A 486,304-nucleotide genomic window follows, 5' to 3' on the forward strand; every position below is an offset into this window, starting at 1 on the left:
AAATAACTGAGAAATAAATATTTTACTGAGTAGTTCAGCGTCTAGATGCATGAATGAGGATTCAGCCTTTCCCTCCTCTGTCACAGCCGATTCTGGGACAATGCCCGGCCCACAGCAGAAATGGAGGCTGCACTGCGCTGGAAGATGGCGGGGCAGGGCACTTCGGACTTCTCAGGCCAGGAAGAGTGATGAGATGAAGAACACAAATAGGGCCATTTAGCAGCATTTAGCATCACCTTCTTCCTATTGAGCCGGCACTCCTCTGTTCAAGCCCCACCAAAGATGTATTGACTATTGCACCATTATTGTCGAATGCTCCCATAGTTCCTGCCGGTTGAGAATCTCTCCGTGTTTTGCAAAAGCCGGGTGGGGGTGTATTAGTATCTCCAGCTAAGAAGTGGGGAAACAGAGGCTCAGAACAGCAAGTCTGATGCAGCAAGGCTGCAGATCTCACAAGCCCTGCTCTAACCGCTGCGTTGGATTCCTAGTAGGGAATGGTTCCCCTTCCATGGGTGCTTGGTTAATTCCATGCTAGCGCTGCCCCTGGGTCTTTTCCCCGGGGTGCGAGGTTAAGGTCAGTGATGTGTGATTCAGGTTGGGGACTGGCCCTTTGTATCCCCTCTCAGCCTGGCCTCCAATCCCTTATGGAGTGTGTCAGTTTGGAGCCCTGTGCCACAGCACTGAGGAGATGTCTACGCTGCATTGAGGACCAAACCTCCCGTTGACACCCACAGACTCTGGCTGGCGGGCCTTGTACCAGCCTGCTCAAAACAGCCGCATAGGCATCGCAGCCCGAGCCACAGCGGGAAAGCAACGTCTACACGGCTATTTTTAGTGCACTTGCGTGACATTCCCCCCCAAGGCTGCAGACGCCAGCTGGAAGGCTTGCTCCGCCTCCCAGCTGCAGTGTAGACATACTCAATGTCTGGTAGCCACCCTGTAATAACCAGGCGTCGCTCAGCCATGTTCCAAAGGAACAGATGCATATTGCAGAGACTGGGAGCTGCCCGTGGCCTCCACTAACCCACCACAGTCTCAGCTACAGTTGAGTGGGCATGAAAGGAGCCACAACCGTCCTGCAAATTAGTTTAGTGGAATTTTTCAAGCCAGGAGGTTTTCAAGGCCCGGCACAGCCGATGTCCAGAGGAGATGGAAACTTACAGCCAGGAGCACAGAATCGAAGGGCCCGGCCTGGCAGTTCATTGCAGGGCTGTGCCAGAGCCTAGTGATTTCATTACATTTCATGGGGCAGGAAGTGCTGGTTGTTGGTTGAAGGGCCTGAGTCTTGTCAGAGGTAATAGGATTGGTTCACTGCAGGCAAAGCCATGGCTGCCTTAATACTCTGTGAAGGGGGGAACACCCATAACTATCCCCCACACGGTTATGACTCCTCTCCCCTTGCGAGGGCAGCAGCCCCTCACCACAGCCCTGCCGCAGGACCTCCTGTTCCGGAGGTCACAACCGCACCCTGTTCACATGGTTCTAACACACAGGGCTGCTCCGGTCTGCAGGCCCCTGACACTTGCTTTCACGTCACTCCCCCTTTCCCATTTTTTCAGCTATGCCCAGCAGCAGAGAAGGACTCAACCCACGATATTCAGGGCCAGATTTTGAATATCCCAGAGCTGGGGGCAGTTTGGATGCAGCGGGGCTGGACTGGGACCATCTCTATCCATGAGGAGGAAACGGGTTTAAAAATCTCTCTCACACCTCATGCATTTCACACCTGGCCATAAAGCTCCTACAGCAACCGCATGTCTCAGGGAGTCAGAAACAGGCTACAGAGCTGTATTTTCTCTTCACTGCTAAATCACCAGTTCAAATCCTAGCTCAGTCAGAGATTGGGAGAGAGGTTTTGAATAGACGGTGGATACTTAATGGGAGGCTCCTGGAGTCTCATCTCACCGTGACCATCCGTGCTCAGCCTTGGGGAATGTTGGCGGAGTCGAGCGGTTCGGCTGTAACTGCTCGGGAAATAAACATTCGTTCTCGGAATGAACAGAGTCAGCGCGTCGCACAGCTTCACGAGCGACACGTGTTTGGGTCACAGTATCCGTCCAACGTCCTCAGGAAGCTACAGGAAGGCATTGCTGCTGCTCTGCTGAGATGAAGATTCAGTAATGGCTGCAAAGGAGCATTAAGTCTGGGTCATATCAACCTCTTCTCAAGTCCATTCTGGGGCAGCCTGTGCACTGAGGAAAACTTGAAAAGAGGAGAGCCAAAGATCAGGGCATTTGCACCTTCCAACGGTAAGTTATAACCTAGTTGACAGGGCAGGGGGAATAGAGAACACACACACACACTAGTTGGCAGGGCAGAGGGAATAGAGAACACACACACACACGGTGTGGGGTGGAATCTGATGGGGGAAGCGAGCTACTCCTACTGCCCACATTCCATCCAGATTCCTAATCACCCAGGTTATACTGTAGCCTGAATTATAAAACTCTGTCCGACGTCCCCCGACTTGTGGGTTGCACCATTGCTTGGCGACATGTCTCCATGAGCTCAGACGTGAGGTGTGTTGTCCAAAGCAGTCCCTGCCCCATGCCCAGTTTGGCTCTTCCCCAAGGATGTTAGAGGGTGGCTCATTTGCAGAATCAGCCACACCACTTCACCCCTCTGGGCCTGGAGGACGCAGAGCCTGCTGGACCCTGCTAGACACCATCTGCGCCAATTTCCGTTACCTGTTAGCCACGTATGTACAGATACGGCAGCTGCAGGACAACCTGAGTGGCCATGTCTCAATCAGTTCCAACCTTCAATTAACTCACCAGCTATTTATGCTAAGAGTCTGTGTTGATTCATTTCTGGGAAACTTTCTAAGAGCACAAACAAGACAATTCCTGCCCAAAGAGCTTGCAATCTAAACATAAGACAAGAGACAAACAGGTAGAAACAGACGAGGGGAAGGGGGGAGTGAGGGGGAGGCTCAAAGAAACAATTAGACAATTATCGGTCAGCATGATAGGCAGCAGTCTCAGAACACCAGCTGCCTTGTCAAGTTTTTTTAATAAGTATCACAGAACCACTTAGTTACTAAGCCCTACATTTAAGGCCAGAAGGACCTGACCTGCCTAACACAAGGCATGGAATTTTGCCCAGTAACTCCTGCATCGGGTCCAATAACTTGTGACCGGACAAGAGCATCATTTAGAAAGACATCCAGTCTTGACGTGAAGAGATGGAGAATCCAGGGCAGACTGTTCCAGCGGGTCGCTACTTTCACTGTGAAAAATGTGCACTTTATTTCCAGTTCAAATGTTTCTAGTTTCAGCTTTCAGGCACTGGGTCTGAGAATGCCTTTGTCTGCTAGATGCTACATGGTTAGTTGTTGAGCAGTGGAATTTTAATCAGAGAGTAAACCGATGGTGACACATCCCCCAGGGCTGGCCAAACATTTTCTATTGAAATACCTTTTTTCTGACAGAATTTTTTTTTTGTTTTGATTAAACAAAACTTTCCCCAGAAAGCGTCTGCTTTCCATGGACATTGTTTACTTTCATTAGAAAACTGAATTTTTTCAGGTGAAAATTTAAAGGCTTTTTTTTACATAAGAACGGCTGTACTGGGTCAGACCAAAGGTCCATCTAGCCCAGTATCCTGTCTACCGACAGTGGCCAATGCCAGGTGCCCCAGAGGGAGTGAACCTAACAGCCAATGATCATATGATCTCTCTCCTGCCATCCATCTCCATCCTCTGACAAACAGAGGCTAGGGACACCATTCCTTACCCATCCTGGCTAATAGCCATTAATGGACTTAACCACCATGAATTTATCCAGTCTCTTTTAAACGCTGTTATAGTCCCTAGCCTTCACAACCTCCTCAGGCAAGGAGTTCCACAAGTTGACTGTGCGCTGCGTGAAGAACTTCCTTGTATTTGTTTTAAACCTGCTGCCCATTAAATTCATTTGGTGACCCCTAGTTCTTGTATTATGGGAATAAGTAAATAACTTTTCCTTATTAACTTTCTCCACATCACTCATGATTTTATAGACCTCTATCATATCCCCCCTTAGTCTCCTCTTTTCCAAGCTGAAAAGTCCTAGCGTCTTTAATCTCTCCTCATATGGGATCCGTTCCAAACCCTTAATCATTTTAGTTGCCCTTTTCTGAACCTTTTCTAGTGCCAGTATATCTTTTTTGAGATGAGGAGACCACATCTGTACGCAGTATTCAAGATGTGGGCGTACCATCGATTTATATAAGGGCAGTAATATATTCTCTATCCCCTTTTTAATGATTCCTAACATCCTGTTTGCTTTTTTGACCACCTCTGCAAACTGCATGGACATCTTCAGAGAACTATCTACAATGACTCCAAGATCTTTTTCCTGACTTGTTGTAGCTAAATTAGCCCCCATGATATTGTATGTATAGTTGGGATTATTTTTTCCAATGGGCATTACTTTACATTTATCCCCATTAAATTTCATTTGCCCTATCAATTAATTTTGTGAGAATTACTGGAAGGGACCCTGAAAGGTCATTGAGTCCAGCCCCCTGCCTTCACTAGCAGGACCAAGTACTGATTTTGCCCCAGATCCCTAAATGGCCCCCTCAAGGATTGAACTCACAACCCTGGGTTTAGCAGGCCAATGCTCAATCCACTGAGCTATCCCCTCCCTCCCTGTTCAGTCCTTGTTTGTTTCTGACCAAAAACTGAATTTTGGGGGGCCTCGTGGGGAGCCAGCTGTGGTCACTCAATTAGGGTGAACTGCAAAGAATGGGGCAGACAATCCCCATAAAGCTGGTGGATATTCCAATACCTAGATTCACCAGGCCAGCATAAAATAGCTTCTTTATTACCGTACTGGTTACTCAGAAGTCCAAACAACACAGTTCCCTTAAAGTGATCCAGCCTCAGGCCTCCATCCAGGTACCCACGTCAAACATGATGAAAATTTCTGTAAATCTTATTTCATTATATAAAAGAAAAGGTTCTACCAATCCCAAAGGATCGGACACATCATCTCCCAGGTTAGCGAATGTTTCAGATCTTACCCAAATACACGCTACAGCCAATTCTTATTAACTAACATTGAAAGGTTTATTTATAGAAAGAAAGAAAGAAAGAAAGAAAGAAAGAAAGAAAGAAAGAAAGAAAGAAAGAAAGAAAGAAAGAAAGAAAGGGTGAGAGTTAAAATTGGTTAAGGGAATCCACTACATACAGTAATGGCAAAGTTCTTGGTTCAGGCTTGTAGCAGTGATGGAATAAACTGCCGGCTTAAGTCAAGTCTCTGGAGTACATCCCCAGCTTGGATGGGTCATTCAGTCCATTGTTCAGAGCTTCAGTTTGTAGCAAAGTTCCTCCAGAGGTAAGAAGCAGGATTGAGAAGCTGCAGCTGCCTTTTATAGTCTCTTGCCACGCGGCCTGTGCTTCCTTTGTTTCAAACACAAGCTGCCCAGCACATGGCTTGGAAGCCTTCGAGTTCTCTCCATGGGCATGTCCCTGCCTGCCTGGCTGAGTCATAAGGTGTATCTGCCTTCTCTCAATGGGTCAGTTGTACAGCTGATGGTCCTTAATGGGCCATCAAGCAGGGTAGGCAGTGTTGATGCCAAACTGGCTGGAGTGTCACCCAGAAGCATAGCACAAGTTTGAAAGACAGACCTACATACATATCTATAACCCATAATACAAAGGCGATACAAACGTATAAACAAGATGATCATATCCGGCAAATTATAACATTTTGCAGATACCTTACATGGCATATCTGGCTGATTACTTAGGCATTACCCCAGGAGTCAACATTTGAAATCCAGGTATAGAGTCAATACTTATAACTTTAAATACAAAAATGATACAGGCATACAGATAGCATCATCATAACCAGCTAATCATAACCTTTTCATAGACATCTTACTCGACAACCTTAGTACAATATTTGCTGCAAATATATAACAGTGGTTGCAACCATGATCTATATGGTCATATTTTAATCAGATAACGTCACGGGGGGGGGGGGGAGAATTTTCAGTTTGACCTGCTGACAAGCGGAAATCTTCCACTGAAAATTTGGCTGAAACCAAAGTTTTGTTTTCATCAACATTTTCTCAGAGGGAATCAACACATCCCAGTTTCCAAATCAGCATGGAACAGCAGGGCTGATAGTCTAGCTCAGTGTTTCTCAAATATGGCCAGCGTGGCTGCATGTGGCCATCAGGGGCTTTTCTTGCAGCCACAGACCTCCTGGGTGCTGATCGGGGAGGGGAGGGTGGCAAAGCAGCAATCCCTCCCCCGGGTCTGCCAGCAGGGGTTGGGCCCTCCCCCTCCTCTGGAGCCAGCCAGTATGAGTTCCCATCTTCCTGGGGGAAGTGGGGTTCAGGTTTCCAGCTTCAATCTTGGCTCACCCCCCCCCTTATTACCCCTTGCTCCTGCTGCCTCCTCTGGCCCCTCCCCCATCCAGCCCATGACCCTGGGCCCCCATTGTCTCCCTACCCACCTCCCCATCCAAGGCTTAACTTGTCCCTAGGCTTGCCAGGGCTGAGTAAGTCTGTTGTGAAAAGTGATATGTGTATGTTTGTTAATATCTCTTTTCACAGTCTCCCAGCTAGCTAACAAGTCTTCTGCTGTGAACAGTGACTTTATCAAACATACAAATATCACTTTCCACAGAAGCAGACTTACTAGCTAGCAAGTCTAAAAAGAAAATGCAACAACAACAAAAAGACGAGAACATGCAAAGCACCTTATTTGCGTTTCTATTCTGTTTAGTTCCGATAAAGAAATAGAGCCAAGTGTATGTTATTTTTATTATTCAGTCTGCGAAAAACTCCTACAGACATAAATTACTCCGATTTGGACATTGCACGGGGGTGTGCGCGCGTCTGGCTGACACCACAGGGGGGTGCTGTAACATCACACAGAGTAAGCTGTCACTAATGGGTGAGAGTTGACATAGATTCTGCAGGGTCTTTGTGAGAAGGAAGAGAAGACACTGAATTCCCATTGATCCCTCCTGGAACAGTCTCCCTACCACCAGGTTACAGTTTTGTGTATCAATGGCCATATTTTGGTTACATTGCCGGGTTGGATTTTCTTTCACACCTGGTACCTGTTCTAGAGGGACTATTTTTTTAACCCCACTCTCATCCCTCTCCGCAATACCCACTCCTGCCTTGTTTCTTGCATTTTTATCCCGTTCCCAACCGCAAAAACCTGAGACCCAGCAAATCCCACAAGAGAGAAAGATTCCCCCAGGCTACTAAAAAAAACCCAAACAGTCAGTTAATATATTATATATATTAATGGAATTCAGACACAATTTTTACCACTAAAGAAATAAAACAAATCTTGCTTAAACCATGTAGAAAAATACTTTAACTCTTGTTATAATAGATGTCAAATCCCTTTCTGTGCCTCACTTAAATAGAAGTACTAAAACCTTTATTTAAAAAGATATCGTGTCTTCCTACAAATTACTGTCCTCTGTTTTTTTTGCCCACCCAAACCCACCCGCTCCTGCTGTTATGACAGCAGGTTCTGCGATACCCACGGGATCCCTGTCCCACTGCAGGGCTCTAACCTGCTCCACCCCCACGTTGGCATTTCCACATTCATCTAGGCAATGGAACGAGCACTACACTACACGAAAAACGCCTCGGAGGAAACAAACCCTTTTCGCCCCATAGCACAGCTCCCCTTTTACACTCACCAATCTCAGACCTGGAATCTACAGCAAACAGGCAGGTGTGAACGGACAATGTTTCTCTGTATGTCACTCCTTATTTGAGGTCAGATTTCCATGATCTCCTTACATTTACTGACCGAGTAAGACCCATCTATCAGTAATAATAATGCTATGCCTCGGGGAGTGTGTGTGTGTGTGTGTGTGTGTGTGTGTGAGAGAGAGAGAGAGAGAGAGAGAGTACAAAGAGTACTTGACCTTGAAGGTGTGACGTGGCAGGAGTTTATACTTGTTCCCTTCACAGGGGCATGGTGCACACCTATGTTTTTAACTATAGCCCCACTTCCACAGTTCATTCCTAAAAGTAGTTTGGCTTTAGGCCAAGGGGGCGTATCTTAGGTATGGCCTTGTGAAGGGACCACAGCTCAGTCCATCGTCCCTGCTCCAGCCCCACCCTAACCCTCTTATTAATTCCTCTGCTGTGGAAGAGTCAGGCCTAAGCCATGGAAGGGGGAGTACAAATATACACATTCCCTTTGCACTGGGCCAATCTGGGGGGCTCCTTAGGGTGCTGTTTGCATCTAGCTGGGGTAGAGGACATGGGCAGTGCCATGATCGGCCACAAGCGAGGGCAGCCAGGAGGAAAACAAGAGCTCTGCCTGTTGGTGGAGTGCTTCAGACAAACAGGTACTGTCTTGGGACAGGTCCAGATAAACCCAAACTCAGCACTGCCAACCCCAAGCCTTTAAAAAAAGAAGCAGGAGTCAGCACCCCCCAAACCCATGAGATTTAAAAATAATAAATACAAACCTGTTGGGTTTTTATTTATTTATTTATTTGCCTTGTGCCGCCCCCTCCCCCCGGGCCCAGTTTTTACAGTTCACTTTTCCAAGTTTCTCTCTGTAACCCTCAGGCCAGGAAATGAACTGTTTGTTTTTTAAAGAAAGCCAAGATTCCTGGAGTCATGTGATCATGATTCCAGGAAAGAAGACTTTATGAGGGACAAACATCACAAGACTCTCAGTGAAAGTCGAGAGCTAGCAGCTCTGCAAACTGGATTTTTCTGTGCTCCACCTACCCCTCCCCACCAAAATAGATCCTAGCACTACCCCCCCGCCCCCAAAGCAACAATGGGTCAGGTCAAGGTCCCATTTTACCCAGCTCTTCCCCTCACACACACACACTTTGAAGGCAGAGGCAGGGTTGAAGAGAACAGGAGTCAGATAAATGGGCCCTGAAATAGGGCAAAACCCAGAATGATTTAGAACCGCACCAGCTCCCCCTCTTTCTAAAAAAAAGGGGGTGGAATAAATACTTTAGCTCATCTTCACTTACAAGGAGGGAAAACTCCTAACCACAAAATTCAGACTGAATCAAGGAGGTCTGTTGCCGCCCCCACCCCAAGCTCCCAATGCAGCAAGGGAGAGCAATCGTCCCCTACCTGAACTTCTCTGGCCTACCAGGGTTCCAGCTCCTGCTCCAATTTGCCCTTCCTGGCCATGTAATTAACTCCTTGGTTGTCATGGGAGGTGAGCGGGAAGAGGACTAACATTATTTCCTAGGGTAACATCATCATGCACTTGGCGAGAATGGCCCATCCTCACGAGCAAGAGAAAACTGAACAGGAGAGAGAGACTCACCAGCTAGGAAGGAAGGCAGGAGATGCAGCCACTCACCAAACATGGCTGCTTTAGGGCTGCAGCTCCGTGGCTCTGCCAAATTTAAAGAGCCAGCTCCAGCAAGGCATGGTGGGAAGAGCGCTCCTTTAAGAAGGCAACCTTGTACCAGGGAGAAGTTAGGAGGGGCCAAGAGATCACCCAGACAAGCACTGCTTCTGCCTCCATGTGTTATATGCTTTAATAGCCCTTTTTATCCAAGCACGTCAAAGGACTTTGCCTCCGAACAGAGGCATGAGGTGGTATTCTGCCTGGCTCACAGATGTATACACAGAGGCATAAGGAATGGTAGAGAAGAGGAATACATAGTATTCATTTTACTATGAATATATACTTCATAACTCCAAGGAAGCACAAGAGGGGAACAGTGTAACATACATAGGTTTGTGGTCTTCCATTCAGCCCTACATCTCATATGAAACTATGTAGAAATGACAGAACATCTAGGTACCCAGGGGATGCTCCAGGCACCTGCGCAGCAAGCGCGCGCCTGGGGTGGCAAGCTGTGGGGGGTGGCAAGCCATGGGGGGTGGCCTGCCGGTCGCTGTGAGGGCGGCAGTCAGGCAGCCTTCAGTGGCGTGCCTGGGGGAGGTCCGGTGGTCCCGCAGTTTCGGCGGCAATATGGCGGCAGATACGTCGAAGCCTTGGGACCGGCAGATCACCTGCAGAAACGCCGCTGAAGCTGCGTGACTGCGGACCGCCCATAGGCATGCTGCCGAAGGCCACCTGACTGCCATACTTGGGGCGGCAAAAAACATAGGGCCGCCCCTGTAGGTACCTGTAGGAAATGGAAAAGGCCCAGATCTGTGCTGAGCACCCCGACCTTCTTTTGAGCTCAATGCTCTTTCCAGGATGGAGTCTGGAGATGGCCTGATGTGCCTGGAGCCAACTCTCGCTTCTCACTCCAAAAGCAAATGGAGCTGTCTGCTCTGGAGTTGACAGTCAAGTGAAATCTTGACCTCCGGGGCCCAGAGGGGAGCTGCCTCTTTGGACTGATGATGTAATTTGGGTTTGGAAAGGGGACCTGCACTAGTTCTGTTTCCCTCTGTGTTTTTCCTGCCACCCTCTGAAAGATTTAACCCTTTGGGTTCTGTTTCCTAGCAGAGATGGGCCCGGCAGTATCAGATGCTGCACCACCAACTTGCTTCCTTCCTATGTAGGAGGTTAAAAACCAACAACAAACGAACAAAAGAAGAGTCAGGACTCTCTAATCAAAGAGTAAAAATGAGATTTTGGGGGCAGGGGTTTGTTTTATACAAAGACTCAGTGTGTTCCTACTTTAGCTTTTTCACTACATCGCCAGGTATTCTTGCTGAAGAGAGGAGATGGGACATCCTCTCTGGTCACCGTACACACTCCCATCAAAGTGAGTTAGGGGGACCAAGGGCCTCCCGCTTTTCTCTCCTCAGAGCGATGGGGCCAGGCTGCTTAGAGAGTCTTCACCACTTCCTGGTTTAGTTGTGCTCTTAACGTGGCATCATTCCCTCCCCCCAGGTCACCAGCGAGAAGACTGGAAGACACCACAATGTTATTGCTGTGGTACTAATGCTGTGGCATTACTAAGCGCTTAATGCACGAGCACCCAGCTGCGAGGAGCACATCCTTCCACCTCTGCAGCCTGCTCCTGGAAACAGGGCCTTGCACACACCCAGAGGGGATTTCCCAGAGCCCTGAGCTCCACCCAGCTGGGAGATGCCGACACTGAAGCCACAGCAGAATGAGTCCTTCTCTTGGGAAAGCAGCAAAGGCGGGTCTTTCTAATCCACGTTGCAGCACCAGCGGTGGCGGGTTATCTTTAACGTTACCAGTGTGTGATGACCGCGAAGAGAATCTGCAGCGCCATGGAGAAGCAGGGCAGCTGTGCCACGCTGTAGGCCACCGAGCGTGTGGGAGCTTTCAGCTGCAGGAGGTATGCCACGGTGTGAACTATCCGCCCCACGCAGAAGATCAGGAAGTGGATCCTTGCCACGGTGGGATTGGGGTCCAGCAGGGAGTAGATGGCCCCAAGGAAGAGGAAGGGGAAAATGTTCTCCATGTCATTGCGATGGGCCCTGGAAATGTGAATAGGACAATTCAGGCTTATGGGGCTGCCTTGGAGTCCATTCCCTCCCACCAATCACTGAGCTGCCCAATTCTTCTTCCCACCCTACCCCCATACCCTGGTCAGCCCATATTGACGCCCCTGCCTTTCTGGACTGGATGGACTCTCCCTTTGCAGCCCATCCGTACAGAAAACGGGATGGATGGGTTGCTGTTGGGTGGAATGCCACAGACTACTGGTGAGGAATAAGCAGCAGAAACAAGTTTCAGAGCAGCAGCCGTGTTAGTCTGTATCCGCAAAGAGAACAGGAGTACTTGTGGCACCTTAGAGACTAACACATTTATTTGAGCATAAGCTTTTGTGGGCTGCAGCTCACTTCATCAGATGCATGTAGTGGAAAATACAGTAGGAAGATATATATATATATACCCAGAGAACATGAAACAATGGGTGTTACCATACACACATGTAAGTCCAGCAACCACACAACAAAAACACCAACCCAGGAACCTATTCTTGCAACAAAGCCCGTTGCCAACTCTGTCCACATATCTATTCAGGGGATACCATCATAGGATCTAATCACATCAGTCACACCATCAGGGGCTCGTTCACCTGCACATCTACCAATGTGATATATGCCATCATGTGCCAGCAATGCCCCTCTGCCATGTACATTGGCCAAAACGGACAGTCTCTATGCAAAAGAATTAATGGACACAAATCAGACGTCAAGAATTATAACATTCAAAAACCAGTTGGAGAACACTTCAGCCTCCCTGGCCACTCGATTACAGACCTAAAAGTCGCAATATTACAACAAAACTTCAAAAACAGACTTCAACGAGAGACTGCTGAATTGGAAATAATTTGCAAATTGGACACCATTAATTAGGCTTGAATAAAGACTGGGAGTGGATGGGCCATTACACAAAGTAAAACTATTTCCCCATGCTTATTCTCCCCCCCCCCTCCCCCTGTTCCTCACATCTCCTTGTCAATTGCTGGAAATGGGCCATTTTCATTACCACTACAAAAAGTTCTTTTTCTCTCCTGCTGATAACACCTCGCCTTAACAGATCACTCTCCTTATAGTGTGTATGGTAACACCCATTGTTTCATGTTCTCTGTGTGTATATATATCTATCTTCCTACTGTATTTTCCACTACATGCATCCGATGAAGTGGGCTGTAGCCCACAAAAGCTTATGCTCAAATAAATTTGTTAGTCTCTAAGGTGCCAGCAGAAACAAGTGAGCCAAGAAATGAAGAGGCACCAGGATTTTCAAAGGGGCTGGTACCCAACTCCAGCTGAATTTCAGTGAGGGGTTCGGCACCTCATTTTCTCACCCAGTAGCTTTTTAAGGCAAGTGTTATTAGTGATGAAAAACGGGGGGGGGAAATACAGAAACATTGTGATAGGACATCTGACTGAGATTAGAGCCTACGGTAAAACCCATTTTCCCCACTAAACTCCCTCTACCCGCCCCGCCCCTAATGGAAGAGTTTATGAAACAAGAACAAAGCAATGCTTCCTAGAAGCTGGGGAAACCAAAATCCTGATGAAACCTACTCACTACGCCAGCACACAGACATGTGTAAATTTTTCCAAATTTCCCATGAGATGCCGAAAGGAAACTGAAGATCATCCAAGCTTTTACTAATTTTTTGACGCAAGTTTCCCTGGCTCTGCCCATCTACCCCCTCCTCTGGCTGGGAGAGAGTCTAACGGGAAGTGTTGGGCAACCTTAAGTATAGGCAGTGCTACCAGCAATCCTAAATTATATATAAAATAGTTACCCTTAAGATGACGGTCAAGTTCATGATGACCTGTTAGGGATCAATCCCACTCCCAGTTGAAGTCCATGGGAGTCTTTCCATTGGGCTTAGGGAATGCTGGACAGGATCTTTGCACCACGTTCTCTCTTTGAGCCCCCCGATCCTATAAGGTGCTGAGTTCCCTCAACGCCTACTGAAGTGAAAGGAGCTGAGGGTGCTCTATACCTGATAGGATTGGGCCTCAAAAAATTAAGATCAGTGCAGGCCTCCTCCCAAAAGCCACTAGAAACGACCCTCCTTCACACTGCAGCTCTCAGCCTGGAGCAGGGGTGGCCAACCTGAGCCTGAGAAGGAGCCAGAATTTACCAATGTACATGGCCAAAAAGCCACAGTAATACGTCAGCAGCCCCCCATGAGCTCCCCCACCCGCTCCCACCGCCTCCCGCCCACCGGCAGCCCCGCCAATCAGCTCCTCAGGCACTGCAAGCTCAGGGGAGGGGGCAGGAAGGGGTGAAGTGGGGGTAGGGCCTGTGGCAGAGCCAGGGCTTGAGCAGTGAGCACCCCCCGGCACACCGGAAAGTTGGCGCCTGTAGCTCCAGCCCCGGAGTCGGTGCCTATACAAGGAGCCGCATATTAACTTCTGAAGAGCCGCCTGTGGCTCCGGAGCCACCCCTGGCCTAGAGTGTTAGTTCACAGAGACCTTCCCTCCCCCCCAAAACTCATGCATAGAATAATCTCCACTTCAACTCTGGCTTCTGCTGAATGAATTGGGGCCCTCCCCAAGGAGGATCAGCTTTCCCCATGGAGTCTTGTTTGCTGTGTCCTTGTTTATTTAGTCACTCAGTAGGTTCCTCTTTCCAGCCTGCCAAATCCCACTGCATTTGACAGGCAATTCTAACCCAATGCTGCTTTTGTTTGAGCTGAAACTGGTTGTATAAGTGGGGTCAGCAAAAAGGAGTGGAGACGGTACAGGAAATAGGTGCAGTTTATTTCTCAAGCCCAGGCTTATACAACAAGCCACTTACATTTTATCCAGGCACCTTTAAATGGTCTGTGATAGAGATGGCAATGCACTTAGTCATCCTCTGGTGGCTCAATATCCGTTAGGGACTGGGCCAGGGGGAAAAAACCCTAACGCGAACAGTCACTAGGAATGGAATGCTGGAAATTCAGATGCAGCGCTGAGTTAGGAGGCTTGGGCCAGTCTCTACAAAATACCTTGACAGGCAACCTGCAAAAGCAAAGGCTATTGGTTTCTTTGCGATCCGTCTGAGAGGATTTGCTTCTATTTTTCTGCTTCCCCTGCTTGTTTTAGCTGGAGGTCTCATGAGGGGACCTAGAGCAATGGGGGTGGGAGCTCTTCCAGCCCTATCAGGAGATCATCATCCTTCCTTTCAACTCTCTGGTGGGCACAGGAGTTACATCAGTGTTTAAAAGAGTTTTAGGGTTTGTCTTCTTTAACAAAAGAGGGGTGTTCTTACTACAGAATAACTAACATGCATTAGCCATCCTGGTGTAAAAACACCGCGGAGAGCGGGCACTGTGGTTTTACTGCAGATTAAAGTACTGTGGGGGGTCAACATGGACAGGGGCTATAGGACTGACCTTACTAGCTCAGCAAGCCCTGCAGCTGGCCTTGTTAGGGAGATAACCCGTGTAGTTATCTCCCCGTTAAACCCCACCCCCAAACCCCTGCATGTCAATGGGGACGAGCCTTGAACAGTTTGACCAAAACAAAACGCTTCATCTCTCAGTCAGGTTTCATTGGCTTAGTACCTGTGATGTCATACGCATACTGGGTCTCTACTTACCCATAGAGTCTTCCAGGAAGGGAGGGTAGACACAGACCCAAACTGCTAGTGTTAAAAGTAGTCAAAAAAAAGTTGTCCTTTTTCCTATCGAAGAAGAAGAGTATAAACCCATTTCCCTGTCCCATTGCATGTCAGCTTTAAAATAACTCCTTCCCCTTATCCCCCAGAGACGACTGGTATCTCAATGTACCAGCCCTTGCTTAGACTGCAGGCTCTTTGGGGCAGGGACTCTTTTTGTTCTGTGTTTGTACAGTGCCTAGCACAATGGGACCCTGGTCCATGACTGGGACTCCTAGGTGCTACCACAATACAAATGAGCACAGCTGGTTGAATTTGGAGTTTCCGTCCCATGGATAATTCCCAGATTTTAAATATGATTTAATCTCAAATCAGGACAAAAAGTTGAAATGCGTTGCTTCAGTTTGTATGAGATAGGGCATCGTGTCATAATGTAATGGGCTAAAGCATGTCTTGAGACATATGGCACATCACCATCACATGGCATGATGACATCACAACATGACACTGCATCATAGCCTGATATATCACACTCTGACATCATTATGTCACGGTAGAATATGAAGACTCATGATGTTCTGAGACAAGAGGTGACATTACATCACAATGTGTAATACTACAACAAAAGTCAAATAAAACATTGATAAATGATCACAAAAACCTACACATTCCCACAAACATTCCAATTCTGTCAAATCAGTATTTTCTAGGGCTGTCAAGCGATTAAAAAAATTAATCACAATTAATCATGCGATTAATCGTGCTGTTAAACAATAATAGAATGCTATTTATATAAATATTTTTGGATGTTTTCCACATTTTCAAATATATTGATTTCAATTACAACACAGAATACAAAGTGTACAGTGCTCACTTTATATTTATTTTTATTATAAATATTTGTACTTTAAAAATAAAATAAAATAAATAATATTTTCAATTAACTTAATACAAGTACTGTAGTGCAATCTCTTTATCATGAAAGTTGAACTTACAAATGTAGAATTATGTAGAAAAAATAACTGCATTCAAAAATAAAACAATGTCAAACTTTAGAGCCTACAAGTCCACTCAGTCCTACTTCTCGTTCAGCCAATCGCTCAGACAAACAAGTTTGTTTACATTTGCAGGAGATAATGCTGCCCGCTTCTTGTTTACAATGTCAGCTGAAAGTGAGAACAGGCATTCGCATGGCACTGTTGTGGCCGGCATTGCAAGATATTTAAGTGCCAGATGCACTAAAGATTCATATGTCCCTTCATGCTTCAACCACCATTCCAGAGGACATGAGTCCATGCTGATGACAGGTTCTCCTCGATAACGATACAAAGCAGTGCAGACCAACGCATGTTCATTTTCATCATCTAAGTCAGATGCCACCAGCAGAAGACTACAAAGAGTCCGGTGGCACCTTAAAGACTAACAGATTTATTTGGGCATAACCTTTCGTGGGTAAAAAACCTCACTTCTTCAGATGCATGGGCTCCATAATGATTCAAAAGTCTCCATGCATCTGAAGAAGTGGGTTTTTTACCCACGAAAGCTCATGCCCAAATAAATCTGTTAGTCTTTAAGGTGCCACCAGACTCCTTGTTGTTTTTTTGGATACAGACTAACATGGCTACCCTCTGATACTTGACAGCAGAAGACTGATTTTATTTTTTGGTGGTTCAGGTTTGGTGGTGTAGTTTCCGCATCGGAATGTTGCTTTTATAAGACTTTTGAAAGCATGCTCCACACCCCATCCCAATCAGATTTTGGAAGGCACTTCAGATTCTTAAATCTTGGGTCGAGTGCTGTAGCTGTCATTAGAAATCTCACATCGGTACTTTCTTTGCCTTTTGTCAAATTTGCAGTGAAAGTGTTCTTAAAACGAACATGTGCTGGGTCATCATCAGAGACTGTTATAACATGAAATATATGGCAGAATGCGGGTAAAACAAAGAGCAGGAGACATACAATTCTCCTCCAAGGAATTCAGTCACAAATTTCATTAATGCATTTTTTTTTAATGAGCGTCATCAGCATGGAAGCATGTTCTCTGGAATGGTGGCTCAAGCATGAAGGGACATAGGGATGTTTAGCATATCTAGCACGTAAATACCTTGCAACGCTGGCTACAAAAGTGCCGTGTGAATGTCTGTTCTCACTTTCAGGTGACATTGTAAATAAGAAGCAGGCAGCATTATCTCCTGTAAATGTAAACAAACTTGTTTCTCTTAGCGATTGGCTGAAAAAGAAGTAGGACTGAGTGGACTTGTAGGCTATAAAGTTTTACATTGATTTGCAGTTATGTAACAAAAACCCCCACATTTGTAAGTTGCGCTTTCATGCTAAAGAGATTGCACTACAGTACTTGTATGAGGTGAATTGAAAAATACTGTTTCTTTTGTTCATCATTTTTACAGTGCAAATCTTTGTAATCAACATAACAAAGTGAGTACTGTATATTTTGTATTCTGTGTTGCAATTGAAATCAATATATTTGAAAATGTAGAAAAAAAATCCAAAATATTTAACAAATTTTGAGTGGTATTCTATTGTTTAACAGTGCGATTAAAACGGCGATTAATCGTGATTACGTTTTTTTTTGAGTTCATCGCGTGAGTTAACTGCCATTAATCAACAGCCCTAGTATTTTCCCTAACAGAAAACTCTTCTGTTGGAAATTTTGTGACCAGCTCTAACAATAAGCCTGAAGCAATAAGGCTTTGAAAGTCTGGATTTTAGAGGTTTCATCCTAGTCTCAACGCTAGCCCTTTCCGTAGCATGGCAAGTCTTAGCAGGAGTGCACCCTACTCACCCGCACCATGCTGCCCTCTGGCCATGTTATTAGCTAACTTGGCATGCCTAGGTCTCCACGGCAAGGGTGGGGTGAGACGGACAACGAGAGCTCGGTACTTTGAGCATCTGCACTGACGCAGACAGGGCCGGTGCTACCATTAAGGCAAACTAGGCGGTTGCCTTGAGCGCCAAGATTTGGGGGCGCCAAAAAGTGGTGCCCCAATTTTTTTTTTTACAGTGTTCCTGGGCCGCTCCACTTCTCCTGCCTCTCAGGCTTGGAGTGCCAATCAGCTGTTTGGCACCACAAACCTGGGAGGGGAGGAGAATTAGAGCGGGGGCGGCGTGCTCGGAGAGGAGGCGGAGCAGAGGTGAGCTGGGGTGGGGAGCTGCCGCACGGCTCCCCATGGGGGGAGCTGTCATGGGGGGGGCGCCTCGGGGCGGGGGGGGGGAGCTGCCGTGGGGGGGGGGCACCTCAGGGCGGAGGGGGGGCGGGGAGCTGCCGCAGGACTGGGGGGGGGGGGCGCAAGGTGGAAGTTTCGCGCCCTAGGTCCTGGACGCAGAGATGCTGGGAAGAGGGAGCTGGATGACAGGCCTCAGTGCCTTGCAGCTGCTTCCAATCACCACATCCCCATTTCCGAGGGAGACGGAGCGTGTGCCAAAAAGTCCCAAGGAACCCAGTCACCATTTCCTGTTTCCCCATCCTCACTCCAGACCCGTAAATGCAGATTTTACGTAAACAAGGCAACCACAGCCCGTGGCCAACACCTCAATCAAGCCATTTCCTGCCCCGAGCTGTCCAGGAGTGGGAAGGCAGCCACTGAATCTGTTTATTTTTAATGAAGATTTTTATCTGCTGACTAACAGGCCCAACCCTACTCCCCAGTTACCCTCACCTGGGTGCCTGTGTGTCAAAAGCTCTCGCTTCCTACATGCCTTTTGCTCAGTAACATTCCCCTGGAGCCTGCCTTGGTAGCTAAACTCTGTGGGCTAACTTCTTCTCTTGGTTACGCCATGGTAAATCCAGAGCAACTCGCCGTAGCCTGGCCAGTCAGGCCACGTTGCACGCTGGGTGGCCTGCATGAGAAATGAGGGGACGGGGGGCAGTCCTGATTTTTTAAATGCAGGTACAGTAACTCCTCACTTAAAGTCGTCCCGGTTAACATTGTTTTGTTGCTGCTCAATTAGGAAACATGCTCGTTTAAAGTTGTGTAATGCTCCCTTCTAACGTCGTTTGGCAGCCGCCTGCTTTGTCCACTGCTTGCAGGAAGAGCAGCCCGTTGCAGCTAGCTGGTGGGGGCTTGGAACCAGGGTGGACTGGCAGCCCCCCTATCAGCTCCCCACTCCCCTAAATTCCCTGTGCGGCAGCCACCCAGCAGGCTAGCAATTGCCGGGCAGTTCAGCTGTGTCCCTCCTCCCACTGCCATGTGCTGCTCCTGCCCTCTGCCTTGGAGCTGCTCCCATGAACCTCCTGCTTGCTGGGGGGAGGGTAGAGGGAGGCTAATGTCAGGGTGTCCCCCTCCCCCTGCTCCTGCCCCCTGCTTACCCCATCTCCATAGAGCGGGGGGGACACACGACAGGGCTCAGGACGGAGGGAGCTCCCTGGTAGCAGCTATGTCTCAGCTTGCTGATTAACTTAACAAGGCAATGTACTTCGAGTGGGGACAGCATACGTAAAGAGGCAATCTCTCTCTCTCTATCTCTCACACACACAGGGTGTGTGTCTCTGTCTGCCATGCTGTCTCCCCTCCCTCCATTCATGCTGCCTTGTAGAGTGTGAGGCTACATTAACAACAATGTGTTAACCCTTGAGGGCTCAGCCGAATGTTAGTTCATCATTCAGCAGCAAGGCATTCCCTGGGAAATATCCCACCCTCTGACTCCACCACCTCAACCAAGCTTCACAATCATCATAGTTGTGTTCAGTATTAAATTGTTTGTTTAAAACTTATACTGTGTGTGTGTGTGTGTAGTCTTTTGTCTGGCAAAAAAAATATTTCCCTGGAACTTAACCCCCCCGCTATTTACATTAATTCTTATGGGGAAATTGGATTCACTTAACATCGTTTCGCTTAAAGTTGCATTTTTCGGGAACAGAACTACAACGTTAAGTGAGGAGTTATTATACTCCACCCACACCAGCGTCGCTCCGTCCCAGAGACTTGACCCACCCCCCGGTGCGTTTCTGTATAAAATGGCATCTTCCATGTGGCATGGCCTTGAATGTTCAGTGCATGTGAGGTCAAAAGTGTGGGTCCCGCCCCATTGTTTCACATGGATGCATACAATTATTCGGTCAAGTCTCTCTCTTACATACACACACACAAAACTGAAATCACAGACTCCTCAGTGAGCTGTTTCCCTGAGCTGGTAGGAGTAGCAGGTTTCTTATCCTCCCTGTGGGCAGACACTAGGGGGCAACCCATTCTCACACACAAAGCCGCTCCATTACAGTGCATTTCCCCACTTCCATAAGCAACCCATCCCCAGAGCACACACCTCCTGCTCTGTACTTTACTGCAGCAGGCCTGAAAGGCCGGCCCCCAAATCCTTTGCTTACAAATCCTTTCCAGTTCCAGCTGTATATTAGTAAACAACTATAAATCTCCCCACACCCAACTCATGTCGCCACCGTTTCTGCGTCATGCAACCAGTTTCTCCTCTGACACGTTGGAAGTCACGGAGAAAAAACGGTTAACAGCGTCCAAGCTGCCTCAGCTGCTAACCAGCCCTCAGCTCAACAAAAATAAACTCTCAGGCGCTAGCTATGCCAGCACATCGTGTCCTCCCAGAGAGACTTCAGCAGGAGAAATGGGAAGAAACAAAGGCAGCTTTTAGGCCAACTTTAATACCAGGGGCTCCTTATAAGGCTGTGGGATTCCAGACTCAGCTTGTCTTCCCTCAGGTCTCGCTGTTGAGCTCTCTCCAATCCTTTTGTGGCTCACTTCGCACAACTCCTAACCACAGGCATCTCCCCCTCCCGAGCCGAGCCGTGCTGCTGGGGCTCGAGGGAAAGTCAGGCTTTGTCTTCACTTGGAAAAGAGTTCACTAGCATTGTAACGTGGGTTAGTTAAGACACAGCAGTTGTCTCTGTAACCCAAGGTAGACTCTAAGCTCTCCTTGGGGTTTACTTTGACCAGCCAATTAAAATTACTCCTGCCTTGTCTTCACTAGGGCTACGTCTTCACTGCCATAAAAAAGGGGATTTTAGCGTTCCCATCCGTTATCTCATGGAAAATTCCCATGGAGGCAACGCGCAGGCAGTTTGTACTGAGCCTTTTAATATAGCGAGGTGAAATCAAACACTGTGCCCCATGGCGGAGCTTGCTTTGACACATCACAATTATAACTACAGAACCTTGTCTGCATTAACATTTTACAGTGACCTGGCTAACACACACACACACACACACACACACACACACACACCAGGGCCGGCTCCAGCTTTTTTGCCGCTCCAAGCGGCGGAAAAAAAAAAAAAGATTGAGCTGCCACTGAAGTGCCGCCAAAGAGGAAGAGAGGGAGTGAAGGACCCGCCGCCAAATTGCTGCCGAAGACCCGGACGTGCCGCCCCAATAATGGACGGAGTGCCGCCCCTTTGTATTGGACGCCCCAGGCACCTGCTTCCTTCGCTGGTGCCTGGAGCCGGCCCTGACACACACACACACACACACACGCACGCGCGCACGCTTAGGGCAAGTCTACACTACAAAATTAAGTCGACCTAAGCTATGTCGACATACAGCAATTAAATTACATTTGCACATCCACACTATGCTCCTTGTGTCCATGGTGCACGTCCTCACCGGGAGCGCTTGTATCGATTTAAGGTGCAGGGCATTGTGGGATGGCTTCTGAAAGGCAGCCACAGTCGATCTAAGCAATGCAGAGTCTACACTGACACTGCATCCACCTAACTACATTGACTTAAGCTCACGGAGGTGGCATTATTAAGTAGGCCTAGTAGGCAAATTACATTGGTGGGAGTGACATTTTAGTGTAGACGCTTACAGAGTTAGGTCACTGTAAGCTGCCTATCTCAGAGAACTGGAAGAGACCTTGAAAGGTCATCGAGTCCAGCCCCCTGCCTTCACTAGCAGGACCAAGTACTGATTTTGCCCCAGATCCCTAAGTGGCCCCCTCAAGGATTGAACTCACAACCCTGGGTTTAGCAGGCCAATGCTCAAACCACTGAGCTATCCCTCCCCCCGTATGGCAACCTAACTCTGTAGCATAGACTAGGCCTTAGCTATGGTTTCACTGTCATGTAAAACCAAGTTCCTTAATACAGGTTTAAAATTCCTTGTGAAGATACTGCGTCTGTGGGTGAATGCACTAGCCTGGCACCTTTTGGACAGCTGGCTTCAAATCTAGCCAGGAGCACACGTGATCTCAGATTGGGGGCACGGGGTCTCAACCTTATTCGTTCCCATTAGAGGCAAAACCAACATGCAATGTGACATCACCGACTGTCTCTTCTTAGACCTAGGACTGAAACGGTGACCAAGGTGCACTGGCAGAATTGTGTGGGAGTCCAGAGCATTCCATTGTCAGAGCTGTGCGGGGATTAGTGGAGATTTGGGTCTGGGAGAGCTGTGGGGGTCGGGGGGGGTGGGGCTGGGGGAACCTTAGTGCATTAATTCAAGACATGGCCACAATCATCTGGGACACTCTGAAAATCTGGACCCTAAGGAACCAGTTATAATGGGACCCCGGGGTTGATGGCTTGAGGACCCCAGGCATGAATCCATCCGTGTTTCATGAGCCAGTGCCTCCATTTAATATTTAACTAGCCCCAGCACCAGGGATCCCGCTTCAGGCCCCTGTTGATCAATCCATGTAGCTAATTGCCAAATTAATGAGCCCTTCGCTTTGCCTTTCCCGTGACACCGAGCAGCTGCTGAGGAGCGTTTCGCCGCACAAGAGGAATTCCAGCCACGTGCTGGCCAATGGACTTCACAGTACAGCACTTGCCTGCGGCATCGCTCCACATCTGGGTCCTCTCGACAGTACTGCAGCCCTCCGTTCCTCAGGGCGTCCTCTGGATTGGCGAAAGCCTGGAAGAGAGAATTGCCGTCTCAGAGGCGTGAGGAGATGCTTCCCACCAAGACTCATGGGGGCATCAGGCGTATAGCCCTGCGCAGATACGACATTTGTATCCGCATCCGATCGGCAGCTAGCCACGGATTTGCAGGGCTCCAGAGCTAGGACGCTCAGTGCAATCGAGTTTCCTGCACCATGTGAAGGTTGCTCACCGAATAGGGAGCCAGGAAACGGGGAGTTAATGTTCCCATGGCAAGGCCAGCTCCTCTGGACTGCACATAGCGTGTAGGAGGTGATCCCTTTCTGTTCCTCATTAAGTGTGCAGCTTTTACGCACAGTCTTGGGGCCCAGTCCTGCCAACTCCCCTGCACGTGATGAATTCAGTCACGTACTCAGGCCACTGGAGCATGCAAGTTGCTCTGACAAGCGTTTGCAGGATCCGGCTCTTTGGCTGAGACTGTCAGAGCTGCTTAGGGATATGGAGACCCAGGCCCAGCTCCTCAAAGGTATTTAGGGGCCTCATCTGCCTCTTTGGGCACCACTGACACGTTCAAAACAGCCCTCAGCTGCCACCCAGCCCCGTAGGTACCAAGATCCCTGTGGTGCTTGTGTTTCAACCAATCAGCATTTGAAATGCTGCCTAAGCCCTGATGCTGACCCACAGCTAGCAAGCTGCTCAGAGCCCTCACTCAAGCCTAAGCCCCGCAGGGCCCAAAACACAAGAATGCCTATCCTGCCGATGGGACCCATCGGCGTGCTCTACCCAAAGACCCGATCCCTGTCAGACCCCATTGCAGGAGGGCTGGATACAAGCCGCCAATAGGTATGTGTGTGTGGAGGGGGGAGAGCACAGCTCCCCACAACGAGACAACTGGGGGCACAGGGAAAGCATGAGAGAAACACACACACAGTGTTGGCTTCTAGGGCATGGACTATCTGAGTGGCTGACTTGGCTTTGGAGCCTAGCTCCAGGAGATGGAGGCACCTATCTCTGACCTTCCAAGGGCACCAGGTCAGCTCTTAAGATATCTAAGCCCCCTCCTTGGCATTTCACTCCTGTCTAGCTTAGATGAGTTGCATTAGGCGCCTAATGCTCCCCGTGCATTGACCGGGGAGCCGAGGCTCCTAGCTTGGGGCTGAGAATTCCACTGGGCCTCCGGCTGCCTAGGCACCGCAATGCTGAGCAGAGCAATGTTGAAGTATCTTAGTGGGTACTGGGGCCCAGATCTTCAAAAGTCAGTGGGATTTGGGAGAATCTCAGCCCTAGTGTTTATTGCACACAGCAGCAGTGACCGCTATTCCTCGGAGTTTCCATTCTCGCTCCCTTTTCCAGTTGCTTACGATACAGTCTGAAGCTTTCGCGGGCTGAGGTTTTCCAGACTTGGGGTGAAATTCTGGCCTCGTTGGAGACAGTGCAAAACTGACTCCAGGGGGACCAGGATTTCACCCTTCTCACGCATTTGTTTGGAGATTCAGGGAGGAGGAAGTGATTGTCTCAAAAGGCTGAACTGTATGTGAGGGTGAGAAGGAATCTACGTATTTCTAGTGCCATCATATTAACACCACCTTCAAACAGAGCCCAAGCATGGGAAAGCAAGACAGGTCTGAGCGACCAGGGTTGTAATCAAAGTCAAAGGCAACACCTGGGAGAGACAAGAATGATCAGATGCTGCTCCCCAGATGCCTGGGGTGGCACATTCAGCAGGGAACTGCCACAGAACATGGGATCGCCCCGCCCCCAGCCCTTCCACGCAGCTGTGTCTCCTGTCTGGGTCTGTACAGCCTCATGGGAGGACAGGGCTGGGCTGGGGGCAGTACAGCTGCACCGGAGGAGTTGCCGGCGTGGGGCTACCCAGCAACCCCATGTTCTGTTCCTTTCGCTGCTCTGGTTCCCAGGAGAGCCCGGCGGTTCAGAAATCGGTAGCCACTGAAATCGGTACCCAGTGCAGTGGGAGGACAGAGTCCCCCCTCCCCCCAGGTAACGTGGAATGGGGAGGGGACAGGGAGAGCTCAGGGCCCCCAGGCTGGGGACAGGGCAGAGAGGAGTCACATAGAGGAGTCATGTGGGGGGGTGTCACGTGCCCCCCTTTAGCTGGTGTCCCCCTTTGTGTGCCACCTATGATCAAAGCCACACTGCAAGCTTAACTCAATTTCACCACCATGTGATCTGTTATATAATACAGGAGATCCTTCAGCTAGCACTGAAATGCAGCCGCCTCTGGGATGGTACACGGCAGCTGTTTAATGGTGCAATGCAGTGATCAAAAAACCAAACAATTACCAGAAATGGCAAAGAATTCTTTGTCCTATGAAATCAGAAGGGTTTTTTTCCCCCCTTTAGAAGTACAGCTATAAACCATTTCCTGAACTGGCATTTGGTTAAGTAGCTTTAACGTGCTTTTTGAACTTAGTGAGTCATATGTACATAAAGGATAATTACACGACTCACTGATCACAGAGTTCAGATTTGGATAAATAGCCTGTCCCCACATATCTTAGAGGAATTGCTATGCTGGGACCCATTTACAGCAGGGGCAGCCTGGTCTTGCAGCACAGAAAGGACCCGACTCTGTTCCTTAATCATTCTTGAGCCTTGGATTTTAGCAGTGCTATAGCACAGTGCAGGGAAGTTGAATGATTTGGGAATGACAGTGCAAGCCCAAACCACGTTCAGTACATCAGAGTTACAGCACAGAAGTGCCAGGGTTTCACAGGGAGAGAGAGTCGTAAAAACAGGCCTGTTATTTTACACACACACACACGCACGCACACGCGCACACACACACAGTTTCCGGTAGAAATTTTACTAATGTTTTTGAACTTCTTTATAGCAGATTTTTGTTGCAGGGCATTCAGTTGGGATTTTTTTTTTAAAGGAAAAAGGACAGAATGTCCTAGCAAGAGGAGAAAAAACATGAGCTAATGTTTGATTGACTTCCGTTGACATGTCAGGCTAGCTTTTCTGCCTTCACCAGGAGAATATTTCTGTTCTACTTCCCAAAACAAGTTCTCTCTAAACTTGTTTACCTCCTAAGAAGTTAGGTCCTCCTGTAATAAACACAGGTAGGAATTCAGCCTTTAAAAAGCCACAAACACAAGTTTGTTTTTTGTTTGGTTGGTTGGTTGGTTTTTTTGCTATTCACTTAAACAACTTTTTTAAAATTAGTTTCTTACAGACCAACTGTCAAACTGATAGTTAGAGAAAAGGCTGTTTCCAAAAGGAACTCACCTGCATGGCATTTCAGATTTGCAAATTACTGTTGATCTTTTTGAATGCTACTCTAAACATGTTGCAGATGGGAGGAAAATATTCACATACCACTCCAAGCTGATCTACTGCAGCTATAAAATAGTTTCCAACTTGCTTCAAAGCCTCAGTAAAACCAGTCAGCCACTATTTAAAGGATCAAACTCAACACTCTGTAGTTGCAGAAATGCTAACAGAAACCCCAAAGCAGCGCAGGCAGTTCTGGAGTGCAGAAAAGCTGGAACGTACCTTCTTTCTGAGCCGCACTTGTCCTGTAATGATGGCCAGAACATACATTTTTATAATCAAGATCGTGCTGTAGAAAGTAAACGATGCAAACACTTCATTTTCCATCATTTTCCAGAAAGGCGGGAGAGGATTTGTGTTGCCTTAAGCAGGCTGCAGCCACTAGCAATCTGAGTCCCCTGTGAGAAAAGGGGATGGATCACTGTTTTATTCAAGTCTAAACATAAACTTGTACACCCACAGACCGCCTCTTGCTTGGTACATCCAGGATTGCAAGAGCTCAACCATATTTTAATTCCTCAGATCTATAGATGCAAAAAATCCACAGTTAGCAAAGACAGACACCTCCCTCCCAAACACACACACTTTGAACCCTAGAATGGACCCATTTCATGTTATTTTCATAAAATATTGGTGACTCTCTGGATAGCAAGCCCTGGCCCTTCTTCAGTGCTCCAACTGGGGCATTTTTGACAATATAGCTACATCAAACAGGGGTGTTTGATCCCCGACCAACACAGTTGTGCTGGCACAAGCCCCCAGTGTAGCCCCAGTTATCCCAGCCAAAATGTGCTTTGGCTGGTATAGCTTTGTTACAGTTCTGGAGGGAACCGAACCTGCTCAAGGAGTTCTGTCAGGTCTCAATCCGCCCAGTTCTCTGTGGGAGGCAACCTGCATCCCTCTCCCTGCAGATCGGGGCTTTAGGCTTCCAGTCTCCCCACGATTCACTGCGATTAACCCAGCAGGAGAGACCTTAGCCCAGCACCCGTGGCTCGCTCACTCTCAAAGGTCAATGGCAGGGTCACCAGTGACCAACCAGCCTTCCCAGAGCACCAAAGCACTACTGAGAAAGCGGGACAGCAGTCTACCCACATGCTAGCTTACCTGGCGTCGCCCTCTTCCACAGGGGCCCTCCAGGTCCAGTCCTTCCAATCCTGCCAGCAGGCCTTTCCCTCTCGCTTCCAGTTTCAGATCAGTGCTTCGGGTCTAAGCGAGGGTCACTCAGCCAGTTCAAGCTGACCCTTTATCCACAAAAACTCCTGCGTCTCCCTGGGCCTCTTGAATCTGCTCGGACCAGTCTGTACAATTCCCCCCAGGGGCTGCTACTTCTCTGGAGTGATTTACCTGTCCGGGGATTTGCAGTAATTAGCCCCCCCTTGATATTAATGCCTGCGCGAAACTCAGCTAGAATACGATCCCTCACTCACACAGACACAAGGTTCCATGGCAATTCCTGGGTGTCTGGCACATCTTGCTATAATAGTCTCTTTAAATCACCACATTTCCAAGGTCTCACCTCTGGCACAAGCTTGTTTGCTTTTGGAGGGCGTGGCGGGCGGGGGAGGGAAGTGTGGGGGGGTCTCCCATAAGCTATACTGGTTTTGCTGGTAAGCTGTGTCCACAATAAGAGCGGTGTGCCGGTATAGTAGACTGGCGTCGCTGTCCTGGCAAAGCACGCCGAGCGTACACCTGGCCTGGGGTGCCATTGTAGCTTTAATGCTTTCTTGACATTTTGGGTCCAGCCCTCCCCCTGTTTGAGGCAATGAAAAAGCTCCTGATAACGTGCATGGTGCAGGATCAGGTGTTATGTCTCCTCACTGTAGCCCAGGGTGGGCAAACTATGGCCCGGGGGCCACATCCAGCTCTTCAGACATTTTAATCCAGCCCTCCCACTCCCACTGGGGAGCGGGGTCCGGGGCTTGCCCCACTCCACATGGCTCCTGAAAGCAGTGGCATGTCCCCCCTCCAGCTCCTATGCGTAGGGGCAGGCAGGGGGATCCACATGCTGCCCCCGCCCCAAGTGCCGCCACCGTAACTCCTATTGGCCAGGAACCATGGCCAATGGGAGCTGCAGGGGCGGCGCATGCGGACGGGGCAGCGCGCAGTGCTGCCTGGCTGTGCCTCCGCGTAGGAGCTGGAAGGGGGACATGCCGCTGCTTCCAGGAGCTGCTTGAGGTAAGCGCCGCCCGGAGCCTGCACCCGTGACCCCCTCCTGCACCCCAACCCCCTGCCCTAGCCCTGATCCCCCCTGCCCTCTGAGCCCCTCAGTCCCAGCCCAGAGCACCCTCCTGCACCCCCAACCCCTCATCCCCAATCCCACCCCAGAGCCCGCACCCCCAGCTGGAGCCCTCCCCCCCGCACCCCAACCTCCTGCCCCAGTCTGGAGTCCCCTCCCACACCCTGAATTCCTCATTTCTGGCCCCACCCCAGAGCCCGCACCCCCTCCTGCACCCCAACCCCCAATTCTGTGAGCATTCATGGCCTGCCATACAATTTCCATACCCAGATGTGGCCCTCGGGCCAAAAAGTTTGCCCACCCCTGCTGTAGCAAGTACTGATGTGGTCTATCGTAGTACTTGGCCGCAAGATGGCTCAGGAGAGGGGGGAGTGGGAAAGGGCTAAGAAAAGGGCTCATACCAATCCAAACAGCATCACATTTTTCAAATACACACGCATGACTGCCCTGGTTTAATGAGACAGAGCAACATGCACCCAACATGCCAGTATGCAGGAATCAAACCACATCTTGATGGATCTGCAGTGGTTCTCAACCAGAGGTTTGCGTACCCCTGGGAGTAGGCAGAGGTCTTCCAGTGGGTACATCAACTCATCTAGATATTTGCTTAGTTTTACAACAGACTACATAAAAAACACTAGCGAAGTCAGTTTCCTACAGACAATGACTGGTTTATACTGCTCTATATACTATACACTGAAACGTAAGTACAATATTTATATTCCAATGGATTGATTTTATAATTATATGGTAACAACGAGAAAGTCAGCAACATTTCAGTAATAGTGTGGCGGTGACACTTTTGTATTTTTAGGTCTGATTTTGTAAGGAAGTCGTTTTTAAGTGAGGTGTAACTTGGGGCACACAAGACAAATCAGATCCCTGAAAGGGTACAGCCGTCTGGAAAGGCTGAGAGCCACTGATTTAAAGTAGCTAAACCAGTTCTGGTCTTAAACCAGAGATTTATTTATGCAGAAAATTGGGTAGACTCTTTTCTCTGCTTGGGTCGCTAATCCAAGCTTCCCTCCCACAGCTGAAGAGTGCCCCAAGGACCCTAGCCCATCCCCAGGATATCACCAAGCCTGTTAAAGAGAACAAGGGAAGGGTAAATTAGGGCAGGATGTCTTGCTTCTCAGCCTCCCATCCCCAAGGAGCTATTAGACCCGCAATCTCACTGAGGCGGGGAAGCGGCCATGTTTGTTCTGCTCCTCAAATGTAACCTTGAAAACAATTAGTTGCTTAGTGTTTTCCGGCTGGGAACAGAGCTGAGGAAGCCGTTTCTGTCTGAGCTATTTGTCATTCCAGGCCACGCTGCAGCCTCGCACGCAAGTTTTATGCTCTGTAGGCCGCAGTGGAGCATGGACCCTTCCCTGCCCCCGTCCAACACGGCCTCTGCTGTTGGGGGGTGTCTGTCCTGTGCAGTGCATCCATCTACTGTCCCCTCCCATGTTCACAGCATAGGGCCCGGATCTACAAAACCCACCAACAGGCCAATCAAGCCCGAGAGCGGGAAATCCACGTCCGTTACTTACATATTGGAACTGCAGCTGCTCCTCTGGCAATCAGAACAGCATCACCTCCTGCTGGCTGATTAGTCATTTCTAGAGGGGCCAAAGGTACCAGGCCAGGGGGGGATTTGGTTTTTTTAAGCAATACCTGATACTTGATGCATTTGGAAGGCAAGAAAACCAGGGCTTTTCCCAACTAGCTTATGGGCCCCAGTTAGAAGATCCCAGGGTGGCAAGTGATCCGATTGCACACAAAGAGTAGATTTTCAGAAGAGCTCAAAGCCAGATTTTCCAGCACCTCCCACTGTGCGGCTTACGGCCAGATTTTCAACAGAGCTGAGCACCCAGCCCATCGAGCTCTGACCCATCTCGTTTGGGAGAGAAGGGGGCAGGCGGGACCCAAGCCAGCAAGGGGCAGCTGGTAAAGAGGGTGCTCCCCCATTGGGAGTGGGCAGGGATGGGGGATGTCTGAAGCAAACCCCCAGAGCCACAGACCTTGGAAGGGTTCATCATTCCCCACTATGACAGTTGGGGAGCAGCTGCTTGTCAGCACCCACCCCCATGTCACAGCCACCCTGACTGCAAATGCCAGACTTTCTTTCCCCGGGAACTCTGCAGCAAGGGGATGGAAAATTCCCTTTGCTGCTAGCCCTGCGCAAGGTGGAGAAACAATCCAGGCCAGGAGCAATAGATCAGCCTAGGTATCAGCTCCACTTCCCCTCTGCTATTTACAGAGAAGTGGGGGCTAAACGACCTTGACTTCTAATCAGTTGGCAGATGGGAGGGACACACCAGCAAAGCAGAGGAAGGGAAGCGACAGGAGACATTCCCTTAGGATCTCCTAGCCAGCACCCACCTGGGATTTTCAAACCTAGACACAGATGGTCAGATCAGCAGCTGGTAAATCAAGGCAGCACCGTTAAACTTTGTGGAGTCACGCCAGCTAAGGATCTGATCAGAGATGCTTAGGGACAGTAGCTTCCTAATCTGTATTCCCATTTCTGCTGCTGCCCCCACAGCTCCTTTCCTTCCTTACAAAGTAACCGGTGTGTGGCACAATGCAGCTGCAATACCTGGAATCAGGTTCCCACCAGCAGACAAACTAGCACGTCTCCTTGGCGCCCTGGGCGTGGCTAATTTCCTCCTCCTTGGCATTATTAAAGGGTCACCGGGAGGCCACAGGTGCCTTGGCGCCAGGAGCCAATTAACCCAGACAATGCCCATAAATCATCCACGTACATTTCAATCAAGTGAAATAAACAGCAAGCTGAGTTTATTTATGCATGTGTAGATAGGGGTAGATACAGACGCAGGTGTATGTGTATATATCATGCATATATATATATATATTTAATGCCATCAGGTAGTACACATAACAATCTATAGTAAGCCCATGTTTTTTTCTCTATTGTTACCCCCTATTCCCACCCCATTTTTGATGCTCTCTCACATTGTCTCTTGCCTTCATTTGCTCTCAGTCCAACAGTCGTGACGCTCTGTTGATTTCAATGCGGCTCTGTGCTGATGCTGGTGCAGAGGGCTGCCTTAGGCTCATTATCGGTATTTCACACTTATATTGGAATAGAGCCCAGAGGCCAAGCAGGTCGGGGTCCAGTTGCGCTGGGCACTGTGTGAACATACAGAAACGACAGACCCTGCCCCGAAGCACTTACAACCGAAAAGAGCCGCGCCTCTCGTTGCAGGATCACGCTCTCTGCTGGATCGAGCATTGACCGGGAGCTCTTTGGCCCAGAGCCTCAAAGGGTGTGTAGGCTCCTAACTCCCCTGAAAACAATGGAGGTTAAGAACCTAAATCCTTTTGAGGACCTGAGCCTTTGGGACTGGGGCATCTTCCCAGCTTTCGTTTTATTCTCTACGCTTGCTTAAACAACTTGCTATTAAAGGGACACTCCTGCTGCAGCATGCCCCTATTCCACCTGCCTCCCACCTGGGTAACATATGTTGCAGCCTACGGGTCAAACACACTCTCAGCAACACTGGTATCAATTCAGAGCAACACCGTGACTTACGTGGAATGACTTTAGATTTCCACTGGTGTAACGACGGGTCTGATCCGGCCATGCTTACTCACACGAGTAGCCCTTACTCACAGGAATAACTCCATTTACTTCAGCGAGTAAAGCCTGGTTTCTCAGAGCAGACTGTAAGGGGTCAGGGACCGTTTCTTTGTTCGGGGTGTGTACAGTGCCTAGCAAAATGGGGTCCATGACTGGGGTTCTAAGGCTGCCTCAGGACAGATAACGATAATACATGGGGCTGTGTCTGATTTACCTGCCCGCAAGGCACTTACGCCACAGCCAGATGGATGCTACAGAAGGAACGCTAACGATCCCAGGCATGCGCTGAAGGAGTTCACGATTAATTCATGGGGTTGGAATGACCCAGAGGAGGAGGGGACGGCAGTTTCACATAAAAACGAAATAAATGACTGCACTTTGGAAGTGGACGAATTCTTCTGGAATACAATCACCTTCATTCCAGAACACTGTGCACATGGGGTGTTACTTTGCTATACCGATGCTCAGAAATTTCCCCCCATGTAGACAAGGCTGACAAGAGCGGAGTGACTGGGAACTATACACCTGGGAACGGAGGTATGCAAGTATGAATTTGAGTGGCGTGGCGGAGTGTTAATCTCTCTGCTGCAAAGATCAGCCCTGGAATCAGACATCTAAGAGCTGCAGCATGGAGGCGCTTGCAAGACAGCTGAGTTTTAATAACCCAGGGTCACCTTAAACCAGCATTTCCGCAACTTTTGAAAAGTAGAGTCCCACTCCAGGAAAACAAAACCCATCTCTCTCTCTCCTGTAACCCAGCCACGCAGTAACAGCCTCCTCATCTTAATCTATGTTTTTTAGGTGTTTGCACCCTGGCCCTTCCGCTGGGAAATGGTGGTATAGATCTCCATACAGTCTTTTTCTTACATGTTTTGGTGAGCAGTGAGATACTTTCATGATCAATGTTGTTAACTATCATAACTGGCGCCTGAGTTAGCACCTACGGAAATGAATGGTGCAGTTCACACATGTCAGCAGTCAGGCTCTCTGCAAACTCAGGCAGACATCAGTTATGCATGGGTCACGTTTTGATGCTTTTCTTTGCAACCATAAAAGCTAGAGGCTTTTTAAATGAAAACTAAGACTCCTCAGAACAACTGAGAGGTCTGTCCATGTCCCCCCAGTTAGTCCTTTGTGCCCCCTGGTGGCATGCCCCTCACTTGGAGAAAACTGCTTTAACGAGCCAAAACAAACAACCATATCATTTTCAAGTCTCTGCTCCTCCCGTGTGGCTTGCAGATAGACTGCTAGTTTGAGGAAATGGGGACTATGGAAGGGGCTTCAATCTCTCTTGTTATGAGCTTCACATGAACTCATTCCACAACCTCTCTCTCAGGGTGAAAGAATTTCTTGGCTAAAACTCATGAATGTGCTGGGACACAGAACAGCTGCAAAAGATGGGACTGAAGCGCAGGGTTTAGTCTAGTCTTATCTATCCCCTTGTTTTAGCATTTCCTGTAGACATAGCTGGGTTTTAAAACCTGGATCTGAGAGTAAAGCAACACCTGTAATTCTGGGAGAGATACACACTGGGCCGGGGAGGGAAATCAGGGGACTGCTGGAAGCCAGCCTCCTCCTCCTCACTTTCGCTCAGACATGAATATGGCAACTGCCATCTGGTTCTGTTCCAGAGAACTACATCACCTCAGGAAATCATTTCTACAACAAATGTAGAATGCATTTCACATTGCTGCCTTGAAAACTGGACTTTTCAGCCAAAAATATAACTAGCAATGTTTCTAAACTGCTGAAATTTACAAGCATCTTTAATCTTTGACCAGGTAGAACAAACCTCTTCATCTCTGCTTATGCAACCTGAAACTGTCCCCAAGGGGAAAGTATCTTATAGATTGGTGACTCTGAGACAATGCTATACTAATCCCCCCCCTTCCCCCCCGCCACTATAACAATCTACAAATCTCCTGCATCTCACTTCATGGCTGATACCGAAGATTCTGCAGTGAGAACTTAGTTGACAACGTTGTTGATGATAAGAATACCTAGCTCTTTATAGCACTTAGCAGTAGATCTCAAAGTGTGTGAAGAAGTGGGCTGTAGTCCACGAAAGCTTATGCTCTAATAAATTTGTTAGTCTCTAAGGTGCCACAAGTACTCCTGTTCTTCGTTTTGCGGATACAGACTAACACGGCTGCTACTCTGAGATCTATACTGTATTTATCCTCACATCACCCTTGTGAGATAGGGCAGTGCGAAGTGGGTATTCACCCACGAAATGCTCCAATACTTCTGTTAGTCTATAAGGTGCCACAGGACCCTTTGTCGCTTATTACCCCCATGTTACAGATGGGGGACCTGAGGCACTGAGAGGCTACGTGACTTGCCCAAGGTCACACAGAAAACTTGTAGCAGAGCAGGGAATTAGACTCAAGTGTCCTAGGCTATTGACCTAACCATTGGGCTGTCCTTCCCCAGGCAGATCCGGTGTGTAACTGGCTGTGGAGCGCTAGCAGGCAGAAACACTACTCCTTGTCTGTCAGATCAGCCGCTAGGGACCAGAGCCACACAAGGAGCCTGATCCAAAGGGAAATCACCTAGAGTCTTCCCACTAACTTCAGCAACTTTGAATCCAGCCCATTATCCCTTTCCTCGCCCTCCCTGCCCATCCTGGGGAAGGGGAAATAGGTCATGTGGCTTCTTCTCAGATGGGTTGGCAGTGGAACATGCCATGATGGTATTTCAGGGTTTCATTGGCTGGTAGCAAGGTTTTGTGGTGACCGTCGTCACTCGCCCCATGCTGGAGGAAGAAGAAGTCTGGTCCCTGGCTCTAATGATAAGACTAGTTCCCCTCTCCCATTCAGTGCCCTCAGTCCTCTCACTTGGTCCCTAAGGGCTGGTCTGCAGTGGCATAGCTGCCTCTCTGAGGGGTGTGAACCATCTATCCCCCGGTGTAGACAGGAAAACCTACCGTCCTTTGGAGCGGTGACTATCTATGCCGAAGGGAGAACCCCTCCCGTCAGCCTAAGCAGCGTCTACACTGACGCGCTACAGATGCGCCACTATAGCGCGGCAGATGCACTGCTGTAGCCTTTGAAGTGTAGACAGGCCCTGACTCTGAGGCCAGGGGTGTCACGTGCCCCTCCAGATTTCTGCCAGGGTTTATATCGTTTTATTTATTTATTTATTTGCGGGGAGGGAGTTCAAAATCGGTGCCCTCCCCTCATCCCCACTACCACCAGTTACACGTCACCTTTTCAGATTCTGTTCTCGTCTTCCACTGCAAATGGGGGTTGTTTTAGCTGCATTGTTTGTGGCGCCACCTGCTGGACGCTCTCGTTATAGCTACCACAACTCTTGCTCTTCAAGCTATTGATTCTGGAAAGAAGAAAATGAATACCCTTCTTCTTTGAAAAGCTGGGGCTTACCGGTGCCACCTCTTCAAATCCCAAGAGGAGATGCTGCTGAAATCCTGCCTCCTGCACAAATGGCAGTGCCAGGGTAGAACTACAGACATAGTTACAAAGGGCCTAATTCTAAGCTCAGTTACACTGGTGTAAATCAGTAGCCAGTGGGGTTACACAGCCATCGAGGTAGCGTGAGCCAGATCAGAGTCAGGCCCGAAGGCAGCAGAATAGGAGGTAGGCCTGGTCTACACTAAGGCCACAGTTAGGTTGAACGAGCCCCTGGGGTAGAGGTGGTGAGGTCAACAGAAGGATTCTTCCATCAACCCAGCTACCCTCTTGGAGCTACGTTGATGGGAAAACCCCTTGGTCACTGTTGGGTTTCGGTAACACTCCTGCAGCGCTGTAGAGCTGCTGTAGTGCAGACATAGCCTAAGTGAAAAGAATGAGCATGAAAAGGCTTCTATCCCCTCCAAGGCTTTCCCTTCCCTTCCGGAAAGCTAAGCTATTCAGGGCAGGGGCTGTCTGTGGGCAGGTCTACACTTGGAAAACTGCAGCTGCACGGCTGTAGCGCATTAGTGAAGACGCTAGCATGCCAGTGGGAGAGCGTCTCCCGTCAGCATAATTAATCCACTTCCGTGAGAGGCAGTAGCTACGTTGCTGGGAGAAGCTCTCCCATTGGCAGAGCGCTGTCTGCGCCGGTGGATTTTTCACACCCCTGAGCGACGTCATTGTACCGATGTACGTTTGTAGTGCAAACCTGGCCTCAGTGTCTTGTGCAGCACCATGCACGTTGTCTGAGCATAAATAATATTGAACCACTACATTTTCAAAAACCCTTGCCCAAATGTATCCCCTGGTGTAATTCCAGGGTTTGAATGGGACCTGGATTTGGCCCAAAATGATTTGGGAGCTTCCATGTTGAGTGGAGAGACCCCACATTAATGCTTACAGCAAGTAGTAAACCCTTGGACTAGCCCTCCCCAGGTCTCTTCTCAAGGAGAATGAGCCTGGAGAAAGAATCCTTGCTATTTCTCTTAGAAATCTATGTGGTACCTGTGCAAGGATTATTGTTCTGCTCCTCGGGAGATGCTCTTGTGTCCATGGCTTGTGCCCAAACATCTCTCACTCCCAAGTGATTACAGAATTTCAGAGCTTGTACCAGGCACTGGGGGTATGCGACTTCTCTGAGATGGAATGCATTCATACCACAAGCATTTACACAACAGAGTACCTCTGGTCCAGCCTGACACACGTCTGTTAGTGCAGCCACGTTAGCTGAAGTTAAAAAGAAAATACTGCCCCATTGGTCAGAAGACGTGAACGGAGAGATAAATGGAAAGGAAGTGTTGGCTATTGGTCAGAGCTGGGACTCTTGGGTTCCATTACCCACTTTTCAACCGACCCACTGGGTGACTTTATGGAATTCACTTGGCTTCTCGGTGCTTCCATTTCCAAAATGTAGATAATAATGCGCATCTGGAACATGGGCTGTTGTGAGGCTTAGTGTGTGTAAAACACTTTAAGCTGCTCAGGTGGGAAGCACAAAAGAAATGCCAAACATTGTTATCTAGCACCTTTCATGCTCAAGGGATCTCAGAGTGCTTTACGGAGTAATCAGTTAAATAGGCAACTAGTAATTGCTAGATTTGGCTCAGCCCCCAGTGTCCATCTAGCCACGTATCCTGTCTCTGACAGCGGCCAAGACCAGCTGCTTCAGAGGAAGATGTAAGTACCCCACAATAGCAGATGTGGGATATGAGATCTCATCTTGATCTCTAATAGTCGGAGATTGGCCTACAGCCAGAAGCAGGAGGTTTGATGTACCTTCCACAAAACCTGTTATGAATTCAAACACTGGATATTCTTGATAGCCATGTAAGTGTCCAAACCATTTTTGAATCTTGTTAAGATCTTGGCCTCAACGACTTCCTGTCACAGTGAGTTCTACAGTCTGATTACACGTGGTGTGAAAAAGTACTTCCTTTTATCAGTTTGATTTTCCCACCTTCTAATTTCAATGCATGTCCCCTTGTTCATGTATTACAAGGGGAAGAGAAGCTCCTCATCTACCCTCTCCAGACCCCACATTCTTCGATACACTTGTATCATGTCCCCTCTTATTCAGCTCTTTTCTTTTCAATCTCTCTCCCTAGAAGAGTTTTTCCAGGCCATTGATCATTCTCATTACCCTTCTCTGAAACCCCTCTATTTCTGCACTATCCTTTTTGAGATGGGGTGATCGGTACTGTGCATGCTATTCCAGATCACTGAGTTATTTAAAGGCATTATAATATTTTCCATATTGTTCGCCATCCTGTTCCTTATGCATCCTAATGTCTTTGTTTTTTGACTGCAGCTGCACATTGAGCAGAGGTCTCCATTGAGCTGTCTCCAGTGATGTTTCATTGAGCTGTCTAAATACTCCACAGGAGACTACTCACTAGATAAAGAAATTCAAACTATGTTTCATTAAGGGAAGCCCATCCCAAGCGTAATTCCACAGCCATTTAGCCACAGATTTGAATATAGTTCACACTGGCTCATAACATTTCTTCTCTTTATTCCTTTGGAACTTTTCCTTACCCATGAATGAGGTCTTCTCCGTGGCTATACGTACAAGCCCATAACCGCTCTGTAGAGTGGCTGTAAACACCTACACCTCTAAATCATTCAGAATTGTCAGCTGCAAAATTCCCATCTTGCTAATGTTCATTTAAAAATAAATAGTGATCAGAACTCTGCACACATCAATCTCTTTGTGACGGGGTAGACTAGTCCCAGAGGCCCCTTGCTAGAGGTTTCAGGGTCCTGCAACACCCGCCCCAAGAAAGGAGTAGTAGAGGAGTCCTCCAGACAGCCTAGAGTGGCTGCAGGGGAAGCAGCCAATCAGAGAGGCTGCAGGAAGCAGCCAATCAGGGCCCAGGAGGGCCATATAAAAGGAGCTGCAGAGCCAGAGACAAGTCAGTTCCTTGCTGGAGCCAGTGGAGTGCAGATGGTGCCCCTAGCTGGCTAAAGGGAACTGCAGAACCATGGACAACTCAGGACTGGGGGAGCGAGGAAGAGCCCCTGGCTGGCTGCTGGGCCTGAATGTAGAAGAGCCCTGAGCTAATGGTGAAGGCTTGATGAAGGCTGGGGCCACGGGGAAGTGGCCCAGGGAACGGAAGGTGGTTTCGTTAAAGGGACACAGGCATATGGCTGTTATTCTTAGGGTCCCTGGGCTGGGACCCAGAGTAGGGGCTGGGCCCAGATCCCCCCACGCCCTCAAACGCTACTAGGGAAGTGGGCCTGCAGTTGAACTGAGATAAACCCCCGGAAGGGGAACTAAACTAAGAGGCCCAGCCGGGGCCAGAACAGATCAGAGAGGGCAAAACCATTGCCTCCAGGGAGGAAGCCCTGGGGGTATGGCCCGATACCATGGCTGGGACTATTTAAAGACTACAGACACACCTGACCGGAAGGGGCGCTCAAGAGAGATGGGTGCCACCCCATTCTACTCTTTGAGAGGGACAGAACAATTGCATCTGCCCAGAGAGGCAGTGTTGCATAATGGTGAGATCAAGGGACTGAAAGTCAGAACGCCTGGGTTCTCTTTGACTCTGTTTCTTCATTGCATGATCTTGGTGAGTCACTTTCATCTCTCTGTATCTCTTCTTACCCATCTGCACCATGGGGATAATGATACTCCCCTCGCTGGCAGAGGGTGATGTGAGGCGTAATTAACAGATGCTTGTAAAGCACTTTGAGATACTTGTATGAAAGAAAGGCAATGTTGAAGTAGAAAGTATTAATGATGATTAATTCCCTCTGCTCATCTACATACACAGTGAAACAGCTGGACTAACGGAGGAGGTCGTATTCAAAACATCATGAACAAAGAAACCCACATCTCTCACTCTGTCCCCTATTTAATGACTACGTATCACTTGTTTCCAGGGAAGCAGTGCTGGTGCCAGCGGCCCTCTTCCTACACAGATGCTGTCACAATGAAAAGAAAGTGGACAGCTGCATCTGGAAACTGGACTGATCCAACTCAGAGGAACTTGGAAAGCTGCCTAAGGTGCCACAGGGTTGCCTCGGGGCTCAGTTTAAATGGAAGGGGAAGACTGGAATATGGGAGGTTGCTGAAAAAGTGAATCTGCTCTCAGAAGTTGGAGGGGAAATCAGAATCATGAATCGGCCAATGAGAGGTTGTCTTGATGATGTAATTCTTTTTCTTTTGCACTGTATTGCTCGGGTGTGTTTCCATTCAGTGCCCTGCTAGCGAACGGCCGCAGCCTCTCCAAGTGGGAGGAGGCACCAACCTCGCTCCTGTAGTTGAAATTCACTTTCAATAACAACAGCTATTTTTTTTAACTTGCCTCCAGACTCTTCTATTCTTTTAAGCCAAATACAGCAAGGACCTGGTGGAAATAGAGGGCCTGATTCTGCTCTCACTTACCCCAGTGCAAATCAGGATTCGTCCAGTGAAGTCGATGGAGTTACACCTGCGTAAAACCAGTGTGAGATTAGAATCAGGCCCCCACTTGGGCCTGACTTTTCATTGCCCTGGTAGCGTTTTACCCTCGCCTTGCACTGATGTAAATGACAGCACACGGTGCAAGGCAGTGGAGAATCAGGCCCTCTCAGAAAGAAGTCTATGCCAACTGGCTCTGCTGGGGGGACCTGTGATTGGAGCACGCCGCCCCAGTCCATGCAAGCCAGTCCCACTGCCGCTTACTGGCAAGCCCCTTGCGTCTATTGGTCCCCCGCATGAGACTCTTCAGGGACAGCTATTTCTCAGGGCTTCACTCTGTGTCAGAACCATTGTCCAGAGTCAGGCTAGCCACGGGGACTTCTTCACAGCCGTCCTTGGCATCGGAGAAGGAAGAATCCGAGTGCAGGGCAGAGATGGGCAGGTAATCCTGGGATTGGGCCTTGGGGAAGACTGAGAGCTCCAGGCAGCTGGTGCTAGGCTGTTTGGTTGTCACATCCCAGATCTCCACCAAGGGGGAGCACACGGCACACCCCATGGTCAGCCACTCAGGGGCACAGGAGCTTGGAGGTTTCAAGGCCAAAGTCTGACGCTCCGGGCTGCACAGAAATAGACAGGCTGGTGGCGTTCCACTTGAGAGATGTCTCTGTGCTGGGATTCCCCAAAGAGGCGGAAATCAAAGCCCTGTGCCTTTCCCAGCCTGGCTGGTACGGCATTCTCCAGGCCCAACGCTCTCCATCACTCATGCCCAGGGTTGCTGGCCGTTCAGAGCCATTGTGTTCTCCGGTTATCGACCCTTCCAAGGGTCTCTATAACAAAAGCAGCTTTTAGGAGACCATGAAGATGGGTTCTTGTCCTCAAGCCTCAGTTCTGCTGGGGCAGTGCAGCAACATTCTTCGTTGATCCCTGCTCCTCCCAGGGCCCCTCGCTCAGCTCCCAGCACACAGTCTGTCTCTGAGCAGCCTTTGTTACATTAGGCGAGGAACCAGACTTGGCCTGTGAGAACAAATCAGGGAAACAGTTTCAGGCAGCAGCGCATGGCAGCAGGCAGTCACTTCTTCTTGGCATGTTCGCCTCTTCTGGAAACCCGTCTGGCACAGCTGATTAGAACATACAGAGGCATCAACGGCAGCTCTGCAAAACTGAGGTCTTAGTGAGCCCCATGGACTCTCCCTCGGCAATAAGATACACACCAAAACCCAGGGCATTTAGCCTTGCACACCCCAAGCCAGGAGCGGTTCTGGTCTGGGGTCCCCCGTTTCAGGTCAAAGGTTCTGGTTCCAGTCCCGGTCAAATAACACTTAGCACTTCTCAAGCACCTTTCACCTGAGGGTTTCAAGGTGCTTGACAAGCATCCATACAATTAATACTAATACATTAAATATTGAGGGTGAAATCATGGCCCAATTGAGGTCAATGGCAAAACTCACATTGACTTCTGGATTTCACCCCATTTCTCTCTCTCTCTCTCTCTCTCTCTCTCTCTCTCTCTCTCTCTCTCTCACAGGAGCCTGAGCTATGCAAACAATAAAGAATCTTGACGGCAAGTTATTCTTTTCTTGCTGCTTCTAGGATGGCGAAGAGAATAGAACGTGCCAGGCTTGAGGTCCACCAAAGCCAAATGGAAATGGATTCTCAAGTTTCCGATTAGACTAGATTTAGAGGCCATAATTTCCAAGCAGGATATAAATTTATTAGGATCTAAATCTAGTCGTTATCTCCATTTAACAGATGGGAAACCAAGACCTGGACAGCTTAAGTGACTTACCCAAAGTCGCTCAGGGTAGTGCACACAAAGCCTGGGCTCTGACTCGGGTTGGCACCCAAGCCTCTCTTCTGTCCACACTCAAATCAGTCTGACTTGGGTCAGCCACCACTCAGGATCCTAGGATCCTGCTAGGGAGGTGGGTCCAAGTCCTGTCATTTTGCAGCGTAGACTTACCTCAAGCCGCAGACCCAAGTCAGAAGGTCGGCATAGTGCAGTGTGGATGAATTAGCACAGCTGTGAGACCCAGACCCAGAAACTGTAAACCCAGGTTTACAATACAGCTTGGACGCTCAAGTACTGGCACCGACTCCTTGGGGGGTCCGGGGCTGGAGCACCCACAGAAAAAAGGTGGGCCCTGCCAATCAGCTTCTCCCCCTACCTCCCAGCACCTCCTGCCCGCTACGGATCAGCTGTTCAGAGGTGTGCAAGAGGCGCTGGAGGTAAGAGGGCGGAGCAAGGACAGGGCACACTTGGGAGAGGGGACGGAACAGGGCAGGAAGAGGTGTCGTGCAGGTAGACAGAGGTGGGGCAGGGATGGGGCCATGGAGGATGGAGTGGAGTGGGGGTGAGGCCTGGGGCAGTGTGGAGGTCAGGAACCCCTGTGGAAATGAGAAAGCCGGCGCCTATGCGCTCAAGCATGGGCTGGGATACACTGAGTCACAATCCCAGCTCCCACAGACCCGGGACTACAATGCAGTGTAGACACAGCCTCAGAGAGTGGCAGTAGCAGCACAGGAAACAGAGCCCAGGTGTCCAGACTCCCAGTCCCTTTGTCTAACCACTAGACCACAAATGACTTCCGTATCGTGGATGCGTAGTTTCCACGTCCAAACAGAATCTCACTGCCAGCACCACAGGTGCAACCTGATATTCCATCCTCAAGCTGTGTTGATTCAGCTTTGTACACCCAATGCAGACCCTGAAATCAGAACCCAGCTGGCAATTTTGCTGAGGATTATGCATGAGGAAGGAGCAAACCCAGCCGTGTTCTGCTGCAACTAGGGGTGAAAGGTCAGGTTGTTAATCCACCACACTCGCTTCCACCTGACCCTGTTGGGGTTTTGTTTCAGTTACTGCAGCAGGGGGTATGTTTCATTCAAACGTCAGCCAATACAAATTGCATGGTAGCTCTATTATTTATTTGCATCTGGACATAGGTGATACCTGAGATGCGCTGTATCGCCTTTCCCTGCAATATGAACCACCCTCCTCAGCACCGCCCAATTTCCACCTCAACTCATTAACAGGCTCTGCAAAGGCCCCCGAAACGCGAGGGCTTCGGGATGGGTATCCAGGCCAGGCTGGAAGGCATCAATTCCAAAGGAAAGGAAAAGGAATGTGACAGCTTCGCACGTGTAGATGGATTCATACAGCCTCCTTACCCAGCCCCATCTCTCTCACACTGACCCACAAACCCAACCCGGTCATTATTATGAATAGGAACTGGACAGCCCAATTCCCCCAAGTGGCTTAGAAAATCTCAGACGGTATCTACAACTAATGCCTGTGCCGACAAGGTCCTGCTCTGCCAAGGTGTAAACACAATCTGCTGAACAACATGCTGCAGGCTATTGTGGCAATGGGATCTAGTGGTTAGAGCAGGGGCACTTGGAGTCAGTGCTCCTGGTTTCTTTAGCTCTGCCTCGCCACTGACTCACTGCATGGGCTTGTGCCAGTTCCCGTCCCCTCTCCGTGCCATAATTATTTACCTACCTCGAAGGGCATTGGGAGGGTGAACTCATTCATGTCTGTAAAGTGCTTTGAGGTCCTCAGAAGAGAGGTGCTCTAGAAGGGCAAAGTGTTACTGATTTTCATTCATCGAGGAGCTGCACCCTGGCTTTAAAAAGCTCCACAAACTTGTGATCAGCATCCGCTCACTGCGCATGGCACCACCGTGGGCCGTACTGAGCCAGCCGGTGCCTGCAGTGAGAGCAAGGGAAAGCATCTGTGCGCCCACAAATTTCTGCAGGATCAGAGATGCTTTCGGTGGGCGAGGTGTCCATGCAGATAGGCTGGTGTAAGCTGAGTTGTATGGCTTGAACTGCCCTGTGCGTCTCCAGTGATCACATTCCTGCTGACACTGGGGGGTCAAAAGCTGCCGAACAACGAGGCGCAGAGCCGTTTTTCTCCAGTATTTGTTGATGTCAACCCAACAGTTGAGGCAGCTCGTGCCTGGAGTCCTTATCGCAGCCTTTGCAAAGCAGGCTTGGACTCAGACCTTCCTGAGTCAACCCCGCCATAGGAAAGCAAAGAGGGGCATCAGGGAAGGCTCCAGGCCCACGGATGGTTGCTGACATGTGGCCAGCGGGGGCGGGGATGACAGCCGAAAGAGTAAATTTCCAGGAGCATCTGAGCAGACATGATCACATCGCAGAGCCCAGTGTGAAGGTAACACAGAGCCTAATTCTCATCCCCCACCGGATTTACGCCAGTCGAACTCCCTTGACTACAGCAGATATTCACGATGTGCACTGGAATGGGCAAGAGGAGCCTGGGGTGTCCCCAGTAATGGAGAGACGCAGACACCCTTGTGGCTACAGAGATGGAGGAAGGCTGACTTACCACTGGCCTGAGAGGTGGGGGTGTGAGCACCCCCAAAGCCCAATGAAATCCAGGGGGGCTGCAGGTGCTCAGTACCTCCAGAAACCCGCCCACAAATCGTTACTCATCTTGGGCCATTTTTTCCCTTCACTTCTCCCAGTGTCATGCAAAATGGGGCTGCTGCACCCATGAGAACTGGGGATGTTTTTTAAGAGGTAACAGAGAGCTAGAGTGGCTGAGATTTGGGGGAAATCATTTCCCCCAGGAACAAAAGAAAAACAGACAATATTTCCCAAGTCACATAGACCTGGTGTACATGGAGCTGTTCAATACCCCAGCGTAGAGAAATAATCACACCCAGCCACACAAAACCCCCGACCTCACAGCTACACAAGCACCCCCCCCACACACACACACAATCACAAATACATATATGCACCCATACAGATCTAGCCACACAAACACAACCTAGTTTTGTTCACTTGTAGATACAACCATACATCCGCATACGCAAAGCCACATGTACACACACATAAACACGTCGCCCCACAAACACACCGATATCCAAACATACGTCACCCCCGACACAGGGAGTCACACATATACCCCAACAGCCAGTCGTTGTCCTGCACCCACACATCCCCCAGGCTCAGATACACCGAGTCATATAAGCCCACATGCAAACGCACTCATAGACACATGCAACCCTCTATGAGCATGCACACACACACGCAACTGCACAAACACCCGCAGAGCTACACAAACAGATGTGCCTCTTTTCTCTTAGGCATAGACATGCGGAGTACAGATACGTGCATGCACATTTTCCCACACCAACGTATATACCCCTACACTGAACGTCGACTGCTTAACAGCTGCTTTCCCCTTCCAAACCAACCTGGGGAAAAACAAACTCCCCCTGAACCTCTGGGACTCTGAAGTCAAAGACTATGGGAGCCTGGAGATTGTTGATATAGTGGAATTAGGTCTGAGCAATCAGTGAGCATCCCGCTCCGGATCAAACACTGCTCTTCCTAAAGCCAGTCAGAGTCAGGGCTCCTGGATTTGAAGAGATTTCTTGGATTCCCCCTTCAGCTAAAAAAGCCATTCACCCCTCCTGGAGCTGCAGGTAAAGAACATAGCAGCTGGTGGAAATGACAGACTCCACATGACTTAAAATGCCTAGCGGTGTTTGTTCTGCACTTGCAAAATGGCAATCCTGCCTTCTGCACTCATTTCCGGGTGGGAAGCTCACTGTTTGATAGGTTTCAGAGTAGCAGCCTTGTTAGTCTGTATCTGCAAAAAGAAGAACAGGAGGACTTGTGTCACAGAGGTTGTTACAGAGGTGGTAAGACAACTCCCACCTGTTTATGCTCTCTGTATGTGTGTATATATATCTCCTCAATATATGTTCCATTCTATATGCATCCGAAGAAGTGGGCTGTAGTCCACGAAAGCTTATGCTCTAATAAATTTGTTAGTCTCTAAGGTGCCACAAGTCCTCCTGTTCTTCTTTTCACTGTTTGATGGCGCTGGGTATGGAGATGTAAAGGTCAAAACAGGTAAAACTGGTCGGACTGCTCCAACTAACAGGATTCCACCCAACACAGGGAGTGGGGAAACAGAGAAGAGAAGAGCTGTGACCCCAAGCACACCCACCCCACCCCTCACCTAGCCCTCGGCTGCACAAGACTTACCTTTCCAGGCTGCTTTGGGAAGAAGTGAGAAGACAGTCGATCCCAACACCTGTGCAAGTGCCATCAGAGGGAAATGGCTTCAAACACACTGAGCCTTTTCGCTTTCTCATCTTTCACGTCTGCTCACGGCTGTGTAATCCTACCCCAGCTGGAGCAACAGACTCAGGGCTGCTTGGATGCAGTGGCACGTGTTTCCCTCTCAAGACAGCAGGGGAAGGGCTGCATTGCTAATGGTTATCACCCGCAGCCAGAGCCTCCACTGGTGTAAATCTGCCCAGGGGTTTGGAGCCGGGTCATTTCCACCAGGTGAGGATCTGTCCCCACTCGCCTCCCCCTTTGTAGCTTGTTCGCTCTTGAGGGCAGGGCCTGTTTCTTTGTTCTGCGTCCGCACGGTGCCTAGCGCTGGTCTAGGGCTGTGACTGCTAGGTGCTACCACAATCCAAATAATGGTATTAATTCAGATTGAGCCACAATAACCCGTTACGTATTCTGCTGAGCACTCACTCCCCTGCGGCTCGCACATTCAAGAGAGCTCCATTTGTCCAACAGAAGACGCGTACATTCCCCCAGACAAACCCCAGGCAGCAGTTAATAAAAAGTCAGTGGAAGGGACTGGGTTGCTCAGGGGACTGCTAGCAGGCTGTGGGGACCTATCACTTCTAGATCACTGGCTAAAATCAAGCCCAGATGGCGGTGGCTGGTGGTGGTCCAGTGGCCTGGAATGAGCTGGTGATCACAGGCCTAGACAGTAGGGTGACTGGTGATCACAGGCCTAGACAGAGTAGGGTGACCGGTGATCTGTGGATAAATAGAGCTCAGTCCATTTCCTATTGTGGAGGTGGCCCACGTCACAGAAAACACTGTTGCAGCTGGATGACTTGTCGGCAGCCTCAGCAGGGAGGCCAAAGACGGAACAAGCCATAGAGAATGAGCTCCCCCCATTCCCTTAGAAGTCAGAGTTGAGGCTCATTGGTGAGGGAAGCTAGTTAGCCGAGCAGCGTACACGTGACGTTTGCACTGGAGCTGCCTGTCTGGGGCTATAATTAGAGGATTCAGTTTGCAGGGCTCCCAGCTCACCAGCATACAAATTCACTTTCAAAGTAAAGCCAGGGGAACATCTCCATTGGGTTCACTGGAAAAATCAGGGATTGTTGGCTTGTGGCAAAGATCACAACGTGCAGAAAAGGTTTGCCTCATTAGAGAGTGAGAGAGCTGGGCTTGCAAAGATTCCGGATATCCTGCCTCCAAAAGCGTGGCTGTTCTGGGATCCTCTTGTTATAGCAGGATAATCCGGGGCTCTGAGCCTCACAGTCCCCGCTAGTTTCTGACCTGCTGAGTCACTCTGGCCCTGGGGCTTTCAGGCTGCGAAAGTGTAGGGACTACAGTGCCATGGATTGGGTGCCACTGCCAGCTCCCTTCCAGGTCAGCGCTTTGACAGGCAAGTGGACCATGAAGATGGGCCCAGTTCAGGCTACCCTGGAGCCATAGTAGAGCCAGGCCGCTGAGCTCGCTGGGAACAAGGCTCTCAGGACACAGCTCCTGCCGAAGGGAAGGGCTGCAGGTCGGCATGCCCAATTATTTATTTAACACAAATTCCCCACCCTTGTTTGCTGTTCATCTGTGATCCAGTCCTTATCATTCCTCATCCAGACACTTTCACTGAGTGGGGCAGTTGTGGGACTGCTGCATATTAGCCCATTAATACAGATGTGTATTAAGAGTCTGACTCTTGTGAATAGTCTGGCCCCTACAGTAAGGTCAGTGTAGGACCATGGCAGATGACTAGGATTTCCTGTATGATTGTATTGATCTAACGCAACAGGGGGCTGTGGGAAGAGCTAACTGGAAAGCAATACAATAGACCCCAGCACATCCTTGAAAGAGAGTGGGGCAAAGGGTTAGCTTCCAGGATCCCATCTCATCTCTCAAGCCTCCTTCAGAGGAGCCTGGCGATCAAAAGAATCCGTCAGAGTTTAAAAGTCCTTCTCAGGGGGAGAAGGGAGTCACTGTCAGAAGCTGTCTAGAGAGACAGGCCGACACAAAGAGAGGGAGGGAGGGAATAGTCTAGAGGGGTATGGGGACTTGCGGAGGGAGTCTAAGCAGTAGGCCCCTCCCAAAGCCAGGGAATGGGAACCCTTTGGAAGAGCTAGCTGTGCACACAGTCTGTTTTGTCGGTTTTAAGGTCTGTTTTCTCTCAAATACTTTTGTTCTAAATAAATGTTTGCTTGGAGGAAGCTGTTTGGCCACTGATCAGCACTGTCATTGCCCCAGAGGGAACAGACTTGCAGGACCTATCACACTTGCTCTGGTAGTTACACAGAGGACTTCAACGCTGGGTGATTCTGGCTCGAGCCTGATGGTCAGAGGCCTGGAGAGGGTGCCCCCGGAGAGATCAGGAGGGATCAGAGATGCAGTTAGCCTGGTTCCTGGGGCACCGAGTAGTTTGAGCTAACAGCTTTCAGCCTGCGGGTCAATTGCGAGCCATCCTTTCCGACTCTTCACAACTTGTGGTGAGCGGTCACCTAAGTCACATGGTGTTGTCTCTGCTCCCTGATTGGATGGGTGAAACTTTTGAAACAGGAGAACAACAAATAGCAAACACCATGGCTGAATGTGAATATGGTGTGGGAGGGAAGTGCAGCCGAGCTCTGTTCCCAAACAGTCAGGCAGATGAACTCTTGCCCACACATTAAAGCTGGACCTACAGACCCCCGATGCTGTGATAGCCCTGAGACGGCCACTGAAACCCTTGCAATGTTCCTCATCCTTGACCTACAGCAGCTGAAACGGTCCTAATTCTAGGTTCCCACAGCTGGGTGCTGACTCACCCAGTCCTTGGCCTCTCATGTTCAGTGGTGCCAGATTATACAGTGGTTTTATGCTGCAGATAAATGGTCACTGAGACTAGACTGGAAGCTGCCCAACTCACTTTACTGAGGGGTTTTTCCCTGTTTGAATTTGAACCCAGGTCTCTAGAGAGGACGTGTCGGTGTGTGTACAACAGCCACTCTGACCTCCACAGCAAAACACATGAGTTGCTACCGCATGAGCTAAAGAGCCAGACTCTAGGCGGGGCTGTAACAAACTCATATCCGCCGTGGCCTGGGCACAGAGCGGCACACACGGACGTTGCACTAGCACTGCTCCTTCCTCCTTATTCCTCTTAGAAACCCCAGACTGGACCGACGCAGGGCAGGCTGCAAAATCTAAAGGAGCCTGTCCTGCCTACGAGGTTAAATGTGGCAGCACCTGCTCCCAGGGTGGCCAGAGATATGGGCAGCTCCAGTCACAATGGAGGATAGATAGTGTGGCAGGACAATCAGGACATGGAGCCATTCCCTGCTCCTGTCTCAAACATCCAATTACTGCCGGTTTAATTCAAATTTGAAGCCAACCAGATGGAGTGAAAGTTGCTCCCGTAGCCCTTCTGCCTGGACTCTGAAAGGCACGTTATTCTATTTGTTAAATACTGGAATATGACCGGGGGACGGAAGGGGAGAAAAATGATTGTGTGTGTGTGTGTCATAGACCTGCCCATTCTGCCTATCCGTGAGCTCAAGGGGCGCCCACAGCCACTAAACAGAAGGGCTGATTCTCAGGTGCACTAAGGAGTCTTTCCATCGTGCTAGCAGAGTACAGGGCTCTTCGAGCAAGTGCAAATGTCGTTTACTCATACAAGGCCCCTTTGCAACAGCAGAGCAACATCAAGCAGCTGTAGTGTAAATAAGAGTCCGGTCCAGAATGTAACGACAACTAGAGAAGAGATCTGATCCTACCAACCTGACTCAGGACAGCAGGGACGGGCCCTAAAATCAGATCCCCTTTCATATTCTTGTACGGTAGGCCGTTCCCCTCGCCTGGTTACATTGTCCAGGGACAGCATCTATCCATAAAAACATCCAGGATCTAAAACTTTTCCAGCTGTATGAGAAATCACCAGTGACTCCAAAATCCATTCAAAAGTCACACTCGTCCCCCAACGGAGGATTAAGATGTGATCAAAGAAATCACTTGCTCCTGGCAGGTTCTTCCTCACACCTCTACATTTTTCCCAGCAGGACCGTGTCCCCATCCTTCCCATGCATCACAGGCTCATGGACTCCCTCTCTCCTGCCCCCACACCCCACCTGACACACAAAGCGGCACCACACCCCGCAGAGTGGTGTGGGGACTTTGCAGTTCTCATCTATGACCCAGTCCTACAGTCCTCACCCAGGCCAAACTTGGCTGGAGTTTTTGCCTGAGTAAAGACTGCAGGATTTGGTCCTTGTTGCATAGTCTCTCTTCTCCCTGCTAGAACTTGGAGACAGAAATAAGGATCTTAGGCAAATCACTTCCCCTCTCTGTGCCTCGGTTTCTCCCGGTGTAGCATAGGGATAATGATCCCCACCCTTACCTCACTGGGGTGTTTTGAGGATTAAGCAATGTTTGCGCAGTGTTAAGTGATAAGTATTACTACTACCCACGCGTCCGAGAATGGCCAGATCTGTCCCAGTGAGTCACAGCCCGCCCCACAGTTCCTGATGCATCTGCAAAGTGCAGCCTGGCTCAGTGTTTGGATAAAGCAGCCATCCAGCTCCTCCTGATGTGCGTCAGAAGTGCAGTCTCTCCCTGCAGCTGCCTCCTCTGTGAGTTTAAAGGGGGCTCGAACCTGACCTCCTCTGGGAAGATGCTCTCAAAACAAACAGGCCTCAGCCTACTCACCAGCCAGCAGGCAAAGAGGGCGGGTGTGTGTGAAGGAGTCTGCACGCATGGATGTGTGAGGGGTAACTGTAGAAAGGGGAAGCTCTACACTCCCCTGAAGTCAGGGGCACGTTTTAAGGAAAAGGGAAGGGGCTACTTCTGTTCTAACTGGTGGCCAGTTTCATGATGCTGCTAATACATTGTACCAGTGGTGATACAAATAGCGTGGATTTGTCTAGTGCCTCTCACCTCAAAGAATCCCAAAAAACTCTTCAACTAGCGTTCAGCTTCCACTGTCACTGTCCAGAGACATCACTTTGTCCACCAACTGAAATGCAGCCACTTCTGGGATGAAACACATCAGCTGATTAATAGCCCGAAACACCTCAATGCATTCAGCTGGGAAAAGAATCCTGCTTCCGGCTGAAACTGCACGGGGAGCTTAGGAAGGCAGAGTGCAATTACCAAGCTCTGAATTTGGCCAGGATAGCAGACGTAAGACACCCACGCCCATGAACACCTTTACTTTTGCAAAAAAACCAGGAGTTCTTTAATGAGAACCAGTGGACAGTTTAACAGTCAAAAGACAGTCCCTCCAACACCGTCCTGGGGCACTGGCTCCATGCAGATTAGAAGAAAAGGGTGCCACCATCATCTGTGCTGCAATGCCTTGGTGGTTCTTAGGCAGTGTCTCAGACAAGTACTGACCCATCTTGATCCTATTTAGCAGGTAAGAGCTAAGGGGATAACAGCATAGATCCACTGAGGGGCTGGAAGGCACCTCAAGAGGCCATCCACTCCTTCCCCCCATGCTGAGGTAGGACTGAGTACACCTAGTTCAGTCCTGACAGGTGTTTAACCTGTTCTTAAAAACTTCCAATAACAGGGATTTCACAGCCTCCCTTCCAGTACTCAACAATCCTTAGAGTTAGGAAGTTTTCCCTAATATCTAACCTAAATCTCCCTTGCTGCAAACTCAGCTGATTACTTCTTGTCCGGTGGATAGCAGCTGATCACCTTCCTCTTGATAACAACCTTTTACGTATTTGAAGATGGAGGTCATGTCCCCCTCCAGCTCTAGACTAAACATGCCCACTTCCTTCAACCTTTCCTCATAGGTCATGTTTTCCAAACCTCTTATCATTGTTGTTACTCTCCGCTGGACTCTGTCCAATTTGTTCACTTCTTTACTCAAGTGTGATGGCCAAAACTGGACACAGTACTCCAGAGTACTCCTCACCAGTGCTGAGTGGAGCAGAACTACTATCTCCTGTATCTTCTCCTGTTAACACATCCCAGAATGGCATTCACCTTTTTTGCAACAGCGCCACACTGTTGATTCAGATTCAATTTGTGATCCACTATAACCCCCAGATCGGTTTCTGCAGTACTGCTTCCTAGCCAGTTGTTCCCCATTTTATATTTGTGCATTGGATTTTTCCTTCCTAAGTATAGTACTTTGCATTTCATAGATTCATAGATTCATAGATTCTAGGACTGGAAGGGACCTCGAGAGGTCATCGAGTCCAGTCCCCTGCCCGCATGGCAGGACCAAATACTGTCTAGACCATCCCTGATAGACATTTATCTAACCTACTCTTAAATATCTCCAGAGATGGAGATTCCACAACCTCCCTAGGCAATTTATTCCAGTGTTTAACCACCCTGACTGTTAGGAACTTTTTCCTAATGTCCAACCTAGACCTCCCTTGCTGCAGTTTAAACCCATTGCTTCTTGGTCTATCCTTAGAGGCTAAGGTGAACAAGTTTTCTCCCTCCTCATGATGACACCCTTTTAAATACCTGAGAACTGCTATCATGTCCCCTCTCAGTCTTCTCTTTTCCAAACTAAACAAACCCAATTCTTTCAGCCTTCCTTCATAGGTCATGTTCTCAAGACCTTTAATCATTCTTGTTGCTCTTCTCTGGACCCTTTCCAATTTCTCCACATCTTTTTTAAAATGTGGTGCCCAGAACTGGACACAATACTCCAGCTGAGGCCTAACCAGAGCAGAGTAGAGCGGAAGAATGACTTCTCGTGTCTTGCTCACAACACACCTGTTAATACGTCCCAGAATCATGTGTGCTTTTTTTGCAACAGCATCACACTGTTGACTCATATTTAACTTGTGGTCCACTATAACCCCTAGATCCCTTTCTGCCGTACTCCTTCCTAGACAGTCTCTTCCCATTCTGTATGTGTGAAACTGATTTTTTCTTCCTAAGTGGAGCACTTTGCATTTGTCTTTGTTAAACTTCATCCTGTTTACCTCAGACCATTTCTCCAATTTGTCCAGATCATTTTGAATTATGACCCTGTCCTCCAAAGCAGTTGCAATCCCTCCCAGTTTGGTATCATCCGCAAACTTAATAAGCGTACTTTCTGTGCCAATATCGAAGTCGTTGATGAAGATATTGAACAGAGCCAGTCCCCAAACAGACCCCTGCGGAACCCCACTTGTTATGTCTTTCCAGCAGGATTGGGAACCATTAATAACAACTCTCTGAGTACGGTTATCCAGCCAGTTATGCACCCACCTTATAGTAGCCCCATCTAAATTGTATTTGCCTAGTTTATCGATAAGAATATCATGCGAGACCGTATCAAATGCCTTACTAAAGTCTAGGTATACCACATCCACAGCTTCACCCTTATCCACAAGGCTCATTATCCTATCAAAGAAAGCTATCAGATTTGTTTGACATGATTTGTTCTTCACAAATCCATGCTGGCTGTTCCCTATCACCTTACCACCTTCCAAGTGTTTGCAGATGATTTCCTTAATTTGTCTTTATTGAATGTCATCTTATTGATTGCAGACCAATTCTCCAGTTTATCAAGATCATTTTTAATTCTAATCCTGTCTGCTTGCAAGTCCTCCCAGCTTGCTATCATCCACAGACTTGATAAGCGCTCTCTCCACTCGATTATTCAAGTCATTAATGAAAAGTAGGACCAGACTCAGGACAGACCCCCACGGGACCCATTAGATGGAACCTCCCTGTTTGACAGCGAGTTATTTTTCAGAATGAAGTGTTCCAACGGTGAATCACTTGTACACCCCTCTGGCACATGTTAAGCAGCACACAGCCCATCTCAGTATAGGAAATATATTATTCCCCCCCACCCCCATATGGGAAAGGAGAGTCTATAGACTTTTCTCCCTTTGCCCTCTCCTCTGCAAAGCCCAGCTGACGCTTCTCCAATGTGCTGTCTATAATATTTAGGACTGTATTTCAATAGGTATTTCAGCCCTGAGGGACCTCAAAGACAGACACAGACTCAGAGAAATGAGTCCTCCTCCCGCCCTCCTGCATGTCAAAAACAAGAAGTGGGTTCACACCACCCAGGTCTGGTGGGATGATGAGAAATGTGGATCCCAAACTTTGAGACCTACTCACTTGACAAGAGAGAGCAGTACACACAACTTTCTACTCCAGGGCCATGCAAGACAAACAGTCCACTCCAGAGCCCCTGGGATCGAGCTCAATCTCTACCACAGGAGTGGGTAAACCTCACCTGAAGCCTGTGAGCTCTGTAATGGGGCCTACTTTCTTCTTTAATACAAAGGTTCAGTCCATAGAGTCTACAGGGCCTGGCATAAAATTATCTTAGAGCTTGAATCAAGCTCGGCATCTCCATGTGAAAGATGACAGTGGCTGCATTCTGTTGCTTTATAACAGTTCTTGGGTTCCAGATACACTGTCCGTGTGGGTCTGGCTTGGCAGCTCTGACGGCTGGGCAGCTTGGAATCCCTCTGAATCATGTTTCTAACACAAACCGGTAGCTCTGTTTATGTTTACTCCCCTCTCTTTTCCTTCCATCGTTTGCATTCATTTTGGCATTCATTTTGCAGGGGGTGCTCCTGGTCTAGCTCAGGGGTAGGCAACCTATGGCACGCGTGCCGCCTTCGGCACGTGAGCTGATTTTCAGTGGCACTCACGCTGACCGGGTCCTGGCCACCGGTCCGGGGGGCTCTGCATTTTAATTTAGTTTTAAATGAAGCTTCTTAAACATTTTAAAAACCTTATTTACTTTACATACAACAATGGTTTAGTTCTATATTATAGACTTATAGAAAGAGACCTTCTAAAAACGTTAAAATGTATGACTGGCACGCGGAACCTTAAATCAGAGTGAATAAATGAAGTCTCGGCACAGCACTTCTGAAAGGTTGCCGACCCCTGCTAGCTCTAAGACCTTGGTTGTTGCGCCATCTGGTGTTCATACAAATAAATGCAAAGAAGCCGAGGTTTGAGTTGGAGGAACAGGGCTCAGCGTGGTTTAGAACGCTCTTAGGCCTACACACAGTTTTTGTACAGCTGGAACTATTTTGGATAAGGATGTGATTTTTTTTAAACCAATATCATGACACTGGTACAACCCCTAGTGTGGGCACAGTTATACCGGTAAGCAGGTGCCTTATACCAGTATCACTATTCCAAATCCCATACAGGAATATCTACACCGGTGTCACAGTTCCGGGTAACCACACCTGCATTTCCCCTCAGTGGACCAGCAAGGGCACCCACTCTAGGCTCCCAGCTGTTGCTGCTGTTGGGTTGAGGCACACGCCCGTCTCTCCCTTCTGACTGGCGTATTTCCAGGCTGAACAGTTCCCTGCCTTCACTGTGTATTTCCCAGCACAAAGACACCTGCTTGCTTCATCTTCAGAGCTGTTTAACAGGTTGACTGTAACCTTTGCTACAGATATAACTTACCAGCCAGCACTTTCTATGCAAGCCTGCTTTATTCTTAAGGTGAAAAGCACCACAGAGAAAACAGATAAAAACAATGAAAGAACCTACACGCATGCCCAGATCACCCCAACCTAACATGGATTCTGACAGGAACAGTCCTTTAAACTCCCACACAAGGGGGATTCCTTGTGGTTACCAGCTCATCACAGCTTCAACTCAGAACAAGCACCCAGGCTTATGAGGCCTCAGTAGGCCCAGTCCTTCAAACCCTCCCCTAAGGATTAGGGCCCTCTGTGGACCAGGGGTCCTGTCCGTTTGCTGGAGCAGGAAGAAGGCCATCAGCCTGTTTAAAACCAGGCTCTTTATCCAAAAGCTTTTTCTTTGCCTGTTGGCCCCTGGAGAATCCAATTGGAACCAGTATATGCATCTCTCTCCAGGGGGGTTGCTACAAAGGGTTGATAACAGAGGAAGTACATTAGCATCTAGAGAAGGTACATACAATGCTACAATAATTGCACTCAATTGCACACTCAATTGCATTTTTAATACAATGTACCCCAAAGATATTAACCCTAATTCAATAAGGTTTAATTTAATTCAATAAAGTTTCTTAATTCTATAAGGTTTGTTCAGGATACTACAGGGAATTGTCAGCCTGTCACAACTAGTATAAACACCTGTATGCCGGTATCACTGCCTCCACTTTAATTCCGTGCGTAGACGAGCCCTGAGTGTGATGTTGCACTCTATATGATGTTATGAAACTATGCTAATGAGTGTGAATATAATGTAACTGGAATATGCTTCATGCAAAAGGTCCTTTGTAAGGTATCATTACAAAGCTTATAATCTACTGAGTGAGGTCATCCTACTTGTATGAATGTATCATTCTTGTATCTGAAACTAGAAATATGAAATATAATTCTGAGGGCCTACTGTAATTATGCGAAGTGTGGGCCATTAATGGTGGTTTGGAATCTTGATGACTCCCATTAACCAGGACAATTGACTGTAGATGGCTCTGTTTTACTTGTAAGTCTTCTTGTATACGTATGTGCTGGCAAGTGGGCAATGAAGTCTTATAGTGACATGTGATCATGTCACCTGAACTGGAATCCATCTTTAACCTGGTGCTTTTCCATTTAGAAGTGGGGGGGGGGGGGGGACCCAGAGAGACAAAAGACTCCTGCCTTGTGCCAAAGATATATAAGTGGGTAGAACAGAATAAAGGGGGCTGCAGTCATGAGAAATCCCCTAGCTACTACCTGAGCTAGAACAAGGGCTTTACCGGGGAAAGGATTGTGCCCAGACTAGGACGGCATCCAGTCTGTGAAAGAAACTTACTGAAACATCTCTGAGGGTGAGATTTTATCTGTATTCAGTTTTATTACTGTACTAGGCTTAGACTTGCATGTTTTATTTTATTTTACTTGGTAATTCACTTTGTTCTGTTACTACTTGGAACCATTTAAATCCTACTTTCTGTATTTAATAAAATCACTTCTTACATATTAATTAACCCAGAGTATGTATTAATACCTGGGGGGTTGGGGGGGGGGGCAAACTGCTGTGCATATCTCTCTATCAGTGTTATAGAGGGCGAACAATTTATGAGTTTACCCTGTATAAGCTTTATACAGGATAAAATGGATTTATTTGGGGTTTGGACCCCATTGGGAGTTGGGCATCTGAGTGTTAAAGACAGGAACACTTCTGTAAGTTGCTTTCAGTTAAGTCTGCAGCTTTGGGGCACGTGATTCAGACCCTGGGTCTGTGTTGGAGTAGACTGGCGTATCTGGCTCAACAAGACAGGGTGCTGGAGTCCCAGGGAAAGCAGGGGCAGAAGTAGTCTTGGCACATCAGTTGACAAACCCAAGGGGGTTTCTGTGATCTAACCCATCACACAGAGATGAGCTACAGCCCGATCCTCTCTCCTGCCTTGCAACATGTGCACTCATTGACATACCTGTGCAAAGTGGGTCTGAAATGCAACCATCCTGAATTGATAGCATTTCACAGCCACTTCACACTCACTTTGCACAGGTATAATTGACACTTCGAGGGGCAGGGCAGCGGAGAATGAGGCCTAGGGTGTGAAAAATTATCAGATGGATTTTCTCTCATTGAGCTTTGCCTGCTAACGGGTGGGAAAGTTCCTTTTCGAGTTCTTCTCCTGACAATGATATTAACTATGCCCTTTTGGATCTTAACTTTGTTACCAAGCTGAGGATCACGTGGTGCACAAATTAAAGCTGGGAAGTTGGAAACAGTACTCCTGTACTTCAGTTTCCCCATCTTTAAAATAGAAATAACAACACTTGTCTACCTCAGAGGTGCACCGTGAGGATAAGCTGATAAGTGTTTTTTAAAGCTCTATGGATGGGACACACTCTGAAAGTGGAATCTTGAATCTCTTTTTTATATCTTATTCCCCCCCCACACACACAACTGATGTAGAAGCTTGTAGCTGATCTGCAATATAATAAATAATAATAATTTGCACTTTTCATCTCAAAGCACTTTACAAAGATCAGTATCATTATTTCCATTTTATAGATGTGGAAATGGAGGGCACACAAAGGCAAAGTGACCTGTCTGAGGTCATCCAGAAAGCCAGTGGCAGAGCCAGGAACAGAACCCAGGTCTCGTGGTACCAATCCAAGGCTCTACCGACTAGGCCAGGCTGCCTTTCCCAGAGTCATGTGTGGATTAATAAAGGCAAAGTAACAAACTTTTGATTGTAAGCTCTTTGGGGCAAAGATCATCTCTTACTGTGTATTTGTACAGCATTTAGACCAATGGAACCCCAGTCTTGAGTGGGGCCTCTGGCCATTACTGTAATAAAGTACATAATAAAGTACCTCTATTACTCTCTCTCCATTGTGATAAAGTTCCTCCTCTGCCTTGGTGGGTTCTGTGCTTTCTGGCAGATTTGCTCGCCTCAGAGGTTCATGGCAGTCCTCAGTTTGGCTCGTTTTGTTAGTGGCACAAACCTGCCATTCACTTGGCTAACCTCATCACTGGCCAGCATTGGGAAAAGGAAGAGAACAATCCCCACAGTCTCTGCTGGCCCACCTAATGGGTAGAGACCTTCCCCTCTGGTGGGACCCACAGTCCAGATCAACTCCTCTTATATCAAAAAGGGAGGTGAGGGGATGGGGGGAATCCGGGCCTGCCCTCTACTCTGGGTTCCAGCCCAGGGCTCTGTGGATTGCAGCTATCTATGATGTCTCCTGTAACAGCTTCGTGACAGCTACAACACCCTGGGCTACTTCCCCATGGCCTCCTCCCAACACCTTCTTTATCCTCACCACAGGACCTTCCTCCTGAGGTCTGTGAGGTCCTGTGGTGAGGTCCTTTTTAAACCAGGTGCCCTGATTAGTCTGCCTTAATTCATTCTAGCAGTTTCTTAATTGGGTCCAGGTGTCCTAATTAGCTTGTCTGCCTTAATTTGTTCCAGCAAGTTCCTGATTGTTCTGGAACTGCCCGTTACCTTACCCAGGGAAAAGGCACCTGCTTAACCTGGGTCTAATTAATCTGCCTTCCATCACTCTCCTGTAGCCATCTGGCCCGATGCTGTCACACCATATAACTTTAATAACTACACTGACCCAGTCTAGCCTCCCTAACTGCAGTCCATTTTCACCTCTAACCCCGCTTGTAAATCAGTGGGACTGAGGAGCACATATGGAAACATATCAGTTAAACACTGATTACTATATGCTCATATCATTGATAAAGAGATTTTCAGCTTAATCATATTGTACTCCCTTGAGGAGGCAGGGGGCACAGTTTAGAGGCCAGGGCTCTGATTCTCCATTGCTCTGCACCTTGTTTATTCATTTACACCAGCGCCAAGTGAGTGTATCATGCTATTAAAGGAGAATGGTAGCACATGCACCACTTTTGTGACTATACAAGTGTGCATGGTAATGGATAATTAGACCGAATTAGGCCATATTCCATTGTATATAAAGCAACTCTTACCTTGTTTCACCAATAGAGCCTAGAGTCCGGTGACTGGGAGAAAGATATATTAGGTTTGTGAAAGATATATTTCTTAGGAGGTCGAGCATGAAGGAGATGAGGTCTCACCAAATATGTATGTTAAATGCTCACTCTTCCGTGGGACAGAACACAAGTACAGAGGAGAAGCTTGCCGCAGTCTGAATCATATGCCTTTGGGTCTCACATTGCTGTGGCGGGAGGTTCTCCTCCCTGGGCCAAGATTCTGAACTCCCCTTTCAAATGTGTTAATTGGAAACCTGGAGATGTGCAAAAGAAGGGGAGCTGTCCAGGGTGCTGAAGGACAGTATTAATCCAAACCCACCACCCCAGGTGCTAAAAGGTGCTCATTGGCCAATGGAGTTCCAGCTGAAAGAAGTGGAGTCTGATAAATATTTGACAATTCAAGCATTAACAGATCCACCGCATGGACCCTGGCTTGTACCGGTCAGCAGGAGCACAGATAACATATAGTTTGGGCTAGGTTACAAAGCAATTAGGGCACTGGAATACCCTACTTAGTCAATGTACAAAGCATTCAGGGACTATGAACATTGGGGCTAGTCAATACAAACTTCCAGCTGATCGATGAGCTTTCTTGGAGAAAATCACAAGCACAAGCTTGAAAGATTCCTGTTGACTCCAGTGGGTTATGGATCTGGTTATTGAAAAAAAAAGCTTAAAACTGGGGCTTGCTATTTTTTTTTCATATCCATCCTTAGTTCTCTGGTTATTTTTTGGTGCCATTACCCTCACAAACTCCTGCCTGTTAATTGTTTCTCCAGGACACATGCACCATGCCTACTTATCCACCCATGTTGCAGTGAACACTCCTCTCCAAGTTCCTGGCAGTGTCCTTTTCAGCGATGATGATACCCAGCTCTTATAGAGTGATTTTCATCCAAGGTCTCCAAGCACTTTACCTAGGAGGTCATTATCATTATCCCCTGAGACAGGGGAAGTGACTTGCCCAAGATCACACAGTAGAGCAGTGGCAGAGCCAGGAACACAAGCTGGATCTTGGGGGCCCAATCCAGGTCTCCACTAGGCCAGCCTGCCCCCCACAGGTTTTTCTGTCTGCCTCTTGTTGCCTTGCTCCTCGGAGCACCTAGCACCCGTCACATCAGTACAGGAAATCAAAGGAATGGCTGTACCCATCTTCCCCTTGTTGGCTCAGGTCTCCATTTTATATCTCTTCCCCTTTCTAGCCCCCTCCTCCTTTTTATCCCCTCAACATTTCTATTTCTCCCCTTGGTCTGTTGCCTCTCTCTTCCTCCTGCTCTTATCTCTCTTCCCCTCTCCTTTTCTACTGATCTCCTCCCTGACCGTCAGCCCCTACAGGGCAGTAAAAAGGCTATGTCACGGGGTGCACCACTCACTGCTTCTCTGGCACCTCCTCCTGGTCATTCTGGGGATTAGCTCTCAAGGTCACACCCCTTTCCATGGTCGCACGCCGTCACACCGTCTGCAGCTCCTCTCTCACGCCAAGTACCATAGCATCCTCTTCATGACTCAGCCCTCTGGCCAAGTTACTCAGCGTTCCCGGCCCCCTTACATAGTACAGTCCCCCAAAGTCTCTGTCACTCCCCATAGTGACCCAGCCAGTCTTCCAGTTCACTGCCCCATCAGTGCCACTTCCCCCATGGTGGGTAGGGAAATCCAGGCCTGCTGTCTACTCCAGGTTCCAATCCAGGGACCTCCACCTGGCAGTTCTGGGCTCTACTCTCCCAGCCCTCACTGGTCTTTCTCTGGACTGTTTCCTACCTTTCCTGGTTCCCCCCTACTGTGATATACCAACTCCAAACACTCCTCCCTCTTCCCAGGGACTGACTGCCCCTTTCCCAGCAGCAGCCCCGGTCTGTATAAGCCCCACCTATTCCTGCACAGCTGAACCTGCTTGCAGTCAAGTCCCTGCTCCCTGGCTCTTCCTCCAGGTGCAGCCTGTGGAGTTCCTAGGCCTGCATGACCAGCTTAACCCCTTCGAGTCCTGTGTGGGATGGACACCCCATTGCAGGCGAACATCCCCAGCCATCAGCTGGTGAAAGGGAGACACCGAATCTTTAACACAAGTCTTGACGGATAAATAAAGCTGGTTGGAATTTTTCCAATGAAAAGCTTTTTTCATTGAAAAATAAGATTTAGTCAAAACCAAAAGAAACCACTTCTGTCAATAATATTGGGGCAGGGAGATTGTTGGAAAAAAAATCAGTATTTGATTTTTTTTTAACTAAACCTGAAAATTTTCCACGGGGGAAAAATCATTTTCAGAACACCTTTACTGGTCATTGCAGAGAAAATTATTTCAAATGTTTGTCCAGAGGATGAATTCGTTTTCGAGCCTACACACATCCTGTTCCTCATCTGGGACTTTGCCTAGCCTCTCCAATCGACCAAGCCGTGCAGGGCATGCAGACTGGAGCTGCCCAGAACGATCCTGAGACACCTTGCTAGGGCAGCGCTGTCAATGGAACCTGCTCTGTAGAGGGCTTTACTTTAAAAAGGAACAAGATGCTCTCCACCCTGGTATCTGCTGGCGAAAGGTTCAGTCCTGCAAGGTGCTGCGTGCCCGCGACTCCTGCAGAAGTCAGTGGGATTCAAGGAGCTCAACACCTCATGGGATCAAGCCCCAAACGTGCAGGGTCTTGAGGCTTGAGGCTTGCGCCCCCTCCCGCCCCCCCAACAGGGACATAACCCGGCTCAGGATGGGACTTTGCCCTTAGGCTAACACCAAATATAATAATGTGATGATGACTCAACTCTTGTTATTGCATCAGTGGCTTATCCAGGCTAATGGGAACTAGCCTCCAGCTCTCAGAACATCCTGAGATTGCAGAAACACATCAGGAAGTCATGTTCTGATGCTTTCCCTTTTGCTTTCACCGAGCCAGGCTGGCATTCAGCTCCTGCCATGAAGCTTCTGAACATGGCTGGATTCTTCGCTCTGGTGCCCACTTTGGTGTCAGCTCTGGAGCCCATCACCACCTCACTTGCTTTCTGCGGGGCCGCGGTCATGTGGCAGCTCTTCTCCCCTGCCTCCTGGCTCAAGTGCCGCTTCCTGGAGTGCTGCAATCTGAAGGACACCCTGGACATCCCAGGTAATCGCAGCAGCAAGCGATGACTCGGGCGGAGGAATCCAAGGGCCCTGCTGACCTCGGGAATGCTATTGCATTCTGGGGGAAGGGATTCTAACTGGGGAAGTGCAAGCTGCCTTTTCAGGCAGCGGTTCTGATGGGAGAGGTCAGCTTTCCTTTCCACCAGGGCAGGGCTCAACCTGGCAGAGACTGGCCAGGGAATGGACCTTACTGCATGCTCCAGCCACCCTGGCCATGCCCCTCTTCCCATTCCACGGGTCTTCGCTGGCAGAGAAGAGGTTGCAGATGCCTCATGTCACAACAGCTTTTCCTTGATGGACTTTTCCCTTGCCAGGAATCCCCTGCTTTCTGATGGCATAATCCAGGAGTGAATTTAAGGCCGTGAGCTAATTAATCCTCCCAATGCCCCTGCTTCCAGTTGAGCACTCAAACACCGCACAACCAGGAGTGGCAGAAACTTCCTAAAAGTGTGTGTGTGTGTGCGGGGGGGGGGGGGGAGGGGGACACAGCGGTGCCTGAACTGTGCCTGTCCCCCGTGCTGCCCCTTTCCCCTGATGCCCTGTCCCTTCCCCCAAGGCCCCAGTCTCGCACTGCCTCTCCCCCCAAGACCCCGCCCCCTGCTTGCTCCTCTCCACTCCCTCGCCCCTGTCACTTGTAAAAAGCGGTGGGGCCCTGGCCCCCCCTGTGCAGAACCCAGCATCACTGGTGAGAATGTTGGACGCATGAGTCAGGGCTAGGGGTCGGATAACAACTCAGGACTGCTAGGTTCAGAGTCCCGGGCTTTCTCTACTAGCCCGCCCTGCCTCTGAGCCCTGCCGCCTCTCATGTCTGTGAAGCAAGCAGCCTCCCCAAAGAGGAAGTTGGGCAGCAGTTCTCGCCCTGCCTTCGGGGCATTAGTGCCGAGAAGTGGAAACCGAGAGGATCAATAAATGGCCTGTTGGAAACTTTCCATAAACCATGAGCCTGGCAGCCTGGGAAATCCCCTTTCTTGTGTTTTCAGCACCAGTAACACCAGGCCTTTAATTAACCCTTTCCCTGCAGGACTATGCTGCAGATTCTGAGCCAGACCCTTTGCTGGTGAAAACTAGCATAGCTCCATTTACTTCAAGGTACACAGATTTCCTCCGCCTATAGGCAGTGTTCCTTGAAGTGCTTTTTGCCACTGAAATGTCAGCTCTTCTTTGAGAACGGGTGGGGGGGGGAGCAAGGGAGACGTCTTACCTCACCTATTAGGTACCTTACATGCCACCAAGGTGGTTAAAGAGGATCCAGGAATTTCAACAAACACATCCCCCCAGAACCACAGGATCACATCCCAGGGCCGTTTATGAGGGATAGACATATTGGGAGTCTCCAGGTATCCCGTGCAAGCGCTTGGCTCCCATTAACAGCCGCTGAGGGCCAGATACAGGGAGCAGCTCAGTGCCTACAGCTCCCATTACACAGGGAAATGGCCCCATGATAATGCTAACTGGGAATGTTCTCCCCATGTCTGAGGCTCAGCAGTAGCATGGGGCGGGAGGGTCAATGAAGTACTTCCTGACACTGACCTCCCATCATGCCTCCAGCCCTGCAGATGGCTTTGGAACAGAAAGTCTTTGGGCAGCACCTCGCCACCCAGGTGGTTCTGAAAGCACTGAACGCGTACTCCAGAGACAAACAGCCCAGGAAGCCCCTGGTGATGTCCTTCCATGGCTGGACTGGCACTGGCAAGTCCTTTGTCAGCAAGATCATTGCACAGAACCTGTACCAGCGTCACGAAGCAAGGAGGAGATTCGTCCATCAGTATGACGCAGTCTTGCATTTCCCACATGCTGAACATATAAAGCAGTATAAGGTACTTCCTTTGTGACTCTACTCTCCTAATGAGGTGGATAGGTCAATAATCCTGCATGCAGATCACATATGGGGCTGTATGTGAATAACACTGCCCAGGGAATTTCAACATCTCTGCTCCCACCGTGGGCATAACCAGACCGTGCAGAGGGGAGTGAAAAATTATACAAAGTTCGCCAAACTTGTTGAACCTCTCCAAACACTTGGGTTGGTTCAATGTTTGAACTGAGGTCCAAGCCAGTTCTTGCTTTAGCCACACAGTTTGCCCCAAATTTATTACTGTAGGTCCTACATAAACACTGGACTTTTTAAGAGGATTTAAACATTCGTCACTAGATTATAACATTTAGGAAGTAGGTCAAATTTGAAACCTATTCTATCTGATTATATTCTTTCAGCGAACTATAGCGCAAGGAATCTATAGGCCTCATGCACAGAGACAGAATTTACCACATCACATCAGATTATTGGTTCATCTTTTTCAATATTTCTGCCCCACCCCACCCCGGCCCTATTGAACCAAAGCTCCCATTGACTTTAATGAATTCAGGATTAGACCTTCCGGCAACAGTTAAACCTAATGTCTCATGGAAGTCAATATCCAGACAAATACCTCGCCGACACACATGGACATACTCAGAGTCTGATCCTGCTCCCATTGAAGTCAATGGGAGACTCTAACATGTGAGATTTGATTACCTTTATGTATCACTAGCATTACATTAATAGTCCCTCCAAGCTAGAGCACCGGTGGAATCCCCCACGAAAAAATAATCCAGCTCCAATCTTGATTTCCAGCTCCCCCTGCTCACCGACCATCTTGCCTGTCCCCACAGGAGCAGCTGCAGAATTGGATTCGAGGGAATGTCAGCGTCTGTCCGAGGTCGCTTTTCATTTTCTCTGAAATGGACCAGATGCCGCATGGTCTGATTGACTCCATCATGCCGTACCTCAGCGATCGCGAGGCTATCAATGGCGTCTACTACGGCAAGGCCATCTTCCTCTTCCTGAAGTAAGGAAATCCAATGGTTAGTGAGTAACTGTGACCCAACAGAGTCAGCAAGGGCAAAGGGAGAAGCAGGTGCTAATAGGCTTTCACCAGGCTACAGTTTGATTGCCTGGGTTCGGGGGCCTCGCTGTACACGCTCTCCTTGGTCACCGAGAAGAGACTGTCCATATGTGGTAACTGAATCTGTCCAACCCTCGTGTCAGTCAGAAGAACTTATACCTCTACAATTATTCAGAGTGACAGGATCTCCTTCCTTCAGGACTGGTAGAAATGTTGCCATTAGCCACTCCTCCAGTACCTTCTCTTTCTCCGATACCTTCTTATATATTTTTCCTAATGCTTTGACAGCACTTGTCCGACTGGCTTTTAGCAGCTCAGCTTTATATTGTCTATTCTTACAGCTTTCCCATTTGTAACTGCTTCACTGTTCTTTCCATTTCTTCTTCTGATGGATACATATAGAAAGATACATATTGAGAGTCCATAATATTGAACAGAATTCATAAGTTGTGCATAGATTCCCCAAGTCATCATACCCACCCACTGAGGGCTCCTTCCATGCATGGATCTACGGGGTACAATCTGGCCCTTTGCGTTGTTCCTGAGATAATACTTTGCTGAGGGTCATTCTGATGATCCAGTTCATTTATCTCCTAATAGTAACGCAGGAGGGGATAAAATAACAGAGGTGGCGCTCGATCATTGGAGGAGACAGAAGGGAAGAGAAGAAATTCCCCTGACGGACCTGCAGTCTATGCTATCTGCCGAGATTTTCAATAACAGGAACAGTGAGTACTTCTGAGCTCGTGAGGTCCATGGGATCCCATGTGTATTGTCCAGCCCCAGTTCTCTGTGGAATGACCCATGAAGTACTGGTACTTAGCAATATATTCCTGAAACATAATTATTTTAAAGAACTCAATTGTAAACCTCCCCACATAGGTCAAATAGTGTTTGTAGAGTGCTTTCAGATCCCCAGATAGCAGGCTTTGTAGAAGAACAAAACATTGTGGTGACATGTGGTCATTCCAGCTATCAGGGCCGTAGCAACAAAGAACGTGGCCCCCTCCGAACGGTGGCCCCCTCCGAACATATGTCCGGGCGGGGCCCCTTACAATGCAGAAACTGGAATGTGGTATTTATTTTGCCACTTTTAGGGCCCCCCTTCCTTGCGGGGCCCCCTCCGGTTGGAAGGTACGGAGGGCGCTCACTACGCCTCTGCCAGCTATGGATGGACAGACATACCTCTCTCTTCCCTTCTCCTCCCTCCCTCCCCCCAGGTGGTTTTTGGAATAGCAAGCTGATCCAGAAGAACCTGGTAGATTATTTCATCCCTTTCTTGCCCCTGGAATATAAACATGTGAAAGAGTGCATCCAAGAGGAGCTGCGCTACCAAGGCCACCAAGAAGATGAAGACCTCGTCATAAAGATTGCCTTAGCAATGTCCGACTACCCCAGTGAAGATAGAATCTACTCTAGCAAAGGTTGCAAAACTGTGGCCTCAAAGGTGAACCTGGATACCTAGAAAGGCCAAGTGCTCAAGGACAAGGAGGAAAAGAAAGCAAGTCTCTTTCTCCTTCTCCCACCAGTATCTTCTCAGACTGTAAGCTTGTTGGGGCAGGGAACTTCCCTTTAACATATCTAAAGCCCGTGGCACACTGGGACTGGAGAGAGAAGATAACTTCCTCATCTCAGCATAATACAGTACATCCTTTCCCTACCTTCAAAACATGCTGCTGTAAGTAAAATAAAATTAATATGGTATTTATTCTTAACTATCTCTCTGGATTCTTGATAAACCTCCCCTATTGAGACCAGAAGAAGGCAGTACAGAGTAGGCAGGACAGATATGCCTGCCTTGTTTTTCCAGGGATATGAACAAAGGAAAAACAAAAGCAACAGAAGAAAAGGGACCCAATATACAGAACTACTGACTCAGGTTTGCTTGCCCACTTAATTCCTCACCAGTCTCTATTAATGATGATTGTGTGAGCTTTTGATTTTAACAGCAAATCTAGAAAACTCTGGTTATGGACAGAGGTTTGCTAGAGAATAGGCCAGAGGTGCTATAGTTTAGAATGATGCTCTAAAAAGCTTGGAGCCCAAATAAGCCCCTACACACTTCTAAGCTTTTTTAAATCTTCCCTAACATTTTATTAAAATATTTTTAAGGATCCTGTCAGGGAAATTCTTGGGGCAGGATAAGGGAGGGGAAGAAGATGAGTTTATTGATATCTGCCAAAATACCCATCAGCTTAGATCCTTAAATGTACATGCACCAATTACACAGAGTGTTTCCTTCCTACAATTCACTCAGATGGTATAATGAAGATATATTAGTCAGTTATGCTTTTGGTGCAAGTCAGTTTAATTTTCTAACCTCTTGTTGCAATGTTTTGGTTGCAACACACTAGGGAAATGTTTGACTCCAAACAATAAACGCTTTTTTATATTGAGTCAAACAAATCATGAAAGGTTTCTGTCAGTGTCAGGTTTTGAAAAATTACTTTTTACACCACCTTCATTTTTGCCCTGGATTAACACTTGATAATTTCCCTGTAACTCCTCCCTGACAAACCACCAACAAAGAAAGTATTTTTAGCACAAGAAATATGACTCTGATGGAACTGAAAAGAAGGCAGGACAAAAAAAGCAAACCTCGAGGTTACATAAAGACTTGTCTGCCAAGAGGAAATGTACAGTTGAAAAATGCAGAAGCCACTTCATTTGGACAGTTTGACACCCATTAAAACTTGCAGAAATAAAACAGAGGAAGCAAAAAATACAAAATGAAACTTACTTAGTAAAGGGGAGGAAATGGAAAGCCTGATTCTAATCTCACACCCTTTTACACTCCACTGATTTAAATGGAGTAACTTCTGATTTACACCAATGTGAATTTCCAATTAAACCAAGGGGAGTCTTTTTGCTGATTTCAGTGGGACTTGGATCTAGCTAAATGAGATCAGAATGAGCTCCAGAATTCTTAAACATACACCAAAGGTGACTGGGGCTAGTGATGTGTACACAATAGTGACTCAACTTCACTTCTGCTGAAATCCTCATCCATGATTCCACCTTCACTCACCTTGTCTATTATAACTCTCTTTTCTATTGTCTTCCAAACTGTCAGTTCACCAGTAGCTACTTGCTTTCTGAAATGTACAAAGAAACACAATAATGTCACCCCCATCCTCAAACAACTATACTTGCAACGGCTGGAATTTTAAAATGAAATGTTCCTTCAGGCTCTTTTCTCTTGGTGGTTGTAGGATTTAGTGCTGTTTTGGCAGTCCCTTGTGTATTTACCCCAGTTGGCTCCCTGTTTACTCTCTTTTGTAATAGTCTGCAATGATTTACCTCTCCTATCTGCGGGTGTTGGCACAGGGCACTCTGCTTTCAAACTATAATGGTAAACAAATAAGAGAGAAGCACTGTTCAGACAGGTTCAAACTATTCCAGTGCATGATGGGGAAAGGTATCAGCACTGACACTTCACATGCAAAGGAAGGTATCTTCTGGGCTGTGAATAGGGTGACCAGACAGCAAATGTGAAAAATCGGGACAGTGGGTGGGGGGTAATAGGAGCCTATATAAGAAAAAGACCCAAAAATCGGGACTGTCCCTATAAAATCGGGACATCTGGTCACCCTAGCTGTGATAGACACATAATGCAGGAGAATGCCTGTGGGATCAGAGAAAGGGTGCGACTCTACCATCATGGGAACCTTTGTGGGAGAATGGAGCTTGTGATGATAACATTTTACTCTGGCATCATCACGTTGCATCGTGAGGAGAAAACATTCTTGCTAAACTTTCACTCTATGCATCCGAAGAAGTGAGGTTTTTACTCACGAAAGCTTATGCCGAAATAAATCTGTTAGTCTTTAAGGTGCCACCAGACTCCTTGTTGTTTTTGTAGATACAGACTAACACGGCTACCTCCTGATTCTTGCTGCCGTCACAGACGGCGACGAGCTTTTCAACTGGTCTCTTGCTCCCCAAGGTATGGTGACACCAGCACCCCCAGAGCTGTGAGGAAAACAGGCTGTAATATGCACCCCCACCCCCTCCAGGGAGGATGGGAAACAACCAGGGGAAACCAGGCTCCTGAAGGGAGCCAGAAGCCAGCACACCGCCTCACCTAGGCTTGGGCTGGGCAGAACATGTGTCCCTGTCCCTCCCAAGCAATTGCCTGCATCCGCCCCTCACAAAGATGGCAGGAGGAAGCGTGTGCGTGCGGGGCGGAAGTAGCTGTCGTCCGAACGCTCCCTTCCACACTTTTCAAGCAATGGGAATCTAACTCCCGCCCTCACAAAGATGGCGGCCGAGCGCTGCGCGTGGCGGAAGTGCTGGGCACGGCGTCGGGGCCGTCGGGAGTTGTAGTTTCTACCGGGCCCTGGCGGCGAGCCGCTGCCTCCCTCGCGGACGGGGCCGGCCAGCTGAAGCCGCCATGCAGCTGCTGCTGGGGCTGCTCTGGCTCCTGGTGCCGGGCTCGGCCGCGCTGGAGCCCATCAGCCTGAGCATCGCCATCGGGGCGGCCTCCGTGCTCACCGGCTACCTGTCCTACCCCAGCTTCTACTGCGGCTTCGTGGAGTGCTGCCCCGGGGAGGCGGACCGGCCCAATACCACCGGTACCGGCCCGGCGGGGGCAGGGGGACCGAACCCAGAGCCGGGGGAGGGGGACCGGCCCAATACCACCGGTACCGGCCCGGCGGGGGCAGGGGGACCGAACCCAGAGCCGGGGGAGGGGGACCGGCCCAATACCACCGGTACCGGCCCGGCGGGGGCAGGGGGACCGAACCCAGAGTCGGGGGAGGGGGACCGGCCCAATACCACCGGTACTGGCCCGGCGGGGGCAGGGGGACCGGCCCAATACCACCGGTACCGGCCCGGCGGGGGCAGAGGGACCGAACCCAGAGCCGGGGGAGGGGGACCGGCCCAATACCACCGGTACCGGCCCAATACCACCGGTACCGGCCCGGCGGGGGCAGGGGGACCGAACCCAGAGCCGGGGGAGGGGGACCGGCCCAATACCACCGGTACCGGCCCGGCAGGGGCAGGGGGACCGAACCCAGAGCCGCGGGAGGGGGACCGGCCCGATACCACCGGTACCGGGCCGGCTGGGGCAGCGGGACCGAGCCGTGGGCCGAACCAGGCGGGGGAGCTGGATCAGAACCGGGGGGGAGCCGAGGCAGGGGCTGGCCCAACGGAACCGGGATCGAACCCGAGCGGACTGGGTTGGTGCTGCCGAGGGCACTAGCTCCACGCTGGAACTGGGCGGCAGGGGACACAAGGGGCAACCCAGTGTAACCGGGGAAAGTGGGACCGAGCCTTGGTGGACCAGCAACTCCAAGCTGGCCCGGTGGAGGTGACATGGGAGAAAGGAGAGCTGCTTGGGATAGACCCTGGGTTTCAAGGGGAAAGAGTGTGGGTTAGTGGAAAGAGCGGAGAACTGGGATCAGCACCCTGGGGTGCTACTCCCAGCCCTGCTACTGCTTGGCAATGTGACCTTGAGAAAAGCACTTGCCTTCTCTGTCTGAAGTTTCCCCATCTGTGAAATGGGGCTGATACTTCAGGTACCTCTGCCTGACATTCTGGGAGCCACGTTCGTTAGCGTTCTTAAAACACTTTGAGATCGTTGGTGTAAGTGCAAATCAATATCGGGCTCTGTTTCCCTAGCGCAGTTACTGAGTCATCTCTAATGTTTCCCAGTGTGGGATAAAGATACCAGACTGCCCAGAGAGAGAGAAATGGGATTCATGATACCATTCAATTTGCAAGCCATTTTCGGAAATCCTTGTTCTTCTAAAATGACCTTCTTTCTTTTTCTCCTTGGATTCTTCAGCACTGAAGGAGGATCTGGATAATAAACTCTTTGGACAGCACCTTGCCAAAGACGTGATCCTGAAAGCAGTGACTGGATTCAGAAACAACCCAAATCCCAAAAAGCCACTCGCTCTCTCCCTACACGGCTGGGGAGGCACGGGTAAAAACTTTGTCAGCCAATTCATCGCAAAGAGCATTCACAAAGCAGGACAGAAAAGCAAATTTGTTCATCTCTTTATAGCCACACTACACTTCCCACATGATCATCAGATTACACTGTATAAGGTAAGAGAGCAAATTTTAACTTCCCCTTGGTGATATCAGTAAATATTAATCATTAAAACTCTACACTGTGAAATTAGATTGTTCTTGGTATGCAACTCCATAGGTGTCTCAAGATTTCAAATAAACTCTTGTATCCAGCTGTTTCTGTGTATTTTCAAACATTCACTGACAAATTTGTGGAGGTGGAATCTAAATATCCCCCTGCAGTGCTAGAAACTGGAATACAACAGCACTGAGTTAAATGCTAAGAAATGGAAAGTGAAACAGACAAATCTGTTTATCTCTTGCTTTTCAGTGTTCCTTGAAGGATTAAAAGTTACTTCCTCTCCTACCTTCCCCTGGGGTTACCCTTCACCGTTCTTTTTACAGCGTTCACTGTTGTGAAATGTCCTCCGCTCAAGCTAAATGAGGTGACTGTAAGGAGCAGACATTTCAGAGGCTTATAAGTGACTGATGCTGATCACCTTGTTTATTCCCTGCAATTTTCATGAAAAGGATAGTCACAGACTGAAGGTTACGTACTCAAAGCATCTTTACATGTTTACAACTGAACGTTTCATGAATCGATTTTTGGTGGTGGTTGTTTTTTGTTATTATTAGTCAAGTAGATGGTAGAAGGCAACAGAGGGTCCTGTTGCCTTCTACCATCTACTTGACTAATAATAACAAAAAACAACCACCACCAAAAATCGATTCATTTTCAGGACCCTCTGTTGCTTTTTACAGATTCAGACTAACACGGCTACCCCTCTGATAGACGGTAGAAGTAGTACTGCAGAAGAAATTTCTTCCTTTCCCCTGTATGGTCTTTTCTCTCTTCCATTTGAACCCTGCTCTTCATGCTTTGATTGCTCAACTGAGGTTGGAAATAAAGTGCTTTATGGTGTCTCTCGTCAAATAACTGGAACAGGATTCACATTCTAGCAGCATGTGGAGGTAGTGGTCATATTCCTCCCTTCAGGAAGCTGGATATAATCAGAGCATTTAAAGGATCATTACTCACACCCCCTCCCAGGTGGTTTTTGCGCTCTCTACCAGTGGGACCTAGTTTTTTTAATGTGTGTTTCTCATTTGTTCCAGGATCAATTGCAAACGTGGATTCGGGGTAACGTGAGCGCCTGTGCCAGGTCCGTGTTCATATTTGATGAAATGGATAAATTGCACCCTGGCCTCATTGATGCCATCAAGCCATTCTTAGACTATTACGAGCAGATTGATGGGGTGTCCTACCGGAGAGCCATCTTTATCTTTCTCAGGTTTGTGGTCTGTCTACTGTGGCAAATCCAGGCTCACACGGGCCTTCGCTGTCACTGTGGTATGTGTCTTGGCCACTCAGAGCTTCCAGGCATCAGCAGGGATAGAGCCCAGATTCTTCTGTCAAAAAGCATGTGCTATCTGAGCTAAAGAAGAAGGTCCATTAGCTGCCTGCATTGCAGGGCCTATGATACAGTTGAGCAATTCTGCCTCCATCCAGCAAAGGACTGTAGCGCATAACACCTTAAAGTGGGCCGATCTGGTAGTCTCATCTAGTAATAGCACGCTGCTATACAGCAGAATGGAGATCAGATCCTGAATCTGTCCCTCATTCCATGTGCTGGGAGCGTTGCACTGGTATCATACTTCACTACGGGGTGGTGGAGAGACCACTTTGCATCACTCAGAGGGCCCACCACATGTGCCGAGCTGATGATTTCTTTTGAGAGGGAGCTACATGACCATTTCTTCTGAGCAAGAGGTATTGTGGCTCAGAAACAACGCTGTAGGGACAATGTGGAATATAGTCCTAAATGACTTAAGCATTGGTTTAAGGCTTTTTATTCTTGTGACATGCTTGCTGTGCAGACAAACATTAGAACAGACGAGTGTTAAATGTAATCCTGCTAGAGAAGAGATATTGGACTCTTCCTATCTTGGGTCTGTACTAAACTCTTTCTCTTATGAACAGTAATGCAGGTGCGGATTTAATTAATAAAGTGGCTCTGGACTTCTGGAGGAGTGGAAAAGACAGGAAGCAGATTCAGCTGAAAGACCTGGAGCCTGTGTTATCTGTAGCAGTCTTCAATAATAAGAATAGTGAGTTATTTTCCCAATGAGTTGGAGGTTCTTTTACTTCATAAACACAGAACATCCTCGCTTGGTGTGTGCTGCTCCAGCTTGCCTCTTTAACCCATGTAATATTGTTGTACACACATTCCCACTCACTTAGGCCCAGATACCACTAGGCACTGAGCACAACAATTCATTGATTTCACTGGGTGCTCGGCACATTTCAGGAGGCATGCTGCAGCTCTCAGGATCAGGTCCTCACGCAATGGAATGTTTGTTTCAGGGAGAAATTATGCCCAGTGTTTCTGGGGCTGGAAGACTCTAATGCACTAACCATTCACCTCTGCAGATTGACCTGAGTTTATAACTTAATTTAGGTCCCAGCGAAAATGATGTTAGATGATCCCAGCCTAGTTCTTAGAAGACAGCTGCCTACCTGATAACTAGGGCCCTACCAAATTCGTGGTTCATTTTGGTCAATTTCATGGTCATGGGATTTTAAAAATCATAAATTTCATGATTTCAGCTATTTAAATCTGAAATTTCACCGTGTTGTAATTTAGGGGCTCCTGACCCAAAAAGGAATTGTGGGGGGAGGTTGCAAGGTTATTGGGGGGGATTTGCGGTACTGCTACCCTTCTGTGTTGCTGCTCGCAATGGTGCTGCCTTCAGAGCTGAGCTGTTAGAGAGCGATGGCTGTTGGCTGGGAGCCCAGCTCTGAAGGCAGAGCTGCCGTCAGCACCAGCGCAGAAGTAAGGATGGCATGGTGTGGTATTGCCACCCTTGCTTCTGTGCTGCTGCTGGCGGGGCGCTGCCTTCAGAGCTGGATGCCCGGCCAACAGCCACCTCTCTCCAGCCGCCCAGCTCCGAAGGCAGCACAGAAGTAAGGTGGCAATACCACAACCTCCCTAAAATAACCTTGCGACCCCCCTAATTTGAGAAACACTGGTCTTCCCTGTGAAATTTGTATAGTATAGGGCAGCAGTTCTCAAACTCTGGGTTGGGACCCCAAAGTGGGTCACAACCCTGTTTTAATGGGGTCGCCAGGCCTGGCTTAGACTTCCTGGGGCCAAAGCCTGAGCCTCTCCACCTGGGCATTGGGGCTCAGATTACAGGCCCCCTGACTGGGACTGAAGCCCTTGGGCTTAACTTTGCCCTCTCCCCCCTCCAGCGGACGGGGCTCGGATGGGCTCAGGCTTCAGTCCCCCGTCCCCCCTCCAGGGGGTCATGTAGTAATTTTTGTTGTCCGAAGGGGGTCATGGTGCAATGAAGTTTGAGAACCCCGGTATAGGGCACACAAAAGACCAGACTTCATGGTGGGAGACCAGATTTCACAGTCTGTGATGTGTTTTTCATGGCTGTGAATTTGGTAGGGCTCCACAGATAACTTAGTAAAATCAAAGACCTCTGCACAGGGGGAAGACCTGCAACTGGACCAGCAGAGGGTGCTGTAGATCAGGAATGAAGTGCACTGACAGAACAGTGTATAGAAGATTCCTGCTTTATGCTTGGTGCAAGCTAATGCCATAAGTAACAAATATTAATCAAAGTCTAAATCTTACATCATTTCCCTAGTGGTGTAAGACCTAGGTGCAATGCATGGGCCTTTCATGTTTGGAAGTGTTGGGGGCTGTTCATCTGTCATTTAGTAAAATCACCTACCTAGAAAACAAGGACCAAGCATTTATTGACAATGGAGGACAGAACTGTCATTAAGATGTTACATTTGTTCTCCCTGACCATTTAAGCAACCTCCTGTCTGATGTTTTCTAGGTGGCTTGTGGCACAGCAGCCTGATCGATAGAAACCTCATTGATTACTTTGTCCCCTTCCTGCCCCTGGAGTACAAGCATCTTAAGATGTGCATCAGGGCAGAAATCGAGTCCGGTGGCAAGAAAATCAACGAGGCGATCGTTGACGAGGTGGCCAAGGAGATGACATTCTTCCCAAAAGATGAGAAAATCTACTCTGTTAAAGGCTGCAAGCTCGTGCTGCAGAAGCTGTTGTTTTATTGGGAGAGGTTATGAGCAATATGGAACTGAGGTGGAACAAGGAACTCTATGCCCTTTCCTTGCTGAAGCACTTTTAATGGCATTTTGAAGTCTGTCTCTTTGCACTTTTAATATTTTGGGACGTGTGGCAGGGATCCTAGGAATGACTGATTTCTTTTATTTTTTTTTAAACCCCAGTGCTCTTCCTTAAACGGGCAGTACCCAAGTGTTGCCTTTTTAATCCAGGATAGACTCTAGAAGTGTTTGAGCATAGCATTCATCACTGGATCCAGCCTTCACTGCATTGTATTTTAACAGCTGAGATTGTTAAAAATTCCATCCTCTCCCTCCAACCCTCTCTACTAGACAACTGGAGTAAAATGAAGGAATCCTTCCGTTTGGCCACAGTCCCTTCCTAGCATATGGAAGGTCCAGTCCTATTCCCATTGAAATCAATGGGAGCTTTGGCCTTGACTTCAGCTGGCGCGTCCAGGGTCCATGATAACGGCAGCAGGGTTGAGGCCTTGATACTTTGCTAGTTCAAATGCCGCTGTGCTGGAGGGACTCCTTGTGCTCTGGAAAGGGTTGGTAGTAGTGTGTTCAGGTCAGTTCTCCAGGGATGGAAAGGCAGGACCTTGGTTCGTTTCTGACTCTAAGCTGCCTCCATGCCTCCTGCTCTAGTGATGTGGAACGTTAAGGTGAACTCAAAGAAATCTTGGGTTGGGGAGAAATTAGTTGCTTCCCTCCACAGTCTCTATCCAAAAGACTCTCTTCTTTCCCCTCCTCATACGAAATTTGAATCAAAGGGAGTCCAAGTGACTGTGGGCTTGGCTGCCAATGGGTATTTCTGTCCCTTTCAGTGGGGGGGAACCGTTCACCAGGGGTTTGACTGCTACAGCACCGCAGGCAAGTGTCTGGGGAAACATTCATGAGGGTTTGACTGTTACAACTTGTCAGGTCAGTATCTGTGCACAAGGGTGGGCATGAGATCCACAAGGTGTTACATTCCCTCCGAGCCACAGCCACGTAATCCAGCAACATCCCCCTTCCCCTCCCCAGACACACCCCTTGCTTGAATGTTACCTGGTAGTAGAAATGATTTTGAATAGTCTATTTTTGATACTATTTTATACTAGATTGTTGAAGTGGAAGTACAAAATCTTTTCCTATAGAACCAGGAAGGGAAAGGGGTGGATGGGAAATATGGTCAAAGAACAACCTCCCGCCATCCCAGCCTTATTTTTAATAGTTTTTAGCAACATTGTAAAATTAATGAGAACCTGCAGCTGGCACGGTCAGTGTGAAACATCTTGTTCCCAGCAGCAAGGTGAAATGGGAACCTGCAGGGTTAGGAAGCTGGGAGAGGATCAACCTTTGCCCATCTAGTAAGGGTGGAATTTTCATATCGCAGCTTACTCACCAAAGACTCAACTTTCTAACTCTCCCGCCCTCCTACTCTTCCCCAGCTGTGAGATGGAAGTGCCTTTACATAAATGGAGGATAAGAAAGCTTAACTTACACATTAAGTGAACTACATAGTATGTGCAGCATGATACCAGTGCAGCTAAGACTCATGGGTGGAAGTTGATTTTATTATGTAGTTGCTGAATTAACTCCTCATATATTGACACTTGTTTTAAGATGGTGTGCAAAACTGCTTTATATTAATGTCTCAAATCAAGCCTGGTTTTGTTCAAACTACCAGCAAGAAAGCTTTAAATGTTCACATTAACCTCTGAAATTGGAGTCAGTTACACTTTTTTATAACCCTGCATGTGGCTTTGTCATAACTGTGACAAACTGTTTACTCTGATGCAATCACTTGAAGTTAACACTAGCTCTTAACCTTGGGACATTGGACTGTTGCTTTGATGTGTGATGTTTTACCTTGATTGGTAACTCTTCCTCAAAAAGATTCTAAACACTGCATCCCTAAATGTCTGGTAGCTCTCCCAGCTCTGATGTTCTGAATGTAAAGTACTCCTGCAGTTTTTAAAACTCTAAGTGTCATAGCTGCAATAAATGTCTTTCATCCTTCAGCTGCCTTTTGACTTATTTAATAACTGCCAGCTGGTAGACACTATCATTCTACTGCTCAATGCCTAGGCATTCATGCTGTGGTATCTCAGGTTCCTCCTGGTCAGGTTTGTTCTAATGAAGTCAGGCCATCTTTAAGTAACAGCTGACTTACCTGCTCCTTCCCAGGGTAAATAAGGTATCCTTGTAAGGATAGACTAGACCTCCCTGTAGCTTTTGGTTGAATTCACTAGTTAATACAGCAGGGTGCCCCAGTGCAACCACACCACTGCAGTTTGCAAAAGTGCCATTCAGGAGTATAGAGGTGGAAGGCCTTCCTGGGTCAGAGAAGTAATGCTCCTTTCAGGTGATAGACCTGAGGTGGGGATTTAGCTGACAGGGTTGCATTTTTACCTGTTTCCAGCAAGAGTGGTTGGAAGTTTGCTCTTCTCACAGCAAGGCTTCAGCATTCCTGCCAGTTTTTTCTATGATGCAATCTGTAGAAATGTAACTTGCCACACATCTTCTGGCAGCGTAGGCTGTATTCAAGCAGGATCTTGGTCCTAACTCTGTTACTCTGACCTGGCCACTTGATTTGTGTCCCAACAAGCAGTTTTCCCCACTGTTACAGTGTAAGTACTGTGGTAGTACCTGCTGGAATTTAAACACCCTATCCTCTAGGCAGCAGGTGGTTAAAATGCCAGCAGCCCAGTATAAACATCCTATCAGTGGGAAATCAGGAAAGTAGTGTTCTATGCAAGACAGGGCAAATGCTCTTTCCTCCCTTCCCCACAGTGCTAGGAATCTAACAGCATTAAGTGCTTTGAGTTCACTAACAGATGGAAGTGCAAAGTATTACTTGGCAGAGTTGCATAATGTTCTTCACTATTGAAAGTGAGAGGTTTAGGATATTGCGATATAAACGAGAGCAGGATTTCTTGAACAGAAACCACCAGGGACAGTGATGGAAGTTTCTTGCTTCCCCTCTCTGCTAATTGCATCATGTCACTATAAGCTTGTAGAATGTAATCCTCATAATTTATGTATTTCAGAAAAGCCAGCAAATAGTGACTGTTTGGAGCACTACACTCTTATTCCAGCTGGTCAGCCCTGCGAGTTTCAAAAACTCAGGCTCCTGGTGGGTTTATGAAACCAGCAGGTTAAAGGGAACCTCTGAGAATGAGCTAACAGATTTAAGTTAATTACATTATCCAAATGTAACAAGAACAAACAGGAAAGGCTTGAATCCTGCTGCTTCATTTCTCTACAGAGGTGTGAAAAGCAGTACACACCAAGTGCTGCACTTTAACTGTTCCATGTGGACACTGCTGGAATGAACTGAAAGGTATCTACTTTGCATAAACATAGTTCTTTTCAAAGAGGACTACATTAATGTAAACTAGGTACAGCGTCCACAGCTGTTACAATGCCGCACCCTGGTGCCTGCTGCAATTCACACACCGCTGGTCTGCCCTGCAGCACAATGTAGACATAGCTACGGCCATCATCACTTACTGATGTCACTAATGAGGGTGACTAGCTACAGTAAGAAGTGGGCAGACAGAGGAAGTGGGGTTTTAATCTACTCTATCAGCTGGACAAATCCAGTCTGTGTTTTAAGCACCTGTAGAATACTGTTGGGACTACAGCATGTGGAAGACTGTTCCTCTTACTAGGAGCCAGGAGCAGGGTTTGCACTAGCATAGCGTTAGAAAGTTCATGCACAATCCCAAGCAGTCTGCCCTAATTGCTTGCTTCATATTGCAAAGCATAATGACTTAGCTAATCTTTAGCAATGGCTAAAGAACCATTTCTCTCCCCACTACCTAGCCCCTTTGTGTCCTAGCTGCAAAAAGTGAACATGAAAGTTTGTAATCAAGCACAGCAGAATGCCTCTAACCAGAAGGCAGAATAAGCATGGTAAGATGGTAAATTTACATACAAAGGTAACCATGAGGCAGTCCCTTCAATATATGCAATTAGCAGAGGTACCGTATACAAATTTTACTGGTGAGAACTTTTATTGAGGGAATGATAAAAATCTTATTTTGAAATTGTGAGAGCTAGAAACGAGTGAAAAAACTTAGCAGTGTTGACATTTATAAATAAAACTGGCAGATGGGCTGCAGTAACTTTGGCATTATTGTAATTAAATATTTTCCCAGGTAGTGTTGACGCCGTCTTCATCCCCTTCCACATGGCACTGCCTTGTAAGACTGGGGTGAAAAATTACCCAGACTGCTGCTTTCTGCATTTAGAAAAGTTTGAAACTAAAGAAAATCTTACAGCTGCCACGTGGACTAAATAGGATTTAACAGATTCTGCCTTCCAATTACTCTGATTCTATGAAACAAACTCCAAACACTGGATTTTAGTAAACAGCCCTTTTCTTCGTTACCACAAAGAAGGAAAAGGAAAGCGACTGAGTGTCACTGCTACAATTCACAGCAAACAGCCAAAGAAAGAACTAACTCCATTACAGGGACATAGTCAATGACTTTGCTGCAGTTCCTCTTCTTACTCAGCCTTGTTTCACATACTGACCTTCCCCTAATGCAGTTTGGCACCAGAAGGAACAGTTTACACCCTTGTTTTTATAAAAATGGCACTACATCATGCTAGGTGAAAGGACATACGGGCTCACTCCTGCACTTTGGTTCCAATACAGCTGGGAACACCAAGGGTGGTTATTTTTAAGAAAACAAACAAACCTGCATATCCACTTTTCAAAGGACAGTCTGGGAAATACCCCACCCACAACTCCTAGGAATGGTCTTGCAGATATAAGGGCCTTGATTAAAATATTCTGTACCATCTGGAAACCACTTCTACAAATTAAAACCTAATTAAAACCAGATCAAAACTGCAGGTCTAATGTACATAGCCGTGTTCCACTGAACAATTGTAGCAATCAACCAATCCATGATTTGAGATAAACCATAGACACTGTTAGACAATGCTCTGGAAGGGGTGACTGCTCCATGCACAGTTCTTTCCTAACTTCATGGCACAGGACTGACATCTTTTGAAGATATGACTATTACAAGGCTCCCCCAGAATAAAAAGACAAGTGTATTGCCACTTATTTACATCAGGCAATTAAATGACAATGTTCCTTTTTTTTTTTTTTTAAAAAGTGCTTGACAAATGAAATGTTTCGGTTTCTCCACTTTGTGATTAGGTTCATTTTTTCCTTTGCAGATCACAGCTTCGTAAAACATTATAAGTCATAGTAAAAATCCAGCTTGGTGAACACAGTTTTGCATCCTTTATCAGAGTAGATTTTCTCCTCCTTGGGGAAGTAGGTCAACTCGTCAGCTACTTTGGTTATGATTTCTTCATCCACCATGTAGCCACGTGATTCAAGTTCAACCCTGACACACATTTTCACGTGTTTGTACTCCAGAGGCAGAAAGGGGACAAAATAATCAATGAGGTTTCTGTCGATCAGGCTGCTGTGCCAAAAGCCGCCTGCAAAAAATACTGTTGGTTAGTGCACCTTTTGTGGAGATTGACAGCTAGTAGGGAGGGGGCTATATTTATCACAACTCCCTGCTACCCACCCTAAAGTTGTTTACTCTTGGTTTTTATTCTTATCACAATCACTTCTACTTGTATAAGGTCACACATTGCCACGGTATGAGAGTGGCTTCACTTTAAGCCAAGCAGGATGGACACAGAAACATCATATATTGGAGCTGTTGCTGCATGTCAAGGTTTCAAGACTAGCGGCACCTCTGCCCTCTCCCCAGTCTCTGAGTGCAGCCCCTCAGGTGTTAGGCTCCAAGCCTTTACCTATCCTGGGGCAGAATCCTACAATTCTCCCACTTTTAGACTGGGTCCTGGCTACAGTATCTGGTGGATCAACCGTGCTTTCCCTAACGGGTCCAACTGGGTTCGGGTACCTGCGGTTCTTCCCTTCAGGAGCCCATGACCAGCAGTAAATACACTGACCAGACAGCCTTTTCAAATCAAAGTATTGTTTAATCTTAGCAGTAGGAATAAAGCATAACATAAAGAGGATTTTAAAACAACAAAAGGGCGGTGCACATGTCTATCTTACCTATGGCTTACCATCAGGATGAAGTTTAATAAGGACAAATGCAAAGTGCTTCACTTAGGAAGGAACAATCAGTTTCACACATACAGAATGGGAAGAGACTGTCTAGGAAGGAGTACGGCAGAAAGGGATCTAGGGGTTATAGTGGACCACAAGCTAAATATGAGTCAACAGTGTGATGCTGTTGCAAAAAAAGCAAACGCGATTCTGGGATGTATTAACAGGTGTGTTGTGAACAAGACACGAGAAGTCATTCTTCCGCTCTACTCTGCGCTGGTTAGGCCTCAACTGGAGTATTGTGTTCAGTTCTGGGCACCGCATTTCAAGAAAGATGTGGAGAAATTGGAGAGGGTCCAGAGAAGAGCAACAAGAATGATTAAAGGTCTAGAGAACATAACCTATGAAGGAAGGCTGAAAGAATTGGGTTTGTTTAGTTTGGAAAAGAGAAGACTGAGAGGGGACATGGTAGCAGTTTTCAGGTATCTAAAAGGGTGTCATAAGGAGGTGGGAGAAAACTTGTTTATCTTAGCCTCTATGGACAGAACAAGAAGCAATGGGTTTAAACTGCAGCAAGGGAGGTTTAGGTTGGACATTAGGAAAAAGTTCCTAACTGTCAGGGTGGTTAAACACTGCAATAAACTGCCTAGGGAGGTTGTGGAATCTTCATCTCTGGAGATATTTAAGAGTAGGTTAGATAAATGTCTATCAGGGACGATCTAGACAGTATTTGGTCTGGCCATGAGGGCAGGGGACTGGACTCGATGACCTCTCGAGGTCCCTTCCAGTCCTAGAGTCTATGAATCTATGAATCTCCCTGTCTTGGAAACCTAGGAAGGCTTTACTGCTTCAGACCCTCCAGCAGGTTCTATGAGTGTTTCAGTTTATTCCCCACAAACAACTACCTGACCTCTCACCAGGGAGTCTTTTAAATGGTCATTTTCATTCCCAGGCTGGTCAAAACAAGGTCTGTAATTTGCCTGGAGCCAAGGAAGTAGGTTCTTCACAGTTAATATCTCAAGTATTTTCTCTTAGCCACCTTCAAGTGTTTACGAGGGCATGTTTTTATTTCCCAACCATCTACTGTTAAACTAAACTAACATGCACACAGCAGATATCCCAATATTTACCCAACGCAGCAGAGTGGGTAGAATTAAATCAAAGCGATTTAAAACTACCAAAGTTTAATCCTGATGTAAATCAGCAAGCAGGAAAACTTGATTAAATCATCGGTTTTAATGGAGTTTTTCATTTGTACTTTAGTTACTTTCCTAAAGAAAGGAGGATTCTTATTGGTTGGTAACCATTAAAACAGGTTGGTTTCCAATTGAATAGAGCCTTTACATTAAATGTGGTGCTTTTGTTGGGGGTGGGGGAAGCTAAGAGGATGTGCTATAACCTATACACAGGTAAGCAATTATATAGCTTCATTTATATTTATTCAGATTTTTAATTTTTGTATTTTTTATTATACCAGAAATGGTGAACGATACACTTATTTACTAAAAATAAATAAATGTATTTTTGATTTGTGTCTAAAAGTTTATCAAAACGTTTTGCATTTAAAACTGATTTCTTAAAGAAAATACTATCCGTGGTTAGTGAATTTAACTGCTTGTTTCACGTTACCATCTTCAGGATTGTAGAACTAGTACACGTCATCTTCTGACACAGATTGGAAGAGGAAAACAAGTTTTCTTGTTTCGTCAACTCCCATTGATTTCTTATCTTGAATGAAATAGTCATTGAACTGATCAAACTGAGTAACAAACAAAACCAACTCTCTCTGCATCTGCTGAAGAGCGTACTGCTGTCAAAAGCTGGTTTAGCACTTCAACACACACTGGTTTGGCCAGTGACTTCCATCAGTTCAGTGGTCTGACTTTCTTTAAAATTTGGCAGCCACCATGTAATGCTTCATATTTTATATTTAATTTAAATTTTAATAGATTATAATAAGTTTAGGCCTTAACATTGGTTGTCCTAACCAGATGTTTAATTTTAAATAGGTTTATTTTAAAAAAAATTAAAATAATTTGAACAAAAAGGTCTGATTTTAATTTTTTTTAAACCGTCTATTTATCCATACTGTGTTGTAGACACAGTGAACTTCTCAAGAGCCAGGTCACCTACAATATTAATAAATTACAGAGCAGTGCCATGTCCTTCACACTGCACCATTCCTCTCCACCTCAAATCAGCAACCAAACAGCATCAGTCTGAATACTTCATGACTATACCATGGCATGTCCCTGCCCGAAAACTGGAGTTCACACTGAGCTGCAACTGCTGCTGCCACACCAGTTCACATCAACTCTAGCCCTGCCACTTTGTTTCTCTCTCAGTAAATAAACCTGTGTGCACTTTCACCATGGTAAAAGCAGTTCCTCTCTCTCTCCCTAAAGCTGCTCAAAACAACATCAACCAACAGATGCAGAATCCATCGTTTAACACACCAGTCACTGAGTGCATTTCTTAGTTTGTCATCCCGTGGACTGCTCTGTTGGAGAGCTGTAATAGTCTGGGTCCATTGTTAGAAGGTTTATTTCTAAGCTATTGTTAAAAATAACTTTGTAACTATACAGCTATGCCATTATAATTTAGGGAAAACAGTAACTCAGGCTGGCAATCCATCTGCCCTCAATTCTGAAGGGCAAGGAAGGATTGGGGTGTGGCGTTTATCGTGCAGCCTCCAATTATGAGCCAAAGAAATCTATCTACAGTCTTGGGAAGGGGAATGGCAACCTTCCTCATCAGAGATAGTAGCTCAGTGCCACAGGCAGCAAAAAGATGCATAAAATAATCCCACTTAAAAGTTGCATATAGTCTGTTGAAGAGTCAAACTATGTAAAGAGTGAAATATTATAGCAATCCCATGATTACCACTGGGACTATTATAGCTGAAACATTTGTTTCTTAGGTGTTCTCCAAAAGAGAGGCAGTTGGCAAATACCAGAAATAGATGCAGAATCACTCATTCAAAGAGAAGAATTTTTAGCCACGGGAATAATCAATATTACTCACTATTCTTGTTGTTGAAGACAGACAGAGACACTCCAGCTTCCAGGTCTTTGAGTTCCATGTCTTCCCTTTTCTTTCCACTTTTCCAGAAGTCTAATGCCACCTCTGTTATCTTTTCAGCCCCCGCATTGCTGCGTGAAGGAAGGAAAAGGATTTCAGCTGGATGTGTTTCACAGAGCATTCAGTTTACAGCATTGCAATTATTTCACAGATGCTCCTTACCTGAGAAAGATGAAGATGGCACGCCGATAGGATACTCCATCAAGCTGCTCGTAATAGTCCAAGAACGGTTTGATGGAATCAATGAGCCCTGCGTGCATTTTATCCATTTCATCAAATATAAAGATTGACCTGCCACAGGCGCTCACGTTTCCCCGAATCCATGACTGCAACTGGTCCTATGTTACACAAAAAGAAAGAAGAATGCAAAGTCCATTTGCATCAAAGTCACGTTAAAGACAAAGGAAATATGTAGATTTTAGATCACCGCTTTCCATTCAAAAGCAGTAACTTCAATTGTACACCTGTAATTGTATGAATTTCTTGATCAAAAACTGGTTAAAAGGTCAACAGTAAATAATGATAAAAAGAACAGTAACAGAAATGCATTCTGGTTGTTAAAATAACCTTAAAAACCCAGGTGAGTTACCAGAATCGGTCTGCCAGATACCCATGAAAAGGACTATACTTCAAGCCAGTGAATTAACATTAATACAAAGCAGTGATCTGGCTTGTAGGACAAAGTGAAGCCCACTGGGGCAAACTTTTTTCTCTGGTGCTAATACTCTGCAGTCATATAGCATATTCCATCTTTAGATCTCAAAACATTACCCAGCTAACGAATGTTGCACAAATTGAGTCAGCGAGAGATTAAGTGACTTAGCCAAGGTCACATAATAAAATCACAGGAACAGCTAGGAATAGAACCTAGAATCGTAACTCCTAGTCCCGGGCTTTAACTACTAGTAAGTAATTAACTGGAGGTGATTAAAAACCGTTCAAAAGTGTAGCTTTGTTCAGGAAGGGGGTTAACCTCATGTAAGTATTTTATTATATGGCACAGGGGTTTACCCACTGTTAAATGTTATGTTTAAGATTATCAATGAGAAAGAAAAGGAACTGGGACAGTTGATTTAAAACCAACAATGACTCTGCTGATCACCTTCAGTGATGACCATCATTTTACCAGTCTCACTATTATTTGGTTCCTGCACATGAGTGAGGCAGTGCAGGGAAGACTCCACTGCCTGTGCGATGGATAAAGAGGGCTTTCGTTTCTAGCACTGTCCATGTGGTAAATTTCACAAGCCGTTTTTCTTTGACAGTGAAGAGCATAAAAATCCATTTCTTCCACTGCATTTCGGAAAGCCTCAGCTGGGGCAGGACAATAGAAAGCTTTACAAGGGGAAATGTATAAACGAGAGAAAAAGTAGAATTCTCCATTTTAAAAGCTAACGTATAGACTGATCCATTCCTTTAAGTCTTCAATATGCATACATTGTGTGTTTACAGGTTCAAAACACTGTCCAAACATTCACTAATCAGCATAATACTCCTACTAGGTAGAAAAGTTTCACCCTCATTTCGCAGGCAGCAGAAGAGACTCTCTCACACAACCCAGTGGCAGAATCGGGATTAAAATTCAGGAACACAAGCAATGGTATTTCTCAGAACTGTGCTGCCTCACATATCTACCTGCCTAAGGTACTTATATAGCCCCTGTTACTGGGGTATCTCAGCATTTCACAAGCTTTAATGTATTCATGCTCACAACATCCCTGTGAGGGACAAAGTACTACTAGCCCCGTTTTTCAATTGGGAAACTGAGGCAGGGAAAGACAAAGTCACATGCCCAAAATTACACAGGAAGCCTGTGGAGGGATACTTGGGTTCAGTTCTCTGCTCCAAGTCCCATGTTGATGCCCTACCCGTGTCCTTTCCCTCTGGATAGAAACATGAGAGGATGCATAAACAATTTTTTTTTTTTTTTTTTTTTACACAGGGAAATCCGGGGAAATCCATCCCTAAACGTTAGGGTTTACACATTTGCACTTCAGACTCAGCATACATTGTATTTTACTGTTTCAGATAAAAAGTCTTCACTTGCTAGTACTGCTGATCTCATAACCTTTATAAACCAACAAAAGAGATAACCCCCACAATCACTTATGATGAGCTCCAAAATGCACTCTTACCTTGTACTGGCCAATACTATGTGCATGGGGAAAATGCAAAGTAGACACAAACTGATGGACATAATTGCTGTTCAGGCCTCCTTCATAGATACTCTCTGCAATTATTTTACTGACAAAGTTTTTGCCAGTACCAGTCCATCCATGCAAGGAGAGGGTGAGAGGCTTTTTGGGATTTGTATTGTTCAAGAAGCCAGTCACAGCTTTCACAATCACCTTCTTCACGAGGTGCTGACCAAACAGTTTCTTGTCCAAATCCCCCTGCAATGCTGAGTGAAGGAGACACCAATCAGATAAGTAGAAAAGAAGGTGATACGTTTCAGTGTTTCTAACCTGCTTCAGAGCGCAGGACCCTTTGATAACATTATCCAGGGGTACCCAAACTTTGCTCATCCCAGGGCGGCTGGGGATCAAAAAGCTACCCAGACTAGAACAGAGCAACCAACTTTCTCTTTAATATATAGATATGACCAGTGGAGACTACAGACCCTAGCATGTGATGTTCTGGTTCCAGCTGCCAAACACTACCCCATGTTCCTATGGAGAGAAACATAACACCAAGTCCCCCTTTTACTCCACCTCCTTCCACCTGGAAGGAGCCACACATCCCTTTAGAGAAGGCAGAGCCCAGTCCTCCCTAGAGCCCCCCAAAACAGGCCCCTAGGCCCTTTCCTCTAGCGACAGCCTCCCTGCACCTCCTTGGGATCCTACCTCTAATCGCCTATCCCTGCTACTCGCCACCTTCCTCTGCCTGCTGCCCCATATCCCTCTCCCCAGCGACCCTGCCCCCCTCTCTCAGGGTGCATCTTCCTAGGGCCCCCCCCATCCTTCCCCAGCTTAAATAGCCCTCACGCTCAACCCCGCCCTATAGGGACAACTCTCAAGCCCTCCCCAACCCTGTACTTACGCCATAACTGCCACCCCCGCCCCGCCCGTACCTGCTCCCGCCCGGGCCCCCTCCCGCTGGAGGCAGCACTCCCTGAAGTAGCAGTAGAGGCGGGGATAGGAGATGAGGCCGGTGAGCGCTGAGGCGGCGCCAGCCAGCGCCAGCCCGAGGCTGATGGGCTCCACCGTCTGCACCGGGCTCAGCAGCAACACAAGGCCCAGGGCAACCCCCAGCGGCCCCCGCAGCAGCTTCATACCCCCTCCGCCAGGCCACCACAGCCCCGAGCCTGCCAGCCGCCACTCCCACCCAGCACCGGCACTTCCGCATCCGGCCAAGCCGCTTCCGGCGCCGCCATCTTGGTTGTGGGCAGAGGCCTGGGCCAGGGGCTGAAGGAGCGGGCGTGAGGAGGCGGCGGCGGCCATTTTGGAAACAGAAGCATTAACTGTCACGTGACCGAAATGTGCCCTCCCATTGGAACGCTATGCGGCAGGTCACGTGTCACGACACGCGCTCAAGCATGCAATAACTCAGATCGTCATCATGACGTAGGATCCGGAGCCATCTGTCTTAATATCACAGCAGCGTGTGGTGACATGGGTTCCGCGTGCCCCAGCGGTGCCAGCTTGTCCCGACACCGACACCAGCAGGAAGCACCTGGCACTGCTGACAGGCAAAGCACCAGCCGCTCTTGGGACAATAGCAGGTGGCCACAGATCCCCTGCTCAAGGGGCACCCAACCAGCTCGTCACCACCACCACCCCCCCCGTTAGCCTAAAAGGAAACCCCCACATGTTCTGGTAGAGCTTTTCTGTGCGGCTCCTAGTTCATTCTGTGCGGCCCAACAGGTAGAAGCCGGGGTGGAAGGAGGGCAAGGCTATTATATAAACCCTTTAAGATCCAGCACCATTGAGAAGAGTAATAAATAATGCTTTCGGTCTGTCTCCTCAGTCACTGCTGCTTGATAAAAGCCCATTTACATCCGCTCATGCTAAAAAAATGAATACAATATTGGCACTGCTTTCAGCAAGACCGATTCATTGCACTTCCTCTTAGGAACAGGCTTGTCAATTTGTTTAAAATGGTATTTTCATGCTTGCTAAATCAGGTGGTTTTACATATCAATGCACTGTTGATCCCTGGGTTAAAGTGGTCTTGAGCATCACTAAAAGGAACTGGAAACCTTTGGATTCACATGTTTTGTTTACCAGGCCATCAAACATGAGTTACAGCAAATGCAAGAATGTAACTCACTGATAAATCAACTCTTTTTCAGCTATAAATATGAAAAGAGGGTGGTGGCTCTGTAGCTGCACAATTGTGACTGTTAATGAGGTCTGGAGTAATGTTTCTAATTTAACGGAACAATATTTGTTAAGTTTCAGAGTAGCAGCCGTGTTAGTCTGTATCCGCAAAAAGAACAGGAGTACTTGTGGCACCTTAGAGACTAACAAATTTATTAGAGCATAAGCTTTCGTGGACTACAGCCCACTTCTATATGCATCCGAAGAAGTGGGCTGTAGTCCACGAAAGCTTATGCTCTAATAAATTTGTTAGTCTCTAAGGTGCCACAAGTACTCCTAATATTTGTTAAGTCATCTTTTGAGGAAAAGATTTAAATATTTGAAATCTCCATGCTATTTATGCATACTCTAAATGCTAGGTGATGTACTATTGTAATCTCTATTTATTATAAATTTTATGTACATAACAGCACCTGTTAAGATATAGACTGGTCATATTTTTAAACAGTGTAGGAGCTTGCCATCTGTGTTGCTTAGACATAACAATCAACTATTAGATGACAGGTCAATATACCAAAACACAAGATCACAGAACTTTTCACCCCAGGACCAAAATCACTTAAAGACTCATTTCCCCCCATTTTACAGATGACGTTAAGCACAGACATTAAACGTGTTCCAGATGACAGAGTCTGTCAGTGGCAGAATCACTGAGCTGGTATCTAGACTCTCAGGGTATGTCTACACAGCAAGTGGCAGCCCTCAGCAGCTAATCTCAGGGTCCAGATTGACAGACTCAGGTTTGCAGCACTTGTGCTACAGCGCTAAAAATAGCTGTATAGATGTTTAGGCTCAAACTGGAGCTTGGGCTCTAAGGCCTGGTCCACACTAACCCCCCCACTTCGGACTAAGGTACGCAAATTCAGCTACATTAATAACGTAGCTGAATTCGAAGTACCTTAGTCCGAACTTACCGCGGGTCCAGACGCGGCAGGGAGGCTCCCCCGCCGATGCCACATACTCCTCTCGCTGAACTGGAGTACCAGCATCGATGGCGAATACTTCCGGGATCGATCCATCGCGTCTAGACCAGACGCGATAAATCGATCCCAGAACATCGATTGCCTGCCGCCAGACCCGGAGGTAAGTGTAGACATACCCTCTGATCCAGCCTGAGCCCAAAGGTCTACACAGCTATTTCTAGTGCCATAGTGCAAGCCCGAGTCTGTCAATCTGGGATCTGAGATTCGCTGCCACGGGCTATGTAAATGGACCCTCAGTCAGATGTTCGAAGTGCTAGACAATATTGCCTCTTTCAACAATTTTCATAGCTAGGCTTTTTGATTTGTAACAGTTACAGGAAAAGTCTATTTTTCTCCTCCCATTTTACATAGATAATTAACACAAAGAAAAATGTATTTGAAAGGTGTCAGTCCAACAGTAGTGGCAACAGAAATTCTCAGAGGTGAGAAGGCAGTCCAGTCTCAATGCCCTATTCACTCATTGACTTTTTCTAAATTGAAATTGCCAATAACCATGCTAACTGTGAGCGGGGGTAATTTCTGATATGAGCATGTGCCCAACAATTGGACCAACACCATCAAACTCATTTGAACGAAGACAAACAGCTATCAGCTAGGAACAACGTTCAAGTAGTACTTTGGCTGATGACACCATGAAGATTGATTTGAGCAGATGAAAGCCTATATGCCATTATCAAACTCCTGAACCTACCAGTATCGTTAGTATTGTAGACAGACAAACCAGTCGTTTAAATTTTCACTGTTGTATACATCACTCTAAAAATGTGTTTGACTTGATACAGATAATTCATGAAAGCATCCAACAATGTTGGCTACAATGCGTTACTAAAGCACTGGATGTGAGCTGGCTCATGAGCCCAACTCTCACTACAGCTGCTGCTACTTGTTCTAATTTGATAATTTAGTCAATTTCACACAAATTTAGAACGTTTAGACTAATATTTGTTTTAAGTACATCCAGGGCTTCATTACAAACGGCACGGGATGAATCTAGTGTGCACATTACTGAAATAACAGACTCTCACTGATAACGAGTTAAAAGTTTTATTTCTTTTTTAAAAGTTCAAACTCCATTTTCAACTAATGTTTAATTTATTTTACAGAGAGTTTCTGGAAATATACAACCGGTGTTTGCTTCCAATTTGTTTGGCTTTCTGATACAAAATCCTACATCATCCCTATCTAGAAAGGCCTCAAATATTGGAAGTGAGATTCCTCTCACCCTAAAAATAGTTACAGTAATGATTTTTCTCATTCTTGGCAACTGAAATAAAATGAAAAAACCCTCATTGCTATGGAAATAAATCCATAGCGAGGAAAAGATACAAACACAATGGGCACCATTCAAAAAAATCTCAAACACATTAATTGTTCAGGCACCTACAGTAACTGCTGTATTTCATAGAATATCATTTCCCTACACTGAAGATAAGAAATCCTGTCATACTGCAATCCCTGCAGAGTAGCACACATTCACGATCTTACATGGCACCCACTCTAACTGGAAGAGAAGTTGAATACTGCTGTGTGCTGAACAAATTCCTGTATTATCTCAGACTCACACACTGTATACAATTTATGCCCTTTGGAACTAACAAGAAGTGCCTTTTTATGAAGTTGCTTTGGAACCTCAATCTGGCAAACCAGCTTTAAACCTTTACTATACGTTTACAAGCTGAAAGCATTTGTCTTTAAAAAGTTCTTTTTTTAAGGTGAAAAGATCTATGAACAAGGTTGACTTTACGCTAAAATAAATGCCAAACAGGAAGTCAACATATTTACAAAAGAAAAAGTTTTATAACAAAATAGGTTATATACAAGTCACCACGGGGAAGGACAATTTCACAATCACTGTGCCCACTAATTCACTACAAGTTTACTGTGAGAAAAATCTTGGGGGTAATACTAAAAATCTGTAGGAAGTGATCCCGCCCACTTCAGGAGTTTTTACACAACATCTTGCACTTAAAAGCTCCAGCAAAATGTTTGGTCCATACTGTTCTACTGAGCAGATTTCAGTATCGTCTGTTCATCTTCTTGAATTTCTCATAGTGGTAGTCATCTGTTGCTTTCTCATTGGGTGGGCGCTTGCGATTCGGTGGGGACCCTTGGAAGGAGAGAGACACACACACCTTATTTCCTATTCTGTAATTAATAAAGAGGATAGCGCAGGGAAGCATCATTCTCCTTCACCTCCTAAAAAGTTAGTCTAACAACCTTTAAACCATCTGGTCTGCAGCACCCCTGCTATTCTACACTTGGGCCTCCAATAATGCCAATGTTCTTCAGACTTGATTCTTTATTAGTCCAAATTTTCCCCTCACCCTCCCGCCCCCTTCCAAAACAGGTCTGCCCAATGCACTTAAAATCCCCACCTTCAACATCCCCCATTACTCCAGCCTTGGACCTCAGCTGAGCAGAGACTGATAGCAATGGTGTGCAGCCAAGCATGGGATGGAGAGCTAAAGTGTGAACGGGTCATTTTCTACATGTAATCCTGACCCTTCACCTATGATGGGAGACAGCAGGAGGGACATCTTCCATCCAGGTTGCTTTAGGACTCATCTAGCAGGGAGCACATCAAGAATGGCATAGGCATCACCTTTCCCTTGAAGATCAAAGGCAAACCACTCTACAATTCAAGTCCTTCCCACCAGTTCAGGACACCATGCCATAGAGGGCTATAGGAGAAGGTCATATCTGTTCATGGATCTTGGATAAGGAAGACTGGATACCTCCAACAAGCTGGCCATACTTTGTGTTTAGTACTCACGCTCGGGTTCTGGCTTCTCCGTATCCCCCACTCTCAGTGGACGGGCTTTTGGTTCTTCTTTATTCCTCCTCACTGGTGCACTCAACTCCTCATGATAGACTGGAAGAAGAAACACCAAATGATGAATTTTAGAGAGTAGCAGTGTTTAGATGCAGAATCACAGAAATACACACCTGGAAGGGAACTCTAGAGGTCACCTAGTTCATCTCCCCACACTGAGGCAGGATTAAGTACACCTAGACCATCCCTGATGGATTGTTTATGTTTAATCCCAACAGATGAAAGATATGTGATAAACTTTAGCAGAAACACAAATGGAAGCCAGGAACAATCACTATGATCAGCCTGTGGCTACGGATATTGAATGAAGGCAAAGTGATGGGACACTAAAACTTTCAACAGTTCAGAGGATTTTTTTTTCTGGTTTCTTTCCACCTTTGCATCTGACCTAGCTACTGCTTCATCATGGTCCTGAGACTCTCCATTGCCTTTGGGTCCCATGAATATTAATCTGAAGTCAGCCATCTGGACATGGTTAGAAACATTAGGAGATTGCCTTTCCTCCAGGTCCTGTACGAGAGGCAGTCTCAGAAATGAACTCTCTTCTCTTGTCTAGCAATTCTGTTTCACCTGAACACTGGTCTGTTCTAGCATCCCAGAATGCTCTCTCTAGTCCAGTAAGACAGACTTTATAACAACAGGATGGTCAGGATTTTCCATCATACATCCAAGATGTCATTTATGGGCCCCTGTCAACTGGGAGTTCACGAGTGGAAAGTACGAGTTACATGCCCTACCTTCAGTCTTGCTGGGGGAAGGGAAAGATTAGGCTAGCCCAGATGTTTTCCATGTGGGAGCCCCAGAAGGAGAAAGTCAAACCATGTTTGAGGTTCACCATGTGAATTAATAAACGCCACTTGCATCAGATTTAATTCCACACCTTATTGCCTCTCATCAGTAGAGTAGCCACTCATACCTGGGACTGGAGAGCTACACAATTAGACAAACACGTGTTTGGGATGGTCCAGGTATACTTGGTCCTGCCTCAGTGCAAGGGCTGTACTAGATGACCTATGAAGGTCCTTTCCAGTCCTACATTTCTATGTGTCCATGATACTTACATCTGTTGTGCTGGACGTAGTTCACAGCCATGTTTGTGGGAACAAAGGAAGTTTCACTGTCTTTCTTTTTGTTTTGCTGCTCTGCCAGCAGCCTTGCCTTGGCGTCCTCAGTAAAGATTATGTTCTTTATTTTTGCGCTGAAGAGAAAAAACAAATGAGGAAGAGACTTGTTTATATGCTGCAGGTAGAAAGAAGCCTGGGTCCCCAAGTATCAAAACACACCGTAGAGCAGTTTTATCTATGAGTTAGTGGATGGGCAGTTTCATATCAGTGTGGCAGCAGTTGCTGGTGTCTTTGACTTGCAATCTGTTTGTCAGAGAATTGGCGATGCTGTAAAGATGAGTGCTCCATCCCCAGGATGAAGAGGAACCTCACATCCCTCAACAGCTCACCCTATGTTAGTGCTTGCTGTGAGCCAATACTACTGGAAGATGCTGCATCACAGATCCGGGGAATGAACTCCTCTATTATTCTGAGTGCTTAAGAGCCCTAGTCATTGACCAGGACCCCACTGTGCTTGGTGCAGTACAAACACAGAACAAAGAGACTGTCACTCCTCTAAGAGCACAGGAAGAGGCAATATAAGTTACCCTATCACTTGCCTATCAACCAGCTTGCCTCAGCTATGACCTGCAGGGATCACCAGTTATCAAACTATAAATAATTGGACAGTGAACCACATACTCTATTCCCAGATCCACTTCAGGAATGCCACTCAGCATCTGATTGGACAGCATCTCTTCGGTCTTCTTGGCTGAAGAGACACGGATGCTCTCAGGCAGCTCGTACAGACAGTCCTCGGCATTCTTCAGCTTCACCTTCTGCTCCTCGTTTTCTACAATCCCCTTCCTCTTCTTCAGCTCTGTCTCAATGTACTTCATCCTTAGCAGCGGCACATAAGGGGACAGCTGGCATTAAGTTCTATTTCTTACACATCCCTCCAATACCACAGACCACAGCTGTGTCACTATCCCAGCAGGTAGGAGGGAGGAATGAATGATTTCTCTGATGTCACTCAGCCAGTAGGGGGGCACTGAGAAGCAAGAGATCTGCTATTTTGTTCAAGGAACTAATCAAATCCTCCCTGCAATAAGCAAGCTCTCTACCAATCCACAGAGCAGGTTGCCAATAGCTCACAGTGTCAGTGGATCACCTGGCTGGCCAGCAAGTCTAGGCTCTAATCACAAGACCACATTGGTTTCCAGAAGGTGAAAGATCAAGCAGAAGTTTCGATGTAAATTTGGAAGCTATTCTGAAAACTCTTGGTTTTTAGAAAAAAAAAAAAAAATAGGCCTAGGACACCCAATCCAGCATAGTGAATCAGAGCATACGAACTATAACAAAACAAACACTTACATGTCAGCATCCTCATCCCGCCTGTTGGTTTCTGCTGAGAAAGAGGTTCCCAGATTGAGGTCCTCCTCTTCGTTAATCCTAAACGGAACAAATATTTTTTTAAAGAATTTGACAGCCTAAGGTGTAAGCGACCAGACAGACTGCATTAAATAAAGCCTTCAAAACAACACAAAGCCTGGAGCATTTTGCCTGCGTTCTTCAATAACGAAAGCCGCCTTGGTGCTGTTAACTGCTGCAGACTCCGTAACGTTCAAGGGAGTGTTTTTCAGGACTAAGTCTCCCGCACACCCACCTGTCTTTGCCGCGTTCTTTCAGCTTCTTCATGTCCACCATCCCACCGGTCTTTATCTTAAAGGGATCATCCTGTAAAACAAAAAAATAGTTTGAAAGCAGGAAGCTGCTGCCTCGGTTTATACCATCCTCAGGTTCACTTTCTTGAAAATCCTACACTTCCATGACCTGGGCAAAAATGCCTATGATTTTTCTATAGTAAGAGGCTGCATTCTAACCTGCCTTTTATGAAAGCGAGTCATTTCCTGGAACTAGACTTTCAAAGAGATCTACTGGACCGAGCAGATGCTTTCACACCGATATGAACCAGCAGTGCAGTAATGAAAGTATTCAGAACTTACCGCCAACGTTGTCTCTTCTTGCAATTTCTCCCCAACAAGCAGGGCTGCAGCACTAGCAAAACACACACAAAAAAGACAAATTAAATGCACAGAGAACAAGTCCACAACACTGCCAGTGATGACTACCATGCAAGGTAATTTCTTAAAAAGAATATAGTTCTTCTTTGCTCTTCTCTAACACCTTCTACCTGGGGATCTTAAAGTGCTTTGATAATACTAAATAATTAATTCTCCCATCACCCTTATGCACTATGGAACGATTATCTCTATTTTAGAGATGGGGAAACTGAGTCAGAGATAGCTTAAGTGATTTACCCCAGGTCATGCAGCGAGTCATCATCAGAGTTAGGAACAGAACTCTCTGTACAGAATGAACCCTGACTCTCAGTCCCCTTTTCTAGTCACTACACAACATTTCTTTCCATCAAAAAGCTTAAAGGGAGAAAATGAAATTAACAACAGGAGAGACTTGTTTTATGGGTCTCGATTTAGAACTATACACTAGAATGTGGTGTATAAGATACTGAGTTCTACCCTCACCCCCAAAACAGTACAACTCTGGGAGATAAAAACCCCGTCCATGAGGGTGATATGGTTAATTAGCAATATAAGGCATATTCATTATAAAGTATGACCTTATTCTAATTATTTAACTTCTTAGGTATGCTGGGAACAAGTGCTCCACAATAAAGTCTGTTAAAAATTACTGCACCTATCCCCAATATCTCTTCTTATCCGTCTTCACATTTTTAATGTACCTGCTCCTTCACAGGTCAGATTCTTGTTGCCACTGTGACATATTACCATTTCTGACTGAAGGTGCAAGGAAAGGCAGGACCCTCAGATGAAACACAAACTTGCCTCTTTTACTGTGTCACCCACCTCACCCCATTGGGCCGTCTTCTGAGACTCTGAACTTCTTTTGCTTCCTCAAGTTTTAATCTGAAGAAAGAACATTTAGTTTATTAAGATAGTCTTAATAATAATAAAAAAAAAAAGGCAGGCGTTTTCTGCACCTATCACTCAACTTTCAGGATAGACTTTTCACTGACATGTTCAAGCAGGTTTTCTAAGCAGATCTCACTCTTTTTGATAATATCAGACAGTTTTCACATTCTTCTTCACGAACCAAAGGGGAGAACCTTACAACATCTGTCTGAATACACCACTTCTGTATAAGTTCCTTCAGCTAAGGAAGGAAGCATCCAAAGATGGCTCCCAAATCCAAGTCTCCCTATCCGATGGGGCAAAAATGCTGCCTTGGGCGACCAGCCCAACTTCAATTTTCAATTTGTTAAGATGTCCAGCCACGATTGTCTCACAACAAAACAAGGGAGTCCTTGAATCAGATGCATTATCTGTCACCACTTCTGCCAATAGTTAATGCTATCTAATAAGATATTTTAGGTAAGGCATTTCCATACAAGCGGCAGTGAACTTGTGAAATGTCCTACCTAGGCTAGATGTAGCAAGCAATATGGTCAGGTGAACATTATATAACTGAGCTATCATCAAGTTGTATTGATGCTTGAGTAACACAGAGAAGAAAATCTTAATATTCATGTAAATAGTAAGCGTGTATATTTAGAGTTTAGACATTCTGAATTTCTTTAACATTTAGAAATTTCATTACACAATACAAATTGCTTATAATTCCTGCCATGAAAACTTATAAAATAATAATACTTGGTCAGTCATTTTGCTGTGAGAACAACACACACATTTTATTTAATTTTTATATATATGAACGAATGAATACATAAATAAACTATGAATTCACACTACTGTGGTTCTTCTGGGTAATGTTGATTGCTAATTTGGCTCCTGAACCACTGAGGTCTGAATATCATTGGCCTAAAACAGTTGTTCTCAACCAGGGGTACGTGTACCTGTGGCGGTATGCAGAGATCTTCCAGGGGGTACATCAACTGAACTAGATATTTGCCTAGTGTTACAACAGGCTACATAAAGAGCACTAGTGAAGTCAGTATAAACTCAAATGTCATACAGATGATGACTGGTTTATACTGCTCTATATACTGTACACAGACACGCAAGGACAATATTTATATTCCAATCAATTTGTTTTATACTTATATGCAAAAAGAACAGGAGTACTTGTGGCACCTTAGAGACTAAAAAATTTATTAGAGCATAAGCTTTCGTGGACTACAGCCCACTTCATCGGATGCATATGCATGTTATGCATCCGAAGAGGTGGGCTGTAGTCCACGAAAGCTTATGCTCTAATAAATGTGTTAGTCTCTAAGGTGCCACAAGTACTCCTGTTCTTTTTGCGGATACAGACTAACACGGCTGCTACTCTGAAACCTATAATTACATGGCAACAATGGGAAAGTCAGCAATTGTTCAGTACTCGTGTGCTGTGACACGTTCGTATTTTATGCCGGTATTTGTAAGCAAGTCGTTTTCAAGTGAGGTGAACCTTGCAAGACAACTCAGACTCCGGACAGGGGCCCAGTGGTCGGGAACGGCGGCGAGCCAGTGGCGCAGAGAGAAGAAGGATCCTGCGCCACGCAGCCCGGGGACAATTGGACAGGACACTGCTTTGTTCCACGCTGCTCCACGTGACCAGGGGTCGCCCACCCACCTGACCTCCTCGGTGACCTGCTCATCCTCCTCCTCTTCCTCGGAGTCCGCTCTCCGACGGCGGAAAACCTTCCCCGACGGCATCTTGCCCACCCGCGCGGGCCTTAGCGTCCCTCAACAACAGCCCCGCCCCGCTTCCAGCGCGCGGCGATTGCGCCACTGCGTCGCGCTGACGTCACGCGCTCCGCCTACGTTGCTGGGCGGGGGGCGGGGCTGCGTAGAGCGCGTTCCATAGGGAGGTGGCTGGGGGAGGGGGCGTGGCTATTACAGGGCGGGGCCAACTGGGTGTGCACAGCAAGGGAGGAAGAGAGAGAGCAAAGCCAGGGGCGTCCATTGCCCAGAGGGAGGAGGAGGAATAATTTTCCGTCCAGCAGTCTGGGATGGAGGTAGGAACAGGAGTTCGCGATTGGCAAACAGGCTGGGATCAGCTGCATCTCAGGCTTCTGGAGGAGTTCAGTTAGCTATTATAGGAAAGGATGGGATGGGATCAGCTGCATTCTCTATTTCTAGGAAGGAATCAACTATATCTATAGATATAGATAGATATCTATCTATCTATTAGTGCCCTAGGGACCAACTAAGATTAAGACCCCATTGTGCTTGACAAACACAAAGTAGTAGGATGTGGTCCCTGTCTCAAAGAGCTTACCTTGTAAATGGACAAGAGAGGTGAAGGATGTGGGAAAGGGCTGTAAGATACAAACAGATTTTGGCAAGGATTCAGTTGCATGATAGATTTTAGGAAGGGGGAGTCATCTGCATTATATATTTTAGTAAGGGATTAGTTGCTTTATTGCTGTATATGTTTTAGGAAGAGACAGTACCCATTGCTTTTATATTCTAGGGAGAATCTGTTGTAGCTGATATTTTAGGAAGGGGTTTTGGTGCTTCAGGAAAGGGTTGATTACATTAGGTATAGTTTAATAATGATTCCTAATGATTCCATTAGCAATTTTAGGGGGGATTGGGTATAGTTGATGCTTTTGGGAGGAATCTGTTGCATCTTGTATTTTGGGAAGAGATCAGTTACATTTGATAATTTAGGAAGAAGAAGAAGAGTAAACTGTCATTATGTCACTTGGCTGATTCCTCACAGCTAGTCCAGGGTTTCCTCCATATATATTTAATGTTTTTGGTCTGCCTAATGTTCTGTGTCCCAAGCAATGGGGGTTTCACTCATTCAATGGGGAGTTTATTTCACAAACTGATAGCTCTCATCATCAGGATTTTTTTCCGGATATGGGCCCTTATTCTGCAATGGGATTTGCACAGGTGTAAGGGGCTGTCTGTGTGGTTAACATTGCAGTATTGGGGCAGTGATCCTGAACCATCCTGGTGAATTGGTAAATTACTACCTCTACATATCTTCTCCTGTCAGATTTTATGTGGGGGAGTTGAATTATTTTATTTTTTTTAATGAAGAAAAACAATTTTTAGCATTTTAATGTAATCCTATGAAAATTAAATTTTATGAAATGTATCAAAAGATAGAATAGAATAAAATTATACTAAAAAGTGGACTTATTTTTACATGGGTTTAAAAAGAGGTTCAAATTCCTATTGTCCTGTCATAGTCTCTCCAGAGAAATGATTAAAGTCCCATCACTTGGAACATTTAATCTAGGCCTGGACACAACAATAAAGAATGCACTGTAGGGAACAATCCTGCATTGGCAGGGAGAGAGACACTAGCTGGCTTAATAGGTCTTTTCTGTCTCTCACTCCTTTGATTCTTTGAGTCTTCTTATCTTTTAAAATTTAAATTTTACCTCCCAGAAAAAGGAGAGAGAATTACCAACAACTTCTCTTATATGAATGAGCTAGTGGGGCCTTTCCAAGTCACATGGCTTTAAATGCTGACAATCCAAGCTCCACTCCTCCTTTTACTAAGCAGTTAAAACCCACCAGGGGTGTCCTGAAGAGATCGCTGCCATGTTTGGCATGATTGTAACTTTCAAGGCTTCTTCCCAGATTGCAAAATATTTCCCATGGGTGCATCCTGGCTGTTAAGAAGTGTGGTGGGGTGATAAGAGCATTGAACTGGGATTCTTGACTCCTGGGTTCTATTCCTCGCTCTTCCACTGGATGATCCTGGCAGTGAGTCTCTCTATGGCTCAGTTTCGTCATTTGTAAAATGGGAATGCAACTCATGCAGGAGCTATCACTAAAAGATTTGAGATCCTTAGATGAAAAATACTAGACAAGTGCAAGGTCATCTTCCTTTGTGTGTTAATCACATCAAACGGGGGCCGCTCAGTGCAAAATATTACCAAATCACGCCATTATTTTAAAAATATTTTCCTTGAGTGCTCTATGTTCAGTAAGGGCCAAATTCTGATCTCACTGAAGCCAAAGAAGCTCTGTCAGTGGGATCAGCATTTCACCCTAAGTGCTCTGAGGCTATGAAGTTGGATGTCCTTGGTGCCCATCCTAGAAGGTACTTTGGGCTACAGTCTCAAACTTCAGCTAAATAAAGAAAAAATGTGTACATCAAGTTGCTTGCTTCTTGGTGAATTGGTCGTGAGAAACCAGGATCATGTATTTTAAAAATATTCCTCATTTAATACCCCTTGAAAGATGGTAACTATCTAATTTAGGACAGCTCCGTCTGCCCTTTTGGCTTGTGTAGTAGAACTACTGCCTTGGGATTTGATTTTTTTCGGGGGCAGTAATGTTGCAGGCTGCACATTCAGCCACTGGATGGGAGACTCAGCTAACTAGTTGTCTTGTCTGGCTGCTGGTTGGCTGAAACATTTCTGTTTCCAGTATAGATGTATAGAAACTACTTTGGTGCAATTGCACCCTGGTCCTGTAATGAGATATATACGAGTGGACCCTTGCAAACTTTTTGTTACAAGATCTGGTCTTGAGGTAACTTCCTCTGGACCTACCTAAGCAATAAACTTGCAATCTTAGATGTATACAGTTGGTAACAAGGAACCCATGAGTGTGTATGGCTCATTCTATGAATGACAATGTTGTGTAAAATTAATCAGACCTGGCTCTTAACATTAGTAGTGATTGTGAAGTGACAGCTCAAGAAACTGATTTCCTTCTCCTGGATGATTTAATGTATAACAAATATACAGGGTTCTTTCTCTGTCTGTGTCCTTTTATACCTGTGATAGAATGCAGTTTTTACCACAGGAGAACAACAGCCCTGAAGGAGGAAGAGTAAACTGAGGACTATGCAAGGACAAAGAGTCATTGCCTTAAGGGCTGCCAAGTCCTGGAAAAACTCTGCAGCCCTGTCAGAAGCTGTAGCGAAGCTGCAGAAATGCTGTACTTGCATTCTGTACCAGGGCATTAACATGCAGTATGCATTCTTCTTCCTTTGCAAGAAGCAAAGAGCAAGTAATCGATTCTTATTGTTCTTTGGATTACAGTAGCATTTAGAGCCCTCATTTGGGCCACTTTGTTGTAGATGCTGTATCACAGGTGTAAAGGACACAGGGCTACGTCTACACAGCCCACGGCAGTGAGCCTCCCAGCCCAGGTCAACAGACTTGGGTTGCGGAGCTAGCATTCTGAAAATAGCTGTGTAGACAGTGCTTTGAAGTTGGGGCTCAGGCTGGAGCTTGGGCTCTGAATCCTAAATATGAGGGTGATATTTAGACCCACAGCTCCAGCCTGAGCCACAATGGCTACACAGCTATTTTTAGCGCAGTAACGTGAGCCCATGTCTGTCAACCTGGCCTAGGAGTGTTGCTTCTGCGATCTGTGTAGACACACCCAGACAAGGGAAGAAACCTGTATATCTTTACTTTTGCAATACCAGGGGTGGAAAAATCTATACTATGAGCTGTCACCTGGTTGCTGATGTGCCATATAACTTCATGGGTTCCCAAGTGTTCTGCCCTTTATCTCCTAGGGTAGAGTTAGATGGTTTGATGATAAAGTATTCTTGTAAAACAATGTACTTTCACCAGTCCCTATGGATACTGACCAGTCCATTCCTTATTGTTTTCTTATACTAGCTGCTAGTAACCCCTTCACTGCTTCAATAGCTCTACCTTTTGTCTGATCAGCCTGGTATAATGAATTGGCTTGAATAGCTCAAGAAATATTTTTTGGGGGGGAGGCAGGGGGTGTGATTTCATGCAAAACACAGACATCCAGGGTTCTTGTTCTGTGTATGTTCTTTACAACTGCATACTGTACATGGTATGTAAGCATGCAGTATGTGGCATCTGTATTACTAGCTCTTTGCTATGTGTGTAGCGCTGTCCTCACCTGGACCTGTTCAGTGTTTCTGTCCCCTCTCCTGGCTGGCTCCTTAACCCTGCAAGGGAGAGGTGAGCTGTGGTGTTTTGGTGACAGTGTCCTGGGTTCTAATTCCCCATGGTGAGCACGTGTCAGGGTATCCATATGACCCCTCTTTATGGGAACCCCTCCCTAACCGGGACTAGCCTGGCATAGTCTCTGCCACCTTTCTGAACCGTTCCAACCCAGTATCCTCCCCTAATAATCCTTCTCCCCCTTTCCCATCCAATGGACAGTCCCCTGCCCTGTGTGGCTCAACGCGGCTCGGGAGCAGGGGGATCCTGGTGAGTCAGGAGCTTCCCGGAGGTTCATCAGCCCAGCATCCGGAGCAGGGTTGGCACCTGTCCAGGCTTTCCTAGGATCGCCCCTCTTTTGAGGCACCCACTGCCAGCTGCCCAGTGCCTGGGGCTAAGGCTCATCCTGGGGTTTTGGGCCCCAGAGGTGGCAGCTGTAAGCCGGGGGGGCTCCTGCATTTTGGGAGCCCCCTCCCACAGCTAGCGAACCGGGGGGGGGTGACGGAGGACCGAGGGGTCCCCTCTAGTCCAGCCCGTCTGGCCGGGCCTGCTGCCCCCCTTCTCCCTGCAGGCTCAGCCCGGCCCCCATCCGTCCTCGCCCGGCCCGGCCCACCGGCCCCTCCCATCCTGCCGGGGTTGCCTGCTGCAGCGCCCGGCCGCTGGCTTCTCTTCCTCCGGCAGCAGGTAACCGGCCTCGCCGCCCCGCCCGGCGCTGGGGTCCCGGGCCCCCTTCCCGGGAGGAGTAGGCGGGTTGGGCCTAGCTCGGGGGCCGAAGCGCCGGCCTTGCCTAGTCAGGCACGCCGGGAGCGGGGCGCCTCGCCCCGCGTTCCAAAGGCCACGGGGGCGGGGCAGGAAGGGGTCCCTGTCCGGCTCCCCAGAGCAGCCCAGGGCGGGGGCTCCAGACGGGCCGCGGGGTGACTGGGGAATAGGGTGACCAGATGTCCCGATTTTATAGGGACAGTCCCGATTTTTGGGTCTTTTTCTTATATAGTCTCCGATTACCCCCCACCCCCTGTCCAGATTTTTCACATTTGCTCTCTGGTCACCCTACTGGGGAAGGCAGCTGTGTAATGCTCCCCCATGCACCCTACCATTAACCTGGGGTGCCAAAGACTTGACTGGGAAGAGGGGAGTTTCCTTAGGCAGTGGGGGATGCGCTCCCATGTATCAGTGGGGCCAGGATTGGCCTTCCATTGCCTATGGGACCCCAACGGGCTCGCTCTAGATTTGTGGGGGCCCTGCGTGAAGAGTGTGTGGACCCTTGGGGTGCATAGCGCAGTGGTGGGTTCCTGGTGTATCAAGGATGCGTCCCACTGGGATGGGGATGCAGGAGAGTTTTAGTATTTGGGGTGTGGGGATTTTGGTGCTTGTCATCACTTGGGGCCAGGGAGGGAGTGGGATCAGACGGGTTTTATCACCTAGATGTGGAGGTTAAGGCAGGATTTTAATGAGGATATGTGGTGGTTCCTGCACATTTGATCTTCACATTGGGATGGGGTGCTGCACAGTGTTAGCAAATAAGGAAGAGTCCGGGGGGTGCTGACAAAACAGCTATCCCTCCCCAAAATACAAGTGTGGATACCTGTGTGGTTACTGACTTGGCATGTGCATAGTGCAGGCCCCGGGGTTTCCTCAGTTACTGAAAGTTCCCAAGTTTGCAGATGAGGGAACTGAGATGGCTTGAGAATTTCCAGTGTATTTAGGGTTCCCCCAAAATGCAGGTACCCCCAAATATTGATCGCATTGCTTGTCTTTAAGGTCTTGACACTCGTCACTGTGATCTTTGCTGTGAGCTGAGTCCCTTGGCAAGGTAATAGGCATTTATCTTAAAAGAATATTTTAAGAACCTTGTTTATTATATATTCCTGATCAGTAGGTGGAGGGGGGGGGGGACACAGAAGCAGAAAGCTCAGAGACTCAGCCTGTGCAGAAAGGGGATGATGCAGCATCAGCTGTTGGAAAAATGATGAGTAATGCCTGCTATTCCTACTAGGAAGGGCAACCCACTGCTTCGTTTCAGCTGCACTGCCTGATAGTGCCGATACTTTACTATCCCCTGGTCCTTAAAATTATGGTAAGTGTTGCCAAGGCAGCAGTTCGGCTTATTTAGCAGAATTTAAGGAACTTGGGTCTTCCCCTAAGCAACAGTAAGTATTTGTCCTTTGTTAATTATTGCAGAATAATTGTGGAAGAAGGGACTGTGTTGGTATTGGGCTAGTATATTAGAATTAATTGGTCTGTTTTCTTGTACAGAATCTTATCATCTGTTGATTCAGTCTTTCCTCTAGTAGTGGACAGGGTCACATTGAACTTCTATTATGATTGAGAGTTGTAGATTATTAACAACTACAGTACTACTGGAGCAGGGAAATGATTTTCTGGGCCTATTGTATTTGAAGAGTTGGATTTTTGAAGGGTCTAAATGGCAAATGCTCAAAGATGATAATTTTGCAATCCTAAAGCTAAATGTGTGGGCACATCATTTTTAATTACCGCAAATAATAAATGAATATGAAAAAATTTGCTTCCTTTGATTGTCCTTCAGTAAGGCAAGTAGTACTGTCAGGGTTTCTAATGTGAGATGTGTTCTGGACTGGGACCAGGAGTTCTGATTCCATCTCTGACACTGACTCTTTGTGTTACATTGGGCAAGTCACTTAATTGTCTGACCCAATTTCCCCCTGTATAAAATGCAGATAATATTGTATGTATTTATCTTATGGAGGGGAAGGGGGAGGAATAACTAGCAAATGTTTGTAAATTACTTTGCAGATGGAAAGCACCAAGTATTTCTTACTATTAATACTCATGTTTACATAGTATGTTGTGTACTAAATGTTTAACTTCTGCAAAAATATTTGCAACTGACTAGCTTTGGTGTAGGTGCACGTAGTTTCTTTTAGCAAAAGGAGAGAAATATGTTGTTGAGTAGGATAAGCCACCGTTTTGGGCAGCAATTGTCATCTTTTTGTAGTTCAGAGTTACTGTGGAATTGTTCTGACATGTTCATGCTATTGTTCTGCAGTGCTTGTTGGGAAGGAGACAGACTGGGGAGGACTTGCTTTAAGGTTATTTCCTTTCACTTTAAAACAAAATGTCTGAACTTTGATAAATAAAAGAGCGGCTTTAAGAAATGTTTTTATTATTAAATTCCTTTTTTCTCAAGCAACAGCAGAGACAGAACCTATATGTATGATATAATTAAGTCGACCTAAGCCCTAGTGTAGACACTGCTAGATCAATGGAAGAATTCTTCCGTCGACTGAGCTACTGCCTCTTGGAGAGGTGGATTTACTACAGCGATGGAAGAACCCCTTCCATCGCTGTAGTGTCTATGCTACAGAGGCGCACTGCAGCATTTCTAAGGGCCTGTCTACACGTGAAATGTTACAGCCGCACCACTGTAGCGCTTCACTACCTAAACTGACAGGAGGGGTTTTCCCGTCAACGCAGGTAATCCACCTCCTTAAGAGGTGCTGGCGAGGTCGACAGAATTCTTCTGTTGATCTAACGCTGTCTACACTGGGGGTTAGTTTGGCGTAACTGCATCGCTCGGGTGTGGATTTTGTAGTTAAGCCGACTAAACTTTCTAATGCAGCCCAGGCCTAGAGTAGATGTACCCTATATTACAAGAAAATCAAGTTTAACAATGATTGCTAAATTCCTTTACAGCCTAACTGTGGTCTAACACGTTCAACCCGCACTAGGTAGATGGGACTCTAGCCAGTAGTAATCTTATGGAGCAGGTTCTGAACTGTCTGTATTGCTTGCAGAGTTTTTATTTAAGGCCATAGATGCAATTTCCTTAAAATATATTGCTCAGAAGATGCCTCACTTTGATACCTTATGTTGTATTGTATGCCTGAGGGCATGTCTGGAGTGTTCCATAGGTAGACTCCATGATCTCAAATATAGACTCCTCCAGAGGGGTTTATTTTGCTTATAAATTATATTTATGTGAAACCCTGGAAATGTTCCTTTATACTGTGTGAGCTTGGATATATTATCCTGAGTGGAACCCCACTTATCATACTCTGCACAGTGATTTACATATGTAAATGTTGTCGAGCAGAGATTTAACAGAATGCTGGTGGCTTCCTTTCTTTTGTTACTGACATTACAAATCTTCCTGCTCTAGTCCCCCCACCCTCCTTCATTTAAAACAGTAAGTACATTTTTAGTGATTAGGGACTAATGGCACTAGCTTCAGCTAAGCATATAGCGTAGGTCCTGTGCCAGCTTCTAGACACAACTATGTTGAAGCACCTCAAAACTGACCTGCAGCTTCCTTTTGATTTTAGTCTAAGCCTCCTGTGAACAGACTGACTGGAATTTTATCCTCTCCTGTGCAGCTTTGGTTATGTTTGACAACAGGAAGTAAGATAAGATAACGAAGCTCGTTTTTACTTGTGGCCTGCTGAGCCAGGATGGGAAACTTGGTCTCCTGCAGTAAAAGTCTAGTCCATCAAGCCATCCTTGGCTTAATTAAATAGAATGTATTCATGACATGTAGCTTACATGTTTTTCTAGTTACCTTGTGCGGACTAGGAAGAGGTTTAGTGAAATGATATATGTAAATACATGTATAAAATAATGTGGCGTTTGTTTTTTTTTTAAACGGGATTAGTATTCTGTAGCATCCGACGATGCTGTGTGATCCAGACAATCTGGGATTTTGAGCTTTCAGAAGAGAGAACTCAGTGGTTCATCGCATTATCATCTTCTTTTGAGGTATGAACCGAATCAATTTCAGCAAATCCAAATCTTTAGTTAGACTCGTGGTTCTTAACCAGGGGTCTGGGGTTTCTAGGGGGCCTCGAGCGGGTTCCAGGGGGGCCTCCAAGCAGGGCCAGCATTAGACTGGCTGGGGCCCAGGGCAGAAAGCCGAAGCCCCACCGCATGGAGCTGAAGCCCAGGTCCCTGAGCCCTGCCACCTGAGGCTGAAGCTGAAGCCTGAGCAGTGTAGCTTTGTGGGGTCCCCCGTGGAATGAATCATAGACTTTAAGGTCAGAAGGGACCATTATGATCATCTAGTCTGACCTCCTGCACAACGCAGGCCACAGAATCTCCCCCACCCACTCCTGTATCAAACCTGTGTCTGAGCCATTGAAGTCCTCAAATCATGGTTTAAAGACTTCAAGGTGCAGGGAATCTTCCAGCAAGTGACCTGTGCCCCACGCTGCAGAGGGCCAAGGCAATTGCCCTGCTTGCTATCCCCTAACGCCGGCCCTGGCTTTTATATGCAGAAAACCATGGCCCACCTGTGCCACAGTAACTGGAGTTTTTATAGCATGTTGTGGACGGGAGGGGGGCTCAGAAAGAAAAAGAATCTCTGGGTTAGACAGTATAGATATAACTGAATTGGCAGTTGTGACCCTTAAAGTGTGCATGTATATTTAGTATTTTACTACATTTTTGGAACACAGCTAGCACATTGTACAAATAATAATAATTAACTTTGTGTGCTCCCTGCTTTTTTCCGTTGCATCATCCACTCACCTCTGATATCATAATGCCGTTACTCAACAATGAGCTCTTCTGTATTAGCACAACTGCAGGATTGAATTGTAGTGTTACCTGACATCAAGATTGGTGCCTTTGTGTGTTGTATCTGGTGCTTGGAGGTTTAATTTAATCTTTGAGATTTACTCATGTAGTCCCTTCATCCCTGCATTGGGACAAATGTACAGTCTGGGAACTGTTTTACTTAATTACAGGGGAGATGTATTATTTTAGATTACTACCTTATGCTTTTGAGTCGTAAAGATGGATTTTCATACTCCCTAACATCTTAAAATTGAAGCCATATCAGTTTACTTTCCTACTGTCTTTACCATCAAGTCTGACATTTGACCAAATTGAGGAGTCATCCTGCAATTTCTGTACCTCTGTAGGTGAGCTTTAGTGAGAATGGGAGATACAAGAGACGTTTGTCCTCACCTGGATTCCATAGGTGAGGTCACCAAGGATGACCTGCTGCTCAAATCCAAGGTAAAGGAAGCGCTGCTTGCCGTGTGGTTACCTCTTGTGTGTGTGTTTGGGGTGGGTTCTGCCCTAAGATACAAAGATTGTACAAGTGGGATGTAGAAGCTGAACTTCAAATACTGATATCTTTTTGAGTATGCCACATAAAATGAGGCTTTGTCAGCCATTTGTACTTCAGAAATACAATTCGATCATGTGAAGAGGCTGTCTTTATGAGAGAGCCTAAGGGAAAGCCCATAACTCTAGCACAGGGGTTGGCAACCTTTCAGAAGCGGTGTGCTGAGTCTTAAATCAGAGTGAATAAATGAAGGTTTCAGGTGCCAGTAATACTTTGTTAACGTTTTTAGAAGGTCTCTTTCTATAAGTCTATAATATATAACTAAACTATTGTTGTATGTAAAGTAAATAAAGTTTTTTAAATGTTTAAGAAGCTTCATTTAAAATTAAAATGGAGAGCCCCCCCCTTCCCCCCCGACCGGTGGCCAGGACCTGGGCAGTGTGCCACTGAAAATCCGCTCGCTTGCTGCCTTTGGCACGCGTGCCATAGGTTGCCTATCCATGCTCTAGCATTTACTCTTGAGTACTGTTGATCTGTCTACCTCCTCATTAACAAATGAAGTCTTCAGAATCTCTTTCCCTTTAAATGGTTTCATTTGGCAGTTAATACATTTTCAAGGCTCATGGGTTTACTTCAGAAAGGGGTTGATATGAAAAGAAACATCTTAGTAGCTGGAATTTTGGAGTGAGTAGAAGTGGCTGATGGAATTAGATTAAAAAACTAACATTTCTGCCATCACGGCAGTGCTCAAAGCCCTCTTCACTGGTGCATTTCTGGATGACTGTTTATCCTGCTCAAAGATGTCTCTTATCCCAGATATTTTAAAGTGTAAATTTAGTTTAGGTGGAACTCATAGTACTGGGAAAAAAATAAATTGTGCAGCCAAACAAGTTTTTAATCTCTGCCCCAAAAAGTCAACTCATGCAGTAAGCCTGGGGGGCTTTCCTCGGAGTCGAGGGCTAGGCTACTAAACGATAATGACTTTTTCTTTATGTGTGACTGCAGGGAACTTGCCAGTCGTGCAGAGCCGGGGGACCAAACCTCTGGGCTTGCCTGCAGGTAAAAAGAGCTTGCTATTTGTGTGTGCTGTATAGAGGGTCTTCTCATTTGTTATTGATAGTGTTTCTTAGTATAATGCTGTACTTACTTTCAGGCTGAGTTATCGCCTTCGGATATGAAATTAGGTCTGAGATCACAGTATCTGGTAAACAAAGAAAGAAGCATTAGAAGAAAGGAAGCCCAGTAAACGTGTCCATCGGCTTTCAATTATATCCCAGAAAAATAGAAGTCAATGATCAAACCCTAATACTGTTTGCCTCACATCTAGGCCTATTTTGTTCACAAATGACTTCCTCCTGGAGCCCCACTGGGAATGAACACTGAAGAGTGCTACTAAGTATCATCTGTTTTTAAGCACCTGATGATTGAATGGATCCTTCTGCTTGCAGCTTTTAGGGAGATGTAAAGTGTATGGAGCCAGAGAACTTTAATGATGTTGTTGAAAGGAGGGGAACAAGGCAGAAGGGAATGAAAAAGAGCTGGCTTAAATAAGATCAAAGGTGGAATGGACTCCGGATGTCATCTAATCTGGAATGTAGGCCATATTCAGCCCTGATGTAAGCAGATGCATCGCCATTGACATTAAAACAAACCAAACTAAAACATTCTATGCAGTGACATCATCATTGACTGCTGGAGCTTCACCCACCTACACCAGCTCTGAGCTTGGTCTCTGTCACTTACAATGATCAATGCTAGAAGCTGTAGAGTAGTGTTTCTCAGTGGGTTGCTTCCCCTGGGGGCAGATAGCAAAAGGCAATCAGGGCGGGGGACGGGGGGTGCAAGGCATTAAATATGTTCTTACCATCTAAAGCAAGGAAAGTCTTGCTTTCCCCACTCTCCCCACACTCTTACTGTTCAAGGTCAAGTATTCTCGGCCAAACCTCTCAAAACAGACGCACACAAATTACATAGGCTTTTCATTGTTATCATGGCTACATTTACTATAAAAGCAAGAGTAAAAAAAGTAAGGCAGTCATGAAAAAGTTTGAGTTGAAATAAGGGCTTACTTACCTGAAAAGGTTGAGAAGCACTGCTCCAGAGAAAGTTGTAAAATTCCCACAGTTCACCTGACTGTGTAGTGGTACATCACACCTGTGTGTATCTGTCATACCAACTGTCGATCAGTTGTACTATCAAAAATTATTCCTGGGTAACAAATGCACGTGGCATTTTTTCAAACACGGGAAGTCCCATCTTGAAGAGCTTACAATCCTTGTCAGTTTCATTCTGTTGCTTTTTCTTGGGAAGTTCTATGCGTAGGAGCTGTAGAGGCACCAGTACTGGTGCTCTGGGGCTGCTCTACAAGGAGCCAAAATAATCTTCTTTCCCATCCATGAACACCCTGAGCAGCAGGCAAGGATTGCCCTGTATTGCCTCTGAATATCAACTTCTGTTATGATACTTAAGGTTACTTTGCATCATGGTAGTTCCTAGGCCCTGTTGTGCCAAGCGCTGTATAATCAGGGTAAAAGACAGTCCCTGCCCCGAAGAGCTCTTAGTAGGAGCAGCGGAACAAAGCTGAAAAAGATTTTGCCAGATTTTACACTGTTGCTCAGGAAGCTGCAACATGCCCGGAAGTATGAGACTGATAGATCTTATACCTGTAACTGCAGGGGCAAGTTATTCTTTTTAGGTACATTTATAGTCCTTTCCAACACATACTTGTAATAGAAGAAAGAAAACAAGGAGTTTGAATGAGGGGACTGATGGGGAAAGACAAAGCAGTGGAAAGAGAAGAGGTGACAGGATGGACATGGACCAACTGACCGTCTCTCATCTTAGTATCTGGATTTCATCAGACAAGCAACTTAGTTTTACAACAGATTTTCGAATGATCCATCTGTAGATCTACGGACACAGTGTGATCAGAAAAACTAACTTCAGTGATTTGGATTGGAGGTTTCATAGAGTCATGTGAGCAAGGGTGGGCATAGTTTTTTCAAGAAGTGCCAAGTCTTTTGTAATGCTGTGACTCAGGTTACAAAGCATGCTTATGAAGTGCAGCTGCTGGCTGGGATGGGGTCACAAACCCCTTTTTTTTCATTTTGTTGTGGGTTTATCTTGCCACATCCAAACTGTTCTCCCACTATCTCCTCTCTCTCTAGGTTGCTTGTCCTTATGTTGGGTGTGGGGAATCCTTTGCGGATCATAGCACCCTTCACGCACAGGTGAGCTGTTCTCTATAACCCTCTCTCTCTCGGCAGGACAGACAGGGTTGGATTTCCAAATAATTCAACTCTGATCCACAAAGCATGGGCGCTTATTGATTATAGCCATTCCCGGCCACCTTTCGTGCCCAGACAACATTTACATAATGACTGTGGTTTGTAGGCTCCAAAAGCTCTGGCGATTGGGTTACAGTTTGTGGTTCTCAGTATTCTCACTATTTTGGTTTTTAGGCCAAAAAACACAACCTGACAGTGAACCTGACGACATTCCGGGTGTGGTGTTATGCCTGTGAAAAGGAGGTATTCTTGGACCAGAGACTGGCAGCACATTCTCCATCCCCGTCATCAAAGTTCAGTGAACAGGTGGGTCTTTCACCCCATAAGTCAGGAGGATACTGTTGAATGGGACGGAACGCTTAGTGGGGTTTTTGTTTTCTTTTGTTAGATGACTAGTTTAGGACTCCCCACTATTGGACATGCCATTGTTACAATGAGAGCTCTCAAATCTGAAGGACGATGTCTCCTATCAAGATAATCTTGCATTTATTTAGCAACTTTCATCCAGCGGGATTCCTAATGTGCTTTAAAAACTGTACATGTCTATATAATCGGTCTGTCTTTGGCCACTTCTGAAGGGTGGCCACGTCTGAGGTGAAGTGCAGCAGCATTAACTGCCAAACTAGAAATGTCCCCACTGCAGACAGTATTGACTGTCCTTGGGGCACATCTTGAAATCACTAAGGGTGCTCCTTGGACAGCCTCATCATGTTACTGCGGCAATGCCATCAGGGAAGGTAAAGGGGTTATTGCAGCGGCGTATTGCCAGTGCCTTTGTTGCTGGTGGACCTTCTTAGGGGCTGGCTGAATAAATGGTACAGATCATGTGTGTCTCTCTGCAGATCAGACCTGCCAATGATGCTTATTTCTCTGCCTTTAATCTAGGAGTCTCCATTGCCTGCTCACCCGTTGAAGGCCGTTCCAATTGCAGTGGCTGATGAAGGGGAATCGGAATCAGAGGAGGATGATCTGAAACCAAGAGGTAATGGCACATTGAATTATGGGATCAGTTATAACTGCACCTCTGGACTCTAAGACTTAAGTTGTGAGGTTCCTGGAGAGCCTTTGTGATTTCAGTAGGACTGGGATGCTGAGCTCATCTGCGAGGGACATGCTGGATTCCCTTTCATCTTGTGCGGAATGTAAAATGTGCTGCTTCTGAAAAGGAAGAGGTGCTGAAAAGTGACATTCCTTTTTTGTCTCCTGTCTCTTGCATTTTCTCCAGGCCTTACTGGAATGAAAAACCTTGGGAACTCCTGCTACATGAATGCAGCGCTTCAGGCCCTCTCTAACTGGTAGGTGACAGGACCATTCTGTGGTGATGCTCTCTTGAATACTCACTAAAAATGAAAAAGTGGCTGTTCCAATCCGAGACCTCCTTCATGAATGCTGTGTGTGGAAATCAGCCCAGGTGCAGAATAGGGAGGGAGAAGGGTAAAAACAGGATCATGGTATGCTTAAGGCATAAAAACCTGTAGAGCAGGAAACTGAGCAAATCAATGGGACACATACCATTGGATTGGTGGTGGAAGTACAAGCCTTTAGTTTCCATTGTGATCTATAAAATATTTTATAGGTGCATGTGCATGGGTTTTCCCTCCCGACTTATTTTTAATGTTCTCCCTAATGAGGTGGCCTTGAAAACCTCAACCCAAAATAATTCTCACCATCCTGTCTTGACAATAAACTCCAGCATCTCTCAGGCATGCTGGGGAGGGATCCCAATCGTTCTGTCCAAAGGGAATGATTTGTGAAGAATCAGAGGGCGGCATTTGTAGCACCACCTCTTTCCCGCTTTTCTCAATGTTACATTTAAAAAGCAACCTTAGGACATGTCCTCTCTTTCTGTGTGACTTCAAATGTATGCGTAGAAGAAATTCCCCTCCACTTAACTCTCTTATCTTTCCTTCCTTAGCCCGCCTCTCACACAGTTTTTTCTGGAGTGTGGCGGGCTGGTACGTACGGACAAGAAGCCAGCATTGTGCAAAAGTTACCAGAAACTGGTCTCTGAGGTTTGGCACAAGAAGCGGTGAGTAATCCCTCCCCAGGCCAAACGGGAAAGTGTACAGCGGTTCATACTTCAGTTATGAACACAGTAAAAATAATGAGGTGTGACCCAGTCCCTGAATTCAAGCTTTAGGGTTAGCCCTAGAAGATGTGGGATGTGTTGCTGTGAGCGCCTGGTGTAGTACTCCCCTTCTTCCACCCTGCAATTAGTGATCAGACAGCCATCTTTTGAGGAACAGGGTCTAGAAACCTCTGAAAATTCATTACATTGATATCAAAACAGTGAATCAAAGCATGCATGGTAATGTGAAATGCTCTAAACAAAGAGCTTAAAAGGGGCTCCTCTTATTCTCCTTGATTTGCTGAAAAGAGGGCGGGGATATATTTGGCTGCTCCAGTGCAAGTGGTGCTGCTCTTGATTTGCAGAGAAAAAGCAACTCACATCTGATAGTGATATTGACCAAGCAGCCTGGAAGATGGTTTTGATTGTCAGTTGTTTGCTGTTGACTCAGTATGAGAACTAGTAACCCTGGGCCAGATCCTCAGCCGGTGTAAATTGGTGTAACACCACTGAAATAATTGAGTTTATAGCAGGTGAGGATGTGGTTCCCTAACTGCAAATGTAAGTAGTTGCAAGAATCAAATCGGATCTCTAAATGGTGTTCTGTGTTAATTGTTATCCTAGTACAAGACAGACAAGGTGGTTGAGGTGATCTCTTTTATTGGATCAACTTTGTTGGTGGAAGAGACAAGCTTTCGAGCTTCACAGAACTCTTCTTCGGGTCTGGAAAAGGTAACCAGAGCGTCAGCTGTTCTCCCAACAGAAATTGGCCCAATACAAGAGATTCGCTCACCCACCTTGTCTCTCTCTCATCCTGGGATCAACACAGCTACGACGACACTGCAGGCAGAGTATGAGTACGTTGTGGGTTTGGAATGGACTACAACTATTTGGAATAAGCTGTGGAGTCATGGCCGTAATTTTTAGCAGTGTAATGTAATTGTAATAGAACTCTTGTGGGTTCTGATTGTTTGAGGTGGGCACTGCTCTTCGTCTTTGAAATCAAAATAAATAAGGAAACCAGAACATTCTGGCAATGGAAATGACGCATGGCTCCATCACTTGACGTTTTAAAAAGTGACCAAGCATTGGTGCATGTACAGTAGGGATCAGTCTGTCACCAGTAGGGAGAAGAGATTAAAATACTTGGTAGATACCTGCACCATCTCAAATCTTATGATTTCTCATTAACAGATAAGTTCAGACTTCGCAGCAACATAACTGTTCTTTTTCCCCTTTCCTTTAAAGCTGCCTACCACTCTGTATTTTGTGCTTACTACGCAGTTCAGCTCTAGACTTGATGTGTGAACTAATGGTTTTTGTTCTTAAACAGCCCAAGCTATGTGGTTCCAAGCAGCTTGTCTCATGGAATTAAACTGGTCAACCCCATGTTCCGGGGCTATGCACAGCAGGTGGGCCATCCAACAAAACCACTAGCCTTTCTAGACGTATGACTAGGTTGTTCCACATCATGTGATCCTTACTACTACAGTGGAGCTCGCTTAAAGTACCTCATGCAAGAATAAATGGCCCATATTAACTGATTGGGTGCTGGGATTGTCCCATTATTTTGCATCTCTATTCGAGAATGGCTAGAGCTCTTGACTGGGACTCAGGAGATCTAGGTTCTGTTCCTGGGTCTGCCAGGGGCCTGCTGTGGGACTTTGGGCAAGGCTCGGCCCGTCGCTGTACCTCAGTTTCCCTGTCTGTAAAATGGGGATAATGATGCTGACCTCCTTTGCCAAGCACTTTTGAGATCTGATCAAAAATACCATTGAAGAACTAGGTGGCATTATTGTTACTTCTATTAGAGATGAGAGTCTGGTTACGCCTGTACTGAAAGGTTACAAATACCAACCTTTATTACACGCACATCCTTCTCGGCACCCAATTTAAATGAGTCCTTTTAAAAGATCATGTCTTTTTTTTTTGGGGGGGGGGGGGGGGGAGCGGGTATTTCACTGTACAAAAAAAAAATCACTTCTTATTTAGAATGAAATTTCACTCTCAATGTGTAGTTGGTTAGAAAGTGTACAGAGAGAGGGGACATCAGACAATAGCGTCTTTAAGCCATGGCACTGGTAGCAAATGAAAACCGAGATGATGGTGATAAAAATATCAGTTGCTGAAACAGAGAGACCAGGACTGCTATATTTGCCCTTGATCAAATGGGCATTGGATTGGAATTCCAGCTATAAGGAGTTAAAACTGAAGATCTGATGATGTTTTATTATATTTTAAACCAAATCTTCCATAATGTCACCTAAGTCTTCAAAATTTCACTACCCAGAGCTGTCAGGACACCAAGTGGTTCTCTGGGAGGTCCCTTATGAGCAATCTCCACCATCTCATGGGCCACATAGGGGCCTGCCCGCTGGTTGATTTGTCTTGGATTTCTAGTTCTAATCCCTGGCAATAAAGTACTTTAATAGCATGCTTGCTATAAGGGATAGGGTTATCCTGTGAAGACATCAGTGGAGCTTGAAGATTGGTTTTTGTAGCATAGACTGTACTGTTCTTTGCAGCCCACTGTCTTGATTTCCTTTCTCCTGATTCCCCACATTCTTTCAGTGCTGACATCCCAGTAAACAAGATAACTAAGTTCTGTAGCAGCATCCCAGTTTGACCATCCTGATACCTTCCTAAACTCCTGAGAAAAAGCAGAGACTGAAACAATTAGCTGCAAATTGGGACTCTAATCCCCAGGCATTAGAGCAGTCAGTTAAATGGTCCCTCTGTCCATCTGCTGCATATCACCAACTCCATGAGTTCTCTGAGTGGGACTCCCTGTATCCCCCTAGGGGCTAACTTTTGGGGGCAACAGATGAACTAAGTGGAAACTGGAGTAGTTGTGTTTTGTCCCTAGATGGGCAGTAGATAATGTGGGATTGCTCCTGGCTTTCAGGACACCCAAGAGTTTCTGCGATGCCTGATGGACCAGCTTCACGAAGAACTAAAGGAACCAGTTGTTGCTGAGGCAAGAGACTCTGACTCCAGTGACACGGATGACAAGCGGGAAGGTGACCGTAGCCCCTCGGAGGATGAGTTCCTCTCTTGTGATTCGAGCAGTGACAGGGGTGATATGGATGGACAAGGCAGGACAGGGGGCATGAGCAGCTCCCTAGCAGAGGCAGAGTTGCTGATCCAGGATGAGGCCGGGAGAGGGATCTCTGAGAAAGAGAGGCTGAAAGACAGGAAATTCTCCTACAGCCACCGGCGGAGCAACTCGGAACAAGTTGATGAGGATGCAGACGTTGATACCACCATGAGTCCAATTGACGGCAGAGCTTCTCCTGAAACCCTACCTCCCCCCTGCCCTGCCAGCCCATGTAGGACACCAGGTACTAATATAGCTTCCCTATCACACCCTATAAGAGAACCAGTGCCATATTCATGTGTTGGGGCATGTCAGACAGATACGCTGTGTAGACATTCCCACTCCTGATTTCAGAAGGTCTTTGCTTCTAAGACAGGTGACCTGCTTCCTCCAGCTTGCCTCATTGACCCATGCACTGCTAGGGTAGAAATCAGCAGAGAAGTATGTCCGTGTGCCCAGATATGGTGGGGATGAACATGATTTACACGCTGGATAGGCTACTAGTTTGAGCTGCCTCTGCCAAATGTGATCATTTAAAAAAAATCTTCTGTTGAGGGAAAGGTGTGTTTTTATAAGCCCTGTAAAGACGTGAACTGCTGTATGTGCTAATGAGAAACCAAATATTACTAATAACACAAGACCTACAAAAAGAAACCAAAAGACACAGTTACCCCTAACAGAGAGAACAGAGCAGTCTGAAGGAACTCCTGGACCTGCACACCTTTTAAAAATTACTTTAGGAAAAATGTGGAATAAGTATGTAAAGCTCATATTAGCCTATAAACTTACCCTGGGAATAGTTGGTTCCGAGAGGGGTAAAGGAATGGAGGTAAGAAGGGGTGTGTGGAAGAGTGGACTCACAGCAGGTGCCCCACCTCATGGCTAGGTGTGTGGAGTAGCAGCTCTGTCTCTAGCACGCCCTGCCAACCGTCGCTCCTGTCCCTTGGTGGTCTGTCGCTTCCCGTGACTCAGCCCTCTGGCCAGGTTACATTTAATCCCGCGCTTTCTGGGATAACAGAGAGTCCAACAAATAGTCCAGTGTCCCTACAAAAGGCCTTTGGACCCAGCTGTGGGGCCCATGGTCTCCTCCCAGTGCTCTCAATAATTCTTGTCCCCTTCTGAGGGGCCTCATGTCCCCTTCCCCAGTGGCTGGTAGGGGAACCTAGGCCTGCCCCTGACACTAAATCCCACCCAGGGATTCTATTCCCAACAGCCAAGGTTTGCTCCATCAGACTCCTTGCTGCTGTCTCCCTGGATTTCCTTCTCCTGTAGCCTGTCAGCTGGCCTCTCCTGCAGTCACCTGTCTCTCAGGGCTGGGACTTGCAGGGCTCCCCTGGGAATTCCCCAACAAAATCCCAGATTAAAGGTACAAAACGTAAATCTATTTCTGCCCTCCTCAGGCTTGACCTTTCATCCTGCTCTGCTCCTCATCGGAGCATCTCCCAGGGCTCTCTCCATGGAAATCCAAATCCTGCCCTATTATCGTACCTCCAGAGCCTGCTCCTTCCCCAGTGCTGTTGTGTGTAATTCCTGGCCTCCGGCTAGACTTCTCTACTCAGGAAAGGACGCCCGGGCCAACTCTCCCCCTAGGATTCCTCCTTGACCCTCCCGGTCTCTCTGTTCTCTAGTCCCAGAGCTGCCCCCTTCTGCAGCAGACTGTCTATAAAAGCCGCCCAGTTCTTCTGGCAGCTGGGCCTCATCTTTAATTGGGCATGGCCCAACCTCCAGGTGCGACCGGGTGGGTTGATTGGCCTCCAGGCACAGATGAACCCTTTCATTACCTGCGGGGGGGAAGGCACACCCCATCACAGGGAAATAGAGGTATTTGTTAGTGCTGGGCAATGAACATTTAAAAAATATTTTTAAGCCGTGGAGAGATGCCATGTGGTTCTGCAAAAGAGCTGGCATTTAAAGGCTGTGCCCCAGATATGACTCCTTGTCTTGACCCATCCCACAGCCCTGTGGGCTCCAGAGACAGGAATGCCGGCAGATGTTTGTGGGGTGGTTTGTTTTCTAAGAAACCCAGAGATTTAAACCTAGGCCTGGGCATTGGGAGCATTTGTCAATATCCAGTTTATGAGAACAAACTTCTTGATTAGGAACGGACCTAGAGGTGACTTGCCTCCTTTCGTTCTGTCTGACAGCGTTTGCCATCTCTCTTGTGGTATCCAATTTAATTCCTCAGGTATCCAGTCCTCAGAGTGGTGGGGCTGGGCTGGGAACTAGATTCCCTGAACATGAAAGGCTTTGTCGTGCTAAGATTCAGAGACCAGCATTCTACCGGGACTGATTGGTGACAGGCTAGGCTGGCACGTTTAGTGTTTCACTGGTGGTCTCTCTCCCCACACAGAGCCGGACAACGACGCCTACGTGCGCTGCTCCTCACGCCCCTGCAGCCCGATTCACCAGGAGATGCACTCCAAACTGTCTAGCAGCCCCCCTCGCTCCAGTCCGGTGCGCCTGGGACCCTCCTATGTGCTGAAAAAAGGTAGCGTAGATGGGAAGCTACTGCCGCCAGGAGGCTGAGGGGAGTGTGGAGGCAAAGGGCCACGTTTGCGGGGGGGAGCAGGAGAAGAGGGAGGTACAGAAGCCATCATGATCCCATGGCTGACAGTCCTTCAATATGTTGATGTCTACTTAAATAGTGTTAGGAAACTAATAATAGTGAGTGTCAGCATGGCTGTGTTTAGGGCAGAGAGATGCCTGGCTGTCCAAATACAGCCTGAAATCACTTAGAAAGGGTCGTCATTGGCCTTCTCTTCTCGATATCGTAACGCTAACTTACTAATCACTGTCAGGAACTCCTGGGCTACCCTGCATTGAGGGGAGAGTCCAGAACTGGCCTTCAGTCTTGCGCTTCATAGCATATGTGGGCATAGCTGACTGTAGAGCAGCATTACTGTTCACGGCCTCCTGACTATTAAAGGGATGTTGCCATATTAATTAGGCTCCCCGCGGGATTGAAGTTAAAAGCATTAGTCTAGAGTGGGAGTGTTGCAAGGTTACACAATTGGGCCCTGGTTGCCTGCTGCTTCATCTCAAAGAAATCACAAACCCAAACCCACTCTCCTTCCACAGCCCATAAACACAACGGCTTGTGTCTCCACCCCTGGCCCTGCTGCCGTTCAATAATAGCGTTCTTTCCCGAGCTGTGCTGACCTCCGCCGGCAGGGGTGGGCACGCAGACACAGACGTTCTAGCCCGATAAAAATCACTCTTTGTAAGTGGGGGTTTTGTTGTTAAACAAAACAACCATGTTCTGCCAGCCACCACTTTCTGAGATGCAAGCCGCAGTGTGAAATGCATGGGGGAAAACTGGGCGATGGCTGGAAGAAAAAAGACAAAATATCCTGGGGGAAAACCAGTCGGTAAGTGATGGAGAGTGCTACAGAGATTAAAGCCGTCAAGAACGCTACATGACCCCATCGTGTCCTTCTACACCAGTGTTGGAGGAGGATGGAGACAAAGACAGCACCTCCAGCAGCATTCGGGTGCATTGCATTGGTGCAGATTGTTACACCCGGTTCCTGCTGTCACCTGAAACAAGGATGTTCTTAATGTAAGCTTAAGTTCGGAACCACTGACCGTCATGCACACTTGTCTTGTGCTGTACTCGGAGTGAGACGTACCCCTGGCTTGACTGCAGGACGCTGCTGAAGCTACGTAGGAGAGCTTGTAGGTGATGGGGGTATGTGTCTCTTTTCAGCCCAGGTGCTGGCTTCCGGGAAGAAGAAGAAAGAGCTTCGTTATCGCAGCGTTATTTCTGACATCTTTGATGGCTCCATTCTCAGCCTGGTGCAATGCCTCACCTGCGACAGAGTGCGTCTCCTTACTGCCATTAATCAAGTAATAAAACAGCAGGGCCTGTTTGCTTAAAAAAAAACCCTCTCGTTGGGAAACCGAGCTGTTCCCAAATGTTCTGGGCTGCTAGGGCCCCACTACAATGATCGCATGTGTGTGAAATCCACCAGGCCTAGGAATATTCTGTGCCATTGTTTGTGCCATACAGAACCTTGATCCTGTGTAGCTCAGATAGCTTAGCCATTATGCGTGTCCTACCATGGAGCTGGCCACAGCAAAGGGGGAATAAGGTGGTGGAGCCAACGAAATAGAGGGAGCTGGACAGGGCTTGGGGGGCCTCTCTGTGGAGAACTTGGCGCCATAGCTGTAGGGAACACTATGCGGTTAGGAGGGGGAGTGACCACACTTCTGTCACCCTGTTTGCGAATGAGGAATAATCCTAGTGTAGACAGGACAAAACCATTTCAGCGCTGCTTCGGAGAGCATGGCTGGGGGTGGGCCAGACTCTTCCTGTTGATGGTGCTGAAAATGGCCTACTACAGTCAGCAACACTTCAGTTTCCTAGTGTGGATGGGCCCAAGTGATGCTAAAAGTTCCGGGCTGAGTATCTGCTCCTTTGCATACACTAGAAGCCCAGACTTTTTTGCGTGTCCTCAGGTATCCACAACAGTGGAGACGTTCCAGGATCTGTCGCTGCCGATCCCTGGGAAGGAGGACTTGGCCAAGCTGCACTCCGCCATTTACCAAAATGTGCCTGCTAAGACGGGGGCCTGCGGGGACAATTACACCTCGCAAGGCTGGATTGCCTTCATCATGGAGTACATCAGGAGGTGTGTTTCCCTTGCGACCCTTATGCGGTTTCTCTCCCTCCTTGGCTTTGCTCTCGTCAGTTACTGGAAGGCAGTTACCCTTAAATGTAACAAGCTGATTGTCTTGCCTCCATTTCCCTTCTGTAAAGAACCAAATATTGGACATAATTGCATAAAAAAGTCGCTGTAAAGAATTAAGATCCGTAGCCAGGAATAGCTGTGCCAAGCTCCTTCCTCATTTAGTCCAACAAAACCTATTTTCAACTGTGTTTAAAAAATAAACCGGTGTGCAGTAGTAATGGCCTGACTGTAAAACATCCGTGAGCTGAAGGTGCAGGACACTGCAAGTCCTCACTGGTGTATTTCCTTCCAGGTGAGTCGGTTCCTTCAGCCATTTAATAATGTTCCTTTGTGGCTGCCTTCCTTCTGGTGGAAGCCTCTGTCTGGGACCTGTCAGTGCCTGCCTTTTCTTGCCACTCTACAAGAGTGAAGGGTTAAGTCCTCTACTCACCCACCACCTTGGCCCTTCCTGGCGTGGGAGGTACCAGTAGCAGCCCCAGTTCTGAGAAAGACACAGCACTTTCCCATAATGCTGTGGGATGCTGTTCTGACCTTCCAGGCTTGATTCACATAAAGCAGCACGCCACCGGGGAATTTTAGAAGCCAAAGTGCATAGATCGCCAGTTACATTCACATTTCTTTCTTGCATGACCCCTCCCTTCTGCAGGTTTGTGGTGTCCTGTATCCCCAGTTGGTTTTGGGGTCCTGTGGTCACACTGGAGGACTGTCTTGCTGCCTTTTTTGCTGCCGATGAGTTGAAAGGTGAGTTTGGGGAGGGCTGGCATATATTGTCTTCTCTGTCCGCCCCCGAAGGAAGCTGTCGAGAACCTTCCCAGATGCGTTTCTGGAACAAATGGAAGCTTCTGGGAGTCTGGCTGGGAACTGCATCCCCTCAGGGGCAGGAATGGGCCTTCGCCATCTACTCGGGCAGGGTTTGGAACCAGCAAAGAGCAGACGCGACTGTCGTTCCCGTTGGTGCGCAGTGAGGGGCCGTAGCCTAGTGTTGGTGCTATGCAAGGACTTTCCTGGGCAGGAGGAAAAGGTTGGGGTTGGCAGGCTCAGCTGGGCTTGCTTGGGGGTGGGGTTGAGCCGCTCGTTTCCTGCATTGCTTGCAGGTGTTTTCTAGTAAATTGTCTGGTTGGCTGAATTTGTAACGTTTGCCCTGGCTCCTCTGTTGTATTCGGGGAGGATAAATGGGCCTTTGGCTTCTATGTAAGACAGCGAGCTGGAGCCAACCCAGGTGCTGGCTGCAGCAGCAGGGACTGCACTGTGTGCTGGTGCTTTTGGACCCAGTCTGTGTAGCATTTATCCTTCCTGCAGGCAGTGCCACTAAACCTGGGCTGTGGACTCCTTGGGTGTTTCCCAGGGTCCTGGTCCCGACCGAGTGTTCCCTGGGGGCGTTGCAAGTGGGGGATGAGTTCCACAGGGCAGAAGTGTTACAAGGAGACTCTCCCACAACTCTGCATGCCCAGCTGAGGAGTCTGGGTAACCTCAGTCCGACCCTTACGCCTAGGAGAGCAAGATTTGTATTTTGTGTTCATGTAGGAGGTTCCTCGCCAGGAGCCCTCACTGAGGGGGCAGAAGGTGTGGTTCCCTGCAGGACAGTCCCCTGTGCCATTAGCCTAGGATGGAGAGCAGAGGGACTGAACACATTTCGCCCCTGTGTTAATCTGGGGAGTGGAAAGGAGGGTTTTGAGCATGTTTCCTCCCATCCCTGCTTTAACTGGGGAGAAGAGGCTGCTCCAGCCACGCATGAACCACTGGTGGGAGGGCTGAGCAGGTTCCCTTCCACCTCGGTAGACACCGCTGCGTTGCATGCCTGGTGGCTGGCTGCCATCTGTGCCATGTCTGTGTTGAGCTGGGGGTGGCAGAGAAACTCCCGCCCAGGTCTGCTTTCTCTCTGCTAGGCAGGCGCTTTACCCGGATTCCCCACGTGGGAGGAGAGTTTGTTTCCTCCTGGGGGCTGCAGCCCCATGGCTCTTGCTGTCAGTAACATCGCGACGCCTTTCTTTTCTCTCTCCAGGGGACAACATGTACAGCTGTGAACGGTGTAAAAAGTAAGTTTGCGTCCTCCATTTTGTGCTCTTTCCATTAACCTCTCTTTGCCCAAACTGACTGTCCTCTCCTGCCCCTGGCCGAACGTCCCCCCTGCTACGGGCCTGCTAAACTGGGACTTGTTGAGTTCTAGATTTGAAAGTGACCTTGAAAGCCCTGGTTCGGGACCACTGTAGACCCTGGTGCTAGTGGGAGGAAAAGTGGGGCTGTGGTAAAGGAAAAAAGGAGGGAAGTGAATTAGGGGCCCCTAGGGGATACTGAGGAGAATGGAGAGGTGAGGCCAGTGGCCCATGCTCTGATACATGGTGGGAGGTTGCTCTCACTGACCTCCATTCCAGCTTTGCCCTGGAGTTCAAAGGAGTTGGGCCCAAAATGTGACCTACCCAGCTTAGTCTGGGGTCCCCGTTCTTAGTTCTCATGGGGGACTTGTCTGTCTCTGTCTCTCTCTCTCTCAGACTGCGGAATGGCGTGAAATACTGCAAAGTTCTCCGGTTACCTGAGGTGAGTGGGGGCGGCTTGTTTCTCCCGTGTTAGTTGGGGGGTGGGGAGGGAAGAGTTGCTGAACCGAGAATTGAAAATAGCATTTATTTATTTTGCCTAAGCAAAGTCCTATTTTATTAGCAGATCAGAAAGGGCCTGTTGACCTTCAGTTGATGGGCCATCAACCCCTCTGCCAGGTTATAGTGACCATAGTGTGAGGAAATTCATGTAAAGATCAGGGGGTCCAGAGAGAGAACTGGATTTGATTTGGGTATCCATGGAAACATGCTGTGCTTTTGTGCCCTCTCCCTCTGGTGCCCTAGATCCTGTGCATCCACTTGAAACGGTTCCGGCATGAGGTCATGTATTCCTTCAAAATCAACAGCCATGTCTCCTTCCCACTGGAAGGACTGGACCTTCGTCCCTTCCTGGCCAAGGAATGTGTCTCCCAGATCACCACCTACGATCTCTTGTCTGTCATCTGCCATCACGGCACAGCAGGCAGTAAGTCTGTCCCTGAAATGCCTGGGAATGAGATTGGTCTGATACATGTGTCTGAGAATAGTCGGAAGCTCTGAGCACTGTATCCTGTTGCTGGTCTTTGGGCAGTGGCAGGGCATTAGGTTTTCACTTTGACTCCCCTCCTCAGGCGCTGCACGTAACATGCCAACATGTTTTGTAGTGGAGTTGGCTTTGATGCTGTCCAAGCTGCATGTTTCTACAGGGTTTCCCAGTGAGACTTTGGGATCTTCTTTTAAACCTCCTCAGCTTTCTTGTTGTCCCAGCCTGGTCCTGTTGTGTGCAGTCTCCTCCTCCTTCCATGTTGCCTACGAAGTAGCTCTTTCCAGGGCAGCCTAGCGCCTCACTCAGTTGCATGCAGCGATACGCAGTAGAAGGCTCACTCCTGCACTGCTCGACTTCCTCAGGCTCTACTTGTTTCAGGCTGGAGTGGTGGATTGCTCAGCGTTCGCAGAGGCCCTCCACTGCGCTGGTTCAGGCCTGTTACCCAGTGAGGCCCCTAGCAGTGTTTCCCTTCATTCAGCCAGTGTGCGAGAGTGGGACTTGGCCTGAAGGCTTCAGCTGCCTTAGAGCAACAGTTGAGGTTCCCCTGCTGAGAACGCCCTGTCAGGGAGGGCAGAACTGAATACATGGAAATGGGCCTGCCACCTGCAGCCCCCTTCCAAGCTGACACAGCGCCTGAATCCATCCCTCCTGGCAGGCCTGTCATACTAAAATCTCGGCAACATACTGCTTTTCCCTTTGCTGGGCCAGCAGCCCAGGATTCATCTCCGCTCGGTCGCTGACATCATTCCAGGCCGGATTCCTCTTTCTGCAGGGGGAGTCCCTGTTACATTCCCTCTGTTACAGGCGGGCACTACATCGCGTACTGCCAGAACGTGATCAATGGCCAGTGGTACGAGTTTGACGATCAGTATGTCACTGAGGTCCATGAGACAGTGGTTCAGAATGCAGAGGCCTATGTCCTGTTCTACAGGTGAGCGGGTTCCCTGGCTGGAGCTGGCTGTTAGCATACAGAGTGGTCAGATGCTGGGGATTGCTTCACTTTCTCCCCCCTTCCCTCCTCAAGGAAGAGCAGCGAGGAGGCTGTGCGGGAGCGGCAGAAGGTCGTGTCCCTTGCCACCATGAAGGAACCCACCTTGCTCCAGTTCTACATCTCTCGAGAGTGGCTCAACAAATTCAACACCTTTGCGGAGCCTGGTCCCATTACCAACCACACGTTCCTGTGCGCACACGGAGGTGAGGGGAAGTGGCCAGGCGTTCTGCATTGGGAATTGTAGCGTTCACTTAGCAGCGGGAAGTTTCCGGCTGCACCTTTTGCTGGCTGACACATGGACGCACCCGGATAAAAGCCCCAGCTCCGTTCCCAGTATAACGTGTATTGCAGTAGAATCTGCCTCAGAGGCAGAGACTCCAGCGCACTCAGGAACGTGACAGATCATTGTCCCGCTGATCAAGGGCCTGGAGGGATATGCTGTGCTGGGAGACAGTCGCTTTCACTTCATCAGTTGTTTTCAAACAAGTATTTAGAAAGCTAATCGGGTGAAGGAGGTAAACTCTTGGGCAGCGTCCGAAGGGAAGGGAAGGGGTAAATGCAGGTCATTGGTTCTTTAGCTGCACCGACTGCCATTTACTACTGTGTTAGCCGCAAGGCTGCTGTTCAGTGTGTTTTGGGAGGAGTGGGGTGGGCTGATACCAGGAACCCTTAGACTGGTAAAAGCACAGTCTGTCCTTCGCCCTGGGAGCATTTATAACCCTCTGTCAAACCAAGAACTCTCCAAAAGCCAGTGTGCGAGAGCGGGACTTGGCCTGAAGGCTTCAGCTGCCTTAGAGCAGTTGAGGGTCCCCTGCTGAGAACGCCCTGCTCCCTCCCCATCGGCTCCTTCTTTTCTTTGCCCCACTCCTCACCCATTGGCGAGATGAGTGACACCTCCCATCAATTTCTTGTCCCCCCTCCGTTGTCAGGGAAAACACTGCTCCTTGTTCAGTACCCAATTTAACTGCCTTTCATTCTGGTTTGCAGGGATCCCGCCCAATAAATACCATTACATTGATGACCTGGTGGTGATTCTGCCCCAGACTGTGTGGGAGTATCTGTATAACAGGTGAGGAAAGCTGACTTACTCCTCATCCCACAGTGCCTTGGAACAACCAAAGCTTTGTCATGGTTGAGAACTACGTAGACTTGCCAGGCCACATCCATAAAGTGTGGGATCCTCTGGCATTGGCCAGACATGGTGCTTCCCTGTAAGACACCCAAGCAATTGTATATGCTGTTGCAATGCTGTCTGTAAGGTGGTGAGACTTTCTTGATCTCCAGGGTGATTCTTATGCCCTGAATCCTGAGGGGGGATTGCCCTCTGGAGAGATGGAGCCTGGTAATGTGAGAGCCCCTAATCTAAACAGCAGATGAGCTGTATTCTCCATTATCCCAGGGATCACAGAGGTGGGAATGTTCTGATCTACACCATGTAGGGCGGAGGCAATGGTGTTCATTAAAATAACCAGCCATAGCCCCCTCTGCATCCTCTAGATACGGAGAGTAGTGTAAGAATCCACCCTATTTACTTGTAGGGCTCAGGGTAGTTAACCTCTTCCATGCCAACCCAGTTCTCAGTTCCTTTTTCCTTCTCATCCTGGGCTCAGGTTTGGGGGAGGCCCTGCTGTGAACCATCTGTATGTGTGCTCGGTCTGCCAGGTGGAGATCGAAGCCCTGGCCAAACGCAGGAGGATTGAAATTGACACCTTCATTAAGGTGCGTGTGGAAAGGAGCTAGAGAAGGGAACCAAGGGCTGGGATCAGAAGTGGAGACTTCACCACAGATGGGTGGCAGAGCTCTCACCCCTCTGACTCCCAGAACAAGATCTGCACCATGGCATGGAGATTCAGCTCTGGGTTCTCTGGTGCACATGCATCAGTGAGGCGAGGGTGATGCTTTGCATGGGGGCCTGAGGTTTGAGAGCAATCTAAGGACTTCCACATGCCGAGCAGGTGGATTGCTGTGGTTGGGGTGGGGGGTTTGCAGCTGAGTAATCCTGAAGAGTGGTGAAGTTTTTCCAACCTGTAATGGAAAGATGGAAAGCCCTATTGCAAACCTCAACAGTGACGGAATATTTCCCTTCTCCTGTTCCTTGGCCTCCAGCTGAACAAGGCATTCCAGGCAGAGGAGTCTCCCAGTGTCATCTACTGTATCAGCATGCAATGGTTCCGTGAGTGGGAGGCTTTCGTCAAGGGGAAGGACAATGGTAAGGAGCCTGAAGACTCTGGAACTTGTTAGAGGTGGGGTGTATCATGTACCTAAGCTTGCTTGTTTATGTATGTGTCTTCTGTAGGCAATGTATCTACTTAGCCTATAAATGACACCAACCAAAACTAGGCTAGCAAAGAAGGGGGAACGGCCTCTTCCCCCCCCAGCCATGTTCAAGCTATTTCCCAGAGAGTGCAACAAAAGAGCAATTTACAGGAAAAGAAACGTCAAGGTAGGGGAGTGGGTCAAATCTCAATGAAAATCCAGCCGTTGAGATGGTAAGGATAGGACAGGGCATGTCAAACTCACATTTAAGTACCACATGCCACATTATTCAAGCGCTTGTGCCTGGTTTCTTAGGGTGGCAAAGTGAAGCGGAAAACAGAGTGGGTATCAAGTATCAGAGGGGTAGCCGTGTTAGTCTGAATCTGTAAAAAGCAACAGAGGGTCCTGTGGCACCTTTAAGACTAACAGAAGTGGGTATGTCTACACTGAGCCGGACCCAAGGTTAGTACAACTCGAGTTAGCAGATCCTGGCTTTTTTAACTTTGGGATTGAGCGTTGACACTCATTTGTAACCCCAGGTTAGGAATTGTTGCATCCCGGGTCCTAACCTGGGGCTCCAGCGCCTACACTGCATGATACGGGCCCAAGTCCAACCACTCCTATCCCAGACTTCCTAGCGCCCTCCCACAAGGCGGCCACTCTCGCCCTTTGTTTGTGGTGCAGTGTGGGGTGGGAAAACGTCACTGTCCAGAGGACGAAGAGAGTCTCTGTGAGATTGTGGAATATTTTTGATAGACTCCCACAGCATGAGTCCAGTGGGGCTGTTTCTACACTGCAGAGCAACAGGGCTTGAACCGTAGGTCTCGGCTTGACTCAAGCTCAGAGCCTCCACCCTGTAGGGTCCTGGGAACCTGTGTCTGAGCCCTGGGTTAGTGCAATTTGTGTGTAGAAGGAAGGAGGTGAGGTTTGAGCCTGAGTTTGAACCTTGGGGCTTACGTGGCAGTGTAGACGTACCTAGGGAGGAGCTGGCTTCCTGACACTCATTAAGACTCCCCCAGTCCGTGGTTGGGGCTGCATACTGTCACTTGCTGTGAGGGCTAGTGTGATTTTGGAGGAATCCAGATTGAATCTCTTTTGGGGGCTAGTAGGGAACGCAGCCTGTCTGGGGGAATCCTGTGTTACTCCACAGTTCTAGAATACGGGTCTGCAGTTATGATGCTTTTCACCTGAGGCTCAGAAGTGGGCAAGTTACGATTCCCCCTTTGATGGGGAAACAGAAGCACAGGGAGGATAAGAGTTGTCCAAGGCAACACAATGAGTCAGTGGTAGAGTAGGAGAGAATCCAGCAGTTCTGACTCCCAGTCCCCGATTTTGACCATGCTGCCCGCCCGCCTCCCTCCAAATTCTCATGGTGCAGATGGATCAGAGCGCTAGATGGATCAGTGTCAGCCCTGGGCTCACTGCAAGGTGCGTAAAGCGCTGCCTCCCATCCAGGAGTCGATTGTGTCGACTCTGATGGACTGCCTGCCTGGGAGAGCAGGGGTGAGATAGGCCTCAGGAGGGGAACCTGGAAGTCTTGGGCACATGCTGCGTTCGGCACTGCTGTGCATCAGATCTTCCTCCATGAACAGCTTTCTACAGCACGTGGTGCCATTTCAGTCCAGGCGAGGTAGCGACACTCCACCAGCCCTCCTTCAGCTGTTTTCTCCTGTGGTGAAAGGACATGTCTGTGTCTTGGGAGGATCTGGAGTGTACCAGCATGGACAGCCCTAGTCCCAGGGAGTGGTGCTCGCCTCACGTTTCCAACAGCCCCGAGTTCTCCTTGCTTTTCAGGAGTCCAGGTTCCTGCTGCTGCATGAGATGCTGCTTGGGCTGGTGCCAGAATGTTTCTGCTCTTTGAGGTTCGGCGTCTCCTAGCTTGTTCTGTGGCTCGTGTCTTCTGCAGCAGACCGCCGAGGAGAAGCTTTGTTTCAGTGCTATGGATTGGTTGTCAGTGCCCTGCTTTTTAGATCTCTGGAGCTCTCGGACAATCGCTCTCCTGGACGTCAGCCGGCATCAGCCACTGCAGAGTATCTTCGCATTTGATAGCCATCCTATACAACCAAAGCTCTGGGCTGTTCTGTTTAGTGTGATTGTTGGGGCAAAATCCTCTTGTCACTCCTTCCCCAGCCGGGCTTCCAACTGCTCAGACTAGCAGCTGAAGGCAGGTGGAGGGGGAGAAGCAGGAATCTGGCTCCCTGATCTACCTTCCATCCTTTCTTACAGAGCCTCCCGGACCAATAGACAACAGCAGGATTGCACTCGCAAAAGGAGGTGGACATGTGCAAGTGAAGCAGGGTAAGGCTCATGCTTGCCCCACCCCAGGCTTGTGTGTGTGTGTGTGTTGCTGTCCCTTGGAGGGTTGGTCCTGTAGGGAAGGGGGAAGGTGCCTGGAAATGTCCTTTTTCCATTTGTCATTGGATTGTCACTCTGCCTCTGCTCAGTGCAAAGCAAGACCGTTGTGCTGACTCCCAGCTCTGCCTTTCCCTCTCCACCTGGGCTTGCCTCTGCCATCTCCTTCTGTATCTCCCACGGGCTTCTCAGACTCCCTCTTTCCTCTCCTTCTCTCTGTCCCACCAGCCTCCCTCGTATCTAGGCTTGGAGCTTCTGTCTCCTCTTCCTCATCACTTTCCATTCCCAGCTTCCCTGCTGTGGGCCAGGTTCTTGCAAAATCCAGTTGCTTTTCTCCATCTCAGGTGCTAAAAGCTTTGTTCACACCTTGATCATCTCATGCCTCCACCACTGCCGCTGTCTGCATGTCTTGCCTGGCTCCCTAGTCTGTGAAACACATTGCAGCTAAACTCCTCTTCCCCTCTCGCTACTGTGACCATGTCGCCTGTCCCTCTGATTCCCTGCACAGACTCCACTCGCCTTCTGCATCACCTCCAAGCTTAGAGGCCCTCCACATCTTCCATCACTGCTCTCACTCCTGGGGCCGACATACCTTTACTCAATGCCCTTGTTAGATCCCTGCTTCATCTCCCTGTCTCGTTCCACGCTGACCCGTGTGCTTGGAACTCCCTTCCTCTCCTGGCCAGCCAAACCTCATTCACTTCCTCTGACTGCACTTTTCCTCAAATACAGCTTAAAATCAGTCTGCACTGAGGGTGGGACCTTCCTCCTGTGCATCAGATGGGTCTGACTGTGTGTCATTTCAGACTGATTGCCCATTGGGGCAGGGACCTAGCCATTAGCACGGTGCAGACAGACAATGCTCGATACAGAATATGATCACTGGGCTGAAAGACAGTCAAAAAGCTCCCAAGGAAGAAAGTGTAGCCTGATAATACTTGAAAAAACTGCTTTGGGTGCATGGTCCGACTGTCCAGGAAAGCCAAGAGCTGCTGTGGTCAGAGTGTATTTGGTTACCATGTGCTGTGACCCGTCAGGCATCTCTCTTCCTGGTTGCACATGAGAAAGATGGGCTGATAGCATGGATTCAGTGTGAGCCCTGTCAGATGTGGGCAGTGCTTTAGGGTGAAGTGCTGAGGTGTGCCCTGCATTGCTTTTCACTGCCTCATGGGAAGCAAGAAATGTGGCAACTTCATGGAGCCACAAAGGGTTTGATGGCTAAGTTGTGTCCTGTGAGCTGCCAGTGGCTCACTTTTGCCTTCACCAGCAGGTGGCAGTACACACCAGTGCTCTGGGAGCAGGCTATAATGTCAGCTACAAGATGCAAGGGGTTATGTCTCCGTCCGTCCATAGTGAACCTTACCGTGAGCGTTCCTTGCCTGGCGCTGCGTGAGCACTGCCCAGCCATTCAGACCACTGGCCTTCACCCTGGCTTAGTGTATTTGCAAGTACACCTCCTCTCTCACTGAGGGAGTTTTTTAAAGTCACATTTTCACCTGCCTCACTGTTCCTCGCTAGCTGAGCAAGGGGAAAGATTCCCTTTCTAGCATAGCTCCCAGCAGCAACACTCTTCCCCACCCCAGTACAGCTTGCTCGGGCTTGGGCAGTAAACTGAGACTCAGCTACGTTGTGGTGTTGCTGCTGTGCTTTTCAGGTGCTGATTATGGGCAGATTTCCGAGGAGACGTGGATTTACTTGAACACGCTGTATGGAGGAGGACCGGAGATCCCTGTACGCCAGAACATCGCGCAGGTGCAGGAGCTGGAGAGCCTGCATGGGGAACAGAAGATAGAGGCCGAGACGCGGGCTGTGTGAGCCGCCTGGACCAAGTGGTGGAGGTATGCCATGGCTGGAAAAGCGGGGGCTCGTTGGACTGAAGAACAAGGGACGTAATCCACCTCAGAGAAATAGAGAGGAGATTTTCCTTCTGGGGGCGGAGGTGCCCCTGGGGGTGTAAGCTTGCTCCATCGTCCTTGTATAACAATGTAAAACCTCATGCAGACTCTAGGCTTGGCTATACGGATGCTGCTGGTCGGAAGAACCTTACCGTAACCCAGCTCCTGCACAGTCTCCGTGCATAAGGCTGTAGTGGGGAGACTGTCTCCAAACAAAACTTCAGTGGAAGAAGTTTGGCCTGAACCTCCCCCTGCTTTGGCTGCTCTCGGGAGTAGCCCAAGTCTGCCTTCGGTGAGTTGAATCTCTGCTCTTTGCAGGTGGCGCTTGGCCCTCACTTCACACATTGCTCCCCAGGAGCAGTTCTGAGCACTTTTTTGGAAGTCAGACGTATAAAGAAGAGACATTGTTTTGTTCACAGTGAGTAACGTTGCGACTAGAGAAACCCTATTTGTTTGAAGCTGGTTAAAGCCACAAGGGCTTGTAGCCTTTGTTTTGTTCTGCTGGTGCACAGGTGACAAGCGTCCTCCACGTTTTGCTCTTGTTCTAGTTCTTGCAGCCCCAATTACAGCAGAGAGACTGTTTCTCTTCCACTGTCAGACATGTGTTTGTGGCCTAGCGCTGCCTACATCTGCGTTCATCTGCTCTGCATGTTCTTGGTGAACAAAGCGGGAAGACTGGCAGCAGCGTCACACTTGCTTCCCATTGTGCCATTTCCATTTGTGCTACTTCCTGGTAGCCTTGTAGCCATGAACAAGTACCGGGCATGCAGGGCTCTGTTATGAGTTGCTTAAAATCAAAGGTGTTAAACAGACTCCATTCAAGTTGCTGAGGCTGGACAGAGGCAGTTCTGCACAGGTGCCATGGGTCTTGGTTTGGCCTAGATGATGTTCCCTCACCTCCCTTTCATAGTCCCAGAATGGAACATCTCCATATTCTGCTCTCCAAACACCACTGCCCAGCCCTGCCCCCATGGGCCTGAGGAGAGGGGAAGGGCCCACGAGGAGTGGGGGAGAACCTCTGAGACGAGCCATTCACTTGCAAGAAGCCAGGTGTTAATCCACCTGTGCTGAAATGTCCATCTTTTGACTTACACTAAATCTTCTCCCGTCCTGCTGGGGAAGGGCCTGGCTGAGCAGTCCCCAGCTGTGGGGGTGGCCTCTCGGAAACACGCCGCCTGCAAACGAGCATCCACGCTCCCACGTGCAGTGCAGTGCTGCGCTTGCTCTAGCTTTTTAGGGCAGATCTTGTTGGGTGTGTACAGCGGCTCAGTGAGTGAATGGGAATACCTTGCACCCCAACCTCCTGCTGCTGAGTCAGCCACCAAGCAATGGGGCGGGCTGAACGGAGAATGGCCAACACCATTTTTCATGTCTAAGCTGCTTTTCAAAATGACCGATTAGATTTAGCTGTTGGCCCCACTGTAAATCAGTGAGGTGGCTGCAAAATCCAGCATGGCTCTGGGAAGGGCTTTGCAAGCCCTCGGGTGAGACGCAGCGAGTGCAGGGCAGAGCGAGGCTGGCGTGGCTTAGCTGGCCAGCTTGAGTGCGTGCCCGGACCAGCCTCGCAGGCCGTCTCCGAGGAGAGCCACGCTGCATGCTGACAGTGGCGCTGGGGGTGGGAACGGAATGAATTCACTGCATCCGCCTGACTCCAGCGTGTGACCGTGGCCTCGGGAAGCCCACAGGCTCCTAGCGTAAAAGCTGAACAAGGGTGGAAGGGGGCTGCTGTTTGTCTCACCGCAGGGAAGTGAAAATAGGTTGGGGGGAGGGAGTTTCTGAAATGAGGCCTTCAGTTTTTTAGACCAAAAGTTTGCTGCAAACAGCAAGTTCTTGTTTAAAACAAAACAATTCTTGTAAATGGTTCAACGTGTTTCTTTTACTGTCTTGGTTACCTGGATCCTTGTCTGTACCCAGCCGGGGGGAGGGGAAGGGGGGGGTGTCAGAGAATGAGCCACTGTTGGATTTCTCAGTGTTTTCAGCTGTGTTTTGTTAGCTGCTGCAGCCAGCATTGAATCTCTTGTGGAGCGTCTAGGGCTGCATGTTGTAGCTTGTGTCTGTGTTGTGTAGAGGATGCTGTACCGATTGTAACTACACTCCCGTGCTCAAGTGTTACACTTTGTGCTGAGACTGGGTTACAATAAATACACGTGCATTCAACAAGGTGCAGGCGTGAGGCCTAAGTTGTACGCAGGAGAGTCCAAGTTTCCTGCTGCCAACGGCCCCTGCCTTGGCAAACCCTTCTAAACCGCAGCTGGCTTCAGCAGGGATCCACTGAATCGTGAGAGCACTTGGATTCTGTCACCTACAATAATGCTCTTTAGTGGGACTTATTTAAGCAAGGGCACTTGTGTCTTTCAGCCTAACTTGGAACTGCTTCGAAAGGCTCTGTGTATTAATGATGGCGCTTTCATGCCCCAGTGCACTACAATCGGTCCAGAACACATTCTCAGCTCCTGGCTTCTTTCTTGGCCAGTCGCAGTAGCTGGATCTCTGCTGTCCCACTGGCAGGACAGTGCGGTCACGGCTTGTGGCCATGATTGCTAAGGGAGCACTTGCAGAAACTAGCAGCACCCGGTGAGTCGATTCCCATTTTGTAGCTAAGGACACAGCTTGTGCTGCTAAGCTACCATTGGGAAGTGCTTAGAGAGCTGTGGCTGAGAAGCACAATAGAAGTGCACTGAGTTCTGTTCCCAGCAGGGTGGGTATAACGCTAGGGAGAGTGATCCCAGGACTGCACAGCAGGCCAAGTACAGTATTGCGCCTTCCCCCCCCTTTAGACTGAGCACAGAGGGTTTTGGAGAAATGCTGTTAACTCTCATCCTGCCCATGTGCTACATCCAATATGGAGTGGAGCTGTGTCTCCTTGAGCACTACAAAATTCATGTTTAACTTGTAATCCTACAGACCTGTGGAGGGTCGTTTCTGGCTGGATAAAGAGGTAGGGATTGACCCCTTGGAGCGGGTGGTAGAGAGGCTGAGACTGAAAAACTGCCTTGCCAATGTGAAAAGTTTGTTTCCAACTGTGCTCTGCTTGGTATGGCCACAGCGTATATGAGAGAGTTCCAAACAAAATCCTCACAGCTCCTTCGAGGAAGGCATTGAACTAAGCTAGTCCTAGTGCTGGAAAGATCATTACATGAGGCTGTGCAGAGTAAACTGTAAGTGCCCCACAGCAGCATTCTCGAAGCTGGCAGATACTGCTTTACTGGTGAGAGAAGGGAGCATGTCACAGCCTGAAATATTGAGGAGGAAAATGCTTCTGCAGTTGAAGTAGACACACAACTGTAGCTACTTGACAAACTGGAGTACTGGCCACTCTGGGCTGTAAACGTGACACACAGATAAATGCACTGGGAGTTAATCTTGGCAGATTGGAATGTGAAGTGCACCCCCGTAATGCCAAATAGTCTCATCCTATAGAAAACAAGGTCGTATCTTCAGAGTTGGATTATTGGCTGGGGCTCGCAGTCCCTCTCCGCTCTAGCACCGTGTAAGGGTGGCTTTATCATCTTTGTGCTCTTTCAAGCAGGGGCTTGTTTCCTGACATCAATCAGCGGAGCCTAAAACAGCTCTAAATTTCACCAGCTGCCAGTGGCTCCAAGGAATTGATAATGGCAGCTGGGGATCTAGCACCCTGAAGAGAAGGCTGGGCCCCGTCCCTCCTGCTGATGGTAGATATGGGGGTTGCATAATTACTGCTGTGTGGGACTGGAGAGCTCAACCCTGGGATAATCGTCCTTCCCATGTGTTTGAGCAGCTCTGTGCTGGTGGCATGGGGCGGAGCAGCTGCCTGGATCAGGTCTACAATAAGCATTGTGCTACCGCCAGCCCCCTGCTCTTCATAGTAGTAAACTTGAATGGCTCACAGGTGTTATTTTCACTTACAGTAGCACAAGCAAAACTGCTGAACTTGCTTGAGCCAGAAGTGTCCTAATAACTGGATCTAGCGTGTAGTTGGTAAAGGAAAAAAAAACAGCTTTTAGTCCTCCAACTCTCAGCCACCCTCCCAAAACTCATAACCAGAAAACGAACTTTGTTCTGTAGTTGCTAACAGACAGTTTGTTACATTCTAAAACATGTAATCAGCACGTCTTTCCCTTTCTCGCGATTAGATTGTGTCTAGACAAACATCTCTAGTGTTGCACGAGCAAACCCGTAGGGTACTAAACACTTTCTACTCATAATAAAACTCAAAGCCACATTGTGCATCCACACTTGACTTTAGAAGTGATATGTGATAAAAGTTCTGATATTCTCTTAGCAGGTATCTGAAAAATGATTGGGCCACAGGTGTCACTGCTACCTGTAGCAAAGCTGGCTTGGGAGCCATTCTTCAGTGTGACACTGTTTGTCAATTTGATCCAAACCACCTCGGACTTTCCTCATGGCCAGTTCCCCCTCTGGCTATCGGATTCCGTGCTGCCTGCGCAAGGTGAGGTTAAGGAGATGGCTGTGGTCAATTATTGTATGGATTAACAGCCCTTCCTTTAAAAGCTCTCCAGTCAGTTGATGTGATTCTTCCTACCTACGTGACAAAACGGTAACAAACCCATCCTCTCTGCTGCTACGTGGCAAGGCTTTCCAGAGGCAGTTTTTAGCCCCTCATTAGCAGCTGCACCCCCCACTCCCTTTCAAATGGCAATAGTCATGTCTAATTAGCACCAGGGAGGCATTGTACAGAATGTTATTCAGCCTATGGAAATAAAAGAGGAGCTTTAAATACGTCTGACTATTGTTTATTGCTCTGCTTGTAGCTTGGCTTCAGCTCTGTGCCGTTTGAGGTGGTCATTATGACACTTGCTCCATTTCTCTTTGAAGCGAGCACTGATAAGGGAGCACAAAGGTGGAGCTCTAACCATTCCTTCCTGCTGCCGTCCACATTCCTGGCTGTAAGGACAGTCGCTGTAGTTTATGGTCTCTTGTTGACAGCACCTGACCCTGCCTATTGGATGATGATGATAAATATCACTGACCTCGGGATGGCCAGGGCTCCTTGTTGCTGCTGACAAACAGAAACAGCCGAACTTCTAAAAGTAACAGGAGTCCAGCTGTAAATAACGATCCGAACTCTTAAAAAAAATAAGTCAACAGGTGGCTGCTTTGGGCAGATGCTATTATCCCTCCTCTGTCTGCAACTCAGCCTCGCTCTGCACGTGAGCTATGGAATAGCAAAGCTCCTTGGCTCCTGGAGGAGGTTGCTTTCAGTGCACGGGAGAGTGGTGGCGGTGAAGGAAAGCCTGCAAGGAGCTACTCTGTTTTGTGGTGAATGATGCAGTGAGCAGTAGCAGATTCAAGTTATGAAGAGAGGAAACAGGAGCAAAGGATGGTTCAGGCTGGCATCCTCAAGCCAAGGAAAATCTTAATGTAGACAACTTGATTAGGGGTTTAGCTGAAAGTCGACTAACGTGTTTCAGAGTCAGCTGGGGTGGCCTGTAGAGCCCAACCTTTAATTCACCAGCAGATGGCAGTATTCACAATTGCCAGAAATACTGCTGCTTTACATCAGGCATAAATATGTGCCAGCATGTGGTTGGGGGAGATTTCTTCTCACTATTCAGGGGCTAGTCCTCCCTGCTCTTACATTCCCCCTACAGCCACATAGCATGCACGGCCCGGGGTTAACATCTTAAAGTCAAGGGTGTTTCTCTGAAGCAGTGATAAAGTACTTGCAGAAGGGGGAAGCAGCAGTCCAGGGGCTAGAAGATCATGTTCTAGTTACCAGCAGCTGAGCTCATCTTCAACAAGAAGTTAGAGGGCGGTGTGGTCTTACCTTGAACACACTATTGCCATTTTCACTAGCTCATTCCATACAAAAGACATGAAAATGTGAAGCTTATAAATCTAGAGCTGGTTGGTGCTTATGTACCATTAACTCTGCCCCTTAGGTGTATGCATTACAATACCATCTTCATGTGACCACAGTCCCCCCCCCTTCCACATTCAGTATGACCGATGAATGTGCTGTTAGAGCAGCAGCTTGGTGGTGTATTTTTTATCCTCATGTATTGACCTCCCTTGTCTTATCTGAATTCAGTGAGGCAGGGGCCTTGTGGACTCCTGCCACTTAACACCTCACCTCCATCTCATCCATTATACCCCATTCAAATTCTAAAGTGAATAAGGCAGCACCTTGCTGGAGCCAGCTTTATTTACCAACCAACCTGTGCGTGGAAAGAGGTAGGGCTGTTATGGGAAAAAATATGCTCTGCTTGTGTAAATGAAGAGTGCACAGCAATGTATCTGCACAAGTGGGCAGAGTTAAAGATGCACGGCAGTGTAGAACTATCCAGATTTTTGAGTCCCTTAATAGTTTTTTGACAGAATTTCCTTGTTTGTTTTTAAAGGGAAAATGATCAAAATTTCCCCCCCGTGACAGATTGTAGCAGAATGCCAGCATTAGCCCAAAGGCGTACCGTACACAAAGAGACAGGGCAGCCGGGGCCTGAGATGGGATTTCCTTGGATCCCTGCTTGCTTCCACTTCCACCCTCCCAGTTTCTATCCCACAAATACTTGCATAATAAAACTTGTTCCACTCACCCTCCTTTCCCACGTGTGCAAATTCAGCGCTGAGAGATCCTCCACGCAATGGCACTGTCCATACAATTACATACGCCTGGGTTATGGCAGCAGTGTAGTGACAGATTTAGTTCTGTTGTATATAAACTAGCGTTCATGTGCCAAGTACCTTTTTCAAACCTTCAAAGCAGCTAAATCAACCCACCTTTTCACTGGGCCACTAAAAGGCACAGCTATGCCTCAGTGACTATGGGCCAGATTTTTAAAGGTGTTTGGGCATTGCCGCGCCTAACTGCTTTAGGAGTTGAAATTTTGAAAATAAGATTTAGGCTCCCAAATCAGGTAGGTATTGCAACGCTCAGTGCAGCAACACCTTATACCTTTAAACATCTGTCCCTGTCAAATTTCAAGTTCTCAGCACCTGCCACTTAAAAAAAAAAAATTATATACACACACACACTTTTTCAACCACCATAACTGCAGTTTTCCTCGGACTGAACAGTTTCTGCGCAAGCTTCCCCAAAACCCCATTCTAAGACTGACAGCTGTACAAATTCCAGCCCAAAAGGTAAAAGTTTGACAAGGTATCAGCTTCTCAAACTGACCCATTGGAGAGAAAACATTTAAGCCATCTTCATCCTAGGCAATGTTCTTCCTGGTATCAGCACAATTAATGCCAAAAGGTGCCTAAACCCCCCAGTGTGATGTAAAAATTCAAGTACCGTGAGTTAAAGTGTTCCTTCACCATCCCACGGATTACAGCAACTAGACACAAACATCACACTCAAACAGATTTGTTTCTACTCATTTGCCAAGACATGTTGCAGTTGAATATAAAAATTTGAAAGCATCCAGCAATTCACTGAGAATGCGGAGGAGGAAGAAATAGGCAAAGTTCCAAGCCTGTGCTTTATATTTGGCTACATCTAGAAGTAACGCAAAGTGGCGTTCCCATCTGCAGGTGTAGGTGATAACGACAGATGTGTCACTGCAGAGATAATAGACCTGCCAATGATAGCAGCAGTGAGGGGCCAAGTGGGCATGGACCCTTTCTTGTGAAACCATTAGGACAGTTTTGCTTGCATCCCCTATATGATTAAGAGGGTTAAATGAAATAGCATTTCTGGAATTAAAGGTTTATTTAAATATGTAGATGACTTTTCATTCATGGTTACAAGGTCAATATTCGCTTACCAATGGAAGCACTTTATTTGGTTGAATTCTGTCTCCAGAAATGAATGGGCAACACCAAAACCTTTTACATTGGCAATGAAATCACAACATTGAGATGCCACCAAAATCTAGAATTCAGTGCGCAAACACATACACACACAGATACAAATTAAAAAAGTGCTCAGCATCATGTTAAAATATAATTTGGCTTCTTTTAAGTCTTTTGACACTTCAAGCAGAAAAAAAAAGTCAATACGCATCAAACCAAAAAGAACTTTTGAAAAATACTCAGCATTAAACACAACTTTCAGTATCAGTAAATATGTTTCTTTTCTTCTATATTTACAGATGTTAAGAAAGGGCATTAGAAACACTGTTTTGCTGGGGACAATGGTGAGATTCCATTTCATAGAGTGTACAATCACACTTTTGCAGTGTGAGCTTAGTAAATTCAAGCAAAGTTTTTATAAACCAGTCATATGTTTAGAGAGACAAGGTGGGTGAGGGAATAGCTTTTCTTGGACAGACAAGCTTTCACGCTTACATGAAGCTTTTGTTCAGGGCTGGCCTCACCCACCTGTGTCTAATATCCTGGGACTGACACAGCTACACCACCACTGTATAAGTCATATGTTTAGTCTGTCTCAGTTGTTTGTTTTTAAAGTTAAACTCTAACACTTACCTACTTCTTATGCTGAATACACACAGCAGAAGAAAGAGCTAAACTATAGTACCTGATGTTTCCTTCTCATCAGTTTTAAGGTCCAGGCTTTCTGAAATGGGGCAGCAGGTTTATAAAAACTCCACGGATGGTCTTCTAATACATCCCTTTCAAAGAAAATGTGTTGGCTTGGCCAAAGCTAATGCTCCTTCTAAAGCACTATGTAGCAACACTGACATTGGAATAGTTCAAATGTTCCACGGAGGCTGACAATAATATACTGTCCACCTAGATTAAATATATAAAAGAAAACTCTCATTTTTACATAGATGGCACAAAAAAGTCAACTGATTCTAGCTGCTGCTTCAACAGTGCATCAGACACAAAGGAATAAATACTGCAGCTAAAAATATTTGTAGCTATTTGCACGCCTGTTGGCTGCTTAACCATTTAGATCCCGATGGAGATATGCTGATCTTGAAATGCAACAGAATCCTCGCATACTTGTGTCACAGTTCTGCATATGAAGTTATAAGAGCAAACTGTGTACGTGGTGGATTTTATTCTGGTATCGAAGGCTTGCGGATCTAAAGAGCTAAGCGAAGGCAGTAACAGCAGTGGTATGGATGGCAGTTTAGCTGATTTTGACCCTTCGGACTGTGATAACATTGCAGCTGAAGAGCTTCAGAGGTTTCTGAGTTTGTACCAGCTGCTTAGACAACGCAGCCTCCTGACCTATGTTAACTTGATTAAAAAAAAATTGTCTTCTTGCTTGCGGAGTCTTATGGTTATTAAGCATGATGAAGCATTAACTACAGTATTAACTACTGTAGAAGTGAAGGACTCTCTGCTATTAAAAATATAAATTTATTACTATTTTAAGAGGGACAAAATTGTGAACAAAACATTTAACCTACCTTAAAGACAACCACCTCATCCTAAGATGGGAAGAGCTAGGTGATACCCTACATAAGAACGCACGATTCTTGGATACTATATTTTAATATTGTCCCTGCTCACAAGAACAGGGGTCAGCATTGCAACAGGCACAGGCCTGCCTGCAAACCAAAGCTGACAGGTCTCATTTTAGGGCCACTAGCTATGATGGCATCCATTTTAATTCTCTCTTATTCTGGGCCTTTTACAAAAAATCCAGGATATTTCTTAAGAGCTGGGGATTTTCCCGAGCTACTAAGACAGGCCTTGGAAAGCTGTTCTTATTACCCACTGGCTGCTGTTAGACAAGGTTTGAGGAGGTATATGATTACTGCAATAGCCTAGAAATGTGAAGATTTTGGGAGAAGGAGAGCGAGAAACTCATAGTTTTAGGAGCTTAGAAAGCAACCTAACCCCTCTCTAGGGAGTTTGGCTCCAGATCACTTGATATTTGGAAGCAGCATAACTTCCTCAGCACTGCCATCAAAATGTTTCTCCTTTAAATAAGATCACATGACAACAGGATGGTTGATACTTGATGATGGATAAGTCCAGATTCCTGTCTGAAACGCCTGGGCAAAGGTCCAGTCCGTGGCGAGATAGAGGAGGGGAGGGGAATGCCGTTTGTTTTATTTTTTTTAACGTAGTTTCTGCTATTCAAACACACCGATGAGAGTGCACAGGAGCTCATGCAAAAGGAGAAGGCAGGTCTGAAATGCTAAAAAACTGGAAAGAGATTCAGAACAATGAGCCGTTAGGAAGGTATGCGCAGGCAAGGCGACAGGGCGAGCATGCAGGCTGAAACAAGATTCAAATGGAGGTCTTGGCGAGGGGGGAAATGTGGCTTCAAACCAAAATGTCTTTGTGTGTGTTTGTGTGTGAGAGTGAGCAGGAAAGCAAGCAGACACTCATGAGTTGCTAGGCTGGCAGGACACAGCAAAAGCCAATGGGGATTGAATGCTTCGAGGGAGCACCAGCCATTTGTAAAAAGTAAAAAGGCTGATTGACATGTGGGACCTTTTGGTGAAGGTGTAATTGAATAATGGGTGTGTAAAATTTAACATAATCAGATTCAGGGGTCAGTCCAGCTGCTGTCATATTGTTCCTGTAACTGACTTCCCACTTGTATGTACCTCCTTCCCTAGCTGGCTGATGAGCCAACCTGCAGGATTAGCACTAAAGGCACCATGTGAAATGCTGATGGACCAGTGCATACATTCAGATGGACTGAGGGCCATGGGAGGATAGAATCCCAACTAGCACATGCATGGGATTCTCTGGTTACTCTTTGCATCCAAGTGCAGCCAGCCGGTTCTGTCTGGTTGTGGGGAGGGTGGTGGGGGGGGTGGGTGAGGTTTGTTGGTTATGCTTTACGGAAGGGCAATGCCAGGTTGGCGGAACAATGGGGAACGTCAATAAGTTAGTCTGAGCCACAAGTAACATGCCATAAAAAAGAGCAAGCGGCTGAGTAATGTTGGGATGGAATTTAGATTTAAGTTTTTTCAAGTGCTAACTCCAGACCAGGCCAGGACTCTGTCTGTATGGGCGAATTTGAACTGCCTGCGGGGTAAACAGACCATTTGTTTCTCCTTCTGTGACAAGCTCGCCCCAGGTTCTTGCACCAGCACAAACACCTTTAGGAATCTAAAACATAAGAGACAAAAAGAAAGAGACTTGGGTTAGAAAGAGGCAGGGGGAAGGGCTCGCCTGAGAGTGGCACTGCTTCGGGGAGGTTAAAGGGGAAGGACAGCACCAAGAGCATTTATCAGGCTGCATCATGAAAGGGTTAAGAGCAGCTCTAAGTCAGGGATTCCCTTTGGCCAGAAGCAACCCTCGTTGTTGAGGGTCAGCCACCATGAAGTGTATTTTCTCCTTGAAAATGAAAGTAACTCTGCGCCCCGCCCCACCCTGCCCCCCGGTGATCCCCAACCTCAGGCAAGAGCTTTACCTTGAGCACAGCTCCCCTCTGGTGACCATGCAGGATGCAAAATTCAAGAATGGTTTCCCACCAATGGGGAATCTGAATTGTTTACACCAGATGAAACAATTAGCTTCTTGTATCTGCAGGGGAGCAGTGGGTGGATTTGGTCAGACTACAGCTCCCAGTGACAATGAACTACCGGGGAAGGCTAGCAGGGTAAGTATTTTTATACCTGGGTAAGGCATTTTGCAGTGATTAGAATACATGCATCCAAAGAAAGCTGATTGTTCATCAAGCAATAAACAATGAAGACCCTTCATCTTGATGGGAAGTCAAGAAAGAAACAGGAGGGATGCAAACATTCCTAGTTCATAAACCTATGGGAAGGTACATTCTTGTAAGCACATAGTTCTGGCCCAGATCCAACTTGTTCCCAAAGTTCAAGGGTACTCTGATCCAGGGTTTGGGTTTGGCCCATTAGGACAAAGGGTGAATTCCCCCATATATGGGAGCACATTTGAATCCAAAATGATGGTTCAGGCCTGTCTCTAATTTTCATAAAGAAAAGAAGAAACAAGAAGAGAAAGGTAACATATTAACAACACTGCAGTGTGAGCTCTTTCTTAAAATGTAATCACATCCTTACTGTTAATAAGAAGTCAGTAGCAGACAAAGAGAGGGTTTGGACTGTTTGTTTTGCATCGAACAGGTAATCCGCTTATGTGAATAATCATCAGAAAACCCCACAAGAATGAGAAAATATGTTTATTAGAGGAAGAGATGATGGTACAGCTAGCTACGGGGAGAGACCCTCACCCAGTAGATGAGTTTTCTTTAAAGAATAAGAATAGAAAAGGAACAATCACATTGATCAGATGTAACAAACTTTAACACAGAACAGAAGTTTCTATAAAAGTCCAATCAGAGGCAGGCAGCAGGAAACACAAAAAAAAGTTATCGACTTAACAAGATTTTGTCTTACTCAATGGTTATCAAAACAAAGATTGGGTTAAGCAATAGAACAGCAAATAAAACCATTTTTAATATATATATGTATATATATAAAAATCAAAATCCAAGTACCTTTAGTTATTAAGTTACATTATATACAAATTATTCTTTTTATGGGGAGCACTATGGACATATATTTAACAAAAGGAATTAAACTAAAAAAGATGTCATAATCCAGTTCATAATTACTGTCTCCTAAATATTTTGGCAAGCGTAAGTAATCATATTGTATATCCTAGATAAAAAGTGCCTCAGCGTGGTTAAAAAAATAATAATCAAGAACCTGGGTTACAGTTGTGGTGAACAAACAGCAGAGCTGCAACAAAGCCAGAATCCTAGAGCTGTCGATGATTTATATACACACAGTGGGGAGAATGGAGCCAACAGGAGCAAGGCGACTGAAATACTAATCAGACTGTGGGCCCAACATTTGCTTCAAGAAATAAAACCTCTGAAACCGGCTCTGTTCATTGTTTGTCACTCAAACAGGCAATATTTCTAGGGGAAGTGAACTGGGCATGTTTGTTGAGAGCAGCGGGAAGTTACATAAAATTACCCTCTTAATATTAGAGTAACTTCTTTTGATTATCAATCTTTATGTCACTCAGAGACAGACAGTTTTGCTCCTAAGTGGGCTAGGAGGTACAATTTCTAATAATGCAGGAATTGCCAGACTGGATCAGACCAGAGGTCCTACTAGTCTAGTATCCAACAGCTCCAGATACTTCAGAAGAAGGTGCAAGAAACCCTGCAGGAGGCAGTTATAGGATAACCTTCCAAAAGAGGAATTTTATTCCTGACCCCCCCCCCCAATAAGAATCCCTGAAACACGAGGGTTTATAGCCAATATATTCAGTTCCTAGTTTGCACATGTAAATATCTAGCATTAATGGAAGCTGCATGTGTGCACCACAAGGAGAATGGATTACAAAGGGATGGGAATATTGTCTACAACTATTCCACAGAGCTGGGCCAAAACCCTCATTGGAAACGATGCACCTTTAGTTTCAGGGGCTGAATGAACTGCACCTAACAGATGATCATTCATTGACAGGGCATGTGCATTCATCTCTTCTAAAGAAAACCTTCTGAAATACACCTCTTAAAATAATTGAAGAAGCAAATCAGAACAAAAGGAGAACAGGCCTATGCAAACCTACTCAGGGATTTTCTGAAGTGATGTGTACACATCTGGAAAAAAGCAAACAAGATAAACATTACTGTTCTTTTTGACATAGGGTTTGCTCAACTTTCTTTTGCTGGCTACCATTTTAAACTTAGTAAATAGCCCTTACTCATCACATGAGAAGTCCCATTGAGTTCAATGGGGCTATTTGTGTAAGGGTCACAGAATTGGGCCTTTTTCAAGTTCCCATTCTGTTAGCTGTAGGTGTAACAAAATTTATTCATTTGGTGTGAAATCAGCCTCATTTTACTTTGTTTAACTAACATTTAAAGGTATTTGCTACCCATTCTCCTTAAGCAAAAGAAGAAAAACGCTGCAAAAACTTGTAAGAACTTTAGTTTACGGGTCAGTTGCATTTTTTATTTTAATTCTTCTTCAATGGACAAATGCAAATGCTTCCACTGATACGGTATCAGATCCAAATGAGATATTACCCCAAGTCTAGGCCTGCTTCATTTTTTAAACCTACTGAAAGTTCCCTGAACCACTTAAGATTGATATCTTAACCATTTTTAAGGGAGGTTCTTTTTATAGATTTTAATCAAATCAAGGAAATGAATTAGGCCCAGATCCTCAAAGGTGTTTAGGCTCCTGACTTCCATTGAAACCATTGGAAGTTAGGAGCTTAAACGTCTTTGAGGGTATGGGCCTTAAATTGTACTTTTACTGCATATTACAGCTTGTTTATCTGCACATGACTTTGTACTGTTTGCTGTTTATTTACTGAAACTGCATGTCTATTTTCTTTACAGACAATTAGGGAAAAAAAAAAATCAAGGAAACAAACAATTAGAGTGAAACAAATGGCCAAGGACTGGGACAGAAATGCTTTCAAGTCTGTCACTAACTCTTATGTAGCACACTGCACACATGATATGCAAGATGATACAGGGTTATTATTACTATTTGCACAATGCCACCAGTGTACTAGATTCTTTGCTAGGTGCCAACTGTGTCCTAGGATGGGGGATCCCTTCGATAGCCTCATACATTGGGGTGAGCTAAGGACAAAGGGGCAGCCTTTATCAACGAGGTTCTTGCTTTTGCTGGTTTCAGTCAATAGAAGTGTTTCACCCTGCCCTTAGACACATGGGCATGCTCAGAGGCATAGTCCACCAAACTTGTTGCTCTGCTCCTGAGCAGCTGACTTCACAAGTTGCTCTGCTGATGTCTACGCATGCCAGTGTATTCAAGGGGAGGGGTGAACAATGGTTATTTTGAGGTGGGTTTTCTGTTGGCCAACAGAGACTTTTGCAGGACAAAAATTAAGCCTGGACTTGCAACTACCACTGTGCCTGGAGCAGGCACCGCGTGCAGGCAGTCTCCCTACCAAAGAGCACAAGGGTAATGACGGGATATTTGATGCTGAGCTTTCTGCGTTTCCATGTATATGGTGTAGGCAGTACTTGCAATCCATTGTATACCACTTTACAAGGGTAACGAGAAGATCCAGGATGCTGAGTTTTCCTGCACAGACTATCTTGGCGAAGGAAGGGATCCTATCTTTGCCAGTGCAAACAGAAGACCTCTGAATTATGGCAAGATCAAACAATAATCCAAGCTGTCATTTCAAAAGGACATGGTACTGCATTGCTTAATACTGAGCCAAAGAAAAGTGAACGAATAAAGTTGTGTGGTTTTGTACCGGAAGCTCCTCTATTTCTATTGCCTACAGTCCAGCATGAAAGTTACATCTTCCTTTTAAAAGGGACACAAAGACTTCGTGCACAGAGAATACTTAGACTCTATGAAAGAAGATGACAACTTGCAGGATTAAATGATTGAAAAATCCATGCACTATTTAACACTGAACTTCAAAATCTTCCTGATTTGAAACAGGATGTCAGTCCCTCAGCGCTGGAACCTCTGAGTGCTCACTGGACTCTATCAGCAGGGAGATACTTGCAGGGAGCAGCATGCACATACCCAGATTCCATGCACACGCTTTTCACTTACACAACACAGACTCTCAGGCATGAGGTGTAAATAGCGACAAGGGAAACAAAAGGCATGAATCCAGGCTCTAAAATATTCCACTGATTGTACGTGAGCAGAGAATGAAACAACTAACTGTGCTGTGCATCAGTAGTAACAACACATGCCCCAAAGAGAATTTTCTTAACTGCAACTATGGAGAGGGGAATTCTAGTCGAATACCACCATTCTCTTGATCTACCAAGGATGGTGGAGTATTTTGTGGTTACATTTTCGATAGACCCCCTTCTCCTTTCCATAAATACTAACAAACTGAATGATGAATTTACATGGCCCACACAGAGTATATTAGGCTCTGAAAAGCTGCCACATTGAAAGACAAACAAGCACCCTAATGATTTCATGTATAACATTTCACGGGGTCAGTTTGCAACAAATAGCATACTTCTGACTATGGCTGAAATGTCGCTATCGAGTATCATCTAGATAGCTACAGAAGACACATAGTTATTAAGAATGGCCTTATATTCCCCACCTTGAACTGGGTGGTATATTGGCAGTAACTGAGCTCTATCCATGGGAGGCTGTCTCAGCCAGAGAAGGCTGGGTAGCCCCCTATTGTAACAGTTTTATTCCACTCAGTATCTTATCAGACCAATCTAAATCACAGTGCATAAAGTCATATGAGTCCGTTATTTAAGAGTATGAAATAATGCACTTTGTGGCATTATGTAGTCCTTAAAAAGGCTCATTATAGAGCAGTTTCAGGGTGGGATGTCCCTGTGAAAGCAAGCAAAGTCATAAAAAGGATATTAAATGTAAGTCATAGCACCTTTGGCATTTTTGTCCAAATAGACTTCGACATAGGATGTTGGGACATAACCCTCTTCCTCTTCATTCCTCCGGATTCGCGTCCACCCATCACCTTTGTCTTCCTCTATTACATAGAGCATTTCGCCTTCCGTTACTGAAATTGTGCCTTCATTCTGACCTGAGACACAGAGTATACAGTAGTTTAGGATTTCCTGTCCATGGGAGAACATACAGACCAGACTGTGGCAAACTCAGCAATGGTACTGAAATATACCCTCCTTTAAGCATGAGAATCATGAATAAGACAGCAATAATTGGGAGAAAACAGCATGTATTCAAAGAACTAGAAGAATGCAACCCTGACATCAGACCTGCAATAGAAAATTGCTGTACAATCAACAAGTAGCCACAAGTGCGTCATGAAATTGGGCCTCCACTGAATATCTTTTAACTAGTATTGAATATTTAGCCTTTACTGTTACTGTGCTGAGATGCAGCTACCAAAGGCAAGTGTGTTTATTTACCCTACGCAGGGTAAATTTACTAGCCCTTGTGTCTGGCAGTGATAGGAGGGTCTGTACATCTGGTCTACAGCTGAATACGGTACTTGTACATTAAATAATCCTTGCATAAAATCTATTCCTTATACTCTGAACAGCTCATTTAATATCACTCTCCCCAACAAACTATCCAGGAGTCTGCAAAGAGCTTGGGAAATATTTTGGATCAACTTTTGCAATCATCAAAATTGCTCGAGTCTTAGCTCCAAATCCCAGGACTCTGCTGGCGCCTGCTCCTAGCATTCTCTGCTCCCCCATAGCATCCCCCCTTGCTGCAGCTTCCAGAGGCTGTTTATTGGGGAATCACCTGATCCCTCTCCAGGCCCTCCAGCTCTGGCAGGACAAGCCACCATGTTACATCCATTTGTGCTCTTCACGACAGGAACTGTCTCTTACTCTGTATGTGAACAGTGCATAGCACAACGGGGGCCTCTGGAGGCTACTTGTAATATAAATAAGTAATAAATAAGTGAAATGGAGGCTGAGGGTTAGTGGTACCTTCAAACGTATAGAGGGCTTTACAGGTTCCTATGGTAGGGAGTGGTTCTTCGTCATCAAACTCGTCATCAAACTCTGTCACTGGCACCTTCATCTCACTCTCCTGACTTGGCTCCTCTGTGTAACTGCCATCTGGGCTGCTCAAGAAAGGAAAATATACGGCAACTATAGCAACCAGCCTCAGGAGCAGTGTGACAAGGAACATGCACCTGCCAGAAACACTCAGCTGCGGAAAGTTGAGGGCCAAGGGAGTGGTTGCGGTTAGGGCCAACTTGATCATTTAGATACACCGTCAGAATGTGCCACTGTCAGTCGCTGCATTTCCAGCACAATGGGGGAAATCAGTTCAGTCTACTCCTCCTGCCACAGCCTCTCAAATGCATCTCCTCTTGCCTACCTTTCACAATGGCCAACGTAGTAGTTCTTTATGCTACTGCAGGGGTAGGCAACCTATGGCACGCGTGCCAAAGGCGGCACGCGAGCTGATTTTCAGTGGTACTCACACTGCCCGGGTCCTGGCCCCCGGTCCGGGGGGCTCTGCATTTTAATTTAATTTTAAATGAAGCGTCTTAAACATTTTAAAAACCTTGTTTACTTTACATACAACAATAGTTTAGTTATATATTATAGACTTATAGAAAGAGACCTTCTAAAACTGTTAAAATGTATGACTGGCACGTGAAACCTTAAATTAGAGTGAATAAATGAAGACTCGGCACTCCACTTCTGAAAGGTTGCCGACTCCTGTGCTACTGCATAAGGCTTGCTGCATGTTCAGAAGAGTTCAGTGTCCTCTGCACATTGGAAGATGGGCCTAGGATTTTGGGCACTCCCAGAGTTTTTGTGCACCTGGATATTTCCCTTTCTAGTTTTCAGGTTATTTCCATTAGGAAATACCTCTATAGTGGTGTATAACGTCTGAGAACATTATATGCACTGAACAAACGACATGTAATAGTTCTAGCGCAGGCAGGATTAGAAGTTTCCTGAGACAGCCAGCTCACGTGAGATTTCCTGTCCAATTTTCCATTCCCAAGAGGTTTGGAGGGGTCTTTACCGGGAAAAGATGGGATTCCAGCCAGAGTGCTGCAGCTGGTAAGCATCCCACACAACATCTTTGTCTTCCTGCATATAAATCCAGAGGAACCCCACAGAAGTCAGTGGAGTTGCTCTGGCTTTGCACTGGCATAACAGTACAGAAAGTGGCCCCAGTCTTCAATCTGCTCTGCAGAGGTGAAATTCACATCTATTCAGCAGGCCAGAATGACACTATGCAACACTTACATCCCACTTTATGTCCTAACTGAGACATGACTGGTCAACAGGCCTTGTGCCAACTCTCTACACAGGAATGAATTTTACCCTGTGTGCATGTCTGGAAGTGACAGAACCAGACCGGGCTTTAGACCTGTTAATGTTGTTCCTGGAAAACATTCACTCTCTTTGCATTTCCCCAATTTTTGCTGTGGCAAATTAGAATTTTCTGCATCAAAGTAAGGAATTATTTTCTCAGAGTGGCAGCTTGCAGTCTCATCATGGATTAGGCTTGTTGCATGCTAGATTTACACATCTGTTGTTGAAGCACAGCAGTATCTTGTACAGAAGAATTTGCCTCTAACGAAACGAAGGGAGGTGTAACAGTAACTAGCATGCTAGTCTGGACAGCTCTGTACAGATACTGTACCTCTCCCGGTCCTGTGCACAGTTATTGACGGCTGACGTGTTCTGGGTGTCATACATTCCACTCTGTCGTCTGGTCTGTTCAGTCCGCACAGGTAGCCTGCCTTCAACCTCGGCCAGCCAACCCTGCAAACAGAAAGCAATGGGTTTCGTATGCACCAGATAGCCAAGGGACAGAGTTTGCTCTTCCTTTGCCCATTTGAAGATATACCGGACACTTGAACCACCAAACTACAGGCAAACAGTCCACTAGTATAAACACACTGAAATGTAGCTTCAAACTGCTGTCATCTGAGGTGAAGGGGAGTAGATTCTGCATTCTAAATCTATATTTAAAAATAATAATGTTGCCAAAAATGTGCAGGCGGATACGAAACACTGCGTGAGTCACACCCCTGCTGGCTTAGCAGCAGGAGTTTACTGGAGCTGGGCTGAAGTGCTGTTGGTCTAGGAACAAAGAGGTACACAGAAAGAAGCTGTGATAATTTCAGAAACATAGAAGCACCAAAAAAAAAAAAAAAAAAAAAAAAAATCCCTTCTTGGCCAAATGGAAAAGGACAATAGTTGGGAGGAAAGGAAAAGCAGTTGGCTTTCAAAGGGGCCTCACAAGCACTGGAGAGTAAGGCAAACAAATGTGACAAGCAGCCAGCATTAATTGGCTGTGTGCGTTTTAGTCCACAACATAATCTATAGTGCATGGAATGTAGTCCTTCCCTGTCCTTACTTCTTCTTATGTAATTACAATAGTTTCTGTTTATAATGGGTTCAGTTATTCCAACTATTAGTCATACTCCAGAGTCTTTGCATCTTTAAAATGCTTTCTGTTGACAGCAGAGATTGTTCCTTAAAATGTGCTTCGTCTCATGGCTTCTGTCCAGCTCTGTCCATGGATCCTCATCACATTTACCATAGCAGCTTCTTTAGACAATAATGTGTTTCACAATTGATTTTTTTTTTTATCCTGTTTTGGATTCCCACGAGATCTGGGTGGGGGTTGGGTGGAGATGAAGCTTTTGATGCCCATCGGTTTTTTACCATCAGCAGATATCAGATTGGCAAAACGCACCTTCAGGTGTGAAAAGATTAAAGTGGAGTTTTTCCGAGTTCTCACCTGGTATCTACGTCTTCGAAGAGGCATTTAAAACCTGATATTGTTGCAAATGCAAGAGTACCAGAGCATTTCAGGGCATTCTCCTGCATTCCCCTGCTCTACATAGGGCATTTTCTGTGACAAATTACAGAAAAATCAAGTTGCTGACAAATGCAAATGAAGGATCCAGGACATATTTATGCTAAAAGGTGGCTGTCAGACTCCACTTGAGCAACATCTTTAAATACTGCCTGACTCTAAGCACTTCCTTAAATCCATCCCTGTTAAGCATGCACTTAAATGTTTCCTGAATCAGGGCCTATTTGTTTAAAGCTACCATCATGAAAGTGCATTAGTACTTAAACCCCTTCCAGACCTCAAATTTCTGGGCCTCTAGTCGCAACTTTTCCATATTTTGTCCCAGTTCAGCTAATTTGTGATCCACGCTGGCTGCATCTCCCATCTGCGGGTTCTTGATGTAGACATCTTTCATTTTTGTTAAGGCATCTCTGTGAGAAATAAGGAAAATGCAACACCAGTAAGTCAGGCAGCAGCTGGGTGTGTAAATCCTTCTGGAGAAACCAAAAAGTTCCAAACCAATCATTCTGTGTCTATGGTTCAAGCACAACAGGTTACAGGTGTAACAAAGTGTGGGGAGAAACCATGCCAGGGCTTTTGTTTTGTTTAGTGCCACCCATTTACTAATTAAAGATCTCTCCTTAATGTATCGAAGTTGTCTGCATGGAAGAGAGTTTATAAACTATCAGGCATTGCAAGAACTGGGGATAGCCTTTAGCAACAATTGGTAAGACCTGAGACGCTGCACCCTTAGTCATGTTAAGCCTTGCTCCACAAATAGCCCATGGGGTTTTTTCAGCGTAACTAAAGATGGTAGAATTAGCTCTACAAGCAAATCATTTCCAAGAGTGGCATAAGAAAGGAACTGAGCCAGTGTAAACATGCAGGATTAGATTTAGATTAAAATGAATGGGAATTGGACATCCAACTAATCCGAGGAAAAGTGACTCTATTCTGGGATTAGGATATTTTTGGGGAGGAGATGGGGAGAGTCAAGGTGTGGAATTATCTTTCATTCACACCCACAGCTCTCCCCCCCGCATTTCCCCCCCCGCAAAGAATGGCTTCTGAACTCACTAGAACAGGGGTGGGCAAACTTTTTGGTCTGAGGGCCACATCTGGGTATGGAAATTGTATGGCAGGCCATGAATGCTCACAAAATTGGGGGTTGGGGTGCGGGAGGGAGTGAGATGTGCAGGCTCTGGGCAGCACTTACCTCAAGCAGCTCCCAGAAGCAGCAGCATGTCCCCCCTCTGGCTCCTACGCGGAGGGGCAGCCAGGGGGCTCCGCACAGGGGCCCTGCCCCAAGCGCTGCCCCCGCAGCTCCCATTGGCTGCAGAGGGGGGACATGCCGCTGCTTCCAGGAGCCATGCGGAGTGGGGCAAGCCCCTGACCCTGCTCCTCGGCTGGAGCAGGGAAAGCTCCGGACCCCACTCCACAGCAGGCGCTCGAGGGCCGGATTAGTTTGCCCACCCCGCGCTAGATAAATATCTTCCCAGCCTTATGGACATATTGAAGTGCTTATATCATCTCTCCACATCCTGGGCTGAATGCCATCCTAGAGAATAGGCGAAAGGCTGGGATGTGGGCATTCCAGTAACAGAATGGAGTGCTAACCAGAAATTCTCACTCTGACTATTGCATTGTGTTCACCTTAAGAATATGCAACGTAATTTGCTCCTGAGAGCAGGAACCCTTGTTTTCCATGATAAAACCCCCAAAATTCTCTGATAAAAAAACCCACCATAAAAATCTGCATTTTTCCACGATTAAAATGAAATCTGTAGCCCGCGCCCTGCCGCCCGAGTCCCACTGCCCGGAGCTAAAGCGTCAATTTCCCATATTCCTGTGGGCGTGCTGGTGGCAGGGGGTTCTACTGTATATGTTTTTATTTTTTCCCCCAAAATGTAAAAACTAAAGCTTCTTTGTAAAAAAGCAACTTCTGCGCTTTGTCGCGTTTTTCAGTGGCAAACATTTCTAGGATCCCTGCTGATCAGTTTATTTCACATTGCTCCACTGTTCAGACTAAAATTAAATCCAGATGGTTTGGCTTGGTAACAGTGTGCAACAGATGGACCTTGGGTCATGATGTGACACTAAGTCTAGTTAAGTTATGCAGCATTTTGAGACTGTGTTAAAGGCTACACATTTCATATCAACTCAGGTGCCAAATGCCTAGGATCTCAGGGATGGTGCTTTTGAAGCACAATATCAGGAATCTGATATCACAAAGCCAACATTAACATGCTACACGCTGTCCTGTGCTCAACTAGAAGGCATGTCCTGTGGAGTCATCTTTCATGGCAACGTGTTGCACCTGACTTGAGGCAGGTTGAGGATGAATTTTAAGAGATTTTCTCTGCAGAACAAGAAACATTTTAGGATTCAAAAATGAGTTGATTTATGAGCTGAGTTCTCATTACTGGTGTGACTCTTCAGCACTGCTCCAGGCATCACTTCAATCAAAGTCCCACAATCCAAGTTATAACTCTTTTGATTTGCGAGGTTCCCACAAAATCTTAGATAATGGCAGCCCTGTGTCTGCTTTTGCTTTGTGCCTGGAGAAACTGGGAAAAGGAGTGGATAGCAAGGAAGTGGAATTGTTCTGTGGTTGGAGCCTTAAGGGGCATTATTTCAAATTTTAACTCTTTTTATTCATTTTGTGTGTCTCTGACTGTTGCTGTTAGTACCTTGCTCACCAATCTTATCTCTCTGTCTATTGTAGTCCTCATTCTGCACTGATTTCATGTATGATTTTAATATTAGGTTACACTGAAATCAATTAAAGAAAATTAAGGGGAAAGGGAAATCTATTCAAGGAGAAAAACTATAGCTACCGTATTATATAAAGGGAACATGTGAAACAAAAGTAAACAGCTTACCTATCGGCCTCCTTTCTTATTTCTGATATGAAATAGGGATTAACATCCCCACATTGCTTATACAAATAATCTGTGAACTGACTTTGAACAGGGTTATCAGATCAAAGTTAAACACTTTTTTTGTGAAAACAAAAAAGACACTGGTTAAAATGCACAATTAAAGGGCCAATCCTAGCCCAAGATGTGAATGAACATAGGAAGCTGCAAATACAAGCGGCCAGAACCGATCAATGTAAATGGAGTCACTTGATGTGCTTGCTTCTCAAGTAGGATGACAAATGAAGTCTCCTAATAACAAATCTGCAAAAGCGCAAGAATCATTAGCTCTTCTGCTTTCCGGAAATGGGCACTGGAGAGCACAGAGACTTTTAAAATGGGCACTGATGAACAATCTCACACTTTTGTCAACACAGCCCTGCAGATAACAGGTTCTGTTATTAGGAATCTCCCTAGTGCATGTGATTCCTAAGCCTAAAAAGTACAAAAGCTTTTGACTAAGTCCCAAGTGCACTATACAGTACTAGGTTAATATTGGATTTGCTCTCTATTAGAGGACTGTATCTCGCATTACAGGGGAATGTGTTTGATAATCTAGGAAGTGTTTTCCATCTTTGTTAAAATCCTAAACTCATGAGCAATAACAAGACGCCAGAAATGGAAAGCTTCCAAGGTTGCCGTACACAGGCTTGATATATTTACAATAAGCCACCTGCTCAGTGCTGAGGGGTCTGTGATTCCAGTAGTCCTGAAAGACATGGTGGTTTGGCTAACTGAATAGAGATGGATCTTGTATTAAAATACTGTAAATATTGGGGCTGATTCATATTCAGAGGCAAATACAAAGTATCTGCGACTCCTGCCTGGCTCAGAAGTACACAATTGCTCAACTTAAAAAGGCTGTGCCAGAAAGAAGGGAAAACTGTCTGTGGTGGCACCACCTACACAAGTCACTGAAATTCTTGTGCTATTGCTTTAGTATCCTGACTCAGCAGTGGCGGAATGCACTGCAAAAGTGGGTGGGTTGAATAGATAGATAACTAGCAACCCTTCCCTCCACTCCTTTTGACCTTCCCTGTAGGTCAAAATTAAACAATTAACTTCAGAACTTAGACCATGGGGGAATTTTAGCTCATCTCGTTGGCTGTTTTTAGTCATCTAGTGCCCTTTGCATCTTCTATTCCAAGAGCACCATATCAAATAGTGATTCACAGGGCATGATCTACTATCTTGTCCTTATTTGTTGCTTGTGAAAGGATCAGCTTGCTAGTGGTGTTTCAGACACTACTGTTCTGCTAATGAAAACCTTTCTCTAATTCTTTATTGTATCGTGGTTAGGCCTACCTTTGATCCATCTCCTTCTGAATGTCTTTGTTTAGCTCATCAACCTTTTGCTGGAGTTTCTTTCTTCTTTGCTCAGGTGGGAGATTGCTGAAGTCCTCTGGTCCTCCCCCCTACACACAGAGTGGGAGGAAAGAAAAAGGCAAATGAGAGACTAAAATATTCTGGCCCATCCTTCAAAATTCTACTTTGAAAACACCCCCACAGGAAAATCTGTGAAAAATCACCATGGTCTGAAGCATTTGCATGCTTTATCTTTAAATCCCTAAAGCCTTGAACAGGTTGGGACCTGGATACTTGAAAAACATCCCATTACAACAGTTGAAATCAGCTGGGGAACTCTTGTGCCATTGACTAGGGCCAACCTTTCTAGAGCCAGCAGCAGGGCACTAAGCGCAGACGTTTTTCCATTATGAAACTTGCTCCCTTCCTCCTGCTGTTTGCCATGGTCAGAGTTTCACACCCTTTAGGACATCACTTATTCAGCCCAGCCCGCTGCCGACTACAGACGGTCACCGTTGAGCTATTTTTAGCCTGGCAGTTGAGTATTGCTATTGATCTTGTGCAGGGTGGTTTATTTGGCTGCCCCAAGAGGGTAGCTCTTACAGACCTGTTTAATTTATAGCTCTCTAGGGCCCAGATGCAGTGGGCACTCAAGACCTTTTTAATTGGACAAATAAAAATTAACCTGGAATTCTCCCTAATTAAGGTGCAACATAAACACATGTAATTTGCATGAACTTCCTCCATTAGTTGTATGTCATTTACATACTAATAGTTCATTGCTTTTATTACAAAAAAGTTGACTGCACCAATTCTATTAGCTATGTGGAAGTTCACACGGGGCGAAATTCACCCTGCCCAGACCAACAGTACAAAGCTTTGTCATCACTTAGATCCCTCATATGCAGCATGACCCTAGTGCCAGATACTTGCACGGGGGTGAATTTCACCATGAGCAAAAAGTCCTTCTCACCACATGGAATTAGGGGAAATTATTTGAAAAACATCTAATGAGAGCGTCATTCCTGAGCCACAGATGACACAGCCATAGAAAACAGACAGCAGAAGACTGCCAGCCAAGAAACATGGAAGCCCAATGCTAGAAGTTGTGAATCTGTTTCCATCCTGATTTAACACCACACTGGATTTTATCTGACAGAGGTCCATTCTCTCTGGAGGCCCAATCTTTCCTGCCTTCCCCTGCTGTGCTGCAGATATCATCCTCACTTGCAAGCTTTTACTCTCATGCTGTGATTCCGTTTCACCTGTGCAACTATAAACTGCAAACCCACAGCTAGGATATGGCTTCCTCTGACAACATGGAGATTATGGGTGCTAGCGCCATAGAAGTAACCTTGATAAAATGGGTATATCATTTTCCACTCCCTTAGAAGTGCTCTCTGATGTTAAGACTCTCTTGTACTCACACACTCTATAGAAATTTTACCTTTGGGGCTATGCATGCAATTTATAACTATACTGTATTCTTTCCAGTAAGTCACGACCGATGCACCATATGTTGAATCCCTGAACCATCCAGCAGGTCTGGTTCTCCTCTCGCTTACACTGATTTAAATTGGAGGTAATTCCATTAGAGTCTCAGAGTTATACTATCAAAAAAACCAGAACAAGAGGGGGGAGAATCAGGCCTCCCATCTCTCATCTGTTTCTGATTTTGTTTGAAACAAAATACCCCGTCTGCCTTCAGACTACTGCTCCCCCCCTTCCTGGCAGCACAGGGTTTATAGAGTAGATAGAACATATGCACACTGAGTTTCCGAGCCTTTATGATTTTTTTTTTTATGGCAGCCCCTGCTTTCTCTGGCAGGGAGATGAGTGGAAGGGTTATTGTGAGTGAGGCTGAAGACATCTCAATATTAATAAACTAGCTTTACCCTAATCTAAATTACTAACCTGCCAACAATTCCTTCATACAAAGGGATATTGGAGGGAGAGGGGGGAGGAGCCGACCCTGCAAATGCAAATCCAGACAAAGTTCAGCTGGCCAAGCAGCGTGGTGATGGCTTGTGATCGAAGTTGCTAGGTGGATTGTGTTAAAATGCCAAATGCTTTCCTCAGAAGAGTGTGATTCAACAAATACTTTGCCTCAAAAGCTGCACACAGACCTTTTCAGCTGCGCACTGGCTGGGTTCTCCAGGACTGCCTGCTTTTTCCCAGTTGTAGAGGGTGCTATGTTCTAGACAGCCTGTGTGTGTAGGAAGGGAACGGAGGGCAATTATAATGGGTCGCCTTGCGCTCCCCCAGCCCTAGTAGGAGTGGGAGTGTAACATACACTGGACAGGCCATTAAGGGAAAACTGGCACTCTCACTTAAAAGGACAATGATCTCCCATATCCCTGCGCTTGGTCTCTTTAGTGGAATTTAAGTCCACTTCAAAAAATATTCCCATTTTATGAAAGAATTAGAAGGCAAAATGAATGTGAATGTAGGAAATAACAGAGTCTGGAGTTGTTTGGAGGATGGGAGGGATGTGTAGCTATATGAAAGGCTACAAAAACACACTACTTAGAGGATACGCACATGCAACAGACTCTCCCCAATGATACCTTAACTGGAAGTCACAAAAGCACCTAACTGAAAATGGAAACGCCCTTTTAACATGGGGGTTTAATTCTGAAACTCTCCTCATCCAGAAACTTCAGCCCACACTTGCAGCATCCAAGCACAGCAGGATTAGCAATATGGTGGGCGCTAGTAGACAATATTTCAGACCAATGCATTAACGCTGCATAGAATTACATCCCTGACACTCAAAAAGAACCCTCACTGAATTCACTGAGTAACTTCTCATCAAAAAGGAGGCTCCGACTTCTGACCCAAAAGGGTCATGTCAAGAACCTTTTGCACACGTTGGCTATCCTTTACACTACACGCTGCTGCACAGAAAGGTCTGGCTTACACACATAATGCATCAGCTGCTTACTAGTAATATGACTAGCAAATAGAATGAGTGGAAGGACTCTGTATAAACATCAATGACTGCTAGCTCTGTGGCTTGGTGGAGAGACAAGGTGGGTGAGGTAATATCTTTTCTTGGACCAACTTCTGTTGGTGAGAGACAAGCTTTTGAGCTACACAGAGATAAGGGCAACTGGGTTTGTAAGTAACCGAGGGATCTCTGCCATTTTTCCTTGGGACTGTCATGGGGCTGAAGTATTTAGGTTTGGACTGTGTCTGGAAAGGTAATGGCTACATGAGTTGTACTTCTAAGGCTACTTAAGCGATGCTTTGCACTGCATCAGTGGAGCAGAAGGGCTTGAAATGCCCATGAAGATGCATAAACCCTGCTGCAGGCACTGCAATGGAGGTGAGTAGCCTTAATGGCACAGGGATTCTTAGAGGAAGCCACCAATAAGTCTCTCGCCTTGTGACAGAAGTCACCTGCTTTGGGGAGACTTGGTGCAGAATGGTGACCCCAAGAATAATGGGGTGAAAGAAACTTAAAGACCCTGACTGACCAGAAGAAGGAAACCTCCCAAACGAACATCACTAATGAGCTACTGCAGATCCTTTGAGGCTTCCTAAAACTTATATCAGTCCTTTCTACCCTCCTACATGTTGGCCTAAAATGATTCAGCAAACTATTTAAATTGAATTCTTCTGGCTAGGATCAGGTGTGGCAAGAAAGCCAAGAGAAGTTATCCAAAACATACCAAGGTTCGGATAACTCTGCCTTAACAGTATGCTGTCTTGGATATAAAATACAACATCACGTCATTTCTGTTCACACGGGCTCTTGCCCCTTCCCTTTTCAGTTTTGCGACGCATTCTCTTACCGTATTTCGAGATATCATCCTGGTTGTATCCAAGACTAGATTTAGGATTCATATATACACAATCATTTGCAAATTTAAATCAAACTGAGTTAACCTTCTTGGTTAAGGTTTATTTAACTTTAAATTAATTTCATTGTTAGTTTTTCTGGAGGACTATATAGGGCTGTAAAATGCAGGTAACAATGATTCAGACTTCCAGTGATTATTAGTACCTGAACATGGAAAACATACAATTTATGACTGTGTTGCAGTCAGATAAAAGGCTTTTACTTTTCTCTGTATAAAAGGGCCACAGCACAGCCACAGCAGAGACACTTACAACATTAATTCTCCCATGTATATTTCAGGTACAGCAATAGAACTGATTGGTGTAATTTTTGCTACATTTTTATAGCCCTAGATCAGCGGTTCTCAAACTGTGGGTCGGGACCCCATTTTAATGGCGTTGCCAGGGCTAGCTTAGACTTGCTGGGGCCTGGGGCTGAACCCCGAGTCCCACCGCCCGGGGCTGAAGCCGATGCCCAAGGGCTTCAGCCGTGGGCCTCAGGGCTCAGGTTACAGACCCCTGTCATGGGCTGAAGCCCTGGGATTTGGCTTTGCCCTCCCTTACCCCCGCTCACGGTGGTGGGGCTCTAGCTTTGGGTCCCCCCCCACACCCGGGGAGGTGGGACTCAGGCGGGCTGAGGCTTTGTTTCTTCCTCCTGATCAGGTCATGTAGTAATTTTTGTTGTCAGAAGGAGGTCAAGGTGCAATGAAGTTTGAGAACCCCTGCCCTAGATTACAAAAAATAAAGATAAACTACACTATAAATTAGAGTTAATTTTTTAGCAGCTTATTAGAAAGATTGAATTCTGATCACCTCTATTAGATTCCAGACCTGCGTATTCAAAGTTATCTGATAAATGTCAAACAAAGCAAACACAGAGAAGAAACAAATTTAAAATTAATGTCAGTCATGTTGTAGGTGTCATAGTGCACACAAAGAAAAACACACACAGAAAACTGTGGTTAAAAACACAGGACAAACATGCTGTAATTGTGCTTACCAGCTTGAGAGAAAGCTTCATGTAAAAATTGTAGGGGTAGAGGAAAAAAGAGAAAAAACAAGCGCATCAGTAGAAGAGGAACTTCTTCAGTCCTACTGTTATAATAAAACAACACACATTCTCCTCACTGCTGGTATGTGAAGATGGGTAACACTAGTAATAGATCTGTGCAAAAGTTCACAAGATGGGCCAAACCCTACCATTCGGCTGCCATTTCATCAGTGGAAGTGGAAAAGGAAAACATGTTACACCTTTGCATATTTGCTGTAGCAGTGTAGGTGAAAACGTGACCCAGGCTGACTTACTTCAATGGCTAAGATAGCAATAGCGTATCCCCTTTAAGTAGCATCTTGCACTCAGAAAAACTGGTGCTTTGCAATACTTACATAATTAGGTGAGTCACCGCACACAACACTGAGGCGGTGCTGAAATTCAGCCTCTGCTGGGGTGGCGCCCAACACACATCACAGGTGCCAGCCATGCTATACAACTCATTAGGACAGGAAGTGGAAAATAATGAATTGAAATTCTGCCAGGTCATGGGGACTAACCCTTGGGCCGCTCCTGTAAAACATGCCATGGGATCTATAATGATTCCAAGTGGTCGGGGCCTAGTTTGCACATCTCCACCCAAAAGACAGTATTCCCTTATTACCATGCTAGAGCATTAATTAAGAGGGAAGAGTGTCCTCTGTGTAATAACCAACACCACTTCTTGCAGCACCCCATCCAACTACTAATCAAGCTTGTTTATATTATAAGGTCTGAGAAGATCACAGCAAAGAAAAGAAAATCTCTATCCTTCTTTTTACCCAATTATTTCCATTTAGGATTTTCACTTTTATCTCCATGCCCATGCTAATGATCGATATACAAGTCCCTTATGTGATACATACAATCCCTTTCCTCAAAGGCTACTATATTTCTTTATGTACAGCCAATACCTTATCATTCAATTAGCCTGGATACTAAGAGCCTGAGCGTTGTGCATTAAAGGCCGTACGAGTGATTTGTCCCTGTCCTAAAAAAATTAGGAATACAGCTATCTTAAATGGTGTTGCAGTACCTCATTACCTAAACTACAGTGTCTTCTTACTAGTGTTGCAAAGCTACTGTCACAGCTGCAACACAGGGTGCTTTCCAGGAGCTGCACAGAATACAAAGAAGTATTTCAGCACCATTCCATACTGGACTTAGGGGCATGATTTAACTGCTGTTTAATACAAGAAACTGGGTTTTAAAGGTTATTGCATGGAAGGGAGGGAAGAATCCAACTTTGTTTCTTAAGAGCTCATCCCACCTCATTCTCCTATAATCTGCATTCTGACTATTGCAAGCCTCTCAGGCGTAATGGCTGAGATGCACAAACTATGTAGCAAACCCCTAGAACATATAAATGTATTTGAATATACTCTGTGGTGAAGCAAAGAAAGCCAGATGGAACATGGAGGGCAGGCACTCCGCTTACACCATGAGCTAAACCATAATTTAAAACTTTGGTGAACTTCTGCATTCAAAAGTTTCATGCAATTAAAAACTGGGAAGTCCACTGTTACTGTGTTCTGATCTTTAATAAGCTAACAGAAGTGCCAGTTTTAGGCAAGCACAGTTCTCTAAGACTGGACCTAAAATAATGGTAGGGCAGTGGAAACACAAGTTAAGCACATCTTTTTTTGACATTGCATTTTAATCTTTATGAAGCTTTCACGGTTATTTTACAGTCACTTGGCAGAGTCTAATTTTATATTAAAATAAAAAGCCAAGCATTCAAACAAAAATGTGGTTTTAAAACAAATAATGATAGATTCCCCATGAATTGATCCATCCCGAATTGCATTTTTGTGATAATTAAACTGGTCAGCTAGGTTCCCCTGAAGTTAATTCAGCCAGTAAATAAAAATATGGCCCTAACCCCAAAGCCCAGAGAAGTCTAACTCAAGAAATGAAGAGGCCCTTGAAATAACCAAACCGAAGTAATCTATTTTTGAAAGATGAGGAATAATTATATAAATGAAAAGAGGAACCTACTAAATATCTTGCTGAAGAAATTAAAATCTAGGCAGCCCTTATTTTCATAATTGCTTTAGCATTCCTGTGAACTTTAGCATAGACATGATCAGCACAAGTTGAGATCCTTGTACATAAATACACACAACAGTTATGGTGCAGAAAAAATATTTACCTACAAAGCACTCTATAACGCACAAATGTTTGCTACATGCGCTACATTCTAAACACTAATCATTCTAAAGACTAAACTATGGCCAAAGAGTCATCAGCATTAAAACTATTCTTTTACTGTAAATTCAGCAAATGTTAAGGAATAATAGACATCGCATGTCTAATACGTATGTTGTTGTTTGTTAAGTATTATGAAAATCAGAAATTTGATTAATAACACCCCCAAAAACGTACAACAGGCATTGTTATACACAGCATGAATAACAAAGCAGTAGAGATTCTAATAGGTTGTAAATCTAATGAAAACAATGAAATGCTGAATTTAAAAGCAGATTCAAAGTTTTCTGGTTTTGGAAAACGTTGACATTATATGGCAGCAATTTAATTGCTGTACATCTGAGAAGACTGAAAACAAACGTGTATTAAATGTAGCTACTAAATGACTGCCTTTTTTTTTTTTTGGCCAATTCTGTTGGGTTTTCACAGTTAGAGATTTGCTCAGTTCATGGGAGAATGGGGATTTTTCTTCAAATGATTAGAGAGTGACGTTTCTAGAAAATGTAATGAGCAAATCCCACCCAACTGTCCCTTTAAGACAGGTCTAACTTAGCATTGCAGGGAACAATGAAGAGCCTAAGAGCCACAAGCTTCAATAACACATGACAGAGCACGAAAGCCAACGAGTCCATGTGTTATTGGACAATCACGGACACTAACCTCACTTACAAAAGACAGGGGATTGGACGTCGGGTTTATCAAAGGCTAAAATGTTTCATCTTTGATCCTGTAACAATCTCCTCTAAAGTCTGGCTTTGTGCATCTTGTTTAGAAGTCACAGCTCTTGATCCCATGAACCACAAATGTTACGTGAAGTTCAGGGAAGCTTTAGTGGTGGTAGCAGTGCAAGTTAAAGCTCTGTTGTAGACAGCACAGTATCACTGCACTGATATGAATGCACGGCCATTCTGCATGGACAGGCTTATATTTATGAAAAGCCACAAAAATATTCTTAACAGAGTGGAACCCTCTTAGAATATCTTTACACAGAAAAACCTCACTGTATAGCAGAGGTCAGCCTACAAGTCTAACCAGTCTTGCAATTAGCACACTGCAGTGGGTTGAAATAGTTTGGGGTTATACTTTCCTATAGAGGTTTGCGACAGCTAAACTCACTTTAAGCAGGTTCCACTGTGATCTGAATTTCCCATGTTTAACCATTTTAGTGGTGCCAATTCCAGCTTTTCCAGTACTGACAGCTGCCCCTCTTTCACAGGATCAGTTGTTTCCATCAGTAAATCATGGCTCTCCTCACAATGAATTTGCAGTTTCCTTATGCCTTCTGCGAACCTCATTTCCACTGAAGTACCCTTTTGCAGTGTTGTAAGTGGGGTTAGTGACTGTGCAGCAACTGTATGGGCTGATCACACCATACACAAACTTACAACATAGTCCCTAGCCTCAACGGCACACGTGGGTTTCCCTAAAGTCCTCTTCATGAGTTCTTTGTGAAAATACAAAGAGTGAGTCTGCCGGTGAGTCAGCAAGAGAAAACACACACTTGTTAAAGAGGAGACTAACAAGGACGCCTCAACATTTACTGTTTCTACAGCAAAAAGACAGGTCTGGGATTAATTAACCTTTAGGTGTGATGGTGGGAACCTGCAAGATACCAGATAATTTCTGAGGGATTTTTTCTCTTTTGGTAAATTAACTAAGCATCATATTTTTAAACACTAGATTAAACATGCCAAGTTAGAAACTATTCTTTGTTCAGGCCAGAATAAATTAAGGCTTTTTAAAAAACTGGTCTTGGCACAGGCTATGTATTAAAATAATGAACATTCCCAAGGGCAAGGGATGCAATTACTCCAGGGAGGGGGGATAGCTCAGTGGTTTGAGCACTGGCCTGCTAAACCCAGGGTTGTGAGTTCAATCCTTGAGGTGGCCAGTTAAGGATTTGGGGCAAAAATCTGTCTGGGGATTGGTCCTGCTTTGAGCAAGGGGTTGGACTAGATGACCTCCTGAGGTCCCTTCCAACGCTGATATTCTATGATTCTTGTATGTGGACGCTACATATCACCCATAATGAAGAAACACTTACTACAGGCGGACTGATAGTTAAGGTGGCACATCAATGAACAGGGTGAACAGTATGTCACAGAGGTGAGATAAAATGATCAAGAAAACGTATTAACTGGTGCAATGGAAAGAAAAGTTACATTGTAATAAAGTCAACAACTTCCACTAGAAAAGAAACCACAAAATCCCTCATTTTTACTGGGATGGCCTGGAGAACAGAATCTGGTTGAGCCTAGTAATATAGGTAAAATCTGGATTTTTCTGTTTGTTTAAAAGAGCTGCTCTTTAAATGAAAAAGCTTGTGTTACTGCCACTGAGTAATTGTAAAATAAAACAACACAAAATTAATATCAAGTAACAAAGAACTGGATTTTGTATGCCCTTAAAAATGGCATTTGAAAATACAGAGCAAGCATAAATGAAACTAAGAGTTATGTAAGTGGTTCCTTATTTTCTGCATATGCTTTTTTCCCCCTGTACCTTCCTTGAAGGGACACAGTCAACTTAAAGATTATACTTCTGCCTGATTTAAAAAAAAAAACATTATTTTTACACGTAATATCTAAAATGACTATAATTAAAAGAAAATAGAGAAACAATCTTTCTCCATTTCTAGTTGATTACAGCATCTAGTATAGATCAGTTTCACTGTTTCCCCTGTACTGTCTGTCAATTTCTTCTATTTCTGTGGGTCTTTCAGAGCAAAAAGGGAGAGAGAAAAATGTTATGGGAAATATTATTTGAAAACCACAGAAATTTGCAGGATGCAGGCACCTGCAACTACTTTTAACTACATTTTTAAAGACTGACTAGGATTTCAAGTTGCCAGTGACCCTTCATATTGATGCTGACTGAAACCCTTTGAAGTAAGCTGATGTCTGCTCTTGATTATTGGATGGACTTTTGCCTCTTCCCAAGGAGAAGGATTCAAGAAATCATCAGTTTGGAGGCCTAACTCAAAACAGGTTGAATGTAGGACCGGTATCTCACATCGTTTCTTTGAATATTTGTTAACAGTTTTGTGCTATTTCTTTTTTAAATTCAGGAATTATTTCTCCACATCCCCAAGCTGTGTAACACCCTATGCTAAATAAAAATTACACGTGGAACTCACTAGAATTTGCTCAACAGCCAAATCCATTCTGAATGCCTGGGATTTATGTAGTAATTGTATGGTTTTCATTTATTTTTGGATAGCAAAGTGCCAATTACCATGGGAATTTCACACCATGTGCAATTTTGCATCTGTTGACTTAAGTTGTTTAGATCCAGTTTCTCCCAAACTTGCTCAAATTGAGTAGTCTCTTACTATGCAATTACTCCCACTGAAATTAAGGGGAGTATTTATATAGTATGGGTCAGATCCAACTCCCAGTGAAATCAATGGTGACCTTTCCACTGATTTTAATGGGAGTTGGATTGGGCCCTAAGGGACCAATGAGTCAATATGAGTAAAGCTGGCAGAGTACTTGAATACTGTGTGCAGATGTGGTTGCCCCATCTCAAAAAAGATATATTGGAATTGGAAAAGGTTCAGAAAAGGGCAACAAAAACGATTTGGGCTATGGAATGGCTTCTGCAATGAGGAGAGATTAATAAGACTGGGACTTTTCAGCTTGGAAAAGAGATGACTAAGGGGGGATATGATAGAGGTCTATAAAATCATGACTGGTATGCAGAAAGTAAATAAGGAAGGTGTTATTTACTTCTTCTCATAACACAAGAATTAGGGATCACCAAATGAAATTAATAGGCATCAGGTTTAAAACAAACAATAGGAAGTATTTCTTCACACAACGCAAAGTCAACCTGTGGAACTCCTTGACAGAGGATGTTGCGAAGACCAAGACTATAACAGGCTTCAAAAAATAACTAAATAAGTTCATGGAGGATAGGTCCATCAATGGCTATTAGCCGGGATGGGCAGGGATGGTGTCCCTAGTCTCTGTTTGCCAGAAACTGGGAATGGGTGACAGGGAATGGATCGCTTGATGATTACCTATCTGTTCATTCCCTCTTGGACACCTGGCATTGGCCATTGTCAGAAGACAGGATACTGGGCTAGATGGACCTTTGGTCTGACCCAGTAGGGCCGTTCTTATGTTCTTAGAGTCAGTCCCTTATTGATCAGATTAACTGAAGAATCTACATAATATGTTGGCAATCTCTATTGCAAGATATTTGGCTAGGATGCGCATACTCTTTGAGCTAACAGAGGTAGTAAATAGACAACATCAAGCTCTAATGAAACATTTTGGTCAGCTAAACACTTTTGCTGTGCCAAATATCCCCTAAATCGCACTGTTCTATAGGGTTCCTGTATTTCTTTTCCACCTGTAGCTTCTCATCTGTGCATCAATAAAAGCTTTCTTCAGTATAGGCACCTTCTCCCAACCTTCTCCTGCCAAATTCCTTCAGTAACACCACTGGTCATCCTCATGTGCCAAATTCAGGTCCTGTTGATTCGGGGGATGTGGGGGGAGGGCAGGACAGGCATACCTTATAATATCAATACTGTAAAAGCAGCATTAATCCACATGTCTACTCTGACACAGCTGTGGCCCCATGCAGATATTCTTGCCGGGGCTACAATCAACCTGCACTAAACGCGAGGGGTTGGGTTAGACCATATCTGCACTAACACATGCCAGCCATACTCCTTTTATATAGATATGATAGTTTTTCAGGCCAGAAGACACCATTATGATTGGATAGTCTTGACCTCCTGCATAACGATGAGCCATAGAATTTCACCTAGTAACTCTGGCCACCAAAGATCAATGGAACGTGAACTTTATGAGTTTTGTAGACAACCATAGCAGACTGACACAACTTAGTTGCCTCCTTTGCTCTGTACTTGTATATGGAGGAAGTGGCCTGAATTTGCCCCACGGAAGAACGTGTAATGTTCTGAACGTTGGCTTGTGGTATCGCTGAATCAGACAGGGAAAAGTATCTGTTTACACACAAACATCTTGGTAGCTAACGACAAAAGGAAGTGAAATACAGCAAAGCACATCCAAAGGTTTAACGAGGCTTTAGCAAGATATTTTTGCTTTGTTTTTTAAATGAAGGTAATTAGAGTGAATCTAAAGAAAGCTAGGTGAGCTTTTTACCTTTATAATTTCAGCTTTCACTCTACTCAGTTAAAAACTACATCGTATACAACATACGCGTGTGAATTTGGCTGAGGGGGCATTAAAGCTTGAATAGAGGCTCTCTTAGTACTATCATATGATTAGTGTATAATGACATTTCATGAACAAAATGTTTAAAGCGATTAGTCATAATTGCTTAGATAGACAAATATTTACTATCTAAGTATATGAACATTGGAAATAAAAGAACAGGATTACTTGTGGCACTTTAGAGACTAACAAATTTATTAGAGCATAAGCTTTCGTGGACTACAGCCCACTTCTTCAGATGCATATAGAGTGAAACATATATTGAGGACATATATATACACACACACACACACACACACACACACACACACACACACACAGAGCATGAACAGATGGGAGTTGTCTTACCAACTCTGAGAGACCCATTAAGTAAGAGAAAAAAACTTTTGAAGTGATAATCAAGCTAGCCCAGTACAGACACTTTGATAAGAAGTGTGAGAATACTTACAAGGGGAGATAGATTCAAGGTTTGTAATGGCTCAGCCATTCCCAGTCCTTATTCAATCCTGAGTTGATTGTATCTAGTTTGCATATCAATTCCAGCTCAGCAGTCTCTCGTTGGAGTCTGTTTTTGAAGTTTTTCTGTTGTAAAATAGCCACCCGCAGGTCTGTCATAGAATGACCAGACAGGTTAAAGTGTTCTCCCACTGGTTTTTGAGTATTATGATTCCTGATGTCAGATTTGTGTCCATTAATTCTTTTGCGGAGAGACTGTCCGGTTTGGCCAATGTACATGGCAGAGGGGCATTGCTGGCACATGATGGCATATATCACATTGGTAGATGTGCAGGTGAACGAGCCCCTGATGGTATGGCTGATGTGATTAGGTCCTATGATGATGTCACTTGAATAGATATGTGGACAGAGTTGGCATCGGGCTTTGTTACAAGGATAGTTTCCTGGGTCAGTGTTTTTGTTCAGTGGTGTGTGGTTGCTGGTGAGTATTTGCTTTAGGTTTTTTTCTCTTACTTAATTGGCCTCTCAGAGTTGGTAAGACAACTCCCACCTGTTCATGCTCTCTGTATGTGTGTGGGTATATATATCTCCTCAATATATGTTTCACTCTATATACATCCGAAGAAGTGGGCTATAGTCCACGAAAGCTTATGCTCTAATAAATTTGTTAGTCTCTAAGGTGCCACAAGTACTCCTGTTCTTTTTGCGGATACAGACTAACACGGCTGCTATTCTGAAACCTGTCATTGGAAATAAACATTTCTGAAGCACCCACAGGGCTTTTGTGTGGTGCAAAATAAAAAAGACATTTTTACAAGCTAGAAATACCCAACACTGTTTTGGCAATGCTGTTCAGTGAACTGCACTGATGCCTTTCACAAGGCCAGACTGTTATACCTTTGCTCACTCTCTGAGTAGTCCCATTTAAATAGGGTGACCAGACAGCAAATGTGAAAAATTGGGACAGGGGGTGGAGGGATAATAGGAGCCTATATGAGGAAAAAGACCCCAAAATCGGGACTGTCCCTATAAAATCAGGACATCTGGTCACCCTACATTTAAATCACTTGAGCTAATCTCGGAGGAAGGTGATACTCAATTTGAGCAAGCCTATCAGAATCCAGCTGTCTCAGAGATACCCCTACAAGTAGAGCCTCCAATGTAGAACTGAAAGAATGAGCTTCCCCCTCAGAAGTCAATAGGAAATATTCTTGTGAGGGAAGTTCTGTAATTTGGCACTTATTTTATGACAAACTTTCAAATTTCCAGTGGTTTTTTGATGGGGAAACTAATTTTTTAGTACTACTTTGAACTGTAAACTTTTAGTTACATAACTGCAGTCAAAAACAAAACAGTGTAAATCTTTTGAGCCCACAAATCCACTCAGTCCTCCTTTTTGTTCTGCCAATCGATAAGACAAACAAGTTTGTTTACATTGTTGGGAGATAATGCTGCCTGCTTCTTATTTACAATGTCACCTGAAAGTGAGAGCAGGCGTTCGCATGGCACTTTTGTAGCCAGCGTTGCAAGGTATTTACATGCCAGATATGCTAAACATTCGTATGCCCCTTCATGCTTCGGCCACCATTCCAGAGGACATGCTTACATGCTGATGATGCTCGTTAAAAAAATAATGCGTCAATTAAATTTGTGACTGTATTCCTTGGCAGGGTGGAGGAGAACTGCATGTCTCCTGCTTCGTTTTACCTGCATTCTGCATATATTTCATGTTATAGCAGTCTCGGATAATGACCCAGCACATGTTCATTTTAAAAACACTTTCACAACAGATTTGACAAAACGCAAAGAAGGTACCGATGTGAGATTTTGAAAAATAGCTACACCACTCGACCTAGGTTTAAGAATCTGAAGTGCCTTCCAAAATCTGAGAGGGACAAGGTGTGGAGCATGCTTTTAGAAGTCTTAAAAGAGCAACACTCTGATGCGGAAACTACAAAACCCAAACCATCAGAAAAGAAAATCAACCTTCTGCTGGTGGCATTTGACTCAGATGATGAAAATGAACATGCGTCGGTCCGCACTGCTTGGATTGTTATTGAGCAGAACTCCTCATCAGCATGGACACATGTCCCCTGGAATGGTGGTTGAAGCATGAAGGGACATATGAATCTTTAACGCATCTGACATGTAAATACCTTGCGATGCCAAATACAACAGTGCCATGAGAACTGTCCTCACTTTCAGGTGACATTGTAAACAAGAAGCAGGCAGCATTCTCTCTCATAAATGTAAACAAACTTGTTTGTCTGAGCGACTGGCTGAACAAGAAGTAGGACTGAGTGGACTTGCAGGCTCTAAAATTTTATATTGATTTATTTTTGAATGCAGGTTTTTTTTTTTTAACATAATTCTACATTTGTACGTTCAACTTTCATGATAAAGAGATTGCACTACAGTACTTGTATGAGGTGAATTGAAAAATACTTTTTTTTTTACAGTGCAAATACATGTAATCAAAAATAAATATAAAATGAGCACTGTGCACTTTGTATTCTGTGTTGTAATTGAAATCAATATATTAGAAAATGTAGAAAACATCCCAAAATATTTAACTAAAAGGTATTCTATTATTGTTTAACAGTGCGATTAATCACAATTAAATTTTTTTTAATCGTTTGACAGCCCTAATCTGTTTCTCTCTCTCCAGGTATCTAACTAGGTGCTTGTGTGTATATAGCTCTATAAACATCAGCATCTCTGTGCACATATATATGTTAGCCCAGATTCTTGGCTTCGGGTGAGGAGAGCACAGCGCAACTCAAGAGAGGGCAGTGCAACAGTGGCTTTATGCAATCTGGGCTGGCTGCCTGGAATAAGTGAGAGAGCCAGAGGGCCTCTAATTTATGCCTGCTGCCAATGACATCAAAAGGCCAATATGTCAGGCAGGAATCACTTGGGTGGAGGAAGACCTGGCCATGTCCACTTTGCTAGAAGCAAGGAGGACAAGAGCACAGGACCTGCAACAACAGCGCCGTGTCACTGAAGGATTGATCTACCACTGGGGTGAAACTCCCATGGCGATGGCAGTTGCTTTTGGGCCCCTTTGCACTGGTAGCGCACTGCAAAGCAGCCGCACCACGATGCAACATCTGACACATTCTGTCAGAGCTATTTAAAAGAGATCTTATATGTGTCCTGTAGCCCCCTGAGTGTAGAGGTAAAGTTCTTACATACGGCATGGAATTCTAAATAGTGCACGTCCTTTCTCAGTCATGGGGAGCGAAAGTCAGTCCAGAATCCAACAGATCCTGCAGGCTCAATGGGAAACATCTGGAAGGCATATCTAGAAATGCTGGGATACAATTCTTCATGCTCCTGTATCTGGGGGAGGCAGCATGGGCCAACGGAGTGGGAGCTTGTTCTTTCCCAGCTCTTCCACAGGCTGTGTGATCTTGGACAAACTCTCACTTAACTTCTCTGTGCCCTAGTGTTACTCGGTGAGGTACTTATTTTGTCTCTGGGTGAAGAGTTATTTAATATTACATGTCTCCTACCTTTTGGAAAAGGAAAGTGACCCTCTGCCCAAAAGGAACCGGTCATTTCAAACAGGAATCTGTTTTTGTGGTTTCGTTGTGGGGGTTTTGACTACAAATGACTTTATAGCATTGGATTCCTTGGGTCTGTCTGTATGTTATGGTAAAACACAATGGCTTCATTCACAAAACAAGATTTTACATAACAGAACGTGCAATAAAAGCGCAAGAAAGACAGACAGCAAGCGGTATCCAGAGGAGAACTTACCCCACGCTTTAGGCTCCTGAAGCAGTGGATTTTGGGTTTGGAGGTCATGAACTCGTTGAAGCGATGGGAGAGGGGTTCCTTTTGCTGCTTGGGAGACTGGGGGCCGTTGGGAACAGCAGAGGGTGAGGCAGAGGCAGGGGGAGGAGGAGGGGGCTGATGGGGGGATGTTAAAAGGGACATAAGCTACGTATAAGAGATGGAGAAGTGATAGAATAAAAAACCAAAATAAAAAGATAAAACACAAAACGAAAATAAGCATCAAAAACAATATTCAAAATCCAGGAAAAGCAATTAAAAACAAATAATTAAATATTTAAAGCCATGGTTCAAAAAAGAGGGAGGGAAAACAGTGTTCAAGATTTGTGTTAAAAGAAGAATGTGATAAAAGTGGGAGCTTTAGTAAGTAATGCAACAAAAAAACAACATGGAATAATTCGACAGAAATCTCATGCAGGCTCTTGCATGCAAACGCTATTCCCATAGGTTACTCTGCGCTAGTTCTGTGGGCCGGTCAGAATGACGCACATGTATAGATCTTTCAAATACCTGAATTTACACCAATCGAATTAGGAAGGTACCTTAGTGCCCAGTAGCGTTTCTATTATCTGGAAAACAACAAGCCTCATTCTTCCTGCTTTCAAGTCACCTTGCTCTATGCACACCACACGTATCTTTTTAAAATTACACTACCAATTTACGAGAGAGAGGTATTAGGCCACATTCTGCTGTTGGTTACATGAGTGTAAGCACCAGAGGGCATGATTCTCTCTTGCCCTGCATTTCGGGCGATCATTTACATCAGCAAATGTACCATTCTGATTTGTTAATGTTCTGCTCTCACTTTACAATTGCTGTCAATGGCTAGGGAAGGAGAAGCACAACAGGGAATGAGGCTAAATCAATGGAGTTTTCTGGTTTTGCACTGGTGTGACAGAGAGCAGAATTTGTCTAGTCATCCTGATTCAGACCGATAATCCCAGATAAATGTTGCCATGCATCATGGTGTAAAATATGACAATGGAGAGAAGAGTTTAATGGATATAAATGATAATAGTGCGTTAAAGGCTCAGTTAGATGTGCTGTGAAAAGATGAGTTACAGCCATTCCCCAACTGCTGTACCCATAGGGTGACCAGATGTCCCGATTTTATAGGGACAGTCCCGATTTTGGGGTCTTTTCTTATATAGGCTCCTATTACCCCGTCCCGATTTTTCACACTTGCTGTCTGGTCACCCTATGTACCCAGGGTACAGATTGAAATGATAACGCAAATAAAAAGCTGAGGAGAGTTTTAGAAGTATCAGAATACTGGAGTGAAGCTGCCCAAAAGTAACAGAGTTAGTTAGTTGGCATGCACAGCACTGTGTATAACGCATACAATTCCAGATCTAAATTAGAAACAAATGGACCATGGCAAAGACAACTAAAAAGATAAATAAACAAAGAGCAACACAATTTAAGAAATTATATAGAAATAAAAATATCTTAAAAGTAAACAACAAAATAAGACTATAACAAAACGCCATAATAGGACATCAGCTATTAGTTTTCTGAAACTCAAGTTCAGGTTTTTTTTAAATCTTAAATTAAATTGCCAGGCTTACTAAACAAGAAAGCCGTTAAAGGCTACAAACATACTGACACTGAAAGGAAGCCTGGAAGTCAGTACCTTATTTTTCTTGATGAATGGCCACAATTTGCCCTTGGATTTGCTGCCAGGCCTGGGCTCAGATTTTCCATCCCATCTGGAATTTGAAAGGCTGGATTCCGAGACAGTGCGTTTCATTGGCTGAGTGAAGTCTTCAAAGTCAATATCTCCTGGTGGTTCGAACCCTGATTTAAAGGCTTCTATTACCAGTTGTGAATCCTGAAATGCCACAAATACAATCTATCTGTACATATGTTGCAAACCAATAAAAAGAATGGCTGTAAACAGAACAACAGTGTAAGAGTAGTGGAGGAAAAAGTCTCCTAGTCACAGTGAAGCATGTGATAGCTTAACAAAACCACCCTAATTGCCAAGGGGTTTGTTAGCACCCAGTTCATCATTCCTATGTGAAATCGGAGTCCAGTGTGCAAAGGTCTCATTGAGACCAACTGCTTCTTTAACCACCAAAATTTTTAAATGGTCAAAGGACTAAGTACCATCTAAAGCAGAGGTGGGCAAACTACGGCCCGCGGGACCCTCCTGCCCGGCCCCTGAGCTCCTGGCCCGGGAGGCTCGCCCCCGTCCTCTCCCCTGCAGCCTCAAACTCAAACTGGTGCTCTGTGCTGCGCAGTGCGTGACTGGCTCCAGCCGGGTGGGGTGGCTGCAGTGCCGCCAGCCACCGGTGCTCCAAGCAGCGCAGTAAGGGGGCAGGGAGAGGGGGGCAGGGAGGGTTGGATAGAGGGCGGGGGAGTTTGGGGTGGTGGTCAGGGGTGTGGATAGGGGTTGGGGCGGACAGAGGGCGGGGAACAGGGGTTGAATGGGGGCAGGTGCCCTGGGTGGGGGAGCAGTCAAGAAGGAGGGGGGGGTGGATGGGGTGGCGTGGGGCAGTCAGAGGCAGAGATTCTGGGGGCAGTCAGGGAGAAGGGGTGGTTGGATGGGGCAGGAGTCCTGGGGGACAGTCAGGAAGGAGAGGAGGGGTTAGATGCGGTGGCGCAGGGCAGTCAGGGGCAGGGGTTCCGGGGGAGAGGGGGTCAGGGAGCAGGTGTCACAGGGGGGCCGTCAGGGAACAGGGGGGGTTGGATGGGCCAGGAGTCCGGGGGGGCCGTCAGGCAGCCAGAAGTTGGGGTGTGGATAGGGGGTGGGGGCCGGGCCACGCCACACACCCCTCCCCTAACCGGCCTTCCATACAATTTCCAAAAGCCGATGCGGCCCTCAGGCCAAAAAGTTTGCCCGCCCCTGATCTAAAGAAACAAGAAGTATGTAGCACTAACACCAAATGCAATCAGAAATCAAACAGGCAACATAGTTCACTGAAGAAGACATTGAAATGGGAGTCAAGAGATCTGAGTTCTTTTCTCAGATCTCTCACTGAGCTGCTATATGACCTTGGGCAAGTCATTTCACTTTCCCGTGCCTCAGTTTCCCAGTTGTAAAATGATGCTTAATCACCTTTATAAAGTGTTTTGAAGTCCACAGATCAAAAGTACTATGTAAATGCTCATTAGTATTCCTGTTTATTTCCCTTGAAAAAAATTAAAATACCAGTGCTTGAATGGGCAGCTTGCATTAGGTGACTCATAACACCTTTTGCATGCACTCAAGTTCACTAATGGGCATCCACAAAAAATCTTGTGCAATACAGACCTTCCATTATAGAATTGCTATGCTTGCAATTGCAAGCCAGATATCAGAAGCTCTGATAAATGCTGCTGTCTTAAGGAGAACTAACTTAAATGCTAATTAGTCTTCTGCTGTTGTGAAAAGCAGCGTGCCCTTCTGTCCATATTGAATTTCTGTAGACCAGAGGTTCTCAAACTGTGGGTCAGGATCCAAAAGTGGGTCGCAACCCCATTTTAATGGGGCTGCCAGGGCTGGCTTAGACTTCCTAGGGCCTGGGGCTGAAGCTGAAGCCTGAGTCCCATCACCCAGAGCCGAAGCTGACACCCAAGGGCTTCAGCAGTGGGTGTTAGGGCTCAGGTTAAAGGCCCCCTGCCTTGGGCTGAAGCCCTGGGGCTTTGGCTTTGCCCCCCCCCCCCCCCAAAGGGCGGTGAGGCTCGGGCTTTGCTCCTCCTCCCCGACTTGGGCGGGCTCAGGCTTTCGTTCCCCCTTCTGGGGTTGTTTAGTAATTTTTGTTGTCAGAAGGGGGTCACGGTGCAATGAAGTTTGAGAACCCCTGATATAGACAATTACCTCATTCACAAAATGGCCACATATTGCATGCATTTTACCTATTATCAGATAACTAACCAACCAAAACAGTAATGATACATAACATTCTTGTGCATTAGATCTACAAACGTAGAAAATTTTCAGATGCAAATCTTCTAATTGCTAATGTGCTATTCACAGCAATTACATAAATGCATTTTAATCCAGTGGGCTTTTCAAACACACAGGCTGTGATTTTTAAAGGAGCCTACTTTTCATAAAGCACATGGGGCCAGATTTTCAAAATTCTCTCAGCACTTACAAATCTGGCCAGATGTGCAAGAGTGCTCCGCATCCTGTGCTGGACATCTGCTGGCCACTTATTCTGGTGCCTAAATGGAAGCCGAGATGTTCTGTAAATCTACCCCTCCCTCACTTAAACAAAATCTAGCATGTACAAAATATTAATCCCTGGTGCAATGCAAACAAACTTTGGCCGAGTCCATTCACCATAGTTTTTAAAAGTGTCCCATCATGAGCCTCACCCCACTGAATATAGGTTTCAAATCTGTAAGCACAGAAAGGAGAAAATTATTATTCTTTAAATTCTATCATCCTTCCTTAATATACATATAATCTATTGGCTTTTCTAGGGAGGAAGCTCTTCATTTCATACCATATGGATATTTTCTCTCTCTCAGGTCATCAGAGATATTGCGCCATAGTCCCTAGAGGGCTCATTAGCTAATGGATAGTAGGAATACTGCCATGTCACTGCACTTCAAAGAGAAGGGTGGTGCTTTGACCACATTTTGTGGCTTTTGTTTGAATTCGTTTGAGCATATGGAAGAAGCCTAGGATGATATGCACATATCCAACCTGAATTAAGCAAAGACAAGATACAAGATTTTCAACATCACCGAAGGGCTTGAGGAGGAAGGATCCCATTGAAAGCTAATGAGATCTGTGCTCGTAAATCTATTAGGTGCTGTGTAAATCACCCCCATAAACCTTAAAGGAGGTACTGAAGCACTTTAGTTTCACCTTAGCTTGACATTAAAACTTGCCTAATTCTAAAGATGTTTAATTATAAGCATGAAAGCAAGAGCTGGGGGGTGGTAAGAGAGAAAAAAAAAATCAGATTACATTATATACTTGTGCTTTATTCCGTCCTTCTGAACCTTTCGATTCTTCTCCTTTAATTATATAATATTCCTTCCACATTGTCAAAACATCCTACCACTACAATGGAGCTAAAAATAACCATCTCATTCTGTGTATCAGACAGCGAGAATGTCAGAACAGGAACTCAGAAGTCCATAACAAATTAATCCTATCTACTGACAGAGCCTGCAGAGGCAAATTCCACACAGGTTCACTTAACAGTCACTGTGGTTTAGCCTTGAAATAATGACATCTGCCTTACTAGAGTTACTATGAAAAGGAATGGAAAAAAGTAGCATGCTCCTAGTAAGTATATTAGAAATACAGAGACAAATTCTAGTCCCAGATAAATCCATGCAACTCCCCAGTGATTTTAGTTGGAGTTCTGCATGCTGAGGAGAAGGGAGAATTTGATTCTTAGCAAGTATACTACTTTTCAACAAATGCGATCACTAAATAAATTAAGCCTAAAAAACTGGCAGCTTTGGAGGTGGACAAGAGAGTCTTTCAGTTTTCTTTCCAGCTAATGTGTAATGAATATTAAATATATCCAATATATCCTGTCAGTTCTTAACACAGAATAATGAAGTGGAACAAAAATGGTTTTCCAGAAGTCTCACAAGGAGAAGTCCCCACATGTATTTCAGAGTTAATTTGAGGTACTTTAGTACAAAAGGCAGTGTTGCCCACTCCTGTGATTTTTTTCATGTGTCTTACAATATCTGGTATTTTACTTAAAGCCCCAACTCCAGGAGTCATGTTATTACATGAGAATCCCAGCTTTAATTTTAAAAAAACAACTGCCAAATTTCTAGCCATCAGGGTTATGTAGAAAGCTAGAAAACATGGCTCAGGTGCACCCAAGAGGCTCAAACCCCAAAAGCTAAATGAAAAGAACCCCACATTTATTATATATAACAAGCTCATGATTTTTGAGTACTGTACGTGGGGTTGGGAATACTTTACTAGTGCTTGCAATGAACAAAATGCCAAAGTTTCTTGCATCTAAGAACTCCTGTCTAATCTCTGCACTGGTTACATTTGAAAGCTCACTTACCCAAAGCAGGGTTGCTCTTTTCCTGCCAGGGCAGGTTTTGAGTCTTGGCTTGTGTTCCTTTAACCACACACTATCAACAGTTCTCAGTGCATTCAGCCTTGCCTGAAAACTGGCTCATTTTCAAAGCTGAATCCAGCCCAGATCCAGGTAGGCTGTCCAGCTCCACACTCAGAATTTAGCATTTCCATAATTATGAGAATAATTAAAATAAACGAATTTCTGCAACGTTCAGTTTGATTTGTGGTTCTGTTGAAAAGCTAGAGCAAACATTTCTGCCACATAAGAATTGACCACTAATTATCTGTAATAATACCCTTCATCTTCTAATTGATGCTGAAACCTATTTACTAAGGCCTTGTCTACACTACAGAGTTAAGTTGACGATCATATGCTGCTTTAATTACATCAGTTGTCCACATCCACAGAACACTCCTTGTGTCAGCGAAGCGCATCCATAGTTGGTGCTCTGGCATCGACAGAGAGATCATTGCAACATGGGTAGCTATCCCACTGTGTAACCAGCCACCCTTTGCCGTTGGGAGATCTGGGAACGGTTTGCAGTGCATCATTGGGGAATGCTCACCATCTCATGATGCAGTTATTTCTGTCCCATCATTCCATGGGCTTCTGACTTCATTTCGCGCCGTTTTTGAATAGCCCCTGTAAACTGTGCACCTGCCATCTCTGCCTGAAAGCATGGATCCTGAACTGCTGACTAGTCTGGTGATGAGCATTATGAACGCAATGCAGCTGGTCCTGCAGTATTTCATGAACAGGGAAGAAAAGTGAATCTGTGGTGCCTGCCCTGCTGTGTGCAATGGAAAGAAACAATTCAAGATTACAGCTGGCATTCACGAAGCAGCTGCACAAGGTGGACCATTGGTACTGGGCTTGGGAAACAAGCACTGAGTGATGGTATAGCATCATGATGTATGTATGGGATGACGAGCAGTGGCTGCAGAACTTTCAGATGCGCAAAGCCACCTTCCTGGAACTGTGTGCGGAGCTCGCCCCTGCCCTGCGGTGCAAGGATACCAGAATAAGAGCTGCCCTCACAGTGGAAAAGCGAGTGGCAATTGCTGTGTGGACGCTGGCAAATCCAGACTGCTACCGATCAGTCACGAATCAGGTTGGAGTTGGAAAGTTCACCGTAGGGGTTGCGGTGATGCAAGTGTGCAGAGCCATTAATTGCCCCCTGCCACAACGGACTATGACTCTGGGTAATGTGCAGGAAATAATTGATGGCTTTGCAGCAAAGAGATTCCTTAACGGCAGTGGGGTGACAGATGGCACGCATATCCCAATTTTGGTCCCAGATCAAACTGACACCAATGTGGGTTGGTCAGGGAAAGTTCATGATGCACGCATCTTTAGGAACACTGGACTGTATAGAAAGCTGCATACTGGGACTCTCTTTCCAGACAGGAAGATTCCAATGGGGGATGTGCAACGCCCACTCTGCCAACCCCTTGCTCCCATGGCTCATGAAGCCTTACACTTGGAACCTAGACAGTAACAAGGAGTGCTTCAACAACAGGCTCAGCAGGTGGCAAATGAACACTGAACATGCCTTTGGCAGATTAAAAGGTTGCTGACGCTGCCTTTTGGACAGGTTAGACCTCAATGAGGAAAATATTCCAATGATCATAGCAGCCTGCTGTGCCCTGCATAACATTTGCTTTGTTATAAACGAAGGGGGAAAAGTTTACCCAGGGGTGGAATGCTGGGGTGGATTGGCTGTCTGCTTATTTTGAGCAGTCAGATACCAGGGCAATTAGAGGGGCTCAATGGGGGGCTATTTCGAATCAGGGAGGCTTTGAAGGAGCATTTTGACAATGAGGCCCAGTAATGTGTCTTTATGTGATGCATTCAGACAGACAATGTTTACTTGCCACCTTGAATGACCCCTGTAATGCTTGCTTCCTGACCTTTAATTCTAGTGAGCAAATGTTCCTGCCTATAGCCACTGTATCTGAATTTTAGCAGCAACTACCATGTGCATGACACAAATAAAGACTCATTTTGTTTCAAAGACTACACTTTAATTAAAGGATAAAACTTTTGTTTGTTTGTTTTTGGCAAACTGGAGACACGGCAATGAGGAAGTTTCTCTCGGTTAAGACTCTCCAGTTGTGTGTAACTCCAGCTTTCTTCGTGAAACCAGGCTCTCGGGGTGGAGTGCAAGGGGTACTGCGACGGAACAGGAACATGCAAGGAATGTGTTGGGGGAGTTTGGGAAGGGCATGAAATGGCGTTCTGTATTAGCTGCAGAGGGAGTCATGCACGGATGTGCTCAGACTGCAGCACTATGAGGGACTTGAGCCTCTTTGTCTGGCCCTCCAGTAGCTTTATCGTCCACTCTTGTTTATCTATTATCATCTCCTTTTCAGGCTATCCAGCCTGAGTTTTTCATTAACTGGATGGTTTGCGAAGAGGGTCTCTACATGCGCCTAGGGAGAGTATTCTGAATATTGGCACCTTTTCCCACAGGCTTGAGTAATCGAACCCGATATCTCACTTCTGAGGGTGATATGCAAGGGTGCATCTCCTGCATGCGTGCAGTTTCAGACTGGGTCCATATGCTGCTCACCTGTATGCCACTTTGGTCCCTGCAGAAATAATCGCCGGCTGGCATGGAGCGGGGGGAGAGACAAGACAGCTTTGCCAAAGAACCTTTGGCAGAGGATTGCAGAGTACCTACACAAAAGTTTCCTATGGAGGATTCCCAAGACATCCCAGTGTACATAAACAAACTTTTCCACATACATAGTTGCATAGGCTTTGTTGTTAATTTCTATCTCTTATTCCTTCTCTACCATATAACAAAGTAAATGAGACCTCAATCTCCTATCACTGTGCAGTATCAAAGCAAAACACATGCTTACCAAAGCTTGCCTCTCCTGCTTCATGTGAGCCAGAGTGCTGGGTCTGGCTAGACCCCTCCAGAGTCAAAAATAGATCCTGGCTTGACACGCCACTGGACGACTCTGTTGCATGTCCCACATGCTTCTCCAACTCCACTTCCTCATCCACCACTTCATCCTCAGGGTTGACTCCACTGATCGCTGCCTCCAGCCCAATGTATCCATAGGGCTCTTGGTGGTGGGGTTGCCACCGAGGATGGCATGCAGCTCCTTGTAGAAGCAGCATGTCTTTGGTGCTGCACCAGAGCAACAGTTGGCCTCCCTTGCCTTTTGGTATGCCTGCCGCAGCTCCTTGATCTTAGCATAACACTGCTGCATGTCCCTTTTGTGTCTCTCGTCCTGCATGCCACGAGGAATCTGCCCATAGATATCAAAGTTCCTACGACTTGAGCGAAGCTGCAACTGCACAGCCTCCTCTCCCCATAGACCCAGCAGATCCAACAGCTCCGGCGCACTCCATGTGGGAGCCTGTCTGCTGCAGAAAGTCAGCATGGTCACCTGGGAAGATGCTTTGTGAATAGTCTATGCCATCCAAACAGGAAATTCAAAAATTCCCAGGCATTTAAACGGGAGAGCGGCACATGCCTGTGTACCTTCAGGGCAGTGAAGTTCAAACTGCTGACCAGTGCGGTCATGATGGGCACTGTGGGACTCTTCTTGGAGGCCAATTAGGATGACATACGCAAGTGCTATCTGCACTGATGCTGCGTCACTCTAATTATGTTGCAAAAAGCTCTATGCCTCTTTTCGAGGTGGTTTTATTTTGTCAGTGAAATAGGGGAGTTACATCAGTGAGAAGAGCATTTCAATGTGTACATCTCCACTATTTTGCTGATGAAAGCTGACTTTTGTCGACAATACTGTGTAGTGTATACAAGCCCTAACAGTCACATCTTTCGAACACATTATCTTATCTCAATACATCCGAACAAAACATTTATGTATAGAATGCATGTTAATGGAGTAAATTTGGTAAAGAAACTTTTCCTTCTTAAAAGACAAACGACCCTATGGATTAACTTGCTAAACAAATACATCTGTGAGAAGAACAGATATTTTTCTGTAAGAAGAAGACAAAGCAACTATCTTTCATAAAGTAAAACATGCATTAGAGCTATCCTTAGTTAATATGTGATAGAGGAACACCTTTTCTGTGAACTAACTGGGTTTGGGTGCAAGTTCTGTGTTTCAATTTTTTTCTCAACAGCGTACAGTAACTCCCCTCACTTAACGTTGTAGTTATGTTCCTGAAAAATGCGACGAAGTGAAACGATGTTAAGCAAATTCATTCTTATGGGGAAATTGGATGTAAATGGGGGGGGGAATTAGATTCCAGGGAAATTTTTTTTTGCCATACAGTACAGTTCTATAGTTGAGAGGTGCCCCCGTCTTACCCCACACAGGCACAGCCCACTAGCACTGGGGACAATGAGGCAGGCAAGGAGGCTGAAGGTGCTGTAGGCTAGGAGAAGCATGTTGCGCAGCAGCAGTTTCCCCTACTCTGCAAGCACCAGGGGCCGGGGGCTCAACCCTTGGCCCGCCCATGCCGCCTCTTCACCCAAGCCCCCCCCGCTTAACCCGCCTCTTCCCCCCCCTTTACTCCACACACCGCGTCCTCGCTCCTTCCCCTGCCTCCTGCGTGGCAATCAGCTGGTTTGCGGCATTCGGGGGGGGGGGGGGAGAGGGAGAGAGGAGCGAGGACACGGCGCGCAGACTCCCCCTCCCTACCCCGCCTCCTGCGTGGCAATCAGCTGGTTTGCGGCATTCGGGGGGGGGGGGAGAGGGAGAGAGGAGCGAGGACACGGCGCGCAGACTCCCCCTCCCTACCCCGCCTCCTGCGTGGCAATCAGCTGGTTTGCGGCATTCGGAGGGGGGGGGGGAGAGGGAGAGAGGAGCGAGGACACGGCGCGCAGACTCCCCCTCCCTACCCCGCCTCCTGCGTGGCAATCAGCTGGTTTGCAGCATTCGGGAGGCAGGGGGAGCCTGCGCACCGAGTCCCCCCCCTCCCTCCTAAACGCCGCAAGCCAGCTGAGGAGGCGGGGGAAGGCGCTCATCTGCAGGGTCTGTCGGCAGGCGGGAGGCGCTGGGGGGGGGCAGGGCGCATAGGGGAGCTGATAGGGGGCTGCCAGCTGTGGACAAAGCAGGCAGCCAAATGACATTATAGTGAAGCATTGCACAACTTTAAATGGAACATGTTCTGTAATTGAGCAGGGATGTAAGATCAAAACAACTTTAAGCAAGAGGACTTTAGGTGGGGAGTTACTGTAGCCAGGGCCGGTTCTAGCGTTTTTGCCGCCCCAAGCACTGAAAAAAAGCGCCGCGATCGTGATCGGCGGCTATTCGGCGGCAGGTCCTTCGCTCCGAGAGGGAATGACGGCCCCGCTGCCGAATGGCTACGCTGGTGCCTGGAGCCGGCCCTGACTGTAGCTGGTTGTAAGCAATTTGGGGGCAGGGACCATCTTTTTGTTCTGTATCTGTACAGTGCCTAGTACAATAGGGTTCTAGCTCCTGACTTGCGCTCCTAGGTTTTACTATACAACTAATAAATAATAAAGAACACAGGAGAAAGAAGAAGATACAACATTCAACACTTACTTTTTTCTGATCAATTGATTCTGCTGCTTTTGTTATTCCATCCAGACACTTCCCTATTATGGGGATCACCTGGCGGTCCACTTCTGCATAGGTTTTCATGCATTCGCCTAACCTCACTATCCTCCTTTCCTCCATCTCTTGTATTTTCTGAAACATGACATTTCACTTTGATCAAACATCAAAAGTTATTTCACAGTTTCAATTAATTTTAATTTCTGCAACAAAACAGCTCCTGTTATAATAATTGTTTAAATAAGACTTTAAACCCAGGCAAATTAAGATGGTTATTCTCATGTAATGTATGGTTTAGTGATATCGGAGATCAAAGGATGGCCTCAGAGTAATCTTCATATTACTTTATACCGTTTACATCAGGGCATCTCAACATAGGCGCCCTATTGATCACTACAGAGAGTGCCAAGGATCTCCAGTATCTGTTCCATTGACCTCTGGTTTAGGACACAGGAAAACCAGATGTTGCATATTCCTGTTATGATGGATCATAATAGGAGGCACAGTATGTGTCCAGGTGTCAAAGGTGCATGTTTCATGTTGAAACATAAGACCTGATAGGACACTGACTGCTGAGAACCACTCCCTCATATGCATTTTTTTCCTGTTAAACTGTGACCCAACCATGATCAACAGAAAAATGAAACAATTACAGGAAAGAACACTCTGATATTATTCTTTTAAAAGTAAAACAAGCTCTCTGAACGCTATTTTAACACTTAAAGCAAATCAAGGGAATTTTCTGGAGCACTGGTAATGCACAGGCACCCAAACTATGCTTAGCCAAGGATGTAAGTTCAATTCAGTATGCTTACCAGATCCAAAATTTTATGGTCTCTAAAGGCCTTGTAAGAAGTGTATACATCATGGCCTTGGGACGTTGCTTTTTTTTTTTTTTTTTTTTTTTTAACAACACAAAATACATTGGAATAATTTATCCTAGACATTGGCTTGAATGACTATGAATAAAGAGCACAGCAGTTTTAACTTTCTCTCTGCAATGTCTTTTTTGATCATCATCTGACATTTTTAGTAAACATAATCAAACTGTAAGCATCTGCCCCCTTGACTTCCATTAAGCTATTGCCCAACATTAACGTGGTATAAATCTAAACATCTTTGAAATCTAGGTTTGAAAACAGGTCACAAAGGAGCATAAGGTTTTATAGATGACATTTCTCTCAGTTGATTCCTGCCCCAACAATGCAAGCAATGCTTTCATTCCCCAGATGCATGGACGTAGAGTGTAATAAAACGAAACTATGAGTAATGTCATTAGGCATGCCCCTTCCTGCCATACCAACTAACAGACTCCCACCTCCCACATTATCAATCAGTCTGGTAGCTAGCCCAGAGGTCAGAGGGAGTTTAGTAGACTGAACTCCATAACATTTCTTTGGATTCATAGGAATTCCACCAAAGAGAGCAACTTCTTCTTTTAGAGAATTTGGGTTGTTGCATCATGTCCAGTTGTCTGCTAATGTGGTGCTGCGGTTTCTGCAGAGCGAAGAACTGTTATCACAGAATTAAGCTGGCTTACCAATACATTGCAATGTATCTAGTCGATGTAGCCACACCGAGAACACAGGCTGCTGTAAGTCAGTACTATGAGATCTCACCTGGAAGATGTTTGGTATCTGTGTGTGATAATGTTCGCGTTGCTCGTGGTTAAATTTCTGAAGAATGGATGAGTATTCTGCTTTGCTGTCATCTGCCATTTGATGTCGTATTTGCGCTTGCTGTCTTGCCTGAGGAAAAGCCAAAAGAACATTATATTTTACACTATTTAAAGGTAAGTTGCACCAGACTAGGACTGTATGTTTTAGCCACTCCAATTTTATTCCTACTGCATTTACCACTATTCAGCACACACTAAACTTTGGGGGAAACATTAGCAGATGGATCTTTGCAGACTTTCCATTTTTACTGTCTCTCTTTGTTCATTCTCCTCCTTCATTAAATCTTACCTGCTCCAAGTATTTGTTCCAAATTTACACTGCCAAAATTCATAGTCCTTATTTTTCCTTTTCATGTTCTCACTTTTGACATCCAGGAATCTACTCTGCACTTTGCAGGACCTGGCCTTTTCTAAATACTGTGAATAGTTGGGCCCAATCCCGTGAACCTTCTGTGCTTCGAGATCTCTGAAATCATGGGAGGTAGGCACTTGGAGAGCTTGCAAGACCGGACTCTTTAGAACTGTGTTCTTAGTTTGACTAAGGAGATAATGGTTATTATGGCCTAAACATGCCTTCGGTTCTGACATCTCCACTCATTTTCATTATTATCTGAGGAAGAAATCTTGCACCATAGCTGTAATGTTACTGCTCAATTTATTTCCTCCAATTCCTATGCTCCAGTTTATGTTTGGGCAGCTGATCTCTCCTATTCTCACCAATTTGTTCTTTCCATGCACATGTTTGAATTCTGTGATCATCCCCTTATTCCCATAACAAGACTGTCATAGCTGTAGCTCATCCAGCTCTCTCCGCTCTTCCTTACTTCTGAACTTCTCTTGACACATATGGCTAGTCTTCCCACTCCACCCCAGGCCTGCTCAGATGTTTTTTGCTCTCCTCTGAACGATCTACTTCCCCGTTAGCCAGCAAAGATTGTTTTGCTTCCCCACACTAGAACCAATACCACAATGCTGTGCTCCCGCCATGCTCTTCCCAATGCTTCTGCATTTACACAGATGCACTTTCTTGAATGTCCCCTTCCTTCATATTTGCTAATCTCTCTCTCTCTCTCTTTTTAGATTCTCCTTCCTGAGGCCTTCTGCCATCCCTTACACTGTCCAATATTATTTTCCTCTCTGTCTACCCCATCTGTTTATTTTAGCTGCCTTTTCCTTCCTCGCTGTTGGCCTTTGCACAGCATCCCTCCCTCCCTCACTCCCCCACTCCATATGCCTTTGCCTCCTATCCTCTGTTCACTTGTTCACTCTCTCCTGGTTTCTATTCTCTCAGCCAGTGCATTGTTGCCCGTTCTGTTCTGACGTAGCGCACCTCACCTGTATATGCTCCCATCTGTTCCAGAAAGAGTCTCGTGTCCCTGGACCAAATGCTGGTCTCAGAGAAGTTAATTGGAATTTTGTCATTGATTTCAATGGGATCAAGATTTGGCCACGTACACCTAAACCCTCCTGCCTGCACTAGCTCTTCAGGCATCCAGTCATGCTACTAATCTAACACTTTTTACCTAACCCTTGGAGCATAGCTGAGAATATTTCTGGAGGTTTTGAATTTTAAGATTCATTCCTAAAATACTGCCAGGTTCAATCACTCATTCCCTCCCAAAACAATTCTATTAGAACAGTTCAGAATTGGGTTATTCTGTGAACTGTTCCAGGCAGACAATAGTTTCCTGACAATAAATCCACATAAAATATCAAATCATGAAACATTTTACGCATGATAAATGGAAAGTAACAAATTGTGCCAGAAGGTTTCAGATCTCCTGTTCCTCATCTAGCCATCCAGCTCATTGATATCACCTAATTATTTATTTCACTCAGTTCTGCAATTTCTTTTGCAAGCACATTTGATTGTAAAACTTTCCTGGATTCATTTTATCTTAGTTTCATTAAATGATTTAAGAAACCAAGTGACCACTCATTGGGCATGATGTGCATGTCAAGAGCCAAAACAGTAGCATTAAATGCAAAATACTATAATTAGAAACAGATAAATGAATTAAATCAAAGAAAACATCCATATGAAATGTTCCCAAGATTCTTCAGCTCTCTGCTAATTATGGTAAGCAAGCATGTATGTCTTCAGGAATTTTATTTATACACAATAAAATCCCTAGAGGACAGTTCAGTTGTTTTTCTACATGAGCGCTATATCACTTATTATACACACATATTTGCATTAAATTTGATTAAGGAACAATTATTGCTACCTTTTTACACTGAAAAACACAATATAAAAATGAAGTCACCCATACATTACTATTATTGCCTGGCAGATTTTTGTAAGATTGTCCCTTCCCCTACCTCTTACTCATGGTCCAGCTGCTATAGAGCAATATATACTTATGAATCCAATTCTGTACAGCCATCTAAGAGCAATCCATTGTTTGTGCTAAGTTCTATGGACAGCCCAGTTCTGTTTACATAAAACAAGTAATTCGATAAGACAGATTTAGGGCCTAATCCTGCAAATCACTCCCACAAGGAGACCCATTAGTTTCACATGAATAAAGTATCTCATACCTAAATGTTTGCAGGACAGGGCCCATAGTTTTCAATGTGAGTGTAACTGCCCCAAAATAAAAACACAGCAGATGAGTAACTAGAATTGGTTACATTCCAAAACAAGAATTCCTATCTGAGAGCTACAGTAATGTTATTGTTCCTCCTCACCCTTTTTTCGCATTGGGCAAGCTCAAGACATTTTAAATGTTTTTCCAGTGAGGTATTTTGATCTTAAAATAAAATATAAAAAAGCCTGGATTTTTTTTTTAACACTTACTACTACTAACATCACCACTTTAATATTAACAGAGTTATATTTTATAGCTCTGTTCTTGTACTCCGGTGGGAGTTACAGAATAATGAAAATATAAGTTGGGAACATTACGTTTCAGATTCCGAATCCTAATAGATGCAGTAGTCTAGAGCTGCAGGCACTGAGTCACACAGTTACATTGGAGAGGGAATCATAGGAGTAATTTAAAGGCAAACTGCACAGGAAATAAAATACAAAACTAATTTTTTTGGACCCTTTACTGCTCATTTATACATAAAGAAAGCTCCAAAGAGATGGAGTTATTCCTACTTCTTTTTACATTAGAAATTTCTGGTCTTGGCTTGGCTTTTCCTAGAGGACAGGCTTTGGAAGACCAGATCCACGACCTCAGAAGTGAGTGTTTGAAACCTGAGCTGCAGCTTTTTCAGCTTTTTGTCCCTTCTCCTTTCAAGTGGGCTGGGTCCATAGAACCAGAGCTCAGGTTTAAACCTCCAGATGTGAAGTCACATTCCAAGTGAAGTCTTCCAAAGACTGACAGAATTCTCCAGAAGAGAAAATATATATCAAGACTAGATAGTTACAATATAACCAAAGAAGAACAACAAATGAGGTCTGGTAGGAGTGGTAGATACGCTAGAGGGTAGTGATAGGATACAGCGGGACCTAGACAAATTAGAGGATTGGGCCAAAAGAAACCTGATGAGGTTCAACAAGGACAAGTGCACAGTCCTGCACTTAGGGCGGAAAAATCCCATGCACTGCTACAGACTAGGGACCGAGTGGCTAGGCAGCAGTTCTGCAGAAAAGGACCTCGGGGTTACAGTGGAAGAGAAGCTGGATACGAGTCAACAGTGTGCTCTTGTTGCCAAGAAGGCTAACAGAATTTTGGGCTGTATAAGTAGGGGCATTGCCAGCAGATCGAGGGATGTGATCATTCCCCCCTATTCGACACTGGTGAGACCTCATCTGGAGTACAGTGTCCAGTTTTGGGCCCCACATTACAAGAAGAATATGGAAAAATTGGAAAGAGTCCAGCGGAGGGCAACAAAAATGATTAAGGGGCTGGAGCACATGACGTATAAGGAGAGGCTGAGGGAACTGGGATTGTTTAGTCGTCAGAAGAGAAGAATGAGGGGGGATTTGATAGCTGCTTTCAACTACCTGAAAGGGGGTTCCAAAGAGGATGGATCTAGACTGTTCTCAGTGGTACCAGATGACAGAGCAAGGAGTAATGGTCTCAAGTTGCAGTGTGGGAGGTTTAGGTTGGATATTAGGAAAAACTTTTTCACTAGGAGGGTGGTGAAGCACTGGAATGGGTTACCTAGGAAGGTGGTGGAATCTCCTTCCTTAGAGGTTTTTAAGGTCAGGCTTGACAAAGCCCTGGCTGGGATGATTTAGTTGGGAACTGGTCCTGCTCTGAGCAGGAGGTTGGACTAGATGACCTCCTGAGGTCCCTTCCAACCCTGATATTCTATGATTCTATGATCATAAAGAAGCAATAAAGAGCACACAGAGATTTGTTTTGTTTTTTTTTTGCTTTGCATCTCACCTGTCATGCTGAAAACTAATGAGGGCCCCCCTTCATGGAATCCCTTTTTTCAACATTAGTTTATGGGCCTCCAAATAAACATTCATATGAAGCATACTGCCTCCTTCTTAGCTGTCCTTAGTCTGCTTTTGCTAAAGCAATTCTTTCTTAAAGCTCATATGCAACAAGAAAACCTAAAGGTCACAGATGAAGCACTTCAAATTAAGAGACAATTTCTTAAAAATTGAACTGCAGCCTGCTATCTGCTGCATTGTTAGTCTTTTCAGCCCATATCAGCCAGGACATGGTAAGATCCAGATTTCCATCAAAACCACAACTCAGATTTTAGTGTTCAGTTATTTCAAAGTCATGCTTTCTATAAATACCTGAGTTATAAATGAAGGATGAGGCAGATCTGTAGGTCCAGATCCTCAGCTACTATAAACTGCCATAGCTTTATCTGACTTTGACAGAGCTATTCCAATTTACATCAGCCAGGGATTTGACCCATTAGAACCCTCTCTAGCATAGGAGGTGCACAAAACTGCCATTATTTCTATCTGAATGATGATGCTTCCTTTCTCAGCTTGCCTCGCTAGATCTTGATGGGTAAGTGGGAAGAACTTAAAGCTGTAGCTATTAATTGAATGGCATTTCCAGTATTCGGTAAAAAATACAGCATAAAATGTCCATGTAAGAGGCTGGGTTTATTATGCCATGATGAAGCTAAACATTTGTAAAGTTAAAATAAAACAAAGGATTATGTGACGTGTTTTAATGGCCTGATTTTTTAGAGGTGCCAGTAGCTGCAACCCATGTTGACAGCAATGGGAGTTGTGGGTACTCAGCACTTCTAAAAACCAGGCCTTATGTACACAGATTTGTCTCCCATGCTGGAAAACAAACTGAATAGCTGCACAGTTTGGCAACAGTGCTTTTGCCTCTCTCTACCAGTTAGCAGGAAAAAACAAACACTGTGGTATCAAACTTATGTTTGCCACATTTCCTGCACCAATTTTCTATCTAACCACTGAATTGCATTAACCAGACTTGCACACAGCAGCTACTGGTTGTTCCAGATGCCTGTAATGATCCCAGCAAGCCTTTGGAGATGGGGAAAAAGGGTGAGCTAAATGGGTGGCATTGGAGCAGAGATCAGTTATGGTCTACAGTCTTTTATGGATGAAGTACTTCATTCAGAAAAATCCCCCCCCCCCCTTAAATTTAGGAATTAAAAGAATTTCAAACCCGGCAAACATTTTTTTCTGATGTAACATGGATTATAGGGTATGTCTGAGTCTCACATGAGGCTACTTAGAACAGCTACTTTTAAAAGTTATACTCCAAGAATTCTGCAGTTTAGCAACAGGGTGCATTTTTTTATAGGATGGACACTGCATATTAGGGCTGGAAAATTTCTCGGATTTCTCAATAATTTTTGCACGCATGCAGTGTAATTTAAGTATCTGCTTACTGAGCTCTAACCAAAACATAGTACTTTATAATGGAAGACTCTTTGAATTCCTTTTATTATACAAAGATATTTTTTAAAATGCTCATGTTGCAAAGGTGAATTGGAAAAGTAAAGAATACTGGTGTAAAGACGTAAATTCCAGGTACTGAGCCTCTTGGTCTGAATGCTGAGATGCAACGTATTATGAAATCGGCTACACTGGAGTTTTAAACAGGCAGTAGGGGTGTTGTCATACTGTACCTTGTCCAACTCCCATTGAAGACAATGTAACTGACTTCAATGGATTATGGACATGACCCTTTTACGATTAGCATTCAGAAATTCTGTGAGGAACAAGAGGCAATTATTATGTTATCATGCCATTACAATGATGTGTCAGAGAAGTTTTAAAAAAATTAATACATTATTCAGACTATGTCACATCCTCCAGTATGGTTTTGTGTTAGGGAAAAACTGTCAATTAGTTTTTTTGAGGGATGTTACAATTTCTCCTATCCTATTTACCATTTAAGTCTGTAGTAAGGATGAAGAATGGAGCATGTTTTGCTGAAAACAATTCAAGGGAACTTTTCAAAAGACATTCCAGAAACAGCAAAAGGGTCAGTAGATATATTGTCTTTTAGCTTTACACAGGCAAAACTCCCCCCACAGGCTATTGTGGTAGAAGACAGATGAATAACTGAAGAGGGAAAAAAAATCTCCCCACAAAAAAACCTGTTTCCAGGGTACAATCAATCCACAATGAGTGGAGCAGTCCAACTTCTCAGCAGTTGGTCTTGTCCAGAAGTGCAGAGTTTCCAGTTAAAAGTTTGATGGAGTTTTTTTGTTGTTGTTAATTTTGGACAGACAAGTGTGTCAGCTGAAGCACCGCCAAGTTGCCGCCTACCAAACAATAGATCTGTCTTTGGTAAATACAAGACCAGACTGAAATGCAAATATGAACAAGAAACTTCAAAACAGGTTAATGATAAAAGCATGCTAAGAAATACTTCACCAATTTCAGGAATGTTTTCAATTGTTCCTATAACATTTCAGTCACAGTGCCTGATGCTGCAACACAAACCATGAGTCACTGCTTATAACTGCAAGTATTCATTACCAGAGAGTGCAATGGGACTTCTCCTGGTAGCAGAATCATCAGTAGCGTTTACAACACTATAATCCATTTTTAACGTTACAGTTTATGGACAAATAGTCCTATTGACTTCAGTCTCAACTCAACAAGGTGCTCGAGCACATCTAAGTCAATAGGACCACTCACAACCCTAAAATTAAGCATGCATTTAAGTCCCTTGCTAAAACTATCTATTAAGTGGGACTGAGTGAGTATGGGTTTCATAATCAGGTCCTATGTCACAATACATTACAAATGATTTTCAAGTAGTGTAGTATTATCCCATTGTTATTTATTCCTTTTTTTTTAATTTATGGGACCAATCCTGCAAACACACGAGTATTATTATTATTATTAATTATTTGTATTACTGTTACACCTAGAAGCCCTAGTCATGGCCAAAGACCCCATCGTTCTTAAGCAAACAAAGAACAAGTAACTTTACTCACATGATTAGACTCAGCTGGTGAAATCCTGACCTCATTAAGGAGAGTGGGCATTCTGCCATTGACTTCAATGGGGCCAGGGTTTCACCCTTTGACTTTCGTGCTGGAAGGATCAGGTCCTATGGTTAACTATTATGCCATAAGCATTTTGACCATTTCATTGAGTAAGCAAGAAATAGGTTTTCAAGGTTTTCAACGTTTGATTTCCTTGGGAAAAGTAGAAGGAAAACAGATTGTTAATTTCAATCATTAGAAGGCAGAAACCTAACAAGCTGTGAATCCCTGAAAATCCTTGGCTGAATGTAGCCAAATACAGACAAGCAAACAGCTGATAGTGAGTTTCATTATCAAACCCTAGCAAATGTTATCTAGTGCGTTAGCACTGCATGTAGTTCTGCCAGCTTATCTGAACACACACTAATGAGAGAAATATTAGAACAATAAAATACCAAATAAGGCTCTAATGAGTAAGACAGATCTGATTTATAGAGTTCAGAAAGAACCACCAGCATTACAAAGCTGTAACACAAATCCCAACCCCAGTTCTTTAACAGCTCTGGTCCCATCTACACTGCAAACAAAAATTCATGTTCATACACATGCCAGACATGTACAAGCCCAGTTAGTCCTGGGACTACCTACCTCCCACCAGTTGGGCGGGTAAGCCTGACAACCAGAGAAAGGATGGACTTGTGGTTAAGGCACTGTTCTGGGACTTGGGAGATCTGGTTTCAGTTCCTAGCTCTGTCACAGATTCCCTTGTGCAACCTTTGGCAAATCTCTCAGTGCTTCTATTCCCCACCTGTAAAATGGGGATAACGATACTTCCTTTCACCCATGTTTTGTCTGTTTTGTCCAATTAGACTGTAAACCCTGCAGGGCAGGGACTGCCTCTCACTAAGGGTCTGTACAGCACTTAGCCCAACAGGACCCTGATATTGTTTGTAGCCTATCAGTGCTACAGTAAAACAATAAAAAATAACAGCAACCACCACCACCCAATGGTAGCAAATATGCACAAAGTACCAAGATTCATCCATACCGCTCGGCAGCCTTATTGACTCAATCACAACTTGAAACCAGAAGTCCATCTCCCTACAACAGTGGTTCTCAAGCCTCTGCTAATGGAGCATAATAGTCTGCAGAAATATTTCCGGTGGTCTGCAGAGTGGAACACAGGGACAGCTGGGATGTCGGAAGAGAAGTCAATCCAGGCGCTTGTGAAATGGCATGCAGCATAAATAATTTGGAGAACCACCGCACAATTATAACACCTATTTGTAGGACCAATTTATTGCAATAGAAACAAGTGTTCAAATGCTTGCAAACAACCAGGAAGAGGAAGGTTTGGAACTGTGGCTGATAAAACTCAGATATGTGGTACTCTGTTTAGCTGCAGTAAAATAAGCAAACTAAATTCTGGGCTACATAAATAGAAGTATATAATATAAACAGTGGAAATTATTCCAGCACCGAGGGATGAATTAGATCATATTTGGAGTACTATGCATACTTCCGGTCATCTTACTCTAAGAAGAATTTTACAGACAACATACAACCACAAGGCAGGACCAATGGAAGTAAGTAAGGAAATTGCTATTTTGAATTGTTAACCTTGCATTATTTTATATTTATGGCTAAAAATTATTGACTGCAACATGTTGATTCACAGGCTAGCTTACAATGTGCAAATTCCTGAGCTCTTGACCCCACTTTTACTTAGTCCTTATTCAGGCAAAATACCCAGTGAATTCACTTGAAGTGCAACTGAGTAAGAATTATTATTATTTCTATTAACATAGCACCTAGAAGCCCAATAAAAATGGAGTAAGCATCTGACACAAAGTCAATTAGTCTCACATTGTATAATAGTCCATGCCTTATTATTACATCCCTAATGAAAATTTTTTGCCCCACATTTGATCTTTACTAATTCAGAAGTTTGCAGTTTACATATTTCCCCCCCAGTCCTGTACTTTGTAATATAAAGTGAGGAAACTTCTAAGAAGGATACATTTTTATAAGATGCTCAGTCAAATGGTCATTTAGTGAAGAACTGTTGTGGGGTACAGCTGCTAACAGAAAGGAGATGAGGCCAAATGGATTTGCTGACCTAACATCCAAAAGCATCTGATGTTTCCATTACTTGCTCTCCTCTTAGAAAAGCCAACACAAAATCTGTACACAGTACATGAGGGTATTTATGAAATGCAGCTGCCTCTTCCTGCTAGGGTGACCAGATGTCCCGATTTTATAGGGACAGTCCCAATATTTGGGGCTTTTTCTTATATAGGTGCCTATTGCCCCCGATCCCCTGTCCTGACTTTTCACACTTGCTATCTGGTCACCCTACTTCCTGTACATACCCGGAGACACTGTAGCCATTAACCCTTAGTTGACCAGAAAGCAAAATTCATAAATTAATTATGAGTCGAAGTGGAAAAGCAGCTGTTAGAAATCACAAGAATGTCACTAAGGTAAATAAACCGTAAATAGGACTCTCCGTTCGAGAACACGCAAATGACTCTCTGGAAAGAAGCAATGCTTTCATGTACAGCTCGACCTGCTGGGAAGGGAGCACTTAGAAAGAAGGTGTGTTGGTATAAACTGAGCAATTCACATTAGGCTTAATCCCACAGACCTCATGCAGACATTACCAAGGCAAAATCCCAATGAAGTCAATGGGAATTTTGCCTGAGTAACAAGTGAGTAAGGATTGCAGAGTTTAGCTCAGCTTTATGTTTAAAGCAAGACAAAAGCAGTTGCTTATTCACCGAAGGTGAAATTCAGCTTGTGCAGAGGGCAAGCACAAGTCCTATGCACCACTTACCTCCCGCATAAGCACTACAGTGGTACATAGACTGTGTCTGAGCTGTGCAGGGGTGAATTTCAACCAGACCTGCATATTTTGTTTGCATTATTGATTTACTGTTATAAATTCACAGCAGACAAAGTGGTGGTGGTGGGGGGAGTTAGGGGTTTGGGATTATTTAATACAAAGGGTGAAATAATTTCCCAAAGCGACTAGTGATTTTGGTGCTCCATTTCTTACTGCTCAACTGCTTACCTTAAAACGGGCCTGATTTTCAGAGGGCAGACGGCTCAGCATTTTCTGAAAAATAAGGCTCTTTAAAGGTTTGTCTACACTGCTTCTCAAAACCCACCGCAGTGACTCTCAGAGGTTCAGTCTACAGACTTGGGCTCATGCTATGGTACTCAAAATAGCTGTGTAGACAGTCTGGCTCGGGCTAGAGTTGAGGCTCTGGAACCCATCCCCCTCCCCAGCTTCAGAGCCCAAGCTCCAACCTGAGCCCAAATGCCTACACAGCTGTTTCCTACACAGCTGTTTTTAGTGCCATAGCACGAGCCGGAGTCTGTAGACCCAAGCTCGGAGACTCACTGCCACGGGTTTTAAAATGCAATGTAGACATACCCTGAGGGGCCTAAGAACTGGGACACCCAGAATCCCTAGTCACTTTGGAAAATTTAGTACTGAAGCTCTTGATGGGGAAAAAAACCTCTGAGATGCGCATTACTGCTATTCACCTGCGGCTCTGGGTAAGTCTCCTCTGAGGCTGGTTTGTGAGGGTTTTTTTAGTCGGTATACATCTTATCTCACTTTGTTATGACTTGACTACTGTTCAGACAATGTGCACTGTAAAATGACAAATGAAGGGAAGCTTTAAACACAGATCAGAGGTCTCTCCAGGTCCCTCAGGTCTTCTGTAAAAGCCGTTCAGCATGTACAGGATAATAACAATTTATAAATTCTTAATGCAAAGGGCACCAGCCCCCAGGCTGAGAGAGCAGCTAACACTGTCGGTCCGCCTCCATTTGCAAAGGCAAGAAGAGCTGCTTCTCCCAAGAACCCCTCTGACTGGCAGCCTTTCCAGAGCTACGTGTAATGAGACTTTGCCAGGGATACACCAATCCAGCTCATGACTATTTGATGCAACAATAACGGACACTCCTCCTACAAGGAGAAAGAACGTGGTCAGTTATAACTCAATCAAAAGAGCCTAAGAGCATCTGGAGGGAGCAGGGGGGATGCAAATTTCAGACCCTACTGACAGCATTTTATTGCAATTACTTTTATTGACCAGAAAACAAAATAATATAATGATTTAAATCGTTGTGTGTGTTTTTTATCCTTGTAGGCTGACGTTAAATCACACTGAAATATCTTATTTCCCTTGGTTATTTGCAATCAACCCCATTTATTACTGAATAAAAATGTCAGGGTACGGGCATATAATGACTCCTACATATTTGTGTGCATTGGGCCTGAGGAGGTGGTGGTGGTGGTGGGTAGGATTTATGTCCCTATCCACCAAAGGATGGTTGTGTGGATAAGGCATTGGACTGGGACTCAGGAGATCTGAATTCTATTTCCAGTTCTACCATGAAGGTGGTAGAACTGGAAGGTGGTAAGGTGATAGGGAATAGCCAGCATGGATTTGTAAAGAACAAATCATGTCAAACCAATCTGATAGCTTTCTTTGATAGAATAACGAGCCTTGTGGATAAGGGAGAAGCTGTGGATGTGGTATACCTAGACGTTAGTAAGGCATTTGATACGGTCTCGCATGATATTCTTATAGATAAACTAGGCAAATACAATTTAGATGGGGCTACTATAAGGTGGGTGCATAACTGGCTGGATAACCGTACTCAGAGAGTTGTTATTAATGGTTGCCAATCCTGCTGGAAAGACATAACAAGTGGGGTTCCGCAGGGGTCTGTTTTGGGACCGGCTCTGTTCAATATCTTCATTAACGACTTCGATATTGGCATAAAAAGTACGCTTATTAAGTTTGCAGATGATACCAAACTGGGAGGGATTGCAACTGCTTTGGAGGACAGGGTCATAATTCAAAATGATCTGGACAAATTGGAGAAATGGTCTGAGGTAAACAGAATGAAGTTTAACAAAGACAAATGCAAAGTGCTCCACTTAGGAAGGAACAATCTGTTTCACACATACAGAGACTGTCTAGGAAGGAGTACGGCAGAAAGGGATCTAGGGGTTATAGTGGGCCACAAGCTAAATATGAATCAACGGTGTGATGCTGTTGCAAAAAAAGCAAACATGATTCTGGGATGTATTAACAGGTGTGTTGTGAGCAAGACACGAGAAGTCATTCTTCCGCTCTACTCTGCGCTGGTCAGGCCTCAACTGAAGTATTGCATCCAGTTCTGGGCACCGCATTTCAAGAAAGATGTGGAGAAATTGGAGAGGGTCCAGAGAAGAGCAACAAGAACGATTAAAGGGCCAGAGAACATGACCTATGAAGGAAGGCTGAAAGAATTGGGTTTGTTTAGTTTGGAAAAGAGAAGACTGAGAGGGGACATGATAGCAGTTTTCAAGTATCTAAAAGGGTGTCATAAGCAGGAGGGAGAAAACTTGTTCACCTTAGCCTCTAAGGATAGAACAAGAAGCAATGGGCTTAAACTGCAGCAAGGGACATTTAGGTTGGACATTAGGAAAAAGTTCCTAACTGTCAGGGTGATTAAACACTGGAATAACTGCCTAGGGAGGTTGTGGAATCTCCATCTCTGGAGATATTTAAGAGTAGGTTAGATAAATGTCTATCAGGAATGCTCTAGACAGTATTTGGTCCTGCCATGAGGGCAGGGGACTGGACTCGATGACCTCTCGAGGTCCCTTCCAGTCCTAGAATCTAGGAATCTATGAGTGACTTGGGAAGTCACATAGGGCCTGATCTGAAATCCATTGAAGTCAATGGAAGTGCTCCCATTGACTTCAGTGAGCTTTGGATCAGGTCCTTACTCTTTCTGTGCCTCAGTGAAATAAAGATAGTATTTCTCTACTTCATATGGGGTTTTGAGGATCAACTCCTCAATGTCTGAGAGGCACTGAGTCACTACAGGGTTAAGGCTATAAAATTAGATCAGTTGTAGGTTTTTATTTAACACTGGGACTGGCGGGAGGCAGTCACGTCTCGAGGGCAGGAGATGGTAGAAGCATTTTGCACTTTCAGTCGGATTCAGTGCAACCCAGGAGCAGACATATAACAAGCTCGAGCACCTGCAGGAAGCATCTCTAGAATTAAATGCAAAGGAGAACCCCACAGCACAGAAAGAAAGGCACATCAGCAGAGCACAGGATGTGAATAAAGCCCTAATGCAAATAAAACCTTTCCGGGTGTGGGCTGAAGATTTACGGAAGATGCACTATTTAAATAAACCCAGAGCTAATTGTGGGGAGTCAGGAACCACTCTTGAAGGTTAAAGTTGAGTTTCCATTATAAGACTCTGACCCTTCCCCTCAAATCCTCATAAAAAAAGTCAACTTTCCAATAGCATTTCTGTCATCTCTTGATTGAGGACCACGGTGCTGACAGCTCACAAACAAGCTCCAGTTTCTCCTGTTAGAAGCTGACAGCGAACATTATCTTATGACAAACTGATCATTATCTAGGATGTGACTATGTGGTTTTCCTGCCTCCCTACTGTGGACCTGATTCTGCAAAGTGCTGAGTGCCCTCCACAGCCATGCAAGTCAGTGAGAGGCAAGGGTGCTCAGCACCTCATGCAACTGGGCCCTAAGCACTTCCTCTTTAAAAAATGATGCTATAAAATGTTACATATAAAAATAGACCCTTAAGAAAAGCAGACAGACATTTTTTATTGTACAAAATCGGCAAAGGCACCGCTGGGTACCACACCATCCCATAAAGATGTCATCTTGTTAGTGATTACAGTAAAGGAACAAACAACAGAGCAATTCCTTATATGTACGCTGGCTGGACTGCTCATGTGACGACTCATTTCCCCAAATGGTCAAAAAATTAAATGACTACATGGTGGTTTTTGAAAGAGAACTACAGCAAACTCCCACATCCCACTGGCATCAAAACTCAGCTGCAACCCACAGTGTCACCTACAAGTCTCTCAGTGTTAAGAGCATCATGTCAGTCCATTTTGAGGATTTTCAAACCAGGTCCCTATAATAGGACTTACTGCAGAGTTTAAGTTTCGTAACCTGAGCTCACTAAACCAAAGAGCTGAACTGGCAAAACCTTTCACAGGAGAGAGACACTTTATGCCAAACTGCAAGTGTGAGTTTACACCTGAATACTGTGTCTGCATACAACTAATGTTTGTAATTTAAAGCCTGACTGTGAATGCAGAAGGGGAGGTAAATGCAAGGAGCCTAACCCACACTTTGTTTCCATGTGCAGAAGCTGGCCACAACTGCAGCCTGACCACAGGGTCCCTGCTACTGCCAACAAAACAGGGGCAGGAAATGAATAAAGCTCTCACGCTGCCACCTGACCCCTGCACCAGCTGGCAGAGCTGCCCTGATGCAGAGGCCAGCAGATGCTTCCCCCCCTTAAGTAGCACAGTGAGGATGCTTCCCTTGTGCATTGGCAACCACTTGAGCCTCTCGGAGGCATAATGCTTCCCAGAGCTCCTCTTGGGTGCACTGAGTAGCTATCGTTGTTGCACAAGGATGTGGTTTCAGAGACCAAAGATCATCCTTCTTTTAGAAAGGTGGGTTCTGGACTGCAGGGGACAGAACAGACTGTGGCTCTTACAGATTCTCTCGTAGCTGTATGATGTAGTGTTTAAATACAAATAATTTAGTTGTAAAGTACAAACTCTCCACGCCTTAATAAAAAGGCTAACACATTGGAATGGTGCCTCTCAGCACTACCTCCAAGGGGATCAAGGCATACTGGGCACAGTTTGGTCTGTAACGTTTACACTTTGCAGTCAATTGCGCCTGCTTCTTGTCCTTCCATTAGTTCCCGAGAAGTCTGACTTTAAACACAACTGAAGCAACGCAGCCACTTGAGACGCTGTTCATTAGAGGGCCTAACATCAGCTGCAAGCTCTGATTGCCGCTCTAGGAAGAGCCTATCTAAAAGGCATGCTCCAGTTGCACCATCACCCTACCCCACCACCAAATAAGGTTTGCAGAGTCCTTTTAGGGGTTGATCACTAGTCACCCTACTGCAGGATTTCCTGCTGCATTTGTCAAAGCTGGTTATTATCGAAGGATTAAGAGGTGGGGGCTGATCAGAGATGCAGAGCTTTCCATAGCCTCCTCTTGTTCTCAAATCACAGGGAATCACAGCTTAAAAAAACAACAACTTGCAAATGTAATTGTGATGCACTGCAGCATTTTAATTCCATTTCTCTGCAAAGGCTGATGCAAAAATAGCCCGTACTGTCTCCTCATGTTAGCAGGTACAGGCTAACGCAGCAGAGGTGTTTATCTCAAGCCCTAGAAATGAGGGCAACTAATCACGTTGCTTGGGAGCACCTTTTTCAGCCAGCAGACTGAACAACACTGGCACCAAATGAAGCCAGATTGTCTGCTTTCCTGGCCAGAAAGTTTTGGGGAGTGAAACTGTGGCAGCCAAGTTATGAGAGGCAAGCGAAATTAGAGACACCATAATAAAAGAAGGGCAGAAAATTATCATATTGCATCACTTGAGACTGAACAGTTTTTGTATCTCTCTGCCACAAGTTAGCTAAAGCTACCCCCAACTGCAGTTCTTGGTTAAACAATATCCTATTTTGCACTAAGGAGTTACGTAAGGGCAGACCCAGTCACATGGGCAGGGTGAGGCAAAGAAAGGCCATTATTCACAGCCTGACATGGATGAATCCAGTTTAACACATGCTCTTAGAAAACACTGTCCTCTCTGTTTAGCAATATTATTGCACATTCAATTCGTTTGGATAACCCCTTCCTTCTACATCTACCATGCTGCTGACAGCATAACTGGGGACTTCATGGATGCTTTCTGCAGGGAGCATTGGACACTCATTGTCACCCCAAGCAATAGATCCTGCCTTTCTATTTATTTATTTATAGCCTTCAAATACATCTATTGATTGCACTCTGCCTCCTTTTGCAATACGTTTAATTTACAAAACGTGATAATATGGTGGCCAAATTATAGAGGGCAAACCTCTCCCTCTTTTCTCCCCCATTTCCCTCTTCATTTTACAGAGGAGGAAAATAAAGTTTGCCTTCCAGAAATTGCCTAACATTAGCTTATGCATCATTGATATGTGACTTAGTTATGGTCCCAGAGAGGAAATAAGTGTTAGAGCTGGGATTAGAACTCAGGAGTAACTGTTTCCTAACCCCATGCTTAGATAACAAGGTCATATCTGGGCTCAATCTCAGCCTTGCATAAAATCGTGGGGGTGGGGGAAGAGGTCCTAATTTTATAACTAGAAAATGAATTCTAGGATTTATTTTTAATAGATAAAGCAGAGATAATCTCTTTCTAGCACAGAATGTGCATGAAGCATTACATTTTTGACATGCTAGGACAGGGGTCGGCAACCTATGGCACGCGTGCCAAAGACGGCACGCAAGCCGATTTTTAATGGCACACTGCTGCCTGCCGGAGCAGCGTGCCATTAAAAATCCTGCCTGGCCCACTCTTCTCCCGGCCCCCCCTGGGGGCAGAAGCATAGGCATGCGCACGGGGTATGCCCAGGCACACCCTGCCAAATGACCCCACTCTTCCAATGCGGCAAGACGTGGGGTCCACGCTCCCGGGCCGCGCAGCAAGCCACCGGCCCCTCCCCCGCCTTCCCTGGAGCCATGCCATCATGCGCGCAGTGCTCTGGGGGCCGGGGCTGCACGCTCCCGCGGGGCAGTGTTTGGCTCCATGGAGAGGCAGACACGGTCCCCGCTCATCCGGAGCCATGCCGCCGCACGCGCAGCACTCTGGGGGGCAGGGTTGCCCGCTCCTGCGGGGCAGCGTGTCTGGCTCTGCACGGAGCAGAACATGTTGCTAGGAGCCTCATGGTAAGGGGTCTGGGGGCCGGGGGGGTTAGATAAGGGATGGGGGCAGTCAGGGGACAAGGAGCAGGGGGGGTTGGATAAGGGGTGGGGCGTCTCTGGAGGGGGCAGTCAGGGAACGGGGGGGGTTAAGGGGGCAGTCAGGGAGTCCCGGGGTCTGCAGAGAAGAAGCAGGGGCAGGGCCTTGGGGAAGAGGGGATGGAATAGGGGCACACACACTCCAGCCCCCCCCCCGAGCCCCCCCCACACACACACCCAGCCCTCTGCCCTGAGCCCCGCACACCCCCCAGGCCCCTGCCCTGAGCCCTGTACCCCCCCTCATACACATACAGCCCTCTGCTTGACTCCTTCACCCCCCACCACAACACCAGCCCTGACTCTGGCACCCCCACACATACCCAGCCCCCTTCCTGCCCTCACACCTGCACCCCCCTCACATGCCCCCAGCCCTCTGCCCTGACTCTTGCACCCCCCCACATCCCCAGCCCCCCCATACCCCATGCATCCCCCCACATCCTGACTCTTGCACCCCCCACATCCCCACCCCCACCCTGAGCACCAAATGGGAGCTCCTGCACACATACACCCCACATTCCCACCTGCACCCCTCTTACCAAATGGGAGCTGCCCAGGTAAGTGCCCCACACCCAAACCTCCTGCCCCAACCCTGAGTCCCCTCCCTAATTCTAGCTCCTGGCCAGACCCTTCACCCCCAGTCCTGTGCTCAGTGCACTCCCACCCTCAGCTCAGTGCAGAGAGAGGAAGAGAATGGGCCAGAACTAGGGAGAAGGTAGGTACCCACTGTATGTGGGCAGGGCCGGGACCCCAGACTGGCAGCAGGCTGAGCAGGTCCAACAGCCGGGATCCCGGCTGGCAAGAGCCAACGGATGGAACCCCTGAGCGGCAGTGGGCTGAGTCTGGGGTCCCAACTGCCGGCCCCGCACAGCCCGCTGCCGGTCTGGGGTTGTGGCTGCCGCACCCTTGCCAGCTGGGGTCCCGGCCGCAGGCCCCGCTCAGCCCACTGCTGGCCTAGGTGAACAGAACTTCAGACCAGCCCCGGGCTGAGCGGGCCGGCGGCATAAGATCAACATTTTAATTTAATTTTAAATAAGGTTTTCAAAATGTTTAAGAAGCTTCGTTTATTTTACAATACAACACTAATTTAGTTATATAATATATAGACTTATAGAGAGAGACCTTCTAAAAAACATTAAAATGTATTACCAGCACGCGAAACCTTAAATTAAAGTGAATAAATGAAGACTCGGCACACCACTTCTGAAAGGTTGCCGACCCCTGTGCTAGGATATACAGTCACCTGAAAAATACCGTGACAAATCCAGAGAAGTGATAAGGGATTAAATCTGCATGGTGAATTTATAATTAATAGCTGGGCAAATGATAAAATCACAGGGGTCTTTTCTCCTTTGATAGGCCAGAATGCTTTGGGAAAATGTTCTGGGCTTATTGTACATTTTGTTGTGCTGCTTCTAACATCTGGAGACCGGATGGCATCTACCTATTTCCCAACTTCCATAATGCTGAATGTGCCAGGGATGTTTTAACATCCCATTGATTTCAGTGAAATATTAGTGTATGACAGCTTCCCAGCTTCCCATAATGAAATTAACTGGGAGTGGCATGCAGCAGACTTCCCAATGCGCAAAAACTGCACAGTATATGTAACTCTTTCGGTATAAATCAATACTCACCTGAAATTTAACAGCTTTAAGAAATCCCCAGTAAACACACAGATTTAATTGCTTGAGGGCTAAGCAGAAAACATGCCTCTAACACTACAGTTTTAACTTCATGCAGGAGGGGACAAAAACCTTTTCTCTGCTAAGAGTACAGTGACAATACACCATTTGTGGCCTGATTTTCCAGAGGTGCTGACTTCTATGGGTGCCCTCCACCTCTGGAAGCCAGGACATTAGGTTTTAAATCAACTACATATTGGCTTGCTTCAAAATGCTGGTTATTTTTGGCCCACATGGACCAAATTCTGCCATGCAAGACAAAATTGCCCTTACTAATTTTAGCAATCTAAAAAAAACCAACTCTCATACTTCTGCATCTTCCAAACAGATGTACAGCTCCATCAAGAATAGAAGTGATTTAGATAAGTCAGCTTCCTCCATGTAGCTTTCTTAAATTACAGCAGCATCACTGAACTAGATGTATAAACATACTATATCCTCCTGCATGTACAATTCTGAACTTGGCTAAGGGACAACTTCATGATTCAGGCCCTGATTGCAAAACACTGATATACATTTAAAGTTAAGCATCTATTTAAGTGCTTTGCTGAACAGGGGCCAACATGCAAAAGCCACAAATAATGTTACAACTTGATGGCAACTGTGATCCAGCAGCATGTGGCTAATCATTGGCATACCACACTGGATTCCAAATTTTACGTGGGCTTTAGACTAAATGCATTATAATGTACTCTATGGGCTAATAACCCTGATGTTACAGACAGGGTTGGCCCTAAATATTAGTCCAATTCTACTACCCCTACTCACCTAAGACATCCCATTGTCTCTAATATGGGTGAGGGTTGAAGGATCAGGCCCTATCTTAGTACACTGACAACAACAACCAAAGATATCATTTTAGAGCATTCACGTGGCTGATATCACAATGCTTCTCATTAAGCAAGCAAGGTAGGAAATATGGATAACTGCATTAGAACACCATGTATTAAACATCTTTAGTGTATTAAACATCTTTAGTGCATTAAGATCATTGATGCATCTAAACAAAAAAAAGAAGAATTCCCTACATTGGATGGCACTAATAAACCAGAAAAAGCCTCCCCCCCCCACCCCCCAATAATACATACTATGAGGCATCTATCTGGATGAAGTGGTGCTAACCAGTGTCAAGTCTAAAAGGTACTGTACATGCCATCGGTGCCAAGCAAGACCTATAAGGGTACTTTACAATATGAAAACCTTTTCTGCTATACAGCAAGTCTGTGTGTATCATGACTAACCACCCTGTCTTTCCTGGGATGCAGGCATGCACTAACACTGCACTGTAACCAGTGGGATGTTAGGACATCTCTGCTACAATCAGCAGCATGGAAAGCAGAGAGTCGTGTTCTACCTGGATCACACAGCAACAGTCAACCTGTGATTGTCGTCGGCACCAGTTGTCCTTGGAAAATCACTATAACTCGGATTCTGCCACCCTTGCTCATGGTGAGTAGAAAGGATTAATTGTGGATTTCAATGGGCCCATGTGCAGAGTAAGGCACAGAATTTGGCTCTTAATTAACAGTGTGCTTTAACAGCCATTCTGCTGATTATTTCTATTTTAAAAAGGGGGAAGTCCACAGTTATACTGGTTTGCATTTGAACAAATCATTTAGGGGACCTGAAAAATATTCTGGACTCTGACCCTTTGATGCTTACAGTACTGTGCTTTCAGTCCCAAGCACTAGCAGAGTTTGCACATGCACTTGCCATTGGGAAATCCTCAACACTCAGCCTCTATGGGTTAGATTACTTTTGATGGGCAGCTAAGATTAGCACACCAAGTATCACCTCCACCATTAGTCCATGTCAATTTTCAGGGTAGGACTTGTGCCTTTGCAGGTGTTCATAGCAGACCTATCACAATGGGATAGCCATCCTTGGCTTTGCTGCTGCAATATCAATATTTAATAATAGTGAAGTCCAAATCTTTCTCTATCTAGTTGTCCTAGAGGTGGAAGCCCAGGTGAGCTACACTGCTGACTGGGAGTTATGAGTTTCTGAGTGGAGCCCAGATCCTGGGCTGTTAGCCAGTGAGGACTGATTTTGAGTTGGGGCAAGATCCTCATGAGATATAAACTGAGTTAACCCCATTGACTTTAATGGAGCTGTGCCCATTACATTAGCTGGGAATGGAGCCCTCACTTTTTTGGGCAAATAGAGGTGTCCCACTACGGAGAATCTCTTGTTTAGGCCAAGCTATGGATGGACAGTTAAGATGACAAGGTGTCAAGACAAGTAATATCTTTATTGAACCAACGTCTGTTGGTGAGCAAGACAAGCTTTCGAACCTTGTTTCTCCAACATCCTGGGACCGACATGGCTACAACAACATTGCATACAGTTAAGATGGTCAATTCCGGAGGACGTGTGTTATCAGTGGGACTGAAGGAGCGACCATTCTAACATATGTATTTCCAAATGGAGTGCCTTGCCACCTGGCTTACCTTTTCAACATCTGCTTTCGTAACGTTGATGTCAGCATCCATTTTCTCAAAATACTGCTGTGCTCTATCGGCTTCCTTGCAATCACGTTCAAACCGCCTTTTACTCTGAAAGGGAAAAATGAGCCCATCAGATACTGGAGAGAAACCAGATTTGAAATTCAACCTAGTAAGCAACACTCGCGAACTTCATTTTCTGAGGTAAAGAGTTTTGGAGAACAGCTCATTTACATCTGCATAAATTTCCATGCTGAACTGCAAAAGCGTCAAAGTGATTGGAAAGAAAAATCTTTGCGCTGATCTTCAGACAGATTGGCTCTGATGGTAAAGCCAGTCTTGATGTCCCATTAGTCTCTGAGCCTCTTTCCATATTCCCCCTACACATGTAACACCTTCCTGCTCTGATCTGCCAAATCACTATCCTCTCTGCATTTAAATCCCTCGCTTCTGTGAAGGCCACAATAAATGAGCCAATACTATCTTTGTTATTTTGTGTGTGTGCACATACGACTGAACCACTGAGGTGTGCACACGCATCGGGGGAGGGCTAGCTCAGTGGGTTGAGCATTGGCCTGCTAAACCCAGGGTTGTGAGTTCAATCCCAGAAGGGACCACTTAGGGATCTGGGGCAAAATCAGTACTTGGTCCTGCTAGTGAAGGCAGGGGGCTGGACTCAATGACCTTTCAGGGTCCCTTCCAGCTCTATGAGAGAGGTATATCTCCAGATATAAGCATAAGCTGAGTATCCATGGGTAACGCTCACCTTTTCTTACACAGTCCCCTCCTGACAGTTTCTCACCTTCCCTCATTGTGTCACATCTATTACTGAGGTCCAGATTCTGATATATGGATGGCACTTAAAGGGCACTATTTTATAACTTTCAGTATCCTTTAGAGACAAGTTTTCAAATCATGTTCTTTTGGATTTCAGATGCTCTCCTCAAACCATATCATAATCTCTTTTTAAACACAATGTTTAGAAATATCCCTATGAAGACATTGTCACTTCTGAAGATGTTTCTACTTACTGCTTCAAGCTGTTTCCAGGAAGTTTCAATGTATTGTTGTGCCTTTCTGCCATCATGAAAGTGCTGTTGAAAAAAAGCCAAAATATTATAAACAAAAGAATCAACAAACAATTAATTTAGAGGAGATATAGAAAAACAAAAAAAATCTTGCATCTATTCTGGGACTCTACCAAGCCATACAGGTGTACGATAGCTATTTTAATCTCTCAGCAGGCCACAGATTTACATCGGCAACAATTAAAGAGGTTTTGTAGACAAGGTATAATTAATCCCTTTAGCAATTCCACCTCGCATTGTTCACTGTAACCCTTAATTATTGGTTTCCCATGCAACCATCCCCACGCTACTCCCATCTGAACAAGATCTCTTTAAATACCAATTGAACACTGTCTCTGAATTAAAATTTTTCTCCATGTGACACTTGCCCAGCCATCTTCATGATACAGAATCATCCTCCTTGATTGGCACATTCTAGCATTGATACTGGTCCTTCATTAACTGATTTTCATTCACACACAATATGAGCATGTTCTTCTTTCCCCCTGTTACAGGCTTACGTGTGTGGGACCAGCTGTCCTCTTCTATTCTGTTTTGAAACGTGTCAATTACTTTGGATTCCTGCAGAAACCTTATTTTTCATATATTTTCTTGTCTACATTAAGTTGCTATAGAAATTTTGACAAGTGAAATGTCTATTAAACAACCTATTAAGCAACATACCTTGTTAAAAACAAATTAATCTCCTTACAGGAATAGTAGAGTGTAAAGTTGTATTCTTCATATCATACTATAGTCTTAAGAGATGCTTGCTTGAAATTCTCCTTAATTAGAGTCAATTTTAAACAACAGCTCTTAGCACTTATAGACTGCTCTTTATTGGAGGCTCTAATGTGCTTGACAAAGATGGGCATATCCTCTTTTTACACATGAGGAAAGTGAAGCACATGGAAGTTAAGTGGCTTGCTCAGAGACGCATACAGATTCAGTGGCACAGCTGTAAATAGAATACAAGAATCCTGATTTGCAGTCCCCTGCTCAACCACTATCACACACTGCCTCCTGGAATAGCCCCTTGACAAAAATATAATCCAACAATAATCCACTAACAGGCACAGACATGCCTTTACGTTGCATCATTATTTCCATATGGAAATTAAGATTTTATATTAATTAAAGTCAGACACAATTTTACAAGGAAATCTCAGCAAGAACAGGCCTGATCCTGACAGGTGCTTAGCATTTCCCAACATGAGCTTCAGTGAAAGTTGTGGGCGCTCAGCACTGTGCCGGGTCAGGCCTTATGACTATTTTATGCAAAATGACAACACACACAGTTACGTTAGAAAGGATGAAACCTCATGCTTCACTGTCAGAGCCAGCCACTAATTGATGGGGTTAGGAAGAAACTTCCCCTCTAAACAGATTAATCCACAAGTGGCCACTACAGGGTTTCCTGCACCTTCTTTTGAAGCAGTTGGTCCTGGCCACTGTCTGAGAGACAGGATACTGGATTCTATTGATCACTGGCTTGGTTCAATATGGCACTTCCTTTGTGCCTTTCTGATGCCACCAAACAATACGGCCATTTCCCATATGGGGTTTAAAATAAGACCCCAAAGACCTTTATCATCATTCTCACCGAACACCTAATAGTATCTAATTGCCACAAACTCATGTTAACTTTCAGGTGAGGGAAAGAATAAAGACCAGTCTGAGGATTCTAAATACCACAATGTAGAATCCCAAATCTCTCCTTTGGCCTGGGTGCTCATCTGCAGCTAAGCAAAGCAGTGCTGGACATCATTTATCTTTAACCTCGAATTTTATTAGTAGAGAGGGAAAAAAGGGAGACCCAATGTCAGTAATACTTTTAATTATGTAACAATGTCCAAGTCAGACTGTCACAGTCCCACCTATAGAGAACACTTGAATGTGGAGCAGCCAAGCCATAAAAGGCAATGCAGCTGAAAACCTGGCAATGCTACAGCTCTGAAGAACACATCCTTTTCCATTAGCTCTAATACTTGTACTATTCTGACCTTTACCCACCACATTTCAGTTCTGTGAAAAATACACTCACCGCAGTATGACATTACAAAAACATGTCACTGTAAATTCCCTGCTCGAGAAAAAAAAAACAACTCCTCCAAACTGATTTAAAGTTCCTTACCTAGAATCAGATTCACTCTAACTCATCCTCTGATGCTCCCTTTAACTTCTCAGGCTGCTAATGAGGCAAGATACAGTTTTCTCCCTAATATGGACTTTGAAATGCTCCTACTTTTAACTTAATTTCATAGGTCTGTTCTCCTGAACTCTACTTAAGAAACAACAGCAATTTAACTCAAGTTCCTTTTAATTTTCTTTCTGAGCAATATCTCTCTGACAAAAAGACATGGGGAATATTATCTCACTTACACTGAGGCTGCAAACAACATTGATTTCCTTTCTTCACACTGCATTTCCTGCCTGTAACTATCCTTCGTAAATGCTTATTGGGTTCCTTGTCTTCTCTACTTGCAGATATGAAGGGAGAGGATTCCTGCTCAAAGTCCTTAGTGTTACTGGTTAGTGTTTCATAAATACAAATAGGGAATGGATAGACAGATTAGACAGACAGATGAATTAGGATTTAACAGAACATAATTTAGTGGCTAGAGATAATTCTGCAGTCAAAGCAAAACAAGAAGATAAGAATGAACATGAGATCTCCTATTTTCCACATCTGGCATCACTGGACTCAACAAAAATGTTTTAAATTTGTACGATCTGTAAATGTTATTTTCAGGTTGATGTTCTCTACAAAACAGAACTCTACAAATTGCTGTAACTGTACAAGACGGAAACAGCTAATCATGATCTGAACAAACAGCGGTCTCTTCAGATGCTACTACATTTTAAAAGAAGCTCATTTTATAGGAATGGAGCAATGAGACCATGAAAAAGGTCTTATCCTACAGAGTTAAAGTTTGAATATTTTCTGTATTTCACTGTACAATTGTGTCATCTCAATTTCAAATTCTGCATCTTGGTATTTTTCTTACAGCTACAAAACCCACAAATTGATTAGAGCATAAGCTTTCGTGGACTACAGCCCACTACAGCTGTAGTCCACGAAAGCTTATGCTCTAATCAATTTGTTAGTCTCTAAGGTGCCACAAGTACTCCTGTTCTTTTTGCGGATACCGACTAACACGGCTGCTACTCTGAAAACTAAACAAAACCAGTTTGTCTTGTAGCATTTATGTCTTTCTCATCAGAGGTATGCCTGAATGGAGTGATAACTGAAAGACAAGATGGGTGAGGTACTATCTTTTATTGGGCCAATTTCTGTTGGTGAGGGAGACAAGCTTTCGAGCTTACACAGAGCTCTTCAGATCTAGAAAATGAACTCAGCCCTGGTCTAGATTACAAACTTATGTCACTATAACTATGTCACTCAGAGGTGTGGAAAATCCACTCCCCTGAGCAACACAGTTACGTTGATCTAACTTCCGGTGGTTAGTGACCGTGCTAAGTGGACAGGGAGGCTTCTCATATTTCAAGGGACATTCAAGGTGACGTGGCCCGCTAACACTCCTCCAGTCATAGGGAGGAAAGGGGAAGTGGACGCAGATGGGAGGAGCGGTTGCTAGTGGGTTACAGGTTGTTGTAATAAACCATAAATCCAGTGTCTCTGTTCAGTCCATGATTTTTAGTGTCTAGCAAAGTTATGAATTTAAGCTCCCAGGCTCGTCTTTTGAAAGTGTTCTGCAGGTTCAATTTGAGGGTGAGGTTTGATGGGTCAAATATCGCATGATCGCTTTGTGAAGTGTTCACCCACAAGTGATATGGTATTTCTATCATTTTCCTGTGTGAGTTCATTTGAGAGCATGGTGATTGTCTGGCTTCACGTACATAGTTGCTATGGGGGCAACAATCTAAACAATCTGTTCAAACCTTGTGTTTAGCAGTGACACTGAGTTAGGCCATGTCTACACTACCACTTATGTTAGCAAAACGTATGTCACCCAGGAGTGTGAAAAAGCACCTCCTGGAGCGACATAAGTTTCACCGGCATAAGTGGTAGTGTGAACAACACTATGTCAGTAGGAGAGCTTCTCCTGCCGACATAGCTCCCACTGCTCATTGAGGGTGGTTTAATTATGTCGACGGGAGGAGCGGCTACACGAGAGATCTTATAGCTGCGCAACTGCATCAGTGCAGCTATGACACTGTAAGGTCTCTAGTGTAGACATAGCCTTAGTTTCCCAGATCTGAAGAAGAGCTCTGTGTAAGCTTGAAAGTTTGTGTCTCTTACCAACAGAAGTTGGTCCAATAAAAGATAGTACCTCACCCACCTTGTCTTGCTAATATTCTGGGAGCAACATAGCTATAACAACACTGCATGTAGTGATAAGTGTAAGATATACTAATAGAGTGAATGATAATACATAGCACTTTTCATCCACAAATCTCAACGCACTTTACAGAGGTGGTGAAGTGTTAAAATCATTCCCATTTTACAGATGGGGAAACTGAGGCACTGAGCAATTAAGTGATTTGCCCAATGTCACACAGGAAGTCTGTGGCAGAGCCCAGAACAGAACACAGGTCTCCTGAGCCGCATTCATGTTTTCCATGCACTGCATTACACTGGCTTCTGCAAATTCTTTTCTTTAACATTATTTTGTAGTCTTTCTATAAAAGAACGTACATTTCTTGTTCAATCTTCTGGATTTCGAGTTTAAGAAAAAAAATAGATTTTAAGACCAGTTTTCCATTCATGAAGTTTCAGGGAACATGCTCTAATATATACATAGTGAGAATGTTTTTAACCAAATCTGATGTTCCCATTAATTAGCTATTCTATCTTTTGCACATACAGCACATGTGAAAATGACAAATAATTCAGGAAACCATGTGGAACATCAGCACTTCTAATTATTCACACAAATTTATGCAGTTGAGTCACAGCAATGTGCTTATTTAAGCAGCTGATAAATAAGGACTATGGCATTCCTTTCCGAGTGGGAATGCTCCAACCCTGACTTGACCAAGCTATTTATTTTAAAAATGGAGAGTCAGATTACAGGCAGGATGCAGTTACTGGCATGCAATGCATTCAGACATGTGCAGTGGAGTGGGCTGCTGTCTCCGTGCTTCTATTTCCTCTGGACTGTTTCTCTGTCTATACCAACATAACCACACAACCCTAGCTGACACAGTTTCTCTTTCTATACCAACTTGACCACACAACCTACTTGTCATCTCCCACTCCACACTGGAGCCCCTCTGGGGTATCATCAAACTACAATCCATGCTCCATGGGGATCCCATCCTGAAAGAAATCTTTCCTGAACCACCTCTTCCAGCCTTCAAACAACCCCCCAACCTCTCCAAGCTCATCATCAGATGCAAGTTCCCCACAGATCAGGACACAGCAACTCAAAGCAGCACCAGACCCTGCCAGAACAAGAGATGCAAACCTGCAGACATATCTTCAATGCTGCAATGAACAATACCTCCCCTCCACCCTCCCAACACACCTTTCAAGATACACATGCCGGTGCACCAAATGCCCAACAACAACTACATGGCTGAAACCAGACAATCACTACACTCTTGAATGAACTCACACAGGAAAACAATAAAAGACAAAAACACCCCATCATCTGTAGGTGAACACTTTTCACTAAGCGATCACTCTACAGCTGACCTATCAGTCCTCCTCTTCAAAGGAAACCCGCACAACACTTACAAAAGACGAGCCTGGCCGCTTAAATTCATAACTTTGCTAGACACTGAAAATCATGGACTGAATAGAGATACTGGATTTATGGATTCATACAATGATCTTACCCCATTAACAATGCCCCCGCCCCAGCTACTTCCCTCTCCTTTCCTACCTGTGATTGGAAGGGTATTAACAGGCCACTTCACCTGGAATGGTCCCCTTGAAATATGTTTTAACTACTTATGCTAAACAATCTGCTCCACCTTGTGTTCTGCTGACACACTCTGAGGCCAGGTCTACACAGGAGCGGCGCCAGGGTTTTTGGGGTCCTTCCGTGCTCCCAGTCGTCATCGGCAATTCTGCGGGGGGGTCCTTCCGCGCTCCCAGTCTTAGGGGCACTTCGGCGGCGGGTCCCAGAGCAAGTGAAGGACCCGCCGCAGAATTGCCGCCCAAGACCGGGAGCGCGGAAGGACCCCCCACCGCCAAAATGCCGCCCCCCCCCCCAAATCCTGGTGCCCTCGCCTAAATGGAAGCACTGGCCCTGGGTCTACACTACAAACTTACACCAGTATAACTATGGTGCCATAGGTTGTGAAAAATCCACATCCCTGAGCTACACAGTTATAAGCACCTAACACGCCCCACCCCCATTCCAGTGTAGACAGTGCTATGCCAACGTGAGGGCTTCTCCCCGTCAACCTAATTAATCCACCTCCGGGAAAGGGGGTAGCTTGTTGATGGGAGAAGCTCTCCCATCGGCGTAGTAGCATCTTCACTGAAGCGCTGCAGCTGCGCCACTGCAGCATTTTAAGCATAGGCCTGCCCTGAGTGAGTTTCCCAGACCTAAGAAGAGCCCCGAGTAAGCTCGAAAGCTTGTCTCTCTCACCAACAGAAGTTGGTACTATAAAAAAAATTACCTTTCCCACCTTGTCTCTGTAATATCCTGGGACCGACAAGGCTACTACAACACTGCATGTATACGAACACAAAGCATACATGAAAGAGTAGCACCCAAAACGAGACCATTTAGAGACACTGCAGAACTAAGCAAATCAATGCAATGAACTTTGGAGAAAAATCCTAAAGAGAAAACTTAATACAGAGAAAACTTAAAAAGAAATGTTGCCCTTCTGATGATATTGACTATACGATGATATGCTGCAGAATTTTCAGATGCTTTGGGTTCTGTCTTGCAACTTTTACTCACATGACAAATCAACATGCAGTAACATTGCAGTTAGGCGTTTATATCACAGTAAGGTGAATGTTTCCTTCTTAAGTCTCCCCAAACCACTTTTTAATCTCCACTAAAAGGTCTAGATATTCTGGTAACAACTTTGCCAGCCTTGAGATTTTTCTGAAAAAATATTTTTTCCAAGGCATCTGACCTACAGATAAGTTGAACGGCTTTAACAACTCCGGGCAAAACACATCCACAGCCTTCATGACCACCACCATTTACACCAACCGAAGTGGGTGTAAAAGGCTCCCAGAGCAGAGCAGGAGCATTTTATTCCCATCTTGTACTAGCGTAAATGAGTGTGCAAGGTGCAGGCCAATGGGGAATCAGACCTATCACCACCTGATGGCCTGTGTGAATGGAGTTGGGGCCTGATTCAACTACTTTTGAAGCCACTGGGAAAATTTCCTTTGACTTCAATGGGAGGTGTGCAATGGAGTGCGCTCACCTCTCAGGAGTGCCCCTGGTCAAGTGTGCACGTACCTGCAGTTTTTCTTAATTTCCTCTGCTCATGGTGCCACCTGTTGCCCATATCAAGCAGGTCTCTGGTGACTCAGCCCTCTAGCCACGTCACACAATGTTCATGTGCAAAATGGAACAAAACAAACCCCTTCTGGGGTATACTGTCCAATCGGGCCTATCTCAAAGTCATCAGTAATGTCCTGCAGCCCTCCCTGGGCTCAGTACTTTCACTGTCCAATAGGGCCCATCACGGTACCCCTCCATTGGCAAAGTCTCTATAGCTCAATCTCAGGCTGACCAACAGGGTGTCTCTCAGTACCCTACTAAGCCAGGTTGCATGCAAAGGTTCCTGCTCTGGGATGGAGTAGCACCACTAGGGCTTCCTACCTGGAGGCTCTTCACCTGCCTACCTCTCCAGCTGCGTCAGTCTCAGTTCGGCCCCCTTCCACGCGGTGGGGGATAACAGTTCCAAGTACAATCCCTTCCCTGGGCCTGTCTAAACTCCCTTCTCCCCTGTGACTTGCAACACACTGGAGTACTGACTTCAAGAAAAAAAATTACCATGATCAACAAATACATATCCCTGTAGCTGCAACATTTATCCCCCCTAAGAAAAAATGTTTAGATATTAAACTGATCGTGTATTTGATCATGGCGGAAAAGTAAAGAAATGGCTATTCCTGAAAAGCAAAGTAAGATTGGCCTTTATATAGTATTCTAAACACAAAACTACATTAAGAGAACATTAAGGTTGCAAAGTCAAGAACTTGAAAGTGAGGGAATGCCAAATTTAATGTTGCCAGCGCAACCTTAATTTGCCCCTTTGTCTATAGGCCTTATCACTCACTTAATGAGCAGCTATTTACTATTTTGTTTTCTCTTCATTGTTTAATGTCTGGCTTCGTGCCTTATTTACTGCACACTATTTAAACACTGCTCTGAAGACAGAATTATTAATGGTCTCATGGGCTTTTCTATGCCATTCATCACTATAGTTTCCGAGTACTTCACAAACAATATTATTTGCACAACACCCTTGTGAGTTGAGAGGGATATTATTATCCCCATATTGCAGATGGGAAAGTGAGGCACAGAGAAATTAAAATAAAAAGTTTCCACTAATATTGGGTGACCAATCTGAGACACCTAGAACCTGATTTCTCAGAGCACTTAACATTATATACATCTCCTATGTTCAAAGCTCAGCCCCCATTGATTTCAGTTACAGCTGTGAGTGTGCAGCAGTTCTGTAAATCAGACCCCAGGTAGGACAGAGAAATATGAGGACTACTGAAATGATCTTACCGCAGATCAGTGAGTAAACGATAGTGCATCGCATTTCTCACCTACAGGTCTTCACGTACAAGGTGAGGAGCATTACCCTCATTTTACAGATGAGGGAACTGAGACGCAGAGCGGTAAAGTGACTTGCACGAGGTCACCCAGCAGGTAGTCTACTGCCTGCTTTGTTCTCTAAGCAGGCAGAACACCATCCTTTAATTATTGTCCTGTTCTCTGAGGCAAAATGCATTCATATGCAGAGGGACTACAGAACCCTACGCAGTACGTAAGCCCCCAAAGTAGGGTGTGGGTTGGCTCTCTGCACAGGGGAAATTTTACCTATAATGCAGAAGATGGGAACAGGAGAAGGGTGTAATATTCTCATACATCTGTATCCAAAAAAAGAGATGGATCTGGTTGGTCTGGTATTAGACTTACTGGCCTTGACAGTGCCCCTTTAAATAATTTGTTTGTAATAATCTGAAACCTGAGTCCTTAAGACTCTATTCCAACTTTCTTAAACTTAGACATACATAACTGGGGATTGAAAAATAAGGAAAAAAACCTTGGATTTAAGCTTGCTGAAAGATCACCCCAATAAACATCAAATTGTTTGCCCCTTCGGACTTCGGGTATTGTTGCTCTCTGTTCACGCGAGAAGGACCAGGGAAGTGGAAGGGTGAAGAAATAAGCCCTCTGACAGCTGCCCATACCCAGAAGGGCATGTGCTGCACTGAATTCTTCTCAAAGAACATCCAAATCATGGGCTTGAGCCTGCTCCAGTTAGAGTATTTCCATTTGGAATCAGGCCCTTTCCTATTGCACACGAGCTACTGGGTTATGGCATACAGTACTGTATTTTAATTCCTGTGTAAAATATAATGGCTATTTGGGGGGGGGGGGGGGGGCACATCACTTTATATGGGATTCTACCATAAAGGACAAAGAGACTTTCCATCAGTACACAGGAACTTTCACATCACCCTGAATGGATGAGGATTCCAAATACGTATTGCCAAAGCTCCCTCCCTCTCTTTCTTTAAAACAACTTCACCTTTCACAGGAGTTTTCCATAATTAATGGCCACACTCAGATCGATTAATAATAATACAGAACAATTTTTTGTATTGTGCTTACCGCTACCTTTAGGACTCTAAGCACTTAGGCGATGAGACCTGTTATTTGTTTGGCGGAGTTCACCCAAAGTATAGCACTGTGCACACACTTAAAGGACAATACAAATAATAAGCATCATGACAAGCTTTTTTCTCATGGACCAGGGCTATTGACTAACAAATTCAGTTGCTTAGACTTTTAAATATATGGGAAAAGTGCACAAAATCCTAAATGGATACCCTTAGGGTTTTGTATAAATATGAATAAATTTTTTTAAAATAACTATGTTTTAACTAGAAGAGGAAATCAATTTAATTTTTGAAAGGTACACTATCAACTTGTATTCTTTTTTTCTTTTTTTACATTTAAATTGAATCCTAGGGTAAATGAGCTATTTTAAGCACCATGCTCACTGGTGATGTATTTGACATGGGGTGAAATCCTGGTCCTATGAAAGCCAGTGACAAAACTTCCATTGACATCTGTGGGGTCAGAAAGTGTAGAACAATCGTTCTCAAACTTTTTTCATTTGTGGACCCCTTTGGAAATTCAAATGGAGGTGCAGGCCCCTTTGGAAATCTACTGTCTGTAACCAGTACCCCCTCGCTAGAACGCCCTTCAGAATAATGAACCTCTGGATATAATGAACCCGGTCCCGGCATCCCACCTCCAGGCCCAGAGCTGGAGGAGCTGTCAGTACCCACCACAGCCCCGGGCTTGGAGGAGCTGTCAGCACCCGCTGCAGCGGATCTCTTCTGCTATGACTACCCCAAATGGCTTGGATCCCAAGGGGTTCGTTACAGCGAGGGTGTACTGTATACAGTTGAATTCCGTTCAGTCAGTTTTCAGTTTAAGGCTATGTCAGCAAAACATATGTCGCTCAGGGGTGTGACTATTCCACCCCCGAGTGACATAAATTATGCCGGCATAAGCACTATTGTGCTTGTCAGCGGAAGAGCTTCTCCCACTGACACAGCTACCACTACTCATTGGGAGTGGATTAATTATGTCACTGGGAGTGCTCTCTCCCATTGGCATACAGCAGCTACACTAGAGATCTTACACTGCTGCACATTCTCTAGTGTAGACATAGCCTAAGTCTTTCGCGAACCCCTTAGACAGAACACCAGTAGCAGCCTATCTGCACTACAGCTCTCAGCATTGTTAACATAAATACAGCTGAATTGGGGTCAATGATGGTGGGAGATTTTTGAAAAACTTCCCTAGTGTAGACAAGACATTATGCTTTCCAGCAGGGCTGCGATTGCTGGCAGCAGAGCTTGGCATATGCCATCTCAGTGTCTCTCACTTAGCCTCTCTCTGCCCCTTTGAGGGTGGAAACAAAATGTATTCCAAATTCTCCTTTGGAGAATAACGACATTGTGTGACTGCACTGAGGGAGCCATGGAGGTTTGTGTGTGATTTTAATTTAAAGGATTCCCTGAGAGACACACAGGACATAAGCGAGAACAGACCAGAGCTATCTGCGCAGTATTAAAAATTGATCATGTGAAACATTTTACTTAGGAAAGGTTGTGACGAAACAGCCTTATTTGTCTTGCAGAAACAAACAATGATTGTCCCCAGGGGTTGAGTTTCAGCTGTGTCTCACTCTGTTCTATTTACATTGCAAGTACATGGAGAAGTAATATTGCAAAGCAGCACGATTATCTTCGATTAATTTACATACAGATGTTTCAGCAAAAAGTGTTGTGTGCATGGACATTTCAAAATAGATTGAGCACAGGGGTTTTTCCATTTTCTATCTGACTCCTTTACATAGTCTAAATACATTAGGATCTAGTAGAATACATTTAAATCCGCTGCTTTTTTCTTCTCTGCTTTTCATTATTACTCCAAAGGGCATAATATAAGACTGGCACCACAGTGGCTAATATCAAAGAAGCTCTGTCAATTTAACAATTAACCTTTCTAGCTAAAAATTCTCCCTAATATCGTTACAAGTTACTCTTAAAATTATTATAGCTGGAAGAGATTAGAGACAGTAATAATTTTTCTCTGTTTACCCACTTTATTTAATTTGTGCATATGGCAGCACTTTGTATATAGGCAGTTGCAGTTTCTCCCATATAGGATATAGGAAATATACTGGATCAGATGTGTGATCTATTTAGTCCAGTACTCTGTTTTTGACACTGGCCAGCAAGAGGATTCTCAGAGTGAGAAGATGGGATTTGCCTTACCAAGTGGGGGAGTTGCCTTACCAAGTGTGGGGGGGTCAGTGCTAACAAGACAATTCAATTAAAGTGGAAGTGGACTAGTCTCAACAGTAAGGCAACTCCCATCTTTTTGTGTACTGTGCATATATACCTGCCTACTGTATTTTCCACTCCATGCATCTGATGAAGTGGGTTTTAGCCCACAAAAGCTTATGCCCAAATAAATTTGTTAGTCTCTAAGGTGCCACAAGTACTCCTCGTTGTTTTAGAAGGTGACAGAAGTTGCCTTCCCTCTCGATCAGTTAACCTCAGAGGCAGGAAATGCTGTCTCTTGAAAAGAAATCTTTGCTTCTAAGAACTGGTCTTGAGGTTCTCTCTCTCTTGTTTGTAACAACAGTCATGTAAGCAAAGTTTAGTACTGTGAACAGTGTCATGAAATACATGACTATCTTTACATGTGTGTGTTTATTTATTTGGTGTTTTTCAGATGTGAGATTTAACCTTGGTCTTTTAGATAATCTTTAAATTGACTGTTGCTGTTTCTGATATCTAACCAATAACTAGGTCTATTTTAAAGGCACACTCTAAGAACAGCGAACCACAGGCAAGGTTAACTAAAATAATCATAATTTAGAAGTAATCCTGTCTTTCTCTGAAGCAGAACAGACTGAAGGAGTCATGATTACAGACCACAGAGTCTGAGAATCCATGGCCTTCAGGACAAAAGCAAGAAAGGTGACTGTACAAAAGGGGCAGAGAACTAGCTGCCCAGGGCTACTGATCTGTACCACTAGAGCCATTGCTAATGGACAGAGAGAAGACGTAAGAAAGCGTTTGTGACAGTCACATTTATAGGACTATGGTATTTTATGCTACCTGCTAAATTTCTATAACCAAAATCCTACTTATTGCAAATTTCCTGTAATGTAAAGCAGAGCAATTTTCCCTAGGACATTCCTGTAACAGAAGGTGCATTGTGGTCCTGGTAGCATGAGAGCTGCTGCAGGAGGGGGAGGTGCAACAGTGAGTGGCTGTAGGGATCCCTGGAGCTTCACTAAGCCCCACAGGTTGGGAACTCTAGAGAAGCTTCATGCGAGTGGATGTGGCCAGAGGGCACTAGTGTCGATGGGGGCTTAGAAGTGACAGGAGGATGGGCAGGAGGTAGAAGAGATGGGAAGCTGCAGCACTTCAGTCTTGCAGTTTCAACAGAAGAACTCCACAGGAGCAAAGCTTCAGGGACCCTGGTGATGCGCTACTCCAGCGGCCCATTCTTCGATGGCTCTGCTGAACCATCTGGCCTTGGGGAAACAGGCCAGGTAGCAAATCAGGGGAGTTGGGCATGGAATCCGCACGCTCAGAAATGGGTATTGCAGAGTATGTGGAGAATGTGCACCCTCACGCTCAAGTCCTTGATATGGGACTACTCATATACTTAAAAGTTAAGCACGAAGTGTTCTGCTGGATCAGAGCCAGAGTGCTCAGCACCTTGAATGATCCAGCACACGATCAGGGTTACACTGTATTGTACTGTTGCTCAAAAATGGCATTAACACTGCCAAAAAAAAAAAAAAGAAAGATATTTTGGGCTTTAGAAACATTCCAACAACCCTGGAATAAATAATAGGTTAGCTACCCCTAGCTTTTCTGGCTCTCCATAAAACACCCTGCCATCTGGATCTTCTCATTGAACAAGTTCCATTTCTACTAATATTAAACAGAAAGATGCAATAATGGCAGGACTCTCCCCATAAAGCTGTCACATGACATCTGTGACAAATATGGCAATTCTTCACAAATCCTCCAGTCATTAAAAAAACAACACACAACTAGATTTGCAAATTAAAACCTCAACTCAAACAATCTGCATTATTTTAAAAGAATTAATACTTTTAATCTGATCTTAGTGCACTTATGCATATAAAAGTATATGTATGCACGTGCATGTGTGTATTACTACGTATCATTTTCCATTTTAAAAAATACTCTAGCCCTAATTAAAAACACCTGCTTCTTCATGGTTACAGAAACCTAAACATGTTCATATATAGTCTGGCTGCGGCCCCAGCTAACCAACATATCCACCTGCAGTTCTGGTTCTACTACTGTATCATCTTTGTTCCTTCATTCACTTACATTAGAATAGATTTCACAAAGGTCCATTTCAGTGCTACTTTGGATAGATCACAAAGGGAATGCAATTGGATGAGACATGCATGGTGTGTATGCTCAACCTCTCCTCCCCTTAGGCCTCTCAGACTCAATCTTCCTACACAATATTAAAAAGAAGTGCCACTGGCTAGAGAAGACATCCTGCTTCATTGCCATGGTGAGTTGCTGCTTTGAGAAACACTTAATTATTCATGCTATATCTCAGAATATGTTAACCATATTTGTACTTATTATAAGATGTACTATTTCCTGATCAGAAACCCTAATGCAATAAACTAATGGAGATCATTTTAAGGATTTCATAGCTCAACCTGCACAAAATTCAGAATAAAACTTCTTACATTGAAACTCACTCATAGTAAATGGATTTGCTGGGCATACAGCCAGAAAATGACCTTCACTAGGTTTTCCTCATTTGCAGAAATAGCCAAGGGGTATATAAAAAGTAACTCTCAATTCTGTCTAAATAGGTCTTCCTCTTTCAAACCATTAACCACAATAAGCATTTATCACCTCCCTAGCTTCAGCATTAAACAAGCTGCAGTTGCTAGTCAGTTGGATGTTTTGCAATGTATTCATAGTTATTTGCAGTGTGGATCTGGAAGTGTGACTTTCACAGTGGAAGATACTAGTTATCAACTATAGGCAGAGAGTAAAGAGAGGTTTGTTATCTGAATTATTAAATTTTTACTAACTTTTCTACAGCTATCTGCCTCACTGATACTTCATCGCTTTCCAAATCTCAGCTTTCAGATGAGACATAAAACGATAGCTCTGAGCACTTGTGGTCATTAAAAATTCCCATGACACTTTTAGTAAGAGAAGGGATATTAACACCAAATGTCCTAACCAAATTCTAAAGCAGTTAACTACATTCTGCCTACCTAAATTAACCCTGTATTTTCCAATAGGATATGGTGTTCTTCCTCAATTCCTATCCTAAAACGTTGAGTATCCTTGCGTATCAAACTGCTGTCATGTTTTGCCCCAGAGCTGCCTGCATGTCACAATTGGTCGCATGATCCCTATATATATAATTGTGTATGTCACTTTGTTAAGTTTGCAATAATGTTTGGGAATCTTCAAGAGGAAAAGAGGTAGATAAATAAATAGAATTTATTATCCTGATCCTTAAAAATATCTTTTCTTTACTGCCCCTATCTCTTAATTTCTTTCTCTGCTGTTACTTAACTTTCTAATAGTACTATTTAGTTTTGTAAAGCATTTGGAGCTGTATTTTGTATGAAAGACATGATGACTATAAAATTGTATTATTGTATAATGTCTTTGTTAAGCTTGTTAGAATCTTCCATAGTTAATTGGATATTTTCATTACATTAACGAGTGACGCCTGTGCAGCTTTTACCTGGCAACATAAACTTTATTTTTAACTTTGATAATTAAAAATGTGGATTGAAAACATGTGTCCATAAATCCTATAGAGGCATAATGTAGTGTACAGGTCACAGAACTGGGACTCTAGAGATTGGGTATTCCCAGCTCTGCCACTGACCTGCTGGTGACCTTGGGCAAGTCACTTCATCCCTCTGTGCCTCTGTTTCCCCACCCACTCTCTGTCTGTCTTGGCTATTTAGACTGCAAGCTCTTTGGGACAGAGTGTCTCTATCTATGTGTCTGTACAGCCCCCAGCACAATGGTTGAGGCTTCTAGGCCCTTCCGTAACATAAATAACGCATGTGAATGTGTGAAAGCCAATAAGCACTCTATTAGTGACAGATTCTGCCACCCTTTTTCATACTGAGTACTGCCTTATGCCATGAAAACTCCCATTGAAATTAGTACGACTGCTTGAAGAGTAAGGTACTATTCAGTGTGAATAAAGGGGACAGAATCCCTCAGAATGATTTACTCTTCTCCAGCACCAGTACCATGGAGTCCATCAGATGCAAACAAGTGAGTTTACTACCAAAAATAGACTCGAAGTGGAACGCATGATGTGACAAAATTAAAAGCACTACTTGACCTTTGCCGCCAGACATATTTATATTTCACAAAAATAATCTTTGCCTGATTTTTCTGACAGCTCCCTCGTGATCAGAAGGTCATGCGCCAAAGCATGTGATCTGTTCTATAAAAACATAAGGCAGCCAGGATTCTCACTGAGCTCCAAACCAGGCCGAGACAGAAGCAGCACAAAGTACCTGCCTTTTCATCAATCAACTGCATGGCCACTGTCAGCCTCCAGACATATCTGCCATACTGAATCAAAAGCCTCTCCCCATACTTTCACTAGTAGCAATACTGTCCAATCTGCAATGTATTATCTATGCAGACATTAACTGTATCTTTCACAACCAGAAGAGATCAGTGAAGCTCAAAAGCTTGTCCCTTCCACCAACAGAAGTTGGTCCAATAAAAGATATTACCTCACCTACCTCATCCTTCACAGCAGTCAAACAAACCCAGTAATACTTTTAAACACCACACAGGGTGAAATTCACCCAGCACAGAGCCCACACTCTATGTAAACCCTATGTTGTGTAGTTGGAGGTATAGGCCTCATGCTGGCCTTCTGGAGATGGGTGAAATTCACCGCTAGAAAGGGAGAACATAGTGAGCATGATTCACTATTGCTTTACTCCCATTTCATACTGGTGCAACCCATTTCAATTGATGGAGTTATCTCAACATGAAGCTGGAGTGAAACACTGGTGAATCAAGCCACGGGTGTTTAAAATGTTGAGTATCAATATTTTCTGAATAGGTCATAAAATTAACAATAAATATATCCAAAATTTAATACTAATAATCCCTTTTTATCTTCAAAGTACTTTACAAACATTAATTTCTATCCATCTAAGGTACTTATCTGTACCCCAATGCTCTATTATCTGAACACTTCATAATTTTTTTAAAATGTATTTATACTCAACACACACCTGTCAGGTAGGACAGTGATATTTTCTTTAGTTTGCAAATAGGAAAGTGAGGCACAGAGAGACCAAGGTCACTTAAGAGTCTGGGGCAGAGCAGGGACTTGAACCTATGTCTCCCGAACCCTAAGCTAGTGACCGAACCATTGGACCATCCTTCGCGTCTCATAGCTTATAATTATAATAATTTATAGCACATGGTCTAATTATATATTTATACCAAACAGAGGGCAGAGCCCTCCCCAGAATATTTCCAGAAATCCTGAACCATTCATGAGTGTGTATCATAAATGTTTTTGCAAGAATATCAAACCTCTGTGATATTTATCACACCAACAGTTTTCCCCTCCTACAAAGCCCAGTGTGAGCGATGCATTATTTATGTTTTACAGCAAGAAACAACAGAGAGATGTACATCATGTCTGAAAATAACCTGAAGGGAAATAGCTTGCTTTTCAATATTACTCATCAATATGAAAGCTATGCAAATCAGACAAGGACTCAACTGTTCAGGCATTCTACATTCATGAGACAAACACAAACCAACAACGGTGGATCACAGTCTTCCATTGCTACCAGCAACAGCAAGTAAATTTTATGGTCACATACTGTCTGCCATGCCATCATTGCTATTAGCTACTGTCAATAGACCCAAAAGGCTGTCTGAACTTGGCTTCCACATTGGATCTCATTAGAATGACAAGAATGACTTACTTTTCACTCATGCATCACACATTTACAGTGTATCTATTTCACTTTTACTACACATCAATACCAGTCACTTTATTCACAAGAAAACTGATACCAAATCCTACTTCCTTTTGCTATAAAACACCCACAGAAATGTGTTTTAATTGACACATGTTCCAGCTGTCTTGCCTTAATTAACTGACAGGATCTTTCTGTTCAAAAAAAAATTTCCCCCTCAATTATGGGCTGAAACATTTGAAGTGACAGAAGAATACTAGATTAGCATGCTTCCTTCTTTGGCCTGGTATGTTCTTTTCTTCCCTTGACTCTCTGTCCATTCCCTCCGTTTGCTTTTTGCACCATCAATGATACACTCTATCATTCTGGCAGCAGGAAGTCCACCGCGAGCAAGTGTGAAATAATGCCACATGGATATGCTGGATGAAAGGTGATGGAGGTGGTTGAGGGATCTTCCACATGGGGTCTATATAGAAAGTACCCTCCATGGGTATGTGTACACTGCAAGTCAAAACCGTCAGCTGGCCCGTGCCAGCTGACTCGGGCTAATGGGCTTTTTATTTGAGGTGTAGGTGTTCAGACTCAGACTGGAGCCTGGGCTCTAGGATGGGAGGGAGGGTCCCAGAAACCAGGCTGCAGCATGAGCTCAAACATCCACACCACAGTTAAACAGCCCCGCTAGGGTGACCAGATGTCCCGATTTTATAGGGACAGTCCCGATGTTTGGGTCTTTTTCTTATATAGGCTCCTATTACCCCCCACCCCCGTCCCGATTTTTCACACTTGCTGTCTGGTCACCCTAAGCCCCGCAAGCCTGAGCCAGCTACAGGTGTTTAACTGCAGTGTAGATATACCCCACGCTATTAATACTGGTCAGGCATAATGGCCTTAGAAGACTGTGACATTCTGCAAATTAAAGGCGTGCCAAGATATACGATCACAATAGGCAGACTTCTCATCCTTCTAGTACTGTACTAAGCAGATGATGCTTTTCAGGGCCACAACCAAGCAACGCACTTTCAGTGGGACTATCTGCAGGTGCTTAAGTGCTTTGATGGATTGGGGGCCCCATTACTCAATTGGGTTGTCAGTTTTCGTTAGACATATTCCTTGAGGTTTCATCACATGATAATCTTTAATTAAAGATCAATCTTTAATTCTTGGAGACTCCAGGACAATCCTGGAAGGTTGGCAACCCTCACTCAGCACTTTTCAGGATGGACCCTAGTTTGCTATCTAGAGTTCTTTAAAAATGAAATCTTGGGGCCTGATTCTCCCCTGCTTTGCCCCTTGTGTAGATATTTACCTGTGCAAAGTGGGTGCAAACACTGCCATCTGGAGAACTATGATCTTGTAGCATTTTTTGCCCACTTTGCACAGTGGTGAACATCTACACAAGGGGTAAAAGAGGAGAGAACCTGGCCCTAGCTATCTGACTTTCTAAATTCCAGGCATTGCAGAAGAAAAGCAGCTATGGACACATACTGTATAAGGACCATGGATGCATAAGCTACTACCTGGAAACGGATACAAGCATACACCTTTGCTAATTTTAGCAGAATGGGAGTAAATCTGAGTCAAAAAAACGGATTCCCCCATCACAAAAATTTGCATAAAAAACTCCAAACACCTATTTTTTATTAACCACAATTTTAGACAAAGTTTTGTTAACCAGCTCTAGCAAGCAGTAAGGGACAGTGGTCCCGTCCACCGATCACAATTCTTTCAGCTAGTCTCGGAGATGAAGCATTTCTGTTTATTGCATGCTAAACACTATACTATTGTACAAACCATGTTCTTTTGGCTGAAGATGCCTCAAGCACATATGAGTTTTATGACCTTATTTGGAGAACGTTCTCCTGCAGGCATTGCTGTCTGATGCTATAATGTTTGATTCAAATAGTTCAGTGATTTGGCCTGTGCATGTAACCCATTTTTTTTTTTTTTTGTCTATGCTTAGTTCATTAGCAAACCTTGATTGTGTTTAGTAACTTTGTGGTAACCCCCCGTCAAAAGATTTATTTACCACTGAACTCTACTACCATTAATCATCTGCTTTAAATAGATAATTAATTGTGAACAAGTAAAAAGAAATCCATTACCGATTTCCTTTCCTGTTTCAGCTCTTGCACAAAGCGTGTTAACTCTGCAGTGATCTGAAAAGTCATGTTCTCTGAAATGACTTCATGCTGGCCGGCATAGTCATTCATTTCATTCAAGGTGGCTAGGAAGGATTTGCATGATGTGTACCTGCAAAGGACAAAAAATACACAATGCTTTTAGTCCATTTGTTTTCAGGAGCATACACTCCAAATGGAACTTGCATTCTTCCCAGCATTCAGTATTACTGCACAAGATGGGATCTTAGCACAAGTTCATTAACAGGAGTTTACTGAAAGGGAGCCTCATGCCATGCATTGGCAGTTCTGAGAACATAACCATGACATAATAATAGTTTTACAGTGGCCTCTTATAAATACCAAAAGCATTTGGGCTTTACCAATCTAAAAACCATTCAGAAAATATCTTCTGGCTTCACTAACCATTAGGGCCCTGATCCTGCTGTTTGCTGCACTCGGGCGTAGCAGCACACCTATCTCAGTGAATTGCAGGACTGGGGCCTAAATTATTAACATTTGCCTAATGCGCTACATATATACTAGTAAATGAAAGGAAAAAATACTTTCTAAGCATTATTTAGATGTGGATCAATCAGAGTTTATCTAAAACCCCTTCAAGATGATGATCACTTTTTGCAAGGTGTTTGTCCTCAATACTTTGTGAGGTATTTCCCCCATCCCTGTATCTCTTTAGCAGCTTCTAGTGATTGCCACAACGTTTATTTTCCATGGGTGACAGAATCTATAACACTGCATTCCATGTATTATTAAAAAAGGAAAAAAAATAAGCTTCCGTGCATATGGTTAATTTCAGGAAGGCCAATGGTACAATCTGCATGCACAGAACTGAGCCGGCAGAGCAGTATTTAATGCTCCCAGGACAGGCTGGAGTGCTGACCAATTGGAAGAGAGAGCAACTAAGGAGAGTTGCACTTCTAGATATAGAATTATCCTATTAGCGTTAGATGCTTGTTGCAGCTTCCCGTGCTAGGAGCCCATAAATGATAGCAGTACTTAAAGGGACAAAGGTAACGGAAAGGGGTAGGAATAAAGGTGAGAGTAAAAGAGGGGGATGTGGGAAGTAAGTGAAGAGAGGCAACAGTGAGAGAGAGAGAGAGAGAGAGAGAGAGAGAGAGAGAGAGAGAAACGTAATGGGGAGCAAAAAAAAAAAAAAAAAAAAAGACTGAAAGAGAGGTAGCTACGCAAGGGGGAAAAAAACAGCAAGGGAGAGAGACCAAAAAGGTGTCCTTATTGAAATCAGCTACATTTATCATTCCTAGTCAAGCAACATTGCATCCAGAAAAGCGGATTGCAGAAGCAGTAGGGGAGGGTCACAGCCCTGACTTATAGTTAGAAAACAACCATCAAACCAAATAATGACACATTCTCAGCTAGTGTAAATTGCTCTAGCAGCTGTTTTACGGCAGCTGAGGATCTGACCCAAAATCTAGATAAATCTAATTATATAAACTATTGAGTCCTCAACTGTACTCGCTGAAGTCAATTGAAACATTCCCCTTGGCTTCAATGGATGCAGACGCCAGTCTATTTTCAGCTTCCAGTGGAGAAGATCTAGTCCCTCATTTATACACTCCTGTACACTTTGAATCTTTAAAAACTTGTGTGTAACTATAAGAATCTGCAGTTAACTAACTTTGAAAATGCTGGGTGCACTGATATAAGTCAAGAAGTGTGACGTTTAGGTCTGACAGCTTGTCCTTTGGGAGATTCCCATTCTAGGATGCTCAGCTTGAAGAATTACTCTTGATCCAATCAATGTCAGAGAGATCCTTTAGAACATGTATGTGTTCTATCATCATTTGCATACATTTCCTCAATGTCAGCCATTGGAGGAGCCGTTTGGAAGCAGCACTCCCTATCTGGCCAGCACCATTCTAGCTGTCCCTGCCACTAGAGATGGTGTCTGAGTCAAGTGGGGACAGTTGAGGCAACACCGCAATCTCCAGCAGCACCGAGCTCTGCCCCAGGAGATGGGGAATCCAACTGAGGAAATCCTCCTCCTTTCACCCTATTCCCCATGAACTGCCCATTCCTCCATTGATGTCATAACTTTACTCTTCATCCATTTAATAAAATGGACTGGACAACATAACTGGAGTCTGCATTTTCAAAGCTCTGCACTAACATTCCGGGACTGATTCTTCCACTGAAACCAATGGGAGTTTAGCCATTGACTTCAAAGGAACCAAGATTAAGCCTCAGTTAATAAGGCTGGGATTTTCCAAGGGTCCTAAAAGAAATTAGGCACCCAGTTTCCACTGATGTTCAATGGGAGTTGGGTACTTAAGGACCAAATTTAAACCCCTTTGAGCTTTACTATTAAGTCATAATTAGCAGGTAGGCCTTTTGTACAGCTATGTCTACATTTACAGAGGCGTGTAGAGTACACACACTGCATGCCCAGCTAGCATGGGTATAAATAGCAGTGTAGACAGTGAGGCACTGCTTAGACAAGTAGAGTACAGATGTGCCAGAACCTTAAGTTATATACCCTAATCAGCTCAATATATGTCCAAGCAGTGCCTCCCCCATCTACAATGCTATTTTTAGCAGTGTAGTGTCCAGCTGCCTCCCCACCTCAGTGAAAGACCCCTGGCTGAGGGGAGGCAGTGGGGAAAGGCTCTGGCCGAGGGGAGGCAGTGGGGAAAGGCTCTGGCAGCTCCACCCTGCTGGTGACTTTCCCCAAGCCTCCTCACTGCCCGGGAGCCTTTCACTGCCAGGTGTAGCTACACATCACAGTGGGGACGCAGCCTGCTTTTCACTGTGACATGTAGCTACACAGATCCTACCACTGGCTGCAAGTGTAGACAAGGCCTATTTATAGGACTTCTATATTCTTTTACCACACTTGCTGCTCGATAATTTACTCCCCTCTCTCCACCCACCAAGACACATCCCCACCCATAGGGTTGATAATGAACATACTTGTATTCTTCCTCTTCTTTGGAGTTCTTTTTGGGTTGATATTTCTTTGAAAGGTTCCTGAAATTAAAAACAAATAAATAAGTTGTATCTTAAAATTACCAGATAGTCTCCACATCCTCCCACACTCTCATCATCCCAGCATTTAGTTGTAATGATTTGATACATTATTATTATTAATGTATTTATTATTTGTATTGCAGTAGTGCCCAAAGGCCAGCCCCCAGTTGTGCTAGGCACCTCACAAACATGTAACAAAGACAGTTCCTGCCCTGAAGATTTTGCAATCTAAGTGTAAGATTATATACAACCAGTAGATACATCTCTCTCTCTACTCAATGCTTTTTGTTAGCCTAATGTGCAATCACACTAGCAAATCCATGGCCACCACGGCTGTAACTACGCTGCACATCCTGGTGGCAATGGTGACTGAACTCAGATTGTCCTGCTCCATAAGCACATGCCTTGTTTACTTGAGCAAAAGAACCTCCTGCAGCTATTCGCGGTATTAGACCTATGACACGCAGTTGAGCTGTTCTGATTCTATCCAGGAGAGAGCAGCAGTACATATACACACCAACCAGCCCATTACAGTATGATTTGCTATACCAGACATCACCAGAGGTCCATTAAGTCTAGTAATCCGCCTCAGGCTGTGGCCTCTGCTTAATGCATAGACGGAAGGTGAAAAAACACTGGCCAGCTGTTGGATGCTGCACAGATGGAGTAAGGGGGAATTCCTTCTTAACCGTTGTGGTGATCATCTGATGCAGTGAGAAACAGGAAATCTGATTACCCCATTTTATCACATATAATTCTACACGTTATTATTGGTCATCAAATTATCCATTCTCTTGTAAAATCCTACTATGTTATTTGACTGCTTGTGTCTGGGACAGAGAAGCCAAAGATAACGGGCTTCGGCAGCTCTCTCCTAGAAACCAGGCACTACAAATCCCTAGCCAATGGCAAATCTAGAGTTTAACATACTGTATGCCAGCCATTCACTCAGTGGAGCTCATCAGTGCTGACAGCTTCGGAGTTATAACATTCTCCTTTCCACAGGGATATTTGTCCCCGACTCTCAGTCTGGCACAGCTCACAGAGTTTCTTTTGAAAATGCAGACTAGATAGGATGATAAATAAACCTGCCATGGTGATTTTCTCAGGGCTTCAATGCAGAACGGTAGGCAATGTATTGAAATCAAACAAAGTTCGGTTTATACAGGAACCTGCCATTTCATATTGTCACACATCAGTTTCATAACGCTAAGCAATCATGGTTCCCATAATAAACACCTCTCTATTCCTCACTTTCAGTGGTACTTATTTCCTTATTTGCTAACTGTCTGCATTTCCCATTTCCTCTTTTGCAAAGACAACTTTATCATTTACCCTAAGCAAACATCTTCCATCAAACTGTTTTTACTTCCCCATTTTCTTTTTTTCCTTTACACTTTAACTTAAGGGTACAGTGGAGATGCAGCCAAGGAAACCAGTCAAAACCTATTCAACGTCTGTAAATTTAAACTTTTCAAAATAAGAGGGGGGAAAAAAACACCAAAAAGCTCCCCCAGGAAGAAAAGCGCAGAGCGAGATTTTATCATCCATACCCAAAAGGTCACTTGATGAAGGATACTAAGGGCTTGTCTACACTTACCGGGGGATTGACGCGTGGCGATTGATGCATTGGCAGTCGATTTAGCGGGTCTCCCGCTAAATCGACTGCAGATTGCTCTCCCGTCGACTCCTGTACTCCACCTGAACGAGAAGCGCAAGGGGAGTCGACAGGAGAGTGTCTCCCATCAACATAGCGTACTGTGAACCCCGCGGTAAGTAGATCTAAGTACGTCGACTTCAGCTACATTATTCATGCAGCTGAAGTTGTGTGACTTAGATTGATCTCCCCCTGTAGTGTAGACAAGGCCTAGGAGTGCCCAGAGTACAGTACCAAAACTGGATGAGACATTTCTATTATTATTATTAAACAGAAAATAGACTAACTCTTACACAATGGGCCAAACTCTGGGCCATGACATCATCATCATTTTAGGCAGAAATCCCTACTGACTTCAATGGTAAGTTCTTGAAACCTGATGGTGTGATAAGGCCCCTTGACTTCAGTAGGTTTGCACTGGTAAAACTGAAAGCAGAATTTGGTCCACGGTATCTAAGTTCTCTTATCTGTCCTGTAACTCTTACATGAACACAGCTTCTATCAAAGTCAGCATAGCAAATTCTGCTCTCACATACATCCTGTCAACCCACTAAAGACACTGGGGTTATTGAATAAACGAGAGAAGAGTTTGGCCCAGAGTACTCTGTGTCTGCAAGAACAGCAGGTCTGGGCTAAACGTTAATTTTTGCCCATATCCCCATTCTTTATTTCCTTGCAGCTCCCTTCAGACAGAGATCATATCAGCAGTTGCCTCTCTACAGCTGATTTCAAAGGGCTGCTCCTTGGATGGATGAATGGATGGATGGCTAGTCCAGGTCCTCTTTTCCCTTGGGGACTTAATGTATCACATGTGTGACACTGCCTGAATTCCAGTGAAGGTAACAGTTGTGCCAGAGTAAAAACTGTATCAGGACCTCAGGTGGTGTTCACGCTCTATACTGTGGCCTGCTCTTCTTTAAACCATACTTCCCCACATAACTTCCCTACCAAATTTTCCTCTCCAAGGTTCCACATCTGACTCACACATACCTTTCACCTTGTCACTGACAGCAAGATACTGTAGATATATTTATGGCATTGTGTCATTAACGGACACAAATTCAGGAAACATTAAGGTCCGTTTACTAACAGCGACTTCCAGGGGCGGCTCCAGGCACCAGCGCAGCAAGTGCGTGCCTGGGGCGGCAAGCTGCGGGGGGCGGCCTGATGGTCGCTGTGAAGGCAGCAGGCAGGCGGCGTGCCTGCAGGAGGTCCGCCAGTCCCGCGGCTTCGGCGGCAATTCGGTGGCGGGGACGCCGATGGCGCAGCACCGGCAGACCTCCCGCAGGCATGCCACCGAATCCGCATGACCGGCGGACCGCCCGAAGGCACGCCACCGAAAGCCACCTGGCCTGCCATGCTTGGGGCAGAAAAAAACAGAGCCGCCCCTGGCAACTTCCATACCAGGGGTCGGCAACCTTTCAGAAGTGGTGTGCCGAGTCTTCATTTATTCACTCTAATTTAAGATTTTGCATGCCAGTAATACATTTTAACGGTTTTAGGTGGTCTCTTTCTATAAGTCTATAATAAATAACTAAACTATTGTTGTACGTAAAGTAAATAAGGTTTTAAAAATGTTTAAGAAGCTTCATTTAAAATTAAATTAAAATGCAGAGCCCCCCGGACCGGTGGCCAGGACCTGGGCAGTGAGAGTGCCACTGAAAATCAGCTTGCGTGCCGAAGGAGGCACGCATGCCATCGGTTGCCTACCCCTGTTCTATACCTTAATGATAAAACACATCAACAGCAAATATAGGTGAAAAGATTACTGATCTGTCTATGGCAGATTTTCTAAAGAAGGCCTGTCCTGAATTCAGGAATAATTGCAGAGGAGGAGTCATAGGGTGAATATCCTTCACAGCGCTAGTTAGTATTATGACATTTAATAATGTCACATGCAATGTTCAAGTGTCCCCATGGGAAAAGGGGTGAGAGCAAGAGAGGCATCATGACCTAGTAAGTGAGCATAGACAATTCCTATGCTGGAGTACCCAGACTTTCCATATTCTAATCCCAGCTCCACCACTGGAGCTCATCGCTATGGGGCCACGGACAATTCTGTTAACTTCCCTCTGCCTGCCCCAACTGTAAAATGGGCATAATAATATTTCCAGCTTCATATGGTTGTTCTGTGTTAATGGCTGTAAAATGGCATACAAGTGGTATTGGCCAAGTCTTTGCCTTTGGGGCTAGAGGTGCTGCATTCATTGTGCCAGCCAGAATTCCTCCTGAGGACTCCCAGAGTGCATGCACTGGGACAGTAGCTCCCCCACACTTTCAAAAAGTGCAGCCTGCTCCCTGCCAGCCAGCTCCACCTGCCAGGGGAGTGGTGAACCTGCCCTCATTCCACCTCTTCCCATCCCTTTTGACCACCTAACATACATGGAGCACTAGGAGGGAGTATGGACTGTGCACCCACATGCGGTTCTGGCCACACCCTGCACAAGGATGCAAAATGACAGATGGAGAATCTTCTTACGTTCCCCACCACTGGCACAAACACACTGAGGCCAACCAGAATCCACCTCATTATTAGCATCTCTATTCCCTCCTATGCCTCTTCCAAATACAGGATGTTGTAAACCAGCAAACTCCGCCCTTGTTAGCCTACACATTAAACATGGGAGTTTAAACCAAAGCATATTACTGCTGCAGGAATTCGGGAGGCAGTTATGCATGTCCAAGGTACATCCTGTGGGGAATGCCTGCTCTCTTGTTTCTCAGTATGGCTTAATTTCTTCATTCATGGGGCAACAAATGAGGGGGAATAAGAAAAATGCACACAAAAGACTAAATACTCTAAGAAGACATTTTCACCAAAGAAAAAGTGCACCATCTCCTAGCATTTCAAACACCACGTTGCCTAATTAATCCTGACGTGTCCAGTTGTCATCCCTGTGTGAGCCTCTAACTGTGCAGAGTCACCTTAAAGCTGTATGAAAAGCACCAAGCCGAGCACATTTTCACATGCAAAGGATTAGGTGGTGTATGACAAGGATTAGCAGTTGGATTAAACAAACATGTTTCATTATTTATCACATATTGTGTCAGCTGGTTTTTTGTTTGTTTTGTTTTACTAAGAAAAAACTAAAAGTTGACCAGCCCTGCTGAAATCAATGGGATTATTCACGTTTAAAGTTAGGCATCTGCTTCAACGTAGTGCTGGATCAGGGCCAAGAGTGTTCAGTACTTTGCATGACAAACCCCTATAGTATTTGCACTATAGAAATTCATTTTGCAGTAGGGTGCAAAGCTTTCCTCGACTTGGTAGTACCAATTACATCTCTACCCCGATATAACGCAACCCAATATAACACAAATTCGGATATAACGCGGTAGAGCAGTGCTCTGGGGCGGCGGGGCTGCGCACTTTGGCGGATCAAACCAAGTTCGATATAAAGCAGTTTCACCTATAACGTGGTAAGATTTTTTGGCTCCCAAGGACAGCGTTATATCAGGGTAGAGGCATAATTCTCAAATGTTCATGGTGTTTGAAATGCTCTTTCATACCTATTTTTCTTAGGGCTATCTATACATCTTTGCAGGAAACTAAGCTAGCATCCATGGTTTCGGAGAACCTTGGCCCTTTGATACTCTGAGCTTGTCCTCTATTAAATAAAATCAGACTGGGGGCGGGGTGTGTGTGTGATACCCTTTGAACTTCCAGATCAAACCACTAAACATGTCAAGACCCAAATAAGGGTAAAAACACAGTTCAAGAACTACTGATGTTGGATCAATTTATTTTAGCATTTTTTTCTAAAGTCTTGGTTTAATGATTCAGTATTTAGGATATAAATAGCTTGTAATCATATGAGTAAGAGAACCATCAGTTTGAGCAAGACGTGAATTTAGGTCTAAAATCAGGAACAGTTAGAAGTAAATCACAGAGTGAAATTCTCCTCTGTGCAGAGCACTTATGAATCACTTAAGTGGGACTTAAACAACGCATAGACCTTGTGCTGTTCATTTGTATTCCTGGGTGACAACCCCCGATAGAATCTGCATCAAGGCTAGACAGCTATGTGTGGATGGCCCATCAAGGACACTCAGCTCTCACAATGGGGCATTGAAGAAATGCATCCAGTCCAGATGGCTCTTCCTGAAGATGCTTCAGACAATGAGGGGCCAATGGCCACCCCCTGTGAGTCAGCAAACCATGTAAGGACATAGGATATGCTCATGTCACCCTGGACTCCATCCTGGGCCAGTAACTTTCCACAAACAGCGGCTGTGGACTTTGTTTGGGACAGTGAACTTCCACGCATGTAGGGTTGCCAGGTGTATGGTTTTTTACAGGAACGCCCGGTCAAAAATGGACCCTGCTGACTGAGCCATTAAAAGTCCGGTCGGCGGCGCTGTGGGACTAAGGCAGGCTAGTCCCTACCTGTCCTGGTACCACGCTGCGCCCCGGAAGCGGCCAGCAGGTCCGGCTCCTGGGGGGGGGGGGGTGGAGGGAGATCACAGGACTCCGCGCGCTACCCCTGCCCCGAGCACCGGTGCCGCACTCCCATTGACCGGGAACCGCGGCCAATGGGATCTGGAGAGGGGGGCGATGCCTGCAGGTGAGAGCAGCGCGTGGAACCTCCTGGCCCCTCCACCTAGGAGCTGGACCTGCTGGCCGCTTCCAGGGTGCAGCGTGGTGCGAGGACAGGCAGGGAGCCTGCCTTAGTCCTGCTGAGCCGCTGACTGGGAGCCACCTGAGGTAAGCCCCAACCCCCTGCCCCAGCCCTGAGCCCCCCCCAAAACCCAGAGCCCCTTCCTGCAGGCCAAACCCCTCATCCCCAGCCCCAGCCCAGAGCACGTACCCCCTCCTGAATCCCAATCCCCTGCCTCAATCCCTCGGCTCCACCCCCAGCCTGGAGCCCCTCCTGCACTCCAAACCCCTCATCCCTGGACCCACCCCAGAGCCCACATCCCCAGCCCAGAGCCCTCTCCCCTTCCCGCACCCCAACGCCCTTCCCCAGCCCAGAGTCCCCTCCAACACCCTGAACCCCTCATTTCTGGCCCCACCCTGGAGCCTGCATCCCCAGTTAGAGCCCTCACCCCCTCCTGCACCCCAACCCCCTGCCCCAGCCCAGTGAAAGTGAGTGAGGGTGGGGGAACGTGAGCCACCAAGGGAGGGGGAATGCAGTGAGTGGGGGGCTGGGCCTCGGGAAAGGGGCAGGGCTAGTGTGTTCGGTTTTGTGTGATTAGAAAGCTGGCAACCCTACATGCACATGGCAGAGGATATAAAAAGGCACCTGAGACATCTCCACTTTGTCTTCATTTCCTGCTTCATTTCTCTGGACTGAATTTCTAACAAGGAAGCTTTGAATAAGGACTGATAACCCCCAATCTGTTTGGGTGATTCCACAAACTTTTGCAAGTTAGCAGTTTATTCCATTACTGCTGTGATGCTGATCTAAGAACAAAGAAAATCATTTGTATGTTATATATGATCCTTTAACCATTCAAGGACTCTCCTCTTCTTTCTTTTTTTAATTATTATTAAACCGTTAGTTTTAGTTAGTAAAGGATTGGCATCAGCATAATTATTGGGTAAGAGTTGGCTAAGAGGCTGATCCCTTGGGATTGGAAGGACACTGTATCTGATTAAATTGGTTTTCAGTAACCATTCATCATCAAGTCCAGTGGCTCTGTGGTGAGCCAAGGGATGGAATGCCTAAGAATATGGCATTTTTGTTTTCTTGTTAACCAATGTGGTGATACAGAAGTTCACTTTTGTTACTGGCTTGGTATACTCTAATGATAGAATAACCACCAGTTTGGGGTGAGTCTGCCCTATTTCTCGGCAGTCTTTCCTGAATTTGGCTCTCTCAGCAGTGTCATTTAAAATTTAAATTATTTTAAAAATATAAATACAGGTTTATTTTAAAAAATAAACTTATTTAAAACTAAATTTCAAGTTATGACAACCCATGTTAAGGCCTAAACTTATTATATCAAAATTGTTTAAATTAAATTTAAAAAACAAAAACATTAAGCAGTACATATTTACTGTGAAGTTTTAAAGAAAGTCAAACCACTGAACTTGTGGAAGTCACTGGCTAAGTATCTGGGACCAGAGTTTGCTGAAGTGTTAAACCAGCCTTTGACAGCAGTAACTTCTTCTGCAGGTGCAGAGTGAATATTTTCTTCATTTCAATTTATTCAACTAGTTCATTCAAAGTTATGAAACCTTCTGAGAGTTGAAAAAGCAGGGAAGCTTGTTTTCCTCTTTCAATCTATGAAGAAAAGCTAAGTGTGAGAGGATGAGATCCATCAGTTTTAAAATGCTGAAGGACATTGTGACTAGAAACAATCAGTTCAATTCACTAGCTACAGATAATACTTCCTTTGTTTAATGTCAGTTTTCAATGCAAAACATTTTTGATAAACTTTTTTTTCTTATGTATCCAGCACATTTAAAGTAGTTTTAATATAATTTAAAAAAATTAAAATGGTGCATTTGTGCATTTTTAATTCATTTGAATTTCCATTCAAATGCAGCTTGACACAAAATCACAGGTATAACAGTTTTAATGGTTACCAATCAATGAGAATCAGTCTTTCTTTAGGAAAATAATTGAACAATATAAATGCAATACAATTAAGAACTGGTTATTTAAATTGCTTTGATTTAAATCAGTTTATCCTAGGGGAAACAGTACATTCTTCTTCAGCAGTCAGTAAGTACATGACAGGCTTTATCCAGACACCAGCTCATTATACGATTACAGGCCCTTGTATATGGCAAGTCACATAGATATGAAAGGTCATTTTCTCTCAAGCACAGCTATTTAGCAAAACCACCACAAACCTCCCAAGCTTTGTATGGGTATTATGCCTTGGTATTAGAGATAGGCCAGAACCTCATACTTGAATCCCTTTGAATTTTGGGGAGTAGGGAAGAGTTTGGATCTAAATCTCTAGGTTCACTGCAGATTGTAAAGAGGTAGGATCTTATTTTCTGGTTCCAGTTCAGATACATCCACTTATTCACTTAGGAGGGCTGATCTCATGAGATTTTGACCAATAAACTGGAAGTTCTCCTGAGATTTTTCTGAGTTCCACCATTCAAACAGCATTCACAATTTTGCTGCCCTTTTAGGCTTAAACTTCCCCTGGACTGCTAATGAGATTTTCAAGCAATTGAATTCAAATCAATGCCTTGATTCAGCCTCAAGGCTGAACTCTCACCACACCGTACACCCTTTCCTCAGCTTCTCTCTACTTACTATCATGTACAAAGTTCCATGAACAGCCTTGCACTCAGACCACAAACCACGAGTAAACTAGGGATACTACTTTGCCACATACACAACACATTTACTTTGATGAGGAATTTGCTCTAACCGTTTCCAAGTGTGTGAAATTAACTTGAACTTTTATTTTCTACTGTTTAAGCAACCCATTCTGCCTGCTAAACAGGATTTTTGTAAGCCAAGCAAATGGAGATCTAAGGAAAGAGGAAAGTAAACTAGATACAGTAGAACCTCAGAGTTACGAACACCAGAGTTACGAACTGACAGGTCAACCACATACCTCATTTGGAATGGAAATATGCAATCAGGCAGCAGCAGAGACTCCCCCCACCCGCAAAAAAACGGGGGCAAATACAGTACAGTATGGTGTTAAATTTAAACTAGTAAAAAAATAAAGATTTGACAAAATTAGGAAACTGTTTCTGTGCTCGTTTCATTTAAATTAAGATGGTTAAAAGCAGCACTTTTCTTCTACATAATAAAGTTTCAAAGCTGTATTAAGTCAATATTCAGTTATAAGCTTTTGAAAGAACCACCATAAGGTTTTGTTCAGAGTTACGAACATTTCAGAGCTATGAACAACCTCTATTCCCACCACATTACTCATGTCCTTCTGAAATGAAGACATCAACTTACCTAAGTTGTTTTGCATAGCTGATTTCAATCTCCGTTCTTTCTTTTACAAACTTGATGTATTTTTCCAGAACATCAATTCCCCATTGCGTGTGTTTTTCTAAGTTGTCAAACTGATCCTGCAGTGAAACAAATAGATAGTTTAGTCTTGTTGAGTTTGGAGATAACTTAAAAAAACAACAATCCCCAAAAGGACACACCACTGAAGAGAAAGTATTGCTAATATTTTCCATGATTACAGACAGGCATTTTTTGTAGCACAGGTTTTTATCAGCCTAAGCTAGTTCAGTTCAAGAGAGGCCAAGACAGTAACTCTCAAGCGCTGCTTTATGAAACATCTTCATTTCCGAAAGTCGGGCTTGTCATGTGACAGTTTCTGAGCACCAAGAAATGCTTCAACAGAAGTGTACGGAGTTGTACCTTTAGGACTGCATTAATCTTATCACTACAGATAACTGCTAAAAGAGCCACAAATTCAGAGATCCACTCTTAACACCTCAACTGTTTTTCTCAGGTTGATAACACATCATAGGTATCATCTGAAACTTTGTGGACCCATTCCTCAAGATTTTCCTTTCAATAGTTGGCACTTATGGAACATCTTTCTACGGAACAGAGCTGACTTCCCATAGACCCTTATGTTTACTTACAAAATAGAAAACACACAAATAACTGATATGCCAAAAAATGACTTTAGCTCCGTTTACAGTAATCCTTCTTGTAAATCCACATTTACATACAGATGCTACTTTCGTCTTTAAATATTGCTGCCCCCAAAATGACTCATGTTTTCAATACGTCTTCTGCATCAAAAAGCATCCCATATGTCAGTTTGAAGTTTCCCAGATGCCAAGAGATTAGACAACAGTACATTCAGATTAATTACCAAATCATAATACGAGTTCTTTTAGGGTCTAAAGAGCTAATGCAAAAACGTCTTAGCTTTTCAAATTCTAGCTCTCAGATGTTATGTTGTCACTATTTAATTTCATTATACGAACAAAATACACAAGCCTAAGCTTCCCAGATCTAGCCTTCTGAAAATTATGATTCACAACACAAAATCTAACACAGGCCTCATTTCTTCCAGTATTTCAGAATGCAGGTGATGATCGGATGAGCATCTCAATTATGTTCCTGGCTGAAAGGTAGGGTGCAATAGAGCCAGCTTGCCAAAAATGGAATAGGTAGGGAAAGAGCACATAAATGGGAAAAAATACAAATTAAATCCTTAGTACTTTCCTGGTAAAGTCCATACTAATCTGCAACAGGTAACATTTTAGCAATTCATGTCTACATAACAACTTCGTTGCATATTTACCTTGACAGAAGTGCAATATGAACCCATTATTTATCTACCTTGTCTAGCTTACAAACTCTGCAATTCTCTACATCTTAGTTTCATGTCTTATGAAAGCTGTATGCTTAAATAGGTTTGATGTCAGATCCTCAGCTGGCATAAACTAATGTAGTTCCACTGAAGTCAATGAAGCTATGCTAATTTACACCAGCTGAAGATCTGGCGCTGTGCGACTTTCGGTTTGTAAAATCATCAGCTAACATCAGTAAAACAGACGGGGGGGGGAAGGGGGGAACCCACTTCCTTTGATTAGTAGAATATGAAAACAGACAGCACTCCCACAAAGTCTACTGCAGAGCACTAATATGTTGCTTCAAGCAGACTACATTTGGTGCAGTGTAACATATGTCAATCAAAATATAAATTCTCTTGACATAAGTACAGCTCTCTCTAGTGTATAGTAAGTCAGTCTTGCATAATGGAAGCTGCTACACTGCTTGCTAATCTTATTGCTCCATTCTTGGCTGGGCCCTTGACAGAGAGAGATTTGAATCAGGTCAAAAAAGGGCAATATACCGAATTTTATAAAGTAGCTTGTTAATATACAATACCGGAGCTATCTATTCTCATGCTTTGGTCTTGTCTAATTGCAAAGTTGCACTGGCTTAACTTAAGGTGCAATTTTAAACTGATTTAGTTAAATTGGAGCAATAGGTTTTTCATGGAGGCTTATTTCAGTTTAGTTAAGTTAATTAGGAACAGATTTTAACTAAGCTGAAATAAGGTATACTCAAACCAAAATAAGCCGCCCTTAAACCAAAATAAACCGCCCTTAAACCAAAATACCAGTAGTTACACTGCGGTGGGAGAGGCGGGAGTTACCTGAACTGGTGCAAATTTGTCTGTAAACAACCCAGGGGTTTCTCTAGACCCCCCCCTCACAGGCCGGGTGTACACCCCCCCACCCCAGTTACATGCAGTGTTGCCAATTTAGTCGTTGGTTGGAAATTTGAATTGAAACATTAATACACACTTTAAAAGCATATATAGTATATGAGAAAATACTTATACCTGAGAAAGCATAATGGGGTTGAAAAGTGTGAACAAAGCCTAGCTTCCTCATACAGCTGTTATTTAGGACAATGTCGGCACATTTGTTTCAGCTATATTGGCCTACCTAATAATTTCAAATTATTATTTATAAGCAAGGTCTGAAAGAGCTCTCCCCTGACACCTAGTGATGAGCCAGGGGTGGGTGGAAAGGCTTCAGGACCAGACTATTTGCATGAACTCACCTACTCTGCCTAGGTATCCAGCAGACAGAGCTGTGTTGCCCAAGTGATCAATTTTGGCTAGTGTTGGGTTACAAATCACTGAAATGTGTTATCCTTATTGTACGCGTAAAGGGCAGCAGAACTGTACGTAGCCTGCCTGAATGAGGGGGTCTCCCTCAGTGCTAATTTGTGCTAGGGCTAGCCAGGGCTGAGCCCCGGCACCTCTAGGCTTGGCAGTTCATAGCCCTGGGACCTCTGGGTTTGTCACATCAGTTATGAAAGTAACAAACTTGCTTGAGCCCCGGCACTTTTCACTACAATTTAAGCACTGGTCACCCTCAACTGAGCTGCACTCCATAAGCAGGAGGTTTGGATGCCATATCCCAGTGAAGAGAGAGAGAGGGCGGGTGGGGCACAGGTGTTTTGCTTGGTGGTGTGGGCTCTGCCTAAGTCACAGGCACTATTTGACCTGCCCCTCTCTCCCGTTTAGAGAGAGAGATGATTAGGTTTCATAAGTAACCACTAGAGCTGAAATCACTGATAATCAGGTCTAAGTGCTTAGACCTGCTGTGGGACAGTGTTTCTGTGGAAGAGACAGCCCAGCCTGCACTAGCAGCAAGGTTCCCCCACTGAGAGCTGAAATCACTGAGAGCCGGGTGGAACCTCAAGAGACCAACTCGCATAGCTCACCGTGGCAGCAGAAAGTGACAGTACAGGGCCATTAGGGACAGAGCGGTAGAGTGAACAGTGGCACAACAGACAACAGCAGCCAGAGCATTGAACCATATTTTAGTGACTCCGCTCCAGAATGCTGGATTTATGACTGGGAAACTTACATAAATATGTGTTTCCTAATAGGCCAAGATTTTTAAAATGCATTATTTGCCAAGATCATTGTCTCACATCATCGCTATCTCAAGAGCCCATTATCTCAGGGAGTTTCTATACTAAACTTTTTTTTTTATTATAATTATTTTTTATGTAAGAACGGCCATATTGGGTCAGACCAATGGTCCATCTATCCCAGTATCCGGTCTTCCTACAGTCACTATTCCAGATGCTTCAGAGGGAATGAACAGAACAAGGAATCATTGAGTAATCCATCCCCCGTCCTCCACTCCCAGCTTCTGGCTAACAGAGGCTAGGGACACTCAGAGCATGGTGTTGCATCCCTGCCCATCCTGGCTAATAGCCATTGATGGGCCTAACCTCCATGAACTTATCTAGTTCTTTTTTGAACCCTGTTATCATTTTGGCCTTCACAACATCCCTGGCAAAAAGTTCCACGGGTGACTGTGAGTTTGTGAAGAAATACTTCCTTTTGTTTGTTTTAAACTTGCTGCCTATTAATTTCATTCAGTGATCCCTGGTTTTTGTGTTAAGTGAAGGGGTAATAACACTTCCTTATTCATTTTCTCCACACCAGTCAAGATTTTATAAGCCTCTATCATATTCCCTCTTAGTCATCTCTCTTCCAAGCTGAAAAGTCCCAGTCTTTTTAATCTCTCCTCTTATGGAATCTGTTCCATACCCCTAATCGTTTTTGTTGCCCTTCTCTGTACCTTTTCCAATTCCAATATCTCTTTTTTGAGATGGGGTGACCAGACCTGCATGCAGTATTCAAGATGTGGGCAGATCATGGATTTATATAGTAAAAGTGGAGGTGCTTGGTTTGCCAGACTGATCAGCTAAGCCAATACTGACAACCTATATGAAAAGGCTGCAAAACACCATGCCTCTGGACTGCATCAACATGCAGAAAGCCTTATAAGCCAGTCACTGTCAAAGCCAATTTTAGAAGAACTTAATGAGACTGTTAAGAATGCTCGAGACACAACTCAGTTTATGTGAACCAATATGGCTGTTGCACCATACTTTCTATTTAAGCAAGAGATACCACACACTACAAACTGGAGGCCAATGTTAAGTGCACTGTCATTTGTTAATCCTGAAGTTGGACACTGGTTTCAAACAAGACTGGCAAATGCTCGCTATCTTTCTGAAAAAACTCAGCTGCAGTGCAATTAGGGTGACCAGATGTCCCGATTTTATAGGGACAGTCCCGATTTTGGGGGCTTTTTCTTATATAGGCACTTATTACCCCCCACCCCCATCCCGATTATTCACACTTGCCCTCTGGTCACCATGCACCAATGCAAATAGGCATCAAGTATTAAGTCATTGCGTATGTTATCTTGATGTCCGTGGTAGGCCAGCAGATGCATTCTAGATGTTCAGGTTATAGAAGACACATCAGCTGCATCTGTGACATCTTAGAAGAGTTAAATGCTTGTAAATTGAACCCCAAACAGATGGTACTTGTGCATTTGATCGAGCTACAAACTGCTCTTGAAGACATAGTGGAGTACAAGCTTTGCTCAGAGAAAAGTGTAACCCTAATCTCTCCTATACACACTGCAGAGGCCATCTACTCCGGAATCTTCAAAAGACATTAAAAAGCCATACATTTAATGGCTTTTTTATACTCTTTTTTTCAGCAAGAGTCCAAAAGGACTGAACGTCTTGGAAACAAATAGAAGATACACTGGGATTGAAGCTCAAATTAGTCCAACCTGAGAAAGCCTGCTGGCTTTCTCATGAGCGATTCTTGGCTGTTGTCTTAAAATTACTGCAACCATTATTACTGGCTTTGAAAAGTATCCACCAAGATTGGACAGATCTAAGTAGTGAGGCTGGCGGACTACTTTTGTTACTAAGTTCAGAGAACACTACTGCCATTCTCTCTCTTGTAAGGTCTACTGTTGAAACCACTTGGGTCATTAAACAATGTCATCCAGGCATCTGCTACAACAGTAGTAGATCTTTGTCCAGCAGTAGAAGCTACCCTTGGATCAATCAGAGATATCCATTGAAAATGTACTGGAAGAAGCAAAGACTTCATTCCAGAAGTTGACTAATGAAGGTACTTATATTGACTCCTTAAGTGAAGAGGACAAGAAGTGTTTGTAAAGCCAGCTGAAAAAGTACACATACTTGATTCTTACAAATCTACAATGGTGATTTCTGGATTCTACTCAACCTCTACATAGCTTTTACAGATACCTCTCTTATAAAACACCTACAGTTGAGTGGAGTGAGGCACTACCAGCAATGGGGCTGCTACGTGATCAGGCCAGAACAGAAAATTTTGAACACAGAGCGGAATATCATACGACAAACAAATGAAGATTTAACTTCAACTTCTTTATCATCACTAGTGGCTCAACCTGATCTTTGTGCTATGTTTCCTGGAATGAAAGAAGTAGGAATTCATCTCTTGCTACTCCCAGTCACAACAGCTGCGGTTGAGCATTCTTTTTCCTCATTGAATAGAATTTTGTGTTCTGAAAGAAGTCGCCTTCTGCCTGATCATGAGCATATCATGAAGGACTGGAAGTAATGGACACACAAGAAGACACCAAAGAGTGCAAAATTACAGCAAGAAACCAAGAAGGATGGAGATGTAGTGCTTCATAGTAGGCTTGACTAGCCAACTTTAATTTTTGTGACAATTTTAAAACACGAGTTAAATCTAATAAAATGGTCATGAAACATTTTTCAGTTTTTACTCTGGTACCATACAGCCTATCTTCGCCCTCACGGTCTCAACCCTCGTCGGCCCTCACCTCCCCGAATATTCCAACACCCCCCTAATTTCAATTCCTGGGGAAAACACTGAGACAACCCCTTATTTCAGGAGGCTTCAAATCTAGAGACAATACAAAGAGATAGCATGGACAGAATAACAGACCTCTCCTATCCCCAGAGGCAATTCAGGTCAGAAAGAGAAGGGGTGTAATTTCAACACAAAGAGACATCTTATGCTCACACTTGCAACCACATAACCTCTACTGAAGTCAATGGGATTGCACAGGTGTACCAGAGAGCAGAACTTGGCCTACTGTCTGTCTTTTAAGGTTTTTGGCAAAGAGCACTGCGAGCGACCACGCTCCATACTGTTCTATGAGATAGAGCGTCACTAAATACATCTAAACAGTATGTCCCAGAGGCAACCAGTCACCCATATATTTACATTCAGTCCCCTCAAACTTTTTGGAGAATTTCAAGGAGGGAAAGCCTCTTTCCAATCCCTTTTCATGCAAGTCACAGCACTCTCGTTGGGTACACTATATTAACAGCAAAGCTTAACATCCAACCGTACCCCTAGTGCCCTTTTCAAAGAGGAGGGATCACTCCTCCCCTTCCCTCCCCGCCCCAGGCACATTTCAAGGAGATATTACCCTTTGAAAAATGCAAAATATGCTGAACACTCACAAAGATACAACGAGTTCACCTTTGGAAGGTGATCTCCTTGCCATCTTTGTCGCCTGATCAATTTGTTTAACACCCTATTTTTAGAATACCAAAGAGATCAGAATATGAAAAACCTGATGATAACTCCTTGTGGCTGAATGAGTCAGGTCTGTCATCCCGTAAGTTAGTCTGCTCTGCTGTTTGAGTGGTCTGCCCAGGTCTAGTTTAGGGAAAGAGAACTCCATGGTGTACAGCACAAAGGAAGGGTTGAAATGCTGCAGTGCAGGTAGCTGTCTGACAGTAAAAGGTGCTAGAGCTGTTAAGAAAATACCAACTGTATAAATGGAAAGGAAGTAGAGATACTGGTCAGTGGCTGGAGTTGTGACCAATCGGAACAAACAGCTGCAAGAACTGAGCTCCACGAACAAGAATGAAGGCAAGATGAACTCTGGCTGCTTACTGTAGTCTTTGGGCTAGTCCACACCGGTAACGCTAAAGTGTTAATGTGGCTTGTGTGGTCGCAGCGCAGGGGAGTAGCTACCAGTGCTGGGAGCGCCTATATTGGTGCTTTACAGTGCTGAAACTTGCTGCACTCAGGGGTGTGTTTTTTTCACAGTAAACTTTAAACACCTATAGTGCTGTCTACCTTGTGCACTTTGAAATGTTAAGGATGAAGATTTTCAAATGCACAAAGAGTAGTTAGGTGAACAAGTCTCAGTGAAAGCCAATGAAAGCTGGATGCCTAATTCCCATTTGCGTTTTTGAAAATCTTCCCACCCCCTGCCAGAAATGGTATTAAGAAGGAAGTCTTTCACATTACCTGTACAAATGCACAAAACTAATAAGGAGCAAAGAAAGGGTGCAGGGGATATATTGCACAGTGGAAATGCCATAGCAGATGACCACAATTAGGAAAAAAGGTCACTTAGAATCATAGAAAATTAGGGTTGGGAGAGACCTCAGGAGGTCATCTAGTCCAATCCCCTGCTCCAAGCAGGACCACCACCTCCCTAGGTAACCCATTCGAGTGCTTCACCACCCTCCTAGTGAAATAGTGTTTCCTAATATCCAACCTAGACCTCCCCCACTGCAATTTGAGACCAATTGCTCCTTATTCTGTCATCTGCCACCACTGAGAACAGCCCAGCTCCAGCCTCTTTGGAACCCCCCTTCAGGTAGTTGAAGGCTGCTATCAAATCCCCCCTCATTCTTCTCTTCTGCAGATTAAACAAGCCCAGCTCCCTCAGCCTCTCCTTGTAAGTCATGTGCCCCAGACCCCTGATCATTTTTGTTACCCTCCGCTGGACTTTCTCCAATTTGTCCACATCCTTTCTGTAGTGGGTGGCCCAAAACTGGGCACAATACTCACCAGTGCCAAATAGAGGGGAATAATTACATCCTTCAGTCTGCTGGCAATGCTCCTACTAATGCAGCCCAATATGCTGTTAGCCGTCTTGGCAACAAGGGCACACTGCTGACTCATATCCAGCTTCTCATCCACTGTAATCCTCAAGTTCTTTTCTGCAGAACTGCTGCTTAGCCAGTCAGTCCCCAGCCTGTAGTGGTGCCTGGGATTCTTCTGTCCTAAGTGCAGGACCCTGCACTTGTCCTTGTTGAACCTCATCAGATTTCTTTTGGCTCCATCCTCCAATTTGTCTAGGTCACTCTGGACCCTACCCTCCAGTGTATCTACCTCTCCCCCCAGCTTAGTGTCATCTGCAAACTTGCTGAGGGTGCAATCATCCAGATCATTAATAAAGTTATTGAACAATACCGGCCCCAGGACCAACCCCTGGGGCACTCTGCTGGATACCAGCAGCCAACTAGACATGGAGCCGTTGATCGCTACCCGTTAAGCCCGACAATCTAGTCAGCTTTCTATTAATCTTACAGTTTTCATCCAATCCATACTTTTTTAACTTGCTGGCAAGAATACTATGGGAGACCGTATAAAATCTTTGCTAAAGTTAAGATATATCACGTCCACTGCTTTCCCCACATCCACAGAGTCAGTTATCTCAATATAGAAGGCAATCAGGTTGGTCAGGCATGACTTGCCCTTGGTGAATCCATGTTGACTGTTCCTGATCACATTCTTCTCCTTCAAGTGCTTCAAAATGGTTTCCTTGAGGACCTGCTCCATGATTTTTCCAGGGACTGAGGTGAGGCTGACTGGTCTGTAGTTCAGCAGGTTCTCCTCCTCCCCTTTTTTAAAGATGGGCACTATATTTGCCTTTTTCCAATTGTCCGGGACCTCCCCCTGATCGCCACGAGTTTTCAAAGATAATGGCCAATGGCTCTGCAATCACATCAGCCAATTTCCTCAGCAACCTCAGATGCATTAGCTCTGGACCCATGGACTTGTGCATGTCCAGCTTTTCTAAATAGTCCTTAACCTGTTCTTCCACCACTGTGTTGTCCAGGACAGCAGTGTGGAAGCTGACCTTGTCTGTGAAGACCAAGGCAAAAAAAGCATTGAGTACTTCAGCTTTTTCCACATAATCTGTCACTAGGTTGCCTCCCCCATTCATTAAGGATCCCACACTTTCCCTGACCTTTTTCTTGTTGCTAACATTCCTGTAGAAACCCTTCTTGTTACCCTTCACATCCCTTGCTAGCTGCAACTCCAACTGTGTTTTGGCCTTCCTGATTACACCCCTGCACACTTGAGCAATGTTTTTATATATTTTATATATTTTTACACTTGTTTCTTTGCAATGAAAAGAACACAAACTTGTTTTCCAATAGTATGATCCACTTTCTCTCCCCTGAATCAGAGAAGCATTTTTAACTGGACAATGGATTGATGAGGATACCTATATTACAGCATCTCCAACCACCATCTGTATGTGTTTTTGTACACCTCATTCAAATTTCTCCTTCAGACCCACTTTTTCCATGCTGTCCACAAAAAGAGAGGGTCAAAAATAGCTTAAAGAAAAAGATAGCACTTTTCATTGAATGAAAAGGATGTGCACATACCTAAATCCAGTAACCACCTATTCATACTACTATAACCTTTGTCCCTACATGTCACACCATGCATAATATCAGGCCCTGGTTCCTGTAAGTGGACTCCTACATCCATGTGAAGCCCTTGGGACTTCCCCAGTTCCACGGATTCCGTTTAACAAAGAGCTTATGACGAAAGGGCCGGCACCTACAAGCTGACCTATGTGGCTCCGTGTGGGTGGAAACTTGCACAACTGGTGCCTTAGGTTGTACAGAGACTGTGTCTTTGTATTTGTTCTGTAAAGTGCCTAGGATGCAGATCTTTACCACCATAAGAGAAGAGCTCAATAGAGGAAAGAGAAGACCTTTAGTCATTAACTTTAATGGGAATTGGGCATCTAAATCCCTTAGGAACCTTTGAAAATCTCAGCCCCCTGGCAATGTGTGTTTCTAACAATTTCTGTTTCCATTCATTCTTCTGGAGTATTTTTAATCACAGCCCCAAATCATGTCAAACCCATGCATTCTTTTCACAGCTCTGCTGCATGCTTTTTACTCTGGCAACGCTAAACCTGGAAACAGTCACGTGTGCTTGTTTTTCCGCATTTTATTCCAACTGACAGTTGCAAAAGATCAGACGATAGCAATCCAGAGAATGCCTGTACTGCAATCCAAGATGTGACTGCAGCCCAGATAGATATAGGCAAATATTACTAAAAATAGCAGTGTAGGTGTGGTGGCATGGGCTTCAGATCAGGCTGTTCAAGCACACCTGTTGCCACATCTATAGTGCTATTTTAGAAATACTATGTCTACCTGAGTTGCAGTCACACCTTGGATTGCAGTACAGACATTCAGATTCATTAGCACAGCAAAACACCGTAGGAATAAGGAAAGAAGTCATCAAAGATGGTGCTGAGCAAAGCAAGGAGGCAAAGAAAACAAAAAACACACTGTACAGTTTCTTGCACAATAAAGGAAAATGAAGATTGTCAACATCAGTCAAGGTTTTGGACTAAAGCAACAGTTTATGGGTATTTTAATCCATACCACCATACTCTCAAATGAACTCTCACAGATAACTGATAAAAGAAAAAACACTTTTTGCAAAATGATCACTCCATATCTGACCTCTCAGTCCTCAAATGAAACCTGCACGACACCTTCAAAAGATGAGCTTGGGAGCTTAAATTCATGACTTTGCTAGACACTAAAAATCATAAATAAAGACACTGTTTTATGGCTTATTACAATAATCTGTAATCCATTAACGTCCCTTTTTTGTGCTATGACTTCAGAAATGTTAACTGGCCCACTTCATCTTGAATGGTCTCTTTTAATATGCGCGATTCCTGAAGAAGAGCTCTGTGTAGCTCAAAAGCTTACCACTTTCACCAAGATATTATCTTTATTAATGATCTTTATTAATGATCTGGAGGATGGTGTGGACTGCACTCTCAGCAAGTTTGCAGATGACACTAAACTAGGAGGCATGGTAGATACACTAGAGGGTAGGGATCGGATACAGAGGGACCTAGACAAATTAGAGGATTGGGCCGAAAAAAACCTGATGAGGTTCAACAAGGACAAGTGCAGAGTCCTGAACTTAGGATGGAAGAATCCCATGCACTGCTACAGACTAGGGACCGAATGGCTAGGTAGCAGTTCTGCAGAAAAGGACCTAGGGGTCACAGTGGACGAGAAGCTGGATATGAGTCAACAGTGTGCTCTTGTTGCCAAGAAGGCTAACGGCATTTTGGGCTGTATAAGTAGGGGCATTGCCAGCAGATCGAGGAACGTGATCATTCCCCTTTATTCGACATTGGTGAGGCCTCATCTGGAATACTGTGTCCAGTTTTGGGCCCCACACTACAAGAAGGATGTGGAAAAATTGGAAAGAGTCCAGCGGAGGGCAACAAAAATGATTAGGGATCTGGAGCACATGACTTATGAGGAAAGGCTGAGGGAACTGGGATTGTTTAGTCTCCAGAAGAGAAGAATGAGGGGGGATTTGATAGCAGCCTTCGACTACCTGAAGGGGGGTTCCAAAGAGGATGGAGCTCGGCTGTTCTCAGTGGTGGCAGATGACAGAACAAGGAGCAATGGTCTCAAGTTGCAGTGGGGGAGGTCCAGGTTAGATATCAGGAAAAACTATTTCACTAGGAGGGTGGTGAAACACTGGAATGCGTTACCTAGGGAGGTGGTGGAGTCTCCTTCCTTGGAGGTTTTTAAGGCCCGGCTTGACAAAGCCCTGGCTGGGATGATTTAGCTGGGAATTGGTCCTGCTTTGAGCAGGGGGTTGGACTAGATGACCTCTTGAGGTCCCTTCCAACTCTGATATTCTATGATTCTATACCTCACCCACCTTGTGTCTCCAATATCTTGGGACCAACATGGCTAATACAACACTACAAAGATAGCAACTGTCAATCTACCTAATATTAGGCTGATTCAGAAAAAAATAAACGGTGGTATGCTCCCAAATTCTGGCTATACTCCAAGATCCACTCCTGATGCCAAGTGGAGATGATGCTCACAGCAGTTTTTGGAGATCAGCATAATATCATCACCCTTCTTTCAAGAGTGTTTTGATCAGCATTGAAATAGTTAATGTTTGTGCCCATGCAGGATTGGGGCCTTAATTTGTCATCATTAGGTTTCAGTCCCCTACCCACTCAGATGAACGGAGCAGATCATATTTCTCTGGCAGTTATTGTTTCCAGGCATCTGAAGACTCAAGTAGACAGCACTACATGATTCACACTAAGTTCACACTTGGTAGTTTTCTTTACAGATGGAAGGGCTAGAGACTTGGAGTCAAATTCCGTTCTTACTCCACTGAAGTTATTGAATTTATGCCAGGAGAGAATATGGTCCTTTATTTTTTTAATTAAATATTAAGTTCTGGAGGAAGGAATACTAGTATCTGCTGGAATTTGAACCATTATGTCATCTATCCAGAACGGCTTGAAGCAGGTTTAGATAGCAGTGTTTAAAACACTGGTGGTTGGTCTATAGCAGGGGTAGGCAACCTATGGCATGCGACTGATTTTCAGTGGCACTCACAATGCCCAGGTCCTGGCCACTGGTCCGGGGGGCTCTGCATTTTAATTTAATTTCAAATGAAGCTTCTTAAACATTTTAAAAACCTTATTTACTTTACATACAACAATAGTTTAGTTATAGATTATAAACTTATAGAAAGAGACCTAAAAATGTATGACTGGCACGCGAAACCTTAAATTAGAGTGAATAAATGAAGACTCAGCACACCACTTCTGAAAGGTTGCCGACCTCTAGTCTGCAGTATTGGTCCCACTGTTACTTCCTCTGGTGAAGGCCTGGTGGCAGTGCAGTCATGGGACACTTAAGAAAATGCTAGTGTAGACACAGTCAATGTGGAGAGAGCCTTAGAATTGTGTGGCAAATTAATAAGAGGAAATTAACCAGCCAATATTTAGTATTTCTGTTTCACTTTTAGTAACCCAGCCACAGAATAAGAGAACTGTGAATAGTGAAGGTTAAAAACACTTGTGGGAATTTCTAATTCTCTAATTTTGATACATTGAGGTTCCACTCCAGATCCCCAAAAAGTCTTGTTTTCCAACCCTATCCAAAAAAATCAAAGGATTGTTACTGTAAGGGTATTAAACATTAATTTTCATCCTTGACTCTGACACCTTTTTATCCCATTGCCATCCTTCCTCCCTTCCTCATTCCTGGGGGGGGTGGGGGGGGAGGGGCAAAAAAATGAAAGAAAAGATCACAAAATTTAAAAAAAAAAAATCACAAAATTTAAATTATGTGTTTTCATAATTTAATAATAATAATAATAATAAATAAGGGAAGAACTCGTTGAGAATTTGAAAATAGAAGGCAGCTTAGGTGAAAGTGATCATGAAATCATAGAGTTTGCAATTCTAAGGAAGGCTAGAAGGGAGTACAGCAAAATAGAGAATGGATTTCAGGAAAGTGGATTTTGGTAAGCTCAGAGAGCTGATAGGTAAGGTCCCATGGGAATCAAGACTGAGGGGAAAAAAACTGAAGAGAGTTGGCAGTTTTTCAAAGGGACACTCACTATTAAGGGCCCAAAAGCAAGCTATCCCACTGGTTAGGAAAGATAGAAAAAATGGCAAAAGACCACCTTGGCTTAACCACGAGATCTTGCATGATCTAAAAAATAAAAAGGACTCTCATAAAAAAATGGAAACTAGGACAGATTACAAAGGATGAATATAGGCAAACAACACAGGAATGCAGGGGCAAGATTAGAAAGGCAAAGGCACAAAATGAGCTCAAACTAGCTACCAGAATAAAGGGAAACAAGAAGACTTTTTATCAATACATTAGAAGCAAGAGGAAGACCAAAGACAGGGTAGGCCCACTGCTCAGAGAAGAGGGAGAAACAGTAACAGGAAACGTGGAAATGGCAGAGATGCTTAATGACTACTTTGTTTCGGTCTTCACCGAGAAGTCTGAAGGAATGCCTAACATAGTGAATGCTAATGGGAAGGGGGTAGGTTTAGCAGATAAAATAAAAAAAGAACAAGTTAAAAATCACTTAGAAAAGCTGGATGCCTGCAAGTCACCAGGGCCTGATGAAATGCATCCTAGAATACTCAAGGAGCTAATAGAGGAGGTATCTGAGCCTCTAGCTATTATCTTTGGAAAATCATGGGAGACGGGAGAAATTCCAGAAGACTGGAAAAGGGCAAATATAGTGCCCATCTATAAAAAGGGAAATAAAAACAACCCAGGAAACTACAGACCAGTTAGTTTAACTTCTGTGACAGGGAAGATAATGGAGCAAGTAATTAAGGAAATCCTCTGCAAACACTTGGAAGGTGGTAAGGTGATAGGGAATAGCCAGCATGGATTTGTAAAGAACAAATCATGTCAAACTAATCTGATAGCTTTCTTTGATAGGATAACGAGTCTTGTGGATAAGGGAGAAGCTGTGGATGCGCTTCTCGGCTCTCTGAGCTGTGGCGCAAACCTAGTACCTAGACTTTAGTAAGGCATTTGATACGGTCTCGCATGATATTCTCATCGATAAACTAGGCAAATACAATTTAGATTAAGCTACTATACGGTGGGTGCATAACTTGCTGGATAACCATACTCAGAGAGTTGTTATTAATGGTTCCCAATCCTGCTGGAAAGGCATAACAAGCGGGGTTCCGCAGGGATCTGTTTTGGGACCGGCTCTGTTCAATATCTTCATTAACGACGTAGATATTGGCATAAAAAGTACGCTTATTAAGTTTGCGGATGATACCAAATTGGGAGGGATTGCAACTGCTTTGGAGGACAGGGTCATAATTCAAAATGATCTGGACAAATCGGAGAAATGGTCTGAGGTAAACAGGATTAAGTTTACTAAAGACAAATGCAAAGTGCTCCACTGAGGAGAAACAATCTGTTTCACACATACAGAATGGGAAGAGACTGTCTAGGAAGGAGTACGGCAGAAAGGGATCTAGGGGTTATAGTGGACCACAAGCTAAATATGAGTCAACAGTGTGATGCTGTTGCAAAAAAAGCAAACGTGATTCTGGGATGTATTAACAGGTGTGTTGTGAGCAAGACACGAGAAGTCATTCTTCCGCTCTACTCTGCGCTGGTTAGGCCTCAACTGGAGTATTGTGTCCAGTTCTGGGCACCGCATTTCAAGAAAGATGTGGAGAAACTGGAGAGGGTCCAGAGAAGAGCAACAAGAATGATTAAAGGTCTTGAGAACATGACCTATGAAGGAAGGCTGAAAGAATTGGGTTTGTTTAGTTTGGAAAAGAGAAGACTGAGAGGGGACATGATAGCAGTTTTCAGGTATCTAAAAGGGTGTCATAAGGAGGAGGGAGAAAACTTGTTCACCTTAGCCTCTAAGGACAGAACAAGAAGCAATGGGCTTAAACTGCAAGCAAGGGAGGTTTAGGCTGGACATTAGGAAAAAGTTCCTAACTGTCAGGGTGGTTAAACACTGGAATAAATTGCCTAGGGAGGTTGTGGAATCTCCATCTCTGGAGATATTTAAGAGTAGGTTAGATAAATGTCTATCAGGGATGATCTAGACAGTATTTGGTCCTGCCATGAGGGCAGGGGACTGGACTCGATGATCTCTCAAGGTCCCTTCCAGTCCTAGAATATATGAATCTATATTAAAAAAAGAATTAACAAGACAATGAAAGCCTAAGTCCCACATGGCAACATAGTGCAAACAAAATACAACAAAACACAAATGCCCAAGGACCTATACTAAAGCTATGTCCAAATGTAACAGTTTTCAAGCAAATAAATAAAGTAATACACCAAACATACAATAATATTGCAAGAACCATTCAGAAAGTAGAGGTGAGCAGAAAGTACAGAAGCATGTTAGCTTCTGTCTGACTCAGTCGTCACTAAATGAAATAAGACTTTCCACATAAAATCTGTTAGTTAATGAAGTCAGTGCAGCTCAGTCAATGCACCCAGCAAAATATCCATCTTTATATATTGTCAAGAATGAAATGGGATTAAAGGAGATTCTGTACCTTTTGCTTCATGAAGCACGTAAGGGTCAAGTAATAGCACCATGGAAGAAATGCATATCTTTTCCTTTCAAACACTGTTCTTGCTTTAAAGGACATTTCAAGGGGGCAGAAGGAGTGGGGGAAAGATGAGTATATCTACTGCTCACTGAGAGAGTTGTTTGTGATCATACATATTTTACTTGTAGCTTTTCCATTCATTCAGACCCGTCAGTCTATTTTACCATTCGGGTACCTATATATCCTCCCTGATATTTCACTTTGAACATGCAAAATATTGCACCTAGAGTTAGCCCATAAATAAAAAACCCACCCAGGAACAAATCTACTATACTACTACCCCCCTACCCCTTTTATCCTCATCCCCTGAGGTTGTGTTCTGTGCGGGTTAACTGATGTTTAACTATTTCTGGGTCCTTTCAGATATACTTAAGGAATTAATCTTGGGCAGGAAAAAATAAGATTCTTTGCTGCATTACTGGGTAAATCTCAACATAAAGAACAAAATCTCCTTAACGTCCCAGAAATTAAGGGTAGAAAAAGATTAAGTTCTAAGCCCATCCTATGTTCTTGAATGAACTCAACTCCTTATTTCAGCAGGTGAGTGAATGGAGAAGCAACTATAATGCTCCCTGCTGAGTCTTTGCTCTTTGGGCTTCCCTTGCCTTAGGCCCATGGAGAATGAAGCGCCATCTCTCCTGGGGCCAGTCAATATCATTCTCTTCCTCACCCCAGCTCAAATGAGGCCAGGCCCAGAGCACACCTGCTGTGCCACCCTGCTGCCAACCCCAGTCTCCTTCTATTCAGCTTCATTTTATTTGTCCTTTCACTTATGCTGAAGAGGTGATAGACCAGAGGGAAATAGCAATGCAAACGGAGCAGCCAGGGGAATGCTTAAGCTGCAACTGGGCGGCTAGAGTATGAAACTGCTGTTGGGGCAGTGGAGAGAACTGACAAGCTGAGGGTGAACAGGGAGTGAAAGGAATGGTGACTGTGTCTGGGGGTACTGAGTAGATGATAAATAGCAAGGCTGTGTGGTTGTCTGCGGTGTGTGAGAGGGTGACTGGTGTGAAGCCTGTGGTTCAGAGAGAGAAGGGAAGAGTTTGGTGTGAAGCATGGATGGGAGAGCACATCCAGGGTGCACAAATGGGATTGTGCATCTGCCTGCAGTACGTCTATTGCTGAATGGGTGAGGGAGTTCTGCGCATTGGTGGTTTTGTTATATGAGGGCAAACCATTTTTTGCTGGACCTAGTAAAGGTTCTCAAAAAGCCTGTCTTAAAGGCTTAAGGACTTGACCTCACTCCCATTGAAGTCAAGGCCTGACTTGAGTTCAAAGGGAGTCTGAGCTTGAGCTAGATCCCTTACATTAAGTGCCACCATTAAAAGAACAGGAGTACTTGTGGCACCTTAGAGACTAACAAATTTATTAGAGCATAAGCTTTCGTGGGCTACAGCCCACTTCTTCGGATGCATATAGAGTGGAACATATATTGAGGAGATATATATATATATACACACACACATACAGAGAGCATGAACAGGTGGGAGTTGTCTTACCAACTCTGAGAGGTCAATTAAGTCAGAGAAAAAAACTTTTGAAGTGATAATCAAGATAGCCCAGTACAGACAGTTTGATAAGAAGTGTGAGAATACTTACAAGGGGAGATAGATTCAATGTTTGTAATGGCTCAGCCATTCCCAGTCCATTAAAAGAGAAAGTAGCACTAATGGGAGTTACTCAGGAGAACATCCACAAATGAAGATGGGAACATAACCCATAACATCCGAAGAAGTGGGCTGTAGTCCACGAAAGCTTATGCTCTAATAAATTTGTTAGTCTCTAAGGTGCCACAAGTACTCCTGTTCTTCTTTTTGCGGATACAGACTAACACGGCTGCTACTCTGAAACCTGTCATAAGTAAATAGACTTCCTTTGTAATCCCTAAGGGCATTTTTCATAGAACACGGCACTGAAAAAGCAGTTAATTTCCCTCAAATACGTTTATATGCACTGAGGTTTTGGGCAGTGCATGACTTTACCACAACGAGAACCAGGTGTCATAAGTAGCCTATTCGGAAATAAATATTCCCTTCAAAGCACAAAATTTTACTTGTAAAATTCACACAAGAAATCCCAGAATAGATCTGGTTTTTGTTTTTAAATGTGCTATAATACATAAATTAAAATTCAAAGCGCAGTATATGATATTTTCCTCTTTAAGGGTCTTTAACAAAAAAGAAATCTCTATTAATGCCAGAAGTCAAACAAAAACACCATCTATCCTATTAAATTCAACCTGCCTTACAATCTTTTTCTGTATACATTAAGTTATTTATGTTGAGTTAAGAGTCATATGCCAGGAATGCTATTACATATGCAGCGCCTCATTCTCTCACTGATACCAGTGCGACTCCAGTGGATTTACTCCTGATGCACACCGGGGAAAGCAGAATCTGGACTACAGTATCCAGAGAGCCGCACTCAGTTTCAGAAACTAAACAAAGGCTGCTACTGCTGAATCCCACTGGGGCACAGAGGTATAATTTTTGCATGTCTCTCATTAGTGTTGATAAGAATTGTTTAACTAGTTTAAAAAAAACAGTGTTATGCTCTTCCTTCCCCCCATCCTCGGGGAATAGGAAGAGGACTAAGGCCTGATCTACACCAGGGCGGGGGAGGGAGGAAGAAATCAATCTAAGTTACGCAACTTGAAGTCCACGATGAGTAGATTTAAGTACGTCGGGTCTTCACTGCGGTGAGTTGACTGCTGACACTCCCCGGTCGACTCTGCCTGCGCCTCTCAGCCTGGTGGAGTACAGGAGCAACGGGAGAGCACTCGGGGGTCAAGTACGTCGCTCGGCCCGCGCCGCTTCCAGCAGCTCCCATTGGCCTGGAGTAGTGAACCATGGACACTGGGAGCCGCGATCAGCCAAACCTGCGGACGTGGCAAGTACACAAAGCGGCCCGGCCCACCAGGGGCTTTCCTTGCACAAGCGGCGGAACAAGTTTGGGAACCACTGGTCTAGATAATACTTGGTCCTGCCTCCGTGCAGGGGACTGGACCAAATGACCTACCGAGGTCCCTTCCAGTCCTAAATTTTTGTGATTCTATTAACTTACCTAATCCTTTTTTGAAGCCAGTTATACTATGGGCTTTCACAATATCCCCCTGATAATGAGTTCCACAGGTGGACTGTGTATTGTGCAAAGAAGTACTTCCTTGTTTTAAACTTGCTACCTATTAATTTCATTGGGTGCCCTCTGGTTCTTGTGTTATGTGAATAATTTCCTTATTCACTTTCTTCACACCATTCTTGATTTTATAGACCTCTATCATATCCCTCCTCAGTCATCTCTTTTCCAAGCTGAACCGTTTCAGTCTTTTTAATCTCTCCTCATATGGAAGCTGTTCCATATTGCTAAAAACATTTTTGTTGCCCTTCTCTGTACTTTTTCCAGTTCTAATATATCTTTTTTTACATAGGGCAACCAGAACTGCACATAGAACATAAGAATGGCCATACTGGGTCAGACTAAAGGTCCATCCAGCCCAGTATCCTGTCTGCCGACAGTGGCCAATGCCAGGTGCCCCAGAGGGAGTGAACGTAATGATCATCTGACAAACAGAGGCTAGGGACACCAACCTTACCCATCCTGGCTAATAGCCATTAATGGACTTAACCTCCATGAATTTATCTAGTTCTCTTTTAAACCCTGTTATAGTCCTAGTCTTCACAACCTCCTCAGGCAAGGAGTTCCACAGGTTGACTGTGCGACAAAGAACGTCCTCTTATTTCTTTTAAATCTACTGCCCATTAATTTTATTTGGTGGCCCCTAGTTCTTATATTATGGGAACAAGTAAATAACTTTTCCTTGTTCACTTTCTCCACACCACTCATGATTTTATAGACCTCTATCATATCTCCCCTTAGTCTCCTCTTTTCCAAGCCGAAAAGTCCTAGCCTCTTTAATCTCTCCTCATATGGGACCTGCTCCAAACCCCTAATCATTTTAGTTGCCCTTCTCTGAAACTTTTCTAATGCCAGTATATCTTTTTGAGATGAGGAGACCACATCTGTACGCAGTATTCAAGATGTGGGTGTACCATGGATTTATATAAGGGCAATAAGATATTCTCCGTCTTATTCTCTATCCCTTTTTTTAAATGATTCCTAACATCCTGTTTGCTTTTTTGACTGCCGCTGCACACTGCGTGGACGTCTTCAGAGAACTATCCACAATGACTCCAAGATCTCTTTCCTGATTAGTTGTAGCTAAATTAGCCCCCGTCATATTGTATGTATAGGTGGGGTTATTTTTTCCCAATGTGTATTAATTTACCATTATCCACATGAAATTTCTTTTGCTATTTTGTTGCCCAATCACTTAGCATTCAAAGTGTGGGCATATCATGGATTTATGTAGTGGTATTATGATACTCTGTTTTATTATCAATTCTTTGCTGAATGGTTCCTAATCTTGTTCGCTTTTTTGATTGCTGCCGCACACTGAGCACATGTTTTTCAGAGAACTAGCCACCATGACTCAAAGATCTCTTTCTTGACTGGCGACAGCTAATTTAGACCTAATCATTTTGTATCTATAGTTGGGATTATAATTTCCAATATGCATTACTTTGTATTTATCAACACTGAATTTCATCTACCATTTTCTTGCCCAGTCACTCAGTTTTGTGAAATCCCTTTGTAACACTTTGCAGTCTACTTTGGACTTAACTATCCTGAGTAACTTTGTATTATCTGCAAACTTTGCCACCTCACTGTTTACCTATTTTTCCACATCATTTATGAATATGTTGAACAGCATAGGTCCCAGTACAGATCATTGGGGGATACCAATATTTACCTCTCCAGTGAAAACTGACCATTTATTCCTCCCCTTTGTTTCCTATCTTTTAACCAGGTACTGATCCATGAGAGGACCTTCCCTCTTATCCCATGACTGCCTACTTTGCTTTAAACCCTCTGGTGAGGGACTGTGACAGGTTAGATCACAGAAACCCCCTTGGGAGCTGCCACCCAATGTGCCAAGACTACTTTTATTCCTGTTTTCCCTGCCAGCTCAGGACTCCAGCACCCTGTCTTGCTGAGCCAGACACTCCCGTCTGCTCCAACACAGACCCAGGGTCTGAATCACTTGTTTCAGTGATGGGGGGAAGGAAGAGCATAACACTGTTTTTTTTAAACTAGTTAAACAATTCTTATCAACACTAATGAGAGACATGCAAAAGCTGCAAGTTTACCTAAAAACAGTTCACAGTAGTGTGCTTGTCTTTAGCACTCAGATGCCCAACTCCCAATGGGGTCTAAACCCAAATAAATCTGTTTTATTTATAAACTCATAAATTGTTCACCCTCTATAACACTGATAGAGAGATATGCACAGTTGTTTGCTCCCCCAGGTATTAATACATACTCTGAGTAAATTACTAAATAAAAAGTGATTTTATTAAATACAGACATTAGGATTTAAGTGGTTCCAAGTAGTAACAGACCAAACAAAGTAAGTCACCAAGCAAAATAAAATAAAATGCGCAAATCTATGCCTAATCAAACTGAATACAGATAAATCTCACCCTCAGAGATGCTTCAGTAAGTTTTTTCTCAGACTGGACACCTTCCAGGCCTGGGCACAATTCTTTCCCCTGGTACAGCTCTTGTTGCAGCTCAGGTGATAGCTAGGGGATTCTTCATGATGGCTCCTCTCTCTCTCCTTTGTTCTCTTCCACCCCTTTATATATCTTTTGCATAAGACGAGAACCCTTTGTCCCTCTGGGTTTCCACCCCCCCACACTGGAAAAGCACCAGGTTAAAGATGGATTCCAGTTCAGGTGACATGATCACATGTCACTGCAAGACTTCATTACTCACTTGCCAGCACACACATATACAGGACGACTCACAGGTAAACACAGCCATCTGCAGACAATGGGAGTCATCAAGATTCCACAAAAAGAAGAACAGGAGTACTTGTGGCACCTTAGAGACTAACAAATTTACTACTCTGCTACTCTGAAACCTATCAAGATTCCAAACCATCATTAATGGCCCACACTTTACATAATTACAATAGGCCCTCAGAGTTATATTTTATATTTCTAGTTTTAGATACAAGAGTGGTACATTTATACAAATCAGATGATCACACTCAGTAGATTATAAGCTTTGTAATGATATCTTACAAGAGACCTTTTGCATGAAGCATATCCCAGTTACTTTATATTCACTTTTTACCATATTTTTCTAAAACTATACCAGTTATATTATATTCACTTACCCTGTTTCCCCGAAAATAAGACAGTGTCTTATATTAATTTTTGCTCCCAAAGATGCGCTAGGTCTTATTTTCAGGGGATGTCTTATTTTTCAGAAATGAAAAATGCCTTATTATCGGTGGATGCCTTATTATCGGGCAGGTCTTATTATCGGGGGGATGCCTTATATTACAACGAGAGGCAAAACTGTAAGTAGGCCTTATTTTCGGAGGATGTCTTATTTTCGGGGAAACAGGGTATTATCATGTTTTTATAAAACCATATAGACTGCACAACGTCACAGGGACTTTGTCAAAAGCTTTTGAAAGTCCAAATACACTGCTGACAGTATCCAAACAAAAGAATGAAAATTACAAGGGCCTACTGGGATTCACTCCTGCTGTTCTAAACAGTATAGACAAGAGCAGTGAAACTAACCAGATTCTGGTATATTTCATTCTGCTGCTGATGTTGGAGGAGATTCTGAGCTGCACCTCTCAAGAGTTGCAGCCTGGTGTTTAGTAACATTGGTTAAATATATGTTGTTGTTCTAATAAGATTTTTAACCTGACATGTTCTTGTAACGTCTCAGTACTTCACCCCCACAATTTAATTTACAGGCACTCTTATCCTTTAATGCTTTGACCTCAAGTTAGGTTAGCACTAATTCCCAATAAATCATATGGTGCATGGCTAGATCTTTGGAATTGCTATCAAATATTTTTTTTCTTCACTCTATGAAGCTCTCCCTTCATATGCCAGCTGTTAAAACATAACGATCCACAAAACATCTGTCTATACACTTTACCTTTGGGCAAATGTGTACTAATTACTAAAAACAAACCAACACTTCTGCTCATATGGAGGATATCACCGGAGCAGAAAATTAGCGTGTTGACATGTTTCACACTTTTTGAAGGATCTACAGAAAATACAAAATTTGCAATTTATACCAATACCGTAAATCAACATGAATTGGTACACAGTGTTCTACGAGAGCAGTGATTCAAATTGTAATTGTTGATGGTAACATTTTGGGGAAATTGGGCTACTACACAAACGTTTTCCTTGGTAACCTATTTCAGGTTTGGTTAATCTTGTAGAATAGCTAAATGGTTCTATACATTCTCAGTAGGTAATTTGTGCATAAAGTTAGAGTTTGCAAATATTAAACGATGCTCTGAGAATAGAACTTGGCGTTTAGGAACTCCAGAATTGTAATCTCAGCTCTACCATTGACTCCCTTTGTGTTAAGTCACCTGGGGCTTGATTTTCAGAAATTCTGAGAATCCACAACCCCATTTAAAGTTAATGCCAATGGGGGAACTTCTAAAAATAAGGCAATTGTCCTCTGTTCTTCAATTTTCCTATCTTTTAAAATAGAGATAGTAGTTACTTCACAGGAATACCATGAGGGTATGTTGGTTTGTGTTTTTAAAGTATACTGAAAATGAAAACAACTGTTTATGTTATTCTTAATAGGAAGAGAATCTCCAGGATTCTTAATACAAGAAAGGATAACAAAACCAAGATGCAACCTAATTATCAAATTTAAATAAGAGTACAAACAATTAAAGCCCCATTTACACCAAGACAAAGTGCATGTCTACAGAGATGCACAAGTTTAATTTAGTGTGATTTTAAACCAATTTAGTAAAACTGATGCAAAAGGCTGCAGATACTCTTATTTTTGTTTATATAGGTTTATTTTGATTAGGAACAGATTTAAACTAAACTGAAATAAGCCTGTCTTAGGGGTTTGCACCAATTTAACTAAACAGGGACAAAATTTATATATAGAAAGAGATAAACCATAACTTTGCCAGTTACCTAAACCTTATGATTCCCTACCACAATTTTATAATGGTGGTGGCCCATTTACACTGCAATAGGGCTAGAAAACAGACTCCCCCCAAATTGAGTCAGACAACAATGTGCTGGCATAGGCTGTTCAATTTTAGATGGGCATGAAGAGCATGATTCAAAACCAAGGAGATTTCAAGAAACAGGGAGGCTTTTGTTGTATATATTTGAAAACTTATCTAAAAATCAGTTAAAACTGCTTTCTAAAGAAAGATTTCTTTAAGAATGTTAAAGATACAATAGGTGAATAAAATGTTAAAATTTAAGTACGAGTTGAAGAGTGCCATTTAAAAAGGAAAAGGACAGATTGGTGTTTTAAGACTCGGGTTTCTAATAAGCAGAACACTTGGCCCTGGTATTTCAGCTCTTGAGAGAGGTGACTCAGCCTTCTAACTTAAATAAATTATGTATACAAGGTAGTTCACTATAGGATAGTGAGTGGGGTATGCAAGGTCTTTCAAATGAAACCTTAAAAATCAACAGATCCTGTTTACTCTATGTAGACATAAAAGAACCCATGAAACGGTTTTATTTTTATAAAAAGAATAGGGGATTACCCTGGTTTCCTGGACTCAAATTGTCCTCCTATTGTTGTGCAATGCGCTGGGAATTGGCTGCTGCTCTCTATCCCAGGTATGGTGTGCTGGGGTGATGCTTATGCAGTCGTTTGGGATGGAGGACACTAAATAAATGTAAGATATAATAAAATAAAGCCAGCATGATTTTGCTGAGCACAGCAGTCAGAGTTTCCCCTGGAACCATGAAATGCATTTAGGGGAAAGTGTCTCATATCACTAACCATATATGAACAGTCAAAGAGATAAGTTTATCTTTATGCATGCCCACGGCCATTTTCTGACATCCAACTCCAAAGTAAACTTCTCTGAAGCTGATTTTTTACATCTTTTTTCACCAGGAGCAGGTGGATTCAAGTCTGTTACTAGCTGATATGAAGTGGAGCCAGTCTCCTTATACAGAAGGAGCTGCAAAAAACTCTCTTAAGGTTAGGTGGTCGTGTCTTGAATCCTTTTCCGCAGTACTCCTTCCTAGGCAGTCATTTCCCATTTTGTATGGTTGCAACTTATTGTTCCTTCCTAAGTGGAGTACTTTGCATTTGTCCTTATTGAATTTCATCCTGTTTACTACAGACCATTTCTCCAGCTTGTCCAGATCATTTTGAATTTTAATCCTATCCTCCAAAGTATTTGCAACCCCTCCCAGCTTGGTATCGTCCGCAAACTTTATAAGTGTGCTCTCTATGCCATTATCTGAATCATTGATGAAGGTAACTGAACAGAACCAGACCCAGAACTGATCCCTGCAGGACCCTAATCGTTATGCCCTTCCAGCGTGACTGTTAACCACTGATAACTACTCTCTGGGAACAAAAAGAACAGGAGTACTTGTGGTACCTTAGAGACTAAAATTTATTTGAGCATAAGCTTTCGTGGCCTACAGCCCACTTAATCGGATGCATAGAATGGAGCATATAGTAAGGATATATATATATATATATATATATATATATATATACACACACACATACACATACAGAGAACATGAGCTGTCCTACCAATAAGAGGCTAATTAATTAAGAGAAAAAACTTTTGTAGTGATAATCAAGATACCCCATTACAGACCGTTTGACAAGAGGTGTGAGAATAGTGTGGAAGCACTTAACATGGGGAAATAGATTCAATGTGTGTAATGACTCAGCCATTCCCAGTCTCTATTCAAGCCTAAATTGATGGTGTCTAATTTGCATATAAGTTCAGCAGTTTCTCGTTGGAGTCTGTTTTTGAAGCTTTTCTGTTGCAAAATTGCCACCTTTAAGTCGGTTACTGAGTGGCCAGAGAGGTTGAAGTGTTCTCCTACTGGTTTCTGAATGTTATGATTCCTGATGTCAGATTTGTGTCCATTTATTCTTTTGTGTAGAGACTGTCCAGTTTGGCCAATGCCCCTGGGAACAGTTTTTCAAACAGTTATGCACCCACCGTATAGTAGCTCCATCTAGGTTGCATTTCCCTAGTTTATGAGAAGGGTATGTGAGACAGTATCAAAAGCCTTACTAAAGTCACGAGAATTTTTTCACTTGACCAGAGCTCGGAGAGCCGGGAAGAATCTACCACTTCCCCCCTATCCACAAGACTTGTTACCCTGTCAAAAGAAAGTTATCAGGTTGGTTTGACACGATTTGTTCTTGACAAATCCATGCTGATTGTTACTTACCACCTCACTATCTTCATTATCTACTTATCACCTCATTATCTTCTAGGTGTTATATCTTCCACTGTGTTTGTGGTAGGTGCTGTACAATGAGGCATCAATCCATCTGAGACTTTTTGATAATACTACCATAAATAAAGTCTAACTGATTTTTATTTGTATATGATAATATTTACACCGTGAAAAAAATCATGAAATACTTCTAATCTTTTGCAAAGTATCCGAAATCATTTGTAATATAAATGTTACAGAGTGAAACTGAAACGATCAGCAAAATTAAAATATAGTCATGTTCCAGCTAGTGTGTATGTACACACTGTCCTCTCCTGGATGAAATCAGAACTGCTCCACTGCATGTCATAGACTCTATACTAGCAGTTAATGGAGAGTCCCCTATAGCTCAAGTGGCAGGGGCCAGTGCATTTAAAGGAAGAGACTTTGGGTCCTACCCTTGTCATCACTGTGAAGAGCTCAATGGCCACAACATGCAGTATGGTGACGATAGCTAAGACGACCCTGTGCAACTGTTCTTTCTGACGCACAGAGAACTTGTATTTAACACATTATTTTTATTTAAACATCGCATCACTAACACAACAGCAAACTGATCCTGGTGTTGACTGCAGCCTGCATCTCCTTGCAGTCCCAAACCCAGCCTTCTAAAAGAGAGAATGATGTACAGACTCTGCAACTGCACCGAGCACTTGTACACATCAATAGCATCTGTCCCAAACAGACCTAGGAGTCCACAGATTTTTTACAATTCTCTCTGTTTTATAAGCAAATGTTCAGTTTGACACTGTTTCTATAAACCTAAGAACGATAGCTTGCCTTTGGCTTGGGTATGAACTGTAGAATCAAGCTCAGTATTTGCAGCTGGCAACACATGTACATGATTTACTTTGGGCCCCCAGATACTATTGTGCAACTCCAATCAATTCCAATGGGCACCCATGTGCATGAAGGCAGAACTCAACCCTTAGCCTCTTTTGTTTACTGCACTGAAAGTCTAAATTTGAAGAAAGCAACAGCATTTTTCTTAACCAATGAATCTGTTTAGACTCTCTCTGAAGCTACAGTAGATTTTCCACACACAAGCCTCTGTCAGTGCTCATGAACAAGATCCCAGCAAAAATAAATGAATGCATCAAAGTAGGTGGAAAATAAAGGGAAAATATTTGTGCAAAATGCTGACCCACCAAAAGCACACAAAGCATTTGTTCAGTAGAAACGACGAATAATATAATCGGAGGCAAATTACCACGCATCGATTCAGATGCAAACTACAGTACAATAAAAGGTTCACACACACATTTCATGTTGGCAGAGGAAGCAGTTTCCAACAAGTCTAGCAGGGCTGCAATACTCTACAGGACTGTCACTAAGCAGCTATCCTATCTACTTGTTCAATGGTACATGAGATTCTCTTAGAGATATAAGAAATTATGAGCAGCTGAAGAGAAACATTTAGGTCTAAACCCATAATGCTTAATTGACTAGTAATAGTCATGCAAGCAGGAATAAGGAGAGGTCACTTGCTATCAGCCTCCACAATGTGAGGACAAGAAACAATTCCTGTACCCCACACATGGTATCCATGCAAATGATTCAAGAAATAGATTTTTACAGTATGATTGTCCGTAGCTGTTAAGGCGTGGAGTGTTCACTTATTTGACCAATGAGAGGAACTGAAATAAAGCACATAGCTCATCAGCATTACGTGTATCCAGCAAATTGTATTCACAATTTCAATAGACAAGACAGACAAACGGTGTGGAAGTGAGGCACAGAGATAAGTGACTTGCCCAGGGTCATCCAGGTGACCTGTGGCAGAGCCAGGAATTGAACCCAGGCCAACAAAGTCCAAGTCCAGTGTGTTAACCATGAGTTAAAACAAAAAATAATTCCATTTAGAAAACAAAGGCAAGATACTGTTGGGCTTCAGCTGATTCTGCAAACCCTTTACACTTGTAATACTTCTAGCCTCTTCAAATAAATAAATCGAGGAGTTTTATAGGAGCAAATCAATTGTAAAACTATCTTTTGACCAATATAGCAAGATTTGGGAATCTTAGTATTACAGATACGCAACATCTAATCATATTGAGCAGATAATACATTGAGAAAGACTGTATTAGATAATGGGAGTACTTGTGGCACCTTAGAGACTATAATATATCTTCCTACTGTATTTTCCACTACATGCATCCGATGAAGTGGGCTGTAGCCCACGAAAGCTTATGCTCAAATAAATTTGTTAGTCTCTAAGGTGCCACAAGTACTCCTGTTGTTTTGGCGGATACAGACTAACACGGCTGCTACTCTGAAACCTGTGTTAGATAATGGATCCTGCCCCCAGCCACTTTATACTAGAACTCTGGATGAGCAAGTTTTGCTGCACAGGAAGGATTATTCAGTTTGCCTGCCATTGCTTTGCAATAAGTCTTCAAATCCTCTCAGATTCAAAGAAGGCATGTGAACATTTTGCACTGTAACATATACAGTAATAATAATAATGACATTTTATGCCTTCAAAATATTTGTACAAGAATTAATACAAATGTGTACACAATTTGTACAAAAATTAATACTCACAAACATCTCCTTGAATCTTACCTTGAACACAAGTTTGTTTGTTTGAAATCTATTCATGCCTGGGTATTTTTTAGTATTGTCCAATGGAAGAGAAATATTGGTTTCAGTTTTTGCTATGGTTCAATGTAGAGATTAAAAGGAAAGTTGTTCAAGTTTAATACCAGACCTGCTCAAGTATCCAAATACCAGTTTATGGACATCAGGTGTCCCTGCTGGAACAATGGAAGATACAGTCAACCTAGCATTTTGAAGTGTATCAGGTCCCATTAAAATCCTGTGGTATTCAGACTGAACTACACTTATGCTGTGTTAACCTAGTTGGCCGAAAAGGGAACTATATGCTCAACCTACATGACTTCCTCAGACTGTCTGCTGGGATTGGATATGGTACAGGCATTTTACAAAAAGACTATATAACTGCATATGTTGGTGCTTAGATACCAAGAATAAATGAGTTTCAGAAACACCACATTAGATACATATAAAATAATTATAAAAATACATAGAGCACACTGAGGGCCCAGTCCAAAGCCCTTTAAACTTCCCAATAGGAAAAACTCTCGTTTTCACGGGGCAGTGGCTATCTAGCACTTTTCATCCATAGGTCTGGAAAGGTTTTATAAAGCTGCCAATGGGCTTTGACTTACAAGAATTTAAAAGGTTTCAGGGTAGCAGCCGTGTTAGTCTGTATCTTCAAAAAGAACAGGAGTACTTGTGGCACCTTAGAGACTAACAAATTTATTAGAGCATAAGCTTTCGTGGGCTTATGCATCCGAAGAAGTGGGTTGTAGCCCACGAAAGCTTATGCTCTAATAAATGTGTTAGTCTCTAAGGTGCCACAAGTACTCCTGTTCTTTTTGAGAATTTAAAACTCTCTTAAAAAGAGTTTAAAATGAAAAACATTGCTGGTCTTTAACAACACTACAGACTTTGGTAACATTTAAGACACTAAGAAATGCTACAAATTAATATGCTACACCAATTCATTTGGTGAACAATCTTATTCAGACCTTAAGCTGTTTGTACTGTGTTCTGAATGTGTTAACAGGCTGACAAAGATCTCAGGCGCCAAAGAACTATTCTGAGAGGGTGCCATAGTTTCTCAAGCATAAAACAGCTTGCTGTACTTTGGACTGATCGCTGGCACAAAAATTTTCCTTTAAAAAAAAAAAAAAACACAAACAAAGAAGACAACCACATAACAGAGATGTTATTAATTAGAAGACTGATAATAACTGGGATTCATTGCTACAGAGTTTCATAATAAAACTGATGGTGTGGATTGAAGTTTTGAATCATATAGCATATCATGTTATTTCCCCATGTAGTTATCCAACGTATTTTAATTTTATTTGTTGTTTTGCTAGAACTGTTGAGCAGAAAATAGTCTAAATCATAGCATCCCCAGTGTGTCTAATGATGTGCACAGTACACGTGTGATACAGGAAATTCTGTTCTTAATGCAGCTCCATGAACAGAACCAGACAGCTATGCATTGCTTGTATCTACTTTTCTAATGTTTTAATAAGATCTAATCATAAGCCTTTCACAACACAAAACATGCATTTCATACACAAGAAAAAACTGATCCTCAGTGTGTTGCCTTGTGTTCTGCTATTGGCGCAATAGAAAAAAAAATGTGAAGAACCAAGAACAATGGCAAAGCATATACCGTAGTTGCTCTTTTCCAACTAGAGTTGTGGGAGGAAATCTAACAGATGTTTGCTTCACTTCCAGAAAGTAACAAATTCAAAAGGGCAAATGAATACTCTAAATGTCTGTTTAGCATAAAGAGTGCCTGTAAACTAGATGCAAATTCTTTACAATCCACTTTCCAGCAGACTGCTATTCAGTGTAACCATTGAGAAGCATAATTACAGTGATGGTAAAATATTAAGAGCGAATTCATTTGTTTAGTAAAGAGAATAATGCAAACATTTTAGCACTAGATTAGCACATTGCAACATACCATGGGTTAGGGGCAGTAGTGTAAAGTGGGATTCATAGGCCCAATCAGTCCATACTTCCATCTCGCTCCATGGAAAAAGTAAGCTTTACTAGCCCTTTTCCAGATTCCCTTCCCTTCCCTCCCCTCCCCAGCTATGAGGGCCAGTGTGTGAGGACTTGAGCCAAGGCTCAGTCTGAACAGGAGATGGGAGTAGCAGCCCTGAGGTGTCTGTTCTACCCCCATATGGCAACCCACAATGCAAATATCACAGAAAGCAACTCCTTATACCCCTTTATTCTTAGTTCTGCATAAGAAAGTAGGTCGGTTCATGACTGAGCCTTTAAGGAGTAAGTAATTAAATCCTTGCATGGAAGGTGCATGTACAAATCCTAATATCTCTTTATCAGAGTTGCAAGCACATCACCCACACACTACTTTGAAAGTCTAGCCCTGGAGAGTTTTAGCAGATGCTATTAAATATTGATGCTGTTATATACTTAGTATTTCATGGCAATTTACTTGATGGGGAATTAATTTGTATATAGGGTAAATAATTCTTTGAAGGAAGCTTGTCAAGAATATGGATTTTAACAGCATTAAGCAAAGACATCTTGTTACAGTCCCAAAATAGCCCCTCTATCATCACAGTATATTGATTTTAAATTTTAAAATTACAGTAAAATTGATGCCCTTTTGGTGGGATCAATTTTACTAACTGATACTTTTCCTTAGCAGAGTCACTCTTCATCGGTTTGAGGCTGTTCGAATAGTCAGGTCAGGACGGTCATGAGAACAGTATTCACAACAGCACCCTCTTTTCCCAGTGCTGGAGCGGTTATGGAATGGAGGTGAAATGTATGAAAACTGTGCCAATTTCATCTCATTCAGTAACTCTGTTTCCCCCATGCATGTATTGCATCTACCCGTCATCTCTTGTCTTTTAACTTCTATTTTAAGCTTTTGGGGGATAGGGACAGTCATTTTTGTTATGTTTGCATTGGGCCTAACAGAATGGGGTTGGGGTCTGTAGGCGCTACCAGTATAATAAATAATAAAAACAGTAATAGTTATAATAGGTGGCACTTTAGTGGTGCATAGCCCATTTGTGAGCCCTCCAACAAGGGTGAATTTCACCCAAGTTGAGAAGTTCATCTCCTAAAGGTTATGGAATGCTGTAGCTTCAATACTCCAAATTTGCCAAAGGCCAAAAAATTGAATCTTTCCCCACTTTAACCTCAGAATAAATTAGTATTGGGGAAATAAAGTTTAGGTTTTGTAATGACCCAACCACTCCCAATCTTTATTCAGGCCTAATCTGATGGTATCCAGTTTGCAAATTAATTCCAGTTCTGCAGCTTCATGTTGGAGTCTGGTTTTGAAGTTTTTTTGTTGAAGAATTGCCACTTAGGTCTGTTATCGAGTGACCAGAGAGATTGAAGTAGGGTGACCAGACAGCAAATGTGAAAAATTGGGATGGGGGTGGGGGGGGAATAGGAGCCTATATAAGAAAACGACCCAAAAATCAGGACTGTCCCTATTAAATCAGGACATCTGGTCACCCTAGATTGAACTGTTCTCCTACTGGTTTTTGAATGTTATGATTCCTGATGTCAGATTTGTGTCCATTTATTCTTTTGCGTAGAGACTGTCCGGTTTAGCCAATGTACATGGCAGAGGGGCATTGCTGGCACATGATGGCATATATCACATTGCTGCGGTCCTGGAATTAATTTGCAAACTGGATACCATCAGATTAGGCCTGAATAAAGACTGGGAGTGGTTGGGTCATTACAAAACCTAAACCTAATTTCCCCAATACTAATTGTTCCCTACTGTTACTCACAACTTCTTGTCAACTGTCTGTAATGGGCTTCTCTCTTACCACTTCAATAGTTCTTTTTCCTCCCTTGGTATCCTGCTGTTAATTGATTTATCTCATTAGACTGACCTCACACTTGGTAAAGCACCCCCATCCTTTCATGTATTTATACCTGCTCCTGTATTTTTCACTCCATATGTCTGATGAAGTGGGTTCTAGCCCATGAAAGCTTATGCCCAAATAAATTTGTTAATCTCTAAGATGCCACAAGGATTTCTCGTTGTTTTTGCTGATACACACTAACCTGGCTACCACTCTGAAACTACAGTACCAGTAGGTTTTCTATTATTATTATTAGCTGGATTCCATCACCTTTACTCACATCAAGTAATACCTCACAACAAGTAGCATCTTGGAATTAATGAGGCTACTTTAGACTCTTTAGAGTAAGAATCTATTCAGTCTGAATATGGATTGCAAAGATCAGGTCTTAGGCTCATTTCTCATTAAGGAAGAAAAGGTTAGGGGCTGATTTCCCCCTTTTGAAAGTACATCTTACACATAAGGTGAAAAAATGTATTTACATTGTCGTAATGCCCAAAATGTGCTAAGTGCTTTCTAAACATAGTCCCTGTGATGGAGTGTAGTAAAGTTTCTTTTAATTACAAAATCAAAATCAGGATATGTGAAATCTGTATTTAAAAAAAAAGTAACTGTAGATTAAGGTCAAAGTCAACCATCTTACTGTGACAAGAGAGCCATATGGTACTTCCAGCATTATTTTCCAGCAGTAGTAATGGATGCAGCAAAACAATTTTGCTCGACATAAATAATACAGAATATCCATAACAGTTCACTACTTTCACTGAAAATCATTCAATAAGCTTGATTAGAACGTCAATATTATTAATGTCAATAATATCATCTTAGTTTAACTGAATATTGATGTTTTTCCTCTGTTTAGTGCTAATGAAATCTAGGAGGACACAATGATTTAACCTTCTATTGTTACATCATTTTATATCACCAATGTACAAACATAGTGTGTAAAGCGTCTTCCAATTTTCCATCACATCACATTATCCCACTTTTCACATAGTATTTTACCAATGAAGTCAATGTGTTGTTGAAGTGTGGATTCAAATACAAAGTATCAAATAGAGGTCCTGAGTCAGTATCACATGAATGTCTTCTAAAAGTTTTAGTGGAGCTTGAAATAATTATTTTTATCATTACATTCCTGCAGAAACATCATCAAGGTCACTGGATGACTTGTGAGGAGAGGGGAGACTTGAGACTTCTTGCCCACAGGGATGGAAGAGCTGTTGACATAATTAAACCACCTCCAATGAGCGGCGGTACCTATGTCGGCTGGAGACCATCTCCTGCAGACATGGCGCTGGCCGCACCGGTGCTTCGCTCGGTTTAACTTATGTCACTCAGAGGGGTGTTTTTTCCACACCTCCTGAGCAACGTAAGTTATACTGACAAAAGTGCTAGTGTAGACATAACAAGGATCTTTACACTGCTCTGAAAGCGCAGAGACACCTTAAAGTGAAAATAAATTGTTTCTTGGATGACTCAGTTCATCTTTATGACGCTTTCCTCTTTAAAAGGACATTTGCTGAGAGGGGCCCAATCCTGCAAGTCCTCCTCATGCAGAACTTTGCTGACTTCGTGAAACCTACCTTGCAACTTCTGAAAAATACTGGCTTTATGATTAACCTTTTCAGTAGCATAAACCAACAGTCTATGTAGAGAAACAGGACATTTCCCCAATATACAAGAAAGGACACTTCTCTCCTGCATAGGTCTCCTAGAAACAGAAACTGGGGTGGGAGGAGGAATGAAATGAAGATGAGAGCGCACTAAGCCAACAACTGGCCCTACTGCAGAAGCAGAACTTCTGCCAGGAACCCATCAGAAGCAGAATTTCACCTCTTTGGAGTTGAGGACTGAACACTTTCATCACTGTGGGCAAGAATCCCAAGTCTCCCCTCCCCTCACAAGTCATCCAATGACTTTAAAGATAGTTCTGCGGGGAGACAATGATGAAAATAATTACTGCAGTGTTTCTCAAACTTCATTACACCACAACCCCCTTCTGACAACAAAAATTCCTACACGACCCCAAGAAGGGCGACCGAAGCTTGAGCCAGCCCAAGTCTCGCCACCCGGGTGAAGAGGGAGGCGCTCGGGTGCAAAGCTGAAGCCCAAGGGCTTTAGCCCCAGGCAGGAGGCCTGTAACCTGAGCCCCACCACCAAGAGCTGAAGCAGAAGCCTGAGCCCTGACACCTAGGGCTGAAGCCCTCAGGCTCGGGCTTTGGCCCTTGGTCCCAGCAAGTCTAACACCAGCCCTGAAACCTCATTAAAACGGGGTTCCAACCCACAGTTTGAGAACCACTCAATCTCCTCTAGTATTTTTAGTAGCCATTCACGTGACACTGAAAATGTAATAACTCTATTTTGTTTTGTATTGGAATCAACTCTGCTTGCAGAGAAGAACAAAGCTCAACAGTTCTGTACTGGGAAAGATGAACATGTGAACACTGTCTTCCTAATTGGGAATTTAGCCTAAGGATCTGAACACAACCCACTCATCTACAGCCGGTGGTGCAAGCAGACTAACACATAGAAAGGAGAGTGAGCATTGCTAAGTTAAGCATGGCATCTACATTTCTTATTAATATAAACAAACAAAAATCATCCAACAGTTGTAGTGTGTGCTTTAAAGAATGCTGGAACGCTGCCCTGGAGACCTTACTCAGGCTGAACTTATTAAGACCACTCACATGAGTAAATGGCTGAAGAGCAAGGCCCATGATCTTTTACACTTATGAATATGCTTTGGCTAAAACAGTGGCACAGGAAACAAGGGCAGAATGACAAGTTATCTCCAAAATTAACAAACAGTAATATCACAAAGAATCCAAACAAAGTAAGGTTTTACAACCTAATTAAAACCACAAATCTTGTACAAGTTAATGCTATTTGGTATTTATCACAATAAATATATACTGTTATTCTACTGCACAATAGATACGGCAAGATAAACTTAACTTTCATCAATTTATCCTTTTTCCATATTAAAGAGAACATTGAAAAAGATTAAAACTTAGCAAAAATAAATGCCTACTAAGATTCTTTCACTGCACCTAAAAGCATAAACTGCAAATATATGGAGTAGCTAAAATAGCTTTTCTTCAACATTTTAAATTCCCTTTACTTTGTACTTCTCTTAATTTACACAGCAGAAAATCATGTTTTATGAATATTTAGACCAAATGCTCTAAAATCTCAAGCAATACTTTAAGAAATGGCAGTCTTAAAAAATTAGCTTGTTTGCATACATTTGCCTAACAGAGTGCTTAAGATTGTCTTTCCAGAAGAGGATTATAACAAAAGCATTCTTTGTTGTATTATTATTACTGGTAATGTAAATCCCAGAATACAGAGTCAATCAATATTAACTGCCCAAAACTGGAAGTAAAGGACAAATCATCTATTTCTTGCATGCTGCTCAAGGACAGCCACACCAGTCTTATACTAAATGGGTAATTCTTAGATGAAGTGAGATTTTTGCCTCTTAAAAAAAAAAAGAAGTGAAATACCATAGTGACTAAGTTTCTCAGAAATGCTTATGCAGAACCAGATCTCAGTAATATATAAAGTAGTACGTGAAGCCTGTCATATGCAAAACAACTGTTTCACTGTTGCAGGCAGATAACCAGCAACAGTCTTACAAAAAAAAAAAAAAAAAGAAGAAGAAGAGTAGATTCAGGTGAAATAATCCTCAAAGGCTACTGACTAAGAGAAACTCAGTGACCTCCATGGATTTTGCAGCCTTAAGCACAGATTTTAACACCCAAGGGACCATTACAGCCATTCAGTCTGACACCTTCTATTACACAGGCCAGTGATCCCAACAACTTGTAGTGAAACTAGAGCATCTCTTTTAGAAGATCATCCAATCTTGATTTAAATATTCCATGTGACCCCTGGTAATCTGTTCCAAGAGTTGATTATCCTCACTGCTAAAAATGTGTCCCTTATTTCCAGTTTGAACTTTCCCGATTTCCGCTTCCATCCATTAGATCTTGTTATGCCATTGTCTGCTAGGCTAAAGAGCCCTCTACCTTAGGAAGCTCTTCCCTATTATGAAGAGGAAGTAAATCCTCTTCCATTATCATATTACTAGGTGGGAGTTACTGATCACCACATATTGCAGTTAGGGAACTTGAGCAAGGCTTCACAGGATACCCCACAAATCCCTTGGTGTTTTAATATGGGGGGGACTATTCCCCAGATGAATAACTGAATCATCCACGAGTAATTTGAAAGGGTACATTGGTTTGAATTTATCAGATACTCTTCTTTGCTGGCAAGGGAAAGAAATGGACCAATGAACCAAACTGAACAAGGGAAGAAAATAAATACATGGGTGTGTACACACATGAAGGGGGGAGAGAGAAAAGTGAATTTCATCTACCCAGACCTAAATGGCCAGCCTCCTCTCCCACAACAATGAGGCGGCGGGCAGGAATTTCCTTAGTGCTCTCTAGCAGTCATAGTGAAACTTACCCCCCATCCCCAACAACAGCATTTTGATTTAAAGTTTTTAGAAATCTCTACATCTGGTCCAAAGTCTCACTTGACACTGTTGCTTCTCTCAGACAGGACATGGGAAAGTAAACAGTTTATTTTCAACTTTAAATGTAAACAAAATGAAAACCAAAAGCACTCCATTGAGATAACAGAATATATAACAAGAGTCTTCATAGATGACAAATGAATCAATTTACACTTCAGGTCCTTCTCCTCCAGGAACCAGCATTGTTATGTTATTTCCATTTAGCAAGATCTGATCTAATTTTGTTATTATTCTTCCTTCAGGTGTGATTTCAAACTCTGTAACATCCTCTAACACCATGTTGACAAAAAGAAGAACAGGAGGACTTGTGGCACCTTAGAGACTAACAAATTTATTAGAGCATAAGCTTTCGTGGACTACAGCCCACTTCTTCGGATGCATGTTGACAAAGTCATCAAATCCTAAGAGTGTGCCAACAATTTCTTTATCACTCTTCATCACAATGTGAATACGTGAACCTATACACTTGTCCACAAGCTCGAGCGGCAGGAGCTGAGACGGGTTGGTAGTCGCGTTTATTTTCAGAAGCTCTAAACCCCACTCCCAGAGAATGGGTTTTGTTTCAGTTTTCACATCAGGCTGATATTTTACCTGGATAAATTGACCTGGCACAGGCTAAGTATCCAGGGCAGTGCCACAGAGCCAGTATCCATAATCTTCCAGAGCCTGTAGGACCAAGCAAATGTTGTATTGGACTGGGTTAACAAAGTGTTTCTGGAGATTGCACTCGTGGGAGAAAAATCTATGTCTCTATACCTCATAATCATGCTTGCCCTTGTCCTTTAATGCAACTTCATAACCTAATTAATAAGAAGTCATTAATAAACATTTTAACTTTTGTAGCAAAGTGCTATGTTTCTGCTATGCAGAGGATCTCAAACTGCTCTATAAAGGTGGAGAAGTACTGTTATCTCCCTTTAACTAACAGGCAAACTTAGGCACAAAGAGCTTAAGAGACTCACGCCAGGTAATACAGCAAGTTCAAGGTAAAGCCATGGAGCCCCATTCCTTTCACTGTATTATTGCATATAAATGACATTCACAAACATCAGTTCTCTAGCAAACATAACTAGGCATTTATACGACACTATCACCATTGTATCTCAGCACCTAATATATAAAATACTGCTCACTAATGGTCAGCTCCAGTTCCCATCCAAGTCAGTGGGAGTCTTTCCATTGACTTCAATGAGAGTTGGATCAGACGATAAGGTCTCAATCCTGCAAAAAACAACCAAAAAAACTACTTACTTATGTGTTTAATTTTATGCACTTCACAGTGCATAAAGGTAAGAACTGTGTTAGTCTTTGCACTATCAGGACTTAATATAGGATTTACAGGACTCTACACATACGTAGCAAAGCCTGTTGCAACAATGGTAGGATTTTAAAGAAATTAGTAAAAGATCAAGTAACTATCAGTATACATATACAGAAAGGTGCTGTGGTAAGCCTGTGTGATCGGTTATTTTTGGATTAAATATGGAATGTATATACAAAGGATAGAAAAAAATATGTTCTTAATGCAGTGCCAGGAATGGAACTATGCTATTCATGCATTTCTTTTTTTCCTCCCTAATAGAATCTGAATGTAAAGTATTGCCCCACAGAACGCAAATGTATTAGTCCCAGTCTGTTAAGGGTGATTCTGCCCTTCAGCCTTTTTTCTTTTATCTGTGGTTTGATTTTCTGATTATTTTAAAAACTCCTCTTATCTGAGGGAGCCTCTCAAAGTCTATTACGGCTTACACATTAGGCCCAGACTGTTTAATTTAGCCCTAATACCCTGAGGAAGCTTCAGGGTAGAGTGATTCATATAACCCCTTCTCTGAAGCCAACATGATTAAAGAATCAATCCCATCCCCAGCTGGGAGGTTAGATGAGTGATTTGCCCCCAGAAAGAAATTAATACTGCTCCACTGACCAGCAGGCTTCAAGGACAGCAACTTCCCTACACATTTTGAACACAGAAAAATGGTGAGGACTACATTTTGTGACCCTAATTCTAAAATAGACTTCTTGATTTTCTCTGCTTCTGTACCTTATGCTAAATAGCCCAGGATGCAAAAAAATCTCTTCTTTGGCTTCCCATTACTCTGTCAACATCTCAGGTGATGGCTTTATGCCTAACCAAAGACTACTCCCTAAACCCACCAGAAAAGCAATATTACATCAAGCCAATACAAATTTCTGTACCCAATCTGGATGAAAACCCAACAAAAATCACATGAAAGGGAAGGTCTTGACCTTTGATTTAACTGAGTTCAAATAGTAGTTAAGGTGGTGACTACTGTGCTGTTTCCGGTCATTGTAAAGCTCAGATGAAGTGTATAATAACGAGTTGAAAAATCTCACCTCATAAAGAACAGTCCAGAGAGGGCCTATGTTACATTAGTCCAGGGGACGGCAACGTTCGGCACGCGGCTCGCCAGGGTAAGCACCCTAGCAGGCCGGGCCAGTTTATTTACCTGCTGATGCGGCAGGTTCGGACGATCGCGGCCCCCACAGGCCGCGGTTCGCCATCCCGGGCCAATGGGGGCGGCGAGGGATGTGCTGGCCGCGGCTTCCCACCGCCCCCATTGGCCCGGGACGGTGAACCGCGGCCAGTGGGGGCCGCGATCGGCCGAACCTGCCGCGTCAGCAGGTAAATAAACTGGCCCGGCCCGCTAGGGTGCTTACCCTGGTGAGCCGCGTGCCGAACGTTGCCGACCCCTGCATTAGTCAGAAAGACATAGTATGAACCAATGAACAGGTTTCTAAAGTGGCAATCACAGTGGCATTTGTGTGCCATGTTCAGAATTAAATATATTGCTAAACATGTTCCAACAATTCTGTAGTTCCAGTCCATGTTACTCAGGAGGTCTTTAATTGTTTATTCTGTTGGAAACTTTGCTTGCCCTTTCTTCTGTTCTCTTGTCTACTAGAGTGAGGGAAGGCTTTTGCTAAATGACAGGTCATGCATTGCATTGTAAAGGTTTGGAGGCTCATCAGGCTCTCCCATGGGTATGCGTTTCATAGCTGCAGATCCATTACTGGAAATGCCCTACTCCCAACACCAGAGAGTTTCATCTTCCTTTCTGCCAACCAAATTATCCCTGTACAGTATAGCTGGCATTGTGGTTCATGAAAGGAGAGAAAGGTTTTTTTTTTAAATAGCTAGATCCCAACCCATCAAGGGATTTGAAAATAAGGATCTGGACCCTTCAGCTGGATCTAAATTTAAACAGGGAGCCAGTACTGTGTACATAGGGCTCACGTAATATGCTTTCTTATTGCATAACAGACAGGCTGTTGCACCTGCCAGCACTTCCATGCAGCCTTCACTTTTATTGCCAGGTAGAGTACACTGTACTGATCTATCTTGCAGGTGATGAATGACTGGATCAGTGTGGCGAGGCTCTCCTCTGAGAAGAGCTGACATGATCATCTGACCTGATGATGATGGAAGCTTTCAGAAAAGAAGCAACTAAACTAGTGTTTATTATTTTTTCTAGGTTATTAAAATTTTGTTTAGCTTTATCTTCACCAGGAAACTGAAAACAAGAATTAGTAAAATTTTAACTACAGTTACATACCAAAGTGAGAACATTTGCCAGAGATTATCTTCTGAGAAACTCACAAACGATGTGTTGTCAAATTTTAACACAAGCTATAGGAAAATAAGGGATATTGGCCTACACGCACACAGATTTCCCTCTCTTTCTCCTTTCCTTTTATGCTTCTTCCTTGACTATACATAAAGTATTACATCTAGAAGAGGAAAGTTGGTATGGCTGAACAGACATTTACGTAGTTTGATGTCTGCCATTTTATATACAGCCTGTTTTACTTTTGCTACAGAAGCAAAGAAAAATCTTGGCTACACATTCCTTAATGAACACAGCTCTTATAAACCTTGCCTGCGACAGAGCAACAGCCCTCATGTGGGCAAGAAATATTTCTCCTTGCTCATTTAACTTTTGTTTAAAAAAAAAAAAAAAGCATGCTCATTCATTTGCTTGCTGCTGCATGCCAATTTGGTGGGTTTTTCTGGTGTTTCTTTAAAATACAACAGAAATGTATTAAAGCAGACGTTAATGTTTTTAATATTTATGAGCTAATATAACTCACCAAGTAAAAAAATCGAATCTGTTCTTTTAAAACTTTGTTAGATAAGCTTCACAAAATTCTAGGTATGAAATAGGTAGATGGCAAACTGAGAAAAAAAAAACAGTGCACAGACTTCTGGATACAGCTCTTGTTTTCAGATTGGATCAAATATTCATCCACAGTGAATAAGGAAGTAAAGTATAACTGCAGAGCTAATTCAAGCTAATAAATCACCCATATATGAATATTACATGCAAAAACCTATGGAAAAAGAAAATAAAGGTTGCAAAATCAAGCCCTTGAATGTTAGAAAATTCCAGAATTAAGATTGCTTGTGCAATATTAATTCTGCCCCCATGTGCCTAAACATTATGATTAAGGCCACAGGCACCAACTTTTCAAAGTGCCGGGGGCTCTGCCCCAGGCCCTGCCAAACTCCACCCCTTCTCCCAAGGCCCCACCCACACCCTGCCTCTTCCCATGGTGTTTTACAGATGGGGAATTGAGGCATAGAGAGATTAAAATGAAAAATTTCCATTAATTTTGGGTGCCTAATCTGAGACACCTCGGAACTTAAAAAAAAAAAAAAAAAGAGTACTTAGTATTATAAAGTCATTTATATGTTCAAAGCACAGCTCCCATTGATTTCAGTTGCAACTGCGGGTGCTCAACACTTCTTCAAATCAGACCCCAGAGTATCAAGTTGGACTTCCAGAAAATGGGAACACACTATGATGGGTTGTCACACACAAACAGCGACCACCTGTGAAAAGTCTGGTTGACGTAATTTACTTAGCAAGACATGGGAAATCTGTGGCAGGAGCCAGTTCTCCAGGGCAGCATTCAATTGCCTTAACCTGAGGCCATCCTTTTTCTTTCTGTCATCCCCTGCCCTCTTAACTACACAACTTCCAACTTCTGCAACAAATGAGTTAGAGTCCTAAAGACAACAGCCTCTTTTACTGCACAACCCTCATTATCTACAGAGCAGGTCCATCCTGTGTGTTGAATGAGGCAAGGGTCCTGTGGAAAAAAAAGTTGTATGTGATCATCTAACTAAAGACTGTATCATAATGCATCCCTAGCACAAAGGCCACCTGTCCTTCCTCCCCCATCAAATTTCAAGTCCCTGCTCCAAAGGGGGCACTAGAACTTTTCACAGCAAAGGTCACCATAATTTAATATGGGCAAAACAATGCATTTTTCCCTAGCTTTGTTCTCAGCAGTGGCTGAACCATTTTGGCTGAAATTTTCCAAACGAATTAAGCCGCAGGCAGACATACAATATGGAAAATTTCAGCCTGAATTGTTACAGGCTGTAAAAGTCATATGCCACTAAAAAGAGGGTATTATGGGAAGTTTCTAGCAAAATTAACAGACAGGCCTACAAACCACACCTATAATATAGGCTGCAATTTTCTCAGATACACCTTTGCAATCACTTTGACCGCTATGTGGTTGCACAGTGAGAGAGTAAAATTTGGCCCTATATCTAAAGAATACAGGAATATTGAAGAGAGCTCTTTCATATATTATGTTTCATAACCTCACTTCTTTGCACCTAAAAAGCATTGCCACAAAATAATTACCCACTGACTGAATAAACATACCCCAAGAACATAGCTGTAGTTAATAGAAGAACTGTTTGTTATTGAAGCAAGAACAATCCATAATCCATCAGGGTATTTCCTAGGGATTATTGGCTGTCTAGATGACTTGATGGTCCAAGTCATTCATTAATTCCAGAGAGAGAGAACCTATGCCAAGGTCACTGTTTTTATAACCTGTGCCTTCCCTCTATAAAGCAAAAAAACCAAAACAAACAGGTAAAAGGTTTTGTTTCAGGCCAAATTGTGCCATCAGTTATACTTATTGATCCCACTGAAGTCCATAGGTGTGGCATATGAGTTTAGAGGACAGCCTTTGGCTTCCCTTCATCTTTTTTCTATGGCCTTGAGAAGGATGAGTTTGCAATAGCACTGCTGCCCTACCAAGCCTCTCTAGGAAATGAATGTCTTTTGCGGCAGTCAATTTGGAATGTTCCATCAGAGTTTATTTATGTGGTTCCATATCACAAGGAATCGAGAACCTGAGCCCAGATTTTGCACAAGGCTTACATGAAGCAAGAAACGTCTTTAGAAAAGAATCTTGTCTAGCCTTTTAAAAGAATACACGAGAACAAATCTTTCTGAATAAATTGAGTCAAAAGAAGTCAGTGACAAGAAAAATAAGGCTACCCAAACAGCCCAGCAGCAACCTAATCCCCAGAAGACACTACCGTGACTGCTTGGAAAGCACAGAGCTACATGCTGCTTCAAGAAAAATATATAGTACCTTTCACATTTGGGCATCTCGGTGCTGAGACTGCCAGCTGAAGAGGAATCACTGCACATGTCGAGAGCGCACAGCATTTTTTGCTTCTGCTGGTTTAACTAGTTTGTTGTAAAAAATATTTGTTAGACACAAAGACAAGTTTCTGGGGAGAAAATGTCATCAGAGGTGCAACACTTGTTATGCACAAGGGGAAATCTATTTTAAAATATTTTTATGAATTGTAAAGTAATTGATAATAGATTTAATAATTGATTTAATACATAAACCATGAATTAGCTTTTGGAACCATTTGATGGAGTAGTATTTTGAACAAGCGGAGAATATTTTGCCAAAGGTTCATCAAGAGGATGGCCACTGACAATGGCATAGGATGAGGCAAAGCAAGTTGCAAAATGTACAGCTGCTCCTTTTCTTAGTAAAGTTATTCATGCAGAGCAGGAATTATGCAACAAAGCTTAAAAAGAAAGTTTCACAATATTAATATAAGATGAATGTGTTTTAAAAATTCCAAAAGACCATCATTTCATGTTTGATTGCCCTCGCTGCTTAGGAAGGTGCGGAGATTTTCAGCATCTAACTCAGCGGTTGAAAGATTCTATGACTATGAAAAGGAAAAATATATTGTGCTCTATTCCTGACTCATTCCAAAGAACTGTAAACTCCCTGTTCTTTAACAAATAGGTAGAAAATATGAGGACAGGCCAATGAAAGTACCTCATCATCATATAAATCCTCTCTCCTTAAAGACAAAAAGCAGAACAGTAGATGAAATTGCTCAGATATTTTTAAACACACACACACAAAGAGCCCAACAATTCCTTTTACAGTCAGTACAGAGAGAGTCTTTCTACCGATCAAGTTATAAAATAACCATGGGAGAGTATACTGAGAACTAATACTCATAACATGGTTCTTTTATAGACGTACAATTCCAGATGGCAGTGCAAGACTTTTCACAAACTGATTTTTTTTTTTATTTTAAAAAGCAACTTATTTTAACATGGTCTAAAAGAAGATGACCATGGGAGCTCTGCTTTTAAAAATATGTTTAGTCCTTTGCCTCTTTTGGCCTCTAACACTCTTATAACTGGGCAAGTAGAAAGAGACATATACAGTGCAATGAAGATATTGTAAAATGATTCATAATTTTTATAATCAATGTTTCACCCAGCATATAGACAAATATACACACACACTACATCAACAGAATGTGATCCAGTGAGAAAACAGTAAGATGTTAGGATCATGACATTACACACCCAAAACTGTCCACGTATGCAGTATTTTGCCACTGAATTATAGTATCTTTAAAAAAAATACACACAGGGAGAAAAGAAAAGTTGCTCATCTCCACCATCTGATACATCTATCTCACAAGGAAATGGAGAGCAAACAAGAAAGGCATTGTTGCTACATATGATCAATTTAATTATGGGCCCAATTCTTCTCCACGCCCTTCCTTACTTGGTTTAAGTAGTGCCTTACTCTAAGAGTAGACTTACTGGGTGAAATCTTGACTCCATTTAAGTCAATGGGAATTTTGTCATTGTCTTCAGTGACGCCAGGATTTCACCCACTTTCTTCAGGACTTTAATGAGGCTACTCGTGTAGGAAGCTATTACTCAATACAAATAAGGAGAAGGTAGTCAAGGGAGCAAAACTGAGACCCATATAAAAGTTAGAATAGCTTCAAATAAGGTGGCTCATAACAATTTAGAGCTAGTTTGTGCTAATACTTACTACCTAGCATAGTGTTTACTACTATTTGGTGGAAATTCTCATGGTAATAAGCATTATGCTCAGTAGTAAGTGTTTGCAAGATCAGGCCCTTGTCACTCTATGTAAAGGGAGTTCTCTTACAATTGCTCATGCCCAATAATATACCAACTCATGATTCAGCGCATAAACCCTGCTAGTTCAGTATTCTCATGCCTCAAGAACTGTCTCCTTCTCTCTTAGTTCAAGGAGAGTAATGGATTAGTGTATCCAACTACAGGGGTGCACTACTTAACTATTCAGAGAATTAATCATTTACACTGGGGAAAACACAGAAACCAAGATTGTGCTTTACAATATCAATTTCAAATGCAGTGCATAGAATAAACTAGGTGCTGGGCTTGGAAGAGAATCTATACATCAACCTTAGATCCAACTTTGTAGATCCTCTTAGAGGAAGAAAGCTGACAGGAGCACAGCTTTCATTTAACATCACATCTGAACTCAGTGCCCAGATGATAACACTACATAATACCATCAAGGTCAGAAACACATATGCATTTCATTTTAAGATAATTTCGGAGTGTAAAGTACCCCATTCGTAAAACCCATTAAACATAACTCATGACGATATATTCAAGTAAATCTATACTGTTCAGGAGTTTTTAATACCTACCAATATTAAAGACTTTTATTTTAAAATGTGGGTGCTGTCGACGAAACAGGGCCATGAGTAATGAAGAGGAAATGATGCATTAGTTGCAGCTAAGAAGTAACCTTCAAGTCCTCGGTGTTCCATCAGTAATTTGTTTGTCTAAATTAACAGGGTGTGTATGTCTGATTAGAACATGGTATATGGGAAACCATAGAATATTGTGAACTAAAAACCCATTATTAGTGTTAAAGTAACTGCCCTCTGAACACTTTCCACAGCTTTGAAACTATTTGTACTTTAAAGTCATGTTAACTGTATATAATAAAATGCTCTTACATTTATATAGCAACTTTCATGGTGAACGGTCCCTAGGTGTTAGAAATATTAGGTACAATGCTAGGCACAATCCAACAAACTTAACTCGTGAATAGTCTCACTGCAGTAAATGGGACTATTTGCATGATTAAGTGTTGCAGGATCAAGCCCTTTGTACTGTAATTCAGCTACTGGGCAGCTGCTAACAAACATCCAGTCCACTATAAAGAACCAAGTGGAAGGGAAAATTTTAAGTGAATAACTTTGAAAAACTTTGACCAACTGCTAACTTATTTTTCACATTCAGCATAAAGTTACCACAACATCCCCAACTCTGCTACTCATCTGGTCAAGGTTCATTACTATAATGAGATGAATCTTTCCACATCTAATCACTGCACATGTAACATATGTGACAGTGCATAGCTAGAGTGGGGTTCTCCCCAGCAATCAAGACAGACCATTTCTTAACCACAATTTATATGTGGCAACCTCAAAACTACAGATTCTACCAAAACTTATCATTAAAAAACAGTTGTCCTTTTTCATTCCCTTCAATATACTGATTTTGTGGCCATTGCGCCTTCCATTCAAGAGAGACTAGAGTACAGAGGTTAGTTTTAGTTTAATTTGCTATGTAAATCTGACTGCTTGCTATACAAGACCCCAATCCTAAAAGTAAGAAAAAAAATAGGGGGCTTACTAAAGTTTACTAGTATTCCTCAAGCTAAAATACCATTCAGAACACTTAAATGCAGGCACACAAATACAGATGTTTGTCCTCTTTATTTTGAAGAATAAAATATTGAAGGTGATTCCATGGGATTCTTACAGCCCCAGGAACATGCCAAAAGATGGTTAGCTACAGTTTTGTGAAACAGGACTGTACTGAAATACTTGTTTGCTGGTTATATTATCTTTCCCAACCCTAACATCAGCACTTAGTCAATGTTGTCAATTTCAAATAGGACATTGCTAACACATACTTATTAACATTAGGAACTATAAATATCACAGAAACCTGAATATTTAGAGAGATAACCGATCCTCAAATGCCTACAGCTCAGAAGTAACTACAATTACTCGGGGGGAGGCGGGTGGGGGTGCAGGGGAAGTAACTGTTAATCTCTATGGCCACATAATGAGTTGTGGAGTATCTCAGCTTTGACTTTGACCCACACCACTCCCTCTCTAGCTGTAAGATGCCTCATTTCAGTACTCCACAGACAATAGCAAGCAGAGGATGTTTAGGGGTTAGACACCTTCTGCAAAGAACAGTGCAGAATGTGGAGCAGTCACTGCTATGCTGTGTAGCATACTTGCATACCGGAAACGCCATGCAAGCAGGCTTCTACAGGAGATATTCTGGGTCTTCCTCGGTGTGTCCCTCGCTAGACTGGGGACTATCTCATTATCCTGACCATCCAACCTGATATTAAATATAATTGCCACATTAACAGTTGTAATGAGTTACGTTAGTTAAGCATACATTTAAATTCAACAAGACCATATCCTCAGGCAAAACTCACACTGAAGTTAATGGGAGTTTCGAATTAGTAAAATCTCAATAAGAATCTCAGAATTGCAAGAACTCTGTATATAATGCACACGACTAAAAGTCGCCAATGACATTTGAAAATTTCTTCTGAAGTATGGTACTTCACAATCAGCCTTCTTTGCAGGAACAAGCAGATACTGTACATAAACATATAGACTAATATTCTGTAGCAGCTAAAAGGCAAGCTGTATTTCACCTCTCCTTTGTTAACTTTGAGGAGTGAACATATGCCCACCCTGCTAGGTCAGTACACATGATAGACTCAGATGTAAATACAGCAATACTAATTTTTCAGTGGATTTCAAGTTTCTAAACTTTGGTAGGAAAACATTCACTCCCATCCCCACTTGTGATTCATAAATTCATGACACCAATACACACAGAATTCTATAGACACATCATATTTACTATTTTTTGTGATTATTACCTGACTTCTTAAAATAGACACTGCAATTTAAAATCACAGAAATTTAATTTTTCAAAAATAATAGCACTGTCATCAACTGAAGTCAGTGGCATGCACTAAATACAGGTTTGAAACTGATGAATTTTTGAAGCTATTTTAAATAAATTTAAAATAAGCCAATTCTGACCAATTCCTGTTCTTTTGAATTACTATTGTCCATTACATTCTGAATTTAGCTCTGTGCAGTTTAGATACTCAATCCTTTTGCCAGTATCCTGCCACGATTCTCAAAGTACATGTAAGATACTAAGGGTGAAATCTTAGCCCCACTGAAGTCAATTATACGAAGATTTCACTCACAAGATTAATTTAAAAAAATTAGTGATATGGAAAATACAACAATTTATTCATTCATATTTATCAGAACTCCTATCCAAAACTTTTTCATTACAGCAGCCTAGAGTAGGGATGATGGATTATATGAACACCTGGAAAAGGTAACTTTTTTTTTTTTTTTAATTAGAAAATAAAGTAACACAAAAACTACTCAGATCACTTGTTCTTGTGAAAACGTCTTGGTATACTATTCTTCACAGATTTTAATTTTTCAGAAAGTAAAATAACAGTATTTGATATATGACATTTCAGAATTTTGTTATTTTTTCGTTTAAAAAGTGTTATACTAGGTCATTTAGCATATGTCCATTATTTTAGTCTTTTTCCTCCCCTTAAATCATCATCATCATCAAAGACAAAAAACCTGCAGACTTTTCCTGTATATATTCCCATGCAGTAGGGCTGTTGAAATAACAATGAATCAACATAGCATCATCTGCAATTATTTTAATATTATGTACCACATTTACTTTGCTCACATAAAATAACCTCTAAATAAGCATTTGCTTCATAATTTACTGTGTAGACATAAACAGGCTTAACTAGAACATAAATATATCACAGCAAGACTGGATGCTTAGGCAAGTGTATGCCGTAGCGGGCCAGTAATGTATCTGTGAAGGATAACAATTAGCACATTTAAAATACCTAATCTACTAAACTGTCTTTTTATTGAAGTAGTTATGTTTACATCTTTACTTGCACTGATTAGCATCCTTAAATATTTGCATGCAAGACTGAAACCCTACAGTGCCTTGCAACCCACACAATCCTCTACCACTAATTTCTGACTTCCTCAACCAAATCTCAATTTCCTTTTTCCTTCTCACCCCAAAACACAGTTCTGCCCAAAGAGTTTTAATACCCTATCATTAACTCATTACATGTGTGCACAATCCCAAACCCGCTATTACATATTGCTCCATGCTCCACCATCATGCTGCCAAACATGGCTGCATCATGTCCTTCTTGTGTTTAATGTGTATGTATTTTCTTTTTCACCTCTTAGGATTCCTTCCCTTGTCCTACATTTGCATGAGGGCACCAATAAAAAAAACCAAACATATTATAAAAATCTACCATTCACTGTGTTTAATAGTCCCACATTTTATCTTAATCTTTCAACATAAGTCAAAATTGTTTTTAAAGTGATCCTGGAAAGTGAGAGGGAAAAACATATCAGGTAAACTATACAATCAAAATGCTCTGTTTTTAATTTTTTTTAAATGTTTTCATATTTTCCCACACCAGAAATCTTTTCTAATCAAAAATATTGTCCCTCCACCAAGTATTGAACAAAAACAGTAACAGCAAAAGAAAATTTTATCATCTGCTTTTTTCCCTGCAGCTCCTTCTCCTGAAATTGGACCCCTTGTATATAAATTTCTTTCTGAACCATTCCACCAAGCCCTTACAAAAAAAAAAAAGAAAGAAAGAAAAAATCCCAGTCTCTGTTTTGAAAGTCAATTTCTCTCAGCTTTAGAATTCCATTTCTTTTTCTTTGTTTTTGTTTGATTGATTTTTTTAAACCCTAATCACTTTCTTCAACAACAGGACGAAAAATAAATTCTGGCAAATCTATTAGTTATTTCCCCGTATCTTTCCCACAACATTTTTAGAAACTGAAGACTTTGATAAAAATCTACTAAACAGGGTTTTTTTAAATTGTAGTATGTGCGTTAAAATAACCGTACAAATGATACCTATCGTTACACTACACTTCGGTTTCAGTGTTGTACTGATCCCAAGTTTGCAAATAGGCTGCAGACATTTACTAAGAAGCCACGGGCTGCTTCATAAAAGGTGCAAGTTTATCAAAATATTATTCAATCTTCTTTCACAGCAGCTGCACGGAGACTGCTCCAGTGGCTGGACGGCTCAGTGCAGAGCCACTGTGTATATCCTCGGCTCGCAAACCGTTATGACAATAAATTACAACTGGGGGCTGGGCCGCGGCGCTGCATTTTGGATACTTTTCTTGCAATACGTTGGAACTTTGTAAACATTTTCTCTGCAGCGGTAGCCTCTGCAGAGGGGTCACACCCACCCTCCTCTATATGGAAAGGAAGAATAACCCTCCCCCTGCTGCTCAGCCAGGCAGAACCCCCCCCCCCCCCCCGCACACACACACACACACACTGCAACATAATGTCTCTGCCCTCCACACTTACCCACAGCTCTGTCCCCCAGCTCATGGTTCCAACAGATCCGAAGAGGAGAGGGTGGGGGGGTGGCACTGGAGAGTGGGGGGATAATTAGCCAGTGGGGTCACTCTAGCCCCTTCTTTTCCCCCCTCCCCACAAAAAAAATCAACCACCCCTCCCCCCCCCACACAAAAATTCCTTTGGCTGCACAAAATACCCCCCCCCACCAACTCCTGGGTCTGGGTCTCTCTCCCCCCTGCTCTGTGGTGCTCACTGCAGCTCCTGCCGCTGCCTCATTTCTCCCTCCACAGCAAAATGGCCAGGGGAGCCAGCAACAGCAGCACCACACCACACGGGAGGGGGGGGGGGATTGACAGCTCCAAGGCACTGCGCATGCGCCCGAGGAGGAGGAGGGGGGAGAAGCCGGGGAGTGAGCGTGTGGGACCGCGCAAGCGCAGGCCCGCAAGGCGGCTGTTGGGAGAGAGAGGGGCTCGCGCCACCGGTTGGAGCAGCCTCGCTTTGCACGTTCCAGCTGTCGCTGCCTCCTGGGAAGGTGGGCAAAACGGCCACATGCTGCACGGGTGCAATCCCATTGATTTGCACCGAAGGGCAGGATTTATTGCCCGCCCCCCCAGAGATTTATAGTGCTACAACTGAAAGCATAGTTTGCATGCTCCACTCCCTCTAAAGGCACGTCCACTTTGCAATCCACGCGCACGGCACAGATTTTTGCACGGACCTCACTGAAGGCAGAGTTTGAAACACACTCTCTGCCTCTCCCCAGCTGCACGGGCAAAACGCCACTAAATTGTAGGGCAAGGAGAGCAGGTTTTGAAGAGCTGTGTGCACCCCTCGATACTGTACCTGGGCAATCATCCTTTAGTTCGTGTGTAATTGAAGGCAGGATTTCTTCTCACTCACCAAGTACAGCTTCAGGTGTGGATGTGGGTAGTTTAATCTACTTGCCTGGGACAATTTTCCAAACCAGTCACCACTCACTAAGATTGTGCATACATTATGGTAAACTTTAGGGCTCTCCTTCCTCTCACCCCTAATCTCTAGCCTTGTCCCTCTTCCTCCCAAATCTTTCTTACAATTCATTCTCCAGGTCTAGTCTCCCCCTTGTCTCCTATTTCTACAGGTTTCTGTTCCCTTGGTCTCTTTCCCCATTTCTTATCACTCCAGGAGTACCATTTTTACAGTATTTTTTTTAAATAAGGCTCCAAATTATTGTGATTGTGTTGCGGCTATGGGGGGGGCAATCAAATGGCTGCAGGAAAAAAATGGTATTTGAAGCATGTCCGTTTCATGTTATCTAGTTAACTACTGCAAATTCAGCTAGAAATTAACCCAGTGATTTCTAACAAAATCAATTGTCAACCATTTATCTCTTCTAAACTGGACACATGAGCAGGTGAGCTTTAATCAAACTATCCCTCTTAAAGTGAAATATTGACAAAATAATTGTCCAGGGCATTATATCAGATTTGTGAACCTTCCAGAAAACCATGCCTATTCATTCAACCCCTACAAACAAAAGATTTGTTTTGGAGTAATTTCGCTTAGCAACAGTGCACATCTTAACCAGACTCAACTGTGCCACTTAATCTGATTTTACAATTCCGTTTTCTAACCACAGGAAACTTGCAAGAGTTTTAGATCACTATGTTTTTAAGTGTTATTGGGCCCATTCCAGAAAAGCTTACAAATACAAAAATCCATGAAACTCACATGAATAACGGCTACTTGAATAAGGGGTTATAAAATAGGGATTACCATTATTACATACATTTAAGAAGGTATCTGTCACTGTACAGATGGACAACTTTTAGCCAATTTATAGCAAGACAATTCCCCCAAAATAAGGGGATATACGCTCTGCGTCAAACTGAAATCACCAACCTCCAAATTTGTGAAAGGACCAGAAGCAGAGAATTACTAAGAGATTCCAACACCCACAGCAAAAATGCACAATTATTTCACTGCATGAATATTTATCCTATCTAGTTCAATAAATGTATTTAAACATAACAGGACTTGTAAGATACTACAGCAGTCACCATTATCTCTGAAAGGAAGGGGTCTATATTTTAGCAGTGAATTGTAACAAGTTAGATTCACCAGTCACCTGAACAGAGTTCAGTTTGTGTTCACACAGAGCTTTTTTGATATCAAAGCCACATTTATGTGTTTTCACCTACCATGCACTGCTGCCTAACCACAGCCCCAATCCTGCAGTGAGTGCTGCTTGGACAGATCTTTGCACCTGGGCAGGGCCCCATTGACATTAGGGGTCTGCCCAGAGCTCGGTGCAGGATCAGGGCCTGTATTTGTATCAGTGCATTTTGAAAAGTAAGAGAAAGAGGGCACTCTAGGATGTCCTGTCGCACAAACAGCTGGAAGGGGGACAAGCCAAACCTGTTACACAAGCATGGTTAGGGAATCCTGTCCATATTGAAAGGAGAAAAAAATGCACTGAACCAATTAAGCAAAGACAATCACATTCCAGTACTCTGGCTGGCCACAGATACAAACTTTGAATATTTAACTATGGTGGATGCAGATATACCACACATTTAGAGCCAACCATGCCAGTAACTGTGAAAACGTATTTAAAAGTTGTGGTGTGGAAAGGGGCTTGCTCTGTCCTACAAAGTGAACTAAATTATAAGGTAAAATCCCAGATATTTGTGGAAAGGAGCTCCAACAGAATAGAGTATTTTCATTTAGGGGCTGTCTGCATTAGCCTTTTCCCCCTAAAAATTTCCATGGGTTCAGCTTATGGTTGCCAACTTTCTGATTGCAGAAAACCCGAACATCCTTGCCCCGCCCCTTTCCTGACGCCCCACTCCTTCTCCAAGGCCCCACCCCCACTCATTCCATCACCCCTCCTTCCATAGGTCGCTCTTCCCCACCTCGCACACTTGCTCATTTTCACTGGGCTGGGGTAGGGCATGAGGGCTCTGGCTGGGGGTGCCGGCCCTGGGGTGGGGCAGAGATGAGGAGTTAGGGATGCAGGAGGGGGCTCTGGGCTGAGGCCAAGAGGTTTGGAGTGTGGGAAGGGGCTCCGGGCTCGGGCAGGAGGTTGGGGTGTAGGAGGGGGTACGGGCTCTGGGCTGGAGGTACAGGCTCTGGGGTGGGGCCAGAAATGACAGCTTCAGAGTGCAGGAGGGGGCTCCAGGTGGGGCAGGGGGTTCGGGGGCAGGGGGGTAAGGGCTCCAGCTGGGGGTGTGGGATCTGGGGTGGGACTGGGGATGAGGGGTTTGGAGTTCAGGGGGGGCTCAGGGCTGGGGCAGAGGGTTGGGGCATGGGTGGGAGTGTGGGGGCAGGCTCCAGGAGGGAGTTTTGGTGCAGGAGGGGGCTCAGAGCTGGTGCAGAAGGTTGGGGTGCAAGAGGGGATTCAGGGTACGAGCTCAGGTAGCTCCCAGGAAGCAGTGACATGTTCCTCTGACTCCTAGGTGCAGGGGGAGCCAGGCGACTCTGTGCGCTGCCCCCATCCCCTGCAGCTCCCATTGGCCGCACCTGTGCCTAGGAGCCAGAGGGACATGCCGGCTGCTTCCAGGAGCCACGCGGCACCGGCCGCTGTGGCCAACCGCACTTTTAGCAGCCGAACCACCAGGATCCTTTTCGACCGGGCGTTCCAGTCGAAAACCGGACGCCTGGCAACCCTAGTTCAGCTCCAGCAGTAGTAGCAATTAGCGGTGTCTACATGGGGGGCTTAGATCGTCTTAATTACATCACACAGGACATGAACATTTTCACAGCCCTGAGCGATAGAGTTAAGCTGACCTAACTTTGTAGTGTAGAGCAGCCCACAGAAAAATAGTGGAACATGCCATTTGCAGGCTAACACAGAGTTATTTCTGCTTGTACGTAATATACCTTTCCCCTACCTTTTGTCGGTCTTGTGTATTTAGATTGTAAACTCTTTGGGGCAGGGATTGTCAATAGCTCTGTGTTTGTACAATAGGGCTCCCTTCTTGGTTGGTGTCTAGGCACAACCTTAATAAACATAATTAACAACAACAATAGCAGAAATTCTGGAAACATCTAAAACCAAAGTGGGAAAGCCTAAAGTGCTAACAAGTTGTTAAAACTTCCAAATACCAGCTAAACCACTCCTTTGAGAACACTTAAGTTGTTTTAACCACATTGGGTCAGACACAACTCACACAGAAGTTAATGGGAGTTTTGACTTTTAATTTCAAATGGACCAGGCCTACTGTGAATGCATCACAATAAGGTATGGGCCCATCTTGTAAATTCTCCATGTTCAGGACTCCCATTGGCTTCAGAGGTCCACATGCAGAGCATTCACAGGACCACACCCTTAGACCTTGTCTACACTGCCACTTTACAGCGCTGCAACTTTCTCGTTCAGAGGTGTGAAAAAACACCCCCCAGTGCCACAAGTTTCAGCGTTGTAAAGTGGCAGTGTAGACAGTGCACCAGTGCTGGCAGCCGCGCTTCCAGCACTGGTAGCTACTCCCCTTGTGGGTGTTGCTTTTTTGCAGCTCTCCCAGCGCTGGTACCATGACTACACAAGCCACATTAAAGTGCTGCTTGGATCGAATACCCTTTTATTGGGACTGGCTTGATTAACAAAAAAAAAACCAAGAAAATCAGAACTCTCTTTCACAGCTACCAGTGGCCTTTCCAGCTTTCAGCAAGCTAGGTAGGGAGAGGACATATCTTGCCCCCAGGTCACCACTACTGCAGCTCTTCCTCTGTACTTTTATAGCTCCTCCCAGATCACCCATGTAATCGGCATAGAACCTGGGTTCTCCTTGTAACCTCTTACACACTGGGGGCTTACGGAGCACCTTCCTAACTTGACACATGTCCCTACTTTACCTTGCAATGAGAAGCTCTTGAGACCATACCCATCTGCCAGTTCTCCCAATTGCTTCCCAGTAACAAGGGCCTTAATCTTATCGCCCCCGTCTCAGCAGCTGAAACTCTCCTGACTGGGTATAAAGGTATCTATGAAAAGAGACTGGACCATGAAAGAAAAAAACACCATAGCTCGGTAAAAACAAATACTGATGAGAGGAGCTGTACCCACTGGGGATAGCTTATTTAGAGCAAGATAATGCACCCTGTCCAGAAGTTGCAGTAAGATTTATCATAGTAAATATGCCGGTATGAGACTATGATGTGGCACACTCAACATACACAAGCCAGTTCTGCTTAGTGGTAAGATGAAACCTTCATTGTAGAGATGGTTTTAAAAGTTATTTAAGGGTCTGGCTGCTCAAGAGACTGAATGAGACACAGACTGTCACTTCTGGGTCATAGGTCCACATTTGGCCCTGGTCAGCAGGGACTGAAAATGAAATAATAGCTGTTTGGTGGACTATGAAATAAACGCATGGTCCCCATCTAGTTTCTAGTGCGCACACACACACAAAACCACCACCATTAGCAGGCTTGTTTGGAGTCAGGGAGGAACAAATGACTGAGCCTACTGCAAAGACCATGAAGAATGAACAGCTCCCAGTCATCCATTGATGCAGCGTCTCTACATCAGGATGGTGGTTTATCAATGAGGTGATGTATGGAAACTTCCATTGCAGCTACCATTGTAAGCAATGTTTCATGTAAGACTAAAACAACAAGGAGTCCTTGTGGTACTTTAGAGACTAACACATTTATTTGGTCATAAGCTTTCATGGGCTATAACCCACTTCATCAGATGCATGGATTAAAAAAAGTAGGCCTCTGAAGAAGTGGGTTATAGCCCACAAAAGCTTATGCCCAAATAAATTTGTTACTCTCTAAGGTGCCACAAGGACTCCTCATTGTTTTTGCTGATACAGACTAACACGGCTACCACTCTGAAACCTGTCATCATGTAAGACTGTCATTCTGGCACCTTCCACAAGAACTAAACTCACAAAAGAAAAAAGAAAAATCTAAGTTACAAGAAAAGATGTTTGGGCCATGAATACTTTTAAGAGACAATCTCAACTTTCATAGTCATTTACTCGGGGCAACAGATTTTCAATACTTGGTTTGATGCTGAAAGGACATCTAGTGGCCAGTTAAAGTAATTCAATGAGTGAAATAACCCTACAAGATGACTCAGGGTTTTTGTTTGTTTGAAAATAGTTTGACGCCAGTCCAGATTCCATCTGTTTACAATAGCATTTCCATGTTTAAATTATCATCTAGCAATTAACTTGGGAAAAGGGGAAGTAAAAGCATAACAAGGAACATAAAGTAACATCCGATTAAGCAGAAATGACTGTGCACATGACCATCTGGCACAATCATGGTATTGCATAGACTGAGATCATCTGAAGCTTCTTCTATTTTTTTCTTTGTACATATTCATCCTTCCCCACCCACTACTCCCCTCTCTAGAGATTGTTTCTCAGGGTCAGTATGGAGAAACTTGCATAGCTGCTACCTTGTACAGGTGTGTGGATAACAGACTTCAACTTTCCAGAGCCTGCAATACAACACCTAACTTCATTCTTTAAAGGGTCACTCTAAATTTTAAAATAATTGTTGTAAACTATTTTTACCAATATTACTAGCAATGCTTTAGATCACTAAAAGTGAAAAAAGTAAACATTCAATTTGATTCTCACTATTGATGCTCTTTGTTTTTTGTATTATTTTCCATTTGGACAATGAACATCAGTGAAGTTAGTTCCATTTTGTTTATAGTCAGTTTCAATTTAAAACAGATTATAAAAAATCCAACAATTTAATAAAGGAGCAGAAAAACCCTTATATATTATTTTAAAGGAATTAAAAAAAAATTCCGGAAGGAACAATTTTTAAATTCCTTTAAAAACAACACCAGGTGGTTTTCCTGCTCCCTTGTTTGTGCATATAGCAGCCTTTTCAGGTTTAGCGCTAGATACTTATACCCAATTACTAATTCAAAAAAATGCAAAGCACCCATCGTTCACCCCCAAGCCCACTCCCTGCCCCCTCGTTCACCCCCAGGCCCCCCAAGCGCACGCCCCGCCCCCTCGTTCACCCCCAGGCCTCCCAAGCGCACGCCCCGCCCCCTCGTTCACCCCCAGGCCCCCCACGCGCACGCCCCGCCCCCTCGTTCACCCCCAGGCCCCCCAAGCGCACGCCCCGCCCCCTCGTTCACCCCCAGACCCCCCCAAGCGCACTGCCCCGCCCCCCGTCACTCTCTCCTCCCCAACCGCAGGCTCCCTCCATGACCCCAGCACTATCGCCCCCGATCACATGACCTCGCCTGTTGACCCCGGGCCCGGAAGTGACGCTGGGGCGAAGATGGCCGCTCGCGGTACCTGCTCTCTGGTGGGGAAGGCGCTGGCCCTGGGGGCGCTGCTGTGGTGTGGGCAGGAGCCGGGTGCATCGGCTCAGGCTGCAGGTAAGACCTGGGCGAGCTCGGCGGGCCCCTGCGGTAGCCAAGGGCAGCTCAGCCCCGGCCCTCTTCCCCCCCGACTCCCCATCCCCGCCCCCGGGCTCTGTAGGCTCTGTGTGGGCCCCGCCCCTTGTCCCCATTCCTCCGTGTCCGGCCCCTTCTTCTGGGCTCTTTCCGTGTTTCCTGTTGGGCCCCCGCTGGCCTGGCTGCCCTGTTCCTCCGCCCCCCGCTGGCGCTTTAGCTTCCCTCCGAAGCTGCCCTGGACTGCTCTAAAGTGTGGCTGGACCCCATTTTAATGGGGTTGCCAGGGCTGCCTTAGACTTGCTGGGGTATGGGGCCGAAGCCCGAGCCCCACTGAAGCCCAAGGGTGGCGGGGTTCAGGTTACAGTCCCCCTGCCTGGGGCTGAAGCGCTTGGCCTTTGCTCCCCGCCGGGCAGCGGGACTTGGCGGGCTCAGGCTTCTGAACCCCCCCCCCCCCCCCCCCCGGGGTCCTCAGTTATTGGGAGTGGACCACATCTACCCTGACTGAATTGACCTTGTCAACATTGGTTCTCCACGTTTAAGGTAACTCCCTTCTCTTCATGTGCCAATATATTTATGCCTGCATCAGTAATTTTCACTCCATGTATCTGAAGAAGTGGGGTTTTTTACCCACGAAAGCGTGTGCCCAAATAAATCTTAATGTGCTACCGGACTCCTTGTTGTTTTGGGGATACTGACTAACATGCTATCGCTCTGATACTTTGGGTTGTGTAGTAATTTTTGTTGTCAGAAGGGGGTCCGGGTGCAATGAAGTTTGAGAACCCCTGCTCTAAAGCATCTAGCATATTTTGAATGCTATATTGATACATTTTATTATACCACAAGTCTCTTAAAAACAAAGACTATGGAAAGCCTATAGAACTTTTAGTAAGTTTAGCTGTGAGTTTAGCTGAATCCTCTTGTTTTATGATTGATCAACTTCTGTTGCTACTTTTCTGCTGTTAGATCCTAGATATTGTCACTGTCTTCCCCTTGCTGGTGCCCACCAATGCCTCCTTGTCTATGAAACCACACTATAGAAAATGCAAGTAAGCCTCATGATCCACTGTTCACTTAATGTGCTTCAAGTGAGAGGTTGCTGCTGCTTATACTCTAGCAAATGGGATGGATGGGAGTAATGTGAATTTGTTGATCCTTGAATTATGAGCACATGTCCATTAAAAATGGTGGTTAAGAATTAAAGGTTTAAAAAAAAAGGGGGGGGAGATCAGCTTTCAATCTGAAAATTTTCATCACAGATGACAGTTCCTGATAGTTTAATTCCATAAATTTATCTAAATAATGTTGAGAACATAAATGTATTATGATCTCTGAAGCCCAGAAAAGTAGCTAATGCATAGTTAAGATTGAATTTAATTCTGTAATTATCATATAAGGTGTTGACTCTATTCTTGAATCTACTTATGTGTTATAGCTAGGAAGTGTGAACAAAACAAATCTGTAGCAAAGTGTTATTGCTCTTGAACTAATCTTTTTGTGAGGTTCTGGACTAGTTTTAAATCAGAGTGGTGGTTCTAGTGGTCTGAAATATATTTAGAATGTCTAAAACCACATATTCAAACTCAAGGTGGTCTTAGCCCTTTGCCTTTCATAGGGAGACAAATGGAGTGCTGTGGAGTCTATTTTACGGCCTGGCCTGAAAGATGCAAAGACTAACAACCCATCCGAGCAATGTAGATATTGTATCCAGTGATTCTTCTCAAAAGAGAAGAGGCTTGCTTTGCCCTAGCATCTTTCTATCAAAACTTCCTCCCTTCCCACTATGGTCTAGATTATGGCTGCCCTCCACCCTAGAGATGACTGCTCCTCAGTGGTTCTGTATACTTTGTAAAGTGCTCTAGGAATCATCAGGATGAAAGGAACTATTTGCACTTTAAAATGCTATCAGTTACCTTCTCTTTTTTTGTTAGTGGGAAGCCCCAGAACATGCCAAAGTAAGTGGTATTGGCAGCAGACCTAGCCCTACTCACTGCTTCTAGTTAGGTTAGGAAGGCTTCAGAACTTTACTTTACTTGAGGTGGGGAGAGTGCATGCTAGTAGGAGAGGACTAGGTCTCAACACTATAGTTACGTATGTGCAGGCCACATCTATGCTACAAAGTTCAGTCAAGATAAGTTACATCATCATACGGCTGCCGATGTTTGAATATCGCTTGGGCACTGTGCATGCTCATCATGAGTGTCTGCATAGGTGGAAAAAGTGGTGCACTCATGGGTAGGCAGTCTGTGCCCCATTCCACTTCTAGTGCAGTGCCTAGTGGGACGTTTGACAGTGATTTGTGGGATACCAGCAATTTGCCCAAGGATTTCTGAGAACTATACTTTCACCATACCAAGTCTGATCAAGATTGCACAAGAGGATAAAAATGACATCTCCATTCTGATAAACAATGCAGTCTGCATGATTCTGCCTGCTTCGTCCACCATGCCAAAAAATGGAAAAGCAGACACTCCCTCTACCTCTGCCCCTATCCAAGCTCAGGACGCTGATGTGATGGAGATTGTGTAATTTGGACTGACATACTATTTTTTGAATTTATTTGCTAACATTGTGCAAGTATTGTGAGCAATCAAAAATCAATGTCTTTGTTCTCTTAACTCGTGGGTGGGATGGGAGCCATTTTTTTTAAATGGGGGGGGAAGGGGGAGAGAGGCTTTGGGCAACAAAAAGGTAAGATGCTTATAAGGAATAATGCAAGTACACACTTACCCACGCTCCCTTCCCCTTCATCAGTGGGCTCATTTGCGCTCACCTAGCAGGAATCGTTTGACTGCAGTGGAGTTTGAAACAGCTTCTGACTCGCTGCATGGTCTGCGTCTGCCCCTGAGAGAGAGGGTTCCTCCTCCCTGCTGTGCACTGCAGGGATCTTGGCATGAGGCTCCTGCAAAGTGTCCACAGTAGACTGCAGGGTGCTGTCCACATCAAGTATTGCTTGCAGTTTGTTGTAGAAACAACAGATCCCTGGGGGTGGCTCCAGGTTTGTTATTGGCCTCACTCACCTTGTCGTATGCCTGCTGAAGTTCCTTCATTTTTACACAGTACTGTTGCTCATCTTTGTCATGCCCAGTTTCAGCATCCTCTGTGCAATCTGCACATATATGTCTATATTTCTTCGGCTATTCCATAGCTGTGCTTGTACAATTTCTTCTCCCCACAGCCCGAGGAGCGCTGACTTCTTTCCTGCTCCATGCAGGAATGCATCTTGTAACTCACTATGCACGGAGTTGGCAAGGTCGGATGCTCACAGAGGTGGGCTATTATATGTGCTTGCCAAGATGGGCAGGAAAAAGCATTTTTAAAGCACACTGAGGCTTTCAAAGTCTTGACCTCCACTGCCCAGGGGTCAGAAATAGTGACCAGAGCAACCACTGTTGTGTGGTCAGGGGCATTGTGGGTTAGCTTCTTGGAGGACTGTTAGAGTCAACACAGTAATGCAGAGTCAACACTTGCACCGTGTCAGTGCAAGTAGGTGAGTTGTGCCTCTGCATCATTCTAGGAGGTGGTGTTCTTCCATCGCTGTAACCGGGTGCTGACATCAGCAGAAGACAAATTTAGGTGCAAACACATGCAGAACTAGATCAAAACAAGTTGACTTGGTTGACTTAACTTTGTAGTGTAGACCAGGCCTAAATGATGTAGTATGCAAATACCTGAATGTTGTGCTATCCAAAATGGAACTATTGAAGGGCCATTTGTCAGTAACCATAACAAATCTCTTACATGAGGACTTGAAAAACTCACTGACCCTTGGCAAGTAGGAAGCTTTCCTTAGTGATAAAAGGAAACTAAGCCATACTTTTCGGCAGGGCTTGAACTTGAATTTTTTAAAATTTCTTACAAATGCTATTGCATTATTGCCTTCCTGAGATTGTTGCTTGGGCTCATGCTCACAGGCTTCTTAAGCAGCAGAAGAGTTAAATTGACAAGACACTGGTTAGTTGCACTACCCGCTTGAAAGCAGTAAATCCAGAAGACTGGTGCCTTCAGAAAGCTGTGAGCAGCAACCAAGCACTAGACTAGTTTCTCCTGGGTACTACTCTGTTCTCTTCCTCACTTCCCAGACTTTCAAACTGACCCCTGGCCAGTAGTTATCCTAGTAGCTGTTGGCTGTGCCCCCTCACCTCACCCCAAGCCCAGCATCTCAAAATGCTGGGTAATATGGCATTATGTCCTCAGTAGTGCAATGAAAATAAAGTATTTGTTTCTATAACACAAATGAGCTTGTATCAAATCTTGTGTTATTACACAGGCATCATGTGATCTTTATAACAGGGAAAACTAAGGGTGAGAGTTTACAACCCAAAAGATAGGAAATGCTTAGTTAAATACAAACTAATCACCCTTAAAGTATTTGTAGCAGTAAGAATGTTCTTATATTTAAAGGGTGGGGGGAAGTGACTCACTCCAAAGCCATTCCCCATTCTATCAATTACACTATTATTTTAAGGCAGCAGGCTTTGTGGGAGGCTGGTGTTAAGAGTTATAGTTCTTACTTAAAAAGAAGAACAGGAGTACTTGTGGCACCTTAGAGACTAACACATTTATTAGAGCATAAGCTTTCGTGGACTACAGCTCACTTCTTCGGATGCATACAGAAGTGGGCTGTAGTCCACGAAAGCTTATGCTCTAATAAATTTGTTAGTCTCTAAGGTGCCACAAGTACTCCTGTTCTTCTTTTTGCGGATACAGACTAACATGGCTGCTACTCTGAAACCAGTTCTTACTTAGGCACTGACTCGCTGTCTCTGGGTGAGTCACTTATCCTCTCTGCCTGTTTCCTGAACAGTAAAATGGAATACTGATATAACCTCACAGGAGTGTTGTGAGAACTGACAATGACTTCCCATTGAAGGAAAAGAAAGGTGCTTAAAAATCAAGCTTATGATACTTATATAGGGATTTGACAAAATGCATGCTGGAAGTGCAGCATCTCCACTTACCACCTTTTAAGCAAACACCTAGCTCATACATTAACTGTATCATGAGAAATCCCTTGTAAAACGTTTCTGCTGTTGGCTCTTCACTTGTAACTAATTACACCAGGTCTGTTTGCCAAATTAAAGGCCACAGCTTGTAAGTGAATGTTTGACATTACACTTCCTGAAACAAACTGCTGACAACAGAGTTGATTAAAGAACCCACATAATTGTGATGTCACAATAGTTCACACAGTGGAGCAAAGAGTGTTCCTTCTGTTAGAATTTGTTGTTTGCTTTTAGAAAGAGATTATTTTCTTTCTCATCCTTCAGTATGAGGGTCATTTTTATAAGTTTATTTATGAAGTATCTTTTCTCTTTGAAGATACAAAGAAATGCTTTGCTATTGAAAGGCTAGTCCATACAAGTAAGATTCACTTGGGGAAACTCTCTCCTTGGGAGTGCATGTGGTCTGTGAGTAATATTTTGTGCAGAATGTTTCAGAGAAGGTCAGAAACATGAAAAAAACAAAAGCTCTGCACTTAAAAAAACAACAACGTACACATGGAAAGTATTTTCAAAGCTGTTCCGGAAATAACTTTCAGCATTTTCTTTAATTAAAAAGATGGTGATGTCTTCATGGAGCTCCCCTCAGGCCTTATCTGTACTTCAGATCTTCCTGTACTATGAAACAGTTTTCATTATTAGCTTTTAAACTACGTCAGCTAGATAGTGGTATTGCCCTATGTGGACAAAGCATCACCTTTTTAATTTTATTTATATATATATTTTTTTAACATGACAGAAAAATTCACTAGCTTTTGACAAGTCCTTAAAACTGTTTTTTAGGTGTCTGGCACAACATTGGGACCTTACATAACTCTTGTTCAAATTGTTTCATGGCATGGGAAAAACCCATTGTAAAGGTCCCAGCTACATACTTGTCAGCGGGTGGTCAACTTTGATGCAAAGTAAGGCTAAAATAATTGGTCGTCTCTGAAATCACTGGAAGCTTTCCCACTAACAAAATTGTACAGAAATTCTATGTTGTTGTATTGAGAGTTTCTTAAATAGTTGTTAAATGAACAACTATATCTTACCTTACAGCAACTCTTCAATTCACTAACTCCTAAGGGAGAAAATATTCTGTTCTATTTTACATCATGTTGGCTGGTTAGTAGCTTCCTGTGTAATTAGTTTTAAGATGCTAAAATTTTAATACATTATTATTATTATTATATTGGAGTCTTTCTTTAAACAATCTCAGATTTCCATCACTCATGTGGGATAACCTTCCAAAATCCATTATACAGCTTTTCTGCAAGTACCTGTACTTCATGTATGAGTTACAATTATGGGTGTTTGGTGATACCTCAGTTGTCCATATTCCTCATCACAGGTCGACATAACTTCTTATTTTGTCTGGAATTAAACAGTATGCAACGTACATGTTGCCTTCTTAGTGGTCCTGAGCCCCCATTTTTATTACAGATATAAGGACCAAATTCTGCTCTTGTTTATACTTGTGCAACCCCACTTGAAATGAAAGCAAAATTTGTTTGAGTCTTAAGAATCTTACTAGTGGGAGGCAAGATAACTATTAACAATTTATAATCTTTAAACTGCTGATTTGGTATGTTCATGGGTGCTCTCCAACCATCTAATTTTTCTTATTAGAAACTAATGACAAAATGTGCCATTTCTTCAAAAGATGAAAATCAGTCAAATGGATCTATAAACTGTGCAAGTATTTAAAGCTGGGTAAAAGTAAGAGCAAAAATATTTTGGCTGTAATGTATTAAACTTTTTTGACCATCTTTTGGTGCGGGAGTATGCATGTTAATGAAACATTGCTGATTAAGTATAGTTTAAGTTGAATTTCTTTTCCAAACATCATTCTTTCTTGGGCTGCAAGCAAATGCTTCTGATTGCAAGTTAAACTACACCCCCCCCTGTTCAAGATAGAAGATTAGATACCACAGAAGTGTCCTGTCTCTTTTCCACACTCATTCCCCCCATATCTGGACTGACGCTTATACAAAGCGTGGGTAAACTATATCTGCTGTATGTTATCTAAACAGTATAGGTTTCATATTTTGGATTAATAATCATTATATGGAGAGTAGTAGCAAATGAACCAAATAGATTCTTGTTTCAAGTGCAGAAGTATGACCCAGAAGCCAAAGAGAAAACACTAAAATAATCTGTTAAACAAAGAATGAACTGTGAAAATGTGCCATTAATATTTTTCCTTCAGAGCACTGGTTATTCACATCTGGTTATTCACAAAGTTAACCTAATAATGGGGTTATTAGAACTAGTGTGCATATATGTATGTGATAATTATGCATAAGGGAGTATTTTAAATTGTGATCTCGAACAAGTTTAATAGAAATCAGAGATGGGGTGAGAGAAGAGAACCTATTAGTGTGCTTTGTGGATCCCCTGCTCAGTTCTCCAATGCCTTGTCCAGGCTAGCTTTAGTTTGCCTGAGCAATGAGGGTTTCAGGAGTATTCTACTATCTAATACACCTTCGCTATTAAACTGATCAAATTCAGCCTACATTTTTTCTTTGCTCAGTTTCATCCTATTATTCCGGGGAGTGGAGGTGAATATCTTCATCTTTAATCCTTATACCCTTCATACGGCTGTCCAATTTCTTAGTTAAAAATTGGACAAACAATACATGCTTCAAATTTTCCTCTTAAATTAGTCTTAGTTCTTGTTTCTCTGCTCTGACTGCCCTCCGGTTGTCGATTTTCAAGGAGGGAGATGTCCCAGACTATGCAGAATTCTAGGTGTGCCAATGCAAAATAGTAGAGTTAAGACCTTTCTACTCCATGCTTTGGCATCCCTGTGTATAACACTTTAATGTTAATTGCCTTTCATCTGAAAATCATGATGTGCTTTAAAAGCCTTACCTAATTAAGCCTTCTTACCCTTATTAGATCAAAAAGGGAAAAAAAGGATCACTTCCTCCAGTGCTGAAATACAATTACTCTAGTAATTTAAGTCAGGAGGTTGAGAATACCACAGCTAAAATTCCAAGGGGATTTTGTGTACACAGAATGTAATTACTTGAGTTGGAACTATGCTATTAGTGGAATTAATACAAATGTTCTTGAAGTGCAATGGAAACCTTCATGACCACAGATATCAAGTATCTCATTTTGTCTCACCTAAAAGATGGTATTCTCAGATGAGTGTCCATTAGCTATAAGATGAGGCCTTCATTGAGTTCTAGAAGGGAAAATGGCCACTTATTGAACTACCTACTCCACTCCTCCAGCACCTTAGGTTTTTGTCGGATCATCTAAGCATTGACCCAGCTTGACCTTGCTTAACATGTGAGATTTGACAGGATCACAATATAATGTGGTATTTATAACGTACCTAAATGAGAGCTGGGCTTGGGCCAGGGAAATGTATTTGAATCAGCTAATTCCTCTCTAGTTTGCCACAACAGCTGCTTTCTAGAAAAAGCAACCAGTATTGAAACCGTGACTGACTGTCTTGATCCCCCAACAACTTTATTTTTTGTGTTGCGATATTACACTAGGCAGTGGAGCCAAGACAATAGTCTTCATTTGCATCTTTATCATGAATACACCAGGGAAATACTGAGGAAAAATTCTTTAATATATTTGAAAAATATTGTGGCATTCAGATGATTTGAGAAGTTATATTTGACCAGCTCTCATGAAGTAGTTGGTTCTATTCTGAAGGATGCCCAACACTGACTTACATTTGGCTCCTTGAGTTTACCCAGAGTCTGTTTTTGATAACAACTTCACTAAAGTGAAATGTCACTGTCTTCCCTCCCCCACACAACAAATCTTTAATTGGCAGACACCTGCCTGTTTAACTGTTATAACAATTGTCTGTTAAATCTCTTCCAGGATGATGTGAGGCAGAAAGTTCACCTCAGCACCTTTGGCTTCTTCAAGAGTGGGTTCATGATGGTCAATGTCAGCAACCTTTCACTGGAGGGACCTTGGAGCCTTGATGACAAGAGCAACTCAGCAGTAAGTGACTTTGTATACACATAGAGATCTTCCATTAACATTCATGGAACGTAGCAAGTATTGAGAGAAAGGAAGCTCCTGCACTTCTTATCCCATTATAAAATAATTTCTCTCTATATACAGCAGTACAGGAGCAGAGAAAGACGTACATTTTAGGAAAGAGAATGGTCAGACTACTGGTGCCTTATCAAGCTCTGGGTGAAAGCCTATATTCAGGCTTCCTGTAAAGTTCTTTGAGTTGAATACTGTGACCCTTTGAGCTGGGGTTGCTTCTTAAGTTGTACAGCTATTAGCTTTTTTCCACTGCTGGCAGTTACAGTTCTCTTGCAGCTTAGGCACCTTTAGCGTTATTTTGCATGGATCTGGGTAAGCTACTCTAGCATTGTCAAGGCTCCTTCCCCACTCTGAACTTTAGGGTACAGATGTGGGGGCCTGCATGAAAACTTCTAAGCTTAACTACCAGCTTAGATCTGGTCCGCTGCCACCACTCCCAATGTGCTAATTCCCTTCCCTGGGTAGCCTTGGGAGACTCTTCACCAATTCCCTGGTGAATACAGATCCAACCCCCTTGGATCTAAAAACAAGGAAAAATTAATCAGGTATTAAGAAAAAGGCTTTTAATTAAAGAAAAGAAAGGTAAAAGAAAACCCTCTGGGAGAGATTAGCATACCAGGTACTCTCACAGACAACAGATTCCAAACACAGAGGATGTTCCCCTGGGCAAACCCTTAGTTACACAAAAAAAAATACCCAAATACCCAATTTGACTATTCCTCTAATTGCACAAGACAGGTTACAAAGAAATAAACATAAACCTATTTATTTCCTTCACTAATACTCACAACTTAATAAGAGGCTGAATTCTGGAGCTTTCCCACTCCGGTCCAAAGTGAAACTCCACAGACAAAGGGAACTTTCCTCCTTCCCTTTGAACCATCTTGTCCTCCCATTGATTCCTCTGGTCAGGTGTCAGCTAGGCTAGGTGAACTTCTTAACCCTTTACAGGTAAAAGAGGCATTAACCCTTAACTATCTGTTTATGACAAGCATCCTCTCTCCTTATGGAGAATCTCTAACTTGTCTGGTCTGCGATGATTATGTTGGGAAGTGGTGATCTCAAATTGCTTCCTAAACAGTCCTCCCCTATGGATTTTGTAATGGTCCTCTGCACTGTTACTGTTCCTCTAAACCACATTACAAAGCATAATTATTTGCTGCACTAGCAAAATCTGTACATGTTTTTTTGAATAGGGAAAAGATTCCAAGGCCAGGAGGGACCATTTTGATGTTGTTTATGCACAAAAGTAGTCCCCATTGATGCTCTGAAACTGCATATGTGTGTGTGTGTGTCACACATAGAGAAAAGTCAATAAATAAAAGTGGAATTGATCATGAGCTCCACGATCTAGAATCATAGAAGTGTAGGACTGGAAGGGACCTCAAGAGGTCATCTAATCCAGTCCCCTGCGCACAAGGTAGGACTACATAATAGGTGATCTCTCTCTTCCATTCATTTCCACCCTCTGACAAACAGAGGCTAGGGACACCATTCCTTATCCATCCTGGCTAATAGCCATTAATGGACTTAACCTCCATGAATTTATCTAGCTCTCTTTTAAACCCTGTTATAGTCCTAGCCTTCACAACCTCCTCAGGCAAGGAATTCCACAGGTGGACTGTGCGCTGTGTGAAGAAGAACTTCCTTTTATTTGTTTTAAACCTGCTGCCCATTAATTTCATTTGGTGGCCCCTAGTTCTTATATTATGGGAACAAGTAAATAACTTTTCCTTATTCACTTTCTCCACACCACTCATGATTTTATAGACCTCTATCATATCCCACCCCCCCTTAGTCTCCTCTTTTCCAAGCTGAAAAGTCCTAGCCTCTTTAATCGCTCCTCATATGGGACCCGTTCCAAACCCCTAATCATTTTAGTTTCCCTTCTCTGAACCTTTTCTAATGCCAGTATATCTTCTTTGAGATGAGGAGACCACATCTGTACGCAGTATTCAAGATGTGGGTGTACCATGGATTTATAACTTTGCCACTAATTTAAAACATATTATTACTTAGTCCTGAGTGAAAACTTTTCCCTATTCTGGTTGCAAGTAACACACATGACGACTAAAACTGAAAAAGTTAGTGGAAAGGATTATCTCTGTTTCTGTTTCACTTTGTGTGTTTGACACAACTGTTTAGCATCACTTTCACTGTGGTGTTGGTCACTTCCTGTCTCATGCACTCGCAGTTTGGTGGTGGTCTTGGGCCTGTCCACTCCAAACAGTGGAGGAGCAGAAATCCCCTAATGGTGGTTTTTAAAAAGGGAATTCAGGGCCTACTATTCTTAAAGGGTGCTTATTAGAAACTCTTTTCTCTTTTCTTTGACTAAAAAAATTGAAGTAATTCAAAATGACTGTCTCTTTCTCTCATACCTTTTGGTGAACAATTTGTCTTCAAATCCACTTTAGTGGATAGTTTCCCTCGGGACTGTCTATATTGAGTTGAATATTCTCTAGCCTGAATAGTCTTTAAATGAATTTCAGTTTTTCTCTCTGATTTTAGTCTAGCTGCTAGCCAGTTCCCTCTTCTAGGGCCATCCTTTCTAGTGTGTAAGGAAGACTGTTCTCCTATTCCAGCTCTACCCAATATATGCCTAACAGCCTGCTTGTGAATGCTCCACTTGCCTTCATTGTGTAAAAGAACCCTTTCATCTGTCTAGTGTGAACGTAGAGCCCTCTTCAGAAGCTGCCGCCCAGTTGCCTAAAATTTTCTTCATGACTGCCAAGACTGCCATTGCGTTGGCTACCAAGACTTCAGAACAAACCCGTGAGTCTGAGCGCACGAATGTGGGGAGCAACCAAAGTCCTGGTGGCCCAGGTAAGCCTGCCAAACCTAGTCAGACTGTACTGCTGCTGCCAGGATTTCTGGTCCAAGTATGTGCAACAGTTTGTCATGGCTAGACTCCTTGAGCCATAGGGGAAAAAACTCTAACTTTAACCCGTTCATGATATCTCTTTGGATATCTGTAACTTCCGGCATAGAAACATTACCAGTTGGTGTGTAGGAATATCTTGTCATGTGACAGTTTGCATACTATTGTGGATAGAGCCCTGCGTGGATACAAAATTTGTATCCGCATCCAGTCCGCGATCCACAGAAATGGTCCGTGGATATAAAGCAGATATCCGTGGATTTGCAGGGCTCTAGTTGTGGAGTCCCAACTCTCTGAACAAACTGTTTGTGACTCCCAACTAGCAAGCTGTATTTATTGTTCCTTATGTGGTTCAGATTAGCTGGATTCTACTTTGATTACAGTGTTTGGCATCCCTTCAGCAGCTACTTACCACTCTGGGGGTAGTTGGTAACACTTTGCAGATGGACTCCAGTGTAGAAGTGAGAAACTTTCTTGGTATCTTAGGTTTCAACTATGTAAAGCTCTTTTAGATTTTGGACCCGGCTTTCAGGATTGGTCCAGGGGAAGTGGCTGCTAACAGTCCTGTCAGAGTTCTGTTGAGGAGCCAGTGTTGAGGCAGAGGGCTGCTGTGTTTATAGCCTGGTCCGTAATCTGGGAGGTTTGACCACACTAGCCATGTGGGCTATCCAATGCCTTTCCCCCCCCCAAACAGAAGAATTCAAAAGAAACTCCACAAGGAAACCCTCAGTCTGTGGGGTTTTCTGTGTGTGTGTTCTGGACCTGAATTTGTCTGTTTGAAACTAATAGAGCCAAATTGTGTCCTGACTTATCCATGGTGTAGCCTTACTGAGCCAGAACCTGGCACGTTGTCTTGATGTGCTAAATTCAACTAGGCTCAGCATCACCCTTTAGGCTCAAGTCTCTGACTCTTGCTCATCTTAACACAGTGACAATATCTCCTACGACAGCAGCCTTTCCCCGAGTCTGTGTGGCTTATTGTCTGGGTTCTTTATCAGCAGGGGTGCCAGTATCTGATGATCTCTGCTCTGACGAGATTACCTGAAAACAGTTTTGTTATCCTGTCACTGAGAAAGGGGTAGGAAGGAATGTAGGAGGCTTATTTTAAATGGCTCGAGGTGGCTGTCTTGCAGTAACACTCACAATTTCCAGTGTAGCTTTAGGTGAAAATTGACTGCCTGCTCTTCATATTTGTACTTAGGCTACTAGGTTTATAGTTATGAAAACAATACTGGCACTAAATAGATAAAAATAATCAAATCTGCAAATCTCTTGAGAGCTCTACTGCACGAGTATGCCTGCTCTTGCCTGGTCTTGTATTAAGAAATACAGCATGTGTGTTGGTACAACATGCTGCCATCCAAGGGTCATTGCCTAAGCTCGGATCTTGAACTTTCACTTCCTGATGGCTTCTTGGAGGCTTCTATCTCCAGCCAATGTTCATAGAGTCTATTGAAGTGGGACTGTGAACGTGATGTGCTGTTCCATCACGGCCTACTCATCAACTCGAGAAAAACTTAGTTTGAGGACAGTATCTCAACCTTAATCTGGTAGATAACACATGACCACTTACTGTGACATTACTGTGGGAGGGCTAGGACAGTGACTTCTTTAGTACTAGTATTTCCTGTGAGGTACATGAGTCTGGGAAATCCAACACTGTATTGATCTTCAGTTGGTGATCGTATGTGGTCAAAGATTTGCCTTTTGGATTTTAAATCTGGTAGGAAGCTGGTAGGTAGACAAGATTAAAACTGGGTAGTGTAATGGCCAGACACAATACAGAAGAAAATACAGCATGTTTGCAAATTTCTGAATTCAAAGTGTCTGAATTTGCTCTAAATGCTCTATTCTCTAGGTGACAAGTCCAAAAGAAGCATAACAGCAACTCAGGTAAGACTGAAACTAGTTGTTTTCAGGATAAGCTAATAGGAAGGGGTGGGGTGGATCTTTCAGACACAAGCTGGAGTGGAAAGTGGGTGTATTGATCAGTGTGGGGTATAAGTAAGCCCTTTGTTTTCAGTTTAAACTGACTTTTATAATTTTTTTTCCTGATTTTTTTACCCCACTTTTGTATCATTCAAATATATAAAAATAACTTGTTTTATTAGGAAAATATAATACATTGCATGAGCTACATGTATTATGATAATACATTAGTCTGTGTGTATATGCAAAACTCCCTGTTGAAGTAAGGCTATGTATTAGTCTAGAAAATACACGCAATAAACAGGCACGCACGCAAGCTCTGAAGTGTGTGGGCATCTGAACGTATTGATTAATTTCATGTTCACCGCTCTGAAGTGTGTGTGCACCACGTACACATTTCAAGCTCTTAACAGATAATGGTTAAAAGATTTGACACACTAAAATGGGAAGAAAACAAAAATCTGTCAGAATACGTGTCAGAACACAAGGAAATATTTGAAAATTCAAACAAAAACAAAAACAGGAGAAAAAGATGAAGTTGAGTGTATGTGCTGCAAATGGTGTGGCCCAATTATTAAATAGAACTATTAGCCTAAAATATTTACAAGTCTACAACAGCAAACTGTTTATTCAAATGAAAAGTTTTATTTGGGGATTAGAGATGTATTGTTTTATTAAACTCAGAGATGGCATTGTGTTTTGAGTTCTGTCTGAGTTCTGCAGCAAACCACATTGATGAATGGAATTCAAAGTATTAATCTACTGAATACTTTTTTCCCCCCGTCTTTCCGTCCACCAAAATGAACCCTGATATTTACCCGGAAAAATTAATAGTTTTTTTACACTGATTTGTTTTTGTTGTTGTAATAAACTCTGATCAATTCCTGGGAAAATTTAAATAAAATAAATACTGAAAACGAAGGGCCATAGGTATAAGTCATGCAAAGTACACCATGTATTTCTGATTTCATGACACAACTGCAGTATTTACGTGTTAGAAATCACTTCTAGATGCATTTTGTTATTATTATTACTCTTCTTCCCCAGAATGTAATGGAGCAAGTGCACAATTTTCATAAAGATAAAGGAACTGTTTCATTCCAGGTAAGATTTTTGTCAGTAGCTCTTCCATAAACTCTTTCCCTTCACTGTAGCAGTCACTGAAAAATATAAATCCACTGCCCCCTTTCATAATCTCCCATTCCGTTAATAAATCTGCCTCTCGATAGCACATACATTTTTTAGATGGATTCTTCTTTTGGAGAGTAAGATCTAAAAGACTTGTTCTTTATACGATGCATTAGCGTGTCTTGTAAACCACTCATTCACATGGTGCTCCTTATGGTGTACTAGTTTGAATGTAATAAATGTTGCTTTCTGTAATTAGGGATACAAAAATATATAAAAACTTAAATTAACTATGGGTTGGCAGTGTGACACCAGTCTAAGAGGTAGATCTTCTGAGTGAGACCAGATTAACAAACTTTCTCACTTCAGTGCTCTTACTTGCTTTGTCTAAAACTTAACTGCTGGCTACTGCTGATAAAACAGATTTTGTGCCATGTGACTGAGTTTGTGGTTTAGCCTTAAAAATTGTTCACATCTTACTCAGTTCTAATCTTCTGGTTCTGCCTGTCATTCGTAGGACATTGTACCATGTCACACAAAATAAGCTATTGAAATGCTATGATTCCTGTATCTAGTGGCACTGGATTTACCAGAAGGCATAGTCAAGGAATTAAGTGTAGGGATGGAGTATATTTGACCTGCTTTAAGACTTACAAACAGTGGCATCTTGCTAACTTTGTGACTGTACAGGTACGGAAAGGGGGCAGTATGATCCTAAATGTCAAGGGCTTTTCATATTCCCATGGAGATAGTTTTACAGCAGAGCAATGCTTTTCTAAGGTATAAATATACTGACTTTCCTTGTTCTTATTTTTTGTTTTATTTTAATATCAGCTCTGAAAATGAAGAAGGTCTGTACACTTTGCTTCCACAAGTGTGTTGGCAGTGTTGTGCAGACCAGTGATCAGCTCCTCTTGAGCCTTGATGTGAGTATCACGTGTAAAACATAACTTAGAGCTGTTGCATTTGCTTAGTCAGTACCGTGAGATGATGCATGAGACTTCAGCAGGAGCACCAACTCATGTGCTCTGTACAGATTGCTGGGGGAGGCAGGGTGGAAGTTGGGGTGGGGAGACCCAGCTGTATCCAACATATCCTTCTAATGTCTCATTTCATAGCAGTGGCATCCTCTAAGGAAGTAGTTGTAGTATCAACTGTGGTGTAATAGGAAGAATTTAAGGAATAAAATATAGTGCCAGAAAGAAGTGGATGAAGATGTAAAGACTCCACCAGGGCCATGCACAGCCTGCATACTGTGACCTAGATGCCGTGATGAGGGGAGAGCCAATGTAGTGGTGTGTGCTTCTGTTCTTTCATCGAATCCTTTTTCTTTACATAACGGCAGCCGTTAAGGGCACTGTCTAAATCTTAGTTATCAGCCTTCTTGAATTTCTGTGAGTTCTGTCTTTCTAGCTTAACAGAGGATACATCACCGAAGGGAGCATCTGAATAGCAGAGTATTATCATAGGTGTTCTAGGAAATATAAGAACTTGGCAGCCTAAAGCTTCCCTCAGCTGCACCTTTATAATCTGCAAGAATGAGATGGGTGGGTAAGAGGGGAAATGAGACTCGAGTTGAAGGTGGTGGTGGGTGGGGTTATGTGAAGATCCAAGTTGATTTAACTGGTGTTTCGCTTTTTTATGTCTGTTAGCACCAGCCTCAGTAGGGCTTTTTAAACACAATCCGAACAAATTCCAGCTTTTTAAAAAAGCACTTGAAGAGTTCAGTTGATGTGAAAACTTGGTTTCACTTGCTGTAGCAGTGATCTCTGTTGTAGAATTGCAGTAGGAAAGTGCTTCCTTCCCCCTGACAGGAGAAGAAATCTATTGTAACGGATGTAAGAGATTTTAAGTGTTTTATGAATCTTTGTGAAGGCTTGTACACATCAGAATCTGAGCTATGCTCCGTATTTAAACAAGGCTCTGGCTAGTGTGTCTGATTCAAGTATGGACAGACTATACAATTCACTGCTTGTAATAAGTTGTTCCTGGAGGAAGTTACATTCTGCTTCCCTGAATTACCCTATGCAACTCAAGCAGCAGAAGGCATCTTCAGTTCCTGTCCTCTCTTATTGTATAATGTTACTGTTCATGATTAAACAGCAGCTGAATTTCAAAGAAGTGATTCCTGTGTGTTTAGTGTGCAGTATTCTGGGACTCCATGGGGTGGAAAGCACTATTACTTTAGGAATATGAATTCTAAGCTCGTACATCTGTGATTGTGAATTTCAATAATTAAGCTAATGGCGATAGTCAAAGGTCTCTCTCAGCTACACTTCTAACACTTCTCTTCTCTATTCAGATAGAGATCAAGGAAAAGAACCCTGAAAGTTACCTCTCGGCGAGTGAGATCCCACTTCCAAAGCTCTACATTTTTATGGCTCTCCTCTTCTTTCTTTCTGGGACCGTGTGGATCCACATCCTTCGTAAATGCAGGTAAACTAATTTTCTACAGCATCATGACAAGTGTGAACCTGGCTTGTCTTGGTCTCTGCAGGGGAACAGTTTTGTCTGTTTTCCTCCTCTTGCCTTCCCTTGGCCTCCCATCTCCCAACTGAACTTGATTCAACCATTTTTGAGTTACAGTAAGACAACGTTGTAGTTTTAAACAGTCTTGCATGCTTAAAAAGCTTCTAAATATAAACCTTACCAAAATTGGTTTTTATTCCTGAAGGCTATTTGATTTGCCGAGAAAGCTTAATTGGAAATGGTAACTGTAGGGACTGCTGTTACTGAGAGGTAGTGGATACTTCTGTAGCTCAACAGGCGCTCTAGAGGTACCACCTGAGGATACGAAGTCCCAAAAGGAACAAAATGACTTCAAAATGCAAAGAACTATGAATTTGTTAGCTGCGTGAAATGAGCTAGATGTAAACTAAGGTGAATTTCTACGGTTGTATGTAGTGGTGGTGTAGCCGTGTCAGTCGGATATTAGATAAACAAGGTGGGTGAGGCAATATCTTTTATTGGACCGAGTTCTGTGTTCTCGTTCTCTCTCTCTCTCTCTCTCTCTCTCTCTCGCCAACGGAAGTTGGTCCAATAAAAGATTATCTCACGCACCTTGTCTCTTGAATTTTCTAAAGCGATCCTTATGCAAAATAGTCTTACAGCACTGCCATTTTAAATACACACATTCATCTTTACTTCAGACGGAAACATTTATTGAAGAGAATGGTGCCTTAACAGGAAGCTCGGTTTAGAAGCCCCAGACAGAATATGTCCGTATATGATACGGTATCTCAAGGGGCATTTTTTTTAATGTGCCTCCATGGGACTCTTGGCTTCTGCTACTTCTGCCTCCTTGTGTTTACAGGAATGATGTGTTTAAGATTCACTGGCTAATGGCAGCCCTCCTTTTCACAAAGTCTCTGTCCTTGATGTTCCGTGCAGTAAATATTCTCTATTTGTTTCTCCCATATGGGGGAAGTGGAACAAGTGGAAAGCAGGGCAAGGTATATCAGGGAAATGGCAACTTGTGCCCTTACAGCATGTTCCCTTCTGAGATTCCAAAACACTTTCCAAATTAGCTATATATGGATCATTTCTCACATTACTGAAACACAGCTGCCTCTGGGGTGGAACATGGCAAGAATATTGTGCCAACAATGTTGTGCAGTATTTCTTAGGAGGAGAAGTTAATGTTAATCGTTAAAACTACAGGGGACACTCAGCAGCCACAGAGTGTCAACTTCACATTGAAATTTGATTAGGATAGAGAACTAGCCTTCCTGTTCTTGGAAGTAGTACAATGCGAATGCGAAAGACCACCGTTGGCCAAGATATTAACGTTGTGTGTTGGCGCAAAGGTGGGTATTCCTTTTCTTATAGACATCAAGCAAAGGCTGCTGTCTAATGAGTCAGCACCACTGCTGCAGAAGTTTTCGGTTTCCTTCAAGTTCTAAAGTTTGACTTAGCCTAGTAGAGCTGATGAAGTTACAGCCCTAAGTGATGTGGCTGCAGGCACGTATATCAGGGTGGAGTGGTCGTGCACATCTTCACTTCTCAACTCCTTTTCCTGTTTACATGGGGTCAGAAGTGCCCATGATTCTTTGCCCCTCCATCTGGTTCATAGCATGCGTTCATAGGTCTTGGAGTTCCGCTTCTTTTCTCTGCAAACTTCTCTTGACAGTCTTTCCATTGTGTCCTCTGTCTTCCATATCCTTTCTTGCTGTCCTCTTCCTTCCATGCTTTCTTTGTTGATCGCTCTTCTCTGTAACGCTTCCCGAAGGTACCTAGGGTTGAGGCACCTCGCTACTAGCCTGCCCTTAGTGTGAGGAAGCCTTGTCTGTGCCTATTGTGGGTCAGCTCCCCAATTCCACTGCCCATGGGCAACACAAGCCCTCCCCTCTAGGCCTCATAGGCCCCGCTGTCTCTCTATGGGTTAGCGATAGCCCTGAGCCCTCCAAATTTCTTCCTGGAGCGTCCAGCCCCTGATCCACTGGACCCTTTCAGGACCTGCAGGTTTACTGCTTCCAAAGAAACAGTACACCCCAGCTTACCAGTTTCACCTCCGTTCACTGCTCTGCCTAACTCACAGCACTTAGATATTTTATACTGAAATGTAGTATAAGTTTATATAACACAGCTTAGAGATTCAAATAAAAGTATTGGAAACAATTGGTTACATATGAAATAAAATCATGACATGCATTCTTGAGCCTGGACTTAGTTAACCAGATACTCTCCTGTCTAATAAAGTATTGCTCACCCAAAATCCCTGCAGCACTTTACAGTAACAGAGGCGGTGGCCCTTCTTTCACGAGACATGCACTTGATGAAGGAATCCCCACCAACCGCCACGAAGATGTTACACTCAACCATAACCGCCAGCTCTGCTAGCTCATTTCTAAAGCTCTCCTTCTCTTCCAAAGGTCTAGCAAAGAGTGCAGCCTGCTAATTCACCAAACCTCAATGTTGTTTATAAAGAAAGACCACAGGCACGGTTCGGTGACAAGGACACTCAGCTAGGTTTATTGCCTTCAAGGTATGGTCCTAGCGGCCCATAGGGGCTTCAGGTACACTAACGCGAGTGCCCACTAGTAAGGAGCAGCGCAGTCAGCAGTGGAAATTTCTCTCTTCCCTTTAGCCACACAAAGTTTTAAGGCAAGGTGCCCCAATGTTTATAGACTGAGACAAACAACTTACATACCACCTTATGTGTTTCATGACATCGGCTTGTCTCTTCCCCCCCCCCCCCCCGGGTACCTTGCTCCAAATGTCTCAAGCAAATCATCCCTATTCATCATTGCTCTTACCTTGTGTCAGGTCAGGAAGTACCAGTGCTAATCTTTTGGAGTGTGTTCACATACATATCCAGTGACTAGTACTTCCTAGGAGTGCCTGTGTTTTAGCAATGCTAGCAGTACCTTTGCCAAGTTCGTGTACCAGAGTGTGAACTTGTAAGCATTTGCTTTAATACATGGCCTGACTTTGGTTCAGGCCTCAGGTCTTGCACCAGTCCCAGTGCTCTAGGCTCTCTCTCTTGCTCTCTACTAGGATCTGTGTATCACTGCTATATTTGTTCCTTTTTTAGGCTGAAGGACCTTCTGCTGTTCATCACCATCGTACTGATCGGCACTGGCTGGGCTTTCATTAAACATCCTTTCAGATAAAGACACAAAGGTCTTTATGATTGTCATCCCACTACAGGTGAGGACAGAACTGGCAACAATTAGGGTTAGGATTAAATGCTCCTAAAAGGTGGGTTCTAGCCTAAGGTCTCCCACATGATGATAAATTGCACTAGAGTACTGGTCATCAAGTGTAGCACAGCAAAGCTATTCCCAGAACAAGCCTATAAATGCAGTGATAGTATAGTGGAGCTCGAGTTGTAATCTCTTGAGTGTCTGTGGAGGAGGCAACGTCTGATCACTTGAGTGACTTTTTAACTTTCACCCATGTTGAATAGCAGATCCAAGGGACCAAATGGGCACCGACTGTCATGAAGTTGCATTCACTTACACTAGGGTTGAATTTGGCCCCTAGAATAGTGTTAAATTACTAAGCAGAGATCAGGGACTAGCTGCCCTATACCACTGAAATGAGGTTAGCAGAAGGAGTCTAGAATTGGAGGTCTCCAGGCTTTCAGGTAAAATATGCCCAATGTGTTCATAGTGGCCAGAATGCACCTCCTACTCCAGAAGTAGTAGTACTGGAGGCATCGGACAGTGGACCTTAGTCCTCTTACCTTATAATCTAGCTTCCTGTCTTTTAAAAACCACAGCACAGATCTTGGATGCCATTGGGACACGCATAGAGCAGGAGAGGTGGGATGTGAAGCACAGAACATTGAGTCGTTCACTCAGTTTAGACAGACCAGGAGACTGGCCCTCAGTACTGGCCCATCTGCTCCTTGTGTGTATTCAGTTCTATCTACATATTTAAATGAATAAGTTTGCTATTTCTTATTCCCATTGGCACTATAGATCAGCACAAGTAAAGAGTAACAAGGATTCTATTTATTCTTATATATCAGCAGAAATTATGTTCAGTCAATTACACCTGTGAAAATCCTTTGAAGGTGTCATTGAGCATATTATTTTTAGACAAAAGGGTGCAGTGTTGCTGAGCATAATTACAGGTGTTGATTCATGAGTGTCAGTGTGGGCTCTTTCTATGAGGGCAGACTGAGTTTGCAGAGCTGACAGCCAAAAAAAAACAACCAACCACAACTTTTTCCATGTAAAATGGGTGCACTTGATCTGGAGTCGCTGAGAGACAAAAGTGGAGCCCCATGATGCCACTTTCAGTCTCTTTTTGTCAAGTGGTCCCGTGAAGCAGTGTTAATGTCTTGTTGTGTCCTGTAGGTCCTGGCAAATGTGGCGTACATCATCCTAGAGTCAAGAGAAGAGGCAACAACTGACCATGGGCTGTGGAAACTAATTCTATTCCTGGTAGACCTATTGTGTTGTGGAGCCATCCTATTTCCAGTAGTATGGTGAGTCATTGTGTACAATACGTGGCTTCTGTGGTCCTGATGGTTTAGGGCAGTGATTTTTTTTCAAATGATGGGTAGCAACCTACAGGGGGTCACACAAGGTAATTGGGGAGGGGGACAAGGGTCGCGAGGTGTTGCTTTTATTATAATTTAAAGCCAAGAAAATCAATCTGAGGCCTTTCAGAAGTGCTGAAGTCATTAGATACAGAAGCAGTTTTTTGTTTTAATGATCTAGGTTTGAAAGTCAGGCAACCAGATGTTAAATCAGTGGTGCTGGCTACGTCCAGTGGAAGACGCTATTTTCAGCCAGTATCTGTATTTATTTACCTCGCTTTACAAGGAACGATCCTATAAGGAACACTTCCCTGCCCTTCCTTCTACTCCACTTGGCAAGGAAATGTTGTTGGCTAAACAAAATCATGAACTGAATTATTTCTATCTTTGGTCCTTAAAAGAGGCATTTAGCCAGAATATTTGTCTGCTGAATTCCATTTTAGTCTTAATCAGACAAGCAGCTGGGCTTAAATGAGGAGACAAAGGAGCTTCTGGCTCCTTTGATTAGTAAAAGAAGAATGGCTCCCATATTTTGATCCTTAGTCCTCTTGATTTTTTTCCTGTAACAGAGAAAGGAACATAAACCTCTTGTATAATAAACTTCACAAGCCCATCATTGTAAATGCACACCTCTTGTGCAGATATTCCATGCCATACTCTAGAAAACTGCAGACTGCTCAGATATGGAGTTAAGCCTCATCTCCAGCTTGGCTAGTTGTATGGTTAAATTGGGTTGCCTTTGTGCAGTTCTAGTCCTTTGACAGAAGGCTATTTCAATTATCAGTGACATTTCCCCTGACACTGTAGAATGTCCTTCAGGAACTCCTAAATGCCTCTCTTCCCCATACCTTACCTCCCCTCGCCCCGCTCAAAAAAAAAAAAAAAAAAAACCAAACCAAACTTCAGGGTTTCCGCTAACAATGTTGTAAATAAAAGAATGTAAATAGAATGGGAGTGTTAACTTGCATGCTAAAGCTTTTTCTATAGTAAAAATGTATAAATACTTACTGTGACAATTCTTTCCAAATCCCTAACGTCAGAAACTGTTCTCATGGCTGCTCTCGTTTCGCCAACTTCTCTTGGTGAAAGAGACAGAGATGTACTCCAGTGACTAACCTTGTGCCTGCAACTTCTTGGAAGCAAAATCTTAGGGCAAGTTTTCACTACAAAATTAAGTCGACCTCAGTTACCTCGACTAACAGCCACTGCTGTAATTAACTACTCTTTGTGCTGGCAGTGCACGTCCTCACCAGGAGCGCTTGCACCAATTTAACTGTCAGTGTGGAACATTGTGGGACAGCTTCTGAAAGACAGCCACAGTCGATGTAAGCAATGCAGTGTCTACACTGACACCGCGTCGACCTAACTACATGGACTTAAGCACTACGTCTCTCACGGAGTTGGAGTGAGGCTATGTCTACACTAGCACATTTGTCGGTATAACGTATGTCGCTCGGGGATGTGAAAAAAAACCCCCTCTGAGCGACATAAGTTACACGGACAGGCGCGCCAGTGTGGACAGCACTATGTCTGCAGGAGATGCTCTTCTGTGGACATAGCTACTGCCGCTCATTGGAGATGGTTTAATTATGTCGATGGGAAAGCTCTCTCCCATCTGCATAGAGCAGCTACTCGAGTGATCTTACAGCGGTACCGCTGCATCAGTACAGCTGTGCCGCTGTAAGCTTGCTAGTGGAGACGGCCTTATTAAGTTGATGTAGTGGGCGAATTACATTGGTGGGAACTGCATTTTAGTGTAGACACTTACTGAGTTAGATCCACGTCAGCTACCTTACGTCGACCTAACTCTAGTGTAGACCAGGGCTTGCTTCCGGAAAGTTCTTATTTTTAATGAAATAGTCTGTGGTGTTTTATCACAAATGCAGTGTCCCTCTGTTGCCAAGATGTTGACATAAATTGGCATTGAAATCTTGGTTTGAAATCCAGATCCACCCTTATGTGGATAGTTTCATTTAAACCAGTAGGATGACTCATGTGAGCAAGAGACAAGTTGGGTGAGGTAATATCTTTTATTGACCAACTTCTTTTGGTGAAAGCCACATAGAGCTCTTCTTCAGGTCTGGGAAAGATACTCCAGTCGCAGCAAAACACAAGGTGGAACAGGTAGTTTAGCATAAGTAGTTAGCACATATTGTCAGGGACCATACAAGGTAGAGTAGCCCATTAGCACCTCTTCAGTCATAGGACAAAAAGAGGCAGTTAGTGGGTTACAGATTGTTGTAATAAGCCGTAAATCCTGTTCAATTCATGATTTTTTAGTGTCCGCAGACTAATGAATTTAAGCTCCCAGGTTCATCTTTTGAAAGTGTTTGTGCTGGTTTCCTTTGAGGATGAGGATTGATAAGTCAGATAAAGAGCGATCACTTTGTGTACCTTGTTCACCCACAGGTGATAGGGTGTGTGTGGTTTTTTCTTTTTTTTTTTTTTAATCATGTGAGCAGACGAATGGGACTGGGTCCTTGAGATGTCATTCCTGCAGAGTGGCTTCTGTTGCTGCAACATACTGCCTGCTTGGAGCCATAAGCGGCGATCACCCTCTTCAGTGAAAAGGGTTTAAAAGAGCAATAATATGCTAACCTCTTGACATTACTTTAAGTAGTAGCAAAAGAGCTTTCTCCTACCAGTGGAACCTATGTTAAATGGATAATATCCCAGTGTCTCGTCCCTACCCCTTACATGTAGCTTTCATAGGGTAATGCAGAACTTAATGTCATTTTCCAATTCAGCAGAGGGCACTCTGGTACAGGAAACCTTAAAATATCTGTCTTGAGGAGGTGGTGGTGAAGTGCATGCAGTGTAAAACATGCTGTAGACCAGGGGTCAGCAACCTTTCAGAAGTGGTGTGCCGAGTCTTCATTTATTCACTTTAATTTAAGGTTTCGTGTGCCAGTCATACATTTTAACGTTTTTAGAAGGTCTCTTTCTACAAGTCTATAATATATAACTAAACTATTGTTGTATGTAAAGTAAATAAGGTTTTTAAAATGTTTAAGAAGCTTCATTTAAAATTAAATTAAAATGCAGAGCCCCCCGCCCTCCCTCCCCGGACCGGTGGCCAGTAGTTTGAGTGCCACTGAAAATCAGCTCGCGTGCCACCTTTGGCACACATGCCATAGGTTGCCTTCCCCTGCTGTAGACACTTAACCAAGAAGATACCGTCCATTCTACAAAGCTTGCTGAACTCTGACAGTGTTTATTTGTAATGTTAGAAGTCAAAGTAATGATTACAAAGATGGGTACAGTATTTTGAGATTTAAGGATGAAAAGCACCACGGAAGTGTTAAAATTACTACTGGAAATGGATATAAGAGCTGCTACCATAAATTATCTAACACAAATATCACTATTAATGATTTCTAATGGGACAATCTACCATGCTGCCCCAGAAGATAAAACACACTTAAAAAGGAATTCATTGTACTTGCCCTCCTCCCTGCATCTGGTTTGGTTTGCATTCACCTTTTGTCTCAACGTATGCTTAGATGAGGGGTAGGCAACCTATGGCACAGGTGCTGAAGGCGGCACGTGAGCTGATTTTCAGTGGCTGATTTTCAGTGGCACGCACACTGCCTGGGTCCTGGCCACCGGTCCGGGGGGCTCTGCATTTTAATTTAGTTTTAAATGAAGCTTCTTAAACATTTTAGAAACCTTATTTACTTTACATACAACAATAGTTTAGTTATATATTATAGACTTGTAGAAAGAGACCTTCTAAAAACATTAAAATGTATTACTGGCACGCAAAACCTTAACTTAGAGTGAAGAAATGAAGACTCAGCACACCGCTTCTGAAAGGTTGCCGACCCCTGGTTTATATTGTAAGATCTTTGGGTCGGGGTCACTTTGAGCATGTGTGCGCACGCAGTGCTTATTCTTAATTGTGACCTCTAGGTGCTACTGCAATACAAATAACTGGTGTGTGTGTGTGTGTGTGTGTGTGCGCGCTCAAGGTAGAATCAATGTTTGCTTGTAATGAGCTATGTAAATACATAGATGCTGACAATTCAGTATCTGGGGCCTGGCTGCAAGCAGTTGATGGGATGATCAAACCCTAGATTTGTGCGGCCTGAGATAATGCTGGTAGACCCCCCCACAGCTTGCAGTTGACTATTTTTTCACCAGAGGGTGCTATGGAGTTTGCTCAGTGTCCAGATGCACTGACTAAAACAGAAAGGTGAAGCAGCTGGCATCAAGGGTGCTCAACATGAGGCGCTTAAGAGTTGCCAACAGTAAAATGTGAGGCACAGGATCAAGATTCAAATAAAATCTGAACGCTGCTATCCATCTTTTTTCCAAGTACTTATTTGTATAACTCCAACCACTGTGTCATAGTGAGCAAAAGAATCCTGCAAATTCAGGGATTTCCTGTCATTGCAAAATCTCTGGATAATACTTGAAACTACGAAGGAAATGTGTTGCTTTTTGTTCTTCCTCTGCCACCCCTTTGTCTCCCCTACTATCATGTATCTCTCTCTCCATAGCCAAATGGCCAACCAGCTGCTGCTAATAAAAAAGAGCAGCTAAAGAAATAGTGTGCCAGGAAAAAATATTGCTTAGTCTTAGTTGGTGGCAGGAGCAGCTGCCACTGTGATGGGATGATGTGGCCTCACTTGCCAGATCCAAATGTTTTTCATTAAAGGCAGAGTAATTATGCTGCTGTTGATAGGATTCTTGGGCTCCAAATTAGAATCTTCAGTTAAGTAATTAACAGGAAAGTGGGGCCAGCAGCAGAATTTTGCTGATGGGTCCCACCCTGGATAACTCTTTCAAAGATGAAGGCTAATTTGGTCTGCCTTATAATCAAAGTGAAATGAGTTTGCGCTTGTTTTATACAAGTATATGCCTATCTGTCATGATACAGGGAAAATGAGACGGGCTTTTAAATAGCAAACGTTGACTGTAAATTCATTAGCATTGCTTTCATGAATTAAAATGGTCTCCCCTTTTAAAGTAGTGAAAGTGACTAGATCCTTCCATTACGCAGCCTAGCTGCTGTGCTGCGTACTCTGTGATTAGAATGGATTGGATCTTGCACAGGCAGACACAGTCCTGGTTGGACTGCCTATTGCCTGCCAGGATTTAATGTCTGTTATTACCTATAAAGCTGCTTCCCCTATTTCTCTCTCCACTACTTTGTAGGGCATTTGGGAATTTACACCATACATTCAATAGCCATTTCCCCTGGCATTTGGTCCTTTTGGCAACCTTCCCACTGATGAAGAAGACTTCGCCCCTTTAAGGAAATATTTTTAAAATCTTGGTCACAGAGAAGCCTTCAGAACTACCAAACCTGGTAGCCCAGGCACTCGACGACTTAGTATCCTGGCAGTTTTGCCCGCCCACATGTCTACTAAGCTGTAAGTCTGACCCTTTTCCAGCCACAGCTCAACATGTTGATTAGGTAGTAACCCCAGGAGCCTGGCACAGTCGTGACTGCAGTCTGACTGGAATAGAAAATGAAGTAAAAGGCTGTCTGACAAATAATTCTATTTGCCACGGTCACAGCTGTGCTTACAAGCCCAGTGGGTTCACTTACCCAGAACTATTTAAAAAGCCCACTAAATGCTGGGGTGGCTGAGCTAATTAATGAGAATTAATTGCAGCCTGCATGAATCTCTGGAAGAAGTAATAACAATGGCCATGTGCCTTTTGTCTTATGCTCATCGCTGTCCCAGGACAATTTAGATTTTGCTGGAGGTGGTTCAGATATAAAGCGTCTCCAATTGGGTGCGTTATTCTGCCTCGTCTGAGGTGCTCCTTCCATTCTCTTAAAGCAAAATGGCTGGCTTCTGCCCAGGTTACTGGTTGGCCTGCAGAGCAGTGGGATACAAACATCCAACTGGGCTAGGTTGGTTTCTCTCTTCCTATCATTTGACAGATAACTCTAGTGCATTTTAGAGCTTTCTTACCTCCCCTTCTTTAAACTTAAGCAAAAGCCTCACTGCATCTCCTCTAGTCCGTTTCCCCCACCTACACAGCCTCCCCCAAATCCTTGCTTTCCTTTTATTCTGCAGCTATTGATGATTGCAAATGTGTCATTTACAAATCTGAAGACGTGAGCATAGGAAACTCCCCAAAGGATTAAGGGGAGCAATCCTGACAGGTCTAGTGGAATCATTTATTTGGCTGGTGGATCACTTATCTGCAATCTCATTCTAGTCTCCATCCCTCACAACTAGAACTGTGAGGGGAGAGGGAAGAGATAGGAATACAGTTTTGTAGATTATCTACCCTTCCTATGTTGCGACTGTCATTTAAATTCTCAATAGCTATACGTGGCCCTCTGTTTATACTGTAGGATGACTGGGCTTAAAGCCCTCTCTGTCTTTCCAGGGGGAGAAAATAATCCAGCTGCAGTCTTTCTTCTGCCCCTCTCCTGTGTATGTGTGGAGGGACGTGGAACTTGGTGCAGTCTGGTCACGAACTGTTAGCAATTTTGCTGAAGCACTGCAGCATGCCATGGTTGGCAGCAGTATTAGAGGAAATATGTTGCAGCTAATAGCTACTGGGCACTGTTCCCTTTGTGCTGTGCAGTGGGCAAATCCCTTCCCGCACACTTGCCCACCCCCGCCCCATGGAAAAAAACCTTGATCACCCTCCACATTGAGACTCTACTGCTGCTGCCGCAATACATAAAAACACTGCAAACTGAAGGGCCCAGTCCTGCAAGCTGCTGAATGCCCTCTGCTCCTAACAGCATGTGGTGCTTTGCAGGATCTGGCCCTAAGACACCTCTGCAGGTCTTAGTGAAAAAGAACCCACACTCATGGATGTACGCTAACATCTAAAATCTTGAGACGATACAGCCTGGCGCTAATAAAGCATCTAGACCATAACTGATATCAGCACTAGAGGATCTGAGTTAACATTAATAAGGGGAGTAGGGCTGTATTGTTCCACTGTGGTCTCCACTACTGCAGATACAGGTGTCAAACGCAAGTCTAGCCTATAGGTTGTATGACTGCCTCATGTTTTGAGATGATAAAATTGTTTATCCTATACTCTGGGCTTGCTTTCTCATGAGTGTGCGCCTCTTAGATTAGGTGTTTGGGATAAAAGCTCCTTTTTGTTGTTGTTTGTTGTTGTTGTTTCCCCTAACAGAGGTTAAGGGGGTTAATCTGTGACCTGTCTGTTGCTTATGCTTGGTGCCAGAGACAAATGTAATACTAATTTCCAATCTAGTTGTTGAGTCAGTTTCCTTTCTGGCATAGGAATGTACTGTATCTTCAGTGATTATTGGCTCCTGCTTTCCTGAGTTGTTTTGATTAGACTTCAGGGAGTAAATGTGTGTTCATCCTTGAAAATGGGAAATAGTTCAGGAAACTTCCAGTGTATTCTTTGGTATTGGCATGGGGGAATTAAATCTCTCTAATGCATCAGGACTGGCACAGCATGCAATGCTTTCTAGTGGTGTTCTTTAGCTGCCTTACTACTGTATGCAGTGTTGTTGTAGCCGTGCTGATATTAGCGAGACCAGGTGGGTGAAGTAATAATATCTCTTTATTCCCAGGCCTGTGTAAGCTCAAAAGCTTCTCTCTCTCTCTCTCTCTCTCTCTCTCTCTCTCTCTCTCTCTCTCTCTCTCTCTCACCAGCAGAAGTGGTCCAATAAAAGATATTACCTCACCCATCTTGCCTTATATTGTTAATTCTAGATGCTTTATGGCTTGTCCTTGCATATTGTATAGTTGTCTGGAGTTGATCTGCTTGTACCCTAAGTTCTTCTATTGCTATTACATAAATATTCTGAAAAGGTCAGATTGTCCATCACAGCCAAGCACGTTGGCAGACAATAGTTTTTTGATGAATCAATCTGACCCTTTTCCATCTTGTAGCCTGTTACAGCATTTGAAATTAGCATAGTAGGCACTCAGAGAGTGAGACAGAGTCTGATTTCCAGAGCTTTGTGTTGTCAGTTTTGATCACTGCAGCTCAGAATATATATAGCAGATGCAAGCTGTAAAATGGAAAGGAGATGGAAAGGGAAACCTATAGAGGCAAGATGTGCAACGGGTTTTTACACAGCCATGAGACACAACTTAGTCAGCTTTCATTGTCTTGCTGTTAAATTTTAGAATCTCTACTCTTGTTCTCACAGTTGCGAGGCTTAGTAATTTGCTCAATGGTGGGTTCATTAGAATGCTCTGTGGATCAGAAGTTGAGACCCTAATTCGGGTTTGAAGTATAGAAGTTGTCCTTTACTTTCTAGGTGCTAAATTGTGTTCTATATAAAAAGTACAGTAGTGTTCATCCTCCACGGAACTTGAAGCCAGTGCTGCTCTGAGAATCCATACAGATGGCACAAAGAGTGTCCCTGATAGTCTGTACTCCAGAAGCCAAGTGAGCTGTATTTGTGAAACTTCCAATCATAGAATATCAGGGTTGGATGGGACCTCAGGAGGTCATCTAGTCCAACCCCCTGCTCAAAGCAGGACCAATCCCCGGACAGATTTTTGCCCCAGATCCCTAAATGGTCCCCTCAAGGATTGAACTCACAACCCTGGGGTTAGAAGGCCAATGCTCAAACCACTGAGCTAGTCCTCCTGCTTCCCCCCCCCCCCCCCATCTCAGACCTATTAACAAGGATTCAAATGTGGATCTTGCATGCTGACTTCTTGAATGCTTTAATCATGTGGAGGCATACTATGGAGTTCTTGGTCACTAGATTTTGATACTGGTATCCAGGGCCAGCTCTGGCTTTTTGGCCGCCCAGGCAACAACAACAACAAAAACCTGCGATGCAGCCAGAGCCAGGGTGCAGGGGGACTCCCTGCACTGCAGATGTGCCCCGGCTAGCCGGGGCGGGGAGAGAGAGAGAGAGAGAAAGAAGGGGGGTTGCCAGGGCTTCAGCGGGGGGCTGCCACACGGCCCCGACTTCTGCGCCGCCTGCTGCTGCGCCGCTCCGGTCGGCTGGGAGGGAAGGACGCGGGCTGCCCTGCCGGGCTTGCTGCAGGGCGCTCCCATCCTCCACGCCGCCGCCCCCTACAGGGCGGCCGGAGCGGAATGAACACACACACACACAGCGGCCGTGCTGCCCTAGGATTAGGCAGAATGCCGCCTCGAACAATCTGCCGCCCCAAGCACCAGCTTGCTCGGCTGGTGCCTGGAGCGGCCCTGCTGGTATCTCACTTTAAATCCAGTTGGCATTGTCTTAGTTGTGCTCAGTGTAGTGGGAACTTAGAACCCAGCTCTGCGTCCAGGGAGATGGCCAAAGGTGACACATTTGACTTGGAGGCCTTTCCCATTAAAAGGTACACTTCTTGTCACAGCTGTGACAACATGGCTGCCCTAATGATGCTGCATTGCTTCCCTGTGTATCTGTCTTTGTCTGCCATGCTGTCTCCCCTCCCTCCATTCGTGCTACCTTGTAGAGTGTGAGGCTACATTAACAACGTGTTAACCCATGAGGGCTCAGCCTAATGCTAGTTCATCATTTAGCAGTAAGGCATTCCCTGGGAAATATCCCACCGTCTTCCACCGTCTAACTACACCACCTCAACCAAGCTTCACAATCATCATTGCTATGTACAGTATTAAATTGTTTGTTTAAAACTTATACTGTGTGTGTGTGTGTGTGTGTGTGTGTGTGTGTGTGTGTATATGTGTGTGTGTGTGTGTATATATATATATATATATATATATATATATATATATATATATATATATATATATATATATATATATATATATATATATATATATATATATAATATGGTTTTTTGTCTGGTGAAAAAAATTTCCCTGGAACCTAACCCCCTCCCCCATTTACATGAATTCTTACGGGGAAATTGGATTCGCTTAACATCGTTTCGCTTAAAGTCACATTTTTCAGGAACAGAACTACAACGTTAAGTGAGGAGTTAGTGTATTAAAGCTTGCTTATGGGAGATGTCACTAATGTCACTTCAGATTGATTTAAGGATGTCACGTCTGGTTAAACTCAAAATCCAGTTAAGTTTAGCCATTGCAAAAAGCATTTCTTGCCATGTAAACCTTTAAGATGCTGTCTGAACTGAATGTAGCTTTCTTGACAGACTCTAAACACACTTTCTGTAGGCTTGACAGATTTGCTCTCTTCTTTGAAGCCTGCATGGAATCCGGACTGGCAACCTACATTATTCAGTTGCTTTGAAAGCAAATTATGTCTGTGTACACTGCCAATGTAGGTTATAGCACTTGGGACCCTTTGCCATTCTTGAGGTCACTAAAGCACCAGGAGGCCACGTGCGTTATTCCTGCACCACCTGTAAGAGCCTGAATCTCAAACCAAGTTTGACAGCTGCTCCATCTGTTGCTGATCTCCATTTCCGATTCACATCAGTATGTGCTGCATTCAGTAAGAACCTATATAACCTTTCCAATCAACAAGCCGTTTAGCTCCAGGGCCTTAGCTTATATAGTTTGTGACTAAAATGCAAGGATCTGTCATGAGTGCTCTGCGGCTGCTTATTACTGCAAATACCACTCTTAAATTATGGCTGAAGCATGACTGACTGGTACAGGAAAAAGCTTCACTGCTGTAATTTTTTTACCCCTCTTGCCTGACATGGTGAACCCTGAAGCATTTCTCAGAGAAACTCAGATTAGCCATTCTAAGACTTGGCCATTTTAAATTCCACGCATCTTGAACTGGCACAGCTGAGCTCAGTGACTTCAGCTGACACTGTGGATAAAGTGTTCTGATGTGCTTTTGATCCATCTCGTTTCACAGGGTTTGTGGTGTCTGGCTTTGCAGAGTACCAGCGCATATCCCTAAGTTAGTAAAAATCCTCCTTCCTGTACCCCATTCTGTCTGAATGGACCCAGTGGTGATCAGTCACTGGTACATGAGAGACATTCATTTGGTGATGCTGGTTGGAGTTGGGGAGAAAAGAGGGAGGTATGAGGGACTGTTTGCCATGTGTTCATGGCACATGAGAAATCTTAACATGCGCCAGCATGAGCAGACCATCTTGTCCCTGAGGCTTGTAGGAATGCAGTGGAGACAACACAATCTACCCTTAAGGAGTGGGGAAAGTGCAGCTGTAACAGGTGTGGGAGGCTGAAACACAAGTCATCAGGAACTGGTGCAGATGTGCTAGCTGTCTCATGACAGCAGTTTAACAATCGGGTAGACAAGGAATTTGGAGGCGTGGGGGGGAGAGAGAGGAGGATTTCTGATTTCTATCTAAAACTTGTTACATTAAAAGTTTCTGGCTTCTAGATCCATGCTGCTTCTGAATTCTAATCCTAGCTCTGATCCAGACATTTTTGGTGGCATTGGGCACCCCTCTCTGCTTTGGTTTTCTTTGTCCACAAAAATGGAGATATTTATTTACTGATCTGTCAAGTATTGGAGGATTAAAATGTTTGAAATGCTATAAGGCCTAGGTAATGTGTAAAGCATCAGCTTTAGAAATGGAGATTTCTTTCTAACAACATTCTCAGTGGAGAAAACAAACCTTCAAATAAGATTTGCCAAAAGATGCAGAAGAGATTCCTTGCTCTGTACAAGCTGAAAGAACAGAAAGGAGAATAGATGTTAAACTGCAAAAATGTGCTCTTTTGCTGTACAGAATGCTGAGGGAGACATGCCTCTGCAGTGGGGTGGGGATGTAGATGATAGCCAGCTGCAATGTGGTAAAACATGACCCTTGGACCATGAAGTGTACACTGCCCTTTTTGGGGGAAAAATGTTTGTGGTGGCTTCATGTTCCCCTTAGGTCTAGGCAGTGGGGTTCCCCATTAAGGACCCAGGACTGCATTAAGAACTTATCCAATGAACGGATCAATCACTTGTATTTTGTCTTAAAGGATCTTGTCCCCTCTGGGGAAATTATTTGATCAAGCTAAAATTCCTGGAATCTGGAGTGCCCCCTACTAATTGTCAGCCCTCTTCTTTCCCCGTTCTCTGCCCCTTTTTTTCAACAACCACAGTAATGTGTGAGTGCTACTGCAGGAACTGGAGAATGATTCTACTCCGTAAGACTTGTGTGAGCTGGGAGGGAGGCAGCCTGCCCTCTGCAGCCACCCATATTTCATACAAAGGAGACTCCGGTTGCGTCCCTGACTCTGCTGACCTGGGACAGATGCATCTCTCTGAGAAGTGAGCATGAGGTGGGGTCAGTTCTTAGATTGTTTATGTTCAGGGCACCCCCAACTTGATTTTGAAAGCTGCATCGATAAGATGTTCAGAAGATGTAATAGACCCTGCAGGTTCAGCTGGTGAGACAACTTCATCCCACAGCTGTTGGCTTATGACCAGAGTGGTCTAAACCAAGTACTGAATGGCTCTTCCCTCAGTATTTCACCCTACAGGATACTGGCCTAACAATAATGGGAACCACAATAATGAAGGCAAGTTTAGATCATGGATAGTAACCCCTCTGATAAAGTTCTTGCTGTCTTATGGCTTATCCCAAGCAATTTCCTCTGGCTATAAATGTGTATTTCCCCACTACAGTGTACACTCATTCCTCATCCCACTGAGAGATTTTTCCTTTTCTCTGTTGCTTGCTAAGGACACTCAGGAGTGAAAGCATTGTTTGCATTTATTGTCACTGAACTGCTTCCATGAGATCCAAACTTTGCTCTTAAAACCACTGCACGCTGTCTCTTGTTTAGTAGTGGCCAGCTCCATTAAAAACCTAACAATCAGATCCTCCAGAGACTGTGGCAGAAAATCTGGTTTATAATTGACACTGTTAACCTGTCCAGGATCTGCATTTTTTTAAATGCTCAGCTCTCTCTTGAGGGCTTGTCTACCTGGGGAAATGTACTGATGTAGTTACACTAATAGAACACCCTGTGTAGACACTTATTTCAGAACAAGTGGCTTTTTCTGGTTTAGCTTGTTACTGTGCATAATTAGACTGATATATTTCCCTGTGTAGACAAGCCCTGAGAGGCCTGTTACTTAGGTGGCTTGTATTAACATGTTTCCTAATGGCCTTGTGTGTTTTTTCCACATCAGCTATTATCCTAGCAAAGCTGAAGCTGTTCAGACATTACTACATTATGGTGAGTAAGAAACTTATATATGTGTGTGTGTGTGTCTGTCTGTCTGTCTGTCTGTGAGCAGGGCTTGAAGTGAATAAAAATGGGTCAGAAAGCCCATTCTGGACCTACTTCGGTGGATTATTATTTAGATTATTTCAGGAGAATCTAGAAGCTCCAAATGAAATGGGGGACGTGTTGTGCTAGTTATTGTAGAGAGACCGTAAGAATGGTCCCCGTCCTGAAAAAATCAGTTTACTGAAATTCTTTGCTTTCAAAAAAATTCAGATTTTCGCCCGTCTTCCTAAAACTGCACAAAGTTCTGAACCAATAGCTATAAGAGATTGAATCACCTACAAAATGTTGGTGTTGAAGCTTGAGGACAACTTATAGACCAGCCCTCAGTGCAAATATATAACTTAAAATGTAGACAGACATAAGAACGTTGCATAGCACTGTACCTAACCGCCCCTATAGATGCAACTATGTCCACAGAAGAATGCTTGTTGATCTAGCTACCTCCACTTGGGTAGGCGAATTACCTTCAGTGACAGGAAAAACCCTTCTATATCTGTAGGAAACATCTACATAGCTGCAGCGCCCGTAGTGTAGACATGGCCTAAATTTTGTAGCTGATTATTTGAATGGCAATAGCCTGCTAATGTGCTTAATTGGATGTCTGAATAGCCATCGAAGTCAGAAATGGAAAAAGACTGTTTAGACCACTGTATCCACCTCCCAGTGCCATGCAGAACTGTTCCTTACAGTCTTTCTCCAAGTGCTGTTCAGTCTAATTTGTAATGTTCTTAGCAATAGGGTTTGCATCCTTAATGACCTTGGGTAAGTCACTTAGGGTATGTCTACACTACAAGAGTAGTTCGATTTTACTTAAAGCGAATTTGTGGAACCGATATTACAAAGTCGAACATGTGTATCCACACTAAGGACAGTAATTCGACTTTGAGTCCACACTAACGGGGCAAGCGTAGACATTGGAAGCGGTGCACTGTGGGCAGCTATCCCGCAGTTCCCGCAGTCCCCGCTGCCCATTGGAATTCTGGGTCAAGCCCCCAATGCCTGCTGGGGCAAAAAATATGTTGAGGGTGGTTGCTCTGTCCCTCAGTTCCCCACTTGTAAAACGGGGATTATACATGTCCCTTCTGAGGGGTGTTGGGGGTGATAAGTGTTGCCAATTGTGCGGCACTCAGATAATAGTCACCACAGTTGGTTGAGAAAGGAATTTGCAAGTACCTTAGAGTAAAGGCAGGTTGAGAACAGTCAGATACTTTCAAGTCATGGTGATGCCATGCTCTGGCACCTTGGTAGGCTGTTAAAACTCTCCTCTCAGTTTTCCAGCTGAAAATAACTTGCCTTCTTTCCCTAGTGGCAGTATCCCCCTGGCTGTCTTTAAATTGGATCTGCTATTTGTAATATTTACTAACTTTCCCCCAGAGACAGACTGAGCTTTGCTGACTGCACTGTTGGGTTTAGAACAATGTAGTGTAAACATACTAAAAATTAAGCTTGGGGCCAAATTGTGCCTTGGGATACATGCATGCAGGTCTTGTTGAAGTCAATGGAAGCTGCGCACACACATCCCAAGAGAGAACTGACCCCTTAGTAGTTTTCACTTGCCTACTTTCAAACATTTTTCATAACTCATAGGGGTAATAGACTATGCTCTTGATTTTGGTACTCTATGGAAACTCTTGTATGTTCCCACTGAAATATAAGGGACTCTTATATGTGAGTAATATGTTGAGTCATTTAGATTTCAAGTCACAGAATTGTCCCTTGTCTTATGTGTCAAATAGTGTCATAATTCTAATGAGACATATTTCCCAGGTAACTCTTTGCTTGAAATATTTCTTCATTGAATAAGAGGTTATAAAAAGATGATGCCATTGTTCTCCCTCTTGCTCTTGTCCCCTCTCCTCCTTCCATAGATTGTATGTTACATTTACTTCACACAGGTCATTCCAATTGTTGTCAAGTTTGCTGTTCCATTCCAGTGGAAAATTTTATCCACGCTTTCTCTCTCTCTCTCTCTCTCTCTCTCTCTCTCTCATTCATTTTTAACTGTAACTAAATAAAAAATCAGAGGTGCTTTTCCACATTGTAATATAACTTCTCAAAGCCTGCTGCTGAGATCTGATTTTTGCCAATCTTGAGCACTGGTACTCCTGAGGGCATGGGGGAAGGAAAGAGGCTGGGGTTTTTAAGTTTCATGCTTGTCCTGCAAGGTTGCTGGATTATACGCGAGACGTCTGAAAGTAATTACATTATTGAATTTTTGTTTTTTGATTTTAAAATGTCTGAAGGAAATTAATCAAGAGTGTACAAAGGAAAAAAAAATTAGGCTACGGGTTGCCCTGTGGTAATTGAGACCCCAGGGAGCCAGTCAAATGAGCTTTCACTTCTCCATCTACAGTCTTTATTTGCTTAGTGACTTTAAAATACATGGTTTCTTAAAGTATAATCCAAGCCACCATGCAGGGATCTTTGGAATACATTAACTGTTGGTGGTGCCAAACGACGTAGGGGACATCTCTTTCCCTTTAAAGCAAAGTCTTGCTGTAGTTGTTTAAAAGTACTGAAATGACATTTGGAATTCTAACTATATTTAAAATGACACGGAATGCAGTAAAATCAGAGGGCTAACATTCTTTGTCCAGCGATTAACAGCAGTAAGGTGGGGGGACACATTGTTGCATCTCTGCTTTCATTCATAGGATGCAATATTTAGTGGCCAAGAAGCCCTTATTAGGTTAATGTGTCATGACAATATGGGGTCACGAGAACAATCTTCGATTTCCTGTTTTACTTGCAGCTGTTGGATGAAATGGCAACGTTTGTGTTCTTTGTTCTTACGGGGTACAAGTTCTGTCCGGCAACCCTTACCTACATCTCTCTTAGGACGATGAAGATGACTTGAAGGTGGAAGCTGTGTAAGTACCTTTTTTCCTCTTCCTCATTGGCTTTGACAACTTAGTGTTAGAAAGACAGGCTGCTTGCACTTTTCTTCTGAGGTTTGTTCTCTCCTCTCCCCCGCCCACCCCGCAATATTTGAGATCAGCCTGTGTGTGTAAAAATACAGTTAGACTCAAATTCAGTAGCTATCTAAACCACTAAAGAAGTTACACCTATGGTACACCTATGCACCTCAGAACTGCATATTATAGTAGTTTGCATCAAGTTAGTAGGATACTTAATGGTGCAAAAAATGACATGCGTACCGAAATCTTGCACTAAACGTTCAAATTTATGGACTCCTAAAGTTAGCAGCCTAAGGGGCATGTCTACCCTGCAGGCTGAGGTGTGCTGCTCTTCTGATAGACATACTTACACTAGTTTTCCATGCATTATCATGGGTAAAAATTGCCAGGTAGGCATTGTGGTACACACTGAGGTGTAGACATGCCCTAATTTTGAGGGGCTGAGCAACTGAAGATCTATGAACTTCCCCTGGAACTGAATGCTCAGCACATCTGAAAATCAAGCCCTAGATTAAAAAAGGTGATGTCTTCCCTTCCTCCTCCCTCCCCACACACACAATATGTCTTTGGCCAAATGCTCCTCTGTTCTAAAACAGTGCTTTTAGATGTGCATGCCGTACCAGGATGAAGTATCAGCTTGGTTTATTGCTGTGGGTTCATAGCTGTATAAAGGTGACTGAAAAGGCTAATGGTTCTCACGTTCTATAAACTATAGCCCAACTTCATCCCTTCTGCTTCAAGATGTCTGATTTTTCCTGGACATCTCTCTAAAATCTTGCAGACATAGCCACAGCCAATGGCAATGCTGGCCTTCTTTGTGTCCCCTGCATACCCCGGTAAACACGGGCAGGTCAGTGGTATGGCTATTAAATCTCCCCCTCCTATTTTGTGCTTGTTTGAGACTACTTACTGTGCTGGCAAGGCTTCAGTGCATCCAAAGCTGTACCTGATTCTCAAGTGGCTGCATTTGGACTTGGAGAGATGATGTTTTTTTCTTTTGTTGTTGTTGTTATGAGAGTACAGTGTTGATCTTGATTAAGAGCCACTGTGGGACACTGCCCCACTGGTGTAACTTAATTGTGCTATTTTTGGCTGCTTACGAATGCTTACATAGGGAAAACATTCTTTGCCTGGGCTGAGCAGTGTTTGGGGGAATTAAACCCCTGGCTCCAGCTGTCATGTCACATCCCATTGATGGCAGTAGAATTAACTTGAGCCAATCCTTGGGAAATCCCTAAGATCAGAGATTGCAAGATCCAGATCAGCTCACCTTACTAGAGTTTTATAGCGTATAACTAGTGCTATGTTCTTCCAGGGGTTCCTGTCTGCCCCTTGCCCTGAGAATTCCACACAGGCATACTTTCCCTGTGGCCATTAGGTGCCATTCTCTTCATCCACTGGAGAATTGCTATAGCATGTGATGTGTGACCCTTCCTCCCTCCCTTGACGTTGAGCATGTGGCTTTGATAGTGCAGCCTTGAGCAAGTGTCTGGGCTGGGGAGCTGAACGTCTCTCTGCGCCCCTTATTCCTCACCCCTAGCCAGAGTATTGTGCTCCCACTAGACTGCCAGGCCCAAAGGCAGTTGCAATTGAGATCAGAATTCTTCCTGTGAGAGTTGTAGTCTGGAATAATCACAAATAAAGCTGGATCTCAACCCAAGCTGCCTCCCCCCTCCAGTGTGACACTGTGACGCAGTAGGGAGCGGGGCAGATTGACCTGGGAATGTCGTTTAGTTTTACTGGGACTGTCTGCATTGGGGATGGGATAGTAGGGGATGACTTTATTTGAGGGATGATACCTGAGCCAGAAGGGGATGGGGCCAGGTGACACCTTTGCCCAGGAAACGGGACAAAGGCTAGAGAAGGAGCCGGGGAAGGGGAGTGAGTCGGCTGGAGGGGGTTTCAGTTTTGGGCTGGCTGGGAAGATGCAGGGAACCCCAAGTCTGGGGTCTAAGCTCCTTGCTCCCCTGAGGGACCTGGCTGCGGGGTCCTGGTTCTACCTACAAGCCCTGCTTGGGACTGTGTTCCTGTCGTCTAATAAACCTTCTGTTTTACTGGCTGGCTGAGAGTCACGGTGAATCGCAGGAAGTGAGGGTGCAGCTCTCCCTGACTCCCCCACACTCCGTGACAGCCTCAGGGCTAAGGTTCAGAAATGCTTCTACTTTTCTGTAATGGAATATGCCATAAATTCATCAAGTTGAGAAGTACTGAATGTAATTTTAATTGGCACAAACTCAGTGGCCTTTAATTTAGTGCTGCATATTATCCTGCTCTGAATTATTGCTCATAAATTGGGTGCGGGTCTGGGGTGGGGAGGTTAGCAAGGAATGCTTTGATATATTGGGAATGAGGGGAAAAGGGAGGAGCAGGGATAGTGAAGTACAGTTTCTATAGATGCTGGATTCCATCATGAAAGTCTCAAGGTTGTCACTAACCTTAGATCTGTCCCAATCCATCTAAGTGAAGGACAGAATCTGGTCCTTTCCTAGAGGCTTGTACAATAGAGTGGTCTCCCTAAAGGGACAGCAGCTTCCATCACCTATGTTTGTATTTTATTTTTATCTGCTCTTTGTAACAGAGTAATCCCTAATCTGACTGAGATCTGAGAAATAATTTCTCCTTGCGATTTGTTCTCTGCATTTGACGGGTCATGTACCCCCACTTTCCCATGTATATCAGTTTCTCTTGTTTGACCGTCCTTCAGGCCACATGAGTTTAAAACCTTTTTCAATTATTTAAAAGAAACAACAATACAACACCACCAAAACTGGCAGGAAGATTTAGGGGCAGGTGTGAGACTTGAAACCACTACTTAAATTGCTCTTTGAAACTGACTAGATTGCATCCCTTCAAGGGTAGGCTGTTCAAAGTGGTCAAAACTTCAGTGGAAAAATGTGACTAGCTTGTCCCGTGTTAAACTGCAATTCTGGCTTATGCTTTTTCAATAGCTTCATCCTATAAACTGGTCCATTTCATAGCTTTTGGCTATTGTATAAATGAAATTGTTCCCCAGCTGGAAGGAGCAGGGAGGAGAGACATAAAGTCAAGAGTACAATTAGGCCTGGTTTAACAGGAATAAGAGCAACTGGGTGACTAGATATAGGTAAAGTGGGGATATGGATAAATTCTGATTAGGCTGGTCTCCAGCATAACTAGACAATCTGGAGTCATTACCCAACTGTCTCAGTGACTTAAACAAGTTGAATACAACATTCAAGAAGTACCATCTTAGGTGCTTGCAGTGTTCACAGTCTAGTTGGAAGGGCCCGTAGGGATCAGTTCTGGTTCTGGTCAATCTCTTCGTCAATGATTTAGATAATAACAGAGAGTACACTTATAAAGTTTGCAGACAATACCAAGCTGGGGGGGGATTGCAAGTGCTTTGGAGGATAGGATTAAAATTCAAAATGATCTGGACACACTGGAGAAATGGTCTGAAGTAAATAGGATGAAATTCAATAAAGACAAATGCAAAGTACTCTACTTAGGAAGAAGTGATCAGTGGCACACATAGAAAATGGGAAATGACTGCTTAGGAAGGAGTACTTGGGTCATAGTGGATCATAAGCTAAATATGAGTCAACAGTGTAACTGTTACCCCCCCCACCCACCCACCCACCCCCCAAAAAGCAAACAACATTCTGGGATGTATTAGCAGGAGTGTTGTAAGCAAAATAGAAGAAGTACTTCTTCCACTCTACTCTGCGCTGATAAGGTCTCAACTGGAATATTGTGTCCATTACTGGACACCACATTTCAGGAAAGATGTGGACAAATTGGAGAAAGTCCAGAGAAGAGCAATAAATACGATTAAAGGTCTAGAAAAAATATCTATGAAGGAGATTGAAAAAAAGTGTTTAGTCTGGAGAAGAGAAGACTGAGAGGGGACATAACAGTTTTCAGGTACATAAAAGGTTGTTAAAAGGAGGAGAGAGAAATTGTTCTCATTAACCCCTGAGGATAGGACAAGAAGCAATGGACCTAAATTGCATCAAGAGAGGTTTAGGTTGGACATTAGGTAAAGCTTCCTGTCAGGGTAGTTAAGCATAGGAACAAAGTGCCTAGGGAGGTTGCGGAATCTCCATTATTACTGGTTTTTAAGAACAAGTTAGACAACACCTGTCAGGGATGGTCTAGCTATTGCGTAGTCCTGCCTTGAGTGCAGGGGATAGGACTAGATGACCTCTCGAGGTCCCTTCCGGTCCTACATGTCTATGATTCTAGGAGACTGTAGCCAGGAAAAAAAATGAAAACCAAAACCACATGGCTGATGTTGGGTGCTGGGATTTGTGAAGCTAGCACTGGGTGTGAGGAGGTTACCTGGGCTTGGTGAGGGCCAAAGGAGAATTGGTCATACAGATTCACAGTATATGAAAGCTCTGTGTATGTGCTAATTATCTCTAGTGCTCCACTGCTGCTTATCTTCTCTCCTACCTTGTATTTTAAATCCAGTCTGGGTTGCCCAGACATGCCCTTACTCCTCAAGTATCACCAAATGGTGAGGAAATAAAAGCCACTGTATTAAAGGTTGTTTTGTAACTCTGTAAAGAGTATAATGCGGAGTGTGTGTTTATAAGTAACAGGGTAGGTGTGGGCCGGTATGGATTACAGTAAACACACTGTATGAATTTAGCCACCATTAATTAAAATTCTGTGACTTCCCAGGGTCTTTGAAAGTTTTTTTTTAACTATGCAGCACACACTGAGGTATGTGGGTTTCCTATTTTGTTTAGCAACACAGCTAGTATGTAGCTGTCACTTGGAGGAGATCAGGAAACTTGCAGAAGAAGCTCCCTGGGCTAGTGCCCATGGTAAGTTTTTTAAACTGTACATCATAGTACCATAAGACTCCATTTTGCTTGCCAAGGCTGTGGTAACCAAGAGTGCCATGTTAGCTACGTGTCTTTCTTCATACTTTTTCAAATGTCTCTATTTAATAGAGATGTCGCCTGGATCCATTGGTTTAAAAGCTAACTTTTGAATGGTCTCAAGTGCTCGTGAACTAGTTCAAGGCACTGAATAACATGAATAAAACTACTTTTGAATAGTCACTGGCAAAATTGACTTTCAGCAGTACTTGCATATCCAAAGGTGGGGTGACATGACATGTGACTGACTATCTCAGGACATGTATTACCCGTCCAACATACACTGGTATCAAATTAGTTGTATGCAACTTCACTGTACACTAAACACCAAAGTAAAACGAGTGTAAATAGAAGACTAAATATTTGAGCTAGTTAGAGGTAAATATTCTTTTTTATATTTGGTTCATTCTTCGAGATCTAATTCAGACTAAACAGTCTTCCATATTTGATAGCTGGATTATTACCCACTTCTTTTCTTCCCTTCTTGGATTGTAGAAAGGAGCTGTTTATAATTATAAACGAGCAGTTCCAATTAATGTTTTCAGTAGTTAGGCATTTTGTACACTTTGTTTTTTGTAATCTTACAAGCTCAGGAATCTTCCTATCAATTAATTTCTCTCCAATTTGTCAAGCACTTTCCTCATCCAGTTTTGAATGGAACTGAAATTAATATAAAACGCCTTTGCATGTCAAAACACATTTTTGTATTATCACCAACCTCACTGATGTCTGCACAGCTCTGGAAATGAGGTTTATTGAGGGAACTGCTGAACAAGGCAGCCTAGTTTTTAAAGTTCTCAGAAATAATGGACTTTAAAATAATTCAAGACCATTCTCTGTTGTATTACAACAGTTCTAGGTCTATAAATTGACCAGATTTAAAATGCATTTGATAGTGTTCCTTTTTGAGCATCAAGGGGAAAACTTCTTGTAGAATGTCTTGTACCTACCCAATAAATTATAGATGTGAGGAACAATAGTGTATGTAATGTCTTGCAAACCTGTCTTCTTGATCATGGTATAACACTAAAGGGAATTTATTTCTCATTGTAACTTCTTTCTTCAGCTGTTATGTCCTAGTCATTCTTAAGAGAAATCAAAGTGGTGGTTGGGGCCTTGGGGGAAGAGGTGAAGTGTGGGCAGGGCCTGGGGCTGAGTGGGGGTTGAGCTCCCCTGGGGAAAATTAGAAGCTGGTTTGGGGGTCTAGGAAAAAATTTAAATCAAAATGGGGGTCCTTGGATTGCTAAGGTTTGAGGACCGCTGCTCTAGGTGTTACAATAGAGATCTTGGCTCTGGTCAGCTGCTTAGAGTAGATTGGGGTTCCTGGAACTGGTAATGGGCCACAGGAACAAAAAATCTAGATCACTAATTTTAGTCACACCCAAGTAGCTGGATTCAAAGCCATTCTAATTTAATGGTGGTTAATGGCCTATATGTAAGAAAAAGGTCTCAATCTGGGTCCCAGTGAACAAATGTCAACATCAGAAAACCGCCTCCCTAATTGGAAGACTTGCCAGAGCGGCCCAGGATTAAAAAAGCGTGAAGACTTGGCTAATTTCTTTTTGTGGGGAGGCACATTCAGGTTTGGCTTGAGCGGTGTGGTGAAATCTTGCACTGACACTGCACCAGCTGTATCTCTTTGGAAGTCTTTGCTCATCCACAGCTTCTAGGGCAGATAATCAGACACCTTCCACAAGTACTAAATTTGCAAATCTTAAAGAATCCATTTCAAGATGTAAAAGCACAGATCTGCTAGGGATAAGTTTGAGCAAGCCTAGCAGAGTGACTCAAGTGTCTTAAGCCATCTGCATCTCAGCAACAGGAAAGCCGGTGGAGCATTGGAAACCTGACAATCTGAGAACTTTTCTGGAGAGTTTTTGTTAGATTAAGGGACTCCAATGTTTGCTCTGGGATTTTCCATTATTCCATCATTGTGGGTAACTTCCCCTCAGCTCTGCTGGAATTCTCTTCCTCTGACTCATGGGTCTGTTCCATTCCCTTGGCCATCTGGCAGAGGCTCTCTAGGAGATTCTCATTCTTCATTCGCTAGCTACATCAGGAATGAAAGGTTATGCATTTTTGAAAAGCATAGTAGGTGGTTTTTGGTAGGTGAAACATAACAGTAAATTTGCCCTGGCTATTTTTGTGTTAATAAATTTTGCTATTTTTGTGTTAATAAACATTATAAACAAATATTGTTTCAGCTTAAAAATATCAAGGCTTACGTGAGCACGTATGGTTGTGTGGTTGTCGGTATCCTGACTGACTATACCAGCTGTGAGCGTGTGATGGTTTTTTCATGTGATAGCTTCAGAAAAATAAGGAGTATCTATGGCAGAAGATAGAAGGCTATAAACTGATCTCTTCACCATGTTTTGTTGTTTTCAGTTTGATTTTACAGGTGCAAAGCAAAAATGTACCCCCCTTTTTTTATGGTGTATAAAAACTGCCTGGCTTTCCTATTTTTTAAAACAAATCGTGCTTGCTTTTTATCCTTGCTGCAGAAATGTCCTGATATGTAGATTCAACATCCCCTCTACTCCTGAGCCAAGGGAGAGCTGCAGCTTGGGTTTAACGTACTCTGAGGTCACCTTGCCAGTTCTCCATGCATTGCTCAAATATTCCAGGAAAATGTCAGAGTTGTGACCTAATACTGTAGCACAGATACTTTACCTTCTGCTTTCTGGCCCACATATGTTTTCAGTGATAGCTTTATGACAGTGGTCCCCAACCTTTTTCATCTGGTGGGCACCAGACGACGAGCCATGGAGGACCGCGGCGGCGGACGAGCATCCGCCGAAATGCCGCCGACAAATGGCGTCATCCAGAGGCGTCGCTGCCAAAATTTGGCGGCATTTTGGCGGATGCTCATCTGCCAGCCACTACGTGGGCGCACTTAGACGCCCCGGCGGGCACCATGGCGCCGGCGAGCACCACGTTGGGGACCCCTGTTTTATGAGCTCTCGCTGTCTGTAAACATAAATGCACATATGCTGTTGGTGATAATGACAAAAATTAATATACGTGAAACAACTCAGCAGTATTTCAAATGGGCCAGTATTAGGCAGAAGCAAGAAACCAGGATATCCTTTTTATGCCATAAAAAGACAGCATAGGGCACACATTTCCTACACATGTAAACTCTCTTAATTCAACTCTTATATCAAGAGTGTAAGTTAGGAAGTCTTGGCTGTACGAAATATCAAGGGATTTACTTTTAGTAGCTTTACAAGGAGTTACTTAACCATAGGAAATCTCAGTTCAAGTGTTTATAGAAGAAAGTAGCCTTAAAGATTATAGGTCTCTTTTTCTGCTCAGATTCACCAAAATTAATAAGAACTGCACTGGTGTAGGAGAGGGTATAACTGAACCCAATCTAGAGACCAGTCTGTTTTTTCCAGAGAGGGTCAGCAGCCAGTCTCCAGCAGCGAAAAGTGACTTTTGTCACTCTGCTCTATGCTACTTCTAAAGTGAGTTCTGTCAGTTTGTGGGCACTTAGCTGCCACTTTGTTAGATTAAAGAGTGCTGCCTGAGATGGTGCAGACACACTTGGCTAAATCCTAAAATGTAAACAATACAGTAGTTTGGGGTGGAGGGGGAGGAAGCTTGCTGCTCTCTCTCCCCTGCAATGAATTATTTCTTTAGCGAAACAGGCCTTGCTTGTAAATGTCAGATGCTTGAGTGCTGTTTTACATATCTGAGTTGAAGTGGAGTGCGTGTGAGAGTGCGGGTGGTGGTGGGGAGGAACCCCACTGAAGTAGGATGAGATGGGGAGGAAAGCACTTGTTAACCTAAGTCTGTTTTATTAAATGAAACTAATGTCTTATGAAGGTGGTATCCTCGATTTCCTCCTTCCTCCCAGCTGTCTACAATGGCCCTACTAAAATCACCTCTATTTGTGATGACACATTGACACCTCTACTTTATTTTGTGGTATCCTGAGTTGGTTCTCTTTGCATAATGGGATGAGCAGCTCTCTGGGGTAGGAGGAAATTGCAGAATCCATAGGTTCCTATCATTCTGCCTCTGCACGCTCTCCCAAGTCCTTGCTTCACAACAGACTAATTCATTATGCTCTCCATTAAGGAAAGAAAACAGCTATAAAGCTTTTTCTCATGCTGAGTTCAGCTTCCTTGCTTGATGGCAGATCAACTTTCATTCCAGTTTGCAATATCAAAGACTTGACTCATGGAGGTCAGCTGCTATTATCCTTCCAGTTTTTCCTCTTGTCATTTTTCCTCGGGTAGGACGATAAAACAAAAGACCAGGCAAAAAAGAGGGTCATGAAACAGAGCTGTGAAAGGTGGAAAAACTTCTGCATACTTAGCCATTCTTGCTTGATAAATCTGGATTAACTAGGGTAGAGGGAAACAAACTATTCCATAATTTTTGACCACGTATTACAAATGTATAGGGCAGTGGGGCCCTGCCCTATTACACAAGAGGACCACATAAACTTAAGCACAACCTGGTGGAGGACAAACAAATTCTACATATTTTAAGAAGATTTAAAGTCCCCGTATTGATTTATAGTTTAAGTTTAGCTTGTTTCATATGTATTAGGTTGTTTCTATGTACAGTATTGTCTGTTTACAGACTTGTGTAAACTAAAATGATGTAAACATGACAACAGAGTGCTAATGAATCGGTTGTTAGTATATTGTGTTGAAGCAGGCCTCAGGCCTTATGAAATGCTCTGGTGGGACGTGTATGGCCGTTGGGCCATAGTTTGGGCACCGCTGGTATAAGGCATCACTTCCTCCTCCTGCTTGTGATCATTACTTATTAGCTCTGTGGCAACTCCAGGAATTGCTCCCTTGGGAAAAATGAAGAAGGAAATGATTTAATATATTTTAGCTGCCATTCAATGTAATTTGTTGCCTAGAGACAGATAAGTGCTTTATGGACTGCAGTTAGAGAGTCTTTGACCTAAGGCCTTGCAGATCAGAAGTGAAGTTCTGTGGCAGCTCAGAGGCCTAGTCTGAATTGCAGAGTGCCTGGCTTTAGTCAATGCTATGAATCCCTAGCTTTTGTGGGCCCTAATAAGCATTTTGCTGAACTGTTTTTTTGGAAGAGGGAGATCTATCGCTGTATACTGGAGTTGTGATGGCGGAAGCAATAATGTAGACAAGACCTGGGCATTCTTACCAACATGTCCTCTAGACTTGCTCTGTGCCCAGTCCTGCCACCAATAGAATTGCACTGGCAGAAAAGCATTTTTTTTTCCCCAGGGAAATTACCTGCTGTAGCTAGTGTAAAGAAGCGTATTCACCTATTATCTCTGTGGTGGTAAAGTTAAACCGACATTATCTTAAGAGCTTTTTGAAAAAAGAACTCCTCTTGTTCCCTCTTTTTTTGGAGAGAGGAGAGATCGCACTGAGCACAGAGACTATAAACGCATTTTTGTTTAATCAAACTATATAGGAAACAACAGCAGATATGGGCACATCAGCGGGCCAAGGGTGCAACTCCAAGCAAGACCGTTGGAACTTCCTTCAGGAGTCTCATGTGTCTGTATGTGTGTGCATTGTGTATGGGCAGGAGAGGGAGGCTAGCAGCATTTTTACCTGGCTCTCCTTATGCTAAATAAGGAACTTTATGCATGTTAATGAGTCAGAAGAGACCAATAAATAAAATGGGAGGGAGTACATTATTCTGCAATAGAATAAAAAGATAACATTGAATATACATCAAATTACCATGTGGGAGGCAGATTGTCTCTTTACAATGGAGAAGGCTGTCGGATCGATATTCTGAAGAACTTGTCTGTTACTCAAGGTAATCTTCTGACACTGGTGGTGTTACTGATGCACCAGATATGCCTGCATAATATTTGCACAGTATAAGAAGGTTTTATGGTCCCACTGTCAAATTGTACTGATAGTGTCCCAGGTTGATATGGGGGATGACTTCTGGTTTTTATCGTTACCCTGATTTCCCCTGAATAACTTTAATAGGACTTTAAAAAGAACAGGAGTACTTGTGGCACCTTAGAGACTAACAAATTTATTAGAGCATAAGCTTTCGTGGACTACAGCCCACTTCTTCGGATGCATATAGGTTTCAGTATGCTTTAATCCAGTATGTTGGATTCTGGACTATAGCCATTGGCATGATCTGTAGTATAGATTTTTCCTTTTTAAGAGAATGCAGAAAGGAAAATATTTAACACAAAAAGCGTTAATCAAAGCATTAAGAACATTCAAACGCACAAGCTTACTGTTTTTTTGTTTTGTTTTTTTAATCAACCGCTTTGCTTGGAACTTCAATAAAAGCCAGTAGCCTCTAGCGTGTCAATTGTCTAGCTGAGACACACACTGTATTGCTGTTCTCTTCAGTATAAACAAAGATTAAAATACATTCAGTTGCAGCATGTCTAAATTATGGTCTTGTCCTTGGTTAGTTAGCAATGTACTCTTCTTTGCAAGAAAAAAGATTCTATTAGAAAATTTTCAATAAGCAGTTGTACTAACAAGCTACCTCAATATCCTTTCCTCCACCCCAGGAAAAGACTTCAACCAAAGAGCTGTACAGCTAAGGGTGTTTGGAATAGGAGGAGATTTTTTAGAAGCATTTGTAATTGTGATGTTGTCTTCTCTCTTTTCAGTCTTGAGCCTTCACTGCAATCTGCCACTTTTGCTTTCTTACATCGGTTGGGGTGGCTTGTGGGTGGTTCCTTCTTGAGACAGCTGGAACCAGAAACATTTTAGGGTAGGAAGTTGGCATTGTTGTGCTGGCTCCTGCTCACAGATCTGTTTGTCCAAACCGTTTTTAAGCACGCGTTTTTAAAATGAAGCTTGAGAAACCCAAATGGATTAGCAATAGTCTTTACACTGAGATTTGGCAAGAAGCTGTGACAACCATCTATGTTTAGAAACTCTGGCGAAAGAACGTTTTGAAAGAGAAGCAGCTGCAGTTGGTGCCATAGTGGAAGGATGGTCTTGTGGTTAATGCACTGCATTGGGACTCTGGGTTCAGTTCCTAGATCTGCCACTGATCAAGTTACTTTATCTTCCTGTGCCTCAGTTCCCCGTCTGTAAAATGGGGATAATTCTTCTTTTGCTCTCATCCTTTCTTCCGTTTGTAAGCTCTTTGGGGCCAGGACTGGCTATTGTCTGTCAAATCTTTGCACGATGGGATCTCATCCTGATCTAATTTTTGACGCCTCTGGGCAGTACTGCAACACAAATAGAACTATCTCAGTGCTGACTAGTATTAGAACAGTTTGAAGGCTAGATTAAAATGGTTCCAATCCCTGATTCTTTGTTTCATTATAACTTGGAATTAGATCATTTCCCAAGGCGTCCCTTCCTATATGGGTACTTCCTTTAGATAAATGATTGGACTTTAATCACTTGCCTTGTGTTTGAACCTCTCTCTGTGAATGCTTCTGTGACTCCTGCAGGTACGCTGGTTCTTATGAGCCAAAATCCTCAGGACTTCTGCCACACACTCTACTGGGGTGAGATGACTAGTGATGGCAGAGACCATGAACGTGCACTGTAGCAATGGTTCTCAACTTCTTCTTCCCTACCAGTAACCATATCCTGTCACCCTGCTCCTTCCAGGACCTCTCTTACACTTAGCAATATGGGCATGGCAGGGTGGATGTGATACCCTACTCCCCCCAGCACCTGTTTGTACCTGCCTGGCTGAAAGCCAATGATGTATAGGCTTGGGCTGTGGCTCAACTGATTAGAGAATCAAATGCTAGAGGGGATATCAAAGACAATGGATTTTCAGTGAATTCCTGCCCTTGTTAGTTGGCTTCAATCACAGCAGCATTGTCTCCAGAGAAGATACATGTCTTGCAAAATAGTAACAATAAAAAAAGTGACGGAAAATTGGGGAAGGCAACGTAGGTAATGTTGAGAGATTCCTGTACAAATATAAAGGTGCCCATTGGTTTATATAGAGAGAGCTACGCCTGGGCTGCTGGTGAGAATTGCTGGTGTAATTCTCAGGTGCCCGAAACTTTATTTTCTTCTGAAACACTTTTTTTTCCCCCTCCTCCAGGGTGGCTACTTCAGGGGTGATGAAAAGCAGGGAGAAGGTCAAGAAAGCAGTAAATGTTCAGCAGAACCCGGGCACAAGTGGAAGAACACAGTATGAGGGGCCGATTCCCCTGGACCAAAGCAGCACTTTCCGAGAAAATGTTACTGTACTAATACTACGCCGTGGAAAGGGAGCAACCTGAGCTTCCCAACGCTGGGACTGCAGACTGGGTGTGTGGAGGGGAGCAAAACGTTGCAAAAAGCTAATTATTCCTCTTGTAAGGATATGGGCTTATTATGGGATAGTGTTACACACAAGGAATCTAGAGTGTTCTTAGGGATGCTGGGTGGCTTATTTGCCACACACCCACACCCACCCACCCACCCACCCCTCTTTCTGGAACTATTAGGACTTCTAAATTGTTTGCAGTTGTGTTCTCTGGGGTGTGTAATATCAATGTGAAGAGTATAGTGTGTGTGGGTAAAGTAGATATTTATATAATGCATATACACACATGCTGTGTGACACCTGCGCTGGAAATTATGAAGTGTCATGAAAGGTGGGGAAGTGGGAGGGGCCATCAGAGGAGCTCGTTCTTGTGGAATGAAAAGGTGGGAGAACCGCTGAAAGAATTCTGTGACTAGCCTCTACTACAGCACAAGTCTCCCCTCTTTTTATATTGAGCCATATTGCCTCTCTTGCGGGTGGCCTCTTGCTTCTAGCTAGGATGTGTAGCATCAATGAGACTGCTGCCTAAGCAGTTGAATCAGTCAGGAAGGCATATAGACTGCAGCTACCAGATACCAGGCCTTCTTCTTCATGAAGAGATCTGGACATTCAGTGTTGACGGCGCTTCTACAGAAGAATGGCTGTGTTGGGTTCCATCATGTAAATGTGCTAGCACCTCTCAGATCACAAACCCACTAGGGATCGGATTTAGTGAATGACAGTTGCAGAACTCAAGTCTCCAGGGACTGGAGAATTGGAACCACTGGGAGCTTTGTCCTTTCAATAAAGACTGGAACAGGATGCAGTGGAGTTTGGTTTTAGAATGTTGATTCATTTCTCGTTTGGACTGGAGCTGAGATCGCAGAGCTTTTAATAAATGTTTTAAAGAATCGATTGAAGATCACTTGGTTTTTCTTCCCCCAGCCATCTCTGCCATTGCTAACTGCGAATATCTTGGAAGTGGGGGTAAAAAGAGCTACCTGCTTTGATGTCTGGGACTGGTTTCCTTTCAAAGAGAACATGAAAATATAGTATCCCTCTTCCACCAATACCAAATCCTCCTCTATAGCATTCCTTTCCTACCCTTCTTGCTACATACCCAAAGCAGTAATGGTCTGACTCTACTGCTAGTGGCAGGCATCTTGCAAGCCTAGAGCTACAGCCAGTGGAAATGGAAAGGCACTGCCAATAGGATAATCCATGCTGTATGATCTATGGCTTTAGGACGTCCGAAAATAATTTCTACTTTCACATGTTAAATGGCAGAGAAGTGAAGAACTGGCACACGCCAAATGTGCTAGGCAATCATGTTCTCGACAGTAATTCTCTGGTGGGTGGGAGAACCAGCTCACTGTCCGTATTGCATTACAAATGTGTTTAAAAACTGAATTTGGGGAGCCACTCTGTCCCTTCAGAAACGGCCCATCCGACCCAAACTCCGTTCAGAAGAATACGCTGGGGGCTCGAGTATTCTACTGCAAATACACATTGATGAGTAAGTGAACTGGTTTTCCAGTTAGGAATAAATGTACAATAATGCCTTAATCTAAACAAGGTGCTGTTATGGGGTCTGTTAATGCATTTTTGGATTAAATTAAATCTTAACTTTTTTTAAGGGTATGGCTTTTTCCACCTCAAACATAGACCTTTTAAGAGCCACATCAGCCCTGATTATGGAGATGCGAACATTTGACTACTACATATTGTGGCTTCAGTGGAGCTGCTGAGAGAGCCAGTGCTTATACTTTAGTCTCAGGTTTCTCTTTTTATTTGCACTTTTGCTAATGATCTAGCCAATACAGCTTTATATGTAGAACCCATAGCACTTTGGGAAAGCCAAGGAATAACCAGGAGTAGCATCCTCCCATGGATTGTGAAGCTGAGGGAAAAAGCTTTGAAAGTGTTTCTAAAAGGATGACTCAATTCAAAGGATGAGCTAAAGATGAGTGGACAGTTATCTGACTAGCTGGCATGTGATGTCAGCAGAGATGTTGAATGCTAACCAGTGGTGCTAGCATGTCACAGCTAAGCGATTTGTATAAAAATAAAGCCCATGATGAAAATAAAACCAGTTACAATATCGTGGGCAAAGAACCGAAGAAACTGGTCAAAGTTTTATACAGCATCCATTTTTAAAGTGAGCCCCCACTTCCTTTTCTTCCGTACTTTTTCTCAGTAATGGCATTTTGGCTTTTTGATCTTCTGTTCAGCGCAGTGACTTGTGAACACACATGACTGGTAACCATTTCTGTTGCTGCTGAGAAACTGGCCCAGTGGTTCACTAGGTAGCATAATCACCATACTTGGCTTTCAAGTGCTGACATAGTGTGTATCTGGTAAATTGGCTTCACCTTTTGCAGAGGAGAGTGTCACAAGTACTGCATGGGGCTGAATTCAATGTTCTGGGACCCCAGTGGCTTGTAACCTTCCTGCTTCTGCCTATAATAATCCAGGTTGGCAAAAGGATTAAATACATTACAGGGGCATTAGAACTATCAATGACTAGTCTTGGAAAGCCCAGGCTTCTGTGAGTCTGCGAGTGCATTGGTGTGGATGGTTTTGTGTGTCACCACTATAGAACTCTCAACTCGTACTGTACAAACTGTCTGTGAAATGTCACACAGGCATCAGTTTGCTCTTCAGTAGTAATGCACTGAGTAAATCAATATCAAAGATGATTTGCAAATGCCACTGGTACACGCTCTCCACAGTAGCAGTGACTGCTGCAGTAGTTCATCAAGCTGTCTTCCACAGCGAACTTGCTTGCAGTGTATTTGCCAAATTCCCGTGACCTGCAGGCTTTGGGAATGTTCCTCTCAATTGTTTAACAAGGGTTGTTTTTTTTAATCAAATCATGACACAGGCAACATTCCTGATGACACTTCTTTTCTTCAAGGGCAGTAGTTCCAGTTAGGACAGCATGTGGCTTCCCAGTTAGGATTTCCTTTTTCTTGTTACTATCTGAATCCAGCATGTCATGATCTGTAGAGTACACTGTCTGCAGTGTTTCTCTCCAGCTGATTGCCCTGTTCCTTGATTTCCATGCTGGCATATCCTGGGAGCATGTTGTAAAGATTTGGTGCATTGCAGCATTTTGTCTCAGAGCTGGTATGTGGAAGATGCATTTTTTTCTAAGCTAGATTAACTGTGTACGGAGTGAGTTCACATGCACTGTATAATCTTAGCTATGTAACATTCTTCCCAAATATTAAAGGATATAGACTGTGTGGCTTTCCAAAATGTCCAAGTATTGAACAAGAACTGTGATTCCTGAGAGAAGGGTTTAAACACAGGCACTAATCTATCTCTTTTCTTAAATTGCTCCTTAGGGAAGAGAGATTTACAATCCAGCCAGTTACACCCTATTAGACTCTTGGAAAAATAAATTCAGTTGTCAATTCCCTAATTATAGACTGCTGAATTTTTTCAAAGTTGCTGAACACCTGCAATTCCCATTGAGTTCAGAGGGAGATCGGGCTGCTCAGCGCTTCTGAAAATCAGACAATGAGAGCAGGAACATTGAGGAAGAAACTTGTTTTCCAATATACATCTCTTATCCTTTATCGCATGACAGACTAAAATGGATTCAGGAGAATAATTCTAATATCGCTTCCTTTATCCCAGCCATCAAAACACTTTGTTTCTCCCCCTTTGAGAAAACTTGGAGACTCCGCCTACAGTGGAGGGAAGTAACTGGGTGACATGGAAGACTGCACAGAAAGAAAAATTTACTTTTCCTCTGAATTGTTTTTCATGCATAAGCTGGAGACATTTGAAATGCGTTTGAAATATGATATGGTGCACATGGGAGACTTGACCAATCAACTTTTTATTGTATTCCATGGAGAAAATATCATCGCTGGCCTAGTAGCCTCCTCATACACTGCTCTTGGCCCACTTTGCATTTTTACTAGTGATACTGAAAGTTCTGTATGTTTCCCCAGTGGTCTCTTGCTTAGTAAAGCAAGGATTCCTTAAGATCTCTGCATGGCTTATACATGAAAGAGGCAGTTTGCTGGGAGGCTGATGCATTTGATGAGAAAATGTTCTCTTGAGGTACTAAATTATATGTAAAGTGAAGACACCAGAATAACGTGGTAGAGGGAATAGCACGTTCCTTGTGAGCCGACTGGCTCAAGAACCCATGTTAATTTTGATTACAGTGATCCTGTAGAGTGAGCAGTTTTAAAAAAATGTCCCTGTAGAAACTTCACTGAGCATTCTGATCTCCATATAATAAAGTGGAGTTAATGACAGCCCTGTTGCTAGGTGATTCTCACTTTTTTTCTTTTGTAGCTAAGGGTATGTCTACATGTGGAACAGCGAGGGTGATTCCCAACTCGAGGAGACATACCTGCTCTAGTACTGAGTATGTAGCTGCTGTGGGATGGGCTAGTCACCCCTTGTATGTACCCAAGTTCTCATATGGGCATGGACTCAGGGCAGCTAACAGCTGGGTGACTGAAGCAGTGACATGACAACCATTCAGTTAATGCGAGTGACAGATTTGAAAACACCCTCCCATTAACTATTCTAGATCGTTCTGTATCATAAGGCAGCTTTAGGATACATTTAACAGTATAGGTTTGATTCACTAGTCATTTGACCTCTGAAAGACTCAGATGTCAGTCCACAAACTGGTTCTTTTTCGGGGGTGCTTGTAGATATGTAAATATTCTACTCTTCAGTTCAGATTGGGGTGCAAAATAGATTTATCAGAATTTTTTGGCTGTTAAAAGAGCAGAGGACAGTATTAATGTAAAGATAAGCTGCGGGGGGATACAAATCAGGACACTAACTCTTCCTGCTGTGATGCAGATGTGTATAATCAAGGTTGTAAAACTGCAATGAGAATTTCTATTGCATTTTCTCCTCTCTCTCCTCGTTTTGGGTCTGAACTAACTACTACCTACTGGGGAAAGCACTCCTGCCCAACTGAATTTCTAGCTGCTGGTATTGGCTGGCAAATCTTCTCTCAACTGTAGCTGATGCTTTATATATATATTTAGAACTTGATTAGAAATATGAAACCGTTTGGCCTCTGCCATGTAGGAAAATATTCCAGTATGATTGAGGAGTTTGGTATCTATTCACTAGTGGAAAATTGCTCAGTATTGTAGCTAGCTGCCATTTGGCCATTCTCTAGGTTGCCCTGAGAAGAATCTGATTTCATTGTTTTTCACATGCTGTAGGATATTACAAGCCTTTGCACTATTTTCACAGTCCAACTGGTAAGGCTGATTTTCCCCTTGATGTCCATATGACTGTAACACTAATGGGGAAATTATGTACATGCATTACACTGTCTCTATGGTGACCTCTTACAGAAAATGCTGGTTATTGGGAAGGCAGATCCTTGAGCTCTGACTTCTCAGACCAGCCCAAAGCAAAGCAGAATAGTGGCACAGCTGCCTTCCTGCATTGTGATTATCTAACCCTTGTTTCAATGCCACTCTCAGAAGCCAGTTGGGTATTATCAGTGACTGACTGATGGGCTGATTGTGTATTCCCAGCTTTGTCTTCCTAGCGCACACCATTGATCACTAAAACTACATCTTCTTAATCCAGATGTTAGCTGACTCAGTTTACGGTTGTGCCACTGCTAACTTCACTAGGGTGATTTTAACAATCTAGGCTAATCTATCTACCCTGCCAAACTTAAAGGGCCAGGTCTGCATCTCTCAAAGGTGGTGGGAGTTTTGCCATGGACTTCAGTGAGAGCAGGACTCCTGGGGAAATTGTGCACCAAAATATTAAAAATTCTCTGCACAATATTTTAAAATTCTGCATCTTTTATTTGTTAAAATAATGCAATCTAATCCTCCTGGTTGCAATTATTTTGGTAATTTATTTAAACTACAGTACAATGGATGGAGAATAGGGAGCATTAGAGGAAATTCACAAACCCTCTTTGTCTAATAGTAATGTAGCTAGTATTGACCCTTTACTTCTACTTATTAGCAGGGCTGGCTCTGGCTTTTTGGCCACCCCAAGCAAAAAAAAAAAAAAAAAAACTTGCAGCGCGGCCGGAGCATGGGTGCAGGGGGAGCGGCTGGGGGGGGTTGGCGGGTATGGAGAGAGAGAGAAGGGGGCGGCCAAGGCTACAGCAGGGGCGCTGCCACACGGCCCCTCCCGCGGCGCCGTCTCCTCCTGCCGCATGCCGCAAGGGCTCCGCTCCAGTCGGTGGGGAGGGAAGGAAGAGGACTGCCCTGCAGGGTGCTCCGATCCTCTGCGCCGCCGCCGCCCCCTACAGGGCGGCCGGAGCGGAACAACAACAACAAAAAAAAGCGTCCGTGCCGCCCTAGGATTGGGCAGGATGCTGCCTCGAACAATCTGCCGCCCCAAGCACCATCTTGCTCAGCTGGTGCCTGGAGCCGGCCCTGCTTATTAGTCAACAACTATATGCAGCCATATGCCCAGTGTTACATGATAGGCAACTGAAGAGCAAGTGCAGGCTGTGGACTCAATCTCAAGATTTATATTGGCTACTGACCATCTCCGGAAAGGTCAGTAGCAAACAGTTCGTGGAGCACGTTTTGATAGGACATTTTTTCAGTCCAAAAATTTAGATCAGTTCTAATCACTGAAGCACCATCAGCATTTATAAGGCCACGCTGTCCTTTACAATAAGGCTCCTTTATACCACTCCGGCAATGTAAAGGAGCCTTAAAAATTTGACACCTGTTTTATACTCCTGGGGGAATTCACTAAGAACAATTCACTAAGCAGGCAGGCTGCTACATTCTGCTCTGTCTGAGGGGATGGAGCCTGCCCCACACCTACCTCCTGAGAAACCACCCCAACGCCCTACCCCTCCACACTGAGCAGGCTGCAATAGTGAGCGAGAGGGACTGTGTGTCTCTCTCATGCATGACTGCCCAGCCCCCACCCACCCCCCGCTCTGGTGGTGATTTACATCCCTACTGGCTGCTCTGGGCATTCAAACGGCCCTGCCTGCACTGCTGGGGAGGAGTGCATGACTGCTCCTGACAGTGAATTAAAGGGAAGCTGCAAAAGTCATTTTTCTGCGAGGAAGCAAAGAAAGCTGCGGGGGCCATGAATTCTGCACACATGCAATGACACACAATTTCCCCAGCTGTAGAGCAGGATTGCACCCCTAATAGGCAATACATGACTTCTGGAATTAGTAGCCCAGAACATCTTGCAGTAGGAATAAAATTTGCCTCATGCAGTGTGTTCTGTTCAGTTACTTCAGTAAGAGTAATCTGTCTTTCTCATGTGGTCAGCTTTGACTATATAGCTTGTTAAAATAGAATGCTTACCATCTTGTTTTTATTGTGTAGTCAGCATTCAAATAAACCAGTGTAGAGTAATGGAGCTAAACTGCAAGCTTGCAGTAATCAATGGAGTTATACCAGGGCTGAATTTTACCTATTGCAGCTAATGGAGGGGAGACTACAGGAGTCTGAAGGAAGACCATCATGACAGAGGGGCTAAACAATGGGAAGAGTTATCTCAGGCTCAAGACTGGTTAGGTGGGAAAGATTAATTTTGGTTTCCTTGCCTTCTTTGGACCAATGGAAAGAGAATACCAGCCCCCCACGCCAACACCTACTCAAGCACTTCCTCCAACCGCTGCCCTAGGAGTTGACTCTGCCATTGCAGGGAGGTTTTTTGGTTCTGGTGTAAAGTCTTTGCCCCCACCCCAGGCCTTGCCAGCCCTCTCCCCCTCCTTTTTTCCCCCTAGGATTTGGGCTCTTTATTTTTAAAACTCACTGTGGCCTCTCTACCCTTTTCCCTGCACTTTGCTTCTGCTTCTCTGTGGCCCTCCCTAATGTTCTCCATAGCTGTTGGTTCAGTTGCCTGTATTGCTCCAGTGAGATCATCTCCATGACAGCAGGGAATTGCTTCTCTTCAAATCTGACCGTAACCTTCCATTTTCCTCCTTAGCTCATGATTGACAATTTCTCCAGTGTGTTGTGACGCTGGGTATGAAGGATGCGCTATAAAAACAAATTACGTTACCTTTTTCATAAAATCGATATGCTCCGTTATGAATACACAAAAGCTGCAGGAGGGGTTTTTCAGTTATAAGCTGGCGCCTGCCCTAAGCTTAGGTTATAACAAATGCATACCAGCCCCTCTATGGAAACAAGTTCTATAATATGGTGCTACTACGGTTTGGTTTCTCAGCCCCCTTAAATAAACACTGGTTATCAATACCTCTTTCAAAAAGGTCTCTGGTAATTAGCAGTACCCTGGAAAAACTAAATTCTTTCTCCCCTACTTCCCTGATAGCTAATTGCTGCCCTGCTGGAGGTGACAGTTCAAACCGGGGTGGCCAACCTGTGGCTCCGGAGCCACATGCAGCTCTTCAGAAGTGAATATGCGGCTCCCTGTATAGGCACCGACTCCGGGGCTGGAGCTACAGGCGTCAACTTTCCAGTGTGCGGGGGGGGTGCTCGCTGCTCAACCCCTGGCTCTGCCACAGGCCCTGCCCCCACTCCACCCCTTCCTGCCCCCTTCCCTGAGCCTGCAGTGCCCTCGCTCCTTCCCCCTACAACCTCCTGCATTCCATGAAACAGCTGATTAGCAGGGCTGCCGGTGGGTGGGAGGTGCTGGGAGTGGGGTGGGGGGGCTGCTGACGTCTTACTGTGGCTCTTCGGCAACGTACGTTGGTAAATTCTGGCTCCTTCTCATGCTCAGGCTGGCCACCCCTGGTTCAGACTATATAGTCTACAGCTACGTGGCTATATCCTACAGAGACATGGAACCTCTCTAGTGGGACAGCTGAAGGATAGCATAACAGAACGGGAGACAACTGTCCTACTGCTGGAAAGGCAAGGAGGGGCATGGGATTATTGCAGGCCTACCAGATGGGAGGGTGGGGAAATCAAATGGAGTGATCGTTTAACACTTACCCTCTTGCTCCCTCTTGACGATGCTAAAATTAGCCTCCTGACAAGCTCAATGCAAAAAGAGTCAGTTAAACAATACATGGGAACGGCCACAAGACCGAGAGGTTTATGTGAACAGAAATGGGGTCTCTGTGTGCAAGGTCAGACCCATAATGAGCTCCTGGCCTTGTTCTAAACCAATTTTGCAGTTTGACTCAATTTCCCATTCCCAGGGAAGGTTTAAAAAACCCCTACTGTTAGCTGTGGACTGGCCAATCTCTTGCAAAGCCTGGAAGTGACTCAGCTGTGGTACAGTTTAAAAGCTAACCCTCACACTCTCACTCGCTCACTGAGCCTAGCTTCCGCTCTGCAGGAAGAAATCTGCAAGCTAAAAAAACCTCTCACAACTTCATGGCATAGCTATGCAAAGTATTGGCCTTTTCATCCCTTGGGAAAAGCCAAACGGAGAGGCCTCCCATAGCATGAAGCTGTAGCCAAATTGGAGGGAGTACAGAGACCAACAGCAGCGATTACGGGGCGAGAGGGAATTGGCCTCTGATGGAAGATTAAAAGAATTAAAGCTGTGGAGGCTTGGGTAAGTAATGACTAAAGGGAGCCGAGAAGGAGATGTAATGCTCTACAACGTGCTTGGCTGGCATAAACAGCAAGCAGTGAGGGGAATTAATTGGGGTGGTCCAAGGCCCTAGAATGCAGAATTATGGGATGAAATAGAGAAAAGGAAAAAATAAATGTTAGAGGCTTTCTACCAATGAGATCTGCCAGTCTGCAGAACAGCCTCCCTGGTGAAACAGAAATCTTTCTTGCTTCGGGTAATTAGTACTTGACTGGACAATTTGCTACTAAATATACCATAGGGAGCAATCCCACACTGGCCGTGGGCTGGACTAGATGCCTGATTCAGTCATTCCCATCGCTAATTACCATCTTTTAAAAATATCAAATCCACTATTTTACTATCGAACCCTATTTCTCTCTCATGCACCCATGGCACCAGCTCAGCTGCCACCTAGAAAGCCGTCACTTTGAGGAAGGAAAGTGATGCTTGCAGCCTGTGTTCTCTAATCTGTATTCCTGATAAGTAAGGGACTTTAACTGCTGCTGCAAAAGCTAAACAGAAATAGCTGTTGGGACTTAATGCTTCTAGAATGCCTGCCTATTGTCATGAATCACAGCAGCCTTATGGGCGGCTACAACCACGCCTGGCATGGTCCTACAACGATCTGGAAAATAGGTGCAGATTTTTTAATTCAGTCTTTTACATGAGGATGGAAAGTTCTAAGATGGACGGAGCCCTCTGCAGAAAATGGATTTGTTCATAAAGCTTGGATGTGTTTTCAATATGAGGCTTGGGAAGGAGTTCTTTCTGTCTATGCTGTCCTTTTCAAATCACACCCGATCAGTAGTGACTAAAGCTTTTTCCTACTTGCCCACTGTTAGCCTGTTTTATTTGCAGCGCTGACAGCATGTGGAGTGTGTGAAGTAGACAGGCTCCGGGGAGCTGAAATGTGAATGTGACTCATAAGCAATCCATTGAAATCAACTGGTTTCAATCTAGTTCATAGCATGAAAACTGCCAGCACAATTGTGCTTGAGGGTCAGACCCTGTTTTAGGAGCACCCTTGACTAAGGACTGAATGGGATGCAGGGACCGAGCTATCATTCTCAGGTCTTGTTTATTGGACCTGAGAGATTTTGGTTGGAAAGCTTAGATGCTGCATAAGCAGAGGGTATATCCACCCAGGGCTGGCAGCCTGGTACCTTTCACTTGCCCTAGAGTCTCACATTAAAAAACATGCTGTTTCTCTGCTGTTAACCTACATGCCACTGCCTTTGCTTCATACCAAGGGCTGCTTTCTTGCGCAAGCAATCTTTCTTTCGTTGAAAGATTTTCCTTGCAACCTGCCATTAGCGGCCCTGTGTCCCCTTGGAGCGTTCTTCCTGGTAATGACTACAACGCATCATCTCACCCCTGCACTGAGACATTTCGAAGAAACGAGAAATCAATTTCTCCACATCTCCCATCGATCCTGAATGGCCCAGTGACCTGAGCGTAATGGCTGTGCTATAACAAACGACTGCTTGTTGCATAGCTAACAGCCCTAACCCAGTTAGTGCAGACACAACTCCGCAACATTCAGTCTTTACATTGGGGCCACTGTCATAACAAATGCGCTGTCCAGTTAGAAATGACCTCTAGCTTGAAGCCCACTTGGGAGGCTCAAAGCAGCTGGAATAAGCTGAGGATTCTCTGCTTCAAGAAGAATCCATGAGGGGCACAGAGGAGAGCGGTTTCCCAGTTGCGATCCCAGAAGATTTAAAATTCTATGGAGGCCATTACCTCCCCTTTACTTTGCTGTGCCTTAGCTACAGTGTTTAATACACAAACAAGTAAACAGGAGAGGGGCTGATTAGTTCGCAACAGCCAGCCTTCTCAAGGTTTACATATTAGCATAATAATTAGTGCCCCAGAGGCCCTGGAGAGGATATCGTCTTTAAAAAAATATACTGGAATTTAACAAGAGAAATTAATAGTGTATTGAATATTAGCACTTCCCACACCATCTGCACATCTGCTTTTAGCATACCACTGTGTGTTCAGCCTTATAAAGTCATGTTCACTTCCGCCGCTTTGCTTATCGTTGCCCACGGTTTGACGCTTATAGTCCCACAGCCTGGGGAAAGAAAGCCAGGACCCCTGGCCTCGCTGCTGGTCTGTGGTATGCCATCACTCCTCACCTGAAGCCACCCAGCACATATAAGTGGAAATTCCATGTTACGCAGAATTCATTTATAAGAGTAACACCCAGCAGGCCTGGTGGAGTTCAGAGTCCCTCTGCGTTTTAAGTTCTAAATGATTTCCGAGGGCTTTGTGACTTGGCTGGTTATAGGTCGGCCATCAAAACAATGACCATGTCAACCTTCTGCCAGGACTTTACAAAGCATTTTGACTTTGCGTCGATGTGACATTGGAGGAAAGCAACAGCAGTTCCGTTCACATCGCGCCCAGTCTGAAACGGCTTCAAGCGTCCGCCTTATGATAGCCAAAAAACACTGGAGTCAGAGTTACGGCTGCCAATGCTATCCCTAATCAACCCTTGTTCTGCCTCTGAATCACAGCCCCTCTCTGAGATCCCAGTATGCGTAGAGATCCCTGAATGGCAAGCCAGAGGAGAACAGGTGGTCACACGCAGGATTGACCAAATTCATCCCTGGGATAACTTCACTGAAGCCTGTTACACCAGGGATTCATTTGGCTCACAGCAGTAGAATTTTCCTGACCTCCTGAATGTTGTTATTTCTGTGAAGGTGGCAGGATTTTCACTACTTCTGTAAGAGGATTTGAACATATGATGTGCACACAAAGCACGATTCATTCACTGCTCCAGCAAGCTCCTGCTAGGCAGGTGCTAGAGCAGTGGTTCTCAACCTGTTTCCTATTGTGGGCCACGTATGCAGCCCGCAATGTGTTATGTGGGCCACATCCAATGCTACCCGTATGGCCCTGAGGATGTCACATGGGCCGCAGCTGTGTGCTGATTCGGCCGCAAGTGGCCTGTGGGCCGCAGCTTGAGAACCACTGTGCTAGAGCGACAGCCCTGCAGACTGGAGGCCTTTCTTCATCCACCGAACTGATGCCACAGGGGCAGTGCATTTGCAACGTTCTTCATGGTGCCCTGACCTGAACGGGCCTTTTCCGAAGACAGCAAGGGTGTTTGCTCTCCCTGGCACTGCCACGCTTAGGTTCTCCTCTAAGGGTGCCAAGAATTTCCTTGGCTTTTGTCAGCTTGAGTCAGATCATTACTATCTTAAAATAGCCTCTTATTTTTTTTTAGTCAGTGAATTCATTTGACTGTGACAGGGAGGCCCATTTGTGCCAGCTGGCAAAGAGTTCTGTTCTTTGCAAGCAAGTCCTGTCGCAGACCTGACACACTCACGACACCTAATATGCTGCTTTCATGGTGTTTATCCGTAAAGGGTGAGGTCTGTACTGAAAGGTGGGAGGAGGGATAGCTCAGTGGTTTGAGCATTGGCCTGCTAAACCCAGGGTTGTGAGTTCAATCCTTGAAGGAGGCCACTTAGGGATCTGGGGCAAAATCAGTACTTGGTCCTGCTAGTGAAGGCAGGGGGCTGGACTCAATGACCTTTCAAGGTCCCTTCCAGTTCTAGGAGATAAAATAAATTAATGGAGATATTTTATTTAATTTAAAGCTTGTAACTTATCAGTACTCCTAATCATTGTGAGATGTGTGTATGGGTAATATTTAAGGAGTAATGTAACTATATTAAAAATGATGTCCTCATGGTCTCGGAGTGAAAGTGAGTCATCAGAGAATAATTGTCTCGGTTATGCCCCATTCACAAAGAGGGAGTTGTCACCCCTCTCAGGGTAGCCAATTACGTAACGTCCACAATTGTCCACCTTTGCACCAACCCAGAACAGTCAATGGAAAACCTGGAAATGAAAAGGACGATACGGCAGTGAGGGGATCACCTGGTTTGTGAATCAAGACAGAAGACTGATTCAGTATATCACAGGGTGGAGAAAGACACCCTGGATCCATTCACTAAGAAGGTGATGAGTGGGGCTGCTTCATGAAAGATTGATCTTAGCTTCTTAGGTACGTCCAGACTACCCGCCGTATCGGCAGGTAGCGATTGATTTATCGGGGATCGATATATCGCGTCTCGTTAAGACGCGATATATCGATCCCCGAATGCAGTCCCCATCGACTCCAGAACTCCACCAGGGCGAGCGGCAGTAGCAGAGTCGACGGGGGAGCCGCGGTTGTCGATCCTGCGCCATGAGGACGGGAGGTAAGTCGGAATAAGATATGTCGACTTCAGCTACGGTATTCCAGTAGCTGAAGTTCCGTATCTTACATCGACACCCCCTCCCCAGTGTAGACCAGGCCTTATTAGGGCTAGCAAATGCTGCGAACGCCTGAACTTTGGGGTAAGAATCTACTCTTAGACAGGAAAGGTGCCTATTAAGTGTAGGCCCTAGTTCATGTTTATGATTTTGTTTGGTATTTAGCTATTTGTTTCCATCACTCGCACTTGTTTCTATTTAAATCTGTAATTTTTTTTAAGTAAATTTTCCTTTTGTTTGATTGTAACCAAACTCAAGTGCTGCGTGTGATACAGGAGTGATGGGCTACTGTAAAACTGGGAACTTGAGTTTGATTACAAAAAAACAAAAGGAAATTTTACTTAAGAAAAAATAGAGATTTCAATAGAAACAAGTGTGAGTGATGGAAACAAATGGCTAAATACCAAACAAAATCATAAACATGAACTAGGGCCTACACTTGGTAACTTGGGGTCAGCTGTTACTTTGGGAATGGTGGATCTGGGATTTCTATGGGTATTCAGTGATCAGGGCTCGATGTCCCTTCAAAGTGTCCCCCTGGGACTTAGGGGCCAAGGCAGGGCTGGTGTAGCCAAGAGGAGAGTACTTGAGCAGCTGCCAAGATGGTTGTATTAGTGAGCTAACACCCAGCTGGCACAGACAAGACCCCCCCTTGCGCAGGAGGCAGGTGCCAACAAGCTAACTCACAGCCCTGAGGAGCATCACATTCACACACATGGTCCCCCTGGCCAGATGCCTACCCTTGTGGCAGCTGCCTGTATGTTGGGAAGGAAGAAAACTCTTGCAAAGATGCTTTTCCCCAGGACAGGCAAATGACAGAAATGCTGGATGTGCCCCACTGTGTGAGTTCCCGGCAAAGAAAGAGGAGATATTCAGTTTTCTAGCTAGGGAAGTCTCCAAGGCTCAGATTCTGATACTCGTTACTCCTTGAGCAGGTGCACTGGAGGTGAAAGGAGTCTATGGCTGAAGTATGGTGCTCTTCACGGTCAGTAGGGGTATTTAACGAGTGCAGGTTGCAGAATCTGTCCCCGCAATAGCTATACAACCCACAAGCACCCCTGCTATGCACACAATGGCACAACATTTTTTATTTTATTTTACTATTTAATCACAGTTAACTCACACGATTAACTAAAAAAAATTAATCATGATTAATTGCAGTTTTAATTGCACTGTTAAACAATAGAATACTAATTGAAATGTATTATTTTGGATGTTTTTCTACATTTTCATATATATTGTATTGTGTTGTAACTGAAATCAGAGTATATTATTTTTGATTACAAATATTTGCACTGAAAAATGATAAACAAAAGAAACCGTGTTTTTCAATTCATCACATTGTTTTGTTTTGGAATGCCGTTATATAACAAAAAAAAATCTACATTTCTAAATTGCACTTTCACAACAAAGAGATTGCACTACAGAACTTGTATGAGGTGAATTGAAAGATACTGTATCTTTTGTTTTTTTACAGAGCAAATAATTATCAAAAATAAATATAAAGTGAGCACTGGGCACTTTGTATTCTGTGTTGTAATTGAAATCAATATATTTGAAAATGTAGAAAACATCCAAAAATATTTAAATGGTATTCTATTATTGTTTACCAGTGCGATTAATCATTTTTAATCGCTTGACAGCCCTAATAAATAGTATTCTGTTATTGTTTAACAGCACGATTAATCATGCGATTAATTTTTTTAATTGCACGATTAATCGCGATTCATTTTTTTAATCTCTTGACAGCCCTAAAACTTATATATATTTTTGTCTCCACTTGTAGCTAGGAGAAACTAATTCACATTTCCCTGGGCTGCTACAGGAGATGGTGGAAACTGGCAAAATCAGCAGTGCAGTGCCACAGAACAATGACGGTAAGAAGATGGGCAGGCAGGTCTGGCACCATATACTGCCTGAGCCTGATGCCTTTTGGCCTCTGTTATCTCCGCCACAAGGATCACGCTCTCTAAGTGTGATCACTGAGTGATGTCCATGTGCTTGGTACCACACTGACAGAGAAGGTGGCACGGCCTCTGCCCCTGCTAGCCAGGAGAATGTTCTTACTCAGGGTGGTGAGGGGATTTCTCACTTGCCTGTTCAGCGCTGTGCAAAACAGAGGAAGACACCATCTCTGTCTTAGTGTGTTTACAATCTGAATTAGGCTAGAGAGGATCATACCCACTCTAACCATCCATGTCTGAACCAGGGCAGGCCACTACACTGCAAGTGAGGAAGACGCTGTACAGGAAGGGCCAACAGTATCATGTCCAGTGTCCCACCTTCTGGGGCAGTCTCAAGCCCTAGATCATTTGCTTGAGCATAAGATATTTGCATACCCTGCCCACTGCTCAGTCTGCTGAAGTGGAATATTATGGGAGAATGTACTCCCTGAACTCAGATGGGCAGTAGCATCTGTCCTACAGCCTGAAGAGGAAAGATGGTGCAGTGGTTAGAGCAGTAATCTGGGAACCCACATTTAGTGCTGTGCACTGCCACAGCCTCCCTGTGTATTGCTGGGCTCTCTGTGTCTTAATTCCCCTTTGGTCAATGGGGATAACAGCAATGCCAAGGCAACTCCAGCAGCTCTGCTGACTACGGCTGTACGGCGTGGAAAAAGGTGGTCTCTGATAGGCCTCACAGGTAAAAAACAACCCCTTGAACTCCACCCAGAAACCAACAGGGAATCAGTAGAGATTACAGTGCTGGAGAGATGCCCTGGGTGTCAAATTGGCTGCTACATGAGGTATTTCTCTCACCCACTGGTCAATCTTTACAGCACTACACTAGTCCAGTTCAGACAGCTGGACTCTACCTTTAAAGAGACACCCCCACTGGCAGTTTCTCCTCAGTCATGGGTAACAACTTGTGTCACTTCTTCTGCTCTTACACAGTTACAGACTATTGTCTCAGCCCAAGGGGCCCCTCTTCAGAAAAACAATGCTGGGGTTCATTTGTCTTTGTAAGTGGCTGGTCCAGCCACTGCACGAAGTGGTGTGGATTGTTCTCAGCGCTGACTGAGTTAGCCCTGAAACCCCGTCTCACCTCAGCTGACCAGGTTGCTTCAACTGTTTCGCACCCTAATATTCTACATTTTGCAGATCTCTTACACTAGTTCCCATACAAACCTCTCGCAATAAGCATGGCATTCAGCCAGTGCTTAGCTTTCAGCAGAAGCCACACACAACCCCCTCCGGTGAAACACTGAGAGGAGGGCCGGACACCCTGCCTGAGTATGCCTGGATTAGGGGTTCTCAACCTTTTTCTTTCAGAATCCCTCCCCCCCCCCCGCTATAATAACTCCACGGCCCACCTGTGCCACAACAACTGGTTTTCTGCATATAAAAGTCAGGGCTGGCATTAAGGGATAGCAAGCAGAGCAATTCCCCGGGGCCCCACGCCACAGGGGGCCTCATGAAGCTAAGTTGCTCAGGCTTGGGGGGCTCTGGGCTGCAGTCCTGTGCAGCAGGGCTTTGGCTTTCTGCCCTGGGCTGTAGCAAGTCTAACACCTGTCTGCGGCCCCCCCTACCAGGCCCCGGACCCCTGGTTGGGAAGCACTGGTCCGGGTCACAGTCCCCACGTTCAGCCCCTGGGTGACAGGGGCTTGAGGGTCAGTGGAGGTGACCCCCCCCTCTTCCCAACCAGGCCTCGACCCTCACCCCTTCGCCCCCACCCCTATGGGATCGTGATGGGCCCCGCGGCGGTCACGGCTGTGCTGGGCCCACGCGTGTCCCTGACCCCGCCGCCCGCTGAGCGGCCCCCGAGCTCCACATCCCTGCGGGAGGAAGAGACGCGCCGGGCGGAGCGGGGCTGGGCCGAGGCCAGGCAGGGAGCGCGGCGAGCCCGGCGGAGCGGAGCCGAGCCTGCCGGTGAGTATGGGAGCGGGGGAGTGGCAGGGCCGGACCGGGGGCGGCTCAGCGCGGCGCCGCGTGGCACCGTCCCCTCCCCGGCGTGGCCTGCGGGGCCCCGGCCCCGGCGCGGGGGGCTTTGCCTGGCACATCGCCCCGGGCCCGGGCGGGAGTGGAGAGGTGCGAGCAGCCCGGCCCGGGCCGCACGGGGCCCCCAGCGGCGGGAATCCCCCCCTCGCTGCCTGCGAGCCCCTGCGCCGCCGGACCAGCCTCCCAGGAGCGGCCCGGGGGCCGCGATCCGCTCTGACGGCACCGGGGGGAGGCTGGGCGCAGGCAGGCGCCCTCCCCTGGGACGCAGCGAGATGCCCAGATAAGTCCCTGCGCGTCGCCCCAGCCTCTGCAGATGCCTGGAGAAGAGGGAGACATGAGGTTGCCTGTGGGGGAAGTTGCCTTTAAATGGGAGAAACTCCTCCAGCCGGATGCCTCGAAGGCTGCGTCTGTCACCCCGGAGAAGATAGGAGCCAGGCCCTCCCGGCTTTGCCACCTCTGCTTCCTTAATAGGGACAGCCCCAATTCCTGTCTCGAAATTCCTACCATGTTACACCCTCCGGCTCTCCAAAAAGCGCTTCCAGTCCCATGGGGCTAGGGGCGTTAGAAACAAAAAACCAGGTGTGCGCCTCTGGCCGTGGTCACTGTTTGTGCCTTGCAAATACTGATAGCTTTTTGGCAATGCCTCTTTGAAAGGAAGGATGGTTGTGTGGTTAAGAAACCAGCTTGGGACACAGGGGGACTTGGGTTTTATTCCCGGAAGGGATTGTCTCTTATTCTATGTATGTACAGAACCTAGCACAATGCGGCCCTGATCTCAGCTGCGCCCTTTATGCTCTGCTGCAAACAACAATAATACTAACAACTTGGGACACATGGGATCTTTACATGTTACAAAGCATTGTGTTATTGTGGATGCTGCTGGCCATGCACAGAACATACCCCGTTGTCATTTGATTAGGAGAACACTGCTGCTAGCAGGGGCTGGAACAGTGTCAGGCTTCTTTGGGTTTATATTTTCCACTCTCTTTTGTTTAAATATATATGTACATACGCAAAGAAAGGGGAAGAGGAGAACATTTGCCTTGCGAAGTAAATGACCGGAATGTACAAAGGGTGGATAATCAAATGTTGCCACATAGCTCCAACAATATTTGATGAAGTGACTATAATCATCATAATAAAATGACAATGAAGTCTTAAATTAAAAAAAAAAAAAGACTCATGAAGGCAAATAAAGGTGCTTATTAAATCATCCTTGACTGCAGAGTGGTTATCCCACCTGTAACAAAGAATGCGTTTCTGAAGTTAATAGACTTGCTGGGTACCGATTAAAGAGAATTCAGTAATTCTATTAAACCCATTAAAATAAATACCCAAGGGGGTGGGGGGAGAGTTTGTTATGGAAACAGATTTTACTGTACACCAGATCTACACATTTCACAGTTCTTCCAGTACTAATAGAGCATACTCTAAACCCCTTCGGTGCTTTTTATTTATGCATGAACTTTCTCCCTGCCAGCCTTGTTTGATCACGAGGATGATAGAATAATGAATATAGTTGAATGAATAATCATTTCCATGGCAGCAGATTGCAGTATGGTGAACAGAAGGTGTATAAACTCAGGACACAAACAGTTGGTTAATGGAAAAGCTAGTTCTGAGTCTTGAGACTTAATATCCTTTGTGGCATGCTGTGTCTGTTGTTACCCTGCTGCAAGAGTACCCAAGGTTGTTGCTGATTACGCTGCAGTACTGTACCGCAGTAGCTAGCGATGTGATAAAGAGAGCTGCCCAGGATGGTAATGTATATCTCAGAAGGGAGACATGGGGAGTTCATGAAGCAAAGCTACATTCAAGTGCTGGCCCAGCATTCAGTTTCCTCTGTAAGGAAATTCATGGAAGGAAACCTTCATATTTCATTCATGTACAGATACTCTCTGCATGCTTCATGTTTAGTCAGAATTCTTTTGTCCCATTCTGATTTTAAGCCAGCCTGCCCGAAGCAACTTGTGTCTCTGTATCTTTGGAAATAACATTCCATCCTTGCCAACACCCCACTACCTTTTTACTTACCAAGGGAGGAATAAAGCCAATGTCAGTAATTAGGGAGAGAAATTGACTAGCTTTTTTCCTGATTACTTTTATCCTTTCACCAAGTGATCTCAGCTTCTTTTTAGTGTTTTCTGTGGCATAGGCAGGGTAGGATTTTAAATTTAATTGAATCCTGTTAACATCAGTTTCTCAGCAGCAGAGCTTTGTACTAAAATGATTAGGCTGGGATGGTGTTGCTTATTACAATAGCTTCTTGAGGCCTCCCCGGAGAGGGGGGGACCCTTGTGCTGGTGCTGTACATAAACAGCAAGAGACAGTCTCTGCGCCAAAGAGCTTACAATGTAAATAAGCAAAGTGGAAGTATTGCTATTTGCATCTTGCAGATGGGAAACTGAGGCACAAAGAAATTGCCTTGCCCAAGGTCCCACAGGGAATGTTGTGGAAGAGCTAGAATTGAACCCAGTGCTCCAGAGTCCCAGTCCGTGCCTTACCCCCAGGCTTCCTCTTACTAGTGTAGGGGCCTATGAGGCTAGCATGCCTCACTACCACCCTATTATTATTTGATTATTACTTGCCCTACCATAGTGCCTAGGGGCCCTAGGCATAGACCAGGCCCCATTGTGCTAGGTGCTGTACAAACTCAGAACAAAAAGATGGCTCCTGCCCCAAGGGGATTACGATCTAAGTAGCATCTAGAAGAGAACAGACTCTTGCCACGTTCTGCTCTCAGATATGCTGGATTCTCTGTACCATGAAGTCTTTAAATTAAGATTTGAGGACTTCACCCCCCCCCCTTCATACTTACACCAGTAACTCAACCAGAGGTTATGGGCCTGTTACCGGAGTGGGTGGGTGAGGTTTTGTGGCCTGTGACATGCAGGAGGTCAGACTAAATGAGCATGATGGCCCCTTCTGGCCTTAAAGTCTCTGAGTCGATGATGTAAATGCCTAGTAACTCACTGGAAGTCAGTGGGCTTATTCCTGTTGACACTCGTGCATAAGAGAGGAGAATTTGTGCCTCCTTTCTTTTGTCTCGTACCGGTATATTACCGTCAGCCTTTTGTTGCCCAGGCTGGGGATGTGTTGATAAAGGATGCTGCTGTGTTTTTAAACTTTGCTGCCTTAATGAGCTTGTTTGTGGAAGGTTTGCTAATAGAGGATTATGTATTTTAGAAATGTCTGCTGTAGGGAATATGTCCCTGGACAATTGACTGTGGCAGTCTTCACTAGTAAAGAAACATACCATGTGTGTACTGTAATCCACGCTTGCCTCCCCCCACCCACCCTGTTCCTTATAAACACACACACAATTTGCACTATACTCTTTGCAGGGTTACAGAACAGCCTTTACTTTATTATTTAAAGTGTCTATTATTTCCCTCAGCAGTTGCTGATAGTTGAGGAGTAAAGGCATGTCCGGACAGCCCAGGCAGGATTTAAAATACAAGGTAGGAGAGAAGATAAGCAGCAGTGGAGCACTAGAGATAATTAGCACATATACAGAGCTTTCATATACTGTGAGATTGTATGACCAATTCTCCTTTGGCCCTCACCAAGCCCAGGTAACCTCCTCACACCCAGTGCTAGCTCCACAAATCCCAGCACCCAACATCAGCCATGTGTTTTTTGTTTTTTTTCCTGGCTACAGTCTCATAGAATCATAGAAGTGTAGGACCGGAAGGGACCTCGAGAGGTCATCTAGTTCTTTCCCCTGCACTCAAGGCAGGACTATGCAATAACTAGACCATCCCTGACAGATGTTTGTCTAACCTGCTCTTAAAAATCGCCAATGATGGAGATTCCAAAACCTCCCTAGGCAATTTGTTCCAGTGCTTAACCCTGACAGGAAACTTTTCCTAATGTCCAACCTAAACCTGCCTTGCTGCAATGTAAGCCCATTGCTTCTTGTCCTATCCTCAGAGGTTAACAAGAACAATTTTTCTCCCTTCTCCTTTTATATACTTGAAAACTGTTATCTGTCCCCCCTCAGTCTTTTCTTCTCCAGACTAAACAAACCCAATTCTTTCAATCTTCCCTCATAGGTCATGTTTTCTAGACCTTTAATCATTTTGTTGCTCTTCTCTGGACTTTCTCCAATTTGTCCACATCTTTCCTGAAATGTGGCATCCAGAACTGGACACAATACTCCAGTTGAGGCCTTATCAGCGCAGACTAGAGTGGAAGAATTACTCCTTGTGTCTTGCTTACAACTCTCCTGCTAATACATCCCAGAATGATGTTTGCTTTTTGTGCAACAGTGTTACACTGTTGACTCATATTTAGCTTGTGATCCACTATAACCCCCAGATCCATCTCCGCAGTACTCCTTTCTAGGCAGTCATTTCCTAGTTTGTATGTGTGCAATTGATTGTTCCTTTGTAAGTGGAGTACTTCACATTTTGTTCTTACTGAATTTCATCCTATTTACTTCAGACCATTTATCCGGTTTGTCAAGATCATTTTTAATTTTAATCCTATCCTCCAAAGCACTTACAACCCTTCCCAGATTGGTAGGATCTGCAAATGTTATAAGTGTGTTCTCTGTGCCATTATCTAAATCATTGATGAAGTTATTGAACAGAACCAGATCCAGGACTGACCCCTTCAGGACATTGATATGTCCTTCCAGCATGACTGTGAACCACTAATAACTACTCTCTGGGAACAGTTTTCCAACCAGTTATGCACCCATCTCATAGTAGCTCTATCGAGGCTGTATTTACCTAGTTTGTTTATGAGAAGGTCATGAAAGACAGTATCAAAAGCCTACTAAAGTCAAGATATACCACGTCTACCACTTCCCCCCATCCATAAAGCTGGTTACCCTGTCAAAGGAAGCTATTAGGTTGATTTGACACAATTTGTTCTTGACAAATCCATGCTGACTGCTATCACCTTATTATCTTCTAGATATTTGCAAATTGATTGCCTGGTTCTTTGCTCCTTTATCTTTCCGGGTACTGAAATTAATCTGACTGGTCTGTAATTCCCCTTTTTATAGATGGGCACTATATTTGTCATCTTCCAGTCCTCTAGAATCTCTCCTGTCTTCCATGAGTTTTTAAAGATAATCGGTAATAGCTCAGTTGTCTCCTCAGTCAGCTCCTTGAGTATTCTAGGATGTATTTCATCAGGCCCTGGCCACTTGAAGACATCTAACTTGCCTAAGTAATTTTTAACTTGTTCTTTCCCTATTTTAGCCTCTGAACCTTCCTCATTTTCACTGGTGTTCGCTATGTTAGACGTCTAATTGTTACTAAACTTTTTGGTGAAAACTGAAACAAAAACGTCATTTAGCTCTTCTGCCATTTTCTGTTATTGTCTTTCACACCTCATTAAGTAAAGGGCCTACCCTTTCCTTGGTCTTCCTCTTGCTTCTAATGTTTGTGTGGAAAGTTTTATTGTTACCCTTTATGTCTCTAACTAGTTTAATCTCATTTTGTGCATTGGCCTTTCTAATTTTGTCCCTACATACTTGTGTTATTTATTTATATTCATCCTTTGTAATTTGTCCTACTTTTCACTTTATGCAAGACTCTTATTTTGAGTTTCAGATCACTGAAGATTTCCTGGGTAAGTCAGGGTGGTCTCTTGCCATACTTCCTATCTTTCCTACACAGTGCGATAGTTTGCCTTTGTGCCCTTAATAGTGTCTCTGAAAAGCTCCCAATTCTCTTGAACTGTTTTTCTCCTTAGACTTGCTTTCCATGGGATCTTACCTACCAACTCCCTGAGTTTGCTAAGTCTGCCTTCTTGAAATCCATTGTCTTTATCGTGCTGTTTTCACTCCTGCCTTTCCTTAGAATCATGAACTCTTATTATTTCATGATTACCATGATCACGTTCACCCAAGCTGCCTTCAACTTTCAAATTCTCAACAAGTTCCTCCCTGTTTGTCAAAATCAAATCTAAACAGCATCTCCCCTGGTTGCTTTCTCCACTTTCTGAAAGAAAAAATTGTCTCCAATACATTCCAAGAACTTGTTGGATAATCTGTGCTTTGCTGTATTATTTTCCCAACAGATGTCTGGGTAGTTGAAGTCCCCCATCACCACCAAGTCCTGTGCTTTGGATGATTTTGTTAGCTGTTTAAAAAAAGCCTCATCCACCTCTTCTTCCTGGTTAGGTGGTCTGTAGTAGATCCCTACCATGACATCACCCTTGTTTTTTACCCCTTTTATCCTTACCCAGAGATAAGTCAACAAGTCTGTCTCCAATTTCCAACTCAGCCTCAATCCAAGTATATCCATCTTTGAATCACAAGGCAACACCTCCTCTTTTTTCCCCTGCCTGTCCTTCCTGAGCAAGCTGTACCCTTCTATATCAATATTCCAGTCATGCGTATTATCCCACCAAGTCTCTGCGATGCCAGCTATGTCATAGTTGTGTTTATTCACTAGCATTTCTAGTTCTTCCTGTTGATTCCCCATACTTTTTGCATTAGTGTACAGACCTCTAAGATACTGATTTGATTTCCCCTCTATGTTCCCTCTTGTCTCTCCCTTGTCCCTGCTATAATGGCCCATGCTCCCCCCCCAGATTTTGACCCTCCTCCGAGGTCTCCATGTTTTTGACTTACCTGTGGGTTTTTGTCTCCTGCCCCCATCAAACCTAGTTTAAAGTCCTCCTCACTAGGTTAGCCAGTCTGTATCCAAAGATACTCTTCCCCTTCCTGGCTGCAAAGGATTGTGGGGTTGGGTGGGTTGTGGCAAAAAAACATGGATGGTTTTTAGCTCCAGGTGGAATAGGGTTAAAGGTCACTGGCCTAGGCTAAGCTATGAGCTCTTGGGCTGTATTTCCACCTCTGTCAGTGATTCTCTGTATGGCCCATGGGTAGGTTGATTGGGGTCAGATTTTCAAAAAGTCTCCACACGGTCTCCATTTGCACTTTACAAACATGAATGAATTAATCCTCACGAGAGCCCTGTGAGGGCGCTGAGTAATACCTGTGAAACCTCCAAGTGGGGGGTGCCAAAAATTGAAGCATACCAAAAAAAATCAGAGGCCACTTCTCCAAATGATGGTCCCTCTGACTTACCTAAGGTCATCGAACAAGTCAGAGACAGAGCAAGCACTGGAAATTGGCAGGAGAGGGCACGACTTCAGTAGGTTTCTTCTCCCTTGGCAGGTTTAACCCCATCAATGCTCTTCTTCCTTCACCACTCTCCTGAACCTGAGCGAGGGTTGAGGGGCTGGACTCAATGACCTTTCAAGGTCCCTTCCAGTTCTAGGAGATGGGATATCTCCATTAATTAAATAATAATAATTAATAAAATTAATTAATTAAATTAAAAGAAATGGAACTGCCTGCAGGGAGGTGCTTTGTTGCTGAGGTTACTAGCTGGGTGGTCAGAATCTTCACCTGCTTATGGGTTATAATATTAATGTGGTGTCTAGTGCAGAGAGGTCACTCTTGATGTGTTTGGTGCATAAGGGGCAGTGATGTTCCAACCTCTGTGATCAGCTGGTTGATGTGTGATGGCTCAGCATGTCATCTTTAGTAAGTCCTAATTTTAACATCAAAGAACCCACATGGCTCTTTGAGGGAAGGGGCCAACATCCATGTTTCTGACTGGCTCCAGAGGGGAAAGAGTCCCTTTCACGGATAAAAATGACTGTAGCAAGACTCATAGATTGCAGTACATTATTTGATCTCTTTGGAGATAAATAGCATAAGTAGAAAGCGGAGTAGAGACATGTTGTCAGATGGGATGTATGTTAATCATCTGCAACACAGTCAGCTTGGTAGGCCGGGTGTTCCACCAATCTGGGCACGCTCTATCTTTGAGATAAGGAAAATATTGATTTACAAAGACCCACCTGTCAGTGATGAAAATCTATTTTGTTTCTTGCAGGTTTCTGCTACCCTGGCTGCATACTCGCTATAAAATTCCCCCAAGGGAGAGAAAGCAAGCAAACGCCTTAGAGTTATCTACGAAATTCACAAAAAGTCACTTCTTTGTAAATTATTATGTGCCAGGAAAACATCAAGAGAAATAGTCTCAAGAACACAGGCAAAGGAATCTGGGAGAAGGAATATGGGTCTTCAAAACAAATGCTGTAGTGCTATAGGCAGTAAATCTCATTAACGGGACTTTGCGTCAAGGCAGAAACCAGTATAGTGACAATAATAATCCCATTTATTTACATAGCGCCAAATATATCGTTGCCACTTTCCGATAAAACAAAGGCAGATTCCTCAATGGCAGAGGGCGGATCGAAGGACCCAATCAGTTTCTTCCATCCCTAACTTCTGTGAATCTCAGATAAATATACCACTTTGGAGAGAGGGGAGTGGGGGAATCTCCGATCTCCATTAGACACTCAGCTCCAAGTTAGAGACAACAAGCGTTTCCCCTTCAGGCCCCAGAGGAAGGAAATCAATGCATCTGCAGAGAAAGAAGAAGCCATTGAGTTGTTTTGAATGAAAATGTGATTGGGTTGTGGGGTTTTTTAGAGGATTGATCTAAAAGGAGAGTGAGGAGACAAGAAAGGGAGACAGAAGACATTGGCCTGCTGCTGTCTGACTGGCAGATTCCAGTTAACACCTTATCAGCAGAGCAGCAGGCAGCAGCAAATCCTCGCCCGCTGAAGCTACACAGCGAAAGGAAGAGGGGAGGGTGTTCTGTAACCAGGGACGACAACAGCAACACTCCACAGAGCTACCGGGAGGATAGAGAGAGAGACACACACACAATAACCTTCCTTCCCAGGCTGTGCAAGCAAGGGCAGGGGAGGAAAAACAAATCCACCTGCAGTGTTTCATTTTTTATGAAGAGAAACCATGACTGAAATGTAACCACAGCTCTGGTCGCTGTAAAAAAACCGAACCCCAAAGCCCTCTCCCCAAGTGTAATGTAGCAATTCTGTTGGTTAGCGTTATTCTTCAATTGAAGAGTGGGGTAAACTCCTCCAGGACTGAAATCCCATCTCCCAGAAGGTGGGAGCACCACTAAAACAAAAGCAATTCTTCCCTCTCCCCCTTACTCCATTGCTGCTGCTGCTTTTGTGTTTTTTAAAGAAACATTGTTCTAGGAAGGAGAGGAGATTGGAAGAAGAACCCGAGGTGATTTTGAATTGTTTTTAAAGTCAAGGCAAGCCTTCGGATGACCCCTCAGTGAGAGAGGGGGAGTTACAAGGCAATATAGTGATTGATGTACTGAGTGATCTGGAGGAAGAGCTGCTGGGCAATAATGGGGAAATCCAACAGCAAGTTGAAGCCTGAAGTTGTGGAAGAGCTGACCAGGAAGACCTACTGTAAGTATTCTAACCCCCTTACAATCAGGCAACTTTCCGATCGCTCTCGTACTAGGGGTAGGGGTGGAGTAGGAGCCAGTCAAGATCAAAAGATGCCGTTGGTTTTCCGTATGGAGCCCTGCTGCTCGCATTTGGGGGCTGCACATGTGCTGTTTGTGTCACAGGAATGCATGCCCCTGCAAAGGTTGAGGGGAGGGATGTGTAAGTGTGTCATGGTGTGCAGCATTCGCACGATCTGCTGCACTGATAAAGAAAGCAAAAGAAAAGGCAGGTATTTGAGGGGGTCATCACAGAAGGGAGAACCCCCGCTATCGTATCGTTATTCAGTGAGAAGCACCAGACAAACAAGTATTTCTTTCTAGAGAAGCTCAGCCTGGTGATTCAGACATCACGATGCACTGAAGTGTTGGCGAGGAGAGCAGAACACCCCCTTTTCCCCCAAACATCTCCCGTGGGGGTGTGTGAAAGGGAGGGACAGTAAAAACTGTTCAGTGGTAAACATTGCTGCAATCTTTGCTTTGCTGGAGAATTTGCACCGAGTTCTGAAATTCTTTCCCATCCCTCTCACCCCCTGGTGTCTTGGTTTATTTTTAGTTCCGAGCATTGGGTTTTGTAGAACATTGACAGTTTCTTAATCATTCCCCTAATGGAGTGCTCAAGCGCTGCTGTGCTCGGTTGCAAGAATTCAGAGGAGGTTAGCCTGGAAAGAGAGGAATATAGGCAGTGATTTATTGGTGTGGGGGTGGGAGGGACAGGAGCCAGGGGAACACCCCATCCCATTAAAAAACTTTCCCCTCTAGCTTTAAGCAACCAATAACTCACAGTCAAGGAATGTCCCCCTCCCCCATATGACATAATTTGCTAACTCGATGTGCACTTTACCTGGATCCACAGTTTCCAGACCTTTATGGGGCTTCCTGACTCTAATCTGAAATGTCACCAATACATTGGTGCGCAGAGAGAACCCCATTTCAATTCTCCCCTCCTTGCCACCTTCACTTCAGAACCAAGAAGCATTTTTTAATGTAAGGTCTCTACCATTTGTAGCTTTCAAAGTTTGGGTTTATTAGGCAGAGGGATCTTCTCCGTGTTATGGAGCACAGTGAAGGGTCAGACACCCGAAAGCTCCTTCTTTTTCTCCAGGAATCTTAAATATCAGCCTAACAATCTGCTCTGTTAAATGGGTGGATTTTTCGTTTGGATCGCTGATGTAATCTTATTAACACTGCAAGCTGCTGGATTGTTTTGCTTATTGAGATCAATTCTAAGGGTGTATTAAAGAAAAGCAGGAAGGTACAGCCAAGGCGGCTGTGTTCAAGTCTGCTTCTCTGCGCACAGGTTGGAGGTATTATTGTTGCATAGCTGGAGAGCGCTCGAAAGCTAACAGACCCAGGAGCTCTCTCTCCACTGTCACTGCTGCAGTCCCACGGCAGCACTTACCCAAAAAGGCAATAGATTAGGATGCAGCAGGTTCTCCCATAGGGAACAGAGCCACGCTGGTGCATTGCACAACTCCATCATTCAGTGCTGCTCTCTACATCCACTGGGCAGTCTGATGCATAGAGCACTGGAGCAAGTCATTAAAGGCTTCCAAGCCTGCACGCTGACTTTTGTCTGCCGTGACACAATCTCATCTCCATTTCTGTCCTTCAGAACAAACGGGGATGGTTCCGAGATGATCCGGCACCATCACAAACTTCCGGGCTGAGTGGTACCAGACACTGGGCTACCTTGACATCTTTTTTTGTCTCCTCTGTAGTTTCACTTTACACAGCAGTGGATCCCTCTAGGGAGAAATATGTGGCAGACAAAGGATCATGATATCCTATGTCTTGCCAACAATAGATGCTGAACAAGTATAATAGTATTGTGAAATTGTCATTCATACGGGGATGTTTCCATTGCTAGATGGGGCCAACAAGGGGTCATTTGTTTTAAATCAGTCATTGCGTCACCACTATTCTTCTCTCCAGTTTTCTCTTCTGCATGCCCAGCTCCTCCTCCCCCATCACAAAAAATCCCTCTACCTCTTGGCTTTGGTCAGTCTGCCCAGTGACAAGCACTATCAAAAACTATGGGCCACATTTCAGCTAGTTGCAAGCTGGTCTCTGATTTTACACATCTGCTGTTTCACACACAGCTCACTACAGCGTTTATTGTAGGTACTAAACTCACATTTGCACATGCAGATTGGGCAGCCAGGCGCACGCAGCCACCAACTGGATGTGTGCAGATGAAGTCCGGTTGCATGTACAGGAGTGGGCATATAAAACATGCAGACCCAGACTCAGAATTTGATCCCATGGCCCAAATTCTCCTCTGATAAATGAATACGACCTCCTTGACTTCAGCAGAACTGCACCTGTGTAACTAGAATTTGACTCTGTTTGTCTAGTTCTCATCATTCCAGGCCGCACCTCTGGTGATAAACATTTCAGCTTAAGTGTTCCTGCATCTTTGCCACAGTTGTCAAGAAGAGCGAGCACTTTCCTGTCTATCTAGGTACTTACATGGCCCTCATCCCCATCGTATTTGAGTGCCTCAGATTCTATCCTGAGATCCTTGGGAGTTAGAGAAGTGCTGTTATCCCCATTTACAGATGGAGAACGGAGGCACAGAGATGATAAAATGACTTTCCCAAGGTCACACACATAAACATAGTCTCTGCCTGAAGAGGGGATTGAACCCTGATCTCCTGAATTCAATGCCCTGTCTACTAGGCCCCCTTTCTTACCCTAGGGAAGTAACACTGGATACCTAGATCAGTCAGATGGTAAGCAGCTCCTCAAAGAGACTAAAACCCTCCCTTCCACGCTGGGCTCAGCGTTACCTGGCCTAATTCCCTGCACCTTATCATTCCGTCTTACGCTGCTGCCCAGCATCACAGTATTGGAGCATCTCCCAGGTAAAATTAATAGCAAAAAGCAACCATGGTGGGATGTGAACCCACAACCTTTGCCTGAGCTCCTTGGTCATTACTGCAGAGAACTACTGGGCTAGCTATTATGCTATAGAGCCCATCAGCTTTAGGTTTGCTCTGTTGATAAATTGGAAAGAGTTCAGAGACAAGCCCTGAGACTGATTAAAGCATACCGTATAGAGAGAGACTCAAGACTTTATCTTACTTAGCTTAATAAAGAGAAGGTTAAGGGGTGACTTTACATGGGGTACAAATATTTGATAATGAGCTCTTTAATCTATCTGACAAAGATATAACAAAATCCAGTGGCTGGAAGTTGAAGCTAAACAAATTCAGTCTGGAAATAAGGTGTACTTTTTTAACAGTGAGGGTAATTAATCATTGGAACAATTTACCAAAGGTCATGGTCGATTCTCCATCACTGGCGATTTTTAAATCAAGATTGGATGTTTTTCTAAAACTCATGCTGTAGTTCAAACAGGAATTATTTCGGGGAAGTTCTGTGACCTGTGTGATACAGGGAATCAGAATAGATGATCACAATGGTCCTTCTGACCTTTGAATCTATGAAGCGTAGTGCATGGGCCAAGTCATATTGTGAATTGAGATACACATATAGATAGATATCCCCTGGCTGTATCTGTAACAGGCGTCTGATAATAGATAACCAATCTTGACTGTGAGGTTATGATTCCATTGTGTAGTTCCCATGACATTGGGAACCATATATATGTAGTCTGAGTGCTATAGCACCAGACCCCAAGATGGAATTTCCTTCTGTTACATCATCATGTATTTGTGGGGGCTTTAAAAATAATCTTTTCGTTTTTGTTAATTTGAGCGACTGCTCGATAGAGCCCATCCTCCATTGCTCTACTGTACAAGGTTATCAGTACAGACACGTTCTGTAGATGCACATAACAATGTAAAGCTTGGCCGTGTCTCAGAAACCTTATGCTGCACTTTCCCTATTCAGAAAAAGTTGTATTGGGCTATCTTGTTAAGAAGGCATATGGGGCAGAGCTATATCGCCCTCAGAGCAGAGGACTAGGAACCAGGACTCCTGGGTTCTACTGCCAGTTATACTACTGATTTACAGTATTAGAAGTCAGATTTTAAAGGTGTTTAGTTACCGACAGCTGCAGATAGACATCTAGTGAGATTTTCAACAGTAACAAGCACCCATATCCTTAAAGGTATTGGGGCATCTAGCTCCATTGAAATCAGTGGAAGGCAAGTGCCTAATGCCTTTGAGGATCTAGGTCTAGCTACTTCTCTGAATCTGTAAGCTCATTGCCTCCCTGAGAAGGGTCAGAGTGCAACCAGCCTGACTGGAGCCTAGATGAAATGTAAAGAGAGATCTAAGCTTTCTTGGGAGGCCAGGCTGTTGCCCCATAGGGGAATACAGCAGAAGCCAACAGTGAATAATAATAATAATAATTAATAAATAATGTAAATCTTTGCACTTCCATAGTGTGTTTCCCAGCTTCTTAAAGTGCTTCATAATCATTAATTGATTAAGCCTCTCAGTGCTCTGTTGAGGTAGCTTAGAAGGAAGATTTTCACTGCTGTGTATTTTGTCCCATGAGGACATAAGTGCCTGAGCTGCAAAGTAAGTGCTTTCTGCTCTTTAGCCTCGCAAAGGCCCTGAGTCAGCATAGAACTTAAGCATGTGCTTAACTTAAGCATGTGCTTAAGTCTCACTGGCTGCAATGGGAGATAAGCATATGCTTAAGTGCTTTGCAGAACTGGGGCTGAAGTACCTTAAGTAGTGTCTCTGTTCTGTGGTGTTATCAGGGCCGGAGCAAGGAAGTTTTGCGCGAAACTTCCACCTTGCGCCCCCCCCCAGCCCTGAAGCAGCTCCCCGCCCCCCCCCACACTGAGGCGCCCCCTCCCGTGGCAGCTCCCCCCCCCCGCCATGAGGCCCGCCTCCCCCCGCAACAGCTCCCCCCCCCGGGGAGTCGTGCGGCAGCTCCCCACCCCAGCTCACCTCTGCTCCGCCTCCTTCCCGAGCACACTGCCCCTGCTCTAATTCTCCTCCCCTCCCAGGCTGGTGGCGCCAAACAGCTGATTGGCGCCACAAGCCTGGGAGGTGGGAGAAGTGGAGCAGCAACGGTGTGCTTGGGGACGGGGAGTAGCAGAGGTGAGCTGGGGTGGGCAGCTCTCCCCCCCCCCCCGAGGGACCCCCACGGCAGCTCCCCCCCCCCCCCCCCCAGCCCGGGGAGCCATGGGTCAGCTCCCCACCCCAGCTCACCTCTGCTTCCTCCCCGAGCACGCCGTCCCCGCTGTAATTCTCCCAGGCTTGCGGCACCAAACAGCTGATTGGTGCTGCAAGCCTGGGAGGCAGGAGAAGTGGAGCAGCGACCGCGTGCTCGGGGAGGAACACTGTAAAAAAAAAAATTGGGGGCACCGCTTTTTGGCACCCCCAAATCTTGGCGCCCTAGGCAACCACCTAGTTCGCCTTAATGGTAGCACTGGCCCTGGGTGTTGTGGGAGTGTTTCTGATCCTTGTGGCTGAGTTATTGCTTGTAATCAGAACCATGTCACGTGAGCCCAGGTGCTGTGATGACAGGCATAGTAAATATGCCTGTAAAAATATATATAATATGACATGGGGTCCTGTCAGAATAACAACACAGCACCGGGGAGCCTCATTTGCAAACCACAGTCCCAGTCCTGCGGTCGCAGCATTGTCACTCCCACATGTTCAAAAATCATGAGTCAGGGCCCTAAAATCTTGAGATATTTTTGAGAGAGAGCATTTGAGGGTGATTTTTATGTATTTTCTGATTTTTGATGCTTTAGGAGTCATGTTTTCAAGCTTTTTTTCTGCAACCAGAAGGGCTAGAACCATTTTTTTAAATGAAAGCTGAGACTCTCACTTAATCACATGACCCCAGCAGCTGGGGCTTTAAGACAAAAACACTAAATATCATGGGCATTGGCAAGGCTGCCCTTAGATCCATGCTGGTATAAGGGTCCCCCTGGGCGGATCTGACTGCAGGATTGCAGCCCAGATCCCCGTTTTAGCAGCTGCATTTTTTGGGTCTGCAATGAATTTCCAAGAAAGAACCTGGAAGAGGGCATACTGGGTGGGCTCAGTTCTTTGTGAATACAGAATTATGCCTGCAGAAATGGAGATCCAGGTTGAAAAACTGGGCCCAGAAAGAATAAGATGCTCTTTTCCTAAGAACTGTATCCTATTCCATATTATGTACTTTATGAATTTTAAACTCATTCCAGTATCATTATTTGTTACTCTTTTACAATACAGCCACAAAATCGACTCTGTTGCTCAACTATAATGCACTGAATTAATGGACGGTAATTTAAGAGCAAACTATGACTACTGATTTATATTTACTGTGGAATCTAGAGGCTGGTTGAATTCTCTGCGAAAATAAAGTTAAGACGCAGCAGTGCTAAGCTAGTCACTTCTGCATGTTTTTCTGAACGAGGGGCTATGGAATTGGGGCTTGGTTATGTCTTATTTTGCTGGCATTGGGCAAACCTGGTGTCAGAGACCATTCCTTTAGTGGAAATCGTTGTATCCCTGGAGGCAGAATGGTGCAGTGAATAGATCTCACGGTTCTGTTCACTTTTCTGCCAATGGCTCTCTGCCTAGAACACCAAATTCATTCCACTGCAGACGTTAGCGTGGAGCCAGGGCCAAACAACTGAGCCAAATGACAAGCAAGACATTTTGGAGGCAAGCTCGATCAGCACTCTGTATGCTGCCCGGCACAAGACCCTGGTGGGGCATAAGATTCTTGCCCAGAGTAATAGACTCCAAGTATGTCACAGATTTTTGGAGAGAAAAAGGGCAGGGAAAGATGCTCTCTGCAGTGCTATTCTCTTCAACCCCCCGCTAATTAATGGCTGGCTGGCAAAGATAATATTAAGAGAGGGAGGATTTGGGGAGCGAATACGGGACAGAAATGACACTTGGACTGTGGAGAGGGACAAACCCCCCAGAAATTGGATGGCAGCCGGTGCCAGAGGGTCACCCATTGTGGAGTTATTTTAGACACTGGATTGTTCGGCTCCAGAACTAAGGTTTATTAGCCAAGCCGATTACTTGTAAAATTCTCCCATTGCTTATCAGATAAAACAGAGACAAGATTGTAAAGAGGAAGCGGAGTGTTTAGCACCTATCGCGCTCTGCGGCTGTAGATCTCAGAGCACTGCATATAGACAGGTAAATGTTATTAGGCATGTTTTATAGACGGGAAAAGCAAGCACAGATGAAGTGTTTTTCCCAAGGTTGCCTAGAGAGTCAGTGACACAGAATCAGGAGTAAAATCCAGGTCCCTTTTTGAATCCAGGTCCCTCTCCAAATCCAGCTGCTTTCTGCACTGCAGACTTTCCTGTTATACTGCCAGGTAGCCCAGGTCTGCTTAGCAACTAGCCTTTTCTGCCTTCTCTCTAGGGTCTTGTCTACACTAGACTTAGTTCCCTTATAATTGCCTGCTGTTACTGCTGCCAATAGAGCCCCACAGCTGGAGTGCCACCAGCATCTTAATCATTGTGTCAGGCTGGTATAAGCAGCCCCTGGGAGCAGGTGGGTGTGCAGTTCCTTAGACAGCCCCCTATATAGCTGGGGAGCTCCAGAGCTACCTGCCCCGTGCATTCCTGGGCAAACCCAAAACACAGGCAGTTCTTCCTGTTGCAAGGCAGTGCATGGCTTCTGTGTTGCAATTTGCCCTTGCATCGGGCTCGAGGTGACAGTATTTATGTGGGACTCTGCGCCTCAGACCGGATTTTCAGTGCTGCTTAACACTGCAGCCCTTACTAGCTTCAGCTGTAGTTGTAGGTTCTCGGCACCTCTGCAAACCAGGCCCATGGTGACCAAGGGAAAAATAGAGGCCCTCTATTAGGAGCTGAACCCAGGTATGTTTGCCACGTGCATTTTGTTTCTGCCCATTTCCAGAGCTGTTCTTTAGCTGAGCGCTATCACTGACCAAGTCTGTCTGTCTTATGCATCTTTAACACAGTTGTTGTGGCATCTCAGCATTTTTAGTGGTGTGTGTCCTGAGGAGTGATTTTCCGGTAATCTCGGATCCTGCACTAAACTCTTGTATAGCATTAATGTGCAGTGTTAAACAGATGTTATGTTCCACCCCAGAAGTGGCTGTATTTTGGTGGAGGGGGGGCGGAGGTGATCCCTGGATGTCTAGTTTCGAGCACTCTGGGATCCTGGATGAATGTAAGATCTGATTGTGTCAGATTAGAAATTAAGAGGCTCAACTGCCGTTTCCCTTCACTCCCGAAGTAAACAAGTCAGTTCTTTCTCCAGAACATCCTGTTGAGGTTCACGCACTTGCTTTACTTGGACAAGCAGAGTCCGGAGCCGTGCGCAGGCTGAGAAGTAGCAGCTGCAAAAGGCTGTTCCTCGCGCTGGCTCACTTGTTGCCGTGCTTCTTGTCAGTGGCAATTAATATTTACAAGACTGTGAAAGGGAGGCTTAGCTGGAGGAAGGAGAGCATCCATCCAGCCTGCATGCGTTCAGAGCGGGACAGAGGCAGACAGCTGGTCTGAGGGCGGGCGGCTTGGGGGCCAGCCATTGCATGATCACCTCATGTTCTCCCACTTATAGAGCTGCTGGTATGATCTTGGGGAGAGCTCTTCGAGCTGTGGCAACGCCGCCCGAGTGTTTAGCTCCTGTCCCAGGAGGAGGGATCAGGAGATATGAAGGGGGAAATGGGGGACCCGATGATTTGAAAGATACACAGAGACTTTTGCTCCAGCTGTGCCTACTCTGTGCAGGGTGAGATGACACCTTGGTAAAAGGGCCTGAGCCCTGTTTATGCTGAAGCCAGTGGGGAAGGACAGCGGTGAGGTTTGCTTCTCTGCCCAGGTCACCAGTTCCAAGCCAGCTGGGTTGGTGGGGACCCCAAGTTAGTATCAGGTGATGGCCTATGACAGCGATATTGAACCTGTGCCGTACTGGGACCACACAGCATCCCCCCACCTCCATGTAACCAGATCTAGTCAGCATTCCACCCCCCCCCCCCTTTAGCAGTATGGGAAAGGCAGGGTGAATGTGACACCCTGACGCTTGTTTTAGAACCCCTGGTCTACGTGGAGCGAGATATTGGGTTTCGGTCCCCTTCCTCCTGGGCAGATGCCCACCCTTGAACCGTCACCACGACTGGCATTGACTGGTCAGCAGTCTCAGCAGAGAGGGCAGGGACTGGACAGGCCATGGCAACTGAACTCTCCTCCCATCCATACAGATGGCTTCTCTAGGTCAGGCGCAAGGCCTGTTGCCAGGGCAGCATGGGGGGACCTGCTCCATCGGTAGAGGGTGTCACTCGATAGGATTGGCTAATCTAATTCACTCCCAAGGACATAGAGGGCAATGGTGCCTTAGGAGTGAAGGAAACGGGGGAACATTGGTCCAGGTCGAGGATCCCTTGGTGGTGGACGCAGCCTCCTGTATCTAGAGACAGCATGGTCCAGTGGACTGGGCTGTGACTCAGGAAGCGTGGGTTCTAGTCCTGGCTCTGCTGAGTGACCATGAGTAAGTTGCTGCCCTTCCCCTCCTTTGTCTATTTAGACCATGAGCTCTTTGGTGCAGGGACAGTGTACGTACAGCACCTAGCACAGCGGGGCCCTGATCTTGGTTGGAGCCACGGCGCTGCTGTAGTAGAGATTCCCCTCAATGACATTCACTGGAAGCCCAGTACGAGTGCATTCTCCGCAGAGAGGGCAACGCAGTCATTTGACGTCCCTTCACATTCTACCTTCCATCGGAGGCAGGGGAGCAGCTGCAACTTGAGGACCCCCTGCCCAGTGAGAAGGGAGGTTCCCCTGGTGTTGTTGGGCTGGGATTTTGAGAGGAAGAGCTCACAGCATGGCCCCAACGCTGGGTGTGGCGTTTTCTCCTGCACCATAAGCCCGATCTCCCACCCAGTACTTCCTGGGCATTGTGGAAAGCTCCCTTTCTATAAGGGGCAGTGGGGATGCTTGACTGGCACTTGCTTCATCTCCTCCTCCTGATTAACCCAGAGGGAGCTGAGCTCTGAAGGGAGGGAGAGGACAGAGGGTGCATAAGGCATGCTGGGAGGGTAGCGGAGTGGTGGGGGGGAGAGCGAGACAACTGCGTAGTTGTGTCCCTCTACGGAAGGGGTGACAGAGAGCAGCAAAATCCTACTCTGACCCCTTGCAGGCCGCAGAGAGAACCTGCCTAATGTTGCAGAGGCATCAAAAGAGTCGTATTTCATTTATCCACTGACATGTTAGCTTGTCTGCGGCGCGTTCTCCCGACCCTGGCTGGCTGGTGCTGTGATTAAGGTGGTGAAACAAGAAGCTCTGAAGCCATCAAAGGTGCCGATTCCAAGATCCAGTCCACGTGACTAGCTTCTGTCTCTGGGCGTGACATTGCCTCTCTCCTTCTTTCTTACTTTATTTCTCTCTCATTCTTTTTTCTCTCTTTCTCCTTCTTTCTGTACCTCCGCTTGTGGTAGCGGCACTTCTGGTTCACACAAAGAGCACCAGCACAACAATCAAACGCACTGAAAAACATGGGTGCTACAGGCGCGCAATCCCCCGCGGCCCAGAGGTGCAAAGGCAAGAGGATGAGGCCAGCTCCACGGTGGGAGAGTTGATGAGTCTACGTAGGGCTATATATCCGAGTCTCTCACAAGCTGGGATTACTAGACAATGCTGCTTCTCCGAGAATTATGATTATTGTCTGAGCAATTGCCTGTGCGAGGGCTGCTGCGAGCTTTTTTGTCCTAGAGATACAAATTATGCAGATGGGCGGGGTTGTTCTATATGCTAATGAAAGATTAGGGCTTGTTTCCTGAACCTTCCTCAAATTATCCTGCCTCTGAGGCATAGCTTAGACTTCTAAATGGAATAATGTTTGTCGGCTCCTTTTCCTTTCTGAGCTGAACGTGTGTTTCTTTCGGGCCCTTTTGGTTGGCTCTTCGTAAGTAATAAATGTTATTCTGAAGAGATTCTCCAGTTCGGATCCTTCCTCCCTGATACGAAAATACTGACTGCCCTCGGTGATGCCACAGCAGTTCCCCCCACCATTTTATTGGCTATGGAGGTACTTATATGGGCTTCATCACTATGGTATCTGAGCATCTTCCCATCACAAATGGGTTTTAGTCTCCCTAAGAGATAGGATCTCCCATTTCTACACAAGGCTAAAACTTGCCCAGACTCACACAGTGGTAGAGCCAAGATTTGATCCCAGTGCTCTCGAGTCCTGGTTTTGTGACCTATCCACAAGATTATCCTTCCCAGTCTAGCATGCATATGGGATTTAAGCCTGTTGGGGGCCTTCTGTTGGTCTGAGGAGCAATCCCCTGCCTTCAATTTCTCCCCCACTCATGCTGTGGATGAGAAGACAGGATTTCCCTTCAGTGGGGGCCAGTTCATTTGCCTTTGGAGTAACTATCCATTCCAGAGCTGGTATGGAGCTGTTCCACAAACGCGGCAGTGGTGAAAATCCATTGGGAGCAAGGAGAATTACCCAAGCAATGAGCCCAGTTTTATCTAAAACTAGGGCTGTCAAGCGATTAAAAAAATGAATCGTGAATGATCGCTCTGTTAAACAATAATAGAATACCATTTATTTAAATATTTTTGGATGTTTTCTACATTTTCAAATATATTGATTTCAATTACAATACACAATACAAAGTGTACAGTGCTCACTTTATATTTATTTTTATTACAAATATTTGCACTGTAAAAAAGAAAAAAGAAATAGTATTTTTCACTTCACCTAATACAATTTCTGTAGTACAGTCTCTATCAAGAAAGCTGAATTGTGTACAAAACATAACTGCATTCAAAAATAAAACAATGTAAAACTTTAGAGCCTGTAAGTCCACTCAGTCCTACTTCTTGTTCAGCCAATTGCTCAGACAAACAAGTTTCTTTACATTTTCAGGAGATAATGCTGCCCGCTTCTTGTTTACAGTGTCACCTGAAAGTGAGAACAGGGGTTCACATGGCACTGTTGTAGTCGGCATCACAAAATATTTACATGCCAGATGCAGTAAATTTTCATATGTCCCTTCACGCTTCGCCTACTATTCCAGGGGACATGCTTCCATGCTGATCACTCAATAACAGTCCAAAGCAGTGCGGACTGACACACGTTCATTTTCATCATCTGAGTCAGATGCCACCAACAAAAGGTTGTTTTTCTTCTTTGGTGGTTTGGGTTCTGTAGTTTCTGCGTCGGAGTGTTGCTCTTTTAAGACTTCTGAAAACATGCGCCACACCTCATCCCTCTCAGATTTTGGAAGACACTTCAGATTCTTAAACCTGGGTCAAGTGCTGTAGTTATCTTTAGAAATCTCACATTGGTACCTTCTTTGCATTTTGTCAGATCTGCAATGAAAGTGTTCTTAAATCGAACATGTGCTGGGTTGTTATCCGAGACTGCCATAACACAAAATATATGGCAGAATGTAGATAAAATAGAGCAGGAGACATACAATTCTCCCCCAAGGAATTCAGTCACAAATTTAATTAATGCATTATTTTTTTAACGAGCATCATCGGCATGGACGCATGTCCTCTGGAATGGTGGTTGAAGCATGAAGGGGCATATGAATCTTTAGCGTATCTGGCACATAAATATCTTGCAATGCTGGCCACAAAAGTGCCATGCGAACATCTGTTCTCACTTTCTGGTAACATTGTAAATAAAAAGAGGGCAGCATTATCTCCTGTAAATGTAAACAAACTTGTTTGTCTTAGTGATTGGCTGAACAAGAAGTGGGACTGAGTGGACTTGTAGGCTCTAAAGTTTTACATTGTTTTGTTTTTGGGTGCAGTTATGTAAAAAAAAAAATCTACATTTGTAAGTTTCACTTTCACGATAGAGATTGCACTACTGTACTTATGTGGTGAATTGAAAAATACTGTTTCTTTTTATCATTTTTACAGGGCAAATATTTGTAATAAAAAATAATAATATAAAGTGAGCAATGTACACTGTGTATTCTGTGTTGTAAATTGAAATCAAATATTTGAAAATGTAGAAAAACAGCCAAAATATTTAATAGATTTCAATTGTTTAATTCTATTCTATTAAACCTTATATTGTTTAACAGTGCAATTAAACGCGATTAATTTTTTTGTTAATCACGTGAGTTAGCTGCGATTAATCAACAGCCCTATTTAAACCCATTGTGGAAGAACATGTTTTTCACAGGGCTGCTGATTTCTTCGCAGTCAATGGACCTGGACCCTGGTGGATGGACTGGAAGATGTATTTGATCTTTTCCATCTCTGATTTCCAGGTTGCACCAACAGACTGCTTAATGCTTGGGAGGGAGTCCCATCAACACTTGGGAAAGCCACAGCTAAACGCTACATGGAGTGAAATTAATGCAACTCCCAGATGCTGCTGCTGGGTGTGTTTTTTCCATACAATTATTTGATTCCCAAAGAGAGTCATTCTCCCCTGCTCTTCCCCTATCTTATTTGTTGCAAACAGTGAATCTGTGTTTTGTTTTTTTTCCTGAACCCAATTTCTGAAACCTAGTGTTAGGCCTTTCAATATTGAATAGTGCCCGGAGAGGATTTTAATTGCATATTAGTGCACTTGTTGATACCAACCCCATGGGAAATGGGAACGGATCGGCTTTTGGACTTGTTTGTTCAGTGTGGTAGCTAGACAAACCACAAATGGCACCAGTTAAAGAGAAGATTGCGCTGCATATTGTATAATACTTGAACAGTAACTGTCATAGGGTGGCTGGGCTCTTTAAGGTGGGATGGGCACAGCCCCATCTGCGAGGCAATTAATCCCTTCCCCAGAGGGAGTGATGAGCCCAAGAGGGGCTGAAGGGAGAAGGAAGACTGCCAGAAGAAAGCCCTGGAAGTTGCTGCTCAATAGAGAGCTGGGAGCAGTCCAAAGGAGCCCAGGAGGGGCTGAAGGAAGAGACTGAAAGCCCAGGAAGGGCTGAAAGCTGAGGCCCTAAGAAGAGTGCCTAAAATATGAGGCAAGGAGACAGGCCCCCAGGCAGGAGGGGCTGAGCACTGTTGGAGACAGGGCTGAAGACCGTGTGTTTTGTTCGTTGTGGACTTGGATGTCCTGGAAGGGCTGGGCTTGTTTCTTCAATTAATGAGCCAGAGGGCTAAGTCACTGTGGCATCCAAGCCAGGCCGCGAGATCCAGCCTGCGTGAGGGGAGGCTCAGGCAGCGGCGAGCTGAGCCAAGACCCAGTAAGATGGAAGGTCGTCCTATGACGCTGACAGTAATAAAGCTTTGTCCTCCCATAGCACCTTTACTGTGAGGATCTCAGAGTGCTTTGCACATGCTTATGAGTTTGGCTTCATGACCCGCTGTGATGTAGGCACTGTTATCCCTGTTTGACATATGGGGAAACTGAGGCACGGAGCAGTGAGACAACTCGCTCAAAGTCATACAGGTAGTCCGTGGCTAAGCTGGGGGTAGAACGCAGGATTCCTGGGTTCTGATCTCCTACCTTAACAAGTAGGCAGTGTGTCCACTAGGGACGGTTTCCACAAATTCCCCATTGTTGTTAACACTGGGTCAGCTGCACCAGTGCTAGCAACACAGAGAGCCCAAGCATACATGGGCACCTGTATTGTGAACCCGGCTTGGAACAGGGCTAGGTGACATGGTGGTAAAGATGCTGGTGGCCAGTGTACAGAATGACTCCTATTGTGAAGGCCACGTGGTCCTGTGCTTGGGGATGACCGCAAGATGGAAGACGTGCGTGCTATTCCCAGGTCTGGCTTGCGGGGTGACCTTCGGTAAGTCACTTCAGCAAAGGTGCCTCATTTTCTGCCTCTGTAATACAGGCATAATGATACTTGCCTCCTTTGTAAAGCACTTAGCACTCTACAGATTGAAAGCATCATATCAGTGATAGCTAGGTGTTGGGGGAACTTGACCAGGGTTGGTGGAATTTGGCAAAGACGTCAATGTTGAAACAGCTGAAGCGTCGCTAAAATCCAGGGTTACTCATGGTTCTCTCAAGCTTTTAAGGGCTAGCTTGGAAATATATTCTTATTAACAAAAGAAAGTATTTTGTTTGGCCAGGGAGCAGTCTAGTGTAGAAACCATTCCTGACCAAAGAGTGTCACCTGGTTTGTCCTGTCTACACTGGCTGACCAAACTCTGCTAGAACCCGGTTTAGTGGAAGTCATGTTTCAAAAGCAGTTTCCTTGCAAATGTAGATAGGATCTGGGGCTCAGATCTCAAAAGTGTTTAGGTACCTAACTCCTATTGATTTCAATGGATCTGAGCATAACACAGCATTGTGTGTGGAAGAACTTTGGACAACACGACTGTTGCAGAACAAGGCAGACAATGAAGCAGGTTTGCTGATCCTAGGTGTTGCTGAGGATACTGGTTGTTGGCTACGTAAGGAGGAAGATGGGAATAAGGATATAAGAATAAATCAAAATTCTTTTAATGTGTGCAAATGGCTTCTTTCCCTGTGTGCTGGCCCAGTAACAAGCAGCTACTGGTGACACACCAATAGCAAATCTGCCTTTTGAACTAGTCTCTGAATCCAGACAGGCATGCTGAGCCCGGGGGGTTAGGTATGTGGTGTGTATTTAATGTTTAACCAGAGACACTGTTTACATTTTTAAACTTGAATTTTTATGAGGGGGAAGTCAGTAGACCAAAAAACATCAGATGTCAAACTATTCATGCTCAAGCAGCAAAGAGTCCTGTGGTACCTTATAGACTAATAGACGTATAGGAGCATGAGCTTTCGTGGGTGAATACCCACTTCTTCGGATGACTCCAATTGTGAAGGCATCTGAAGAAGTGGGTATTCACCCACAAAAGCTCATGCTCCAATACGTCTGTTCGTCTATAAGGTGCCACAGGACTCTTTGCTGCTTTTACAGATCCAGACTAACACAGCTACCCCTTTGATATTAATGCCCAGGATCCTTCTGTTTCAAATAATGGGCTTAAAGTTATTATTATAATTTATCTTACAGTAGAGTGTACAGATCCCAACTGAGATCAGGGCCTCTTTGTGCTAGGTGCAGTACAAACAGAATAAGAGACAGTACCTGCCCCAAAGAGCGTACAGTCTCAAGACAGACAAAGGGAGTGAGGGGAAACTGAGGCATGAAGAAATTAAGTGACCTGTTTAAGTTCACTTGTAGAGCCAGGAATAGAATCCAGAGCCGAAGCCCATGGTCTGCTATATTCGACCAATGGTTTCAACCTTTCCAGACGACTGTATCCCTTTCAGGAGCCTGGTTTGTCTTGTGTATCCCAAGTTTCACCTCACTTAAAAACTCCTTGCTGACAAAATCAGACATAAAAACACAAAAGCGCCACAGTCACACTGTTACTGAAACATTGCTTAATTTCTCATTTTTACCATATAATTATAAAATATTGTACTTACATTTCAGTGTATAGTATGTAGATAGGGCCCTTTGTTTTCCGTTTTAATTTTAATTTTATTTTATTTTGTGGAAATTTATCTGTTTATTACTACAACAACAAAAACAGGTGAAAATCGATAGAAAAAACTATTAATAATTTTTCTGGGAAAATATCAGGGTTTATTTTGATGGATGGAAGGACAGGGGGAAAAAGTATTCAGTAGATTAATCCTTTGATGAATGGAATTCAGGGTGGTTTGTGTTTTTAGTTCTGTAACAAACCACCTCTGATTTTAAGAAAACAATATATCTCTACTCCCAAATAAAACTTTTCATTAGAATAAACAGTTTACTGTTGTAGACTTAGAAGTATTAGCCTATAAATATTTACATTTAATAATTGAGCCATACCATTTGTAGCACATACACTCAACTTCATCTGTTTCACCTGTTTTGTTTGTTTTTTAACTTTTGAATACCTCCTGTGTTCTCAAACATATTCTGATACAGATTTTCATTTTCTTCCCATTTTAGTATATCAAATCTTCAAACCGTTCTCTGCTAACAGCTTGAAATGTGTACGTGAGTGGTCCCCAACCTTTTTCGTGTGGCAGGTGCCAGACGACGAGCCACGGAGAACCGTGGCGGCGGATGAGCATCCGCCGAAATGCCGCCGACAAGCAGCAACGTCAATAGGCGTCGCCGCCGAAATGCCACCAACAAGCGGCAAGGTTAATAGGCGTCGCCACCAACAGGCGACGCCTCTGGATGACGATGCTTGTCGGCAGCATTTCAGCGGATGCTCGTCCGCCAGCCAGTATGCGGGCGCACTTAGACGCCCCGGTGGGCGCCATGGCTCCCACGGGCACCGTGTTGGGGACCCTGGTGTACATAGTGAGCGTGAAATTCATCAGTACGTTCAGATGCACACGCATTTTAGAGCTTGTGTGTGTGCCTGTTTGTTTATTGTGTGTATTTTCTAGACTAATACATAGCCTTACTTCAACAGGCAGCTTTGTATATACACACGGACTAATATATTATCGTAATACATAGATCTCGTGCAATGGATTGTATTTTCCTAATAAAACAAGTTTTTTTTATATATATTTGAATGATACAAAAGTAGGGTGAAAACGGAAAAAAAGAATAATACTTTTTGTAAAACCCAGGATTTTTTCGATAAAATTGGTTTAAACTGAAAACCACGGGGCTTATATAGAGAGCAGTATAAACAAGTCATTATATGAAATTTTAATTCGTACTGACTTTGCCCATGCTTTTTATGTAGCCTGTTGTAAAACTAGGCAAATATCTAGATGAGTTGATGTACCCCTAGACCTCTGCATACCCCTAGGAGTACACGTACCCCTGAGTGAGAACCATTGTACTAGATCACAGCTGATACTACTAAAGGCTCATCTTGAGTAACCGAGTCATGCATTCCTGGATGGAGATTCCAGCCATCTTTATCCAACTAGCAAATACAGCTTCTCAAGTAAGACGTTTCCAGCCACTTCACGTCCTCTTCTCTTCAAGAACCAGCGTTTCTCTGGAGGTCTCTGGGTTGCATCAGGAGAGTCCCACTGAAGATGAGACAGTCTCTTCCCCTGGTCGAAGAAGTCTCTCTGGCAGTGCTGTAACTAACTGCTCCTAGCCAGTGTAGTCAGCATGCTGATCCCAGACTGCTAGTGTGAGCCAGGCTTTAGGCACCAAGACAGATTAATCTAGGAGCCAGAAAGAACCATAGCAATCTCCCTGTGTCCAGCAGCCCCAGTAAAGAATCCCCTTCAAAGGATCACAACCTGTGCTGTGAGAGGCAGGACTCTGTGTTGCAGTGGGCTGTGTACATCCTGTCTTATAAAACCCAAGGAACTGGTACGAAATATACGGTACGAAAGGGGCTTTTGTAGGCTCTGTGCAGTCACAGGGTGCGTTTGTGGTGGGCTGGCTCCTAAAAGACGAGTGCTAATCCCTCAGGGGGCCCCGATCCTGCTTGGGTCATTTGGGTGTTACCGTAACATAAATAACGAGGATGATTAGTAATCTAAGGGCCCAATCCTGCCGGTTGCTGAGTGCCTGTAACTGCTACATTCCCTTGGGCTATATACTAACTAATTCCGATCATCCTGAAAATCCTTTGTCCCCGAGGGTAGCGTGCAGTGCACATTATATGATGCAAACAGGGCCAGAGTCTGCACTCGGTTACATCCAGCCAGCCCCACTGCAGACTCAACAGTGCGTATACACCTAGCGATGTCCGTGCTTAAGAAAGGGCTCGAGGAGAGCCCGAGAGAGGCAGCTGACTTCCCTGGCGGATGAGAGAAATTGAGGGGATAGCGTGATTCTTCTTCCGAGGGGGTGCTGGGTGGATGTCTCGTGGCAGGAGAGTCTCGGGATATGTGTGCACTGCAGCTGGGAGGGAGCCTCCCAGCCAGGGTAGACAGACTTGTGCTAGAGGGGCTTGTGCCGTTGCAGCACCGGTGAAGGCTCAGGCTGGCCACGTGAGCTCGGCCTGTCCCTGCCCCCTGGGTCCAAGGCTGGCTCCCTGCTGCGGTGAGGACGTACCAGTAGGGGCTGGCTGCTATCTTAGCTGGCCTGGTAGAGGATGCCAGTGTCAGGGATAAGGTGTTTGGCAACTGTTGGGTGAAAAGTGCCGTATAGCAGCAAATAAACTAAGTCTGTTGCTCCCAGTATCTCATTTCGGTGTCTGCATAGCCCCCATCTTTGCTTTCAGTGCTACTGTCTATTCCAGAGCAGGAGGCCAGGAACCAGGACTTCTGAGTTCTCGTCTCAACTCAACTCATTGTGTGACCTTGGGACAGTCACTTGGCCACCTGTTGCCCCATCTGTAGTGTGAGGATAGCACCGCCCAGGTTGGATGATGTTTGTCAAGGGCTTTAAGATGCTCAGCTTAACGATGCTGTAGAAGGGAAAATTTTAAGGCACCAACATCACTCAGGATGGTACAATATGTGACCCACTGGTCGCTGTGTATTATGGGCCCCCCCTCTGTGCCTAATCCACAGAGGCCATAAGTTACAGCCCCAGCTACAGAGCCTTGTGGTGATTCTGGTGTTTAGCTCCAGAAGTCCCGGCTGGTGGTTGCCATAGTAACCTGGGAGACAGTTGGGTGTGAGAAGATGGCTGCCCCGTGTGAACATCTAGGGAGTTTTACAGACAGACCCTGCTACCCTAGAACGTGGCTCAGGGAGCCTCCCTGACATGTTTCCTATTTGTCACTCTGTACCAGGGGCGGCTCCAGGCACCAGCGCAGCAAGCGCGTGCCTGGGGCGGCAAGCCACGGTGAGCAGCCTGACGGTCGCTGTGAGGGCGGCAGGCAGGCGGCTTTCAGAGGCATGCCTGCGGGAGGTCCGCCGGTCCCGCGGCTTCAGCGGCAATTCGGCGACGGGGATGCCGATGGCACGGCACCGGCGGACCTCCCGCAGGCATGCCGCCAAATCCGCGTGGCCAGCGGACTGCCTGCAGGTGTGCCGCCGAAAGCCGCCTGCCTGCCGTGCTTGGGGCAGCAAAAAACATAGAGTCGCCCCTGCTCTGTACACACAGGGAGCTCCATCCCCTTCTCCCTTCCCTTCTGAGCCGGTCTGCCTGCTTTAAAAGCTCCGCACTGAGCTGTGATCCTGATTTCACCGTGAGGCCAGCAAACTCCTCTCGCCCCTGACGTCAGTACCCACCTCTAGTCCTGGGCATCCCTAGGGAACAGGCCTTCAGCCACGATGGACACCGGGGCCTAGACTCTCCCTTCCCAGCCCCTCCCTGCCAGTGTGCATGTGAGACAATAAGTGTTGCACGCCCGGTTCAGTGGGTGTAAAATCTCGCTTTTCCTGCAGCTTAAGCCTTGTTGGCTCGTTGGAGCAGCAAGTCCTCGTTTTGGGAGGTGGGTAAGAGGCCAATGCCCTGGAAGGCTCATGAAGCTATTCAAGAGGGCGATGGCTGCACACCCCCCTCACCCTCATTGCTCCAACCTTGCCATGCGACCTGTGTGAAGGGGAAGCAGCCCCTTTCCACTCCCCACTCCCTTCTCTCATTTCAATCAAGTTTCTCCTGCCAGGCAGTAATGAATTTGCCGTCCCCGCTATCTGCTCTTCTCGCTGCCTTGCAAACGCCAATTAACGAGCTTAATCAATGATTAACAAGAGCGGGTTCTTGCGGCCTGGCCTCGGGGGAAGGGGTGTGTGGGCGGGGGGATTAATGGGGGATGGTGGCAGAGCAGGCCCGGGCGGTGTGTTCCTCACAATAGCGCCACTCGGAATTTACTCCCCCCCAAGCCAAAAGGTCGGGGTGGGAGGGGGCAGGCAGGTCTCTGGTCTCTTGTTTAACCCTCCACATAGAGGGGCGTGGGGACAGCTCTGGGCTGGAGAGGAGGTGATGGGGGTGCTTATTATGATTAACTAGTGAGACTGTGGTAGCCCCCGTTGGGGTGGGGGCCCCATTATGCTGGGCATTGGGATGCCCAGTGAAGGCTGGCACTGCGCCAGCTTATCGGAAAAGCTGCAGTGTGATTGACCTTCCTTTGGGTTGAGTCCTGCTTAGGCACGGCCCCCCAGCTCTCAAGATCCCTGTATCCTGGGCTGCCACTGCTGGAAATCCTTGGCACAGAGGTGCCAGGGCAGGGGCATGAGGATCACTGTCCACGCGCTAGTCTAGTGTCACACGCTGTGATCCACGCTAGCTGCAAACTCTGCCCTGCTGAGAACGTGGTGTCTCTCCATTCATCACGGCTCTGGGTGGGGCACAGCACAGGCTCCTCCCTCCCACCCCTCCCCATCCAGTAGCCCCCCCACTCATGCCACAGATGCACTGTTCCTAATCTCCCCTTGTTGGACTCACTCTGTGCCCCCAAGCAGGCCTGTCGCAGGAATTTGGAGTGATGGTGAGGGGGTGGAAGGTGGCACACTGAGTCATGGGCCTTGTGCGGGGGTAGGAGGCACTTGGATTTCCTAAGGCTTTCCCTTCCCATATGATCTAATAATAACACTTGGCATCCCTGCCACTATTTCAGTCCGTTCTACAAATGGGGAAGTTGAGGCACGGAGCTAGACCGGGACCCCAAGTGGCACTGTTTCTGCCTCTTGAGTTACCAGTGGGAGACGTCTCCAGAGTCCCCGTGCAGTGCCTGATCCATTGGCTCACACAACCTCTCTCGTTACTGTCCCCTGAGAATCTGCCCAGAGCATGAGGCTGAACTCACCTGTGCCTGAGCCATGCTAGTGCTTGCCCGTTGCTAGCCCTGCAGCTGCACCATTGCTGGAAATCTGGCACCGTAGCATCTAGTACAGACAAAGCCTCAATTACCTTTAAAAGGGATCTGATTAAATATGTTAAAACTAAGCTCCCTCTGGAAGCAAACACCCTGGCAGCCAGCTCTGACGCTGATTTCATTTTGTGTTCTGCTTTCGCAGTGGTCCCCAGGCTCCTTCAGGACCTGTCTGTGGCAGGGAGGCTGGGTTAGCGCTTTCCTAGTGAGCTGTGGTGCAGCCCTTTCCTTGCTCGGAAGCTGTCAGTGTGGGTGCTGGGGCCAGGGTGGTCTGAAATGACACAGGATCCCGCTCATCAGACCGAGGCTGTGATTTTCCTAGGGAGACTAAAGGATCTGGAGGCCCCCAACTCAATAGGAATTTGGTGCCCAACTCTCGGCTCCTTCGAAAAGCGTCAAGGATTCCATCCAAGAGGTTTGTCTGCTTGTCTCCCAGATGCCCCGTGCGAATGGCCACAGCTGGGCTCAGGAGTTGACTTACCTTGTTAGAAAGGGTTGATGGCGGGTGGTTTGCACCCTAGCGATGGCTTTTTTTCTGGCTGGCCACAGCCCCAGTGAGACGTCAGCTGGTTGATTCCCAAACCCAGCAAGGCCCAACTCAGGCCCTGCGTGGCTGTCCCTGAGGTCGGTGGGAGGCTGTTGAGCAGCACATGAGGGCAGGACCTCCCCTGAAGAACAGAAAACCCAGGGGAGTCGAATAAAATCTGTTGAAATCTAGGGGCCCAGTTCAGCCCCCGGTTACATCTGCCCTTCCCCTGTGAGTTCAGTTGCAGGAGTGTAACTGGCTTCAGGATCCAGCCCTAATCCTCCAGATTTATGGTGTCAATGGATTCATAATAACGAATGACACTCGCCTTCCAGGTGGGGATCTCAAAGCACCTGACAAATACATAATGAATGAACTCTCACACTGCCCCGGGAGGTAGACAGCTATTATTTTCCCCATTGTATTGATGGCGAAACTGAGACCCGGCGTGCGACTCAGCCAGAAAGCCCATCCTCTGAGCCGTGTGCGCACAAAGGACCATTAATACCAAGAAATAGGTTTACAGCAGAACCGCGAATCACTCCAGAATGGCTGAACGGGTTTGGCTCAGAATTTCCAGATCACTTCGCCTTTGGGGCTGAGCCCAGAGGTGGAGAACGTCAGCCTAAAAGAAAGCTGCCGAGGTGGGAGTGAGTGCAAGTGGGAGTCCCAAGGGCGTTTCCCAGTTCCCAGAGAGCGGCTGTTTGTTGGGAGGAAGATTGGTCTTGGGGTAAAGGCACGGCTCTGGGACTCAGGAGAAAGGTTCAGCGGGGGTCCCGGGCCCGTTTTAGTTAGGGGTATATAGTAAAAGTCATGGACCGGTCACAGGCTGTGATTATTTTGGTTACTGCCCGGGACCAGTCCATGACTTTTACTAAAAATACCCGTGACTAAAACGCAGCCTTAACCGTGAATAATACTTGTCTATCAAGATTTTAAGCTCTTTGGGGCACCTTTCACTCTGTGTTTGTACAGGGCCTAGCACAACCGAGCTCTGATCTCATTGGAGGGCTTTAGGTGCTACTGAGGTATAAATGCATCTCTCCTTGTGTGCATATCCATGGAGCTGTGCAAGCACATGCCTGTTCCCAGAGGCAGATATATTTGGGCACATTCACACCCTTTGCGTAAGATCATAGATAACAATGTGATCTTATATAACACGCGTGCTTTTTTAGAGCTAATGCTGTTTGCGGGGAGACACGTTTGCACACGAAATGCCTGGTGTTGGGGAAAATGAAGGTGAAACTGAATTCTGCAGAGAGTGCAGCCCTGGATGAAATAATTATCCCAGTTGTCAGCCCTTCAGCATACATACAACTGCTGCAGCCGGGCTACCGTGGCTGCGGGAGGAACCCGCTGTCATTCACTCTACGATTATCCATCATTTCATTAATGCTCCCCTTGCCCTTCCCTTTCCTGCAGGCGTTGCCTGTCTCCTGCCAGGGTGCTGGGCTTCCATTTCTAAGGTGATTGCCACCTTGATTACAGCACTTGTCTCTGCTTTTGTTTGCTGCCAGGGATAAATATTGATTCATTTCAGGCTGGTAAATATCCCTGCCACTTGTGATTGCTGCCGAGGGATTGCCCGAGAGCCCATTTTTACATTGCCAGTGAGATTTTTTGGGGGTGGGGTGGGGGAGGTGTTTCCCTTTACATCACAGTACCCTCTCCTTCCACTGGCCCCCACCTCCTACTCGTCCACCCCTCACTGGTGCCGGGAGGGGGAGGGGGGGGGATTGCAATCTGCAATCCCCTCTCACCTCCCTGCAGTACCCGTGGTTACACACAGGCACAGCTGGCCTCTCTCTGCATATGGGCCTGCCCTGCAGAGAGCAGCCTCGCGGAGAGCAGAGCAGAGAGGAGCGAGTGGTGACCCCGCTGCTTGCCAGAAGGCTTGATGTGACTGCAGCATCTATCAGTGCCCTGGGACAGGGTACCAGAGCCCTGGTAAACAAGGGGTTAAGTAGGCATTTGCCTTCGCTCTTCTGTTGCTCTAGTGCCCCTGGCCGGAGCGATAAGAACAGCTGGGTGTGCGGGGACCCTGGAGAGGCCCTGGCTTTGTGTGTGAGCTTGGGTGAATTGCTTAATCTCTGTGGGCCTTGGTTCCCCATCTGGTAAAGGGGGATAATGCTCGTTCCTTTTGTCAGCTCCGTTGGCAGGCTCTTTGGGGTAGGGACTGTATCTTCTTGTGCTCATGTCCGGCGCCTAGCCTGGCCCTACAGAGCCCTGGTCTGGGATGCGGCTCTAATGCTGCTGCCGTAGAAATAATGATAGTGGGTGAGCAGGGTTCTGCCCCGCGATGTGGGGTCAGCCTCAGGGGCGTGGGGGTGTGGGTGTTGCTTTTTGATTCTTTGCTTTCTCCTCTGCCCCTCGTAAGACTTTGCTGATCACTGCTGGATCTTATTTCTGCTGGGTCATTCCCCCCAGGTTACACACCCCTCTCTTGTCATGCGGCCCCTCTGAGCCCAGCCCCAGTCCTGCCTTTGTGGACACCCCTGTAAACTCATAGCTTTCAGCCAGAGTTGGCCCCATGGCATTGCTGCTGGGATATTGAGCCGGGAGGGAGGGAAATCTCAAAGGGGATGTGTCCACTGTAATTAAACACCCACCGCTGGCCTGTGTCCGCGGGCTAGGGCTGGGGGCTGTAAGAGTGCGGTGTAGATCTTTGGGCCTGGGCTGGAGCCGTGGCTCTGAGACTCTCCCCCCGCCCCTTCCTCACTTGAATTTCACAGCCCAAGTTCACCAGCTCTGTTGCTGATGGTTGAGGACCCAAGGGGTATGTCTGTACTGCAGTTAAAAACCCATGGCTGGCCTATGCCGCTGACTTGGGCTAAGGGGCTGTTTAATTGCTGTGTAGACATTTGGGGACCCTCCCAGAGCCCCACCTCACAGGCTCCCAGAGCGTGAGCCCGCGGTTAAACCCCTCTTAGCCCGAGCCCCGCGAGCCAGAGTCAGCTGCCATTGGCCAGCCGTGGGTTTTTACTTGCGGTGTAGACAGACCCAAAGGGAGTGGTAGGAAGGCAGCATTACCAGCTTCCGAGGGTTTTATTACTCCGCAGGATAAGCCCTTGGGGCAGGGTGTGGGGAATGGTGAGTCTAGGAAAGACTTGCTTTGAACGTGGAGGAAGCACTGTCCAATTTGGACCAAGGGACTGGACGTTAGGGGTTCTGAGTTCCATTCCTGTGTCATGGTGACCTTGGGGACCTCTCTGGGCCTCCATTTCTCCACCTGTGCCATGGGGATAGCCTTTGCCCAGTGGGGGCGTGAAAGTCTCTAGCCGACCTATTTCCTTGTGCGGTCCCATCACACCAGTGCAAAGTGGGTGTTGAACCCCACAGTTCTGGGTCAGCAGTGCCTGTCACTGGTGTAAATGACTACACCCGGTGCCGGGTAACGGAGAACCGTGGCCCAAAGTTTGCAAGTGCTTTGAGATCCTCTCAGAGATGCTGGGTTAATGCCGATTCTGGTGAGAGTTCCCGACAGCAGTAAAAATAGATGATACAAGCCCCTGAGGGGAACGAGGGACTGGATGGAGGCCAGCTCGGAGATGGCCCCCTCGCCCTCTCCGTCTGGTTCACCAGGATGGTAGTTACTGATGCAGAGTGACCTGGGATTTCTCCTCGGCAGGCTGGGGCAGCAGCTCTGCTCTGGGACACCCTCGAGATTTGCTCTTGCCCTGCGCTTGAGGTTCAGAGCTAGGATTCATGTTGTGACCGTGGCTGTGGCTGTGCCACTTGTGATGGGAAGGGAGGCTGGGGGAAGTGGCTGGAAGGGTTGAGTGCTCTCTGTCAGATGGAGAGAGGTGTCGCTGTGCCCGTGGGCTAGGAAGAGAGATGGAAAGGGAGCAGGGAGCCATGATTTTTCCTGTATAATTTCTGCTGCTTTCTGTGCAGAGCAATGATAATCCTCGGGCAGTGGCCGGGTTCCACCCTAACCTCCCCACGCCGCGACACTAGCTGTGTTTGTCCTGCGCCTGCTCCGGCACACAGATCCCTTTTCATCCTCCACCTGGCTTCCACACAGCCCCCTGCATTCCCTGTCTTACCTGTGCTGCATCCGGGCACAAGCAGTGTCTTCTTCTCTCTAGTTACGCCCCAAGAGAACTGTCGACACTCAACAGCAACTGAACTCTGCAGGGGGGACCCTGGCTCTGCTTGACCCTGGCGAGGCTCAGATGCAGACCTACTGCTTCTGTCCACCCTACCTGGCAGGCTCACACTCCGGCTCGGGGACGCTAGCTCTGCTCTTTGTTTCTGGACTGAGCTTGGCAGCGATGTTGATTTCAGGGCCCCGATTGAGTCACATGCTCAATGGGCTCCTGTGAGTTGGGCAGGAGGGGGTGAGAGTCCAAGGCTTCCCATGCCCAGGATGCAGCCTGCAGAGCAGAAGAAACAGCTTAGTGGCTGACAGCTGCTAACAACCCTGCTTGGGGCAAGGCTGGCGAAGAATAAAGGGGACTGCGTGCAAAACCCTCGGTGCTACAACCAGCACATGTAGCGCTGGCTTTGGGAAGCTGTGCAGAGCTGTGAAGCTGGAGCGTCCCAGTGGCCCTGCGAGAGCAGAGACGGAGCATTCGACCCGCAGGCTGCACTGCAGACAGAGTGTATGACTCATGAGCTGGAGCTGGGGCCAGTCATCGCTTTGGAACCCAACGCCGGAGTCCTTGTTCCCCTTAGCTGGGACATCCTTAACCGACACTTCACTTCAGCTCTTCCTGGAAGCGGAGCTGATGGGAAGTGACGGGACCAGCCACAGCTGATGAGATCCGGTAAATTGCAGGCACGCTGCAGGCTTTATCAGAAATGACTGAGGCTGCTGCTCAGAGGGAAATGCAGTCCAGATTTTTTTTTTTTACGTTTCCAGAAATCCAGATATTATATTTGCCTTCTACTTCCTGTGACCCCCTCCCCCGCCACACCAGCTGGCGAGAGATCTAGTCTGCGATTCTTTAAACACTTCTGTGAATCTGTTGCTCATGGAAGGTGCTGGATGAAAAGCCCTGGAAACCAAACCCCTTTGTTTATCTCCAGAGCCTCCTCAGTGATGCTCTGCTGACATCTCTCCTCCTTGGAGGGACCAGTTCTATCTGGCTCCACTGCCCTCTGCCACTGGCCTCTCGGCTCCTTCTGTCCATTAGTGGGGTTTTGTGCTGTGGACACTTGTCCGCTGTAGCCCCCCCGTTTGACACAAGCTACTAAAGGACCATCAGATGGCTCCCAATCTGGGTTGGATTCAAACCTCTAACCTACAGGTCAACATGTCTATGTCTTATTGCCCAAGTCTGAGTCATCCTTTCCCTGCTGCCCTGGTGTTATTTTGAGAAGAGTAAGAGAAAACAAAGACACAGAGGCCACTAGACTGCCTGCTGTATTATAGATATAGGACAACGTCTTCAGAGCATAGCATGGGGCTTCGGCTCAGTGATGCCTATAGGGCTAATAATGAAGCATAATCTTACATTTACTCAGTGCTTTTCCTCCCAACGGTTCCCAGGGTGCTCTGCACACGTAACAAGCTGATATGCTGGCTCTTTATAGGGATCGCGACATCCACTCCTAGAATGTGCATCCCTGGGGGGCCGCACAAGACAGCTGTTTTACGGTGCACAGCAACAGTTCTCAGGTTGAGAGAGAGGAATGTGTGTGCACAGTGGTACCAGTGAGAGAGAAAACAAGAACCTCGTTAGATTGGACCAGGGCTTAATTTGTAATGGAAGAGGTGCTGGGGCTCAAGCAATTTTTTTACATTCATAACTGATGCAGCAATTCCAGAGGTGCCGGGGATAGGAACTGCCCGGCCCAGAGGCACCAGGGCTCTGAACTGCCAGGCCCAGAGATGCCAGGACTCTGAACTGCCAGGACCAGAGGTGCCGGGACTCTGAACTGCCAAGCCCAGAGGCGCCGGGGTTAGGAACTGCCAAGCCCAGAGGCGCCGGGGCTAGGAACTGCCAAGCCCAGAGGCGCCGGGTTAGGAACTGCCAAGCCCAGAGGTGCCGGGGCTCAGCCCTGGCAAGCCCTGGCACAAATTAAGGATTGGGTTGGACACACTGATCTGGAACCTTTGGGTCAGACCCTTAGCTAGTGTCCAGCGGCACCACACCATTGAAGCCAGTTTAAACCAGCAGAGGATCTAGCTGGCAGTTGTGTACAATGTCACATGAGCAAGAACTCTGACAGTAGTAGGTAAGAAATTTCAGGGCAGGTTTAATTCCTGCTGTAACTTCATAGTCTTTGTTACAGCAGGGATGAATTTGAGCCATTGACCAGACATGAAGCAGTACCAGGAAAACTAAAACCGGAGTCACTCTGGATTTCCACTGGTGTAACTCCATAACCTTCAGTGGAGGCACTCTGGATTCACATGGGTGTAACTGAGGCAGAGTCTGTCTATTGGTTAACAAGAATAGAGCTGGGGAGAGAGACCAAGGAAGTCTAAATAGAACTAGGGAAGGGTAGTTTCCTTTTAGGTGGTCTAATACCTTTACTAGTCTTCCCACCCTGAATGAAAGCCTGGAGCCTTGGCACGTGTACTGCCCCCAGTGCTATACAGAACATGTGGGACCACGTGGAGCTGGGCTCAGGAGGGAGGCTTCAGATCCTGGTTAATGTTAGGCCAGATCAGGGCTCTGGTGCGGATATGAGGCCCCTAGAGTCTGCTGAGTGGTTGACATGAGCCGAGGTCCTGCCCCTGAAATGGAAATCGTGTTAGATCAGCAGATCCCGGGAGACATCCGCCATCTTGAGCTGCATTCGCTGAAGAAATGGGGTCCCTTGCACGTTGCGATCCAATCCCCCATAGTGGCTGATTCAGATCTGTGGGTTCTAATACGGATAGGAGGATTTGGGTCTTATTCTCTGGTCTGAGTCCATCCGTTGTCCCTAGCCGCTCAGGGTCAGCTCCCCGGCTGGGGTCAATCAGTGGAGCTACGGCCGTTTACACCTCAGCTGAGGATCTGCTGATCACTGATTTTTGGGGAGGGAGGGGAAAATAAGCACAGCAACAAATGCCGGCTAAGCTTACAGGAACTGCATGCCTCTGAAAACTGCCAGGACATAGAAGCAGGTTGGAATGTGCTGAGTAATGGCCGATCGGCATAGGGAGGGAGTGAAAGAAGAGAACCTGGGGTTCCAGGGGCTTGGTGGGTGACAGTTGTCTCCATTTCCCCCAAGGGCATAGCAGCCCTTTACGGTGCTTCCCCCTTCCCCAATCCTCCCCCCCACTCCCGGAGTATCTTTCCAGCATTGTCAGCCACATCCTGGGGCCGAGAGCCGATATTTTCTCAGAGGTTTACAGGTTTGCTAGCTGCAGCTTCTGCTGCGGCAGGGTCATTTATTAACATCACTTATCAGTGTGAGTCAGAGTAGCACAAAATTGACCAGGTTCTGGGGGCTGGAAAAAGGTAGCTCAGATACATTAATCTGTATCAGAATCTGTAATTGCAGGTACATTCAGTCACTTACAGGCTGTGGCCATATAAATCTTAGCAGAGAGTTTATCCTGCAGCAGGGAAACAGGTGCAGGTGCTGCAGGAGTTTCCTTCTCAGAGCTCGATCTGTGAGCGGAGAAGGAGGTGGGAGGGTTAATGGCATCTTGCTCTAGGGAAGCGCTCTGCAGAAGCTGGGTTTACAAGATGCTCCTGGTGTTATCTTGTCCTTACTGCCCTGGTTAGCACCAGCTGCTTGAGGGCAGAAGTGGGAATGATGAGACAACCCGAAAGCAAGCTGACTGGGGAAATTAAGGTCGACAAGGAGCTGAAGTCAATGCCTGCCCGCTTTAACCCCCTCCAGGTTAGCCAGTGATTGGCTTAACAGTCATCTCCTCTTCTGTAATTAGAGACTCAGGCTCAAAATGTGATGTGTCACCTGGCGGGGGGTGCAGTTGGTGCTTTCTGCCAAGGGGGAAGGACTTGCTGGTTAGGGGAAGGCTTGTTATAAGAGAGAGTGTTAAACGACGATGAGATTAACAAGGAACGCAATGTGCGTTTCCCTTTACTGAAAGCAGTTCTTCTGCACTGTGTGTGCCCTCTCACTCTGGGTGTACACGGGATCAGGTGGTCCAGCCCTCTGCTGTATTGCCCAGAGGGCCATTGGTCACCTTTTCATTGTGCTCAGAATTAGGAGCCGGGGCCTGCCCACCCACACAGCTGGTGCGTGGTAATATAGCAGTGTGGAAGTGAGGGAGCATCTCTGCTCTGATGAATGTCCCCAAGAGGTTCTGTGTCACCTCCATTCCCAATTGCCCCAAAAGCGGGGAGCAGAGAAGCATTGAAAGGAGACCAGGTCACCTGCTCACCCATCTACCTACCTACCTCTCTAGCGCCTATTTCACAAATTACATGTAGAGGTGGGTTGGTGGGCCACTAATAGACTGCAGGCTCATGCCTGTAAGTCACCGGTTCAGCTGTAGCTCAGGTAGGTGCGTTCTGAAAGCTGTTACCCTCTGGTGGCTGTTAGGTGGGTGCTTGAAATGGCAGGGGATAGCCTTGGGTGGTGGGTGGTTACAGGATTGGGAGTCAGGGGATCTGGGTGGTGTTCCCAGCTCTGCGAGGGAGCCCCTCTGTGATTTTAAGCAAGCTACTTAATCTTCCTCTTCTTTAATTTCCCTATATCTGGAAAATCGTGGAAGTGTAGAACTGGAAGGCTCATGGGGCTAATAATTCTTTCCCCACCTTTGTACAGCGTGTTTGGAGGTACCGATGAAAACCATTATGTGGAAGTGCATTTATTATTGTGGAGATCTTCTTTTGAAGTGGGAGAGAAAATATCAAGGTGACGATTAGAATAACACAATGCAAAGGTTCAATACCTTGCAACTGTGCCGGAAGCACTGTGTCCCCCCTGGGATTCCCAGCTCTCCTCCTGCTGCGCGATAGACAGCATTTCTTTCTGTCCCGGGTGGCTCACCAGAGACCGGCCCATGAAACTGTTACTGGTCTCTCCATCAAGCTGTGCCTTGTTTGGCATTGCTCCAGGCTGCATATTAACAAATCCTGCCTCTGGAGACCATTGTCAATTTCAGGCCAGGCAGTCAAGGCGCTGTCACTACAAACCTTCAGGAAAAGGTTTGATCACTACTATTAGAGAATCATCCTGCAAAATGCCGGGGGGTCAAACAGCCTGCCCCAAGCCACCTGTTGTGGCGTTACAGTGGGATTCTAAAGGATTCATTGGCCAGGAGGCTGGGTCACAAACCAAGCTGGGCATGGGCTGTCAGGAGTTTGCACAATTTGGGCTAATGTCTGAAGATGCTGAGGAAAAAGGAAAATGGAAGAGGTTATTCTGGCTGCTGCGGCATCCTTTCCTAACTGTGCAGTGATTGCAGATGCACCAGGCTAATGCCTCTGTTCCTGATTGTACACACTGGGCTTCTCCGATGGCTGCTCCTATTAATCGTAAGAACAATAAAAGAAAGGGGCTGGGCAGGGGAGCTGTGCTATGAATCTGTTTTGCTAGCGCTCTGTGAGGGCAAGTGGCGCAAAGCAGCACTTTTCATAGTGGCAGAAGTCAGAGCCAAGATCCTCCCCCGGCCTGCACACCCTGCTCCTCCCTCGTCAAGAGTATGCCCCATCCGCCATGCACGTCCTCACCCTCACATGTGCGTACACAAGCTTGCACGCACACGTTAGGGGGCTCTGTTTCGTATTGTGACGCATCCCAGGATCTGCTTCACGTTTGGGGCAGTTTCTCATCTGCAGGAGAGAGGGACAGTCCCCATGAAGCCGGAGGGGAGGCTGTCGTCTTCTGATTTATTGTGTACGTGAGGGGCAAGGGAGAGGACGCGCGTGTCCTTGCGGTTGCAGCAGAGGACTAAGAGCCAGGAGTTCTGCGTTCAGTCCCCGGCCCTGCCGCTGCTGGGTGGGGTCACTGCAGGAGAGTCCCTCGGCTGTGCTGAGGATTCCATCTGTAAAATGGGGATGATGCTTCCCCCTGTGTTGTGTAAGGTTCAGTTCATTCATGCTGAAGGTGCAGTGGAAATTCTCTGTGTTCTAACGCCGCCAGTGCTGTGTCGGTAATCACGCAGCGGGTGTGGCAAGGCACGCACGTGCCAACAGAATGCGCCAGCCAGCCACAGAAATGCTCCCGGGGCAGGACGCAGGGGCAGACGTCAGCTGCTCTGCAGTTGTGTTCGGGCAGACAACAGCCTTCCATCGCACCTTCCTTACAGGCGGCGAGCGGGGTGCGGGGCTTGCTTTCACCCGACAAAGGCGAAGCAGCCTCCAGTTTCTTGCCGTACCTGAATTTGCAGGCACGTGTGCTGTGCCTCTGACGTTCCCTGTGCGATGCGGGGACTCAGCGGCACGGCAAGGTCCTGAACTTCATGACTGGCTGGCTCAAGACCAGTGGGTTCACTGGGATTAATGGAGTCGCCCCCAGGGGCAATGGTCTTGCGGCTCATTGAGTTTAACCCATTCACTTCCCCACTGTTACAGTGTATGAAGGATTCAGCCTCAGGGTCTGCGGAGCTCTGGTTGGAATTGGAAGGTCTCCTAGGGTATGTCTACACTGCAGTGGAAGCTGGGGCTCAGACTCAGGCTTGAGCCCAACCGCCCCCTCCTTCTGTCTACACAGGAATCTCTCAAACTCAGACCTGGGGTCCTAGTTCGCTGCAGATATGGAGGGTTCAAACCCAAGTCAAGGACCTAGAGTACAAGCCAATTGTTTTGCAGTGTAGATGCAGCCCCCCCCCCCGACTCGGGTCCTGGGAGTCCGTCAAAAGTATCCCACAATCCATGGGTCGACTTCCTTTATCCTGTCTGTTCTCCTGCTTGGGTTCGGGGGTGAAGCCGAGTGGAAATGAAGCTGTTTTGCAGTAGGAGAGCACAGCCAGCGACATCTCTCAGTGCTGCTCAGAGGGAGAGGTTTAAGATTATACACCCAGATTTGCGCTGTCTCCAGTTGTTCAGATAAACTGCGGGGAGGAGCTGTCTCTTCTGGCCATGCCCTGTAATTTACCAGGCCTGGGCTCACATTTCTGACTCTGTCACTGATTTCTCTTAAGGCTTTGTCTACACACAAAAGTTGCAATTGACTTAGGCTACATCTACACTACAGGGGGGGTCGATTTAAGATACGCAAATTCAGCTATGCGAATAGCGTAGCTGAATTCGACGTATCGCAGCCGACTTACCCCGCTGTAGGGACGGCGGCAAAATCGACCTCTGCGGCTTCCTGTCGACGACGCTTACTCCCACCTCTGCTGGTGGAGTAAGAGCGTCGATTCGGGGATCGATTTGTCGCGTCCCAATGGGACGCGATAAATCGATCCCCGAGAGATCGATTTCTACCCGCCGATTTAGGCGGGTAGTGTAGACCCAGCCTTAGTTAAAGTGGTGCAGCTTTTGTGTGTGTGGACCTTGTATCGGTTTTAAACTGGTTTTATCAGTTGAGCTTGTTTCTGTAAATTTACTGGCACAAGGCTGGTTAAATGACACAAGCCAGGTGGAAATAGTGTGCACATACCCAGTTGCTCCTGTTTAACTGAAACAGTATAAAATCACCCCATTAGTTAAACTGGTGCAAGTCAGTGCATAGACCAGGTCTGGAACTCTCCCTACTTCCTCATGGAGGGGTCTTAACCATAGGGGGTGAAATCCTCTGTTGTATTCCATATAGGTTCTTCTCCTGCCTTCATCACTGTTGTATTTTCCAGATGTGGATTAAGTGCCTAACATCTGTCACTTCTGGCTTGCTCGCTCTCATCCTCACCCCAGGGGGAGACTTGTATGTGCAGTGGAGTGTTTTGTTTTGGTAGGGTTTTGTTTTTAAACGTCCATGCTGCCCTGTGTGTGCTGGAGAAGTCGGGTAGAGGGGCATCTGGCAGTTGGCATGGATGGTGTGGAGGTGGTTGTGATGGTCCTTTTTCCCGGTGGGAATTTGTTCCCCAGTTGAAACAGGCCCTCAAGCTCTGTCTCCTGCACTGATGAGAGTTTTCCCACTGGCCCCAGTGGAGTCAGGATTTCATCCTTAACCACGCAGAGCTGCAACCCAGCTCCCTCCTGCAAAGTGTGTTAACGTCATCAGTACTCCTGGGTTCTGTCCTCTGCTTTGCCACTGACTCACTGGGTGACCTCAGGCGGCATTGCAGGGAAGTGCATTAGGCTCCCTTTCCTGGGTGTGGTGACCAGAGATCCAGCTCTTTTTCGTGGTGCTCAGCACTGGGGACCGGAACCTGTGTTCCCCGGAGCCCTGACTCGCCGTGACTGATGCTTCGTGGTATAGTTACTAGGGCTTCCCTGCCTGTGCTTTTGGGCAAGGGCGACTTGCTGCATTTCCTTTCATCTTTGCCTAGCGTTGAAGGGGGCATGGGAGGCGAATGGGGAGCAGTGCAGACAGTGCTCCGGGAGCCTGCTCTTGTCTGAGAAAGCTTCCTAGGAGCAAAGAGAGATGGGGGAAGCGGGGAGCCCTTAGCAATACACAGAAGGCCAAATGTTATTCAGTGCTCAGACCTAGCTCCATGGGAGTGGGAGAGCTCCGGGCTCACCCCCTAGAGCAGTGGTTCTCAATGAGGGGTACGTGTACCCCTGGGGGTACGCAGAGGTCTTCCAGGGGGCACATCAATTCATCTAGATATTTGCCAGGTTTTACAACAGGCTACGTAAAAAGCACTAGTGAAGTCAGTACAAACTCAAATTTCCTACAGACAGTGACTTGCTTATGCTGCTCTATATACGCTGAAATGTACTCACAATGTTTATATTTCAATTGAGTTATTTGATCATTATATGGTAACAATGAGAAAGTCAGCAAGGTTTCAGTAGTAGTGTGGCGGTGACACTTTTGTATTTTTAGGTTTGATTTTGTAAGCAATTAGGTTTTAAGTGATGTGAAACTTGTGGGTACGCCAGACATGTCAGACTCCTGAAAGGGGTACAGTTGTCTGGAAGGGTGAGAGCCACTGCCCTAGAGCACAGCTCCCATTGCTCTGTGGGTCACCAGACTCGTCTTCCTTCAGAACATGCTCCCACGAAAGCGCTGTTCTTTAGAAGGAACGATTTCAAAGCCAGTCCAGGCTGCGCGGGCCCCTCCAATGGGATCACAGAGGGATGGGGTTTTGAAGGAGGCCAGTGAGGAAAGGCCACTCCTCTCCTTCAGCCTGTTAAACCTCCCTCTCCCCTCTCAAGAGCCCAGAGGAAACCTTCAAGTCCGCAGGTTCCTAAAGGTTAATTAGCTGCTTAAAAGAGGCGGCACATTCCTCCCTTTGGTTTGCAGCCTGCTGTTACAGGCTGTCCCCAGCCTAGGGTCCTGCACAGGGTACCTCTGCGTATGCAGCACCTACGCAGGATGCCTCACTTGCAGCAGAGAGACTGCGCTGCAGGGGACAAGGCAGAATGGGCTGGCTCAACAGTATTCCACTCCAGGTCAGAATTTCAGCCCCCCCTGCCTAATAGGAGAATGTCAGTGACTAGATCCGGAGCTGTGTGCAATCTGGAGTGAGTCCTGGAGCTCATTTACCCCAGATGGCCAGGAATTTGTTTACACCCGGTGCGATCTGGAGCAAGTCCACTAACTTCCAGTGGTATTCCTCTAGGTTTTTGTCCTTGTAACTGAGATCAGAATGTGGCCCAAGCAAACACAGAGGTAGAAGAAGCCGCAAGCCATAACGTATCACCCTTTTCAGTTAGAAAAGCTCTTAGGGAGAAGCTTTCTCTGGGTCTCCCAGTGTGTTTTGTATTGTCCATCTACATAACGTATGGGTCCCCAGTGCAGGGACCATGTCTGTACTTACCATATAATAGCAGGGCACACTCTGGTTTCTAGTAGAGTTGATGTTGTAGGCCGAGATTTTTCAAAGCCATCCCTAGAGGATTTAGAGGCTCCGTTCCTACGGAACATAGGAGATTTAGATGCATAATTCCCACTAGGTAAGGATTGACAGTGTCACCACCCGGAGCACCCGATCTGTCAGCATCATACACTCACGAGAGCCTCTCCCGCCGGCTGTGCTCAGCGGGTTTTGGGAGGCTGCTGCATGCATCCGAGAGTGAGAGCCGTGCCCCAGATGAGCAGGGATTCCGCTCCATCACTTCCTCCCTGCCCACCCAACTGGAGTGTGTCCTTAGCAGCATTTTTCCCTTACTAAAAAAAGCACAAGTTTCTTAATTGTTTCCTGCTGGAGTTGAAACACTGATGCCGAGACTGAAATAGAACCTCAGAGGAAATGCAATTGGAGAGAGAGGCTAGAGAGCAATTAGTATGGGTAGTCTGAGCTGACCCCCTACCCCCATCCCCATCCTGTGCTCTGCTCCCTGGCCCACCCCTCCCTGGCCCCATTACAGAAGGCCCCTTTTGTTGGGGTTATTTTATTATTTATTCCTACCTCATCCTCTGAATATAATCCCAGCCCCTCTTAGGAGGAAGAGGGGAGATGTCATTAGTGGCTGTGAACCACTCAGGGAGGGCAGTAAGGGAGGCCGTATAAGTAGCTGGATAGATGGAGAAAATGGCTCATATTCCCCTCTCAATAGGCTGCTGAAGGTACTTGTTTGCGATGGATGTACTGGGGGAACGTCTTTCCTGTTGAGTTAACCCCGCACTGCAGCATTTGAAGCATTAAACGCCTTTAACCTCTTTCCTGCCAATAAATGACAGTGGTGCCTTCCTGCTGCTTTTCAGACCTGTCCTTTCAGATGAGTCCCAGTTGGGGTTGCACTGGGGATGCATGCTTCTCCGTGAGAGGATCAGGCCAATGTTTTCAAACTAAGGTTCCTAAATCCACATGAAGGCATCTAAACAAGCGATCTGAACTCCTGCGGTGCTGAGCTCCCGCCGCGCCCGCCGGCACCAGCAAAGGAAATGATAGAGGTGTCTGAAACTGCAACTGGGGCACAGGGCCCCTGCAGCATTAAATCTAATGGGCATTGGGCGCGTGGGGTGCTTCACTGGGGTATACAACAGGGCCGACTTTGGCTTACTTGTTACCTCCACATATCAAAGGTTGGAAGCTCTTCTTAGCCCAACAGCTCCACTCATCCCACCCTTACAGCTAGATCCAAGGGGCAGAGGTTGTCTACACAGGGAAATTGTCCAGCATAGCTATTCTGGAATAGCTCGCTGTGTGTCCAGAATAGCGTCCACATAGGGGAGTTATTCCAGAATAGCGATGCAGGTCAATTTCTCCCATGTAGACGAGGCCTCTCTCTCTCTGACTGATGTGTCATTTTTGGCTTCATTAAGCCCAGGCCTCTCTATCCTCTACAATGCTTGTTTCTTGACCATCCTGCTAGACAGTGCTGCTGAAATCAGCGCTGATATCCCTCCTGCTGTGTTACTGAAGCAGAGCTCCCACTCCTCAGCCCAGGTGCCAATATTCCCTCCCCAGCGTCTGCATTTGAATTTCCCAAGTGGCTGCCAGACTTCCAAGTCTAGAGAACCTTCTTCAGTGAAAACATTGCCCTGTGCTCTGGGAGCCTCCATTCCGGCCCATGCCCCTCAACTGGCTCACAGGGCATCTGATCTCTGAAGATGCGTGGGGTGAAATCCTGACGCCATTGAAGTCAGTAGGAGTTTTACCATTAACTTCAGTCGGGTCTGGATGTCACCCAGTGATTGGCACCTGTGTGTGACCACTGCCTAGCCTGGGTGAGAGCGCCACACTGCGAAGCCGATGCTGGAGTGGCTGCAGTCCACACTGGTGCTGCGCGCTCGTGTGGCGTGCTAGGACTTCTGGGGCATATCGTATGGTTCTTGGTGCTGCATTAAGCTGAACTCTTTTGCAGCGTATTCTGGGAGAACTTGTCTGTTCACCTGCGGGAAAGTGGTCTTCACCCAGCCGCTTAGTAACCTGGTTCCAGCTTGGCATGCTCTCCCAGCTGGCAGCCCGCTGAGAGGACGATCTCCTGGATGCCAGATTTCTGTTTCTGTAGCAGCACAGCAGGGTTGGGATTTAAAGGCCTCGCCGGTGTATAAGGACCGGTAGGTGACTTCCCATGCAGAAGCAGGGAGTCGGTAAATGGCAAGGAAGTGTGGGCCGGGGGAATTGTGGGAAAGCATAGACGGAGGAGCGGCGTCCAAGTTGCTTACCCTGCGTCCACGCTGCTGAGCGGGGACGTTAGCAGCTCGAATGTTGGCAGCACCGGGCGTTAGCCTGTCTCGCTGACAGGCCTGCTAGGCCAGGTGTGAAGCACCACCACGCTTGAGCAAAAGGTTTGTGGGTGTGGCTGGGATTTGGGTTCGGAACAACGCTCGAGTGAGAACCCGAGTTAAGGCTGCAGTGAAGACAAGCACGACGATTGTAAGCCTTGTGGGGCAGGGCGCATCTTTTCACTGGGTGCATGTTCAGCGACTAGCGGCACGGAGCTCTAATCCTGAATTGGGCTTCTGTGCACCAAAGCAAAGTCACCGAAATCAGCGTCACTCTTCTGAAGCCAGTGGAGCTGTGTGATTTATACCAGAGGGGGGGTCTGGCCCACTTCTCCTTTGGCAGCTGGTAACAGGGGCTTCTGGACCCCCCTCGCCAACAGCATCTGGCTGGAGCCATGTCTTGTATGTGCTGTCTCCATCGCCCCGATGTTGTGTTTATGCCAGCCCTTACCTTCTCCAGCCTGTGCTTCTTGCCAAGCACATTATAAATCTTTCTGATGGAAAATTGCTTTCTTTTATTGGGTGTCTCGCCATTCAAGGTAATTGGCATCTGTTCATGCATCTTGGAGTTTCTATTTTTATCAGCTGCTCACATATCCACATGTAGCCACTCTGCCTCATTATCCTAGTCAGTTTCAGACCTAGTGCTTTTGTTGTTGTTGTTATTAGTATGTAGAGGGGAGATGTGGAGGCAATGATGAACAAGGCTATTCCCTCTTCAGCCAGCCTCCTGGCACCAGGCTCCCTGCTGGTGCCTTGGACTAGCCACAATCCCTTGGCTCCCTGCATCACCAGCAGAAGAGAGGGTGAGCGTGCAAACAGGTCCTGGCACCAGTAATGTGCCTCAGCCACCTGGTACATGACGTTGCTTACCTGAGTAACTGGGTCCTTCCCCTAAAGACACAAATTTATGTAACTCTAGATCTGTTACGAGAAAACCAAAGAATATTATCCCAGGCTAAGTACGCAGGGAAACGTTCCTTCTTCTCCTTGGCAAAATGCAGAATCACACGTGTTGGATCCTCTCCGCTCCTGAGAGCAGGGCTGCGGGGAGAGCTCAGAGTGCACTGTCATGGCTCTGGCCTGATGATCCTGGGCCTAGATGCCTTGTATCTGCGTATTCCGTTTAACGCAGGGGTTCTCAACCTTTTTCTTTCCGAGGCCCCCCCAACATGCTATAAATCTCCACGGCCCACCTGTGCCACAACAACTGGTTTAAAACCAGAGCCGGCATTAGGAGGTAGCAAACAGGGCAATTGACGGGTGCCCCCCGCGAAGCTAAGTTCAGCTTCAGCCTCGGACGGCGGGGATCAGGGGCCTGGACTTCAGCCCCATGTGGAGGGGCTTCGGCTTTCTGCCCTGGGCCCCAGCAAGTCTAACACTGGCCCTGCTTGGCAGACCCCCTGAAACCTGTTCACAGCTCTCCCCCCCCCGCCCCTCCCGGGCCCCTGGTTGAGAACCACTGGTTTAATGGATTCTTGCAGGAGATAGGGGATGGTGAAAGAAGAGAGAATATCAAAAGGTGAAATGCAGCTTAATCCTGCTAAACAGACCTTGGTATGCATGATTGTGTTTTCCAGGTTTGGGATAGAAACCTATGGGCACCTCTGAGATTTAGAGAGCTGTCTCCCGGGCCATCAATAATAGCTCCAAACAGCTTAGATCCTACTCTATCTATGATGCCAACTCTCGCCACTTTATTTCTAATGTTACTGGGTGTTTTTCTTAAACCCCCAGCTCCTGGAGTCACGTGATTGTGAGTCTCAGCTTCCACTTAAAAAAATGTTTCTAGCCAATCTCATGATTTCTGTGGAGCTGGTCTCAGGACTCTTGAGCCCTCAGGGCGAGCAATACAGCTGCACCTGCAGTCAAAACTTCATGTGTCTATGTAAAGCCTGAGCTGGTGGGGGGTCTGTGTGCCTGAGAATCACCCTTTTGGTGAACTTCCACTTTCTGGCTGTCTTGTTTAGGGGGAAATTGAATAATATATTTTTTTCTTCCTGTTAGTTTTCTCAAGTGGCCAAACCCTGGGTGTTGTTTTTTTTAAGAGTTAATATCAGCTAAACTTAATTTTCTCTCCAGGTTTCTGTGTTTAAATGGCCATATTTAGCAAATCTACAGGAAATAAGCAGAACTTTGTCAATATAATTAAGTTACGCATGCCCAGGATGTGTTAATAATAAAGTTTTCCTGCAGCTGCTTTGCAGGAAATCTCTGTGCTAGCGTGAGGTACTGGGGAAGTAAATAGGCCCCCCATTGGAATGAATTTAGCGTGTGTAACGTTTCATGTTGCAGAGAGATGCCCTATTTATCCGCCGAACGGGTACAGCCTAGACAGCAGCAGCATAAACGTCCCTCACGCAGCTTTGCCATTGTGTCTCAGGGCTAGGACTGACTAGGTAGTTCAGCCTTTCAGTCTCTTTCATTCATTGCTGGCAAGGATGCTGGCTGAGCGCGACCGTTAACTCATTAAGGCACTGAATAGCCACGCAGAGGTTCTGACGTCAGCCGGGCTTGAACTGGCGACAAGGGAAAGTTCTTGTCATGGAGAGGGGCTCGACCAGGCCTTCTTGACCACTCCCCAGACTGTTGCCAGGGAATCCAGGTGCTGGATCCTGCGTGCTGTAAGTCTCCGGAGTCAGAATAGGCACAATGCCTGGGCGCCACCCCCACTCGAGACCATAGCCCATGTGGCCACTGCCCAGGCCCCGGGTCCTCAGGTTCCCCCGTAGCTTAAACCCACCCTGTCCCTGAACTCCAGCCAGAGGTGTGAGCCTGTTTGGTTACAGTTTACCACATACAGACTTTGCACAGGGCTAAAACCCAGCACTGCTCTGTCTTTAATAGCACGAGAAACACACAGATCTGTACACAAATAATCAACCCGACACCTATTTCTCTGCCTCAATTTCCTCACCCCTCCAGTGCCTTCTTTGGATAGGGGAGAGGGTCATCCATCCAGGTCTTTCTGTTCCATGGCTTGGGTTCTGAGACATGGAATCTTCTTGTCTCCGCTGACCTGGGCCAAGCCGTCCTTTCCCCTCTCCTGCCTGAAATTCCTGTGTGTCTTTGTGAGTCTTCCCCCGACCCACCTAGTCTCTTTGGGTTTTAAAGGCTGGCATTGACACCTTGGTGTTTGTCTTCTGCTTGGTGACTTTCCACTCTCCAAACCCAGGGCCCTTGTTGAGGAAAGACAGAGAAAACTATTCCCAACTCAGGCACCCTCCTTAGCATAGCTATTGTTTGGTGAGAGTACAGTCATTAAGGTTGACAACTCTCCATTGTCCCCGGTCTGGGGAAGATGTGATGCAGACCTTGCCAGCCCCTGGTGGGTTCCACATTTACGCAGAAGCATTCAGCCAGACAGCAGTTTTTATAGTAACAATTTCATAATGTCAACCAGCATTCATGGCTTTTACAGACCGATCCTCCAAATCATCACAGCTCTGTACATCACTTCCAGTCCTCAGAGCTATCCCACGCCTGGGAAATGTGGCCTGGGAGTCGTTCCGATTGGAATTTGAAGGTTGATGCTAAAAACCCCATTAATGTTTTATATAAATTGCAGCAAGGGCAGGTGTTGTCTTGTTCCGAGAGCATACAGAGCCTGACATGATGACCCTTGATCCCTGACTGGGGCCTCTGGGTGTTGCCGCAATACAAAATAATGTTGTTCTTTAGTCAAGGAGCTCAAAGCACTTTACAAGCATTAGTGCGTTAGCCCTCACGCAGGGTACGTCTACACTACCCGCCGGATCGGCGGGTAGTGATCGATCTATCGGGAATCGATTTATCGGACGCGATAAATCGATCCCTGGTCGCTCTGCCGTCGACTCCAGAACTCCACCACGGCGAGAGGCGGAAGCGGAGTCGACGGGGGAACGGCAGCCATCGATCCCGCGCCGCGAGGACGCAAAGTAAGTGATTCTAAGTCGATCTAAGGTACATTGACTTCAGCTACGCTATTCTCGTAGCTGAAGTTGCGTATCTTAGATCGATCCCCCCCAGTGAAGACCAGGCAACAGTCTGGTTAGGGAAGTATTAACTCCATGTTTCACATGGGCAAATGCAGAGGCACAGCTTGGCTAAGGGACTTGTCTAGGGTCACACAAGAGCCAGGAATAGAGCCCTTCTGTCCACAAGCCCCTCCTTCCTCTCCGCCCCTGTGCTGTGGGAGAAGCCGTATCGTTTAAGTGTATTTACCTGCAGCGAGAGAACTGCAGAACGCTGTGCACAGCTAAAAAGGACCGCACGACAATTAAGCAATAAAAATAGGACTGGGGGGAGGAAAGCAAGAAAAGGAATGAAATCTTCACACGCGCTGCGTGAAGCTTATTCATCAAAAACCCAGAGGGAGTCAGTTCTGAAGCTTTAGATTAATAGAAAAAGAGGTATGACAAGCAAAGACATCAAAAGATCTTGAAACCATCAGTGAGCACTTTCTTTGAAGATTTAGCTAGTCAGCAGGGAAGAAATGTGACAACGGCATTTAAGACAACAGGTAGGAAGGAACCTGGCGCAAACAGACAGCTCTTAAAGTCAGCATGTTGGCAGATGGGGTAGCGCTGAACAGGGAGAGAGGCCATTTATCTGTCTGTGGGGGTGTATGTGTTTAATGTGTTGAAGAAGAAGCAGGTACTTTTAACATACCGTGTCATGGCAAAAGATGCATTGGAAAGAAATTCCTGATTGTTTAGTGGCCTTCCTCTACATCAGCCTCATCTTACGCTGCAAGAGGGGGAGAAATAGGGCCGGAGCCTCAGCTGGCATAAATCGGTGCTGCACAACGTAAACCAGTGGAACTGCTGGTTTGCATCAGCTGAGTATCTGGCCCAGAAAGTTTTGCTAACTGACATGATGTAATAAGCTTCCTTAAAGGTAGCAAAAATACTCATAGATTCAAAGATTTTAAGGCTGGAAGGGACCGTTTGATCATCTAGTCTGACATCCTGTATATCACAGGCCACTGACTTCCATCCAGTTACCCCGGGTTCGAGCCCGGTACCTTCTGGTCAGCTAAAGCATCTTCCAGAAGAGCCTCCAGTCTTGATTTGAAGACAAGAGATGGAGAATCCCCCCACTTCCCCAGTATTTTTTTCCAGTGGTTAATCACCTTCACTGCTAAAAATTTGTGCCTTATTGAATTTGAAGTCTGGCGTTAACATCCAGCCATTGGTTCTTGTGAGGACTTTCTGCAGTAGGTTCAAGAGCCGTTTAGCAACAGGTATTTTCTCCCCAGGAAGGTCCTTGTGCACTGCAATCAAGTCCCCTGTGCTATAGAAACCAGTCAGCTTAAAATGAAAAAACTCAGAGGAAAAGACTCCAAATGGCTTAACCCTTGTCTGTCTTCTTTTCTCTTTCAGTTACAGAGAAGGAGGTTCAGCAGTGGTGAGTTCCCAGCCCCGTGTTTCTGATTCTTGCGAGCTCCCGGGTGCATGCAGCCGTCGAGTGACAAGTCAGTTCTCTCTGCTGCGTTGAGTGTGTGCACCTTGTGTAACCGTATGCGTGTTTGCCTCCGTTTCTTTTCAGAGTGGTATTGTCCGGGAAGCTGGCTGAACTGAGAGGCAAAGGCAGGCGTCATGAGACAAAAGACTCATACACAAGTCATTTCAGGGCGTGGCTCCTGTGCCCAACAGTCTTTCCCATAATCCATTTCTGCCTCGTTCAGGCACCAGGCTCTGCATGCAGCTATTTGGCTGCCTGGTTCTTCTGTACTGAGGGCATGGCTACACTTGCAGCTGTAGAGCGCTTTGAGTTAAACTAGCCTTCGGAGAGCGCAGTAGGGAAAGCGCTGCAGTCTGTCCACACTGGCAGCTGCAAGCGCACTGGCGTGGCCACATTAGCAGCTCTTGCAACGGCCACAGAGAGCACTGCATTGTGGTAGCTATCCCAGCATGCAAGTGGCTGCAACGTGCTTTTCAAATGGAGGTGGGGTGGAGTGTGACAGGGAGTGTGTTGTGTGTATGTGCGGGGAGAGAGAGTGGGTTTTTGGGGGAGCTGAGAGCATGTCAGCATGCTGTCTTGTAAGTTCAGACAGCAGCAGACCCTCCCCCCTCGCCTCTCTCTCTCACACACACAGCATTTCACAGTAATGGTTGCTTTGTCTCGGAGCAGATAAGCAGCCGGCTGTCAGAAACAGAGCTTTCAAAGGGCATATCCGCATTCCTGCAGCGATTCCAAAACAATGACAAGAGTGGCCGCTTGACTTAAGGGGATTATGGGATGTTTCCGGAGGCCAATCAGAGCGCAGTAATGCAACACCCTGTTCACACTGACGCCTGGGCGTTTCAGCCAAGGCGCACCAAGCGTTAATCTTCTCGCCGAGGTGGAGTACCAGGAGCGCTCTAGCCCTGGAGTCAGAGCGCTCTACGGACCTTGCCAGTGTGGACGGGGAGTGAGCTAGGGCACCCGGGGCTGCTTTAATGTGCTCTAACTCACAAGTGTAACCAAGCCCTGAGTATTAGTTCCTCACCTGCCCTTTGAAATCCACTGGGCAGGAAGTGTTTTCATGACTCAGGACCACCCTTGAGGTTCGGCTGCACTGCAATCCAAAGTGCTTTTGCAGCTCAGGAAGACACTGCACTGATAAAAACCAGTTGCGTAGATGTGATGACACTGGCATCAGCAATGCAGATATGTCCCTGGGACTCAAGCTGACCTGCAGTGGTTCAGCACCACCCTTAGGGCAGACTGTTAAGAAGCAGAGCACAAACCCCAAATTGGCTGTGAGTTCTCTACTTAGATTTCACCAACCAAGCATCAAGTGTAAACTCCTCAGGCCCTATAACGGCCTAACCACGGAGTCACAGACAGTCCTCTTGGGTACTCCGGCCTATCTTGTCACCTAGGCAAGCTTGCCTTTGTGACAGATGGTCCCTTACACCAAAAATCACAACAACATTCAGCAACAGAGGGTCCTGTGGCACCTTTGAGACTAACAGAAGTATTGGAGCGTAAGCTTTCGTGGGTAAGAACCTCACTTCTTCAAATGCAAAGGTCTCAAAGTCTCAAAGGTGCCACAGGACCCTCTGTTGCTTTTTACAGATTCAGACTAACACGGCTACCCCTCGGGTACTTAACAACATTCAGGTTACTCCCAGTCCCAAGGACCATTCACTTACCTCTGGTCAATTGCACCTTTGATCTCACACTAAAGACAATATTTGTAGCCAGTCCTGTAACAAATTATCTAAAGGTTTATTAACTAGGAAAAGGAAATGAAAGTTATTTACAAGGCTAAGGCTAGTAAACATACGTACGCACAAATGAGGATAAGCGAGCTCTACGTGTCCTTTAGGGCTAACCCAGGCCAAGCACTGGAGAGCTTCTGTTTATGCTTAGTAACCCTTGCCCTTCAGAGTCCAAGCAGCGTAAAAGATAGTTTCTCTTGTTAGGGTTTATTATTCCTTCCCCACTTCTGCTTCCAGTTGCTAATTCAGTTGGGAAGAAGTCACTTGCATGTCTTCTCTTCCCGGGGCCGGGGAGTCTTTTGTCCTCTGACGTTCCACAAAAGTTCATCTGGTGTTGCTGGGCCTTCCTTTGTTGGGCAGGAGATAACACCTCCTGGTGGAGACTTGTACTTCATGTGGATTCATGTCTCTTTCCTCTCTGGTGGTATGCATAGTTACAGAGGCTGACAATGCAAACGTTTCAATATTACCTTACAATATGGGAGACAGATGTTGTAAGTGAGATTAATGCCTGCAGCAACTTACAAGCATTCAGCAAAGCCTAAACTTTAAGCACATTTTTGTAGCTCTAATACCTGTTTTAACAATACTAACACGCAGGTGAGCCAGACTAATTCCAGCTATGTGTTTGTCAGCATCCAAGGGAGGCATGGGTACCTTGGCATAAGCTGGCACCTGGTTTGCCAGCATCACACTGGATTCCAGGGGGTCTTCTACAGCCTACGCTGATCTCCACGCCACTGCACCTACAGTGCCATTTTTATTGGCGGTAGCTAGATTCAAGCTAGCGTGGGTACGTCTGACCGAGCTGCAGTCACATTTTGGACTACCTCTGGCCACAGCAGGCAGACACCACGGGGCAGGCTGCCCAGCGGAACGAACTTTTGCTACGCTGCAGAGCCAAATGCGATGGCAACGTTAGCCGGGGTTGGTAGCAGAAGGGGGTCTCAGTTTGCAGAGCCCACCCACCCGGTCCTCCCCTCCCTGTCAGGTTGCATGCGATGCATTGTGACATAAAGCCCTGAAGATCTGGGGGCTCTGGGAGATGCAGAGTCTTTCTAAGAGCAAACTCCATGGCTTAATAGCTGGATAATGCTGCATGTTAGGCAGCCTCAGAACTCCTGGAGGGCGGCATAAATAATGGAGCGGCTTAAAATAAAAAAAGCTGTAACCCGTGTTTGCAGGTTTTCTCTGCTGCAGTTTTCCAGATAAATGAGCTTTGCCTCCAAAGCAAGTGCTGACATTGATGCTGTTACACGCTCACCTCTGCGTTCGAACAAGCGCCGAAACCTTTCTGAGGCTGCCCGGGCGCGAGAGACAGTGACAAATGTGAAGGGAGAGCGAGCGTTTCTTAACACCACTCCTGTGGTGCAGCGCCAGCCATGAATCCCGTGCTGGCTGTGCTAGTTCTGCACATCGTGTTCCAGCGCACGTGGCGTGTGGCGATGCTTGTGCCTTTCCACCTCCACTAGCATCACGTGCAAGAGCCCGTCACTCTTGGCTCTAGGTAAAGGTGAAAAATCCAATTCCATCTGCTTCCAGCAGAAGGAAGAAATGGAACGAAGTGATCAGTGAAAAATGGAGCTTGCCAAGCCCTGTCTTAGCACCCTCTCTAGCTTTGATGGGTTAGCTCCTGCATGGAATAAATTCCAGGCACTGATTCTCCAGCAGCAATCACAAACCATCCCATCAAAGCCAGAGACGGTGTAGATGGGTGTAAAAGCAGAGCGAGCCAGAATAGACTCCGGCCCATTACCTTGGCATTTCTTTAAATGCCTGTAACATGTTGGTTATGGCAGCTGGCTCATCGGCAGACTATCTTGAAAACCCACCTAAATGACACGATGCAGCCTGACTGGTGTGTGCGGCATGCTGAATTTGGTCCAGCAAGGAAAAGAGCTTTTCTTGTCCTCTTAGGGTACGTCTATACTTACCTCCGGGTTCGGCGGTAAGCAATCGATCTTCTGGGATCGATTTATCGCGTCTTGTCTAGACGCGATAAATCGATCCCGGAAGTGCTCGCCGTCGACACCGCTACTCCTGCTCCGCGAGAGGAGTACGCGGAGTCGACGGGGGAGCCTGCCTGCCGCGTGTGGACCCGCGGTAAGTACCTTGTAGTTTGAACTAAGATACTTCGACTTCAGCTACGTTATTCATGTAGCTGAAGTTGCGTATCTTAGTTCGAACTGGGGGGTTAGTGTGGACCAGCCCTTAAAGACAGCGCAGCGTGCGGATATCCCACCCTCTTCATTTTGCCGGTGGTCATGGCAAATGAAGCCTAATGCGGATGAGAATCAAAGTTCAGGAGCTTCAGTTGGAGAGTGAGTGTGGTGGTGTGTCTCTTTAATGAAGGTGATACGTGCCCCCCTGGGAAACGATCTTGGTTTTTATAAGGCCCCTCAGCATCCTGGTATCTGAGCACAGATGCCATGAGAGGTTGTGCTTTGCATGGGGCAACCAGATCTCCTGGTTAGCAGGATACCAGCACCCTTACTGCAGCATTTGGCTTGAAAGGATTATGACCATAGCCCAGGGGGCAACATTTGAATATTCCTTTGAGAGTGGGCCTCAATCCTCCAGCCCTTACTCTTGCAAGCAGTCCCATTGAAATCAAGGGGGACTCGTCTTCTGGATGAGGGTAACAGGATCAGGACCTTGGTGCAGCCCTTCCACTGTGGCAATTATTCTGGGCTGAGGATGGGGGAGGAAAGATGATGAGACCTAATTTTCAGAAGTGCCGAGTGCCCGCAGCTCCCACGGGCAGGAAATGAAGTTGAGAACGCTCAGGAGCTGTGGCAGTCAGCCCCGGTGTGTGCACTGAAAGCATGTTGGTGGAAAAGGCCTTGTTTTTCTTTTTTTAAACTCTGCTGAGTGGCTTAAAACTCAACAGATATTTCGCCATGTATAGCAGGAAGAATTCTGTTCCAGTGTCACGCCAGCCAAATTGGATTATGATAATTCAGTTCTCAGTAGCATTCAGCAACCCATTGTGCTTCCAGAGCTGGGGAGAATTCCTTTTCTGAGATTTCCTTTGGACTGGGATCGTGGGATTTTCATTTCATGCATGGGGCAGATTAAGGACAAGGCATCTGGACACTAAACCAAATACATCCCAATGTGATGTTTCTCAGCAAGGCGATTATCCATTGTGTGCCCATTACATCTATGGAGCCCTGCGTGCCCCATATCTGACTGTAAATAATAACATTTGTAATCTCAGTGGAGAGCAGAGAAACACAATTAAAGTGCACTTCAGTTTCCAGCATGGTGTGTTATCTTTAGTGACGCGCTCTTGTGTATTGAGAGAGACGATAAACGGGAGTTCATGCTTTGTAGACTAATGGTTCAGCTTGTTGATCTGACACTGGGCCATTCCGCTCCTGAGAGCACTAGTTAAAGCTTGTCTACCCGGGAAGTTCTTCCAGAATGAGGTAGAGGGCGAATATAAAGGGCTATAGTTATTCCAAAATAACCATTGTGGGAATTGCTGGTTCTGCAGTAGCTGTTCTGGGTCAGGTTCCCAGTGGAGACGCATCCTTAGATTCGGGGTGCTCTTAGCCAAGAGGTTTGAGCATTGGCCTGCTAAACCCAGGCTTGTGAGTTCAATCCTTGAGGGGGCCATTTAGGGAACTGGGGTAAAAATCTGTCTGGGGATTGGTCCTGCTTTGAGCAGGGGGTTGGACTAGATGACCTCCTGAGATCCCTTCCAACCCTGATATTCTATGATTCTATGAGAGAGAACTCTTCTTGCCCTGCAACATGGTGAAATGTCTCCTCCCAAAAATAATCAACAAAAGAAAGAGCTGGAAAAAAGGAAGTTAGTGTGATTCTGCCATGTAGATCTATGTTCATTACGTTGATGGCTCCTGAACAGAGGTACTCATTGGGGGCCCAGGTTCTGCCATTCCTATTCACAGCGGGTAGGACTAGAGCTGGTCAAAAAACCAGGAAAGTTTTCCATGACCATTTTTGGTGTAAAATTCATCCTCCGGGGGTTTTTTTTGTAGATATTTGAACTTTTGGGGACAAATTGAAAGTCGGAAAATGTTGACCAGCTTTCGGTAATACCTCCAATGGGGCTGCTCATTGGTACCACTGGATGTGAAGTGAGGCTGGCAGGATCAGATCCCTTACCAATAAAAAGTTGGCTCCTCTCAAACTCAGCCTGGCATCTGAGAGTCAAGCTGGGTTCTTTCTAGTTTATACATAATCTCCAGCAATTCCTCACACCTGCATGATGCTTTCAGCTTCAGATTACATCTCCCGCAATACCTTTACAGACTCATTCCCTTCCAGCTTCTGCAGCCCTGCACAAGAGTAACTGAGGGCAGAATTTGGCTTCCTTAGCAATCCTGTTCAGGATGCTTGAGAAAAGATTTGGAATCCAGATCCCTGTTCTGTAGCTGTGTTAGTTCTGCGGGGCTATTCAAAGAGAAAAGGAGCACGAAACTGATTTTTGTCACAGAAGTAACTAGCCGTGAACCCATACGCAGGGATCTGCTGAGGAAGTAGGTGTCATTTTTGCGTAGGCACTTTCCAGAGTAGAAAAGTGCTATAAAGCTTCTTAACAAACAGATGCCTTTAAAGGCAGCATGTCGGAGTTAAACAGCAGGAATCTGGCTGTTCGCGGCTGCTTCTGTCTGTGCACTCAATGGGGCAGTCAGTGGAGGGTTTGGAGGACGCGGGGAGAACTCAGTAAGTCAGAAAGCTATAAAGCAACACTGTCAAAGAGTCTCCCGTGCACATCACCTGCACTGGATCCGCTGTCACTGGAAGTCTTGCAGAATGACTGTCTTGTTTAGAGGGTGCTGGCGTCCTAGGGGAGATGCAGGCATTCACTGCCTCGGAAAGTCAGGCCTTGAGTACTTTACAGTCAGGCACCCAAATCAAGTCACCTCAACCAAAGGAACCTGACATTCGGAGGTGCTGTGCGTTTGCAGCTCCCGCTAGAATCCGTAGGGTTCAGTATCTCAAGAGCGTAGGTGCCTAGGCCTGGCTTTAGGTGCTTGATGTTTAAAGCCCCTGTGTTTGGAGGTAGTGTTAGCAGTGGGCATCACAAAGTAGCAGAGTTGAAATGCAGATACATAGTCAATATTCCTAAGTTCAGATACAGAAATGACACAGGCATACACATTGGATAATCGCATTCAGTAAATCATAACCTTTCCAGTGATATCTCACGTGAGCCATCTTGCATACAGTATATCTCAGGTATGTCATATTCATATCGTAAGCATATTTTCATAAAGAATGTGGACTGACACGTCACACCAGTGTCCAAAGCAGCTGGGCTTTAAGGTAGGATGGGCCTTGTGCTCATGCTCTGAATGGAATGTGGTGTTTAATTCTTGATTGCACAAGATTTAATAGCTGTTTGATAGAGTACCCCATACTATCAGTGATTACTTTGCCCATGAAAGAGGAGTGGTTAGGAAGGCAGAGGTTGCTTGGGGGTTCCGCTTTGAAGTAACTTTGCAGGTGTATCGCACTCCATGTGTTTAAGGTGCCGTGCTAAACGTTAACCTGCGGGAGGTGAGTGACCCTCATTCCCATTTTACAATCCCAACTTCTGGCAGTCAAAGATTTAGGGACACTCAGAGCATGGGGTTGCATCCCTGACCATCTTGGCTAATAGCCATTGACGGACCTATCCTCCAGGAACTTATCTAATTCTTTTTTGAACCCAGTTATACTTTTGGCCTTCACCACAGCCCTTGGCAACAGGTTCCACAGGCTGACTCTGCGTTGTATGAAGAAATACTTCCTTATGTTAGTTTTGAACCTGCTGCCTATTAATTTCATTGGGTGACCCCTGATTCTTGTGTTATGTGAAGGGATAAATAACACTTCCCTAGTCACTTTCTCCACACCAGTCATGATTTTATTGCTCTCTGTCATATCCCCCTTGGTCATTTTTTCCAGGTTGAACAGTCTCAATCTTTCATTTCTCCTCATACAGAAGCTGTTCCATATCACTATTCATTTTTGTTGCCCTTCTCTGCACCTTTTCCTATTCTAATATATCTTTTTAGAGATGGGGCGACCAGAACTGCACTCTGCATTCAAGGTGTGGACATGCCATGGATTTATATAGTGTGATTACGATATTTTCTGTCTTACTATCTATCCCCTTCCTAATGGTTCCTAACATTCTGTTTGCTTTTTTTGACTGCCACTGCACACTAAGCAGATGTTTACAGAGAATTATCCACAATGACCTCAAGATCTCTTTCTGGAGAGATAAGAGCTAATATAGACCCCATCATTTTGTAAGACTATGTTTTCCAATGTGCATTACTTTGCACTTATCAACATTGAATTTCATCTGCCATTTTGTCACCCAGTTTTGTGAGATCCATTTGTAACTCTTCGCAGTCTGCTTTGGACATACCTATCTGGAGTAATTTTTTATCGTCTGCAATTTTTGCCACCTCACGGTTTACTCTTTTTTCCAGATCATTTATGAATATGTTGAATAGGACTGGTCCCAGTACAGATTCTTGGGGGATCCCACTATTTACCTCTCTCCATTGTGAAAACTGACCATTTGTTCCTGCGCTTTGTTTCCTATCTTTCAACCAGTTGCTGATCCATGAGAGGACCTCTCTCCTATCCCATGACTGCTTACTTTGCTTCAGAGCCTTCGGTGTTAGACCTTGTCAAAGGCTTTCTGAAAGTCCAAGTACACTATATTGACTGATTCACTCTCGTCCATATGCTTGTTGACACTAGGGTCACCAGATGAGAGGAAGAAAATATCGGGACACATGGGGGGGGTCCCACCGGCAGAGCAAAACAAAAACAAAAAAAGAAGAGTGCTGCCGGCGGAGCGAAATAGGGGACAAATTGGTTGGGACGCGGGACAAACACCTAAATATCGGGACGGTCCCGATTTTATTGGGACGTCTGGTCACCCTAGTTGACACCCTCAAAGAATTCTGAGAGATTGGTGAGGCGTGATTTCCATTTACAAAAGCCATATTGAGTCTTCCCCAACACATCATGTTCATCTATGTGTCTGACAATTCTGTTCTTTACTATAGTTTCAACCCATTTGCCTGGTACTGAAGGTAGGCTTACCAGCCTGTAGTTACCAGGATCGCCTCTGGAACCTTTTTAAAAATCAGTTTTCTTTGGATCAGAGCCCAGCATGCTGCGGACGGAGAGAAAAAGCACAGATATGCTTTAGGCTTTTGAAGGAAAATCCCTGAAGACACTTTTTCTTCATTCCCAGGAGGTGCCTAGTCTCCTTGGTGACAATTAAGCCTAAGATTTTGTTGTGGTTATTTTTAGTAAAAGTTACGAACGAGTCATGGGCAATAACCAAAAATTAATGGGAACTCATGACCTGTCCCTGACTTTTATTAAAAAGTCAGACAAAATGGGGAAGGAGGAAGGTCCAGCACCCACTGCTGCTGGGGCTCCAGGGTCCCCTGTCCCCTCCGCCCGCCTGGCTGAGAGCATGGGATCCTTCCTGCCGCCAGAAGCAGCTTGGAGCTGTGGGATCTGCCCTGGGCAATTGGGATCTTCAGGGTTCCCCCCGTGCCCCCGACAGGACTGGAATCTGTGGGCTCCCCCTGCCACCTGCGTTGGCTGGGAGCTGTGGGGTCCCCGTGCCGCCCACAGTTTGGCGCTGCGAGGGTCCCTACTGCCCATGGTGGCAGCTTGGGGCTACAGGGGTTGTCGTCGCCCATGGCAGCTGGGAGCTGTGGGGTGAGAGGGGGAGGCATCGGCTGACAACTCCTGCTCCACCACCCAGGGCTGAAGCAAAAATGTCACGGAGGTTTCTGGAAGTCATGGATTCTGTGAGTTTCATGACCTCCATGATAAAATCTTAGCCTTAGCGACAATCTATCCCAGACTGTATTGCTGTGGGCTTGATCCGCAGCTCACAGGTGAGTCAGGCGTGGGTTAAGTAGGCTCCCTGGCGCTCTCCAGTGTAGACCCACAAAGCATGAAAGAGTGGGACAGGGAACTTTATTTGAGGCGTTTCAAATGACCTGGCTCCTTTTGTGTGTAGATTAGAGATCCAGGCTCTGTCCGAAGCAGCCAGTCAGCGCGCATCGGGACATCCTGCTGTCGTACTTCGGTGCAGGGCGGTTAATCAGAATTCAGTGCACTCGGCTGCCACAGAACAAAGGGACTGCAGTGCAGTGGGAAGCGCTGAGAATTTCAGGGGCTTGCCTTACAGGAGAGCTTTCACCATCCGATACATGGCGGAGCTGTGCCCAAAATGAGCTGCAGTTTATTCAGCTAGGTACAAAGGCCTCCTGTCTCCTCAGGAGCCGCGCACGAGGCTGAGCTATAAAATCCCTCCATCTTGCGCCATTTGTAACCTGCTCCAGGCAGCAGGGCCTGCCAAGGCATGAGTGAAGAGGGGGCTGGGCAATGAGAAACCACAGGCTTTTATGGAGTAACAGCCACACTTGCCAATTTTAGTGCCTAATCTGGCCCCGCCCTGCCCCCCGGGCCTGGGTTCAGAGGGGTTGAGTGCCCACAACTCCCATTGACTTCAGTTGGCGTGGTGGACACTCAGCGCCTCTAAGCAGCAGACCCCATTATGGTTCCGGCAAATCATTTTGACCTAAAGAATTCGAGCTACTTAAAACTGGGTTAGTGGGTTTGCAGTAAGCCAGTCCCCTTTTCTTTGGTTGTGGAACAATTTTGAAATTCAATATTGTTCAGCCATTTCGTGAGCCTGCATGAGGCTGCAGTGTCAGAGGAATAATATACTGCAACTCTGCAATAGCCTAGAAAAAAGATTCCTGGAACATTATAGAATTTATTGTTACATAAGATTGTCCTTTCCTTGGGGCAGGGACTGTCTGTTCTGTGTTCACACTGCACCTGGCACACGAGGGTCCTGGTTTGTGACCATGCTATATACTGCTATGTAGCTGTTCCTATATGCTACAGTAATAGGAATAATAATTGTGGTGCCTTTTTAGTGTTGTGTGTTTAAAATGCTTTGGATTAGTGCCCAGAGCTGGGAATAGCCAAATATAAGTGGAAGACATTTGCAGGTCTATAGCACCTTCCATATGAGGACCCTAAAGCGTATTACACGTGAGTGAATTAGGAGAGCATTGTTCGCAATTTACAGATGGGTAAACCGAGGCACAGACAGACTAAGGGCTTGTCTATATGGTGGGGTCATGTGCGCTACAAGGGTGTGGTTTCTAAAGCGGACTAACATGGGGTGCATTAATTGGTCCGTGTCTACCCTGCTGGTGCACACTAAGAGTTTTCCCTAGTGCGCTTTAACACAGTGCTGTTTGAAACACCATTATGTTATAGTGCACTAGAGAACTTTTAATGCAGAGTCTACACGGACCAATTAATGCACCAGACATGAGTGTGCTTTAGACGACACACTCCTGTAGTGCTCATGCATGCTCCAGGTAGCCATACCCCAAGTCACTTACCAATACTCACACCTCAAGTCCAAGGCCCGCCAACTTTCTCCCTCTCCAGTCCGGTGGGCACTAGGTCAGGCTCCTGGCCCCTGGCGCCTGGCTGTTACTGAAGAGCTTAAGCAAATAGTACAAAGAGCTTAAGGGGAGCAGGAGGACCTGCAGAAGCACTCAATGTCGGCTAACTTTGCTCCCGCTGCAGGCAGTAGGAAAGCTCCCCTATGCTCCAACGGGAGCAGAGATTGGCCACCACTGAGCACTTGTGAGAGTCCAACCCTTAAAGTGGTCTGAGCCCTTCCGACCTAGCAGGTTTTTATATTGGTGTCCATCACTGTGGTGTCTGAGCCTTGGCCTGGCCTGTGTAATAATCAGTGTGATAGGTGCTCTTTGCTTTCTTGACTCAGAAACTCTTGAGCAAGTGGGGTGGGGTAGATGGGAGGGGGGCACCCTTAGGTTAGAAATTCTCGCTGTCTGCCTCTGTGAAAGACTGATCCCCTGGAAGTCGCTCAAACGCTTGTTTAATGTCGCTAGCTGAGCTGTCCTCACCGTGCTGGGTTTGTGCATCCCGGCATCCATCCCTAGCAGCCCTCTCTGATCGCATCCGCTTCCCTCACTGCAGCGTGCAAGGCAATAGAACGGAAAGGGGAGGTGAGACTGGCAGAGCGACAGGCGGGTGGCACCGAGACGCAGCGCCCGTGCAGGTTATGCCGCAGCCCCTGGCCGCCCTTCTGAGCTGGACTCGAGTGCCTTTTCTCCCCTCACGTAGCTTGTGTCAGGAGGCATCGCCGGTGAGGGCTTGGTGGCGCCTTCTCCCTCCTCCACTCTTCATACAGTGACTTTGCAGCTCAGGGCACCGCAGTGGCTTCTGCCTGCCTAACTTGAGTGGGTGCAGAGTGCAGAGCAAGCCACCAGCTAGTCCTAGGGGAGGAGAACCCAGAGAAACAAAGCCAAGCTGTGGGGGAGGAGAGGAGAGACATGAGAGAGGAGGAGAGGGGGAATGAAGAGAAACCTGTCTATCTTTCAGGCACCATCAACGGGAGGCTCTGTAGAGTTAAGGAGTCTTTTAGGGTGACCAGACAGCAAGTATGAAAAATCGGGATGGGGGTGGGGGGGGGGTAACAGGTGCCTATATAAAACAAAGCCCCAAATATCAGGACTGTCCCTATAAAATTGGGACATCTGGTCACCCTAGTTGAACTCCGCTCTCACTCACCCTCTTCCTAGCACAGTTTGTCCAGCCAAAGCAAATGGGTCCGAACTGGGTTAGCACAGCTGGGCTCTAGCCTAGGTTGTTGTTATTCATAACAGGAAAGGGTGTCACGGGCCTCTGCATGTTGGTTTACTCTCCTCCCGTCCCAGCAATTGCAGGGTCTCCACACAGCTCTTGCTCTGGGGAAGAGAGCCACAGGGGGACCCGTCCCCTTTCCTCCCGCCCTCCTCTTTAAAGGAGATGTGACAGCTTGACTGCAGTGTCAGTGGGGTGTAACAACAGCTCAACCTACTGGGGTAGAATGTCAAAATAATCAGGGGTGGGGTGGGGAAGATCCCCCCCTCCCCCCCAAAAAAAATTCAAGAGAGCACAGCTTCCTAGTCTGCTTCCCAGCAGCAAACTGGCTACGCCTGGAGCACTGCACGGGAGCGGCCAGGTTGCTATGCATGTCCGTGGAGCATTGAGAGCGGAGAGTCTGACACCTCGGCCATACCCCGGAGCCGGAGGGCTGCACCTCATTTGCATTGAAATGAGTATTTTTTGTGCGTCGGAATTGAATGCACCCAGCCATGTTAGCTTGTGCTGCACTGGGCTCTCCCTTGCCTTGGCAGGAGAAGGGAAATTGCTTGTTTGCCAGCAGGGGAAAAAAAAATGCAGATGATTATCTTTACCTTCCTCCCCAGCTCTCTGAAGTGCGTGGCCATGGCCACATTTTTAGGACTGTGTGTGGGTTCCATGTGGCTCTTGGGCTATGTAGAGCCACACCCTGCTGAGGGCAACAGAGGGTCCTGTGGCACCTTTAAGACTAACAGGCCTGGTCCCCACTTAGTCCGGACTTCGGACTAAGGTACGCAAATTCAGCTACGTTAATAACGTAGCTGAATTCGAAGTACCTTAGTCCGGACTTACCGTGGTCCAGACGCGGCAGGAAGTCTCCCCCCGTCGACGCCGCGTACTCCTCTCGGCGAGCTGGAGTACCGGCGCCGACTGTGAGCACTTCCGGGATCGATCACAGAACATCGATGGCGTGCCGCCGGACCAGCCGGTAAGTGAAGACTAGGCCTAACAGATGCAAGAAGAAGTGAGGTTCTTACCCACGAAAGCTTATGCTCCCAATACTTCTGTTAGTTTTAAAGGTGCCACAGGACCCTCTGTTGCTTTTTACAGATTCAGACTAACATGGCTACCCCTCTGATACTTGACCCTGCTGAGGGGTCCGTGTACCATTCAGTGGAGGGGATCTGAGTGCATTGTTCATTTCCAGCCTTAATAATGCAGGTTCCGGCCTATTTCGAGGGGGAGGGGACTTAGAATAGCGCAATGCTTTGCTCTTCTAAAGCCCCTTTCAACCAAATTGCTCAAAAATCCTTTACAACCATGAGTCCTCAGCCCCCCCGCTTTGAGACCAGGAACTATTAACACCCCCATTTTACAGATGGGGAAACTGAGGCACAGTTCACCGTAGCAGTATATTCATTGACATGGAAAGGAATAGAAGCCATGAGTCCTGATTGGCAGTTCCTGCTGTTCCAGCCACTAGAGCTTCCCCCTCTTTGTGCTTCATTGAAGAGGATCCGCAGAGCCCACTGACATGCAAATCACATGTGTGCTCAGCCTGGGCGAACCTTTCTGCACATCCAGATGGGCCAGTGGGAGAAGTGGCCAGGATCAAGACTTGGAACTAAGGGCTGGGCACTTCTCCCACGGGAGAGCAGAGATCATGAAGGGTTGCCAATTTTGGTTGGATGTATTCCAGGAGATTTCATCACATAACACTCTTTACTTAAAGATTAATCTTTAATTCCTGGAGACTCCAGGACAATCCTGGAGGGTTGGCAACCCTATAATAGGTTATTTCTGCAGCATACTCTGTGGCGCTTGGATCGTGCTCCAAACTCTGGGCTCCCTGGAACGGGGCCAGCGGCTGGAACGAATGCGCATCTGCTATGACAACATGGCTGAAGTGACCAGCCATCTAAAATAAAACTGGATTTTGCACTTAGGACCTTCCTGTATCGAACTGCAGAGGAAGGTCTCCCCGAGTCCCCCTCCCCTGCAATCCTTCTGGCTGGCTGTGGGCTATAGGAGTTGGCTCACTGATGAGAAATGGCAGATCTTCCCGCCCTTTCCCCCAGGGAAATCGCTCTCTTTCCCATTGTAATCTGAACCCTTGTGGTATGTGACTGCCTTGTTATTTCAGACTCCGCTGCTGAGGTTGTGAATGGAGCAGGAGTGTCAGTGCACATTGCTGGCAATGAAGTGTCTTCAGCCAGCCTGCCAGCCAGACGAGGCTGGGTTCTGCCTGAAGTCACAGATTTGATTCCAACACTGTACAGAGATAATATTACAAACCCGTGGCCACAGCCTTGCATCCCTTCAGTCTCTCTATCACACACACACACACACATACTCTCTCTCTCTCTCTCCCCCCCAGGTGTCCACATAGGACCCTGCGAGGTGGGAGGGTCCCCGATCTTAGGCTGCAGCCCGAGCCTGAATATCGACACTGCAATTAAACAGCTCCTTAGCCCAAGCCCCGTGAGCCCAAGTCAGCTGGCATCGGCCAGCAGCGGGTTTTTAATTGCAGTGTAGACATACCCACGGTGGTCAGCACCAGCTGCTGCTGAAGTTGCAAGAACCCCCAAAGTAGGCAGATGTGGGATAATTTGCCCCCTTCATGAAAGTCTTGTCTTAACCGTAATGGTTAGAAACCGTGAAGCATGAGAATTTCTGTCCCTTTCAACACTTTGTCTGAGCATTCATCATTATTATAACTGGATATTCTTATTGGCCATAGAAATGTCCAATTTCTCTTTGAATCTTGCTGCATTCTAGTCCTCAGTGACATCAGGTGGCAATGAGTTCCACCGTCTAATGGTGCATTCTGGGAATGCGTTTTACCTTTAATCAGTTTTGAATTTGTCACCTTTCGCTTTCATTGAATGTCCCCTTGTTTTTTGCATTGTGAGACGGAATAAGGAAGCTCCTGACCTTCTTCATATCAGGGATAGTAGTGTCATGCAGTTCTCCCCTACTGTACAGAAAGCTGGTGACTATTGGTGTATTGGAACTAGAGAGGCAGTACATGTCATGCTCAGAGCAGAGGTCTGGGAGTCAGAACTTCAGTGGCATGATTTTTCTGAGCTTGAGAAGCCTCCACAGCTCCCATTAAACCCAGTTGGAGCTGCAGCTGTTTGGTACCTCTGGAAATTGGGCCATAGAGCTCCATTTCCATGAGCTCACTGAGTGTTTGTGGGCAAGTTACTTCACCGCTCTTTTTGTGACTCAGTTTCCCTGTCTGTAAAATGGGGACAGCCCTCCCATGAGGTTAGGCTTAATTCACATCTGTAAAGGGCTCTGCATTCCTCTGAGGATGTGCCCTGTCAGATTGCCAAGGGCTACTATTATAATAATAAATCTTATGAATATTTCCAAGAAAACTGCACATAAAGATCCACTTGACGTGCCTCTGAGGAGAGGGTCAGAGCTTTCAGGCTTGGAAGCAACCTTTTCTCCCCCTGGAATCTCTAAATAAAGCAGGTTCACTGGAGGTCAGTGGAGACGTGCCAGCGAACAAATTAAGAACTTTGGTGATTATTCTTCACCGTCCCTCGGGTACGTTGCTGGGTTGCAGGGAAGGCAGGAGGTGGAATGTCTATTTAAAACTAACCTTTTCCTAAAGTGGCTAATTCTAACGTCTCAATGTGTGCATATGCATCCAGGCTGCCACTGGAGACTGTGACTAAGGGGACAGCTAATGAGCCAGGTTTTTGCCTGGATTTTACAGAGATATCTATATATATAATTTGCCAGGCGCATGAATGAATGGTTTGCTTCTCCCCAGTGTTACACACTTTCCCTCTTTCCCTCCTTTTGGAGCTGGGGTCCTCTCCCCAATCTGAGCTCATAGGTGTTTGGGAGGCAGGGGTGTGTGTGGGGGGGAGGAATGGGAGGAACCTAACATTGGAAGCCGTAAAGTCGAACATTGTCTCTGTAAGATCTGCATGACTCTCTGGGTCTTTCTGCCCAAATGTCTGAGCAAATCTAAGCAAAGGACTCCCTGGTGCCTGCTCGGGAAGGGGAAACCAAAACTCGACATTCAAGACAGAGGTGTGGGCTACACTATGGACCTAACCGGTGGGAGAGCTTCTCCCGCTGACATAGCTACCGCCTCTTGGGGAGGTGGATTACTTACGCCGATGGGTAACGCCCTCTCCCGTCGGCATAGGTAGCATCTTCACTAATCACTACTGCAACACAGCTGCACTGCTACAGCATTGTCAGTGTAGACAAGCCTGAGACTCGTCTCTCCATCAGCACTCCCTGGCCTGCTGTCCCCCGGAACTGGGGAGGAGGGTACCGCTTCTGGCACTCCTCCACCAGCAGAAAGCAGCCGCTTAGCTGGCGTCCCAAAGCTTCTCTGGGCACAGGGGAATCCCCAGAGAGGGCAGGACCGGCATAGCTCGTTCTGTGCCACCCCCGCCTGGCAGCTGCCCCGACAGAAAAGATGTCATCAGGGGAAGGGGGGCATGGCTGGAATGCTGTCCTGCCCAGATCATCTCCAGCTGCCGGAACAGCCCCTCGGGGACTAACATCCCTCCTGCTGCTCTCCCTTGTGCTCAGGCTTGAACCAGCTCCCAGACGGGAGGGCATGAAGGCCTTGACTCCAGCGCTGAGTGGGGAGTGGTCACACCTGCGGGTCTCGCCCCAGCATTTTGTAGCCTCAGCGCTGAAGAAGTCCTGGGCTTGCACGCCGCTCCCATGCTAAAGTCTTTCCCGCCGGTGGCTCCGAGTCGCCGGGAGCTGCGGAACATAGGGGTTGCTGCACAGGATGGAGCTTTGTCCCTGAGCCAGTGCCAGTGCTCTGCTTCAGAGGATGGGGAATTGTCTCCCCCACTCCCCTGGCCGAGTGTGCTGTGCTGCACCTAGTGGAAAATTCCTTCCCAAGCTCTCTGGCTATCAGTTCAGGCTGACCCAGGAGACTCGATGGCAGGACTTCACTAACTCCAATAACTATAAATGGTATTAGTCATGAAATCGACCAGTCCCTTCTCCTCTGCCTCCTCCTTCCTTTGTTCTAAATCCACCCACAGCGCTTTCACTGCGTAGCCAGGCGTAGCTTTCTGGGAGGTCTGGAGGTTCCGATCTTACATCCTCCCTGTTGGGGGATGGGGCTGCTGCTGGTGTGACCCCGAGCTGGGCTCGGCTACGCAGGGGAGTGCTGGGCCCCCCAGCTAGGACCCCTGGCAGCAGAGTCCCAATGCACGGCGCCTGTTTGCAACCCGCGCAGCCTCCGCATGGTGCCCCAGGCATTGCTGAATGGCATCATCAGGGCCTTAACTGAAGCACTGCTGCGGGGAGGGAGAGACGTTCTTCTCCTACAGGCACATTCTCCTGCCATCCCATCTGCCACCCCAAATGGGAAGCCCCAGAAATGCCACTGCTTCCCCTTTATCCTCCTTGCAAACTAGTCAGGGATTTTTTTTATTTATTTTTTTTATCTTCGATGAGTCAAAGCTGCAGCAATGTGAAAACCTGTAACTGGCACTTCAGCTTCCCACCTCCCCACCCCCTTCCTCTCCCTCCACCCCCTCCCCACGCGAGCTATTCAGTGCCTGACAGATCTGGGTGGCTCTGTTGCATAACTCTCATGTAATCCCTGAGCTGGTGTTCTGCTTATTTCCCTTCTTCCCCCCCTTCTCTCTGCAAAAAGTTTGCATCTGCACTTGTCACCAAGGTGTCTCTTGTATGGCCTGGTGGCTGCATTCCCTGGGCGTGCCCCCCCCCGATCGGGGTTAAGAGCTGTGGGTTTGTGGTTGCCACCTGTGCTAGGCGGATTGATCCGTGCACGCCCGTATCTGCTCACTAAAATGGCCCCCCGTGGAGGAGAGGGGTTTGTAGAAGATAACAGCGCAGACCGGCTGGCTTAGGCTCTGTTTACACTGCAATCCGGAGGTGGAATGGCAGCACATGTAGGCATACCTGAGTTAGCTTGGATCAAGCCAGCTTGCTCTAAATGGCAGCATACCTGAGGATGGTCCTGCCCAGGCCCCGGGTGATGCACTCAGGTGGCTCGCCCGTGCTGCCGCAGCTACACCATTGTTTTTAGTGAGCTGGCTTGATCCAAGCCGGCTCGGGTACGTCTACAGGTCCTGCGCTTGCACCTCCCGCTCGCAGTGCGGCCAGACCCCTAGAGGCAGGGCGGTCTAGTGGGCTGTGTCTGCGGCAGGATGTTTTTGCTGAAATCACCCTTGCAGTTCAGGGACATGGCTGGGCCAAGCTCTGCCCTCGGATGCGCATCACGTGTCACCCCTAGTATCTCAGTCAAGGGGGTTGCGGGAGTCGATCTAAGAGCTGAGTGTGATCCCTGGCAAACAGGTGCAGGACAGCTGCTGTTGTTGCAGACTCTGTTATGGTCTCTCGGGTACCACCCTCCCCTTACGCTACCCCCAGGAAACATGCTCCCATTGAAGTGGGTGGGGGCGGAAATGTGGTGTAGGTGACATCTTTCCTTCCAGCCTAGAACCCTGCAGTGCTGGGCTGCTCCACCTTTCCATGGGATTCACGCAGGCCTGTCCTCTGCTAGCATTATCAGGTGTGCTCCCCTTCCCTAAACAGCTCAGCTATCTTAACCAGGCAGGATCCAGTCCTCAACCCAATCTGCAAGGTGGTGGCTGGGCTCCTCTCCGGCCTGCCTCCCCCGGCTCCACCTCCGTCAGTTCCCGCCAGCTGTCCCAGCGGGTTTGGCAGAACGTTTGCTGCTCCATGCTCGTATCTGTTCTTTCCCCTGGGTCCAGCTCTGAGGTGCTTCTCCCTAGGCTGCTGGCTCCAGCGATCAGGGACCCTGCTCTTCTAGGACACATTAGCCAGATGGCACACCATTCCTTCCGGCTGTTGGTTGTTCTCTGCAGCCGCCGGTCACCGAATGCTTGGCCCGTGTGGAATGCTGGAGTTCAGAGAGGGACATCAAAGCGGGGGAGGAGAGTTTTGCAGTTAAAGCACGGGGCTGGGAGTCAAGAGATCTGGGGTCAATTCCAGACTCTGCAACTGACACAGCACGCAGCCCCAGGGCAAGTCACTTCACCTCTCCATGCCGCCGTTTCCCCCTCACTGGAATGCAGAGCAAAGGGCCGTGTGAGACTCAATGCATTCGTTTGTTAAGCACTGTGGGTGAAAGGAACTAGACTAGAGGAGGGCAGTGTCGTGCTGTTCCTCCCAAACGCCTTCTCCAAGATGACGCCCTCAGACCCACCGTCCAGACTCACAGGCTGCAGCTCTGCTTCTGTCAGCCGGCCAGCGGCTCTGCTCCTCAAAGGACTCAAACCTGCAGAGCTCCAGGAGCCTGTATTCCCCTGTTCTCTCCTCTTTGGCAGGCGAAGCTTCGAAAGCAGCCAGGAGACAGGAGTGAAGAGGGATATCCTCTTTGGAAGGTTTGCAAGCCAGGATCTTCCCCGGTTTTACGGGTGCCATGTGCAGTGCGGATGACACGGGAAATCCCCAGTCGCCCCCCCCCCCCCCCCCCCCCCCCCCCCGTAATCGTGAGACTGGCTTAAAAATCAGGAGATTTGATGAAAATAATCCATTTTATTTGCCTTCTGATTTTGCTTTTGGTTGGAAGCATTTTCCAAGGTTTTCTCTGCAAACATGAGGGCTGGACGTTCCCTTATTTAGAAAAGGAAAGCTGAGATTCTCATGCATGTACACGAGCCCCGGTGCTGGGGATTTCAGCAAACCACACGAACCTCGGGCAGGACACGGTAACCACAAACCCCCAAATTCCCAGGCTCCTTGAAGCCAGTCAGAAGCTTGCTCTTCCAATAGCACTCCAGTGCTGTAGGCTGAGCTCGCAAGACCGGACTCTGGGGTTCTGTTCCTTGCTCTGTGACTCTGGGCAAGTTACTTAACCTATCCGTGCCTCAGTTTACCTCTCTGTAAAATAGACATACCTCCCTGCCTCGTAGGGATGTGTTGCGTCTCTCTGAGGCAAGGCATTGTATAGGTACCAGGTAGGATTGTTTATTACTATGGTTTCACTGTAGCATGTGTTTTCAGAGCAGTGGGTTGGAAAATGACTGCGAGGTTCCAGCTCACTGAGATTTCCTCCTCGGCATCTGTGCAGTGATTCTTTTGGGAGCTTTCATTTGATCTGGTTACACGGAGCGGCACTTGCTGGTGTGTTGATGAGCCATTAGGAGGAGTTGGGCCTCATGTGAGCACTTTGAAGCAGCAGAGGTAAATACGAACTCAGCCCTTACATCACGCTTTCCATCTGCAGCCCTCAATGTGATGGGCAAGAAGGGGGCGAGGATCCTTAGCCCATTTTACAGATGAGCAATGGAGACCCAGAGGGCCAGAAGCATTCAGCATCCAGCAGTCCCCCTGGGGCTGTTCTGAAAGGAACTGAGCACTTCTAAGAAGCTGGAGAGTGACGGGAAGTGACTTCCCTCAGATCCCACGGGAAGTCTGTGGTGGAGCCCGAAACAGATCCCAGGACTCCCGAGTCCTAGTTCTGTGTCCCACCCCTGCACTTCTTTTCCCACTGCTCGGCATTTTTAAAGCACAGCATTTTAAAGGTTTAACCCTGTTGGGCAAGGCAGTACTGCCAGCCCTGAGCATTCAAAAACCACAAGGTCGACTTGAAAACTCATGAGAGTTTAATAAAAAATAATAAAGTAGGCATCCTTTTGATGGGCCTTTTGGAGCCTGTAGGCATCATGTTTTCAAGCTGTTCCCTGCCAGAAGGAGGGATGGGAACTTTGTTTTTAAAATGAAAGCCAAGAGTCTCACATAATCATCTGACTCCAGGAGCTGGGGCTTGAAGGTAAACAGCAGATATGAAGGGATTCCCAATGAAATCATGAGAGTGGGCAACACTGCAAGAGAGGAAGGATGGCTCAGTCATTAGGGCCCTAGCCTAGCAATTGGAAGATCTGGGTTTTATTCCCTGTTCTGCTACAGACTTCCTGTGTGACCGTGGGCAAGTCACTTAGCTTCAGCTACCCATCTGTACAGTGGGGATAATAGCACTGCGCTGCCTTTTGGGGGTGCTGTGAGGATAAATACATTAGGGTAGTGAAGTTTTTTGAGACTTACTGCTGAAAAGCACTTTGCAAGAGCTCGGTGTTATTATTTGAAGCATCTTCCTCTTCAAGGGATAGTTTTTGCTTACGCAGCTGCCACCAGGCACTCGGTTCCAAGTGACAGCACTCACTCCTGGCCGAGCAGTGCTGAACTCCTGGGGCCAGATACCCAAAAGAGCACAGCACGCTGAGTGCTGAGTAGTTGACACGGGTCCCAATTGCAGGTTCTGAGCATTGAAAATCTGGCCCGTCATGTGGACTGCATGTGGCTCTGTGAGCCAGGAACTCCTGAGTTCTAATCCCAACTTGAACATAGGCTTCTCTCTGACTTTGGGCAAGTCACGTCCCTGCTCTGTGCCTCAGTTTCCCCACCTGTAAAATGGGGATAATGGTTATCCACCTGCTGGACTAATGTCTATAGAGTGCTTTGAAGACTAAAAACATTCTACAGATGCTATTATCACTTGCCACATGCTCCCTGAGATGGCCGTGTGTCATTTGGCTCACGTGCACTAAATCAGTTCTTCATCCTATACTTTGTACAGTTTTGAATATGCAGTTGATAAATTTACATAGGCAAAGTGGACATGCCAGTTGGTGGTCACTTTTCACTGATTCTGTTTTTAAAGGCTTATATCCCCCCCCAAAACCCGTTGCTGTGGGACCTGCTCTGTAACTTGAGCGCCTGGTAACCGGGGAGGCTACTGAAATACTGATTTTTGTGCTGCCACCTGCTGCGCTCTCTGCAGCAATCCCACAAGTCAGTCCTCGGCTTTCTGCAGCAGCTGGAAAGTCCCTGCAGCAGACCAGCTGCCATATTTCCAGTGGCCTTGTAACTAAACCACTGGCCACTTGAAGTGGACATTTTTGTGCCAGTCCAAGCTGAAGTTGTGCTGGCCATTCCGCCCAAGGGGTTATTTTCCTTCACAGGGGCCTGCTCAGGTGTCTTTGTCTCTCACTAGCTTGATGCACCTGCTTGATTAGCCGCAGATGATGGTCTCAGCACTAGAGTACAGAGGCTGGCTGTGATACAGGGGTTCCCAACCTTTCTCAGAGTGTGAGGCACCTTTTAATAGAGAGCGTCTCCTAGGACCCTCCTTTCCTATGTGTTGTTGTGGGCCGCCTTCCCTCCCCCTTAGGATCACCGCGTACGCCTGGGTCCATTACAGCAGTCGCTTCCATGGAGAAGTAACATAAGGAACATCATGTATTTTTAGCTCCTTTTCATGTGGTTTTGCAGCTGGAAATGAGGAGGAGGAGCCAATATCACATGACCAACCAGCTCGTCCCCAGCCCACTAGCAAGGGCTCTCTGGATCACAGTTTGGGCACCTTGGCATTAATGCTTTACAGCAGAACTGAGATGCCTTGGCAGGTCTGCTGGGGACCCGGACTTGGAGTAGCAAGGCTGTTGCAGGTCAGGCTTGGGGTGTGTTGGCAGACTTGGGCGGGGGGGCACGGAAGCTTGATCAGCACTTGCAAAAATCATTCCCATCTCCTCTGATGTGTGTGGGTGTCTCTCTTTCATGAGCCGTGAAATTCACTGGCCAGCGTTACAGAAGAAGTGAGAGCGAATGCAGTGCAGTGGAGGTAGCAAATGTATGCACTGATATGATGCATATTCACACACATGCTAACACACCTCTGCACTGGCCCACCCCAGCAGAAAAAAAGAAACCAGGGAGGGCAAGGCCTGATGGAGTTGGTGGGGGGGGGAAATCGCTGCCAAGACTCTGATCGAAAGCCTCAGCACTGAGGAAAACGCGCGGTAAGTATGAGCTGCTTGAAAAGATCATGGAAAGCCTCAGCGCCACTTTAGCAGGCTGCAGCCACCCCCTGTGTTTCCTGGCTGCCCCCGAGATTACTGTTATCTTTCCCCTCCATTGGCTGTGTGGACCCAGACTTGGCAGAAGGATTCCAAGTGGTGTAACTGGAGCCGGATTGTATGTCTAGTGGTGGTTGGTAGCATTAGCTGGTCTTTTGTTAATCCACAGGCGGCCCTCCCTGCCTGTCAGCTGCCTTATCAACCAATTTACATCCTTGGCCAAACCTTTTCCGCTTTCCCCTGAGGCCCCCTGTCCTTTCTGCTAACAATCCAGAGCTTTGCAAATGCCACAACTTCTCTCCCTGTTTCCACAGGGCCTGGACAGGTGGAATCCAGGCATCAGCATCATTACAAATCCTGACATTTTTGGACCCGCCCCAAAATGGGTTGCTTGGAGTTTGGTGCTAGAAGTGGGTGAAAGATAGGGAAGGCAGCCAGGTCAAGAGGAAAGCTCCTAAAATCTGACATACTGTTGAATCCTGGCTCTGCCCCTGACTCCCTGGATCCACTGGGCAAGTCACTGGGGGGAGGTTCAAAGGAGCCTTGGAGTTAGGGCTCCCATCTTCAAAAACATTTGGGCACCTAATTCCCTTTGAAACTTACTGGGAGCCGGGCATATAACTCCTGTCGGCACTTTTGATAACCCCAGACTTGGCCTCTCTGTGCCTGTTTCCCTGTCAGTGGAAGAGGATAATTGATTCTCATCTTCCTTGCTAGGGAGCTACGAGAAATGATGGGTTAACGGTCAGGACCTGATTCAGCAAAGCACTTAAACACGTGCTGAACTTCCAGCCAATGTCACTGAAGTCGAGGGCACGTAAGCAGGTGGTGGAAGTTGAGCACATGGTTAAAGTGTTCTGTGGAACTAGATCTCTGTTCTTAAACTGTGTTCGCGCCAAGTATTTTAATAGTAATTTGTAATAATGACTTATTAACAGATCTGGGCTGATTCACAAGTCACTAAGGAGAAGAGAGGCCACCTTCCTGTTCCTGAACCTGCCCCCAGGGCTAGGCAAAATGTTTGCAACCAACTTCGAAGCCCTTGAAACATGAGGCTTTCACATCTCATTTGGACTTCACACAATCTGTCCAATTTAATGAGAGCCCCCGTCAGCCTCTACCTCACCCCTCCCAACGCCCGTCCACACCTCCTCGGTCTGCAGGGCGGATGCACCCTAATAATAGGGATTCCTAGCTCTGAAACACCACGTGTCATCAGTAGAGCTCAGAGTGCCTTACAAAGGAGGGCAGGATCATTATCCCCATTGAATAGGGGAGAAACTGAGGCACAGAGAGGGGAAGTGACTTGCCCAAGGTCACCCAGCAGGCCAGTGGAACAGCTGGGAATAGACGCCAGATCACCTGCTCCCCAGATCAGTACTCTATCCACTAGCCAACATTGCCTCCCATATGTGGCGCAGCAGTGTCCCCTGGTGCATTACTGGTGGGCAGGATTGAGAAATGGCTCCACCCACTCACCTACCCAGATGCGTGGGGTTGGTGGGGGGGAGGCAAGGAATGCAGCAGCTGCAGGGAGGCTGATCTCCCTCTCTGGGCCGAGGGGCAGTTAGGCTGGCGTGGTGCGTCTCTGCAGAGTTATATCCCAGCAGACATCTCCCAGAGCTGACTGTACCCCCTCACGGCCCATATTGTGCGTGTAGGAGGGGAGAAGGGTTCTGTCTCCTCCCATCTTCGACTGCTCGGGCAGGCTGACTTCACAGCGCAGGGGGGATCGATGACAGAGTCAGCGTCTGTGTTCCTGCATCCACACCCTTGTCCTGAAGGAATCTTGGGTCTTCCCCCTCCCCCTTCCCCCCCCCACTTCTACGTTTTCCGCGGGATTGTTAAGTATCAATGAATCACCTAGTCTGATTTTTCACCTTGCTTCCGACATCTTCCACAGGCCCTTTCATGTGTGTTTCCTTCTCAACCTGGGTTTCTCATGGCTGGGGGAGACAGGATGGAGGGTTTTAACGTTCCAGGCCAAAGATACCCATGCGTCCCACACGGGCCTGACCCCCCTCTCCCCTTGTGGTCCTGGGTGCTCCATTCTTCTGCAGGTCCTGCAAAGTTCCTTCCGACTGCAAAGGGACACTAGAGGCTGCCCTCTGCAGCCGCTGAAACCTTAGCCACTTGCCTTTGTCGGAGAGGAATTCGAGGCTGCGCTGCAGAGATGATTTCAGGGAATTGATTAAAGTGGCAAAGGCAAGCAGCATTTGGAGATGAGGTCACTGGTGTTTCGCCTGCAAAGGGAGTCTGTTCAAACCCATTCCCTGTAACTCCACAACCAGCAGACACTTTGATCTTATTAAGCCGTTCAAACCCTGCAGCTCGCCGATGTAATCAGCTGGGTTCTTTTGGGCTCTGTTGCTTTTTCGTGTTGCCATATCTCAGGCTGTTGGCTCCTCTGAGCAGCAGGGCTGTGTTAGGAGCTTTGGATGCTCTCCCCTTGGTGATAAGAGAAATGAATGCCTCTATGATGGATTAACCCTTTCCTTTGCTACGGGCTAAGCCTAAAAATGTTTGTCCCTGGTCCCGCACCTCCTTATTATGATTAATTTGTATGACGGTAGCATCTAGAGGTCCCATCTGAGATTGGGGCCCTGTTGTGCTAGGTGCTGTGCAGACACAGAGTGGGAAACACTTTCTGCCCCAATGAGTTTCCAATCACAGAGGGGGAAACTGAGGCACGGGGAGAGGAAGAGGAAGTGACTTGTCCAAGGTCATCCAGCAGGTCTGGAACCCAGGTCTCCTGAGTCCCAGGCCCTGCCCACAGGGCCACACTGCTTCTCCCACCTGAGGGCAGGCAGTAAACAAAGTTGCCTGCCCCCCTATCTAGGGAACTAGCTCTGTGTTGAGCAAATCTCGGAGCGTATGCATGAAGGCACAGGCTCCAAGCGATCACAGAATCGACGGCTGGGGTCCACAGAGAAACACACGACACCGTAGCAATGGCATCTTTTTATGGATCAGCCTCTCTGCGTCTCTTCTTCGGCTGCAGCAGCTTGCTCCTTGTTGGCCAATCTAGGCCTTGGTCCAGCCAGCGCATAGAGGAGCAGTTCCCTGGGTCTTTCGTGCGCCTTCACTGTTCTCCTTAGAGCAAGGACATGGAGCTGCAGAAACTCCTGCCAGCTCCTGACCTGCTGGGAGACACCAGGCAACAGGGCAGGTCACTTCACATTTCTGTGCCACCATTTCCCCTCCTAGCCTGTGTCCACCTATTTCGATTGCCAGTGCTTTGGGGCAGGGACTGTCTCTTACTTTGCGTAGGTGCGGTTCCTGCCTCAATGGGATCTCTAGGTGCTACTGTGATAGGAATGATAATGGAGGGATGATTGGTTGGTACTAGTGTGCCTTAGCAAAGGGCAATCCAAGTGGCAGAAGCCCCAGTTAGCTATAGGCTAACAGAAGGGTCCCGTCCATTCCAGCTGATGCTAGGAGGTTAGTGATGATGTCTCTTGCCTCTATTTCTTTGTAAATTGCAAACCATTTTGATAGAAGACTCCCCACACCCGGGACTCTGGGACTGTCCCTGTGGATTCTACTGTGTTACCTGCCTTTGCCAGCCGGGCGATGCTCTGGATTGCCAGACACTCCGACCTTGCTAAGCATGTTGTCTCATGTTGCTCTTGGAAATGTTGAAAACGCTGAACGGTTACATTCCTCCAGGGAATCAGAGAGTCCTGTCTAGAACTGCCTGGCTTTGAGCATTGGCTCTAGTACACAAACCACAATGAAATGGTGAGGAACGGCTTGTGTGCAGACTGCAAAAAAACAAAGGTGATGCCTAGTGCTTTGCTTCATATCCCTGGTGGGGAGCCCCTTTGGGTGTCTCTACACTACATTATAAACCCAGGTCTGTGGGACCCGGGCTTCTGACTCAGTGTTTCCAAGCTCATGCTTGAGCGTCCACACTGCATTTTAAACCAGGGTTTACAAGTGCTGGACCTGGATCTCACAGCTGTGCTGTCACATCCATACCACAGTACCCAGAGCTTCTGACTCGGGTTTGCAGCTTGAACTGCGTCCCCACTGTGAAATGACAGGGCTTGGACCTGAGTCACAGCGGGACTCGGGCTCTGACTCATCCCCCATACAGGGTCTGTCAAGGCTGCTTCCCCACTCTGAACTTTAGGGTACAGATGTGCGGGCCTGCATGAAACTTCTAAGCTTAGCTACCATCTTAGATCTGGTCCGCTGCCATCACTCCCAAAGTGCTAATTCCCTTCCCTGGGTAGCCTTGGGAGACTCTTCACCAATTCCCTGGTGAATACAGATCCAAACCCCTTGGATCTTAAAACAAGGAAAAATCAATCAGGTTCTTAAAAAGAAGGCTTTTAATTAAAGAAAAAGGTAAAAATCATCTCTGTAAAATCAGGATGGGAAATAACTTTACAGGGTAATCAAACTTAAAGAGCCCAGAGGACCCCCCCTCTAGCCTTAGGTTCAAAGTTACAGCAAACAGAGATAAACACTCTAGCAAAAAGGTACATTTACAAGTTGAGAAAACAAAGATAAAAACTAACACGCCTTGCCTGGCTGTTTACTTACAAGTTTGAAATATGAGAGACTTGTTCAGAAAGATTTGGAGAGCCTGGATTGATGTCTGGTCCCTCTTAGTCCCAAGAGCGAACAACCCCAAACAAAGAGCACAAACAAAAACCTTCCCCCCACCAAGATTTGAAAGTATCATGTCCCCTTATTGGTCCTTTGGGTCAGGTGTCCGCCAGGTTACCTGAGCTTCTTAACCCTTTACAGGTAAAAGGATTTTGGAGTCTCTGGCCAGGAGGGATTTTATAGTATTGTACACAGGAGGGCTGTTACCCTTCCCTTTATAGTTATGACAGGGTCCTAGGACCTGGGGACTGAGTGCTTGCTGACCTGAGTCAGACTGATTTGTGTGTGGATGGAAGAGGGGGTGTGTGGACTCCAACCTGAGTCAGAAGCCGGGCTTAGTGTGCAGAGTAGAGACATCCTTTGTGCCCTCACATTCATCCCCAGTTACCTTGCTATTGTAAAAAATTAGTATTTGACCCTTATCTTTGATGTACTCAACAAACATTAACTAGACCCTCACAATATCCTCTGGTGCACCCAAGAGGAACTTTTGGAGGTGGGTAAACTGAGGCAAAGATAAGTTGTGACCTTCCCCAAGAACACACCACAAATCAGAACTGGAACACAGGCATGCCTGGCCATTAGTCCTGTGCCCTGACCACTTAGAACATCCTTCCTTCTCGCAGCCCATTGCGCTGAGGGCACGTCTACACTACAGAGGCTGCAGCTACCTGCAACCACAAAAGGGTAGGTCTAGGTAACCCACCTTCCCAAGCGGTGGTAGCTAGGTCAGGGAGACAGGTCTTCCGTTGACCTAGCCACATCTACACCGGGATTAGGTCAGTTTAAGTACTGCACTCAGGGGTGTGAATTTTTCACCCCTCCCCGAGTAACATAGCTCCGTCAACCTACATTTTAAGTGTAGACTAGGGCTGAGCCCTTTCCTCCCGGGGGAGAGGGTTGGGTTATGTTTCCATATGAATCCAAGGCAAGCCCTTCCCCAGTGGGGCAATTTGCCAGATTCCAGGCAGTGTTGTATATATTTGGGAGCTGAACCCTGACAGAACTCATTTCACTTACAGAATTGTGTGTGTGTGTGTTCAGGGATTGCTTTCAGGGACTTCTTTCTAGCATGGACAGTGGGGAAGGCCTCTAAGGCAGCCCCAGTGTAGGGCATCCCCAGTTAAATTATAATCCAATTACACATGGATTACATCCAGTGTGGTCTGTTAACAGGAAGTGGCACCGGAGTGTATATTGCATGCGGTGTTGGTAATGATGATGATGATGACTGTGCTGGTCGCATCCCAAAATCCAGAACTTAGTGATGAAATACTCTGACTGCAGACTAGAGATGCTAATAATACATTAATATTAATTCATATAATTGTTCTCATTTTATTCCCCCCCTCCCCAAATAACTAAGGAGCCTCACGTGTAGCCTTAAAATGACCAAATGGAAGAGAAATAACTGGATATTTTCCATTAATATCATCATAGGAAGAATATGAGTTAAATCCTTGTTCTTCCTAGCATGGATGAGGAAGGCTGGGTCAGTGGTTAGGGCTCTAGCATAGACTGGGGTTCAAGTCCCTGCTCCACCACAGACTGCCTGTGTGACCTTGGGTGAGTCGCTCAGCCTCCCGGTGCCTCAGTTTCCCATCTGTAACATGGGGATAATAGCACTGCCCTACTGCCCGGGCGTGTCGTGAGGATAAATACGTTAAAGATGGGGAGGTGCTCAGATACTGTGGTGATTGGAGCTAGATAAGTATCATAGATCAGATCCAGTTCAAATGCTCCTACTGCGAAGGCCCTGAGGTGCTGAGTGAACGAAGTGCTGTAGGAGTGGAGGCCACTCAGCAGCGTGGGGGAAGATTGCAGGGTTATGATGCGCAGACAGATGTGGCAGAGGGATCTTGCCAACCACTCAGGAGGTCTAGAGGCTAGCGTGGCTATTGCATGGGAGGAAAAAGGGCTTGGAAGGAAGAAATCTTAAGGGTTTGGATGTGCAAAAGGCCTGCAGACTGTCTGCATGGGGGTGGATGGTATGAGAGGAGCCTGTGCAAATCCCCAGGCTGAGAGCCCCCGGTCTCTGCAGTTTGTGCATGCACCAGGCCAGGGCACGGAGCAATCTGCAAACACATCTAATCAGCTGTGGTGTGAGCAGGGCCGGCTCCAGGCACCAGCCCACCAAGCTTGTGCTTGGGGCGGCACCTGGAGGGGGGCGGCGCGGCGCTCCGGCCCCCGGGGAGAGCGCGGCCACGGACAGGCTCGCCGCCCTCCTCCCAGGGCTTCGGCTGCCCTCCCCTCCCGCGCCCTCCCCCCGGCCGCCGGGGGGAGAGTGGAGCCCCTGCCGGGGCTCACCACCCTCCCCCCGGGGCTCCGGCCGCCCTCCCTCCCCCTCCCCCCCCACAGGGGCGGCCTGGGGCGGCAAAAAAGCCAGAGCCAGCCCTGGGTGTGAGGCTGTTGTGGAGGGCTCAGTTACTGTCTGCTTCAGCAGATGAGGTTGTGATGATTTAACAGGGCCATGCTCAGATGGTCTGGCTGAGTGCAGGAAGGACTGCACTTTCAGAGTTAACCCAGTCTCCTCCCGTTCTGGCCCTTCCGTCCCGTGGCAATCCTTCTTACACCAAAGAGGGCAAAGCTCTGGTGCTGGTGCCTGGGGGTCGGTGGTTTCAGAAAACGGACAGAACTTTGCTTAGCAGAGATGAGCACGGTGTAGAAGATACATGGGAGTTTGGACGGAAAGGGATCTTCCATTAGTCACAAAAAATCGCCCCATTGTTTTGATGTTTCTGTGTTTATGGTAATGCACACAGTGAAATCACCGTCATGCTTGAAATGACCAATGAACAGCTTGACTGCATGTAATCAATACCTGGATTCAGGGCCAGCGCTTCCATTTAGGCGACCTAGGCAGTCGCCTAGGGCACCAGGATTTGGGGAGGGCAGCATTTTGCCGCCCTCGGCGGCAATTCTGCAGCGGGGGGTCCTTCCACGCTCCGGGTCTTCAGCGGCAATTCTGCGGCGGGTCCTTCACTCGCTCCGGGACCCGCCGCCGAAGTGCCCCGAAGACCGGGAGCGCAGAAGGACCCCCTTGCCGCAGAATTGCCGACAACAACCGGGAGCGCGGAAGGATCCCCACCTAGGGCGCCAAAAACCCTGGCGCCGCTCCTGCCTGGATTCAAGTGAGCAGTGGCTGAGACAGGGAAGGGAGCTCCCAAATTGTAATCCCTGCCTTTACTCTGATTTGCTGTGACCTTGAGAGGGTCACGTCACCCTTGTGTGCCTCAGTTTCCCCATTGGTGGCATTTTCAGGCTGTATGGTCTTGTCATTGCAGTGGAGGAAGTTTCCAGCATCAGCATCAAGGGTTTTGATCATTATTGTTTTATACATTATTATTTGTATTACAGTATCACTAACTGAGCTCAGAGCCCCATTCTGCTAGGCTGTTCATGCGCATAGTGAGTGATATCCCTGCCCCAAAGAGCTTACAGCCTAGACAGACAAAGAATGAGAGAAAGGAAGTGCTGTTATCCCTTTTTTGTGATGGGGGAACTGAGTCATCGAGCGATTAAGTAACTTGCCCAAGATCACATTGGAAGTGGCAGTGCTTGGAATCGAACCCCCATCCCATGGGACCCAGTTCAGTGCACTAAACACAAGATCAGCCTTCCTCCCAAAGATTCCCACCTTGAAATCTCTTTTAGGATTTTCCCCTGATCCCAGATTTTTCAGAAATGTCTTGTTTTTTCCTGCCCACGTCCGTGGAGATACGATGACGTTTTGAGCAGCATCCAGTTGCACTGGGACATGTTACCCTGACCTGCAGTCTCTTAGCACAGCTATTGTTTGCTGAGTGTGTCCTGCAGGGCAAAGCGAGGATGGTGGTAGCCTACAGACCCCAGCAGCAGAGCTCCCCTCTCTTTGATCTTCCCGGGTGCAGACACTGGGTTTGTCTTTATTTCCTAACTGCTGGCCATGGCCCTGAGGCCCATGTGCTGTGGGTAAAGCTGCACCTAGAGGATCTGCACGAAAGAGCATAAAAAATGAGACTTTTATATATCACACGGGCCTTTCGGAACCTCCCATCTTCCTCCTCGTATGCTCTCTGCCCCACACTCGGTTGCACGATAATTTCCCCAGGGAAGCGGTGGAAGCTGCAGTGCTTGACATTTCCAACTAGACTGGACAAGATCCACTCGAAACGTTCTGCAGGAGATAATCCCACTCTGGCCAGGAGACTGCTGGTTATTCTCCTGCCACAGCTCATTTCCATCCCTGACTTGTGTGATTCTGCATTTGTACTTAGAGGCTGCCTGGCGCCTGCCATTTGGCCTGAAGGCTCAACAGTCAGCAGGTGGGCTGGGTTTTTGTTTTGTTTGTGCCTGAAGGAGGTTATCTTGGTGCTCTGGGGGTGGGTTTTCTTTGCGTTGCTCTGAGGAGCAGTGGGCGGGTCTTTGTACCTACCTGTCATTGTGTTATCTGGCCCTTCTGAAGCCTCATGCAGTCTGAGGTGTTACAACCTCTCGTTAAAGCAGTGCTATTTTTACAGCAAGCCACAGTGTCCTTCTAGCTGTAGGGAAGTATGTACCTGTGTATTAAAGTCAGAAGAACCTCCAGAGAGCTAGACAGGCTCCAGGTGGTGCTCTATAAATGGTGCATATTGTTACAAATCCATACTCATCTAGGATATTATGCTGTCCATGATGGATGCTTATAATCTCACCGCAACAGAAGGGACAGAGCTCAGATTCTTCTGCTCCAAAACCACAGCCTTCTGTCACTTGAACTAAAAAAGCATCTCCATTAGGTGCTAGCAGTATAAGGCCTACTATGACACACAACTGAGCAGTGCTGATTCCATCCAGTAGAGGGCACTGTGCACATGCACATTACCCAGTCCCCTTACAATATGCTTTCCTTTTTCCTTTTGTAATTAGATTGAACTCACTCCGTGCTCTGCCCCATTCTGTCTTAAGCAGAATGCAAACCCCAGTAATGTTCAAGTGGAACTTTCAAACCAAATGATATTCAGACCAGGTTTGCCCATCCCTTAGAGTTAGACCCGATCCTGCGAGCGGTCTGTGTGCTGATCCGTGGATGATCAGGGCTGGGATGACACATAGAAGAGGAAAACGCAGTACCTTTAACTCATGATCATCAGGGCCAGGAACCCCATTTCTGTCACCCTGCTGCAACCAGTGAAAATGTTAGACCCTGATGATGTCTTGTAAGATTCCTTTTCCCCACCCTTCCACCACCGGTCCAGGGGAGCTCGCAGGAATGGGAAGGAGGTTATTTAGGGCAATCTCTGAAATGGATAGGAGTTTACAGAGCCACGCAGGCAATGGAAAGGAAACCCAGCATGCTTCAGTGATGGCGGCAGTGTTTATCAGCGCTTCCTTTCCTGTAAATATTATTCTAATGCCGGCTGCCGCACTACCTAAATCAGAAAGAACCGCCGGCAAACCAGCAAGAACGAATAAACATTTCTGTCCTTTGTCCACGCTGCCCCTTTTGCGGGTCAAGGTGGAAGATTTATAGCTGCCTTGGTTTGTCTCCATCTGGACAGGGGGGCCTCGTGGGGCAATCATTCCAGGCCACATGGTAACCCCTTGGAGCAGTGGACCAGGGCAGAAGCTCTGAGCTATTGACGGCTTCAGGAGGGTGCTGCGTGGCTGTATCCAGTTTTAGTGATCGGGGAGGGGTGGGGTGTTAATTCAGAGATCCGTTTTATCCATTTCTCCCCAGCATCTTTGCTCACTCTGTTCTCATGGTACTTTATCTACACATGGTCTAAGACACGGTGAGGCTACTAGCTAGCACGTCCCAAAACGTTCTCCTGGCACCGCTCATTGAGTTCAGTGAAGCCAGGGTGGATTTCACCCAAAGTCTCACAAACCCCCTGTCACAGATTTGGTCAGTGACAGGCCACCCCCAGACTGCTGTGAGAGACATCTACGTCTCTGGATCCCTGGATTCCCCCAGTGGCTTAAGCTTCTGGGGCTTGAAATAAGTCCAGGCACTGCCCCTCTTTTGGAATCCCTAGGCAGACTCTTGGGGTGCAGCCTCATCCTGAGAACTAGAACCCGTTGCCAATCCCCTCGGGGTGCAGAGCTGATCCTCCGGTTCCCCCAGACGTACACACCGTGTCCCAGAAGGGTTCGCCGTGTAACCGTCTCGGGGGCGCACAGCCGTGGAGCATGCGACACACTCAGAGCCCAGAGCCCAACACATTATTGTTCTTCTATGTAATGCACAACGCACAAAAGAGCTCAGATCATTTAGAAAACTACAAACTTTGTAACCACAATGCCCCCCACTTAGTGCACCCTGCCCTCGGCCACCCTCTGGGCTGCGGACAGCTGGCAGGGTCCCCCTGCTTCATCCAGGCCTCTGCATGTTGGGGTGCTTCTCCCGCATGGAGTCTTCTGCCCACTGCTTCTGGGACCTTCCTCTCTCTGCAGTCTGTCCCCAGTCCCCATTGCTGGGTGACTCTCTGTTTAAACCGCTGTCTGGTCACCTGGCCTGTTTTGTTCTGCGCCTGATAAATTTCCACTGCTCCTACTTTCCCCCCTTCCTCCCGAGGGGTAAGATAAAACTGGTGTTCCAAGGATGCAGCTGCTCTCTGGCATAATATTGTGACCAAAGTACCCTTGTTTACAGCGAAGTGCCTTCTCATCGGCCTCAGTCTGGAGTGCATCTGCTGCGGGTCCTGCCAGCCATGGTGGGGCCACATACCTGTAGGCTTTCCATGGCGCGGTAATTTCATGATACAATTTCATAGTACCCACCTGAATTCACAAATGGTGCAGACAGATTCCCAGCTACCCACCCCCCTCCGTAGAGTTAGGCCTGTATTGTGAGACGCGTTTTAGAGAGGTTTGTCCAGCATCATTTCGCGAGTCTGTAGAGTCCAGGAGAGAACTCAAATGCAGAGCAAACAATTCCGAGAAAGTTCTGCTTCCCAGGGGCAGCCTCATGTGATGTACAAATGCCTGGGGGTCCCGGGGAACCCATCCACATGAAGGGGGCTATACGTACACCAGGGAACACAGCTCAGAGTTGGGCTCTGGACACTTTGCCTCGTGGTCACACCCAGTCTCCAAGCCTGTGTAATACATGGACCCAGGGCCAATTTCTGCTCTCAGTCACACTGACGTACACACAGAGTTAACCCCATTGACTTTGATGGAGTCGCACTAGAAATCTGGGTGCCTAGATGACACCTGCGTGGATGCTAGGTGTTACCATTGTCCTAGGTGGTAAAATGACCTGAGCTCTGTCTACACTAGCGTGCCCGCTGCTGGAGCTGCACCAGCGGAAGAGAGCCTAATGCAAGCCACTCCCCTCCTTGGCTTGACCCAGGACAGGGGCTGCTGTTCTCAACCTGCGTAGTCCTGGCAGAATGGCCAGTGAGCGTTCTAGGAACACCGTCAAAGCAACATCAAGGCTGCCCAGCTATAGACAGAGGGTTGGGAAATGCACAAGTTCCCGGAGCCGTGTCGTGTCTGGGGTGTTTCCTACTCCTGATCTGCTAGTCCGATGGTTACTGTTATCTATTGCACACGAGGGTATCCAGGGCGGGCCCTTTAATGTCTCTCTTATAACCTTAGCTACGGACAATTCCTGATGGGCAGAGATTGTAACCGTGCACCCGTAACGGATCCTTAACCTTGTTGTTGTTAGTTTGTATTTTGGTCACGCTGAGAGGCCCCAGCTGAGATCAGGGCCCTGTTGTGCTAGGTGCTGTACATACAGGAGCTCACAGTCTAAGCACAGGGTATGGATCGTATGTCCTAGTGCAAGGCGGATGAGCAATGCAGTAATTATTGCCCTATCCCCCCCTTGCACAGCCCGTGTCAAAGCCCAGCCCAACCCCAGGAGCATGGGGGTGAGGCTCTCCTCACCCAGGAACAACCCAGGGTGGAGAGGGAGCAGGCAGCAGGAAGACGTATGGCTCCCCCTCTCCCTCTGCACCACCCAGTAGTGGAACACGCCCCGCTCCATAAAAAGATGGTGCAAATTATTCTTGGAGCAGGGAGCCCTGGGAAGACTATGGCCTCTCTGAGGCACAGCGCCTCCTGGTGTTCCTCTGGGGTGCCTTGTCTGTCTGCTAACAGCACAATCCGGCCCAGAGCACTTGTGTGCATGCAGCTCGAGGAGCCTCCTGCCAGTACCCATCAGCAAGTGCCACCAGCCACGGGCAGTAGTTTCAGTTCCCTTAACACCGCCATTGAGAGTAATGCCTTGCACATTCTGGAGCCAGCCCGCTGGGCATCCCAGATCACCTTGGTAAGGTGGCAGTGTTCTTCTTTCTGCCTTGTTACTCCTGAGGGGCGGAGCTGGGAAAACAACATGTTTCAGTGGTAGAAAAGCTCAGATCTTTTCCCATAAGCGCTCAGCTGAGTACATAAAAACGCAGGAGGGCCTTCTGCACTCTGCCTTCTGCTCAGTAATGCCTGGGGAGAGAGAAAGAGGGGGCGCTCCGTGGGGAGACACAACCACCCTGGTTCACTGGGATTGGAGCTGAGCAAAGTTCCCAGGAGACGATTGATGGGACCCGTTTCCCCATTACAAATGACCCACAAGCACACTTTGATCTCAGCTTTTCCCATGAACGGATTCCAGCCTGCAGATTGCCCCTGAACCATTCAGGTATTTGCTGTCCCCAGTTCAGCTGGCCAGACGTCAGTTCTGCCCCCACATTGTTGGCACCCAAGGCCATGCCAGCCCCTCTGCTGCGCCCGCGTTCGCACCTTTGCACAGCTATCCAGGATGTTTTCCCTTTCTGTGGGCATTCTTGCAAACCAGTTTTTCCTTGCATGACTCTTTGCAGAAAGCAAATGAAAGGGACTGCATATACCATCAGTCACTGGACTGATAATTGTCACATAGATTTGTCCAGTTGTGGTTGGATCTGTAGGAGAGGAGGGAAGATATTCTGTCAAACCAGCTGCATTAACAGTATTGCTACTCAGCTGTGCCATAGCACCTCCCAGCTGTAGGGTTTAACTCACTTGGGAGACATTCGGTAAAGCCTCACACCGTTCCTGCATAGTAGATATTCTCCCCCTTTTACAGATGGGGAAACTGAGGCACAGAGCATTGCCGGGACTTGCCCGAGGTGTCACAGCAAGGCAGTGGCAGAGCCCAGAATAGACACCAGATCTCCTGACTCGAGGCCCTACGCTTGCTGGAGACCAGTAAAAAGAGAACTGAGCTGCGTCGCTCTGCTGAAGTTGTTGCAGGGACCAAAGGGGTGGGCACGTTTTGGGGAGCCCTTTCAGTCATCAGCCTCAGCCCACAAGCACCCATTGGCATTACAGGGAATCAGAACGTTTCACCTCCTGTTATAACATGGAAGAATTAGTCAATATGATGTCTTCTTAGGAGGATGAAGTCTTTCAACCTTGTCGGGAGAGCGGAGTGGTCCAGTAGCTGGGGCATAGTGTTGTGAGTTAGCAGACCCGGGGTCTGGTCTTAGACTCTGCCAAGGACTTGCTGTGATGCTCCGTACCTCGGTTTCCCCATCTTGAAAATGTGCCTCGGTTTCCCCATCTTGAAAATGTGCCTTGGTGTCCCCATCTTGAAAACGTGCCTCAGTTTCCCATCTTTAAAAGGGGATAATGAGCCTGACCTCCTTTGTAGTGTGCCTTGAGAGGCATGGATGGAAAGCACTATTATTCAAACGTTAATCACTATGATTATTTTATGTATACACTTAAGGAATCCTCAACCAAAATGGGCTGGAGCCGCTGTTCTGAAGATACCTGGCCTTTTCATTCCACTTGCAGAGCTCCTGTTAATGTCAGTGGGAGTTCTGTGTAGAGACCGGAGGCAGTCTTTGGCCTGTTTATATCCTGGTGCGGGTACAGAGACTTAAGGTAACTTTGGTGCTGTTCTGTTAGGCTGTGACTGCATTAGAAGCGCTTCAGCGGCACAACTGTAGCTGCACTGATGTAGCACTGCGGTGTAGGGGCTTATTTCAGTGCGAGAAGAATTGTTCTGTTAACCTCGGGGTGTCTACACGGAGGCTTAGGAGTGTGAATTTTTCATAACCCTGAACAGCACAGCTGGGGCAACTTCACTTTCTTGTGCAGACCAGCTCTTAGATTGTTGCCTTGAGACTTGCGTGGTAACTGCCATTAAGTGAGATTATAGAGCAGCAGCGGCTACCGGGCGTTAGCATTTCAGGGCCTAATCTGAGCAGATAGGTAATTGCATAATGTACTCCAATGACAGGGCTGTGTACATGTAGCTTTAATTACTTAAAGTGGTCCTGTAATGTGCGTATTCTGCTCGGCGAGGTCTCTGGACTAATGCATTCAGCACTTTTCATCTTGCAAAGCACTTTACAGACATTAACTTAGCTTTGCAAACCCTGCTGTGAGCCAGGAAAACGTGGCTGGAACCAGTTAGTATCAAAGCAAGGATTAGCGCTCAGGCATTGCCAGTTCCCAGCCCTACGTTCAGATCACTAGATCGGTGGGCTGCCCCCCAGCACGAAACACTAATAAAAATACTCCTTTGTCAAGCAGAAGGTTTGATCGGTGGGCTAGAGCTGCTTGTAATAAGAATTAACACCTAGCTTTTGTAAGGCACTTTCTAGCTGTAGAGCTCACTGATCCATAGATTACCGACGGGGAAACTGAGGCCCAGAGCAGGCATGTGAGTTGCTAGCAGAGCCAGGAATAGACTCCAGGTCTCCTGACTCCCACACCCTGGCCACTGGACTAGACTCCCTCCTTTAGACACATGTGTCTGGAGTGGAGGTGGGCTTGTGAGTATTTTGTAGCATGCAGAGATGGAGCAGGAGACTAGTAAGATGTGAAATACATTGCCAGTGTGGTAGGATTGTAGCCTCGAGGAAGGGGATTGGCCAACTGGGAACAGCTCCTCTTTGTACCCATTGTATTGTGCCGTGTGCCAAGTGCTTCCCTGGTGACGGCATGCACAGAGGAGAATGGCAAGTGAGGTTTCTGCCAGGGCGAGCCCGCCGGCTGGAAATCCTCGCAGGGGAGTATTGGAAACCTTGCCAGCCACGCCCTGCTTCTCTTTGGTTCTTCTGGCTGCTTGCTGAGTTGGTCAGCGCTGTGGAGAGTCAAGATTCAGCCTGGCGCCAGCCTCCAAGGGGCACATGGCTGAGATACGAACGCAGCACCGGGTCTCTGCACCAGCTGCTGCTACTAGATGGGTGCCTCCCACAAACCACTAGTTGTCCTGTCACTGAACCGCACAGGCTACGGAGCTGCTCAGGAAACGCACAGACCATTGGAAAGGTGGGGCGAGGATACTGGCCCTCAGGAATTTCTCCCTCTCTGGATGGGCTGTTTGTAATGGCAGAGAAAGCTCAGCCCTGGGGTAAAGGAACAGGGTTGTAAAGAGAAATAGTAGCACAGCAGCAATGACCTCAGCTGGGTCAGTGGAGGGGAGGGCGGGTGTGATGATGTGCCCAGTCTACCAGTTACTCACTCTTCTTTCTTTCTTAGGTACAAGGGCTTCATCAAGGACTGCCCCAGCGGACAGCTGGACGCAGCTGGCTTTCAGAAGATCTATAAGCAGTTCTTTCCCTTTGGCGACCCAACGAAATTTGCAACCTTCGTTTTTAACGTCTTTGATGAAAACAAAGTAAGTTGGTGACTGGCAGCTGCTGAGCTCCCCTGGCCCTCAGTGCACACCCCTCTCACCCGCCGGGAGCTGTGTGGTTTAAGATACCACGAAATGTCTTATACAGTGACACCCGCTCACTGTTCAGTCCTTGAATGCGAAAATCTGAACGTTCACTTCCTGGAATAGGAAACAGGGCTGCCCCTGGGGGGGCAAGTGGGGCAATTTACCCCGGGCCCCACAGGGGCCCCCACGATAATATAGTATTCTATAGTATTGCAACTTTTTTTTATGGAAGGGGCCCCCCAAATTGCTTTGCCCCAGGCCCCCTGAATCTTCTGGGCAGCTCTGGTAGGGAATTTCAAGCGGAGAAGCTTTAGCAGCAAGTCCCTGCGCTCGCTCTACTTTGTGATTCTCAAGGGGGCAGCGGATAGCGAATGCGAAAGAGGAAAAAGGAGACATTTGGTGTTGCTAACAGAGGCCCATCAGGCGGACCATCCCTTACCCGCTAAATCAGCCAGACGTATCCACGTCAGGAATTACCCAGAGCTGCAGGTTTTACGTTGCCAGCCAGATCAGGCTTTTTACAGACAAGCTGCAGCGGAAATAAATGTTTGTAATTCCCTTCTCCTTTATCTCTCGCCTCTGTCCTGGTGGCTACGACTCTCTTCCCTGTTCAGAGGGCGAGCTCCTGTCCGTGCCTGGATCGGGTCAGACTCCGCAGTCACCTGGGCACCAGCAGTTCTGTTTGCACAGAGTTGCTGAGGAGACAACCCTGCTCTGTTGAGGCCAGTCAGCAGCAGCCTTTGCCAGGAGCCCTCCCTCCATTTTGCATGCGGAAGAGTTCTTGCTCCCATTCAGTAATTCTCCCATTTGTTTTTCTTCTGCAGAGAATTTCATGGGTGGGAGAGAGACCCTGTCATAGGCCCAAAACACCTGACTCCCCCATCCCTCAGCTGCAGTTTGTTCTGCAGGCTGCCAGGACTTGTTAAAGTTGGGGCGGGCGGGAAGAGGACTCTAACTTTGTACATGTTTACCCCACCCCCTGACATCCTCTCCTCTGATCATGAAGAGTATGTCTCCAGTGCACCCTGAGCCCGGGTCGGCGGGACCTGGGCTTGTGGACTTGGTGTTTCCCTGCCCGCACTTGAGTGTCCCACTGCATTGTTAGCCTGGGTTTACGATTGTCAGACCCGGGTCTCACAGCCGTGGGAACGTGTCCATGTGGCACTATGCCAGCCTTCTCATGGGTCTGCGGCTTGGGCTGCATCCACACTGCAAAAGGACAGGGCTTAGCCGTGAGTCATGGCAGGACACAGGCTCTGACACTCCTTCCCCTCCCCCCCCCCCCCCCCCGCAGGGTCCTGGGCACTTGCTGACCCGAGTCAGACTGATTGGTGTGTGGACAGAAGTGGGGCTTGGGCTCAAACCTGAGTCAGAGCCTGGCCTTAGTGCACAGTGTAGACATTCCCGAAGTTACACCGAATGTAGACTGCCTGGGCCTGTTCCCCACTGTCTTCGTTTACAGACGCGCAAAGCAGCTGTAAAACGCTCTAAGATCAGAATGGTACAAGGCAATAGCTGTTGAGACTCTGTTACATGCCCTCTGATGGCAGCGTAACTTGCACCATGTCTCCTCCGGATTTGGCCCTGGGATTGGAACTCACAGCAGAGAAGGGATCAGTGAAACTCCGCTCAGAGAAATGGAGTTGCTCCACCAGTCGGGATACGAGGGAGCTGCTCCCCGTCCACAGAATCAGGTGCCTGACAGTGGAGTGTGGTGCCCAGCATCCTGCCCTCTCTCTTACCAGCTGATTATTCCTCAAGCACCAAGAGTAACTGGACCTGTTACTCTACTGGACCATAGCTGTGGACAGGGGTCACCTGAGCAAGATCGAGTGATGGAGCCCCACGAGCAGGAATGCAATTAACCCTGCTTGCGTCACCACCGTGAATCAGCAGCGCGGTGTCTGAATGGAACTGGCCTGTTTGGGACTCCACATGTGTTTGCATGCACAGTTCATAGGTGCGGGCACACACGTGTAGCCATACAAACCTCGGCCCATGTGCTTTTGACGTGTATATCACTCCAGATCTCTCTTTCCCTTCTCAGGATGGGAGGATCGAGTTTTCGGAATTCATCCAGGCGCTGTCGGTCACTTCCCGAGGGACCCTGGATGAGAAACTGCGGTGTAAGTCCTCAGCTCAGTTTGAAACCAGGAACTGCGTCTCTCTGTCTGTCCCCCCACTTCCGCCCTTGAGCCCAGAATGGGTCCAGAATAGCAAGAGGCAGCCATGCAGTAAGCATCTGCCCAAGCAGGGAAGAGCTCTGGAGAGGGGTCTCACTAGCCTCACTAGCGAGGCTCCAGCCGGCCCACAGACTGGGGCTAGGGGGGCTCCCACTCGCAAAATAGCTGCGTGGGCGTTGCTTGAACGCTGTGGCTCGGGCTGGAGTTGGGGCTCTCAAGCCCCGGCACCATTCTGCGGAGTCCGAGGTGGAACGTCACAGCAATGCCCACACGGCCCGTTTCCATGGACTAGGGCGAGCTCCGCTAACACAGAGCTGGGGGGACGCTCACGTCCAGTTGCAGTGTAGAGTCTGTTACGCCAGGGCGCTGTCTTGGGATCTCATTGCAGGCGTTCACCTCGTACAGCCCTAATTAAAACAGGGAGACACTCGCCGGGGTGCAGGAAGGGAGGCTCCCAGAGGAGAGAGCTGGGCGCTAACTTACTGTGTGTGCATTAAGGTGCTTAGGAAACCTGGCGGACTGACAGCCCTGCAGAACGGGGGCCTCTCTTTATCCACAGCACAGGTCCAGTGCAGACAGCAGCAAGGCAGGGTTCCCCCTCGCTGCCCCACTATTCTGCCCCTGCCCGCAACTTGAAGATCCTGGCCTGGGGTGTGGGGGCCAATCAGTCTCCAGGACCCATTCAGTTCTTGGCCTCTGAGCTGAGACTGGCCGGGGAGTGCCAGTGATGTCTGTGCCCTGGGAAGTGGTCCCCAGGAGATGGCTTCTTCCTGGCACAGACAGGCCACTAAGAGCCGTCAGACTCTGCTGCCGGCCCAACCTGCGTTCACACTAGGTGCTGCCTGCCCGCTGGCGCCCGGCGCTTCCTCAGTAATTCAGTGTCACTCTTGGTTTCAGGGGCGTTTAAACTGTACGACTTGGACAACGATGGTTACATCACGAGGAACGAGATGCTGGACATCGTAGACGCTATTTATCAGATGGTGGTGAGTGTCCGGGGGAGGGGGAGAGGATGCTGGGGGAGAATGCTCCGCAGTCCCACTTGCATTCAGATCCAAGCAGCAGATTCTGATGCAGTCCCCAGGAGTGCAGCAGGCCTGTCCGGGAGTCAAATTAGCATGGCTCCAACGGGCAGAGTGAGGCAGGACGTGGGTAGCCCCCGCGGCAGGTCACCCCCCCTGCTTTTGTGGATATGGTGGAGGGGGTTGAGGTGGGGAAGAGCAGGACAGCCTCCTGGATAACTCCTCCCCCTAGAGAGCAGAGTGCAGCAGAGGTGGCTTCCGACCTGAGGTTCCTGTCGTGAGCTGTGACCCCCATCAGCATCACTTGGCTGCACAGCCGGCTGTGGGAGGCTTGTGTTCCCTCCCCACCTCCCGAGACTGCTGCAGCCCCAGGTCCCAGTGCTGCTCCAAGTGGGGGCAGGGATCAGATCTGGCCCTTCGCTAGGCGTCTCCTGTGACTGGGATGCACGTGAGGTCGGCTGCGGCGGAGAGAGCAGGCTTTCTGCAGAGCGGATGGAGCCGCCCAGAACTGGCCCGAGGGAGCTCAGCTCTAGACCGGGGCATTCTTCACCTAATGCACAGAGAGATGAGACGCAGAGACCCCCCAGCACCGAGGATGCAGCCCGGCCACAAGCAGTAAGTGTGCGTAAGTTACGCTCTCTCCTGTCCCTACAGGGAAATACGGTAGAGCTTCCAGAAGAGGAAAACACACCTGAGAAGAGAGTGGATCGGATTTTCGCTATGATGGACAAGGTGAGACTCGATGGCAACTCTTGTGTGTTTTCTTCTCACCTCTAGGGGGCGGCGGCTGTCACAAGCCCCGCTCCTCCATCTCCCAGAGTGGGTCCCCCATGAAACCCACCGGCCTGTAGTCGTCTCCTCTCCCTGTGGACACAAAATCTCGCCTATGCAGCCTGCTCAAAGCTTCTGCAGGGCTGGTGGGAGCCCCAGCTACTCAGGGCCTCTCGTCATCGGGTGTGACACGGCGCCACATTTGTCAGTGAACCATCAGTCCCTGATCTAGGCTTAGCCCAGTGGAGGGGATGTTTGCCGTACAGTTTCTTCTGCTTCCCGCTTCCCCCCTGCGCGTGAGCGTGGATTCTTGTCCCCAGGCTGGCCTGACCAGGTGTGGAGGTGACGGGTGATCTCATTTCAATGCACAGCTGATTCAGCAGAGGGCTTAAACCCCAGTGGAGACTTAAAGCAAAGCCTGGGCTTGGGCGCTTGGCTGAATCCGCCTCTGGCAGGCTGGCACTTTGGGCTGGACTCCGCCTTGCTGGGCTAGAGCGGTGTCACGCCCAGGGGTTAAGTGGGATTTGCCCAGGTGCGTTTCTGTCACCGCCTGCTCTGGGGGAAGGGCAGCCTTTGTTTCTACTGGAGGGCCAGAGGAGGCTGCCGAGTGGACCAGCGTAACTATCCCCTTAGCCGTAACCCCTCCCCAACCAGGGTGGCCAACTTTCCAGGTCTACTCTTGCCCACCTGCCCAGTGAGGGCTTCAAGGGCCAGTGGGGCAGCGCCAGAGGAATGAGGGGCCCTTCGAATCCACTCCTCAACGTGCACACAAGGCAGTAGAGAATTGGGGGAGATATCAGGGATGGGGCAGAGTCAAGCGGGGCCGGGTCCAAATCTATCTGAATTTCCTTGGAGTTTGGGGTGAGGGCTTTGACTCAAAGCTGTCTCTCTTTAATACCAAGCACAGATTGTTCCTCTGGGTCCAGGGCATTTCAATAAAACAATTACTTGCAACATATTGGCCATCACCAGCTCTCACGGCCATTGCTTTTCAGAATGCCGACGGGAAGCTAACGCTGCAGGAGTTCCAGGAAGGCTCCAAAGCCGACCCGTCCATCGTACAGGCCCTGTCCCTCTATGACGGACTCGTATAGTCCCGGGATCCCAAGCTGAGGTAAGCCGAGCAAGGTGGCAGTGCTGGGGATCTCTGTTTATTGTAAGCAGAACTGGTGGTGCTGCCTAGACTTACGGTTGCCGGACACGGCCTATTTTCAGTTGCTTATAACGTTGCCAAACTCTAACTGTTTGAGCTAATATTTTCTGTGCTGCGTGTTTGCCCCATGCTGAACTTTTGAGGGAGGGGGGAAGTTTCAGTTGAAACAGCTCAGCCATTTCCTAGAACGATGCTAAGAAAAAATACGTTATATTGCCCGTATTAAAAATAGTCTTGCAACTGTTTAATTGAAAAGGCCTAGCGCCCCCATGCTTTGGAGAAAGAGCTTGAAATTTGGCAGGTGGGTGGCCTTTATGTCAGGAATGTGCCTTGGCCACCCCCGTTAAAATCCACCCAAATATGGTCACATTATAAACCTTTGAAAAAAATCTCTGCTTCCACATGCACAGTAGAGACTTGTTAGAGTTTGGCAGCTAAAGTCTCCAAAGATTCCATCTTTACTGAGCACGCTCCAGCCTCTCACAGCTCTTATGTGGTGACTAGACTGTGCAGGTGCCATTCCTTACGGTTGCCTGACACTGCCCATTTTCAGTTGCTTCGAACTTTTCCAGGAATTGATCAGGGGTTGCAGGGACTAAGCAGGACTTTCCTTACATAAGAGCGGCCATATTGGGTCAGACCAATGGTCCACCTAGCCCAGTATCCTGTCTTCCGACAAAAACAACAAGCAGTCCGGTGGCACCTTAAAGACTAACACATTTATTTCGGCATAAGCTTTCGTGGGTAAAAAACCTCACTTCTTCAGATGCATGGAGCATGTCTTCTGACAGTGGCTAATGCCAGATGCTTCCAAGGGAATGAACAGAACAGGGCAATCATTAAGTAATTGGACTGTCATCCAGTCCCAGCATCTGGGACAATTGCTCCTCATGGTGCTGGGGTCTGTTGTGGTGCCGGGCCCAGGAACTGAGAGTGGGCAGACAGTCTCTTCTGTGCTGTCAATGCTAGAACATAAGAACGGCCATACTGGGTCAGACCAATGGTCCATCTAGCCCAGTGTCCTGTATGCTGACAGTGACTGGTGCCAGATGCTTCAATGGGAATGAATGGAACAGGGTAATTTCAAGTGATCCATCCCCTATCATCCAGTCCTAGCCTCTGGTAACTGGAGGTTTCAGGGCACCTTGAGCATGGGGTTGTGTCCCTACCCATCTTGGCTAAGAGCCATTGATGGATCTATCCTCCATGAACTTACTAATTCTTTTGTGAACCCAGTTATACTTTTGCACTTCACAGCATCCCCTGGCAATGAGTTCCATAGGTTGACTGTGAGTTGTGTGGAGAAGTACTCCCCTATGTTTGGGCCTAAGTAACATGGAGCAGCAGGAGGAAGCAGCCACATTAGAATGCAGAGAGGTGAGGAACAGGGAGGAGGGCACAGGAGCCAGGAGGTAAGGGAAAGCAGAGGAAGAAGTGGACAGTGCAGTCGGGGCTATTCCTCAAGGGCTATTCCTCAAGCATTGGGAGGTGCCCCAGGGATGAGTGGTCTCTGTCAGGGAAAGTTTGGCAGCGTCCAGAGAGTGGAATGAGCTGGACCAAAGCCAAGGAGGTCACCCCGGTGTCCCTGTCAGGATGGTGCTGGGATTCCAGACAGGGGCTCAGAGGAACCTCCTCCAGCACATCTCAGTTCTCTTTGGCTGTGGAATAGTACCCTGAAGATTTGAGCCTCCTAGCACTTAGAGACCCTGCTAATAGCCCTAGATAAACCCCAGACATCACTTGGGACTTTGAAACTAGGCTGGGGTAAAGTTTGGGGAATGCACTGGAAGGAGCATGCCTGTGCTGCCAGGAAGATGGGGCAGATATGAGGTCCAAGGTCTCCTCCATCTCTGACCCTCACAATTCCATAATTCAAGCCACACGCTGATGCAGCCTGAGGGCCGAGCAAAACCTGCGGTGGGTTCGTTTTATTTTTGTACCCCTTTACCAGGCTGGTTCTTATTTTGCCACATCTGGGGTGGGTGGGGAGAGGGCTCAGACCCAGGGCTAGTCCCTACACCCAGATTTGAGAAGGGGTCTCCAAGAAATGATGCTGAATTCAGCCCATCTCTGCAGAACATGCCCTCTTTCTTGCTGCTTTTCAAGCAGGGGCATGTTATTGGAATGGGGTGACCGGCACTAATTCGATTGGCGGGAGCTGCAGATGCTGCCTTCCCTGCGCAATATGTTCTCCTCTGAGCCCTAACTCTGCCTCTTTCCATCTGGGCTTGGCTGTTTTTAAGGCGGTATGTAGCAAACTCTAGTGGTGAACATGCACAAAGGAAAATGCCATATTGTCAGAAGGGAGCTAGTCGGGAATGCAGGGCAAGCTCCAATGGGGGCCCGGTGGGGCCCTGAGCTCAGCAGCAGGCACCTGGCGTAGGGAAAGCTGCTCTTCAGGGCTTTGTGTGCAGTGGTGCAAAGAAGAAAGTAAGCTGGAGAAGCCAGAGGCTGGAAGGGAGGAGAAGACAAACTCTTTAGTGAGTTACTGGGGGACGAGCGGTGGTTAGACTTGGATCTAGTTGGTTCCAAACTCCCCTCTTGGGAGCTTTATAATTCTTACCACCCGATGGGGGAGTCAATTCCTTCCTACGACCTTGGGGGACAATCGCAAACACGCTTTCTGATTTTCAGGCATCCACAAGGACTGTTGTACCCGATGATACAGTAAAACCTGCCTCGCTGTAAAGGATTTTAAACCAGCAGGGTCCGTGGTGTGACTCACCCGGTAGCCGCGATGGAAGAGCCCCAGATGCAGTTTGCAAAATCTGGGGATTGGGGAAGGTGCTCGTGTGCTAAGCATCGGTAGCACAACTGGCAGGGTGTAATATTGAATAGCCCCTGCTCATCAATATTCTGCAGCATTAATCATATGGGTTATTATTGAATTTTATCTGTGTATTGTGGGAACACACAGGGGCTGCACAGATGCAGCCCTTGCCCCAAAGAGCGCACATTAAGAAATGTCTCCGAAATATTGAATTACAACAGAAAAGTGGGGGTGAGAACCATCAACATTTTCACCCAGAAATTCCTCCGTCTCCCCCTTGGAATTCTTCAGATTTCATAACTTGGATGATGTTTCCCATTTTTGAAATTTTAAGCCCCCAGAAATGGGGGGGGGATTTCAAAAGGAGGCAGCAGATTTCCCCCCGTTTACCCAACCAACTCAACATTGCCAACAGCAAGCTTTCAGAAACTGGCGAGGTGCTAATAAACCAAGAGATTTAAAAAAATAATAAACTTTAGGTTCTGGCGTTGGAGCCTTGGATGTGTGTGGGGGAGTGTCATATTTCCAAACTTTTCTCCACAGCCAGGATGGCAAGAAACATCCTTTCTATTTTCAGTCAAAGCATAGAATAGAGTCTCACAAGAATCACCTGACTCCAGGAGCTGGGTCCTTAAAAAAAAAAAAAAAAAAGATGGCAGGACTTGGGATAAAATGATACGAGTTGGCAAGACTGACTTATCAATAAATTTCTTCTTATCTCTAGTTTTGTTGATTTAAACACAAGTTGACTTGCTTTCTCCTCTTCCTCCCCAACTTCTCTTTCAGTTGCCTGGGGGAAGATTCTTTCTGTGCCATCAGACCACCTCAGTAAAGAAGCTTGCCTGTCCCTCTCCAGCCTTCCTTTATGTTACACGAACAAGGGAGGCGCTTGAAGTGTGAGGTCATCCCCCGCACCCACTCTGCACTCTGAATTAACCGTGTCCATTTGCCAACTTCCGCTTTCTCAACAACAACAATAACAACAACAACAAAAGGGAAAAAAAGAAGAAAAAAGAAAGGAAAAAAATAGAAAAAGAAAAAACAGCGAATTTTTCAGCTTCTGGGGGTGGAAGGGATCATGCATCGCTGTGTGGAGACCCCTCCCGCCTCTCGCTTTTACTTAGTAGATTTTTTTTTTGGAACAGACTAAAAACACTAAATATTTTACATTGTTTTCATAGAAAAGCGCAGCATGAAAAAGGAGCCAAAAGGTACTGCTGAGGTCTTGGAGCGGGCGGCTGCTGCACGCCGTCCGAGTGCTTGATCACCATCGGCTTCTGCTTTATCGGCGGGGGGGACGAGGGGATGGACGATAAAAGGCAATTGGAAATGAAAGTTCCACATCCCCTGCGTTTCCAGCAGCAGCCCAGCCGGCGTCGCTAGGGAGATCTGTATAGTTTTTGTGATACAGTATTGTGCTTTTTTTTTTTTTTTGAATGGAAAAAGTGAGGCTTTTGTGACTATGCCTCTCTCTGTTATCGATATCTTTATTTATTTGTTGTAACCGTTGCTGCTGTGTTTAGTCTTTCGTGTGTTGAAACACCTAGGTGATAAAAGTTGCAAGGTTTACACACTATGGCAGGGGGAGGTAGCCTGCGATTGCAATTAAGCCAAAAATATTCTCCCCCCACCCCCGCCCATATACTGTGCTTTGTCGGCTGGTTGATGTTTTACAGGGGATAATCTAACCCCCTTCTCCTTATTCCCATACCTCTAGTCCCTGCACCCTGCCCTCCCTCCTTCCTTCTCTTTAGAAACTCAGCTACTACTCCTGACAAATCCCCAGGCTTGGACTGAACGCTCTCCTCCCCTCAACAAGCTGTATTTCTGTTCCCCTTATGCATTCATTTTGCCATCTTGCCTTTGTGTAAAGCAGAATGATGAAATATACAGTATCCAGACATTTTTCTGCATGAAAAGTATTAATGGGGCCAATATTGTTTGAGCTTTAAAATGACCCTTCTTTTTGGAAAATCCTGGGACTGTCGTGTATCTGTCTTGCGGGGCGGATGGGGAGTTAAAAAAATGGAACTGTATTAAGGCCTTGCTAAGCCTCCAGGAGGTTGGGAGCCTGGAGTCCCTGTGGGCTGAGAACAGAGATGGCTGGTTGATTGTACAGTGTAATGTTTTTGAAAAGAACCAGCAGGTCAGTGGAGCTTAGGAGAGTTGTCTAAGCAAACTACAATTCATAGCTGTTTAAGGCAAAACCCAAAGCCTTGACACTGTCCAGAGCTACTTGACGCTGTCCAGGGGTGTCTCCTGTCCAGAGTGCTGCTTAGTGTCCTGGAGAAGGAAGAATGGCTATAGCCTCTTAGCGTTTTGCCACGTTTGCGCTCGTTTGGTAGTTTTAAAGTGCTCCTGAGTTTTGCGCTTCGGGCCGTGCATTGAGAGAAGTCTTGTTCAGTGAGTCACATCCATTCCTACGGCGCCCAGTTTGGATCACAAAGATGGACCTGAGCTTTGATAAACAGGAAAACGATCAACAAAACAAATCCGGCTTTGCCCCTTCCCCCATTTCTGCTTGGTCTATCGCCACCTTTGGGCGAAATGGAATAGCAGAATAGACGCACAGTAGCAAACGCACCCAAGACTAGGGCAGGCATTTGAACGGAAAGCCTCCTGCAGGTTTCCCTAGGCAGGTTTGTGCGGTGCCTGTACACAGAGCAATTGTCCAGTGCACCATGAACATCAGAGACCTTTGCCTTTCCACCCGCGTTTTTGGTCATGCACCCAGAGGTTGGTGCATTCCCCTGTTGTGCTAGCTAACCGCAGTGTTTCTAAGGCTCTGATCACCATGGGATCCAAACACCAAGCATTGTTCTGCTTCAGACTGTGTGTAACAAGAACAGCTGCAGAGTAATGGATTGGGAGGCAGGAGGAAGAATCTGCTCTTGGGTTCTCCCAGGCAGTACTTGAAACCTCTCAGGGGAAACCTGTGAAAAGGGCAGTGACTCCATCTTTCAGAGCTGAAATTGCTTTTTCCGTATATAAATCCCAGCCACTGTGCCAAGCACTGCTTCCCCTTCCTTCCTTCCTCTCCCACCATATCCCTACAGTGTAACCAGTGCAAGCTGTGCTTTGCCAGAGATGATATACAGCCCGGGTGACCCAGATTTGGCACTCGAATGCCTGCAGGGTGGTGAATGTGGGTGCCTCTTTGCACAGGGGCAGATATCCATAGGAGGGGTGTCTCCTGTCTCCGTAGTTGGGCAGACTTCGAGATCGTCCACACACCAGAGCTACATAGATTTGAAACATGAACTCCGGCTCCGAAAACAGCTGACTTCAGTCGCTGGAACTAAAGAAGAGATGTCCATTAGCTGTCACCAGCATTAAGGCTTCTCTTCTGCGTAGGCTGCGCTAGGGGCGATATGGGGACACACAGTCGAGTAAGGTCTGATTCCGTCCAGCCGTGGCACATTTGCACTAGCTTGTACATAACACTGGCTTTCTTCCAGTACTTTGCATTCCATGTTCAGTCCTCCATGTGTCACAGAGCACAGATGTTTTAGGATGGCAGCTGCCCCTCAATCCCTGCTTGCTATTGCAGGTTATGGCGATACCCGGGTCGTGGAAACACAAGAGCTTTTGGCCTATCACAAGCTGTGGAAACCAGGAAGGCTTTTCTCCACAGTCTGCGTCCTCTCTTTACCGCCACGCAGTTACGGTGGAAGTTCTCCGAATCCTGTTCCAGAAGAAAGAAGAGTGAGCTGGTATTGTAACTTTCTAGAGCGCAGCCTGTTTTCTTTTTTTTTTTTTGGCGTGAAACGAGAGGGGAGTGCTCAACCCGCACACTCATCAGTGTAAGCAGCTGCATCTCTCCTGCATTTTGCATTTAATACCCCAGTACCTTTTCTTTGGGTGGGGCTGGCAGTCATTTCTCATTGTGTGGTTATAATGATGTCCTTCATCCTTCCCAGCGAGGTCACCCACGCTTTCCAGAGCAATATTTTCAGCTACTGGGTCACAAATGCAGCTGGTATAAATCACTCCACTGACTTCCAGGGAGCAACTCTGATCGATAGCAGCTTGAGGACGGATCCCTGATGTGTGGGCAGCATTGGGTGGGAGGCCTCCTGGCCCACAGAACACCAAGCCCAAAGGCTTGGGCTGTGATCAGCACTTCGGAGCTGTCTGCAGTCGCCTCAGCCAACCCAAGGTCCAACCAGCAAAGCAAGGATTTTAAACAGCAGAGGTGGCAGGGGCGGAGAATTAACTCCAGGCGAACTGTACATGTCAATTTTGGCTCCAAGTCTGGAATTTTCAAATCCCATTAGTACCTAACTCCGAAATCCCATCCCTAGTGCAGAGTGGCCATCTATCTACGGTGGCTATTTATTCCCCACCCCCTGACCCAGCACTGGTAAAGAACTCTTGTCTTGTCCTACAGCTGCGTTCCATTTGTAACAATCACACAGAGCATTCAAACATCCCATCTATATCGTTCTTAAGGACCATCCCCTTCCACATGTTTCTCTCACTGGTATCGGAAAAGCACAAAGTGTGGGAAGTAGCATGATCTATTTGGTTGCTTGTTAAGCTGAGTGCCAGAGCTTGATTTGTGTGCACATCCGTCTTGCGTACGTCCAAACAGAACTTGGTCAGCATGCTGCGTAACAGACCTAGCTCCAGATCTAGCTTGAGGGCTTGGGGACGACTCATGCATTAGCAGGTCAAGAGAGAGAGATTTTGGGGGGAGAACCACAAAACTGCATATTTTTGTTCCCCTCAAAGGCACCAGTCATGCAGTGAGACCGGAGACCGTCCACTGGCGGGTTGCAAATCCCATGGAGTGCGTAGCTTGACTTGAAAATGTGGTAGGAATGTCCGTTTCCCCTCTTGTTCTATTCACCAGGTAGGCTGGATAGTCTGGATCGGTTCTACTATGACTGATTCCTCCAGATAGAGGCCTCAAGCCAGAAAAGCACATGCTTACGTCCACCTTTATTCAGGAAATCACTTAAGCGTGTGCTTAAATTTTCATTCCTAAATAGAGATGAGTCCTGGATTGGGGCTTGAATGATTTCTGTCATTACTTAAAATAATAACCAGCCTCTTCAGTGACTCCTGATCCTGAAAGCCCCATGGGTGGAATGTTCTGAAACCAACATGGTTCCACTAGGAAATGATCCTGTATGAGATGATACATATTGTCCAGAAATAGCATCAAGACACTGCAGTTCTGTATGGTGAGAGGTTTTGTCTTGGGGCTACTGTGGTATTGCTTTGTAAGGAGGGACCCATTGACTGTGACACTTCTTGAGGAGACTTGATCAACCTTAGGAGAACTCACCAAGCAACTGCTGCATTTTATGGCAGGACAAATTCTGACCTCATAGGGCCTGATCCTGATCCCACTAAAATCAATGGACCAGATCTTCAGCTGGTGTAGAGTCAGTGGCTCCATTGATTTTGATGGAGCTATGTCAGTTTATACCAGCTGAGGTCTGGCCCAGTGGGACTTTTGCATTGACTTCAAGAGGAGCAGGACCATAATATGAATCTGTTAGAGCCATTGCAATAGGGTTTTGAAGGTGTCGGAGGGTCCTGAGCTTTTCCTGGGTGCTGCTGGCTCTTTTGGAAAGCTTGGCTTGAAATAAAGGAAGCAAGACAAGGAATTGAACTCATTTACCATGTTCTCTTTAAGGGCACACAAGTTGTTTTTACACCCAAGAGCCAGGCCTCTCTCCCTTTGCAGCTGGGAGTTGGCTGGCTTCTGCTTTTCCCTACAATCTGATATGTTACAGGGATGGATGGGTGAAGAATGGAACATACCATCCCGGTCGTGCCAAGGAAAACTCAATTCCCGTGCTGCTTTGTGGCCAGAATGCTCTCGTTTTTTGGTAGCTCTCTGCGATGCCGCCTGGCTCACCATTTCTTCCCCTCCAGGCTGGTCCCTTTCTGATACCGACTGGCATTTAAGGTGAATGTGACACTTCTGTAACTTCCCTGGCTGATAAATAACTAACTGCACAAAGGTTATAACAATAGCCAGGCAAGTGTGAATGTATTTGCTCTGGCACTTTCCTCGGAAAGGCTTTTAAGTTTGGCAGAGGCTTTTCACCTTCCAGTTCATTGTATGAAGGAGCCACCGTATGTCAAGGATCATTGGTCCAGCTCACACAGAACTATTTTTTAACAAATAGATGGTCTTTGCCAGATTTTCAGTAGCAGCAGCCGTCTCTAGCTCGGCCGCAGTTAACAACCCCTGGTCTGGGAGCTGCAGAGAGCCCTGGTAACGCACTCTCGAGGAAGCAAGGAATCTCAGGTGTCAGCGAAACGCTTTTATTTAACCATCAGCAACATGGGGGTGCTACTGGATTCAGTGTCTTACTCGGAGAAGCCCCAAGCTCTTTCCATTCCCATGTCTCTCTCTCTAGCTTACTTCCAGGAGCGCCGCCAGCTTTTTTGGCACCCTAGGCGGTGGAAGGTCCCGCCCCCAAAATGCTGCCCCCGACATAGGCTGCGGAAGGTCCCGCCCCCAAAATGCTGCCCCGACAGAGGCGGCGGAAGGTCCCGCCCCTGAAATGCCGCCCCCGACAGTGGCGGCGGAAGGTTCCGCCCCCGAAATATCGACGGCAACCGGGGCGGCTGAAGCTCCAGCCACCGTGGTCGCCTCCCCCCAAATGTTAGCGCCCTAGGCAACCACCGAGGTCGCCTAATGGGTTGCGCCGGCCCTGCTTACTTCCCGTGAGCTCCTAAAAGGCCCAAAAGATGGTAGTGGGCCCCACTGACACGCACCGCTAAGGGAGTAAGCGGAACGGAGCCTTCGGACTCTCTGCCCTGTTAGAAAGAGTAGGAAAGAAAGCTGTGTTTGTCAGGGCGAGTGGGTCGAGATGGGGCGGGAAAGAAGTGTTGGGTTTGAGCTCACGAGGCCTTCAACTGGTAGAGAGCGTGGAAGAGAAACGTACCGCACAGCGACACCCAGGCTCTGGCTGATTCCAGTCCTTCCCCTAGAGCTGTACCTGAGGTCTTCGCCACAGCCCTGCCTGACCGCCAGTGAAAGATGACTTCTGCTTGGCAATTTTTGCTAACCCCCTGGGTGGTCGTCAACTGCTGCCTTCAGGACGGTGCAGTCCCCTAGCCCAGCGTCACTGTCAGACCCTCTATTCTTTTAATATTTGCAAATTAAAAACGGAAGAGTTTTTGAGTGAATAAAAAGCTTTGGTTGATTAATAAAGAGCCTGTTGAATCTTCTCTTTTGTAACAGTGTAAGTTTTCCCTTATGGACAGGCAAGTCTGTTGCTGGAGCCAGACGTTACTTGCAGGGCTGTTTGAGAACTCAGCAATAGTGTATTTTCTCCCTGAGGGGCAGCATGTTCCAGTGGGGAGGGTACGGGACTGGAACTGGTGAGACCTGGGTGCTAGTCGTGCTTCAACTCTTGACTCACCGAGTGGCTTTGGGCAAGTCACGTAGGCCAAACATTTCAAACGTGGCCAATGATTTTGGGAGCCTGACTTTGAGATGCCTTCAGCCTTGTTTTCAGAAGTGCTGAGCATCCACCCCTCCAGCAGAAAGCCACGGGAACTGCAGCTTCTCAGCACCCCTGAAAATAAGTCAGAAGGCATCTCACCTGAGAAAACGGCCTTAACCTCTCTGTGCCTCAGTTTTCCCATCTGTAAAATGGGGTTGACACCTACCCAGTCTTGTAAAGTGCTTTGCGATCTACATACAAAAATGCTGTCGGAGCGCTAAGTATTATGTGACTATTATTTATTATTAGTGAATCGATTTTGCACGGTCTCCAGAAAATGAAACACAAAGGAACCATGAGTAACGGGGAAATCACTTCCTCCTGGTTTTGGAATATTCAGTTTATTTCACCAAGTCATTACCTTTTTAAAAAATATCTGGGTCATTATTAAAAAAACAACCACGGCAACTGATGTATTTGTTTTTGTGATGTTTTCTGCACAACATTTCCCGAAATGTTCCTGGACTAAAGAGAGAAGAGTGGTGCAGCTGTGACATTTGAAAAAACAACCAGTAATGGAGTCAAAGGTGCATGACCAGCCTCTAATAACTTGCTTGCTGGCACTAGATGTTATCTGTCACTGTCAGTGTTGCATAGATTAAAATGCGGGATCTGTACTTTCCTTTTCTTTTGTTTTATTTTTCTGTTTGTGTGATGACTGTTGCCGTTTTATATCACCTTTCCCTGTAGCTCTGGGTCTTGTCTGGGCTTAGCTGTTTCCTCCAGAAGGAAAAACAAAAAATGCGATTTTGGGGGTGAAGTCAGACCGGTGGGTCCCCTGACCAATAATAATAAGTTTCCATCATACAAGACAGAAGGGGAGGGAGACGTGAAGGTTTTTTCCTCTTGACTAGTCATTTAATGCTAATGATCTGTGCACAGGCAAAAGCAGCTATATACAACTATTCCCTTGTGAGGGGTTATCGCCAAACTTGTGATTTCGTTTTTGATGGCCTTTGAGAAGTGTTTTACTGCTGGGCCACTATTCCACAAACCTCCCGTGGGCCATATTCTGAACGGGGCTCAGTACTTGCATTGAGCTTCATTGGAAGGTGCAGCCACTCAGGGTCTGGCCCTGCCTTTTCGACAGGTAGAACCGACGTCCGGGCGTGCTGGTCTTGAGGGCATGGCATCCTGCAGTTTGTTAATCAGTTGAAGAAGCAGAGGACAAAGAAATGGGCCCAACCCTCTGCTGATTTAAATGGGTGAAGCTGCATTGGCGTCAGTGGAATTGCACCCATTTATGCCAGAGGAGAATTTAGTCCAGGGCAGAAAACGAGTAGCGCTCCCGTTCCATAGAACCGTCTGTCAGATGAAATGTTTCAACGTGAGAGCAGGGCAAGGAGAGTTGGCTGGTTGCCCATTGCCTTCGGCAGGTTGAGTTCACCCTGGAATGTCTGTGAGCAAATCTGCACTGACGCAAACAGTGTTTTTCCCTGCATGTCACCTGGGTGGAGAGTAAGGATATAGCTTAGATCCTAGACCCCGGGAAAACTGCCTTCCCATTGTGTGTGATGCAGCCTTCAACTCCCAGTAGTCCATGAGACATTCAAAGCTGCCATCTACACAGAGATTCAGAATTCGATAGGTGCCACCATAGATACACCTGGGTCATTGTGATAGCATCTGGGACTGGGGGACCAGCTAGCCAGCCACTGGATAAGGAGTAAAGCAGTGTGTGGATTGCAAAGCACAGTGCAGGACCAACAGAACAGAGAGCGGTAGCCTGGGGTGAGGCCTGAGCTGTGAGAGGATAATTGTCTCTTAAAGAGATCCACAGAAGGCAAACGGGCAGAACCACTTGGTCTAGTTAGGAAAGGTCAAATCTGGGGGAGGCGCAATTAGCAGGTAAAAGCAGAGTGACCTGGAGGGTGAAGAAGGATTGATTGGCGTCTGCTTCCTTGTCGGCCCCCTCTCTGCTCTGCAGGAATTGTCCATTCTCTCCCTCCCTGCTGCTGAGGAAATCAAAAGTCCCAAGTCCTTTTGATTCCTTTTTTCAAAGTCGGTTTTAGCAATGGGGCAGGGAATTAGTTTTCGCACGTAGGTCAGTTTTAAGAAGCCGGTTATAACCTGCGTCCGCCTGAGCTGGCTACACAAATGACCCTAGAGCAGTGACTGCTTCAATCTTTGCCTGCTGAGTTTTCCTACCGTAGTAGTGAGGACGTTACAAGGCAAGGGGGCAGGCAGAGAGGGGGCCTGCAGAGGTGATTTGCACACAGAGACGTTAGTCAAACGAAGCCAAAGCCTTGCTTGGATTATTGCTTTACTTCTCCATCTGGGCAGGAGCCGTAAGGAAATCCCCTTTCTGAATGCAGTGAAGGCGAAATTCACCCCAGTGCCCAGGGCTCCCGCAAGGCACTTAAAGGCCTTTAGGCTTGATTTCAATGGAGTTAGGAGCTTAAATACCATTGAGGGTCTGGGCCTTGGGGTCTTTATGTGGGGTTAAAGTGATGAATAAGGTCTTGCCTGGGCCTTCCACAGTGGGATGAATTTCACCCTTAAGAGACTGTCATTGTGTGAGTGTTAGGGTATTTTTGAGGACCTGATTCTGCCCCATTGAAGCTTTGCCGTTGATTTCAGAGACGACCAGATCCAGCCCCACCTGGACAGAGCAAAGCTTCCATTTCCTTCTCTCTCTCTCTTTCTGTTCCTAAGAGCGTCCGTCTGCCCCTCACTCTGTGTCCTCACCGGCAATCAGCTGAGCCCTTGGCTAAGAAACAACAGCTTCTGCAAAGAGCCCCATTTGTAAAGCCCAGGCGCTGTCTGTGTGTCTGTGCTGGTGTCCAGGGCCGTTTTTTTCTTACCCCACCCCCGGCCCCGCCTCAGCTCCACCCCTTCCCCAAATCCCCAGCCCTGCCTCCTCCCGCCAGGCTCTCAAACCTGGGAGGGAGGGTGAGCAGCGGCCGCTCGGGATCTCCCCCTCCCTCCCAGGTTTGAGAGCCTGGGAGGGAGGGGGAGCAGCGGCGCGTGAATCAGCTGTTTCGCGCGCCGCGGCTGCTCGGGATTTCCCCCTCCCTCCCAGGTTTGAGAGCCTGGGAGGGAGGGTGAGCAGCGGCGCGTGAATCAGCTGTTTCGCGCACCGTGGCGCATGAGCGGCAGCAGCGGAGGTGAGCTAGGGCGGCCGGGGCACATTTTTAGGGGCGGCATTCTGGCGCCGGCCATGCCGCCCCTAAAAATGTGCCGCCCCAAGCACCAACTTGTTTTGCTGGTGCCTAGAGCCGGCCCTGCTGGTGTCACTCCCTTCGGTTTGGATTGCATGCCCCTAATTGCCTTGTCTTTAATCTTGAGATCAATTCAAGAGCAAAACAAAACCCCACAAAACCCCAGAACATTGTGACAGTCGAAATAAAAGCTTAATGACAGTAACAAAGTGCACATGGTCCGTGGTGCACTGCAAAGCCGGGTACGTGAACTATGGAGAGATTCTCTACCTAGGAACATACGCGCTGTACACATACGAACAACAGACTAAAGAGGAAGGCGTGAACTGGCCCCACTGAAGTCAATGGCAAAATTCCCTTTGGCTCCAATGGGGCCAGGATTTCACCCAAAAAGAGGAGCCCTTGTATTTTCTAGGCTTCTTGTTCTGTAACTATTGCCGTTAGCTGTATAGTTAGGTTGATCCAGGCCATGGGAATCTGTTTGTCCCTCAAGTTTATTGGTTTGGGGCAGGATTCTTCTACCTCCGCTTTGGACCCAAGTATGATTCCCATAAACACTCTGAGCAGCCCCTTATACCGCACACTGCTGCTGGTGGGACTCTCCGTGCAGTCAGGTGTTCTCCATAACAAGTAAAAGGCATCCAAATCTGGCCCTGGGGAGACGCAGCTTACTCCACAAATAGCCCACTGAATTCAGTTTGGCTCAAAGCATGGTCTGCAGGATCTCATGGAGGTTCTGCTGTGAGCTTGTCTCTTAATGAGCCCCATGAAAGGCCGGCATCTCCGTCAACTTCCTACCGTGCTGGGGAATCCCTGCGACTCCCCCCAAGGCTCTCCTTGGCCTGAGGAGGGGTGGCAGAATCCAGCCTTTTAAAAGGTTTTGTTGCCCAACATTTGTTTGAAATCTTGGCTGCGATGAACATTGGCTTGCCTTGCAAGCAGCCTGCTTCGCCCAGCCCCATTGCCGGGGCTGGCAATCGGTAAGAGGGAGCTCCTGACGGGGTTGTCTGGTTCCCAGGGGTGATTCAGGGGAGCGGTGCAGCTTCGTGCGGTGGAAGACGCTTTGTTGCTGAAGGAGCCTGGAAGACTGCTGGGAACTGGCCATCTCCAGGGAGGAACGTTCCGGCTCTTTACACAGCGAGATGAAGGATGGAACGTGGTGAGAGGACCTGGTTTGCAACACCCACTTTGAGGAAACCCCTTTGGGACGTGAAAGGACAGGTAAAGGCAACCCCACGAACCCTCCCAAAGGGCAAGGCAGGGTGGTTTGTGTAGCACAAGCCCCACAGGCGCCAACTTTTAATTGTGCCGGGGGGCTCGACCCCTGGTTTTGTCCCGCCTCCATCCCTTCCATCAATGCCACACGCCTACCCCTGCTCCACCCCCACCGTGCCTCTTCCCACCCTGTTTCGCCCCCTCCCCCGAGCACGCCGCGGCCTCACTCCTCCCCCTTCCCCCCCAGACTCCTGCATGCCATGAAACAGCTGATTGCAGTGGGCGGGAGGCGCAGGGAGGGAGGGGGAGGCACTGATTGGCAGGGCCTGCTGGCGAGCGGGAAGCACTGGGGGGAGGGGGCGGTGCTGATAGGGGGGCTGCTGTTTTTTCCCCCGGGGTGCTTCAGCCCTGGAGCACTCACGGTGTCAGCGCCTGTGACAAGCCCAACACAAAGTTTTCCAGGGCAATGAGCTAAACATCAGGCCATAGATGGCGCCAGATGTCCGAGGAAGTGAACCTCTCCAAATGAGAAACATACACTGCTTATATATGACAGGCCATTGGTCTCTCCAGGCTGGGGACTTGACCATGTGCGTGGCAGTACATTTGGGTGCGGGCAGCCATATTAGGTCCGTAGAGAGGCCCTAAAATAATGAGTCCCTGTAAATTCTCCCCATTCGTACATTAATCAGGCTGGTGGCTCATCCAGCTGCATCTGTTTCTTTCTGTACCTTGTGCTCAAACTCCTTTGACATCACCTGGCTCCTGGGTTGCCAACTCTCTATTTGCAGAACACCAAACACCCTTGCCCCGCCCCCTGCCATGCCCCTTTTCTGAGGCCACGCCCCCACTCACACCATCCCCCTCCCTCTGTCACTCACTCATTTTCACCCGGCTGGGGCAGGGGGTTGAGGTGTGGGGGGGAGGGTGGTGGTGAGGCTCCAGCTGTGGGTATGGGTTCCAGGGTGGGGCCAGATTTTGGGGTGCAGGAGGGGGCTCCGGGGTGGGGCAGGGGGTTGGGGTGAAGGAGGAGGTACGGGCTTTTGGTGGCGCTTACTTCAGGCGGCTCCCAGAAAGCTGCTGGCATCTCCCTCCGTCTCCTAAGCGGAGGCGTGACCAAATGTCTCTGCGCACTGCTTGTGCCTGCAGGCACCGCCCCCTCAGCTCCCATTGGCCACGGTTCCTGGCCAATGGAAGCAGCTGAGCTGGTGCTGGGAGCGGGAGCAGCGCGCAGAGCCCCTGAGGCCGTCCCTCCGCCTAGGAGACAGAGGGAGATGCTGGCAGCTTCCTGGGAGTCGTGCGGAGCTGAGTAGGGAGCCTACCTGCACCGCCAACTGGACTTTTAACGGCCCAGTCAGTGGTGCTGACCGGAGCCACCAGGGTCCCTTTTCTACTGGAATTTCTGGTCACCTGTCAACCCTAGGCTCCTCCCATTCCTTTGGTCTGATTGGGCGGCACCATAACCTTGAATCTCCAGTGGGTTCTTTTGCTGGTTTCCTCACCATAACTGCTGGGGAAAGCCTGTAACCCGAAGGTTTTTAGTGTTCCCTTCAGGGGTTCCTCTCCAGCCTTTACCTCTCGAAGCCTGCACGCGGGGGCCGGGACCACACGTTTGACGCCCAGGCTGTATATGTGGGTGTAACAAGCACGGGGGCTCCTCACTGAGCCTTCGCTGCCCACCAATGGCCGCTAACCGCTCAAGGAGTGAGTTAGTTCATGTCTCCAAAATGAGGCGGGCACAAGCTCGTTCCAGGCAGGAATGTGGCATTTACATTCTCAGCCTGGAGAAAATTGAGGCTGGATGGGAGGTGGGGGGGGGGGGGTTGCTGTGGTTTTTATTCTATTTTAATCCTGTTATTATTCTTCTGCTTTTCATATGGTCCTGTAAGAGTAATGCTGGGGCCCCTCTCTCACCCACTGAGCGTACCCTGCCCATGTGCTGGGGGTCACGCTCTGTGCCCCTTCCACCCCTCTGTGGATGGAGATGGAGACAGAGACACAATGGCTTTTGCCCACCAGGCTCCTTTTGTTTCACAGATGACCCTGAAGGGGCATCAGATGGGGGTAATGCTTTGTCTTTAGGCTGGATTCAAACAGGCCTAGAAAGGAAAGGAGCTAGTTCATCTCCAGCCCCCTGAGCCACCCACTGCCTAATCGTTTTGGGTGGCACATCACTCTGCCCTCGCCCCACTGACGCCATTCGTGATGTGCGGCGTGATTCAATGTCAGTACGGGTCTCGCTAGCTGGCCCTTTAGTTGCTCTTCTCTGGGCTTCCTCCCATTTAGCTCACAAACCAATGCAGCGTTTCAGGGGCTTATGTCCATATTCAGACTGACACTGTGCTGCCTTGTATCTGTGCTGTGAACTCAGGCCCTGGGGATTCGGGGTGCTAGGCATTAAGAGACAGACACAATTATTTCAGTTAGGGCGATGCTTTACTCCTGCTGAGTAACCTGCGGCGTGGAGAGTCCCGATGTATTTGTTAATACAACTGACCATCATGTCGCTGCAGATTTGATATCCCAGCAGTGACAAAAAGCATCTCCCTGCCAGTATTTTTCCAACCACCAAAAAGTCCGCAGTGGTGCCCTTACAAGGCTGAATACTACCCTGCAGCCATTCCACCTACCTGCCAAAGCAGAATCCCCTGGGCACCTGAAAGCCTCCAACTAATACACCTGCCTGCAGAATTCAGTTCAGCTCCACTTACAACCTGGCAGGGCCACCAGCTGGGGAGGCCTGGTGAGATCCACGCTCAAGAAACGGACTGAGACAGATGCTCTTGTCCGGTTTGGTGAGGCCAGCGGAGTACAGGTGGGAGTTATGCTGTCATCTTTCACGTGTGGATTAGATACATTCGCTGGCCATGTATGCAGGACATTGTGCTCAGGCATGTGGCAGTGTGGCCGTGGCCTGGCCTCCCTTCTGACCAGAGACCAATCACAGACGTGTCCTTTGGCAGACTGATATACCATGGCAGGCTCTGGAGTTGATTTGAATGGTTGCCGTTTTCCTGTGTGCTTCCATTGGTCACGGTCTGGTGGTTAAAGCACGGGTCTGGCAATTCTACCATGTCTCTAATGCAGGCTGCTTGTGTGCCTCCATACCCCCGCCCCCCGTGTAAAATGGGGGACAGTGGTGTCATGGGGCTACATTCGGGAATGTTTGCAGAAGCGTCCGGGATGGAGTGGGACAGGGGCTGCCCGGGGCTTGCCAGCCTGTAGTCCACTGATGATTGTTTATATTCTTTCATGCTGGTGCTCTTAGCTTCTGCTCCATGTTCCTGGTGTCCAGCCCAAGATCCTTCCACACATCCTCCACCCAACCTTAATGCTTCTCTTCCAGCTCCTCTTCCTAGGACGAGCAGGTAACAGTCGACCATGTCTTATCCATTTTTTCCCCATGGTAGCTGTTCTTTGCCAAGATAGCTTCTAATCTGCCCCATATGCTCTGGCCTTTTCTTACTTCCCACTGCACTGAGCGTGAGTGCAGCCTTTTCACTCCATACTCCTTCCCCATCTTGTTCCGCTCTCCAGCCATTGTTTCCTGGAATCCCTGTGCTTAGCATGTGCACTAAAGTGCTGTCATTCTCGATTTGACCTGCAACTGATGATGATGTTTGATTTTAATGTCTTGTAATTGTATCTTCCAGATCTAATTGCGCTTTCCCCATCCCTCCTCTCCTCCCGCTCCCCCCCCCCAACCATTATATCTGTTTGAGCATGGATTAATAGAGAAGGGGCCACTGGGCTGCATGCATGGATTATGCTTTTAACATCCTACGAAATTGCTTTTGCAATTTCCATCTGCCAAGTCTTCTGGAAATAAGCCCTGAAAGTCTTGTGCAAACCCTTTGGTGCAGCACATCTCGATTTCTTTTCTATCTTAACAATGTGACTAATTCTTGTTGGACGTCCAGAGGAAATGGCTTAGTGGCGCAGGCTTCAGGCTTTACACAACTAGGCTGTCTACACTGAAACCTCGCACTATTCCAGCTCCATTTCTGGGAGCCCCAGTGCAGACCGGCCACTGGCATTTCTACCACATTGTCCAACACTATTCAGGTGTGGAAGTGTCATAGAAGACAGCATGGTCAGAGGATAAAGCACTCAATTATGGGACAGGGCACAGGGGTCTTATCCCTCCATTACTGACTCACTATGTCACCGTGGGCAAGTCACTACCTCTCTCTGCCCCACCAACCGTTGTCATGTCTAGTCAGATTGTAAATTCCGTCTCTCACTATGTATATTGTCACCCCTCCGCTCTGCAGAGTGGTAGCTGATGTCTAGGTGCTTCAGAAGGAGAAATTAGTGTAAACTGTTTTCTTTATTCTCTATACACCGGTCCTGGAACAGAGGTGGTCACAAACGGCATGCAGCCAATTCTCTCATTCAGTAAGCTCAGCCCATGCAACAACACCCTGTTCCTCAGAAGAACTCTGCCCCAAGAACGGACTCTACTTAGATTAAGGCAGAGAACAAACTTCCCTGCTGCCTGCTGCAGCTCCCCGAAAGAATTTGCATCACAAAACTGACAGCAATGGAGCTCTTCTTCAGACTGAACGGCACTTGCATGCTAAGAAAAATGACTTGTAAGACTATGTGTAACAGTGCCACCTGCCGACTCCTGCCATCCCAGTATTGCAATGACTAGCACAAAGGGGCACAGGCTGCGCCTCTGGGTGCTATTGTAATATAAACAATGAATAATAAGAAAACGCCAGTGCCCTATCTACATTAGCAATGGGGGCTTTGCACTGTGATGCAGCACTGACGGGAGGTTTCCTGCCAATGGTTAATGTAGCTAAAACCACCTAACTCCTGCAAGCACAGGGTCACATCTCACTGGAGTTGACTGCATTCTTCCCAGGTACATAAACGGAGTTCCCTGCAGTGTGCTGGGGGGCGAAGGGGACCTTTCTGAGGAGACCAGGACAATAGAGGTTCTTTATGGTCACCGAGGAGGGATTTTTCAAAAGCGCCTAACTCTGCTCCCGCTGGAAGCACTGGTAAAGCTCTCATTGATGTCAAAGGGAACAGAGTTACGCCAATGCCGAGCACTTTGGAAAATCTCACCCTGCGGATCCTACAGCACTTCTAACCCAAGCCGAGGTTTGCCCTGGTGTCGCCGGCAGGTAACAAAGTGAGCACAGACAGCATGGAAGTAGGTTCTCTGTGCACCCCTTTCCTCCTGAGAGAGAGGGAGCCGCTCCTGGGCACAGCCCAAAGCTGGGGCTCTGCTGAAAAGAAGCAGTCGCGAGTTGAACTCGCTCCCAACAGGGAGGGAGGTGAACAAGCAAAGGGTCTGTTACCCAGGGGCCTGCATTGCCCTCAGACCCCTGGCTAATGTGGATTTTACATGCCCTGGGCAGCCACCATCCCTGGGACGAAGCTGTGGCTACAAACCAGTTTACTTTCCATGTAAGTAAAAATGCCCTGGGAAGGGAATGAACTCCTGGGCTTTGATTTCTCAGGCCCTGCCACCTCCCTTCGGTGTTTCCAGCAGAACTGGAAACGCCTGCACGCGGCTGGGACCTCTTTAGGAGTTTGGGCTTGATTCCCTTTTACTCTGTCCTCCTCCCAGGCCCTTTTCAGAATGGAAAGATGGCTGCATGCATGGTGACACTTCCCTTGCGTGAATCCCCTCGCCTGGCTAGTTCTGCTCTTCGACTACCCCCAGGAGGGGGCCTGAGAGCAGAACAATCCTGCTCGGTTGAAAAAGATGGTTATAATAAAAGGAAAAAGAGCCAGGTCAGGTG

The 486,304-nt window shown here is 45.8% G+C and overlaps 10 protein-coding genes and 1 long non-coding RNA gene across 60 annotated transcripts; 5 read left to right on the forward strand and 6 right to left on the reverse strand.

Annotated features, from left to right (window-relative positions):
* Positions 1 to 9,596: 9,596 nt before the first annotated feature.
* On the reverse strand, positions 9,597 to 45,919 carry PTGES (prostaglandin E synthase). 3 transcript variants are annotated; one of them, XM_024106092.3, is made up of 5 exons: positions 45,719 to 45,919; positions 27,162 to 27,401; positions 26,280 to 26,455; positions 22,715 to 22,797; positions 9,597 to 11,361 (listed from the first exon to the last, which is right to left on the reverse strand). In XM_024106092.3, exons 3-5 carry the CDS (start codon positions 26,385 to 26,387, stop codon positions 11,112 to 11,114), a joined length of 441 nt encoding a protein of 146 aa, XP_023961860.1. In that variant the 5' UTR covers positions 26,388 to 26,455; positions 27,162 to 27,401; positions 45,719 to 45,919; the 3' UTR covers positions 9,597 to 11,111. The 3 variants fall into 3 exon arrangements, with proteins under 3 accessions (XP_023961860.1, XP_042710175.1, XP_042710176.1); XM_042854241.2 differs by lacking the exons at positions 27,162 to 27,401; positions 45,719 to 45,919 and adding an exon at positions 26,894 to 26,912; XM_042854242.2 differs by lacking the exons at positions 26,280 to 26,455; positions 27,162 to 27,401; positions 45,719 to 45,919 and adding an exon at positions 22,996 to 26,259.
* Positions 45,920 to 61,905: 15,986 nt separating this feature from the next.
* LOC101941478 (torsin-1A-like) lies at positions 61,906 to 66,819 on the forward strand. The gene is made up of 5 exons (XM_005293358.4): positions 61,906 to 62,202; positions 63,768 to 64,036; positions 64,872 to 65,047; positions 65,705 to 65,832; positions 66,325 to 66,819. The coding sequence occupies exons 1-5, from the start codon at positions 62,016 to 62,018 to the stop codon at positions 66,567 to 66,569; spliced, it is 1,005 nt and encodes a 334-aa protein (XP_005293415.2). The 5' UTR covers positions 61,906 to 62,015; the 3' UTR covers positions 66,570 to 66,819.
* On the reverse strand, positions 64,280 to 69,180 carry LOC112059668 (uncharacterized). The gene is made up of 3 exons (XR_010593733.1): positions 68,900 to 69,180; positions 68,133 to 68,199; positions 64,280 to 65,042 (listed from the first exon to the last, which is right to left on the reverse strand). It is a non-coding gene; the product is annotated as an uncharacterized LOC112059668 (long non-coding RNA).
* A 167-nt stretch (positions 69,181 to 69,347) lies between these two features.
* On the forward strand, positions 69,348 to 77,232 carry LOC101941762 (torsin-1A). Its single transcript, XM_065572655.1, has 5 exons — positions 69,348 to 69,678; positions 70,893 to 71,158; positions 72,239 to 72,414; positions 73,104 to 73,231; positions 74,978 to 77,232. The coding sequence occupies exons 1-5, from the start codon at positions 69,498 to 69,500 to the stop codon at positions 75,229 to 75,231; spliced, it is 1,005 nt and encodes a 334-aa protein (XP_065428727.1). The 5' UTR covers positions 69,348 to 69,497; the 3' UTR covers positions 75,232 to 77,232.
* Positions 75,393 to 87,793, reverse strand: TOR1A (torsin family 1 member A). Its single transcript, XM_008169194.4, has 5 exons — positions 87,420 to 87,793; positions 86,485 to 86,750; positions 84,512 to 84,687; positions 84,293 to 84,420; positions 75,393 to 80,682 (listed from the first exon to the last, which is right to left on the reverse strand). The coding sequence occupies exons 1-5, from the start codon at positions 87,787 to 87,789 to the stop codon at positions 80,432 to 80,434; spliced, it is 1,191 nt and encodes a 396-aa protein (XP_008167416.2). The 5' UTR covers positions 87,790 to 87,793; the 3' UTR covers positions 75,393 to 80,431.
* Positions 87,794 to 90,681: 2,888 nt separating this feature from the next.
* Positions 90,682 to 98,333, reverse strand: C18H9orf78 (chromosome 18 C9orf78 homolog). Its single transcript, XM_065572565.1, has 9 exons — positions 98,145 to 98,333; positions 96,416 to 96,475; positions 95,534 to 95,585; positions 95,194 to 95,264; positions 94,902 to 94,979; positions 94,230 to 94,427; positions 93,546 to 93,682; positions 92,425 to 92,523; positions 90,682 to 91,758 (listed from the first exon to the last, which is right to left on the reverse strand). The coding sequence occupies exons 1-9, from the start codon at positions 98,225 to 98,227 to the stop codon at positions 91,667 to 91,669; spliced, it is 870 nt and encodes a 289-aa protein (XP_065428637.1). The 5' UTR covers positions 98,228 to 98,333; the 3' UTR covers positions 90,682 to 91,666.
* A 64-nt stretch (positions 98,334 to 98,397) lies between these two features.
* USP20 (ubiquitin specific peptidase 20) lies at positions 98,398 to 136,900 on the forward strand. Of its 21 annotated transcripts, none has more exons than XR_010593690.1 (27): positions 102,966 to 103,104; positions 104,179 to 104,230; positions 107,048 to 107,151; positions 108,315 to 108,411; positions 109,469 to 109,522; positions 111,631 to 111,693; positions 111,925 to 112,056; positions 112,636 to 112,732; positions 112,976 to 113,045; positions 113,666 to 113,779; positions 115,152 to 115,230; positions 116,724 to 117,159; positions 119,266 to 119,403; positions 120,622 to 120,734; positions 121,374 to 121,546; positions 122,253 to 122,347; positions 123,609 to 123,642; positions 124,096 to 124,141; positions 124,444 to 124,624; positions 125,489 to 125,615; positions 125,709 to 125,878; positions 126,663 to 126,744; positions 127,286 to 127,394; positions 127,782 to 127,884; positions 130,158 to 130,229; positions 131,938 to 132,470; positions 136,443 to 136,900. XR_010593690.1 is itself a non-coding variant. In XM_008169183.4 (27 exons), the coding sequence occupies exons 5-27, from the start codon at positions 108,331 to 108,333 to the stop codon at positions 132,096 to 132,098; spliced, it is 2,757 nt and encodes a 918-aa protein (XP_008167405.1). In that variant the 5' UTR covers positions 102,966 to 103,104; positions 104,179 to 104,230; positions 104,414 to 104,494; positions 107,048 to 107,151; positions 108,315 to 108,330; the 3' UTR covers positions 132,099 to 136,900. The 21 variants fall into 21 exon arrangements, 13 of the variants coding, with proteins under 13 accessions (XP_065428616.1, XP_065428612.1, XP_065428617.1 ...); XM_008169183.4 differs by adding an exon at positions 104,414 to 104,494 and having other exon boundaries at positions 120,622 to 120,761; positions 131,938 to 136,900; XR_010593687.1 differs by lacking the exons at positions 102,966 to 103,104; positions 104,179 to 104,230 and adding an exon at positions 98,398 to 98,529 and having other exon boundaries at positions 120,622 to 120,761; positions 136,440 to 136,900.
* A 2,916-nt stretch (positions 136,901 to 139,816) lies between these two features.
* On the reverse strand, positions 139,817 to 299,732 carry FNBP1 (formin binding protein 1). Of its 24 annotated transcripts, none has more exons than XM_065572550.1 (17): positions 292,340 to 292,624; positions 241,016 to 241,131; positions 231,419 to 231,475; positions 228,455 to 228,602; positions 208,587 to 208,649; positions 207,562 to 207,666; positions 186,138 to 186,266; positions 184,507 to 184,653; positions 174,640 to 174,837; positions 172,971 to 173,153; positions 161,305 to 161,319; positions 156,462 to 156,571; positions 152,537 to 152,669; positions 151,075 to 151,196; positions 149,391 to 149,527; positions 148,352 to 148,510; positions 139,817 to 143,110 (listed from the first exon to the last, which is right to left on the reverse strand). In XM_065572550.1, the coding sequence occupies exons 1-17, from the start codon at positions 292,361 to 292,363 to the stop codon at positions 143,103 to 143,105; spliced, it is 1,854 nt and encodes a 617-aa protein (XP_065428622.1). In that variant the 5' UTR covers positions 292,364 to 292,624; the 3' UTR covers positions 139,817 to 143,102. The 24 variants fall into 24 exon arrangements, with proteins under 24 accessions (XP_065428622.1, XP_042710179.1, XP_065428635.1 ...); XM_042854245.2 differs by having other exon boundaries at positions 149,391 to 149,530; XM_065572560.1 differs by lacking the exon at positions 139,817 to 143,110 and adding an exon at positions 285,123 to 285,220 and having other exon boundaries at positions 148,193 to 148,510; positions 149,391 to 149,530; positions 292,340 to 292,449.
* LOC101946853 (uncharacterized) lies at positions 278,716 to 285,181 on the reverse strand. The gene is made up of 7 exons (XM_065572230.1): positions 285,123 to 285,181; positions 284,181 to 284,280; positions 282,132 to 282,232; positions 280,896 to 280,900; positions 279,456 to 279,499; positions 279,081 to 279,290; positions 278,716 to 278,978 (listed from the first exon to the last, which is right to left on the reverse strand). The coding sequence occupies exons 1-7, from the start codon at positions 285,179 to 285,181 to the stop codon at positions 278,847 to 278,849; spliced, it is 651 nt and encodes a 216-aa protein (XP_065428302.1). The 3' UTR covers positions 278,716 to 278,846.
* GPR107 (G protein-coupled receptor 107) lies at positions 299,529 to 351,602 on the forward strand (the record flags this gene model as incomplete). The annotated part of the gene is given in 21 exon segments (XM_065572646.1): positions 299,529 to 299,672; positions 308,525 to 308,650; positions 311,370 to 311,400; positions 313,441 to 313,475; positions 314,559 to 314,615; positions 314,757 to 314,776; positions 315,474 to 315,503; positions 315,505 to 315,565; positions 316,942 to 317,075; positions 317,953 to 318,165; positions 318,769 to 318,867; positions 320,173 to 320,238; positions 320,240 to 320,288; positions 321,446 to 321,576; positions 331,849 to 331,872; positions 332,482 to 332,501; positions 334,601 to 334,647; positions 336,570 to 336,647; positions 337,448 to 337,511; positions 337,514 to 337,571; positions 350,504 to 351,602. Coding segments are annotated over 21 exon segments (1,668 nt in total), but the record flags the coding sequence as incomplete, so codon positions are not given.
* Positions 351,603 to 360,036: 8,434 nt separating this feature from the next.
* Positions 360,037 to 470,610, forward strand: NCS1 (neuronal calcium sensor 1). 5 transcript variants are annotated; one of them, XM_065572566.1, is made up of 10 exons: positions 360,145 to 360,163; positions 366,246 to 366,336; positions 376,266 to 377,667; positions 421,199 to 421,290; positions 460,609 to 460,747; positions 462,840 to 462,918; positions 463,873 to 463,961; positions 464,652 to 464,729; positions 465,764 to 465,882; positions 469,478 to 470,610. In XM_065572566.1, the coding sequence occupies exons 4-9, from the start codon at positions 421,271 to 421,273 to the stop codon at positions 465,860 to 465,862; spliced, it is 504 nt and encodes a 167-aa protein (XP_065428638.1). In that variant the 5' UTR covers positions 360,145 to 360,163; positions 366,246 to 366,336; positions 376,266 to 377,667; positions 421,199 to 421,270; the 3' UTR covers positions 465,863 to 465,882; positions 469,478 to 470,610. The 5 variants fall into 5 exon arrangements, with proteins under 5 accessions (XP_005293401.1, XP_065428638.1, XP_023961846.1 ...); XM_005293344.4 differs by lacking the exon at positions 366,246 to 366,336 and having other exon boundaries at positions 360,037 to 360,163; positions 421,199 to 421,223; XM_024106078.3 differs by lacking the exons at positions 360,145 to 360,163; positions 366,246 to 366,336 and adding an exon at positions 368,200 to 368,328.
* Positions 470,611 to 486,304: the final 15,694 nt, after the last annotated feature.

This window comes from Chrysemys picta, chromosome 18 (assembly GCF_011386835.1).
Source record: "Chrysemys picta bellii isolate R12L10 chromosome 18, ASM1138683v2, whole genome shotgun sequence".
NCBI lineage: Eukaryota > Metazoa > Chordata > Testudines > Emydidae > Chrysemys > Chrysemys picta.

What these genes read in the sequence shown, in the direction of transcription:
- PTGES (XM_024106092.3), bottom strand. Translation starts at nt 26,387, where the DNA reads ATGATGGAAAATGAAGTGTTTGCATCGTTTACTTTCTACAGCACGATC. An exon ending in AAGTGCGGCTCAGAAAGAAG is followed by an intron (nt 22,798 to 26,279) that starts GTACGTTCCAGC and finishes TCTCTCTTCCAG; the next exon opens with GCTTTCGCCAATCCAGAGGA. An exon ending in GATGTGGAGCGATGCCGCAG is followed by an intron (nt 11,362 to 22,714) that starts GCAAGTGCTGTA and finishes TCACATTTCCAG; the next exon opens with GGCCCATCGCAATGACATGG.
- NCS1 (XM_024106077.3), top strand. Translation starts at nt 399,503, where the DNA reads ATGACACAGGATCCCGCTCATCAGACCGAGGCTGTGATTTTCCTAGGG. An exon ending in ACGTCTTTGATGAAAACAAA is followed by an intron (nt 460,748 to 462,839) that starts GTAAGTTGGTGA and finishes TTCCCTTCTCAG; the next exon opens with GATGGGAGGATCGAGTTTTC. An exon ending in CCTGGATGAGAAACTGCGGT is followed by an intron (nt 462,919 to 463,872) that starts GTAAGTCCTCAG and finishes TCTTGGTTTCAG; the next exon opens with GGGCGTTTAAACTGTACGAC.
- TOR1A (XM_008169194.4), bottom strand. Translation starts at nt 87,789, where the DNA reads ATGGCCGCCGCCGCCTCCTCACGCCCGCTCCTTCAGCCCCTGGCCCAG. An exon ending in ATAGTATTGGCCAGTACAAG is followed by an intron (nt 84,688 to 86,484) that starts GTAAGAGTGCAT and finishes TGTGTAACATAG; the next exon opens with GACCAGTTGCAGTCATGGAT. An exon ending in TGTCTTCAACAACAAGAATA is followed by an intron (nt 80,683 to 84,292) that starts GTGAGTAATATT and finishes TATTTTTTGCAG; the next exon opens with GCGGCTTTTGGCACAGCAGC.
- C18H9orf78 (XM_065572565.1), bottom strand. Translation starts at nt 98,227, where the DNA reads ATGCCGTCGGGGAAGGTTTTCCGCCGTCGGAGAGCGGACTCCGAGGAA. An exon ending in GAAGTGGATCTGGGAATAGA is followed by an intron (nt 93,683 to 94,229) that starts GTATGTGGTTCA and finishes TTTTCTCTTCAG; the next exon opens with CGCAAAAATAAAGAACATAA. An exon ending in GGAGAAGCCAGAACCCGAGC is followed by an intron (nt 91,759 to 92,424) that starts GTGAGTACTAAA and finishes TCTCCTTCCAAG; the next exon opens with GGTCCCCACCGAATCGCAAG.
- USP20 (XM_065572540.1), top strand. Translation starts at nt 108,331, where the DNA reads ATGGGAGATACAAGAGACGTTTGTCCTCACCTGGATTCCATAGGTGAG. An exon ending in ACCTGCTGCTCAAATCCAAG is followed by an intron (nt 108,412 to 109,468) that starts GTAAAGGAAGCG and finishes GTGTGACTGCAG; the next exon opens with GGAACTTGCCAGTCGTGCAG. An exon ending in TGCTGCCGATGAGTTGAAAG is followed by an intron (nt 122,348 to 123,608) that starts GTGAGTTTGGGG and finishes TTCTCTCTCCAG; the next exon opens with GGGACAACATGTACAGCTGT.
- FNBP1 (XM_008169168.4), bottom strand. Translation starts at nt 292,363, where the DNA reads ATGAGCTGGGGGACAGAGCTGTGG. An exon ending in TGTGCACAGGACCGGGAGAG is followed by an intron (nt 149,531 to 151,074) that starts GTACAGTATCTG and finishes TCCTTTCTTGAG; the next exon opens with CAGCCCAGATGGCAGTTACA. An exon ending in AGCCCTCTATACGTTTGAAG is followed by an intron (nt 148,511 to 149,390) that starts GTACCACTAACC and finishes TCTGTGTCTCAG; the next exon opens with GTCAGAATGAAGGCACAATT.
- LOC101941478 (XM_005293358.4), top strand. Translation starts at nt 62,016, where the DNA reads ATGAAGCTTCTGAACATGGCTGGATTCTTCGCTCTGGTGCCCACTTTG. An exon ending in AACATATAAAGCAGTATAAG is followed by an intron (nt 64,037 to 64,871) that starts GTACTTCCTTTG and finishes CTGTCCCCACAG; the next exon opens with GAGCAGCTGCAGAATTGGAT. An exon ending in GATTTTCAATAACAGGAACA is followed by an intron (nt 65,833 to 66,324) that starts GTGAGTACTTCT and finishes CCCTCCCCCCAG; the next exon opens with GTGGTTTTTGGAATAGCAAG.
- LOC101941762 (XM_065572655.1), top strand. Translation starts at nt 69,498, where the DNA reads ATGCAGCTGCTGCTGGGGCTGCTCTGGCTCCTGGTGCCGGGCTCGGCC. An exon ending in GGACCGGCCCAATACCACCG is followed by an intron (nt 69,679 to 70,892) that starts GTACCGGCCCGG and finishes TGGATTCTTCAG; the next exon opens with CACTGAAGGAGGATCTGGAT. An exon ending in ATCAGATTACACTGTATAAG is followed by an intron (nt 71,159 to 72,238) that starts GTAAGAGAGCAA and finishes CATTTGTTCCAG; the next exon opens with GATCAATTGCAAACGTGGAT.
- LOC101946853 (XM_065572230.1), bottom strand. Translation starts at nt 285,181, where the DNA reads ATGTGCAGTGATTCCTCTTCAGCTGGCAGTCTCAGCACCGAGATGCCC. An exon ending in GAGATGCCCAAATGTGAAAG is followed by an intron (nt 284,281 to 285,122) that starts GTACTATATATT and finishes TGTATTCTTTAG; the next exon opens with ATATAGGGCCAAATTTTACT. An exon ending in CAGCCTATATTATAGGTGTG is followed by an intron (nt 282,233 to 284,180) that starts GTTTGTAGGCCT and finishes TCTTGTTTTCAG; the next exon opens with TTTCCTGGTGAAGATAAAGC.